We start from the raw sequence: 576716 nt of genomic DNA, 5'->3' as shown, positions 1-576716 counted from the left end.
AAAATGTTACTTACTCGGGGACATGGTGCATTAGTTGGGGTTCCCGGTCACTCTACGAAGAAAATGACACAAAAAATAAAACAAAACTCATGTCGACCTTTTGTCATGTCGACCTTGCTCATGTCGACCTAATGTTTGATTTAACCTATTTTGGGTGTCACATTAGTCACTTTTGACCAATGATGGTCGACCTAGATACTGTCAACCTAGCATGCTAGCATGGGGTTTTTTTTTTTGCCAAATTGCATCATAGTTGCAACATGATGGGACTATGATGCACAAAGAGACTGTGTTGATTAATTTGATTTCTGACACTTATATATCTGTGAGTATGTATACGAAGCACAGCTGAACTTGGAGTGGAAAAAAGACATGGCTGCTACATTTTAGCACTTAGTATACAGATTCAGCCGCACACAGATATACCAGTGTCAAATATCAAATTAATCAACACAGTCTCCTTGTGCATCCTAGTCACATCTCTTTGCAACTAAAAAGCATTTTCTGGTATAAGATGTGAAAAAGACACTTGGCATTAGCAGAGCCTGCAGCATTTTTGATGACACATCGGTTCTGTTATATTAAACTAGTTGTTCTAACCATTTTTCACGTGGTTGTAAATATAAATGAGTGTTAAAAATTTGGTAAATCTATAGAAATGTAAATTTGAGATGTCTTAATGCAAGTAAATATTAATCCATGGTTCTTGGTGTTATCCAAGAAGCACCCATAGCAGATACGGTAAAAAGTGACAGGACCATTTTTGTAGTTTATTAAATTCTACACAATGAATGAGCAATCCAACTGTTGAGCCAATTGTTCATTTGGGTGTCATCGTTCACGCAACGCAAGCCATGCATCAATGATGACATCATTATGTCAACCCCATTTTCATCCCCTTAGGGGAGGTTTTTTTTTTAATTCTAATTTTGGAGTTTTCCAATTTCCCACCTGAAGAATACCTATGGTAAATTTCAGTTTCCTAACATATCGGGAAGTAAAAGAATTAGTGATGAGTCAGTCAGTCAGTGAGTGAGGGCTTTCACATTTATATATATAGATAAACATCAATTACAGTAAGTATATCAGTTTTGTAGAATGAACAATGCAGTGTATATCAAAAAAACAAATTGACACAGTCCAGTTCATTCACATTTCAGTTAAATAAAGGTAGTGTTAACTATAAAAACATTGCAGACCTAGAGTCTCATTAAGCCCTTTTGTGGAGAAGGTATTAATTTGATGTACCATCTACATTCTAACTAAAATAATTTCTTTGCACAATCTCCATCCCTTATACTTGCAGGAACATGCTCAGTTATTTCATATTTAATGGCAGCTACCCCATGTTTCGCTTGTAAACATTATTTAGCAACAGGTTGCTCACTTGTACCAGTATGTATTGCAGCATGAATGACTGAACAATACAATGCCATCTTTTCTTCAAATTGTCTCTCTGTCTTGCTCACATATTGTAAACCACATGAGCAAGACAATTGGTAAATAACAAATTATTATTATTCTTTATTTATAGGACACCACAAGGGATCCGCAGAGACCAATTACAGAGTATATAAACAAATAATCAAAAAAGGAAAACAGTGCCTTACAGTTGAAGACAATATAGGACAAGTACAGGGTAAATAGACATAATGTAGCTACATCAGCAGACCACACTGACATAAGTATCAGGTGGCAGAAAACCATGGGATTTGGTGCAGCTGAAGATTATTAAAGCAAGAAAAGGATAAGCACATGAGGGAAGATGGTTGAATTTTGTGCTGTATGTTAAAGGATAATGAATAGAGATTTTTTTCCCCAGTATAGGGATGACAAAAATATCTCTAGGTGTGAGTTACCTGGCTGTGAAGCACCCAAGACTTCTATAACAGAGCAGTTTTGAGCAAAACCATGGTTAGGTCTTTTTTTATCTTTAAGGTTAGTTATGTCTAGTTTTATCAAACAGTCTCTAATGTTTCTCTATCCAGTGGAACATGGCATTATTTTTTAGTTAATTAGGGAAGGCAAATTCTTATCAGAATTAATTATAGGCCAAAATTGTTTTGCCATTTTACTAGTATGAACACTACTTGTGGTATATTTATTTACCTAAACCACCTCTGGTGTTTTATTGTATGTTTTTTATCTTTCTTTGTCCAAAAGGCATCATTTTGTGTCATGTTCAATCATTTGGTTTTAATTAATGCAAATAATTTTCTAGGATAACCCCGTACATTGCGCCCCATCGCAGAGCCTGCCTTCTGTCAATAGAAAGCTTTATTGTACATAAAAAAAATTCTTGTTGATACTAATTCCAATCATTTTAGAAATAATTGGATTCAGGATTCCAGATATCTAGTATTATTAGAAATAAGCTGCTGTATTGCCTGTGTGCAGTATATAATATACAATCTAGTAACATCAATACTACATAATAATAAATTAGATGTTAACTGGTTTAATGCATCTAATTTGGTTAATAATGTAGTGGTAGCCTTCAAATGCAATCCAGTAAGTATCCTGGCAGTCAGAATCCCGACACTATTCAGAATGCCGACAATGGCATCCCGAATAGGATCTCTAGTCCACCACAGGAATCGAGACAGCCTGGATCCTGAACAAGCAGACGCTGCTACCCGCTTATTGTAAATCTGAAGATATAAATGGCTAATCAACTGCTTGTTTTAATAATTGGTCATCTTCAGGTTTGTATTGCTGGATAGGATCCGAAGATAATTTCTCATAAATGTCTACTTCCTGTAATAGTTGCATATATCCATTTTTATAGACATCCAGGTCTTGAACAACTATTGCACCTCCTTTTTCCGTGCTTCTACTGTATGATGATATCAGCTGTTTTGCTTAACAATCTGAATCCTTTGTACTGCTCTTTAGTCACATTGGAGTGATACATATTTATAAATGTTTTATATGTTACAGAGTTTTACTGAAAAATGTCTTTATAGATGCATTTGTGAATGTGGGTTTTAAGTCTTGATTTAGGTTGTAATGACTTTAGTTGATCTGGAACATCATTGAGTTTGTTTATAGCTTTTGCTGTATTTGTTCATCCAAAATGTATTTTTTTCATAGAGATCTATTCAATTTATAGGTGTACACCTTACACTGGAAGGCATCATGTCTAGATATTGGTATGAACAATAGTCCTTTAGACAAAATATTGTAGCGGTTTCAGAGTTTGTTATACATGATAAATGAAATACCATATTTACCTCCTGCTGGAAAGTTTTTTTGTGGTGGCTGTTTTGCCTTTGGTTTTGACCCCATGTTTGGTATGTGGCCTTCTTGATTTTGAAGTGTGGATCTGCCAGTGCAGAACATATCAATGGATCTGCCAATTCAGTCAACTCTGCATCACTTGCTAAAATGCTGGATTTCCCTGGATGTCTTAGAGCAGGGGTAGCCAACCCTGGTCCTCAAAAGCTACCAACATTTAATGTTTTCCAGGTCTCCTCACAGAATAACAAGTGAAATAATTAGCTCCACCTGTGGATCTTTTAAAATGTGTCAGTGAGTAATGACTACACCTGTGCACCTGCTAGGTGAGCTGGAAAATGTGAACTGTTGGCAGCTCTCGAGGACCAGGGTTGGCTATCCCTGTCTTAGAGTATATCTTTATTTGTGGCATTTATAAGTAGTTTTTAGCTGTTTGTATTCATATTTAATTTAATCAGGAATAAATCAAGTGCTGTGCATAATCTTGCTGAACTTTAGGTAGATTTTCAAATTTGAATTTGATTAATTCAGCTTCATGTGAAATCTGGGAAATTAATTCCCCATCCAATGGATATTAGTGTCTCCAATCAATGTTACTTTGTAATTTAAAGCAAATGTACAGTATCTATTTTGTCTTTTGATGTATTCAACTGCCATGTAGATTCCTCTATTACAAGTACGATGAGGTCCATAGAGCACTTGTTTAATATGGCTACTCACTTACCACAAAACGTTATAGTTGGCATGTTCCATATCCTAAATCCTCTTGGAATCTGCTTGTCTCTATAATAATCAGACGTTGTGATGCTGTGATATAAAAAATCGAATTCTCTCTCTTTGAGTTTAAACCATTCCATATCTTTAGCGTTGATTGATGCATGATCATCAGCCTCTATATTTGAGAAACTGAAAGTATCTCTATTATCCAACTGGATAAAGCTTTGCACTGTGTCAATCTGGTCATTTTAATTGGTAGACATGTTATCCAGTCCAATATGCTGGTGTATGATAATAATAATAATAATAATAATAATAATAATAATAATAATAAGAATTTTATTTATATAGCGCTCTTTCTCCAATAGGACTCAAGGCGCTTAACAGATACATAGCATAATATAGTACAGAAAATAATGAAGTACATTTTCATAAAATACAGAAGCATGAAAATACTAAAAGGGACATTATGGAAATGCTTGAGTAAACAGGAAAGTCTTGAGTCTACTTTTGAAGGATTCTATAGTTGGGGCCTCTCGCACTGTGCGGGGAAGTGAGTTCCATAGAGTCGGAGCCGCATGACTAAAAGCTCGACCCCCAGATGAATTACGGGAGATTCTACGTACTGCTAAAAGTCCTTCATCTACAGATCGCAGTAATCGAGTGGGGCAGTATGGGGTCAGAAGCTGCTTCAGGTACCTTGGGCCCTGGTCATGTAATGCTTTGAAACTCAGTAAGCCAATCTTGAAGATGATTCGCCATCTTACAGGCAGCCAGTGAAGGAAGTAGAGGATAGGTGTTATGTGGCTAGAATGGGGCTGGTTGGTTAACAGCTAGATCTGGCTACTGTCTGAGCATCTCATTCAAAAAAGTGCTATAGTGTTATCATGATGGTGAAACACTTAATAGTGATAAAAAAATATATAAAAAAGCGAGTATCCCAAAGGTAGATTCTTCTAAAGTTTTTCCGTGAGGGTGCATGAGTCAAATGACAGACTTCAGCAGCATGAACATACAGCTAGATAGTAAAGCATATATTAACATAGAAACATAGAATTTGACGGCAGATAAGAACCACTTGGCCCATCTAGTCTGCCCATTTTTTTTATACTTTAGGTAATCGCAACCCTTTTTGAACCTTAATTCTTTGTAAGGATATTCATATGCCTATCCCAAGCATGTTTAAATTGCTCTACAGTCTTAGCCTCTACCACCTCTGATGGGAGGCTATTCCACTTATCCACTACCCTTTCTGTGAAATAATTTTTCCTTAAATTTCCCCTGAACCTGCCTCCCTCCAGTTTCAGTGTATGTCCTCGAGTTCTAATACTTCTCTTCCTTTGAAAATTATTTCCCTACTGAACTTTGTTAAAACCTTTGGTATATTTGATAGTTTCTATCTTGTCTCCCCTTTCCCTTCTCTCCTCCATACTATACATGTTAAGATATTTTAGACTTTCCGGGTAAGTTTTGGGATGTAGGCCATGCACCATTTTAGTTGCCCTTCTTTGTACACTCTCTAATGTATTTATATCCTTCTGGAGATATGGTCTCCAGAACTGGACACAGTATTCCAGATGCGGTCGCACCAATGACCTATACAGTGGCATTATTACTTCTCTTTTCCTGCTACTGATTCCTCTCCCTATGCAACCAAGTATCTGACTTGCCTTTCTCATTGCTTTGTTGCATTGCTTTCCTGCCTTTAAGTCACTTGAAATAGTGACTCCTAAATCCCTTTCCTCCTCAGTAGTTTCCATTATAGTACCCTTGATACCATATTTAGCCTTTGGGTTTTTGAGACCCAAGTGCAGGATTTTGCATTTTTTAGCATTAAACTGTAGTTGCCATGTTCTTGACCATTTTTCAAGCCTAGCTAGGTCATCAATCATTTGTTTTACCCCTCCTCGTGTGTCTACCCTGTTGCATATCTTTGTATCATCTGCAAAAAGGCATACTTTCCCTTCAATACCATTTGCAATGTCACCAACAAAGATATTAAAGAGAACTGGTCCGAGTACAGATCCCTGGGGTACCCCACTGGTACCATTTCCCTCCATAGATTGCACTCCATTTACTACAACTGTCTGTTTCCTATCCTGCAACCGGGTTCTTATCCATTTAACTATTCTATAATCCACCCCCACACTTTCAAGTTTATTTAGCAGTCTGCGATGTGGGACAGTGTCAAATGCCTTACTAAAGTCTAGATATGCTACATCTACAGCTCCCCCTTGATCTATTATTTTCATCACAGAGTCAAAAAAGACAATAAGATTTGTTTGGCATGATCTCCCACCAGTAAATCCATGCTGTTTTGGATCCTGTAAATTGTTTGATTTAAGATATTCCACAACTCTTTCTTTTAGTAGTTTTTCCATTACTTTCCCTACTACTGATGTAAGGCTTACTGGTCTGTAGTTACTTGCTTCTTCCTTGCTTCCACTTTTGTACAATGGAACTACATTTGCTCTTTTCCAGTCCTCTGGAATGGCACCTGTATTTAGTGACTGGTTAAATAATTCTGTTAATGGTGCCACCAGCACATCTTTTAGCTCTTTTGGTATCCTTGGGTGTATCCCATCTGGCCCCATTGATTTATCCACTTTTAGTTTTGAAAGTTCAGTTAGGACCTTCTCCTCTGTAAATGTACTTTCATCTACCTTATTTTTATGAATGTCCTTGCAACATAACTGGGGCCCCTTCCCTTCTTCTGTAGTAAATACTGAGCAAAAATAATTATTTAGGTGATCTGCTATTGCCTTGTCTCCCTCCACCAAATTCTCACTCTCTGTCTTAAGTATTATTATTCCTCCATTTGATTTTCTCCTTTCATTTATATACTTAAAAAAAGTTTTGCCCCCTTTATCTACCGACTGGGCCATTGTCTCCTCAGCTTCTGCCTTTGCATGTCTGATCACTTTCTTAGCATCCTTCTCTCTGTCAAGATACACCTCTTTGTCATTATTATTTTGAGTCTGTTTGTATTTCCTAAAAGCCATCTTTTTTGCTTTCACACTAGTTGATACTTCTTTTGTGAGCCACATTGGCTTCCTTTTCCTGGTGCTTTTCCTAACCCTTTTGATACAAAGGTCTGTTGCCCTTACTATTGCACTTTTCACTCATATATGGTTAAATTGCTCTGGTGCCCCTTATTTAGGATTACATCTTCTATTAGTAGGTGGCACTCGAAGTCTTTCAAGTAGATTTTAAAAAATAGCTTTTTTCCTTCATTTCAGGAACTATACTATAAAAAAAATTGTTACATGGAGTTATCCTTGAAAAAAATTTGATTTGATTAAAACCAAAACATTGACTATGCCCCAGAAGGATACCTTTTGGTCAAATAAACTTAAATAATAATATACAACACCAAAGGAGGTCCTGGTAAATAAATATACCAGTGCATATACTAGTAAAATGGCCAGCTTTGGCCTACAATTAATTTGTGAGGCAAAAGATTGTCAGAAAGTACTGTATGTATATGCAGGGCCATTTACACTATTCTTTGGTCTCTCAGAATCAAAGTACAGTATGTTTGGAAATGTCTTCCAAAAAGAGAAGTAAAGATAAAATACAGGTTACAGGTAAGAAATTAAGTAGACTTGCCTAGTGAGTATATTCTTTCCACGTAGTAATTTGTTTTATGTAATAATTAATGATTTGGGTACTATTAAATAATCTTTGTCTATTACAGTTCAAACACATATTTACAGATACACCCACTTACAGCCAAACTCAAAAATGAAATTAGTCAATAACTGTAATCTTTCAAAGCTGGTCAATGCTGAATCACCTTTGCTAGCATTAATTATAACTTTTCTAACTTTTATTCAGGGGGGGCATAATTCAATGTTCACTCAGAGAAACCATCTCTTTATCCACTTGTCTTTGACAGTGACTGGTTAATTGTTGCTTACTCTTTGTGCAGTTCTTTTCTTGTGTCATGCTACCTTGATTTGATTGTGTTTCTTGATATTTTAATGTATCTGTAATGGGGATGGTATTGGGATCCCAGCGATTTGGATGCCGGTGGTCAAAATACCGACAGTGGCATCCTGACATGCAGGATCCTGACACCTGTTAGGTAAGTGTTCTAACTCTAACCTCCTCTCCCACAACCTGAACCTAACCCCCCCCCTTCTTCCCTCGCAGCCTTAAACTGACCTTCCCTAGTGGTGCCTAACCCCCCCACCCCCAATGCAGCCTGAACTTAAGCTGCCCCAACATACTTATGATTATGATGCTGGCAGTTGGGATTCCAGTGCCTGCATTGTGATCCATGTCAGCATCGATACATCGGTCTTCTGACCAGTATTGGGATTTCGATATCAGTATTACGACGATAAGCTGACCAGATACCATTCTATTTATCAGACAACTTTCATTATTTAACTTTCACTCTACTGATCAAAGCTCATTGCAGGTTAGTTAGTATGGGTTACTACACATTACCACTTGTACACTTCAAAAGTAAATAAAGGTGGGGTCTATTCATGTAGCAGAGAAAAGCCCTGTTTTGCATTAAACAGGGCTTTTCTCTGCCTAGTGCAATTCACAGAGCGGGTCTCTAACTTCTCCATTGGCACCCCCGCTCTGTGCTTGAATTGCATCACCATACTTTTGTATGGTGAGTGCAATTCATGAAGGAGCGGAAAGCTTTGCTTTCTGCTTCTCCATGGAGTTCAGGTTCACCATATCAGGATGGCGTAACCTGAAGTGTGGTGCGGAGACGGCAGGGAAGCTCAATGCTTCCCTGCTCTCTGCTTGGCACCCGGCGCTGGTTCAGCCCCCCGACCTCCCAATGGCCACTGCGGCCTCCCGGGAGGTCACCAGGCTGTGTATGCGCAAAGGGACCCACTGTCAGACTCCATGCATCGCAGAGAGGGACCTCTGGAGAAGACCTCAAGGCAGGAGCCCCAGACACTGCAGCAAGTGAGTATACATGAATTGCTACTTATCACATCTATACATCGCATTGAAACAATTCCATTTTTGTTTTCTTAATTAATAAACCCCAGTATCTACATTGTTTTAAGATGGATTTCTCTCCTATTAATTATCTTTTAGAGAGACAATCCGCAGCACAAAATGTAACAACGATGCATACACTGTACATAATTTAATACATTAATTGCAATATTATTCATTTTACTCTGATTTTAACACAAAAAAATGTATAACCTGCAGGTATATTTTCCAAAAATCTCATTTGTCCAGTGTTACATACAGTATAAATGGACAAAAGGTTGAGCAAGTACTTTTTTTTTCTTCTGTGTGACAATAAATGTTGTACAATGCAATAACAGAATGGAGGAAAATTATCCAGTTTTCCTGGGTAATTACAGTATGATTGCACCTTGCTGCAGTTAGAAAGTAGTTAGCAAATCTATATTTTTCCACTAGCTTGCTGAGATGTGATTACTGTAATCCTGAATAGGTGAGGTTACTTTTGATGTCACAGTGGGAGCCTGCTTTCTTTCGTTACTATTTTCCAAGAGCTTTTCAAGCTTCTGACAGAGGTGGCAAAAATAATTATAACAAAGCAACTCTTCAAATAACAGTAAGAAATTGGAAAAAAGTAAATAAGTCACATTCATGAATGTTAACAGTTAATTAATAGCATATAACATATTTTTTTGTAATCAAATATATATATTTTTATGTTCTTTCTTTGGCAAATTGTAAAACTGTATTGTTCTGATACCAGAGCAGCTGTACTGAATACACAATAGCCTTGAGTGTTATATTGCTTCAAAGACCATCACATTTAAGTTCCATTTGCCTTTTTATGCCAATATTTTTGTACCAGTTAAAGTAAAATGCTTGTTAAGATCTTTGTTAAAGGAGGTATAACAGAGTGGTCAATCAGAGACAACCATAAATATCAGATAATAATGTGCAATATTGAAAACAGAACATACAGATGCAGCCAAGCTGATCTAGCTTGCAACTTGTCGTATTCGCAGCAAGCCAGGCACGGCAAGTGTGCTTGCGGGTAGGACGTGTGCATGCATCTAAGTACACACGCCTATAGGAATTCATGGCAGTAGAAGCACGTCAGTCTAAATACCAACAAAACATCAACCACAACAACACATACACAATTCTGCAACAATTGTAAATAGTGGATAAAATAGATTCAGGCCTAAGAAGAAGTCACTGTCAGTATATGACAATAATTTAACCCCGAAGATGGTTCTAAAGAGACTTAACACAAAGCTTTATAAAAAAGAATAGATTATAGAAAGTTCTCTTTAAGGGGCATAGTTATCCCACAAAAACAGACATTTTAGGGGATACCCACAACATTTAAGCATCACTAGGATGTGTAGAAGTGCATTATGAAGTGCATTATGCATTTTCTGCAGTCCCTATAACTGTCAAATTTTCCAAACTCTGGAATGCCTTTGAGCTATTATTTTTTTTATTTTTGATCCTCAGAATATCTCCCCTTCAGCCCTTTTAGGCGTATGTGCAGCCCAATGGTCATTATCACTTTAAGTCCAGATCTATGGAGGGTGCGAGTTGTTGTTGCCAAGGTGTTGAAATGCTGTAAATGGCACTCATCTCGCACTGCACCTGCAGTGTATTTGTGGATAATTAGATATTGCATTGACCAATGAATTTAGAACCTAACTTAGCTAAAAAGAGTTACAGTTGGGTTTTATTTTATGGACATTCATGTTTGGCCCTTAATGTAAAGTTACTTTTTCTTTTGTCTACAATAAATTCCCCAATGAGTTACAGTTTTGAAGACGTATAGATTAGTTCCAGTCACAAATTTCTGAGAGGTGGTTATCTATGGCATTGGGTGCAATTGAAGTATTTGGCAGATGGTACTGCAAATGTTGTAAAAGGAATTAAAGTACATGACATTGAGGTGAATTAACAATAAAGTCCATAAATTGGAAGGAATGGTTTTGGAATGGTAGCAGCAGACCATTATAAGCATAATAAAGAAATTTATTTTTAATGCACAATTCACTCTCCTCAGTAAAAGTCTTAATATCCACACTAATGGTGCCCATACGCTTGTGAGATAATCGGTACTAACCTTCGATTTAGACTGGATCTGTGAGAGAAATCAAAGGATTGTATGCACATTTTAGGTATCTTGTGACGCGATGCGCGGGCATGCCGGCCGAATCTCGCATCTCAAGATAGTATGTGCTGCACTTAATATTTATTGAATCGTAGTGCGATCGCATGTGTTTTAAAAACACATGTGATATATCGCACTGCGATGCGCAATGGGCACCCGCCGGGAGCGGACGGAGGCCGCTCCCACTTGGCGGTGACATGCCCATCACATGATTACCATGTGATCTATCGCATGATCGCATGATAATCACTTTGGCAGTTCAGATGCGATTTCATCGCACCTGAACTGCTGGTACGATACCCAGCAATGTCGCGTTGCGTGGCATCGCACAAGTATATGGGCACCATAAGACATTCTAGAAAGTAATTATAGAGTTTTTTAAAACCTGGGTATTTTACCTGGCAGTTTGGGGCATGTCTTTCTATTAGAATGGATAGCCAAACCTTTACATACATAAATTTGGCATTTTGTCAGATTGAATATCTGTAGATATGGAAAAAAAGGCTCTTTCTGGGGGGCACTCTTAGGGTGTGTCTGATTTTCTATGCCTGATTTTCACCTGTGTTTTCCCTTGAACTCCCCAGAGCCCAGCACCACCTATTTTGACTAACTTTTCTTGAGATATGGACTATGTGTGCTTACGAATTTGGCTTATGTGAGATTTTGGCTTATGTGAGATGTAACTGACATGTGAGATGAACTAGATAGTACACCGATCTAGCAAGGATTGACTTGCCTGCACAGTCTATCTTTTCTTGCCATGCTGACCTAGCGGGACTGCGCATTGGGATCAAATCGGTATCACAAGGTGACTTTCACCTTGCAATCTGCATTAACTTTTCTTGCGATTTTGACTATACAGTCAAAATCGAAAGAAAATATCTCACCTTGTGTACACACCCCTACTTTTAAAATTGGAGTACTTGTATGTGCGTTTGGGTTAGTACTTTAAAATGTAACTTTTAATATATTGTTAAAATAAAATGAAGAAAGATAGATACCCCAAGCAACTTAATATGCTTATGGTGCTAGTCATACAATTTTAGCATGCATAAATGAAATAATTTATATGGTTTGCAAACTTGATCACCACACATATTATGTATAAAAATTCTTTATACTGAGATATTTCAACACTTATATTTGTGTCACACTATAGGAGATCACAATTTTCATTATTAATTTATTCAGTATAGATGGATCAATATATTTTGGTTCCAGAGTAGCCCAGTATCTACGGAGCACTGCTTAACCACATTTACCATAATGCATTACAGAATATGGACATTGATATTATCATATTTGATGTCAGTAGGCAGATAAAAAAAACCTGTAATAATGGTGTCCAAACATGAAAAATAAGCTTTACAGGATAGGCATTGTCTAGGTTAATTTGTCTTGAAAGAAAATAGATATTTTTCTCTATATCTATATTATTTTCCTCTGACTCAGGGGAGCACCACCAACCCTTGTATATAATACTTGACTATCTTTGGCAAGATTATTAAGGTACTTGGTTTGTACACACACTGTGACTAATTATGCCCTTATATTCCCAAACCCATCTTTGCCTAAAGGGAATGGGTCAGGGATCTAGTGCGGATACCCTACCCTAGTGTCTGTCAGTTTGAATATCTGCCTGCACTTAGCTTTGAATAGATTTGCCTGGAATCTGCATCTACATGCTCAGCAAAGATATCAAGAATAAACACTATGGGGGTCATTCTGAGTTGATCGCTAGCTGCTGTTGTTCACAGCGCAGTGATCAGGCTAAAAATTGGCATTTCTGCGCATGCGTATGCACCGCAATGCGCAGGTGCGTCGTACAGGTGCAATGAGCATTGTGGGTTTGCACAGAGTCTAACAAACATTCCTGTTGCACGGCCGAACGCAGGAAGATTGACATGAAGTGGGCGTTTTTGGGTGTCAACTGACCGTTTTCAGGGAGTGCTTAGAAAAACGCAGGCGTGGCAGAAAAAATGCAGGCGTGACTGGGCGGGTGTGTGACGTCAAAAGCCGTCCCTCTGTCGTTAGAATCAACGCGCATGAAGAGTAACTACAGGGCTGGTCTTGTTTTTCACAAAAAGATTTTGCGGGCGCTCTGCTGCACAAGCGTTCACACTTCTACACTCCCCAGTGGGCGGCGACAATGCGTTTGCTGCTAAAAACTGCTAGCGAGCGATAAACTCGGAATTACCCCTATGTACATTACTATACTTTTGTAGCTACCCATGATAAATAAAAGTTATTGAAAAAGGATAGAAGTCACAAACTTGACTTCTCCATACAAAACATTTTATTTTTATGGGAAAAAGAGGATACATTTAATCTTCAAAAACATGGACATACTGTAAATTATCAGAAAAAGGGGGATAATCACCAAAACATTCTCAAATGGTACAGTAACTATTAACATTTTGATCTAAAGAACACAACATTTTAATCCATTTACAGTCTTAATTTTCACTTTTTGTTTAATTTTTTGATGCTTTCATTGAATTATGCAGAAAAATCAGTAATTGTTTTTGTGTATACTAATAAAATAAAAAAATATATGAAATGTGACTCTAAATTAATGCTATCCGCTATATTGCAGAGTTATATAGGCACACACCAGCAGGTGACTCATACAACAGCATGAACAGCCCAGTTACTTAACAAGTGGTGTAGGTTTATTGATAGTTAGCAGGCAGGGCCAGATAACAATGGGACGGATGGAGCTCCAGCTCCAGGCCTCAACATAAAAATAGGCCCATCATCATGAATGCGTGATGATGGCCAACCACCAGCTGCACAGCTGGCCACACGGTCGCCCCCTCTGCTTATTGTAATAGGCCCTTGAACATTTTCAGCCCCAGGCCTATGAGGCACTTAATCCGGCCCTGCTAGCAGGTATAGCCATACTCAGTGTTACATGAATATTGGTGATGGAGCAGTGCTTGAGTGGAGTGGGGTTTAATACAGCTCACCAGCTGATGAGTTTATGCTGTAAATGGGTAGCAGTGCAGGAACACTGGCATTTTTGTGGATTGCAGAATAATGTAGGTCTCCCTGGAGCAAAGTGGAAGACGTGTTTTCCAATGTGATGCTCCAACACAGTCTCACACAGTAAAGAACAAAATAGCTCCTGCACATGCCCAGTAAAGATAGCAGTGGCCATCTTGGGACATGGCATGAAGCCTCCTAGGAAGACTAGAGTCTACTCAGCATGGCACTCCTCTTCCAACATATTCTACTGTCACCATATGGACTTTGAGTCCCTCTTAACACACTCAGCACTGTCATTTCATTAGCTGGCATGCTTCTTCTGGTCCAAACAGTAAATATAAACAAGTTATGTCAAGTTAGAATCTGACTGTTGCATTTCTGCTGAAACCATCACTGCATGGGCACCACCATATTGGATTGATCAGCTGTCTCTGGGATTTTCCAATTAATGAGGAGCTAGTTGCCACAGGACTTTAGCCATCAATGACTGATCAGAGTACCTTATTTAAACCTTTCAGTTGCACCTGGTCATTGCCAGTACAACTTGCACCTTACCTGTTCCTGGCTTTCCTACCTAATTCCTGGATCGTTGCTGAGCAGAGCAAACTCTATTTACATAAATGTTTCTGAGTCTTCATGCTCCTATCTTTGTACTCCAGCTTCCAGTTACTTCCTGCATTCAGCCTAGTGCTCAGCATGCATTACCACTGAAACTGTAGAGTGCATTTCCTAAACCATTTCCTTATCGTTTACAGCTTGCAGAGTGCACATCTATCACCAGCATGCATTACCATTCACAGCCTGTAGAGTGTGCATACATTCCAGTGTGCATTATCAATCATTTACAGTAGTGTGTCTACATGTGTGTTGCTGATACCCATCATTTATAGAGAGGACCCTATTGTACCTGTGTTCAAGGCTTCAGCTACAGTAGTGTCTGGTATTATTGTATGGCAGCATGCCAGTTCTCCAGCCTAGTATTTATAGCAGTTCTCATTTCTGCTTAGTAACTATCCAAAAGGAAACATGAATGAGAAGTGTCATTAGACCACCTGACTTCATTCACTTCTAATATGTCCTTCAACTGGTTCCAGAGCCCAAATCAAACTCTGTGTCAGGAATCGGCGTTCAGCAGCATCTCACTTACCAGCGCGCTGGTGTGCAGGCCTCTGGAGGTCACGGCCCCAGTCGCAGCTGCATGAATGCACTGTCTGCGAGCGAATCCGCAAGCGTCATGTCTAATGTCTCTGGGTACCCCTGAACCGCATCCAGTGTGTGTCCCGCTGTGTGCCGGCATCTGTCCAGCATGAGCGCCGCCATAACACCTGCACTCAGCTGATCTGGACATCCAATCCGGCAAAGTGTTTGCTCACAGAGTTCAGCATCCAATCACCGCAGAGCAAGGGGTATAAGTTCCAGTCCATGGCTCAGTCTCATCGCCTCGGACAACGCGTCACATTCGGTGTACTAGTTCTCCTGGTTCCTGTGTTCCTGTCTCCAGTGGATTCCCTGTTGTTCTATCCGTTATCTCATCTCCAGTCTTCATTGTTCCAGCTTGCTACAAACTCCAGCCACGGTCTGCCACACCAACTTGCAGTAAGAGACTTTCCTCAGGTGTTCTTTTATTTCTCTACCTGTGCACCTAATTACCAGCATTCCATACTGTGCATTGCCTTCAGCACTTAACAACTTTCTGCGTTAGGACTGTCTCCTGCCTGGGCCTTGCTTGGCTAAAAGAACCTGTGCTGTTACAGAGACTGTGTGCTTTTATTATTCCGGAGTTCTGTCTGCTTCATTTGATTTTCATTATTGTCATTACCGTTTAGATCAAGTTTCAAGTTCATCTTCATTCCTCATTTTGTTATCAGTGATTTTGCATATTCATTCCATTGGATTAAGTTATCATTCATTGTTCCTGTTGTCAGTTATATCAGTTACCATTTATACTCAATTACTATTATTGCTTACTTCCAAGTCCACCATCATTTGTTTTCGTTTCATCTGTTTGAACCATTGCTCTGTGACCTCTGAGAGATATTAAACATCAAGCGCATATGCGCAGGACTTTTATTCAGCCTCCTCGTTTCATATATCACACCTACACTGACCCACTAGTGCCCCCTCCGGGGACAGCCAAAACTACAGACCTGACAGTTTGTCTGAGGCCCATGGACCTGGACGGTGGTCAGAGTGTGGGGTCAGGGCACTCCAAAGTTTGGTGTCACGACTGGATGGTCAAGAGGCTGCACAGCAGCAAATTATACAATTTCTACAAGGGATATCTTCTCGTCTGGACACTCTACAACAGTCCTTCTCAAATCCTGTTTCTCCAGCTCCATCTTCAGTTCCTGTTCCAGTTTCCAGTTCCTCAGTTTTTAGCTCTCCAGTTGCTCCTGCTTCAACATCTCGCATTTATCTCCCTACACCAAGCAAATTTGATGGTAATCCTAAAATGTGTTGTGGGTTTCTGAAACAATGTGAAGTCCACTTTGAGTTGCTGCCGCAGAACTTTCCAACACCCAGGGCAAAGGTCGCATATATTGTGTCCCTTCTGGCTTGCTCCACCCTGAACTGGGTCTCCCCGCTGTGGGAGTGAGCAGAAGCCCTTCTGAATAACTACACAGATTTTGTTGCTGCATTCCGATGCATCTTTGATGAACTTGGGTGTACAACCTCTGTCTCCTCAGATCTCCTTCAGATTTGCCAGGGAACACGTACTGTGGGACAAAATGTTATCCATTTCCAAATATTGGCATCAGAAGTGAAGTGGAATAATCCGGCGTTGGTTGCCGCCTTCTGGCATGGTTTATCCAACCGTATAAAGGATGAGTTAGTTACCTGAGATCTCCCAGAGCAACTGGAAGCCATCATTTCTTTATGTATTAAATTGGATGTACGTTTACGCGAATGAACCAGTGAACGTTCTCGAGGTGACCTTCGCAAGCATCGAGTTATGCCTCCAGTACAGTCCTCACCCATTACTCCTGGTGAACCTATGCAGGTGAATAGGTCACGCTTAATGCCTGAGGTGCGGTCAAGAAGTTTAAGGGAAAGACTGTGTCTTTATTGTGCTGCTGCTGGTCATCTGATTGGTTCCTGTCCTGTTCGTTCAGGAAACGCCAGGTCCTAACTTGTAACGGAGTAGTCAAGTTAGGGACTATAATTAAAGCTCCTTCTTCCCAAGATCTCACTCTGCCTGTCACCGTAGAAACACAGAATGGTCTTCAGTCTCTAACTGCCTTAGTGGATTGCGGTGCTGCTGGGAACTTTATCACACAAGCTGCAGTGGACAGAATCCATCTTCCTGTCTCAAAATTGTCTCGTCCTGTCTACTTTACTGCCTTGGACAGAAGTCATATTGCCGGGGGTTCCATCATTCAGCAAACCAAGCCAGTGGTTCTGGGAGTGGGCTTTCTTCATTCTGAGCTCGTAGAATTCCTGATCATTCCAAAAGCCACTTATGAGATTGTACTAGGTATGCCCTGGCTTTCATTGCACAATCCACAATAACTGGTCCACACTACAGCTTTCTGCATGGAGTCCTTCCTGCTTCCATTTGTGTTTGGCTGAAGTGCATCCAGTGAGATCGTCAGGTGTAAAACTCCAGTCTGGTCTTCCAGATGCCTATCAAGAATTCGCTGACGTTTTCAGCGAAAAGGCTGCTGATGTCCTGCCTCCCCATCGAGAATGGGATTGTCCCAGAGGGTGTACTTACCCTCTCTCTGTTCTTGAGACTCAAGCCATGAGTGGGTACATAAAGGAGAATCTTCAAAAAGGGTTCATCCGCCAGCTGGTGCGGGATTATTCTTCGTTTAGAAGAAAGATGGAGGGTTATGCCCCTGTATCGATTATCAGGGTTTAAACTACATTACTATTGAAAACAGCTACCCTTTGCCACTTATTACAGAACTGTTTGACAGAGTCAGAGGTGCTCGTATTTTTACTAAATTAGATCTCCGCGGGGCTTACAATCTCATCAGGATCCGAAGTGGTGATGAGTGGAAAACTGCCTTCAATACCCGCGATGGTCACTATGAATATCTAGCAATGCCCTTCGGTTTGAGCAATGCCCCAGCAGTATTCCAGAACTTTGTCAACGAAGTGTTTAGAGATCTTCTGTACGAATGTGTGGTAGTTTACCTCGATGACATCTTGATATTCTCTCGTGACTTAGTTTCTCATCGCCAACAAGTGAAAGAGGTTCTTTGACGTCTTCGACAGAATCATCCTTATGGAAAATCATCTAAATGCACGTTTGAAGCTTCTTTGATGCCTTTTCTAGGATACATTATCTCAGGTACCGACCTTCGAATGGATCCAGCTAAATTAGAGGCTATAGAGAACTGGTATCTTCCTACGACGCTCAAGTCAGTTCAATGTTTTATTGGCTTTGCCAATTACTACAGAAAGTTCATTAACCACTTAACTGACGATTTTTCCCTTCAAAAGCGTTAACAACATTGGTTTTTAAAATTAATTTTATTTAATAAAGTTGAAAAAGTATTTTTTTAAATATTTAAACATTATATTATGCACATCTGCAGAACGGATCTCCTCATCAAAAACGGGGGGACAGGGTGGGATGGTGCAGTTGCCTGAAATCTGACCAAGCCAGTTAAGTAGGATTCTCTACATTAATAGCTCCCATTACTTGCCTCGGAAAAGGATGAATCCTTCCCAGTGGTCTGAAGAAGCACTGTCTGCCTTTTCTAAAATTAAAAAAGCTTTTGTTTCAGCTCCTGTGTAACAACAACCAGATGTCAACAAGGCCTTCATTCTAGAAGTGGACGCCTCAACAGTTGGCGTGGGCGCAGTCCTGTCCCAAGTTGGCGCTGATGGTAAGACTCACCCTTGCGGGTTTTTCTCTCATAGATTCTTGCCCGCTGAGATGAACTACTCCATCAGTGATCAGGAACTTCTAGCAATCAAACTAGCCCTTGAAGAATGGAGGTATCTGTTGGAGGGTGCAAGATTCCCCATTACCATATATATGGACCACAAGAACCTTCTTTATTTAAAGGCAGTGCAGTGTTTAAATCCTCGACAAGCAAGGTGGGCCTTATTTTTCACTCATTTTGACTTCAAGTTGCTGTTTAGACCTGGCTGTCAAAATGTCAAAGCAGATGCATTATCTCGCTCTCTGAACTCCAATGAGGAATCTTCAGAAAAAAATTCCTCTACCGGTACTTAATCCTGTTGTGTTTGCCACTACCAATATATCCCTAGTTCCACCTCCAGGCAAGATGTTTGTTTCTCCTGAGCTCCGTCCAAATCTCTTGTCCTGGGCTCATACGTCCAAGTTCACTGGTCACCCTGGAGTCTTAAAGACTTTTAAGTTTTTGTCTCAAACTTACTGGTGGCCCCATATGAAAGCAGATATTCAAGAGTTCATAGCCTCATGTCCCAAGTGTGCTCAACACAAAGTTCCTCATCAGGCTCCTGCAGGCCAATTCTTGCCAAACTCTATTCCAAGTCGTCCCTGGTCTCATCTGTTGATGGATTTTATTTTGGACCTTTCTCCTTCCAAAGGGTATGTTACCATCTGGGTAGTAGTCAACAGATTTAAAAAAATGGCTCATTTTGTTCCACTCATGGGGTTGCCTTCTGCTCCAAAATTAGCACAGTTATTTCTCCATGAAATCTTCAGACTACATGGAATTCCAACTGAAATAATATCTGATTGGGGATTACAGTTTGTGGCAAAATTCTGGAGGGCCTTGTGTACTGCGCTGCAAGTTAAACTTAAATTCTCCACGGCCTGTCACCCTCAAACAAATGGTCAGACAGAGAGGGTAAACCAGGAGCTTGAGACCTTTTTAAGACTTTATATCTCTTCTTCACAGGATGATTGGGTAGATTTATTGCCTTGGGCGGAGTTTGCTCATAATTTTCGTTACCACACATCCACAGACACCACTCCGTTCTTTGCAGTTCTTTGCAGTTTATGGTCAACATCCCAGAGTTCCGGATTTTCTATATTTATCCATCATAGATGTGCCCGCAGCTTCTTCAGTTCTTCAACAGTTTTCTCAGCCTTGGATAAAGATTCATTTATCCTTCAAAGAAGTATCTCATCAGTATAAAGTCTTTGCTGATCGAAAAAGACAAGCAGTTCCTAGTTTAATGCCAGGTGACAAAGTCTGGCTGTCTACCCGAAACCTCCGTCTTAGAGTCCCTTCAATTAAGTTTGCTCCACGATTCATTGGTCCATTTCCAGTAGATTGTGTCATCAATCCATTGGCTTATAAATTGAAATTACCTTCCTATTTGAAAGATCCCAACTCATTTCATATTTCTCTGCTTAGACCATTGATTCTTAACCATTTCCAGAAAGTTCTTCCAGCGGCTCCAAAGGTTCAGACTCATCGGGGTGTGGAATATGAGGTGCAGAAAATACTGGACTCTCAGCATTGCTATGGTCGTCTACAATACCTGATTGACTGGTCCGGATATCGTCCTGAGGAGAGGAGTTGGATCAACGCCACTGATGTTCATGCAATGCCACTGATGTTCATGCTCCACAGTTGGCTCAAGCTTTCCATAGACTATTTCCCTTCAAGCCTCAGGGGTGTTCGGTACCCACCTATAAAGGAGGGGGTACTGTCAGAAATCGGCGTTCAGCAGCATCTCCCTTACCAGCACGCTGGTGTGCAGGCCTCCAGAGGTCATGGCCCCAGTCGCGGTTGCATGAATGCACTGTCCGCAAGCGTCATGTCTAATGTCGCTGGGTACCCCTGAACCGCATCCAGTGTGTGTCCCGCTGTGTGCCAGCATCTGTCCAGCATGGGTGCCGCCATGACACCTGCACTCAGCTGATCTGGACATCCAATCCGGCAAAGTGTTTGCTCACAGAGTTCAGCATCCAATCACCGCAGAGCAAGGGGTATAAGTTCCAGTCTGTGGCTAAGTCTCATCGCCTCGGACAACGCGTCACATTCGGTGTACTAGTTCTCCTGGTTCCTGTCTCCAGTGGATTCCCTGTTGTTCTATCCTTTATCTCATCTCCAGTCTTCATTGTTCCAGCTTGATACAAACTCCAGCCACGGTCTGCCACACTAACTTGCAGTAAGAGACTTTCCTCAGGTGTTCTTTTATTTCTCTACCTGTGCACCTAATTACCAGCATTCCATACTGTGCATTGCCTTCAGCACTTAACAACTTGCTGTGTTAGGACTGTCTCCTGCCTGGGCCTTGCTTGGCTAAAAGAACATGTGCTGTTACAGAGACTGTGTGCTTTTATTATTCCGGAGCTCTGTCTGCTTAATTTGATTTTCATTATTGCCATTACCATTTATATCAAGTTTCAAGTTCATCTTCATTCCTCATTTTGTTATCAGTGACTTTTGCATATTCATTCCATCGGATTAAGTTATCATTCATTGTTCCTGTTGTCAGTTATATCAGTTACCATTTATACTCCATTACTATTATTGCTGACTTCCAAGTCCACCATCATTTGTTTTCATTCATCTGTTTGAACCATTGCTCTGTGACCTCTGTGAGATATTAAACATCAAGCGCATATGCGCAGGACTTTTATTCAGCCTCCTCGTTTCATATATCACACCTACACTGACCCACTAGTGCCCCCTCCGGGGACAGCCAAAACTACAGACCTGACACTCTGAATCTGACATTTTGTACTGACTAAATGGACACGATAAGACTACAAACCTGAGAAGCAGATTCCTTGTAAATTCTGGTGAATCAACTGGAGAAATAAGAATTATCACAAGGTCAAGTTATGCAATTCCTTCAAGAGGTTTCTACCTACATGAACTCTATCCAACTTATATTTGCTAGAACAAGTTCTGTTTCTCAAACCCTTCAAGTTACTTTCAGTTCTCCCCTTCCTCATCTCAACTTGCCTACACCAGAGAAAATCGACGTCAGTCCAAAACTTTGCAGAGGATTTCTTAACCAATGTGGGATTAATTTTGTACTGCATCAGAATGATTTTCCTTTAATTTTCACCAAGATCACTTATATTATTTCATTGCTCTCAGTTTCAGTTATGTCTTGGGCATATCCACTCTGGGAGTGCTCCAATTTGAACTACTGCTCTATATCTGTCACTATGGATGATATAGGTTTTAGCGACAGTATTTCTCAGTCCAAAGAGGAGGTAAAACAAAAGTTCATAAACACTCGGTCCCATGAGTAACAGATCCGTGTGTCTCCTATCCAAAACACTTAGTCCAGTGTATGGAGAATACTTCCTATGTTGCGCAAGGTGCTGAAACTATTCAAAGTAGTCACCTGTGAATTGAGTTCAAATATTGCCAGCTTGAGTCAGTTGGATTTGCTAACACCAACCTTTCGGGTTTTGGCTTTGGTTTTGGATTTTATATCTGTAATTTGTCTTCTCCGGCCTTCACTTTGGGCATTGTTTTATTATCAGACCAGCTGCAGGAGGCGCAAATTTACACAGCGAATACGAGAATATTATGAGAATTATTAAGGGACTGAGATGACCGTCCTGTCTGGTGGGTTGCAGCACCTTTGAAGTGAAGCGCCGTCTTTACACTTTTTGCTTTTTGTATGGATAATATAGGGACTTCAAGTATTTTAAATGCATAATGGACACACACTATTAGAGAAAGATGACTTTCGGTAGCATAATTTTGGAATACACATGGAACTTACTTCCAGTTTCAGGATCCAGTTGTCAAATAACCCTGGAGAAAGGAGACTTTCAGTCGTGGCAATTATGGAACGCATATGAAACGCATTGATTTACTTCTGGTTCCAGGATCTGGTTGGTGCGTCACTAGACCCATGTGGTCTACATGCTTTTTATATTGTACACATTGTGAGTGTGTTACAAAATACATTTTCTTTTCTCTTATTTGCAATACTGCATTATGTTCCTTTCTTTTATTTGAGATACCGAAAGAAGAAAATGTGGGATATAGATTAACAAGTTGTGCAATATTGAATCCATAAAGAGAACATTGTGAAAGGAGTTGGACATTTCTAGGAGTTATTCTCTAAGTAAGGATATCTAGTTATTATGTGATTGCGCCATTTGGAAAATACTTTTTGTATATTACGTGTTCATGTTTATCTGAGATTTGTGAAGTGTATCTATTTTCCATAATAGCTGCACCACTAAGGTAGCTTGGTTGTTATTTAAATTTTTTGCATATCACAGCTCCTCTTAGCATGCCAGGACTCATGAGACTCTTCTAGCGATGGGTATCTTTTTTGCAGAAAATGCATCATAGACTCAACATTATGATGTACTAGGAGACTGTACTGATATAATTTGATAGTTGACACTTGTATATCTGTATGGCACAATATCTGTGTACAAAGAGCAATGATGCAGTGACTTTGGCTTTTGTTCATACCAAGTTCTGTTGGGCTTCATATACAGATTCAGTCAGACACAGATATATAAGTGTCACATTAAAATAAATCAGCAGTCTCCTGGTGTGTCCTAGCCACATTAGAAGACACCAGATGCTAGCAGAGGTGCACAGGACATGTGATCTCAATTGTGACTGGGATCTCCTGCTGCATGGAGTATGGGTGCTAGATGTTTAAGGACACATCTGTAGCTGGAGGTTTTATTTGATTCTCCTGTTGGTGCTGGATTTTTCTTTGTAAAGAAGGACAAGTCTCTCTTTACTTGCATAGCCTATTAGGGTTTGATTGAGATCACTTTCAAGGTGGCAACCATTTTCACTAAGCTGGATATTTATGGTGCTTACAAACTCATCTGAATTTGGGCTGGAGATGAGTGAAAAACTGCCTTTAATACTCATGAAAGCCATTATGATTGTCTTGTAATGACCTATGGCCTCAGCAATGCCCTTGTCATTTTCCAGAATTTTATCAACAATATTATTAGAGACTTACTGTACTATATTTCTGTGTTGTGGTCTATATTGACAACATACCCATATTCATCCCTGACCTTCAAATGTATTATCTACATCTATAAGAACTCCATCATCTTAGAACAAACAAATTGTATTGCAAGCTTGAAAAATGTACATTTGAAGTTGTCTGTTCTATTCCTTAGCTTCATTATCTCTGGGTCTGGGTTACAGTAGAGATGGATCCATCAAAAGTTCAAGCAATCATTAACTGGCCACTACCAATCACCTTGAAGGGTGTTCAGCAAATAGCCAATTACTACAGGAAATGTATGCAAGGTTATTCTACTCCCATCACTGTGCTCACTCATGAAGTTGCTGACCCAGATCATTGATCAAAAGAAGCAGGGCCGGATCTAGAACTTGTGAAGCCCAGGGCAAACATTTCCTTTGCCCCCCCCCCCCTATAAAAACAAGGTGAGTGCATGCTGAAGGGGAGTTTTAAAAAAATATAGGAGTGTAGCTTCATGGGGAAGGGACATTACCACAGAATAGTACCAATTTACATTGCACCACATAGTAGTGTCCATCCATCACATTACACCACACAGTAGTACCCCTTATACACATTATGCCACGTTAAAGCCCCTTACACACATTACACCACAGGAGACAAGAGCCCGTTATATACATTAGAGCCCCTTATACAAGTTACACAAGGTAGAGCCCCTTATACAAGTTACACAAGGAAAAGTAGTGTCCGTCAGTCACATTACACCACACAGTAGTATCCCTTATATACATTATGCCATGTTACAGCCCCTTACACACATTACACCACAGGAGATCAGAGCCTCTTATATACATTACACCAGGTAGAGCCCCTTATCCATGTTACACTAGGAAAAGCCCCTTTTATGCAATTTATGCCAGGTAAAGCCCCTTATACACATTACACCAAGTAGAGACCCTTACACACATTACACCACAGTAGAGCAGAGCCCCTTATATACATTATGCCAGGTAGAGCCCTTTATAAATGTACACAAGGTGTGATGCACATTTTGCCAGGTAAAGCCCCTTATACACATTACACTACAATAGAGTAGAGCCACTTATATACATTATGCCAGGTAAAGAACCTTACATGTTACATCAGTAGAGACACTTATGCACATTATGCCAGGTAGAGTCCCTTATATACATTACACCAGGTAGAGCCACTTATACACATTATGGCAGGAAGAACCCATTACACACATTTTGCCAGGTAGAGCCCCCTATACACATTACACCAGGTAGAGCCCCTTACAGATGTTAAGCTAGGCAGGAACACTAGCCTGGAGTAGGGGGTACAGTGGACTGAATGAGTGGGGATCACTGTGACTGGACTGGATGGGGGGGTTCTTGATGAAAGGGCTATGGGATTTTACTTGCCCTGACTTAATCTGTCTATGCCCTTGGGCATCGGCCTTAGTAGATGACGTTGATGAACTTGTATCATTATGACTGCTGCCAGCACCTGCACCACTAGTACGTATGTGCTTCCTGCTTTCTCAATTGTTCATCTTCCATATCTATCCACAAACACAACCAAGTGGTGTACAACACACACTACAATTAGTATGAAAAATGTATCACCTACAGTGTCAAACAATACGTGTATGAGTAGGAAATAAAAAATACTGCACTGCGATTGACCTTCACCAACAATGTCACACAATACATGTATGAGTAGAAAATAAAATATATTACCGTGGTACCACCTTCACCCACAGTGTCACACAATACGTGTGTGCATCAAAAATAGGGGTCGTACCCTGCAGTTGACCTTCACCAACTGTGTCGCACATTATGTGTACAGTATGAGTTGGAAATAATACTGCATACTGCAGTCTGACGGTAGTGTCACAGTACTTATGAAAATAAAATTTGTATAATACAGTGGAGTACAGCACAAACTAAATTTTTCTTTTAATAATTTACTTTTTAGGCTTTCTGTTTTAGCTTTTATTATTTTGACCTTACACTGGGGCGGAGCCGCTGGATGGACGCACAGATCATCCCTTTTAGATACAGCAGACAGAGCACCATTTTTTCAGATACAGCAGACAAGCACCCATTCCATGCTAGACTACACAGTACTGAGACGACATGTTCGTCCAGTACACTCTCCACCGCTGGAGTGAAGATGGCGCCAATCTCCGGGGACCTTTAGAGAATCCAAATCCCATGAGAATCCGACACCGGAATTATGACATTTTGCATCATTTTGGGATCTGAGTAAGGCAAGAAGTCCCGAGCTGGACTCGGATCCGGACTCAGATCGTGAAGTTCGAGTGGGTTCAATTCTCGGAGAACCGGACCAGTTCATCTCTAGTCATTGCCATTCAAATTACTTTTTTTGGCCATGCATAAATTAGCACTAGCTTACTTGCTACTGGAGAGCAGCTCCACAGTCCAAAAATATACTGGCAGGTTACTTTGCTCCCTGACAAAAAAGAAATAAACCTAGCGTGAATGTGTGTACATGTGGTAGAGAATATAGATTATTCAGCTTAGCTCCACTGAGGCAAGGACTGTTATGAATGGCCAAATAGTCTCTGTACTGCGGAATATATGTGCGCTATATAAATAACTGGTCATAAATAAATAATGGTGGGTGTTTAGCTTGTATTACACTGCCATGCTGATTAGAGGATTGAGTCTTCTGAATGCGCTCTTTTTTCCCCTCTTTATCAGGCTTTTACAAATAATTCGATGGCCTCCAAATGAAGCTTGGTGTTTATTGTAGCTTACACTTGTTTTGTATTGCTGCAACTAGTCCTTTACGGTCTTTTGATTTAATCACTTTCTCTAGAAAGCATCTAGTGTGATGCATTCTGTGTTTTTTGTGTTACTGGTTGGAGTATTGTATTGTATAGTGTGAAAATAAACCTCCTAATAGCCAAAACCTAACATGAAACAATGCCCAAGATGAAGGAAATGTCCCTCCTTATAGTGTGATGATTTTAAAACATAGAAGGTTGTATTTCCTGTTAATACATATCTTAGTTTAGGTCCTTTCACACCCTCATAATAGTTCATCACTTCAACACTGCTGTGTGAACAAACAGGAGGAAACTACATATTCCATAATGCATTGCAGCTATGCTAAACACACAGGGGAATATTTGCTAAAGTACAGAAGTGTGGATGTTGCCCATAGCAACCAGATGCTACTTAAAATGTATCTAGCACCTTCTAGAAGATAATATAAAATCTGATCGGTTGCTATGGGCAACATTTTCACTTCTAAAAACACGCTCTTCAGTACATTTACCTAATTTGTGACACCTGAAAATACCCCACACCATATAAAAGTGACCCATGCCCTGGAAATTCCCTTTTTGGCATGTGGAGTCAATAGTGTCATGGTGTTTTTAGCTAGAGGCTAAATTTAATGAAAAAGGACTAACCATTTAACGAGTATTAGACAAGTCTTATCAATGTGTACGTCAGACAACCCATTGGCCTGGCATTTTTTAATTGGCCAATCACCCACTTACAAGTTTAAGATCATTAGTGACTGGGTACTATCACCTAATCGTCGAGGTAATAGGAGTGAAGCCCTCCTGAGATGAGAATGCTAGTGAAGCCATAGAGTGGAACCAATTGCAACAAGAGGTTTAAATTAAATAAACCCCTTAAATGTATTCCTGTAATATATAACATAAAATTAAGGGGAGTTTGTGCCACATGAGTCCATCCATGTAATGATTCTGTTTTATTTTGTTTACTTATGTTTTGTATGTTTTGTTTTAAGATTTTTTATTCTCTGGTAAAATGATATAGACAATGGTCAGACAATTTTGTGCCTCATGGCATAGCGGAGCTGTATGCTATGCATACACTCCCGCTATGCAGTCACTTCTATATGGGAGCTGGCTAGCGATGCTTGGAAGGTGGCATCCATACACATCGCGATCTTGCTACAGAATGCTGCTATATGCAGCAACAATGTAGCGGGACACATCTCTAGATATAATTAATAAGGTATGTATTATATATACTGTAGTAATATCATGATAGGAGTTTAGAGGATATATATGTGGGCTCAAATATTTATACTGGTGAATGTTTGCTTTTTAGTGTGGTACTATATCATACCTCCCAACATGGACCCTCATTCCGAGTTGTTCACTCGCTAGCTGCCTTTAGCAGCAGTGCAAATGCTAAGCCGCCGCCCTCTGGGAGTGTATCTTAGCTTAGCAGAAGTGCGAACGAAAGGATCGCAGCGCTGCTACAAAAAAATTGTGCAGTTTCAGAGTAGCTGTAGACCTACTCCTACCTTACGATCACTTCAGACTATTTAGTTCCTGTTTTGACGTCACAAACACACCCTGCGTTCGCCCAGCCACGCCTACATTTTTTCCAGCCACTCCTGCGTTTTTATCTGGCACGCATGTGTTTTTTCATACACTCCCCGAAAACGGTCAGTTACCACCCAGAAACACCCACTTCCTGTCAAGCACTCTGCGGCCAGCAGTGCGACTGAAAAGCGTCGCTAGAGCTTGTGTAAAACTGCATCGGCTTTTGTGAAAGTACGTCACGCATGTGCAATGCGCCCGATACGCATGTGCAGAATTGCTGATTTTTAGCCTGATCGTTGCGCTGTGAACAACGGCAGCTAGCGATAAACTCGGAATGAGGGCCATGGCCCATTCCAGCAGGGACAAAATGCTCTGCTCCCAGACTTCCCTCTTAATTTATTATTGTCATCATCTGTGTTGAACTAGTTAATTGATAAGAAAGGTGTTTCACCACAGGTGATGGTAATCAGAAATTAAAAGTGAAGTCCAGGAACAGAGCATTTTGACCATTCTGGAATGGGTCATGTTGGGAGGTATGCTATGTTGAGTTATGATTACCATCCATAGTGATCATATGCGATGTGCACCATGGGGGTAATTCCAAGTTGATCACAGCAGGAATTTTGTTAGCAGTTGGGCAAAACCATGTGCACTGCAGGGGAGGCAGATATAACATGTGCAGACAGAGTTAGATTTGGGTGGGTTATTTTATTTCTGTGCAGGGTAAATACTGGCTGCTTTATTTTTACACTGCAAATTAGATTGTAGATTGAACACACCACACCCAAAACTAACTCTTTCTGCACATGTTAAATCTGGCTCCCCTGCAGTGCACATGGTTTTGCCCAACTGCTAACAAAATTCCTGCTGCGATCAACTTGGAATTACCCCCCATGTTGGAAAACAAAGTATATTGGCCATGCCTACTTGTGTGCCCTGCAGTTCAGCATTGGGGCTTTGTGCCTCTGTAGTAAATATTTGTGGGGCATTCCATGTTGTAACACATGTTACACTGCTTCTGCCCTTTGATAGCTGGGTTTTCAGGCTGTTTACTTAAAAAACCAAGGTAAACTCTTGTTGCCTTTTATTGAGCATCTACAACCAATATTTGTGCTTCTACTACAGGAATTCACAACCTCGGTCCTCAAGGCACACTAACAGTACACATTTTAGTGATATCCAGGCTTTGGCACAGATGGTTAAATCAAAATAACTGAGGTATTAATTAAGTCACTTGTGTTCAAGCCTGGATATCACTAAAACCTGGAATGTTAAGGCTGTTTCACTCACTCTGGATTTGTCCGCCTGACAAAAAAATTTACATTTTATCTGGATGAAGTGTGTAGATGGGGTTAACCTTTTAAAATTAATATGATATTTATAGTCTATTATTAATATATTTTATAGAAATAAAGCATATAGTAGTGTTATTTACTTTATGGTACATCAATGTATATACAGCAGACTTCTTAATTGTCACCCAGACATTTATTTTTGACATGAAACATGTATATGAATACATACTGTGGCAAAATGTAAATATCAGCACTGTAAACTATGTAATAACATTTTACAGAAGAAACAAACTTCAAGAAAACGCTAGTAATTTAGGGTAAATATAGGCATAATATTGGTATTTTCATGGAGTCAAGCTTGCAAAATCAATGGAACTGTAAGATGAATTAGACGGTGCTGGCGATGGACTTTCAGAAGGGCAAGTGAATGAAGAGCCAAACATGTGACCACAATTCAGATAACATTGACCTCTTGTTAGTGTAGAGGTTGTTGCCCCCGAGCTTGTGGGCAAAATGGAAGTTGGGACATTGGAGTAGGCTGACAGGTCATTACGTTATGCTGCAAGGCTCTTCATTTCTCCTGTTTAATATTAGAAATAAGTTGTAAAACTCCCATTTTGCCTCCTCTTGCCCAGCAACATCCTCAAAATTCTCATCTATTCGGGCAGTACTGTATATAATTTTGTCAAGAACTGTAGTTGGTCATTGTAAATATACTTCTTATGTTTTTAGTAGCCTGCACTGGATTCTTTGCTTTCTTGAACTTTCTTGCTTGATTTTGCTAAGGCATCGCAAACATTAGCCCATCTTCTCATGACTTCCTTGCCTGTAAACAATGGAAATTTGTTAGATTTATTTTTTTCTTTACTAGCAAATTTAACCCGGGTATACAGTAAATTCACGACATGGTTTACCATTGTGGCATTACAGCCAGACTGGACAGAAAGACACACAAACAGACCAATGCATTTTCTTTATGCATTTTCATAATTTGGACCCTGGCCCCTCAAGTGGTGGATTGTTTAGCTTGACATAATACATACATACATTGAACAAACATACAAATATACATGACTTTTATATATGTAGAAACAGATTATTGCATCACAATTGGAAACAGTGATAAAAACAAAACTGGGTTATATCAGACATACAATATAAATGCCCTTTATAAATATTTTTATCCTTCTCTCCTAGATCTTGGTAATACACTTTCAGTTCCATGAAGACCTTTTCCCATGCCTTCCTAGTTGCATTTCTGTCCTTGTAGCTCTGCAGTCTTTTGTCCCATAGCACTGGTGTTGTCTCTATTAATGATATCATTATCTCAATATCAATCTCCATGTCCATACTAATTATTGGCACAGGAAACAAGCATGCATTTTCCAATGCCACCGGACGTCTAAAATCTATGTATGCAAAAGCATGCATAAAGTCCTGTGAGTCACTAAGTTCTGGAGATGGCACGGCATGGCATGGCATGGCAGCCGGCCTTGTTCAGTGGTTATCATGACTGTAACATGGCGACTGTGCCGTGTTCGTGCAGTGTGAAAGCCCTGTTTTGTAACTTCCTCTGAAATTAAAAATGGAAAAAAAGGTTGATCGTACCATGTAAATGATTGCCACTTTAAAAAAATAGAACTGTCACAAAATATCTCACTTCCTGATTCTCACACCCTAATACACCCCTCATATGTTTGTACTTTTAACAGAATTAATAAAAAGTAAGCCCCAAACTATTTCCATTGGAAATGTCAAGGGAAAATATACTGTGTGAGGGACTTGTACAGTAGGTTACTTGATTCCAGTCAACATTTTAACCTGCAGACTGGGTTGATCTGAATCATATTATGACAGTGGACCCAAGTCGGCGTGTTTCTCTGTTATAGTGTGACCAACCTACAGTAACCTTTCTAGTACTTGTTACAATCTGTTGTTGCTTGTATAATTGATTGATTTATTACTCAGTTTTCACATTCAAATGGAATGGATTTTCCATTACACATGGAGCCTGGTTGTTGCAATATGGTATTTTTGGATGCAGTTAAAATGCTGGCTGTTGGGATCCTGGCGTTCAGGATCTCAATGCTGGAATTCTGACAGTCAACATTATACCAGTGGCTGGAAACCAATACCCACCCAGATTCCATCTCAGTTGGTGGGTCCACGCCACCAGCTGAGTGGGAATAGAACCTGTGGTGTGCGAAGATCACCACAAGGCCCAAAGTGTGGCATGGCAAGTGACTCCTGGCATCGCTGCTGGGATTCCGGCAGATTGGATGCCGCTGTCACTTTACTGACAGCCGGCATCCTGTCTGCCGGTATATCATACCAGATTCAGTATATTATGGATTCAAATGACTGGTACATGTTTAAGAAGATCATTAGAACACTTTGCAACACTTTGTGAAATTGGGCAACCTGATGGAGTGTTCCCATCAAGTATATTTCATGAATATATGTTTTTGTGGTAGAGAATTCAGAATGTGAGCTCCACTTCTTTTTATGGCACTGCTTAAGATGCTGGTGCTATTGATAAAAAATAGTAACATATACTTACAGTATTTACATTTATTATTTAACCACTTGCCTGGCATGGTCGCATCAGATGCGACCATGCCTGCAAGTGCTCTCACTGGATGCGACCATCAGATAAACTGTGTTAGCAGTGGCAGGGAAGATAAACTTCCCTCCGCTGTTGCTGTCAGAGGGACCGGAAGGTCCCTCTGCCTCCCTGCACTCTCCCCTACTGATTGCCGTGCTGCTGATCACTGCTGATCGGTCAGCATGGCAGAATCCACCCCCCCCCCTCCAGCGGCTGCAGACAATAGCAGTCGCTGGGAAGTGTAAATTAACCCTCCCAAGCCACCCCCAGACCCCCCCTGTATACCTGGAGGCTGTCAAAATGAAAGCCACTATGGTTGCAATGTTCCCGATGGTCACGATTGTCACGAGGTTCCCGATTGATGTTTCGATGTTTGAAAAATATATTTTAAAATTAAATATATATTTTTCTTTTTTTTAACTTAAATCATTTGGGATAGGGTTAAATTCATGTTCTTCACCTAATTCACTCAAAGAAAAAAATGACAATTTTGGAGCGGTTTTAGGCTAAATAAATCATTAGTTAAGTGGTTAAGGGAGACCTTACAGAGGCATATCAAAGTGTAACTTGTAATCCCTGGCCAGCTAGCTTCACTAAAAAGTAAAAAAGTGTTTTTAGATTCTCATGGATATACTAATGCTGCCTTACACTAAACTCCTATACTTTTTCCTGTTGTTTGTGTATCATGTACAATAGCAGCATGCATCATGTGAAACCGATATACCAACTTCAGCACTATGGACTTTAAGATGTTGTAAAGTGTTACACTTGTCAGATTTCAGAATCCAGATTGCAGTCTATGCTCACATTATGCCTGCCATGGCAGCGGCTATTTAGAATACTCAATTTAATATTTTTTTTCATGTTCCAATATTTAAAAATCTGAAAGCTTAATTTCAATGTGTCACAAAAGCTATTCCATTAATGTCTAATATAACTAATGAAATACAGGGCATTTTTGTAGAAGATGGCAAATGTTGTTAGAACCAAATAAATAAAATTTATAAGCAAATAACTGTTCTCGTTCAGCTCAGTAATATGTATCAAACTCCGTTTCTTTTAAATAGCTGTCAAAACAAGATTTAATTAATGTAATGCTTGCAAGAATTTAAGACTTTGACAATGCTAAATAATTATTCTCTTGTGTATTCCAACCACAGTAGATAGGAGCATTGTGTGTTTCAGATAGCATGCAAATTAGGTTCTACATAGCTGTCAGGGATTTCTTGTGTCCCAGTAGAATGGGTTATTGTAAATGAGTTGGTCTCAGGAATCATTTACGCAGAAATTGGAATGCTTTACTCTGATATACATTTTTACATTTTTGTTATCCACAAGAGATTTGATTTAAACTCATTCTGATGTTTCATGTTTATCAAGTTGGTTACAAAAATAAAGTAATAAATTGTAATAGAAATGAAGTTGAGTCAATGGCTCTACATGTTGAGAAATATATTGTGTATATATACATTGTATGTTATGTTACCTAATAAATCACCTGTTCGTTTGCCAGTTGTTCTGAGTGGAACATTTGTATTTTACTCTAGTTAATCTTTTTCAAGATGAATGCGTGTTACAAAGGGTTCATATAGAGCAATAATGAATGCTTTGGCTTCTCACATAATTGCAATTATGAAACAATGATGCTTTAATAAAACATAAGAAACTCTTGATTAATAAGCTGCTTCTACAGGCAGATACTCCCATGAATCCCAGGGGTTTTTTGCAAGCAATTTGTAGTAATGATGCTTATTTGTTCAGTGTCAGTGTTTTTTTCTGCAAATAAATGAATTGATTACCCAAGAGCAGTGGTCCCAATGTTGTTCTTTTTAGTTTGGTGTGTTTCACTCTCAGTAGCCGGTGTTTTTGGAAGCTGTAATCACACTACTGGGCCTTGGGATTCAGAAATATTATCATTTTAAATGGATTCTTTGTTTCAGAAAATGCTGAAAGAAAACAAGTGAATCTGCTCTCTCACTGATAAATATTTATGCAGTCCATGACAATATTCCTGTAAAGTATCTATCAAAGTGAATTAACACCTGTCAAGAAAATTTGATCGGTCGCATTATATCTACATTCTGTTTCACAGTATTTTCCTGTAGTGACACAACAACCCAATTTGCATTACAGGTTCTCCTCTATATAACATAATCCATTATCTTGAAACTCCTGAGTGAATATCATTTTGACAGTGAAAAATTACATACAACATAGAGGACTTAGCAATTAAGAATGTTCACGTAAACTAACATTATTCATCTACATTAATAAGGTTTGCATTACAAATTTAAAGGTAACATCCCCTATGGATATAGCTATTACCACAGTAAAAGTAGGAATGCAAATACAGTATCATTATAAATAATGTTTATTAAGATTTTGTCCCGTTAACCACAAAAAAAGGGGAGGGGTACAGAATAGAAAAAAGGAGGGGAAAAGGTAACGAGACAGCACCCAGGGCATCAAATCCAATAATACATACAAAGGATAAATAAGAAGAAAAAGAACATGGTTCATATACAGTAAATAATAAAGCATGTAATACATACAGATCAGTGAGTAGGTGACTCCATGTGGAAGATCACTCTATTTCAAGAAGTAACCTTGCACCTTCCCCAGTTATAAAGAACTCATGCCATCTAAACACTTTGATCAGGAGGGATGAGTTTTTAAAGAAGTAGGTACTCCCAAGGTCTCCATTTGAAAAGCATAATTATTTGAATGATTTTATGGAGGGTTGGGAGATAAGGACACTTCCAACATTTTGCAACAGCCACCCTAGTACCAATAAAAAGATGTCGTAATGCATAGCGATATGAGATAGATCTGTGGGGTATCTGTGGAGTAATGGTAGTAAGGGTGACTCTGGAAAGCACTGGTGTTGCTATAATTGGTGCAAAGTATGCAGTGCACACAGGCCCATGGGTACAAGGGGCCCCACACATCGCACACCCTGCACCCATTTACTTATACTCACCTCTCTGCTGGCCCGGTGCTAGCTGCACTGTGGCAAAAATCACTTAGAAAATGGCCACCACAGCTATTTTCCAGTGACTTGTACATGAGCAATAGATATTTCCACAGGAACGCAGTGTGGGTGCCATGTTCCCAGAGACATGCACATGCATAGTAGCTTCTGGCACATTGCCAGTGTCTACTGCGCCACCAGAGAGGAGAGGGCACAATCGGAGCATTCACACGGGCCCCCCTCCTCTCTTAAAGTGGCTCTCCTGGAAAGCTAATGTGAAGAACTTAATGGGCTAAATCAAACACTTCCTTAAATAGCATGTGAATCTTAGGACAAGCCCAAAACACATAAAAAAATTTCACTTATCTCCATACAGTTCCTCTAACTAAATTTCAATTGAGAATGCCAAATTTTATATAGTTTAGCTAGTGTGAAATAAAGCCTGTGTAACAGTTTAAATTGCATTTATAGATGGTTATAGCATTTAGAAAAGCTATGTGCCATAAGGTAGATCGACTCCCATTGCTGAGGTGTGAACGTTAACTGCAAATCTGCCTTCCATTGAAATTGCATGGGTGATTTACCCTCCATCTCGATGTCTCAAGACATAATATACCAAAACTTCATAGAACCTCTGTCATTGTCAAGTGGTAGCTGTACAAGGATATTACATGGCGGAAGGTGCAATGGGACAGAGGAATGGAGGATATTAGAGATCCAGTGACTTTTGCGAGTATATGGAAATAATTCCCTATAAGGAAGATTATATGGCGTATAAATGCAGGAGAACAGGGTGATTGAGGAGACAACCACAACCTCAGCAATGATACCAAGTCCACATGACAACCAAACTGAAATATCCAAATCAGGAATCAGTCAAGAAAGGACATTAAAAGACAGATTGCGAGTTAGTAGAGAAATGTAGTTAGTATAAACCACTGTAGCACCCCACTCTTTGAGGGAGTCATACTGTATATGGGTTAGGGAGTATCTGGTGTCAGGGGCCATAATTGATGAGTAGTCAATGTTAAGTCCAGCAAGGGGAAATGAGGAAACAACTCTTTCTCCAAATCAACCCAAGGTTTTTTACCAGGAGGTTTTGTACCAGTCGCTAATCTGTGCCACCAAGCAGGCATATTAATACAACTTTAGATCTGGTACTTCAAGACCACCCATATGTCTGGCCCAGGAGAAGTGGCTATAAGCAATCCTGGGAGTTTTGTTTCTCCAAATATAGCGTAATATCAAGGGATGGACCTGACGAAGAAACTTCTGCGAAAGGCAAATGGGGGATTGTGCAGAATAGATACATCAATTTTGGCAAAATAGACATTTTAAATGCAGTGAGAGGGCCCAGTCAGGAAACCTCAAAGCTTATCCAACTCTGTAATAGAGTACCCACCTGGGTTAAGGGCATATACTGTAGTTAATCTCTGCTAAATTAGAAAAGGAATTAGGAATGTTAATACATAAATGGAGAATAGAGTCTTTCTTCCAATTATACTGATATTGTAGTTTAAGTCAGGCCAAAGCCTTGGGACTCAGATGAATAGCTAATGCCTCAGCTTTATTGGTGTTTAATTTATAGAAGGAAGCCGCACTATATCAGTATATAATATCATGGAGAACTAGAAGGGAGGAGCATGGATCTGTAAAAAATAGGAGCACATCATCTGCAAATAAACTCAGCTTGAATACACAGAAAAGATAGGGACTGAGTGATAGTGGCAACCAAGGGCTCAATAAGAATGCAAATGTCTTATAAAATAAAATTGTATTATACAGATGTATCCTCATACATTGTTGCTCATAGCACACTATTTAAGGTCCTGAGTTGCAAGTTGGAAATAACGTTAGGGCGTGCATTATGTCCCACGCCATGTAATACACAGTTTAACTGCTGGGTGGCGAATGCTCCAAGGTAAGACTACAGTGCTGAATACAATGCTGTGGCAATAGGCAGTGATCTGTGAGAGGCTGGCCAATCATGTTCTTCCCTTTATAAAAAAGTCCCCTTCTACAAAATACAAGGCCACACTGCTGCCCTGTTCACATAATTCACTTTGTTGTTATATTGCGTACTATATCCTGGATTTTATTAGCAAAAACAGCATTATTATCTCGTAAAACATTTGAGGTCCAGTTGCTATCAAATGGCCAGAAATATGTAATATATTGTACCACTGGGTACCTATCTCATTAATATGACTTCCAGATGGTCTTCATTGCTTTTCCGCCAGGCTTGGCAGATTCAATACAATTTTTTTAATGCAATTCAGACAAAACGCAACTGAACCTCACGATATTTCCAAGATAATAATGCTGTTTATGCTAATAAAATCCAGGATTTAGTACACAATATAACGACAAAATGAACTGAGTGAACAGTATGGCAGCGTGGCCTTGTATTTTGTAGAAGGGGACTTTTTTATATAAAGAGAAGTATCAACACACACTCCATTGCCAGGCTTAGTGGTCTCAATTTGAGTTTTTTTTAATGCAAATCAGACAAAACACATCACATATACACTCGGAGGGCCTACTTTAATCATGGTTGGCTGTGGCTCAATGAGTACAGTGTCCACCCACAATGTATGCACTCCTGGGTTCGATACCCAGCAGGCGCACAATTACTGTTATTTTTTAAATGTATTTATTATTTTTTAATGCAATAAAGTTATTTGATGTGTTGATACTTCTCTTTATATAATAAAGTCCCCTTCTACAAAATACAAGGCCACGCTGCTGCCCTGTTCACTCAATTCATTTTGTTGTTATATTGTATACTAAACCCTGGATTTATTAGCATAAACAGCATTATTATCTCGTAAAAATTTGAGGTCCAGTTGCTATCAAATGGCCAGAAATATGTAATGCATTGTACCACTGGGTCCCTATCTCATTAATATGACTTCCAGATGGTCTCCATTGCTTTTCCGTCACACTTGGTGGATTCAATACTAATTTTTTAACGCAAATCAGACAAAACACATCACATATACACCCGGAGGGCCTACTTTAATCATGGTTGGCTGTGGCATAATGAGTACAGTGTCCACCCACAATGCATGCACTCCCAGGTTTGATACCCAGCGGGCGCGCAATTACTGTTATTTATTTTATTTATTTATAATTTTTTAATGCAATAAAGTTATTTGATATGTGGATACTTCTCTTTATATAAAAAGTCCCCTTCTACAAAATACAAGGCCACGCTGTCGCCCTGTTCACTCAATTCATTTTGTTGCTATATTGTGTACTAAACCCTGGATTTTATTAGCATAAACAGCATTATTATCTTGTAAAACATTTGAGGTCCAGTTGCTATCAAATGGCCAGAAATATGTAATATATTGTACCACTGGGTCCCTATCTCATTAATATGACTTCCATATGGTCTCCATTGCTTTTCCACCAGGCTTGGCAGATTCAATACGATTTTTTTGAATGCAATTCAGACAAAACGCAACTGAACCTCAAAATATTTCCAAGATAATAATGCTGTTTATGCTAATAAAATCCAGGATTTGGTACACAATATAACGACAAAATGAACTGAGTGAACAGTACGGCAGCGTGGCCTTGTATTTTGTAGAAGGGAACTTTTTTATATAAAGAGAAGTATCAACACACCACATAACTATATTGCATTAAAAATAATAAATAAATACATTAAGAAAATATAACAGTAATTGCGCGCCCACTGGGTATCGAAGCACACATTGTGGGTAGACACTGTACTCATTAGGCCACAGCCAACCATGCTTAAAGTAGGCCCTCCGGGTGTATATGTGATGTGTTTTGTCTGAATTGCGTTAAAGAAAATTGTATTGAATCCGCCAATCCTGGCGGAAAAGCAATGGAGACCATCTGGAAGTCATATTAATGCGATAGGGACCCAGTGGTACAATGCATTACATATTTCTGGCCATTTGATAGCAACTGAACCTCTAATGCTTTACAAGATAATAATACTGTTATGCTAATAAAATCCAGGATTTAGTACACAATATAACAACAATATCAACAGCTAGCGTGAATGGGCTTTAGTACAGGCATACAGTGAGGTCAGTGGGAAAGAATACTAATGAGTGATCAATGGGAGGAGGTGCAGAAGCCTGCATTGAGTTGCATACTGTAGTGTAGGGAGCTGCCTAGACTGTGAACAATACAGTGTAAATAGCACCTCATCATACCATGACATAGAATACTGTAGAAGAGAATTTTGCAATGGAGACCATCTGGAAGTCATATTAATGAGATAGGCACAGTGCATTACATATTTCTGGCCATTTCATAGCAACTGAACCTTAAATTCTTTCCAAGATAATAATGCTGTTTATGCTAATAAAATCCAGGATTTAATACACAATATAATGACAAAATGAATTGAGTGAACAGGACGGCAGTGGTGGTCTTGTATTTTGTAGAAGGGGACTTTTTTAATATAAAGGGAAGTAGCAACACACCAAATAACTTTATTGCATTAAAAAATAATAAATAAATATAACAATAATTGCACGCCCACTGGATATCGAACACGGGAGTGTACGCATTGCAGGCAGACACTGTGCTCGCTAGGCCACAGCCAACCATGGTTAAAGTAGGCCCTCCAGGTGTATATGTGATTCATTTTGTCTGATTTGTGTTAAAAAAATTGTATTGAATCCACCAAGCATGGCAGAAAAGCAATAGAGACCATCTGGAAGTCATATTAATGAGATACGGACCCAGTGGTACAATGCATTAAACATTTCTGGCCATTTGATAGAAACTGAACCTCAAATGCTTTCTGAGATAATAAAGCTGTTTATGCTAATAAAATCCAGGATCTAGGGTTCATTCCGACCCGATCGCTCGCTGCAGTTTATCGCAGTGCAGCGATCGGGTCGGAATTGCTCATGCGCCGGCGCTGCAGTGCACCGGCATATGCTGGACCACCGAAGTCCATTTCCCTGCGATCGCCTCTGCCTGATTGACAGGCAAAGGCGGTCGCTGGGCGGGAGGGGGCGGCACGGCGGCATTTGTCCGCCATTATGGGGGCGCAGTCCAGCCAATGTGCTTTTGCACTTCTGTGGGTGGGCGGCACTGACATGTGGGGCAGGATAGCCCTGTGCTGGGCATCCCCCCACATGTCTATTGTCATGATCGTAGCCCTGCAAAATTTTGCAGGGTTACGATCAACTCGGAATGACCTCCTTAGTACACAATATAATGATAAAATGAATTGTGTGGACAGGGCGGCAGCGTGGCCTTGTTTTTTGTAGAAAGGGATTTTTTATAGAGGGAAGTGATTCATGGTTCCTTATTGTTACAGTAAATGTCAGCCAATCAGCATGTGGCACTAGGAAGGGTCCATTGGCTATTTGAGGCATGAGCTGTACAGTTTAGGAAAAGCGACATCTGGTGGACAGAAAGTAGCATGGTGCCCGCAAAACGGTATGCAGCAATGATGTTTGAGGACACATCTGTATACTGTACAGAAGTATTCACATACACCTATTCATAAATCACGCCAAATACCCCCGTTTGACGCATCATGTGACTTAATCGCACCTAACTGCCCTCCGGAATCTTTTTCACAATATATGCTATGCATCATAATGCAACAAAAGTACAACACATGCGTACCCGGGTGCTGGCATTTCATGTATATTCTACGTGATACTCAGTTACTATTATGGGTAAAACGGTAAAAACAGAGGATCAATATGAATAACCAGTGCTATGCCCCACTCCATGTATCATTATGTTTCGTATGTGTCTATAATGCAAATAAGATTCAAGATTCAGGAAAAAGTGCAAAATTAAAGGAATTGCCACTATGTAGGCATCTTCAGAGAGGTGCAAATTCACCAAATAGCTTGCACCCATGGGCTTTTGCTGCTGGTTTCTGGGTGTGTGTGCAGTGCTGCTGGAATTGTGTGCAGTGCTGCTGGTATGTGTGTGTGTGTGTGTGTGTGTGTGTGTGTGTGTGTGTGTGTGTGTGTGTATATCTGTGTGTATGTGTGGGGTGATTGTGTCGGTGCAAAACCCCTCCTCTTTGATGAGCATGTTCATCCTTCAGGTGAGCTGAAGGCTGATTTTTCTTTTTTAAAAATCCCATTATGCAAGATTTTGCCACCAAACAAATTTGAATAATGCAGGCACCAGAAGTGCACATGTCCACAATAGTTTAAAATTGGGAATGAGAGACATATTTTTTTAGGGCAAAATCCTGCACCCAATTGAAGATGTCCCACGGAGGACTATCTAAGTCCTGCATTGCATCTTGCACCATATGTCACAAGAAAATTAGATGAATGAAGTAATGATTATTTGAATTACATCTACTTATAGCACTTGTGGAAATACTGTAAGTAACTCATTGAAGATCTGGTAGATTGATGCATTCACAAGTCTAATCAAAAATATTGGCTTTCATGCTAATTCCTCAATAAATATGTTTTCCTGTTGCCTGAAAAAGTCAAGTGCTGTACAACTTGATCCCACAGTTGTGTAGATGCATACTGTATACCTATTTTTGTGCAAAAGCTGTCATTCATAAACTACAGTATATGGAACTGCACTCAGAGATAGAAAGGGTCATGAATATATCTCTATAAAGTTGTGTGTGTGCACATATATATATATATATATATATATATGTATATACATATATATATATATATATATACATACAGTATATATATATATATATATAGATATAAAGATATATAGCTATGTATATATACATATATATATATATATATATATATAGATATATATATAGAGATATATATAGAGATATACATATATATAGAGATATCTGCTGGAAATCCTGCACTCTCATCCACAAAATGAGTAGTCCATCGAATGATGGGTGCTCCCAATGGGCCAGGTCGGTCCAAAAAGTTCCAAAGATTTGGAGGTGCACTCTCACAAAAGAAACTCTCATATCAGCTTCTCATTTAAATCACCAATATTGACAATAAAATATTGGTGATTTAAATGAGAAGCTGATATGAGAGTTTCTTTTGTGAGAGTGCACCTCCAAATCTTTGGAACTTTTGCGGTATATATATTATATATATATATATATATATATATATTTATATATACAGGCTAAAAATAAGACAGCGGCATTCCAGGGTCTGTAAAGTGAAAAACGTTATATTGAAAAATGTCACTTTACAGCCAATGTTTCGGGGCCTGCAGCCCCTTTATCAAGTTGTGAACACCTTGACAAAGGACCTGCCGGCCCCGAAATGTTGGCTGCAATCACATAGACCGGATATCAGTTCAATTCACATTATTTCCATCTCAGGCAGGTTACACAATTCACGCATGATTTGCAGGTTAGGTTTTCAGGCAGTCTTTAAAACAGCAGCACAACATTCCAAGTTCTGGTTATCACATAATAGTTCAGATTCCAAATGGCTCCTAAAGTAACCCCCGAACACCCAACCTATTGCCTGGCCACTTGTTGGCATCAGGAGCCATGACTTACTGAACAAACACAAGGTAGCAGAAAGTCTGAACAGCGCTGTACAGTAAATTCCCACAGACACACTCAGGGTGATACCTTGCCGATCAAACCAGTTCTCAAACCAGCCTATAATTATTACCTTTAGCCATCTGTGGGACAAAACCTGTTCACTGTGTGCCTTTACAACACTTAGGTCTAATCAACAAGATCCATTTTTATCTTTTCATCTTTTATGTGAATGTTTATGTCAAGTTTTATGTATATTGTGAATAATCTGTGAATGTACCACAATGTTGTGATACATATAAAAAGGAAACGATAGTGTGAATTCTGGCGCAAAGTTGTCAGCCCAATCTAAATCCTCTATAGATCAGCCCAAATGACAGATCACAAACCATATCTTAAACATACAATAAAAGGATAGATCGAAGGCGATAACAATAAATATGATTGTACGTCACTTTGATGGTGAGAAGTCCTTTTCAACAACTCACTCTTTAGTCGTCTCACAAGTCCCAGACAATGTACATGTGAAAAAGAAAAAAATATGCAAACATGGGTGGTATTGCTTGACACAAATATATGAACAACCCGTGAGTGTCCGGAAAAGGAATCCAATTGTTCCGAACCAATTTGATAGAAGATGAGGATAGTATCTTGCCACCACTTGACTGGATTAGTGGACGTACCAAAACTCACATGAAAACAACAGGAACAGGTGTATAAAGGTATCTTTAACACTATATCCCACGTGATTGGTGGCAGAAGGAAAATGCTTTGAATAGTGTACCTCACTCACTTGAGATAAGGGACTGGTCCCACGTACAAAGGTATCTTTAAACCAGGATCGGACAAGACATCAGATAATTCAATTAATTTATTCATATAAAATCCATTCAAATGACAATCTGGTACTTTTCTATTTCACTTCCACTCCTCAGTATGTTCATTAACATGCAGGTCAGATGAAAAAGACACAAAACTGATGTAACCCGGTTTTACATCAGTACTGTCATGTAGGTCATACTTCTAAAATGGTATCCCATGAGAAAGAACAGAATGTCCAAATGAAATAAAAACTTACTACCAGATAGTACCAACGTTTCGACCGCATAGGTCTTTTTCAAGGTGTGTGTCCAGGCAGTGAAAATGCAGATACTTATACTGCTAAACAGGAAATGATACTCTACCAATGCATGATGGGTAACGATTCTACAAAAATACATAAACCAAACTAAAACACTTAGTGAAATGATATATTGTGGAATGGTTGCGCTTTTTGAATGCTTATCAAATTGTTATAAAAGCATATAGGACACTATTTTGTCCTTTCAAGCTAACATTCTTCTTAAAAGAACGCCATGCGTTCCATTGTGCGTTCCACCCAAACCGGAAGTGGAACGCCGTGCGTTCAACGTTGCGTTCCATCATACCGGAAGTAAGTGCACAGTGCTTCCTGGTATCAATATACGATCCACAGTGGACCTAAATATCTTTAAAAAACATATTATACGCATCCACTATTGGATTCCATATCATTCTTTTATATACACATAATTTTGAGGCTCCTTGTGAAGAACGTCATAAATTAAGGACAGCATGTACTCCGCATAACCGGAAGTGGAAAATGGTGCATACGGTCCTTTTCCGGACACTCACGGGTTGTTCATATATTCGTGTCAAGCAATACCACCCATCAGTAGCGTAAGTTCATCACAGTTGCCCAGAGGCAAGATAAATATTGGTGCCCCCCTATTTCCTATATTAAGAGAAATATATGTATGTGTGCGTGTATATATATATGTGTGTGTGTGTGTGTGTGTGGAGTGTTCTGATTTTTTTTTATATACTGTATTTATACATTTAATTGTCTTTTATTTTAAATCACACATTTCTTAGCAGTCATACCCAGGATTAGAACCCATGACCTGTTACACTAACAGCAGACACTTTACTGATGGAGCTATTTGCTCCTGTACAGTAAGCATGAGAATTCTAACTATATAAAGTTACGTGTAATTGTCAGAGAAGGATCTTCATATAGTTAAAATTCTCATATTTCCTATACAGGAGCAAACAGCTTCATCAGTAAGGTGTCTGCTTCCAGTGTAATAGGTTGTGGTTTCTAATTCTGGGTGTGATACTTGTAAAATGTGTATATTCAGTATAATAAAGAGGGTGTGACTTGTAAGGTACAGGGTCCAGTGAGGAAGTCGGCCACTGAAAAGACAGCGACAGCTATCAATTAACTTAATTCAATGGTGTCACAGAATGGGAGGAGAGGTGCCCCCCTTCAGAGCAGGAGCCCGGCGGCAGATGCCTCCCAGAGTTCTGCCTCTGCCACCCATGTTTGCATATTTTTTTCTTTTTCACATGTACATTGTCTGGAACTTTTGTGATGCATATGTTTATGTTAAAACTAGAGATGTGCAGCGGGCACTTTTTGTGTTTTGGTTTTGGTTCTAATTCCCTGCTCGTGTTTTGGTTATGGCTTCGTTTTGCCAAAACCACCCTTTCATGTTTTGGTTTTGGATCTGGATGATTTTTGAAAAAAATATAGAAACAGCTAAAATCACAGAATTTGGGGGTAATTTTGCTCCTACGGTATTATTAACCTCAATAACATTCATTTCCACTCATTTACAGTCTATTCTGAACACCTCACAATATTGTTTTTAGGCCTAAAAGTTGCAACGAGGTAGCTGTATGAACAAGCTAAGCGACACAAGTGTGTGGAACAAACACCTGGCCCATCTAGGAGTGGCACTGCAGTGGCAGACAGGATGTCAGATTTAAAAAATAGGCCTCAAACAGCACATCATGTTAAGAAGAAAAAGAGATGCAATGAGGTAGCTGTATGACTAAGCTAAACGACACAAGTGTGCGGCACAAACACCTGGCCCATCTAGGAGTGGCACTGCAGTTGCAGACTGGATGGCACTTTAAAAAAAAAGGCCCTAAACAGCACATGATGCAAAGAAGAAAAAGAAGTGCACCGAGGTTGCTGTATGACTAAGCTAAGCAACACAACTACCTGGCCCATCTAGTAGTGGCATGCAGTGGCTGAATGTTGAAAGTGGCCTGCAATTTTTCAGTCCACTGACAGCATCTCCTGCATGCACCTGTGATTTTTCAAAAATTCTGTTGTACTTATACGGCAGTACCCCTGGACTAATACAACAATACTCCTGGACTTATACGGTAGTGTCAGACAGGATGACACTTTGAAAAACCATGCCCCAAAAAGCACATGATGCAAAGATGAAAAAGAGGTGCACCATGGTTGCTTTATGACTAAGCTAAGTGACACAAGTGTGCGGCACAAACACCGGGCCCATCTTGGAGTGGCACTGCAGTGTCAGACAGGAGGGCAGATATAAAAAAGGCCACAAACAGCACATCATGCAAAGATGTAAAAGAGGTGCAATGAGGTAGCTATATGACTAAGCTAAGCGACACAAGTGTGTGGCACAAACACCTGGACCATCTAGGGTTGGCATTGCAGTCCCACTGCACTAATGGTGGATACCGGATGCATGTCTAACACCAGCATAGTCATCCGCTTTGCAACATGGTATAGATATATATATATATATATACGGCAGTATCACTTGAATTATATGGCAGTACCACTAGACATATACGGCAGGATCCCTGGACTGGACTTAAACGCCAGTACCATTGGAATTATACAGCAGGATCACGGGATTTATACACCAGTACCACTGGACTTATACGGCAGTACCACTGGACTGTACTTATACACCAGTAACACTGGAATTATATGGCAATATCACTGGAATTATGCAGCAATATCACAGGAATTAAACGCCAGTATCCCAAGAATTATACGTCAATATCACTGTAATTATACGCCAGTATCACAGAATTATATGGCAATATCACTGGAATTATATGGCAATATCACAGGAATTATACGCCAGTACCCCGAGAATTATACAGCAATATCGCTGTAATTATACGCCAGTATCACGGGAATTATATGGCAATTTCACTGTAATTATACGGCAATATCACGGGAATTATACGCCAGTATCCCGAGAATTATACGGCAATATCACTGTAATTGTACACCAGTATCACAGGAATTATATGGCAATATCACTGGAATTATACGGCAATATCACAGGAATTATACGCCAGTATTCCAAGAATTATACGGCAGTATCACTGTAATTATACGCCAGTGGTATCCGGACTCCAGGTCGACAACAAAAAGGTCGACGCACGTTAGGTCGACGCCAATTGGTCGACACACCTTAGGTCGACACGGACAAAAGGTCAACATGGACAAAAGGTCGACAGGAACAAGGTTGACATGGAAAAAGGTCGACATGAGTTTTTCACAATTTTTTTCTTTTTTGGAACCTTTTCATACTTAACGATCCACGTGGACTACGATTGGAACGGTAATCTGTGCCGAGCGAAGCGGAGCGAAGGCACCATGCCCGAAGCATGGCGAGCGAAGCGAGCCTTGCGAGGGGACGCGGTGCACTAATTGGGGTTCCCGGTCACTCTACGAAGAAAACGACACCAAAAAAACCAAAAAACTCATGTCGACCTTTTTCCATGTCGACCTTGTTCCTGTCGACTTTTGTCCATGTCGACCTTTTGTCCATGCCGACCCACGGTGTGTAGACCAATTGGCATCGACCTAAGGTGTGTCGACCTTTTTGTTGTCTACCTGGAGTCCCAGACCCACGCCAGTATCACGGGAATTATATGGCAATATCACGGGAATTATATGTCAATATCACTGGTATTATACACCAGTAACACTGGATATATGGCAGCAGAGGACACCGCCACTGTGACTGGTCACTGGACTGATGCTGCACAAGAGAGACACTACCCCTGGTCTGATGCAAGACAACACAGCAAAACTGCAAGGGACTTATACAGCAGCCAGCAGCACTGGGGACATATAGCAGCAGAGGACACCAACATTGTGACTGGCTGGACTGATGCAGCATAAGACATTGACTACACTGGACTGAGCAGCACAAGACAGCACTAGAATCACCACCCCACTTTCCCACCCACACAGATATTGAGGACGGAGACACGTCCTCTCACTACACTCTCCAAGACTGGATGGAAAATGGTTGGTTTGTTTTAGCAGAAAACGTGCATTTATTTCAAACAGCTTTTTATGCGATATACCTGGCATATGATAATAACTTAGGGGGTGCCAATTGAACCTAGTGCCAAATCCATAGATCACATCCCCCTCACTCAAGGCTGTCTTTGGTTAGATAACAGTACAGAACATTCCAAATTTTGTATGTCTCATCTGTAAACAAAAACACAACATGAAAGATTAGATGAGGGCTGAATAAGCACGAGACCATATAAGAGCCCCATTTTTTGTGATTGGTTGTGTATCCAATCACAAAACTAGCAGTTGCTAGGTAGTTTTCCCAAGGGTCCTTGGGAATTTTCTATAGGTTGTTTTCCTTGTCCATCAGTGTTTGTGTTTGTGGGTGTAGGCCTCAGTTCATATAAAAGCTTGGGTCATGTGCTTCATACTTCCTCTTGCCATTTGAACAGCTAAGTGACAAAGGCTCTGTGCCTGTTTGTATTTAATTTTCTTAAGGCTGCTGTTTAAATTGTCCCACACTGTTTTATGTTTTTGGACAGCTGAGTACCCTGCTGTATTGTTTATTACTGTCTTATCGCTGCTGTATTGTTATTACTGTGCATTCCATTCCCTTTATATCGACTGTATTTCCTTAATTGTCCCCCTTGCTGACTTGTCCCCCCTTTCTGAAGTGTCCCCTACTTTTTCAGTTTCTCCCTGCTTGTCCCCTCCATATTTCCCCATCCCCGCAAGTCTGCTCCCCCCTCCATCTTGCCGATGCTGCCCGCTGCTGCGGGCTATAGGAGTGCCTGCGTCCGTGTGGTTGCCTCCCCTCCATCCTCGCCCATCGTTGCCTCAAAGTCACGGAGGGGGCCATCAGCCGGCGTCCGCTTCCTCCTCTGTCTGCTCTGAGTCTGGTGAGCGCGGCGTCTGGCCGCGTGCGCTGTAGACTGTGCTCGAGCGGCGGGTGCGTGTTCTCCCCTGCCGGCCCCTTCCGCAGGCAGGGGCAATGCCACGAGTGGTGGGCCAGGTGCTGCGGTATCCGCCGGCGGGAGTCACGTGGGCTATCCTGCAGGGGCTTCGATCGTGGACGGTTCCATTTCCTTCCTCACTGCTGTTACGGCAGCAGCACCGGACGGTGTTTTCGGCCTGGCGAGGTATGGTTTGGGTCTTTGGCATATTCCCTTCTCGCACGGGCTTGTCTGTGGTGGCCCCCGATGTGCTCTTGTCCTCCCCCTTCCCTGCCCAGCAGTCCCTTCGGGTTGGTTGTCCTCCTTCCCTGTTTCTCAGAGCATTCTGCTTGCTTCTGGGGCTGGTTGCATGGGGCTGGGCGCCATCTGCTGTCCAGCCTGAGGTGTTACAGGTGTTTTCAGTCCCTTTACGTCCCAGCAGCGGTGCCCGCGATATCTCCCGGGTTGGTCCCCTCGTCCTCTTTTACGGGGTCTTACCCTGGGGGTTTTTGCGCTTGCTTCCCTTCATCGGCCGCCGTATTGGCAGTCTCCTGTTGCTCCTGTCATTATTCCCTGCCTCCGGGATATACGGCACAGCCCCCCCTCCTGGCTGACCGCCTATGGTCTGGCTGTCAGTTCTTCGATTGGGGCGCCTGCCGTCGCTCCAGCATCCCCTAACCCGGTTTGTTTTCTAACCCGGTTTGTTCCCCCTGAGTGTGCAGTTCTAGCGTCGTCAGGACCGCGGAATCGGGTACACGAGTTGGAGGCCGGGAGAAGATTCAGTGTCGGTGTCTGCTGGAGATGTTCGGTCAGGATCGTCATCAGCTGGGCTGGTTCCGGGTCCTGCAGGTACCGGTGAGCATGCTGTTTTCTTTGTTCCTTTAGCATTGTTTAGTTCTAGTTGTGTTTCCTCAGGTTTCTCCGGGCGTCCGCAGCATTTTGCCTAGCTTACTGCGCCTTGCGCGGCTACGGAAACTGGGTAGGACGGGGTGCCGGTGGCTACGGGCATGTCGGCTCCCTGATGTTTTAGTCACAGCAAATTTATTTTTTTATTTTTATTTTTTGTTGTTGTTTGTTTTGCTGCCGCACTGCACTGTGGTCATGCGGTCGTTTTCCGCCGGGGCTCTAACTGCGGAGTTTTTACATTCTCCCCATACGTACATGGGGTCCTTGCTAGTCCGCACATATACTGGGGGGTCGTGGGCATTTTATTTTGGCAGGGTAGGTAGTGGATACGATTGGAAGGGGGCAGGTGGCCTTGTTCTACATTACGGGGATCGTGCTACGCGGATGGCTAGCAGCTGGGGATGCTTGAATTTCTTGGTGGTTGCAGCTAGCTCAGTCGGGGGCGCATGGGCCCCTTACTATCAGGGTTTCTGCCTGCCTTGCTGGTGCTCGGACCATGGACAGTTCTATTGTCACGGGCCCCCGCCCTGGGGGTTGAGGTTTAGTGGCCTCGGATTAGGGTCAGCGCAGGGTGGGGGTACATTATCGTGTTTGCCTCTATGCGGGGCGGTCACACAGTTGGGTATGCATCCCGGTCGCGGGCGGAGCACTTTCCGCTCCTTCGGGGACCGGGGTAGCGAGGCATGGTTGCGCCTCCTTTGCTACATTACGTGCATTGGTGCCTGGGATGGCTGTTGATGTTTCTTTCATGCCTTACTTGTATCTGGCGGATAGCCGAGTTGTCCAGCTACTTGGACGGGCTAGTGGTGGCTCCTCCCATGCTCCTGACGATGGCTCCGATTGCCGGGGTTCGTTGACTTTCTTGGGTTGTTTTGTTTACTCCGGCGCAGTGGTTTTTATGGGGTCGCCTTTAGGTACTTTGAGGGCCTTGGTCTGCGGGTTTTTTCCCGGGATGACAGGTACAGGGCAGCTTGGGCGTCTGCCCTTGCGGGCACTTCCTTTCGCTCTGTACTACTGTGGCTGGCTGCTCTATCAGGTCTTTCGTGCTATCCATGGCCATTATGGGATGGGCGTCGGGGGATCCTATGGCTGCAGCTTTTGAGTGGGCACGTCACTTTCGGTATACTTAGGTGAAGTTTGGTGGTCCCGTTTGGGTCCGGCCAGGTGGGGCGTAGTCTAGTTCGTGAGGTTGCGCTGTTTGGGCTAGCCTTTGCACTGTTTTTTTCATTGGGCGTTACGGGTCAGTGGGTTGGTGGCCAGTGACAGGTCGTCTTTGTACTCCGGTTTGCCTGTCAGTGGTGTTTTCTGGCGGGACGCCTAGATGGTGGTTGGTTCGGCAGCGCGGGTACTGTGCGTGGGTCGATACAGAGAGGATTTGCATAGCCCCTGCGCATGGATGCCACGCCAATCGTGGGCGTTCCATTTTTCCTGTGCAGACTTGCGGGTTCTGCGAGGGCTTGGGTTGGCCGGGGTCATTAGTTTCGCCCTTTTAGAGCGCAGGCGCTTACGGATGGTGACACATTGCCTTTGGCGTGGGTGTGTGTCCGGTGCTGCCTTTGGGGGGTGGCCATTTTATTTTGTGTACCCTCCTGGGTCCTCTTCGCTGGTTTTTCAGTTTCTGTAGCATTACAGCTATGGTGGTTGCAGGGTACCCATGTCCTTGCAGATTGGGGCGACTACGCCTGCTGCGGCGGCGGATTCTTCAGTTGCAGCGTTAGGTACTGGGCTGCTGGTGATATGCGTGTTATACAGCCTCTGTGCGTTTGGGTAGGGTTTTTTAATATTCACCCTTATGGTTGAGCGGCTAGCTGCCAAAATCAGGTTGAATATTAATATTGCAGGTGTTCTGCTAGGCTCATTTGAATTTAAGATTTCTTGATTTCTTCATATGCTGATGATATCTTATTGACCATCACTAACCCTCTGATTTCACTCCCCAACAACCTTCTTAAGGATCTGGCTGCTTTTGTTGAGCTCTACAATATTAAAATCAACTGTTCAAAATCAGAGGTTTTAGATCTTAATCTCACTACTGAGCTCCATAATTCCCTTGCATTCTCTAGCTTTTCATTCTCTCCAATGCAAGCTGTGACAGTTTTTATGGGCTGACAGATGTCCCAGAATAAAAATGAGGGTGGTCTATAAACCGTTAAAGAAGGTGTTTTGCGTGTGCCAAACCCTCTACTTTAATATTATGCTGCCCACCTCATACAAGCAGTGTTATAGCATTTAGCCACCTCTTCCAGACTCTGAGTTCAAATAGATTCTGAATTGCTTAATCTTGTCTCAGTTTCCTCTTTATTGTTGTACCACAAGCCTATAGAAAGGCCTCGATTGATTGACTGATAGGCCCTACACACATGCCGATATTCTGAAAGATATGAACGATCTCGTTCATAAATAAACGAGAACTCGTTCATATCTTTCAGTGTAGAGGCTCCAGCGATGAGCGATGCGCGGCCCCGCGCTCGTTCATTGCTGGTCCCCCGTCGGCTGTGCATGCAGGCCAATATGGACGATCTCGTCCATATTTGCCTGCACTTCAATGCAGCCGGGTGACGGGGGGAGTGAAGAAACTTCACTCTCCCCGTCACTGCCCCCCCGCCGCCGGGTTGCTCGTCGGCCGTATCGGCCGTCGGGCACCTCGGCGGCGCATCGCCGAGTGTGTAGGGCCCCTTACTCATGGTAGCCTTTACAATAGCGGTCTGGCAGAGGTTTAATCATGCTTATTCATTATTGCTTTCTCCTCCCTCTCTCCACCCATTATGGGACACTATCAGCTTTCCTTGAGGCCTATTTCATAGAGAGTTCTCTCCTTGGGTCCGACATGGCTTGCTTTTTCTCTGAGATATTGCCCCGCTGCACTGTGCAAATATTTAGGCAAGTGTGGAAAAAAGTAAGAATGTTTTCAAAAATAGAAATGTTAATAGTTTTCTTTTATTAATCAACAAAATGCAAAGTGAATGCTTTTTACGTTCACCAACAAAAGGTCTTTTATCCTCCATATATTGCCTGTTGATCTCTTATGACACACCACCTCTTGCACTATCTGAGCTAGCGTGGCAGTCCAACGTGGGGGAGACCCTAGGCTCTGACACCTGGCAGCAAGCCTGCTCTGACTTAGTGAGGTCTGGCTCCTTGATACATAGTTGCAAAAATGCTATAAAGGTATATTTAAGATGGTACCTTGAGCCATAGAGCCAGCATAAAATTTTCTTTCCTCATCTGAAATGTGTTGGCGTGGATGTGGACACATTGGTTAATTTTTCCACACATTCTGGATTTGCCCTAAACGTACTCCCATGTGGACTAGCATGCATACTTTGATTTCACCTGGTTATGGGTGTCATCATACCTTCCACCCCCATTCACACTTTATTGCCTTGGATGATCCCAAGCTCATATGCCATATCCTAAATGCTGCAAAGAGCTATGTTGCTATAAATTAGAAATCCCCAGCTCAACCCGCACTCAAACCCAATCAAGGAGGCAGTGTTGTTTATTTACCAAATAGAGCATATCACCAGTATTCTTGAAAATGGGTTATCTAGAGTCTTGGCCATATGGTCACCAGGGTTGGCCTACCGTAATGTTTCTCATCCCCTTTCCTTGTGTTTATGACCAAAGGCTCCTTTCATTCTACTTTTTTGCTGTTCTCTTGTGTGGAGGTCAGGCCTTATACTGTACGTCTGATTTATTTGTTTTGAAATTGGTTACTACCAGCTGAATGGTGGATATTAGTTTTTCATCATTTGCAAGCTTGATCTATACCTCCTCCTTTCTTATCCTGCACTTTCCTTTCTTCTTACGCCCTCTCCTATATATCATTAAAAAACATCAAATAAAATGATCTAAAAAAAAATAATGGTTGGATATTGCTATATATTTCAATGATGCTATGGACAGCCATAGTTTATTAGATACTGTATACAATATAGGCAGTTCAGTAAAATAAACTTTGTACAGACTACAAAGTTTTAACATTTATCACTTTCACTGTATTGACTTTATATATATATATATATATATATATATATATAATACTTATTATATCTTAGAATTATCTGAAACTTAACATTTAAAAATTCAGTTTTTTTTACAGATCTGCCAAAATTATAGTTAAGGATACATTAGGTAATAATGAAGTTCTGAATACTTCTTACCTAGTTTCATTGTTGATATAACTTTGGCAGTTTTCTGTACCATGGGGAATTCTTATTTAGTACTCATGTCCAATTAAATATTTTCATTAGTGCTTGGCCCATAAAAGAGATGCATGCATTGCTAGATTTGATGGGATATTATCATGACCTGTCCCTTATTAGTATTCCAATTTAATCATTCCCTTAGCACTCTCTGTATTTTAATGGACATGATAATATATTTAATAAGGAAAACTGTATTTTTACTTAACTCAGAAAATTATTTGTGATTCTTAAATAGCCAGACTAGTTACAGTTAACTGTTAAGATGCCAAATTGCAAACAATTTTGTTTGATTGAAAGTTTCTGATAATGAAATTGCACTTCACTGACATTTTTTAAAATCCAGAACCAGTGAAATAACTTGTTATATAATTGCACTCAGTAATAATAGTTTTCTAAGGCAAGGTTAGGTATATCTTAAACAGGAAGGTCATTATAGTTGGTTACCAAGGTAAACAACACTGAAGGCAACTGAAGGATACTTTAAAACTCAATTTATATTTAAAAGCATGACGATAATAAATATTGTTTAGATATATATTATGAGAACATAGATTTGTTAAAGTAGTATTAAGGGGAATATATATTATATATTATTATAGAGTATAGTTTCCATTTACTTTACAATTTAAGACATTTTATTTGTAATATTATGAGTAATAGTAGTAGTAGTAGTAGTAGTAGTACTAGAAGTAGTAGCATTAGTATTAGTATTATTATTTACTCAGGCAACGTTTCTTTTTAACAAATCTTTTCTAGAGTAAGATATACTGTATTCTTGTTTCATTTTAATTTTTTTTTCATTAAACTAAGTAATATTTAAGTATACATTCAATAAGGTTTCTTTTTACAAATGTCCATGAAATAAAACATTGACTGTATTAGATAGTTTGTTAGGTTTGGCATCTAATGTTAAAGAAATGTATTACTCAATCAATGTGTCACACGCCATAGGCGGCGTTCACCGCGCTTACCCCTGCGTGCCTGCTGGTCTGTGTTGCGGCCTCCGCCTTCGTTGGTCCACGGGCTCCGGCGCCTGGCTGGCGCGGCTCCCGGCAGTTTCCAGGGGCAGGGGCGCCGCCATGACACCCGGCATCACGTGGGCGTGGAGCAGGTGACATCATCAGATTGTTCTGCCAATCCAGCGGAGGCGGGAGATTCAAAGGCAGACGCCGGGCAGCACCTCGGCGCCTGAGTATCGTCTTTTCCCCTGAAGTGGATGCCAGTGTTTCTGTTCTTGGCGGATCTCTCTGCAGCATACCCCAGTGCCTACGGCATTTCCAGGTGTCAGTTGTTGCACAGCTTTCAGCGTTCCCAGCTGCTGCTGGGTTCCACTGAGCTCTAGTCACCAGTGCTTCCTGGAGTCAGCGTGGGCTGCAGGTTAACCCTCGCTCTCAAGTTATACAAGTCCTCAGTGTCTTTAACCCTCGCTCTCAAGTTATACAAGTCTTCAGTGTCTTTAACCCTCGCTCTCCAGTTATACAAATCTTCAGTGTCGTTAACCGTCGCTCTCAAGTTCTTCAAATCATCAGTGTCTTTAACCGTCGCTCTCAAGTTCTTCAAATCATCAGTGTCTTTAACCACCGCTCTCAAGTTCTTCAAATCATCAGTGTCTTTAACCACCGCTCTCAAGTTCTTCAAATCATCAGTGTCTTTAATCACCGCTCTCAAGTTCTTCAAATCATCAGTGTCTTTAACCACCGCTCTCAAGTTCTTCAAATCATCAGTGCCTTTTAACCACCGCTCTCAAGTTCTTCAGTCACCAGTATCTTTTACCATCTCTCACAAGTACTTCCCGGACATTTCCCCATACGCTCCTTCTCTGTTATGTGACATTGTGATGCTCTTTTCCTGCAATAAAGTCCTTTAATATTTTCACCAAGCTTTACTGTCAGAGTCCTGTATGAGGAAGACCTATATCAAGCCATCCCTGTTCCGATCCAACTGTGGTTCCTCTCCTCTACCATCGGGAGAACCCCCGAGTTCACAACACCCCCAACCTAGGTCAGTGACAGTATACACAGGCCTCATGGGCCTGGGGGATCGGAGCCCAGAGGCAAGTACCATCCAGGACTTGATTTATCGAGTACAAAGTCAGGAAGCAGCACAGGGCCAGGTGATGCATTATCTCCAGGAATTATCTGGCCGGCTGGATCGAATTCAGACTTCTCTGGCTTCAGTAGTACCGGCCCCAGCTCCAGTACCCGCTCCAGTGGTTGTTTCTAGTAATATTCCATCCTCCTCTGGAACCAGGTCACGTCTTCAGCTCCCTACTCCTTCTCGCTATAATGGGAATCCAAAGAATTGCCGTGGTTTTCTCAATCAGTGCGAGGTACATTTTGAACTGCTTTCACATAACTTCCCTACTGATCGGTCCAAGGTGGCATACATTATTTATTTGCTCGAGGTTTCAGCGTTGGATTGGGTGTCTCCATTATGGGAGCGTTCTGATCCATTGGTTTCTAGTTACACCAATTTCATTACGTCATTCCGGAGGATCTTTGATAAGCCCGGCAGGACGACCGCTGCCTCTGCAGACTTGCTTCGTTTCCAACAAGGCTCTCGTTCAGTGGGACAGTATGTGATTAATTTTCAGACGGGCTGCCTTTTGGAACGGGCTCTTCGATCGTCTAAAGGACGAGTTGGTCACTAGAGATTTGCTGGGTTCTTTAGAACAGTTGATCTCGCTCTGTGTAAAGGTGGATCTTCACATGCAGGAACGAGGTGGTGAACGTAGTCAGTAAGATTGATCAAGGGTCCGATCTCTTCCGTCTAAGCAAACGGTTATACCAAGTCCTGATGAACCTATGCAGATTAATCGATCTTGGCTGTCCCCAGAAGAACGTCAGCGTCGTCGTGAGGGTAGACTCTGCCTCTACTGTGGAGCCGTGGATCACTTTCTCAAGCTTTGCAAGTCTTGCCCGAGAAACGGGCAGTCCTAGATTGTTCCGGAGGAGTCGAGCTAGGGGTTTCTTCTAAACCTTCTTCGCCAGTGGTCTGTTTACTTTCCGTGTCTCTGTTCTCTGAGTCAATAGCCAAACCCGTTAAGGCTCTGCTGGACTCAGGGGCTGCAGGGAATTTTATTTCCCTTTCCTGTGCCCAGGATCTGGGTTTTCAGCTACAGTCGGTCGAACGACCTATTACGTTGACTGCTATCAATGGTACCCAAATTTTTTACGGTCTGATTTCAAGTTGCACAGTACCAATCAAACTGCAAGTGGGAGCTCTGCATCAAGAACACCTGGAGTTTCTAGTGATTCGTGAGATGCCCCACGATCTGGTTCTTGGCCTTCCTTGGCTTAAACTTCACAACCCTCATGTCGACTGGAGTACGACACAAATAACATCTTGGAGTCCTTTTTGTCATTCAAATTGTCTCACTCCTGTCTATCCGCTTCGTGTATCTTCCAAGTCAGATAAAGAACTCATTCCGGAGGTCTATCGGGAGTTTTCTGACGTGTTCTCGGAGCAAGCTGCCGATCAGCTACCACCGCATAGACCCTGGGACTGCCCCATTGAGCTCATTCCGGGGAAAATGCCACCGAGGAGTCGCACTTATCCCTGATCACTGCCCGAGACCCAAGCTATGTCGGACTATATCAAGTCTAATCTGCAGAAGGGATTCATCCGCCCCTCTACCTCCCCGGCAGGGGCGGGTTTCTTTTTTTGTGAAGAAGGACGGAGGGCTGAGACCATGTATTGACTATCGTGGTCTATATGATGTCACCATTAAGAATAAGTATCCTTTGCCGCTCATTACGGAGCTTTTTAATAGAGTTCGCGGAGCCCGAGTTTTCACCAAGCTTGATTTAAGGGGAGCTTATAATTTGATACGTATCCGACAGGGGGACAAATGGAAGACGGCCTTCAATACCAGGGACGGGCATTATGAGTATCTGGTAATGCCGTTTGGTCTCAGCAACGCCCCTGCCGTCTTCCAGGGATTCATTAACGAAGTCTTTCAGGATATGCTATACCTAAGTGTAGTGGTATATTTGGATGACATTCTGATATTTTCTAAAAATCTCACAGAGCACAGAACACAGGTCAAAGAGGTACTTCTTCGATTGCGAAAGAATCATCTTTATGGAAAAATTTCCAAATGTACTTTTGAGGTTCCTTCTATTCCATTTCTTGGTTACATCATTTCGGGCACGGAGCTTCGTATGGATCCAGAGAAACTCGCTGCCATCCGGGACTGGACTCAGCCTCTTTCCTTGAAAGCGGTACAACGATTTTTGGGATTTGCAAATTACTACCGGAAATTCATGAAGGGATTCTCAACCATTGTGGCACCTATTATTGCCCTAACCAAGAAGGGTTCTGACCCAAGTCATTGGTCCTCCAAAGCTGTAGCAGCGTTCGCTCAGTTAAAGACAGCCTTTATGTCCGCTCCAGTACTTCAACAACCAAATTTTTCATAACCATTCTTTCTGGAGGTTGATGCTTCCACGGTAGGCATAGGTGCCGTGCTTTCGCAGTACGCTCCAGATGGGAAGTTACATCCATGTGGTTTCCATTCTCGCAAATTCTCTCCTGCAGAACAGAATTACACCATTGGAGACAAGGAGCTTTTGGCAATAAAATCTGCCTTGGAGGAATGGAGATATCTTTTGGAAGGTGCTAAACACCTGATTATAATTTTCACTGATCATAAGAATTTGCTGTACCTCAAGACGGCCCAGTGCTTGAATCCCCGTTAAGCTAGATGGGCGCTCTTCTTTTCTCGGTTTTCGTTTGTTATTAAGTACCGGGCTGGGACTTTTAACACCAAGGCTGATGCTTTATCCCGTTCCTTAACAGCTTTGGATGGGGAGAATTCTGTTGAGAAGGCTTTGATTCTCAGTCCAGTTTCTATGTCAGCGGCTCCCACCGCTCTGGGTCCGCCTCCAGGGAGAATGTCTGTGCCAGCTAAATTTCGACCAAGGTTGTTGCAGTGGGCTCATATTTCCAAGTTTTCCGGTCATCCCGGAGTTCAAAAGATGTGGGAGTTTCTACGAAGGTCTTACTGGTGGGACACTATGAAGAAGGATATTCAAGATTATGTCAACTCATGTCCTCAGTGTGCTCAGCACAAAATTCTTTGTTTGCCCCCTGCGGGGTTGTTGCATCCACTGTCCATTCCTCAGAGGCCTTGGACCCATATATCTATGAACTTTGTCACCGAATTGCCCCTCTCCAAGGGTCACAATACTGTCTGGGTAATTGTCGACCGTTTCTCTAAGATGGCACATTTTGTACCTTTGATAGGGTTACCATCAGCTCCTAAATTGGCTTTGTTATTTATCCGAGAACATTTCTGCCTGCACGGCTTACCTCAGGAAATCATCTCTGACTGGGGGGTACACTTCACTGCAAGATTCTGGAGAGCTCTCTGTATGGCCTTACAAATAAAACTCAAGTTTTCATCCGCTTACCATCCACAAACCAATGGGCAAACTGAATGCGTCAATCAAGATTTAGAGACTTTTCTCCGTGTTTATCTTTCTCCCTCGCAAGATAATTGGGTGGAACTGTTGCCGTGGGCCGAGTTTGCCCATAATCATCTATACCACTCTTCGACTGGTGAGTCCCCATTTTTCATTAATTATGGGTTCCATCCTCAAGTTCCTGAATTACCATTTGTCCTTCGGAGGATGTTCCTGCTGCAGCCTCTACTCTTTGGCACTTCAGCCAAATTTTGAGTCGAGTTCATGCAAATCTCAAGAGAGTTTCTGGCTGCTATAAGCTCTTTGCGGATAGGAAGCGTCGAGCAGCTCCCCAATACAAGGTTGGTGACAGGGTATGGCTTTCCACCCGCAACCTTCGGTTAAGGGTGCCTACTATGAAGTTCGCCCCAAAGTTTATTGGTCCTTACCCCGTATTACAAGTTCTGAACCCAGTTGTCTGCAAATTGGGATTGCCTTCCCACCTCCGGATACCAAACTCCTTTCATGTTTCTCTCCTTCGCCCCCTTATTTTAAACTGGTTCCATTCAAAGTCCCCAAGGCCAACCTCTGCAGAGTCTGAAGCTGGAACGGACTTTGAAATCAAAGCTATTCTTGACTCTCATTATCTTCACAAGAATCTACAGTATTTGGTGGAGTGGAAAGGTTTTGGCCCCGAGGAGAGGAGCTGGGTCAAGGCTACTGAAGTTATGGCTCCTCGACTGGTGCGGATTTTCCATTCCAGGCATCCAACAAAACCTGGAATGTGTCCGGGGCCACTCCTGGAGGAGGGGGTACTGTCACACGCCATAGGCGGCGTTCAACGCGCTTACCCCTGCGTGCCTGCTGGTCTGTGTTGCGGCCTCTGCCTTCGTTGGTCCACGGGCTCCGGCGCCTGGCTGACAACCCGGGATCACGTGGGCGGGGAGCAGGTGACATCATCGGACTGTTCCTCCAATCCAGCGGAGGCGGGAGATTCAAAGGCAGACGCCGGGCAGCGCCTCGGAGCCTGAGTATCATCTTTTCCCCTGAAGTGGATGCCAGTGCTTCTATTCTCGGCGGATCTCTCTGCAGCATACCCCAGTGCCTCCAGCATTTCCAGGTGTCAGTTGTTGCAGAGCTTCCAGCGTTCCCAGCTGCTGCTGGGTTCCACTGCGCTCTAGTCACCAGTGCTTCCTGGAGTCAGCGTGGGCTGCAGGTTAACCCTCGCTCTCAAGTTATACAAGTCCTCAGTGTCTTTAACCCTCGCTCTCAAGTTATACAAGTCCTCAGTGTCTTTAACCCTCGCTCTCAAGTTATACAAGTCTACAGTGTCTTTAACCCTCGCTCTCAAGTTATACAAATCTTCAGTGTCGTTAACCACCGCTCTCAAGTTCTTCAAATCATCAGTGTCTTTAACCGTTGCTCTCAAGTTCTTCAAATCATCAGTGTCTTTAACCACCGCTCTCAAGTTCTTCAAATCATCAGTGTCTTTAACCACCGCTCTCAAGTTCTTCAAATCATCAGTGTCTTTAATCACCGCTCTCAAGTTCTTCAAATCATCAGTGTCTTTAACCACCGCTCTCAAGTTCTTCAAATCATCAGTGTCTTTACCCACCGCTCTCAAGTTCTTCAATTCATCAGTGTCTTTAACCACCGCTCTCAAGTTCTTCAAATCAGCAGTGTCTTTAACCATCGCTCTCAAGTTCTTCAAATCATCAGTGCCTTTTAACTACCGCACTCAAGTTCTTCAGTCACCAGTATCTTTTACCATCTCTCACAAGTATTTCCCGGACATTTCCCCATACGCTCCTTCTCTGTTATGTGACATTGTGATGCTCTCTTCCTGCAATAAAGTCCTTTAATATTTTCACCAAGCTTTACTGTCAGAGTCCTGTATGAGGAAGACCTATATCAAGCCATCCCTGTTCCGACCCAACTGGGGTTCCTCTCCTCTACCATCGGGAGAACCCCCGAGTTCACAACACCCCCAACCTAGGTCAGTGACACAATGTTTAAAGAAACATTATTTTGTGCACATACTGTAGCAGCATGTTTAATTGTATTTTTCTTGCAGTATTGGTTTTGCATGGTGCTGTGTCTATGAGGACGGGTACTCTTCTTTCATGATCATAAACATGCTTTAGGTTATTCTCTCATTCATTCTAAAACATGATTGTAATGAAGGAAGCTTTGAAGCAATTCTTTAAATTAAAAGACCTACATTTTTTACAAATTAAAGCAATAAAACACAACACAGAATTGTAATTATCTAATTGCTTGATATAATTAGAAATATGTTAGACAATTGTTAGACAACTGTAAAAATTTCTAATGAAAATGTATTTAGCGTAATAGTAACAATATCTCTACTTTAATAGATTTTTGAATGATTTAGTAATGTCAGAGATACTAGACATGTTTTATATTCTCTTGATTTGTTCTCAATTAATTTGTATTGGGGGTAAATCCAAGTTGATCACAGCAGGAATTTTGTTAGCAGTTGGGCAAAACTATGTGCACTGCAGGGGAGGCAGATTTAACATGTGCAGAGAGAGTTAGATTTGGGTGGGGTGTGTTCAATCTGCAATCTAATTTGCAGTGTAAAAATAAAGCAGCCAGTATTTACCCTGCACAGAAATAAAATAACCCACTCAAATCTAACTCTTTCTGCACATGTTATATCTGCCTTCCCTGGAGTGCACATGGTTTTGCCCAACTGCTAAAAAATTTCCTGCTGCGATCAACTTGGAATTACCCCCCTTGTCTTGTCTATGAGTGAAGTAAGTAACAAAAGTAACATATGTAATCATTTATTTAGAAATTAAAATATATTGGGAACAGTGGAACATTTCTCCCAATTTTAGTACTGAAATTCTGTATTTTATAGATTTGATGTTTTGTGGTGCAATGGTGCAGATGTATTTTTTGTCTTTTTGGTTACACTTATTAAACTAACCATGCATTTTTTGCAATAATCGTGCTTGTCACAACTCGCCGGCCAATTCCCCAGATACGTCAATCTGAGAATTGCTGCCAGTGTCTTCCGGGTTACTTCTGACACGATATCTGCCATCACCGAGAGTTTTACTGGGCTATGCTATGCCCACAGCATCTCTTCGGTTACGCCTTACCAGAATACACTTTAAAAATTCAGTAGAGAGGACCTTGCAAGGCGCAGGCATAAGAACACTGAGTTTAGAAGGAGAAATTAGGTTTTAATTTCAAGAAAAAGAATACTTCAGAGCTTACAGTTACAAAAAAAGATAGTTAGAGTACTGTATAATAGATTATATTTAAAAATACACTCAGATTATGATTTCAGAAAGTAAAATAAAGATAAAGTTTCAGTACCGGTGTTTAACTTACTCAGAGGCTTAGATGATCTGGGGGAGAGTGACCCCAGGAAACAGAAACTGGTCCCACTCTCTTAGCCCAAAGCTCGTATCTTCCAGAGTAAACCCAGACTAGTTTCAGTTGGTGGGGGTTATAGTGCTACATTCCACACCTTACTCAGTGGCGCCTGCCCTTGCCACTTTGAAAAAAGATAGGACTCTCTTTTGTCCTCACCCAAATCTTGTTTGTGTTGAAATCACTGAAGGGCTTCTTGGTGAAGTGAGCAGGGGTTATCTAATTACTTTTAAGTAAGTTTATAAATGTAGACAAGGTTCTTCCTCTGGGAAAACTGACCATGTCTTAGTTCAATGGACATAGCTGAACAGACACAATTTTTAAAGCAGGGGGATAACACCTTACTGGACATTGTGTCTCTTCCTAGTCCATAGCACAGCCTCTTGCAGGGAAACAAATACTAACTCAGGAAATCCATTAATCAAAAGGCTCCAGTTCACACCTTGTCCAGTGACTTATATAATACATATGATACAGTTTGAAAATCAGCAAGTTAAATATAACAGATGTTCAAGACATATATCGTTTTTGTGGAGGATTAATAATAATTCACCTCAGGGTCACAGTGCCTGATTCACTCAGGGCACACAGAATGTACACAGTCATGACACAGGCCTGCTGTAACTCATGGCAACTGCCATAGTGCACAATACATATATCTAATGCAGTATGTGAAGAAAATCAACATTGTCTATTTATCAGAGGATCTGTGCCTTATTGGACAAGGATCCAGGCTTACTGCAAAGATCTGTGGAACAACAATTAGAATAGATTATGTAAGAATTGTGATAAGAACTGTAGTTTATAATATACTGGATCATATGTAGTGTACTGTATTTTGCCCCCACTAATTTTCATTAGAACAGTGTGGCCAGTATCATATTTTCTCCAATGATGTGCCATGTTTTCCTATCCTATTGTCTAAATTATTTGGCCAAAAATACAAAGGATCCGTGGCTTTTCACTATGTATTTTCGCGCCACTTATTGTAGCTTTAAGATGCACTTATTGGGGATTTGGTTTCACCTGCGTGAGGCAGGTGAATCAAACCCAGAAAAGTTCCAGTAGTTGGGGCTAATGGGCTGGTCCCAGTGTGTTAATTAGCTGTGGTAGTTAGTAGCTAATAGGATACCAGCTTACAGTATGTATGACATTTTCGTAATTGCAACCCATTATATGCAATATAAGATGCACACAGCAAACTGCTTATAATGTCTAGAAAGCATCTTACAAATTACTATGAATATGCGACATATAGTTCTTGTAAGCTAAAGATTGTGGCAATGTGGAACAGTAAAGAAAATTAGGAGAACCTCCATTGCAACCTCCATTGCTTGTTAGGCAGACAGTATAATGCCAGAATTTTGAGAATAACTCAAGTAGCATATCCAGTATAATTCGAGTACCAGTTGAGTTTCCCATATCTAAAACTCCAAAATACGGAATATTCTGACATACAGAATTTTTGGAGCATGACTGAGTTAGTGACACCTTAGCTTTCTGATGGTTCAGTGTACACAAGCTTTGCTCAATGTACACGATTATTAAAAATATTGTATAAAATTATCTTCAGGATGTGTGTATAAGGTGAATATGAAACATAAATGCATTTTGTGTAAAGAGTTAGGTCCCATACCCAAGATATCTAATAATTATATATTCAAATATTCTAAGATAGGGAAAAATCCAATAAGCAACAGTTACTTATTGCCCCCACCATTTTGGATATGGGAGGCTCAACCTGTATTACCAAAAAAAGGGGGAGGTAATTCACACTAAATACTACATGGCTGTAACACTGCATTATAAAGATTGTAATCATTCTAGTTTTAATTGACATTAAATGTGCATGTCTGAACATGTTGTAGTTGACTCCAGAGGGGAAACTTGTCATAAAAGACAACTGCAAAGAGATTCATGTTGGATTGTTTCGAAGTTTAAGAAGATTGTGGTTTAAATAAAGAATGTGAATACTCTGAATTTGTATAGTAGATATAACATACTGTATGCATTATTGTGATTAATGGCAATGTTACACTATAACATTTTATTATTTTGGACAATATGAATTCTACTATTCAATGTTTATAGACCATGGGTGGTATCCTATTTCTGGTGCGAATTAATTGCATAGCAAAAACTGTCTTTTTAGCCTGATGGTATTGTCGGGCTATCCAACTATAGCCCATTTTAACCGTGCTGTAAATTACCCATTTTCAGGTGGTAACACGTGGGATCAGGGATAAGTTCCCAGACCCATGTGTTATCATAGAAAAACAAGTTGATAACAGCCCGAGGCACGCAAAGCATAATCCGCAATAAGTGCTGATGGCTATGGCTAATTGGATAGCCCCCAGGGGATCCATTAGCCATGGGAGTTTCCCGTGGCTAATAGGTTACCCCCATTTCATGATCAAATTCATGCAAGTAAGTCTTATATCACTGAAATCACTTTTATCACATCCTAATGATAGCACAGAATCCTATTAGTATTTAAGGGCCTTATTAAGGTTGCATTGCGATAACAAAATGCTGTCAGGCCACCTGCCTTCGAAGCCAGGCTGTGAAGGCAGTGGCTTGTTCACAGTTGCTGTGACTTCAATTAAATTGCAGCCACTGGGCGGCACAGTCAGCATGCGGGGAGGCACCCAGCATGCGAAACAAAGGTTTGCAGATTCTGCTTTTTAGCAGAATCTGCAATCCAACATGAATAAACAATAAATCATTTGTTTAAAATTGAATACAGTATTAGTATTTTATTTTGCTTTTAGATATGCTGTACTGTAGGTTATGTAATGAAAATGAATGAAAGCACTTTTCAGAATGAATTTGATATCTATTTTTTTGGTTTACACATTGTTTTACTTGAGTCTTAATTTTTTTTAAATTAAAATTTGGTACAAACATTATTATAAAAGTGGGTTTACCTGCTGGTTCTTACAGCAGATGAGCGACCTTATTTTCTAATTTTTAAGAAAAGTGAAAAATCCTTAAACAAGTGTATAGGTACAGTTCTAACATGGGAAATTGCTTTTAAATATACGAAAGGTAAATAATTTTAATCATTTGTTAGGAAAATCGATGTTTGTGGTGGCTTTGATGTTTCATAATCTTTCATTTGCTAAAATCTTGTTAGAAAAACATAAAAATACCAGTAAATTGAATGTGTCAGAGATAGTAACTCTAATAATTAAAATTGATCATGCAAATAACAAGGCGATACGTATAGATACAGGATAAACTCGTCCTTACTATTGTACAGTATATTTGAGTTCAAACCCAGATAGTGTAGACAAAGAAACATTTTTTACTCTAAGTGTGGAAACATTTGACCAACTTTTATGAAAATCTTCAGGATTGTTTTATCTTCCACAGCAAGTGATTATTGTGAAGAACATTTATCGGTTTGATGACATTTTATAGCCAGAAAAAAAACACATTTTTTTTATTCCATTTCCATATTGCTATCCAAATTGAATATTTAGTGTAAGTGCAGTAGCAATGAACATAAAATGTCATTTCCATAATGTAAAACATTATAGTAGAGAAAGTTTATTATTTTACATAGCACTGATGTCAAAAGTCTATATTCTTATCCAATAAATAAATACAAAAAACTGCTCTGTACAGCTGTGTCTCATACTTCATCTCTCAAACTTAGCCCCTGAGAATCATATGTCAACAATGGCACCCATCAGCAGAATGGAGAGAAAATATATTTCACTGGATAAAATAACTGACAAGGTAGTGAGCTCATTTTGGCAGATAATTTAACTTTCAGACTAAATCCCTTAGAAATATGAAAGGACATTGAAGAGTGACTGAGAGCAGGTAGGAAAGAGGATAGTCCAAGTAAAAGCTTCAGGAAATTCCCTATTGAAAAGCAAATGCCAAAAGGTGATACATGTATATGTAACAGTTTTTTTGAGGCTGGTATCTATCTGTCTGTCTGTCTGTCTGTCTATCTATCTATCTATTGATAAAGCTAAATATTTATCGTATATAATACCCTTTATGAGGTCTAAGAACACTGTACGCTATCTACGTATGAAGTACCGTAAGGGTACGCTAGTTGCGTAACAATCGCTTTGCCGTGATCGAGACGCTCAAGCGTCACATTCACTCACGGCCAAGAGATCACAGGCAGGCACGTTATTGGCTGTTAACTAAAGTAATGATTCGCTATAGCGTAGCGAACGCTCGGGACCACGAGGAGATCACCAGCGGAGCTGACGCTCACTATATTAAACCTTTGTATCTAAACCATAAACAGTGTATTGTGCAGTAAACCCTTAGTGTAATGTTAGAGTGTAAATGCAACACAGTATAACCTTATTACCTTAAAAGCTGTTTGAGCGTCACCGACGCTCTGAGAATACTTAATACTATAAGAAACACACAGATACCGTGCTCAGGGTCCAACGCCTAAAATATATATTATGAATGCTATACTTGCAAAAGAGTTAAACACAATACAAGTCATACACTACAATATAACATAGACTACCTAACCAGATAACTACACAGGAAATACAATACAATACAATTTAAGGGAAAATGAGTGAGAGAGAGAGAAGGAGAGAGAGAGAGAGAATTTGAGAGAGATTGGCCCACAATAACAAGAAGATCAATATAGTTGCGGAGAAACACTTACGCACAAGGGGAAACGATCGCATGCGCCTCGATATCCAGCTCCCGATTATCAGCAATGAGAACCGTTGAAGAGAGTGCACTGGATATGGTCGGCCTGCCTATTTATGCCCCACACACAATACAATTCAATGGTCCCTACAATCTCATTGTTCATTGGACACAGGAATTCGGCTTCGCACTATAACAATAGGTCATAGGTTGATTCATACAGGTGGGCTGTGACTGTTTCCAACTGTTCAGGTGGGTGGGATACTGAGTTTCCCGCCGCATGACTAAATAAGAACAAATAATAGTAAATGGACATAAACTTCTTATGTCCATAACTATTCGCACGAGCGATTAATCCGCTCCAAACCAACACCGGAATATTGCTATTTAAATACTCTTCCGATGGGTACCAAACACCACTGTATGACCCCTGTTAGACCCTTCGTACAATACAAAGAGGGATCCCTCTGTTCAGGAACATGCTATGTTAACTAAACTTTCAGAATCTATCAAAGGGACCATGATCTACAAAATACATTATTACTGAAAATATGTAACGATTGAGTCGCACGCTACGATCACATAAACTCTACCGTAAATACGCATACCGTGCGCCTGCGGGTGCCCGCGACTGTGAGTATGCGCACGCACGGGAGAGCGTACGCATGCGCAGCACGGACCTGTGTGAGGTGCAAATATGGTAGTGTGCATAGAGATATTTTTCTGACTTTGACAGTCCACCCTTTGGCAGTCAACAATAACTGCCACTTCCTGAAAACATTTCAAAAAGAGAAAAATATATGTTAGGGGTTAATACATTTACATGGTTGGGTAAGGGAGGAGAGGAGATGGTAGGAAAAGGGTATGACCTAGTGAGATAGCAGAAGCATGTGTGTATGAATCCGTGCTTGGGGGTCATGTATCATCGTGCCGTACGTGTTTTAAATCAAGCTTCGAGGTATTGCGAAGTATACATTTGAATTCCTTCTTATCCCGTGGTACGGGTCTGTGGATGGGTTGTCAAACTTTACCGAGCTCTTTTCGGTTTTGGTTGCAACAAAATGGGGGAGCACATTTTAGTTGATGATACATGAATGGGGGAGATATGTGATTGCTGATATCTGTGCCTGTATTCCCTATCGACTATGTGTGTCATTACCTGAGGGTTGTAGAAATGAAGAAAATACATAATTACGGTAAATGCAGTGGTATTCTATGTCAGGTAAATGTACAGTCGTCGATTGAGGTCTTGTTTGGTGTCTGTTGAATGCAGTCTTCTTTGTGCTTTTGCCCATAAGGTGCGAGCAAAAGCTGTCAATGTCCATAGATTTACAAAAGTGTTGGGCTAGCGTAATTTTAAAATTTCTAGGGAAACTGGGGATCCATGGCATAGTTCATCAAAAATCTGTGTATCAGGTTGTCAAACTTCTTCTTTAATCCCTCTGTTGTCTGTTTATCGGCTCATCAAATTCCTCGTCCAAGTGGGTCTTGTTACCTTGGAGGAAACGGAAAAGCAGGTGAAAGAAACGGACCGTAGAAATCGCATTTTCATCACATCATTGTTTCTACATTTGGGTCATAAATCAAGTCCAGGTTAATTACAGTTTCCTCACTCCTTAAACTCATTACCCTTGTACGATGTTTGCACTTCATTAAAGCCTGACCGCATCTAAATATCAATCCAATCGATATGACAACACCTAAGATACATAGGAGAAACTTCCCATCATCCATTATGACTCCTTGAGCCCAGTCTCCTAAACCAGAAAACCAATTTCGCGGGTTCAACCATGACACCCAACCAGTCAGCTCATTACCTACAGCAGCAAGAGTGAGATTGTGTCTCCTGCGAAATTCCCACTTCAATTGGAGAATATCGTCCATCTTTTGGTCTATGACCTCGACCGGATCCTCGGTGCTATTCGTAATATATGTGCAACATTTCACGCCGTATTGTGTTGCCAGTGTGACACAATATCCGCCTGTCACTGCTGTGAGGTAATTGAGAACCATTCTATGCTGTACCAGTTCTGTTTTGTAAGCCTGAAGTTCTCTTCCAGTATACCTAAACGTGTCATCATACATTTCAGTGATATTGTCTAACAAATTTGCGAGCGCCGATATGTATTTATAATTCAGCACTCCTCTAGCGGTGCGGGTGAAATCTAACGCGATTAAGAATTGAATCCCGGTGGATTCACTTATCAGATCAGAGGCCAGATGCTCTGTCTTCTCTATCAGGTGCCTTTTAACAACGTGCTCGTAATGGGTGTGAGTATAAGGAGCTTGGGCACCACGGTGTATGTCTTTCATTTTGTCATGTGATACAGTCATTACTTCAGGCAGTACTTTTCCAATATAACACAATCCTTCAGAGTTTGGGGCAAGCCACTTGTACGCCTTTCTCCCGCATATGAAATATGCATCATCGGGGAGAACATATGGGACGGAGTAGGACATAACCATATTACACACCTTCCATGTGAAATCTCCTAACCCTAATTCTTCCATCTGCTTAGTACACGTATCAGGTTGTACGATATGTGCACAGTATCCTGGTGATACCTCTCCAACTTTAGTAATCCTATTTCCTAAGGTATACCTATACCGGAAAGATTTTCCTCTACTGGCTATGTGGCGTACAAGCTCTGTATCTGTAGGCATTCTATCTGCTCTATGCGAAAAGGTCATGGTGTGGTTACTCCATGACACTTCCCAATTTCCCGGCTTTCGGGGATTGGAGATGTTGAAACATAATAGGGACCTATCCACATGATATTGGTGGAGCTTCAAACTAGGAGGGCTGGAGATATTAAACCTCCGGTCCACCGGTCTCCCACCATTTAACTCAAGTACCTCCTCTATCGTTAAAGGAAATGGTACTAGCCCTGATTTGCTATGACCCTGAGGTACTTGAGAGCATACCCAACAATCTGTTTTGTTTAACACATTACCCACTAAGGAGTGATAATCACTCAATGGATGCCGGTCCATATGGATATTAAAACTGGATTGGCATTTCTTAATGCACCCATCCTCAATGACATTGTTACAGAGCCTACAGATACAGTTTTCTTCAGCTAACAATCCTTCACAATTCCTTCTATGGTCAATGCTATCGGATCGTTTTCTGATACTCGCCTTTGCTTGTTGATTATGTTGTTCTCGGAAAACTACGCCTCCATCTTTATCATCAGAACCCATTCCAGAACCTCTCTCGACCTCCATGGTACTCTCGCCGGAACAGACTGCTCTGGTCAACATCATGGTCAACAGGAAAATCCGGATCACAGTCTCTTGGGGCAAGTCCATCTTATAGGAGGAGACGAAGAAGAATGAGAGGGGAAAAAAAATAATTGAGGGAGATGGGATGGGAAGTTGGAGAAAAACAATAAAAGGGAACAGGGGATCGACAACTGCTTTTGATCTTGTGGTTCTCGATGCTCAGGTGCCGCCTTAGTCCTCCTGGAACAGACACTCCAGTGATACAACCTCTACCGTCTGTTCCTTATCGCGGGACCTCTCTGGATCAGCAACCTTCTTACAGTGGGACGAATGAACCCAAGTCTCTCTCTCAGCAACCTTCAATGCTGTAGTGCTAGTCAATAAGACCTGGTATGGTCCTTCCCATCTGTCAATAAGGCAACCTGAGCGTAGAAAATTCCGTATCATTACATAATCCCCAGGTTCAATGTCATGACAATTACTATCTGGTAAATCAGGAATCACTAACTTCAGATTATCATTTTGATTCCTTAACTGTTTACTCATGTTAATCAGGTATTTTACAGTCACTTCATTGTTACACTTCAAATCATCCTGAGGGTTAATCATAACATGCGGTTGTCGACCAAACAAGATTTCAAAGGGAGACAGATTAAGAGGGGACCTGGGAGTGGTTCTGATGCTGTACAGTACAATGGGTAAAGCTTCTGGCCATGTCAATCCTGTCTCTGCCATCACTTTACTCAGTTTATTTTTAATAGTGCTGTTCACTCTTTCCACTTTCGCACTCGCCTGTGGACGGTATGGAGTATGCAGCTTGCTATCAATTCCCATCAATTGACACATTCCTTGAAAGACATCACCTGTAAAATGGGTACCCCTATCACTTTCGATAATTCTAGGGATACCATATCTACATACAAATTCCTGCACAATTTTCTTAGCAGTAAACATAGCGGTATTTGTGGCCGCTGGAAATGCTTCGACCCAATTTGAGAAAACATCTATACAAACAAGTACATATTTCAAATTTCGACAAGGGGGTAATTGAATGAAGTCAATCTGTATTACCTGGAAAGGGCCGCCGGCAGGTGGGATATGGGATGGTTCTGAAGGTATTGCCTTTCCAATATTCTTTCTCAAACAGGTAAGGCACGACATGGCTCTTTTACTCGCATGAGAGGAGAATCCTGGGGCGCACCAATATGCTCTTACCAACTTGCACATCCCTTCCTTGCCTAGATGAGTCAGCCCGTGAGCTGCCTCAGCCAAACATGGAAGGTATGTTCTGGGGGCCACCGGTTTACCTTGTCCATCCGTCCAGAGTCCTGAGGACTCCTGGCCATATCCCTTTGCCCTCCAGACTGTCTTTTCCTGTGTGGAACACAAATTTTGCATCTCACACAACTTCTGTGTGTTGATGGTATTAAATACCATCAGTTGTGTGGTGTCTGTCTGTCTGGGGGTAGCAGCTGCTAACTTAGCTGCTTCGTCTGCTCGGCTGTTACCAAGCGATACTGGGTCTTGGCTTTATGTATGTGCTTTACATTTGATAACAGCCACTCTGTCGGGTTCCTGTATCGCTGTTAGAAGCCTTTTTATGTGAGCTGCATGCGCTACCGGTGTACCAGCTGCCGTCATGAAATTTCGGAAGCGCCATAGGGCTCCGAAATCATGGACTACCCCGAATGCGTATCTAGAATCGGTGTAGATATTGGCTGATTTGCCCTTAGCCAATTCACATGCTCTGGTTAGGGCGACCAGTTCAGCAACCTGGGCTGAGTGAGGTGGGCCTAGCGGTTCCGCTTCTATGGTGCCTTGGTCATCTACGACTGCGTATCCAGTACACAAGTCTCCCGAGTCTGACTGTCTATGACAACTACCGTCCGTGTAGAACGTAAGTTCTGCATCTTCCAGTGGGTTGTCACTGATGTCAGGCCTTGCGGTAAAATTTTGGGTCAAATATTCTATACAATCATGAGTGTCTTCCTTTGTATTAAATCCTCCTTCCCCAGTACTCTCATCCTCCACCCTTTGGGTCTGTCCAGACACACTTGGGAGATATGTTGCAGGATTTAATGCACTGCATCTCCTTATGGTGATGTTTACGGGGGCCATTAGTGCCAATTCCCATCTTGTAAACGGCGCTGATGAGACGTGCCTGGTTTGGGCAGAATTTAACAAGGCTGACACTGCATGCGGTGTATGAATTGTGAGGTTGTGACCTAGCACGACGTCTTCGCTTTTCGTTACTAGCAATGCTATCGCAGCAACGCTTCGCAAGCATGTGGGGAGGGATCGCGCTACCGTGTCTAGCTGAGCGCTGTAATATGCTACTGGCCTGCTGGCATCACCGTGCTTTTGGGTTAGTACGCCTGCCGCGCAACCAGCACTTTCTGTTCCATATAGTTCAAAGGGTTTCCCATAGTCCGGCATACCTAATGCTGGTGCCTGCGTTAGGCACTGTTTAAGTCTCTCAAATGCTGCCTCAGACTCGTCTGTATGCGAAATCCGATCAGGTTTGTTTGAGGAGACCATTTCTTGCAAAGGTAACGCTAAAATGGAAAACCCTGGGATCCAATTACGGCAATACCCACACATTCCTAAAAATGTTCTGATCTGTTGCTGGGTTTGTGGCAGAGTCATGTCTCTAATTGCTTGAATTCTATCAGCGGTCAGGTGTCTCAGTCCTTGTGTTAAACAGTGTCCCAAATATTTTACCTTAGTTTGGCATAATTGCAACTTGTCTTTGGAAACCTTGTGTCCTGTGTCTGAAAGATGAAACAGGAGCTGTTTCGTATCCTTCAGAGATGCCTCCAATGAATCAGAACACAGTAGTAGATCATCCACGTACTGTATTAATACTGATCCACTCACTGGTTGGAAAGACTGTAAACAATCATGCAAAGCCTGAGAAAATATACTTGGGCTATCTATGAATCCTTGTGGTAATCGAGTCCATGTGTATTGGACTCCTCTGTATGTAAATGCGAATAAATATTGACTGTCAGGGTGCAGAGGTACCGAAAAGAAAGCGGAGCAGAGGTCAATAACAGTGAAAAATTTTGCAGTGGGAGGGATTTGCATTAGGATGACAGCTGGATTTGGCACTACGGGGAACTGACTCTCAACTATTTTGTTAATCCCCCTTAGATCCTGCACTAGCCGGTAACCCCTCCCCCCACTCTTTTTCACAGGGAAGATGGGACTATTAGCAGTGCTGGACGTTCTTACCAGAATGCCCTGTTGTAGCAAGCGCTCTATTACTGGGTAAACTCCTAACTCCACCTCTGGCTTCAGAGGGTACTGTGGGATTTTTGGAGCTATCCTACCATCTTTTACTTGTACAACTACCGGAGCTACGTTTGCCATTAATCCAGTGTCCTGTCCATCTTTAGTCCAAAGTGACTCTGGTATCTGAGATGTCATTTCTTCTACTTGGGAGGGAGTCCTATTTGTCATAGTGGTATGTGACATTAATTTTGACGGGGAGTCTAACATGTCTCGTACTTCCTGAGCGTGATTCTCAGGTATGTCCAAGAATACACCTTCAGGAGTACAATAAATGACACACCCCATTTTACACAGTAAGTCTCTTCCCAGGAGATTGGTCGGTGCCGATGCAGCCAGCAAAAAGGAATGCTTGGTATGTAAAGGCCCTATTGTAATCTCTGCTGGTTTGCTAACAGGGTAATGCTGGACTACTCCTGTTACTCCCACGGCTGGAATTGTCCTACCAGTGGTCCTCATGCCCACTGTCGAATTTATCACTGATTTGGCCGCCCCTGTGTCTACAAGAAAGTTTAATGATTTACCAGCTACCTTGATTGCAATTTCTGGTTCACTTCCAAGACTTGCAATCAATTTTACTGGCTGCAGATTACAGGTATGGCCACACCCCTATTGGGTATGGTGACCTCCCTGAATCCCGCTGGCAGCAACTACTTGTGAGGGAGTTAGCTGGGAACTACCAGAGGTTTGCCAATCTCTGTTTGGGGGGTATCTTTTTGTTTCCCCTGCATGTGGCTCATAACTCCGTTTCTGCGGACCTTGCTCCCAATGTCGTGTGTCGTGTCGTTGTCTAGGGGGTTGGTATGAGTTTCGTACATTCTTTACTCTACAATCTCGTGCCATGTGTCCCTGTTTATGACAAGAATAACAAGTAACCACACTTGACTTACCCACAGGGTTTGGTGATACAAACAAAGGCTGCCTTGCGGTCAGGGCCTGTATACTTACGGCCATTAACTTATCACTTTGTTGTTCCCTGTGTCTGGTGATGTTCCTATCGTGATCAATAGCAGCCTCTCTCAAAGTAGCCACAGACAGACCTCGCCAACATGGTTGTGTGGTCTGTACCCTAGTCTTCAATGACTCTTTTAAACCATCCATCAGTACCGATACTGCTACTTCTCGATGGTTTATGTTTGTTTTAATGTCCTCTATGCCTGTGTATTTTGCCATTTCTGATAATGCTCTGTGAAAATACTCTGCAGCTGTCTCTGACTCCTTCTGTTTAATGGAGAATATCTTGTTCCATCTGACTACCGCTGGGAAATACTCTTTTAACTGTAAGTTTATTCTTTTTACATTGTCTTTGTTGTACACATCTGTAAGAGGTACATCCTGATCTAATCCGCAATCAGCTAAAAATTGAGTTGCGTCAACATTGGAGGGTAAACATGCTCTCAGCAATATCTGCCAGTCTTTATTGTTGGGCTCTACAGTGTTACCTAAGTCTCTGATGTATTTTTGACTGGCAACTAAATCTTTTCTAGGGTCAGGGAATTCAGACACGATGGTCCTTAATTCCATTCTGGAAAATGGGCTATACATGGCAATGTTCCTCACAGGGGTGACCCCTGTTGTGTCAGTTTTCCCATTTGGAACAGCTATTACCCTAACAGGATTAACTCTAACAACATCACTCTGTGTGGGTTCTACAGCCTGTGGTGAAATGGCTTCAGCATAGTGTTTGGTGCCGTACTTACCTGTAGACACGACCTCACCTATTCCTCCGCTAGGGGCCTTTGTTACTAATCTCGTGGGTGGAGCTGTGCCTACTGTGGTCTCTGCTATGGTGGCTGCTAGAGAGAGCGCTGAAATTGTTGCCGATTCGTCTTCTTGATCACACTCCTGAGGAAAGTTCAAAACAGGGTACAACTTGCACGGGTTAATACTTGCGTTGGTTAATTGGTTAACATTATCTTTAACATTTATACAGTTGCTAAGTGTTTGTGTGTTACACCTTAGTGCGTCATTCTCCGCAACCAATTTTTCTCCTGATATGTATGGTGGCGGTGGGGCCGTGGCTATCAGTTTTCTGATTGAGCCAGATCCCGCCGCCTGAGCCAATCCTCTCTGTATGTCACCTTCCTGCTGCCACAACTGCAAATAATCGTAATGTTTGATTCGTCTCTTTGTTGATTTAATGAGACATATCCTTCTCCTTAAATTCGTTAACACTTCTGTGCTGAAGCTATCTACTCTTGGGAATTTCTCCCCGTCATGTACTGTCATTCTCTCCCATTCATCACATAAAGCTTCTGTGTGACTTCCGTATTTCTCACACATTACATACCTTGCCGACCCAATTGGTCGGTTCACTGAATCAACCCGAACCGAGGTTGATCGCCCCCTACCTGAACAAGTGGCCCCCATAGTTCGAAGGTGTTGCTTTATTTAACCAACCCTTACGCAAACCAAATGTCCAAAATAGGCTGACGGTGGCGGTTTACCGAGTACCCCACTCACTCGCCCACGCCGACCAATACGACCTGATCACACCGATATGGTGCTGGCGTACTCGACCTAGGGCCCCTGCGACCTGAACCTCTATTTACTGGAACCTGTGAGGGTGCTCCGAAGAACACTTACTCTTTCCAGTAACTATTGGTTGCTGGATAGTTCCTGAGTGAGCAGCGAACTTCCCTTAAAATAAAAATAAAAATTACACAAATCACGTTAGAATGTACAAATAGCGTTTATGACCTTCGTACACAAATAGTACCGATAAGGTTTACTAATGCACACAATTACGTGCGGTACAATCGTTTAGTACACAAGCAACTAATCTTATGTACTGAGCGACCAGTGGAATCGAAAATTTCGGCTGCGAATTCCTTCAGCCAGAGCTTATATGGCCTATATGGGTGTTGCACCAACCCTTTCTTGGTGTTGTGCCTGTGGACTGTATAGCGGACTTCCTTGTCTGCTGTACCTGAACCTGTTGGTCTGCTATGACCTCCTGGTCTGTTACAGTATGACCTCCTGGTCTGCTACACTCTAATGCTCAAATTGTATATTTAACCAGGGATGCCTCCCTAGCCACCATGTACGTCACTTACACGCATGTACCTCACGAGTACTCGACTTTTCTTGTGGTTCAACCTTAAAAAATTGTAAAAAACAAACACTCACTCACCGCATATACACTTTTGTTTCTATTTCTATTTCTGCGCAGAAATTTCTCTTTAGACCAGATGTGTTACAAATTAGGAGAAGGATCTATTAATTTAAATTTGGAATAAAAAAAAAAATTTGCGCGATTTATCGCCTGGCGTTATTTACCGCGTGGCGCTACTTATCGCGTTGAGAGGAGAGAGAGAAAAAAAAAAACTTGTGATTTGAGTTACGTGGGCGTACCCGTACGCTCCGTTGCGTAATATACGCTGCGTGCGTCGGCCCTTGGATTGCGTACGCAAGTCTCAGTCTTTTGTTAGAGACACGTGTACGCAAAGCAAAGATCCACCGTAACACAATTTATACGTTTATCAACTATAGAGCTGGCAAACAGGAGAGTGACATACGAAAATACACCAATGAAAAAGGAAATGCAGATATATATGTGTGCGTGCGTGTGTACGCAAGACAGAAAAATAAACAGTTTTAAAAAGACACTATTGTTTTGTTCTTACCTCCGGTTCCCGGATTCCTTCAGCACCCTTTACTAAGAGAAGCAGACGCTTATCCAAACAGCACTACGAGGAATATGATCTCCCGCCCTTTGCTGCTGGATAATGTCTGCTGAAATTACCTAGTGCAGATATGTGAAGGACAGGGCGAGCCGCCAATTGATAAAGCTAAATATTTATCGTATATAATACCCTTTATGAGGTCTAAGAACACTGTACGCTATCTACGTATGAAGTACCGTAAGGGTACGCTAGTTGCGTAACAATCGCTTTGCCGTGATCGAGACGCTCAAGCGTCACATTCACTCACGGCCAAGAGATCACAGGCAGGCACGTTATTGGCTGTTAACTAAAGTAATGATTCGCTATAGCGTAGCGAACGCTCGGGACCACGAGGAGATCACCAGCGGAGCTGACGCTCACTATATTAAACCTTTGTATTTAAACCATAAACAGTGTATTGTGCAGTAAACCCTTAGTGTAATGTTAGAGTGTAAATGCAACACAGTATAACCTTATTACCTTAAAAGCTGTTTGAGCGTCACCGACGCTCTGAGAATACTTAATACTATAAGAAACACACAGATACCGTGCTCAGGGTCCAACGCCTAAAATATATATTATGAATGCTATACTTGCAAAAGAGTTAAACACAATACAAGTCATACACTACAATATAACATAGACTACCTAACCAGATAACTACACAGGAAATACAATACAATACAATTTAAGGGAAAATGAGTGAGAGAGAGAGAGAATTTGAGAGAGATTGGCCCACAATAACAAGAAGATCAATATAGTTGCGGAGAAACACTTACGCACAAGGGGAAACGATCGCATGCGCCTCGATATCCAGCTCCCGATTATCAGCAATGAGAACCGTTGAAGAGAGTGCACTGGATATGGTCGGCCTGCCTATTTATGCCCCACACACAATACAATTCAATGGTCCCTACAATCTCATTGTTCATTGGACACAGGAATTCGGCTTCGCACTATAACAATAGGTCATAGGTTGATTCATACAGGTGGGCTGTGACTGTTTCCAACTGTTCAGGTGGGTGGGATACTGAGTTTCCCGCCGCATGACTAAATAAGAACAAATAATAGTAAATGGACATAAACTTCTTATGTCCATAACTATTCGCACGAGCGATTAATCCGCTCCAAACCAACACCGGAATATTGCTATTTAAATACTCTTCCGATGGGTACCAAACACCACTGTATGACCCCTGTTAGACCCTTCGTACAATACAAAGAGGGATCCCTCTGTTCAGGAACATGCTATGTTAACTAAACTTTCAGAATCTATCAAAGGGACCATGATCTACAAAATACATTATTACTGAAAATATGTAACGATTGAGTCGCACGCTACGATCACATAAACTCTACCGTAAATACGCATACCGTGCGCCTGCGGGTGCCCGCGACTGTGAGTATGCGCACGCACGGGAGAGCGTACGCATGCGCAGCACGGACCTGTGTGAGGTGCAAATATGGTAGTGTGCATAGAGATATTTTTCTGACTTTGACACTATCTATCTATCTATCTATCTATCTGTACTGTATTTTAGAAATTAATTACATTTATATTTAATATGGAGAGTCATATATGGAATACTGAGCCTTTTGAAAAATGATGGTAAAAAGATTAGTATACAGAGAAAAATGACATACTGTATAACCTATAAACACTGTAATAAGTATTAGTTGTTGTAAAAACTTTCTAAAAGCAGAGGTAAGAAACTATTACAGTAATTATAAAAAACAACACAGTCAGTTGGAAAATTAAAGTTACATGCCCCCATTACTGGTCAATAATTTTCTGATAGAATAATTCATATAGTCACATATAAAATGGCTTAACTAATTCTGGGTCTGATTCAGGCTTGTACCCAGTGCCAATATTTATGGAGTTGACCAATTTTCAGCTGACTGCGCACATGTCACAATCACACTGTGCACATGTGACAATTTACAGTTCAATTCACAAAGCAAATTTATTTGCAAAGTGATTGACAGTCAGGGAGCATTTGTGGGAGTCAATGGGAAATAATGACAAAAATGCAGATGTGTCACAACCATTTTTGGGGTGTGTCTCAGCCGTGGCCATTCTGAGTGACCATAGAGTTACTCAGGACTTTGACAATAAATTGTGTTGCAAGCAGAGCCATAGTGAGCAGCACTGGGACCAGGTATTGCATTTGGTTGTGGCCTAAACAGGAGGCATGTCCACACCCACTACCAAAAAATATATATGACTAAAAAACTAATTGCAGTGTAATGAAGCAGGGGGGCACCATTTAGATTGGTAGGTAGGGTAGGGGATCACAAAACAGCATCTGCCTTTAATATGGGAAGCAGGTCCCTCCTACTTAACCGGTGCCATCTTTCCAGTGATATTCGGGAACATGGTGCATGTGCACTAGAGAGTAAAGACTCTGGCACGGTCATTGCTTTCACTGTGTGGCGCAATGTTCCAGAATTTATCATTGGGAAGATGGCGCAGCAGAGGTGGAGGACCCGCTTCCTAGATCAAGGTATGTACCAGGCCCCTTCAGCAAGCCAGGGATGGGCTATTTGCTCCCAACCTCCCAGTGCCAGTGGATATGAACAAAACTGCATCTCAATACAAATCCTGGCAGGAAAGACAGTTGAAAATTTTTGCACAGTATCTGCATATGGGATCGTAGCTGAAAATGTGTTAGCATATAACTCTGAATCAGGCCCTTTGGTACTAAGGTCATCACATAAAGTACAGTTTGTTGACAAATGTTTTACTGATAATTGACATTGCACTTTTTGCCCAATACCATTATTGATTACATTAGTATTCACAGATTATGATAATGGGTGCAACATCATACAGTAGACATTAAATGTACAAAAATATATATTTATTGTGATGTAATGCTGAATATTTATAGTAATATTTTGCTATCTTAATTATTCTTATATTGTTTAAAACTTAATGGTACTGCCGATAAAATACATTTCTCTATAATAAAAACCTGCTGCATAGATGCTATTTACTTCTGTGACTATGTGATAAATGTAATAGGGTATACAATTTTGATGCAAGCTCACAGGAAATGGCAAGTTTCTAGTGAGTTTGGTCTGAAACTCCAATGAGTGTAATATGTGTTAATTCACAGGCTGAGTTAGAAACCTATAATTGACGTGTTATGGACTTTAAAGCCACATATCACTTGAAAAATAATATGTTTCCAGCATGTTTGCTGGACAAAAAAAATGTAAATAATTACAAAAAATGTGGAGATCCGCTCCAAGCATAACCACTACAAGGTTGGGCATGGGATAACGGCAGTGAGGATGCTGGCATTCAAAATACTGACACCGGCATTCCAACTGCCAAAATCTCAACATGTGTCATTAGCTAAACTAACCCTAACCCTACCCATCCCTTCAGGTAGCCTAACCTTAACCCTCTCTTACTGCAGCCTAACCCTCCCCTTCTGCAGTCTAACCCTAACCCTCCACCCTCCACCCCAGCCAAACTCGAACCCTCCCTGGCATTCTTACATTCAAGATTCTGACTGTCAGGATTCTAGTATCGTATTCTGATAGGTGTCAAGATTCTACATCTCCCACTAAATTGTGAGGTGAGGAAAGGCCACATAATGATTCTGAGATGCAGTGTTTGTGGAACTAGTTTAATTAGAGATTATAGCATAGTCTAAAGTCCAAATCCAGTACAAACTCCAGTTTTAACTTTATACTTAAAATACATCCTTAACAAATGCATACCTCACAAATGCTTGCAGGCCAAGTCCTTAATTTGTTTTCTGGTTTTGGCAAAATCTTCCTGACGTGTTTTAGATCTGGTTTTTCTTTTTTTATTGTTTTTACAACTACAGTATTATTAACCTCAGAGCCCACAGTCCCATACAGAGCCCACAGTCTGACACACTTCCCTCTGGTCACTGCCACTGCTTTGTGTCCTGTGTATTTTTTTACTTCCTCAGAGCCCACAGTCTCACCCAGAGCCCACAATCCCACAACTTCTCCCTCTGGTCACTGCCACTGGTGTGTTTCCTGGCTGTGAGTTTTTTAGTGCCTCAGGTCCCACAGTCCCAGACACTCTCAATCTGGTCTGTTCATTTTTTTATTGCCTTAGAGCCCACAGTCCCACACAGAGTCCACAGTCCCAGACACTCTCTTTCTGGTCTGTACCTTTTTTACTACCTTAGAGCCCTCAGTCCCACAAGGAGCCCACAGTCACAAACACTCTTTCTCTGATCACTGCCGATGGGTTGTGTCTGGTCATATTTTTTATTGACTCAAAGCCCATGGTCTGACACCTTCTCCCTCTGGTGTCTTGTGTAAAATAGCTCCCAAATCATGAGAGAGCAACTTTTAGCAACCCAAAACACATGAGTTCTGACACTGGAAAGATGACTACTTGCCTTATTATCAAAGCCAAGACTGGTGGGAAGACACTAGCCAGGTCTTGGGTCTACTTATAATGCAGACGTTTGGGTGGTTTCAGTTTCTAGGAAAGCAAACCTGCTCATATCTAATTAAGATCAATATGCTTCTTAAGTATTCTTGACATCTTGCATACCTAAATCTCAGACTATTGTCATAATATGATGTATACCACATAGTGGCTCTCACGTGTCATATGTTGCTTATTAGTGATTGTTTCTCCTGAATTGGCTAATGTAAAGGTATCACTATTCAATACATATTGCCAAATTAAACAGCCATTGCATTTATGCACTTCTGATTTAGGTGGAAGTCATATTCTGCTTTCCTATAATGATTATAAAATTTACAAAAAATGGTGGTTCTTTCAAAACTTTGCCCAGACTAGGATCTGAGTATATATAGAATAATATACCAATGTTACATAACTGGGTGCTTTACTTTATTGGAAGACACCAATTACAAATTTGCAAAGTCATATCCTGGTATTTGTCCTTTTTCAAATGTAATGCCAAGTACTATCAATTATATAAAGCTTATTTAAATTCAATTGTGTTATAGCCAAGGTCAAGAAAATGTTTGCCACTTGCTGTTGGAAATTATGTAATATCATAAGTAATTTGAAATAACCTTCTGCAATAGCAAAAATGGTAGTTGCTTTTTCAGTGGATTACCATTAGTTTTTTACACAACAAAATCCATAATTTGACTGTACACTAGTAAAATCAAAGAACTTAACTTGCGTATCCGATCCATTTACAGTAAAGTTTCAGTGAATGTTGTGAAAATGACATCTCCACCAGTTAATCACAATAATGAATCATCTTTATACTGTACCTTACATTAAAGAAAATATGTATGGAAAAATGGATCTCCATGACGTATTTCTTGTCAAAGTGATGCATGTTAGCATAAAATGGGGCCATATAAGACCCCTTCTCAATCGCTTGTAACTGTAAAAAAAGGTTAAAGTATAGACAATGTTATTTTGTTAAGGTTTACATTAATCAGTAACACAAAAATAATCAACAGGGGTATGTATAGTCAAAAGGTGGACTGAAGGAGATGGAGTCCCTCACAGCTTCCATACCAATCAGACAATACATATTTTTCAATGCACTGAAACACTTCAAGAAGTCAGTGTATAAATAGAATTGTTCTGTCCAGAAAGCAGAAAAAATAGTTGACATATTGAGCCATGTGAAAAAATTATTGAGCTTTCTGTTTATAAGTAATAGGGACATAACTGAACAACTTTGGTAGTCTTAAATTAAAAATACAGCAAGATATTATATTATCTAATTATTTTTCAAAACATATTTTCTAAACCAATTTTTTGGGGGATCAAAAGGTCAAAGCTTATAATAATTACTATAAATGCATTTCAAAATGGTTTGGACAAATTTCTAACTGAAAAAAGTATCCAAGGCTATAACATTTAATATATTGACATTAAATATCTGGGAGTGATATGAATTATAGTTGTCAATTGGTACTAAACCATTACTTCAGCAGGTACATTATAATGTGCACAGCTTAGTACAGAATACAGGTTGAACCCGATGGGCATTTTGCCTCTTTTCAACCTCATTAACTATGTTACTATGTTACTATTGAAAGCTGCCTTTAAACCTTAACAATGTAATCAATGATTAAAAAGCACAACTGATGGTCAAAGTCTGGTCCTTACATAATGTTTTTAAAGCTGATCTACTGTAGTAGCAGCTCATTTTTTTTTTTTTTGGGGGGGGGAACAATGTTTCAATCACAATTATCTCTGAAATTTATAACATTCTACATCAAAGGCAAAAATTTAACAAAGAAAAGGCCCTTAGATAGGACACAAATGTAATTTTCTAAAGATGTGTTATTAAAAATTATCATATTCATTAATACAACAGAGGGGTGAATACTGTTAGCCATATTAATTTATCCCCTGATGCAACTAAGTTTTCCCTGAAGCGCTGCCAGTGACATCACTTATCAAGGATTTGTTTTCGGGACCCCGGCAAGTCCCAATAAAAATCAGTGATAAGTGTTCAGGTTTTTGTGCCTGAAATTTTTTGGGGATACATTAATTTTCCCAGATTGTCTTATAGCATCATGTGATTCCGTAGTTTATTTGTAAAGTCATTTTCTGTACTCTTACATTTACATAATATCATCTGTAAATTCTGTACTCACTTCACAAAATTGTCTTAAACATTATTTTATAGAATATGTTGAGCTTAAAATACTACATATAATTAAAAGTTGCATGAAGAATCAGACTGTTGAATGTTTCATTTCTATAGATATATAAAAGGTGAAAATATTATAATTTTGTTGATTAAAAGTATATTTAGCATATAACAGATTCCTTATCAATAAAAATATAGGTGACTTGACAAAACAAGATCAATGCATAACCGCAAATCTATGTTTTTAACAAACTGCACATCAATAGCTTACCTACTGTACAGTAGCTTACATCAAAGTCTAATCTAACCTACCACTTAAGAACCACTCATCAATAAATGCAAAAAAAGATCCTTAGCTACTGCACAGTTTAAGCATTGTTGAAAACTTAAGCTGAGAGTAAATGCTATGGCTTCATTGACATTTCTCTGCAAATCAGTGCACATTGGTTAAGTAATTTAATTGTATGTACCATCAAGTAGCTAACCATGCCAGATGTGTCATTTTACAATGTTGCCCCCTAATGCGTTCTTATCATGGCTGCATGCCACAGCATAGTGTTAGGTAGTGGGGAGAGTGCATATGAACCCACCCCTACCAATTGCTATGAATAGGGGAGCCAGCAGCACCATGCCATGATACGTTATCTCCTAGCAGCAACAACACAAAAGTACACATCTGTGGTCTGAAATTCCTATATTATGTTACTAAATATATGTATACAAAATGTAAACACATCATTGTTAAATACATATGTAAAGTAGAGTTAATTATATTCTCATACAATAAAAAATGATATAATAAACACTAATTTACATAACATTGTGTATGACATTATTATCTATGTTAAGCTACGGAGCATATAATGATGTATCCATCAGTGTATAAAATATTTTATATGTTGTAGTGTTGCAAACACTCTAATGCTGGAAAAAAAATGTACACAATATTTTCTCATGAGAAAATGTTTCCAGTACTCCTTTGTACCCTTGTATAATCAGTGACATTACAATTGGAATTCATCACTCTAGGAGCTGCATCTGATGTTACAGCCTAAAGCAGAAGTGAACTAAAATAAACAATCTGCTCAATTCTGCCTAAACTAATACGACAGTGATGTAGTCTCTGCACAGTGAGAATTGAAGCTAAGTTTTGCAATACAACACAGAAACAGTTTGAAGACTTGGATGTTTTAGCATTTGTTTATATAAGGAAACATATGCATCCTTTAATTTAAGATAACCACTTTGATTATATGTAGCAATAAATGTTTGTACTGGTTTCTGGTGTCAAATATAAAAATTTCCCAAATTTCAGCTTCCAACATTCATTTAAATTTAGTGAATTAGACCAAAATAAGTTTTAAAAAAAATCTAGTGAAGTATGTGAGTATAGTGACTTATGGTTTGCTATGATTCCTAATTATGATTATTGGATCTTAATTCCATTAACATACAATTAAAACCTTGAGCATTTATGTAAATATCAAACTAAATCAAGTGTGAGCATTGAAGCTGCCAGAAAAAGGTAAACTCAAGGGATGATCGTCACACCCTGTGAACCATACAATAGAAAGGAATGTGAGTTTTCCCTTTACCGCTGCTACAACTAAAAAAATCAATGAACAATACTGTGCATCCCTTATAAAAATTATGTTTCACTCCATTAGGGGCTGAATGGTATAGTGCAACAGCAAAATTCATTTAGTATACAGTATCTCCACTTCTTCCACATCATGGCTGGGATGTAATAAAGTCCAAGTTCGGCTGGGATGCCAGCCAAATTCGGAGGTTTTTTAAAGAGGCATTCATGGACAAGACTAAGCAATGCCTTGTACATGATTGCCCCTTTAATAATCATCTGAGTTTGTCTGGCATCATGCATGGCCGACAAACTCAGACTTCATTACATCCCACCCCTTATCTCATAGAAGGACTTTCAAAATAGTATTCCAGCTCCTTCCGAGTTACCTGATAGCTGGAATTTTGGAGGAGGTTTACATGAATTTCTGCTTACTGGAACAAGGGCCAGTGCAGGGGTGTTTTGTTCCCTCCTGCAAAATATAAATTTGTGCCTTCATTACCATACCTTTAAAAAGGAACATCGAGCAGCAAAAAAGTGGTGTGGTCTCACAAGAAAAGGGAGTGGCCACACAATAATACCGTCATTTCATATTACACCGCAATCTTATTCACATTATGACACACCATAGTACCAATTATTTATGTTACGCTGCATAGTAGTACTACTTATACACAATGCCCACAGTAGCAGTATCGCTTACTGTAAGTTGAGTGGGGCTCCCGAGTGGTTGAAGAGAGAGAGAGACAGAGAGTGTGCAATGAGGAGAGGGGTGGGTGCCTGGGTTCATGCGCACACAAGAGCTTGCCAAGAAAGAGCCCAACACTACATTCCCCTTCGAAGCTCACCTGCAGTGGATGCTGCTGCTGACTGGGAGTAGATACTGAGCGGGAGTCATTGGACAGCAAATACATGCAGGCAGGAGCAGGGGAGTGGGCCAAGCTCAACATTCTTTGGTGCAGAGTCTGGCTGGCAAATCTTATCTGGGTAAGGGCAGAGGCATACATGGGTAGGAGCAGAGACACACATGGACAAGAACAGATGAAGACAGGTGAACAAATTGGTGATAAAGTGGGAAAACAAAGGGGGGGAGCTACAGGCAGCAATGCTTTTGATTACAGTATATGAAGAAATCTTTTTTTGATCACAAAAGCTACTGAGTGCTGCGTGGTTTCTGCTACTAATGGTTGTAGGATTCAACATTTGCACCCTATGGTACCCCTGGATGAATGTATTTAGTAGGATGGCACCATAGTAATTGAATATTTATAAGAGTGCACATAAAACAATATTATATATATATATATATATATATATATAAGCACAATGAAGCGGCACTCCAGGACTTAATTCAAATAAACGGGTCCAGTCTCCCGATTTTGATGTGCAACATTTCGGTTTTAATCACAAACCTTCGTCAGGCATATACATACAACAGAACAAGTCTTACCTATATAACAAATGAAATCACCAGGTGCAGTGCAGTCCAGGAAGCCCCAGAGATAGACTTCCAGATGATGTCATGCAGCATGGACTAATTACGTAACAAGAGAGTGTTAACCCTTCACCACGCTACAGACATGGAAATGAATGAATGACGTTTAATATTCAAATGATACTTTGTAAATACAATGATCATCCACAGGATAAAATGCAACAAGTTATATCAAAGATTATATATGAGTATAGCAATCGGGGTGATTATACAACACTACATCACAATTGACTTAAATTGTTAACCAGGGGGAATCATTTAGATCAATTAATGAAAACAACATGTAGAGATGAAGAAAAACATCACAGAAAACTGCTGTAAGAAAGTGTTTCATTTAACCCCTTAGGTGTTACAGTGTTGAGCCTGTCAATCCACTGTGCTTCCTTTCGTAGCAAGAGCCTAAATCTGTCACCACGTCTCCTGCTTTCCGGGACCATGTCTATCATTTTGTATTTTAATGAAGACAAAGTGTGTCCTCGTAACTTAAAATGTTTTAAAACAGGTTGTTCGGCTGGTTTGCCTTTAAGCGCGGATTTAATAGTGTTCCTGTGTTGGGCCATGCGTACTTTAAACATGCATGTGGTCTTCCCTATGTAGTATAATCCACAGGGGCAAATGATACAATACACCACATAGCGTGAGGTATACTTAGGTGTGTGCATAAACTCCTATCATTAAGGCACCAGACACCGTGATTCTGCGAGCACCAGCGCGTGTTCTAAGTTGGGACATTTGCTTTTAAACATTCACGTGTGATTCTGCACAGCACTTTTTTCTATGGATACGGCAACTGATGGAGAGACGGGATTCCGCAGTACAGTTTACCCGCCGGGTGAACTGTTAACTTTGTCTGATGTGGACGCGGATAGAATACTGTTTAAAGACAAGTTAATAACAGATTCTGGAGTGGACACTAATGAACATTGTTTCAATCATTTGCTGAAATTAAAAAAACGTGAAGTTGACTTTTACCTACATGGAGTAACTTTGTCGGACTACTACCATGATCGCAAAATTCCTAGAGGATTCAGGATCCGAAATAATCCTACAATTGGACGCTACAATCCGTCATTCTGTAGGAAGTGGGTAGCTGTCCTTAATAAAGCATCCTTCGACCTTATTCTCCTCGTCATTGAAGAATCATCACGAGAACAGACTGAGGTACGGGAGAAGATTAAGACATTTGAATCCACCTACTTGGATGAACTATAGGCTGACACTAGCAATAATTGAATATATCAATTACAAGTACAGATTGACAAATACAGAAGTGAACTGATCAATTTCAAGTCAAAGAAATACACCGCGGTATCATGAGATTACGAGGAGAACCGGGTGTACGACTGGAAATCTAGCCGACAACGGGGTCAGAAACAATTTCGCCCATGATACGCTAGGAATCAAAAAATCCTCCCAAGATTCAGAAAATTCTAGTGCTAGTTCCCAAAGTGAGTCTGAAGGAACACGTGCAGCAGTGAGTTCAAAGCACATCCCTTTAGGCGTCAAGACCAGGGCTCAGAGAGGAGCACTAATAGAAGAAGAACCAGACGAGGCCGCCAGTGTGAAAGGCAGAGGCGCAAAGAATTCAAAGACAAAGAAATAATCTTCAATTTATCCTCTAGTCCTCTTACACCTTCGGAGACTGCAGTGTTATGACGAGGTCTCAGCTTCGTCCCTACGAACACTCACCAGCAATTTGACAGCAATATTGACCTAGCCCGCTTCAGCAGACAGTTACGCCTTAGTGAATACTTTGACAAAAAGGATACTTTACCAAAAGCAACTGAGGACCCCACATCTACATGTCCCGTTCGGACTAAATCTAACTTTGACCCTTTATCCCTGAATTCCACAATTCGTGCCTTTTCACGCACCATGACGAAAGAAATCGAGTCCACAACTATTGATGTCGGAGGTAAGATTAACAACCTTTCTGCAGCTGAACGTCCTGCATTGAAGTCACTCTCTACAAGAACTGATATCACTATCCGTCCGGCTGATAAAGGTGGAAGGATAGTTGTACAGGACTTACAAGACTATCTTGCTGAGGCTTATGTACAGCTATCAGATACAGCCGTTTATCAGAAATTGGACAGAGATCCTACTGATTTATATAAACATGAACTGAATGACTGTTTGAGGTATGCAGTTGATGAGGGAATCATTGATGCTTCAACTATGGAGGCATTAAGGATCCCTGAACCAACAATCCCTGTGCTATATACCCTGCCCAAACTGCACAAAAACCGGACAAAGCCTCCGGGACATCCAATTGTTTCTGCTCGTAATTCCATATTTTACAAGGTAGCAAGATACTTAGACCATTACCTGCAACCAGTGATTCAGAATGAGCAGACATATTTGAAGGACACGTCAACTTTTTTGTGTAAACTGCGTAATCTTGACCCTATTACTTCAGAGACATGGTTGTGTCCGAAGGTTAAAGAACCAGACATTTCTAGTCAGAGCCGCATAACAAATACTATGATTTATGGGAATCAGTATACAACTGCCAGTACTAGATTAATGTCAAAGGCGAAGGGTATTTGGCCTATTGTTCAAACTGACCCTGACCTACCATCTTTATCCAAGAAACGGATAATGCCTTGATTTAAATGAGGACGTTGTTTTCGTGACATGATTGTGCACAGTGACATTTCTGACTTTGACTCCCAGGCACCCCAACATTTTCTTACCAAAAAAATGGGTAATTATAAATGTTTAGGGTGTACCACTTGCACATACCTAGAAACAGGAGACAATATAGAACATCCGCACTCTGGCAAACGAATCAAACTGCAACATTGTTTCACATGTACCTCACGCTATGTGGTGTATTGTATCATTTGCCCCTGTGGATTATACTACATAGGGAAGACCACATGCATGTTTAAAGTACGCATGGCCCAACACAGGAGCGCTATTAAATCCGTGCTTGAAGGCAAACCAGCCGAACAACCTGTTTCTAAACATTTTAAGTTGCGAGGACACACTTTGTCTTCATTAAAATACAAAATGATAGACATGGTCCCGGAAAGCAGGAGATGTGGTGACAGATCTAGGCTCTTGCTACAAAGGGAAGAACATTGGATTGACAGGCTCAACACTGTAACACCTAAGGGGTTAAATGAAACACTTTCTTACAGCAGTTTTCTGTGATGTTTTTCTTCATCTCTACATGTTGTTTTCATTAATTGATCTAATTGATTCCCCCTGGTTAACCATTTAAGTCAATTGTGATGTGGTGTTGTATAATCGCCCCGATTGCTATACTCATATATAATCTTTGATATAACTTGTTGCATTTTATCCTGTGGATGATCATTGTATTTACAAAGTATCATTTGAATATTAAACGTCATTCATTCATTTCCATGTCTGTAGTGTGGTGAAGGGTTAACACTTTCTTGTTACGTAATTAGTCCATGCTGCATGACATCAGCTGGAAGTCTATCTCTGGGGCTTCCTGGACTGCACTGCACCTGGTGATTTCATTTGTTATATAGGTAAGACTTGTTCTGTTGTATGTATATGCCTGACGAAGGTTTGTGATTAAAACCGAAACGTTGCACATCAAAATCGGGAGACTGGACCCGTTAATTTGAATTAAGTCCTGGAGTGCCGCTTCATTGTGCTTATATCTTCAACCTGCAAAGTTGATTTAGAGGGCACCGGGCAAGCTGACTGTGATGTTTATTTCATGAGTGCCGAATACAAATACTTTTTATATATATATATATATATATATACACTGTATATACTGTACATATACTCGGGTAGCTATTCTACCTTTGAGAGCAAGGTGACTCTGTCCTGGAAACCCTTATATCAGGAAATTCCAGGTGCTGCTGATCACACACCTGGGAGTCTGCTACTGCTTCTAAAACCTGGTCTGGATCCTCCATATTACATTCACATGGAAAACTGCTGTCTCTGCAACACTCCTCCCCCCTTAGCTTCAACCACCCTGGTGAAGCTACACTATTTTCAGGCGAGTTCTCTGCCTCGCCCACCCACACCTGTGTCATTGGCCCAGGTACACAGCCTTCCACCACTTTCCAGAGGTCACCCACCTTGCCTTCTTCCTCCTCCCCTAGCTTCACCATGGGGTTGCTTGGAGGAACAGGACCTACAAACCTCCTGGAAAGGGCATCGGCATTGAGGTGCTGTTTCCCCGGACGATGCCTCACCTCAAACTTAAATGGCTGCAAAGCCAAAAACCAACGGGTCACACGAGCATTCACCTTTTTATTTGTATGCATCCATTGTAAGGGTGCATGGTCTGTGACCAACAAAAACTCTAGTACCAATAAATAATATCTTAATGAGTCAACTGCCCATTTAATGGCCAAACACTCCTGCTCCACAGTTGAGTACCTGCGCTCCCTGGGCAATAATTTACAGCTAAGATAGAGGATGGGCTTCTCCTCTCCAACTACCTCTTGGGATTGGACCGCTCCTAATCCTGTTCCAGAGGCATCCATTTGTAACACAAATTGATTTTTAAAGTCAGGAGCTTGTTAGACAGGCTCAGTACACAAAGCTTATCTTAAATCTTGCCAAGCAGTTTCCACTGGTCCAGACCACGTTATCTTGTCTGGGCATTGTTTTTTAAGACATTCAGTTAGTGGAGCCGCTCTAGCGTCGAAATCTCGAATGAACCTGCGATAATATCATACCAAACCAAGAAATGTTCTAAGTTGTGATTAACATTTAGGTCTGGACCAGGTGAGGACTGCTTCTACCTTACTAGGCTGAGGTTTAACCTGTCCTCTATCCACACTGTACCCCAAATACTTGTCCTCAATCATACCAATGGCACATTTCTCGGGGTTGGCGGTAAACCCGTGTGCCCGTAGAGACTGTAAAATGGCTTCTACATTTGGTAGGTATGACTCCCAATCAGAGCTGAAAATAACGATGTCATCTAAATATGCAGCCGCATATTCCCTGTGGGGCCACAGCAACTTATTCATAGCTCTCTGGAAGGTTGCTCGGGCACCATGTAAACCAAATGGGAGCATTTTATATTGAAATAAGCCTTCTGGGGTAGAGAATGCTGTTTTTGCCTTAGCAGCGTCTGTTAACGATATCTGCCAATAACCTTTTGTTAAATCAAGTGTAGTAAGATATTGACTATTGGCTAAATTTTCTACCAACTCATCAACCGGGGGCATAGGGTAAGAATCAAACCGGAACACTTGATTTAATTTACGGAAGTCATTGCAGAACCGTAAGGCACCCGAAGGCTTTGGTACTAGGACAATTGGATTATTCCACTCACTGGTGGATTCCTCTATAACCCCTAGGCGTAACATCTCTTCCACCTCCTGCTTTACCGCTGCCCGCTTTGCTTCGGGTATGCGATAAGGCCTCTGTTTAATGACCACCCCAGGTGGAATCACAACATCATGTTGGATGATCTGTGTCTTTCCCGGAATGGCAGAAAACACATCTTGGTAGCGCTTTGTCAGGTTCACCACTTCCCGTTTCTGTTCAGGAGTAAGCGTGACTTCCATGGGCACCTGGCATTCTAAAATCTTTTTAGCTACCAAAGTGGTCCAATTTGCAGTTTCCTTCCAGGGTTTTAACAGGTTTACATGGTAGATTTGCACCTCCCTCTTTCTACCCTCCTGTCGGACCCTGTAATTGACCGGTCCCACTGCCTCGATGATCTCAAAGGGCCCCCGCCATTGTGCATACATCTTGCTTTCTGTGGTGGGCACCAGCACTAACACTTTATCTCCCGGATTAAAGGACCGGTTAACTGAGGTGACGTCATACCTCTGTTTCTGACGTTGTTGAGCCCTTTCTATGTATTCATTCAGTAGTGGCGCAATCTGCCTTTAGACGGCTGTATAACTGGCCCACAAACTGAACGACATTAGGGTCCCGTATGGTTGTTCTCCCCACCCTTCTTTTAAGAGATCTAGAATTCCTCTGTGCTGTCTCCCATAGAGGAGCTCACAGGGACTAAACCCTGTAGAGGATTGGGGTACCTCTCTGACCACAAACATCAAGTAAGGTAGGAGCAGATCCCAATCTCGTTTTTCTTATGTCACGGCCCTCTTTATCATTTGCTTAAGGGTTTTATTAAATCTTTCTACCAGGCCATCTGTCTGCGGGTGGTACACCGAGGTGGTAATCCTGTCTACGTTTAGCAACCGACATACATCTTTCACGAGTTTAGACATGAAAGGTGTACCTTGATCCGATAAGACCTCTTTCGGCATTCCTAACCGGGTATACATTGTTAGTAGTTCTCTGGCAATAGTGCTAGATTTCATATTGCACAGGGGTATAGCCTCTGGGTACCTGGTGGCATAATCAACTACCACCAATATGTATTGGTGCCCTCGAGCAGACTTTTCCGCTGCCCCTATTAGATCCATACCAATCTGTTCAAAAGGTACAGAAATGATAGGGAGGGGTACCAGTGGAGCTCTAAACTCATAGATGCCAGGCCAAAAGAACATTAACTGAATGCGTTGGAATGTTTTCTCCTCCCCTAGATGGCTACCCCACAAATGCATATGGGCAGCTTATAACACCGACCACTTCAGTTTTTGGGGAATCAAGAGCTGATCTACCCATTTCCATTGTAAAGTAGCGACACAATACATCAAATCATTTTTCAACACAAAATATGGTACACCCTCTGATGGTAAAGCATCAACTACCCTGTCGTTAACTACTTTAACAGTCTCAAAGGCATGTGACAAATTGCTGTCATCGCGTTGATCTCTCCCAAAGTCCTGCAGTGATATCTTCTCACCAACTGGGTTCCAATGGGCCTCGGACTCAGTCTCTTGGGAAGGTCTGGGACCGGCATCCTCTCTCCCAGATGCTAAACTTTGGTAGTCTCTGGTCTCTGGCTTCTTAATTGTTTCGGTGGTTGACAGCTTGTGGGTAGCATGCCAGGTAACCAGCTCCTGCAGCAATGGAAAGTCCCGGCCCAGGATCAGCAGATATGGGGGTCTGGAGGTCACCGATGCCACCACCTTTAACGACCGACCTTGAGCAAGCAGGGGTAAGTAGACACGTGGGCACTCTTCCACATCGCCATGGACGCACAACACCCTGACAGGAGGCTGGACCTTGTCAGCTCCCAGGGGAACCACGTTGGTCGTGACAATGGTGAGCTCACTGCCGGTGTCCACCAGGGCCAAATCTCCCAGTTTCCCACCTGTACCTGCACCCGGAACAGGGAGGACTCTGCTTGGGATATCCCCTCCGCCGCCATGCTGACCAACGGCCGAGTCATTTTCCACACACTGCAATCCATCGGCTCGCCCTGATTTGGGCATTCTCACCGTACATGACCAGGCTTGCTGCACTCCAAGCACACCAAGGGAGACGGAGCCTTTGGTTTAACTACTGGGACCTGAGCCCTGGGTTTAGGTGTTGGCCCGTATCCTGTCCTGGCTTTATTCAGCTTTCCCAGAACAGGTGCCGCTCAATCACCACCGTCAACTCCTCAAATGTCTGGGGGTCAGCCTGAAGGGCCCACTGCTGCACCGAGCAGTCTAACACTCGCATAGCCTGGTCCAGTGCGACTACTTCCACAATTTGTACTAGAGAGTTTTTATCTGGCTGCAACCAGGCCCTTGCCAGTCGGGCTAGTTTGACCAGCTGAATCCTGGGAGGCTCAGAGCCCTCCAGCCACCAAACATGGAATTCCTGGGCTTATCTGGGCTCCATCACTCCAATCCTATCCAGTATAGCCTTTTTCAGGGCAGGATAGGAGTGTGCCTCAGCCACAGTCATGTCCACATACGCCCGCTGTGCCTCCCCTGCTAAATAGGGAGCCAGCGTGTCAGACCATTCCTCCGCAGGCCATCCCAACCACGTGGCCGTGCGCTCAAATGTGCAAAAGAATGCCTCTATATCATCCTCTGGGGAGAGCTTTAGTAGCCTTTCCCGCTCTGGCTCAGATTTTTTAGCACTTTTAACTCATCGTACAACATTTGAATTTGAGTTTACTGTCTTTCAGCCTGGGTTCGTTGGCCCTTATGTAACAAATGAATCTGGGTTTGTTGCCCCTCATGTAACATTTGAACTTGAGTTTGCTGTCTTTCAGCCTGGGTTCGTTGCCCCTCATGTAACATTTGAATCTGGGTTTGTTGCCCAGCTGCAAGTTCAGCAAATTGTTTTAGTAACTCCTCCATATTGCCCTGTGTGGCCCCTTTAAGGACAAATCTAGGAGGTTTAATATAATGTGCCAGGCTTATCAAACAGTCCAAGCCAACACCTACCTGCTTTGCTGGCTTATTTAACACATAACAGCAAACAGTCTGCCTATAATGTTATGGCCCTTTAAGACTGCCACTTGCACTGCATAACCAGGGAGGAAGAAAAGAAAAAGGAAAAACTTGCAGTTTAAACACTGGTATGCTAACCGACAGTTTCTGCTGTACACCGTGTCCTTGCTCGCATTCTCCACCACTTGTGACAAGGATCACACACACGGGGACTTAGATTAACACTTTCTGTGTTTATTTTGCACAGCAGGTCACCACATAGCAAGTTGATTCCATACAGTCGGTATTACAGGCAGTAGCATACAGGTACTCACAGCATAGCAGACCCTTGATAGGCTCCAGTGGTCCCTAGTCTAACCAACACAACCCGGCCTATCACTCAGGTAGCTATTCCACCGTCGAGAGCAAGGTGACTCTGTCCTGGAAACCTTTATATCAGGAAATCCCAGGTGATTCTGATCACACATCTGGGAGTCTGCTACTGCTTCTAAAACCTGATCTGGATCCTCCACATTACTTTCACATTGAAAACAGCTGTCTCTGCCACACTATATATATATATATATATATATATATATATATACATATAGTATATACACAGTATATATATACTGTATATATATATATATATATATATATATATATTCCCAAAAAGGTGAAAGCACTCACAAAATCCATAATGCATCTTGCTGGGGTGCAGTAAATCTCAGACAATTCCATGAAAAAATCCACAGTTTGCCAAATATATCCAGTGATAAAGAGAGCACTCACCTTTCTTCTTTGAAGTTAAAATCAGAAATGACTTTATTTACTCACAACATAATGATAGGCACACAAGTTAACATTTTGGGCCCAACTTGGCCCTTTTTCAAGACCCAGATGCCCAGGAGAGACAGCATAAGTCACCACATGTCCAACCAGACCCATTTATACCTGCAGAGCATCCCAAGTGCCCACCCACGTGCCACTTAGACAGGAACTAGGCTGTATTGAGTACTTATGCATTAAATAATAATGTAAATACATCGCTCTTCGGACACAATTCACCAAATGCCTATAATAATCAATATACCAGCAGTACAATCCATAACAAACAACTGAAGGCAGAAAAGTTAGCCTATTCACCTGTTTGCGTTCCACGCCTGCAATCGGAAGTGAGTACATATCTTAAATAGATCCCCTTAAAGCCATATCAAGGTTCATAGTCTATCCTCCGCCAACAGTGTTTAGAGTGTCACACAACAAGACACCATACCTAGACAGAGATTCCTTAAGCTTCACCTCCATCAGGGGCACTTCTGTGCGCCGCCAGCCACAGCCGCCAAGCATCCAGGTGTAAGCGCTACCAAGTCAACATATTACAACAATTGCGTGTCACTTCTATTAATGGCCCCGCACGGCCATTCTGCTGATCAAACAATGTTGCCATGACAACATTCTATGCGTCCAAGCTAATAAGCTCCTATATGCATCATGGCAAATCATAGATAGGCACCATGTTAGGGCTACAGGTACTCCGCAGGCACAAATTAGCATAGGTGCACAAAAAATACATACATAAAACCTGCATAAAACCATACATAGAAAAACACATACAAAAACATAAAAAGCTGCGGCCTCGGTGGTGAGCAGTGCTTGCCACGGGTTCTTTTCCCACTCTATGGGTGTCATGGACACCCACGAGTGGGAATAGTCCCTGCTAGTCGGCATGTCAACTGTTGGGATTTAGAGGGGGGGAAGATGTAGCCATTGGTAAAGTGACCGGCGATCTACTGAGCCCTGGTCACATAGCTACATCCCATATATATATATTAAAGAATATCAAGACCGCACACAAAGCCATTAGATTAAAGGCACAAATGTATGTGGTGCAAGGCAGCAATATTAATATGAACACTCACTTTCCCAGCATAGCATAAAAAGTAAACAAGCCAGCACTCACGTATTTGATGAAAAAAATGAAGGGTTTAATCCTTAGCCTGGCATGGTAACACACAGTATCTCACAAGTACAGCCCGACAGCTGTTTCAACCGATGCCCCTGAGGAAAACCAGACATCGGTTGTAGCAGCTGTCGGGCTGTACTTGTGAGATACTGTGTGTGTTACCATGCCGGGCTAAGGATTAAACCCTTCATTTTTTTTCATCAAATACGTGAGTGCTGGCTTGTTTACTTTTTCTGCTATGCTGGTAAAGTGAGTGTTCATATATAAGTATATATATATATATATATATATATATACATACATACATATATATATATATACACTGTAAAAACACTATAATTTTAAACCACTGGTAACATACCCCTTTGTTCCTGATTGCTCTACAGACACACCTTAGCTACTAGCAGTATAAGCAGAGCCAGATTAAGGTCTCATGGGGCCCTAGGCAAGATACCGGTTTGACACCCCCCCCTTTTTTTTAAGTACACTACTGGATTTCTTTTTTATGGTAGGTGGGGAGAGTCAGTGCTGTTTTTAGGGCTGGACCAGCTGTGTACAGGGTGCCAGCCATGGCTACTGTGTGCAGTATTCTATTCAGCCTGGCCAGCTGCATAGAATACTGTTAAAACATCCCTCCCAAAATGACCAACACCTGAGAGAGGACAGTTTTGTTGGATACTAGAGTTGGCGGTGGTATTTTGGGATGGACATTTAGACAGATCCCGGAGGGAGGAGACAGGCAATGGCATAAAAGTATTTGGAATGTGGCGTTGGAGGCAGGGGCAGAAGCGGAGGGAGCAGGCCTGGCTAGCCATAGCAGTATGAAGCAACCCCTGACAATGAGCAGGAGGTACAGTGCCCATTTTAAAGGGCATTGTGATTATTGCTAAGGGAGGCATGGTGCAAGGGGTATTACTGTGTGGGGAATAACAAGGGGCATTACTGTGTGGGGCATAACAAGGGGCATTACAGTGTGGGGCTTAATATGGGGCAAGGGGCATTACAGTGTGGGGCATAATATGGTGCTAGTGGCATTACTGTGTGGGGCATATTAAAGGTGCAAGGGGCATTACTGTTTTGGGCTTACTATGGTGCAAGGGGCATTACAGTGTGGGGCATAATATGTTGCTAGAGGCATTACTGTTTTGGGCATAATATAGTTAAGGTAGTATTTTCCTGCCAGACCACGCCCATTTTAGCAAGGCCATGCCCACTTCAGCAAGACCACGTCCTTTTTTCATGGCTATGGGGGGGGGGACACTTTTTTGGGAGTTTGCACTGGAATCCAAATTGGCTAGAAATAGCCTCGGGGAGAGTGGATAGGATTGCTTCATATTACAAGTATATTACAATTACCTGGGCATAATAACAAAAGATAATTGGTAAATGAACCAACTTCCTGAATTGATGTACAGTATATTGCAATTTCATGATCTTGATGTATTGTACAATATACTTGTAATATAAGGCAGTCCAGGTCACTCCCCATCTAAAATAAAATAAGTCCTTCACAATTCAATCAGCAATATATATATATATATATATATATATATATATATACATACATACACACAGTACCTACCTGCACTGTGATGCTTAGTCAGTCTGACTCTGCCTTTCTCCATCCCTTAGCTTCTCACTGTCATTGTGTGCTGGCAGTGGCAGCTACTGCTGTGCTGGGTGGTGGGACCTCCCATGGGACTCTGGGATAGCAGGAGCAGGTACATGAGTCACACAGAGCTCCTATAGGAAGGTTGTACAGTAACAAAGCTTCGTGCTGGAATTAGTGATAATAATACTGGTCTGAGCCCCATTACTAAGCCTCTTTACAACATATAACTAGAAGACACCCTTTGCGAGGGCTCAGGGATGGGACAGATTTCATGGGTCCAGCCTCAGGCCCTTTGGTACGCACTGGGCCCTAGGCAGGCACCTAAGTTGTCTTGTGGGAGCTCCAGCACTAAGTATACAGATAATGGAAAATAGAAATAGCATATAACAAATAACATATTTATTAAACCCCACACACACACACACACACACACACACACACACACACACACACACACACACACACACACACACACACCATTAATGAACATTCAGTAAAATTCATGAATTCTTGAAATCTCATTTATAACCCACTCTTTTATTCGCTTTCCAGAAGCCACTGTGATATTGAAACTGTTAGACATTGAGTTAGGGTAACTACGTTCTACTTTTTTCTCATCCTTATTTTTGCTTTTTCCTTGAAATATTTGAGATTTTATGAAAAGGCATATTAAAAGTTTTATTTAATGCACCATATTGGACAATTCCTTTCTCTCTCTCCCTATTTGGAGTTAGTGGTAGAAAAAGATTGCCTGGGTCATTCATCTGTGTGACTGACGCCGGAAAAACTGTCTGGTGAGTAGGGATTAGATCTCTGTTAGTGACAAGGCCATGAGCATTTACTGTGTAATAGTTACTGGTCTGCAGCCTTCCTGATGAAATATAACTATAGTGTAGTGGACAAGTTCAGAGTCAGTGTGAGCTTCCACAACACAGACTGTTTATCACTATATACTGTATATATAGCTGCAAAGAGTAAATGCGCTCAATCCATCAATAATGGTTCCCTCCAGTAGTTCCTTCCTCTCCTCTTCACCATGGGCACTAGTGACAGTACATAAAAGAAAAAAGAGGAGGGCACACAGGTAAGTATTCAATCACAACACTTTACTTAAAATATATGCTCACTTACATCTAGGTGTAAAATAGCAAGTGTAGAAACTATCTCTAAACACCAGGGCATAGAGTCGATAACTCCAGACAGAAGCAGAAATGATTGCCAGCTATCTATAGGGTTCTGGTCATTCAGAAAATCCACCTGTATTGATCTCAGTATAGAAAGACATTCCATTCTGGGGAAGAAATTCAAAATCCCATTTGGCTGTGAGACTGAAGACAAGCTCATGCACACACCCTAGAGACTGTCATCAAGAACACTAAACAAATAGACATTTAAAGAATAATATAAATTAGAGTTTATAAAATCCCTATTTGGCATTGTGAAAAGTCTTGTAAAATAGAAAGTAGAGCATTCAAATGTGAACCACTTGATAATGATTGCTGTAAAGCGCATACTAAGATTCTTACTATATTTGATTCAATTCTTTTTATATCATCATTACTTTGTATGGATATCCAAAATGATGAGATACGAGATAACACCACCTTCAGGATGTCAAATATGATTGGCAGCATTTACAATTTTTTCTTAATTAGGCAGAGCCAATAAGTTATCACCTTTCTTAAACTACTGTATTCCTTACAGGTTTTACCTATTGTTTTTAACAAAGCAGATGTGAAGAGGATTGATAAAGCTTGTAGGCACTTGATTTGGAGAAGCAAAAAATAAATAAAACTTTGTTTACAGCAGTTAGACATGGACTAGGGTAGGTGGAGTCTATTCATCATTACATTAAAGAGTGGATGGCATATTCTGATTGATATGGCAATTGGTCAATTCAAACCTATTTTCTTCTGTGCTTCATACATCTAAACAAATGTATTTACCTGTTGAAGCATTAGAAAATCCTTTGTTAATGTCTACATGGTTAACTTGGCATACAATTAGTAATAAATGGAAACTTAACTTCCATTTTTGACTATCAATACAATTATGTACATTATGTATCCAAAGTAATTTCCTTTCTCTCACCCATGGATTGGATGAATTAGTAAAATGTGGCTCTTCTTCTTTTTTCTACTACTACTAGAGGGGCTATTTCTCTTTTTTATAAGATAGTTTCAACATCAAATTATTGTGGTCTCTATGTCACAGGCATAATAATTTCCCACGTCTGTCTGAATAAGTGATTTTGCTAACGCTTTTTTATTCTCCCACCCACTACTGTACCTACAGTATAAGTAAATGTTTTATAGAATTTTCTTTTCCCCTACAGTTGTCATCCCATTGGTATTTATTTCTCATCATCTTGCTCTATTTGAATAGCCTCAAAGCTTGCTTATACAGTACCAATGTTTTTGGGATTGCTCTCCCATCAAGGCATTTTGACTTTAATTAAATAAATTACTATTTTAGACTAAGTTTATTTATTGCCATTAACACAGGAGTTGACTATTTTTGGTGTCCAAACCAATCAATCCAGAATTTCACTGGGTTGCTACAAACTACTTCTACTACTCTCAGCCATAGAGAGGACATGTATACTCCAGCAATGGGTACATCTTTCTCCTCCTTCTACAAAAATGATTTGAGAAAAACTATTCTAAGTGTTAAAAATGGACTGTGAATCTTTTATTGATAAAGCACTAGGTGCACACGTTAAACAGCAAATTCACCTTATGGTATGGGACTAGGTTGCTATTACCTGACCCTCCTGTTCAAGTATGATGTTAAATATGTTAATTACTGTTTTATTAGAGGGGTGCTATAGGTGGTTTTCCCTGATACTCCCACCTTTTAATTTTTGTTTTTATCTTCCCCTTAGTTTTCTTTCTTCATTTATGTTAATTATGCTTTGTTCATGCATATAATTTCTATCTTGTTTTGGCTTGTTTTATGATAACTGTATTATTTGTCATGTTGACCTTTTTTACAATTCTTCTTGGTCACCTTACACTTTATTGTACCCCAAATGGCTCTTTTTATTTTTTATTTTTGGCTCGGTGATAATTTCTAAACATTTATATGTTTTCATGAAAAAAAGTCTCAATAAAAACAACTTAGAAAAAAAAAGATAGAAATGCTAACATAACTTTCATCTTCTACTGTACAGTATATACACATAATACATAACGTATATAATACAAATTTCACATTTGATTATTCAGTATGGCAAATGTTAATATATATTAGGCTTCTATCATGTTCTCAAAAGTTATACAACAGCCTATATATTTATAGCAGACATTTTGGATCACAATTACAAGTAGCTAATTTCTTAAAAACGAAACATGGCAAAATCAGGTTAACATGCCAGATGAATACAGGGCTTATAAAGCAAAGGGGCAACTTAATCCGAATGGAAACGATCCAATAAATGTCATTTTGGGAAATGTTCTTGTCCATATCTCCTCCGCATTCATTTAGATGCATATAAGAAAGCTTGGAGGCACTCATAGACTTAGTTGGTATCACTATATTATGTTGCTATACACAAATATTTTGTCCTGAAATTTTGGTGTATTGTAGAAAAGTATAAAGCAATGATTTAACTGGCATGGTCAGTTCACATGCAACTGCGACCACACCATCCCAGTTTTTGATGGCCAGATCCGTTATTCAAATGTGCATAATATAATATTTAAGTATTTTAAAAATACTTTTTAAACTATATTGAATTTAAAAAAAACAACACTTATGAATGGTTTTGAAGGGAAAACTTGTCAGGAAAGTGGTTACAATTTCTCTGATCCATGTGTATTAACTAAAGAGGGCACCAGAATAGAGTTTACCACACAAAAGTGCCAAACTATAAAGGAATTTTATATATATATATATATATATATATATAGTTGTCCATATGGTGTCCGGCACTCAAGGCAAATTAATTTATAGTGCTGCGGTGCCCTCCTCGTGGGACATGGATCCCAATATGCAGTATGTGGAGTAATTCAGGCGGCACTCTACAGTCTGACATCCGTTAGTAAAGCATGTGATTTATTAGCAAAAAGCTGACATGTTTCAGAGCAACCTCCGTCCTCAGGGCCAAGTTACCAAATGTGTTCTAACATACAAACATATATACCCAACAAAATCAAGTCACAGCGGGCCCTCACATAACTCACCTGCACCACGGCGCGACCGCGAATCCACATTAAAAACATAATAAGGTGAAGCAGTGTCACTGCTACAGTACAAAGCACCTCCAGCTGTAATTACACACTGGTTATACATGAATAAGTGCCAGCCCTTAGCCTATGTAAATCAAAAATAATAACATGGTGTAGGAACAGGGCTATCTATAAGAAGCACTGTAATCCAAAATTCTCATTAAGGCCCTTAGGGGAAATAGTACCCAAGGAGAAAATCCACCTTGATTCCTTTTGCAACAACAACCTGTTCCTATTGCCCCCCCCTAAGGGATTTGGGTACATGGTCTATAAAAATAGCCCTAATACCCGCAATGCTATGTTTGGCCTCCAGGCAGTGCAGAGCAAAAGGCTGATCACTAAGGCCTTTCTCGTAGGCCTTTTTGATGGCACTACGATGAAGAGCCATCCTTTCCCTGAACTGCCGAATAGTCTTGCCAATATAGGCAAGACCACAAGGACAGGTCAGGAGATATACTACATGTGTAGTCGTGCATGTGAGTCTATGACGAATTTTTCGTCCTGTGAGGGGATGATTAAAGGTGGCCCCAGTAATGAGGGTGTTGCAGGTAGCACACCCCAGACATCTAAAGCAAATTAATTTCTGTCTCAGGAAATGTGACTCCCCAGGCTTGGTGAGGTTGGTTACGTCAAGTTTCATAACCATATCACCCAGAATTTTGCCGCATGTATAACACGGCATAATACGAGTATCTATTAAAGATGATAATGCCTGGTATGTCTGTATAATGGGCCATATATGTTTGGCCTTATGGACCACCCTTTTGCTGGCTGTGGTATATGTGTTGACCCAGGCTAGTCTTTTACCTGAATCCATATTACGCTTGGCTGGGGTTAAGATATGTTCACGTGGTGTATTCAGAACCTCAGACTTAGCTGCCTGCAGTGCTCGCACTGGAAAACCTCGTTGTGCAAATTTGCCTAACATGTTGTCCAGGGCTACAACTGTTTCATAGGGATCTGAAGTGATCCGACTTACTCGCAAAAATTGTAAGTATGGTAATCCCCTTTTAAGGGCCAGGGGGTGAAAACTTTGGTGACTAAGAAGCATATTCCGGTCCGTCGGTGTAATGTAGATAGATGTTGATACCCCATGATCAGAACGGGTAATGGATACATCTAGATAGTTTATAGTAACCTCGTCTACAGTGTAAGTATATTTAACTGCTTGGGCTGTCAGGTTGTGTTTGTCCCATAGGTGAATTAATTCCTCCTTAGGACCCCGCCAGAATATCAGCAAATCATCTATGTAGCGTTTGTAGTAAACTACCTGTTGCATTACTGTTGGATTCAAATAAAACATCTGTTTCTCTACCTGATACATGTAGGCATTAGTGTACGATGGGGCCATTGCGGACCCCATCGCACAACCCGCCTGTTGTAAGTAAAATACGCCATTGAAAATAAAATAATTGCGACTAAGAACCAAGTGCAATAATTTCAAGAACACTCCTAATTCAGGGCCCAAGTACAAATCATTGTCCTGCAGTAACAGACGCACTGCCTCCACACCCGCATCGTGGGGAATGCAGGTGTAAAGGCTAGTGACATCTGCACTGCAGAACAATGTGTGTGGTGGCAAATCACCCAGATCCTGCATTTGTATAAGGAGAGTAGTGGTGTCCTTGAGATAAGACGGGATGGCTTGGACACACGGGTTGAGGAACGCATCAAGGTATACTGATACCGGATGGTACAAGGAACCCCGGACCGACACTATGGGTCAGCCAGGGGGATCCACCAATGACTTGTGTACCTTGGGCACCGTATAAAAGAGAGGCACTTTAGGGAAGTCAACACTCAACGCTTGCCTGACCTCTGTAGAAATAAGCCCCTGTTCACAAACGCCCTGTACATATTGATCTAACTCGATTTTATAATCAATGGTAGGGTCTCTAACCAATTTTTTGTAAGTAACAGAGTCATTAAGCTGACGATCACACTCATGTATATAAGCTGTTAGGTCCTGAACAACTATCGACCCCCCTTTATCAGCTTTACAGACTACTATGTCCGTTCGATCAGATAACCCTTTAAGTACTGCTCTCTCTTCTCTAGACATGTTGCTAAAGGCATCCTTAGAGGGAATATTGCCCTCCCTTTCCAACACCCTAAGAAATGTTCTAATAGATGGATTTAAACTAGGAGGGTCAAAACTTGAACCAGGGGTGATTGTTTGTAATTGGGTTGGAATGGATTGATTCAAGTCACTCAGAGGTCTAGTGTTATAAAACTCCTTTTTGCCTCAAAGTCCTGCCTAGGTGGTGAACCTCAACTTTCCAGTTGAGTGGATCCGGATCTCTAGCAGGAACAAACGACAGTCCTTTCGCTAACAATCTATATTCCTGATCGGACAATGGAGTAGTTGATAAGTTGAAAATAAGTTCCTTCAAGCTCGCGGTGGATTTGGACCGGAGGATCCTTTGATTTTGTTGCGAGTGCCGCGTCTTCGTCCTCTTCCTCGTCTGGTTGGTGGAGTCCTGTTGGACCGTGTCTGTATCACTCCTGCTGCCTGTTCTAAAGGGATGTGGGCCTCTCGTGACTGATTGGATGATGATGCTGCCTCCGAATCACTGGCTGACGTGCTTGTACCCTGCACTGTCTCTCTGTACCATCTAGGCTGAACTCTCCATTTGCGGAAATATTGCTCTTGATTTGAAGTGGTGCTACCAAGCCATGGGTACACTTGTCGCTGTGCATAGTCCCTCTGTACTTTGACAAGCTTATCCTTTTTAAAGCGGATGAGATTCTGCCAGTATTGTTCAAGCTGGGTACTCAGTTTGTTAATCCAATCATTATTTGTGTCCAAAGCCAGTGTCGGTTTGTGTTTTAGTTCAAACTCCTGCAGCTGTGCGGTTACCAAGTTAAGTTCCCTGGTGGACTCTTCCACCACCAATAATATCAAGTCCATCGAGCACTTGTTGAGGATCGCAACCCACCACCTACAGAATTGTGCATTATAGCGCCCAATGGTAGGTGAGTTGCATATCCTAAACCCTCTGGGAATGAGGTTACTACGATAATAATCTGAAAGTGTGATTCCATGATAGGTGAAATCACACTCTCTCTGCTTCAAATGAAACCAGCTGCTATACAGCTCGTCGTTGGGACTGGTAACCGACTCATCCTCCAATCGACGGCCCACTAAGATAGAGTTTGCCTCTGTATCAGAGAAACGAAAGCGTTCGCTGGCATCGTTATGTATTAAATCAAATGCCGCCTCTAGGTCAGCATTGGCCCCTGCCATTTGGGCTCAGAGTGTGGCTAACTGGGCCGGTGTTGTATTGCCCTGGAGACAATGTAAGTGCTGTAAGCGTGACACGCAAACTAAAAACACGTCAATCAGCCTGTCATGAAAGCTGTGAGATGATCCTAGTCCCCTTGGGTATGAATAAATGAAAATGAGCTGGTGCCTTGACTGGATATCACACTTGTAGTCCTAAGACTGTTGGTGTAAAGTCCATAAATGGTTGTCCATATGGTGTCCGGCACTCAAGGCAAATTAATTTATAGTGCTGCGGTGCCCTCCTCGTGGGACATGGATCCCAATATGCAGTATGTGGAGTAATTCAGGCGGCACTCTACAGTCTGACATCCGTTAGTAATGCATGTGATTTATTAGCAAAAAGCCGACATGTTTCGGAGCAACCTCCATCCTCAGGGCCAAGTTAACAAATGTGCTCTAACATACAAACATACATACCCAACAAAATCAAGTCACAGCAGGCCCTAACATTACTCACCTGCTCCACGGCGTGACCGCGAATCCACTCTCCCGGTCTGCAGACGCGTCTCCCGGATGATGTCATCACGGTGCGCCGCGTCACAGGCAGTATCCATAGTAACCAGGACGCTGTTCAATCGCGTCCATAGAGCCAACTGAATAACCATAACACAGACAAACCAAAATGACATAAATACAATACAATAACACTAATAATGGACACATTAAAAACATAAGAAGGTGAAGCAGTGTCACTGCTACAGTACAAAGCGCCTCCAGCTGTAATTGTGTATGTATTGTGGAGAGTGACTACCTCCGTTAAAACAGCTGCTAGGGAAACCAACCCAAAGTAGCGCCCATTTTAGATACATTTCGATATATCTTTTCTTGCTTCCTCACATAGTTTTAAACGGGCTGCAACGATGAGTTGTTTTTCCTCCTTTGAAAATAGATCTTTGAGGAGGCAAACCTATATAAATAAATGGGATAAACCGGAGTTAAATACTGATACCGGCCCCAATTCTACATTAAATGATGATTTTTATAAATTAGAAGACTTATTAAAACAAGAAACTAAACATTGGTTAGATGGGACTAATCTGCAGAAATACCTGGATAGTAAGATTATTCCTAGAGGCCTGCGTGTCTCTAAACCTTCAATCTTCTCTATTTATGCAGATTTCCAGGAAGAATGGAACAGAATCTTAGATAAATGTTCCTATTCATTAATGGAATTAGTGATAAAATTTAGACTTGAAAGAGCAAAACAATTAGAGAAGGAAATTGAACGTATTAAAATTTGTTTAGAGCCACGAACTGCAGAGTTAGAACTTAAAGCATTAGACCAAAGAACAATGGAAAGAGTCTTGAAATTTGAACAAAATATTACTGACTTAAAATGTAAGAAATTTAAGAGGGACACAGAGTACTACAGAAAATGAGAGGAACGCACCTATAATAGGTCTAGAACGAATGGGGCCCATGGAACAAAGGGAGGTTTGAAGGCCTGTGGTGGCACTAAGGGCAACTATTCGAGAGACAGATGGAGGTTACACTCCAGTTGGCGCCGAGGTTCAAACACGGTGGCACCCCAAGGCATCTCGCCTCCCCGAGATTCCAGATCCCCCAAAAGTGATAGGTCTAGATTAGGTGCTCGTCCTAAAACCTGGTATAAACCCCCAATGACTTGAAAAGACCTACCAATGAGATTTTTTTAGATTCACACCAACGATATCACAAAGAATCACAACACCAACTAGAACAACCACCCCCCACGCCCAAGAGGGGAAGAGACCGAAGTTCAGAGGGAGAAGAGGGGGAAAAAAAGAAAAACGTAAGATACTGAAAAAGAAGGAGAAAAGTGGGTCCCCAAAGGAAATATTCAACATATCATCTAGAATACTGACGGAGGGGGAACTCTCACTCCTAAAGAAGGGCCTAAAGTTCTCGCCCACTACTGGTCCAAATATCTTCGATCTCTTCATTGAATTGAATCGCTTTGTTCGATCCATATGTAGAAAAAGGTATTTTGCCAACAAGTCTCTGTCTAAAGGAGACACGGACAAGGAGACACGGCTTCACCCATCCTTTTAGATATAGGGGATGAACCGTATCTCCAAATACTTAAGGATCTTCAATGTGAAGGGGGAGAGTTGTCCCCCCCCCCGTCCCACTGATACTCATAAGATATATGATGTTGATAGAACAATTTTCAAACCCAAATCTGAGTTTTTTCCGATTCAATATAAAAGCAGCAGTGTGGAGAGTTTTTACAAAACCTCCCTGGATGCTTTTAGAAACATGTGCTTAAAGAATGAATCAAAGACAACTAAAAATCTAAATTTAAATAAATGGGAACTGAAGGCCCTGAACAAACTTACCAAGGATACCACACTAGTTATAAGGGAAGCAGATAAGGGGGGGAATAATTATTCAAAATAGGGTGGATTATGTCAAGGAGGCCCTACGACAATTGGATGACAGAACCTTCTCTATAGTATTGACTAAGGATCCTACTGCAGAATATGTCTTGGAGCTACAGATCCTCCTAAGAGGTGCCCTTGCTGACGGGATCATTTCTAAGGATGAATTCAAATTTTTGTCACCCTCGTTTCCCACCACTCCTATTTTCTATCACCTACCCAAAATACACATGTCCATCACTTCACCCCTTGGACGTCCCATTATTTCGGGTGTTAGCTCTCTTATGGATAGTCTTTCCTTTTATGTTGATAGTTTTCTACAACCCCGTGTTCCCTCACTGAGGTCACATGTTTGAGATACCACACACTTTTTGAAACTTATTGAAAATATTGAGTGGCGTCCGAGCTATGCCTTTTTGACATTGGACGTACAAAGTTTATATAGTAACATTCCCCATGAATTGGGATTGACAGCCATTGAACATCAATTAATCAAGGACGGTGACCTCAGTGAGGGCCACAGGGAGTTCATTCTCTGTTCTATTCTTTTCATTCTCAAGCACAATTATTTTATTTTTTCAGACACTTTTTATCTTCAAATCATGGGGACGGCCATGGGGACCAGATTTGCGCCCAGCTATGCCAATTTGTATATGGGTCAAGTGGAGGAGCAATTGGTGTGGGGTAATGATCTAGCAGCGCATCTGGTCCTCTATGGCCATTACATTGATGATTTATTTATTATTTGGGATGGGGATCTTGATTTGGCACATATGTTTGTTTCTTCTCTCAACACCAACACTTTTAATTTACAGTTCACGTACACATTTGACAAATGACGAATTAATTTTTTGGACTTGACCCTGGAAGCAAGGGGCAAGGACATAATTATGTCCAATTATGTCAAGGAAGTAGGCAGTAATGCCTACCTTCATTTTAAGAGTGCACATCATGGCCCCTGGAAGAAAAATATCCCCAAAGGTCAACTCCTAAGAGTAATGAGAAACTGCTCAGAAAGGGAAACCTTCATAAAACAAGCAGGGGACATGATGGACTCTTTCAAAGCACGTGGATATCCAGAGTGTCTTCTGGGTCAAGCCTATCAGTAGGTGGTAACTAAAGACAGAAAATCTTTACTTAATCATAAAAGGGTCGATAATAAGGAAAATTTTAATATAGGTGATATCTCCTTCATTTCTAAGTTTAATAGCAATTCAGGGGAGATCAGAAAAATTATAAAACAAAATTATAATATCCTTTTATGTGATCCTATCTTGAAGGACATCCTACCTGTAACACCACGGGTTATTTTCAAAAAGAACAGATCATTAAAAGCCATCTTGGCACTGTCACCACTGAGGGTTTTGGCTGACAGGAGAAAGCCTCAGTTGTAGGGGCTGAGAGAAACTTAAACCGGGGAGGTTTAATCAGACCCCTGGACATGTAAGTGTTAAAAGGAAACCCGAAGGTGTGACCATGACAACCAGGTAAAAGTCAAAATAAAAGTTTATTAACAGACTCCGTGTAAACAAACAGCATTCAAGGTAAATAATGGCAATGATAAATAATACGATTCCTGGAGCACTCTGAAAATGAAATGGTTACACAGGACACTGGTAGGTAAGAACAGCTGTTACAGTCCTTAGATGGAATAACCTTACCAGGCCTGGCTGTAGTAGTGAAGATATCCAAGGAACATGCCAGTAGATGGAACAGATGAAGTTGGTAACTTGAATCAGCTGTTGTAATTGCTGGATGGAACCATCCAGGTGGTAAGACACGGAGTGGATGCAGAATGGAATCAGCCAGATGATAAAGTCACTGAATGAATGCTGGGTGGAACCAGCCAGGTGATGAAACACGGAGTGAATATAATAAGATGCTAGGGAGCGTGGAAACAGAGGAATTGAAGGATGATTACCGGTGATAATGGATACTGCTGGAAGCAGATGAAATAGCTGGAAGCTGGAAACTGGATCAGCCACGGAGGACTGCAGAGTCAGGCTGCACCGCAGGATGGTAGGCAGGTGCGGATCTCTTTGGTGGATGCTGGAGACAGGAGCTGGAACCTGGAAACACAACCACAGGAGAGAGACTGGAACAAGGTTTGACAAACAAAGCACTGACTATTTCCTGGCCCAGGCACAGGATACTTATACCTGCAGCAATGCAGGCATTGGCTGGGCAATTATGCAGATTTCCAGAGGCAGTGGATTGGAGGAACTGAGACATGTGATTAGATCCAACATGGCTGCGCCCATGTTAGAACTTGGAGGGAAAACTGGCTTGGGAAACCATATGGAAACATAACTGTAATGGCGGCGCCGGCCACAGAGGACAGGAGACGCCAGACTCACAAATGCATGTTGAGACTCGTGGATGACAACGGAGGCCGCGGCAGGCATGGAACACCACACTGACAACCTGCACCTATAACACAGGAGCGACGGCGGAGGCCGCGGAGAACGGGAGACGCCATGCAGGATTCAAACATGGCGCCGCTGTGACAGCATCTCAGCGTGACAGGAGGAATGTGCAGTATGTGGACACAGATTAGATCCGACCTTGGAACGCTGAGCGAGCCTCAGGAGACATCTGAAAGGCAGGTAATGGCGTCCAGATACCCGGATCGTGACAGGCACCAAGTGCACTGAGAAAAGAAACAACAAACCCAGCAACAAAAAAGTTGGGAGATTTATGTTCCACTATATATTCTTGGATTCTATAGATGTGGGAAGTCGAGATGCACGACATGTTCACATGTTATAAATAGAACACAAACAATTAATATTACAACAGATGGATCTACCTATTGTTTAAAAAGTTTTTTGAACTGCGACTCTAAATGGGTTATATACCTGTTAGAGTGCGAGTGCACTGCGAAATATGTGGGTAGAACCACACGTAGTTTGAAAGTGAGATTAATGGAACATAGGAGAAATATAGTTAATAAAACACAAAATCATAGTGTTCCAAGACACTTCTGTGAAGAACATGGAGGTGATCCTAGCTCCCTCAGAGTAACAGCACTGGAACATATTCCAGTCACTATGCGGGGGGGTGACCGCTATAATAAATTGTGCAAGCAAGAGATCTATTGGATTTTTAAGCTAAACACGTTGCATCCATATGGTTTGAATGAAGCAATGGAACTCAATATGATAATTTGATATCTCCCCTATTCACCTGCCAGCATCCGGCTTAAAACCATATGTAGTAGATCCATAAGGGATAGGGATGTTTCCATGGTACGAAGATATTGCTCAGTTATTGAAAATATTCACGATAAACTTTCCTGGAATAGGGATAATTAATTGCCCTTTTAAGGCTAGTTAAAGTAGTGAATGTCTGCTCCCCCAAAATGTTATGGAATTAGACTGGGGGATTCCTTCTAATCACATCTAATGGAGAATCTGAGTGTGTATTTTATATTGCTAGTGTGCTAAGAGATTTTGGATAATCGACTTAAAGTGAAAGTGTATATATCTAGATATTACCCTTTGGGTATATGGGCGTTTCAAGTTAATTCATCCACGATAAGGGGTGACAGGGGATAATGATGCAGGTTATACTTACCTCCATTTCTGTGATAATTGTTGCCTAGCAACAACAAACATTTCGAACAAACGAGGACTGTAATATCCTGGTAACCTCGCCTACATAAGTGAAACTGTGTCCCTTCTGATATTATTTTATTTTTCTACTCATTTATGTATGGGTTTAAATAATCAAGTATATGTGCACATTTATTTTTATGGAAAGAACGAGCAGTGTATGCTGTGTATGGGTTCCGTTTATATGTTTACTATGCCAACACAGAAATCCACACACACTTACTCATTGGCCGCTCTAGTCACCTAGCCCGATGGATCCGGCTATGTGACCGGACTCACAATTTTTGAAAAGAACGAGGAGTGTATGCTGTGTGTGGGTTCCGTCTATATGGTTACTATGCCAACACGGAAATCCATACACACTCACTCATTGGCCGGTCTGGTCACCTGGCCCGATGGAACCGGCCATGTGACCGGACTCAAAAGCCGGATAACGAATTGAGCCACATGTATATCAGTGACGCCTTCGGGGGAGGGAAGGGGGAGTGACGAACCCGGCCCTGGATGTGTGGCAATCGGGAAGGGGTGTGGAGGGGTGTGTTTTGGTGCATCTCCGTTCGATTGGCGTGTCGGGGTCACGGGATGCTATACACCTGATCACATGACCGGACCTAAGATACGTAGTAATGGCCCGGTCATATGACCGGCACTGCTGGTTGTCACTGATAAATTTTGACCAATGACTCTCTCCCGATAAACACATGTGACCTGAGGAAACCAATTTCGGTCCCAGATGGATTAGTCCACTTTGGTGTAAGATTACATCCACACGAGTCATGTGACTCATATTATTAAAAACAAAGTTTTCTTAGTGTTTTAATACTCATTTCAATAAATGACTATACAGAATGGATAATGGTTTGCCTCCTCTATCTAACCATAGGATTATTAATATATTATTTGACAAATCATGTTATTGTATTGTAAATGTGAATCATGTGACAGTAGTAATTGGATTACTGACCTCCTATATAAAGAGGTCATGTGCAGCCATATAACACCTTTGAAAAAGCTGTCCACTGACAGCAAAACACGTCAGGCTTGTTCCTCTTTGCACCTTGGTCTATGGGACTCTGTGGACTCTGATTCCATCCACTATCCATTGGACGATCTGGGTCACCTCTGATCCAAACCACAAAGGCTAAAGGGTACTCCATTATTCGTGCTGTGAACCACTGCCATTTTGGTGAAATCCTGCTACAAAAGGCTCAACACGAGGAGGACTTTTCACTTCACAAATACCTTGAGACCGGTAAATATCTTAAAACATCTGAGACCATTGCCATTGATCAGTGACCACGTTTTTAAATATATATGGACTGTAGCCCACAGAACTGTATGACAAGTCCCTTATAATTGACCACAGATAAGAGGACAATTTATGAATGCTGCCATTTCTAAATTTTTATGCAGCTTTAGCATTTTTATGTATGTCTATCATTGTATGCAAATGCTTTAGTGACATTAATTCATGAGTTAACAAACTCCTTTTTAACCTTTTTCAATAAATAAGGGTTGTTTAGACTAATCTGCTACACATGATTAATTTTTAAATCTATCAAAGGTAGCGCTGTTAATTTCCCTTTGTGTCCAGGGTACAAGCATGTCAGCCAGTGATTCGGAGGCCGCATCATCATCCAATCAGTCACAAGAGGCCCACATCCCTTTAGAACAGGCAGCAGGAGTGATACAGCAGACACGGTCCAACAGGACTCCACCAACCAGACGAGGAAGAGGACGAGGACGCGGCACTCGCAACAAAATCAAAGGATCCTCCGGTCCAAATCCACCGCGAGCTTGAAGGAACTTATTTTCAACTTATCAACTACTCCATTGTCCGATCAGGAATATAGATTGTTAGCGAAAGGACTGTCGTTTGTTCCTGCTAGAGATCCGGATCCACTCAACTGGAAAGTTGAGGTTCACCGCCTAGGCAGGACTTTGAGGCGAAAGGAGTTTTATAACACTAGACCTCTGAGTGACTTGAATCTATCCATTCCAACCCAATTACAAAAAATTACCCCTGGTTCAAGTTTTGACCCTCCTAGTTTAAATCCATCTATTAGAACATTTCTTAGGATGTTGGAAAGGGAGGGCAATATTCCCTCTAAGGATGCCTTTAGCAACATGTCTACAGAAGAGAGCAGTAATTAAAGGGTTATCTGATCAAACGGACATAGTAGTCCGTAAAGCTGAAAAAGGGGGGTCGATAGTAGTTCAGGACCTAGCAGCTTATATACATGAGTGTGATCGCCAGCTTAATGACTCTGTTACTTACAAAAAATTGGTTAGAGACCCTACCATTCATTATAAAATCTAGTTAGATCAATATGTACAGGGCATTTGTGAACAGGGGCTTATTTCTACAGAGGTCAGGCAAGCGCTGAGTGTTGACTTCCCTAAAGTGCCTCTCTTTTACATGGTGCCCAAGGTACACAAGTCATTGGTGGATCCCCCTGGCTGACCCATAGTGTCGGTCCGGGGTTCCTTGTACCATCCGGTATCAATATACCTTGATGCGTTCCTCAACCTGTGTGTCCAAGCCATCCCGGCTTATCTCAATGACACCACTTTTCTCCTTATACAAATGCAGGATCTGGGTGATTTGCATTTTCAATGGCGTATTTTACTTACAACAGGCGGGTTGTGCGATGGGGTCCACAGTGGCCCCATCATACTCTAATGCCTACATGTATCAGGTAGAGAAACAGATGTTTTATTTGAATCCAACAGTAATGCAACAGGTAGTTTACTACAAACGCTACATAGATGATTTGCTGGTATTCTGGTGGGGTCCTAAGGAGGAATTAATTCACCTATGGGACAAACACAACCTGACAACCCAAGCAGTTAAATTTACTTACCCTGTAGACGAAGTTACTATAAACTATCTAGATGTATCCATTACCCGTTCTGATCATGGGGTATCAACATCTATCTACATTACACCGACGGACCGGAATATGCTTCTTAGTCACCAAAGTGACAATTTTTGCGAGTAAGGCGGATCATTTCAGATCCATATGAAACAGTGGTAGCCCTGGACAACATGTTAGGTAAATTTGCACAACGAGGTTATCCAGTGCGAGCACTGCAGGCAGCTAAGTCTAAGGTTCTGAATACACCACGTGAACATATCTTAACCCCAGCCAAGCGTAATATGGATTCAGGTAAAAGACTAGCCTGGGTCAACACATATACCACAGCCAGCAAAAGGGTGGTCCATAAGGCCAAACATATATGGCCCATTATCCAGACAGACCAGGCATTATCATCTTTAACAGATACTCGTATTATGCCGTGTTATACACGCGGCAAAAATCTGGGTGATATGGTCATGAAACTTGACGTAACCAACCTCACCAAGCCTGGAGAGTCACATTTCCTGAGACAGAAATTAGGTTGCTTTAGATGTCTGGGGTGTGCTACCTGCAACACCCTCATTACTGGGGCCACCTTTAATCATTCCCTTACTGGACGAAAAATCAAAATTCGTCATAGACTCACATGCACGACTACACATGTAGTATATCTCCTGACCTGTCCTTGTGGTCTTGCCTATATTGGCAAGACTATTCGGCAGTTCAGGGAAAGGATGGCTCTTCATTGTAGTGCCATCAAAAAGGCCTACGAGAAGGGCCTTAGTGATCAGCCTTTTGCTCGGCACTGCCTGGAGGCCAAACATAGCGTTGCAAGTATTAGGGCTATTTTTATAGACCATGTACCAAAATCCCTTAGGGGGGGGGCAATAGGAACAGGTTGTTGTTGCAAAAGGAATCAATGTGAATTTTCTCCTTGGGTACTATTTCCCCTAAGGGCCTTAATGAGAAGTTAGGATTACAGTGCTTCTTATAGATAGCCCTGTTCCTACACCATGTTATTATTTTTGATTTACATAGGCTAAGGGCTTGCACTTATTCATGTATAACCAGTGTGTAATTACAGCTGGAGGTGCTTTGTACTGTAGCAGTGACACTGCTTCACCTTCTTATGTTTTTAATGTGTCCATTATTAGTGTTATTGTATTGTATTTATGTCATTTTGGTTTGTCTGTGTTATGATTCTTCAGTTGGCTCTATGGACGCGATTGAACAGCGTCGTGGTTGCTATGAATACCGCCTATGATGCGGTGCGCCTTGATGACATAATCCGGGAGACGCATCTGCGGACCGGGAGAGTGGATTCGCGGTCGCGCCGTGGAGCAGGTGAGTAATGTTAGGGCCCGCTGTGACTTGATTTTGTTGGGTATACATGTTTGTATGTTAGAGCACATTTGGTAACTTGGCCCTGAGGACAGAGGTTGCTCCGAAACATGTTGGCTTTTTCCTAATAAATCACATGATTTACTAACGGATGTGCCGCCTGAATTTCTCCACATACTATATATATATATATATATATATATATATATATATATATAAAATAGTCATTTGTCCAGCACTCACCCTCCTCAAGTGGATATATTTGCTCCGGTGCCTTCCACGGTATAATATACCTTATGTAGGCAGATGATATAGGTGGCACTCAGGAGACTGAATATGAAGCAGAAAATCTTTATTGCATCATAGTCCGATGCACATTTCGGGACACTGCCCATCGTCAAGGACAAACACAGTGCAATGACATACATAACAAATAAATACCCTGAGGCACATCTGAATCTCATCACCCAATTGGACTCACCTGTCACGCGCCGTCCTTCCGAACGCCTCGCCAAGTCTCTGCCCGCCACACTGAAGTGATGACATCATCAGTCCACGACCTCACAGGGAGCCAATCAGAATCCAATGCCACGTTACCTTGGATAGCCTTGGCGTCTGTTACCCTGTCAGGCACATTACTTCTGACTCTGTTACCAGGACATCAGCAGCCACCGTGCAGAGACGTTGGCACCCAAGGGACGCGACCCCACAGGGAACCAATCAGGATCCAGTGCCAAGTTACCATAGAAACCCGTTACATCTAACATGAAAACAAATATTTCATAAAAAATTACTACAAGCAAGCTACTTCTAGCAGACAATAATAAAATACATAAATCCTCAGTATTATATGATATTAAACAGCATAATCATATTTAATAGTACTGCTAAATCCTAATATCAGACTGATTACAGAAAACATTGTATGGCCAGACATTGCATAGTGGCAGGATATGGTGTGGCTTCTATTAGGTCAAAGATTATTGATCACATTCCCCACTCTATTAGAGGGGGTGATCATGATAAAAAAACTTATTCAACTTGAAAGTCGATGGATATTTATTTTGGATACGGTGGCACCCAAAGGTCTCAATGAGGCCCTGGGGTTACAATGTTACAATCTTAGACCCATAATCATTTGATGTGTTCAGGAAATGTAATATAAAATGACAATAGTCAAAGCACTGGGTATACTTCTAAAACCAGTATCTTGCTATATAAAACATTTGAATTTAGAATATCACATGGTGTCTGTAATGGATGTAGTTATTTGACCGCCGGACAACATTTCCCCCTACATCCCACACCGTGAGAAACCTGACAGTCCGCAAGGTGAATAGCAGGGATTATTCCCACTCGTGGGTGTCCATGACACCCATAGAGTGGGAATAGAACCTGCAGCAACCACAGTTCGCCACCAAGCCCGCAGCATGGTGAGGGCAACGAGCATGCAAGGGGCTTGTAGTGCCCCCCCCTGCCGGCATTCTGCTGTGGGGATACCGGTGCAGATATTCTGACCGGAGGTCTCCTGACCGCCAGTCATGCATACCCAACCCGCCTGTATTATTAGGGAACATCTATATAATAAGTCTGTGTTTTATTCATGGCCAGAGTTTTGTACCTAACTCCACAAAATTAGGCTTGGTGATATAGTTTTTGCCTAGGTAATAACTTTAGGGGTGATCCAGAGCTGATCATAGATGTGCTAAAAATAGCACATCTACGATCACAATCTCTGACATGCGGGAAGACGCCCAGCACAGGGCTGGACCACATTACATATCAAGCCCTACCCCCCACAGAAGTGCAAAATCATTGCACAACGGTGATGCTTTCGCACCTGTTGAGTAGCTCCCTGCCTACACAGCCAAGCTGAAGGCATGCGGCAACCCACCATGTTTTGTGTTGCAGCAGCTGTGTTTAATGTCATGCAGCCACCGGGGCCCACCCCAGCAACATTCCAGACATGCCTATGTTGTCTAGACTGCGTCCCCCTAATGCCATTTGGATGCCACTGGCACGACTCCTCCCGCATCTCCCTGTGTGCACACGCTCAGTACAGCCGCTGTGCATGAACACAATACAATGGACTTCAGGCTGCGATTGCTGCAGCGATCAGCTCTGAATTAGGCCCTTTGTTGCAAAAAAAGCTTCCTGATACATTTGCAAAGAAATTAAATGGCAGATTAATGACAGAAGTGACAGCAATGCAAGGTTTAGAACAAAACTGAATGCAGTCTGTGACAGTCCTCCTACCATGGATTATGTTGTCTGGAAATATCCAAATACATAAAAATGCACCACTGCCAACAATTTAGTCAGTGGTGGTATTTCTGTGCAGATACTCATTGTAGACTCTAGCACAGTTTGCACAATCTGTGTCCATGGTGACATAAGGTGAGAGCTTAAAATGGGGCATCACCTAGATTTCTGTATCGGGATGTAGTTATGTCTTCAGGCGCAAGCTGTGGCACCACGTTAATAACATAAGCGATGTGAGTCACAGTGCGAAGTTGTCATTTGTTAAAAAATAAATATAAAAAAATAAAAAACAAAGAAAACTTTTTAAAAATTGTGTTTTTTCAGGGCCAGGAAGTGGCATTGTGTTACAATTATGCTCAGTAGGTGCCATGCCACCCACCACATTAATAATCTAAGCACTGTAAATCCATATAGACCACAATCAGTCAATGGAATAGCAGGAGCAGCAACCCAATACTAGTGCCAGTACTACAACAACTATTAAATGTGGTAAAGGGGGCAGAAAGTTTAGGAAAGGGCACCTGAAATCAGAAATGTTCAAACTGTTAAAAAAGAAGTAGAGGTGTCATCTTAAAAACTGACAGATCATCAGTGCCTAAAATAAGGCAACTCAGGAAGAACAAACTGTGTTTTCTCAAATCCTTGAGGAGAGTCTAGGGGTGTCCACATTAGCTACAGTATGTCTGAGTCTGCCATTGCTGATACTGTACTTGTGGAGAAGCCTCCTTCCACTATTTCTGTGCACTCTGCAAATGTGGAGATTAGCAGAACAAGTAAAGATGGTATAATGACATAATAGAAATTGAGGATGTCAGTGTGCAACAGAATTAAGAGATATTTGTTGCTAATGAGGATGTTGTTTGTGTACAGTAAGTCAGCAACCAGTGGTAGCAGTTTTTGCCCATGATAAAAAGAAAATCATTGTGATGTCTGAGTATAAAACCAAACAAACACCTCTTGGGTGTGGGAGTATTTTTACCCAAATCTTATCAACATTTGTGAAGGTATCAGCTCTATTTGTGAGCCCAAAGTTAGTAGAGGTAGGGTTGTTAACCATCTAGACAAGTCCTCTATGTTACATCATTTGCAGTTCATAAAATGTATTTTTCTAAATTATAAAATTAGTAAAATAATAATAAGCAGTCCAGTATCAGCTACCAGCCCATACAATATCAACCTTCAGCATCCTCATCATCCACCTTGTAATTAGTGATCAGAGATAGTCCTTTAAAAAAATCAGTTAGTGGGACCCAAAGAAACCAAACACTTCAGCCACAAAAGTGGCAGTCCCACATGAATTGTTTAATTGTGCATGTCCTCTTTAATATATGGCATCAGGGTGGGAGGGACCAAGGACAATTCCATCTTGCTCCACTTTTTTTAAAATTATGGGGTGTTTCTGGGTATTGGTGGTGGTCTATTTTTCAGAGAGAAACACTTTTATTGGTTTGGTTAATTTGTAACAAATTTTAATGAGAAACTATGTGGTGACTCACACATGTTAATTATAATCAATCATTCTTGTATCTTATGGCCTTTTTTCTCTTCTATTTTGCTGCAGAACAGGTACAGCTCTTGATCTAGGCCTAACACTTTTTTATTTTAATTAATCAAGCAATCATTTTGTTTTTTTCTTTTTTGACCTTTTCTTGCCTAATTTGCTGCAAAACAGGTACAACTCTTGATCTAGGCCTCACACAAATTTATTTTAATTTATAAAATAATTAATCAATCAATCATTTTTGTATCCGTTAATGGTCTTTTCTCTCCTTATTTGCTGCAGAACAGGTATAATTCTTGATCTAGGCCTCACACATTAATTTAATCAATCAATCAATCAATCAATCAATCGATCATTGTCACGGAACTTGATCTTGTTATTCCGGCAGTTGGTTCATTAGTGTTAGGAGAAGTGGAACTTGAATGTGAGAATTGAGGTGGGTGGATGTAGGTCTTCCTCATAGACAGGATGACCAAATAATATTTAGGATTTTATTACCACTGGAATGGAGATAGCAGAGGATGACTTTTTGTGGAGACTGGATAAGTGAGACTGTAATAAAGTGAGAATGAACTGCATCTGAGGACTGAGATACAGATAAAAAGAGCCAGACCAAGTTGAGTAGCTGTTACAGTAATTTAAATGGAGCTGGACAACAACAGTGACTTGAATGGAGCTTAAATGTACCAGTTAACTGGTACAGTGACTTGCATGGAGCCAGACTACACCAGATATCTAGAACAATGACTTGCATGGAGCCGGACTGGCCAGATAACTGGAACAGTGACTAGCATGGAGCCAGAGTATGCCAGATTAGTGTTACAGTGCTGGAACTGGAGAACCAAGCTGGACTTGGTAATTTTAACTAGACCAGCTGGAACCAGAAAATCAAGCTGGACTTTGTCATTTTAACTAAACTAGCTGGAAATGGAAGGCCAAGCTGCACTTGCTGATTTTATCTGGACTGACTGGATCCAGAGAGCAACGCTGGACATGGTAATTTTAATTGGCAAGGCTGGAACTGGAGAGTCAAGCTGGACTTGGTAATTTCTTCAGTGATAACAATATTCACCGTGGATTAGATCTACACTTGGATAACATTGGAGCCCTGAATGAGGTTATAATTGTCATTGCTAAGGCACCCTCACTTTTCCAGGAGTTCACTTTATACCTCTTCCTGAACCAGTGTTAGTGGAGCAGGGAAGCTGACACGCCTGAGCTCCATGAGTGGTCAGACCTGGTCAGCTGACCGGCAGGAAGATGGGGTGAATGTGGCATGGAGATGGCAGGAGTTTGGCACATGGAATGATGCCCAAAAACACAGCAGCGCCAGCATGGGAAACAACCCAGCCATGCACCCAAGCCTCCAGCACTGATCTGCAGCCCGAGTGAGCATAGGGCAGGTAATGATGTGGCCCTTAGCTACCAGGTAATGACAATCTTTTTTTATTATTCTTTTATGGCCTTTTCTCTCCTAATGTAATTTGCTGCAAAACATGTATAGCTCTTGATCTAGGCCTCACATGTTACTTTAAATTAATTAGTTAATCAATCAATCAATCAATCAATCAATCAATCATTTTTGTATTCTTTTATGGCCTTTTCTCTTCTAATTTGCCTGAAAAAAGGATGTTGATATAGTCCACTTCTCAAAAAAAGTTATAATCTTTTGGTCAATCTATCATTAATTTACCTGCCTTCACTATGTATTCCACCTCAATTTCCCAGTACTTCCCATGGGTCTGTGAGCTAGTTAATGAAAATATTCATGGTTACTTTTCATGGGGTTGTATAGTGTATTAAACTACCATCCTCCTGTCTGCCACTGCTGTATGTCAATGTTTCATAGATGTGCTATAAAATGCCACGTGTCTGTGCTCTGTTACTTAGTTTACCCCGCCAGCCTTCTACCAGTATTGGTGAAAATAATATTGTGAAATGGTCAAAATTGATTGGAAATGACTAGAAATTAATGTTGTTGAGGATAATAATATTATAGGAACAAAAAGGATCAAGTTATATATTTTTTAACATTAAAATAAAAAATACAGATCTAAAACCAAAACTTATAACAACCCTCTCAGCATGTAAGAACGCAGATAACATACAGAAAAATCAAATTTCTCTACATTATCTGCAAATATTTAATGATTTTGCTGTCAACCTACTATTTATGGCAATGGAAAATCATTCAGATATATTAAAAAATCATAAGCACACTTTTGGCACTTATCAAGTTTTCACATATTGGCACTAATTGACAATATGCCTAAGTGATATTGGTCTGTGCTTTTGACAACACTAATCAAACTGTGCAACCTGCATTCAACAAATCTATGAGACAATTTGTTGATCCTATAAAATTGTTATTATGTTCCAGCTGGATAATTGTAGGATATAAATCAAGTATCATGTGATGTTTTGATAAGAACTTTGGAGTCTGGTGATGTGTGACTTTATAAGATTTTTGTGTGCTAGAAAAGTTTAAAATAAATATTATTTTGGTTAGGAGACTATGCTTGATGGTAAGTAAACTTTAATTTACAAAGATATGTAAATGATTTTGTTAAAAATTAGAATAAAAAAGACCAGTTCAATAACAAAGAAATGTGGAGTACATTAAAGAGGGGGCTCTGGAGTGGCATATCTAAGAGGAGGCTCTGAGGCATATCAATATGCATGAGGGGGCTTTGAGGCATATAAAGGGAAACAGGGGGCTCTGAGGCATACAAAGTGACTTAAGGGGCCTCTGAGGCATATCAAGTAACATGATGGGCTCAGGCATATCAAGGTGTATAAGGTAGAGATAAGCAGATTTGGTTCTCAGAGAACCAAACCCCCCTGAACATCCCATTCTGAGCCAGAATCTGAGTCTGGTTCAGGACTTCCCACCAAACTCGGAAACCAGAACGAGGCAAAACACCATCATCCCGCAAAAAATACATGCTGTAAAAATACTAGGGTGCTGCTGTTAAAATAATATTATAATTGCCCTGTATGCTGTAAAAATTCAGGGGTGCTGTTGTTAAAATAAAAATACACTGGTCCTGTATGCTGTAAAAAAAAACAGAGGTGCTGCTGTTAAAATAATATTACACTGGCCTTGTATGCTGTAAAAATTCAGGGGTGCTTTTGTTAAAATAAAAGTTCACTAGTCCTGTATGCTGTAAGAATACAGCGGTGCTGTGAAAATAAAGGGGCACTGTTTCATGTGCTGTAATAATAAAGGGGTGGTGTCCTGTGAAATGGAGAACAAAAATTTGGAGTGAAAAATAGTGGAAGATCAGGAACCACTTACAGTTCCTAGTACTATTGCTGAAGCTGCTGCTGTCACCATTCATGACATTTATGACACAATTCCATCAACGTCGTCTGCTAAGGCCAATGCCCAATGTCATAGAGGGCATGTAAAATCCAAGAAGCAAAAATTAGTAATCAGAAGAAAAAAAAGAAAACTGATGAGAAACATGAAATTGGCAATATGCCATTCATGACACAAAGTCATGGCCTTGGCATTTGTTTATGACTGGTGGATCAGCTTCTCATGAGGATGGAAGCCCTCCTTCCTCTCGAAAAATTAAAAAAATTAAGCTTGTTAAAGCACAGGAAAAAACAACTGTGCATTCAGAGATATCACAAATCCCCAAGGAGATTCCAAGTGTGTCCACGGTTGCGATGTCTAGGCCTGACCTTCCCAAGACTGTATGGAAAGAGGAGGCTTCTTCCACCATTTTAACGCCCCCTGCAAGTGCTGGGGGGAGCACCACCAGTCTAGTTGCTGATATTGAGATTGAGGATGTCACTGTAGAAGTACACCAGGATGAGGAGGATATTGGTGTAGCTTGCACTGCAGGAAGTTGATGATAAGGATTCTGATGGTGATGTGGTTTGTTTGAATAAGGCACCAGTGGAGACAGTTGTTGCCCATGGGATGAAAAAGCCCATTGTCATGCCTGGGCAAAATACCAATAAAATCCACCTCTTCGGTGTGGAATTATTTCTCAACAAATCCGGACAATAGGTGTCAAGCGATCTGTTGCCTTTGTCCATCCATAATAAGTAGGAGTAAGGGTGTTAACCACCTAAGAACATTTTCCCTTATATGTCACCTGCAGCGCATTCATCAGAAGTCATTGTCAAGTTCAGAAACTTTGGGTAAGAGCGTAAGCAGTCCACTGACACCTAAATCCCTTCTTCCTGTTGTACCCAAGCTCCTGCAAGTCACACCACCAACTCCCTCAATGTCAATTTTCTCCTCAGCCAGGAACATAAGTAGTCCTGCAGGCCATGTCACTGGCATGACTGACAAGTCCTCTCCTAACCGGGATTCCTCTGGAGGAACCTTGAGTAGTACCCATACTGCTGCTGCTTCTGATGGGAGTCGATCGTCATCCCAGAGAGGAAGTCAGAAGTCCACTTGTACTACTTCAATTAAGCAATTGACTGTCCAACAGTCCTTTGTGAGGAAGGTGAAATATGACAGCAGTCACCCTGTTGCAAAGCGGATTACTGAGGCCATAAAAATTTTGCTGGTGTTAGACGTGCATCCGGTATGCGCCATTAGTGCAGTGGGATTTAAACAGTTAATGGACGTACTGTATCCCCAGTATTAAATCCTGTCTAGGTTCAACGTCACTAGGCAAGCGATTCCCAGACTGTACAGGGACATTAAGAAAAGTGTCCTCATTGTCCTGAAAAATATGGTTGCACCCACTCTCCACTTAATCACAGACATGTGGACAAGTGGAGCAGGAAAAACTAAGGACTACATGACTGTGATAGCCCACTGGGTTGATGCATTGCCTCCCACAGCAACAACAGCAGCTGTACCAGTAGCAGAATCTCACAAATGCCAACTGGTTCCTAGGCAGGCTATGCTGTGTATCACTGGCTTCCGTAAGAGTCACACCGCTGACAACCTCTTACGGAAACTGAGAGACATCATCGCACAATGGCTTACCCCACTTAGACTCTGCTGGGGATTTGTGATTTCTGACAACACCAACAAAATAGTGTGTGCATTACAGTACATCTGGGCAAATTCCAGCACGTCCCATGTTTTGTACATACAATAAATTTGGTGGTGCAGAATTTTTTGAAAAATGACAGGGGCGTGCAGGAGATGATGTCGGTGACATAAAAAATTGAGTGCCACTTTCGACATTCAGCGACTACGGTCTGAAAACTGGAGTGCAAGCAAACACTCCTGAACCTGCCCTGCCATCACCTGAAGCAAGAGGTGGTAACGATGTGGAATTCAACACTCTATATCCTTCAGAGGATGGAGGAGCTGCAAAAGGCCATTCAAGTCATTTATCCACTTACAATAGAGGCAAAGGAGTGGAAATACACCTGACTAAAGTGCAGTGGAGAATGATTTCTGTGTTGTGCAAGGTTCTCCAACCCTTCGAACTTGCCACACGTGAAGTCAGGTCAGACACTGCCAGCTTGAGTCATGTCATTCCCCTCATCATGCTTTTGCAGAAGCAGCTGGAGAAAAAAGTATATGGGACTTGTGGATGGACCCATTCATTCACTTTGCCAGGATTCAAGGGTTGTCAATCTGTTGAAATCAGAGCACTACATTTTGGCCATCATGCTCGATCCTAGGTTTAAATCCTATGGGGGAAATTCCGACCTGATCGCACGCTAGCTATTTTTTTGCATCACTGCGATCAGATAGTTGCCGCCTATGGGGGAGTGTATTTTCGCTTTGCAAGTGTGCGAACGTTTGTGCAGCCAAGCAGAACCAAAAAGTTATGTGCAGTTTCTGAGTAGGTCTGAACTTACTCAGCCGCTGCAATTACTTCAGCCTGTCCGGTCCCGAAATTGACATAAGACACCCGCCCTGCAAACACTCCCTGAAAACGGTCAGTTGACACCCATTAATGCCTTCTTCCTGTCAATCTTCTTGCGATCGGCTGTGCGAATGGATTCTTTGTTAAGTCTATCGCCCAGTACCAATCCGCTTTGTACCCGTACGATGCGCCTGCACATTGCGGTGCATACGCATGCGCAGTTTTGCCGAGTTTTGACCTGATCGCAGCACTGCAAAAAAAAGCTAGCATGCGATCAGGTCGGAATGACCCGCTATGTTGTATCTCTCTTTCCAGCAGGCACAAGTCTGCAGAGGATCAAAGACCTGCTGGTGAGAAAATTGTCAACTCAAGCGGAATGTGCTGGCTGGCGGTGATGCAGGGCAGTCAGGAGCAAGTGTTGACATCTAGTCCTGACTGAAGGAGTTGCCAACAATTACTGACATATCTACTGTCACTGCATATGATGCTGTCACCATTGAAAGAATGGTGGAGGATTATATCGGTGACAGCATCCAAGTAGGCATGCTAGACATGTATTTATGTATACTGGCAGGAAAAAGAGGCAATTTTGAGGCCCTTGCACAAACTGGCTTTATTTTACCTAAGTCCCCCCCCCCCCCGCTCCAGTGTGTACTCCGAAAGCGTGTTTAGTGCAGCCAGTAACCTTGTCAGCAATCAGCGTAGGAGGCTACTTCCACAAAATGTGGAGAAGATGATGTTCATCAAAATGAATTATACATTCCTCCAGGAAGACCTTTACCAGCAATTGCCTTCAGAAAGTACACAGGGACCTGTGATGGTGAATTCCAGTGGGGATGAATTAATACTCTGTGAGGATGAGGATGTGCACATTAAAAGGGGTGAGGAATCAAAGGATGAGGATGACATCTTGCCTCTGTAGAGCCAGTTTGTGCAAGGAGAGATTGCTTCTTTTTTGGTGGGGGGTTTAATAGTTTCTTTTTTGGTGGGGGCTGAAAGAACCAAGCATTTCAGCCACAGTCGTGTGGCAGACCCTGTCACTAAAATGATTGGTTTGTTAAAGTGTGCATGTCCTGTTTATACAACATAAGGGTGGGTGGGAGGTCCCAAGGACAATTCCATCTTGCACCTCTTTTTTTTCTTTGCATTATGTGCTCTTTGGGGCCTAGTTTTTAAAACTGTCATCCTGTCTGCCACTGCAGTGCCACTCCTAGACGGGCCAGGTGTTTGTGCTGCCCACTTGTGTCGCTTAGCTTGGTCATCCTGCGACCTTGGTGCAACCTTTTGGCCAAAAAACAATATTGTGAGGTGTTCAGAATACACTAGAAATGAGTGGAAATGAATTTTATTGACGTTAATGATACTGTAGGATCAAAATTACTCCCAAATTCTGTTTTTTTAGCTGTTTTTATGTTTTTTGCAAAAATCATCCAGATCCAAACCAAAACTTAAAAGGGTGGTTTTGGCAAAACCAATCCAGATTCAAAACATGAGTGGAGATCTAAATCCAAAACCAAAACACAAAACCCCAAAATTGTCCGCCGCACATTTCTAGCATAAAGCTGCTCTGTGGCATATTAAGTGGCATGAGAAAGAAAAGGACGATTTGAGTCAGGGGTAAACAGATGCTGTTAAACTACATCTATGCATGCCTGGATAGCAAAACTGTGGCAGGGAATGCTGGGATGTATGGTCCCACATGGCCTTATGTTGTACAAATAAAATGTTTGCATCCAGACTGTGATTTTGCTCATGTCCCCTGGTCACACACCCTGTCCAGAAATCTGAAAATAAAAAGTTTGTAACCCTTCCTGTCAGGTACCTGTTCTTCAGCGTCTGGCTGTGTTAGGCTAATTGCTGATTGGTGGGATGTCTCCCCACACACTTTGGTGGATGGCTAGAACTGTCCACCAATCAAAATTCAGACTGCTGATGGAAGAGACACCAGACTAATGGCAGCAGGGTATGTTCTATGTTTGGGTCACCCCAGAGATCTGAGGTCACACTTATTATGGGGGGATGTGCATTTTTTTCCAGTCTGAGCTTTTTTTTACAATGAGGCAGCGAGGAGACACAGATTTGAGCTATCATTTTTAATGAATAGAATATGGTAGATTTTAAAAATATTTGAACTGAAAAAGGGAGGAGGCTGTTTTGGGGAATTGTATATGAGAGAGGAACTGATCTGTGGTGTTAGTTTTAATTAAGGAGGTGTTTATCTGTGTGTGTGTGTGTGTGTGTGTGTGTGAGGGAGGTAGGGGGGGGGGGGCGGTAATGAATCTAGAGTATCAGTTTTAAAATGGAAATTGTGTTTGTGAGGGGTGGTCATATCCGAGCTATGAATTTTGATGAGGGAGATGTACATAACCCACTGTTACACTAGTTTTTGCCACGCAGTTTGCTAGCTAAAAAATGTGGGGCCAGATGTTTGTGTTTGCCCCACAGGCTGAAAGTTGCCAGCGACAACCTGTTTTCATGTGTGTTTAAGGGGTCTATTCATGAAGCATTGAAAAGTGTGGAGAAGTGAGCCAGTGGAGAAGAACCAATCAGCATTGAAGTAACATCTATAATTTGCATACTATAAAATCATACAGAACAGTTGATTGGTTGCCATGGGCAACTTCTCCACTGGCTCACTTCTCCACACATTTCAATGCTTCATGAATAGACCCCTAAATTTGGTAGGGAGCTCAGACTGTAGGCTCCAATGCAGCATGAACTGAGCGATTGCATGGTCCAGAGTTTCTCAGACTCGGTCCTCAAGGCACCCTAATGGCCAGGTTTTAAGGATATTCATGCTTGAGCACAGGAGACATAATGATATTAGTTCATTTGATTTAACTGTGTTCATCCATAGATATCCTTAAAACCTGGACTGTTAGGGTGCCTTGTGGATGATGTTTGGGAACCTTTGACATACTGTAGTCTCTATACAATACTGTGTAATTTAAATAACAATAAACTGTAATAAATGAAAGATAGAATGCACCTCCCACCAGGGACGTGCAGTGAGCTAAATGGCTTAGGAGCCACTGGCTCACACCAGAGCCAAATTTACATGCAATATATGAGCCAAAGGGTACATCTGGGCATTATACACAGATGCAGCAGTATAAACTCCTGGAAATTTGCTTAGTCTTAATCAGAGATGTGCGGAGAAGATAAGCAGGGGAGGCACTGCCTCTACTGCCATAGACTTTTCACTCCAGAGTTTAGGCTATAAAAATTATTAGAATAATGCAAAGAAGATATTTCAAACAAATTCTTTGTATTTTCCATATACTTTATACAGTCAAAACGTTGGCACAAATGTTAGTATGGCAGGAAAGGCTCTGCCTCACCTGCCTCATCCCACCACACGTCACTGCCTCCCACAGAATCAGTAAATTTTTCATGGGAGATTTTCAGATATAGCGGAAATGTATCAAACCTTCTAAAAGGATAAATGGAGAAGTTGTCCATATAAACTAATCAGCTTCTGCTAGCTACTATTTTATAGAATACATTAAATGAAAGCTAGAAGCTGCACTTGGCCTCTTAAAAGGTTTCATATATTTCCCTCATAGGAACTTAAATAGTGCAAACAATGTGTCAAGACAATCAGTTTAATTTTGGAGGGATTTATGCTGTATACTTATTTATACGACTTGTAAATATTTAATGTTTTGTATTTTCTCTTATATTTATAGTTTTTTGGATGGTAACATTTATTCTTAACATATTATCAACATCTAGTGTACTAGTAATATAAACAATAACATTTAAAGCATTTAATATATTTTTGTTAATATTTTACATTATGGGAGAATGAAAAAAGAGGAAAAGCACAAGAGTAGATAAAGAAAAACAAGAACCAATACATGAAACATGAAACTAGTGATGAGCGGGTTCGGTTCCTCGGAATCCGAACCCCCCCGAACTTCACCCTTTTTACACGGGTCCGAGGCAGACTCGGATCCTCCCGCCTTGCTCGGTTAACCCGAGCGCACCCGAACGTCATCATCCCGCTGTCGGATTCTCGCGAGATTCGGATTCTATATAAGGAGCCGCACGTCGCCGCCATTTTTCACTCGTGCATTGGAAATGATAGTGAGAGGACGTGGCTGGCGTCCTCTCACTTTGTTTCAGGGGGCTGCAGTGCAAATATCTTTATTCTGGGGACCAGCAGTATTATAGGAGGAGTACAGTGCAGAGTTTTGCTGACCAGTGACCACCAGTATACGTTGTCTGCCTGAAAAACGCTCCATATCTGTGCTCAGTGTGCTGCATATATCTGTGCTCACACTGCTTAATTGTGGGGACTGGGGACCAGCAGTATTATATAGGAGGAGTACAGTGCAGAGTTTTGCTGACCAGTGACCACCAGTATACGTTGTCTGCCTGAAAAACGCTCCATATCTGTGCTCAGTGTGCTGCATATATCTGTGCTCACACTGCTTTATTGTGGGGACTGGGAACCAGCAGTATTATATAGGAGGAGTACAGTGCAGAGTTTTGCTGACCAGTGACCACCAGTATTATACGTTCTCTGCCTGCAAAACGCTCCATATCTATGCTCAGTGTGCTGCATATATCTGTGCTCACACTGCTTTATTGTGGGGACTGGGAACCAGCAGTATTATATAGGAGGAGTACAGTGCAGAGTTTTGCTGACCAGTGACCACCAGAATTATACGTTCTCTGCCTGAAAAATGCTCCATATCTGTGCTCAGTGTGCTGCATATATCTGTGCTCACACTGCTTTATTGTGGGGACTGGGGACCAGCAGTATTATATAGGAGGAGTACAGTGCATAGTTTTGCTGACCAGTGACCACCAGTATTATACGTTCTCTGCCTGAAAAACCCTTAATATCTGTGCTGCATTGTAGTATATAGTAGGAGTACAGTGCATAATTTTGCTGATCACCAGTATATAATATATAGGAGTACGGTACAGAAGGCCACTGCTCTACCTACCTCTGTGTCGTCAAGTATACTATCCATCCATACCTGTGGTGCATTTCAGTTTTGCACAGTTTGCTGACCACCAGTATATAATATATAGCAGTACGGTACAGTAGGCCACTGCTCTACCTACCTCTGTGTCGTCAAGTATACTATCCAACCATACCTGTGGTGCATTTCAGTTTTGCACAGTTTGCTGACCACCAGTATATAATATATAGCAGTACGGTACAGTAGGCCACTGCTCTACCTACCTCTGTGTCGTCAAGTATACTATCCATCCATACCTGTGGTGCATTTCAGTTGTGCGCAGTATATATAGTAGTAGGCCATTGCTATTGATACTGGCATATAATTCCACACATTAAAAAATGGAGAACAAAAATGTGGAAGGTAAAATAGGGAAAGATCAAGATCCACTTCCACCTCGTGCTGAAGCTGCTGCCACTACTCATGGCCGAGACGATGAAATGCCATCAACGTTGTCTGCCAAGGCCGATGCCCAATGTCATAGTAGAGAGCATGTAAAATCCAAAACACAAAAGTTCAGTAAAATGACCCAAATATCAAAATTAAAAGCGTCTGAGGAGAAGCGTAAACTTGCCAGTATGCCATTTACGACACGGAGTGGCAAGGAACAACTGAGGCCCTGGCCAATGTTCATGGCTAGTGGTTCAGCTTCACATGAGGATGGAAGCACTCATCCTCTCGCTAGAAAAATGAAAAGACTTAAGCTGGCAAAAGCACAGCAAAGAACTGTGCGTTCTTCTAAATCACAAATCCCCAAGGAGAGTTCAATTGTGTCGGGTGCAATGCCTGACCTTCCCAACACTGGATGGGAAGAGGTGGCGCCTTCCACCATTTGCACGCCCCCTGCAAGTGCTGGAAAGAGCACCCGCAGTCCAGTTCCTGATAGTCAAATTGAAGATGTCACTGTTGAAGTACACCAGGATGAGGATATGGGTGTTGCTGGCGCTGAGGAGGAAATTGACAAGGAGGATTCTGATGGTGAGGTGGTTTGTTTAAGTCAGGCACCCGGGGAGACACCTGTTGTCTGTGGGACGAATATGGCCATTGACATGCCTGGTCAAATTACAAAAAAAAATCACCTCTTCGGTGTGGAATTATTTTAACACAAATGCGGACAACATGAGTCAAGCTGTGTGTTGCCTTTGTCAAGCTGTAATAAGTAGGGGTAAGGACGTTAACCACCTCGGAACATCCTCCCTTATACGTCACCTGCAGCGCATTCATCATAAGTCAGTGACAAGTTCAAAAACTTTGGATGACAACGGAAGCAGTCCACTGACCACTAAATCCCTTCCTCTTGTTACCAAGCTCCTGCAAACCACACCACCAACTCCCTCAGTGTCAATTTCCTCCTTACACAGGAAAGCCAATAGTCCTGCAGGCCATGTCACTGTCAAGTTTGACGAGTCCTCTCCTGCCTGGGATTCCTCCGATGCATCCTTGAGTGTAACGCCTCCTGCTGCTGGCGCTGCTGTTGTTGCTGCTGGGAGTCGATCGTCATCCCAGAGGGGAAGTCGGAAGACCACTTGTACTACTTCCAGTAAGCAATTGACTGTCCAACAGTCCTTTGCGAGGAAGATGAAATATCACAGCAGTCATCCTGCTGCAAAGCGGATAACTCAGGCCTTGGCAGCCTGGGCGGTGAGAAACGTGTTTCCGTTATCCACCGTTAATTCACAGGCAACTACAGACTTGATTGAGGTACTGTGTCCCCAGTACCAAATACCATCTAGGTTCCATTTCTCTAGGCAGGCATTACCGAAAATGTACACAGACCTCAGAAAAAGAGTCACCAGTGTCCTAAAAAATGCAGTTGTACCCAATGTCCACTTAACCATGGACATGTGGACAAGTGGAGCAGGGCAGATTCAAGACTATATGACTGTGACAGCCCACTGGGTAGATGTATTGCCTCCCGCAGCAAGAACAGCAGTGGCAGCACAAGTAGCAGCATCTCGCAAACGCCAACTCGTTCCTAGGCAGGCTACGCTTTGTATCACCGCTTTCCAGAAGAGGCACACAGCTGACAACCTCTTACGGAAACTGAGGAACATCATCGCAGAATGGCTTACCCCAAATGGACTCTCCTGGGGATTTGTGACATCGGACAATGCCAGCAATATTGTGCGTGCATTACATCTGGGCAAATTCCAGCACGTCCCATGTTTTGCACATACATTGAATTTGGTGGTGCAGAATTATTTAAAAAATGACAGGGGCGTGCAAGAGATGCTGTCGGTGGCCCGAAGAATTGCGGGCCACTTTCGGCATTCAGCCATCGCGTGCCGAAGACTGGAGCACCAGGAAACAGTCCTGAACCTGCCCTGCCATCATCTGAAGCAAGAGGTGGTAACGAGGTGGAATTCAACCCTCTATATGCTTCAGAGGATGGAGGAGCAGCAAAAGGCCATTCAAACCTATACATCTGCCTACGATATAGGCAAAGGAGGGGAATGCACCTGACTCAAGCGCAGTGGAGAATGATTTCAACGTTGTGCAAGGTTCTGCAACCCTTTGAACTTGCCACACGTGAAGTCAGTTCAGACACTGCCAGCCTGAGTCATGTCATTCCCCTCATCAGGCTTTTTCAGAAGAAGCTGGAGACATTGAAGGAGGAGCTAAAACAGAGCGATTCCGCTAGGCATGTGGGACTTGTGGATGGAGCCCTTAATTCGCTTAACCAGGATTCACGGGTGGTCAATCTGTTGAAATCAGAGCACTACATTTTGGCCACCATGCTCGATCCTAGATTTAAAACCTACGTTGGATCTCTCTTTCTGGCAGACACAAGTCTGCAGACGTTCAAAGACCTGCTGGTGAGAAAATTGTCAAGTCAAGCGGAACGTGACCCGTCAACAGCTCCTTCTTCACATTCTCCCGCAACTGGGGATGCGAGGAAAAGGCTAAGAATTCCGAGTCCACCCGCTGGCGGTGATGCAGGGCAGTCTGGAGCGAGTGCTGACATCTGGTCCGGACTGAAGGACCTGCCAACGATTACTGACATGTCGTCTACTGTCACTGCATATGATTCTCTCACCATTGAAAAAATGGTGGAGGATTATATGAGTGACCGCATCCAAGTAGGCACGTCAGACAGTCCGTACGTATACTGGCAGGAAAAAGAGGCAATTTGGAGGCCCGTGCAGAAACTGGCTTTATTTTACCTAAGTTGCCCACCCTCCAGTGTGTACTCCGAAAGAGTGTTTAGTGCAGCCGCTCACCTTGTCAGCAATCGGCGTACGAGGTTACTTCCAGAAAATGTGGAGAAGATGATGTTCATTAAAATGAATTATAATCAATTCCTCCGTGGAGACATTCACCAGCAATTGCCTCCAGAAAGTACACAGGGACCTGAGATGGTGGATTCCAGTGGGGACGAATTAATAATCTGTGAGGAGGGGGATGTACACAGTGAAAGGGGTAAGGAATCGGACGATGAGGAGGAGGTGGACATCTTGCCTCTGTAGAGACAGTTTGTGCAAGGAGAGATTGATTGCTTCTTTTTTGGTGGGGGCCCAAACCAACCAGTCATTTCAGTCACAGTTGTGTGGCAGACCCTGTCGCTGAAATGATGGGTTTGTTAAAGTGTGCATGTCCTGTTTATACAACATAAGGGTGGGTGAGAGGGCCCAAGGACAATTCCATCTTGCACCTCTTTTTCTTTCATTTTTCTTTGCATCATGTGCTGTTTGGGGACTATTTTTTTGAAGTGCTATCCTGCCTGACACTGCAGTGCCACTCCTAGATGGGCCAGGTGTTTGTGTCGGCCACTTGTGTCGCTTAGGTTAGCCATCCAGCGACCTTGGTGGGCCTCTTTTTTTCTTTGCATCATGTGCTGTATGGGGACTATTTTTTTGAAGTGCCATCCTGTCTGACACTGCAGTGCCACTCCTAGATGGGCCAGGTGTTTGTGTCGGCCACTTGGGTCGCTTAGCTTAGTCATCCAGCGACCTCGGTGCAAATTTTAGGACTAAAAATAATATTGTGAGGTGTGAGGTGTTCAGAATAGACTGAAAATAAGTGGAAATTATGGTTATTGAGGTTAATAATACTATGGGATCAAAATGACCCCCAAATTCTATGATTTAAGCTGTTTTTGAGTTTTTTTTGTAAAACAACACCCGAATCCAAAACACACCCGAATCCAAAACACACCCGAATCCGACAAAAAAATTTCAGGGAGGTTTTGCCAAAACGCGTCCGAATCCAAAACACGGCCGCGGAACCGAATCCAAAACCAAAACACAAAACCCGAAAAATGTCCGGTGCACATCACTACATGAAACTAGAGTATATTCAGGGAATAATACTTGAGCTGGCAATTGCAAGCTGGAGAATTTGCACTACCTACAAGGTAGTATATTGTTACTACATTACTAGATCTATCAACTAGGTACTGTAATAAACACGTTTGATTTCGACTTTGATGTTGCAGAAACTGTAACATTTTTAATTTCTTTCAGTATGATTTCCTACAAAATATTTTTCCAACACCAGATCATAACTGTGTAGAGGTAAAGTAATAAATTTTCATTTAGAGTCATGTTTGTAAATATTGTACACAATCATGTTATGCAAATTTCTGTTTTGTAGCAGGCACCACGCAGAACTGTTAATTTTAGGTCCATGTTGTTAATTGTTCTATTAGTTAGAGGGAGAGTATTATGACTTAATTTCTGGCAAAACAAAGAAGCTACTCTATGCAGCTGTGTTTTCATTAAAAACAGTCATTCTGCAAAGTACTGCATTTCTGCCAGTTTCCATATTTGTGTTGGAATACATAAAAACTATAAAGTGTGACCATATCCCTAAAGCCGAGAAGCAAAAAAACACAATACTGTAGTGAAGAGTACTCATCTACGGTGACAAGTTCATCACTAATACTGAAAGTAATACAGTACTTACTGTACAGTGTTGTCATTTTTATATACAGTATATGTATTAAAGCAGAAATGTAAACTAAAGTCCAGCTTAATTTTTAGTGCAGAATTCTGCAAATTGAACTACTTTCTCCCTGTGTTTATGTGCTTGAACAGTATAGATCTTTCCAGTACTGGGCCTCCTCTCTTCAGTGTTAAGAAGATATATTCAAATATATACAAAGAAAGATATTTTAAAAACGTTTTTTGAATATACTACTATAGATTTAAAATAGAAAAGACTTGCTTTCTATAATTTTTACATTTTTTGAAAAATACGTATAACAACCATTTGACCCAGTTTACTTATTCCCAAATACTTTATCATGACAACTAATACACTTCTAAACTACAATATATTATTTCAGCTTTAAATGGGGTACAGGCAGATTTCTTCATTTTCACCTAAATTTTTCCCTGATTTTGCCAGCTGGAATTAAAGTGCAAATCTCGTTTTCACACTTTGCAATTGGTTGTTGAAAAACAGGAGCGCACATACTGGCGAAAAGCCGTTTCCAAGGCACTTTTTACATGATATGTGTGAAAAGATTAAACTAATGCATTTTTGCGGACAATTAAATTCCTCCCTGTATCTGACATGCATGGAAGCATATATCACAAAGCTTAGATGATTGAAGCCTTATATCTAAAATCACAATAGTGGTTCATCTGCATTCCAATTTTAGTCACAGAAGTTTTGCATTGTCCTTGCCCATTGGCTCAACATTGAAATATAGGAGCAAGCCAACAGAGATTGGCTTTGGTATGAGAATTTTTGAATGGATGGCAATAGTAAACAAATGACTTGCATTTTATATTTTCCTGGGATAACTTTGAACCAATAAAGAATAGTTAATTAGGTGGTAAAGTACCAGTGACAATCAAAAATACATATATTTAAATATCTTTTCACAAGAATGTATAAATTAAGTTGTCAAATACAATTTATTATGTTTGAAACGTGTTTTAAAGATTTTAAACCTTTTTCATAAAATAAGAATGATAGTAATGAATAAAGTTGATTGCAGCAACACTGCGATCAAATTTATTCATTACCAGGGGTATCTCCTAGATTTACATTTCCATATCTAAGAGGGGGGGGATACACTAATTAGCCAAGTGTCTTCTCGAGCAGACAAATCAGCCTTGTCAGTATGTTCATTTCAACTGAATAGTAAACCCAATGCTTTATTTTTTCTGTTATATTGGGAATTGATGGCTAGCACAATGGCTAGTTGTTTAATTTACCAAGGGGAAAGGATTGTTTGAGAAAACATTCTCTATAAAAAAAATGACTGCAATTAAATACAAAGCAATTAAAGTGTATGATTTAAAATTGAGGCCCTTAACTTCTATTTACAGTACCACTGTGTCACTGTTAGGATTGGTGTAATTTGAAAGACCTGGGATGACATTGGGGTCTGCTATTATCCCAAGCTGTGGATTATGCCTTGCTTTTAAAAGGATCCTGGAGAGTCGAACAACTTAGAAATACTCTTGCCCCCTTCAATATTAAATCAATAACACTTACACTTAACAAATGGACCAATTTCAACCAATGACATGTGACACTATATTGTCAAGATCCCATTTACATTGATAAATACCTCTCAAGTTCACACACATGCACACACATACACACACTCCTCAGCAATACTCCTCATATTACAGCAATACCCCTCTGTTCCACCATATTAAGCACTACCCATTAGCTACAGTATGTACACCCCAGTTTCTTCACTTTACACAACTATGTCTCAGTCTCTACACATTATACCAATTCCACAACCACCTTTCATCGACTTTCACATTACACCAATGCCACACCTATACCATTCACATTAAATTAATGCCATACCATTCACTTTACACAATTCCTCACTTCGCTCTTTAAGCTTCCACATTATACAATGCCAACTCCACCTCTACACATTAAACCAATGCCACCCCAATCCCTCCACATAACACCAGTGCCACACCATCCACATTATACAAATGCCACCACCTGAAAATTGTGGCATCACACAAATAATTGGCTATAATGACACAATTCACTGAGATTGCAACATCATTGTGGAAAGGTGACCCACTGTCCCAAGAGTCCATTAGGAAGTCTCAAAAACATACCAAGAGACTGGGTAAGTATGGATAGGTTATATAGTAGCTTTATCCTATCTGTAAACATGTGCAGTATGGATGGTATAATGGCTAGCATTACTGCCTCACAGTACTGAGGTCATGGGTTCGAATCCAATCATGGCCCTAACTGTGCAAAGTTTGTATATTCTCCTCATGCTTGCGTGGGTTTCCACTGGGTATTCTGGTTTCCTCCCACAAACCAAAAATATACTGGTAGGTTAATTGGCTTCCAACAAAAATTAACCCTATTGTTAATGTGTCTGTGTGTACATGTGATAGGGAATACAGATTGTAAGCTCCACTGGGGCAGGGACTGATGTGAATGGCCAAATATTCTCTGTAATGCGCTGCAAATATGTGTGCGCTATATATAAATAACTGGTAATAAATAATAAATAAATAAATAATGTGTAATAAGCACTCCGCAGTAGAGTTTATATATCACTTAGATGTACTGCAGCAGCTACCATCTTCAGGGGTCCAACCATACAGTAATGAGTCTTCTGTTTAAGGCAGGCTTCATAGACCATGTAATTTTGGCAACATCATTGGATATGAACAGAGTACCACCCAATTTACTTTAGTAAAATGGTCAGATTTGTGACACAACAAAGCAGACTGACAGTATTCTAAGACCTCTCTAAGGTTAGCTTATCAAAGGTGGCAGGAGCTGCATGAGAGATACTGTAAGAGCTATTGCTTCCATACAAAAGGGATAGGGTTTATTTTGTACATCTAGCCCACAAAAATCTCCAAAGTGGGCTTTTGCTATAAATTTGATTTAGAGAATATGACTGGGAAAAATTAAAGAATCAACATGTGTTTGCAAAATAATTTTACAATATTATATTCAGAATCCAGCGCTAACATTCAATGTACATTTAAATGAGAACACAAGAGGTATACAGTATGGATACAGTAATTGTAGGAGACTTAGGGGGTCATTCCGAGTTGTTCGCTAGCAGATTTCAGTCACTGCGTACTGATCAGGCAAATAATCGGCACTTCTGCGCATGCGTATGCGGCGCAATGTGCATGCGTGTTGTACTATTATCACGAATGATGTAGTTTCACACAAGGACTAGCAATGCTTTTCAGTCGCACAGACAGCAGCAGAGTGATTGACAGGAAGAGGGCGTTTCTGGGTGTCAACTGACCGTTTTCAGGGAGTGTTCGAAAAAACGCAGTCGTGCCAGGAAAAAAGCAGGTGTGGCTGTGCGAACGCAGGGTGTGTTTGTGACGTCAATCAGGAACTGAATGGTCTGAAGTGATCGCAAGCGCTGAGTAGGTCTGGAGCTACTCTGAAACTGCACAAACATTTTTTGTAGCCGCTCTGCGATCCTTTCGTTCGCACTTCTGCTAAGCTAAAATACACTCCCAGTGGGAGGCGGCATAGCGTTTGCACGGCTACTAAAAACTGCTAGCGATCGAACAACTCGGAATGACCACCTTAGTTCAAGTGCATGTTTAAATGAAGGGTAAATATCCTTTTCCAAAATATTGTGACAATCTAAAGAGATTCTAGAACACATCTTAAAGAACTATGAATTTAATATGGTTATAATTTTATAAATAAAGAAATAGTTAAATAATTGACTATAAAGCGCAGGAATTTATATTTCAATCTATATGATAGCATGCTCTCATATTATTTTTAAGAGTTGCAGCATATGTTGACCATTTAGTAATTATATTTTATGCTTATATTTTCTACTTTCGCTGAAGCATGGTTTAATTTTAATTAAATTTTTCTCTTTTAAGTGTTGTTTAATTGCTAACAGCAATTTGTTTAGAGTTAGTTATAAGGCACACTTTATGTTTAAAAGAACTGAATAGATTTTAAGATCAATCTAATACATATAGCAAGACAAAATTAAAGTGGCACAATAAGAGACCATGCGCTAATATAAAAAAAAGAAATACAAATCAAAATACAGTATCACATAGTGGTAATTCTAAATGTGAGTGTGTGAATACTCACAACACAATATGCAAAAAAGGTAATGACTAGTGCAATTTTCCAGTAAAATAAAGTATACTGATACTGCAGAAAAAATTCAAGACAATTCAAAATTATTTAGATACAGTATAAACAATATTTATATATAGAAAATACGTAAAACATATACACAATAATTGAGCCAAATAGCTTAAATGTACCATCTATTGGATATAACTCATTCAGATGTAAAAGATAAAAAGAATAATGCCTGTTTAAAAATACTTGGTCCCAAGATAGATATTAAACTTCTGTAAAGCTCTTAATGCACTTAAACACATAAAACAGAAATGGCAATTGCAGCATAGAAAATTTTTAGTTAATAACTAAATAAAAATTGAGGAACTGAAATTCCTGGAAATTGAATCCTATAAGCAGTGTTCATGGACTTATCATATGGCAGAGGTCCACTTTACCAGCATAATCTGGCTATATTTATTGGAGTCCCATGCTGCATTCAGTAAACTGTTACCACCTTGCTAGACAAGTCCTATATGTCAGTCACAGACACTACAGGCAGTCCCATTGGTAGGTGCTTCCTCCCTCCAGGACTGCCAAACCGGGCTGCGATAAGTAGAGAGCTGACTTCCTGTTGGAAGCCACTTCCTGCCTTTCACATAGCCCAATCCCACTTCTATTGGCTGCAGTCATTGCAATCCATAGAAGCCATGGATTTGTGCATGCTCAGTTGCACTGTGGCATCACGCATGCACTGGTTCTATAACCCGCTGAATCCATTGAGCAGGTGCCATGACCCAGGGCTGGCAGTCTCCTCTCCAAGCATGGGGGCAGCAGCAGCCCCCCTACTAATTGTAAGTAGGAGCCGCTGCTGCTGGTGACATAGTTTGGGGGAACATTGTCTTGGAGCTTATGGTGGAGATAGTAGGGGGGAGATTAGGTTAAAGCTGTAGGGAGAGGGTTAGGGTTAGGCTGCGGGAAGAGGGGTTTAGGTTTAGGCTATGGGAAAGGGTGTTAGGTTTAAGCATTCCCGGGGAGGGTTAGTATTAGGCTCCGGGGGAGGGAGGGTTCGGTTTAGGACTCTCCGGGGAGGACTAGGTTTAGGCTGTGGGTGGGGGGTTAGGTTTAAGGTCATTAAAAGGAATCAACATGGGTTTATGAAGGACAGATCCTGTCAAACCAACTTACTTGGCTTTTATGAAACAGAAAGCGCAAACCTAGATCAGGGTAAAGACGTGGATGTAATCTTTTTAGACTTTGCCAAAGCGTTCGATACTGTACCACACATGAGACTTATCTACAAGCTACAAGAATCAGGGCTAGGAAGCACAATATGCACTTGGGTCAAAAACTGGTTAGATAATAGGGAGCAGCGCATTGTGGTTAATGGATCTTTTTCAACTTGGACTGAAGTGCTAAGTGGTGTGCCGCAAGGCTCAGTATTAGGACCGCTATTGTTCAATATTTTCATTAACGACCTAACAGAAGGTCTAGAGAGCATGGTGTCAATTTTTGCAGATGATACCAAATTGTGTAAGGCTATAAATACAGAGGAGGATGCAGAGTCTCTTCAGAACGACTTAGTTAAATTAGAAGCATGGGCAGCCAAATGGAGAATACGCTTCAACACAGACAAGTGTAAGGTAACGCACTGTGGTAACAAGAACAAAAATTACACCTACCTACTAAATGGGGTAAAATTAGGGGATTCTGTACTGGAAAAGGACTTGGGTGTCCACATAGATAGCAAGCTAAGCAGTAGTACCCAAAGTAGGACTGCAGCAAAGAAGGCTAATAAGATATTAGCATGCATAAAACGGGGTATTGATGCTAGGGACGAGAGTATTATACTCCCGTTATATAAATCACTAGTGAGGCCACACCTTGAATACTGTGTACAATTCTGGGCACCGTACTACAAAAAGGATATCCTGGAGCTTGAAAAGGTACAGAGGAGGGCGACCAAACTAATTAAGGGCATGGAGACGATGGAATACAAGGAAAGGCTTGAAAGACTAGGCATGTTTACATTGGAAAAGCGGAGACTAAGAGGGGATATGATCAACATCTACAAATATATAAGGGGACAATACACAGAGCTGGCGCGGGACCTGTTTTTGGTTAGATCAACACAGAGGACTCGTGGACACTCGCTCAGGTTAGAGGAGAGGAGATTCCGCACAATACGGCGTAAAGGCTTTTTCACGGTAAGGACAATACGTGTTTGGAATTCCCTGCCCGAGGGAGTTGTAATGGCGGAATCTGTCAACACCTTTAAGAATGGGTTAGATAAATTCCTAATGGATAAGGATATCAAGGGGTATGGTGCATAGTCATGCATTATAGTTACTATAAATAGGGATAAAATGCAACGGCTGACAGCAGCATCAGTCAGAAATTTTAGTCAAATCATGATGCATAGGAGACCACAAATAGGTTGAACTCGATGGACAATTGTCTTTTTTCAACCTCAGATACTATGTTACTATGTTACTATGTTACTATGTTTAGCCTGCAGTAAGGGAGCTTTATGGTATGGGGGTGAAGGGTAGCATGCTTTCCCAACCCCTGTCAGGATTCTAAACAGCAAGATGCAGCTGTCAGTATTCTGACCAGCCCCACTGCTGGCATTTCAGCCCCAGCCCTTTCCAACATCTGCATGTTGTGGTTACTGGCCACCCTGCTGTGGGTACCCTGGTCAACTGTGGTCACTCGATGGTGTTTCCTCAGTTGGTGGGTAATGGCATTCAATTGAGTTGTTTGTATGGCCATGAATGCCATCTGGGCCTGGCAAAATGAGTACTGGGAGTGGGCCATTTCTTCAAGTCTTAGGGTGCTTTGTCACATTGGCTGTGGCATTGTGTGTTGCTGGTTGGGTGTGAGAATAATGGCACCATACTCCTCTTCAGGGTAGGCAACCAGTCCAACAGGTGTTGGCGGAAGCACAGATGCTGGTGGTGGGGCAACCAGTGGAGGAAGCCATACACGAGATGGACCTGAAAAGAAGAAAATAATTGTAACTAAGCATACTTTACGGAAAACACTACTGCTAGTAATTTAGGCCACCTAACAATGCATGAGTGACAGCTATCCATGGTTGAGCATAGGTGCATTTAGAAGGGCCTCCATTAAATTATTAAAATTACCTCAATGCAAGCATGGTTTTTAAGGAAATTTTGGATTTCAAGTTTTTTTTCTACAGTTTCTACTTTACGTGTGTTTTAAGCATTACACTATAATTGTTTTAAAAATTCCACTAATATTTTTGTGGCATAATAACATTATGTAAGGGTTGCAGGCCTTAATGTCACAATAGTAATTGAATTAATGTTATGTAGAATTCCAGTTCTATTACTGAGGCCTGCAGACCCATGGTATGGTTGTAGTGTGTGTTTTTTCTGTTTTGCACTCAACAACCTCCTCTTCATCAGTTTGAGGGCACTGCCTTTTTGCGGGAGCTTTCCTCCTTGGTGCAGCTGCTGAGAAACAGAAATAAAAAAAAACTGTGTTGTTTTATGGTTTACAATGCATGCAACTACTGCCTATGGTGCGCGCAGTCCCTTTATTTACTAGGAGCCAGAAAGGGAGGGGGGTGAATTCCACCACATCTCTAGGACCACTTTAAGCACTGTGCACTATATATATATATATATATATATATATACACTGCTCAAAAAAATAAAGGGAACACTAAAATAACACATCCTAGATCTGAATGAATGAAATATTCTTATTAAATACTTTGTTCTTTACATAGTTGAATGTGCTGACAACAAAATCACACAAAAATTATCAATGGAGTTCAAATTTATTAACCCTTGGAGGTCTGGATTTGGAGTCACACTCAAAATTAAAGTAGAAAAACACACTACAGGCTGATCCAACTTTGATGTAATGTCCTTAAAACAAGTCAAAATGAGTCTCAATAGTGTGTGTGGCCTCCACGTGCCTGTATGACCTCCCTACAACACCTGGGCATGCTCCTGATGAGATGGCGGATGGTCTCCTGAGGGATCTCCTCCCAGACCTGGGCTTAAGCATCCGCCAACTCCTGGACAGTCTGTGGTGGCGTTGGTGGATGGAGCGAGACATGATGTCCCAGATGTGCTCAATTGGATTCAGGTCCAGGTGAACGGGCGGGCCAGTCCATAGCATAATGCCTTTGTCTTGCAGGAACTGCTGACACACTCCAGCCACATGAGGTCTAGCATTAGGAGGAACCCAGGGCCAACCGCACCAGCATATGGTCTCACAAGGGGTCTGAGGATCTCATCTTGGTACCTAATGGCAGTCAGGCTACCTCTGGCGAGCACATGGAGGGCTGTACGGGCCCCCAAAGAAATGCCACCCCACTCCATTACTGACCCACTGCCAAACCAGTCATGCTGGAGGATGTTGCAGGCAGCAGAACATTCTCCTTGGCGTCTCCAGACTCTGTCACATCTGTCACATGTGCTCAGTGAGAACCTGCTTTCATCTGTGAAGAGCACAGAACACCAGTGGCGAATTTGCCAATCTTGGTGTTCTCTGGCAAATGCCAAACGTCCTGCACGGTGTTGGGCTGTAAGCACAACCACCACCTGTGGATGTCGGGCCCCCATACCACCCTCATGGAGTCTGTTTCTGATCGTTTAAGTAGACACATGCACATTTGTGGCTTGCTGGAGGTCATTTTGCAGGGCTCTGGCAGTGCTCCTCCTGTTCCTCCTTGCACAAAGGCGGAGGTAGCGGTCTTGCTGCTGGGTTGTTGCCCTCCTATGGCCTCCTCCACGTCTCCTGATGTACTGGCCTGTCTCCTGGTAGCGCCTCCATGCTCTGGACATTACGCTGACAGACACAGCAAACCTTCTTGCCACAGCTCGCATTGATGTGCCATCCTGGATGAGCTGCACTACCTGAGCCACTTGTGTGGGTTGTAGACTCCATCTTATGCTACCACTAGAGTGAAAGCACCGCCAGCTTTCAAAAGTGACCAAAACATCAGCCAGAAAGCATAGGAGCTGAGAAGTGGGCTGTGGTCACCACCTGCAGAACAACTCCTTTATTGGGGCTGTCTTGCTAATTGCCTATAATTTCCACCTGTTGTCTATTCCATTTGCACAACAGCATGTGAAATTGCTTGTCAATCAGTGTTGCTTCCTAAGTGGACAGTTTGATTTCACAGAAGTGTGATTGACTAGGAGTTACATTGTGTTGTTTAAGTGTTCCCTTTATTTTTTTGAGCAGTGTATATATATATATATATATATACATATACACTGTATATATATATATATATATATATATATATATATACACGGTGTATATATATATATCTATATATATATATATATAGGAGATGTGCACCGGAAATTTTTCGGCTTTTGTGTTTTAGTCTTGGATTCGGTTCCGCGGCCGTGTTTTGGATTCGGACACGTTTTGGCAAAACCTCCCTTAAAAATTTTTGTCGGATTTGGGTGTGTTTTGGGTTCGGGTGGTTTTTTTTTTTTTAAACCCCCCTTAAAAACAGCTTAAATCATAGAATTTGGCGGTCATTTTGATCCTATAGTATTATTAACCTCAATAACCATAATTTCCACTCATTTCCAGTCTATTCTGAATACCTCACATCTCACAATATTATTTTTAGTCCTAAAATTTGCACCGAGGTCGCTGGATGACAGCTAAGCGACCCAAGAGGGCGGCACAAACACCTGGTCCATCTAGGAGTGGCACTGCAGTGTCAGACAGGATGGCACTTAAAAAAATAGTCCCCAAACAGCACATGATGCAAAAAAAAGAGAAAAAGAGGTGCACTGTGGTCGCTGGATGGCTAAGCTAAGTGACACAAACACCTCAATATCACAGGAATTATTCATTCTAATCAATGATATTATTGGTCCAAATCACTGGAAGAAAATGACAAAATCACAGGAATTATTTGTTCTAATCAATGGTATTATTGGTCCAAAATCACTGGAAAAAAATGACAAAATCACAGGAATTATTTGTTCTAATCAATGGTATTATTGGTCCAAATCACTGGAAGAAAATGACGAAATCACTGGAATTAAATGGCAGTAATGTCGGGAATTATATCAAATGGCAGTACCACTGGACATATACGGAAGTGTCAGATAGGATGGCACTTAAAAAAATAGTCCCCAAACAGCACATGATGCAAAGAAAAGAGAAAAAGAGGTGCACTGTGGTTGCTGGATGGCTAAGCTAAGCGACACAAACACATCAATATCACAGGAATTATTCGTTCTAATCAATGGTATTATTGGTCCAAATCACTGGAAGAAAATGACAAAATCACAGGAATTATTTGTTCTACTTCTAATCAATGGTATTATTGGTCCAAATCACTGGAAGAAAATGACAAAATCACTGGAATTATTTGGCAAGATCACTGTAATTAATAATTGTAAATCACTGATATGAATTGGTAAAATCTCGCTATCGCCTGCCTAGTGAAGTGGAATCTAGATGAGATTTTGTACCGGGGACACAATAACTTCATCAATTGTCTAAATCCCAATGCACTAATAGCGGAAAACGTGTGCACGTCTAACAGCGCACTGATTATACTAAGCACTGATTATCCTGACCACTGATTTTACTGAGCACTGATTATACTGAGCACTGATTATACTGATCGCTGATTTTACTGAGCACTGATTTTACTGAACACTGATGATACTACTGAGAACTGACACTGAGCAGCGAGAACAGCACTGGACTATTGTACTGTAGTATACTGGTCACCACAATGCAGCACTGACACTGAGCACAGCTATTAAGCACTGATCAGGATACTAGAAGTGACACGATGCAGCAAGATACAGCAATGCCCTACTGTACTATACTACTATATACTGGTGGTCACCACAATGCAGCACAGATATCGATACTAGAAGTGACAAAGAGCTGCAAGATACAGCAATGGCCTACTGTATTGTACTATATGTATACTGCTGGTCACCAAAATGCTGCACTGTCCTACTATATACTGCTCACAATAATGCATCACAGAGATAGTATACTTGACAAAGAGCTGCAAGATACAGCAATGGCCTACTGTACTGTACTATATGTATACTGCTGGTCACCAAAATGATGCACTGTCCTACTATATACTGCTCACAATAATGCAGCACAGAGATAGTATACTTGACACAGAGCTACAAGATACAGCAAAGGCCTACTGTACTGTACTATATGTATACTGATGGTCACCAAAACGCTGCACTGTCCTACTATATACTGCTCACAATAATGCAGCACAGAGATAGTATACTCGACACAGAGCTGCAAGAAACAGCAATGGCCTAGTACAATACAGCAATGGCCTACTGTACTGTACTATATGTATACTGCTGGTCACCATAATGCTGCACTGTCCTACTATATACTGCTCACAATAATGCAGCACAGAGATAGTATACTTGACACAGATATTTGCAGCACATTGAGCACAGATATGGAGCGTTTTCAGGCAGAGACCGTAGATATTTTCAGCACACTGAGCACAGATATTTGCAGCACACTGAGCACAGATATTTGCAGCACACTGAGCACAGATACGGAGCTTTTCAGGGAGAGAATGCAGCCACGTCCTCTCCCTTCAATCTCCAATGCACGACTGAAAATGGCGGCGACGCACGGCTCTTTATATAGAATACGAATCTCGTGAGAATCTGACAGCGGGATGATGACGTTCGGGCGCGTTCGGGTTAACAGAGCAAGGCAGGAAGATCCGAGGCTGCCTCAGAACATTGTAAAATAGGTGAAGTTCGGGGAGGTTCGGATCTCGGAGAACTGAACCCGCTCATCTCTAATATATATATATATATATATATATATAAATATAACGTCCTGTCGGCGGTACTCCGGTAATACAAATACACAACAGCAGGTCTGCAGAAACAACGTTTCAAAGCTTTAATCACTTCGTCCTCAGGAGACCTGCTGTTGTGTATTTGTATTATCGGAGTGCCGCCGACAGGACGTTATATTTGACCCGCTGCCATACGGGTTTAGGAGGGCACCGGACATTTATTCTCTAAGACTGGGAGTGCTGCCGAAAAATTCTTGTATATATAAATATATATATATAGTGATTAGTGAATTGGTTAATATAATCATTATTTAAATATATTTACAGACAACACTGTTAAAATGTAAACTTACAAAAATTGTATATTTCTGTGAAATGATTTTGTCCCAGGTTGTTTATTGACCAGGATGTCTTTGGTTTGGTGGACAGTCAGTGTCCTTGATATGAAAGATATCACGGGGAATCACCTGCTCCAGCTCCTCTTCAAATCTTGTATAATGGATTGGAACTGCTCTTCCACCCCCTGTCCTGCTTGTCTCTCAGTGCTCCTCAGCCAGTTTTGCTTTTAACACCCTCTTTACATCATGTAAGCACTGTTTAATGTTTTTGCGGTCACAGCGGCAGGACCTCACTGTGTTTACCACATCAGTCATGGACCGCCACATTGCCTTCTTGTGGGCCATGGAAGTCTTGTGTGCCTGGGCACCGAGGAGGCATTGGAAAACTGGCATGATAGCTTGCACCTGTGCACAGTTTTAATCATAGGAAAAGCTGACATTTCTCCCAGCATGTGTTTTACCAGAGGAAGACACAGCTTGATCCTCATCTTCATCCTCATCCTCTCAGTGCTCTCCTTCTCCCCAATGTGACTCTAGGTGAGATCTATCACCTCCTCCTCCTGGCTCTCCTCATCCCTGGTTCTCACTTCGAAAGATATGTTTTTAACAAAAAAAAAACTCTCTTTCTCTCTCTCTCTCAATAGCAGTAGCAAAATCTGTCCTCTCCTTCCCAATCTCCTTCACAAACCTAACAAAGGACAAAATAGTGGAGCTGGGACATATATGGCTGTGGGGTACAACTCAGGGGACTTTTGGGTGCCAATGGGTGACTTTATTTTAAACTATACAACTCTTGCATGCTTCCCAGTGTGATTTCTCGCTTGTGAGTAACACAGGACCCTGTTACATATGTGAGAACAGGACAATCTTGCACCTTCAAAATGTGTGAGAAGGTGCAAATTTGATCCTGCACAGAAACCAACACCTTATTACCTTTGGCCCTTAGGGGGACATTTACTAAGCAGTGATAAGAGCAGAGAAGTGAACCAGTGGAGAAGTTGCCCCATCAACCAATCAGCAGCTCTGTATAATTTTATAGTATGCAAATTATAGATGTTACTTCAGTGCTGATTGGTTGCCATGGGCACTTCTCCACTGGCTCACTTCTTAGCTATTATCACAGCTTAGTGTCTTACAATATATTGCCTAGGTAAATAAAATACATTAAATGTGCTATGAAGGGCTGGCAAGAAGAGGGATAGGCAAACGGGTACTACTTACCTGGGCCCAAGCCTGCTGGAGGGGCCTGGCAGCAGCATGGGTTAGCTGCTACAATTGGCACATGTAAAGCAGTGCATCTGCAGTGGCACATTTGGCAGTGAGAGCGAGGACAATGCTCCAAATATGTAGTAGCAACCTCCTCTCTTTCACTGTATGATGTCCCTCTGGGGGCTGCTGTGGTGCTTTACAGTGGTAGTGGGCAAATGAGAAGTGTTATGGGTGGGGGCGATTGCATTGATCATCCCGACCATGGGTGTTGGGTATAGTGTTGACCACTCTGAGCTCTCAATGGTCCTGACCAAATGTGAGGATGATATGTATCAGAAATACTGTATGTGGTCTCCAAGCGTTTTGGTGTTGTAAAACGATTTAGTGCTGCTGTATGTGCTGGAAATAATTACTGAAGGGTTTCTTAATATGTCTATTATAGTGGACTGGATGATAAGCTAGTGTTTAGCTAGTGACTACATATAATGGTAGGCTACATACAGTAGCATGGTGGTAAGACATAATGAGGCAGATGTACAAAGAGAGTGATAAAGTGGAGAGAGTCAAACTACTAACCAGCAGCTCCTAACTGTCATTTTTCAAACACAGCCTGTAAAATGGCAGTTAGGAGCTGATTGGCTGGTACTTTTTCTCTCTGCAAGGCTCAGTACATCTACTCCAATGTGTGATACTTGTTTGGTATTGAACCAGGTTAAGCATAATTACAAAGGAAGTGGTATTAAATGGCCAGTTAAGTTGCAAAATTTGTTGCACAACAAGCAGGTCCAATTGGCACAATTCCAGGATCTCTGTATGTTTACACAACTGTATAGTGGATGTTTAGGTGCCTTTATTTTACAGCCTTGTCTGTCTTGAAGTAGGTCTCATCTACTGTAGGTACTGTATTCTCTTTTTGCTTCTCTACCTCTTTAAGGTTCAAATACTCTACATACAGCACTTAGTACTTTCACCCACTACCATGGGATATCTACAGTATATGGCTATGTGGATCCAGAAGGCTAACTCCCTGCTAGCATCCACTGATGCATATGCAACCAGATGACTGTGCATACAAAGTACATGTGTTGGGCCCAAATCAGGAAGCAATGTGATAGTGAAAGCCATCTTTCCAGGGCCATTTTAATGTACAGTTAATCTGCAATGTATTCACAACGCTTTACTTTTTCCACATCTTGTTATGTTACAGCCTTATTCCAAAATGGAATAAATTCATTTTGGTCCTCAAAATTCTACACATAATACCCCATAATGACAACGTGAAAAAAGTTTTTTGAGAATTTTCCAAATTTATTAAAAATAAAAAACTAAGAAATCACATGTACAGATGGGTCCATGTTTATCTTGACCTTTAATAGGATTAACTGAGACTGGGCAGTCGGATTTAATCCCCTGCTGTAATGACTTAATCCCCTGCTGTATTGTTCACTGTATTGTATTGCAGTTTAGAACAATAGATGAAGGGTTTATGTTAATAAACCATGTTGTGCCTAGGCGCAGCAAACTAGCCAAGATAACCATGGACCCATCTTTACATAAATATTCACAGCCATTGCTCAATACTTTGTTGATGCACCTTTGGCAAGCAATTACAGCCTCAAGTATTTTTGAATATGATGCCACAAGCTTGGTACACCTATCTTTGGGCAGTTTCGCCCATTCCTCTTTGCAGTACCTCTCGAGCTCCATCAGGTTGGATGGGAAGCGTCGGTGCACTGCCATTTTCAGATCTTTTCAGAGATGTTCAATCAGACTCAAGTCTGGGCTCTGGCTGGTCCAATCGAGGACATTCACAGGGTTGTCTTGAAGGCACTCCTTTGATATCTTGTCTGTGTGCTTAGGGTCATTGTCCTGCTGAAAGATGAACCATCGCCCCAGTCTGAGGTCAAGAGTGCTCTGGAGCAGTATTTCATCCAGGATGTCTCTGTACAATGCTGCATTCATTTTTCCCTATATCCTGACTAGTATCCCAGTTCCTGTCACTGAAAAACATCCCCGCAGCATGATGCTGCCACCACCATGCTTCACTGCAGGGATGGTATTGGCCTGGTGATGAGCGGTGCCTGGTTTCTTCCAAACATGACACCTGGCATTCACGCCATAGAATTCAATCTTTGTCTCATCAGACCAGGAATATTTTTCTCATGGTCTGAAAGTCCTTCAGGTGCATTTTGGCAAACTCAAGGTGGGCTGCCATGTGCTTTTTACTAAGGAGTGGCTTCCATCTGGCCACTCTACCATACAGGCCTGTTTGGTGGATTGCTGCAGAAATGGATGTCCTTCTGGAAGGTTCTCCTCTCTCCACAGAGGAATGCTGTAGCTCTGACAGAGTGACCATCAGGTACTTGGTCACCTCTCTGACTAGGGCCCTTCTCCCCCGATCACTCAGTTTAGACAGCAGGCCAGCTCTAGGAAGAGTTCTGGTGGTTGTGAACTTATTCCATTTACATATCATGGAGGCTACTGTGCTCATTGGGACCTTCAAAGCAGCAGATACTTTTCTATACCCTTCCCCAGATTTGTGCCTCGAGACAATCCTGTATCAGAGGTCTATAGACAATTCCTTTGACTTCATGCTTGGTTTGTGCTCAGACATGTACTGTCAAGTGTGGGATCTTATATAGACCGGTGTGTGCCTTTCCAAATCATGTCCAATCAACTGAATTTACCACAAGTGGACTCCAATTAAGCTGTAGGAACATCTCAAGGACAATCAGTGGAAACAGGATTCACCTGAGCTCAATTTTGAGCTTCATGGCAAAGGGTGTGAATATTTATGTATATGTGATTTCTTAGTTTTTTATTTTTAATAAATTTGCAAAAATCTCAAAAAAACTTTTTTCATGTTGTCATTATGGGGTATTGTGTGTGGAATTTTGAGGACAAAAATAAATGTATTCCATTTTGGAATAAGCCTGTAACATAACAAAATGTGAAAAAAGTGAAGCGCTGTGAATACTTTCCGGATGCACTGTATAGGCACACCAAGCAGTTGCCCAGGGCCTCACAATTCTAGGGGCCTGTGAGCAGGAGTATGCTGGACAGGGAAGTATCTGGAGCTTCTTGAGAGGCAGGTAGAGAATGCTGCTCCGCGACTCTGAATGTGGATTTCACAGAATCTCAGCAGCAAGGCAGCTTTCTCTACCTGCATCACAGCCTGCAGCCAGACAATGAATGACTGTCAGCATGCTGATTGGTGGATGGTTGGAGCCAGGGGCGGATTGGCCCACCAGGACAGATTCCGATGGGCCGGTTCCATATCCCCCTCAGCCAGGGTGATTCACACTCAGGCTGGGCTGGCTCACACTGCTTCCCGTACCTGAGGTTCATTGGAATGCAATCCGGAAGTTAGGCTAGAAAGGACTTCCGGGTGTCGCTAGGTGTGAAAAAGTGGTGAAGCTGTTATTATTTTTATTATCCTTTATTTACATGGCGTCACAAGGGATCAGCAGCACCCATTACACACTACATAATCAAATGAGCAAACAAGAAAACAGAACTTACAGTTCAAGACAATATAGGACAGGTATAGAAAACCCGGGGTTAGGTGTCATCAAACGGAGTATGGAGTATAAGATAGTGTAAGAAAGAAAAGGAAAGGTACATGATGAAAGAAGTCCCTGCTCTTACGAACTTACAATCTAAAAACAGGGGACCTTGAGAAAGTTAACCAGCCCAGCGGCATTCTCTATTTGACCCTGGCCAAAGGTCTATTCAACGAGCTCGGCCTGGGAGCAGCAGCATAGCGATGGTTGAAGCCGGGTTCATTACACCTGCCGCCACCCTAGCTCCCGCACTTTCACTGAACTGGCCAGAGCGGCAACTGAGCAGAGATGTTATTTTTAATGACATTATTTGCATTATCATGTTGGTGTAAGGGTTAGGGCGTCCAGTGTATGGTTTGGGGACAGGACAGGAGCAGGACGTACCTTGTTCTCAGGATGCCAGCTGATCAGGCAGCACTCACAGCCAGCCCTGGGACAATCTCTAATGCAAAGTCCTTCAGCCCTATAGCTGCCCAAGGTCTTTCCATGATGATGAGCCTATTTATGTAATGCAGTGGCTACGTATGTAATGTGGTGCTATTTGTATAATGCGGTGCTATACGTGTAATGTGGTGCTATTCATATTATGTGGTGTTATTTGTATAATGTGGTGCTATACGCGTAATGTGGTGTTATTCGTGTTGTGTGATGTTATTTGTATAATGCAGTGCTATACATGTAATGAAGTGCTATTCGTGTTATGTGGTGTTATTTGTATAATGTGGTGCTATACGTGTAATGTGGTGTTATTTGTATAATGTGGTGCTATACGTGTAATGTGGTGTTATTCGTGTTGTGTGATGTTATTTGTATAATGCGGTGCTATACGTGTAATGTGGTGCTATTCATGTTATGTGGTGTTATTTGTATAAAGCAGTGCTATACGTGTAGTGTGGTGCTATACATATAATGACGTGCTATATGTGTAATGTGGTGCTATTTGTATAATGCAGTGCTATTTGTATTATGTGGTGTTATTTGTGTAATGCAGTGCTATACGTGTAGTGACGTGCTATACGTGTAATGAAGTGCTATACGTGTAATGTGGTGCTATTCGTGTAATAATGTGGTGGCTATGTATGTAATCAGGGGCGGATTGGCCACTTGGACAGATTCCACTGCGCTGGTCCCTTGTGTCTGTGTTTCACTACTTGTGCGTGCTCCCTCCCTGTACTGTGCTGTATATATTGTGTGCTCCCTTCCTATACTGTACTGTATGTAGTGTGTGCACCCCCTCCATATACTTTGAAACATATAAGGTTAAAAAAAGGGTTAGTAGAATGAAAAATCAATAAAATCAGAAGTAGATTAAAGGCAAGACTACAATGTCAGTAGACACTGAAAGTGGGCATGTCAGTCCTTGTATATTAAGACGTACAGATGTACATCAAGGAAGGGCATTGCAGTAGTATACAGTAAGCATAAAGAAACAGGTAAACAGCATAGCATGAAGCAAAGCAAGCCCCAACTGTGTCTATCTCAGAATCAGGACCTCTTAGTAGTGACCCCACCCTCTTGGCAGACCCCTCCCCCTCAACAGACTCTGCCCCCAATAGGGCTGCTTCCATAAATTTCCCGGGCTGGTGATCCATCCCAATCTGCCCCTGCTAAAACCAGGTAAGAAATTAAAGATTGAAAAAGAGGTTCAGTAACACGCAATCCATGATTTGATTACTTTGACAAACTGTCATTGTTTATTGGAAGAAATACTGATTTGCTTAAAAATGTTGCCAATTTAAAATGACATTTTCTGACTAATTTGTCATGAATCCTTCCTGATAAAAGCATTAAAAAAAAGAGTAGCAGTGTCTTCTCAAGCGCCAAAGATCCAGCGGTGGTGGCAACCTTCGTGGAATGATTCTTCTTTGGACAGAAAGGTGCTACTAACAGACGTCGACAAGCAGACACTTCCTGCTAAAAAACTACTGTATTTAAAGATTTTCTTATGCAGTAAATTCATCAAAATCATCCTGGGGTTCCAAAGAGTCTCACATCAGGAACCCTGCCATACCTCTGCAAGTATTACGTTAATATGCACAATAGTAATAAAGTGATACATAGCTTAGACTAGTACCAGATAAGAAATGAAAGATTGAAAAAGAGGCTCAGTAACATGATTTTATGACTTTGACAAACTGTCATTGTTAATTTGAAGAAATCATCAAAAATAGTGTCAATTTAAATTGTACACAGCTCCAGTATTATATATCATTATAACATTATTTGGTAACACAGTTACATCATATTAACTGCCAAAGCATTTTGTACCTGTTTACAATTTTCATGTATCACTGTTATGCTGGTTATCTTCTACAGTTCTTCTACCATTTTACTTCATGATTTAGCATTCTTATATATGAGTTATAGATTGTTATAGGACTGTGTATTAAATACATATATTATACTAATATGTATCACAATTATATGTTTTAAAATGCCTCAGCGTAATGTAACTAAGGTTATGTAACATCTGTACTGTCGGTTTTTTATTTACCTATTGTTGACACTGTATAAAGCATTGTTATGCGTTAGGTTATAGTATTGTTAAGTGTTAGGATAAAACACTGATATCTGCTGAAGCTCTCAAATGATGTACCAGGCCTACACATTGTTAAAAAGTGGCCTTACAGTGCATATTATGGTTAGTTAATGCGTTTATGCATAGTTTTAGGTTGGATTATAGGCTCATCTCCTTTAAAGATTTGAATTTTTTGACTGCCACTGATGGGCTGAGCATTCCCTACTAGTACCAGATAAGAAAAGAAAGATTGAAAAAAAGGCTCCGTAATACGCAATCCATGATTTGATGACTTAGACAAACTGTCATTGTTTATTGGAAGATATCCTGATTGGCTCAAAAATGGTGACAATTTAAAAGAAGTTTCCTGATTATCTGAGTATGAATCTTTGTTGATAAAAGCTTAAAAAAAATGAGTAGCAATGTCTTCTCAGGGGCTAAAGATCCAGCAATGGTGGCAACCTTTATGGAATGATTCTTCTTCGGACAGGAAAGTGCTACTAACACACGACGACAAGTTGACACTTGCTTCTTTAAAACTATGAGAAGAATTTCTAATGCAGTAAATTCATTGAAATCATCCTGGGGTTCCAAAGAGCCTACACATCAGAAACCCTGCCATACCACTGCAAGTATTATGTTATTAAGCACAATAGTCATAAAGTGTTATATAACTTAAACTAGAACCAGATAAGAAATGAAAGACTGAAAAAGAGGCTCAGTAACACGCTATCCATGATTTGATGACTTTGACAAACTGTCAATGTTTATTGGAAGAAATACTGATTGGCTTAAAAATGTTGCAAATTTAAATTGTACACAGCTGCAGCATTATATAGCATTATAACATTATTTGGTAACACAGTTACATCATATTAACTACCAAAGCATTTTGTACCTGTTTACAATTTTCATGTATCACTGTTATGCTGGTTATCTTCTACAGTTCTTCTACAGTTTTACTTCATGATTTAGCATTCTTATATATGAGTTATAGATTGTTTTAGGACTGTGTAATATATACATATATTACACTGTTATGCATCACAATTATAAGTTTTAAGATGCCACAGCGTTATGTAACTTAAGTTATGTAACACCTATACTGTCTGTTTTTGATTTACCTATTGTTGACACTGTATAAAGCATTGTTATGCCTTAGGTTATAGTATTGTTAAGTATTAGGATAAAACACTTATAACTGCTGAAGCTTTAAAAAGATGTTCCAAGCCTACACATTGTTAAAATGTGGCCTTACAGTGCATATAATTGTTAGGTATTGTGTTTTGTGCATAGTTTTGGGTTGGATTATAGTCTCATCTCCTTTAAAGATTTTTTTTTTACCAACACTGGAGGGCTGAGCTTTTCTTACTAGTACCAGATAAGAACTGAAAGATTGAAAAAGAGTCTTAGTAACACACAATCCATGATTTGATGACTTAGACAAACTGTCATTGTTTATTGTAAGAAATCCTGATTGGCTCAAAAATGGTGCCAATTTAAAATGACGTTTCCTGACCAACTGAGTATGAATCTGTATTGATAAAAGCTTTAAAAAAATGAGCAACAGTGTCTTCTCAGAGGCCAAAGTTCCAGTGGTGGTGGCAACCTTCATGGAATGATCCTTCTTCGGACAGGAAAGTGCTACTAACAAACTTCAACAAGATGACACTTCCAGCTACAAAATTATGAATACAATTTCTCATGGAGCAAATTCATCCTATCGATCATAGGGTTCCATAGAGTCCCACATCAGAAACCCTGCCACACCTCTGCAAGTATTACGTTAATATGCACAATGGTCATAAAGTGTTATATGACATCTTCTCAATTTCTTATATTTAATTATTTATCACTGCTTAAATTGTACACATTTGCAGCATTATATTGCATTATAGCATTGTTTGTAACACCGTTACATCATATTAACTGATAAAGCATTTTGTACCCGTTTACAATTTTCATGTATCACTGTTATGCTGGATATCTTCTAGTTTTACTTCATGATGTAGCATTCTTATATATGAGTTATAGATTGTTATAGGACTGTGTATTATATACATATATTAAACTGTTATGCATCACAATTATAAGTTTTAAGATGCCACAGCATTATGTAACTAAAGTTATGTAACACCTATACTGTGTGTTTTTGATTTACCTACTGTTGACACTGTATAAAGTATTGTTATGCCTTAGGTTATAGCATTTGTAAGTATAAGTATAATACACTGTTATATCCTGAAGCTCTGGAATAATGTACCAGGCCTACACATTGTTAAAATGTGGACTTACACTGCATATAATGGTTTAGGTATTGTGTTTATGCATAGTTTGGGGTTGGATTTTTGACTCATCTACTTTAAATATTTTCTATTTTTGACCGCCACTGTTGGGCTGAGCTTTTCCTACTAATACCAGATAAGAAATGAAAGATTGAAAAAGAGGTTCAATAACACGCAATCCATGATTTAATGCTTTTGACAAACTGGCAGTGTTTATTGGAAGAAACACTGATTGGCTTAAAAAAGGTGACAATTTAAAATGACATTTCCTGACCAACTTAGCTTGAATCTTTATTGATTAAAGCTTTAAAAAAATAAGTAGCAATGTCTTCTCAGGGGGCAGAGATCCATTGGTGGTGGCAACCTTCATGGATTGATCCTTCTTCGGACTGGAAAGTGCTACTAACACATGTCGACAAGCTCACACTTCCTTCGTTAAAACTATGAGAAGAATTTCTTATGCAGTAAATTCATCGAAATCATCCTGGGGTTCCAAAGAGTATCACATTAGGAACCCTGCCATACCACTGCAAGTATTACGTTAATATGCACAATAGTCATAAAGTGTTATATAACTTAAACTAGTACCAGGTAAGAAATGAAAGACTGAAAAAGAGGCTCAGTAACACGCAATCCATGATTTGATGACTTTGACAAACTGTCATTGTTTATTGGAAGAAATCCTGATTGGCTCAAAAATGGTTTCAATTTAAATTGTACACAGCTGCAGTATTATATAGCATTACAACATTTTTTGGTAACACAGTTACATCATATTAACTGCCAAAGCATTTTGTACCTGTTTACAATTTTCATGTATCACTGTTATGCTGGTTATCTTCTACAGTTCTTCTACAGTTTTACTTCATGATTTAGCATTCTTATATATGAGTCATAAATTGTTATAGGACTGTGTATTATATACATATATTACACTGTTATGCATCACAATTATAAGTTTTAAGATGCCACAGCATTATGTAACTTAAGTTATGTAACACCTATACTGTGTGTTTTTGATTTACCTATTTTTGACACTGTATAAAGCATTATTATGCCTTAGGTTATAGCATTGTTAAGTATTAGGATAATACACTGATATTTCCTGAAGCTGTGGAATGATGTAACAGGCCTACACATTGTTAAAATGTGGCCTTACAGTGCATATAATGGTTAGGTATTGTGTTTATGCTTAGTTTTGGGTTGTATTATTGGCTCATCTCCTTTAAAGATTTTCTTTTTTTGACCGCCACTGGTGGTCTGAGCTTTTCCTACTAGTACCAGATAAGAAATGAAAGATTGAAAAATAGGCTCAGTAACACGCAATCCATGATTTGATGACTTTGACAAACTGTCATTGTTTATTGGAAGAAACACTAATTGGCTTAAAAAAGGTGAACATTTAAAATGACATTTCCTGACCAACTTAGCATGAATCTTTACTGATTAAAGCTTTAAAAAAATGAGTAGCAATGTCTTCTCAGGGGGCCGAGATCCAGTGGTGGTTGCAACCTTTATGGAATGATCCTTCTTTGGACAGGAAAGTGCTACTAACACATATCATCAAGCAGACACTTCCTTCTTTAAAACTATGAGAAGAATTTCTTATGCAGTAAATTCATTGAAATTAGAGATGAGCGCCTGAAATTTTTCGGGTTTTGTGTTTTGGTTTTGGGTTCGGTTCCGCGGCCGTGTTTTGGGTTCGACCGCGTTTTGGCAAAACCTCACCGAATTTTTTTTGTCGGATTCGGGTGTGTTTTGGATTCGGGTGTTTTTTTCAAAAAACCCTAAAAAACAGCTTAAATCATAGAATTTGGGGGTAATTTTGATCCCAAAGTATTATTAACCTCAAAAAACATAATTTACACTCATTTTCAGCCTATTCTGAACACATCACACCTCACAATATTATTTTTAGTCCTAAAATTTGCACCGAGGTCGCTGTGTGAGTAAGATAAGCGACCCTAGTGGCCGACACAAACACCGGGCCCATCTAGGAGTGGCACTGCAGTGTCACGCAGGATGTCCCTTCCAAAAAACCCTCCCCAAACAGCACATGACGCAAAGAAAAAAAGAGGCGCAATGAGGTAGCTGACTGTGTGAGAAAGATAAGCGACCCTAGTGGCCGACACAAACACCGGGCCCATCTAGGAGTGGCACTGCAGTGTCACGCAGGATGTCCCTTCCAAAAAACCCTCCCCAATCAGCACATGATGCAAAGAAAAAGAAAAGAAAAAAGAGGTGCAAGATGGAATTATCCTTGGGCCCTCCCACCCACCCTTATGTTGTATAAACAAAACAGGACATGCACACTTTAACCAACCCATCATTTCAGTGACAGGGTCTGCCACACGACTGTGACTGATATGACGGGTTGGTTTGGACCCCCCCCAAAAAAGAAGCAATTAATCTCTCCTTGCACAAACTGGCTCTACAGAGGCAAGATGTCCACCTCATCTTCACCCTCCGATATATCACCGTGTACATCCCCCTCCTCACAGATTATCAATTCGTCCCCACTGGAATCCACCATCTCAGCTCCCTGTGTACTTTGTGGAGGCAATTGCTGCTGGTCAATGTCTCCGCGGAGGAATTGATTATAATTCATTTTAATGAACATCATCTTCTCCACATTTTCTGGATGTAACCTCGTACGCCGATTGCTGACAAGGTGAGCGGCGGCACTAAACACTCTTTCGGAGTACACACTTGTGGGAGGGCAACTTAGGTAGAATAAAGCCAGTTTGTGCAAGGGCCTCCAAATTGCCTCTTTTTCCTGCCAGTATAAGTACGGACTGTGTGACGTGCCTACTTGGATGCGGTCACTCATATAATCCTCCACCATTCTATCAATGTTGAGAGAATCATATGCAGTGACAGTAGACGACATGTCCGTAATCGTTGTCAGGTCCTTCAGTCCGGACCAGATGTCAGCATCAGCAGTCGCTCCAGACTGCCCTGCATCACCGCCAGCGGGTGGGCTCGGAATTCTGAGCCTTTTCCTCGCACCCCCAGTTGCGGGAGAATGTGAAGGAGGAGATGTTGACAGGTCGCGTTCCGCTTGACTTGACAATTTTGTCACCAGCAGGTCTTTCAACCCCAGCAGACCTGTGTCTGCCGGAAAGAGAGATCCAAGGTAGGCTTTAAATCTAGGATCGAGCACGGTGGCCAAAATGTAGTGCTCTGATTTCAACAGATTGACCACCCGTGAATCCTTGTTAAGCGAATTAAGGGCTGCATCCACAAGTCCCACATGCCTAGCGGAATCGCTCCGTGTTAGCTCCTTCTTCAATGCCTCCAGCTTCTTCTGCAAAAGCCTGATGAGGGGAATGACCTGACTCAGGCTGGCAGTGTCTGAACTGACTTCACGTGTGGCAAGTTCAAAGGGCATCAGAACCTTGCACAACGTTGAAATCATTCTCCACTGCACTTGAGACAGGTGCATTCCATCTCCTATATCGTGCTCAATTGTATAGGCTTGAATGGCCTTTTGCTGCTCCTCCAACCTCTGAAGCATATAGAGGGTTGAATTCCACCTCGTTACCACTTCTTGCTTCAGATGATGGCAGGGCAGGTTCAGTAGTTTTTGGTGGTGCTCCAGTCTTCTGTACGTGGTGCCTGTACGCCGAAAGTGTCCCGCAATTTTTCTGGCCACCGACAGCATCTCTTGCACGCCCCTGTCGTTTTTTAAAAAATTCTGCACCACCAAATTCAAGGTATGTGCAAAACATGGGACGTGCTGGAATTTGCCCATATTTAATGCACACACAATATTGCTGGCGTTGTCCGATGCCACAAATCCACAGGAGAGTCCAATTGGGGTAAGCCATTCCGCGATGATCTTCCTCAGTTGCCGTAAGAGGTTTTCAGCTGTGTGCGTATTCTGGAAAGCGGTGATACAAAGCGTAGCCTGCCTAGGAAAGAGTTGGCGTTTGCGAGATGCTGCTACTGGTGCCGCCGCTGCTGTTCTTGCGGCGGGAGTCCATACATCTACCCAGTGGGCTGTCACAGTCATATAGTCCTGACCCTGCCCTGCTCCACTTGTCCACATGTCCGTGGTTAAGTGGACATTGGGTACAACTGCATTTTTTAGGACACTGGTGAGTCTTTTTCTGACGTCCGTGTACATTCTCGGTATCGCCTGCCTAGAGAAGTGGAACCTAGATGGTATTTGGTAACGGGGGCACACTGCCTCAATAAATTGTCTAGTTCCCTGTGAACTAACGGCGGATACCGGACGCACGTCTAACACCAACATAGTTGTCAAGGACTCAGTTATCCGCTTTGCAGTAGGATGACTGCTGTGATATTTCATCTTCCTCGCAAAGGACTGTTGAACAGTCAATTGCTTACTGGAAGTAGTACAAGTGGGCTTACGACTTCCCCTCTGGGATGACCATCGACTCCCAGCGGCAACAACAGCAGCGCCAGCAGCAGTAGGCGTTACACGCAAGGATGCATCGGAGGAATCACAGGCAGGAGAGGACTCGTCAGACTTGCCAGTGACATGGCCTGCAGGACTATTGGCATTCCTGGGGAAGGAGGAAATTGACACTGAGGGAGTTGGTGGGGTGGTTTGCGTGAGCTTGGTTACAAGAGGAAGGGATTTACTGGTCAGTGGACTGCTTCCGCTGTCACCCAAAGTTTTTGAACTTGTCACTGACTTATTATGAATGCGCTGCAGGTGACGTATAAGGGAGGATGTTCCGAGGTGGTTAACGTCCTTACCCCTACTTATTACAGCTTGACAAAGGGAACACACGGCTTGACACCTGTTGTCCGCATTTCTGGTGAAATACCTCCACACCGAAGAGCTGATTTTTTTGGTATTTTCACCTGGCATGTCAACGGCCATATTCCTCCCACGGACAACAGGTGTCTCCCCGGGTGCCTGACTTAAACAAACCACCTCACCATCAGAATCCTCCTGGTCAATTTCCTCCCCAGCGCCAGCAACACCCATATCCTCCTCATCCTGGTGTACTTCAACACTGACATCTTCAATCTGACTATCAGGAACTGGACTGCGGGTGCTCCTTCCAGCACTTGCAGGGGGCATGCAAATAGTGGAAGGCGCATGCTCTTCACGTCCAGTGTTGGGAAGGTCAGGCATCGCAAACGACACAATTGGACTCTCCTTGTGGATTTGGGATTTCAAAGAACGCACAGTTCTTTGCGGTGCTTTTGCCAGCTTGAGTCTTTTCAGTTTTCTAGCGAGAGGCTGAGTGCTTCCATCCTCATGTGAAGCTGAACCACTAGCCATGAACATAGGCCAGGGCCTCAGCCGTTCCTTGCCACTCCGTGTGGTAAATGGCATATTGGCAAGTTTACGCTTCTCCTCCGACAATTTTATTTTAGGTTTTGGAGTCCTTTTTTTTCTGATATTTGGTGTTTTGGATTTGACATGCTCTGTACTATGACATTGGGCATCGGCCTTGGCAGACGACGTTGCTGGCATTTCATCGTCTCGGCCATGACTAGTGGCAGCAGCTTCAGCACGAGGTGGAAGTGGATCTTGATCTTTCCCTAATTTTGGAACCTCAACTTTTTTGTTCTCCATATTTTATAGGCAGAACTAAAAGGCACCTCAGGTAAACAATGGAGATGGATGGATTGGATACTAGTATACAATTATGGACGGACTGCCACGGTTAGGTGGTATAAAAAAACCACGGTTAGGTGGTATATATTATAATAATAATACAATTATGGATGGACGGACTGCCTGCCAACTGCCGACACAGAGGTAGCCACAGCCGTGAACTACCGCACTGTACACTGGTTGATAAAGAGATAGTAGTATACTCGTAACAACTAGTATGACACTATGACGACGGTATAAAGAAAGAAAAAAAAATACCACAGTTAGGTGGTATATATTATAATAATAATACAATTATGGATGGACGGACTGCCTGCCGACTGCCGACACAGAGGTAGCCACAGCCGTGAACTACCGCACTGTACACTGGTTGATAAAGAGATAGTAGTATACTCGTAACAACTAGTATGACACTATGACGACGGTATAAAGAATGAAAAAAAAACCACGGTTAGGTGGTATATATTATAATAATAATACAATTATGGATGGACGGACTGCCTGCCGAGTGCCGACACAGAGGTAGCCACAGCCGTGAACTACCGCACTGTACACTGGTTGATAAAGAGATAGTAGTATACTCGTAACAACTAGTATGACACTATGACGACGGTATAAAGAAAGAAAAAAAAATACCACGGTTAGGTGGTATATATTATAATAATAATACAATTATGGATGGACGGACTGCCTGCCGACTGCCGACACAGAGGTAGCCACAGCCGTGAACTACCGCACTGTACACTGGTTGATAAAGAGATAGTAGTATACTCGTAACAACTAGTATGACACTATGACGACGGTATAAAGAAAGAAAAAAAAATACCACAGTTAGGTGGTATATATTATAATAATAATACAATTATGGATGGACGGACTGCCTGCCGACTGCCGACACAGAGGTAGCCACAGCCGTGAACTACCGCACTGTACACTGGTTGATAAAGAGATAGTAGTATACTCGTAACAACTAGTATGACACTATGACGACGGTATAAAGAATGGAAAAAAAAACCACGGTTAGGTGGTATATATTATAATAATAATACAATTATGGATGGACGGACTGCCTGCCGACTGCCGACACAGAGGTAGCCACAGCCGTGAACTACCGCACTGTACACTGGTTGATAAAGAGATAGTAGTATACTCGTAACAACTAGTATGACACTATGACGACGGTATAAAGAAAGAAAAAAAAATACCACAGTTAGGTGGTATATATTATAATAATAATACAATTATGGATGGACGGACTGCCTGCCGACTGCCGACACAGAGGTAGCCACAGCCGTGAACTACCGCACTGTACACTGGTTGATAAAGAGATAGTAGTATACTCGTAACAACTAGTATGACACTATGACGACGGTATAAAGAAAGAAAAAAAAATACCACAGTTAGGTGGTATATATTATAATAATAATACAATTATGGATGGACGGACTGCCTGCCGAGTGCCGACACAGAGGTAGCCACAGCCGTGAACTACCGCACTGTACACTGGTTAATAAAGAGATAGTAGTATACTCGTAACAACTAGTATGACACTATGACGACGGTATAAAGAATGAAAAAAAAACCACGGTTAGGTGGTATATATTATAATAATAATACAATTATGGATGGACGGACTGCCTGCCGACTGCCGACACAGAGGTAGCCACAGCCGTGAACTACCGCACTGTACACTGGTTGATAAAGAGATAGTAGTATACTCGTAACAACTAGTATGACACTATGACGACGGTATAAAGAATGAAAAAAAAACCACGGTTAGGTGGTATATATTATAATAATAATACAATTATGGATGGACGGACTGCCTGCCGAGTGCCGACACAGAGGTAGCCACAGCCGTGAACTACCGCACTGTACACTGGTTGATAAAGAGATAGTAGTATACTCGTAACAACTAGTATGACACTATGACGACGGTATAAAGAAAGAAAAAAAAATACCACGGTTAGGTGGTATATATTATAATAATAATACAATTATGGATGGACGGACTGCCTGCCGACTGCCGACACAGAGGTAGCCACAGCCGTGAACTACCGCACTGTACACTGGTTGATAAAGAGATAGTAGTATACTCGTAACAACTAGTATGACACTATGACGACGGTATAAAGAAAGAAAAAAAAAATACCACAGTTAGGTGGTATATATTATAATAATAATACAATTATGGATGGACGGACTGCCTGCCGACTGCCGACACAGAGGTAGCCACAGCCGTGAACTACCGCACTGTACACTGGTTGATAAAGAGATAGTAGTATACTCGTAACAACTAGTATGACACTATGACGACGGTATAAAGAAAGAAAAAAAAATACCACAGTTAGGTGGTATATATTATAATAATAATACAATTATGGATGGACGGACTGCCTGCCGAGTGCCGACACAGAGGTAGCCACAGCCGTGAACTACCGCACTGTACACTGGTTGATAAAGAGATAGTAGTATACTCGTAACAACTAGTATGACACTATGACGACGGTATAAAGAATGAAAAAAAAACCACGGTTAGGTGGTATATATTATAATAATAATACAATTATGGATGGACGGACTGCCTGCCGACTGCCGACACAGAGGTAGCCACAGCCATGAACTACCGCACTGTACACTGGTTGATAAAGAGATAGTAGTATACTCGTAACAACTAGTATGACACTATGACGACGGTATAAAGAATGAAAAAAAAACCACGGTTAGGTGGTATATATTATAATAATAATACAATTATGGATGGACGGACTGCCTGCCGACTGCCGACACAGAGGTAGCCACAGCCGTGAACTACCGCACTGTACACTGGTTGATAAAGAGATAGTAGTATACTCGTAACAACTAGTATGACACTATGACGGTATAAAGAATGAAAAAAAAACCACGGTTAGGTGGTATATATTATAATAATAATACAATTATGGATGGACGGACTGCCTGCCGACTGCCGACACAGAGGTAGCCACAGCCGTGAACTACCGCACTGTACACTGGTTGATAAAGAGATAGTAGTATACTCGTAACAACTAGTATGACACTATGACGACGGTATAAAGAAAGAAAAAAAAATACCACGGTTAGGTGGTATATATTGTAATACAATTATGGATGGACGGACTGCCTGCCGAGTTCCGACTGCCGACACAGAGGTAGCCACAGCCGTGAACTACCGCACTGTACTGTGTCTGCTGCTAATATAGACTGGTTGATAAAGAGATAGTATACAATACATACAACAATATACTACTATACTGGTGGTCAGGCACTGGTCACCACTAGTCACACTGGCAGTGGCACTCCTGCAGCAAAAGTGTGCACTGTTTAATTTTAAATTAATATAATATTATGTACTCCTGGGGGCTCCTGCTATAACAACCTGCAGTGCTCCCCAGTCTCCCCCACAATTATTATAAGCTTTGCCTTTTATACATTGATGTGCAGCACACTGGGCTGAGCTGAGTGCACACAGACTGAGTCACACTGTGTGACTGGCTGCTGCTGTGTATCGTTTTTTTTCAGGCAGAGAACGGATATAGCAGAGAACGGATATATTATATTAAAATAAATAAAAGTTAACTAACAACAACTGCACTGGTCACTGTGGTAAACTCTGTCTGACTCTGCACAATCTCTCTCTCTCTTCTAATCTAATTTCTAATGGAGAGGACGCCAGCCACGTCCTCTCCCTATCAATCTCAATGCACGTGTGAAAATGGCGGCGACTCGCGGCTCCTTATATAGAATCCGAGTCTCGCGAGAATCCGACAGCGTCATGATGACGTTCGGGCGCGCTCGGGTTAACCGAGCAAGGCGGGAGGATCCGAGTCTGCTCGGACCCGTAAAAAAAACATGAAGTTCGTGCGGGTTCGGTTTCAGAGAAACCGAACCCGCTCATCTCTAATTGAAATCATCCTGGGGTTCCAAAGAATCTCACACCAGGAATCCTGCCATACCTCTGCAAGTATTAAGTTAATATGCAAAATTGTCATAAAGTGTTACATAGCTTAGACTAGTACCAGGTAAGAAATGGAAGACTGAAAAAGAGGCTAAGTAACACGCAATCCATGATTTGATGACTTTGACAAACTGTCATTGTTTATTGGAAGAAATCCTGATAGGCTCAAAAATGGTGCCAATGTAAATTGTACACAGCTGCAGTTTTATATAGGATTATAACATTATTTGGTAACACAGTTACATCATATTAACTGCCAAAACATTTTGTACCTGTTTACAATTTTCATGTATCACTGTTATGCTGGTTATCTTCTACAGTTCTTCTACAGTTTTATTTCATGAATTAACATTCTTTTTTTATTAAAACACATTTTTATTAAGTATTATTGAAAAATGAGTACTGATTACAATGTACTACATGAAATTAAATTAAATTTCAGAGTCAAAGTTGTAAGTTGAGAGAGTTACATGGAAATATAGATACAAATGTATCCAGCATTATCAATCAAACAGGAACCAAAGATAATGTATTATACATCCAAAATAAATGTCAGAAGATCAAGTTCCTATCCGAAACACGTATCTAACCCATGTTATAAAGATAGTATTCATATAGGTATGACTCTGAATATAAATGTACAATACCAAAGTATACAAAATAAAAGCAAACGAAACAAAATAATAAGATAATAAAGTAAAATAAATAAAAACTAAACACCTGGGAAGAAGGGAGGGAGAGGATGTAGAGAGGGAAAGGTTCACCAGATATTAGAAAAACCAAGCTTCGAGCTCCAAAGAGAGGTAAATTAATAAAGAGTCAACACTGGCAACAACTCAGGGGAGAAGAGAAGGATTAAGAATCCGCAATGTTACGAAGTAATTGCCATTCAGAGTTTCCATATTAAGCAAATCAATAAATGGTGACCATTTATGATAAAATTTGTCTATGTATTTATCTATATCAGACAAGGTATATTTCCTATCAAAGTACAAAAGCTGAAGAAGCTTAATTTTAACTTCTTGCAAAGACGGAGATGATCTATATATCCAATGTACGAGGATAATTTTCTTCGCCACTGTCACTATTAGAGTTATTAAAGGAATGTAGTCAGACATATTGAATCTAGTAATTCAGTCTTTAAAGTTCGCACATAAACATGCCAAAGGGTCTAAAGGAATGGAGGTGTGAAGCAAAGTGTTAATGTAGTACAAAACTTTGTTCCAGAATTTTTTAATCTTCCTACATTCGAACATGCAGTGGAAAAATTAAGCGTTAGAGACATGACACTTTGGGCATGAGGACGATGAGTCAGGGAGCATATGAGATCTCTGAGCAGGGAAAATGTAGGCTCTATGTATAGTTTTTATGTATACTGTACTTCTTGTAAATAAGAAGATTTTAAACATTTAAGAGTGTTAAAATAGTGTTTGGTCAGATCAGTAACAAAGACAATTTCTGGAATGTCTGTGTGCCAAGAGGTTTTTAAGGAATCCCACAGTTTAATATCAGGGTCTGGAGATAAAAGAGCATATAAGAATCTAATGCAATAAGGCACTCGTAAAAGAAGGTGTAACAATGTATTGAGAGGATCAGTAGAGTGTTCAAAACGAGTAGTGGGAGTTAAAGACAAAGCATAGTGTCTGAGTTGTAGATACATAAAAAAGTTTTGATTAGGTATAAGGAATAATGACTGCAAGTCTTGGAAGGATCACAAAGCTCCTCCGGGATCAAAGACCTGTGAGGTAAGTGATAATCATTTAGTATGCCAAGCATAGAAATTGGGATTGTGAAGAGAAGGGAGGAAAGCAGGGTTTCCCAATATTGAAACAAAAGAAAATGAATGAGGGTCTCTTTTAAGTTTTCTATTAATTAATTGCCACGCCCTGTATGTGTCAGAAAACATTATATTATGTAAAACCTGTCATGGGAGATCTTGTCTTTTGGTGTGGAAGAGAGCACCTGGAGAGTAGGGTCATAAAAGGGCCGCGTCTAAATGAAGATCAGTGTACGTAGATTTAGCGAGTAACCAATCAGTAATGTATCGAAAATGGATAGCCAGAGTATAGAGGTGTAAGTTATGAAGAGATAAACCTTTAGATCGGTGAGTCTGGGGCTTGTGGAGCGCAATTCTGGGGCGTTTCTTATGCCATATAAATTGAGAGGTAAGACGATCAAAGCGCTTCAAATCTGCTTTAGTTAGACTAATAGGCAACATTTGTAACTTATAAAATATCTTAGGAAAAATTATCACCTTCGCTATGGCTAATCGGCCTAGAAGAGACAGGGGGAGGTCCATCCAAGCCTCATATAGAGTGAAAATTTTAATAAGAATAGGGGTATAATTCAGTTTATAAAGCTTTGCGAGATCTGAAGAAATATGTAATCCCAAATATTTTATATGGTCTTTATATACCAAAGAGAGGAATAATTGTAGAGAAGATTGAGTAAAGACAGGAGAAGTTGAAACGTTAAGTATTTCTGATTTTGAAGTATTAATTTTAAAGCCTGCATGGACACCAACGTTTTCAATCAGAGACAGCAAAGAAGGAAGAGAAGAAGAAGGATTTGATAAAAATAAGAGTAGGTCATCAGCATATAAAGCTAATTTTAGTTCAACATCATTAATAGATATACCAGTAATTGTGGATGTATTACGAATTGCGAAGAGCAGGTGTGAAAGGGGGCAACCTTGGTGTGTACCTTTATGAATAATATAGGGTTGAGACAGATGACCATTACAATTAAGTTGTGATTTTGGTGAGGAGTACAAGGTTTTTAGAGTATGTATGAAGGATTGAGGGTAACTGAAGTTATGCAGTGATTGAAAAAGATGGGACCAGGTAATAAGATCGAAAGCCTTCTCGGCATCTAAGGCTAATACAACTTTTTGTTCTGATGAAGGTGTTCGGGAATTATGCTGGATAACGGATAATACTTTACGGACATTAGTAACCGAATGGCGTCCCCATATGAAACCCGTTTGATCGGTATGAATTACAAAAGGGAGGGAATGTTTGAGGCGTTCTGCAAGAATCTTTGTGAATATTTTGAAATCTATATTTAAAAGGGATATAGGGCCAGTGGCGGAAGTCTGGGAGGCAATGGAGTCGTATGCCGCCGGGCTTCAGCAGTGAACGGGGCAGTGAACGGGGCACCTTCTCCATTGCCTCAGGTGAGAGTACGGCTGCCTGGCTCCGGCTCCCACCTCCTGCATGACACCCTGGCTGCCAGGTTCCCGTCCCCTGACACATGCGGCTGGCCGGCTCCAGTTCCCGCATGATGAAAACACACTTTACCCACTCCCGCCCCCCCGACAGCGCGCAACTGTCCGGCTCCGGCTCCCACCTGATGACGGCATGGCTGGCTGGCTCTCACCCCTCTGAAGGTGCAGCTGCCAAGCTCCGGCTCCCGCCTGATGACAGCATGGCTGGCTGGCTCCCACCCCTCTGAAGGTGCAGATGCCGAGCCCCGGCTCCTGCATGCAGACACCCTGGCCATCCCGCAACTTGCAAGAAGAGGGAACCGATGGAGGAAAGAGGTGTGTGTGTGTGTGTATACAGTGTGTGTGTGTGTGTGTGTGTGTATGTGGCTGTGAGTATGTAGATACGTGGCTATGTGTCTGTATATATGTGGATATGTGTTTATAAGTGGTATAATGTGTGAGTGTGCATATGGTTGTGTGTATTGTGTGTGTATTTGTTTATATGTGTGAGTGTGTGTGTGTGTATGCGTGTATATGTGCTGTGTGTGTATACCTGAACTGGGCCGAGGGGGGGCAATTTAGTCTTTTTCGCCTCCGGGTATCGAGTATTAACTTACGCCCCTGTATAGGGCTATATGAACTAGGGGACGACGCGTCGCGGCCAGGCTTTAATAGGACTTTAATGATTGCCGAATTAAAATGTAGTGGTAAAGAATGAGACTCTATAATAGAATTATATAAAGCAAGAAGATGTGTGTCAATTTTGTCTATAAGTAGTTTATAGAATTCGCTAGTGAGTCCATCGGGACCTGGTGCCTTATTCGGTTTAAGATGTAGAATTACATTTCTTATTTCTGTTAGGGTAATTGGTAGGGAAAGTGAAGAGGCATAATCAGAAGGGATTTGTGGTAAACTTGGAAAGATCCAAGGGATTGCACTTTCTTGGGTAGGTAAAGAAGAAGATAGAGGTGAAGAAGGAAGTGATGAAAGAATAGAGCTTGAAATTGCACCTTGACAAAGAACCTCCGAATCGGAGTATAAGGATTCATAGTACAACCTCATGATTTCAGATATTTGAAAGGGGTCTGTAGTAAGGGAACCATCTGGAAGTCGTAAAGGATGAACTATCATGGGTTTTGAAGAGTCTTTTAAAAAGTTTGTCAATAGTTTTCCGGTTTTATTTCCAAATCTATGGAAACGGAAGTCTACACTGAATTTATATTTGTCTCCCATGGCTGATAGAAATTCGTCAAACTGCAACTTTAAAGAGCTTGTTTATTAGACGGTGAAGGGTTAGTTTTAAAAAATTTGGAATGCATCTGAAAGAGATTGTTGTATTGTCAAATAAGACTGGGCATATTTCTTCTTAAGAGCTGAAGTTTAAGATATTATGTTACCTCTTAGAACGGACTTCGCCGCTTGCCAGAATAAAGGTTTTTTTTCTTCCGAATGCATCTTGTTACAGAAGTAGTAGGAGTCCCAGGACTCATGTAACATATTGCAGAATTTGGTAGAATTGATCAGGTGAGATGGAAATCTCCATTGAGGGGTTGGGGATTTCAGAGCGTAATTTTAATGAGAACCATACCAGGGCATGATCTGAAATGACTATAGGTTCAATATGAGAAGTGGCAACCTGAGGAAACAGTTGATGTGATATGGAAACGTAATCAATACGTGAAAATGTATTGTGGGCAGATGAATGGCAAGAAAAATCTTTGTCAATAGGATGTAAGGACCGCCAAATATCAATCAATTGTAGGGATCGAAAAAAATGTGGAATTCCACATTTCGGAAGGCTGTGTGAAGTATTGGAAAGGTGAGAGCAATCTAAAACTGAAGACTAAATGAGATTGAAATCTCCACATACAATAAGATTATCTGAAAAATAAGGGGTCAGTTTAGTTATTAAAGTATGGAAAAAAGTTTTGTTATACTGATTGGGGGCATAAACATTACAAAAAGTGAGCAGACAGTTCTCCAGTGACAGTTGGACAATAAGATAACGCCCTTGTGGATCCAAATCTGTATATGTGAGATTTAGCTTAAGATGTTGTCTAGCTAAAAGAGCTACACCCTTAGACTTTGAGTTATAATGGGCAGCAGCCACCAGGTGACCATCCTAACGCTTGTAGTTTTTGTGATTCAGCATGGGTCAGGTGTGTTTCTTGAATAAATGCAAAATCAATGTCTGATCTAGATAAATACAGTAAAATCTTACGGCGTTTCGCCGGGGTATTGATACCTCATACGTTGAGTGTGTCAATCTTGATCTCAGCCATCTATATACCACGAGATGATATACTGCAGAGTCGGAGCTTTACGGAACTCAGTGTCAAGCATACAAATAGCTGAATGGAAAAGGGGAGAGGGAAGGGAGGGACACAGGAAATACCTAAATGAAGAAAAATATGAAAGTAACCGGTTTGATTGACAAACAGAACTTCCAGGATACAAATGACCCACAAATACCTAATGTAAATATGATCTAACATATTCCGGCAGAGACGCTACCGGCTTCGCCACGGCTGCTATACCGATGTAAAAATTAGGACAAAAATAATATATAACACATAACATGACCGCCAATCCTATCGGAAAAAAGCTGAAAATAAAATATAAAGTCCGCTGCATAGCTGGCAGGTTATTATAAAATACATACAAGGAAATGAGAACCGAGAAGTTAGCATGACTGTATTTAAGAGACACAAAACAAAGTTACAACTATACATTTTCTACAGCATATTACCCATAACCGTATAAACTACAGTAGTGCATGGAATAAAACACAATCAACACTATTCCTGAAGAATAGAATGCATATCTACATATATCAAATAGAGTAGAGGTATATAAAATCAAGAAGATTGTAAATACTGCCATATATGAAATTAAAGGTTGCACAGTGTCCGGAACATCCGAGATATCTACTTGTTCTCCAGAAGGATCATCATTTAGGTATGCCATGGCATCTTCAGGTGAAAAGAAATCCAAATGAGAGTCCCCAACATAGATGAGTAATTTAGCTGGATAAGGTAACGAAAATTTGCGTCTGGCCTTTACTAATCTGGAACAAATCAGGTTGAAAGCCATTCGTGCACGTGTCAGTTCTGCCGAAAAGTCCTGAAATATGTAGAGACGGTTATTTACCCACTGAATATGCTTAATTTTCCTAGAAGCTGTCCAGAATGCAACTCTATGCAGATAGTTAAGGCATCTAAAGAGTGTTACACGATGACGACTGTCTGAAGAACGTGGAGGAGGACCAACCCTATGGGCTCTCTCAATTACTAGATCCTTGCAAATATCAATGATGCCTAAAGTAGAGGGCAATGTTGTTTGTACAAAAGTCACCAATTCAGCCCCTTTAACGGTTTCGGGCAAGCCCACCATGCGAATATTATTTCTTCTGGACCTATTTTCTGCGTCGTCCAGCTTATTCCACAGCTGATAATTTTATTTTTCAAGACGTACTATGCGGCCCTGAACCTCAGACATATCATGAGCCAGACCTCCAATTCTATTTTAATTTACATGCACCTTTTGTGAGAGGTGTTGCAGTTGGGATGTAATATCCGACACTGCCTGTGCAAGCAAAGGTGTCACAGCTTGGGTAATGGCCTCTGTGAGGTCAGCATATGTAATTGGTGAGTCTGGAGGACGACTAACCTGAGGAAAATCTGTAAAAGGTTGTGCAGCTGCAGCCTTTTTTGATGCAGGAGACACTGGTGGTGTTGTAATGCTGGGCGCCATGTCTGAATCAGCCTTGCGCTTTTCCTGGCGGCCGAGCGGTACAGCGGGAGATGGCTTAGTAGTGGAACTGGGGGACAAGAACTTGTCCATAAGGCTATGATACGAGGCAGAATGAGTGGTCAACCCGATGGAGGCTGGGATACAGTCGTGCAGCGGTAAAAGCAGCCGGGATACACCGGAGCCGAGCGGAGAAGCTGCTTACAACATGAAGCTGAAACCGGAAGTCTTTATGAATTAGCATTCTTATATATGAGTTATAGATTGTTATAGGACTGTGTATTCTATACAAATATTATGCTGTTATGCATCACAATTAAAAGTTTTAAGATGCCACAGCGTTATGTAACTAAAGTTATGTAACACCTATACTGTCTGTTTTTTATTTACCTATTGTTGACACTGTATAAAGCATTGTTATGCCTTAGTTTATAGTATTGTTAAGTATTAGGATAAAAAACTGATATCTGCTGAAGATCTAAAAAGATGTACCAGGACTACACATTGTTAAAATGTGGCCTTACAGTGCATATAATGGTTAGGTATTGTGTTTATGCATAGGTTTGGGTTGAATTATAGGCTCATCTCCTTTAAAGATAATCCTGATTGGCTCAAAAATGGTGCCAATTTAAAATGAAGTATCCTGACCAACTGAGTATGAATCTTCATTGATAAAAGCTTTAAAAAAATGAGTAACGGTGTCTTCTCAAGGGCCAAAGATCCAGCGGTGGTGGCAACCTTCATGGAATGATCCTTCTTTGGACAATAAAGTGCTACTAACACATGTTGACAAGCACACATTTCCTTCGTTAAAACCATGAGAAGAATTTCTTATGCAGTAAATTTATCGAAATCATCCTGGGCTTCCAAAGAGTCTCACATCAGGAACACTGCCATACTTCTGCAAGTATTATGTTAATATGCACAATAGTCATAGAGTCTTACTTAGCTTAGACTAGTACCAGGTAAGAAATGAAAGATTGAAAAAGAGGAACAGTAACACGCAATCCATGATTTGATAACTTTGACAAACTGTCAATGTTTATTGGTAGAAATCCTGATTGGCTTATAAATGTTGCAAATTTAAATTGTACATAGCTGCAGTATTATATAGCATTATAACATTATTTGGTAAAACAGTTATATCATTTTAACAGCCAAAGCATTTTGTACCTGTTTTCAATTTTCATGTATCACTGTTATGCTGGTTATCTTCTATAGTTCTTCTGCATTTTTACTTCATGGTTTAGCATTCTTATGTATGAGTTATAGATTGTTATAGGACTGTGTATTATATACATTTATTACACTGTTATGCATCACAATTATAAGTTTTCAGATGCCACAGCGTTATGTAACTAAAGTTATGAACAGTAACACCTATACTGTGTGTTTTTGTTTTACCTATTGTTGACACTGTATTAAGCATTGCTATGCCTTAGGTTATAGCATTGTTAAGTATTAGGATAATACACTGATATTTCCTGAAGCTCTAGAATGATGTACCAGGCCTACACATTGTTAAAATGTGGCCTTACAATGCATATAATGGTTAGGTATTGTGTTTATGCAATTTTTGGTTGGATTATAGGTTCATCTTATTTAAAGATTTTCATTATTTGACCACCACTGGTGGGCTGAGCTTTTCCTATTAGTACCAGATAAGAAATGAAAGATTGAAAAAGAGGCTCAGTAACGCTATCCATGAATTGATGACTTAGACAAACTGTAATTGTTTATTGGAAAAAAATCCTGATTTGTTGAAAAATGGTGCCAATTTAAAATGAAGTTTCCTGACCAACTGAGTATGAATCTTTATTAATGAAAGCTTTAAAAAATGAGTAACAGAGTCTTCTCAAGGGCCAAAGATCCAGTGGTGGTGGCAACCTTCATGGAATGATCCTTCTTCGATCAGAAAAGTGCTACTAACACACGTCAACAAGCAGACACTTCCTTCTTTAAAACTATGATAATTTCTCATGCAGTAAATTTATCGAAATCATCCTTTGGTTCCAAAGAGTCTCACATCATGAAAGACTGAAAAAGAGGCTCAGTAACACGCAATCCATGATTTGATGACTTTGACAAACTGTAATTGTTTATTGGAAAAAATCCTGATTGGCTCAAAAATTTTGCCAATTTAAAATGATGTATCCTCACCAACTGAGTATGAATCTTTATTGATAAAAGCTTAAAAAAAATGAGTATCAGTGTCTTCTCAAGGGCCAAAGATCTAGCTGTGGTGGCAACCTTCATGGAAAGGTCCTTCTTCGGACAGGAAAGTGCTACTAACACAAATCGACAAGCAGACACTTCCTTCTTTAAAACTATGAGAATTTCTTATGCTGTAAATTTATCGATATCATCCTGGGGATCCAAAGAGTCTCACATCAGGAACACTGCCATACCACTGCAAGTATTACGTTAGGATGCACAATAGTCATAAAGTGTTATATAACTTAGACTAGACCTAGATAAGAAATGAAAAACTGAAAAAGAGGCTCAGTAACACGCAATCCATGATTTGATGACTTTGACAAACTGTCATTGTTTATTGGAAGAAATCCTGATTGGCTCAAATATGGTGTCAATTTAAAATGAAATATCCTGACCAACTGAGTATGAATCTTTATTGATAAAAGCTTTAAAAAAATGAGTATCAGTGTCTTCTCAAGGGCCAGTAATCCAGCGGTGGGGGCAAAGTTCATGGAATGATCCTTCTTTGGACAGGAAAGTGCTACTAACACACGTCGACAAGCAGACACTTCCTTCTTTAAAACTATGACAATTTCTTATGCAGTAAATTCATTGAAATCATCCTGGGTTTCCAAATAGTCTCACATCAGGAACCCTGCCATAGCTCCACAAGTATTACGTTAATATGCACAATAGTCATAAAGTGTTACATAGCTTAAACTAGTACCAGATAAGAAATGAAAGACTGAAAAAGAGGCTCAGTAACATGCAATCCATGATTTGATGACTTTGACAAACTGTAATTGTTTATTGGAAAAAATCCTGATTGGCTCAAAAATTGTGCCAATTTAAAATTATGTATCCTCACGAACTGAGTATGAATCTTTATTGATAAAAGATTTAAAAAAAATGAGTAACAGTGTCTTCTCAGGGGCAAAAGATCCAGCGGTAGAGGCAACCTTCATGGAATGATACTTCTTCGGATATTAAAGTGCTACTAACACACGTCGACAAGCAGACACTTCCTTCTTTAAAACTATGGGAATTTCTTATGCAGTAAATTCATCGAAATCATCAGAATCAGAATCAGAATCAGCTTTATTGGCCAGGTATACTTACGTATACTAGGAATTTGTCTTCGGTTTGCTATACAACAGCCAAGTAGGTAACAGGTAAGCAGGTGTGTGTGTGTGTGTGTGTGTGTGTGGGGGGGGGCAAGTAAAGTTACACAGATAGGTATACCGTAGGGACACAAGTGAGTTACATGTACGTCTAGTCAGTCAATGTTCAGGAGTTCAGCAGGCGGACAGCTTGGGGAAAGAAACTTTTGAGGCTTCTGGTGGATCTGGCGGGGACAGCCCTGTAACGCCTGCCTGAAGGAAGAAAGTTAAACATGCTGTGGCCGGGGTGTAGCTGGTCTTTTACTATCTTCATTGCCCGCTTTTTAGCTCTTGACAAGTACAGGTCCTGGACTGAGGGAAGGTCGGCCCCGATGATCTTCTCTGCGGTTCTGACCACCTTTTGGAGCCTGCATATGTCCCTCGCGCTGGCGGAGCTGTACCATACGAGTATCGAGGAGCACAGTACCGACTCCACAATCGCGGAGTAGAAGAGGAGCAGGAGCTTCTGTGGGATGTTGAACTTCCTTAGTTGCCTGAGGAAGAACAACCTCTGCTGCGCTTTCCCAACAGTGGCGTCAGTGTTGGACCCCCATTTAAGGTCCCTGGAGATTGTGGTCCCTAGAAACTTGAAGGAGTCCACTAGCGATACCACACTGTCAGCAATCGTTAGCGGAGGTGCACTAGATGACTTCTTCCTGAAGTCCACTATCATCTCGACAGTTTTGAGGGGGTTGAGGTCAAGGTTGTTGTGGATGCACCACTGAGCCAGCCGGTCTACTTCCCGTCTATAGGCCGATTCGTCCCCATCCTTGATGAGGCCGATGACGGTGGTGTCATCTGCGAATTTGATGATCCTTACTGATTGCGCCTCTGAGGTACAGTCATTTGTGTACAGGGAGAAGAGCAGGGGTGAGAGGACACAGCCCTGAGGGGCCCCTGTACTGATGGACCGCGCTTGAGAGGTGAATTCCCCCGCTTTCACCACCTGTGTCCTATCTGTCAGGAAGTCTATTATCCAGGAACAGGTAGCTTCTGGGACCCCTAGGCGAAGTAATTTGGGGTGGAGGATGCTGGGGACGATTGTATTGAAGGCCGAGCTGAAATCGACAAACAGGACACTCGCGTAGGTACCGGGAATGTCTAGGTGCTGTAGAATGTAGTGCAGGCCCAGGTTGACTGCATCCTCGACACACCGATTCGAGCGATAGGCGAACTGCAGGGGGTCCAGTTGGGGGCCAGTCACAGTTTTCAGGTGATTCAAAACCAGACGCTCGAACGTTTTCATGACCACAGACGTCAGTGCTATCGGCCTGTAGTCGTTCAGGTTCGTGATGGTGGGTTTCTTGGGGACCGGGACTATAGTAGACCTTTTGAGGCAGGAAGGGACTTTCTGTAGCTCCAGCGATTTATTGAAGATCTTGGTGAATATGGGGGCGAGCTGACCCGCACATGCTCTTAGGGCAGATGGTGACACTCCGTCAGGACCCGGAGCTTTCCTGGTTTTGGTCCTTTTGAACAATGCCTCCACCTCTTCTTGGGTGACTTGCAGTGCCTGGGGTTGGCCGTCGGTGTTCGGGGCATCGTAGAGGTGATTGTTTGGGTTGCAGGGGACTTCTTTTGCGAACCTGCAATAAAAGTGGTTCAGTTCATCTGCAAGGTCTTGGTGCATGGCGGTGGACTTTGATGTTTTCCTATAGTTGGTTATGGATTGCATTCCTTTCCATACAGATACGGGGTCATTGGTGGAGAGATCGTTTGTCAGCTTGTCCGAGAACCGCTTTTTTGCTAGCCTAATTCCTTTAGTCAGAGAGTTCCTAGTACGGTTGTATAGTGCTCTGTCACTGCTGCTATAGGCCTCCTCTTTGGCTCGACGAAGTTGCCTGAGCTGGGCATTGAACCAGGGCTTGTTGTTGTTGTAAATGCCAAAGATTCTCACATCAGGAACCCTGTCAAACCTCTGCAAGTATTACGTTTAGTTGCACAATAGTCATGAAGTGTTATATAACTTAGACTAGTACCAGATAAGAAATGAAAAACTGATAAAGAGGCTCAGTAACACGCAATCCATGATTTGATGACTTTGACAAACTGTCATTGTTTATTGGAAGAAATCCTGATTGGCTAAAATATGGTGCCAATTTAAAATGAATAACCTGACCAACTGAGTATGAATCTTTATTGATAAAAGCTTTAAAAAAATGAGTAACAGTGTCTTCTCAAGGGCCAAAGATCCAGCGGTGGTGGCAACCTTCATGGAATGATCCTTCTTCGGACAGGAGAGTGCTACTAACACACATCGACAAGCAGACACTTCCTTCTTTAAAACTATAAGAATTTCTTATGCAGTAAATTAATCAAAATCATCCTGGGGTTCCAAAGAGTCTCACATCAGGTACACTGCCATACTTCTGCAAGTATTACGTTAATATGCACAATAGTCATAAAGTGTTACATAGCTTTGACTAGTACTAGATAAGAAATGAAAGATTGAAAAAGAGGTTCAGTAACACGCAATCCATGATTTGATGACTTTAACAAACTGTCAATTATTATTGGAAGAAATTCTGATTGGCTTAAAATGTTGCAAATTTAAATTATACACAGCTGCAGTATTATATAGCATTATAATATTATTTGGTAACACAGTTACATCATATTAACTGCCAAAGCATTTTGTACCTGTTACAATTTTCATGTATCACTGTTATGCTGGTTATCTTCTATAGTTCTTCTACAGTTTTACTTCATGATTTAGCATTCTTATGTATGAGTTATAGATTGTTATAGGACTGTGTATTTTATACATTTATTACACTGTTATACATCACAATTATAAGTTTTAAGATGCCACAGTGTTATGTAACTAAAGTTATGTAAAACCTATACCGTGTGTTTTTGTTTTACCTATTGTTGACACAGTGTAAAGCATTGTTATGCCTTAGGTTATAGCATTGTTAAGTATTAGGATAATACACTGATATTTTCTGAAGCTCTAGATTGATGTTCCAGGCCTACACATTGTTAAAATGTGGCCTTACAATGCATATAATGGTTAGGTATTGTGTTTATGCAGTTTTTGGTTGGATTATAGGTTCATCTCAATTTAAGATTTTCTTTTTTTGACCACCACAGGTGGGCTGAGCTTTTCCTATTAGTACCAGATAAGAAATGAAAGATAGAAAAAGAGGCTCAGTAACACACAATCCATGATTTGTTGACTTAGACAAACTGTAATTGTTTATTGGAAAAAATCCTGATTTGCTGAAAAATGGTGCCAATTTACAATGAAGTATCCTGACAAACTGAGTATGAATCTTTATTAATGAACGATTTAAAATATGAGTAACAGAGTCTTCTCAAGGGCCAAAGATCAAGCGGTGGTGGCAACCTTCATGGAATAATCCTTCTTCGGACAGTAAAGTGTTACTAACACACATCGACAAGCAGACACTTCCTTTTTTTAAACTATGGTAATTTCTTATGCAGTAAAGTCATCAAAATCATCCTGGGGTTCCAAGAGTCTCACATCAGGAACCCTACCATACCTCTGCAAGTATTACGTTAATATGCACAATAGTCATAAAGTGATATATAATTTAGACTAGTACTAATAAGAAATGAAAGACTGAAAAAGAGGCTCAGTAACACGCAATCCATGATTTGATGACTTTGACAAACTGTCATTGTTTATTAGAAAAAATCCTGATTGGCTGAAAAATGGTGACAATTTAAAATGAAGTATCCTGACCAACTGAGTATGAATCTTCATTGATAAAAGCTTTAAAAAAATGAGTAACAGTGTCTTCTCAAGGGCCAAAGATACAGCGGTGGTGGCAACCTTCATGGAATGATCCTTCTTTGGACAGGAAAGTGCAACTAACACACGTTGACAAGCAGACACTTACTTCTTTAAAACTATGAGAAGAATTTCTTATGCAGTAAATTTATCGAAATCATCCTGGGGTTCCAAAGAGTCTCACATCAGGAACCCTGCCATACCTCTGCAAGTATTACGTTAATATGCACAATAGTCATAAAGTGTTACATAACTTAGACTAGAACCAGATAAGAATTGAAAGACTGAAAAAGAGGCTCAGTAACACGCAATCCATGATTTGATGACTTTGACAAACTGTCATTGTTTATTGGAAGAAATCCTGATTGGCTTAAAAATGTTGCAAATTTAAATTGTACACAGCTGCAGCATTATATAGCATTACAGGTTGAGTATCCCATATCCAAATATTCCGAAATACGGAATATTCCGAAATACGGACTTTTTTGAGTGAGAGTGAGATAGTGAAACCTTTGTTTTCTGATGGCTCAATGTACACAAACTTTGTTTAATACACAAAGTTATTAAAAATATTGTATTAAATGACCTTCAGGCTGTGTGTATAAGGTGTATATGAAACATAAATGAATTGTGTGAATGTACACACACTTTGTTTAATGCACAAAGTTATAAAACATATTTGCTAAAATGACCTTCAGGCTGTGTGTATAAGGTGTATATGAAACATAAATGCATTCTGTGCTTAGATTTAGGTCCCATCACCATGATATCTCATTATGGTAAGCAATTATTCCAAAATACGGAAAAATCCCATATCCAAAATACCTCTGGTCCCAAGCATTTTGGATAAGGGAGACTCAACCCGTATAACATTATTTGGTAACACAGTTACATCATATTAACTGCCAAAGCATTTTGTACCTGTTTACAATTTTCATGTATCACTGTTATGCTGGTTATCTTCTATAGTTCTTCTACAGTTTTACTTCATGATTTAGCATTCTTATGTAAGAGTTATAGATTGTTATAGGACTGTGTATTATATACATATATTACACTGTTATACATCACAATTATAAGTTTTAAGATGCCACAGCGTTATGTAACACCTATAACGTGTGTTTTTGTTTTACCTATTGTTGATACTGTATAAAGCATTGTTATGCCTTAGGTTATAGCATTGTTAAGTATTAAGATAATACACTGATATTTCCTGAAGCACTAGTATGATGTACCAGGCCTACACACTGTTAAAATGTGGCCTTACAATACATATAATGGTTAGGTATTGTGTTTATGCAGTTTTTGGTTGGATTATAGGTTCATCTCATTTAAAGATTTTCTTTTTTTGACCACCACTGGTGGGCTGAGCTTTTCATACTGGAAACAGATAAAAAATGAAAGACTGAAAAAGAGGCTCAGTAACACGCAATCCATGATTTGATGACTTTGACAAACTATAATTGTTTAATGGAAGAAATCCTGATTGGCTTAAAAATGTTGCAAATTTAAATTGTACATAGCTGCAGTATTATAAAGCATTATAACATTATTTGGTAACACAGTTACATCATATTAACTGCCAAAGCATTTTGTACCTGTTTACAATTTTCATGTATCACTGTTATGCTGGTTATCTTCTACAGTTTTACTTCATGATTTAGCATTCTTATGTATGAGTTATAGATTGTTATAGGACTGTGTATTATATACATATATTACACTGTTATACATCACAATTATAAGTTTTCAGATGCCACAGCATTATGTTACTAAAGTTATGTAAAACCTATAGAGTGTGTTTTTGTTTTACCTATTGTTGACACAGTGTAAAGCATTGTTATGCCTTAGGTTATAGCATTGTTAAGTATTAGGATAATACACTGATATTTCCTGAAGCTCTAGATTTATGTACCAGGCCTACACATTGTTAAAATGTGGCCTTACAATGCATATAATGGTTAGGTATTGTGTTTATTCAGTTTTTGGTTGGATTATAGGTTCATCTCAATTTAAGATTTTCTTTTTTTGACCACCACAGGTGGGCTGAGCTTTTCCTATTAGTGCCAGATAAGAAATGAAAGATTGAAAAAGAGGCTCAGTAACACACAATCCATGATTTGATGACTTAGACAAACTAATTGTTTATTGGAAAAAATCCTGATTTGCTGAAAAATGGTGCCAATTTACAATGAAGTATCCTGACCAACTGAGTATGAATCTTTATTAATGAACGATTTAAAATATGAGTAACAGAGTCTTCTCTAGGGCCAAAGATCCAGCGGTGGTGGCAACCTTCATGGAATAATCCTTCTTCGGACAGTAAAGTGCTACTAACACACATCGACAAGCAGACACTTCCTTCTTTAAAACTATGGTAATTTCTTATGCAGTAAAGTCATCAAAATCATCCTGGGGTTCCAAGAGTCTCACATCAGGAAACCTGCCATACCTCTGCAAGTATTACGTTAATATGCACAATAGTCATAAAGTGATATATAACTTGGACTAGTACTAATAAGAAATGAAAGACTGAAAAAGAGGCTCAGTAACACGCAATCCATGATTTGATGACTTTGACAAACTGTCATTGTTTATTGGAAAAAATCCTGATTGGCTCAAAAAAGGTGCCAATTTAAAATGAAGTATCCTGACCAACTGAGTATGAATCTTCATTGATAAAAGCTTTAAAAAAATGAGTAACAGTGTCTTCTCAAGGGCCAAAGATACAGCGGTGGTGGCAACCTTCATGGAATGATCCTTCTTTGGACAGGAAAGTGCTACTAACACACGTCGACAAGCAGACACTTACTTCTTTAAAACTATGAGAAGAATTTCTTATGCAGTAAATTTATCGAAATCATCCTGGGGTTCCAAAGAGTCTCACATCAGGAACCCTGCCATACCTCTGCAAGTATTACGTTAATATGCACAATAGTCATAAAGTGTTACATAACTTAGACTAGAACCAGATAAGAATTGAAAGACTGAAAAAGAGGCTCAGTAACATACAATCCATGATTTGATGACTTTGACAGACTGTCATTGTTTATTGGAAGAAATCCTGATTGGCTTAAAAATGTTGCAAATTTAAATTGTACACAGCTGCAGTATTATATAGCATTATAACATTATTTGGTAACACAGTTACATCATATTAACTGCCAAAGCATTTTGTACCTGTTTACAATTTTCATGTATCACTGTTATGCTGGTTATCTTCTATAGTTCTTCTACAGTTTTACTTCATGATTTAGCATTCTTATGTATGAGTTATAGATTGTTATAGGACTGTGTATTATATACATATGTTACACTGTTAGACATCACAATTATAAGTTTTAAGATGCCACAGCGTTATGTAACACCTATAACGTGTGTTTTTGTTTTACATATTGTTGATACTGTATAAAGCATTGTTATGCCTTAGGTTATAGCATTGTTAAGTATTAGGATAATACACTGATATTTCCTGAAGCTCTAGAATGATGTACCAGGCCTACACACTGTTAAAATGTGGCCTTGCAATACATATAATGGTTAGGTATTGTGTTTATGCAGTTTTTGGTTGGATTATAGGTTCATCTCATTTAAAGATTTTCTTTTTTTTGACCACCACTGGTGGGCTGAGCTTTTCCTACTGGTAACAGATAAAAAATGAAAGACTGAAAAAAAAGGGGCTCAGTAACACGCAATCCATTATTTGATGACTTTGACAAACTATCAATGTTTATTGGAAGAAATCGTGATTGGCTTAAAAATGTTGCAAATTTAAATTGCACACAGCTGCAGTATTATAAAGCATTATAACATTATTTGGTAACACAGTTACATCATATTAACTGCCAAAGCATTTTGTACCTGTTTACTGTTATGCTGGTTATCTTCTATAGTTCTTCTACAGTTTTACTTCATGATTTAGCATTCTTATGTATGAGTTATACAGATGTAGCCACCTTTATCTTGAGTGGCTGCGGCGTTTGTCCCGTTCGACCATACGCAGCGTACTGGGGCGTAGCGAGGCGCGCCTAGTCACAGAGAGGCTATCTAATCGCACGGAGACAGACATTTGACGTTTGGCGTTACCTTTACGTGTAATACCTGCGATCAGCCACCAGATGTCGCTTTTTACAATCACCACTGCGCATGCGTGTGGTCTCCCGTAAAATACAATACTGAAATACATAATAAGGACTACTTTACTAAGGCGTCTCATTACGCTGCATACAGTAAATACTGTACTCATTACGCTGCATTATTTAATACAGTACTGTATATACGACACCGACGCAAATAGTACAGCATACAGTATATGATCCATCTACAATACTTTATGGATACTGTATGTGAGCGTCCAAGTCCCGCAGACAAAACATACAGTACTGTAAAACCAGTAGTGTACACTGTCGCAAATGGATGTGTGTTACAAGTTCACTATTGCCTCTCAAGATTAGGAATTTTGTACAGTATGTTATCGTCCTAATCCCGTAGCCATTACAGCATAATCAAAACCAACGGATTTATACATTTGTCTGCGGCGAAGTGGTGAAGTGTTTCGCTTCGTATACTCAGAGTCCAGGGTTCGATTCCTTAAGTACGAATGCATGTTAGTTTTTTTCAGACACTTTATTATTTTTTTTATTCACATAAACCAGGGCAAAGCTGCATGAGCGGTTCTATGCGATCGAGTCCGGTGTACCATAATGTGCAGGTTCTATGCAGGTTAAGGTTCTATGCTCCGTACAGTACACATACTGTACAATTCTTTAGCTGGGCAGACTGAATAGAAATGGCTACCACCTATGACTCCTTGCCCCACAGAGGCCCTAGGCTACGGAGCAAGTAATAGTCCAGATTGTACAGACTATGGGGCAATGCTGAAGGAGCGTCACAATCCCCTAGCTCAATTACACTGGGATAAGCGAGGTCTATGCACATTACGGTATACCGAGCTGGATCGCTTAGCAACCTGACAAAATGGCCGCCGACCGTGAACTCCCAGCACGTGGCAGCGCTCGGATATGTAGTGAGATACAGTATGGCATACATTTCACACTCCAGGGGGCAATGCTGAAGGAGCGTCACAATCCCCTAGCTAAAATACACAGTATGCACATTATGGTACACCAGACTCGATCACATACTGTAGCACACTGGCAAAATGGCCGCCGCCCCTGAACCCTTGTGCAGGTTATGGGGCAATGCTGAAGGAGCGTCACAATCCCCTAACCAAAATACACAGGGGAGATAGGGATAAGCTACTGTAGGATTGCATACAGTATTACGGTACACCGGACTCAATCGCATAGCACACTGTCAAAACGACCACTACCCATGAACCCCCACCTCCTGAACCCCCACCTCGTGGCAGGCAGCAGTTGGGTATGGAATGAGAAATGGCATAAGCTGTGCAGGCTACGGGGCGATGCTGAAGGAGCGTCACAATCCCCTAGCCAAAATACACAGAGATAAGCGAGGTCTATGCACATTACAGTACGTTACACCGGGCTCGGTCGCATAGCAAACTGACAAAACACAAGTTTTACAGTACATACAGGAAAGCAGGCCAAAGCTGCAGGAGAGTTTCTACTGTAAAGGTTCTATGCACCGTACGGTAATGTACACATACAATTCTATAGCAGGGCAGACTCAATTGAAATGGCTACCGCCTGTGACTCCTAGCTCCTAGGAGGCACTCAGCTATGGAGCAAATAACAGCACAGATTTTGCAGGCTACGGGGCAATGCTGAAGGAGCATCACAATCCCCTAGCTACAATACACAGGGGTGATAGAGATAATCGAGTGGCTGGAGGGGGGGTCCCCTTGATTTAAGGGGCCCCCACTCCTCCAGGGTACTCCGGCCAGGTGTGACTAGTTGGGTATTTAATTCCATGGCCGCAGGGACCGGTATAAAAGTGTCCCCCGGCTGTGCATTATCTGTCCAGCTAGTGGAGCCCAGTGCTGATTCAAAAAATATGGGGAACCCCTACGCTTTTTTGTCCCCCTTATTTTTTGCACCAGGACCAGGCGCAGAGCCGGGTGCTGGTTCTAAAAAGATGGGGGATCCCGTGTCCATTTTTTCCGTATTCCTGCCGGAATTCGACCGCAATTGCATATACAGTACTGTACCCCTTAATGTCACTGCTTACAGTATACAGTATTTAGACATGAGCTTGTGTACAGTATCTGTCATGAGGTGCTTTTTTCACTGACACTATAACTTTTTTCTATTGTAATATACTGTACAGAGGTGGCAAACTAGCCAAACGGGAATAATCAGCTTCTGCTGAATAAAATGAGATGCTACAGTACATGCTTATATTCTGTGAGTGACTGCGGCTATATGAAATTAAATCAGAAAATTTAAATATGAAATGCATTACTAATGTGTGGCATTACTGTACTGTATGTGTACAATATTTTCTGGTGTAACATAAGGAAAGGGCACTACTGCATGGTCTAATGCAGTGGTTCTCAAACTTGGTCCTCAGGACCCCACACAGTGCATGTTTTGCAGGTAAACCAGCAAGTGCACAGATGTATTCATTACTAACTGACACATTTTAGAAGGTCCATACAGTAGGTGGAGCTAATTTTTTCACTTGTGATTCTGTGAGACCTGCAAAACCTGCACTGTGTGGGGTCCTGAGGACTGAGTTTGAGAACCTGTGGTCTAATGTAAATAAAGATGAATGTGGTGGGGTGTAATGTGAATAAGGGGCATTACTGTTAGGAGTAATGTGGTACTATGATATGATGTCATGAGAATAAGAGACACCACTGCATGATATAATGTGAATAAAGTTGCAGTACTGTGTTGTGTCATTTCATCTTCGGGTATTATTGTGTTACCATGCCCCTTCCCAGCAAGAACATACTGTACACTGTTTTGGGCTGGCACTAAATGTGCACATTGTTCTTATTTAGATTATAGGGGGTAGGAGCGCCAAAATGGGTGATGGTGCTGGGAAAGGGGTGCAGAGTTAGAGGCGGAACTACGTAGCATCTGTGCAAGAGGGCATCAGCCAAAATCTAGCCTAGGGCATCATGTTGGTCAGGTTTGGCTCTGATAATACTGTATACTGTACTCTTACTGTACTTTGCATTCAATACAGATACTGTTTGCACACAGGTTTTACATGAATCATTGGCAATGCTGCAGGAGTGTCTCATTAGGCAATCTAAAATATACCACGACTATGGGTGGGGATACAGTAGGGAAGTTCTGTCACCATAAGCTGTCTGCTGTGTATAGCATATTTCCATCTGAGATGCATTTGTGTGTTTGTAATAAGAAAAAAACATTTTACTGTACATTTAGTGGATACAGTATTTCTCCCCCATAATGACGTATCATACTGTACAGGTACCCTCATGTACTGTACCGTACCATACTGTAAAATTGAATATTTATTGGAAAAACATCAATATTAATGTAAAAAAAAAGTATTACAACATCCGATTCCATGTACTGCACTGATCAAAATGTACAGTACTCTTATTCAGGACTTATAAAACTGAAAATAACTGTTCATACACATCAATAACATTACTACTGTATAATATTCTACATTAGTTTATGCAATAATCAGACAAAGGCAATTTTATAATTTTTTTTAATAATGCACCAATTTAAAATTTTAAACAGAAAATACAGTACAGAACTACATATTTGTGGCTTGACCATTTCTTTCGACTACAACAGGTAATACTTTATACAGGTGATTTATATAATTATTACAATGTTCAGGTGTGAGTACTTCTAGCCAAAATTTCTTTATCCCATCCACCAGTTGCTGTTTTGTTGTTGGCTTTGCAACACTCCTAACGTACCTCTTCAATTGAGCCCACACTAATTCGATTGGGTTCATGTCTGGTGATCTATATAAAAATAAAAAAAAAGCGTATAGAAAAAATTAATTACATTACAGTAAATAGAGAAAATTAAACATACAATATTGTACTGTTTATTAAACAAATTTTTTTTTTACAGTACTAGAGTGCTATCCAAAATTTTACTTGTACACTGTTGAAAGAATACTCACTCTGGTGGTGTGCGTTCCCAATTCATACCTTTCTCTTCCATAAATTTGGCTGAGGCGGAGTGTTTAGGATCATTGTCTTGGAATATCCTATGGTGAGTTGGGTAATATTTATTCACAAATGGCACCATACATTCCTCTACTATTGTTTCTTGGAAAAATTTCTTATCCATGATTCCTACAGAAATCAAAAAATGTTGTTCATTAATAAGCAACTCCTTTTATTGTGCAGTTACACGTACTCTACAGTACAGCATGTATTTTTACAGAACACAGGCACAGAATAAAGTATAGTACTGTACCTTCGAAAAATAATAGGGGACCAGCTCCTAATCGTGATATGCCTCCCCATACATGGACTTTCAATGGATGCTTTGGGCGTGGTTTTAAAGAGATATGGTTACGTTTCCTGAATGACATTCTGGAGAACCGCTCAAGGGCAACAGACGATTCATCTGTGAAAATGACATCATCAAATGTTTCACCACTCTCAATCCATCGCCGTGCCTGTTCCACTCTCTTTTCTTTATTCACATCTCTTATCATTGGAGATATCCTGTGAAGAGCCAAAAATAATGAAATCAGATACAGTTATGAAATTACAGATTTACAGATTACTGTATATACAGTAGACTGTATGTGCAGTATACTGTATTATATACCTACTGTATACATTAAACTGTACATACAGTACATTAAGGTACATACAGAGTAATATATATATACATACTGTACATACACACACACACACACACAGTATACAGTATGTAATCATCACAATAAGCCGGCAATGCTTCATTGCTGTCTCTGAGTGCCTATACAGTAGGTATCTCTTTTGGGATAGAATATATACAGTATATACACACACACATACTGTATATAGTATAAAGTACACACTCTGTATAATGATTTATGGCATTATTATATCACGTATCAAGGGATTATTAACAGTGCATTTACTGTATGGTTTATACTGCTTTCAGTATTTTACCTTGTTGCACGGTGTTTTCCTCCGCCTCCTGCTAGCCTGTTGCCCTTCCCCCATGGGAGCCTGCACAGATCATGCAGTAGACAGGGAGGGAATGCAGGTCATGTGCAATACACAAACGCCCACTGTAGTACTGTTTTGCTCACTTACAGTACTGTACTGTAGGTTGCATTTAGCGTAAAGAATCGCTCCTGCAGATGTACTTTGATTTATGTGAAACCTGTGTGCATCCTTCCATTGACTGTCTTACAATGTAAATAAAATAATACAGTGCATTATTACAGAAAAAAAAAAAAAAAAAAAGAAAGAAAGCACATCAGGTCTCGAACCCTGGACCCCCAGCGAGAGAGGTGGGAGCCTTCACCCCTAGCCCACGACGCCTCATGAGAGATTTCCAATTTCATGTGTGAAAGTACTGCAAACAGCGCCCGGCCCCCGCCCCATTGCTGTTGGTTTATGCCTTAGAGGACTCGGACGCTCGCATTTGTAAAGCACGGTGTTTTCCTCCGCCTTCTGCTAGTCCTCCATTCCCATTATGCATTAGCGAACTCAGACGCTCATATATTTTAAAAGCACGGTGTTTATACATTGTACTGTACATTCTTCCTTTTACACAATTACTGTAGTTGCGTCTCCATACACATACAGTACTCCATACTTTTTCCACCGCCTCCCGTTACGCCTACAGTATTGCCAGAGCTGTAGAACAATCCGCCGCTATACCGTACGATCGAAAGTACTGGATTAGTGGAGCATTAGCCACACAGTGGTGGAGATGTGTAATGCATGATGAGTATCTAGATCGCCTCAACGCGCCTGCCTGTGATTAAACTCAGCTATCGCATTAGCGTGACTAAACGCCCGTCTCGGCGGAGAAACAGTCAAGATAAAGGTGGCTACATCTGTAGATTGTTATAGGACTGTGTATTATATACATATATTACACTGTTATACATCACAATTATAAGTTTTCAGATGCCACAGCATTATGTAACTAAAGTTATGTAAAACCTATAGCGTGTGTTTTTGTTTTACCTATTGTTGACACAGTGTAAAGCATTGTTATGCCTTAGGTTATAGCATTGTTAAGTATTAGGATAATACACTGATATTTCCTGAAGCTCTAGATTTATGTACCAGGCCTACACATTGTTAAAATGTGGCCTTACAATGCATATAATGGTTAGGTATTGTGTTTATGCAGTTTTTGGTTGGATTATAGGTTCATCTCAATTTAAGATTTTCTTTTTTTGACCACCACAGGTGGGCTGAGCTTTTCCTATTAGTACCAGATAAGAAATGAAAGATTGAAAAAAAGGCTCAGTAACACACAATCCATGATTTGATGACTTAGACAAACTGTAATTGTTTATTGGAAAAAAATCCTGATTTGCTGAAAAATGGTGCCAATTTACAATGAAGTATCCTGACCAACTGAGTATGAATCTTTATTAAGGAACGATATAAAATATGAGTAACAGTGTCTTCTCAAGGGCCAAAGATCCAGCGGTGGTGGCAATCTTCATGGAATAATCCTTCTTCGGACAGTAAAGTGCTACTAACACACATCGACAAGCAGACACTTCCTTCTTTAAAACTATGGTAATTTCTTATGCAGTAAAAGTCATCAAAATCATCCTGGGGTTCCAAGAGTCTCACATCAGGAAACCTGCCATACCTCTGCAAGTATTACGTTAATATGCACAATAGTCATAAAGTGATATATAACTTGGACTAGTACTAATAAGAAATGAAAGACTGAAAAAGAGGCTCAGTAACACGCAATCCATGATTTGAAGACTTTGACAAACTGTCATTGTTTATTGGAAAAAATCCTGATTGGCTCAAAAAAGGTGCCAATTTAAAATGAAGTATCCTGACCAACTGAGTATGAATCTTCATTGATAAAAGCTTTAAAAAAATGAGTAACAGTGTCTTCTCAAGGGCCAAAGATACAGCGGTGGTGGCAACCTTCATGGAATGATCCTTCTTTGGACAGGAAAGTGCTACTAACACACGTCGACAAGCAGACACTTACTTCTTTAAAACTATGAGAAGAATTTCTTATGCAGTAAATTTATCGAAATCACCCTGGGGTTCCAAAGAGTCTCACATCAGGAACCCTGCCATACCTCTGCAAGTATTACGTTAATATGCACAATAGTCATAAAGTGTTACATAACTTAGACTAGAACCAGATAAGAATTGAAAGACTGAAAAAGAGGCTCAGTAACATACAATCCATGATTTGATGACTTTGACAGACTGTCATTGTTTATTGGAAGAAATCCTGATTGGCTTAAAAATGTTGCAAATTTAAATTGTACACAGCTGCAGTATTATATAGCATTATAACATTATTTGGTAACACAGTTACATCATTTTAACTGCCAAAGCATTTTGTACCTGTTTACAATTTTCATGTATCACTGTTATGCTGGTTATCTTCTATAGTTCTTCTACAGTTTTACTTCATGATTTAGCATTCTTATGTATGAGTTATAGAATGTTATAGGACTGTGTATTATATACATATGTTACACTGTTAGACATCACAATTATAAGTTTTAAGATGCCACAGCGTTATGTAACACCTATAACGTGTGTTTTTGTTTTACATATTGTTGATACTGTATAAAGCATTGTTATGCCTTAGGTTATAGCATTGTTAAGTATTAGGATAATACACTGATATTTCCTGAAGCTCTAGAATGATGTACCAGGCCTACACACTGTTAAAATGTGGCCTTGCAATACATATAATGGTTAGGTATTGTGTTTATGCAGTTTTTGGTTGGATTATAGGTTCATCTCATTTAAAGATTTTCTTTTTTTTGACCACCACTGGTGGGCTGAGCTTTTCCTACTGGTAACAGATAAAAAATGAAAGACTGAAAAAGAGGCTCAGTAACACGCAATCCATGATTTGATGACTTTGACAAACTATAATTGTTTAATGGAAGAAATCCTGATTGGCTTAAAAATGTTGCAAATTTAAATTGTACATAGCTGCAGTATTATATAGCATTATAACATTATTTGGTAACACAGTTACATCATATTAACTGCCAAAGCATTTTGTACCTGTTTACAATTTTCATGTATCACTGTTTAGCTGGTTATCTTCTACAGTTTTACTTCATGATTTAGCATTCTTATGTATGAGTTATAGATTGTTATAGGACTGTGTATTATATACATATATTAAACTGTTATACATCACAATTATAAGTTTTCAGATGCCACAGCATTATGTTACTAAAGTTATGTAAAACCTATAGAGTGTGTTTTTGTTTTACCTATTGTTGACACAGTGTAAAGCATTGTTATGCCTTAGGTTATAGCATTGTTAAGTATTAGGATAATACACTGATATTTCCTGAAGCTCTAGATTTATGTACCAGGCCTACACATTGTTAAAATGTGGCCTTACAATGCATATAATGGTTAGGTATTGTGTTTATGCAGTTTTTGGTTGGATTATAGGTTCATCTCAATTTAAGATTTTCTTTTTTTGACCACCACAGGTGGGCTGAGCTTTTCCTATTAGTACCAGATAAGAAATGAAAGATTGAAAAAGAGGCTCAGTAACACACAATCCATGATTTGATGACTTAGACAAACTGTAATTGTTTATTGGAAAAAAATCCTGATTTGCTGAAAAATGGTGCCAATTTACAATGAAGTATCCTGACCAACTGAGTATGAATCTTTATTAAGGAACGATATAAAATATGAGTAACAGTGTCTTCTCAAGGGCCAAAGATCCAGCGGTGGTGGCAATCTTCATGGAATAATCCTTCTTCGGACAGTGAAGTGCTACTAACACACATCGACAAGCAGACACTTCCTTCTTTAAAACTATGGTAATTTCTTATGCAGTAAAGTCATCAAAATCATCCTGGGGTTCCAAGAGTCTCACATCAGGAAACCTGCCATACCTCTGCAAGTATTACGTTAATATGCACAATAGTCATAAAGTGATATATAACTTGGACTAGTACTAATAAGAAATGAAAGACTGAAAAAGAGGCTCAGTAACACGCAATCCATGATTTGAAGACTTTGACAAACTGTCATTGTTTATTGGAAAAAATCCTGATTGGCTCAAAAAAGGTGCCAATTTAAAATGAAGTATCCTGACCAACTGAGTATGAATCTTCATTGATAAAAGCTTTAAAAAAATGAGTAACAGTGTCTTCTCAAGGGCCAAAGATACAGCGGTGGTGGCAACCTTCATGGAATGATCCTTCTTTGGACAGGAAAGTGCTACTAACACACGTCGACAAGCAGACACTTACTTCTTTAAAACTATGAGAAGAATTTCTTATGCAGTAAATTTATCGAAATCACCCTGGGGTTCCAAAGAGTCTCACATCAGGAACCCTGCCATACCTCTGCAAGTATTACGTTAATATGCACAATAGTCATAAAGTGTTACATAACTTAGACTAGAACCAGATAAGAATTGAAAGACTGAAAAAGAGGCTCAGTAACATACAATCCATGATTTGATGACTTTGACAGACTGTCATTGTTTATTGGAAGAAATCCTGATTGGCTTAAAAATGTTGCAAATTTAAATTGTACACAGCTGCAGTATTATATAGCATTATAACATTATTTGGTAACACAGTTACATCATTTTAACTGCCAAAGCATTTTGTACCTGTTTACAATTTTCATGTATCACTGTTATGCTGGTTATCTTCTATAGTTCTTCTACAGTTTTACTTCATGATTTAGCATTCTTATGTATGAGTTATAGAATGTTATAGGACTGTGTATTATATACATATGTTACACTGTTAGACATCACAATTATAAGTTTTAAGATGCCACAGCGTTATGTAACACCTATAACGTGTGTTTTTGTTTTACATATTGTTGATACTGTATAAAGCATTGTTATGCCTTAGGTTATAGCATTGTTAAGTATTAGGATAATACACTGATATTTCCTGAAGCTCTAGAATGATGTACCAGGCCTACACACTGTTAAAATGTGGCCTTGCAATACATATAATGGTTAGGTATTGTGTTTATGCAGTTTTTGGTTGGATTATAGGTTCATCTCATTTAAAGATTTTCTTTTTTTTGACCACCACTGGTGGGCTGAGCTTTTCCTACTGGTAACAGATAAAAAATGAAAGACTGAAAAAGAGGCTCAGTAACACGCAATCCATGATTTGATGACTTTGACAAACTATAATTGTTTAATGGAAGAAATCCTGATTGGCTTAAAAATGTTGCAAATTTAAATTGTACATAGCTGCAGTATTATATAGCATTATAACATTATTTGGTAACACAGTTACATCATATTAACTGCCAAAGCATTTTGTACCTGTTTACAATTTTCATGTATCACTGTTTAGCTGGTTATCTTCTACAGTTTTACTTCATGATTTAGCATTCTTATGTATGAGTTATAGATTGTTATAGGACTGTGTATTATATACATATATTACACTGTTATACATCACAATTATAAGTTTTCAGATGCCACAGCATTATGTTACTAAAGTTATGTAAAACCTATAGAGTGTGTTTTTGTTTTACCTATTGTTGACACAGTGTAAAGCATTGTTATGCCTTAGGTTATAGCATTGTTAAGTATTAGGATAATACACTGATATTTCCTGAAGCTCTAGATTTATGTACCAGGCCTACACATTGTTAAAATGTGGCCTTACAATGCATATAATGGTTAGGTATTGTGTTTATGCAGTTTTTGGTTGGATTATAGGTTCATCTCAATTTAAGATTTTCTTTTTTTGACCACCACAGGTGGGCTGAGCTTTTCCTATTAGTGCCAGATAAGAAATGAAAGATTGAAAAAGAGGCTCAGTAACACACAATCCATGATTTGATGACTTAGACAAACTGTAATTGTTTATTGGAAAAAATCCTGATTTGCTGAAAAATGGTGCCAATTTACAATGAAGTATCCTGACCAACTGAGTATGAATCTTTATTAATGAACGATTTAAAATATGAGTAACAGAGTCTTCTCTAGGGCCAAAGATCCAGCGGTGGTGGCAACCTTCATGGAATAATCCTTCTTCGGACAGTAAAGTGCTACTAACACACATCGACAAGCAGACACTTCCTTCTTTAAAACTATGGTAATTTCTTATGCAGTAAAGTCATCAAAATCATCCTGGGGTTCCAAGAGTCTTACATCAGGAAACCTACATAGTAACATAGTATCTGAGGTTGAAAAAAGACAATTGTCCATCGAGTTCAACCTATTTGTGGTGTCCTATGCATGATGATTTGACTAAAATTTCTGACTGATGCTGCTGTCAGCCATTGCATTTTATCCCTATTTATAGTAACTATAATGCATGACTATGCACCATACCCCTGGACATCCTTATCCAATAGGAATTTATCTAACCCATTCTTAAAGGTATTGACAGATTCCGCCATTACAACTCCCTCGGGCAGGGAATTCCAAACACGTATTGTCCTTACCGTGAAAAAGCCTTTACGCCGTATTGTGCGGAATCTCCTCTCCTCTAACCTGAGCGAGTGTCCACGAGTCCTCTGTGTTGATCTAACCAAAAACAGGTCCCGCGCCAGCTCTATGTATTGTCCCCTTATATATTTGTAGATGTTGATCATATCCCCTCTTAGTTTCCGCTTTTCCAATGTAAACATGCCTAGTCTTTCAAGCCTTTCCTTGTATTCCATCGTCTCCATGCCCTTAATTAGTTTGGTCGCCCTCCTCTGTACCTATTCAAGCTCCAGGATATACTTTTTGTAGTACGGTGCCCAGAATTGTACACAGTATTCAAGGTGTGGCCTCACTAGTGATTTATATAACGGGAGTATAATACTCTCGTCCCTAGCATCAATACCCCGTTTTATGCATGCTAATATCTTATTAGCCTTCTTTGCTGCAGTCCTACTTTGGGTACTACTGCTTAGCTTGCTATCTATGAGGACACCCAAGTCCTTTTCCAGTACAGAATCCCCTAATTTTACCCTATTTAGTAGGTAGGTGTAATTTTTGTTCTTGTTACCACAGTGCATTACCTTACACTTGTCTGTGTTGAAGCGCATTCTCCATTTGGCTGCCCATGCTTCTAATTTAACTAAGTCGTTCTGAAGAGACTCGGCATCCTCCTCTGTATTTATAGCCTTACACAATTTGGTATCATCTGCAAAAATTGACACCATGCTCTCTAGACCTTCTGTTAGGTCGTTAATGAAAATATTGAACAATAGCGGTCCTAATACTGAGCCTTGCGGCACACCACTTAGCACTTCAGTCCAAGTTGAAAAAGATCCATTAACCACAACGCGCTGCTTCCTATTATCTAACCAGTTTTTGACCCAAGTGCATATTGTGCTTCCTAGCCCTGATTCTTGTAGCTTGTAGATAAGTCTCATGTGTGGTACAGTATCGAACGCTTTGGCAAAGTCAAAAAAGATTACATCCATGTCTTTACCCTGATCTAGGTTTGCGCTTACTGTTTCATAAAAGCCAAGTAAGTTGGCTTGACAGGATCTGTCCTTCATAAACCCATGTTGATTCCTTTTAATGACCTTATTGGTTTCAAGGAACTTCTGAATACTATCTCTTAGAATACCTTCAAATACTTTCCCCACTATAGATGTAAGACTAACTGGTCTATAATTACCTGGTTCAGCTTTACTTCCCTTTTTGAATATAGGCACTACTTCCGCTATACGCCAGTCTTTGGGAACCATACCTGATATAACTGAATCCTCAAAGATCAAAGATAGCGGTTTTGCCAGTTCAGAGTGAAGCTCCATTAGAACCCTTGGATGAATACCATTGGACCCTGGTGATTTATTAATCTTTAAATGTTTTAATCGGTCACAGACTACTTCCTCGCTTAAATAAGTACCTATCAGTGTGATATTCTCATTATTGAGATTGTGTGTCAGTCCCAGAATTGGGTCCTCTCTAGTGAATACTGTTCAAAAAAACTCATTTAGTGTGTCCGCTATGTCATTATCATTTTTGCTTAAGACTCCCAACTTGTCTTTTAAAGGGCCTATACTCTCCTTCTTTAATCTCTTGCTATTAATGAGGAAACCTACCATACCTCTGCAAGTATTACATTAATATGCACATTAGTCATAAAGTGATATATAACTTGGACTAGTACTAATAAGAAATGAAAGACTGAAAAAGTGGCTCAGTAACACGCAATCCATGATTTGATGACTTTGACAAACTGTCATTGTTTATTGGAAAAAATCCTGATTGGCTCAAAAAAGGTGCCAATTTAAAATGAAGTATCCTGACCAACTGAGTATGAATCTTCATTGATAAAAGCTTTAAAAAAATGAGAAACAGTGTCTTATCAAGGGCCAAAGATACAGCGGTGGTGGCAACCTTCATGGAATGATCCTTCTTTGGACAGGAAAGTGCTACTAACACACGTCGACAAGCAGACACTTCTTTAAAACTATGAGAAGAAATTCTTATGCAGTAAATTTATCAAAATCATCCTGGGGTTCCAAAGAGTCTCACATCAGGAACCCTGCCATACCTCTGCAAGTATTACGTTAATATGCACAATAGTCATAAAGTGTTACATAACTTAGACTAGAACCAGATAAGAATTGAAAGACTGAAAAAGAGGCTCAGTAACATGCAATCCATGATTTGATGACTTTGACAAACTGTCATTGTTTATTGGAAGAAATCCTGATTGGCTTAAAAATGTTGCAAATTTAAATTGTACACAGCTGCAGTATTATATAGCATTATAACATTATTTGGTAACACAGTTACATCATATTAACTGCCAAAGCATTTTGTACCTGTTTACAATTTTCATGTATCACTGTTATGCTGGTTATCTTCTATAGTCCTTCTACAGTTTTACTTCATGATTTAGCATTCTTATGTATGAGTTATAGATTGTTATAGGACTGTGTATTATATACATATGTTACACTGTTAGACATCACAATTATAAGTTTTAAGATACCACAGCGTTATGTAACACCTATAACGTGTGTTTTTGTTTTACCTATTGTTGATACTGTATAAAGCATTGTTATGCCTTAGGTTATAGCATTGTTAAGTATTAGGATAATACACTGATATTTCCTGAAGCTCTAGAATGATGTACCAGGCCTACACACTGTTAAAATGTGGCCTTACAATACATATAATGGTTAGGTATTGTGTTTATGCAGTTTTTGGTTGGATTATAGGTTCATCTCATATAAAGATTTTCTTTTTTTTGACCACCACTGGTGGGCTGAGCTTTTCCTACTGGTAACAGATAAAAAATGAAAGACTGAAAAAGAGGCTCAGTAACACGCAATCCATTATTTGATGACTTTGACAAACTATCAATGTTTATTGGAAGAAATCGTGATTGGCTTAAAAATGTTGCACATTTAAATTGTACACAGCTGCAGTATTATATAGCATTATAACATTATTTGGTAATACAGTTATATCATATTAACTGCCAAAGCATTTTGTACCTGTTTACAATTTTCATGTATTACTGTTATGCTGGTTATCTTCTATAGTTCTTCAACAGTTTTACTTCATGATTTAGCATTCTTATGTATGAGTTATAGATTGTTATAGGACTGTGTATTATATACATATATTACACTGTTATGCATCACAATTATAAGTTTTAAGATGCCACAGCGTTATGTAACTTAAGTTATGAAAAACCTATAATGTGTGTTTTTGTTTTACCTATTGTTGACACTGTATAAAGCATTGTTATGCCTTAGGTTATAGCATTGTTAAGTATTAGGATAATACACTGATATTTCCTGAAGCTCTAGAATGATGTCCCAGGCCTACACACTGTTAAAATGTGGCCTTGCAATACATATAATGGTTAGGTATTGTGTTTATGCAGTTTTTGGTTGGATTATAGGTTCATCTCATTTAAAGATTTTCTTTTTTTTGACCACCACTGGTGGGCTGAGCTTTTCCTACTGGTAACAGATAAAAAATGAAAGACTGAAAAAGAGGCTCAGTAACACGCAATCCATGATTTGATGACTTTGACAAACTATAATTGTTTAATGGAAGAAATCCTGATTGGCTTAAAAATGTTGCAAATTTAAATTGTACATAGCTGCAGTATTATATAGCATTATAACATTATTTGGTAACACAGTTACATCATATTAACTGCCAAAGCATTTTGTACCTGTTTACAATTTTCATGTATCACTGTTTAGCTGGTTATCTTCTACAGTTTTACTTCATGATTTAGCATTCTTATGTATGAGTTATAGATTGTTATAGGACTGTGTATTATATACATATATTACACTGTTATACATCACAATTATAAGTTTTCAGATGCCACAGCATTATGTTACTAAAGTTATGTAAAACCTATAGAGTGTGTTTTTGTTTTACCTATTGTTGACACAGTGTAAAGCATTGTTATGCCTTAGGTTATAGCATTGTTAAGTATTAGGATAATACACTGATATTTCCTGAAGCTCTAGATTTATGTACCAGGCCTACACATTGTTAAAATGTGGCCTTACAATGCATATAATGGTTAGGTATTGTGTTTATGCAGTTTTTGGTTGGATTATAGGTTCATCTCAATTTAAGATTTTCTTTTTTTGACCACCACAGGTGGGCTGAGCTTTTCCTATTAGTGCCAGATAAGAAATGAAAGATTGAAAAAGAGGCTCAGTAACACACAATCCATGATTTGATGACTTAGACAAACTGTAATTGTTTATTGGAAAAAATCCTGATTTGCTGAAAAATGGTGCCAATTTACAATGAAGTATCCTGACCAACTGAGTATGAATCTTTATTAATGAACGATTTAAAATATGAGTAACAGAGTCTTCTCTAGGGCCAAAGATCCAGCGGTGGTGGCAACCTTCATGGAATAATCCTTCTTCGGACAGTAAAGTGCTACTAACACACATCGACAAGCAGACACTTCCTTCTTTAAAACTATGGTAATTTCTTATGCAGTAAAGTCATCAAAATCATCCTGGGGTTCCAAGAGTCTTACATCAGGAAACCTACATAGTAACATAGTATCTGAGGTTGAAAAAAGACAATTGTCCATCGAGTTCAACCTATTTGTGGTGTCCTATGCATGATGATTTGACTAAAATTTCTGACTGATGCTGCTGTCAGCCATTGCATTTTATCCCTATTTATAGTAACTATAATGCATGACTATGCACCATACCCCTGGACATCCTTATCCAATAGGAATTTATCTAACCCATTCTTAAAGGTATTGACAGATTCCGCCATTACAACTCCCTCGGGCAGGGAATTCCAAACACGTATTGTCCTTACCGTGAAAAAGCCTTTACGCCGTATTGTGCGGAATCTCCTCTCCTCTAACCTGAGCGAGTGTCCACGAGTCCTCTGTGTTGATCTAACCAAAAACAGGTCCCGCGCCAGCTCTGTGTATTGTCCCCTTATATATTTGTAGATGTTGATCATATCCCCTCTTAGTTTCCGCTTTTCCAATGTAAACATGCCTAGTCTTTCAAGCCTTTCCTTGTATTCCATCGTCTCCATGCCCTTAATTAGTTTGGTCGCCCTCCTCTGTACCTATTCAAGCTCCAGGATATACTTTTTGTAGTACGGTGCCCAGAATTGTACACAGTATTCAAGGTGTGGCCTCACTAGTGATTTATATAACGGGAGTATAATACTCTCGTCCCTAGCATCAATACCCCGTTTTATGCATGCTAATATCTTATTAGCCTTCTTTGCTGCAGTCCTACTTTGGGTACTACTGCTTAGCTTGCTATCTATGAGGACACCCAAGTCCTTTTCCAGTACAGAATCCCCTAATTTTACCCTATTTAGTAGGTAGGTGTAATTTTTGTTCTTGTTACCACAGTGCATTACCTTACACTTGTCTGTGTTGAAGCGCATTCTCCATTTGGCTGCCCATGCTTCTAATTTAACTAAGTCGTTCTGAAGAGACTCGGCATCCTCCTCTGTATTTATAGCCTTACACAATTTGGTATCATCTGCAAAAATTGACACCATGCTCTCTAGACCTTCTGTTAGGTCGTTAATGAAAATATTGAACAATAGCGGTCCTAATACTGAGCCTTGCGGCACACCACTTAGCACTTCAGTCCAAGTTGAAAAAGATCCATTAACCACAACGCGCTGCTTCCTATTATCTAACCAGTTTTTGACCCAAGTGCATATTGTGCTTCCTAGCCCTGATTCTTGTAGCTTGTAGATAAGTCTCATGTGTGGTACAGTATCGAACGCTTTGGCAAAGTCAAAAAAGATTACATCCACGTCTTTACCCTGATCTAGGTTTGCGCTTACTGTTTCATAAAAGCCAAGTAAGTTGGCTTGACAGGATCTGTCCTTCATAAACCCATGTTGATTCCTTTTAATGACCTTATTGGTTTCAAGGAACTTCTGAATACTATCTCTTAGAATACCTTCAAATACTTTCCCCACTATAGATGTAAGACTAACTGGTCTATAATTACCTGGTTCAGCTTTACTTCCCTTTTTGAATATAGGCACTACTTCCGCTATACGCCAGTCTTTGGGAACCATACCTGATATAACTGAATCCTCAAAGATCAAAGATAGCGGTTTTGCCAGTTCAGAGTGAAGCTCCATTAGAACCCTTGGATGAATACCATTGGACCCTGGTGATTTATTAATCTTTAAATGTTTTAATCGGTCACAGACTACTTCCTCGCTTAAATAAGTACCTATCAGTGTGATATTCTCATTATTGAGATTGTGTGTCAGTCCCAGAATTGGGTCCTCTCTAGTGAATACTGTTCAAAAAAACTCATTTAGTGTGTCCGCTATGTCATTATCATTTTTGCTTAAGACTCCCAACTTGACTTTTAAAGGGCCTATACTCTCCTTCTTTAATCTCTTGCTATTAATGAGGAAACCTACCATACCTCTGCAAGTATTACATTAATATGCACATTAGTCATAAAGTGATATATAACTTGGACTAGTACTAATAAGAAATGAAAGACTGAAAAAGTGGCTCAGTAACACGCAATCCATGATTTGATGACTTTGACAAACTGTCATTGTTTATTGGAAAAAATCCTGATTGGCTCAAAAAAGGTGCCAATTTAAAATGACGTATCCTGACCAACTGAGTATGAATCTTCATTGATAAAAGCTTTAAAAAAATGAGAAACAGTGTCTTATCAAGGGCCAAAGATACAGCGGTGGTGGCAACCTTCATGGAATGATCCTTCTTTGGACAGGAAAGTGCTACTAACACACGTCGACAAGCAGACACTTCTTTAAAACTATGAGAAGAAATTCTTATGCAGTAAATTTATCAAAATCATCCTGGGGTTCCAAAGAGTCTCACATCAGGAACCCTGCCATACCTCTGCAAGTATTACGTTAATATGCACAATAGTCATAAAGTGTTACATAACTTAGACTAGAACCAGATAAGAATTGAAAGACTGAAAAAGAGGCTCAGTAACATGCAATCCATGATTTGATGACTTTGACAAACTGTCATTGTTTATTGGAAGAAATCCTGATTGGCTTAAAAATGTTGCAAATTTAAATTGTACACAGCTGCAGTATTATATAGCATTATAACATTATTTGGTAACACAGTTACATCATATTAACTGCCAAAGCATTTTGTACCTGTTTACAATTTTCATGTATCACTGTTATGCTGGTTATCTTCTATAGTCCTTCTACAGTTTTACTTCATGATTTAGCATTCTTATGTATGAGTTATAGATTGTTATAGGACTGTGTATTATATACATATGTTACACTGTTAGACATCACAATTATAAGTTTTAAGATACCACAGCGTTATGTAACACCTATAACGTGTGTTTTTGTTTTACCTATTGTTGATACTGTATAAAGCATTGTTATGCCTTAGGTTATAGCATTGTTAAGTATTAGGATAATACACTGATATTTCCTGAAGCTCTAGAATGATGTACCAGGCCTACACACTGTTAAAATGTGGCCTTACAATACATATAATGGTTAGGTATTGTGTTTATGCAGTTTTTGGTTGGATTATAGGTTCATCTCATATAAAGATTTTCTTTTTTTTGACCACCACTGGTGGGCTGAGCTTTTCCTACTGGTAACAGATAAAAAATGAAAGACTGAAAAAGAGGCTCAGTAACACGCAATCCATTATTTGATGACTTTGACAAACTATCAATGTTTATTGGAAGAAATCGTGATTGGCTTAAAAATGTTGCACATTTAAATTGTACACAGCTGCAGTAATATATAGCATTATAACATTATTTGGTAATACAGTTATATCATAGTAACTGCCAAAGCATTTTGTACCTGTTTACAATTTTCATGTATTACTGTTATGCTGGTTATCTTCTATAGTTCTTCAACAGTTTTACTTCATGATTTAGCATTCTTATGTATGAGTTATAGATTGTTATAGGACTGTGTATTATATACATATATTACACTGTTATGCATCACAATTATAAGTTTTAAGATGCCACAGCGTTATGTAACTTAAGTTATGAAAAACCTATAACGTGTGTTTTTGTTTTACATATTGTTGATACTGTATAAAGCATTGTTATGCCTTAGGTTATAGCATTGTTAAGTATTAGGATAATACACTGATATTTCCTGAAGCTCTAGAATGATGTACCAGGCCTACACACTGTTAAAATGTGGCCTTGCAATACATATAATGGTTAGGTATTGTGTTTATGCAGTTTTTGGTTGGATTATAGGTTCATCTCATTTAAAGATTTTCTTTTTTTTGACCACCACTGGTGGGCTGAGCTTTTCCTACTGGTAACAGATAAAAAATGAAAGACTGAAAAAGAGGCTCAGTAACACGCAATCCATGATTTGATGACTTTGACAAACTATAATTGTTTAATGGAAGAAATCCTGATTGGCTTAAAAATGTTGCAAATTTAAATTGTACATAGCTGCAGTATTATATAGCATTATAACATTATTTGGTAACACAGTTACATCATATTAACTGCCAAAGCATTTTGTACCTGTTTACAATTTTCATGTATCACTGTTTAGCTGGTTATCTTCTACAGTTTTACTTCATGATTTAGCATTCTTATGTATGAGTTATAGATTGTTATAGGACTGTGTATTATATACATATATTACACTGTTATACATCACAATTATAAGTTTTCAGATGCCACAGCATTATGTTACTAAAGTTATGTAAAACCTATAGAGTGTGTTTTTGTTTTACCTATTGTTGACACAGTGTAAAGCATTGTTATGCCTTAGGTTTTAGCATTGTTAAGTATTAGGATAATACACTGATATTTCCTGAAGCTCTAGATTTATGTACCAGGCCTACACATTGTTAAAATGTGGCCTTACAATGCATATAATGGTTAGGTATTGTGTTTATGCAGTTTTTGGTTGGATTATAGGTTCATCTCAATTTAAGATTTTCTTTTTTTGACCACCACAGGTGGGCTGAGCTTTTCCTATTAGTGCCAGATAAGAAATGAAAGATTGAAAAAGAGGCTCAGTAACACACAATCCATGATTTGATGACTTAGACAAACTGTAATTGTTTATTGGAAAAAATCCTGATTTGCTGAAAAATGGTGCCAATTTACAATGAAGTATCCTGACCAACTGAGTATGAATCTTTATTAATGAACGATTTAAAATATGAGTAACAGAGTCTTCTCTAGGGCCAAAGATCCAGCGGTGGTGGCAACCTTCATGGAATAATCCTTCTTCGGACAGTAAAGTGCTACTAACACACATCGACAAGCAGACACTTCCTTCTTTAAAACTATGGTAATTTCTTATGCAGTAAAGTCATCAAAATCATCCTGGGGTTCCAAGAGTCTTACATCAGGAAACCTACATAGTAACATAGTATCTGAGGTTGAAAAAAGACAATTGTCCATCGAGTTCAACCTATTTGTGGTGTCCTATGCATGATGATTTGACTAAAATTTCTGACTGATGCTGCTGTCAGCCATTGCATTTTATCCCTATTTATAGTAACTATAATGCATGACTATGCACCATACCCCTGGACATCCTTATCCAATAGGAATTTATCTAACCCATTCTTAAAGGTATTGACAGATTCCGCCATTACAACTCCCACGGGCAGGGAATTCCAAACACGTATTGTCCTTACCGTGAAAAAGCCTTTACGCCGTATTGTGCGGAATCTCCTCTCCTCTAACCTGAGCGAGTGTCCACGAGTCCTCTGTGTTGATCTAACCAAAAACAGGTCCCGCGCCAGCTCTGTGTATTGTCCCCTTATATATTTGTAGATGTTGATCATATCCCCTCTTAGTTTCCGCTTTTCCAATGTAAACATGCCTAGTCTTTCAAGCCTTTCCTTGTATTCCATCGTCTCCATGCCCTTAATTAGTTTGGTCGCCCTCCTCTGTACCTATTCAAGCTCCAGGATATACTTTTTGTAGTACGGTGCCCAGAATTGTACACAGTATTCAAGGTGTGGCCTCACTAGTGATTTATATAACGGGAGTATAATACTCTCGTCCCTAGCATCAATACCCCGTTTTATGCATGCTAATATCTTATTAGCCTTCTTTGCTGCAGTCCTACTTTGGGTACTACTGCTTAGCTTGCTATCTATGAGGACACCCAAGTCCTTTTCCAGTACAGAATCCCCTAATTTTACCCTATTTAGTAGGTAGGTGTAATTTTTGTTCTTGTTACCACAGTGCATTACCTTACACTTGTCTGTGTTGAAGCGCATTCTCCATTTGGCTGCCCATGCTTCTAATTTAACTAAGTCGTTCTGAAGAGACTCGGCATCCTCCTCTGTATTTATAGCCTTACACAATTTGGTATCATCTGCAAAAATTGACACCATGCTCTCTAGACCTTCTGTTAGGTCGTTAATGAAAATATTGAACAATAGCGGTCCTAATACTGAGCCTTGCGGCACACCACTTAGCACTTCAGTCCAAGTTGAAAAAGATCCATTAACCACAACGCGCTGCTTCCTATTATCTAACCAGTTTTTGACCCAAGTGCATATTGTGCTTCCTAGCCCTGATTCTTGTAGCTTGTAGATAAGTCTCATGTGTGGTACAGTATCGAACGCTTTGGCAAAGTCAAAAAAGATTACATCCACGTCTTTACCCTGATCTAGGTTTGCGCTTACTGTTTCATAAAAGCCAAGTAAGTTGGCTTGACAGGATCTGTCCTTCATAAACCCATGTTGATTCCTTTTAATGACCTTATTGGTTTCAAGGAACTTCTGAATACTATCTCTTAGAATACCTTCAAATACTTTCCCCACTATAGATGTAAGACTAACTGGTCTATAATTACCTGGTTCAGCTTTACTTCCCTTTTTGAATATAGGCACTACTTCCGCTATACGCCAGTCTTTGGGAACCATACCTGATATAACTGAATCCTCAAAGATCAAAGATAGCGGTTTTGCCAGTTCAGAGTGAAGCTCCATTAGAACCCTTGGATGAATACCATTGGACCCTGGTGATTTATTAATCTTTAAATGTTTTAATCGGTCACAGACTACTTCCTCGCTTAAATAAGTACCTATCAGTGTGATATTCTCATTATTGAGATTGTGTGTCAGTCCCAGAATTGGGTCCTCTCTAGTGAATACTGTTCAAAAAAACTCATTTAGTGTGTCCGCTATGTCATTATCATTTTTGCTTAAGACTCCCAACTTGTCTTTTAAAGGGCCTATACTCTCCTTCTTTAATCTCTTGCTATTAATGAGGAAACCTACCATACCTCTGCAAGTATTACATTAATATGCACATTAGTCATAAAGTGATATATAACTTGGACTAGTACTAATAAGAAATGAAAGACTGAAAAAGTGGCTCAGTAACACGCAATCCATGATTTGATGACTTTGACAAACTGTCATTGTTTATTGGAAAAAATCCTGATTGGCTCAAAAAAGGTGCCAATTTAAAATGAAGTATCCTGACCAACTGAGTATGAATCTTCATTGATAAAAGCTTTAAAAAAATGAGAAACAGTGTCTTATCAAGGGCCAAAGATACAGCGGTGGTGGCAACCTTCATGGAATGATCCTTCTTTGGACAGGAAAGTGCTACTAACACACGTCGACAAGCAGACACTTCTTTAAAACTATGAGAAGAAATTCTTATGCAGTAAATTTATCAAAATCATCCTGGGGTTCCAAAGAGTCTCACATCAGGAACCCTGCCATACCTCTGCAAGTATTACGTTAATATGCACAATAGTCATAAAGTGTTACATAACTTAGACTAGAACCAGATAAGAATTGAAAGACTGAAAAAGAGGCTCAGTAACATGCAATCCATGATTTGATGACTTTGACAAACTGTCATTGTTTATTGGAAGAAATCCTGATTGGCTTAAAAATGTTGCAAATTTAAATTGTACACAGCTGCAGTATTATATAGCATTATAACATTATTTGGTAACACAGTTACATCATATTAACTGCCAAAGCATTTTGTACCTGTTTACAATTTTCATGTATCACTGTTATGCTGGTTATCTTCTATAGTCCTTCTACAGTTTTACTTCATGATTTAGCATTCTTATGTATGAGTTATAGATTGTTATAGGACTGTGTATTATATACATATGTTACACTGTTAGACATCATAATTATAAGTTTTAAGATACCACAGCGTTATGTAACACCTATAACGTGTGTTTTTGTTTTACCTATTGTTGATACTGTATAAAGCATTGTTATGCCTTAGGTTATAGCATTGTTAAGTATTAGGATAATACACTGATATTTCCTGAAGCTCTAGAATGATGTACCAGGCCTACACACTGTTAAAATGTGGCCTTACAATACATATAATGGTTAGGTATTGTGTTTATGCAGTTTTTGGTTGGATTATAGGTTCATCTCATATAAAGATTTTCTTTTTTTTGACCACCACTGGTGGGCTGAGCTTTTCCTACTGGTAACAGATAAAAAATGAAAGACTGAAAAAGAGGCTCAGTAACACGCAATCCATTATTTGATGACTTTGACAAACTATCAATGTTTATTGGAAGAAATCGTGATTGGCTTAAAAATGTTGCACATTTAAATTGTACACAGCTGCAGTATTATATAGCATTATAACATTATTTGGTAATACAGTTATATCATATTAACTGCCAAAGCATTTTGTACCTGTTTACAATTTTCATGTATTACTGTTATGCTGGTTATCTTCTATAGTTCTTCAACAGTTTTACTTCATGATTTAGCATTCTTATGTATGAGTTATAGATTGTTATAGGACTGTGTATTATATACATATATTACACTGTTATGCATCACAATTATAAGTTTTAAGATGCCACAGCGTTATGTAACTTAAGTTATGAAAAACCTATAATGTGTGTTTTTGTTTTACCTATTGTTGACACTGTATAAAGCATTGTTATGCCTTAGGTTATAGCATTGTTAAGTATTAGGATAATACACTGATATTTCCTGAAGCTCTAGAATGATGTACCAGGCCTACACATTGTTAAAATGTGGACTTACAATGCATATAATGGTTAGGTATTGTGTTTATGCAGTTTTTGGTTGGATTATAGGTTCATCTCATTTAAAGATTTTCTTTTTTTGACAACCACTGGTGGGCTGAGCTTTTCCTACTGGAAACAGATAAAAAATGAAAGACTAAAAAAGAGGCTCAGTAACACGCAATCCATGATTTGATGACTTTGACAAAATATCATTTTTTATTGGAAGAAATCCTGATTGGCTTAAAAATGTTGCAAATTTAAATTGTACATAGCTGCAGTATTATATAGCATTTTAACATTATTTGGTAACACAGTTACATCATATTAACTGCCAAAGCATTTTATACCTGTTTACAAATTTCATGTATCACTGTTATGCTGGTTATATTCTATAGTCCTTCTACAGTTTTACTTCATGATTTAGCATTCTTATGTATGAGTTATAGATTGTTATAGGACTGTGTATTATATACATATATTACACTGTTATACATCACAATTATAAGTTTTAAGATGCCACAGCATTATGTAACTAAAGTTATGTAAAACCTATAGCGTGTGTTTTTGTTTTACCTATTGTTGACACAGTGTAAAGCATTGTTATGCTTTAGGTTATAGCATTGTTAAGTATTAGGATAATACACTGATATTTCCTGAAGCTCTAGATTGATGTACCAGGCCTACACATTGTTAAAATGTGGCCTTACAATGCATATAATGGTTAGGTATTGTGTTTATGCAGTTTTTGGTTGGATGATAGGTTCATCTCAGTTTAAGATTTTCTTTTTTTGACCAACACTAATGGGCTGAGCTTTTCCTATTAGTACCAGATAAGAAATGAAAGATTGAAAAAGAGGCTCAGTAACGCACAATCCATGATTTGATGACTTAGACAAACTGTAATTGTTTATTGGAAAAAATCCTGATTTGCTGAAAAATGGTGCCAATTTACAATGAAGTATCCTGACCAACTGAGTATGAATATTTATTAATGAACGATTTAAAATATGAGTAACAAAGTCTTCTCAAGGGCCAAAGATCCAGCGGTGTTGGCAACCTTCATGGAATGATCCTTCTTCGGACAGTAAAGTGCTACTAACACACGTCGACAAGCAGACACTTCCTTCTTTAAAACTATGATAATTTCTTATGCAGTAAATTCATCGAAATCATCCTGGGGTTTCAAGTGTCTCACATCAGGAACCCTGCCATAGCTCTGCAAGTATTACGTTAGGATGCACAGTAGTCATAAAGTGTTATATAACTTAGAGTAGTACCAGATAAGAAATGAAATACTGAAAAAGAAGCTCAGTAACACGCAATCCATGATTTGATGACTTTGACAAACTGTCATTGTTTATTGGAAGAAATCCTGATTGGCTCAAAGATGGTGCCAATTATAAATGAAGTATCCTGCCCAACTGAGTATGAATATTTATTAATAAAAGCTTAAAAAAAATGAGTAACAGTGTCTTCTCAAGGGCCAAAGATCCAGTGGTGGTGGCAACCTTCATGGAATGATCCTTCTTTGAACAGGAAAGTGCTACTAACACACGTCGACAAGCAGACACTTACTTCTTTAAAACTATGAGAAGAATTTCTTGGCAGTAAATTTATCGAAATCATCCTGGGGTTCCAAAGAGTCTCACATAAGAATCCCTGCCATACCTCTGCAAGTATTACATTAATATGCACAATAGTCATAAATCATTGTTTATTGGAAGAAATCCTGATTGGCTTAAAAATGTTGCAAATTTAAATTGTACACAGCTGCAGTATTATATAGCATTATAACATTATTTGGTAACACAGTTACATCATATTAACTGCCAAAGCATTTTGTACCTGTTTACAATTTTCATGTATCACTGTTATGCTGGTTATCTTCTATAGTTCTTCTACAGTTTTACTTCATGATTTAGCATTCTTATGTATGAGTTATAGATTGTTATAGGACTGTGTATTATATACATATATTACACTGTTATACATCACAATTATAAGTTTTAAGATGCCACAGCGTTATGTAACTAAAATTATGTAAAACCTATACCGTGTGGTTTTTTTTTGTTTTACCTATTGTTGACACAGTGTAAAGCATTGTTATGCCTTAGGTTATAGCATTGTTATGTATTTTGATAATACACTGATATTTCCTGAAGCTCTAGAATGAAGTACCAGGCCTTCACATTGTTAAAATGTGGCCTTACAATGCATATAATGGTTAGGTATTGTGTTTATGCAGTTTTAGGTTGGATTATAGGTTCATCTCAATTTAAGATTTTATTTTTTTGACTACCACTGGTGGGCTGAGCTTTTCCTATTAGTACTAGATAAGAAATGAAAGATTGAAAATGAGGCTCAGTATCACACAAACCATGATTTGATGACTTAGACAAACTGTAATTGTTTATTGGAAAAAATCCTGATTTGCTGAAAAATGGTGCCAATTTAAAATGAAGTATACTGACCAACTGAGTATGAATCTTTATTAATGAACGATTTGAAATATGAGTAACAGAGTCTTCTCAAGGGCCAAAGATCCAGAGGCGGTGGTTAACCTTCATGGAATAATCCTTCTTCGGACAGTAAAGTGCTACTAACACACGTCGACAAGCAGACACTTCCTTCTTTAAAACTATGGTAATTTCTTATGCAGTAAAGTCATCAAAATCATCCTGGGGTTCCAAGAGTCTCACATCAGGAACCCTGCCATACCTCTGCAAGTATTACGTTAATATGCACAATAGTCATAAAGTGATATATAATTTAGACTAGTACTAATAAGAAATGAAAGACTGAAAAAGAGGCTCAGTAACACACAATCCATGATTTGATGACTTTGACAAACTGTCATTGTTTATTAGAAAAAATCCTGATTGGCTCAAAAATAGTGCTAATTTAAAATGAAGTATTTTGACCAACTGAGTATGAATCTTCATTGATAAATGCTTTTAAAAAAATGAGTAACAGTGTCTTCTCAAGGGCCAAAGATACAGCGGTGGTGGCAACCTTCATGGAATGATCCTTCATTGGACAGGAAAGTGCTACTAACACACATCGACAAGCAGACACTTCCTTCTTTAAAACTATGAGAAGAATTTCTTATGCAGTAAATTTATCGAAATCATCCTGGGGTTCCAAAGAGTCTCACATCAGGAACCCTGCCATACCTCTGCAAGTATTACGTTAATATGCACAATAGTCATAAAGTGTTACATAACTTAGACTAGAACCAGATAAGAATTGAAAGACTGAAAAAGAGGCTCAGTAACATGCAATTCATGATTTGATGACTTTGACAAACTGTCATTGTTTATTGGACGAAATCCTGATTGGCTTAAAAATGTTGCAAATTTAAATTATACACAGCTGCAGCATTATACAGCATTATAACATTATTTGGTAACACAGTTACATCATATTAACTGCCAAAGCATTTTGTACCTGTTTACAATTTTCATGTATCACTATTATGCTGGTTATCTTCTATAGTTCTTCTACAGTTTTACTTCATGATTTAGCATTCTTATGTATGAGTTATAGATTGTTATAGGACTGTGTATTATATACATATATTACACTGTTATACATCACAATTATAAGTTTTAAGATGCCACAGCGTTATGTAACACCTATAACGTGTGTTTTTGTTTTACCTATTGTTGATACTGTATAAAGCATTGTTATGCCTTAGGTTATAGCATTGTTAAGTATTAAGATAATACACTGATATTTCCTGAAGCTCTAGAATGATGTACCAGGCCTGCACACTGTTAAAATGTGGCCTTACAATACATATAATGGTTAGGTATTGTGTTTATGCAGTTTTTGGTTGGATTATAGGTTCATCTCATTTAAAGATTTTCTTTTTTTAACCACCACCACTGGTGGGCAGAGCTTCTCCTACTGGAAACAGATAAAAAATGAAAGACTGAAAAAGAGGCTCAGTAACACGAAATCCATGATTTGATGACTTTGACAAACTGTCAATGTTTATTGGAAGAAATACTGATTGGCTTAAAAATGTTGCAAATTTAAATTGTACACAGCTGCAGTATTATATAGCATTATAACATTATTTGGTAACACAGTTACATCATATTAACTGCCAAAGCATTTAGTACCTTTTTACAATTTTCATGTATCACTGTTATGCTGGATATCTTCTATAGTTCTTCTTCTGTTTTACTTCATGATTTAGCATTCTTATGTATGAGTTATAGATTGTTATAGGACTGTGTATTATATACATATATTACATTGTTTTGCATCACAATTATAAGTTTTAAGATGCCACAGCGTTATGTAACTAAAGTTATGTACAGTAACACCTATACTGTGTGTTTTTGTTTTACCTGTTGTTGACACTGTATAAAGCATTGTTATGCCTTAGGTTATAGCATTGTTAAGTATTAGGATAATACACTGATATTTTCTGAAGCTCTAGAATGATGTACCAGGCCTACACATTGTTAAAATGTGGACTTACAATGCATATAATGGTTAGGCATTGTGTCTATGAAGTTTTAGGTTGGATTATAGGTTCATCTTATTTAAAGATTTTCATTTTTTGACCACCACTGGTGGGCTGAGCTTTTCCTATTAGTACCAGATAAGAAATGAAAGATTGAAAAAGAGGCTCAGTAACACACTATCCATGATTTGATGACTTTGACAAACTGTAATTGTTTAATGGAAAAAATCCGAATGGCTGAAAAATGGTGCCAATTTAAAATGAAGTTTCCTGACCAACTGATTATGAATCTAAATTAATGAAAGCTTTAAAAAATGAGTAACAGAGTCTTCTCAAGGGCCAAAGATCCAGCCGTGGTGGCAACCTTCATGGAATGATCCTTCTTCGGACAGGAAAGTGCTACTAACACACGTCGACATGCAGACACTTCCTTCTTTAAAACTATGATAATTTCTTATGCAGTAAATTCATCAAAATCATCCTGGGGTTCCAAAGAGTCTTACATCAGGAACCCTGCCATACCTCTGCAAGTATAACGTTAGGATGCACAATAGTCATAAAGTGTTATATAACTTAGACTAGAACCAGATAAGAAATGAAAGACTGAAAAAGAGGCTCAGTAACACGCAATCCATTATTTGATGACTTTGACAAACTATCATTGTTTATTGGAAGAAATCCTGATTGGCTAAAAAATAGTGATGAGCGGATTCGGTTTTACTCGGTTCTCAAAACCGAATCTTATTGACTCACTGATGTCACGTGTTTTGGATAGCCAATAAGATTCGGTTTTGAGAACCGAGTAAAACCGAGTAAAACCGAATCCGCTCATCACTACTTAAAAATGTTGCAAATTTAAATTGTACACAGCTGCAGTATTATATAGCATTATAACATTATTTGGTAACACAGTTACATCATATTAACTGCCAAAGCATTTTGTACCTGTTTACAATTTTCATGTATCACTGTTATGCTGGTTATCTTCTATAGTTCTTCTACAGTTTTACTTCATGATTTAGCATTCTTATGTATGAGTTATAGATTGTTAAAGGACTGTGTATTATATACATATATTACACTGTTATGCATCACAATTATAAGTTTTAAGATGCCACAGCGTTATGTAACTTAAGTTATGTACAGTAACACCTATACTATGTGTTTTTGTTTTACCTATTGTTGACACTGCATAAAGCATTGTTATGCCTTAGGTTATAGCATTGTTAAGTACGTATTAGGATAATACACTGATATTTCCTGAAGCTCTAGAATGATGTACCAGGCCTACACATTGTTAAAATGTGGACTTACAATGCATATAATGGTTAGGTATTGTGTTTATGCAGTTTTAGGTTGGATTATAGGTTCATCTTATTTATAGATTTTCATTTTTTGACCACCACTGGTGGGCTGAGCTTTTCCTATTAGTACCAGATAAGAAATGAAAGATTGAAAAAGAGGCCCAGTAACACACTATCCATGATTTGATGACTTTGACAAACTGTAATTGTTTATTGGAAAAAATCCGAATGGCTGAAAAATGGTGCCAATTTAAAATGAAGTTTCCTGACCTACTGAGTATGAATCTTTATTAATGAAAGCTTTAAAAAATGATTAACAGTGTCTTCTCAAGGGCCAAAGATCCAGCGGTGGTGGCAACCTTCATGGAATGATCCTTCTTCGGACAGGAAAGTGCTACTAACACACGTTGACAAGCAGACACTTCCTTCTTTTAAACTATGATAATTTCTTATGCAGTAAATTCATCGAAATCATCCTGGGGTTTCAAAGAGTATCACATCAGGAACCCTGCCATACCTCTGCAAGAATTACGTTAGGATGCACAATAGTCATAAAGTGTTATATAACTTAGACTAGAACCAGATAAGAAATGAAAGACTGAAAAGAGGCTCAGTAACACGCAATCCATGATTTGATGACTTTGACAAACTGTCAATGTTTATTGGAAGAAATACTGATTGGCTTAAAAATGTTACAAATTTAAATTGTACACAGCTGCAGTATTATATAGCATTATAACCTTATTTGGTAACACAGTTACATCATATTAACTGCCAAAGCATTTTGTACCTGTTTACAATTTTCATGTATCACTGTTATGCTGGTTATCTTCTATAGTTCTTCTACAGTTTTACTTCATGATTTAGCATTCTTATGTATGAGTTATAGATTGTTAAAGGACTGTGTATTATATACATATATTACACTGTTATGCATCACAATTTTAAGTTTTAAGATGCCACAGCGTTATGTAACTTAAGTTATGTACAGTAACACCTATACTATGTGTTTTTGTTTTACCTATTGTTGACACTGCATAAAGCATTGTTATGCCTTAGGTTATAGCATTGTTAAGTACGTATTAGGAGAATACACTGATATTTCCTGAAGCTCTAGAATGATGTACCAGGCCTACACATTGTTAAAATGTGGACTTACAATGCATATAATAGTTAGGTATTGTGTTTATGCAGTTTTAGGTTGGATTATAGGTTCATCTTATTTATAGATTTTCATTTTTTGACCACCACTGGTGGGCTGAGCTTTTCCTATTAGTACCAGATAAGAAATGAAAGATTGAAAAAGAGGCCCAGTAACACACTATCCATGATTTGATGACTTTGACAAACTGTAATTGTTTATTGGAAAAAATCCGAATGGCTGAAAAATGGTGCCAATTTAAAATGAAGTTTCCTGACCTACTGAGTATGAATCTTTATTAATGAAAGCTTTAAAAAATGATTAACAGTGTCTTCTCAAGGGCCAAAGATCCAGCGGTGGTGGCAACCTTCATGGAATGATCCTTCTTCGGACAGGAAAGTGCTACTAACACACGTTGACAAGCAGACACTTCCTTCTTTTAAACTATGATAATTTCTTATGCAGTAAATTCATCGAAATCATCCTGGGGTTTCAAAGAGTATCACATCAGGAACCCTGCCATACCTCTGCAAGTATTACGTTAGGATGCACAATAGTCATAAAGTGTTATATAACTTAGACTAGAACCAGATAAGAAATGAAAGACTGAAAAGAGGCTCAGTAACACGCAATCCATGATTTGATGACTTTGACAAACTGTCAATGTTTATTGGAAGAAATACTGATTGGCTCAAAAATGTTGCAAATTTAAATTGTACACAGCTGCAGTATTATATAGCATTATAACCTTATTTGGTAACACAGTTACATCATATTAACTGCCAAAGCATTTTGTACCTGTTTACAATTTTCATGTATCACTGTTATGCTGGTTATCTTCTATAGTTCTTCTACAGTTTTACTTCATGATTTAGCATTCTTATGTATGAGTTATAGATTGTTAAAGGACTGTGTATTATATACATATATTACACTGTTATGCATCACAATTTTAAGTTTTAAGATGCCATAGCGTTATGTAACTTAAGTTATGTACAGTAACACCTATACTATGTGTTTTTGTTTTACCTATTGTTGACACTGCATAAAGCATTGTTATGCCTTAGGTAATAGCATTGTTAAGTACGTATTAGGAGAATACACTGATATTTCCTGAAGCTATAGAATGATGTACCAGGCCTACACATTGTTAAAATGTGGACTTACAATGCATATAATGGTTAGGTATTGTGTTTATGCAGTTTTAGGTTGGATTATAGGTTCATCTTATTTATAGATTTTCATTTTTTGACCACCACTGGTGGGCTGAGCTTTTCCTATTAGTACCAGATAAGAAATGAAAGATTGAAAAAGAGGCCCAGTAACACACTATCCATGATTTGATGACTTTGACAAACTGTAATTGTTTATTGGAAAAAATCCGAATGGCTGAAAAATGGTGCCAATTTAAAATGAAGTTTCCTGACCTACTGAGTATGAATCTTTATTAATGAAAGCTTTAAAAAATGATTAACAGTGTCTTCTCAAGGGCCAAAGATCCAGCGGTGGTGGCAACCTTCATGGAATGATCCTTCTTCGGACAGGAAAGTGCTACTAACACACGTTGACAAGCAGACACTTCCTTCTTTTAAACTATGATAATTTCTTATGCAGTAAATTCATCGAAATCATCCTGGGGTTTCAAAGAGTATCACATCAGGAACCCTGCCATACCTCTGCAAGTATTACGTTAGGATGCACAATAGTCATAAAGTGTTATATAACTTAGACTAGAACCAGATAAGAAATGAAAGACTGAAAAGAGGCTCAGTAACACGCAATCCATGATTTGATGACTTTGACAAACTGTCAATGTTTATTGGAAGAAATACTGATTGGCTTAAAAATGTTGCAAATTTAAATTGTACACAGCTGCAGTATTATATAGCATTATAACCTTATTTGGTAACACAGTTACATCATATTAACTGCCAAAGCATTTTGTACCTGTTTACAATTTTCATGTATCACTGTTATGCTGGTTATCTTCTATAGTTCTTCTACAGTTTTACTTCATGATTTAGCATTCTTATGTATGAGTTATAGATTGTTATAGGACTGTGTATTATATACATATGTTACACTGTTAGACATCACAATTATAAGTTTTAAGATACCACAGCGTTATGTAACACCTATAACGTGTGTTTTTGTTTTACCTATTGTTGATACTGTATAAAGCATTGTTATGCCTTAGGTTATAGCATTGTTAAGTATTAGGATAATACACTGATATTTCCTGAAGCTCTAGAATGATGTACCAGGCCTACACACTGTTAAAATGTGGCCTTACAATACATATAATGGTTAGGTATTGTGTTTATGCAGTTTTTGGTTGGATTATAGGTTCATCTCATATAAAGATTTTCTTTTTTTTGACCACCACTGGTGGGCTGAGCTTTTCCTACTGGTAACAGATAAAAAATGAAAGACTGAAAAAGAGGCTCAGTAACACGCAATCCATTATTTGATGACTTTGACAAACTATCAATGTTTATTGGAAGAAATCGTGATTGGCTTAAAAATGTTGCACATTTAAATTGTACACAGCTGCAGTATTATATAGCATTATAACATTATTTGGTAATACAGTTATATCATATTAACTGCCAAAGCATTTTGTACCTGTTTACAATTTTCATGTATTACTGTTATACTGGTTATCTTCTATAGTTCTTCAACAGTTTTACTTCATGATTTAGCATTCTTATGTATGAGTTATAGATTGTTATAGGACTGTGTATTATATACATATATTACACTGTTATGCATCACAATTATAAGTTTTAAGATGCCTCAGCGTTATGTAACTTAAGTTATGAAAAACCTATAATGTGTGTTTTTGTTTTACCTATTGTTGACACTGTATAAAGCATTGTTATGCCTTAGGTTATAGCATTGTTAAGTATTAGGATAATACACTGATATTTCCTGAAGCTCTAGAATGATGTACCAGGCCTACACATTGTTAAAATGTGGACTTACAATGCATATAATGGTTAGGTATTGTGTTTATGCAGTTTTTGGTTGGATTATAGGTTCATCTCATTTAAAGATTTTCTTTTTTTGACCACCACTGGTGGGCTGAGCTTTTCCTACTGGAAACAGATAAAAAATGAAAGACTGAAAAAGAGGCTCAGTAACACGCAATCCATGATTTGATGACTTTGACAAACTATCATTTTTTATTGGAAGAAATCCTGATTGGCTTAAAAATGTTGCAAATTTAAATTGTACATAGCTGCAGTATTATATAGCATTTTAACATTATTTGGTAACACAGTTACATCATATTAACTGCCAAAGCATTTTGTACCTGTTTACAAATTTCATGTATCACTTTTATGCTGGTTATCTTCTATAGTCCTTCTACAGTTTTACTTCATGATTTAGCATTCTTATGTATGAGTTATAGATTGTTATAGGACTGTGTATTATATACATATATTACACTGTTATACATCACAATTATAAGTTTTAAGATGCCACAGCATTATGTAACTAAAGTTATGTAAAACCTATAGCGTGTGTTTTTTGTTTTACCTATTGTTGACACAGTTTAAAGCATTGTTATGCTTTAGGTTATAGCATTGTTAAGTATTAGGATAATACACTGATATTTCCTGAAGCTCTAGATTGATGTACCAGGCCTACACATTGTTAAAATGTGGCCTTACAATGCATATAATGGTTAGGTATTGTGTTTATGCAGTTTTTGGTTGGATTATAGGTTCATCTCAGTTTAAGATTTTCTTTTTTTGACCACCACAGGTGGGCTGAGCTTTTCCTACTAGTACCAGAGAAGAAATGAAAGATTGAAAAAGAGGCTCAGTAACGCACAATCCATGATTTGATGACTTAGACAAACTGTAATTGTTTATTGGAAAAAATCCTGATTTGCTGAAAAATGGTGCCAATTTACAATGAAGTATCCTGACCAACTGAGTATGAATCTTTATTAATGAACGATTTAAAATATGAGTAACAGAGTCTTCTCAAGGGCCAAAGATCCAGCGGTGTTGGCAACCTTCATGGAATGATCCTTCTTCGGACAGTAAAGTGCTACTAACACACGTCGACAAGCAGACACTTCCTTCTTTAAAACTATAATAATTTCTTATGAAGTAAATTCATCGAAATCATCCTGGGGTTTCAAGAGTCTCACATCAGGAACCCTGCCATAGCTCTGCAAGTATTACGTTAGGATGCACAGTAGTCATAAAGTGTTATATAACTTAGAGTAGTACCAGATAAGAAATGAAATACTGAAAAAGAAGCTCAGTAACACGCAATCCATGATTTGATGACTTTGCCAAACTGTCATTGTTTATTGGAAGAAATCCTGATTGGCTCAAAGATGGTGCCAATTATAAATGAAGTATCCTGACCAACTGAGTATGAATATTTATTAATAAAAGCTTAAAAAAAATTAGTAACAGTGTCTTCTCAAGGGTCAAAGATCCAGTGGTGGTGGCAACCTTCATGGAATGATCCTTCTTTGAACAGGAAAGTGCTACTAACACACGTCGACAAGCAGACACTTACTTCTTTAAAACTATGAGAAGAATTTCTTGGCAGCAAATTTATCGAAATCATCTTGGGGTTCCAAAGAGTCTCACATAAGGATCCCTGCCATACCTCTGCAAGTATTACATTAATATGCACAATAGTCATAAATCATTGTTTATTGGAAGAAATCCTGATTGGCTTAAAAATGTTGCAAATTTAAATTGTACACAGCTGCAGTATTATATAGCATTATAACATTATTTGGTAACACAGTTACATCATATTAACTGCCAAAGCATTTTGTACCTGTTTACAATTTTCATGTATCACTGTTATGCTGGTTATCTTCTATAGTTCTTCTACAGTTTTACTTCATGATTTAGCATTCTTATGTATGAGTTATAGATTGTTATAGGACTGTGTATTATATACATATATTACACTGTTATACATCACAATTATAAGTTTTAAGATGCCACAGCGTTATGTAACTAAAATTATGTAAAACCTATACCGTGTGGGTTTTTTTTGTTTTACCTATTGTTGACACAGTGTAAAGCATTGTTATGCCTTAGGTTATAGCATTATTAAGTATTAGGATAATACACTGATATTTCCTGAAGCTCTAGAACGAAGTACCAGGCCTTCACATTGTTAAAATGTGGCATTACAATGCATATAATTTTTAGGTATTGTGTTTATGCAGTTTTAGGTTGGATTATAGGTTTATCTCAATTTAAGATTTTCTTTTTTTGACCACCACTGGTGGGCTGAGCTTTTCCTATTAGTACTAGATAAGAAATGAAAGATTGAAAAAGAGGCTCAGTATCACACAATCCATGATTTGATGACTTAGACAAACTGTAATTGTTTATTGGAAAAAAATCCTGATTTGCTGAAAAATGGTGCCAATTTAAAATGAAGTTTACTGACCAACTGAGGATGAATCTTTATTAATGAACGATTTAAAATATGAGTAACATAGTCTTCTCAAGGGCCAAAGATCCAGAGGCGGTGGTTAACCTTCATGGAATAATCCTTCTTCGGACAGTAAAGTGCTACTAACACACGTCGACAAGCAGACACTTCCTTCTTTAAAACTATGGTAATTTCTTATGCAGTAAAGTCATCAAAATCATCCTGGGGTTCCAAGAGTCTCACATCAGGAACCCTGCCAAACCTCTGCAAGTATTACGTTAATATGCACAATAGTCATAAAGTGATATATAATTTAGACTAGTACTAATAAGAAATGAAAGACTGAAAAAGAGGCTCAGTAACACACAATCCATGATTTGATGACTTTGACAAACTGTCATTGTTTATTAGAAAAAATCCTGATTGGCTCAAAAATAGTGCTAATTTAAAATGAAGTATTTTGACCAACTGAGTATGAATATTCATTGATAAAAGCTTTAAAAAAATGAGTAACAGTGTCTTCTCAAGGGCCAAAGATACAGCGGTGGTGGCAACCTTCATGGAATGATCCTTTATTGGATTGGAAAGTGCTACTAACACACGTCGACAAGCAGACACTTACTTCTTTAAAACTATGAGAAGAATTTCTTATGCAGTAAATTTAACGAAATCATCCTGGGGTTCCAAAGAGTCTCACATCAGGAACCCTGCCATACCTCTGCAAGTATTACGTTAATATGCACAATAGTCATAAAGTGTTACATAACTTAGACTAGAACCAGATAAGAATTGAAAGACTGAAAAAGAGGCTCAGTAACATGCAATCCATGATTTGATGACTTTGACAAACTGTCATTGTTTATTGGACGAAATCCTGATTGGCTTAAAAATGTTGCAAATTTAAATTATACACAGCTGCAGCATTATACAGCATTATAACATTATTTGGTAGCACAGTTACATCATATTAACTGCCAAAGCATTTTGTACCTGTTTACAATTTTCATGTATCACTATTATGCTGGTTATCTTCTATAGTTCTTCTACAGTTTTACTTCATGATTTAGCATTCTTATGTATGAGTTATAGATTGTTATAGGACTGTGTATTATATACATATATTACACTGTTATACATCACAATTATAAGTTTTAAGATGCCACAGCGTTATGTAACACCTATAACGTGTGTTTTTGTTTTACCTATTGTTGATACTGTATAAAGCATTGTTATGCCTTAGGTTATAGCATTGTTAAGTATTAAGATAATACACTGATATTTCCTGAAGCTCTAGAATGATGTACCAGGCCTACACACTGTTAAAATGTGGCCTTACAATACATATAATGGTTAGGTATTGTGTTTATGCAGTTTTTGGTTGGATTATAGGTTCATCTCATTTAAAGATTTTCTTTTTTTAACCACCACTGGTGGGCTGAGCTTTTCCTTCTGGAAACAGATAAAAGATGAAAGACTGAAAAAGAGGCTCAGTAACACGAAATCCATGATTTGATGACTTTGACAAACTATCATTGTTTATTGGAAGAAATCCTGATTGGCTTAAAAATGTTGCAAATTTAAATTGTACATAGCTGCAGTATTATATAGCATTATAACATTATTTGGTAACACAGTTACATCATATTAACTGCCAAAGCATTTTGTACCTGTTTACAAATTTCATGTATCACTGTTATGCTGGTTATCTTCTATAGTCCTTCTACAGTTTTACTTCATGATTTAGCATTCTTATGTATGAGTTATAGATTGTTATAGGACTGTGTGTTATATACGTATATTACACTGTTATACATCACAATTATAAGTTTTAAGATGCCACAGCATTATGTAACTTAAGTTATGAAAAACCTATAGCATGTGTTTTTGTTTTACCTATTGTTGACACTGTATAAAGCATTGTTATGCCTTAGGTTATAGCATTGTTAAGTATTAGGATAATACACTGATATTTCCTGAAGCTCTAGAATGATGTACCAGGCCTACACATTGTTAAAATGTGGACTTACAATGCATATAATGGTTAGGTATTGTGTTTATGCAGTAATTGGTTGGATTATAGGTTCATCTCAATTTAAGATTTCCTTTTTTTGACCACCACTGGTGGGCTGAGCTTTTCCTATTAGTACTAGATAAGAAATGAAAGATTGAAAAAGAGGCTCAGTAACACACAATCCATGATTTGATGACTTAGACAAACTGTAATTGTTTATGGGAAAAAATCCTGATTTGCTGAAAAATGGTGCCAATTTAAAATTAAGTATACTGACCAACTGAGTATGAATCTTTATTAATGAAATCTTTAAAAAATAAGTAATAGAGTCTTCTCAAGGGCCAAAGATCCAGCGGTGGTGGCAAGCTTCATGGAATGATCCTTCTTCGGACAGTAAAGTGCTACTAACACACGTCGACAAGCAGACACTTTCTTCTTTCAAACTATGATAATTTCTTATGCAGTAAATTCATTAAAATCATCCTGGGGTTCCAAAAGTATCACATCAGGTACCCTGCCATACCTCTGCAAGTATTATGTTAGTATGCACAATAGTCATAAAGTGTTGTATAACTTAGACTAGTACCAGATAAGAAATGAAAGACTGAAAAAGAGGCTCAGTAACACACAATCAATGATTTGATGACTTTGACAAACTGTCAATGTTTACTGGAAGAAATCCTTATTGGCTCAAATATGGTGCCAATTTAAAATGAAGTATCCTGACCAACTGAGTATGAATCTTTATTGATAACAGCTTTTAAAACATGAGTAACAGTGTCTTCTCAAGGGCCAAAGATACAGCGGTGGTGGCAACCTTCATGGAATGATCCTTCTTCGGACAGGAAAGTGCTACTAACACACGTCGACAAGCAGACACTTCCTTCTTTAAAACTATGAGAATTTCTTGAGCAGTAAATTCATCGAAATCATCCTGGAGTTCCAAAGAGTCTCACATCAGGAACATTACCATACCTCTGCAAGTATTACGTTAATATGCACAATAGTCATAAAGTGTTACATAGTTTAGAATAGTACCAGGTAAGAAATGAAAGTTTGAAAAAGAGGCTCAGTAACACGCAATCCATGATTTGATGACTTTGACAAACTGTCAATGTTTATTGGAAGAAATACTGATTGGCTTAAAAATGTTGCAAATTTAAATTGTACACAGCTGCAGTATTATATAGCATTATAACATTATTTGGTAACAAAGTTACATCATATTAACTGCCAAAGCATTTTGTACCTGTTTACAATTTTCATGTATCACTGTTATGCTGGATATCTTCTATAGTTCTTCTACTGTTTTACTTCATGATTTAGCATTCTTATGTATGAGTTATAGATTGTTATAGGACTGTGTATTATATACATATATTACAATGTTATACATCACAATTATAAGTTTAAAGATGCCACAGCGTTATGGTTCTAAAATTATGTAACACCTATACCGTTTGTTTTTGTTTTACCTATTGTTGACACTGTATAAAGCATTGTTATGCCTTAGGTTATAGCATTGTTAAGTATTAGGATAATACACTGATATTTCCTGAAGCTCTAGAATGATGTACCAGGCCTACACATTGTTAAAATGTGAACTTACAATGCATATAATGGTTAGGTATTGTGTTTATGCAGTTTTTGGTTGGATTATAGGTTCATCTCATTTAAAGATTTTCTTTTTTTGACCACCACTGGTGGGCTGAGCTTATCCTACTAGTACCAGATAAGAAATGAAAGACTGAAAAAGAGGCTCAGTAACATGCAATCCATTATTTGATGACTTTGACAAACTATCATTGTTTATTGGAAGAAATCCTGATTGGCTTAAAAATAGTGATGAGCGGATTCGGAATTACTCGGTTTTACTCGGCTCTCAAAACCGAATCTTATTGACTCACTGATGTCACGTGTTTTGGATAGCCAATAAGATTCGGTTTTGAGAACCGAGTAAAACCGAGTAAAACCGAATCCGCTCGTCACTACTTAAAAATGTTGCAAATTTAAATTGTACACAGCTGCAGTATTATATAGCATTATAACATTATTTGGTAATACAGTTACATCATATTAACTGCCAAAGCATTTTGTACCTGTTTACAATTTTCATGTATTACTGTTATGCTGGTTATCTTCTATAGTTCTTCTACAGTTTTACTTCATGATTTAGCATTCTTATGTATGAGTTATAGATTGTTATAGGACTGTGTATAATATACATATATTACACTGTTATGCATCACAATTATAAGTTTTAAGATGCCACAGCGTTATGTAACTTAAGTTATGTACAGTAACACCTATACTGTGTTTTTTTGTTTTACCTATTGTTGACACTGCATAAAGCATTGTTATGCCTTAGGTTATAGCATTGTTAAGTATTAGGATAATACACTGATATTTCCTGAAGCTCTAGAATGATGTACCAGGCCTACACATTGTTAAAATGTGGACTTACAATGCATATAATGGTTAGGTATTGTGTTTATGCAGTTTTAGGTTGGATTATAGGTTCTTCTTATTTAAAGATTTTCATTTTTTGACCACCACTGGTGGTCTCAGCTTTTCCTATTAGTACCAGATAAGAAATGAAAGATTGAAAAAGAGGCTCAGTAACACAATATCCGTGATTTGATGACTTTGACAAACTGTAATTGTTTATTGGAAAAAATCCGAATCGCTGAAAAATGGTGCCAATTTAAAATGAAGTATCCTGACCAACTGAGTATGAATCTTTATTAATGAAAGCTTTAAAAAATGAGTAACAGAGTCTTCTCAAGGGCCAAAGATCCAGCGGTGGTGGCAACCTTCATGGAATGATCCTTCTTCGGACAGGAAAGTGCTACTAACACACGTCGACAAGCAGACACTTCCTTCTTTAAAACTATGATAATTTCTTATGCAGTAAATTCATCTAAATCATCCTGGGGTTTCAAAGAGTATCACATCAGGAACCCTGCCATACCTCTGCAAGTATTATGTTAGGATGCACAATAGTCATAAAGTGTTATATAACTTAGACTAGAACCAGATAAGAAATGAAAGACTGAAAAGAGGCTCAGTAACACGCAATCCATGATTTGATGACTTTGACAAACTGTCAATGTTTATTGAAAGAAATACTGATTGGCTTAAAAATGTTGCAAATTTAAATTGTACACAGCTGCAGTATTATATAGCATTATAACATTATTTGGTAACACAGTTACATCATATTAACTGCCAAAGCATTTTGTACCTGTTTACAATTTTCATGTATCACTGTTATGCTGGATATCTTCTATAGTACTTCTACTGTTTTACTTTATGATTTAGCATTCTTATGTATGAGTTATAGATTGTTATAGGACTGTGTATTATATACATATATTACACTGTTATACATCACAATTATAAGTTTAAAGATGCCACAGCGTTATGTAACTAAAATTATGTAACACCTATACCGTGTGTTTTTGTTTTACCTATTGTTGACACTGTATAAAGCATTGTTATGCCTTAGGTTATAGCATTGTTAAGTATTAGGATAATACACTGATATTTCCTGAAGCTCTAGAATGATGTACCAGGCCTACACATTGTTAAAATGTGGACTTACAATGCATATAATGGTTAGGTATTGTGTTTATGCAGTTTTAGGTTGGATTATAGGTTCATCTTATTTAAAGATTTTCATTTTTTGACCACCACTGGTGGGCTGAGCTTTTCCTATTAGAACCAGATAAGAAATGAAAGATTGAAAAAGAGGCTCAGTAACACACTATCCATGATTTGATGACTTTGACAAACTGTAATTGTTTATTGGAAAAAATCCAAATGGCTGAAAAATGGTGCCAATTTAAAATGAAGTTTCCTGACCTACTGAGTATGAATCTTTATTAATGAAAGCTTTAAAAAATGAGTAACAGTGTCTTCTCAAGGGCCAAAGATCCAGCGATGGTGGCAACCTTCATGGAATGATCCTTCTTCGGACAGGAAAGTGCTACTAACACACGTCGACAAGCAGACACTTCCTTCTTTTAAACTATGATAATTTCTTATGCAGTAAATTCATCGAAATCATCCTGGGGTTTCAAAGAGTATCACATCAGGAACCCTGCCATACCTCTGCAAGTATTATGTTAGGATGCACAATAGTCATAAAGTGTTATATAACTTAGACTAGAACCAGATAAGAAATGAAAGACTGAAAAGAGGCTCAGTAACACGCAATCCATGATTTGATGACTTTGACAAACTGTCAATGTTTATTGGAAGAAATCCTGATTGGCTTAAAAATGTTGCAAATTTAAATTGTACACAGCTGCAGTATTATATAGCATTATATCATTATTTGGTAACACAGTTACATCATATTAACTGCCAAAGCATTTTGTACCTGTTTACAATTTTCATGTATCACTGTTATGCTGGTTATCTTCTATAGTTCTTCTACAGTTTTATTTCATGATTTAGCATTCTTATGTATGAGTTATAGATTGTTATAGGACTGTGTATTATATACATATATTACACTGTTTGCATCACAATTATAAGTTTTAAGATGCCACAGCATTATGTAACTAAAGTTATGTACAGTAACACCTATACTGTGTGTTTTTGTTTTACCTATTGTTGACACTGCATAAAGCATTGTTATGCCTTAGGTTATAGCATTGTTAAGTATTAGGATAATACACTGATATTTCCTGAAGCTCTAGAATGATGTACCAGGCCTACACATTGTTAAAATGTAGACTTACGATGCATATAATGGTTAGGTATTGTGTTTATGCAGTTTTAGGTTGGATTAAAGGTTCATCTTATTTAAAGATTTTCATTTTTTGACCACCACTGGTGGGCTCAGATTTTCCTATTAGTACCAGATAAGAAATGAAAGATTGAAAAAGAGGCTCAGTAACACACTATCCATGATTTGATGACTTTGACAAACTGTAATTGCTTATTGGGAAAAATCCGAATCGCTGAAAAATGGTGCCAATTTAAATTGAAGTATCCTGACCAACTGAGTATGAATCTTTATTAATGAAAGCTTTAAAAAATGGGTAACAGAGTCTTCTCAAGGGCCAAAGATCCAGCGGTTTTGGCAACCTTCATGGAATGATCCTTCTTCGGACAGAAAAGTGCTACTAACACACGTCGACAAGCAGACACTTCCTTCTTTAAAACTATGATAATTTCTTATGCAGTAAATTCATCGAAATCATCCTGGGGTTTTAAAGAGTATCACATCAGGAACCCTGCCATACCTCTGCAAGTATTACGTTAGGATGCACAATAGTCATAAAGTGTTATATAAATTAGACTATAATAATAATAATAATTTTATTTATATAGCGCTCTTTCTCCAACAGGACTCAAGGCGCTTTACAGACATCAAAAACAATGCACATGATACAGAGGATTTGAGTAATACAACAATTGATAAGCAACAGACATAAAAGAAAACCTTAAGCCCACAGAAAGCATAACGCAGGATTGGTGCAGGCATTTTGGGTAATAACTTCCAAGGGTTGTGTATTCCACCCTCACAAGGTACCAGGTGCAGCAGCCATCTTAGGCGCTCGGCGTAGGATTACCCAGGGTGGGATAGTCCACCCCTAGAAGTGATGACACAAAATGGGGGTGATTTCAGAGTCCTACAGTTCAGAGTAGGGTTCCATCAAAACCATCAGGCCTATGTATTTTTCATCCCATCCACAAGTGTACCATATGGGGCAGCCATGTTGGGCGCTCTTTGGAGGTTACACTGTGGGAGGTGAGCCATACAAGGGCCAAGGTCATATATGGGAAAACTGATGCTTATGTAGTAGTATGATGTACCCTGCAAGTAGGGCACAATGGAAAGGTGTGCAATCAGTGGAGGTAAACATTACAGGAAAAACACATGGTGGGGTGGAAGCGAGCAATGGAGGGAAAAAAAAATTAGCAGGTAACTAGTGGCAGAGTAGGATTGGGCTAACATTTTGATCAGATCTTAGTACGGGTGGGTAGGAGAATGTGGGGGGCATACTCAATACTCAGAAGCAATGGGGATGTCTCTGCTGAACCTGGTCCTGTGCCCCACAGTTCCCTGTTCATCTTGGGGGTTAGGCCCGGGGGCAGGCTTGATGTTCTCAGCCAGAGAGGTGCTAAGCCTGGTCTTGGTGTTCTCATGTTTGCTGCGAGGAGAGGCCACATAAAGTTCAAGCGTTTTGTGGTTGTGATGCAGTCCTTTTGTTATCTTGTTAGTTTGTTTGCCTTCTGTTTTCCTTCGGTTTAACACAGGTATAACACTGCTGTTTTGTGCTGCCACTATATAACTAGCCACTTCATAAAATAGCCACTGCAGCGTCCTAATAGGTCTGGCGTCCTATGCTTTACTGACTAAATAGGTCTACAAACATATGTCCTGATTACAACCCCCTCCCCCACACAACAACCCTCACACCAATAGGTGTTAATCAGCTAACAAATGTGAGGTTTGAAAACCCAAGTCAATCACTATAAGTTTATGCACACTACAGATATTAAACCGCTTAAAACATTTTTATAAACATACAATGTAATGTGCAATGTTCTGCAAATAATTACCAGCAAGATTTTTACTAAGAGAGTAGCAATGTTCTGCAAATAATTACCAGCAAGATTTTTACTAAGAGAGTAGCAATGTTCTGCAAATAATTACTAGCAAGATTTTTACTAAGAGAGTAGCAATGTTCTGCAAATAATTACCAGCAAGATTTTTACTAAGAGAATAGCAATGTTCTGCAAATAATTACCAGCAAGATTTTTACTAAGAGAGTAGCAATGTTCTGCAAATAATTACCAGCAAGATTTTTACTAAGAGAGTAGCAATGTTCTGCAAATAATTACCAGCAAGATTTTTACTAAGAGAGTAGCAATGTTCTGCAAATAATTACCAGCAAGATTTTTACTAAGAGAGTAGCAATGTTCTGCAAATAATTACCAGCAAGATTTTTACTAAGAGAGTAGCAATGTTCTGCAAATAAAAACCAGCAAGATTTTTACTAAGAGAGTAGCAATGTTCTGCAAATAATTACCAGCAAGATTTTTACTAAGAGAGTAGCAATGTTCTGCAAATAATTACCTAGAACCAGATAAGAAATGAAAGACTGAAAAGAGGCTCAGTAACACGCAATCCATGATTTGATGACTTTGACAAACTGTCAATGTTTATTGAAAGAAATACTGATTGGCTTAAAAATGTTGCAAATTTAAATTGTACACAGCTGCAGTATTATATAGCATTATAACATTATTTGGTAACACAGTTACATCATATTAACTGCCAAAGCATTTTGTACCTGTTTACAATTTTCATGTATCACTGTTATGCTGGATATCTTCTATAGTACTTCTACTGTTTTACTTCATGATTTAGCATTCTTATGTATGAGTTATAGATTGTTATAGGACTGTGTATTATATACATATATTACACTGTTATACATCACAATTATAAGTTTAAAGATGCCACAGCGTTATGTAACTAAAATTATGTAACACCTATACTGTGTGTTTTTGTTTTACCTATTGTTGACACTGTATAAAGCATTGTTATGCCTTAGGTTATAGCATTGTTAAGTATTAGGATAATACACTGATATTTCCTGAAGCTCTAGAATGATGTACCAGGCCTACACATTGTTAAAATGTGAACTTACAATGCATATAATGGTTAGGTATTGTGTTTATGCAGTTTTTGGTTGGATTATAGGTTCATCTCATTTAAAGATTTTCTTTTTTTGACCACCACTGGTGGGCTGAGCTTTTTCTACTAGTACCAGATAAGAAATGAAAGACTGAAAAAGAGGCTCAGTAACATGCAATCCATTATTTGATGACTTTGACAAACTATCATTGTTTATTGGAAGAAATCCTGATTGGCTTAAAAATGTTGCAAATTTAAATTGTACACAGCTGCAGTGTTATATAGCATTATAACATTATTTGGTAACACAGTTACATCATATTAACTGCCAAAGCATTTAGTACCTGTTTACAATTATTATGTATCACTGTTATGCTGGATATCTTCTATAGTTCTTCTACTGTTTTACTTCATGATTTAGCATTCTTATGTATGAGTTATAGATTGTTATAGGACTGTGTATTATATACATATATTACACTGTTATGCATCACAATTATAAGTTTTAAGATGCCACAGCATTATGTAACTAAAGTTATGTACAGTAACACCTATACTGTATGTTTTTGTTTTACCTATTGTTGACACTGTATAAAGCATTGTTATGCCTTAGGTTATAGCATTGTTAAGTATTAGGATAATACACTGATATTTTCGGAAGCTCTAGAATGATGTACCAGGCCTACACATTGTTAAAATGTGGACTTACAATGCATATAATGGTTAGGCATTGTGTCTATGAAGTTTTAGGTTGGATTATAGGTTCATCGTATTTAAAGATTTTAATTTTTTGACCACCACTGGTGGGCTGAGCTTTTCCTATTAGTACCAGATAAGAAATGAAAGATTGAAAAAGAGGCTCAGTAACACACTATCTATGATTTGATGACTTTGACAAACTGTAATTGTTTATTGGAAAAAATTCGAATGGCTGAAAAATGGTGCCAATTTAAAATGAAGTTTCCTGACCAACTGAGTATGAATCTTTATTAATGAAAGCTTTAAAAAATGAGTAACAGAGTCTTCTCAAGGGCCAAAGATCCAGCGGTGGTGGCAACCTTCATGGAATGATCCTTCTTTGGACAGGAAAGTGCTGCTAACACACGTCGACATGCAGACACTTCCTTCTTTAAAACTATGACAATTTCTTATGCAATAAATTCATCGAAATCAACCTGGGGTTCCAAAGAGTCTTACATCAGGAACCCTGCCATACCTCTGCAAGTATTACGTTAGGATGCACAATAGTCATAAAGTGTTATATAAATTAGACTATAATAATAATAATAATAATAATTTTATTTATATAGCGCTCTTTCTCCAACAGGACTCAAGGCGCTTTACAGACATCAAAAACAATGCACATGATACAGAGGATTTGAGTAATACAACAATTGATAAGCAACAGACATAAAAGAAAACCTTAAGCCCACAGAAAGCATAACGCAGGATTGGTGCAGGCATTTTGGGTAATAACTTCCAAGGGTTGTGTATTCCACCCTCACAAGGTACAAGGTGCAGCAGCCATCTTAGGCGCTCGGCGTAGGATTACCCAGGGTGGGATAGTCCACCCCTAGAAGTGATGACACAAAATGGGGGTGATTTCAGAGTCCTACAGTTCAGAGTAGGGTTCCATCAAAACCATCAGGCCTATGTATTTTTCATCCCATCCACAAGTGGACCATATGGGGCAGCCATGTTGGGCGCTCTTTGGAGGTTACACTGTGGGAGGTGAGCCATACAAGGGCCAAGGTCATATATGGGAAATCTGATGCTTATGTAGTAGTATGATGTACCATGCATGTAGGGCACAATGGAAAGGTGTGCAATCAGTGGAGGTAAACATTACAGGAAAAACACATGGTGGGGTGGAAGCGAGCAATGGAGGGAAAAAAAAAATTAGCAGGTAACTAGTGGCAGAGTAGGATTGGGCTAACATTTTGATCAGATCTTAGTACGGGTGGGTAGGAGAATGTGGGGGGCATACTCAGTACTCAGAAGCAATGGGGATGTCTCTGCTGAACCTGGTCCTGTGCCCCACAGTTCCCTGTTCATCTTTGGGGTTAGGCCCGGGGGCAGGCTTGATGTTCTCAGCCAGAGAGGTGCTAAGCCTGGTCTTGGTGTTCTCATGTTTGCTGCGAGGAGAGGCCACATAAAGTTCCAGCGTTTTGTGGTTGTGATGCAGTCCTTCTGTTATCTTGTTAGTTTGTTTGCCTTCTGTTTTCCTTCAGTTTAACACAGGTATAACACTGCTGTTTTGTGCTGCCACTATATAACTAGCCACTTCATAAAATAGCCACTGCAGCGTCCTAATAGGTCTGGCGTCCTATGCTTTACTGACTAAATAGGTCTACAAACATATGTCCTGATTACAACCCCCTCCCCCACACAACAACCCTCACACCAATAGGTGTTAATCAGCTAACAAATGTGAGGTTTGAAAACCCAAGTCAATCACTATAAGTTTATGCACACTACAGATATTAAACCACTTAAAACATTTTTATAAACATACAATGTAATGTGCAATGTTCTGCAAATAATTACCAGCAAGATTTTTACTAAGAGAGTAGCAATGTTCTGCAAATAATTACCAGCAAGATTTTTACTAAGAGAGTAGCAATGTTCTGCAAATAATTACGAGCAAGATTTTTACTAAGAGAGTAGCAATGTTCTGCAAATAATTACCAGCAAGATTTTTTACTAAGAGAGTAGCAATGTTCTGCAAATAATTACCAGCAAGATTTTTACTAAGAGAGTAGCAATGTTCTGCAAATAATTACTAGCAAGATTTTTACTAAGAGAGTAGCAATGTTCTGCAAATAATTACCAGCAAGATTTTTACTAAGAGAGTAGCAATGTTCTGCAAATAATTACCAGCAAGATTTTTACTAAGAGAGTAGCAATGTTCTGCAAATAATTACCAGCAAGATTTTTACTAAGAGAGTAGCAATGTTCTGCAAATAATTACCAGCAAGATTTTTACTAAGAGAGTAGCAATGTTCTGCAAATAATTACCAGCAAGATTTTTACTAAGAGAGTAGCAATGTTCTGCAAATAATTACTAGCAAGATTTTTACTAAGAGAGTAGCAATGTTCTGCAAATAATTACCTAGAACCAGATAAGAAATGAAAGACTGAAAAGAGGCTCAAAAACACGCAATCCATGATTTGATGACTTTGACAAACTGTCAATGTTTATTGAAAGAAATACTGATTGGCTTAAAAATGTTGCAAATTTAAATTGTACACAGCTGCAGTATTATATAGCATTATAACCTTATTTGGTAACACAGTTACATCATATTAACTGCCAAAGCATTTTGTACCTGTTTACAATTTTCATGTATCACTGTTATGCTGGATATCTTCTATAGTTCTTCTACTGTTTTACTTCATGATTTAGCATTCTTATGTATGAGTTATAGATTGTTATAGGACTGTGTATTATATACATATATTACACTGTTATGCATCACAATTATAAGTTTTAAGATGCCACAGCGTTATGTAACTAAAGTTATGTACAGTAACACCTATACTGTGTGTTTTTGTTTTACCTGTTGTTGACACTGTATAAAGCATTGTTATGCCTTAGGTTATAGCATTGTTAAGTATTAGGATAATACACTGATATTTACTGAAGCTCTAGAATGATGTACCAGGCCTACACATTGTTAAAATGTGAACTTACAATGCATATAATGGTTAGGTATTGTGTTTATGCAGTTTTAGGTTGGACTATAGGTTCATCTCATTTAAAGATTTTCTTTTTTTGACCACCACTGGTGGGCTGAGCTTTTCCTATTAGTACCAGATAAGAAATGAAAGATTGAAAAAGAGGCTCAGTAACACACTATCCATGATTTGATGACTTTGACAAACTGTAATTGTTTATTGGAAAAAATCCGAATGGCTGAAAAATGGTGCCAATTTAAAATGAAGTTTCCTGACCAACTGAGTATGAATCTTTATTAATGAAAGCTTTAAAAAATGAGTAACAGAGTCTTCTCAAGGGCCAAAGATCCAGCGGTGGTGGCAACCTTCATGGAATGATCCTTCTTCGGACAGGAAAGTGCTACTAACACACGTCGACATGCAGACACTTCCTTCTTTAAAACTATGACAATTTCTTATGCAGTAAATTCATCAAAATCAACCTGGGGTTCCAAAGAGTCTTACATCAGGAAACCTGCCATACCTCTGCAAGTATAACGTTAGGATGCACAATAGTCATAAAGTGTTATATAACTTAGACTAGAACCAGATAAGAAATGAAAGACTGAAAAAGAGGCTCAGTAACACGCAATCCATGATTTGATGACTTTGACAAACTGTCATTGTTTATTGGAAGAATTCCTGATTGGCTCAAATATGGTTCCAATTTAAAATGAAGTTTCCTGACCAACTGAGTATGAATCTTTTTTGATAAAAGCTTTAAAAAAATGAGTAACAGTGTCTTCTCAAGGGCCAAAGATAAAGCGGTGGTGGCAACCTTCAAGGAATGATCCTTCTTCGGACAGGAAAGTGCTACTAACACACGTCGACATGCAGACACTTCCTTTTTTAAAACTATGAGAATTTCTTATGCAGTAAATTTATCGAAATCATCCTGTAGTTCCAAAGACTCTCACATCAGGAACACTGCCATTCCTCTGCAAGTATTATGTTAATATGCACAATAGTCATAAAGTGTTACATAGTTTAGACTAGTACCAGGTAAGAAATTAAAGATTGAAAAAGAGGCTCAGTAACACGCAATCCATGATTTGATGACTTTGACAAACTGTCAATGTTTATTGGAAGAAATCTTGATTGGCTTATAAATGTTGCAAATTTAAATTGTAGACAGCTGCAGTATTATATAGCATTATAACATTATTTGGTAACACAGTTATATCATATTAACTGTCAAAGCATTTTGTACCTATTTACAATTTTCATGTATCACTGTTATACTGGTTATCTTCTATAGTTCTTCTACAGTTTTACTTCATGATTTAGCATTCTTATGTCTGAGTTATAGATTGTTATAGGACTGTGTATTATATACATATATTACACTGTTATGCATCACAATTATAAGTTTTAAGATGCCACAGCGTTATGTAACTTAAGTTATGTACAGTAACACCTATACTGTGTGTTTTTGTTTTACCTATTGTTGACACTGCATAAAGCATTGTTATGCCGTAGGTTATAGCATTGTTAAGTATTAGGATAATACACTGATATTTCCTGAAGCTCTAGAATGATGTACCAGGCCTACACATTGTTAAAATGTGGCCTTACAATGCATATAATGGTTAGGTATTGTGTTTATGCAGTTTTAGGTTGGATTATAGGTTCATCTTATTTAAAGATTTTCATTTTTTGACCACCACTGGTGGGCTGAGCTTTTCCTATTAGTACCAGATAAGAAATGAAAGATTGAAAAAGAGGCTCAGTAACACACTATCCATGATTTGATGACTTTGACAAACTGTAATTGTTTATTGGAAAAAATCCGAATCGCTGAAAAATGGTGCCAATTTAAAATGAAGTATCCTGACCAACTGAGTATGAATCTTTATTAATGAAAGTTTTAAAAAATGAGTAACAGAGTCTTCTCAAGGGCCAAAGATCCAGCGGTGGTGGCAACCTTCATGGAATGATCCTTCTTCGGACAGTAAAGTGCTACTAACACACGTCAACAAGCAGACACTTCCTTCTTTAAAACTATGATAATTTCTTATGCAGTAAATTCATCGAAATCATCCTGGGGTTTCAAAGAGTATCACATCAGGAACCTAGCCATACCTCTGCAAGTATTACGTTAGGATGCACAATAGTCATAAAGTGTTATATAACTTAGACTAGAACCAGATAAGAAATGAAAGACTGAAAAGAGGCTCAGTAACACGCAATCCATGATTTGATGACTTTGACAAACTGTCAATGTTTATTGAAAGAAATACTGATTGGCTTAAAAATGTTGCAAATTTAAATTGTACACAGCTGCAGTATTATATAGCATTATAACCTTATTTGGTAACACAGTTACATCATATTAACTGCCAAAGCATTTTGTACCTGTTTACAATTTTCATGTATCACTGTTATGCTGGATATCTTCTATAGTACTTCTACTGTTTTACTTCATGATTTAGCATTCTTATGTATGAGTTATAGATTGTTATATGACTTTGTATTATATACATATATTACACTGTTATACATCACAATTATAAGTTTTAAGATGCCACAGCGTTATGTAACTAAAATTATGTAACACCTATACCGTATGTTTTTGTTTTACCTATTGTTGACACTGTATAAAGCATTGTTATGCCTTAGGTTATAGCATTGTTTAGTATTAGGATAATACACTGATATTTCCTGAAGCTCTAGAATGATGTACCAGGCCTACACATTGTTAAAATGTGAACTTACAATGCATATAATGGTTAGGTATTGTGTTTATGCAGTTTTTGGTTGGATTATAGGTTCATCTCATTTAAAGATTCTCTTTTTTTGACCACCACTGGTGGGCTGAGCTTTTTCTACTAGTATCAGATAAGAAATGAAAGACTGAAAAAGAGGCTCAGTAACATGCAATACATTATTTGATGACTTTGACAAACTATCATTGTTTATTGGAAGAAATCCTGATTGGCTTAAAAATGATGCAAATTTAAATTGTATACAGCTGCAGTGTTATATAGCATTATAACATTATTTGGTAACACAGTTACATCATATTAACTGCCAAAGCATTTAGTACCTGTTTACAATTTTCATGTATCACTGTTATGCTGGATATCTTCTATAGTTCTTCTACTGTTTTACTTCATGATTTAGCATTCTTATGTATGAGTTATAGATTGTTATAGGACTGTGTATTATATACATATATTACACTGTTATGCATCACAATTATAAGTTTTACGATGCCACAGCGTTATGTAACTAAAGTTATGTACAGTAACACCTATACTGTGTGTTTTTGTTTTACCTGTTGTTGACACTGTATAAAGCATTGTTATGCCTTAGGTGATAGCATTGTTAAGTATTAGGATAATACACTGATATTTACTGAAGCTCTAGAATGATGTACCAGGCCTACACATTGTTAAAATGTGGACTTAAAATGCATATAATGGTTAGGCATTGTGTCTATGAAGTTTTAGGTTGGATTATAGGTTCATCTTATTTAAAGATTTTAATTATTTGACCACCACTGGTGATCTGAGCTTTTCCTATTAGTACCAGATAAGAAATGAAAGATTGAAAAAGAGGCTTAGTAACACACTATCCATGATTTGATGACTTTGACAAACTGTAATTGTTTATTGGAAAAAATCTGAATGGCTGAAAAATGGTGCCAATTTAAAATGAAGTTTCCTTATCAACTGAGTATGAATCTTTATTAATGAAAGCTTTAAAAAATGAGTAACAGAGTCTTCTCAAGGGCCAAAGATCCAGCGGTGGTGGCAACCTTCATGGAATGATCCTTCTTCGGACAGGAAAGTGCTACTAACACACGTCGACAAGCAGACACTTCCTTCTTTAAAACTATGATAATTTCTTATGCAGTAAATTCATCGAAATCATCCTGGGGTTTCAAAGAGTATCACATCAGGAACCCTGCCATACCTCTGCAAGTATTACGTTAGGATGCACAATAGTCATAAAGTGTTATATAACTTAGACTAGAACCAGATAAGAAATGAAAGACTGAAAAAGAGGCTCAGTAACACGCAATCCATGATTTGATGACTTTGACAAACTGTCATTGTTTATTGGAAGAATTCCTGATTGGCTCAAATATGGTTCCAATTTAAAATGAAGTTTCCTGACCAACTGAGTATGAATCTTTTTTGATAAAAGCTTTAAAAAAATGAGTAACAGTGTCTTCTCAAGGGCCAAAGATAAAGCGGTGGTGGCAACCTTCAAGGAATGATCCTTCTTCGGACAGGAAAGTGCTACTAACACACGTCGACATGCAGACACTTCCTTTTTTAAAACTATGAGAATTTCTTATGCAGTAAATTTATCGAAATCATCCTGTAGTTCCAAAGACTCTCACATCAGGAACACTGCCATTCCTCTGCAAGTATTATGTTAATATGCACAATAGTCATAAAGTGTTACATAGTTTAGACTAGTACCAGGTAAGAAATTAAAGATTGAAAAAGAGGCTCAGTAACACGCAATCCATGATTTGATGACTTTGACAAACTGTCAATGTTTATTGGAAGAAATCTTGATTGGCTTATAAATGTTGCAAATTTAAATTGTAGACAGCTGCAGTATTATATAGCATTATAACATTATTTGGTAACACAGTTATATCATATTAACTGTCAAAGCATTTTGTACCTATTTACAATTTTCATGTATCACTGTTATACTGGTTATCTTCTATAGTTCTTCTACAGTTTTACTTCATGATTTAGCATTCTTATGTCTGAGTTATAGATTGTTATAGGACTGTGTATTATATACATATATTACACTGTTATGCATCACAATTATAAGTTTTAAGATGCCACAGCGTTATGTAACTAAAGTTATGTACAGTAACACCTATACTGTGTGTTTTTGTTTTACCTATTGTTGACACTGCATAAAGCATTGTTATGCCGTAGGTTATAGCATTGTTAAGTATTAGGATAATACACTGATATTTCCTGAAGCTCTAGAAGGATGTACCAGGCCTACACATTGTTAAAATGTGGCCTTACAATGCATATAATGGTTAGGTATTGTGTTTATGCAGTTTTAGGTTGGATTATAGGTTCATCTTATTTAAAGATTTTCATTTTTTGACCACCACTGGTGGGCTGAGCTTTTCCTATTAGTACCAGATAAGAAATGAAAGATTGAAAAAGAGGCTCAGTAACACACTATCCATGATTTGATGACTTTGACAAACTGTAATTGTTTATTGGAAAAAATCCGAATCGCTGAAAAATGGTGCCAATTTAAAATGAAGTATCCTGACCAACTGAGTATGAATCTTTATTAATGAAAGTTTTAAAAAATGAGTAACAGAGTCTTCTCAAGGGCCAAAGATCCAGCGGTGGTGGCAACCTTCATGGAATGATCCTTCTTCGGACAGTAAAGTGCTACTAACACACGTCAACAAGCAGACACTTCCTTCTTTAAAACTATGATAATTTCTTATGCAGTAAATTCATCGAAATCATCCTGGGGTTTCAAAGAGTATCACATCAGGAACCTAGCCATACCTCTGCAAGTATTACGTTAGGATGCACAATAGTCATAAAGTGTTATATAACTTAGACTAGAACCAGATAAGAAATGAAAGACTGAAAAGAGGCTCAGTAACACGCAATCCATGATTTGATGACTTTGACAAACTGTCAATGTTTATTGAAAGAAATACTGATTGGCTTAAAAATGTTGCAAATTTAAATTGTACACAGCTGCAGTATTATATAGCATTATAACATTATTTGGTAACACAGTTACATCATATTAACTGCCAAAGCATTTTGTACCTGTTTACAATTTTCATGTATCACTGTTATGCTGGATATCTTCTATAGTACTTCTACTGTTTTACTTCATGATTTAGCATTCTTATGTATGAGTTATAGATTGTTATATGACTTTGTATTATATACATATATTACACTGTTATACATCACAATTATAAGTTTTAAGATGCCACAGCGTTATGTAACTAAAATTATGTAACACCTATACCGTATGTTTTTGTTTTACCTATTGTTGACACTGTATAAAGCATTGTTATGCCTTAGGTTATAGCATTGTTTAGTATTAGGATAATACACTGATATTTCCTGAAGCTCTAGAATGATGTACCAGGCCTACACATTGTTAAAATGTGAACTTACAATGCATATAATGGTTAGGTATTGTGTTTATGCAGTTTTTGGTCGGATTATAGGTTCATCTCATTTAAAGATTCTCTTTTTTTGACCACCACTGGTGGGCTGAGCTTTTTCTACTAGTATCAGATAAGAAATGAAAGACTGAAAAAGAGGCTCAGTAACATGCAATACATTATTTGATGACTTTGACAAACTATCATTGTTTATTGGAAGAAATCCTGATTGGCTTAAAAATGATGCAAATTTAAATTGTATACAGCTGCAGTGTTATATAGCATTATAACATTATTTGGTAACACAGTTACATCATATTAACTGCCAAAGCATTTAGTACCTGTTTACAATTTTCATGTATCACTGTTATGCTGGATATCTTCTATAGTTCTTCTACTGTTTTACTTCATGATTTAGCATTCTTATGTATGAGTTATAGATTGTTATAGGACTGTGTATTATATACATATATTACACTGTTATGCATCACAATTATAAGTTTTACGATGCCACAGCGTTATGTAACTAAAGTTATGTACAGTAACACCTATACTGTGTGTTTTTGTTTTACCTGTTGTTGACTCTGTATAAAGCATTGTTATGCCTTAGGTGATAGCATTGTTAAGTATTAGGATAATACACTGATATTTACTGAAGCTCTAGAATGATGTACCAGGCCTACACATTGTTAAAATGTGGACTTAAAATGCATATAATGGTTAGGCATTGTGTCTATGAAGTTTTAGGTTGGATTATAGGTTCATCTTATTTAAAGATTTTAATTATTTGACCACCACTGGTGATCTGAGCTTTTCCTATTAGTACCAGATAAGAAATGAAAGATTGAAAAAGAGGCTTAGTAACACACTATCCATGATTTGATGACTTTGACAAACTGTAATTGTTTATTGGAAAAAATCTGAATGGCTGAAAAATGGTGCCAATTTAAAATGAAGTTTCCTTATCAACTGAGTATGAATCTTTATTAATGAAAGCTTTAAAAAATGAGTAACAGAGTCTTCTCAAGGGCCAAAGATCCAGCGGTGGTGGCAACCTTCATGGAATGATCCTTCTTCGGACAGGAAAGTGCTACTAATACACGTCGACATGCAGACACTTCCTTCTTTAAAACTATGATAATTTCTTATGCAGTAAATTCATCGAAATCATCCTGGGGTTCCAAAGAGTCTTACATCAGGAACCCTGCCATATCTCTACAAGTATAACGTTAGGATGCACAATAGTCATAAAGTGTTATATAACTTAGACTAGAACCAGATAAGAAATGAAAGACTGAAAAAGAGGCTCAGTAACACGCAATCCATGATTTGATGACTTTGACAAACTGTCATTGTTTATTGGAAGAAATCCTGATTGGCTCAAATATGGTGCCAATTTAAAATGAAGTATCCTGACCAACTGAGTATGAATCTTTTTTGATAAAAGCTTTAAAAAAATGAGTAACAGTGTCTTCTCAAGGGCCAAAGATACAGCGGTGGTGGCAAACTTCATGGAATGATCCTTCTTCGGACAGGAAAGTGCTACTAACACACGTCGACATGCAGACACTTCCTTCTTTAAAACTATGAGAATTTCTTATGCAGTACATTTATCGAAATCATCCTGGGGTTCCAAAGACTCTCACATCAGGAACACTGCCATTCCTCTGCAAGTATTATGTTAATATGCACAATAGTCATAAAGTAATACATAGTTTAGACTAGTACCAGGTAAGAAATAAAAGATTGAAAAAGAGGCTCAGTAACACGCAATCCAAGATTTGATGACTTTGACAAACTGTCAATGTTTATTGGAAGAAATCTTGATTGGCTTATAAATGTTGCAAATTTAAATTGCACACAGCTGCAGTATTATATAGCATTATAACGTTATTTGGTAACACAGTTATATCATATTAACTGTCAAAGCATTTTGTACCTATTTACAATTTTCATGTATCACTGTTATACTGGTTATCTTCTATAGTTCTTCTACAGTTTTACTTCATGATTTAGCATTCTTATGTCTGAGTTATATATTGTTATAGGACTGTGTATTATATACATATATTACACTGTTATGCATCACAATTATAAGTTTTAAGATGCCACAGCGTTATGTAACTTAAGTTATGTACAGTAACACCTATACTGTGTGTTTTTGTTTTACCTGTTGTTGACACTGTATAAAGCATTGTTATGCCTTAGGTTATAGCATTGTTAAGTATTAGAATAATACACTGATATTTACTGAAGCTCTAGAATGATGTACCAGGCCTACACATTGTTAAAATGTGGACTTACAATGCATATAATGTTTAGGATTTGTGTCTATGAAGTTTTAGGTTGGATTATCGGTTCATCTTATTTAAAGATTTTCATTTTTTGACCACCACTGGTGGGCTGAGCTTTTCCTATTAGTACCAGATAATAAATGAAAGATTGAAAAAGAGGCTCAGTAACACACTATCCATGATTTGATGACTTTGACAAACTGTAATTGTTTATTGGAAAAAATCCGAATGGCTGAAAAATGGTGCCAATTTAAAATGAAGTTTCCTGACCAACTGAGTATGAATCTTTATTAATGAAAGCTTTAAAAAATGAGTAACAGAGTCTTCTCAAGGGCCAAAGATCCAGCGGTGGTGGCAACCTTCATGGAATGATCCTTCTTCGGACAGGAAAGTGCTACTAACACACGTCGACAAGCAGACACTTCCTTCTTTAAAACTATGATAATTTCTTATGCAGTAAATTCATCGAAATCATCCTGGGGTTTCAAAGAGTATCACATCAGGAACCCTGCCATACCTCTGCAAGTATTACGTTAGGATGCACAATAGTCATAAAGTGTTATATAACTTAGACTAGAACCAGATAAGAAATGAAAGACTGAAAAGAGGCTCAGTAACACGCAATCCATGATTTGATGACTTTGACAAACTGTCAATGTTTATTGAAAGAAATACTGATTGGCTTAAAAATGTTGCAAATTTAAATTGTACACAGCTGCAGTATTATATAGCATTATAACATTATTTGGTAACACAGTTACATCATATTAACTGCCAAAGCATTTTGTACCTGTTTACAATTTTCATGTATCACTGTTATGTTGGATATCTTCTATAGTACTTCTACTGTTTTACTTCATGATTTAGCATTCTTATGTATGAGTTATAGATTGTTATAGGACTTTGTATTATATACATATATTACACTGTTATACATCACAATTATAAGTTTAAAGATGCCACAGCGTTATGTATCTAAAATTATGTAACACCTATACCGTGTGTTTTTGTTTCACCTATTGTTGACACTGTATAAAGCATTGTTATGCCTTAGGTTATAGCATTGTTAAGTATTAGGATAATACACTGATATTTCCTGAAGCTCTAGAATGATGTACCAGGCCTACACATTGTTAAAATGTGAACTTACAATGCATATAATGGTTAGGTATTGTGTTTATGCAGTTTTTGGTTGGATTATAGGTTTATCTCATTTAAAGATTTTCTTTTTTTGACCACCACTGGTGGGCTGAGCTTTTTCTACTAGTACCAGATAAGAAATGAAAGACTGAAAAAGAGGCTCAGTAACACGCAATCCATTATTTGATGACTTTGACAAACTATCATTGTTTATTGGAAGAAATCCTGATTGGCTTAAAAATGTTGCAAATTTAAATTGTACACAACTGCAGTGTTATATAGCATTATAACATTATTTGGTAACACAGTTACATCATATTAACTGCCAAAGCATTTAGTACCTGTTTACAATTTTCATGTATCACTGTTATGCTGGATATCTTCTATAGTTCTTCTACTGTTTTACTTCATGATTTAGCATTCTTATGTATGAGTTATAGATTGTTATAGGACTGTGTATTATATACATATATTACACTGTTATGCATCACAATTATAAGTTTTAAGATGCCACAGCGTTATGTAACTAAAGTTATGTACAGTAACACCTATACTGTGTGTTTTTGTTTTACCTGTTGTTGACACTGTATAAAGCATTGCTACAGTATGCCTTAGGTTATAGCATTGTTAAGTATTAGGATAATACACTGATATTTACTGAAGCTCTAGAATGATGTACCAGGCCTACACATTGTTAAAATGTGGACTTACAATGCATATAATGTTTAGGTATTGTGTCTATGAAGTTTTAGGTTGGATTATAGGTTCATCTTATTTAAAGATTTTAATTTTTTGAAAACCACTGGTGGGCTGAGCTTTTCCTATTAGCACCAGATAAGAAATGAAAGATTGAAAAAGAGGCTCAGTAACACACTATCCATGATTTGATGACTTTGACAAACTGTAATTGTTTATTGGAAAAAATCCGAATGGCTGAAAAATGGTGCCAATTTAAAATGAAGTTTCCTGACCAACTGAGTATGAATCTTTATTAATGAAAGCTTTAAAAAATGAGTAACAGAGTCTTCTCAAGGGCCAAAGATCCAGCGGTGGTGGCAACCTTCATGGAATGATCCTTCTTTGGACAGGAAAGTGCTACTAACACACGTCGACATGGAGACACTTCCTTCGTTAAAACTATGATAATTTCTTATGCAGTAAATTCATCGAAATCATCCTGGGGTTCCAAAGAGTCTTACATCAGGAACCCTGCCATACCTCTGCAAGTATAACGTTAGGATGCACAACAGTCATAAAGTGTTATATAACTTAGACTAGAACCAGATAAGAAATGAAAGACTGAAAAGAGGCTCAGTAACACACAATCCATGATTTGATAACTTTGACAAACTGTCAATGTTTATTGGAAGAAATACTGATTGGCTTAAAAATGTTACAAATTTAAATTGTACACAGCTGCAGTATTATATAGCATTATAACATTATTTGGTAACACAGTTACATCATATTAACTGCCAAAGCATTTTGTACCTGTTTACAATTTTCATGTATCACTGTTATGCTGGATATCTTCTATAGTTCTTCCACTGTTTTACTTCATGATTTAGCATTCTTATGTATGAGTTATAGATTGTTATAGGACTGTGTATTATATACATATATTACACTGTTATACATCACAATTATAAGTTTAAAGATGCCACAGCGTTATGTAACTAAAATTATGTAACACCTATACCGTGTGTTTTTGTTTTACCTATTGTTGACACTGTATAAAGCATTGTTATGCCTTAGGTTATAGCATTGTTAAGTATTAGGATAATACACTAATATTTCCTGAAGCTCTAGAATGATGTACCAGGCCTACACATTGTTAAAATGTGAACTTACAATGCATATAATGGTTAGGTATTGTGTTTATGCAGTTTTTGGTTGGATTATAGTTTCATCTCATTTAAAGATTTTCTTTTTTTGACCACCACTGGTGGGCTGAGCTTTTTCTACTAGTACCAGATAAGAAATGAAAGACTGAAAAAGAGGCTCAGTAACATGCAATCCATTATTTGATGACTTTGACAAACTATCATTGTTTATTGGAAGAAATCCTGATTGGCTTAAAAATGTTGCAAATTTAAATTGTACACAGCTGCAGTGTTATATAGCATTATAACATTATTTGGTAACACAGTTACATCATATTAACTGCCAAAGCATTTAGTACCTGTTTACAATTTTCATGTATCACTGTTATGCTGGATATCTTCTATAGTTCTTCTACTGTTTTACTTCATGATTTAGCATTCTTATGTATGAGTTATAGATTGTTATAGGACTGTGTATTATATACATATATTACACTGTTATGCATCACAATTATAAGTTTTAAGATGCCACAGCGTTATGTAACTAAAGTTATGTACAGTAACACCTATACTGTGTGTTTTTGTTTTACCTGTTGTTGACACTGTATAAAGCATTGCTATGCCTTAGGTTATAGCATTGTTAAGTATTAGGATAATACACTGATATTTACTGAAGCTCTAGAATGATGTACCAGGCCTACACATTGTTAAAATGTGGACTTACAATGCATATAATGTTTAGGCATTGTGTCTATGAAGTTTTAGGTTGGATTATAGGTTCATCTTATTTAAAGATTTTAATTTTTTGACCACCACTGGTGGGCTGAGCTTTTCCTATTAGCACCAGATAAGAAATGAAAGATTGAAAAAGAGGCTCAGTAACACACTATCCATGATTTGATGACTTTGACAAACTGTAATTGTTTATAGGAAAAAATCCGAATGGCTGAAAAATGGTGCCAATTTAAAATGAAGCTTCCTGACCAACTGAGTATGAATCTTTATTAATGAAAGCTTTAAAAAATGAGTAACAGAGTCTTCTCAAGGGCCAAAGATCCAGCGGTGGTGGCAACCTTCATGGAATGATCCTTCTTTGGACAGGAAAGTGCTACTAACACACGTCGACATGGAGACACTTCCTTCGTTAAAACTATGATAATTTCTTATGCAGTAAATTCATCGAAATCATCCTGGGGTTCCAAAGAGTCTTACATCAGGAACCCTGCCATACCTCTGCAAGTATAACGTTAGGATGCACAACAGTCATAAAGTGTTATATAACTTAGACTAGAACCAGATAAGAAATGAAAGACTGAAAAAGAGGCTCAGTAACATGCAATCCATTATTTGATGACTTTGACAAACTATCATTGTTTATTGGAAGAAATCCTGATTGGCTTAAAAATGTTGCAAATTTAAATTGTACACAGCTGCAGTGTTATATAGCATTATAACATTATTTGGTAACACAGTTACATCATATTAACTGCCAAAGCATTTAGTACCTGTTTACAATTTTCATGTATCACTGTTATGCTGGATATCTTCTATAGTTCTTCTACTGTTTTACTTCATGATTTAGCATTCTTATGTATGAATTATAGATTGTTATAGGACTGTGTATTATATACATATATTACACTGTTATGCATCACAATTATAAGTTTAAAGATGCCACAGCGTTATGTAACTAAAGTTATGTACAGTAACACCTATACTGTGTGTTTTTGTTTTACCTGTTGTTGACACTGTATAAAGCATTGTTATGCCATGGGTTATAGCATTGTTAAGTGTTAGGATAATACACTGATATTTACTGAAGCTCTAGAATGATGTACCAGGCCTACACATTGTTAAAATGTGGACTTACAATGCATATAATGGTTAGGCATTGTGTCTATGAAGTTTTAGGTTGGATTATAGGTTCATCTTATTTAAAGATTTTAATTTTTTGACCACCACTGGTGGGCTGAGCTTTTCCTATTAGTACCAGATAAGAAATGAAAGATTGAAAAGGAGGCTCAGTAACACACTATCCATGATTTGATGACTTTGACAAACTATAATTGTTTATTGGAAAAAATCAGAATGGCTGAAAAATGGTGCCAATTTAAAATGAAGTTTCCTGACCAACTGAGTATGAATCTTTATTAATGAAAGCTTTAAAAAATGAGTAACAGAGTCTTCTCAAGGGCCAAAGATCCAGCGGTGGTGGCAACCTTCATGGAATGATCCTTCTTCGGACAGGAAAGTGCTACTAACACACGTCGACAAGCAGACACTTCCTTCTTTAAAACTATGATAATTTCTTATGCAGTAAATTCATCGAAATCATCCTGGGGTTTCAAAGAATATCACATCAGGAACCCTGCTATACCTCTGCAAGTATTACGTTAGGATGCACAATAGTCATAAAGTGTTATATAACTTTGACTAGAACCAGATAAGAAATGAAAGACTGAAAAGAGGCTCAGTAACATGCAATCCATGATTTGATGACTTTGACAAACTGTCAATGTTTATTGGAAGAAATACTGATTGGCTTAAAAATGTTGCAAATTTTAATTGTACACAGCTGCAGTATTATATAGCATTATAACATTATTTGGTAACATAGTTACATCATATTAACTGCCAAAGCATTTTGTACCTGTTTACAATTTTCATGTATCACTGTTATGCTGGATATCTTCTATAGTTCTTCTACTGTTTTACTTCATGATTTAGCATTCTTATGTATGAGTTATAGATTGTTATAGGACTGTGTATTATATACATATATTACACTGTTATACATCACAATTATAAGTTTAAAGATGCCACAGCGTTATGTAACTAAAATTATGTAACACCTATACCGTGTGTTTTTGTTTTACCTATTGTTGACACTGTATAAAGCATTGTTACGCCTTAGGTTATAGCATTGCTAAGTATTAGGATAATACACTGATATTTCCTGAAGCTCTAGAATGATGTGCCAGGCCTACACATTGTTAAAATGTGAACTTACAATGCATATAATGGTTAGGTATTGTGTTTATGCAGTTTTTGGTTGGATTATAGGTTCATCTCATTTAAAGATTTTCTTTTTTTGACCACCACTGGTGGGCTGAGCTTTTCCTACTAGTACCAGATAAGAAATGAAAGACTGAAAAAGAGGCTCATTAACACGCAATCCATTATTTCATGACTTTGACAAACTGTCATAGTTTATTGGAAGAAATCCTGATTGGCTTAAAAATGTTGCAAATTTAAATTGTACACAGCTGCAGTATTAATATATAGCATTATAACATTATTTGGTAACACAGTTACATCATATTAACTGCCAAAGCATTTAGTACCTGTTTACAATTTTCATGTATCACTGTTATGCTGGTTACCTCCTATAGTTCTTCTACAGTTTTAATTCATGATTTAGCATTCTTATGTATGAGTTATAGATTGTTATAGGACTGTGTATTCTATACATATATTACACTGTTATGTAACACAGTTATACGTTTTAAGATGCCACAGCGTTATGTAACTAAAGTTATGTACAGTAACAGATATACTGTGTGTTTTTGTTTTACCTGTTGTTGACACTGTATAAAGCATTGTTATGCCTTAGGTTATAGCATTGTTAAGTATTAGGATAACACACTGATATTTGCTGAAGCTCTAGAATGGGGTTCACTACGGCTGGCCGGCGGTCGGGCTCCCGGCGACCAGCATCCCGGCGCCGGGAGCCCGACCGCCGGCTTACCGACAGCGTGGCGAGCGCAAATGAGCCCCTTGCGGGCTCGCTGCGCTCGCCACGCTACGGGCACGGTGGCGCGCTATGCGCGCCACACTGTTTTATTCTCCCTCTATGGGGGTCGTGGACCCCCACGAGGGAAAATAAGTGTCGGTATGCCGGCTGTCGGGCTCCCGGCGCCGGTATACTGAGCGCCGGGAGCCCGACCGCCGGCATACAGAAGACCACCCCTAGAATGATGTCCCAGGCCTACACATTGTTAAAATGTGGTCTTACAGTGCACATAATGGTTAGGTATTGTGTTTATGCATAGTATTTGTTTGGATTATAGGCTCATCTCATTTAAAGATTTTCTTTTTTTGACCGCCACTGGTGGGCTGAGCTTTTCCTACTAGTACCAGATAAGAAATCACAGATTGAAAAAGAGTCTCAGTAACACACAACCCATGATTTGATGACTTAGACAAACTGTCATTGTTTATTGGAAGACATCCTGATTGGCTCAAAAATGGTGCCAATTTAAAATGAAGTTTCCTGACCAACTGAGTATGAATCTTTATTAATAAAAGCTTTAAAAAATGAGTAATAGTGTATTCTCAGGGGCCAAAGATCCAGCGGTGGTGGCAACCTTCATGGAATGATCCTTCTTCAGACAGGAAAGTACTACTAACACACGTCGACAAGCAGACACTTCCTTCTTTAAAACTATGAGAATTTCTTATGCAGTAAATTCATCGAAATCATCATGGGGTTCCAAAGAGTCTCACATCTGGAACCCTACCCTACCACTGCAAGTATTACGTTAGGATGCACAATAGTCATAAAGTGTTATATAACTTAGACTAGTACCAGATAAGAAATGAAAGAATGAAAAAGAAGCTCAGTAACACGCAATCCATGATTTGATGATTTTGACAAACTGTCATTGTTTATTGGAATAAATCCTGATTGGCTCAAAAATGGTACCAATTTAAAATGAAGTTTCCTGACCAACTGAGTATGAATCTTTATTGATAAAAGCTTTAAAAAAAATTATTAACAGTGTCTTCTCAAGGGTCAAAGATCCAGAGGTGGTGGCAACCTTCATGGAATGATCCTTCTTCGGACAGGCAAGTGCTACTAACACACGAACGCAAGCTGACACTTCCTTCTTTAAAACTATGAGAATTTCTTATGCAGTAAATTCATCGAAATCATCCTGGGGTTCCAAAGAGTCTCACATCAGGAACCCTGCCATACCTCTGCAAGTATTATGTTAATATGCACAATAGTAATAAAGTGATACATAGCTTAGACTAGTACCAGGTAAGAAATGAAAGATTGAAAAAGAGGCTCAGTAACACGCAATCCATGATTTGATGACTTTGACAAACTGTCATTGTTTATTGGAAGAAATCCTGATTGGCTTATAAATGTTGCAAATTTAAATTGTACATAGCTTCAGTATTATATAGCATTATAACATTATTTGGTAACACAGTTATATCATATTAACTGCCAAAGCATTTTGTACCTGTTTACAATTTTCATGTATCACTGTTTTGCTGGTTATCTTCTATAGTTCTCCTACAGTTTTACTTAATGATTTAGCATTCTTATGTATGAGTTATAGATTGTTATAGGACTGTGTATTATATACATATATTACACTGTTATGCATCAAAATTATAAGTTTTAAGATGCCACAGCGTTATGTAACTAAAGTTATGTACAGTAACACCTATACTGTGTGTTTTTATTTTACCTATTGTTGACACTGTATAAAGCATTGTTACGCCTTAGGTTATAGCATTGTTAAGTATTAGGATAATACACTGATATTTCCTGAAGCTCTAGAATGATGTACCAGGCCTACACATTGTTAAAATGTGAACTTACAATGCATATAATGGTTAGGTATTGTGTTTATGCAGTATTTAGTTGGATTATAGGCTCATCTCATTTAAAGATTTTCTTTTTTTGACCGCCACTGGTGGGCTGAGATTTTCGTACTAGTACCAGATAAGAAATCAAAGAATGAAAAAGAGTCTCAGTAACACACAACCCATGATTTGATGACTTAGACAAACTGTCATTGTTTATTGGAAGACATACTGATTGGCTAAAAAATGGTGGCAATTTAAAATGAAGTATCCTGACCAACTGAGTATGAATCTTTATTAATAAAAGCTTTAAAAAATGAGTAACAGTGTCTTCTCAGGGGCCAAAGATCCAGCGGTGGTGGCAACCTTCATGGAATGATCCTTCTTCAGACAGGAAAGTGCTACTAACACACGACGACAAGCAGACACTTCCTTCTTTAAAACTTTGAGAATTTCTTATGCAGTAAATTCATCGAAATCATCCAGGGGTTCCAAAGAGTCTCACATCAGGAACCCTACCATACCTCTGCAAGTATTACGTTAGGATGCACAATAGTCATAAAGTGTTATATAACTTAGACTAGTACCAGATAAGAAATGAAAGAATGGAAAAAAAGCTCAGTAACACGCAATCCATGATTTGATGATTTTGACAAACTGTCATTGTTTATTGGAAGAAATCCTGATTGGCTCAAATATGGTACCAATTTAAAATGAAGTATCCTGACCAACTGAGTATGAATCTTTATTGATAAAAGCTTTAAAAAAATTATTAACAGTGTCTTCTCGGAGACTTCCGGTTCCGGCATGGCGGAGTAAGCAGCAGCTCCTGTGTGCTCCTCCGCTGCTACCAGCCCCACCGCTCACTGACGGATCGTCCTGACCCTCAGCTCTAGTCCTCGGCACAGGACATCACCCGCTGCCTGCTCTCCCCCTCCTGGCTCGATACCCGCTCGTGCTGTGTGCGCTCGCACTGCGCGCTGCGGGTCGGGCCTGTACGGCCGCTGACGGCGGCGCTCTGAGGACCGGCGGCTGCGGACGGCGCTGGAAGCGATGCTCGCTGCCCGCTCTCCTAAGCACAAAAAGAGGCATCACTCCCTCGGAGCACTCCCAGCACCCAGACGCTAATAACAGTGACGCCCAGAGATAATCAGTGCCTCATTACAGTGTCCGATATCGAACTCCTGTCACAGGCCTCCACATCACCGGCCAGTTTAACATTTAATGTGATCCCTGCACACCATGGAAAAGTTCTTGGGCCCACCAGCAGCATCCAAGATTTCACCAACAGCACTGCCTCCTAGGCAGGAAAAGCGTCGTGCAGACCAGACACCCACGACCAGCTCTGATTCTAGCCCAGTGAAACCTGCAGCTAAGAAATCAGTCAAGGAAACCTCTGATGCCTCACAACTACAGGTACATGATAATATTACCTCTCCCAGTGCCCCCTTAACTTATAAGGATATGGTAGCTGCCATCCATGATACGATGGCCCCTCTGCTGCAGAAAGCGGTTGGGGATATTACTTTACAACTGCAGCAACTCTCAAGCAGAGTATCTAACACCGAGATTAGCTTGGGGGTCACTATGGATGAAGTTGAAAATCTGAAATCTACTGTGGGGCGTCTGGAGAAGGACAATAAGCATCTTCTTGACAAAATGGATAATATAGAAAACCGCACACGCAGGTGCAATTTACGTATAATTGGTCTGCCCGAATCTTTTAAAGGCCCAGGGCTGGAGCAATTTGTTCGGAATACCTTACCGAAAATGCTTAACGTTGAGGCTGAATGTGCTGACATGGTGATTGAGCGTGTACATAGAATGGGGGACCAGTCGCGTACAGGCTCTAATAGACCACGTGTGGTCATTTTCAAAACCCTGAACTTTCTTCATAAAGACGCCATTTGGAAGGCTTCTCGCAAAGTAGATCTCCGGTGGGAGGGAGTCCCTCTGCGGATTTTTCAAGATTACTCTGCTGAACTTTCTCGCCTTCGTAAAGCTTTCAACCCTGTTTGTGCCTTCCTGGTTAAAAATAAACGGAAATTTGCTATGCTGTACCCAGCTCGACTCAGGATTTTCCAGGGATCCATCTTCACTGACTTTTCTACCCCCGGTGATGCTGAAGCTTATCTTAAAGAAGAGGCTGACTCGCTTGCACAGGATATCTCTGATGGCTCTGCTGGGTGACTCTTTCCTCGTATTTATTTTCAGGTTTCAGGCGTACCATTTACAAATTTGATTACGTTGCTGATGTAAAGTTTTGGCACTGCGTACAGCTTTGCCTCATTCTATATGTTTTGGTGATCATTTAGTGATCTTGACAAATTGTTTTATTAATAATATTATATTCTAAAGTTGCTGGTGGCAGCGGAGAATCCCCCGCCACCCTATTGGTTCTTTATGGTTATAACCACCATCTGTTTTTGTTTCACCCGAAGTCGGTTTACTACCATTTTCATTTCTTATGTAATGTCTATTTCATTACTCTTACTTTTGCTGTCTGACTTTCTCTTTTTCAATATCTTTCTGTTTGTCACCCCTGTTATGGTCTTCTTCCCTCATGTGTTTTCCCTCCCCCCCCCCAACTCCCTCCAGCTTCTATAGGGATGCGATATTGTAACATGATTTACCTTTGCCAGATGTTATATTTTTCTTTTTTGAGATATGGCTACGGTTAAGATATGTACATTTAATGTAGGAGGCATAAACACACCTGCTAAGATACGAAAGATACTATCCTATATGAATAAAAATCATATTGACATTGCATGTTTACAGGAGACGCACCTGGTTCTCAAGGAAACAAAAAAGTTACAGATGCTGAATTGGTCTTTATTAGGCGCAGCATCGCTAAATTCCAAATCCTGTGGAGTGGCAATTTTAGCGAGAGGCTCTCTCCCCATCGAAGTAATGTCGGTGGATGCCGATCCAGAGGGTAGATACATGCTTGTGCATTGCAAACTGGGAAATACATTTTACCACATATGTTCCGTTTACGCCCCTAATATTTATAAAAAAAAAACTTTTTTTCCCTCACTCATGGCTAAACTTTATACCTGTGACTTCTCTTCCCTGATTCTCTGTGGTGATTTAAATTTAGTCTCCTCCCTGTATCTAGACAAATCCCAATATACAAGTCGGTCTTGACCTCCCCCCAAATTAGGCGTTCCTTGGCTTTCCAAGAGACTTAATTTATTGGATACCTGGCGAGCTTTAATCCTACAGAAAAAGAGTTTACATGCCTCTCAATGGTTCTCAATATCTGGTCTCGTATAGACTACATCTTAGTTGCTTCTCTACTATTCCCTAATATTCGCCAAGCCACCATTGAACCGATTTCTATCTCAGATCATGGACTGGTATGGGTTGAACTGGCTTATACAATGGAAAAATCTTCTCCTCCTTTATGGAAATTTCCTTCACATCTAGCTAAATCAGATAGTTTTAAAAACAAGTGTGAGGATATCTGGGAGAATTTTCGATTGGATAACTCAATACATGAATCGGAGAACCCTTCCCTTTTTTGGCAAACCGCCAAAACAGTTCTGAGGGGTGAAGTGATCTCCTATAATTCGCATCTTAGGAAATCCCTTAATCAGACGTACTTGGAAACTTAAAACATCCTATCGATGGCCTATCAGTCTTTTAAATTACGGCCATCTCTGGAAAACAAAACAGCTTATATTTTGGCTAAAATTACTTTTAATGATCTTTTGCACTTAGCAGGTGATAAATATCAGTTTAATGTAAGTTACAAGTTTCACCGCTTTGGGAACAGAGCGGGTAAACTTCTTACTTCATTATTACAGGGATCCAGGAAACCAATGGTAGTCCATCCCTTACAAAATCTAGATGGCTCCCTGTCCTCTTCTAATGCTCAGATTGCGGCCATTATGCGGGAATATTATGTATCCCTATATTCTTCTCCTGACCCGGGAGATGCCCTTACCCCTCATGATATATACCCCCCCGACTTCTGGGACAACCTTCCTTTACCCCAAGTGCCAGCTGAGATGATCCCCTCCCTAACTTCTCCCATTACCCTTTCTGAAATCCTAACAACTATAAAACGTCTTAAACCTTGCAAAGCCCCAGGGCCAGATGGCTACACAAATGAATTTTATAAGCTAATGTCCCCCAAGATAGGTTTAACTTTGCAGGCTGTCTTTAACAAAATTCTGACCGAGGGGATTCTTCCTGACAGATTCACAGACGCAGTGATCAAAGTACTACCCAAAGCAGGCAGAGACCTTTCCTTACCGGGCTCCTATAGGCCTATCTCACTATTAAATGTGGATTTTAAGATTTTTACTTCAATCTTAGCGCAGAGACTGAAGCCAGTCCTGCCCCTACTTATTCATAAAGACCAAACAGGTTTCATAACTGGTCAACATTTGGTAGTGAATCTTAGACGGGTCCTCTCGGTCATTCAACATGCCAATTCGTCCTCCTCTAATACCTCCCCCCGGCACTTATCTTATCTATAGACGCGGAAAAGGCCTTCGACCTTTTATTATGGCCCTATCTTTTTAAAACCCTACACAGATTTGGCTTCCCTGATTCTTTCATTTCCATTATCCGCACATTATATTCTTCTCCTTCTTCTTCCATTTCTTGCAACGGTCTTCTCTCGTCTGCCTTTATCTTGCAAAGGGGGACGAGACAAGGCTGTCCCCTTTCCTCGCTCCTTTTTGATATGTCGATCGAGCCTCTAGCTATAGCTGTTCGTAACTCACCACATATTCATGGTATTACCATTGAGTCGCAGGTTTTGAAAATTGCACTATTTGCTGACGATACACTTTTGTTTTTAACGAATCCAGAACAATCGTTACCGTCCTTATTACAAATGATTCATTCCTTTGGAAAAATAGCAGGATATAGAATCAATGTTAATAAGTCGGAACTTTTGCTCCTGGGCAATTTATCACCTTCTATATTATCCCATCCCGATATTCCATCCTTTAAAGTGACCCATTCCCATTTCAAATATAAGAAGAAAATATTGTGGGCGCTCGGAGGGGATCGAATATAATGACTGCTGGTTTTGAAAAAATTAATTAATTTAGTTTATTGGTAAAAAGAATTTCTAATAAGTAGACATTATAATATGGCTAAATGCCATTAGCAATACATGTGCACAATTGAGTAATACTAATATAATAAGAACAATTTAAAACAATGATTACAAATAAAAATGACTGTGTTCTGGGCCTCAGAACTAGTAAGTATACTTAGGTACCAGCTCTAATATTGTTAGTCCTTTTGCATGCAAGGCCTGTTAATGTTAGTAAAATTTAGTATTACTTTGACTCATGCTGCACTCTGCAGGAGAAGACTGGTTTATTAATACGTAATGCTTGTTGATACTTCACCAAAAAGAAGAGCTGGTGTATGGTCTTCAGTACTGAGACTGGACGCACTTGGTGTCGATCCCGCAGCTGTCTCCTGTCCGTGGAGTAATTTCGCTCCACTCACTGGCTGTATAGCGGTCCGCTCAGCGGCGGTTCTCTTTAACAGTGCCTGGGGTAGATGGTATAGTGTGCGGTCATGAGCACTGTGCCTCAGCGAGAACGGAGACTGGGAATCACACGTGCTGTTTCTGAGTAGCAGGGGACGCTGTGATGCCGCGATGCGCGGTTTCCGGGTTCGGGGCTTCCGGCTTCCGGTTGCGGTCCACCTGCGTTCCACAGTCGTAATAGGTCACCTCTGATGAAACCGCCCACTTTGGAGGCGGAGAAACGCGTCAGGTGACCTATTACGACTGTGGAACGCAGGTGGACCGCAACCGGAAGCCGGAAGCCCCGAACCCGGAAACCGCGCATCGCGGCATCACAGCGTCCCCTGCTACTCAGAAACAGCACGTGTGATTCCCAGTCTCCGTTCTCGCTGAGGCACAGTGCTCATGACCGCACACTATACCATCTACCCCAGGCACTGTTAAAGAGAACCGCCGCTGAGCGGACCGCTATACAGCCAGTGAGTGGAGCGAAATTACTCCACGGACAGGAGACAGCTGCGGGATCGACACCAAGTGCGTCCAGTCTCAGTACTGAAGACCATACACCAGCTCTTCTTTTTGGTGAAGTATCAACAAGCATTACGTATTAATAAACCAGTCTTCTCCTGCAGAGTGCAGCATGAGTCAAAGTAATACTAACTTTTACTAACATTAACAGGCCTTGCATGCAAAAGGACTAACAATATTAGAGCTGGTACCTAAGTATACTTACTAGTTCTGAGGCCCAGAACACAGTCATTTTTATTTGTAATCATTGTTTTAAATTGTTCTTATTATATTAGTATTACTCAATTGTGCACATGTATTGCTAATGGCATTTAGCCATATTATAATGTCTACTTATTAGAAATTCTTTTTACCAATAAACTAAATTAATTAATTTTTTCAAAACCAGCAGTCATTATATTCGATCCCCTCCGAGCGCCCACAATATTTTCTTCTTGTTTCTGATTAGTATGGTGGATACCCAGGTCCACCATTGTGGGCAGCCAGAAGGGTGATACGTTTTTTGCAATTTAAAGATATACACTTATGGTTATATGTATATATTATATATATACAATCTGAATACTATCATTATCTCATTTTATTAGAAACATTTCATTAATCAGCGCCCACTTTTGTCCTTTGGACTTCCCCCCCCCATTTTCCATTTCAAATATCTAGGTATTAATATTTGCTCTGATCTCCTTAATCTTTATAAAATTAACTATTCCCCTCTCATAGATAACTTAGCTCTCAAAATGGATTCCTGGAAAGACTTACCGTTGTCTCTTCTGGGGAGGTTAGAGGTGATTAAATGTATTATTTTCCCCAAGTTATTTTACTTTATGCAAATGCTTCCTATTTCATTGACACTTTCTGATACTCTTAGGCTCGAAGCACTTTTTTCTAAGTTTCTTTGGCAAGGCAAAAGACCACGCATAGCCAGGCAGAAACTAAAATCTCCTAAAGTGAAGGGTGGCTTTGCTGCTACTGATATCCAGGCATACTCCCTAGCAGTTCAGTTCCGCTATATTATTGACTGGCTCCATGCTACATCTCACTATGTTGATTATGAGTTGGATTTAGCAATATTCTCTCTATACGCTCCTAGTGCACTAATACACTCGCACTCCACCCAGATACCCTCGCAATTAAAGAACCATATATTATTTAAAGATACTTTTAACGCTTGGTTAACCATCAATAAACAATGTCACCGAGATCCTCATTTTTCCAAATATATCCTGTTGTGGGGTAACCCAGCATTTCCACCCTCAATGCACAATGCTACGTACTCCCTCTGGAAGGAAAAGGGCCTCGACTCCTTCCACAAAGTGTTTGACCCTGGAGGAGTCCTTTACTCCTTTTCTGATCTATGCCAACAATTTAACTTAACTCCACGCCACATGTATATGTATTTCCAGGTGCGTCACTTTGTACTTTCTCATGATGCCTAGACTCAATTGAAAGATTCCCAGAAGGTATACCCTGCTTCTCAAGCTATTGATGCTCTCCTGCATTCTTCCCAGGTGCGACCATTTAAGGTGAAATATGTCTATTCCATTTTGATATCTTGTCTACCCATCGTACAATGGGACAATTTGTTTCTGAAATGGAAGGCTGACATCCCTGCTTTAGTTAGCATTTCAGATATTATACAACCCTGTGAAAGATCACTGAAATTTTTGTCATCAGCTTACTTCCAAGAGGTTCACCTACGATTTTTGCACAGAGCATACATTTCACCTGCACAACGATCTCATATGTTACCCTCCGAATCTGGTGAATATCTTAAATGTGAGAAGGCCTCAGCATCTTTTATACATTGTGTATGGGAATGTAGAAAAATTAGAAGATTTTGGTGTAAACTTTTTGCCTATATTAATAGACTATTCTCCTTGAAGGTATCACCAGATCAGTTAGCTTGTCTTACCTTAAACTTTGCGAACTGGCGGATCACCCCGAGAAGTCTCTCTCTTCTCAGTGTAATACTAACACTTGGTAGAAAATGTATCTTGATTAAGTGGGTTAAGCGCTCCGCCCCTTCCCTTGCGGAAGTCCGGCAAAAACTACTGCAATTATTGTATTATGATAGAAAAACGGTTTTAACTTCACCTTTCTTTAGCACGCAAAAGTTTTGCCGCAAATGGAGCCCTTTCATTGACGCTGTGCCTCCGCATACCAAACAACATATCATGAAAAACTTGGACTGCTCATTGTTGTCTTATGAATCATTTGCAAGAGTTTGAGCAATTTAACTGGTTTCTTTTTCAGACCGAGTATTTATCTATACTTCTCTCTCTGGCGCTCTCATAAGTTATATTAAGTGTTATGGGCAGGCCCTAACACTCACCCTCAGCCCGTCATATCTCCCCTCCTCTTTTCTCTGCTTCCATTTTGTGTTCTCCCCCCCCCCCCCACTCCCTATACATACTTTCTTCTTTTCTTGTACTTTGTTTTCTACCTTATGCTCTTTCTCTTTAACGAATTTTACTATGTGGAAGTACTGCTATACTATACGACTAATTGTGGTCTAACGCCCCATAGCAGCCTGGAATATACTCAGTTAAATCCCGGTAGTACCCGGTATTCTTTGTTGTGGGTATATATTTCTAGTTTCATTTTATTTACTGCGATTTATATAACTTTACTCAGATGTACCCTAGAATATTTCTGTATAGACACTTTACTCTGTATTTCCATGTTGTATGCTTTTTCAGGTGTATGATTGAAAAACCTTCAATAAACATATTAAAAACAAAACAAAAAAAACAGTGTCTTCTCAAGGGCCAAAGATCCAGAGGTGGTGGCAACCTTCATGGAATGATCCTTCTTCGGACAGGCAAGTGCTACTAACACACGAACGCAAGCTGACACTTCCTTCTTTAAAACTATGAGAATTTTTTATGCAGTAAATTCATCTAAATCATCCTGAGGTTCCAAAGATTCTCACATCAGGAACCCTGCCATACCTCTGCAAGTATTATGTTAATATGCACAATAGTAATAAAGTGATACATAGCTTAGACTAGTACCAGATATGAAATGAAATATTGAAAAAGAGGCTCAGTAACACGCAATCCATTATTTGATGACTTTGACAAACTGTCATTGTTTATTGGAAGAAATCCTGATTGGCTTAAAAATGTTGCAAATTTAAAATGTACACAGCTGCAGTATTATATAGCATTATAACATTATTTGGTAACACAGTTATATCATATTAACTGCCAAAGCATTTTGTACCTGTTTACAATTTTCATGTATCACTGTTATGCTGGTTATCTTCTATAGTTCTTCTACAGTTTTACTTCATGATTTAGCATTCTTATGTATGAGAAATAGATTGTTATAGGACTGTGTATTCTATACATATATTACACTGTTATGCATCACAATTATAAGTTTTAAGATGCCACAGCGTTATGTAACTAAAGTTATGTACAGTAACACCTATACTGTGTGTTTTTGTTTTACCTATTGTTGACACTGTATAAAGCATAGTAATGCCTTAGGTTATAGCATTGTTAAGTATTAGGATAATACACTGATATTTCCTGAAGCTCTAGAATGATGTCCCAGGCCTACACATTGTTAAAATGTGGCCTTACAGTGCACATAATGGTTAGGTATTGTGTTTATGCATAGTATTTGTTTGGATTATAGGCTCATCTCATTTAAAGATTTTCTTTTTGTGACCGCCACTGGTGGGCTGAGCTTTTCCTACTAGTACCAGATAAGAAATCAAAGATTGAAAAAGTGTCTCAGTAACACACAATCCATGATTTGATGACTTAGACAAACTGTCATTGTTTATTGGAAGACATCCTGATTGGCTCAAAAATTGTGCCAATTTAAAATGAAGCATCCTGACCAACTGAGTATGAATATTTATTAATAAAAGCTTTAAAAAATGAGTAACAGTGTCTTCTCAGGGGCCAAAGATCCAGCGGTGGTGGCAACCTTCATGGAATGATCCTTCTTCAGACAGGAAAGTGCTACTAACACACGTCGACAAGCAGACACTTCCTTCTTTAAAACTTTGAGAATTTCTTATGCAGTAAATTCATCTAAATCATCCTGGGGTTCCAAAGAGTCTCACATCAGGAACCCTACCATACCTCTGCAAGTATTACGTTAGGATGCACAATAGTCATAAAGTGTTATATAACTTAGACTAGTACCAGATAAGAAATGAAAGACTGAAAAAGAGTCTCAGTAACACAAAACCCATGATTTGATGACTTAGACAAACTGTCATTGTTTATTGGAAGACATCCTGATTGGCTCAAAAATTGTGCCAATTTAAAATGAAGTATCCTGACCAACTGAGTATGAATATTTATTAATAAAAGCTTTAAAAAATGAGTAACAGTGTCTTCTCAGGGGCCAAAGATGCAGCGGTGGTGGCAACCTTCATGGAATGATCCTTCTTCAGACCGGAAAGTGCTACTAACACACGTCGACAAGCAGACACTTCCTTCTTTAAAACTTTGAGAATTTCTTATGCAGTAAATTCATCTAAATCATCCTGGGGTTCCAAAGAGTCTCACATCGGGAACCCTACCATACCTCTGCAAGTATTACGTTAGGATGCACAATAGTCATAAAGTGTTATAAACCAAAGACTAGTACCAGATAAGAAATGAAAGACTGAAAAAGAGGCTCAGTAACACGCAATCCATGATTTGGTGATTTTGACAAACTGTCATTGTTTACTGGAAGAAATCCTGATTGGCTCAAATATGGTACCAATTTAAAATGAAGTATCCTGACCAACTGAGTATGAATCTTTATTGATAAAAGCTTTAAAAAAATTATTAACAGTGTCTTCTCGGAGACTTCCGGTTCCGGCATGGCGGAGTAAGCAACAGCTCCTGTGTGCTCCTCCGCTGCTACCAGCCCCACCGCTCACTGACGGATCGTCCTGACCCTCAGCTCTAGTCCTCGGCACAGGACATCACCCGCTGCCTGCTCTCCCCCTCCTGGCTCGATACCCGCTCGTGCTGTGTGCGCTCGCACTGCGCGCTGCGGGTCGGGCCTGTACGGCCGCTGACGGCGGCGCTCTGAGGACCGGCGGCTGCGGACGGCGCTGGAAGCGGTGCTCGCTGTCCGCTCTCCTAAGCACAAAAAGAGGCATCACTCCCTCGGAGCACTCCCAGCACCCAGACGCTAATAACAGTGACGCCCAGAGATAATCAGTGCCTCATTACAGTGTCCGATATCGAACTCCTGTCACAGGCCTCCACATCACCGGCCAGTTTAACATTTAATGTGATCCCTGCACACCATGGAAAAGTTCTTGGGCCCACCAGCAGCATCCAAGATTTCACCAACAGCACTGCCTCCTAGGCAGGAAAAGCGTCGTGCAGACCAGACACCCACGACCAGCTCTGATTCTAGCCCAGTGAAACCTGCAGCTAAGAAATCAGTCAAGGAAACCTCTGATGCCTCACAACTACAGGTACATGATAATATTACCTCTCCCAGTGCCCCCTTAACTTATAAGGATATGGTAGCTGCCATCCATGATACGATGGCCCCTCTGCTGCAGAAAGCGGTTGGGGATATTACTTTACAACTGCAGCAACTCTCAAGCAGAGTATCTAACACCGAGATTAGCTTGGGGGTCACTATGGATGAAGTTGAAAATCTGAAATCTACTGTGGGGCGTCTTGAGAAGGACAATAAGCATCTTCTTGACAAAATGGATAATATAGAAAACCGCACACGCAGGTGCAATTTACGTATAATTGGTCTGCCCGAATCTTTTAAAGGCCCAGGGCTGGAGCAATTTGTTCGGAATACCTTACCGAAAATGCTTAACGTTGAGGCTGAATGTGCTGACATGGTGATTGAGCGTGTACATAGAATGGGGGACCAGTCGCGTACAGGCTCTAATAGACCACGTGTGGTCATTTTCAAAACCCTGAACTTTCTTCATAAAGACGCCATTTGGAAGGCTTCTCGCAAAGTAGATCTCCGGTGGGAGGGAGTCCCTCTGCGGATTTTTCAAGATTACTCTGCTGAACTTTCTCACCTTCGTAAAGCTTTCAACCCTGTTTGTGCCTTCCTGGTTAAAAATAAACGGAAATTTGCTATGCTGTACCCAGCTCGACTCAGGATTTTCCAGGGATCCTTCTTCACTGACTTTTCTACCCCCGGTGATGCTGAAGCTTATCTTAAAGAAGAGGCTGACTCGCTTGCACAGGACATCTCTGATGGCTCTGCTGGGTGACTCTTTCCTCGTATTTATTTTCAGGTTTCAGGCGTACCATTTACAAATTTGATTACGTTGCTGATGTAAAGTTTTGGCACTGCGTACAGCTTTGCCTCATTCTATATGTTTTGGTGATCATTTAGTGAGCTTGACAAATTGTTTTATTAATAATATTATATTCTAAAGTTGCTGGTGGCAGCGGAGAAGCCCCCGCCACCCTATTGGTTCTTTATGGTTATAACCACCATCTGTTTTTGTTTCACCCGAAGTCGGTTTACTACCATTTTCATTTCTTATGTAATGTCTATTTCATTACTCTTACTTTTGCTGTCTGACTTTCTCTTTTTCAATATCTTTCTGTTTGTCACCCCTGTTATGGTCTTCTTCCCTCATGCGTTTTCCCTCCCCCCCCCCAACTCCCTCCAGCTTCTATAGGGATGCGATATTGTAACATGATTTACCTTTGCCAGATGTTATATTTTTCTTTTTTGAGATATGGCTACGGTTAAGATATGTACATTTAATGTAGGAGGCATAAACACACCTGCTAAGATACGAAAGATACTATCCTATATGAATAAAAATCATATTGACATTGCATGTTTACAGGAGACGCACCTGGTTCTCAAGGAAACAAAAAAGTTACAGATGCTGAATTGGTCTTTATTAGGCGCAGCATCGCTAAATTCCAAATCCTGTGGAGTGGCAATTTTAGCGAGAGGCTCTCTCCCCATCGAAGTAATGTCGGTGGATGCCGATCCAGAGGGTAGATACATGCTTGTGCATTGCAAACTGGGAAATACATTTTACCACATATGTTCCGTTTACGCCCCTAATATTTATAAAAAAATACTTTTTTTCCCTCACTCATGGCTAAACTTTATACCTGTGACTTCTCTTCCCTGATTCTCTGTGGTGATTTAAATTTAGTCTCCTCCCTGTATCTAGACAAATCCCAATATACAAGTCGGTCTTGACCTCCCCCCAAATTAGGCGTTCCTTGGCTTTCCAAGAGACTTAATTTATTGGATACCTGGCGAGCTTTAATCCTACAGAAAAAGAGTTTACATGCCTCTCAATGGTGCACAATATCTGGTCTCGTATAGACTACATCTTAGTTGCTTCTCTACTATTCCCTAATATTCGCCAAGCCACCATTGAACCGATTTCTATCTCAGATCATGGACTGGTATGGGTTGAACTGGCTTATACAATGGAAAAATCTTCTCCTCCTTTATGGAAATTTCCTTCACATCTAGCTTAATCAGATAGTTTTAAAAACAAGTGTGAGGATATCTGGGAGAATTTTCGATTGGATAACTCAATACATGAATCGGAGAACCCTTCCCTTTTTTGGCAAACCGCCAAAACAGTTCTGAGGGGTGAAGTGATCTCCTATAATTCGCATCTTAGGAAATCCCTTAATCAGACGTACTTGGAAACTCAAAACATCCTATCGATGGCCTATCAGTCTTTTAAATTACGGCCATCTCTGGAAAACAAAACAGCTTATATTTTGGCTAAAATTACTTTTAATGATCTTTTGCACTTAGCAGGTGATAAAAATCAGTTTAATGTAAGTTACAAGTTTCACCGCTTTGGGAACAGAGCGGGTAAACTTCTTACTTCATTATTACAGGGATCCAGGAAACCAATGGTAGTCCATCCCTTACAAAATCTAGATGGCTCCCTGTCCTCTTCTAATGCTCAGATTGCGGCCATTATGCGGGAATATTATGTATCCCTATATTCTTCTCCTGACCCGGGAGATGCCCTTACCCCTCATGATATATACCCCCCCGACTTCTGGGACAACCTTCCTTTACCCCAAGTGCCAGCTGAGATGATCCCCTCCCTAACTTCTCCCATTACCCTTTCTGAAATCCTAACAACTATAAAACGTCTTAAACCTTGCAAAGCCCCAGGGCCAGATGGCTACACAAATGAATTTTATAAGCTAATGTCCCCCAAGATAGGTTTGACTTTGCTGGCTGTCTTTAACAAAATTCTGACCGAGGGGATTCTTCCTGACAGATTCACAGACGCAGTGATCAAAGTACTACCCAAAGCAGGCAGAGACCTTTCCTTACCGGGCTCCTATAGGCCTATCTCACTATTAAATGTGGATTTTAAGATTTTTACTTCAATCTTAGCGCAGAGACTGAAGCCAGTCCTGCCCCTACTTATTCATAAAGACCAAACAGGTTTCATAACTGGTCAACATTTGGTAGTGAATCTTAGACGGGTCCTCTCGGTCATTCAACATGCCAATTCGTCCTCCTCTAATACCTCCCCCCGGCACTTATCTTATCTATAGACGCGGAAAAGGCCTTCGACCTTTTATTATGGCCCTATCTTTTTAAAACCCTACACAGATTTGGCTTCCCTGATTCTTTCATTTCCATTATCCGCACATTATATTCTTCTCCTTCTTCTTCCATTTCTTGCAACGGTCTTCTCTCGTCTGCCTTTATCTTGCAAAGGGGGACGAGACAAGGCTGTCCCCTTTCCTCGCTCCTTTTTGATATGTCGATCGAGCCTCTAGCTATAGCTGTTCGTAACTCACCACATATTCATGGTATTACCATTGAGTCGCAGGTTTTGAAAATTGCACTATTTGCTGACGATACACTTTTGTTTTTAACGAATCCAGAACAATCGTTACCGTCCTTATTACAAATGATTCATTCCTTTGGAAAAATAGCAGGATATAGAATCAATGTTAATAAGTCGGAACTTTTGCTCCTGGGCAATTTATCACCTTCTATATTATCCCATCCCGATATTCCATCCTTTAAAGTGACCCATTCCCATTTCAAATATCTAGGTATTAATATTTGCTCTGATCTCCTTAATCTTTATAAAATTAACTATTCCCCTCTCATAGATAACTTAGCTCTCAAAATGGATTCCTGGAAAGACTTACCGTTGTCTCTTCTGGGGAGGTTAGAGGTGATTAAATGTATTATTATCCCAAGTTATTTTACTTTATGCAAATGCTTCCTATTTCATTGACACTTTCTGATACTCTTAGGCTCGAAGCACTTTTTTCTAAGTTTCTTTGGCAAGGCAAAAGACCACGCATAGCCAGGCAGAAACTAAAATCTCCTAAAGTGAAGGGTGGCTTTGCTGCTACTGATATCCAGGCATACTCCCTAGCAGTTCAGTTCCGCTATATTATTGACTGGCTCCATGCTACATCTCACTATGTTGATTATGAGTTGGATTTAGCAATATTCTCTCCATACGCTCCTAGTGCACTAATACACTCGCACTCCACCAAGATACCCTCGCAATTAAAGAACCATATATTATTTAAAGATACTTTTAACGCTTGGTTAACCATCAATAAACAATGTCACCGAGATCCTCATTTTTCCAAATATATCCTGTTGTGGGGTAACCCAGCATTTCCACCCTCAATGCACAATGCTACGTACTCCCTCTGGAAGGAAAAGGGCCTCGACTCCTTCCACAAAGTGTTTGACCCTGGAGGAGTCCTTTACTCCTTTTCTGATCTATGCCAACAATTTAACTTAACTCCACGCCACATGTATATGTATTTCCAGGTGCGTCACTTTGTACTTTCTCATGATGCCTAGACTCAATTGAAAGATTCCCAGAAGGTATACCCTGCTTCTCAAGCTATTGATGCTCTCCTGCATTCTTCCCAGGTGCGACCATTTAAGGTGAAATATGTCTATTCCATTTTGATATCTTGTCTACCCATCGTACAATGGGACAATTTGTTTCTGAAATGGAAGGCTGACATCCCTGCTTTAGTTAGCATTTCAGATATTATACAACCCTGTGAAAGATCACTGAAATTTTTGTCATCAGCTTACTTCCAAGAGGTTCACCTACGATTTTTGCACAGAGCATACATTTCACCTGCACAACGATCTCATATGTTACCCTCCGAATCTGGTGAATATCTTAAATGTGAGAAGGCCTCAGCATCTTTTATACATTGTGTATGGGAATGTAGAAAAATTAGAAGATTTTGGTGTAAACTTTTTGCCTATATTAATAGACTATTCTCCTTGAAGGTATCACCAGATCAGTTAGCTTGTCTTACCTTAAACTTTGCGAACTGGCGGATCACCCCGAGAAGTCTCTCTCTTCTCAGTGTAATACTAACACTTGGTAGAAAATGTATCTTGATTAAGTGGGTTAAGCGCTCCGCCCCTTCCCTTGCGGAAGTCCGGCAAAAACTACTGCAATTATTGTATTATGATAGAAAAACGGTTTTAACTTCACCTTTCTTTAGCACGCAAAAGTTTTGCCGCAAATGGAGCCCTTTCATTGACGCTGTGCCTCCGCATACCAAACAACATATCATGAAAACCTTGGACTGCTCATTGTTGTCTTATGAATCATTTGCAAGAGTTTGAGCAATTTAACTGGTTTCTTTTTCAGACCGAGTATTTATCTATACTTCTCTCTCTGGCGCTCTCATAAGTTATATTGAGTGTTATGGGCAGGCCCTAACACTCACCCTCAGCCCGTCATATCTCCCCTCCTCTTTTCTCTGCTTCCCTTTTATGTTCTCCCCCCCCCCCCCTCCCTATACATACTTTCTTCTTTTCTTGTACTTTGTTTTCTACCTTATGCTCTTTCTCTTTAACGAATTTTACTATGTGGAAGTACTGCTATACTATACGACTAATTGTGGTCTACCGCCCCATAGCAGCCTGGAATATACTCAGTTAAATCCCGGTAGTACCCGGTATTCTTTGTTGTGGGTATATATTTCTAGTTTCATTTTATTTACTGCGATTTATATAACTTTACTCAGATGTACCCTAGAATATTTCTGTATAGACACTTTACTCTGTATTTCCATGTTGTATGCTTTTTCATATTTACAGGTGTATGATTGAAAAACCTTCAATAAACATATTAAAAAAAAAACAAAAAAAACAGTGTCTTCTCAAGGGCCAAAGATCCAGAGGTGGTGGCAACCTTCATGGAATGATCCTTCTTCGGACAGGCAAGTGCTACTAACACACGAACGCAAGCTGACACTTCCTTCTTTAAAACTATGAGAATTTCTTATGCAGTAAATTCATCTAAATCATCCTGAGGTTCCAAAGATTCTCACATCAGGAACCCTGCCATACCTCTGCAAGTATTATGTTAATATGCACAATAGTAATAAAGTGATACATAGCTTAGACTAGTACCAGATATGAAATGAAATATTAAAAAAGAGGCTCAGTAACACGCAATCCATTATTTGATGACTTTGACAAACTGTCATTGTTTATTGGAAGAAATCCTGATTGGCTTAAAAATGTTGCAAATTTAAATTGTACACAGCTGCAGTATTATATAGCATTATAACATTATTTGGTAACACAGTTATATCATATTAACTGCCAAAGCATTTTGTACCTGTTTACAATTTTCATGTATCACTGTTATGCTGGTTATCTTCTATAGTTCTTCTACAGTTTTACTTCATGATTTAGCATTCTTATGTATGAGAAATAGATTGTTATAGGACTGTGTATTCTATACATATATTACACTGTTATGCATCACAATTATAAGTTTTAAGATGCCACAGCGTTATGTAACTAAAGTTATGTACAGTAACACCTATACTGTGTGTTTTTGTTTTACCTATTGTTGACACTGTATAAAGCATAGTAATGCCTTAGGTTATAGCATTGTTAAGTATTAGGATAATACACTGATATTTCCTGAAGCACTAGAATGATGTCCCAGGCCTACACATTGTTAAAATGTGGCCTTACAGTGCACATAATGGTTAGGTATTGTGTTTATGCATAGTATTTGTTTGGATTATAGGCTCATCTCATTTAAAGATTTTCTTTTTGTGACCGCCACTGGTGGGCTGAGCTTTTCCTACTAGTACCAGATAAGAAATCAAAGATTGAAAAAGAGTCTCAGTAACACAAAACCCATGATTTGTTGACTTAGACAAACTGTCATTGTTTATTGGAAGACATCCTGATTGGCTCAAAAATTGTGCCAATTTAAAATGAAGTATCCTGACCAACTGAGTATGAATATTTATTAATAAAAGCTTTAAAAAATGAGTAACAGTGTCTTCTCAGGGGCCAAACATCCAGCGGTGGTGGCAACCTTCATGGAATGATCCTTCTTCAGACAGGAAAGTGCTACTAACACACGTCGACAAGCAGACACTTCCTTCTTTAAAACTTTGAGAATTTCTTATGCAGTAAATTCATCTAAATCATCCCGGGGTTCCAAAGAGTCTCACATCGGGAAACCTACCATACCTCTACAAGTATTACGTTAGGATGCACAATAGTCATAAAGTGTTATAAACCAAAGACTAGTACCAGATAAGAAATGAAAGACTGAAAAAGAGGCTCAGTAACACACAATCCATGATTTGATGATTTTGACAAACTGTCATTGTTTATTGGAAGAAATCCTGATTGGCTCAAAAATGATACCAATTTAAAATAAAGTATCCTTACCAACTGAGTATGAATCTTTTTTGTTAAAAGCTTTAAAAAAATTATTAACAGTGTCTTCTCAAGGGCCAATGATCCAGCGGTGGTGGCAACCTTCATGGAATGATCCTTCTTCGGACAGGAAAGTGCTACTAACACACGACGACAAGTTGACACTTCCTTCTTTAAAACTATGAGAATTTCTTATGCAGTAAATTCATCGAAATCATCCTGAGGTTCCAAAGAGTCTCACATCAGGAACCTTGCCATACCTCTGCAAGTATTACGTTAATATGCACAATAGTAATAAAGTGTTACATAGTTTAGACTAGTACCAGGTAAGAAATGAAAGATTAAAAAAGAGGCTCAATCCATGATTTGATGACTTTGACAAACTGTCAATGTTTATTGGAAGAAATCTTGATTGGCTTATAAATGTTGCAAATTTAAATTGTACACAGCTGCAGTATTATATAGCATTATAACATTATTTGGTAACACAGTTATATCATATTAACTGTCAAAGCATTTTGTACCTGTTTACAATTTTCATGTATCACTGTTATGCTGGTTATCTTCTATAGTTCTTTTACAGTTTTACTTCATGATTTAGCATTCTTATGTCTCAGTTATAGATTGTTATAGGACTCTGTATTCTATACATAAATTACACTGTTATGCATCAAAATTATAAGTTTTAAGATGCCACAGCGTTATGTAACTACAGTTATGTACAGTAACACCTATACTGTGTGTTTTTGTTTTACCTATTGTTGACACTGTATAAAGCATTGTTACGCCTTAGGTATTAGCATTGCTAGGTATTAAGATAATACACTGATAATTCCTGAAGCTCTAGAATGATGTACCAGGCCTACACATTGTTAAAATGTGAACTTACAATGCATATAATGGTTAGGTATTGTGCTTATGCAGTTTTTGGTTGGATTATAGGCTCATCTCATTTAAAGATTTTCTTTTTTTGACCGACACTGGTGGGCTGAGCTTTTCCTACTAGTACCAGATAAGAAATCAAAGATTGAAAAAGAGTCTCAGTAAACCAAAAACCCATGATTTGATGACTTAGACAAACTGTCATTATTTATTGGAAGACATCCTGATTGACTCAAAAATGGTGCCAATTTAAAATGAAGTATCCTGACCAACTGAGTATGAATCTTTATTAATAAAAGCTTTGAAAAATGAGTAACAGTGTCTTCTCAGGGGCCAAAGATCCAGCGGTGGTGGCAACCTTCATGGAATGATCCTTCTTCAGACAGGAAAGTGCTACTAACACACGACGACAAGCAGACACTTCCTTCTTTAAAACTTTGAGAATTTCTTATGCAGTAAATTCATCGAAATCATCCTGGGGTTCCAAAGAGTCTCACATCAGGAACCCTACCATACCTCTGCAAGTATTACGTTAGGATGCACAATAGTCATAAAGTGTTATATAACTTAGACTAGTACCAGATAAGAAATGAAAGAATGAAAAAGAAGCTCAGTAACACGCAATCCATGATTTGATGATTTTGACAAACTGTCATTGTTTATTGTAAAAAATCCTGATTGGCTCAAAAATGGTACCAATTTAAAATGAAGTATCCTGACCAACTGAGTATGAATCTTTATTGATAAAAGCTTTAAAAAAATTATTAACAGTGTCTTCTCAAGGGCCAAAGATCCAGAGGTGGTGGCAACCTTCATGGAATGATCCTTCTTCGGACAGGCAAGTGCTACTAACACACGAATGCAAGCTGACACTTCCTTCTTTAAAACTATGAGAATTTCTTATGCGGTAAATTCATCTAAATCATCCTGAGGTTCCAAAGATTCTCACATCAGGAACCCTACCATACCTCTGCAAGTATTACGTTAGGATGCACAATAGTCATAAAGTGTTATATAACTTAGACTAGTACCAGATAAGAAATGAAAGACTGAAAAAGAGGCTCAGTAACAGACAATCCATTATTTGATGATTTTGACAAACTGTCATTGTTTATTGGAAAAAATCCTGATTGGCTCAAAAATGGTACCAATTTAAAATGAAGTATCCTGACCAACTGAGTATGAATCTTTATTGTTAAAAGCTTTAAAAAAATTATTAACAGTGTCTTCTCAAGGGCCAAAGATCCAGCGGTGGTGGCAACCTTCATGGAATGATCCTTCTTCGGACAGGAAAGTGCTACTAGCACACGACGACAAGCTGACACTTCCTTCTTTAAAACTATGAGAATTTCTTATGCAGTAAATTCATCGAAATCATCCTGAGGTTCCAAAGAGTCTCACATCAGGAATCCTGACATACCTCTGCAAGTATTACATTAACATGCACAATAGTAATAAAGTGATACATAGCTTAGACTAGTACCAGATAAGAAATGAAAGATTGAAAAAGAGGCTCAGTAACACGCAATCCATTATTTCATGACTTTGACAAACTGTCAATGTTTATTGGAAGAAATCCTGATTGGCTCAAAAATTGTGCCAATTTAAATTGTACATAGCTGCAGTATTATATATAGCATTATAACATTATTTGGTAACACAGTTACATCATATTAACTGCCAAAGCATTTTGTACCTGTTTACAATTTTCATGTATCACTGTTATGATGGTTATCTACTATAGTTCTTCTATAGTTTTACTTCATGATTTAGCATTCTTATATATGATTTATAGATTGTTATAGGACTGTGTATTTTATACATATATTACACTGTTATGCATCACAATTATAAGTTTTAAGATGCCACAGCATTATGTAACTAAAGTTATGTAACACCTATACTGTGTGTTTTTAATTTACCTATTGTTGACACTGTATAAAGCATTGTTATGCCTTAGGTTATAGCATTGTTAAGTATTAGGATAATACACTGATATTTCCTGAAGCTCTAGAATGATGTCTAGGCCTACACATTGTTAAAATGTGGCCTTACAGTGCATATAATGGTTAGGTATTGTGTTTATGCATAGTATTTGGTAGAGATGAGCGGGTTCGGTTCCTCGGAATCCGAACCCGCCCGAACTTCATGTTTTTTTACACGGGTCCGAGTGACTCGGATCTTCCCGCCTTGCTCGGTTAACCCGAGCGCGCCCGAACGTCATCATCACGCTGTCGGATTCTCGCGAGGCTCGGATTCTATCGCGAGACTCGGATTCTATATAAGGAGCCGCGCGTCGCCGCCATTTTTCACACGTGCATTGAGATTCATAGGGAGAGGACGTGTCTGGCGTCCTCTCCGTTTATAGAGATTCGAGAAGAGAGTGAGACAGAGAGAGACACAGTAGTAATTTGGGGAGCATTAGGAGGAGTACTACTACTACTAGTACTTGCTGAAGTGATAGAGAGAGATAGTGTGACTGTATTATCTGACTTGTGGGGGAGACACTGACAGTGGGGAGCAGTTAGAGTCTGAGAGCAGGACTCAGGACTCAGGAGTACATATAACGTACAGTGCACACTTTTGCTGCCAGAGTGCCAGCCACACTGCCATTGTTTGTGACCACACTGACCACCAGTATAATATATATTGTAATTGTCTGCTTAGGACTCAGGAGTACTACTTGCAAGTTGCTGATAGTGTGACCAGTGACCTGACCACCAGTTTAATAAATCACCACCAGTTTATGAGTTTAATATATATTATATATATATATATATATATAATTGTATATAATATATATATAATATTGTATACCACCTAGCACCTACCCGTGTTTTTTTTTTTTTTTTCTTCTTTATACATACTACTATAGTAGCTTACTGTAGCAGTCTGCGGTGCTGCTGAGCTGACAGTGTCCAGCAGGTCCGTCATCAGTCATTACATAATAAATATATAATATATACCTGTCTGGCTGCAGTACTAGTGATATTATATATACATATATATTGATTTCATCTCATTATCATCCAGTCTATATTAGCAGCAGACACAGTACGTTAGTCCACGGCTGTAGCTACCTCTGTGTCTGCACTCGGCAGTCCATCCATAATTGTATACCACCTACCCGTGGTTGTTGTTTTTTTCTTTCTTCTTTATACATACTACTATAGTAGCTTACTGTAGCAGTCTGCGGTGCTGCTGAGCTGACAGTGTCCAGCAGGTCCGTCATCAGTCATTACATAATAAATATATAATATATACCTGTCCGGCTGCAGTACTAGTGATATTATATATACATATATATTGATTTCATCTCATTATCATCCAGTCTATATTATCAGCAGACACAGTACGTTAGTCCACGGCTGTAGCTACCTCTGTGTCGGCACTCGGCAGTCCATCCATAATTGTATACCACCTACCCGTGGTTGTTGTTTTTTTCTTTCTTCTTTATACATACTACTATAGTAGCTTACTGTAGCAGTCTGCGGTGCTGCTGAGCTGACAGTGTCCAGCAGGTCCGTCATCAGTCATTACATAATAAATATATAATATATACCTGTCCGGCTGCAGTACTAGTGATATTATATATACATATATATTGATTTCATCTCATTATCATCCAGTCTATATTAGCAGCAGACACAGTACGTTAGTCCACGGCTGTAGCTACCTTTGTGTCGGAACTCGGCAGTCCATCCATAATTGTATACCACCTACCCGTGGTTGTTGTTTTTTTCTTTCTTCTTTATACATACTACTATAGTAGCTTACTGTAGCAGTCTGCGGTGCTGCTGAGCTGACAGTGTCCAGCAGGTCCGTCATCAGTCATTACATAATAAATATATAATATATACCTGTCCGGCTGCAGTACTAGTGATATTATATATACATATATATTGATTTCATCTCATTATCATCCAGTCTATATTATCAGCAGACACAGTACGTTAGTCCACGGCTGTAGCTACCTCTGTGTCGGCACTCGGCAGTCCATCCATAATTGTATACCACCTACCCGTGGTTGTTGTTTTTTTCTTTCTTCTTTATACATACTACTATAGTAGCTTACTGTAGCAGTCTGTGGTGCTGCTGAGCTGACAGTGTCCAGCAGGTCCGTCATCAGTCATTACATAATAAATATATAATATATACCTGTCCGGCTGCAGTACTAGTGATATTATATATACATATATATTGATTTCATCTCATTATCATCCAGTCTATATTAGCAGCAGACACAGTACGTTAGTCCACGGCTGTAGCTACCTCTGTGTCGGCACTCGGCAGTCCATCCATAATTGTATACCACCTACCCGTGGTTGTTGTTTTTTTCTTTCTTCTTTATACATACTACTATAGTAGCTTACTGTAGCAGTCTGCGGTGCTGCTGAGCTGACAGTGTCCAGCAGGTCCGTCATCAGTCATTACATAATAAATATATAATATATACCTGTCCGGCTGCAGTACTAGTGATATTATATATACATATATATTGATTTCATCTCATTATCATCCAGTCTATATTAGCAGCAGACACAGTACGTTAGTCCACGGCTGTAGCTACCTTTGTGTCGGCACTCGGCAGTCCATCCATAATTGTATACCACCTACCCGTGGTTGTTGTTTTTTTCTTTCTTCTTTATACATACTACTATAGTAGCTTACTGTAGCAGTCTGCGGTGCTGCTGAGCTGACAGTGTCCAGCAGGTCCGTCATCAGTCATTACATAATAAATATATAATATATACCTGTCCGGCTGCAGTACTAGTGATATTATATATACATATATATTGATTTCATCTCATTATCATCCAGTCTATATTATCAGCAGACACAGTACGTTAGTCCACGGCTGTAGCTACCTCTGTGTCGGCACTCGGCAGTCCATCCATAATTGTATACCACCTACCCGTGGTTGTTGTTTTTTTCTTTCTTCTTTATACATACTACTATAGTAGCTTACTGTAGCAGTCTGTGGTGCTGCTGAGCTGACAGTGTCCAGCAGGTCCGTCATCAGTCATTACATAATAAATATATAATATATACCTGTCCGGCTGCAGTACTAGTGATATTATATATACATATATATTGATTTCATCTCATTATCATCCAGTCTATATTAGCAGCAGACACAGTACGTTAGTCCACGGCTGTAGCTACCTCTGTGTCGGCACTCGGCAGTCCATCCATAATTGTATACCACCTACCCGTGGTTGTTGTTTTTTTCTTTCTTCTTTATACATACTACTATAGTAGCTTACTGTAGCAGTCTGCGGTGCTGCTGAGCTGACAGTGTCCAGCAGGTCCGTCATCAGTCATTACATAATAAATATATAATATATACCTGTCCGGCTGCAGTACTAGTGATATTATATATACATATATATTGATTTCATCTCATTATCATCCAGTCTATATTATCAGCAGACACAGTACGTTAGTCCACGGCTGTAGCTACCTCTGTGTCGGCACTCGGCAGTCCATCCATAAGTATACTAGTATCCATCCATCTCCATTGTTTACCTGAGGTGCCTTTTAGTTGTCCCTATTAAAATATGGAGAACAAAAATGTTGAGGTTCCAAAATTAGGGAAAGATCAAGATCCACTTCCACCTCGTGCTGAAGCTGCTGCCACTAGTCATGGCCGAGACGATGAAATGCCAGCAACGTCGTCTGCCAAGGCCGATGCCCAATGTCATAGTACAGAGCATGTAAAATCCAAAACACCAAATATCAGTAAAAAAAGAACTCCAAAACCTAAAATAAAATTGTCGGAGGAGAAGCGTAAACTTGCCAATATGCCATTTACCACACGGAGTGGCAAGGAACGGCTGAGGCCCTGGCCTATGTTCATGGCTAGTGGTTCAGCTTCACATGAGGATGGAAGCACTCAGCCTCTCGCTAGAAAAATGAAAAGACTCAAGCTGGCAAAAGCACCGCAAAGAACTGTGCGTTCTTCGAAATCCCAAATCCACAAGGAGAGTCCAATTGTGTCGGTTGCGATGCCTGACCTTCCCAACACTGGACGTGAAGAGCATGCGCCTTCCACCATTTGCACGCCCCCTGCAAGTGCTGGAAGGAGCACCCGCAGTCCAGTTCCTGATAGTCAGATTGAAGATGTCAGTGTTGAAGTACACCAGGATGAGGAGGATATGGGTGTTGCTGGCGCTGGGGAGGAAATTGACCAGGAGGATTCTGATGGTGAGGTGGTTTGTTTAAGTCAGGCACCCGGGGAGACACCTGTTGTCCATGGGAGGAATATGGCCATTGACATGCCTGGTGAAAATACCAAAAAAATCAGCTCTTCGGTGTGGAAGTATTTCAACAGAAATGCGGACAACAGGTGTCAAGCCGTGTGTTGCCTTTGTCAAGCTGTAATAAGTAGGGGTAAGGACGTTAACCACCTCGGAACATCCTCCCTTATACGTCACCTGCAGCGCATTCATAATAAGTCAGTGACAAGTTCAAAAACTTTGGGTGACAGCGGAAGCAGTCCACTGACCAGTAAATCCCTTCCTCTTGTAACCAAGCTCACGCAAACCACCCCACCAACTCCCTCAGTGTCAATTTCCTCCTTCCCCAGGAATGCCAATAGTCCTGCAGGCCATGTCACTGGCAATTCTGACGAGTCCTCTCCTGCCTGGGATTCCTCCGATGCATCCTTGAGTGTAATGCCTACTGCTGCTGGCGCTGCTGTTGTTGCTGCTGGGAGTCGATCGTCATCCCATAGGGGAAGTCGGAAGACCACTTGTACTACTTCCAGTAAGCAATTGACTGTCCAACAGTCCTTTGCGAGGAAGATGAAATATCACAGCAGTCATCCTGCTGCAAAGCGGATAACTGAGGCCTTGACAACTATGTTGGTGTTAGACGTGCGTCCGGTATCCGCCGTTAGTTCACAGGGAACTAGACAATTTATTGAGGCAGTGTGCCCCCGTTACCAAATACCATCTAGGTTCCACTTCTCTAGGCAGGCGATACCAAGAATGTACACGGACGTCAGAAAAATACTCACCAGTGTCCTAAAAAATGCAGTTGTACCCAATGTCCACTTAACCACGGACATGTGGACAAGTGGAGCAGGGCAGGGTCAGGACTATATGACTGTGACAGCCCACTGGGTAGATGTATGGACTCCCGCCGCAAGAACAGCAGCGGCGGCACCAGTAGCAGCATCTCGCAAACGCCAACTCTTTCCTAGGCAGGCTACGCTTTGTATCACCGCTTTCCAGAATACGCACACAGCTGAAAACCTCTTACGGCAACTGAGGAAGATCATCGCGGAATGGCTTACCCCAATTGGACTCTCCTGTGGATTTGTGGCATCGGACAACGCCAGCAATATTGTGTGTGCATTAAATATGGGCAAATTCCAGCACGTCCCATGTTTTGCACATACCTTGAATTTGGTGGTGCAGAATTTTTTAAAAAACGACAGGGGTGTGCAAGAGATGCTGTCGGTGGCCAGAAGAATTGCGGGACACTTTCGGCGTACAGGCACCACGTACAGAAGACTGGAGCACCACCAAAAACAACTGAACCTGCCCTGCCATCATCTGAAGCAAGAAGTGGTAACGAGGTGGAATTCAACCCTCTATATGCTTCAGAGGTTGGAGGAGCAGCAAAAGGCCATTCAAGCCTATACAATTCAGCACGATATAGGAGGTGGAATGCACCTGTCTCAAGCGCAGTGGAGAATGATTTCAACGTTGTGCAAGGTTCTGATGCCCTTTGAACTTGCCACACGTGAAGTCAGTTCAGACACTGCCAGCCTGAGTCAGGTCATTCCCCTCATCAGGCTTTTGCAGAAGAAGCTGGAGACATTGAAGGAGGAGCTAACACAGAGCGATTCCGCAAGGCATGTGGGACTTGTGGATGGAGCCCTTAATTCGCTTAACAAGGATTCACGGGTGGTCAATCTGTTGAAATCAGAGCACTACATTTTGGCCACCATGCTCGATCCTAGATTTAAAGCGTACCTTGGATCTCTCTTTCCGGCAGACACAAGTCTGCTGGGGTTCAAAGACCTGCTGGTGAGAAAATTGTCAAGTCAAGCAGAACGCGACCTGTCAACATCTCCTCCTTCACATTCTCCCGCAACTGGGGGTGCGAGGAAAAGGCTCAGAATTCCGAGCCCACCCGCTGGCGGTGATGCAGGGCAGTCTGGAGCGACTGCTGATGCTGACATCTGGTCCGGACTGAAGGACCTGACAACGATTACGGACATGTCGTCTACTGTCACTGCATATGATTCTCTCACCATTGAAAGAATGGTGGAGGATTATATGAGTGACCGCATCCAAGTAGGCACGTCACACAGTCCGTACTTATACTGGCAGGAAAAAGAGGCAATTTGGAGGCCCTTGCACAAACTGGCTTTATTCTACCTAAGTTGCCCTCCCACAAGTGTGTACTCCGAAAGAGTGTTTAGTGCCGCCGCTCACCTTGTCAGCAATCGGCGTACGAGGTTACATCCAGAAAATGTGGAGAAGATGATGTTCATTAAAATGAATTATAATCAATTCCTCCGTGGAGACATTGACCAGCAGCAATTGCCTCCACAAAGTACACAGGGAGCTGAGATGGTGGATTCCAGTGGGGACGAATTGATAATCTGTGAGGAGGGGGATGTACACGGTGATATATCGGAGGATGATGATGAGGTGGACATCTTGCCTCTGTAGAGCCAGTTTGTGCAAGGAGAGATTAATTGCTTCTTTTTAGGTGGGGGTCCAAACCAACCCGTCATTTCAGTCACAGTCGTGTGGCAGACCCTGTCACTGAAATGATGGGTTGGTTAAAGTGTGCATGTCCTGTTTATACAACATAAGGGTGGGTGGGAGGGCCCAAGGACAATTCCATCTTGCACCTCTTTTTTCTTTCATTTTTATTTGCGTCATGTGCTGTTTGGGGAGTGTTTTTTGGAAGGGCCATCCTGCGTGACACTGCAGTGCCACTCCTAGATGGGCCCGGTGTTTGTGTCGGCCACTAGGGTCGCTTATCTTACTCACACAGCTACCTCATTGCGCCTCTTTTTTTCTTTGCGTCATGTGCTGTTTGAGGAGGGTTTTTTGGAAGGGACATCCTGCGTGACACTGCAGTGCCACTCCTAGATTGGCTAGGTGTTTGTGTCGGCCACTAGGGTCGCTTAGCTTACTCACACAGCTACCTCATTGCGCCTCTTTTTTTCTTCTTTGCGTCATGTGCTGTTTGGGGAGTGTTTTTTGGAAGGGCCATCCTGCGTGACACTGCAGTGCCACTCCTAGATGGGCCCGGTGTTTGTGTCGGCCACTAGGGTCGCTAAGCTTAGTCACACAGCTACCTCATTGCGCCTCTTTTTTTCTTTGCGTCATGTGCTGTTTGCGGAGGTTTTTTTGGAAGGGACATCCTGCGTGACACTGCAGTGCCACTCCTAGATGGGCCCGGTGTTTGTGTCGGCCACTAGGGTCGCTTATCTTACTCACACAGCTACCTTATTGCGCCTCTTTTTTTCTTTGCGTCATGTGCTGTTTGGGGAGTGTTTTTTGGAAGGGACATCCTGCGTGACACTGCAGTGCCACTCCTAGATGGGCCAGGTGTTTGTGTCGGCCACTAGGGTCGCTTATCTTACTCACACAGCTACCTCATTGCGCCTCTTTTTTTCTTTGCATCATGTGCTGTTTGGGGAGGGTTTTTTGGAAGGGACATCCTGCGTGAGACACTGCAGTGCCACTCCTAGATGGGCCCGGTGTTTGTGTCGGCCACTAGGGTCGCTTATCTTACTCACACAGCTACCTCATTGCGCCTCTTTTTTTCTTTGCGTCATGTGCTGTTTGGGGAGGGTTTTTTGGAAGGGACATCCTGCGTGACACTGCAGTGCCACTCCTAGATGGGCCAGGTGTTTGTGTCGGCCACTAGGTCGCTTAGCTTACTCACACAGCTACCTCATTGCGCCTCTTTTTTTCTTCTTTGCGTCATGTGCTGTTTGGGGAGTGTTTTTTGGAAGGGACATCCTGCGTGACACTGCAGTGCCACTCCTAGATGGGCCAGGTGTTTGTGTCGGCCACTAGGGTCGCTTAGCTTACTCACACAGCTACCTCATTGCGCCTCTTTTTTTCTTCTTTGCGTCATGTGCTGTTTGGGGAGTGTTTTTTGGAAGGGACATCCTGCGTGACACTGCAGTGCCACTCCTAGATGGGCCAGGTGTTTGTGTCGGCCACTAGGGTCGCTTAGCTTAGTCATCCAGCGACCTCGGTGCAAATTTTAGGACTAAAAATAATATTGTGAGGTGTGAGGTATTCAGAATAGACTGAAAATGAGTGGAAATTATGGTTTTTGAGGTTAATAATACTTTGGGATCAAAATGACCCCCAAATTCTATGATTTAAGCTGTTTTTTAGTGTTTTTGAAAAAAACACCCGAATCCAAAACACACCCGAATCCGACAAAAAAAATTCGGTGAGGTTTTGCCAAAACGCGGTCGAACCCAAAACACGGCCGCGGAACCGAACCCAAAACCAAAACACAAAACCCGAAAAATTTCAAGTGCACATCTCTAGTATTTGGTTGGATTATAGGCTCATCTCTTTTAAAGATTTTCTTTTTTTGACCGACACTGGTGGTCTGAGCTTTTCCTACTAGTACCAGGTAAGAAATCAAAGATTGAAAAAGAGTCTCAGTAACACACAATCCATGATTTGATGACATTAGGATGCACAATAGTAATAAAGTGATACAAAGCTTAGACTAGTACCAGACAAGAAATGAAAGACTGTAAAAGAGGCTCAGTAACACACAATCCATGATTTGATGATTTTGACAATCTGTCATTGTTTATTGGAAGAAATCCTGATTGGATCAAAAATGGTACCAATTTAAAATGAAGTATCCTGACCAACTGAGTATGAATCTTAATTGTTAAAAGCTTTAAAAAAATTATTAACAGTGTCTTCTCAAGGGCCAAAGTTCCAGCGTTGGTGGCAACCTTTATGGAATGATCCTTCTTCGGACAGGAAAGTGCTACTAAGAAACGACGACAAGCTGACACTTCCTTCTTTAAAACTATGAGAATTTCTTATGCAGTAAATTCATCAAAATCATCCTGGGGTTCCAAAGAGTCTCACATCAGGAACCCTGCCATACCTCTGCAAGTATTACGTTAGGATGCACAATAGTCATAAAGTGTTATATAACTTAGACTAGTACCAGATAAGAAATGAAAGACTGAAAAAGAGGCTCAGTAACACGCAATCCATGATTTGATGATTTTGACAAACTGTCATTGTTTACTGGAAGAAACCCTGATTGGCTCAAAAATTGTACCAATTTAAAATGAAGTATCCTTACCAACTGAGTATGAATCTTTATTGATAAAAGCTTTATAAAAAAATATTAACAGTGTCTTCTCAAGGGCCAAAGATCCAGTGGTGGTGGCAACCTTCATGGAATGATCCTTCTTCGGACAGGAAAGTGCTACTAACACACGACGACAATCTGACACTTCCTTCTTTAAAACTATGAGAAGTTCTTATGCAGTAAATTCATCAAAATCATCCTGAGGTTCCAAAGAGTCTCACATCAGGAACCCTGCCATACCTCTGCAAGTATTATGTTAATAGACACAATAGTAATAAAGTGATACATAGCTTAGATTAGTACCAGATAAGAAATGAAAGATTGAAAAAGAGACTCAGTAACATGCAATCCATGATTTGATGACTTTGACAAACTGTCAATGTTTATTGGAAGAAATCCTGATTGGCTCAAAAATGGTGAAAAATTAAATTGTACACAGCTGCAGTATTATATAGCATTATACCGTTATTTGGTAACACAGTTACATCATATTAACTGCCAAAGCATTTTGTACCTGTTTACAATTTTCATGTATCACTGTTATGCTGGTTATCTTCTATAGTTCTTCTACAGTTTCACTTCACGATTTAGCATTCTTATATATGATTTATTGATTGTTATAGGACTATGTATTATATACATATATTACACTGTTATGCATTATAATTATAAGTTTTAAGATGCCACAACATTATGTAACTAAAGTTATGTAACACCTATACTGTGTGTTTTTGATTTACCTATTGTTGACACTGTATAAAGCATTGTTATGCCTTAGGTTATAGCATTGTTAATATTAGGATAATACACTGATATTTCCTGAAGCTCTAGAATGATGTCCCAGGCCTACACATTGTTAAAATTTGGCCTTACAGTGCATATAATGCTTAGGTATCGTGTTTATGCATAGTATTGTTACGCACACCAGTGCTAACAGGAGTATACCGGAGTATGAACAGAGAGGGAAGCGAAGCAAACGAACTCACAGACAGTATAACATAACATACACAGGAGGTGATGGAATAACTAATAAACACAAAGTGAACGGAGAAGCCCAAAGGCTCAGGAATTGGGTGTCTCCCTAGTGTCAGGAATGCTCAGATGGAATAGAGCGGACAATGAAGCGAGGTGTAGTGATTTAACATGTGGAGCACCTGAAATGATGTTGCTAAGAGCAACAGAAAAAAACCCAAAGGGTTACCAACGGGTGTAGGAATAAACTTCTTGGTCAGAGATAGAAATATAGACACAAGGAGAGTATCCACAATCCTAACCCCCACTTGCAGGGCACAGGTTCAGCTTACTGCCACTAAACTGACACCTGGACGCCCTGCACAGTGAGGGAGGATTAAGCAAGCAGGTCTGAGAGTACAGCCGCAAACCTGCTGGGTTCACAGAATAGCAAAAGAACCCCAGCAGGTCAAACAACTGACTCAAGTCTTACTGCTAGGTCCGGATTGGCAGAATGAAGTACCGAATCCCAAGGCCTATTCGCAGTAAGCAACAAGTAAATACAAAGTCACACAGTACTAGCTAACTCTCTGGAACTGACTAACAAACAAAGATTCAGCATCATTTGCCTAGCCTGAGAGGATGGTTTATATAGCAGGTGCTGTCCACGCCCCACTCAGACCTCACAGACTGTGAGCACAAAACCAGCGCCGGATTCCCTGCCGTGCACAGAGCCTGTAACCACTACACAGTAAAAATCCGGACCGGAGTATCAGCTGCGCTCAGGTTACTTCGCTAACACTTGCCTCCCGGTTGCCATGGCGATGTGGCAGCACAGAGCAGGAGATCCTAACAGTACCCCCCCTCTGACGAGGGGTCAAAGAACCCCTACCACCGGGTTTATCAGGGAACTGCGAGAAGAAAGAGCGTATCAGTCTGGGGGCATGAAGATCACAACTGCGCACCCACGACCGCTCCTCCGGGCCATACCCCTTCCAGTGCACCAAAAATGACAGCCGACCCCAAACCATCTTGGAGTCAAGAACCCTTTCAACCACAAACTCCCTCTGACCCCGTATCAGAAGAGGAGAAGGTCTTCCACTGGAAGAAGGATTACTAACCGCCAGTTTTAAAAGGGAACAATTAAATGTTTTATTGATACCCAATGAACGGGGCAGATCTAACTGAAATTCCACCGGATTGATAACCCTGGTGATCTTATAAGGGCCGATGAACCGGAGGCCTAACTTATGAGATGGCTGTCTCAACTTCAAATTCTTGGTGGACAACCAGACGAAGTCTCCTAATTTAAAGCTGCAGGGTCTTCTCCGCTTATCAAAAACCCTTTTGGTCACTAATGACACAGACACAAGGGCTTTCTTCACTTTCCTCCAAATACCCCTAAGGACCGAAACAACAGAGGAACCACCAGGCGTGGAATCCAGGGGGTCAAAAGAATTGGCCTTAGGATGATGCCCATACACACAAAGGAAGGGAGAGATCCCTGTAGCAGAGTGAGCCGCGTTGTTATAGGCAAACTCCGCCATGGACAGATGAGCAACCCAGTCAGTGTGACACTTGGAGACATAACACCTGAGGAACTGCTCCAAGGACTGGTTCACCCTTTCAGTCTGCCCATTAGACTCTGGATGGTAGCCTGACGACAAGCTCACAGAAATCTGGAGATCAGAACAAAATGCCCTCCAGAATTTGGCCACAAACTGGGATCCACAGTCAGAGACCACATCAAGTGGCAACCCGTGGAGGCGCACAACATGCTGCATAAATAACTCAGACAGGCGTCTGGCCGATGGCAAGCCAACCAGTGGAACGAAATGCGCCATCTTCGAAAACCTGTCAACGACAACCCAAATGGCTGTCATCCCCGAGGATTTGGGCAAGTCCACCACAAAATCCATTGAAATGTGGGTCCATGGCTTAGACGGAATAGAGAGTGGATGTAATGGGCCGACAGGAACCCCTCTAGGAGTTTTATTTCGGGCACGAACGTCACATGCCCGAACCTACTGATCCACATCCCTAGCCACCGAGGGCTACCACACCACCCTAGACAGCAACTCCCGAGTTCTGGCAATACCCGGATGCCCTGCCGACCTCTTGGAATGGAATTCCAGGAAAACTCGCTGTCTTAACCTAGGAGGCACAAACAAGAGACCTACCGGAAGGTCTGGAGGAGCCTGCTCCTGTGCTCTAAGGACTAATGACAAGAGGTCCTGGGTAATGCCCACTTTAATACATGATGGGGACACAATGGGCAATGGCTCCTCGGTGGTCTCTTGAACTGGAGCAAAACTCTGCGAGAGCGCATCAGCCTTGATGTTTTTTGACCCAGGGCGATATGTTATCAAAAAATTAAAGCGAGCAAAAAACAAAGCCCATCGTGCCTGCCTGGCATTGAGCCGCTTCACTGACTCTAAATATGCCAGATTCTTATGGTCGGTGAGAATTGAGACCACAAACTTAGCCCCCTCAAGCCAGTGTCTCCACTCCCCGAGTGCATCCTTTATAGCCAACAATTCCTGGTTACCCACATCATAATTCATCTCGGCAGACGAAAATTTACGGGAAAAGTAAGCACAGGGATGAAGGCGATTATCAGACACCCCCATCTGAGAGAGCACTGCCCCAATACCTATCTCAGAGGCATCCACTTCTACCACAAAAGGACGCTCTGGATCTGGGTGTCGCAGCACCTTGGCCGAGACAAATGCCCTTTTGAGACGGGCAAAGGCCGCTTTGGCCTCACAAGACCAGTGAGCAACATCCGCCCCTTTCTTAGTGAGTGCCACCAAGGGGGCCACTATAGACGAAAATCCAGCGATAAACCATCTATAAAAATTTGCAAAGCCCAGAAAACGCTGAAGCACCTTCAAACTAGTGGGCTGCACCCAATCCAGGACTGCCTGTACCTTAGAACCCTCCATTTGGAAACCTTCTGAGGAGATAATATACCCTAGAAATGCGATTTTCTGGACTTCAAACTCGCACTTCTCCAGCTTCGCCCCAAGCTGGTGGTCTCTGAGTTTCTGGAGGACTAAGCGTACATGCTACCGATGTTCCTCCAGGGAATGAGAGAAGATTAGGATGTCATCTAGATAAACAACTAAGAATCTATCCAAATATTCCCTGAGCACATCGTTCATGAATTCCTGGAAGACTGCCGGGGCATTAGAGAGCCCAAAAGGCATCACCAAATATTCATAATGCCCTGAGTGGGTATTAAAGGCAGTCTTCCATTCATCCCCCTCTCTTATACGGATTAGATTGTAAGCACCGCGTAGGTCAATCTTAGAAAAAATGGTGGCAGTACGAAGCTGGTCAAACAAAACCGAAATGAGAGGCAGTGGGTACGAGTTTTTAATCGTGATACGGTTCAATTCCCTGAAGTCGATGCAGGGTCGCAACGAACCGTCCTTTTTACCCACGAAGAAGAACCCTGACCCAACTGGGGACTGTGAGGGTCTGATAAATCCCTTAGCCAAGTTCTCCTGAATGTACTCTGCCATAGCCTGAGTCTCAGGACGTGACAGTGAGTACAACCTGCTCTTGGGAAGCTTAGCATCCGGCAACAAATCAATGGCACAGTCATAGGGGCGATGGGGAGGTAGTACCTCCGCAACTTTTTTGGAGAACACATCCGCAAAATCTGCATAACATCCTGGCAATCCTGGCAAACTTAGCTGCGAGAGCCTGACTGGAAGGCTCAAGCAACTCCTGAAACAATCACTACCCCAACTAAGAATCTCCCCAGAGACCCAGTCAAATTGAGGGTTATGGGCCCTCAACCAGGGTAACCCCAAAACCAATGGGGCAAAAGAACAGACAGTCACATAAAAAGAAAATTTTTCAGAGTGCGTGGCTCTAATAAACAAAGGAATTTGGCTGGTGCAGGAGGTAATTTTACCCTGGGACAATGGTTACCCGTTTAACCCACAGATCTCAATCTCTGATGCCAAAGGTACTGAGGGAACCGAGTGTTCCAGGGCGAATTGACGGTCCATGAAAACCCCATCGGCCCCACTGTCAACAAAGGCCTCAGTCTTGACAGTTTGACCGAGGATCTCCAAAGTCACCGGAATGAGAAAAGTATTTTTGGGAAATTCTGACTTCTGGCCTGACAGGATATTTCCCATCACCCTCAGGCCCTGAAGTTTTCTGGTTTTTCTGGGCATGATACTACAACATGACCTTTATTCCCACAGTACAAACACAAACCCTGTTGTCTCCTCCGCGTCTTCTCACGCGAGGAGAGGCGGGTAGCCCCAATCTGCTTAGGCTCCTCGGAATATTCCTCAGAGTCTGAGGTTCCCTTGGGAAAAAAGGAAACTGCGGTCTCCCTTTCAAGCCTACGCTCTCTCAGCCGTCTATCCACCCGGATGGATAACTGCATGAGCTGATCTAAGCTATCAGGCGAGGGATATTGTACCAGTTGGTCCTTTATCTGGTCAGAAAGGCTCCTTCGGTACTGGTTTCTCAGGGCTGGGTCATTCCACTGGGTATCATGAGCCAACCTCCGAAACTCCGTACTATAAACCTCAGCTGGCCGTCGCCCTTGCTTAAGAACCGTAACCTGAGCCTCGGCTGAAGCCATCTTGTCAGGGTCATCATACAAAATGCCCAGTGCCGTAAAAAAAGCATCAACACTTTTAAGCGAAGGACAGTCAGGCTGTAACCCATATGCCCAGACCTGTGGGTCTCCTTGTAGCAAGGAAATCACCATGCCCACCCGCTGAATCTCCGACCCAGAAGACTGGGGCCTAAGCCTGAAATATAGCTTACAGCTCTCCTTGAAACAAAAGAACTGCGAGTGATCTCCAGAAAAACGATCTGGGAGATTTACTTTCGGCTCCTTAACCCCTGAACTTGCCACTGCTGCTGCGGGAGCTCCGCTAGCGGCCTGTGGGGTGTTCATTTTAATGGACATCTCATTAAATTGTCGAGTCAGGACCTGCACCTGATCGACCACCTGTTGCAAAGTATTTTGAGGGGTATGCTCCATATTCCCACAAAATTTCAACAGGAGTAGGGCTGCTGAATATGTTACGCACACCAGTGCTAACAGGAGTATACCGGTGTATGAACAGAGAGGGAAGCGAAGCAAACAAACTCACAGACAGTATAACATAACATACACAGGAGGTGATGGAATAACTAATAAACACAAAGTGAACGGAGAAGCCCAAAGGCTCAGGAATTGGGTGTCTCCCTAGTGTCAGGAATGCTCATATGGAATAGAGCGGACAATGAAGCGAGGTGTAGTGATTTAACATGTGGAGCACCTGAAATGATGTTGCTAAGAGCAACAGAAAAAAACCCAAAGGGTTACCAACGGGTGTGGGAATAAACTCCTTGGTCAGAGATAGAAATATAGACACAAGGAGAGTATCCACAATCCTAACCCCCACTTGCAGGGCATAGGTTCAGCTTACTGCCACTAAACTGACACCTGGACGCCCTGCACAGTGAGGGAGGATTAAGCAAGCAGGTCTGAGAGTACAGCCGCAAACCTGCTAGGTTCACAGAATAGCAAAAGAACCCCAGCAGGTCAAACAACTGACTCCAGTCTTACTGCTAGGTCCGGATTGGCAGAATGAAGTACCGAATCCCAAGGCCTATATGCAGTAAGCAACAAGTAAATACAAAGTCACACAGTACTAGCTAACTCTCTGGAACTGACTAACAAACAAAGAGGATGGTTTATATAGCAGGTGCTGTCCACGCCCCACTCAGACCTCACAGACTGTGAGCACAAAACCAGCGCCGGATTCCCTGCCGTGCACAGAGCCTGTAACCACTACACAGTAAAAATCCGGACCGGAGTATCAGCTGCGCTCAGGTTACTTCGCTAACACTTGCCTCCCGGTTGCCATGGCGACGTGGCAGCACACAGCAGGAGATCCTAACAAGTATTTGGTTGGATTATAGGCTCATCTCATTTAAAGATTTTCTTTTTTTGACCGCCACTGGTGGGCTGAGCTTTTCCTACTAGTACCAGATAAGAAATCAAAGATTGAAAAAGAGTCTCAGTAACACACAATCCATGATTTGATGACTTAGACAAACTGTCAATGTTTACTGGAAGAAATCCTGATTGGCTCAAAAATGGTGGCAATTTAAAATGAAGTATCCTGACCAACTGAGTATGAATCTTCATTAATAAAAGAATTAAAAAAAATGAATAACAGTGTCTTCTCAGGGGCCAAAGATCCAGCGGTGGTGGCAACCTTCATGGAATGATCCTTCTTCGGACAGGAAAGTGCTACTAACACACGTCGGCAAGCAGACACTTCCTTCTTTAAAACTATGAGAATTTCTTATGCAGTAAATTCATTGAAATCATCCTGGGGTTCCAAAGAGTCTCACATCAGGAACCCTGCCATACCTCTGCAAGTATTACGTTAGGATGCACAATAGTCATAAAGTGTTAAATAACTTAGACTAGTACCAGATAAGAAATGAAAGACTGAAAAAGATGCTCAGTAACATGCAACCCATGATTTGATGATTTTGACAAACTGTCATTGTTTATTGGAAGAAATCCTGATTGGCTCAAAAATGGTACCAATTTAAAATGAAGTATCCTTACCAACTGAGTATGAATCTTTATTAATAAAAGCTTTATAAAAATGAGTAACAGTGTCTTCTCAAGGGCCAAAGATCCAGTGGTGGTGGCAACCTTCATGGAATGATCCTTCTTCGGACAGTAAAGTGCTACTAACACACGTCGACAAGCAGACACTTCCTTCTTTAAAACTATGAGAATTTCTTATGCAGTAAATTCATTGAAATCATCCTGGGGTTCCAAAGAGTCTCACATCAGGAACCCTGCCATACCTCTGCAAGTATTACGTTAGGATGCACAATAGTCATAAAGTGTTAAATAACTTAGACTAGTACCAGATAAGAAATGAAAGACTGAAAAAAATGATCAGTAACACGCAACCCATGATTTGATGATCTTAACAATCTGTCATTGTTTATTGGAAGAAATCCTGATTGGCCCAAAAATGGTGCCAATTTAAATTGTACACAGCTGCAGTATTATATAGCATTATAACATTATTTGGTAACACAGTTACATCATATTAACTGCCAAAGCATTTTGTACCTGTTTACAATTTTCATGTATCACTGTTATGCTGATTATCTTCTATAGTTCTTCTACAGTTTTACTTCATGATTTAGCATTCTTACTGTATACATGATTTATAGATTGTTATAGGACTGTGTATTATATACATATATTACACTGTTATGCATCACAATTATAAGTTTTAAGATGCCACAGCATTATGTAACTAAAGTTATGTAACACCTATACTGTGTGTTTTTAATTTAACTATTGTTGACACTGTATAAAGCATTGTTATGCCTTAGGTTATAGCATTGTTAAGTATTAGGATAATACCCTGATATTTCCTGAAGCTCTAGAATGATGTCCCAGGCCTACACATTTTTAAAATGTGGCCTTACAGTGCATATAATGGTTAGGTATTGTGTTTATGCATAGTAATTGGTTGGATTATAGGCTCATCTCATTTAAAGATTTTCTCTTTTTGACCACCACTGGTGGGCTGAGCTTTTCCTCCTAGTACCAGATAAGAAATCAAAGATTGAAAAAGTGTCTCAGTAACACACAATCCATGATTTGATGACTTAGACAAACTGTCATTGTTTATTGGAAGAAATCCTGATTGGCTCAAAAATGGTGCCAATTTAAAATGAAGTATCCTGACCAACTGAGTATGAATCTTTATTAATAAAAGCTTTAAAAAAATGAGTAACCGTGTCTTCTCAGGGGCCAAAGATCCAGCGGTGGTGGCAACCTTCATGGAATGATCCTTCTTCGGACAGGAAAGTGCTACTAACACACGTCGACAAGCAGACACTTCCTTCTTTAAAACTATGAGAATTTCTTATGCAGTAAATTCATTGAAATCATCCTGGGGTTCCAAAGAGTCTCACATCAGGAACCCTGCCATACCTCTGCAAGTATTACGTTAGGATGCACAATAGTCATAAAGTGTTATATAACTTAGACTAGTACCAGATAAGAAATGAAAGACTGAAAAAGATGCTCAGTAACATGCAACCCATGATTTGATGATTTTGACAAACTGTCATTGTTTATTGGAAGAAATCCTGATTGGCTCAAAAATGGTACCAATTTAAAATGAAGTATCCTTACCAACTGAGTATGAATCTTTATTGATAAAAGCTTCAAAAAAATTATTAACAGTGTCTTCTCAAGGGCCAAAGATCCAGTGGTGGTGGCAACCTTCATGGAATGATCCTTCTTCGGACAGGAAAGTGCTACTAACACACAACGACAAGCTGACACTTCCTTCATTAAAACTATGAGAATTTCTTATGCAGTAAATTAATCGAAATCATCCTGAGGTTCCAAAGAGTCTCACATCAGGAACCCTGCCATACCTCTGCAAGTATTAAGTTAATATGCACAATAGTAATAAAGTGATACATAGCTTAGACTAGTACCAGATAAGAAATGAAAGATTGAAAAAGAGGCTCAGTAACACGCAATCCATGATTTGATAACTTTGACAAACTGTCAATGTTTATTGGAAGAAATCCTGCTTGGGTCAAAAATTGTGCCAATTTAAATTGTACACAACTGCAGTATTATATAGCATTATAACATTATTTGGTAACACAGTTACATCATATTAACTGCCAAAGCATTTTGTACCTGTTTACAATTTTCATGTATCAATGTTATGCTGGTTATCTTCTATAGTTCTTCTACAGTTTTACTTCATGATTTAGCATTCTTATGTATGAGTTATAGATTGTTATATGACTGTGTATTATATACATATATTACACTGTTATGCATCACAATTATAAGTTTTAAGATGCCACAGCATTATGTAACTAAAGTTATGTAACACCTATACTGTGTGTTTTTAATTTACCTATTGTTGACACTGTATAAAGCATTGTTATGCCTTAGGTTATAGCATTGTTAAGTATTAGGATAATACACTGATATTTCCTGAAGCTCTAGAATGATGTCCCAGGCCTACAGATTGTTAAAATGTGGCCTTACAGTGCATATAATGGTTAGGTATTGTGTTTATGCATAGTAATTGGTTGGATTATAGGTTCATCTCATTTAAAGATTTTCTCTTTTTGACCGCCACTGGTGGGCTGAGCTTTTCCTACTAGTACCAGATCAGAAATCAAAGATTGAAAAAGAGTCTCAGTAACACACAATCCATGATTTGATGACTTAGACAAACTGTCATTGTTTATTGGAAGAAATCCTGATTGGCTCAAAAATGGTGCCAATTTAAAATGAAGTATCCTGACCAACTGAGTATGAATCTTTATTAATAAAAGCTTTAAAAAAATGAGTAACAGTGTCTTCTCAGGGGCCAAAGATCCAGCGGTGGTGGTAACCTTCATGGAATGATCCTTCTTCGGACAGGAAAGTGCTACTAACACACGTCGGCAAGCAGACACTTCCTTCTTTAAAACTATGAGAATTTCTTATGCAGTAAATTCATTGAAATCATCCTGGGGTTCCAAAGAGTCTCACATCAGGAACCCTGCCATACCTCTGCAAGTATTACGTTAGGATGCACAATAGTCATAAAGTGTTATATAACTTAGACTAGTACCAGATAAGAAATGAAAGACTGAAAAAGATGCTCAGTAACATGCAACCCATGATTTGATGATTTTGACAAACTGTCATTGTTATTGGAAGAAATCCTGATTGGCTCAAAAATGGTACCAATTTAAAATGAAGTATCCTTACCAACTGAGTATGAATCTTTATTAATAAAAGCTTTATAAAAATGAGTAACAGTGTCTTCTCAGGGGCCAAAGATCCAGCGGTGGTGGCAACCTTCATGGAATGATCCTTCTTCGGACAGGAAAGTGCTACTAACACACGTCGACAAGCAGACACTTCCTTCTTTAAAACTATGAGAATTTCTTATGCAGTAAATTCATTGAAATCATCCTGGGGTTCCAAAGAGTCTCACATCAGGAACCCTGCCATACCTCTGCAAGTATTACGTTAGGATGCACAATAGTCATAAAGTGTTATATAACTTAGACTAGTACCAGATAAGAAATGAAAGACTGAAAAAGATGCTCAGTAACATGCAACCCATGATTTGATGATTTTGACAAACTGTCATTGTTTATTGGAAGAAATCCTGATTGGCTCAAAAATGGTACCAATTTAAAATGAAGTATCCTTACCAACTGAGTATGAATCTTTATTAATAAAAGCTTTATAAAAATGAGTAACAGTGTCTTCTCAGGGGCCAAAGATCCAGCGGTGGTGGCAACCTTCATGGAATGATCCTTCTTCGGACAGGAAAGTGCTACTAACACACGTCGACAAGCAGACACTTCCTTCTTTAAAACTATGAGAATTTCTTATGCAGTAAATTCATTGAAATCATCCTGGGGTTCCAAAGAGTCTCACATCAGGAACCCTGCCATACCTCTGCAAGTATTACTTTAGGATGCACAATAGTAATAAAGTGTTATATAACTTAGACTAGTACCAGATAAGAAATGAAAGACTGAAAAAAATGATCAGTAACACGCAACCCATGATTTGATGATCTTGACAATCTGTCATTGTTTATTGGAAGAAATCCTGATTGGCCCAAAAATGGTGCCAATTTAAATTGTACACAGCTGCAGTATTATATAGCATTATAACATTATTTGGTAACACAGTTACATCATATTAACTGCCAAAGCATTTTGTACCTGTTTACAATTTTCATGTATCACTGTTATGCTGATTATCTTCTATAGTTCTTCTACAGTTTTACTTCATGATTTAGCATTCTTACTGTATATATGATTTATAGATTGTTATAGGACTGTGTATTATATACATATATTACACTGTTATGCATCACAATTATAAGTTTTAAGATGCCACAGCATTATGTAACTAAAGTTATGTAACACCTATACTGTGTGTTTTTAATTTACCTATTGTTGACACTGTATAAAGCATTGTTATGCCTTAGGTTATAGCATTGTTAAGTATTAGGATAATACACTGATATTTCCTGAAGCTCTAGAATGATGTCCCAGGCCTACACATTTTTAAAATGTGGCCTTACAGTGCATATAATGGTTAGGTATTGTGTTTATGCATAGTAATTGGTTGGATTATAGGCTCATCTCATTTAAAGATTTTCTCTTTTTGACCACCACTGGTGGGCTGAGCTTTTCCTACTAGTACCAGATAAGAAATCAAAGATTGAAAAAGTGTCTCAGTAACACACAATCCATGATTTGATGACTTAGACAAACTGTCATTGTTTATTGGAAGAAATCCTGATTGGCTCAAAAATGGTGCCAATTTAAAATGAAGTATCCTGACCAACTGAGTATGAATCTTTATTAACAAAAGCTTTAAAAAAATGAGTAACCGTGTCTTCTCAGGGGCCAAAGATCCAGCGGTGGTGGCAACCTTCATGGAATGATCCTTCTTCGAACAGGAAAGTGCTACTAACTCACGTCGACAAGCAGACACTTCCTTCTTTAAAACTATGAGAATTTCTTATGCAGTAAATTCATTGAAATCATCCTGGGGTTCCAAAGAGTCTCACATCAGGAACCCTGCCATACCTCTGCAAGTATTACGTTAGGATGCACAATAGTCATAAAGTGTTATATAACTTAGACTAGTACCAGATAAGAAATGAAAGACTGAAAAAGATGTTCAGTAACATGCAACCCATGATTTGATGATTTTGACAAACTGTCATTGTTTATTGGAAGAAATCCTGATTGGCTCAAAAATGGTACCAATTTAAAATGAAGTATCCTTACCAACTGAGTATGAATCTTTATTGATAAAAGCTTCAAAAAAAATTATTAACAGTGTCTTCTCAAGGGCCAAAGATCCAGTGGTGGTGGCAACCTTCATGGAATGATCCTTCTTCGGACAGGAAAGTGCTACTAACACACGACGACAAGCTGACACTTCCTTCATTAAAACTATGAGAATTTCTTATGCAGTAAATTAATCGAAATCATCCTGAGGTTCCAAAGAGTCTCACATCAGGAACCTTGCCATACCTCTGCAAGTATTAAGTTAATATGCACAATAGTAATAAAGTGATACATAGCTTAGACTAGTACCAGATAAGAAATGAAAGACTGAAAAAGAGGCTCAGTAACACGCAATCCATGATTTGATAACTTTGACAAACTGTCAATGTTTATTGGAAGAAATCCTGCTTGGGTCAAAAATTGTGCCAATTTAAATTGTACACAACTGCAGTATTATATAGCATTATAACATTATTTGGTAACACAGTTACATCATATTAACTGCCAAAGCATTTTGTACCTGTTTACAATTTTCATGTATCAATGTTATGCTGGTTATCTTCTATAGTTCTTCTACAGTTTTACTTCATGATTTAGCATTCTTATGTATGAGTTATAGATTGTTATATGACTGTGTATTATATACATATATTACACTGTTATGCATCACAATTATAAGTTTTAAGATGCCACAGCACAGTTATGTAACACCTATACTGTGTGTTTTTAATTTACCTATTGTTGACACTGTATAAAGCATTGTTATGCCTTAGGTTATAGCATTGTTAAGTATTAGGATAATACACTGATATTTCCTGAAGCTCTAGAATGATGTCCCAGGCCTACAGATTGTTAAAATGTGGCCTTACAGTGCATATAATGGTTAGGTATTGTGTTTATGCATAGTAATTGGTTGGATTATAGGTTCATCTCATTTAAAGATTTTCTCTTTTTGACCGCCACTGGTGGGCTGAGCTTTTCCTACTAGTTCCAGATCAGAAATCAAAGATTGAAAAAGAGTCTCAGTAACACACAATCCATGATTTGATGACTTAGACAAACTGTCATTGTTTATTGGAAGAAATCCTGATTGGCTCAAAAATGGTGCCAATTTAAAATGAAGTATCCTGACCAACTGAGTATGAATCTTTATTAATAAAAGCTTTAAAAAAATGAGTAACCGTGTCTTCTCAGGGGCCAAAGATCCAGCGGTGGTGGCAACCTTCATGGAATGATCCTTCTTCGGACAGGAAAGTGCTACTAACACACGTCGACAAGCAGACACTTCCTTCTTTAAAACTATGAGAATTTCTTATGCAGTAAATTCATTGAAATCATCCTGGGGTTCCAAAGAGTCTCACATCAGGAACCCTGCCATACCTCTGCAAGTATTACGTTAGGATGCACAATAGTCATAAAGTGTTATATAACTTAGACTAGTACCAGATAAGAAATGAAAGACTGAAAAAGATGCTCAGTAACATGCAACCCATGATTTGATGATTTTGACAAACTGTCATTGTTTATTGGAAGAAAACCTGATTGGCTCAAAAATGGTACCAATTTAAAATGAAGTATCCTTACCAACTGAGTATGAATCTTTATTGATAAAAGCTTCAAAAAAAATTATTAACAGTGTCTTCTCAAGGGCCAAAGATCCAGTGGTGGTGGCAACCTTCATGGAATGATCCTTCTTCGGACAGGAAAGTGCTACTAACACACGACGACAAGCTGACACTTCCTTCATTAAAACTATGAGAATTTCTTATGCAGTAAATTAATCGAAATCATCCTGAGGTTCCAAAGAGTCTCACATCAGGAACCCTGCCATACCTCTGCAAGTATTAAGTTAATATGCACAATAGTAATAAAGTGATACATAGCTTAGACTAGTACCAGATAAGAAATGAAAGATTGAAAAAGAGGCTCAGTAACATGCAATCCATGATTTGATAACTTTGACAAACTGTCAATGTTTATTGGAAGAAATCCTGCTTGGGTCAAAAATTGTGCCAATTTAAATTGTACACAACTGCAGTATTATATAGCATTATAACATTATTTGGTAACACAGTTACATCATATTAACTGCCAAAGCATTTTGTACCTGTTTACAATTTTCATGTATCAATGTTATGCTGGTTATCTTCTATAGTTCTTCTACAGTTTTACTTCATGATTTAGCATTCTTATGTATGAGTTATAGATTGTTATATGACTGTGTATTATATACATATATTACACTGTTATGCATCACAATTATAAGTTTTAAGATGCCACAGCATTATGTAACTAAAGTTATGTAACACCTATACTGTGTGTTTTTAATTTACCTATTGTTGACACTGTATAAAGCATTGTTATGCCTTAGGTTATAGCATTGTTAAGTATTAGGATAATACACTGATATTTCCTGAAGCTCTAGAATGATGTCCCAGGCCTACAGATTGTTAAAATGTGGCCTTACAGTGCATATAATGGTTAGGTATTGTGTTTATGCATAGTAATTGGTTGGATTATAGGTTCATCTCATTTAAAGATTTTCTCTTTTTGACCGCCACTGGTGGGCTGAGCTTTTCCTACTAGTACCAGATCAGAAATCAAAGATTGAAAAAGAGTCTCAGTAACACACAATCCATGATTTGATGACTTAGACAAACTGTCATTGTTTATTGGAAGAAATCCTGATTGGCTCAAAAATGGTGCCAATTTAAAATGAAGTATCCTGACCAACTGAGTATGAATCTTTATTAATAAAAGCTTTAAAAAAATGAGTAACAGTGTCTTCTCAGGGGCCAAAGATCCAGCGGTGGTGGTAACCTTCATGGAATGATCCTTCTTCGGACAGGAAAGTGCTACTAACACACGTCGGCAAGCAGACACTTCCTTCTTTAAAACTATGAGAATTTCTTATGCAGTAAATTCATTGAAATCATCCTGGGGTTCCAAAGAGTCTCACATCAGGAACCCTGCCATACCTCTGCAAGTATTACGTTAGGATGCACAATAGTCATAAAGTGTTAAATAACTTAGACTAGTACCAGATAAGAAATGAAAGACTGAAAAAGATGCTCAGTAACATGCAACCCATGATTTGATGATTTTGACAAACTGTCATTGTTATTGGAAGAAATCCTGATTGGCTCAAAAATGGTACCAATTTAAAATGAAGTATCCTTACCAACTGAGTATGAATCTTTATTGATAAAAGCTTCAAAAAAAATTATTAACAGTGTCTTCTCAAGGGCCAAAGATCCAGTGGTGGTGGCAACCTTCATGGAATGATCCTTCTTCGGACAGGAAAGTGCTACTAACACACGTCGACAAGCAGACACTTCCTTCTTTAAAACTATGAGAATTTCTTATGCAGTAAATTCATTGAAATCATCCTGGGGTTCCAAAGAGTCTCACATCAGGAACCCTGCCATACCTCTGCAAGTATTACGTTAGGATGCACAATAGTCATAAAGTGTTATATAACTTAGACTAGTACCAGATAAGAAATGAAAGACTGAAAAAGATGCTCAGTAACATGCAACCCATGATTTGATGATTTTGACAAACTGTCATTGTTTATTGGAAGAAATCCTGATTGGCTCAAAAATGGTACCAATTTAAAATGAAGTATCCTTACCAACTGAGTATGAATCTTTATTAATAAAAGCTTTATAAAAATGAGTAACAGTGTCTTCTCAGGGGCCAAAGATCCAGCGGTGGTGGCAACCTTCATGGAATGATCCTTCTTCGGACAGGAAAGTGCTACTAACACACGTCGACAAGCAGACACTTCCTTCTTTAAAACTATGAGAATTTCTTATGCAGTAAATTCATTGAAATCATCCTTGGGTTCCAAAGAGTCTCACATCAGGAACCCTGCCATACCTCTGCAAGTATTACTTTAGGATGCACAATAGTCATAAAGTGTTATATAACTTAGACTAGTACCAGATAAGAAATGAAAGACTGAAAAAAATGATCAGTAACACGCAACCCATGATTTGATGATCTTGACAATCTGTCATTGTTTATTGGAAGAAATCCTGATTGGCCCAAAAATGGTGCCAATTTAAATTGTACACAGCTGCAGTATTATATAGCATTATAACATTATTTGGTAACACAGTTACATCATATTAACTGCCAAAGCATTTTGTACCTGTTTACAATTTTCATGTATCACTGTTATGCTGATTATCTTCTATAGTTCTTCTACAGTTTTACTTCATGATTTAGCATTCTTACTGTATATATGATTTATAGATTGTTATAGGACTGTGTATTATATACATATATTACACTGTTATGCATCACAATTATAAGTTTTAAGATGCCACAGCATTATGTAACTAAAGTTATGTAACACCTATACTATGTGTTTTTAATTTACCTATTGTTGACACTGTATAAAGCATTGTTATGCCTTAGGTTATAGCATTGTTAAGTATTAGGATAATACACTGATATTTCCTGAAGCTCTAGAATGATGTCCCAGGCCTACACATTTTTAAAATGTGGCCTTACAGTGCATATAATGGTTAGGTATTGTGTTTATGCATAGTAATTGGTTGGATTATAGGCTCATCTCATTTAAAGATTTTCTCTTTTTGACCACCACTGGTGGGCTGAGCTTTTCCTACTAGTACCAGATCAGAAATCAAAGATTGAAAAAGTGTCTCAGTAACACACAATCCATGATTTGATGACTTAGACAAACTGTCATTGTTTATTGGAAGAAATCCTGATTGGCTCAAAAATGGTGCCAATTTAAAATGAAGTATCCTGACCAACTGAGTATGAATCTTTATTAATAAAAGCTTTAAAAAAATGAGTAACCGTGTCTTCTCAGGGGCCAAAGATCCAGCGGTGGTGGCAACCTTCATGGAATGATCCTTCTTCGGACAGGAAAGTGATACTAACACACGTCGACAAGCAGACACTTCCTTCTTTAAAACTATGAGAATTTCTTATGCAGTAAATTCATTGAAATCATCCTGGGGTTCCAAAGAGTCTCACATCAGGAACCCTGCCATACCTCTGCAAGTATTACGTTAGGATGCACAATAGTCATAAAGTGTTATATAACTTAGACTAGTACCAGATAAGAAATGAAAGACTGAAAAAGATGCTCAGTAACATGCAACCCATGATTTGATGATTTTGACAAACTGTCATTGTTTATTGGAAGAAATCCTGATTGGCTCAAAAATGGTACCAATTTAAAATGAAGTATCCTTACCAACTGAGTATGAATCTTTATTGATAAAAGCTTCAAAAAAAATTATTAACAGTGTCTTCTCAAGGGCCAAAGATCCAGTGGTGGTGGCAACCTTCATGGAATGATCCTTCTTCGGACAGGAAAGTGCTACTAACACACAACGACAAGCTGACACTTCCTTCATTAAAACTATGAGAATTTCTTATGCAGTAAATTAATCGAAATCATCCTGAGGTTCCAAAGAGTCTCACATCAGGAACCCTGCCATACCTCTGCAAGTATTAAGTTAATATGCACAATAGTAATAAAGTGATACATAGCTTAGACTAGTACCAGATAAGAAATGAAAGATTGAAAAAGAGGCTCAGTAACACGCAATCCATGATTTGATAACTTTGACAAACTGTCAATGTTTATTGGAAGAAATCCTGCTTGGGTCAAAAATTGTGCCAATTTAAATTGTACACAACTGCAGTATTATATAGCATTATAACATTATTTGGTAACACAGTTACATCATATTAACTGCCAAAGCATTTTGTACCTGTTTACAATTTTCATGTATCAATGTTATGCTGGTTATCTTCTATAGTTCTTCTACAGTTTTACTTCATGATTTAGCATTCTTATGTATGAGTTATAGATTGTTATATGACTGTGTATTATATACATATATTACACTGTTATGCATCACAATTATAAGTTTTAAGATGCCACAGCACAGTTATGTAACACCTATACTGTGTGTTTTTAATTTACCTATTGTTGACACTGTATAAAGCATTGTTATGCCTTAGGTTATAGCATTGTTAAGTATTAGGATAATACACTGATATTTCCTGAAGCTCTAGAATGATGTCCCAGGCCTACAGATTGTTAAAATGTGGCCTTACAGTGCATATAATGGTTAGGTATTGTGTTTATGCATAGTAATTGGTTGGATTATAGGTTCATCTCATTTAAAGATTTTCTCTTTTTGACCGCCACTGGTGGGCTGAGCTTTTCCTACTAGTACCAGATCAGAAATCAAAGATTGAAAAAGAGTCTCAGTAACACCCAATCCATGATTTGATGACTTAGACAAACTGTCATTGTTTATTGGAAGAAATCCTGATTGGCTCAAAAATGGTGCCAATTTAAAATGAAGTATCCTGACCAACTGAGTATGAATCTTTATTAATAAAAGCTTTAAAAAAATGAGTAACAGTGTCTTCTCAGGGGCCAAAGATCCAGCGGTGGTGGCAACCTTCATGGAATGATCCTTCTTCGGACAGGAAAGTGCTACTAACACACGTCGGCAAGCAGACACTTCCTTCTTTAAAACTATGAGAATTTCTTATGCAGTAAATTCATTGAAATCATCCTGGGGTTCCAAAGAGTCTCACATCAGGAACCCTGCCATACCTCTGCAAGTATTACGTTAGGATGCACAATAGTCATAAAGTGTTATATAACTTAGACTAGTACCAGATAAGAAATGAAAGACTGAAAAAGATGCTCAGTAACATGCAACCCATGATTTGATGATTTTGACAAACTGTCATTGTTATTGGAAGAAATCCTGATTGGCTCAAAAATGGTACCAATTTAAAATGAAGTATCCTTACCAACTGAGTATGAATCTTTATTGATAAAAGCTTAAAAAAAAATTATTAACAGTGTCTTCTCAAGGGCCAAAGATCCAGTGGTGGTGGCAACCTTCATGGAATGATCCTTCTTCGGACAGTAAAGTGCTACTAACACACGTCGACAAGCAGACACTTCCTTCTTTAAAACTATGAGAATTTCTTATGCAGTAAATTCATTGAAATCATCCTGGGGTTCCAAAGAGTCTCACATCAGGAACCCTGCCATACCTCTGCAAGTATTACGTTAGGATGCACAATAGTCATAAAGTGTTAAATAACTTAGACTAGTACCAGATAAGAAATGAAAGACTGAAAAAGATGCTCAGTAACATGCAACCCATGATTTGATGATTTTGACAAACTGTCATTGTTATTGGAAGAAATCCTGATTGGCTCAAAAATGGTACCAATTTAAAATGAAGTATCCTTACCAACTGAGTATGAATCTTTATTGATAAAAGCTTCAAAAAAAATTATTAACAGTGTCTTCTCAAGGGCCAAAGATCCAGTGGTGGTGGCAACCTTCATGGAATGATCCTTCTTCGGACAGGAAAGTGCTACTAACACACGTCGACAAGCAGACACTTCCTTCTTTAAAACTATGAGAATTTCTTATGCAGTAAATTCATTGAAATCATCCTGGGGTTCCAAAGAGTCTCACATCAGGAACCCTGCCATACCTCTGCAAGTATTACGTTAGGATGCACAATAGTCATAAAGTGTTATATAACTTAGACTAGTACCAGATAAGAAATGAAAGACTGAAAAAGATGCTCAGTAACATGCAACCCATGATTTGATGATTTTGACAAACTGTCATTGTTTATTGGAAGAAATCCTGATTGGCTCAAAAATGGTACCAATTTAAAATGAAGTATCCTTACCAACTGAGTATGAATCTTTATTAATAAAAGCTTTATAAAAATGAGTAACAGTGTCTTCTCAGGGGCCAAAGATCCAGCGGTGGTGGCAACCTTCATGGAATGATCCTTCTTCGGACAGGAAAGTGCTACTAACACACGTCGACAAGCAGACACTTCCTTCTTTAAAACTATGAGAATTTCTTATGCAGTAAATTCATTGAAATCATCCTGGGGTTCCAAAGAGTCTCACATCAGGAACCCTGCCATACCTCTGCAAGTATTACTTTAGGATGCACAATAGTCATAAAGTGTTATATAACTTAGACTAGTACCAGATAAGAAATGAAAGACTGAAAAAAATGATCAGTAACACGCAACCCATGATTTGATGATCTTGACAATCTGTCATTGTTTATTGGAAGAAATCCTGATTGGCCCAAAAATGGTGCCAATTTAAATTGTACACAGCTGCAGTATTATATAGCATTATAACATTATTTGGTAACACAGTTACATCATATTAACTGCCAAAGCATTTTGTACCTGTTTACAATTTTCATGTATCACTGTTATGCTGATTATCTTCTATAGTTCTTCTACAGTTTTACTTCATGATTTAGCATTCTTACTGTATATATGATTTATAGATTGTTATAGGACTGTGTATTATATACATATATTACACTGTTATGCATCACAATTATAAGTTTTAAGATGCCACAGCATTATGTAACTAAAGTTATGTAACACCTATACTATGTGTTTTTAATTTACCTATTGTTGACACTGTATAAAGCATTGTTATGCCTTAGGTTATAGCATTGTTAAGTATTAGGATAATACACTGATATTTCCTGAAGCTCTAGAATGATGTCCCAGGCCTACACATTTTTAAAATGTGGCCTTACAGTGCATATAATGGTTAGGTATTGTGTTTATGCATAGTAATTGGTTGGATTATAGGCTCATCTCATTTAAAGATTTTCTCTTTTTGACCACCACTGGTGGGCTGAGCTTTTCCTACTAGTACCAGATCAGAAATCAAAGATTGAAAAAGTGTCTCAGTAACACACAATCCATGATTTGATGACTTAGACAAACTGTCATTGTTTATTGGAAGAAATCCTGATTGGCTCAAAAATGGTGCCAATTTAAAATGAAGTATCCTGACCAACTGAGTATGAATCTTTATTAATAAAAGCTTTAAAAAAATGAGTAACCGTGTCTTCTCAGGGGCCAAAGATCCAGCGGTGGTGGCAACCTTCATGGAATGATCCTTCTTCGGACAGGAAAGTGATACTAACACACGTCGACAAGCAGACACTTCCTTCTTTAAAACTATGAGAATTTCTTATGCAGTAAATTCATTGAAATCATCCTGGGGTTCCAAAGAGTCTCACATCAGGAACCCTGCCATACCTCTGCAAGTATTACGTTAGGATGCACTATAGTCATAAAGTGTTATATAACTTAGACTAGTACCAGATAAGAAATGAAAGACTGAAAAAGATGCTCAGTAACATGCAACCCATGATTTGATGATTTTGACAAACTGTCATTGTTTATTGGAAGAAATCCTGATTGGCTCAAAAATGGTACCAATTTAAAATGAAGTATCCTTACCAACTGAGTATGAATCTTTATTGATAAAAGCTTCAAAAAAAATTATTAACAGTGTCTTCTCAAGGGCCAAAGATCCAGTGGTGGTGGCAACCTTCATGGAATGATCCTTCTTCGGACAGGAAAGTGCTACTAACACACGTCGACAAGCAGACACTTCCTTCTTTAAAACTATGAGAATTTCTTATGCAGTAAATTCATTGAAATCATCCTGGGGTTCCAAAGAGTCTCACATCAGGAACCCTGCCATACCTCTGCAAGTATTACGTTAGGATGCACAATAGTCATAAAGTGTTATATAACTTAGACTAGTACCAGATAAGAAATGAAAGACTGAAAAAGATGCTCAGTAACATGCAACCCATGATTTGATGATTTTGACAAACTGTCATTGTTTATTGGAAGAAATCCTGATTGGCTCAAAAATGGTACCAATTTAAAATGAAGTATCCTTACCAACTGAGTATGAATCTTTATTAATAAAAGCTTTATAAAAATGAGTAACAGTGTCTTCTCAGGGGCCAAAGATCCAGCGGTGGTGGCAACCTTCATGGAATGATCCTTCTTCGGACAGGAAAGTGCTACTAACACACGTCGACAAGCAGACACTTCCTTCTTTAAAACTATGAGAATTTCTTATGCAGTAAATTCATTGAAATCATCCTGGGGTTCCAAAGAGTCTCACATCAGGAACCCTGCCATACCTCTGCAAGTATTACTTTAGGATGCACAATAGTCATAAAGTGTTATATAACTTAGACTAGTACCAGATAAGAAATGAAAGACTGAAAAAAATGATCAGTAACACGCAACCCATGATTTGATGATCTTGACAATCTGTCATTGTTTATTGGAAGAAATCCTGATTGGCCCAAAAATGGTGCCAATTTAAATTGTACACAGCTGCAGTATTATATAGCATTATAACATTATTTGGTAACACAGTTACATCATATTAACTGCCAAAGCATTTTGTACCTGTTTACAATTTTCATGTATCACTGTTATGCTGATTATCTTCTATAGTTCTTCTACAGTTTTACTTCATGATTTAGCATTCTTACTGTATATATGATTTATAGATTGTTATAGGACTGTGTATTATATACATATATTACACTGTTATGCATCACAATTATAAGTTTTAAGATGCCACAGCATTATGTAACTAAAGTTATGTAACACCTATACTATGTGTTTTTAATTTACCTATTGTTGACACTGTATAAAGCATTGTTATGCCTTAGGTTATAGCATTGTTAAGTATTAGGATAATACACTGATATTTCCTGAAGCTCTAGAATGATGTCCCAGGCCTACACATTTTTAAAATGTGGCCTTACAGTGCATATAATGGTTAGGTATTGTGTTTATGCATAGTAATTGGTTGGATTATAGGCTCATCTCATTTAAAGATTTTCTCTTTTTGACCACCACTGGTGGGCTGAGCTTTTCCTACTAGTACCAGATCAGAAATCAAAGATTGAAAAAGTGTCTCAGTAACACACAATCCATGATTTGATGACTTAGACAAACTGTCATTGTTTATTGGAAGAAATCCTGATTGGCTCAAAAATGGTGCCAATTTAAAATGAAGTATCCTGACCAACTGAGTATGAATCTTTATTAATAAAAGCTTTAAAAAAATGAGTAACCGTGTCTTCTCAGGGGCCAAAGATCCAGCGGTGGTGGCAACCTTCATGGAATGATCCTTCTTCGGACAGGAAAGTGCTACTAACACACGTCGACAAGCAGACACTTCCTTCTTTAAAACTATGAGAATTTCTTATGCAGTAAATTCATTGAAATCATCCTGGGGTTCCAAAGAGTCTCACATCAGGAACCCTGCCATACCTCTGCAAGTATTACTTTAGGATGCACAATAGTCATAAAGTGTTATATAACTTAGACTAGTACCAGATAAGAAATGAAAGACTGAAAAAAATGATCAGTAACACGCAACCCATGATTTGATGATCTTGACAATCTGTCATTGTTTATTGGAAGAAATCCTGATTGGCCCAAAAATGGTGCCAATTTAAATTGTACACAGCTGCAGTATTATATAGCATTATAACATTATTTGGTAACACAGTTACATCATATTAACTGCCAAAGCATTTTGTACCTGTTTACAATTTTCATGTATCACTGTTATGCTGATTATCTTCTATAGTTCTTCTACAGTTTTACTTCATGATTTAGCATTCTTACTGTATATATGATTTATAGATTGTTATAGGACTGTGTATTATATACATATATTACACTGTTATGCATCACAATTATAAGTTTTAAGATGCCACAGCATTATGTAACTAAAGTTATGTAACACCTATACTATGTGTTTTTAATTTACCTATTGTTGACACTGTATAAAGCATTGTTATGCCTTAGGTTATAGCATTGTTAAGTATTAGGATAATACACTGATATTTCCTGAAGCTCTAGAATGATGTCCCAGGCCTACACATTTTTAAAATGTGGCCTTACAGTGCATATAATGGTTAGGTATTGTGTTTATGCATAGTAATTGGTTGGATTATAGGCTCATCTCATTTAAAGATTTTCTCTTTTTGACCACCACTGGTGGGCTGAGCTTTTCCTACTAGTACCAGATCAGAAATCAAAGATTGAAAAAGTGTCTCAGTAACACACAATCCATGATTTGATGACTTAGACAAACTGTCATTGTTTATTGGAAGAAATCCTGATTGGCTCAAAAATGGTGCCAATTTAAAATGAAGTATCCTGACCAACTGAGTATGAATCTTTATTAATAAAAGCTTTAAAAAAATGAGTAACCGTGTCTTCTCAGGGGCCAAAGATCCAGCGGTGGTGGCAACCTTCATGGAATGATCCTTCTTCGGACAGGAAAGTGATACTAACACACGTCGACAAGCAGACACTTCCTTCTTTAAAACTATGAGAATTTCTTATGCAGTAAATTCATTGAAATCATCCTGGGGTTCCAAAGAGTCTCACATCAGGAACCCTGCCATACCTCTGCAAGTATTACGTTAGGATGCACTATAGTCATAAAGTGTTATATAACTTAGACTAGTACCAGATAAGAAATGAAAGACTGAAAAAGATGCTCAGTAACATGCAACCCATGATTTGATGATTTTGACAAACTGTCATTGTTTATTGGAAGAAATCCTGATTGGCTCAAAAATGGTACCAATTTAAAATGAAGTATCCTTACCAACTGAGTATGAATCTTTATTGATAAAAGCTTCAAAAAAAATTATTAACAGTGTCTTCTCAAGGGCCAAAGATCCAGTGGTGGTGGCAACCTTCATGGAATGATCCTTCTTCGGACAGGAAAGTGCTACTAACACACGTCGACAAGCAGACACTTCCTTCTTTAAAACTATGAGAATTTCTTATGCAGTAAATTCATTGAAATCATCCTGGGGTTCCAAAGAGTCTCACATCAGGAACCCTGCCATACCTCTGCAAGTATTACGTTAGGATGCACAATAGTCATAAAGTGTTATATAACTTAGACTAGTACCAGATAAGAAATGAAAGACTGAAAAAGATGCTCAGTAACATGCAACCCATGATTTGATGATTTTGACAAACTGTCATTGTTTATTGGAAGAAATCCTGATTGGCTCAAAAATGGTACCAATTTAAAATGAAGTATCCTTACCAACTGAGTATGAATCTTTATTAATAAAAGCTTTATAAAAATGAGTAACAGTGTCTTCTCAGGGGCCAAAGATCCAGCGGTGGTGGCAACCTTCATGGAATGATCCTTCTTCGGACAGGAAAGTGCTACTAACACACGTCGACAAGCAGACACTTCCTTCTTTAAAACTATGAGAATTTCTTATGCAGTAAATTCATTGAAATCATCCTGGGGTTCCAAAGAGTCTCACATCAGGAACCCTGCCATACCTCTGCAAGTATTACTTTAGGATGCACAATAGTCATAAAGTGTTATATAACTTAGACTAGTACCAGATAAGAAATGAAAGACTGAAAAAAATGATCAGTAACACGCAACCCATGATTTGATGATCTTGACAATCTGTCATTGTTTATTGGAAGAAATCCTGATTGGCCCAAAAATGGTGCCAATTTAAATTGTACACAGCTGCAGTATTATATAGCATTATAACATTATTTGGTAACACAGTTACATCATATTAACTGCCAAAGCATTTTGTACCTGTTTACAATTTTCATGTATCACTGTTATGCTGATTATCTTCTATAGTTCTTCTACAGTTTTACTTCATGATTTAGCATTCTTACTGTATATATGATTTATAGATTGTTATAGGACTGTGTATTATATACATATATTACACTGTTATGCATCACAATTATAAGTTTTAAGATGCCACAGCATTATGTAACTAAAGTTATGTAACACCTATACTATGTGTTTTTAATTTACCTATTGTTGACACTGTATAAAGCATTGTTATGCCTTAGGTTATAGCATTGTTAAGTATTAGGATAATACACTGATATTTCCTGAAGCTCTAGAATGATGTCCCAGGCCTACACATTTTTAAAATGTGGCCTTACAGTGCATATAATGGTTAGGTATTGTGTTTATGCATAGTAATTGGTTGGATTATAGGCTCATCTCATTTAAAGATTTTCTCTTTTTGACCACCACTGGTGGGCTGAGCTTTTCCTACTAGTACCAGATCAGAAATCAAAGATTGAAAAAGTGTCTCAGTAACACACAATCCATGATTTGATGACTTAGACAAACTGTCATTGTTTATTGGAAGAAATCCTGATTGGCTCAAAAATGGTGCCAATTTAAAATGAAGTATCCTGACCAACTGAGTATGAATCTTTATTAATAAAAGCTTTAAAAAAATGAGTAACCGTGTCTTCTCAGGGGCCAAAGATCCAGCGGTGGTGGCAACCTTCATGGAATGATCCTTCTTCGGACAGGAAAGTGATACTAACACACGTCGACAAGCAGACACTTCCTTCTTTAAAACTATGAGAATTTCTTATGCAGTAAATTCATTGAAATCATCCTGGGGTTCCAAAGAGTCTCACATCAGGAACCCTGCCATACCTCTGCAAGTATTACGTTAGGATGCACAATAGTCATAAAGTGTTATATAACTTAGACTAGTACCAGATAAGAAATGAAAGACTGAAAAAGATGCTCAGTAACATGCAACCCATGATTTGATGATTTTGACAAACTGTCATTGTTTATTGGAAGAAATCCTGATTGGCTCAAAAATGGTACCAATTTAAAATGAAGTATCCTTACCAACTGAGTATGAATCTTTATTGATAAAAGCTTCAAAAAAAATTATTAACAGTGTCTTCTCAAGGGCCAAAGATCCAGTGGTGGTGGCAACCTTCATGGAATGATCCTTCTTCGGACAGGAAAGTGCTACTAACACACAACGACAAGCTGACACTTCCTTCATTAAAACTATGAGAATTTCTTATGCAGTAAATTAATCGAAATCATCCTGAGGTTCCAAAGAGTCTCACATCAGGAACCCTGCCATACCTCTGCAAGTATTAAGTTAATATGCACAATAGTAATAAAGTGATACATAGCTTAGACTAGTACCAGATAAGAAATGAAAGATTGAAAAAGAGGCTCAGTAACACGCAATCCATGATTTGATAACTTTGACAAACTGTCAATGTTTATTGGAAGAAATCCTGCTTGGGTCAAAAATTGTGCCAATTTAAATTGTACACAACTGCAGTATTATATAGCATTATAACATTATTTGGTAACACAGTTACATCATATTAACTGCCAAAGCATTTTGTACCTGTTTACAATTTTCATGTATCAATGTTATGCTGGTTATCTTCTATAGTTCTTCTACAGTTTTACTTCATGATTTAGCATTCTTATGTATGAGTTATAGATTGTTATATGACTGTGTATTATATACATATATTACACTGTTATGCATCACAATTATAAGTTTTAAGATGCCACAGCACAGTTATGTAACACCTATACTGTGTGTTTTTAATTTACCTATTGTTGACACTGTATAAAGCATTGTCATGCCTTAGGTTATAGCATTGTTAAGTATTAGGATAATACACTGATATTTCCTGAAGCTCTAGAATGATGTCCCAGGCCTACAGATTGTTAAAATGTGGCCTTACAGTGCATATAATGGTTAGGTATTGTGTTTATGCATAGTAATTGGTTGGATTATAGGTTCATCTCATTTAAAGATTTTCTCTTTTTGACCGCCACTGGTGGGCTGAGCTTTTCCTACTAGTACCAGATCAGAAATCAAAGATTGAAAAAGAGTCTCAGTAACACCCAATCCATGATTTGATGACTTAGACAAACTGTCATTGTTTATTGGAAGAAATCCTGATTGGCTCAAAAATGGTGCCAATTTAAAATGAAGTATCCTGACCAACTGAGTATGAATCTTTATTAATAAAAGCTTTAAAAAAATGAGTAACAGTGTCTTCTCAGGGGCCAAAGATCCAGCGGTGGTGGCAACCTTCATGGAATGATCCTTCTTCGGACAGGAAAGTGCTACTAACACACGTCGACAAGCAGACACTTCCTTCTTTAAAACTATGAGAATTTCTTATGCAGTAAATTCATTGAAATCATCCTGGGGTTCCAAAGAGTCTCACATCAGGAACCCTGCCATACCTCTGCAAGTATTACGTTAGGATGCACAATAGTCATAAAGTGTTATATAACTTAGACTAGTACCAGATAAGAAATGAAAGACTGAAAAAGATGCTCAGTAACATGCAACCCATGATTTGATGATTTTGACAAACTGTCATTGTTTATTGGAAGAAATCCTGATTGGCTCAAAAATGGTACCAATTTAAAATGAAGTATCCTTACCAACTGAGTATGAATCTTTATTGATAAAAGCTTCAAAAAAAATTATTAACAGTGTCTTCTCAAGGGCCAAAGATCCAGTGGTGGTGGCAACCTTCATGGAATGATCCTTCTTCGGACAGGAAAGTGCTACTAACACACAACGACAAGCTGACACTTCCTTCATTAAAACTATGAGAATTTCTTATGCAGTAAATTAATCGAAATCATCCTGAGGTTCCAAAGAGTCTCACATCAGGAACCCTGCCATACCTCTGCAAGTATTAAGTTAATATGCACAATAGTAATAAAGTGATACATAGCTTAGACTAGTACCAGATAAGAAATGAAAGATTGAAAAAGAGGCTCAGTAACACGCAATCCATGATTTGATAACTTTGACAAACTGTCAATGTTTATTGGAAGAAATCCTGCTTGGGTCAAAAATTGTGCCAATTTAAATTGTACACAACTGCAGTATTATATAGCATTATAACATTATTTGGTAACACAGTTACATCATATTAACTGCCAAAGCATTTTGTACCTGTTTACAATTTTCATGTATCAATGTTATGCTGGTTATCTTCTATAGTTCTTCTACAGTTTTACTTCATGATTTAGCATTCTTATGTATGAGTTATAGATTGTTATATGACTGTGTATTATATACATATATTACACTGTTATGCATCACAATTATAAGTTTTAAGATGCCACAGCACAGTTATGTAACACCTATACTGTGTGTTTTTAATTTACCTATTGTTGACACTGTATAAAGCATTGTTATGCCTTAGGTTATAGCATTGTTAAGTATTAGGATAATACACTGATATTTCCTGAAGCTCTAGAATGATGTCCCAGGCCTACAGATTGTTAAAATGTGGCCTTACAGTGCATATAATGGTTAGGTATTGTGTTTATGCATAGTAATTGGTTGGATTATAGGTTCATCTCATTTAAAGATTTTCTCTTTTTGACCGCCACTGGTGGGCTGAGCTTTTCCTACTAGTACCAGATCAGAAATCAAAGATTGAAAAAGAGTCTCAGTAACACCCAATCCATGATTTGATGACTTAGACAAACTGTCATTGTTTATTGGAAGAAATCCTGATTGGCTCAAAAATGGTGCCAATTTAAAATGAAGTATCCTGACCAACTGAGTATGAATCTTTATTAATAAAAGCTTTAAAAAAATGAGTAACAGTGTCTTCTCAGGGGCCAAAGATCCAGCGGTGGTGGCAACCTTCATGGAATGATCCTTCTTCGGACAGGAAAGTGCTACTAACACACGTCGGCAAGCAGACACTTCCTTCTTTAAAACTATGAGAATTTCTTATGCAGTAAATTCATTGAAATCATCCTGGGGTTCCAAAGAGTCTCACATCAGGAACCCTGCCATACCTCTGCAAGTATTACGTTAGGATGCACAATAGTCATAAAGTGTTATATAACTTAGACTAGTACCAGATAAGAAATGAAAGACTGAAAAAGATGCTCAGTAACATGCAACCCATGATTTGATGATTTTGACAAACTGTCATTGTTATTGGAAGAAATCCTGATTGGCTCAAAAATGGTACCAATTTAAAATGAAGTATCCTTACCAACTGAGTATGAATCTTTATTGATAAAAGCTTAAAAAAAAATTATTAACAGTGTCTTCTCAAGGGCCAAAGATCCAGTGGTGGTGGCAACCTTCATGGAATGATCCTTCTTCGGACAGTAAAGTGCTACTAACACACGTCGACAAGCAGACACTTCCTTCTTTAAAACTATGAGAATTTCTTATGCAGTAAATTCATTGAAATCATCCTGGGGTTCCAAAGAGTCTCACATCAGGAACCCTGCCATACCTCTGCAAGTATTACGTTAGGATGCACAATAGTCATAAAGTGTTAAATAACTTAGACTAGTACCAGATAAGAAATGAAAGACTGAAAAAGATGCTCAGTAACATGCAACCCATGATTTGATGATTTTGACAAACTGTCATTGTTATTGGAAGAAATCCTGATTGGCTCAAAAATGGTACCAATTTAAAATGAAGTATCCTTACCAACTGAGTATGAATCTTTATTGATAAAAGCTTCAAAAAAAATTATTAACAGTGTCTTCTCAAGGGCCAAAGATCCAGTGGTGGTGGCAACCTTCATGGAATGATCCTTCTTCGGACAGGAAAGTGCTACTAACACACGTCGACAAGCAGACACTTCCTTCTTTAAAACTATGAGAATTTCTTATGCAGTAAATTCATTGAAATCATCCTGGGGTTCCAAAGAGTCTCACATCAGGAACCCTGCCATACCTCTGCAAGTATTACGTTAGGATGCACAATAGTCATAAAGTGTTATATAACTTAGACTAGTACCAGATAAGAAATGAAAGACTGAAAAAGATGCTCAGTAACATGCAACCCATGATTTGATGATTTTGACAAACTGTCATTGTTTATTGGAAGAAATCCTGATTGGCTCAAAAATGGTACCAATTTAAAATGAAGTATCCTTACCAACTGAGTATGAATCTTTATTAATAAAAGCTTTATAAAAATGAGTAACAGTGTCTTCTCAGGGGCCAAAGATCCAGCGGTGGTGGCAACCTTCATGGAATGATCCTTCTTCGGACAGGAAAGTGCTACTAACACACGTCGACAAGCAGACACTTCCTTCTTTAAAACTATGAGAATTTCTTATGCAGTAAATTCATTGAAATCATCCTGGGGTTCCAAAGAGTCTCACATCAGGAACCCTGCCATACCTCTGCAAGTATTACTTTAGGATGCACAATAGTCATAAAGTGTTATATAACTTAGACTAGTACCAGATAAGAAATGAAAGACTGAAAAAAATGATCAGTAACACGCAACCCATGATTTGATGATCTTGACAATCTGTCATTGTTTATTGGAAGAAATCCTGATTGGCCCAAAAATGGTGCCAATTTAAATTGTACACAGCTGCAGTATTATATAGCATTATAACATTATTTGGTAACACAGTTACATCATATTAACTGCCAAAGCATTTTGTACCTGTTTACAATTTTCATGTATCACTGTTATGCTGATTATCTTCTATAGTTCTTCTACAGTTTTACTTCATGATTTAGCATTCTTACTGTATATATGATTTATAGATTGTTATAGGACTGTGTATTATATACATATATTACACTGTTATGCATCACAATTATAAGTTTTAAGATGCCACAGCATTATGTAACTAAAGTTATGTAACACCTATACTATGTGTTTTTAATTTACCTATTGTTGACACTGTATAAAGCATTGTTATGCCTTAGGTTATAGCATTGTTAAGTATTAGGATAATACACTGATATTTCCTGAAGCTCTAGAATGATGTCCCAGGCCTACACATTTTTAAAATGTGGCCTTACAGTGCATATAATGGTTAGGTATTGTGTTTATGCATAGTAATTGGTTGGATTATAGGCTCATCTCATTTAAAGATTTTCTCTTTTTGACCACCACTGGTGGGCTGAGCTTTTCCTACTAGTACCAGATCAGAAATCAAAGATTGAAAAAGTGTCTCAGTAACACACAATCCATGATTTGATGACTTAGACAAACTGTCATTGTTTATTGGAAGAAATCCTGATTGGCTCAAAAATGGTGCCAATTTAAAATGAAGTATCCTGACCAACTGAGTATGAATCTTTATTAATAAAAGCTTTAAAAAAATGAGTAACCGTGTCTTCTCAGGGGCCAAAGATCCAGCGGTGGTGGCAACCTTCATGGAATGATCCTTCTTCGGACAGGAAAGTGATACTAACACACGTCGACAAGCAGACACTTCCTTCTTTAAAACTATGAGAATTTCTTATGCAGTAAATTCATTGAAATCATCCTGGGGTTCCAAAGAGTCTCACATCAGGAACCCTGCCATACCTCTGCAAGTATTACGTTAGGATGCACAATAGTCATAAAGTGTTATATAACTTAGACTAGTACCAGATAAGAAATGAAAGACTGAAAAAGATGCTCAGTAACATGCAACCCATGATTTGATGATTTTGACAAACTGTCATTGTTTATTGGAAGAAATCCTGATTGGCTCAAAAATGGTACCAATTTAAAATGAAGTATCCTTACCAACTGAGTATGAATCTTTATTGATAAAAGCTTCAAAAAAAATTATTAACAGTGTCTTCTCAAGGGCCAAAGATCCAGTGGTGGTGGCAACCTTCATGGAATGATCCTTCTTCGGACAGGAAAGTGCTACTAACACACAACGACAAGCTGACACTTCCTTCATTAAAACTATGAGAATTTCTTATGCAGTAAATTAATCGAAATCATCCTGAGGTTCCAAAGAGTCTCACATCAGGAACCCTGCCATACCTCTGCAAGTATTAAGTTAATATGCACAATAGTAATAAAGTGATACATAGCTTAGACTAGTACCAGATAAGAAATGAAAGATTGAAAAAGAGGCTCAGTAACACGCAATCCATGATTTGATAACTTTGACAAACTGTCAATGTTTATTGGAAGAAATCCTGCTTGGGTCAAAAATTGTGCCAATTTAAATTGTACACAACTGCAGTATTATATAGCATTATAACATTATTTGGTAACACAGTTACATCATATTAACTGCCAAAGCATTTTGTACCTGTTTACAATTTTCATGTATCAATGTTATGCTGGTTATCTTCTATAGTTCTTCTACAGTTTTACTTCATGATTTAGCATTCTTATGTATGAGTTATAGATTGTTATATGACTGTGTATTATATACATATATTACACTGTTATGCATCACAATTATAAGTTTTAAGATGCCACAGCACAGTTATGTAACACCTATACTGTGTGTTTTTAATTTACCTATTGTTGACACTGTATAAAGCATTGTTATGCCTTAGGTTATAGCATTGTTAAGTATTAGGATAATACACTGATATTTCCTGAAGCTCTAGAATGATGTCCCAGGCCTACAGATTGTTAAAATGTGGCCTTACAGTGCATATAATGGTTAGGTATTGTGTTTATGCATAGTAATTGGTTGGATTATAGGTTCATCTCATTTAAAGATTTTCTCTTTTTGACCGCCACTGGTGGGCTGAGCTTTTCCTACTAGTACCAGATCAGAAATCAAAGATTGAAAAAGAGTCTCAGTAACACACAATCCATGATTTGATGACTTAGACAAACTGTCATTGTTTATTGGAAGAAATCCTGATTGGCTCAAAAATGGTGCCAATTTAAAATGAAGTATCCTGACCAACTGAGTATGAATCTTTATTAATAAAAGCTTTAAAAAAATGAGTAACAGTGTCTTCTCAGGGGCCAAAGATCCAGCGGTGGTGGCAACCTTCATGGAATGATCCTTCTTCGGACAGGAAAGTGCTACTAACACACGTCGGCAAGCAGACACTTCCTTCTTTAAAACTATGAGAATTTCTTATGCAGTAAATTCATTGAAATCATCCTGGGGTTCCAAAGAGTCTCACATCAGGAACCCTGCCATACCTCTGCAAGTATTACGTTAGGATGCACAATAGTCATAAAGTGTTATATAACTTAGACTAGTACCAGATAAGAAATGAAAGACTGAAAAAGATGCTCAGTAACATGCAACCCATGATTTGATGATTTTGACAAACTGTCATTGTTATTGGAAGAAATCCTGATTGGCTCAAAAATGGTACCAATTTAAAATGAAGTATCCTTACCAACTGAGTATGAATCTTTATTGATAAAAGCTTCAAAAAAAATTATTAACAGTGTCTTCTCAAGGGCCAAAGATCCAGTGGTGGTGGCAACCTTCATGGAATGATCCTTCTTCGGACAGGAAAGTGCTACTAACACACGTCGACAAGCAGACACTTCCTTCTTTAAAACTATGAGAATTTCTTATGCAGTAAATTCATTGAAATCATCCTGGGGTTCCAAAGAGTCTCACATCAGGAACCCTGCCATACCTCTGCAAGTATTACTTTAGGATGCACAATAGTCATAAAGTGTTATATAACTTAGACTAGTACCAGATAAGAAATGAAAGACTGAAAAAAATGATCAGTAACACGCAACCCATGATTTGATGATCTTGACAATCTGTCATTGTTTATTGGAAGAAATCCTGATTGGCCCAAAAATGGTGCCAATTTAAATTGTACACAGCTGCAGTATTATATAGCATTATAACATTATTTGGTAACACAGTTACATCATATTAACTGCCAAAGCATTTTGTACCTGTTTACAATTTTCATGTATCACTGTTATGCTGATTATCTTCTATAGTTCTTCTACAGTTTTACTTCATGATTTAGCATTCTTACTGTATATATGATTTATAGATTGTTATAGGACTGTGTATTATATACATATATTACACTGTTATGCATCACAATTATAAGTTTTAAGATGCCACAGCATTATGTAACTAAAGTTATGTAACACCTATACTATGTGTTTTTAATTTACCTATTGTTGACACTGTATAAAGCATTGTTATGCCTTAGGTTATAGCATTGTTAAGTATTAGGATAATACACTGATATTTCCTGAAGCTCTAGAATGATGTCCCAGGCCTACACATTTTTAAAATGTGGCCTTACAGTGCATATAATGGTTAGGTATTGTGTTTATGCATAGTAATTGGTTGGATTATAGGCTCATCTCATTTAAATATTTTCTCTTTTTGACCACCACTGGTGGGCTGAGCTTTTCCTACTAGTACCAGATAAGAAATCAAAGATTGAAAAAGTGTCTCAGTAACACACAATCCATGATTTGATGACTTAGACAAACTGTCATTGTTTATTGGAAGAAATCCTGATTGGCTCAAAAATGGTGCCAATTTAAAATGAAGTATCCTGACCAACTGAGTATGAATTTTTATTAATAAAAGCTTTAAAAAAATGAGTAACCGTGTCTTCTCAGGGGCCAAAGATCCAGCGGTGGTGGCAACCTTCATGGAATGATCCTTCTTCGGACAGGAAAGTGCTACTAACACACGTCGACAAGCAGACACTTCCTTCTTTAAAACTATGAGAATTTCTTATGCAGTAAATTCATTGAAATCATCCTGGGGTTCCAAAGAGTCTCACATCAGGAACCCTGCCATACCTCTGCAAGTATTACGTTAGGATGCACAATAGTCATAAAGTGTTATATAACTTAGACTAGTACCAGATAAGAAATGAAAGACTGAAAAAGATGCTCAGTAACATGCAACCCATGATTTGATGATTTTGACAAACTGTCATTGTTTATTGGAAGAAATCCTGATTGGCTCAAAAATGGTACCAATTTAAAATGAAGTATCCTTACCAACTGAGTATGAATCTTTATTAATAAAAGCTTTATAAAAATGAGTAACAGTGTCTTCTCAGGGGCCAAAGATCCAGCGGTGGTGGCAACCTTCATGGAATGATCCTTCTTCGGACAGGAAAGTGCTACTAACACACGTCGACAAGCAGACACTTCCTTCTTTAAAACTATGAGAATTTCTTATGCAGTAAATTCATTGAAATCATCCTGGGGTTCCAAAGAGTCTCACATCAGGAACCCTGCCATACCTCTGCAAGTATTACTTTAGGATGCACAATAGTCATAAAGTGTTATATAACTTAGACTAGTACCAGATAAGAAATGAAAGACTGAAAAAAATGATCAGTAACACGCAACCCATGATTTGATGATCTTGACAATCTGTCATTGTTTATTGGAAGAAATCCTGATTGGCCCAAAAATGGTGCCAATTTAAATTGTACACAGCTGCAGTATTATATAGCATTATAACATTATTTGGTAACACAGTTACATCATATTAACTGCCAAAGCATTTTGTACCTGTTTACAATTTTCATGTATCACTGTTATGCTGATTATCTTCTATAGTTCTTCTACAGTTTTACTTCATGATTTAGCATTCTTACTGTATATATGATTTATAGATTGTTATAGGACTGTGTATTATATACATATATTACACTGTTATGCATCACAATTATAAGTTTTAAGATGCCACAGCATTATGTAACTAAAGTTATGTAACACCTATACTGTGTGTTTTTAATTTACCTATTGTTGACACTGTATAAAGCATTGTTATGCCTTAGGTTATAGCATTGTTAAGTATTAGGATAATACACTGATATTTCCTGAAGCTCTAGAATGATGTCCCAGGCCTACACATTTTTAAAATGTGGCCTTACAGTGCATATAATGGTTAGGTATTGTGTTTATGCATAGTAATTGGTTGGATTATAGGCTCATCTCATTTAAATATTTTCTCTTTTTGACCACCACTGGTGGGCTGAGCTTTTCCTACTAGTACCAGATAAGAAATCAAAGATTGAAAAAGTGTCTCAGTAACACACAATCCATGATTTGATGACTTAGACAAACTGTCATTGTTTATTGGAAGAAATCCTGATTGGCTCAAAAATGGTGCCAATTTAAAATGAAGTATCCTGACCAACTGAGTATGAATTTTTATTAATAAAAGCTTTAAAAAAATGAGTAACCGTGTCTTCTCAGGGGCCAAAGATCCAGCGGTGGTGGCAACCTTCATGGAATGATCCTTCTTCGGACAGGAAAGTGCTACTAACACACGTCGACAAGCAGACACTTCCTTCTTTAAAACTATGAGAATTTCTTATGCAGTAAATTCATTGAAATCATCCTGGGGTTCCAAAGAGTCTCACATCAGGAACCCTGCCATACCTCTGCAAGTATTACGTTAGGATGCACAATAGTTATAAAGTGTTATATAACTTAGACTAGTACCAGATAAGAAATGAAAGACTGAAAAAGATGCTCAGTAACATGCAACCCATGATTTGATGATTTTGACAAACTGTCATTGTTTATTGGAAGAAATCCTGATTGGCTCAAAAATGGTACCAATTTAAAATGAAGTATCCTTACCAACTGAGTATGAATCTTTATTGATAAAAGCTTCAAAAAAATTATTAACAGTGTCTTCTCAAGGGCCAAAGATCCAGTGGTGGTGGCAACCTTCATGGAATGATCCTTCTTCGGACAGGAAAGTGCTACTAACACACGACGACAAGCTGACACTTCCTTCATTAAAACTATGAGAATTTCTTATGCAGTAAATTAATCGAAATCATCCTGAGGTTCCAAAGAGTCTCACATCAGGAACCCTGCCATACCTCTGCAAGTATTAAGTTAATATGCACAATAGTAATAAAGTGATACATAGCTTAGACTAGTACCAGATAAGAAATGAAAGATTGAAAAAGAGGCTCAGTAACACGCAATCCATGATTTGATAACTTTGACAAACTGTCAATGTTTATTGGAAGAAATCCTGCTTGGGTCAAAAATTGTGCCAATTTAAATTGTACACAACTGCAGTATTATATAGCATTATAACATTATTTGGTAACACAGTTACATCATATTAACTGCCAAAGCATTTTGTACCTGTTTACAATTTTCATGTATCAATGTTATGCTGGTTATCTTCTATAGTTCTTCTACAGTTTTACTTCATGATTTAGCATTCTTATGTATGAGTTATAGATTGTTATATGACTGTGTATTATATACATATATTACACTGTTATGCATCACAATTATAAGTTTTAAGATGCCACAGCATTATGTAACTAAAGTTATGTAACACCTATACTGTGTGTTTTTTATTTACCTATTGTTGACACTGTATAAAGCATTGTTATGCCTTAGGTTATAGCATTGTTAAGTATTAGGATAATACACTGATATTTCCTGAAGCTCTAGAATGATGTCCCAGGCCTACACATTTTTAAAATGTGGCCTTACAGTGCATATAATGGTTAGGTATTGTGTTTATGCATAGTAATTGGTTGGATTATAGGCTCATCTCATTTAAAGATTTTCTCTTTTTGACCACCACTGGTGGGCTGAGCTTTTCCTACTAGTACCAGATCAGAAATCAAAGATTGAAAAAGTGTCTCAGTAACACACAATCCATGATTTGATGACTTAGACAAACTGTCATTGTTTATTGGAAGAAATCCTGATTGGCTCAAAAATGGTGCCAATTTAAAATGAAGTATCCTGACCAACTGAGTATGAATCTTTATTAATAAAAGCTTTAAAAAAATGAGTAACCGTGTCTTCTCAGGGGCCAAAGATCCAGCGGTGGTGGCAACCTTCATGGAATGATCCTTCTTCGGACAGGAAAGTGATACTAACACACGTCGACAAGCAGACACTTCCTTCTTTAAAACTATGAGAATTTCTTATGCAGTAAATTCATTGAAATCATCCTGGGGTTCCAAAGAGTCTCACATCAGGAACCCTGCCATACCTCTGCAAGTATTACGTTAGGATGCACAATAGTCATAAAGTGTTATATAACTTAGACTAGTACCAGATAAGAAATGAAAGACTGAAAAAGATGCTCAGTAACATGCAACCCATGATTTGATGATTTTGACAAACTGTCATTGTTTATTGGAAGAAATCCTGATTGGCTCAAAAATGGTACCAATTTAAAATGAAGTATCCTTACCAACTGAGTATGAATCTTTATTGATAAAAGCTTCAAAAAAAATTATTAACAGTGTCTTCTCAAGGGCCAAAGATCCAGTGGTGGTGGCAACCTTCATGGAATGATCCTTCTTCGGACAGGAAAGTGCTACTAACACACAACGACAAGCTGACACTTCCTTCATTAAAACTATGAGAATTTCTTATGCAGTAAATTAATCGAAATCATCCTGAGGTTCCAAAGAGTCTCACATCAGGAACCCTGCCATACCTCTGCAAGTATTAAGTTAATATGCACAATAGTCATAAAGTGATACATAGCTTAGACTAGTACCAGATAAGAAATGAAAGATTGAAAAAGAGGCTCAGTAACACGCAATCCATGATTTGATAACTTTGACAAACTGTCAATGTTTATTGGAAGAAATCCTGCTTGGGTCAAAAATTGTGCCAATTTAAATTGTACACAACTGCAGTATTATATAGCATTATAACATTATTTGGTAACACAGTTACATCATATTAACTGCCAAAGCATTTTGTACCTGTTTACAATTTTCATGTATCAATGTTATGCTGGTTATCTTCTATAGTTCTTCTACAGTTTTACTTCATGATTTAGCATTCTTATGTATGAGTTATAGATTGTTATATGACTGTGTATTATATACATATATTACACTGTTATGCATCACAATTATAAGTTTTAAGATGCCACAGCACAGTTGTGTAACACCTATACTGTGTGTTTTTAATTTACCTACTGTTGACACTGTATAAAGCATTGTTATGCCTTAGGTTATAGCATTGTTAAGTATTAGGATAATACACTGATATTTCCTGAAGCTCTAGAATGATGTCCCAGGCCTACAGATTGTTAAAATGTGGCCTTACAGTGCATATAATGGTTAGGTATTGTGTTTATGCATAGTAATTGGTTGGATTATAGGTTCATCTCATTTAAAGATTTTCTCTTTTTGACCGCCACTGGTGGGCTGAGCTTTTCCTACTAGTACCAGATCAGAAATCAAAGATTGAAAAAGAGTCTCAGTAACACACAATCCATGATTTGATGACTTAGACAAACTGTCATTGTTTATTGGAAGAAATCCTGATTGGCTCAAAAATGGTGCCAATTTAAAATGAAGTATCCTGACCAACTGAGTATGAATCTTTATTAATAAAAGCTTTAAAAAAATGAGTAACAGTGTCTTCTCAGGGGCCAAAGATCCAGCGGTGGTGGCAACCTTCATGGAATGATCCTTCTTCGGACAGGAAAGTGCTACTAACACACGTCGGCAAGCAGACACTTCCTTCTTTAAAACTATGAGAATTTCTTATGCAGTAAATTCATTGAAATCATCCTGGGGTTCCAAAGAGTCTCACATCAGGAACCCTGCCATACCTCTGCAAGTATTACGTTAGGATGCACAATAGTCATAAAGTGTTATATAACTTAGACTAGTACCAGATAAGAAATGAAAGACTGAAAAAGATGCTCAGTAACATGCAACCCATGATTTGATGATTTTGACAAACTGTCATTGTTATTGGAAGAAATCCTGATTGGCTCAAAAATGGTACCAATTTAAAATGAAGTATCCTTACCAACTCAGTATGAATCTTTATTGATAAAAGCTTAAAAAAAAAATTATTAACAGTGTCTTCTCAAGGGCCAAAGATCCAGTGGTGGTGGCAACCTTCATGGAATGATCCTTTTCCAAAGAGTCTCACATCAGGAACCCTGCCATACCTCTGCAAGTATTACGTTAGGATGCACAATAGTCATAAAGTGTTAAATAACTTAGACTAGTACCAGATAAGAAATGAAAGACTGAAAAAGATGCTCAGTAACATGCAACCCATGATTTGATGATTTTGACAAACTGTCATTGTTATTGGAAGAAATCCTGATTGGCTCAAAAATGGTACCAATTTAAAATGAAGTATCCTTACCAACTGAGTATGAATCTTTATTGATAAAAGCTTCAAAAAAAATTATTAACAGTGTCTTCTCAAGGGCCAAAGATCCAGTGGTGGTGGCAACCTTCATGGAATGATCCTTCTTCGGACAGGAAAGTGCTACTAACACACGTCGACAAGCAGACACTTCCTTCTTTAAAACTATGAGAATTTCTTATGCAGTAAATTCATTGAAATCATCCTGGGGTTCCAAAGAGTCTCACATCAGGAACCCTGCCATACCTCTGCAAGTATTACGTTAGGATGCACAATAGTCATAAAGTGTTATATAACTTAGACTAGTACCAGATAAGAAATGAAAGACTGAAAAAGATGCTCAGTAACATGCAACCCATGATTTGATGATTTTGACAAACTGTCATTGTTTATTGGAAGAAATCCTGATTGGCTCAAAAATGGTACCAATTTAAAATGAAGTATCCTTACCAACTGAGTATGAATCTTTATTAATAAAAGCTTTATAAAAATGAGTAACAGTGTCTTCTCAGGGGCCAAAGATCCAGCGGTGGTGGCAACCTTCATGGAATGATCCTTCTTCGGACAGGAAAGTGCTACTAACACACGTCGACAAGCAGACACTTCCTTCTTTAAAACTATGAGAATTTCTTATGCAGTAAATTCATTGAAATCATCCTGGGGTTCCAAAGAGTCTCACATCAGGAACCCTGCCATACCTCTGCAAGTATTACTTTAGGATGCACAATAGTCATAAAGTGTTATATAACTTAGACTAGTACCAGATAAGAAATGAAAGACTGAAAAAAATGATCAGTAACACGCAACCCATGATTTGATGATCTTGACAATCTGTCATTGTTTATTGGAAGAAATCCTGATTGGCCCAAAAATGGTGCCAATTTAAATTGTACACAGCTGCAGTATTATATAGCATTATAACATTATTTGGTAACACAGTTACATCATATTAACTGCCAAAGCATTTTGTACCTGTTTACAATTTTCATGTATCACTGTTATGCTGATTATCTTCTATAGTTCTTCTACAGTTTTACTTCATGATTTAGCATTCTTACTGTATATATGATTTATAGATTGTTATAGGACTGTGTATTATATACATATATTACACTGTTATGCATCACAATTATAAGTTTTAAGATGCCACAGCATTATGTAACTAAAGTTATGTAACACCTATACTGTGTGTTTTTAATTTACCTATTGTTGACACTGTATAAAGCATTGTTATGCCTTAGGTTATAGCATTGTTAAGTATTAGGATAATACACTGATATTTCCTGAAGCTCTAGAATGATGTCCCAGGCCTACACATTTTTAAAATGTGGCCTTACAGTGCATATGATGGTTAGGTATTGTGTTTATGCATAGTAATTGGTTGGATTATAGGCTCATCTCATTTAAATATTTTCTCTTTTTGACCACCACTGGTGGGCTGAGCTTTTCCTACTAGTACCAGATAAGAAATCAAAGATTGAAAAAGTGTCTCAGTAACACACAATCCATGATTTGATGACTTAGACAAACTGTCATTGTTTATTGGAAGAAATCCTGATTGGCTCAAAAATGGTGCCAATTTAAAATGAAGTATCCTGACCAACTGAGTATGAATTTTTATTAATAAAAGCTTTAAAAAAATGAGTAACCGTGTCTTCTCAGGGGCCAAAGATCCAGCGGTGGTGGCAACCTTCATGGAATGATCCTTCTTCGGACAGGAAAGTGCTACTAACACACGTCGACAAGCAGACACTTCCTTCTTTAAAACTATGAGAATTTCTTATGCAGTAAATTCATTGAAATCATCCTGGGGTTCCAAAGAGTCTCACATCAGGAACCCTGCCATACCTCTGCAAGTATTACGTTAGGATGCACAATAGTCATAAAGTGTTATATAACTTAGACTAGTACCAGATAAGAAATGAAAGACTGAAAAAGATGCTCAGTAACATGCAACCCATGATTTGATGATTTTGACAAACTGTCATTGTTTATTGGAAGAAATCCTGATTGGCTCAAAAATGGTACCAATTTAAAATGAAGTATCCTTACCAACTGAGTATGAATCTTTATTGATAAAAGCTTCAAAAAAAATTATTAACAGTGTCTTCTCAAGGGCCAAAGATCCAGTGGTGGTGGCAACCTTCATGGAATGATCCTTCTTCAGACAGGAAAGTGCTACTAACACACGACGACAAGCTGACACTTCCTTCATTAAAACTATGAGAATTTCTTATGCAGTAAATTAATCGAAATCATCCTGAGGTTCCAAAGAGTCTCACATCAGGAACCCTGCCATACCTCTGCAAGTATTAAGTTAATATGCACAATAGTAATAAAGTGATACATAGCTTAGACTAGTACCAGATAAGAAATGAAAGATTGAAAAAGAGGCTCAGTAACACGCAATCCATGATTTGATAACTTTGACAAACTGTCAATGTTTATTGGAAGAAATCCTGCTTGGGTCAAAAATTGTGCCAATTTAAATTGTACACAACTGCAGTATTATATAGCATTATAACATTATTTGGTAACACAGTTACATCATATTAACTGCCAAAGCATTTTGTACCTGTTTACAATTTTCATGTATCAATGTTATGCTGGTTATCTTCTATAGTTCTTCTACAGTTTTACTTCATGATTTAGCATTCTTAAGTATGAGTTATAGATTGTTATATGACTGTGTATAATATACATATATTACACTGTTATGCATCACAATTATAAGTTTTAAGATGCCACAGCATTATGTAACTAAAGTTATGTAACACCTATACTGTGTGTTTTTAATTTACCTATTGTTGACACTGTATAAAGCATTGTTATGCCTTAGGTTATAGCATTGTTAAGTATTAGGATAATACACTGATATTTCCTGAAGCTCTAGAATGATGTCCCAGGCCTACACATTGTTAAAATGTGGCCTTACAGTGCATATAATGGTTAGGTATTGTGTTTATGCATAGTATTTGGTTGGATTATAGGCTCATCTCATTTAAAGATTTTCTTTTTTTGACCGCCACTGGTGGGCTGAGCTTTTCCTACTAGTACCAGATAAGAAATCAAAGATTGAAAAAGAGTCTCAGTAACACACAATCCATGATTTGATGACTTAGACAAACTGTCATTGTTTATTGGAAGAAATCCTGATAGGCTAAAAATGGTGCCAATTTAAAATGAAGTATCCCGACGAACTGAGTATGAATCTTTAATAATAAAAACTTTAAAAAAATGAGTAACAGTGTCTTGTCAGGGGCCAAAGATCCAGAGGTGGTGGCAACCTTCATGGAATGATCCTTCTTCGGACAGGAAAGTGCTACTAACACACGACGAGCTGACACTTCCTTCTTTAAAACTATGAGAATTTCTTATGCAGTAAATTCATCGAAATCATCCTGAGGTTCCAAAGAGTCTCACATCAGGAACCCTGTCATACCTTTCCAAGTATTAAGTTAATATGCACAATAGTAATAAAGTGATATATAGCTTAGACTAGTACCAGATAAGAAATGAAAGACTGAAAAAGAGGCTCAGTAACACCCAATCCATGATTTGATGATTTTGACAAACTGTCGTTGTTTATTGGAAGAAATCCTGATTGGCTAAAAAATGGTACCAATTTACAATGAAGTATCCTTACCAACTGAGTATGAATCCTTATTGATAAAATCTTAAAAAAAAATATTAACAGTGTCTTCTCAAGGGCCAAAGATCCAGCGGTGGTAGCAACCTTCATGGAATGATCCTTCTTCGGACAGGAAAGTGCTACTAACCCACGACGACAAGCTGACACTTCCTTCTTTAAAACTATGAGAATTTCTTATGCAGTAAATTCATTGAAATCATCCTGAGGTTCCAAATTGTCTCACATCAGGAACCCTGCCATACCTCTGCAAGTACAGGTTGAGTATCCCATATCCAAATATCCGAAATACAGAATATTCCGAAATACGGACTTTTTGAGTGAGAGTGATATAATGAAACTTTTGTTTTTTGATGGCTCACTGTACACAAACTTTGTTTAATACACACAGTTATTAAAAATATTGTATTAAATGACCTTCAGGCTGTGTGTATAAGGTGTATATGAAACATAAATGCATTCTGTGCTTAGACTTAGGTCCCAACACAATGATATATCATTATGTTATGCAATTATTCCAAAATACGGAAAAATCTGATATCCAAAATACCTCTGGTCCCAAGCATTTTGGATAAGGGATACTCAACCTGTATTACGTTAATATGCACAATAGTAATAAAGTGATACATAGCTTAGACTAGTACCAGATAAGAAATGAAAGACTAACACGCAATCCATGATTTGATGACTTTGACAAACGGTCAATGTTGGAAGAAATCCTGATTGGTTTAAAAATGGTGCCAATTTAAATTGTACACAGCTGCAGAATTATATAGCATTATAACATTATTTGGTAACAAAGTTACATCATATTAACTGCCAAAGCATTTTGTACTTGTTTACAATTTTCATGTATCACTGTTATGCTGGTTATCTTCTATAGTTCTTCTACAGTTTTACTTCATGATTTAGCATTCTTATATATGATTTATAGATTGTTATAGGACTGTGTATTATATACATATATTACACTGTTATGCATCACAATTATAAGTTTTAAGATACCACAGCGTTATATAACTAAAGTTATGTAACACCTATACTGTGTGTTTTTGATTTACCTATTGTTGACACTGTATAAAGCATTGTTATGCCTTAGGTTATACCATTGTTAAGTATTAGGATAATACACTGATATTTCCTGAAGCTCTAGAATGATGTCCCAGGCCTACACATTGTTAAAATGTGGCTTTACAGTGCATATAATGGTTAGGTATTGTGTTTATGCATAGTATTTGGTTGGATTATAGGTTCATCTCATTTAAAGATTTTCTCTTTTTGACCGCCACTGGTGGGCTGAGCTTTTCCTACTAGTACCAGATCAGAAATCAAAGATTGAAAAAGAGTCTCAGTAACACACAATCCATGATTTGATGACTTAGACAAACTGTCATTGTTTATTGGAAGAAATCCTGATTGGCTCAAAAATGGTGCCAATTTAAAATGAAGTATCCTGACCAGCTGAGTATGAATTTTTATTAATAAAAGCTTTAAAAAAATGAGTAACAGTGTTTTCTGAATGGCCAAAGATCCAGCGGTGGTGACAACCTTCATGGAATGATCCTTCATCGGACTGGAAAGTGCTACTTACAGAAGTAGACAAGCAGACAATTCCTTCTTTAAAACTATTAAAAGAATTTCCTATGCAGTAAATTCATTGAAATCATCCTGGGGTTCCAAAGAGTCTCACATCAAGAACCCTGCCATACCTCTGCAAGTATTACGTTAGGATGCACAATAGTCATAAAGTGTTAAATAACTTAGACTAGTACCAGATAAGAAATGAAAGACTGAAAAAGATGCTCAGTAACATGCAACCCATGATTTGATGATTTTGACAAACTGTCATTGTTATTGGAAGAAATCCTGATTGGCTCAAAAATGGTACCAATTTAAAATGAAGTATCCTTACCAACTGAGTATGAATCTTTATTGATAAAAGCTTCAAAAAAAATTATTCACAGTGTCTTCTCAAGGGCCAAAGATCCAGTGGTGGTGGCAACCTTCATGGAATGATCCTTCTTCGGACAGGAAAGTGCTACTAACACACGTCGACAAGCAGACACTTCCTTCTTTAAAACTATGAGAATTTCTTATGCAGTAAATTCATTGAAATCATCCTGGGGTTCCAAAGAGTCTCACATCAGGAACCGTGCCATACCTCTGCAAGTATTACGTTAGGATGCACAATAGTCATAAAGTGTTATATAACTTAGACTAGTACCAGATAAGAAATGAAAGACTGAAAAAGATGCTCAGTAACATGCAACCAATGATTTGATGATTTTGACAAACTGTCATTGTTTATTGGAAGAAATCCTGATTGGCTCAAAAATGGTACCAATTTAAAATGAAGTATCCTTACCAACTGAGTATGAATCTTTATTAATAAAAGCTTTATAAAAATGAGTAACAGTGTCTTCTCAGGGGCCAAAGATCCAGCGGTGGTGGCAACCTTCATGGAATGATCCTTCTTCGGACAGGAAAGTGCTACTAACACACGTCGACAAGCAGACACTTCCTTCTTTAAAACTATGAGAATTTCTTATGCAGTAAATTCATTGAAATCATCCTGGGGTTCCAAAGAGTCTCACATCAGGAACCCTGCCATACCTCTGCAAGTATTACTTTAGGATGCACAATAGTCATAAAGTGTTATATAACTTAGACTAGTACCAGATAAGAAATGAAAGACTGAAAAAAATGATCAGTAACACGCAACCCATGATTTGATGATTTTGACAAACTGTCATTGTTTATTGGAAGAAATCCTGATTGGCCCAAAAATGGTGCCAATTTAAATTGTACACAGCTGCAGTATTATATAGCATTATAACATTATTTGGTAACACAGTTACATCATATTAACTGCCAAAGCATTTTGTACCTGTTTACAATTTTCATGTATCACTGTTATGCTGATTATCTTCTATAGTTCTTCTACAGTTTTACTTCATGATTTAGCATTCTTACTGTATATATGATTTATAGATTGTTATAGGACTGTGTATTATATACATATATTACACTGTTATGCATCACAATTATAAGTTTTAAGATGCCACAGCATTATGTAACTAAAGTTATGTAACACCTATACTGTGTGTTTTTAATTTACCTATTGTTGACACTGTATAAAGCATTGTTATGCCTTAGGTTATAGCATTGTTAAGTATTAGGATAATACACTGATATTTCCTGAAGCACTAAGATGATGTACCAGGCCTACACATTTTTAAAATGTGGCCTTACAGTGCATATAATGGTTAGGTATTGTGTTTATGCATAGTAATTGGTTGGATTATAGGCTCATCTCATTTAAAGATTTTCTCTTTTTGACCACCACTGGTGGGCTGAGCTTTTCCTACTAGTACCAGATAAGAAATCAAAGATTGAAAAAGTGTCTCAGTAACACACAATCCATGATTTGATGACTTAGACAAACTGTCATTGTTTATTGGAAGAAATCCTGATTGGCTCAAAAATGGTGCCAATTTAAAATGAAGTATCCTGACCAACTGAGTATGAATCTTTATTAATAAAAGCTTTAAAAAAAATGAGTAACCGTGTCTTCTCAGGGGCCAAAGATCCAGCGGTGGTGGCAACCTTCATGGAATGATCCTTCTTCGGACAGGAAAGTGCTACTAACCCACGACGACAAGCTGACACTTCCTTCTTTAAAACTATGAGAATTTCTTATGCAGTAAATTCATTGAAATCATCCTGAGGTTCCAAATTGTCTCACATCAGGAACCCTGCCATACCTCTGCAAGTACAGGTTGAGTATCCCATATCCAAATATCCGAAATACAGAATATTCCGAAATACGGACTTTTTGAGTGAGAGTGATATAATGAAACTTTTGTTTTTTGATGGCTCACTGTACACAAACTTTGTTTAATACACACAGTTATTAAAAATATTGTATTAAATGACCTTCAGGCTGTGTGTATAAGGTGTATATGAAACATAAATGCATTCTGTGCTTAGACTTAGGTCCCAACACAATGATATATCATTATGTTATGCAATTATTCCAAAATACGGAAAAATCTGATATCCAAAATACCTCTGGTCCCAAGCATTTTGGATAAGGGATACTCAACCTGTATTACGTTAATATGCACAATAGTAATAAAGTGATACATAGCTTAGACTAGTACCAGATAAGAAATGAAAGACTGAAAAAGAGGCTCAGTAACACGCAATCCATGATTTGATGACTTTGACAAACGGTCAATGTTGGAAGAAATCCTGATTGGTTTAAAAATGGTGCCAATTTAAATTGTACACAGCTGCAGAATTATATAGCATTATAACATTATTTGGTAACAAAGTTACATCATATTAACTGCCAAAGCATTTTGTACTTGTTTACAATTTTCATGTATCACTGTTATGCTGGTTATCTTCTATAGTTCTTCTACAGTTTTACTTCATGATTTAGCATTCTTATATGATTTATAGATTGTTATAGGACTGTGTATTATATACATATATTACACTGTTATGCATCACAATTATAAGTTTTAAGATACCACAGCGTTATATAACTAAAGTTATGTAACACCTATACTGTGTGTTTTTGATTTACCTATTGTTGACACTGTATAAAGCATTGTTATGCCTTAGGTTATACCATTGTTAAGTATTAGGATAATACACTGATATTTCCTGAAGCTCTAGAATGATGTCCCAGGCCTACACATTGTTAAAATGTGGCTTTACAGTGCATATAATGGTTAGGTATTGTGTTTATGCATAGTATTTGGTTGGATTATAGGTTCATCTCATTTAAAGATTTTCTCTTTTTGACCGCCACTGGTGGGCTGAGCTTTTCCTACTAGTACCAGATCAGAAATCAAAGATTGAAAAAGAGTCTCAGTAACACACAATCCATGATTTGATGACTTAGACAAACTGTCATTGTTTATTGGAAGAAATCCTGATTGGCTCAAAAATGGTGCCAATTTAAAATGAAGTATCCTGACCAGCTGAGTATGAATTTTTATTAATAAAAGCTTTAAAAAAATGAGTAACAGTGTTTTCTGAATGGCCAAAGATCCAGCGGTGGTGACAACCTTCATGGAATGATCCTTCATCGGACTGGAAAGTGCTACTTACAGAAGTAGACAAGCAGACAATTCCTTCTTTAAAACTATTAAAAGAATTTCCTATGCAGTAAATTCATTGAAATCATCCTGGGGTTCCAAAGAGTCTCACATCAGGAACCCTGCCATACCTCTGCAAGTATTACGTTAGGATGCACAATAGTCATAAAGTGTTAAATAACTTAGACTAGTACCAGATAAGAAATGAAAGACTGAAAAAGATGCTCAGTAACATGCAACCCATGATTTGATGATTTTGACAAACTGTCATTGTTATTGGAAGAAATCCTGATTGGCTCAAAAATGGTACCAATTTAAAATGAAGTATCCTTACCAACTGAGTATGAATCTTTATTGATAAAAGCTTAAAAAAAAATTATTCACAGTGTCTTCTCAAGGGCCAAAGATCCAGTGGTGGTGGCAACCTTCATGGAATGATCCTTCTTCGGACAGGAAAGTGCTACTAACACACGTCGACAAGCAGACACTTCCTTCTTTAAAACTATGAGAATTTCTTATGCAGTAAATTCATTGAAATCATCCTGGGGTTCCAAAGAGTCTCACATCAGGAACCGTGCCATACCTCTGCAAGTATTACGTTAGGATGCACAATAGTCATAAAGTGTTATATAACTTAGACTAGTACCAGATAAGAAATGAAAGACTGAAAAAGATGCTCAGTAACATGCAACCAATGATTTGATGATTTTGACAAACTGTCATTGTTTATTGGAAGAAATCCTGATTGGCTCAAAAATGGTACCAATTTAAAATGAAGTATCCTTACCAACTGAGTATGAATCTTTATTAATAAAAGCTTTATAAAAATGAGTAACAGTGTCTTCTCAGGGGCCAAAGATCCAGCGGTGGTGGCAACCTTCATGGAATGATCCTTCTTCGGACAGGAAAGTGCTACTAACACACGTCGACAAGCAGACACTTCCTTCTTTAAAACTATGAGAATTTCTTATGCAGTAAATTCATTGAAATCATCCTGGGGTTCCAAAGAGTCTCACATCAGGAACCCTGCCATACCTCTGCAAGTATTACTTTAGGATGCACAATAGTCATAAAGTGTTATATAACTTAGACTAGTACCAGATAAGAAATGAAAGACTGAAAAAAATGATCAGTAACACGCAACCCATGATTTGATGATTTTGACAAACTGTCATTGTTTATTGGAAGAAATCCTGATTGGCCCAAAAATGGTGCCAATTTAAATTGTACACAGCTGCAGTATTATATAGCATTATAACATTATTTGGTAACACAGTTACATCATATTAACTGCCAAAGCATTTTGTACCTGTTTACAATTTTCATGTATCACTGTTATGCTGATTATCTTCTATAGTTCTTCTACAGTTTTACTTCATGATTTAGCATTCTTACTGTATATATGATTTATAGATTGTTATAGGACTGTGTATTATATACATATATTACACTGTTATGCATCACAATTATAAGTTTTAAGATGCCACAGCATTATGTAACTAAAGTTATGTAACACCTATACTGTGTGTTTTTAATTTACCTATTGTTGACACTGTATAAAGCATTGTTATGCCTTAGGTTATAGCATTGTTAAGTATTAGGATAATACACTGATATTTCCTGAAGCACTAAGATGATGTACCAGGCCTACACATTTTTAAAATGTGGCCTTACAGTGCATATAATGGTTAGGTATTGTGTTTATGCATAGTAATTGGTTGGATTATAGGCTCATCTCATTTAAAGATTTTCTCTTTTTGACCACCACTGGTGGGCTGAGCTTTTCCTACTAGTACCAGATAAGAAATCAAAGATTGAAAAAGTGTCTCAGTAACACACAATCCATGATTTGATGACTTAGACAAACTGTCATTGTTTATTGGAAGAAATCCTGATTGGCTCAAAAATGGTGCCAATTTAAAATGAAGTATCCTGACCAACTGAGTATGAATTTTTATTAATAAAAGCTTTAAAAAAATGAGTAACCGTGTCTTCTCAGGGGCCAAAGATCCAGCGGTGGTGGCAACCTTCATGGAATGATCCTTCTTCGGACAGGAAAGTGCTACTAACACACGTCGACAAGCAGACACTTCCTTCTTTAAAACTATGAGAATTTCTTATGCAGTAAATTCATTGAAATCATCCTGGGGTTCCAAAGAGTCTCACATCAGGAACCCTGCCATACCTCTGCAAGTATTACGTTAGGATGCACAATAGTCATAAAGTGTTAAATAACTTAGACTAGTACCAGATAAGAAATGAAAGACTGAAAAAGATGCTCAGTAACATGCAACCCATGATTTGATGATTTTGACAAACTGTCATTGTTATTGGAAGAAATCCTGATTGGCTCAAAAATGGTACCAATTTAAAATGAAGTATCCTTACCAACTGAGTATGAATCTTTATTGATAAAAGCTTCAAAAAAAATTATTCACAGTGTCTTCTCAAGGGCCAAAGATCCAGTGGTGGTGGCAACCTTCATGGAATGATCCTTCTTCGGACAGGAAAGTGCTACTAACACACGTCGACAAGCAGACACTTCCTTCTTTAAAACTATGAGAATTTCTTATGCAGTAAATTCATTGAATTCATCCTGGGGTTCCAAAGAGTCTCACATCAGGAACCCTGCCATACCTCTGCAAGTATTACGTTAGGATGCACAATAGTCATAAAGTGTTATATAACTTAGACTAGTACCAGATAAGAAATGAAAGACTGAAAAAGATGCTCAGTAACATGCAACCCATGATTTGATGATTTTGACAAACTGTCATTGTTTATTGGAAGAAATCCTGATTGGCTCAAAAATGGTACCAATTTAAAATGAAGTATCCTTACCAACTGAGTATGAATCTTTATTAATAAAAGCTTTATAAAAATGAGTAACAGTGTCTTCTCAGGGGCCAAAGATCCAGCGGTGGTGGCAACCTTCATGGAATGATCCTTCTTCGGACAGGAAAGTGCTACTAACACACGTCGACAAGCAGACACTTCCTTCTTTAAAACTATGAGAATTTCTTATGCAGTAAATTCATTGAAATCATCCTGGGGTTCCAAAGAGTCTCACATCAGGAACCCTGCCATACCTCTGCAAGTATTACTTTAGGATGCACAATAGTCATAAAGTGTTATATAACTTAGACTAGTACCAGATAAGAAATGAAAGACTGAAAAAAATTATCAGTAACACGCAACCCATGATTTGATGATTTTGACAAACTGTCATTGTTTATTGGAAGAAATCCTGATTGGCCCAAAAATGGTGCCAATTTAAATTGTACACAGCTGCAGTATTATATAGCATTATAACATTATCTGGTAACACAGTTACATAATATTAACTGCCAAAGCATTTTGTACCTGTTTACAATTTTCATGTATCACTGTTATGCTGATTATCTTCTATAGTTCTTCTACAGTTTTACTTCATGATTTAGCATTCTTACTGTATATATGATTTATAGATTGTTATAGGACTGTGTATTATATACATATATTACACTGTTATGCATCACAATTATAAGTTTTAAGATGCCACAGCATTATGTAACTAAAGTTATGTAACACCTATACTGTGTGTTTTTAATTTACCTATTGTTGACACTGTATAAAGCATTGTTATGCCTTAGGTTATAGCATTGTTAAGTATTAGGATAATACACTGATATTTCCTGAAGCACTAGGATGATGTACCAGGCCTACACATTTTTAAAATGTGGCCTTACAGTGCATATAATGGTTAGGTATTGTGTTTATGCATAGTAATTGGTTGGATTATAGGCTCATCTCATTTAAAGATTTTCTCTTTTTGACCGCCACTGGTGGGCTGAGCTTTTCCTACTAGTACCAGATAAGAAATCAAAGATTGAAAAAGTGTCTCAGTAACACACAATCCATGATTTGATGACTTAGACAAACTGTCATTGTTTATTGGAAGAAATCCTGATTGGCTCAAAAATGGTGCCAATTTAAAATGAAGTATCCTGACCAACTGAGTATGAATCTTTATTAATAAAAGCTTTAAAAAAATGAGTAACCGTGTCTTCTCAGGGGCCAAAGATCCAGCGGTGGTGGCAACCTTCATGGAATGATCCTTCTTCGGACAGGAAAGTGCTACTAACACACGTCGACAAGCAGACACTTCCTTCTTTAAAACTATGAGAATTTCTTATGCAGTAAATTCATTGAAATCATCCTGGGGTTCCAAAGAGTCTCACATCAGGAACCCTGCCATACCTCTGCAAGTATTACGTTAGGATGCACAATAGTCATAAAGTGTTATATAACTTAGACTAGTACCAGATAAGAAATGAAAGACTGAAAAAGATGCTCAGTAACATGCAACCCATGATTTGATGATTTTGACAAACTGTCATTGTTTATTGGAAGAAATCCTGATTGGCTCAAAAATGGTACCAATTTAAAATGAAGTATCCTTACCAACTGAGTATGAATCTTTATTGATAAAAGCTTCAAAAAAAATTATTAACAGTGTCTTCTCAAGGGCCAAAGATCCAGTGGTGGTGGCAACCTTTATGGAATGATCCTTCTTCGGACAGGAATGTGCTACTAACACACGACGACAAGCTGACACTTCCTTCATTAAAACTATGAGAATTTCTTATGCAGTAAATTAATCGAAATCATCCTGAGGTTCCAAAGAGTCTCACATCAGGAACCCTGCCATACCTCTGCAAGTATTAAGTTAATATGCACAATAGTAATAAAGTGATACATAGCTTAGACTAGTACCAGATAAGAAATGAAAGATTGAAAAAGAGGCTCAGTAACACGCAATCCATGATTTGATAACTTTGACAAACTGTCAATGTTTATTGGAAGAAATCCTGCTTGGGTCAAAAATTGTGCCAATTTAAATTGTACACAACTGCAGTATTATATAGCATTATAACATTATTTGGTAACACAGTTACATCATATTAACTGCCACAGCATTTTGTACCTGTTTACAATTTTCATGTATCAATGTTATGCTGGTTATCTTCTATAGTTCTTCTACAGTTTTACTTCATGATTTAGCATTCTTATGTATGAGTTATAGATTGTTATATGACTGTGTATTATATACATATATTACACTGTTATGCATCACAATTATAAGTTTTAAGATGCCACAGCATTATGTAACTAAAGTTATGTAACACCTATACTGTGTGTTTTTAATTTACCTATTGTTGACACTGTATAAAGCATTGTTATGCCTTAGGTTATAGCATTGTTAAGTATTAGGATAATACACTATTTCCTGAAGCTCTAGAATGATGTCCCAGGCCTACACATTGTTAAAATGTGGCCTTACAGTGCATATAATGGTTAGGTATTGTGTTTATGCATAGTATTTGTTTGGATTATAGGCTCATCTCATTTAAAGATTTTCTTTTTTTGACCGCCACTGGTGGGCTGAGCTTTTCCTACTAGTACCAGATAAGAAATAAAAGATTGAAAAAGAGTCTCAGTAACACACAATCCATGATTTGATGACTTAGACAAACTGTCATTGTTTATTGGAAGAAATCCTGATAGGCTAAAAAATGGTACCAATTTAAAATGAAGTATCCTTACCAATTGAGTATGAATCCTTATTGATAAAATCTTTAAAAAACTTATTAACAGTGTCTTCTCAAGGGCCAAAGATCCAGCGGTGGTAGCAACCTTCATGGAATGATCCTTCTTCGGACAGGAAAGTGCTACTAACCCACGACGACAAGCTGACACTTCCTTCTTTAAAACTATGAGAATTTCTTATGCAGTAAATTCATTGAAATCATCCTGAGGTTCCAAATTGTCTCACATCAGGAACCCTGCCATACCTCTGCAAGTACAGGTTGAGTATCCCATATCCAAATATCCGAAATACAGAATATTCCGAAATACGGACTTTTTGAGTGACAGTGAAATAATGAAACTTTTGTTTTTTGATGGCTCACTGTACACAAACTTTGTTTAATACACACAGTTATTAAAAATATTGTATTAAATGACCTTCAGGCTGTGTGTATAAGGTGTATATGAAACATAAATTCATTCTGTGCTTAGACTTAGGTCCCAACACAATGATATATCATTATGTTATGCAATTATTCCAAAATACGGAAAAATCTGATATCCAAAATACCTCTGGTCCCAAGCATTTTGGATAAGGGATACTCAACAGGTATTACGTTAATATGCACAATAGTAATAAAGTGATACATAGCTTAGACTAGTACCAGATAAGAAATGAAAGACTGAAAAAGAGGCTCAGTAACACGCAATCCATGATTTGATGACTTTGACAAACGGTCAATGTTGGAAGAAATCCTGATTGGTTTAAAAATGGTGCCAATTTAAATTGTACACAGCTGCAGAATTATATAGCATTATAACATTATTTGGTAACACAGTTACATCATATTAACTGCCAAAGCATTTTGTACTTGTTTACAATTTTCATGTATCACTGTTATGCTGGTTATCTTCTATAGTTCTTCTACAGTTTTACTTCATGATTTAGCATTCTTATATATGATTTATAGATTGTTATAGGACTGTGTATTATATACATATATTACACTGTTATGCATCACAATTATAAGTTTTAAGATGCCACAGCGTTATATAACTAAAGTTATGTAACACCTATACTGTGTGTTTTTGATTTACCTATTGTTGACACTGTATAAAGCATTGTTATGCCTTAGGTTATACCATTGTTAAGTATTAGGATAATACACTGATATTTCCTGAAGCTCTAGAATGATGTCCCAGGCCTACACATTGTTAAAATGTGGCTTTACAGTGCATATAATGGTTAGGTATTGTGTTTATGCATAGTATTTGGTTGGATTATAGGCTCATCTCATTTAAAGATTTTCTTTTTTTGACCGCCACTGGTGGGCTGAGCTTTTCCTACTAGTACCAGATAAGAAATCAAATATTGAAAAAGAGTCTCAGTAACACACAATCATGATTTGATCACTTAGACAAACTGTCATTGTTTATTGGAAGAAATCCTGATTGGCTCAAAAATGGTGCCAATTTAAAATGAAGTATCCTGACCAACTGAGTATGAATTTTTATTAATAAAAGCTTTAAAAAAATGAGTAACAGTGTCTTCTGAATGGCCAAAGATCCAGCGGTGGTGACAACCTTCATGGAATGATCCTTCATCGGACAGGAAAGTGCTACTTACAGAAGTAGACAAGCAGACAATTCCTTCTTTAAAACTATTAAAAGAATTTCCTATGCAGTAAATTCATTGAAATCATCCTGGGGTTCCAAAGAGTCTCATATCAAGAACCCTGCCATACCTCTGCAAGTATTACGTTAATATGCACAATAGCCATAAAGTGTTATATTGCATAAACTAGTCCCAGATAAGAAATGAAAGAGTGAAAAAGAGTCTCAATAACACACAATCCATGATTTGCTCAGTGTAACAATCTGTTATTGTTTATTGCAAGTAGTCCTCATTGGCTCAAAAATGGCACCAATTTAAAATCATGTTTCCTGACCAACTGAGTATGAATCTTTATAGATAAAAGTTTTCAAAAAATTAAAACTTTGGAACAGAAGTATTAACCTGGAGAATGCATAAGGAATTGATAAACCAGTGATAAATGCAAGGTGATGAACACACCAGCCAATCAGCTTCAATATGTAAATTAACAGTTAGGAGCTGATTTGCTGGTGCATTATCACCTTGCACTTAACACTGCTTTATCACTGGTTTATCACTTCCTTATGCCTTCTCCAGGTTATTACATCTACCCCAGTGTCTTCTCAGGGGCCAAAGATCCAGCATTGTTGGCAACTTTCATGGAATGATCCTTCTTCAGACCGGTAAGTGCTATTAACAGACATCGACAAGCAGACACTCCTGCAATACTATGAATAGAATTTCTCATGCAGTAAATTCATCTGAACGATCCTAGGGCTCCAAATGGTCCCACATCAGGAACCCTGTTACACCTCTACAACTATTAAGTTAATATGCACAATTACATAAATTATTATATGTCATAGTATTAGTTTCCTATATTTAACTATTATTTATCACTGTTTAAATTGTACACAGCTACAGTATTATATTACATTGTAACATTGTTTGGTAACACAGTTACATATTATGTGCCAAAGTATTTTGTACCGATTTAACATTTTCACGTACTGTATCACTGTTATCCATGGTTCTCTTGGACAGTTTTACTTTATGAATCAACATTCTTATAGATGAGTTATACATTATTATAGGACTGTGTATTATATACATATATTACACTGTTATGCAACACCAATATAATTTTAATATGCTGTAACATTATGTAACTAAATTCATCATGCAACAGTTCTAGTTTTCTGATTTATGCAATTTTTCCTGTGTATAACCATTGTTATGTCTTAGGTTAAAGCATTCACCTCACAATATAACCATGAAGATCACATAGTGGTGATTGAATAACTCCTGATAAGTGGTTGGGAAGAGGTAGAAGCAGTGGTGGTCATTCCGAGTTGATCGCACGTAGCAACTTTTTGCTGCTCGTACGATCAACTAGACGCCACCTATGTGGGAGTGTATTTTAGCATAGCAGGGCTGTGATCGCTTGTGCAGCTCTGCTATGCTAAAAAAGTTTCTTGCAAAACAAGACCAGAGTCAGACCTACTTACCCTGTGCGACGGATCCAGTGACGAAGGTCCTGGGATTGACGTCAGACATCCGCCCTCCAAACTCTTGGACACGCCTGCGTTCAGATCTCCACGCCTGGAAAACGGGGAATAGACGCCCCGGAATGCCTCCCCGCTATCAATCTTCGTGCGATCGCGCTAGCGATCACTTTCTTCTTTCTTCTGGTCATTGCCCGGTGATGGCCGTCGCTGGGCAACAACGTGCCTGCGCATTGCAGCCCCAGTGTTTATGGCTTTATGTGTATGATGTCAGTGAACTCCTAAAGAATGGGTTCATTATATGTGTGGAGAGACGGAGGTTCGGCTCTGTACTACTCATGTGTGTGTTAGGTCAGTGAACTCTCCCACTGGCTACAGTCTAGAACATTTTTATGTGTTAGATTACACAATATTATCTAATGCAGTATTAAGCAAGTATGCATGGTGGTCATAAATTGGAATCTGAAACAGAACTAATTTCCATCATATAAAAACACGTAACAAAGTATACATTTTAGAAAAGCAGCGAGAGAGGTCATGGAGCAGAGTAGCAGAGGACATCAGACAGAGGTGACCTGGCACAGGCAAGGGGGGTCATTCCGAGTTGTTCGCTCGCTAGCTATTTTTGCAGCTCCGCGAACAGATAGTCACCGCCTATAGGGTAGTATATTTTTGCTTTCAAGTGTGCGAATGAACGCATGTGCAGCCGAGCACTACAAAAAAGTTTTGTGCAGTTTCTGAGTAGCTCAGAACTTTCTCAGCCACTACGATCACTTCAGCCTGTCCCGGACCGGAATTGATGTCAGGAGCCCTCCCAGCAAACGCATGGACATGCCTGCGTTTTTCCAACCACTCCCAGAAAGCCTGTCAGATGACAACCATAAACGCCCTATTCCTGTCATTCTCCTTGCCATCGGCTGTGCGTATGGATTTTTCGGTTAAATCCATCGCTCAGCAATGATCCGCTTTGTACCCGTACGACACGCCTGTGCATTGCGGTGCATACGCATGGCAGTTCTGACCTGATCGCAGCGCAGCGAAAACTCCTAACGTGCGATCAGATCAGAATGACCTCCAACGTCTCTTAGGTCCATTTACTAGTAATTATATATTGTTAGCTGACAAAGAATTGTTTTAGATCAAAAATAATGTATGACATTGCAACATATCAGTGTCATGTATCTCAGTTGTATAATGACATCTGCGACAGTATTTTCTCCCTGTGTTAGTGTGTGAGGTGCTAGTGAGTGGCTGGGTGCACGGGGCAGTGTGACAGTGTGTGAGGTGCTGGGTACAGGGGACAGTGTGTGTGGTGCTGGTGAGGTCTGGATGCAGGGTCTGTGTGTCGGTTTGTGAGGTGCTGGGTACAGGGGACTGTGTGACAGTGTGTGAGGTGTTGGGTACAAGGGGCAGTGTGAGGTACTGGTTAGGGGCCGGGTGCAGGGGGCTGTCTGTCAGTGTGTGTGGTGCTGGGTGCAGGGGGGGCAGTGTGACAGTGTGTGCTGTGCTAGGTACAGGGGACAGTGTATGTGGTGCTTATGAGGTCTGGGTGCGGTGGCTGTGTGTCAGTTTGTGAGGTGCTGGGTACAAGGGGCTGTATGACAGCGTGTGAGGTGCTGGGAACAGGGCACAGTGTGTGAGGTGCTGGTGAGGGGGCGGGTGCAGGGGGCTGTCTGTCAATGTGTGTGGTGCTGGGTACAGGGGGCAGTGTGTGAGGTTCTGGTGTGAGGCTGGGTGCAGGGGGCTGTGCGTCAGTGTGTGAGGTGATGGGTACAGAGAGCAGTGTGTGGTGCTGGGTACAGGGGGCAGTGTGTGAGGTGCTGGTGAGAGGCTGGGTGCAGGGGGCTGTCTGTCAGTGTGTGTGGTGCTGGGTGCAGGGGGCAGTGTGACAGTGTGTGTGGTGCTAGGTACAAGGAGCAGTGTGTGAGGTGCTGCTGAGAGGCTGGGTGCAGGGGGCTCTGTGTCAGTGTGTGAGGTGCTGGGTATAGGGGACCAGGGTTGGACTGGCCCACAGGGGAAACCATTGGGGGACCCACTGCCTGGAGGCCCATATCCTCGTCTAGGGATCAGGTACCGACTGTGCACTTGAATTGTACATTATACATATTATCTACAGTGCATTGCAGTTATTAATCTGGTACATTATCATGCAGGCACTAGCAGTATTTACTATACATATTTATCATGGGGCCCATACCATGTTAGCCAAGCCTCTGTGGCAGCTGGCCACACCCCTAAGCATGGGCTTTTTCATCTGCATGCAGTGTCTGTGGTGCTGGATATAGGGAGCAGTGTGTGAGGTTCTGGTGAAGTGCTGGGTGTACAGGGGGCTCTGTGTGTGTCAGTGTGTGAGGTGCTGGGTGTACAGGGAGCTGTGTGCGTGTCAGCGTGTGAGGTGCTGGCTGTACAGGGGGGCTGTGTGCGATTCAGTGTATGAGGTGCTGTGTATGTGTGTGTGTGTGTGTGTGTGTGTGTGTGTGTGTGTGTATAGGGGACTGTGTGTCAGTGTGTGAGTGTGGGGTTGGAGAGTGCTAGGGTAGTGAGTAATAGAGGGGCTGCCTCCCGTCAGCAAAGCCGGCCTAGCACCCCTCCAGCTAACCAAGGTCCTGCTTCCTTGCGCTGGTGTCCGTGCTCAGAGCTGAGGTCAGCAGCAGGTAGAGAACTGCTGTTCCTTGGCCATCATATCCACAGACTCCGTACTCCACAGCAGATACTCACTGGAGCCGCAGCTATGAGAAGTTGCTGGATGCCGCCCCCTATGCAAATAACCCAGCCGCAGCCAGCGCAGTGAGAGGCCGTCAGCCTGGATATGTGTAGTGCCTGGCCTCTCACTGTGCTGGCTGCAGCTGGGTTATTTGCATAGTGGGCAGCATCCACCAACTTCATAGCCGAGGCTCCACCGACAGCAATAGAATAGATTAATCGACCTGGCGATGTGGGGGAGGGGGAGGGAGAGCACGGCCACCATGGAGAGGATGGAGTTCAGCCCACCGGCAAACCATCCGGGCATCCCAGTGTACCATTCCACCCTTGCTCATCAACAAATCATTTAAGTTATAAATAATAATTGTCTTTCCTTTTGATCAAATAGATCTTCACACTCACTAGATACACTTTTATTATGTCACCTATATACAGTAGTTACACTTATTTTTAATTTCACATTATGCACAGTTATGTACAGGAAATCAAATCCTTCCCATAATACCATCAGACCTTAACACCAGTATAGTATCATTATATTATGTTTTGCACTATCTATAATAATTTATTGTTTTTTAATTTCATTTATTTTATATTAGAATTACATTGAAACATATTAGCATTTTTGACTTGTCATTACCATTTTTAAATAAAAATCTATTTACATTTATACCTTTGGATGCCTACCCAATATTGGTATTTTTTAATAAAAAAATGCATGTACCATTTTGAATAGAGAGAGACAGAATTCCTACTAATTATATATACATCTATATACTTATAAAGGTTACATCTTATCGGCAATAGATCAACTATCGATGTAGAACCCTGAATTCATGACTATACACAGAATGGTAATCCCGATCACGTGACCTGAGAACCGAACTGTTACTGCCCTCCCTCCCTGCTTGGACTTAGTGGATGAGGAGAGCAATTAATCTGTGCATTATCCACAGCATACTGTATTTGTGAACGAGGACAAATGTGTCCCGAATACCAGAATGGGCGCCTGAGCATAGGCACTGGATTACTCCATATTTGGATGCACTCATTATAGCCTCGTGGCTAATCCCTCCTTACCGACACTGTGCGGTCCTTGGTTAGACACACTCCCGACCATCAGGGATGAGCCGCTGTCCTCAGGTCTGTCTATGACAGATCTATATGTGGATCGGTTATACTCACCTAGAACGGGTATAAATTCTAGATCTGGTATGCAATCAGCTTTGTCCTGCTAAAACTGTTTAGCAAAATGCCACGGTGGTGTGTGTGTCTGTGTGTTACAATGTGCTCCACTCAGTATTAATATGAATGAATAACACTAGAAATGAATACCTCTGGTGATATGATATTGTAATATGTACCACATTACCCACAAGACTGTGTACAAACATGTCCTGTGATTGCAGTAACAAATATCTGGTTGATAAGGACTCCCACCTGTTATGCAAAGACCCACAATACTTTGCAAGGATTCATTCTATATGTGACATATTTTTGGGTCATTTTGAGTTAATAAAACATTTCCTTAAAATTGTTGTCCCATGATTATAAGGGACCACATAGCAATTAGACCACACTAGGAAGACTGATCACTCTTATGAATAGAGCAAGAAGCGTATATTATCAGCCTCTCTGAGTTTTAGATATACTGCCAGCATAGTGGTCTTTTACCCACCCAGACATATTCCTAATGCATGTTAAAAATAGATCTAACTCAACTCTTATTGTAGCTTTGGGCTTGCTTATACTGGCAGGTAGTGTGTAAGTGTGTGCGTGTACATGGGCTGACTAGATGGGCCATGTGATTCTTATCTGACCTCACATTCTCTGTTTCTATATGCCTACCAGCGGTCGGATCACATGTGGGCACCTGCTTCCCGGATACCCACTGATACACACCGAGCCACTTCTGACTGATTGTGGAATCACCTCTAACATTTCCTCATGTTATATCATTGTTGTAGGTGGATCTCAGAATGTTCTGTTACTGTCACTCGCACTGTGCATGAGAGGAGATTATATCTGCTCCATTATACAGCATTATTGTAGTATGTAAATGAAACATAATAGAGCTTTGGGCTTGTGATTACTGGGTGTCTCAGCTGGTAGAGAGCATGTATTGTACTTTAAGGTCATTTGGATCAATAAAATGTTCCCTCAACATTTTTTAAAATCTTTTTTTTTCTCTTTTTATTACCTTTCTCACATAAGCCCTAATAAAAGTTATTGTTTCATAACATTAATATCCTTTTTCTGTATACGCCACTCCCAGGACATTTTTCCTTTTAATCTCTTGAATGTGACAAAAAGAGCCTGTTTAATCACACAGGCCCTCATTCCGAGTTGTTCGCTCGGTATTTTTCATCGCATCGCAATGAAAATCCGCTTAGTACGCATGCGCAATGTTCGCACTGCGACTGCGCCAAGTAACTTTGCTATGTAGAAAGTAATTTTACTCACGGCTTTTTCATCGCTCCGGCGATCGTAATGTGATTGACAGGAAATGGGTGTTACTGGGCGGAAACACGGCGTTTCAGGGGCGTGTGGCTGAAAACGCTACCGTTTCCGGAAAAAACGCAGGAGTGGCCGGAGAAATGGTGGGAGTGCCTGGGCGAACGCTGGGTGTGTTTGTGACGTCAACCAGGAACGACAAGCACTGAACTGATCGCAGATGCCGAGTAAGTCTGGAGCTACTCTGAAACTGCTAAGTAGTTAGTAATCGCAATATTGCGAATACATCGGTCGCAATTTTAAGAAGCTAAGATTCACTCCCAGTAGGCGGCGGCTTAGCGTGTGTAACTCTGCTAAATTCGCCTTGCGACCGATCAACTCGGAATGAGGGCCACAGTTCCCATTTTCGATGAGGATCACTCATCTCCAATGTGAACAATAAAATGGGCAAATAGGTATAGACAAAAACAAAATCCTAACTTCCAGCTGCACTTACCTGGAGCCATCGCAGTGCGTTCTGGAGCTGCATGCAGGAGCTGCGCTTCCCATGCTCTGTGACATCATTCAGCTCTGTGACATCATCTTACAGGGGGCCATTCAGTAAAATGTTGGTGTGCTGCCTAACAACTGGGTAATGTAGTCTACATACAGAAATAATGTAATATGAATAGTCGCATACATATATCAAAAACATGCTACTAAACATAGACATTATAATATAAAATTTGAAAAATAAAATGCAGAAAAATAAGAAATGGGCAATTATATTATAAAGGAATAATGCAGTACTAAACACCTCTGCAAGAATACTGATCAGCATAATTATAATGGTTATGTAAAATGCGAAGGCACCAGAGGACATTAAAAGCAGATTGAGTGCTAGAACTACTGCATACAGTATATAATATTGCACACACAGCAGTGTAACAATATATAGAGGGAAAGACAGCACTAAAAACTTACACAGCTCATATAGGCCCTCATTCCGAGTTGTTCGCTCGCTAGCTGCTTTTAGCAGCATTGCATACGCTAGGCCGCCGCCCTCTGGGAGTGTATCTTAGCTTAGCAGAATTGCGAACGAAAGATTAGCAGAATTGCGAATGAAAGATTAGCAGAATTGCGAATAAATAATTCTAAGCAGTTTCTGAGTAGCTCGAGACTTACTCCTACATTGCAATCAGCTCAGCTCGTTTCGTTCCTGGTATGACGTCACAAACAGGCCCTGCGCTCGGCCAGCCACTCCCCCGTTTCTACAGACACTACTGCGTTTTATCCTGGCATGCCTGCGTTTTTCCGCACACTCCCAGAAAACGGTCAGTTTCCACCCAGAAATACCCACTACCTGTCAATCACACTCTGATCACTTCAACGATGAAAATTCTTCGTTCGGATGTGAGTAAATCTACTAAGTTTTGTGCTAAAATACTTAGCGCATGCGCGCTGCGTACCATGCGCATGCGCATTTTTGCCTTAATCGCTCCGTTGCAAAAATCAGCAATGAGCAAACAACTCGGAATGACCCCCATAGTCTTACAGGATAGCAATCTCTTTCTTCAGGAATCAACTAGGCAGCTGCTCAGTGTCATTTGTCTGTGATAAATGATTATTTATTAAACCCCATTAACCACTTAACTGACGATTTATTTAGCCAAAAACCGCTCCGAAATTGTTGGGTTTTTTTTATGAGTGAATTAGGTGAAGAACATGAATTTATCCCAAATGATTTTAGTTAAAAAAAAGAAAAATATATATATTTTTAAATTTTTTCAAACATCAAAACATTGATTGGGAGAATTGTGACGATCGGAACATCAGAAACATTGCGACCATACAGCTTTCATTTTGAAAGCCGGGGAACAGCCTCCAGATATACAGAGGGGGTCTGGGGGTGGCTTGGGAGGGTTCATTTACACACCCCAGCGGCTGCCTCTGCTGGAGGGGGGGGGGGGGGGTCCTGCCGTGCTGACCGATCATCAGTGATCATCAGTACGGCAATCAGTAGGGGAGAGTGCAGAGAGGTAGAGGGACCTTTCCGGTCCCTCTGACAGCAGCAGTGGAGGGAACTTTCCCTTCCCTGCCACTGCTAACACTCTCTATCTGACTGGTCGCATCCTGTGCAACCAGGTCAGATAGAGCACTTGCAGGTAGGGTCGCATCTGATGCGACCATGCCAGGCAAGTTGTTAAAGACAATAACATAAATAAATTAGATGGGGGAATCCACACGATTTACATTTGTATCTGACACCTGAGGAACTATGGATTGTTTCATAATACCTTGGCTAGGTTTAGCAGTTTCCCTCTTTTATTACTTACTGTCCTGATGATCACCTCCAGCTTTGATTAAGGCAGCTGATCCACACACTGAGCAGGTCATGCTCCAAGTACACTTACCAGGGTTCTGTAAGGTGGCAACACTGGTATTGTGACATCACTGGTACTGTGACATCATTGTGATAATCTATAGGTCATGTGACAGGCTCAGCAGTCAGCTGAGCACAGATGAAGTGGCCCAACACAAGCTGTATGACTAGTTACAAAAAAAAAATAGTTTTGTCAGTTATCACCACTATATGCCAAATACTATTTTTAAAACATGACAAATATTTTCATGTCTGTGTGTGCTTACACAAATGCAAATATCTCAGGACTGGGAGGTAGGAGAGCCTTGGGACAATTGGTAATTTGTTGCAAAAACTGCTGAGGTCTGAGATTTGCTCCCAACCATTTTGAGACTTTGTGATTGCCATGATCATTGGTCACATTACCAATATTATGTGGTACACCTGGAGGACATCACTTCTGGTGGTGCCTCTACGTGGCTTAGATCAGGGTGCATATATGAGGTATTTATAGGCCTAACGGTGAAGTCAGGTGGCTTTGTTCATTTTGGCTGGCAAGTCCACTGTCTTGACAAGTGTCCTTAGGGGACCGAAATGTCAACAAATGATTCTGTACTGGTACTGTATGTAACCAGTAAATTGACACTTGTAATATGACAAAAAGAGCCTGTTTAATCACACAGTTCACATTTTCAACAAGGGCCACTCGTTTTCAATGTGAACAATAAAATGTGCACATAGATATAGACAAAAACAAAATTCTAACTTCCAGCTGCACTTACCTGGAGCCATTACAGTGCATTCCGGAGCTGCATGCAGGAGCTGTGCTTCCCATGCTCTGTGACATCATCTTACAGGGGGCCATTCAGTAAAATGTTGGTGTGCTGCCTAGTAACCGGGTTGTGCAGTCTACAATCAGAGATAATGTGATATGAATAGTGGTACACATATATCAAAAACATGCGACTAAACATAGACATTATTATACAACATTTTGAAAAAAAAATGCATAAAAATAAGAACCGGGCAATTATATTTTAAAGGAATAATGCAGTAGTAAACACTTCTGCAAGAATATTGATCAGCATAATTATAATGTTTATATAAAATAGGAAGGCACCTGAGCATATTAAAAGGTCGGTAGAGTGCTAGAACTACTGCCTAAATAGTACTGCATATATATATATATATATATATATATATACATACACATACAGTATATATATAGATAGATAGATATAGATAGATAGATTTAGATATATATACACACACACATATATATATTTATACATATATATATATACACACTGTATATATATATATATATATATATATATTAAGCCCCATTAAAGACAATAATATAAATAAATTAGATGGGAGAATCTGCAACATTTACATTTGTATCTGACACCTGAGGAACTCTGGATTGTTTCCTAATACGTTGGTTAGGTTTAGCCAGGGCCGGCGCCACCATTAGGCAGCTTTAGGCAGCTGCCTATGAGCGCCGGCCACTGGAGGGCGGCGCTGCACGCTGCTGATGAGTGCTAGCTATATTACTTCCTTAACAGATGAGGAGCAGGGATGTCGTAGCCGCCCACCTGTGGTATCAGCCAGCACAGAAGCTGCAGCACTGACAGGTTACATCCATTTACACTATCAGCAGCGCCGCCTTACACCCCCCCCCCTTCCCTTCTTTCCCCCTGTGATCTACGGAGATCCGTGGCAGCCTCTTTGCATGATTCATTAGACTGTTAGGCTGTGCTGTGACTGGAGGTCGTAGGTGGTGGGGAGGGAATGCAGTGCAGTGTCTCTATAAAGTTATTACTCTGTGCAGACAACATAGGACTGGGCTAAGCTCAAGGAGGTAGTGATCCTGTCCCCTCTCTCTCCCTGGCTACATTACACCCTCTGTTGTCTGCACATCAAGCAGTATGCTCTCCTTGCCCTGCTTCTTGCAGATAAGTGACTACAAATATTGGCACCCCAGCTAGGGCAGGTACATGGCTAGTGGCACCTTTCTGTGAGGGAGATGGGGTGGGGCGGGGGGAAATAACACTAAAATGCAATAAAAAAAAACTTTGCAAACTGCAGTCTTTGGAGGTTTGACTGCATTTCCCAAATGCTCAAAGCTGTGAAAAGGTGCCTGCTAGGCACAGCCAAGAATGTGGTGCTGACATGATGGAGAGGGACCTCCTGTCTTAAGTGCCAGATGCCTCCCGAAGTCTTAATCCATCCCTTGTCTAGCTGTTCTTGCACACCCTGCAGAGGCGGAACTACCGCCAGTGCAAGCAGTGCGTTGCACTGGGGCCCGCCTCTGTCCAGGGGCCCAAGCATGTAATGAGTCAAACTGACTCATTACATGCCGCTGTGCGCTGCAGGCAACCGCTGCCCGCAGCGCACAGCCGCCCGGAGATTAGAGGAGCAGCGGTACGGGGGACAGAGGGAGCCGCAGTACCGCTTTGTTACTGGTGGAGGCGCTCCTGCTGCTGCCCCTCTGCTTCACTATAGGCTGTCTTCCGAGAACAGCCTATAGTGAAGCAGAGGGGCAGCAGCAGCAGTGCCTCCACCAATAACACAGCGCTGCTGCGGCTCCTTCCTCCACCTCCCTCCTCCTCCTTCTCTCCTGCCTGGGAATCGTCAGAAGCTGCACCGAGGAGTATAATTCATTCTCTTTCTATCTTTCTTTCTTTCTTTCTTTCTTTCTTTCTTTCTTTCTTTCTTTCTTTCTTTCTCTTTCTTTCTTTTTTTCTTTTTCTTTCTTTCCTACAAAAAAGGGGGACTGTGTGCTGCAATGTGTAAAAACGGGGAATCTGCTTGCCACAATGTGTAAAAAGGGGGAATCTGCCTGCCGCAATGTGCAACAAGGGCACGCTGTCTGCCGTAATGTGTAACAAGGGCACGCTGTCTGCCGTAATGTGTAACAAGGGCACGCTGTCTGCCGTAATGTGTAACAAGGGCACGCTGTCTGCCGTAATGTGTAAAAAGGGGACGCTGTCTGCCATTATGTGTAAAAAGGGCACGCTGTCTGCCGCTATTTTTAACAAGGGCACGCTGTCTGCCATTATGTGTAAAAAGGGCACGCTATCTGCCGCTATGTTTAACAAGGGCACGCTGTCTGCCGTTATGTGAAAAAAGTGTACGCTGTCTGCCGCTATGTTTAACAAGGGCACGCTGTCTGCCGTTATGTGAAAAAAGTGAACGCTGTCTGCCGCTATGTTTAACAAGGGCACGCTGTCTGCCGCTATGTTTAACAAGGGCACGCTGTCTGCCATTATGTGTAAAAAGGGCACGCTATCTGCCGCTATGTTTAACAAGGGCACGCTGTCTGCCGTTATGTGAAAAAAGTGTACGCTGTCTGCCGCTATGTTTAACAAGGGCACGCTGTCTGCCGTTATGTGAAAAAAGTGTACGCTGTCTGCCGCTATGTTTAACAAGGGCACGCTGTCTGCCACTATGTGTAACCAGGGCACACTGCCGTTATTTGTAAAAAGTGTACGCTGTCTGCCGCTATGTGTAACAAGGGCATGCTGTCTGCCGCTATGTGTAACAAGGGCACACTGTCTGCCGTAAAGTGTAAAAAGGGGACGCTGTCTGCTGTAATGTGTAAAAAGAGGAATCTGTCCGCAGTAAGGTGTAAAAGGGTCTCTACCTGGTGTAGTGGTGCTACTGTGCGGCGTAATTTGAATAATGGAGACTACTGTGCACCGTTTTATAAATTGGTATTATTTTGTGGCCACACCCCTTCCCCACGAAGCCACGACACTATGTATTTTTGCGCGCATACGGCGCGCACTGCCCCTGTTTTGCATGCAGGGGTGGGGCTCCGATGCCGTTTCTAAAATGTCTAGTTACGGCACTGTTGCTAGGTATCCATTTCTCTGACCCTGAGCAGGTCCCCCTCACCAGATCCTCTCCAGGGGTGAGGGGGTGGACTTGGATGGGATGGGGGGGCAAGCCATTTTGTCGCACATGGGCCCACCGCTCGCTAGTTCCGCCACTGACACCCTGGGTACACCTGCAGCAATACAGCAGCAACCTGCCCTGAAGTTCCCACTAAGGAGGGAATTCAAATGTTTGAAAAGTCAGTTGGGTGTCTGAAAAGTCAGTTGGATGTCTGTTTTTCCTATCTAATAGACAGAAAAAAAAACATTTGAATATCCACCTAAGAGTCAGCACACTGGGCGGGATGGGTATGTTGCTAGTATCCCGGTGTTCAGCATCCTTGTGGTCAGAATGCCAGCTGCGGAATCCTGACACCTGTCAGAATGCCGACGGTGGCATTCCGACAGCCAGAATCCCAAACAAAAGTTTGGTTAGGGTTAGGGGGTGGGGGTGGGGGGTTAGGCTGCGGGAGGAAAGGTTAGGTTTAGGCTGTGGGAAGTGAGAGATAGGGTTAGGCTGCGGGAGGGGAAATTAGAGATAAATTTAGGCTGCAGGGAAAGAGGGTTAGGGGTGGATTAGGGTTCTCTTACCTAAGCTTCCCTGTTGGGATTTAGCCAGTCAGAATGCCGGGATCAGTATTCTGACCACCGGCATCCTGACTGCCAGTATACCATACCCAACCTGCGGGATGCACTAATGGGAAAATGTGGTAAAAACCAAGTTATGGAGTTTTTACCACATTTCCAGTATGTACTAAGTCTGTGTGTGTAGGGGGGGAGTATTGTGTAGCTTTGCCTAGGGTGCCTAGAAACCTTGCACCGGCCCTGGGTTTAGCAGTTATTACTTACTGTCTTGTTGATCACCTCTGGCTCTGGTTCAGACAGCTGATCCATGCAGTGCTACCAAAACACTGAGCAGGTCATGCTCCAAGTACACTTACAGGGGTCTGTGAGGTGGCAGCACTGGTATTGTGACAGTACTGGTACTGTGACATCACTGGTACTGTGACATCATTGTGGTAATCTATAGGTCATGTTACAGGCCCAGCAGTCAGCTGAGCACAGATGAAGTGGCCCAACACAAGCTGCATGACTAGTTACAAAAAAAATCATTGTTTTGTCAGTTTTCACCACTATAAGATGTAGATACAATGGGGGAGATTCAATTGTTTGAAAAGTCAGTTGGGTGTCTGTTTTTTCCTATCTAATAGACAGGAAAAAACAGACACCCAACCGACGTTTCAAACATTTGAATTTCCTCCAATGTTTCTTAACTGTACAATGTATCTTCTCCTCAGAGACTGTTCAATAAATTGTTACTTGTTTCAAGTCATGTGGTAATGTATGATTGCCATCACTTGTGGTGAGCTAGTTAATTGATAAGAAAGGTGTTTCACCACAGGTGATGGCAATCATACATTACCAGGAAAGTCCAGGAACAGAGCATTTTCTCCCTCATGGAGAGGGTCAGGTAGGCAAGTATGCTGCTGCTGCCTTTGTAATAAAGGGCCTAATTCAGACCTGGTTGCTGCAGCTGCAGCGATTGCAGCTGAAGCCCTGTGCTGTGTGCACACGCACAGCAGCCACATTGGGGGTCATTCCGAGTTGCTCGCTCGTTGCCGATTTTTGCAACGGAGCGATTAAGGCAAAAATGCACTGCATGCAGTTAGTATTTTAGCACAAAACTTAGTAGATTTACTCACGTCCGAACGAAGATTTTTCATGGTTGAAGTGAGCGGAGTGTGATTGACAGGAAGTGGGTGTTTCTGGGCGGAAACTGATCGTATTCTGGGAGTGTGCGGAAAAACGCAGGCATGCCAGGGAAAAACGCGGGAGTGTCTGGAGAAACGGGGGAGTGGCTGGCCGAACACAGGGTATGTTTGTGACGTCAAACCAGAAACGAAACATCCGGAGCTGATCGCAATCTGTGAGTAGGTCTGGAGCTACTCAGAAACTGCTAAAAAATTTCTATTCGCAATTCTGCGAATCTTTCGTTCGCTATTCTGCTAAGCCAAGATACACTCCCAGAGGGCGGCGGCCTAGCGTGTGCAATGCTGCTAAAATCTGCTAGCGAACGAACAACTCAGAATGACCCCCATTGTGCGTGTGCACAGAGTGAGATGCGAGGGCACTGGTGCGATCACCTCTGCCTGATTGACAGGTGATGCTTTCACTCCTGCCTACTAGCTCAATGTCCTACTCCTGCTTCCTGACCACTACAGCCCTCCGTCTCTGGCCGCCTGCTCCTCGGATCTATCATCTATGGGAGAGACGTCATGACGGCTCTCCCATAGTGCCACACAGACACTAGAGGTCAATTAGGACCTCTAGTGTCTGACAATGGTGCCGGCTGCAGCGGGTCGCAGGGCGTGTTGACGACATTGCAGCAGCGTTTTTGGGGTGCAGTCCAGGAAACGCAGGCATGTCTGGATCATTTGTGGGTGGGCCACGGCAGCTGCGTGACATCACAAATGCTGCTGCCACCAAAAGCATGGCGGGTTGCCATCTGCCTTTGGAGGGAGCTAGTCGGCAGGGAGCTATTCGGCAGGAGTGAAAGCATCACCGCCGTGCGAAGTTTTCACATCTCTGCGGGAGTGGGCAGGACTCATCATGCGGTGCGGACTTGCCCTGTGGTGGGCATCCCCCCGCATGCCTAAGATTTTGATCGTATATGTGCGTTTTTTCACACTTCTACGATCAGGTCTGAATTAGGCCCAAAGTGTAATGATGTTAATACCTGTGTTATGTTATTTAGGTTCTATTATGTATTGTATACACTCTCACTGTGACTTTTCACTAATGAGCAGAAAGATTATAATATACTCATGGTCAACCCTAAGTGGTTAAACTGTAAAAGCCATATAGTACTGGGTAGATGTATTTATACAGTTCTCCTCAATAGGATTAAAATATGTGCCCACTTTCACCACCAGTGGCACCAGTGATCTCTATATGACAATATTGTAATCTTGTTACTACACAAACACTTTCTCCTCCATGTACTTATATTGCGATGTATGATTATCTGTTAGCCGTCTCCTCACTGGATATGGTTATAGATTCAATTAGTCTAATCAAATATTGTATAGTTGACAGAAGTCAACATATCGCAGTTCCCGGCTGCAGCAGGCTTAGTGGGCTGTGTGGGCGCCCGCTGCAGCCGGCACCGTTGTCAGACACTAGAGGTCCTAATTAACCTCTAGTGTCTATGTGGCGCTATGGCGGAGATGTCATGATGTCTCTCCCATAGATGATAGATCTGAGGAGCAAGCGGCCAGAGACAGAGGGCTGCAGCAGTCGGGAAGGAGGAGTGGGGCTGGTGAGTATTGTGTTTTTTTTTTAATTATTATTATTTGTGTGTGTAAGCGGCGCTACTAGGGGGTATAATTACAAGGGGCACATCTACTGGGGGCACAGCTACTGGGACAGGGTGCACATCTACTGGGGGCACATCTACAGGGGGCACATCTATGGGGGGCACATCTACTGGGGTAAATCTACAGGGGGCACATCTACTGGGGCAAATTTATTGGGGGCATATCTATGGGTGGCACAACTACTGGGGGCACACATAGTGGTGTAATGTGACTGACGGACACTACTGTGTGGTGTAATGTGACTGATGGACACTGCTGTGCGGTGCAATGTGAATAGGTACTATTCTGCGGAAACGCCCTTTTCCTATGAAGCCACACCACTATTTTGGCACATGCTGTTTCCCTATCAGGGGGGAAGGGGGATGGGGGTTGGACGCCAAAGGAAACTTTCGCCCTAGGCACCACAAAGTCTTGAACCGGCCCTGATAGTTGCACTGTAACAGTCAGGCTAGGTGAGTATATCTGGACAGTTGTCCTCAATGGGAGTAGATCTTAGACTATCTTTACAGATACCAGTGTTATATATAAGAGGAGGTGACAGAAATGGCAGACTACTGAAACTAGAGGCACGTTGGATATTTAAACTGGAAACTTTCCCACCGAAAGGACTTAATGAAAAGATACAGTGGAACAGCCTTTGACCACCTGTTACAGCCACCAGTTCATTACAGGAGCAGATCTTTGGTTCATAGCTTCCTTTTGTCTTGTTTTCTATCACTTGTTCCGCTTTCACTCTTACCTGCTCTTTCCTCTATTAACTGTATTTCCGTTTTCTGCTATTATTCACATCCAGACCTTCACTCCTATTTCTTTCAGTAGCATCACTTATCTTCTCACATCTTGTGCATCAATTCACTAGGTCCATGATTTCCTCCCTTTTGTTCCCTTTCCTCTCCCCTCTCCCCCCCTCTCCCTTCCCTTTCTTTTCCTGCTCAGTCTCACCTCTTACCCTTTTCCTTCACCCCCCCCTTTTCTTCTTTTTTTCTTTTTTTCGCTCTCCCAATCTCTGTTTCTACCTTCTCTCTTTTTCTGATTTATCCCTTCATGGCATCCATCGATTACAGATTAAACCTGTCCATGCATTTACCCTTTCTCCGCTAGTTTCCTTGATACCCGCCTGGAGCATTTCATATATTCACAATTTCCCCCTTTCTGCATGCACACCTCTATGCTGTCCAAGCTTGTTCATATGTTACATGTTTTCCCTATTGTGCGTTCACTGTACACTGACTTAACTAGGGACCATTGGTTTTTAATTCTGTTCACTTTTTTCACTTTTCATTTCTGCAGAGCCAGCGCAGGTGTATCGGGAAGCGCCGTCGGTTGCCACGGCAACCGCGTCACGGACCCAACATCACGTCACTTCCTGGAGACGCCGGAAGCTTTCCGGCGGTCCCCGCGACTGACGGCGTCTGGCCCTGCTCCTCCTCACGTGCGGGCTTTCACCGGTTGCTATAAAGGTAAGAGGGTTTACACTGCACATTGTTCACACCTTGATAAAGGGGTTTTAGGACCCCGAAACGTTGGTATCTTGTGACCATTGTTTTTTCATGTTTTGATACATTACACGGTTGATTTTTAACCTTCAGAGTGCCGCTGCCTTATTTCCATTTTTTATGTACCTATTGCCATCGGAGGGCACCCGGAATTACCATCTACATTGAGAGTGCCGGGCATTACAGAGCTATATATATATATATATATATATATATATTGGTAATGTACTCATTTTAATGTTACCAGGGCTGGCTCCAGATCATCTACCACCCTGAGAGAGAACCTCTGCACACACAATTAGCAGCCTTACACATAATGCCCCAATATAGTGCCAGATACACATAATGCCCTCCATAGTGTAAATTACACATGTCCCACGTAGTGCCAATTATACATAATGCCCCCAGTATAGTGCTAGATACACATAATGCTCCCATTATGTACTGTACATGGGATCAGTATTTTACTAACCCCTCCATACCCTGCACTATATTACTAACCTCTCTATACCTTACACAGCATCACCCTACACTACATCCCTGAGAGGAGAGGGGAACTTGTGGGGGAGAAAGAAGGTTGGGGTGCTGTGGATGGGTGGGTTTGGAGCTGTGAGGGATACCAGTCTGAATAGGGGAGGGAGGGGTCGGGGCAGTCTAGGAGAGATTGAAGCTGTCGGAGGGAGGGAAGAAAGTGGGAGTAAAAGGAAGGAGGGGGCCACCAGCACAGAGAAATAAGGCACTGACTCAACGTACATGTGTTGCTCTCTGAGGTGCTGCGCTGTTCAGTCTGGGTAGATTCCAGGAACTAGTGACTCCAAGCCGCAGGCCTGACAGGCACCAGTGGGCTATCAGTGCCTGTCAGAATGTTGAGTGACACGCTGCTGAGGGCAGGGCAACATGTCGGCCTTCCCAGGACACTCTGCTGACTAGAGCACTGGGAATAGTGGTGCATCCTGTGTAGATAAGTGTGTGTGTGTGGGGGTGGGAGCATGGCACTCGACAACACAAGTACCTGCAAAGATGGGCAGCATGCTTGGCGCAAGGCAGAGGGTGGGTTAAGAAAGCCAATATGGCTGACAGGACTGGACTGGGACTAAAATTAGGCCCCGGCATTTAAAGCACACAGGCCCACCTCGGCGTCAGAATATGGGTTCTAGCATAGACTCCTCCCCATGCTATTAATTCAGCCTGGATAATGCTAGAAGAGCTGTAATAACACCTGCATGCCACACATACTCTACTCCTCACGCCAGTGTGTATGAGGCTATAACGTGACATCATGACACACAATGCAGACGCGTCTTGCAGAAACCCACCCACATAGCAGAAATCTGGGAGGCGTATCCATGGCTGGTTCTAGACCAAGTGGAGCCAGGGTGAAAATTTTATTTGGCGCCCTAGCCCAACACAAAAAATTAACATATATCTGTTTATGCATATTGATAGGTGGTGTAAGACATGGTACTGGTTATATCAGACCTCTGACCTTTTCCCTTTTCTTTAACCCGGTTGTATACTTTCTCCTGTAATTTGTATCTTAATTCAATAATAGTGTACTATGTACTGTTCATGGGATCAGTATTTTACTAACCCCTCCATACCCTGCACTATATTACTAACCTCTCTATACCTTACACAGCATCACTGACCCCTCTATACCATACACTACATCCCTGATTCAGCTATACCTTACACTACATTATGGACATCTCTATAACATATACTAAATTACTGACCTCTCTATACCCGCCACAACATTACGGACCCCTCTATATTCACCGTTACATAAAATACCCCTCCATAAACTACACTACATTACGGGCCCCTCTATACCCACCAATACTTCATGGACCCTTCTATACCTTGCAAAACCTAGCAAGAACCATCGGGTTCTTGGTCACCTCTCTGACTAGGGCCCTTCTCCCCCAATCGCTCAGTTTAGACAGCCGGCCAGCTCTAGGAAGAGTCCTGATGGTTGTGAAATTATTAAATTTATGTATCATGGAGGCCACTGTGCTCATTGGGACCTTCAAAGCAGTAGATATTTTTCTATACCCTTACCCAGATTTGTGCCTCGAGGCAATCCTGTCTCGGAGGTCTACAGACAATTCCTTTGACTTCATGCTTGGTTTGTGCTCAGACATGCACTGTCAAGTGTGGGATTTTATATAGACCGATGTGTGCCTTTCCAAATCATGTCTAATCAACTGAATTTACCACAAGTGGACTCCAATTAAGCTGTAGGAACATCTCAAGGATGATCAGTGGAAACAGGATTCACCTGAGCTCAATTTTGAGCTTCATGGCAAAGGCTGTGAATATTTATGCATATGTGATTTCTTAGTTTTTTATTTTTAATAAATTAGCAAAAATCGCAAAAAAACTTTTTTCATGTTGTCATTATGGGAAATTGTGTGTAGAATTTTGAGGACAAAAAATAATTTATTCCATTTTGGAATAAGGCTGTAACATAACAAAATGTGGAAAAAGTGAAGCGCTGTGAATACTTTCCGGATGCACTGTATAGGCACACCAAGCAGTTGCCCAGGGCCTCATAATTCTAGGGGCCTATGAGCAGGAGTATGCTGGACAGGGGAGCATCTGGAGCTTCTTGGGTGGTAGGTAAAGAATGCTGCTCAGCCACTCTGAATGTGAACTTCACAGAATCTCAGCAACAAGGCAGCTTTCTCTACCTGCATCACAGCCTGCAGCCAGACAATGAATGACTGTCAGCATGCTGATTGGCGGATGGTTGGAGCCAGGGGTCGATTGGCCCACCAGGACACCATGACAGATTCCGATGGGACGGTTCCATATCCCCCTCAGCCAGAGCGATTCACAATCAGGCTGGGCTGGCTCACACTGCTTCCAGTACTTGTGGTTCATTGGAACGCAATCCAGAAGTTAGGCTAGAAAGGATTTCCGGATGCCACTAGCCATGAAAAAGTGGTGAAGCTGTTATTATTATTATTATCCTTTATTTATAAAGGGATCGGCAACGCCCACTACACAGTACATAATCAAATGAGCAAACAAGAAAACAGCACTTACAGTTCAAGACAATATAGGACAGGTATACAATAACCTACCGGGTTTAGGTGCCATCAAACGGAGTATGGAGTATAAGGTAGTGTAAGTAAGAAAAGGAAAGGCACATGACGAAAGAAGTCCCTGCTCTTACGAGCTTACAATCTAAAAACGGGGGACCTTGAGAAAGTTAACCAGCCCAGCAGCATTCTCTCTCTGACCCCGGTCAAAGGTCTCTTCAACGAGCTCGGCCTGGGAGCAGCAGTATAGCGATGGTTGAAGCGGGGTTCACTACACCTGCCGCCACCCTAGCTCCCGCACTTTCACTGAACTGGCCAGAGCGGCAACTGAGCACTGAATGGGACCCGGCAGAGAGGTTATTTTTAATGACATTATTTGCATTATCATGTTGGTGTAAGGGTTAGGGCGTCCAGTGTATAGTCATAGTGTATGGTTTAGGGACTGGACAGGAGCAGGACGTACCTTGTCCTCATGATGCCAGCTGATCAGGCAGCACTCACAGCCGGCACTGGGACGATCTCTAATGCAAAGTCCTTCAGCTCTATAGTTGCCCAAGGTCTGTCCATGATGATGAGCCTATTTATGTAATGCAGTGGCTACGTATGTAATGTGGTGCTATTTGTATAATGCGGTGCTATACGTGTAATGTGGTGCTATTCGTGTTGTGTGATGTTATTTGTATCATGTGGTGCTATTCATGTTATGTGGTGTTATTTGTATAATGCGGTGCTATACGTGTAATGTGGTGCTATTCATGTTGTGTGATGTTATTTGTATAATGTGGTGCTATACGTGTAATGTGGTGTTATTTGTATAATGCGGTGCTATACGTGTAGTATGGTGCTATACATGTAATGTGGGGCTATACATGTAATGAGATGCTTTATGTGTAATGTGGTGTTACTTGTATAATGCATTGCTATTCGTGTTATGTGGTGTTATGTGTGTAATGCAGTGCTATACATGTAGTGCCGTGCTATACATGTATTGTAGTGCGATACTTGTAATGCGGTGCTATTTGTGCAATAATGTGGTGGCTATGTATGTAATCAGGGGCGGATTGGCCATTGGGACAGATTCCACTGCGCTGGTCCCTTGTGTCTGTGTTTCACTACTTGTGCGTGCTCCCTCCCTGTACTGTGCTGTATATATAGTGTGCTCCCTTCCTATACTGTACTGTATGTAGTGTGTGCTCCCTCTCCATATACTTTGAAACATATAAGGTTAAAAAAAGGGGGTTTGTAGAATGAAAAATTAATAAAATCAGAAGTAGATTAAAGGCATGACTGCAGTGTCAGTAGACACTGAAAGCAGGCATGTCAGTCCTTGTATATTCAGACATATAGATGTACATCAGGGAAGGGCATTTTAGCAGCATACAGTATGCATAAAGTCGCAGGTAAACATTAGCATAGCGTAAAGCAAAGAAAGCCCCAACTTTGTCTATCTCAGAATCAGGACCTCTGAGGAGTGACCCTGCCCTCTTGGCAGACCCCTCACCCTCAACAAACTCTGCCCCCATTAGGGCTGCTTCCATAAATTTCCCGCGCTGGTGTTCGATCCCAATCAGCCCCTGGTTGGAGCTATCCAACAAGGGGTAGGAGAAGTAAGTTATGATTTTTAACTGATTCCCGTGAAAGGTTGGGGGCCACAGTGCATTTCTTTGCCAAGGGCCTCCAATACTGTTACGACTGCCCTGCATCTTCCAATTCTACAAGCTTACTGGCTCAAAATGGTTTAGACTGCATACAAATAAACATAATATGTTTCTCAAATATATTCCCCCATATCAGAAAGCTTAAGAAAGCCTGTCAATTTATCATGTCTACTAGTTCATAGATGTACTCACTGTGTAACCCATTAGTGTTTTGGTTAATCTTTCTCTGCATTCTCTGATACAACTTTGTTGACCTCCAAGGCAGTGCCGTAACTAGACATTTTAGCGCTGTGTGCAAGAAACAGCCTCGGCGCCCCCCCCCCCTATGCAAAACTGGAGCAGTGTGCAAAAAATATATAGGCGCACGGCTTCATGGGGAAGGGGTGTGGCCACAAAATAATACCAATTCATATTACTGTGCACAGCAGTCTCTATTATTGAAATTACGCCACACAGTAGCGCCACTACACCAGGTAGAGCCCCTTTTACATATTATGGCAGACAGATTCACCTTTTAACACATTACGGCAGACAGCGTCCCCTTTTTACATATTACGGTAGACTGCGTCCCCATATTACACATTACGGCAGACTGCGTCCTCTTTTTACACATTACGGCAGACAGCGTCCCCTTATTACACATTACGGCAGATTGCGTCCCCTTATTACACATTACTGCAGACAGCGTCCCCATATTACACATTACGGCAGACAGTGTCCCCTTTTTAACACATTACGGCAGACGGCGTCCCCTGTTTTACACATCACGGCAGACAGCGTCCCGTTTTACACATTACGGCAGACAGCGCCCCCTGTTTTACACATTACGGCAGACAGCTTCCCCATATTACACATTATGGCAGACAGTCCCTACACACACACACACACACACACACAGCCTGTCACCTACAGTCACACCACACACACACACAACTCCCCCCCCCCTCCCCTCGTGTCAACTTTACCTCAAGGAGAGGCGCTGTAGCAGAGACAGATGCAGAGTCATACCAAACAGCAAAGTCGGGGGCGTGGCCTAATCGCGGACCCGTGGCCACGACCCCTTTCAGCACAGACAGGCGGCCTGGGAGACAAGAAGGCACAGGACCACGAGGCTGAAGTTAGCTTCACAGGACCGGACATACGGCAATCACACCCAGTGTCCTGCTCCGCCACAGCAGCTACAGTGCTTCTGCAGACGAACACTAAGCAGCGGGAGCCCACAGGTGTTGCCGGCGGTCCTGCGCCCTCAGTGCACATGCGCTGTGTGCCAGGCACCGCCGGCACATACCTAGTTACGGCACTGCTCCAAGGCCACTACAGAGGAGAAATAGAGATCAGTAAGCAATAGATATATTAACTGTTTCTTTGCTCCTATCACAGTTGTTCAGCATGGTGCAAAAAGAAGTGTGGGGTTGGGGTCCGGGCCGGTGCTAGAGTGTTCGGCACCCCCTGCAAACTATAAATTTGTGCCCTCCCATATTTTACGAAGGGACAGCGTGCTGCAAAAAGGGGTGTGATCTCACAAGGAAGGGGAGTGGCCACCCAATAGTACCCCCATTTCAAATTACGCCACACAGCAGCACAATCTTATTCACATTATCCTGCGCATAGTAGTGCTGTTTATACACATAATATCCCCAGTAGTGGCGCCAGTTATAAGCATAATAGCCCCTGTAGTAGTGCCGGTTATATGCATAATAGCTCCTGTAATAGCGCCAGTTATACACATAAAAGCCCCTGTAGTAGCGCCGGTTATATGCATAATATCCGCTGTAGTAGCGCTGGTTATATATAATGCCCCATAGGCGTGCGCAGCTACTTTTATTAGGGGGTGCACCACAGGAGGGGCGTGTCTAGCAGTATTTTACATTCTCTCAGTAAAATCACATAGCTTAATCTAATTTCTCTCTAGTTTCTAATGATAATGTAGATATAATACTCCCCAGAGAAATAAAATGAAACCAGCCAGTACTGTCTGTCTGCTACAGCATATCCCAGAGCCCTAGCTGCCGCTGCACCCTATCGCTGCTTACACTTCTCCAATCTATCCCTGACCAAGTGGCGGAACTAGCAAGTGGTGGGCTGAGGTGCATATGCACTCCCACCACACACACACACACACCCCTTGCACCCCACCCCCCATCATCTACACCCTGTTTTTGAGTGGGCCAATCTGTAAAGTATGGGAGATTTAGGGGGCCGAACATTTCAGTTTTAATACAGCAGTTTAAAACTTACACATGTGCCATCAGAGCCACATTGGGCTCTTTCTATGCCACCAGACTCCTTCTACGCAGGACACCAGCATTTGTCACACGTCTCCGTGCTCATCAGCTACTGACAATAGTGCCCCTTATTCACATTACGCCACACAGTATGAGCCAAATTCACATTACGCCACACAGTAGGAGCAGAAATTCACCTTACGCCACACGGTATCAGCAGAAATTCACATATCGCCACACGGTATGAGCAGAAATTCACATTATGCCACACGGTATGAGCTGAAATTCACATTAGGCAACATGGGCCCTCATTCTGAGTTCATCGCACCAAGCAACTTTTTGCTGCTGGTGCGATCAACTAATCTCCACCTATGGGGGAGTGTATTGGAGCATAGCAGGGCTGTGAACGCTTGTGCAGCCCCGCTGTGCTCAAAAAGTTTCACACAAAACAAGACTAGCCCTAGACCTACTTGACCATCGGAACATCATAAATATTGCAACCATCGCAGCTTTCATTTTGAAAGCCGGGACAGCCTCCAGGTACACGGGGGTGGTGGGGGGGGGAGCTTGGGGGGGTTAATTCACTCCTCAGCGGGTGCTATTGTCTGCAGCCACTGGAGGATGGGGTCCTGCCGTGCTGACCGATCACCAGTAATCGGCAGCATGGCAATCAGTGGGGGAGAGTGCAGGGAGGTAGAGGGACCTTCTAGTCCCTCTGACAGTAGCAGAGGAGGAAAGTTTTGCTTCCCTGCCGCTGCTAACACTCTCTATCTGACTGGTCGCATCCTGTGCAACCAGGTCAGATAGAGCACTTGCAGGCATGGTCGCATCTGAGGCAACCATGCCAGGCAAGTGGTTATATGGGATTTTTTAAAAATGTTACATTTAATGTAGAAATTATCGCAGTGTTAACAAATTAAATTTCAATGGTAAAACTGTGGTGAGATGCATTAATTTATCCTGCAAATTTAAATATACACTACAGTTACTCTTTAGCTACTATAGAATGAAAAATTTTAAATGTACATCAGAAACTTTTCTTTGTAGTACATTTTAATATATTTCAGTTTGAAAATAACTATACATATACCTGATTAATCTAACAACGTGCGTTGTTCATAAAACATTTTCAAGACAGATGAAGGTAGAGCTCTGTTTTGTTCTCCCAGATATCAATTTTTCAAGAAAATAAAGTATACAAGGTGAGTTTTTGTATATTCCTAAACTGTTGTGCTTCCATTAAATGTATTTTGCAATTTGAGATAAACTACAGCAATGCAGAAATAAAATATTACACCTCTGACAACAAACTGTAACTGTTTATACATGCCAGTCATTTTTAAATTATATTTTTATGTAAAATAGTCTTCAACAGTAGCTCAGAATGAGCAATTCAAGCATACAAAATTGATACCCTCTGTGTACACCCTCTGTCAGCGCCCACTGGCAGCAGTGACACCTTCTCAGGACAGTGCAATGCTGGAACTGCCACTGGCCTTGCAATACCCAGATTATACAATTTACTTATTAAAAACAGTCTGGATGTATGATAACTTACAGTAGTTGGCATAGATTCACTGACAACATATTTTTTATCTGGGATGACTCGAATGAAGACTTACAGAAATTCATCAGCCACATGAATGATCAATCTGGATTAACAACTACCACTAGTAAAGAATCTGTAATCTATCTTGAACTGGAAATGTTTATCAGAAAAAATATGAGATACTGTACAGACGAAAACATATTAAAGAAGTTAGCGGCAATAATATACTTCCCACATCCAGCAACCATCATTGCAATTGGATATCAAGTATAGAAATAGGCCACTTCCAAAGTATAAAACACAATTGTAGTGAACAGGCAACATTTGAAGAACATAGTTACATAGGCCCTCATTCCGAGTTGATCGTTCGCAAGGCGATTTTAGCAGAGTTGCTCACGCTAAGCCGCCGCCTACTGGGAGTGTATCTTAGCATCTTAAAATTGCGAACGATGTATTCGCAATATTGCGATTACAAACTACTTAGCAGTTTCAGAGTAGCTCCACACTTACTCGGCATCTGCGATCAGTTCAGTGCTTGTCGTTCCTGGTTTGACGTCACAAACACACCCAGCGTTCGCCCAGACACTCCTCCGTTTCCCCGGCCACTCCTGCGTTTTTTCCGGAAACGGTAGCGTTTTTTCCCGCACGCCCATAAAACGGCCTGTTTCCGCCCAGTAACACCCATTTCCTGTCAATCACACTACGATCGCCGGAGCGATGAAAAAGCAGTGAGTAAAAATACTATCTCCATTGTAAAATTACTTGGCGCAGTCGCAGTGCGAATATTGCGCATGCGTACTAAGCGGAATTTCACTGCGATGCGATGAAAAATACCGAGCGAACGACTCGGAATGAGGGCCATAGTTACATAGTTTGTGAGGTTGAAAAAAGACAATCCGTCCATCGAGTTCAACCTAATTATGTTCTCCTATTATGTATTATTTTCATGAGTAATTTTATCTGTTGATAAAGTCGGCCGTTGTGTTGTATTTCCTTATTTTATTATAACTATGGTACATGATCTATCCACCATAACCCTGTATATCCTTATCCATTAGGAATTTATCTAGGCCATTCTTAAAAGTATTGACCGAGTCTGCCATTACTAGTTTCTCAGGCAGGGAATTCCAAACTCATATTGTCCTTGCTGTGAGAAAACCTTTCCGCCTCTGTGTGCGGCATCTCCTCTCCTCTAACCTAAGTGGGGTTCCATGTGTTTTCTGTGCTGGTCTTAACAAAAACAGATCCCCTGAAAGCTCTGTGTATTGTCCCTTAAATATTTATAAATGTTGATCAGGTCCCCTCTTAATCTTCTCTTTTCTAGTGTGAACATGTCAAGCCTTGCAAGTCTTTCCTGGTATTCCATGTGTCTCCATCCCATTAATTAGTTTGGTAACCCGCCTCTGAACCTTTTCTAGTTCCAGGATATCCTTTTTGTGGTATGGTGCCCAAAATTGTGGGCAGTATTCCAGATGGGGCCTCACTAGGGCTTTATATAGTGGGAGTATAACACTCTCATCCCTTGCATCAATACCCCTCTTTATGCATGCTAGTACCTTGTTTGCCTTTTATGCCACTATCCTACATTGGGCGCTGCTGCTAAGTTTGTTATCTATATGAACGCCTAAATCTTTTTCCAGTACAGAGTCCCCTAAAATCACTCCGTTAAGTATGTAGGTGTTATTTTTGTTCTTGCTACCAAGGTGCATAACCTTACACTTGTCTATATTAAACCTCATTCTCCATTTTGCTGCCCATGCTTCCAGTTTAAATAAATCGTTCTGGAGAGACTCAGCATCTCCCTCCGAATTTATAACCTTACATAGTTTGTTATCGTCTGCAAAAATTAACACCATGCTCTCTAGACCTTCCGCTAGATCATTAATGAAAATGTTGAACAATAGTGGTCCGAGAACAGACCCTTGTGGCACACCACTTAGAACTTCAGTCCAATTTGAAAAAGTTCCATTTACCATAACTCGCTGCTCCCTAATATCTAACCAGTTACTAACCCAAGTGCATATTGTGCTCCCTAGCCCCAGTTCATGTAACTTATGGATAAGTCTCATGTGTGGCACTGTGTCAAAAGCTTTAGCAAATTCTAAAAAGATTACGTCCACCGCCTTACCCGGATCAAAATTCGCACTGTTTCATAAAAGCCTAGTAAGTTTGTTTGACATGATCTATCCTTCACAAATCCATGTTGGTTCCTAATAATAATCTTTTTGGCTTCAAGGATCTTCCGTACACTATCCCTCAGAATGCTTTCTAGGACTTTCCCCACAATAGATGTAAGACTAACTGGTTTATAATTGCCTTGTTCAGCTTTACTTCCCTTTTTGAACATTGGCCCTCATTCCGAGTTGTTCGCTCGCTAGCTGCTTTTAGCAGCATTGCACACGCTAGGCCGCCATCCTCTGGGAGTGTATCTTCGCTTAGCAGAATTGCGAATGAAAGATTAGCAAAATTGCGTTTAAATAATTCTTAGCAGTTTCTGAGTATCTCGAGACTTACTCCTACACTGCGATCAGCTCAGCCCGTTTTGTTCCTGGTTTGATGTCATAAACACGCCCTGCGTTCGGCCAGCCACTCCCCCGTTTCTCCAGCCACTCCTGCGTGTTTTCCTGGCACGCCTGCATTTTTCCACACACTCCCAGAAAATGGTCAGTTTCTGCCCAGAAACACCCACTTCATGTCAATCACACTCCGATCACTTCAACAATGAAAATACTTACCTCGGACGTGAGTAAATCTACTAGGGTTTTGTGCTAAAATACTTAGCACATGCGCGCTGCGTATCATTTTTGCCTTAATCGCTTCGTTGCGAAAATCGGCAACAAGCGAACAACTCAGAATGAGGGCCATTGTAACGAAATTATGAAGAATTTCTACCAGAAAGGATACAAAGAACACAACATTCAAAAACAAAGAAAAAAATAAGTCACCTAGAAAGGAAGGAACTCATTAAATACTAAAAAAGGGGACTTCCGGTTCCGGCATGGGAGAATGAGCAGCTTCTCCTCACGGCTCCGCTCCCCGCACTGGCAGACACAACTACCCACCCTGTCAGCCCCACGCACTCACCGCTCCCGCTCCCCCCGCCGCTTGGTAGCGACGATGGACAAATTTGTAGCGGTCCAAACGCCGCTGAAGCAACATCCCACGCCGCAGCAGCAGCGACCGGAGAAGCGGCAAGGAGACCACAATATGGCGCCAGACACTGACAACGCCCAGGGGACTCCCGCGGCAAAGAAGCAGATCTCAGGCCCTGATTGCTCCCCTACCAGAGACACAGCAAGCGCAAGTATTTCCTCCTTGTCTTATGCAGACTTAGTATCCGCGATACAAACCACCATGTCACCTTTGCTTCAGAAAGCAGTGACTGACATTTCTGAACAAATCAGTCACCTCACCGACAGGGTGCAAGTAGCGGAAACACATATAGGAGAAAACATGGATAACATACACGTTTTGCAGACATCAGTACGCAATTTGGAACTTGATAATAAACGCCTATCGGAAAAAATAGATAATATTGAAAACAGGACACGTAGAAATAATCTAAGGCTTTCTGGGTTGCCTGAGTCGGTAAAGGGCCAGCAGCTGGATCATTTCGTATATAACACACTTCCCAAACTGCTGCACATTGAATCAACTTGTGCTGACATGGTAATAGAAAGGGTCCATAGAATTGGCAACCTGACATCTCAAACGCCACAAAGACCGAGAGTGGTGATATTTAAAACCCTGAATTTTCTACATAAGCAAGCCATTTGGTCGGCCTCCAGAAAGGTTAATATTCAGTGGGAAGGATGTACCCTACGCATATTCCAAGACTTTTCTGTTGAACTTTCCAGGGCCATACGTTCTTTTTCAACAGTCTGCACTGCATTGGTACAAGCTAAACGCAAAATCTATATGATGTTCCCTGCAAGACTCAGAATTTTCACTGATTCTGGTTTTCGTGACTTTACTACTGCTGATGACGCTGAAGCCTACATGAAGGAAGAAAGTGTCGGATGTGGCTCTGAGGACATTGCAGACTTTTCCCCTGGATAGTCATTTCCCTCCACCCCCCCCACCCCCCGCCTAATGGCTGTCATTATCAAAGCAGTAATAGGATATTTTCCTACTGTTTTATATTATTGTTAGATGCTTGCCTAATTCTCACTATGAGACAGACGTAATGAAGTAATAACGTATAACGTATGACTAGGAGAGAGTTTTGCTATTGCATTCAAAATCCTAATTTGGGGAGGGGTATGTTTCAATTGTTTCCATTGTCTCAATTATCTCAATTACTTTGATTTCTTTAAATATTAGAATATTTATGGATGTGGGTTTTCCGTAAATTTTACTGTTCTTATAGTTGTGGGTTGAAGCGGGGAGTCGGAACCTAGCCGCTCTGATTTGGTTGTGAGGATTATCACAACATGTCTACTAGGTGCACTCTGGATAGTGCTGATTCTAGACTATTACTGGAAGTTATTGATTACTTTAAAATCATCTGCTCAATTTATGTTTTTATGTGTGTCTCTGTCTCTTACCCTCCTTATGTTTCTTTCCTACCCCGTCCCTGGTTCAAGGTGCTTTGTGACCCGCAACTATCTATTATTTTTCAGATGTTCAAATGTCGCTTAAAATAGGTTCCCTCAATATACGAGGTATTCACACGCCAGCAAAGCGTAGGAAATTGTTCACGTATCTCAATAAGCAAGCTATAGATATCATTTGTCTGCAGGAAACGCACTTGATGCCCAATGAAGTGCAAAAGTTACAAATGATGGGTTGGTGTCTTTTGGGCTCTGCTTCTTTAAATGCTAAATCCTGTGGAGTAGCAATATTAGCGAAAAAATCTCTGAATGCTCAGGTGTCTTCCATATATGCAGATCCTCAGGGCAGATTTGTGATAGTTGGTATAACTGTTGGGAGTCATGTTTTCACTATATGCAACGTATATGCTCCTACTCAGTATAAGAAGTCTTTTTTTATTACATTAATGTCCAAATTACACACATATGATCCTACTACATTATTCCTATGTGGTGACCTTAACTTAATAACTTCCCAATACATGGACAGGTCTCCTGCTCCGAGACACATGTCATCCCTGCCTAAAATTGGTGTACCCTTTCTAGTTAAATCTTTCAATTTGGTGGACACTTGGCGAGCTCTCAATCCCACAGACAGGGAGTTTACCTGCCTGTCTCTGACACACAGTACCTGGTCTCGGATAGATTACATACTGATTCCAGAGCCTCTTTTCCCTTCCCTTATTTCAGCCTCCATAGACCCCCCAATTTTATCTGACCATGGACTGGTATGTATTATTTTAGACCTTGGAAGGTCTACTAAAAGCACACCCCAGTGGAGATTCCCCTCACACTTATCTCAATCCCCAATGTTACGTGACAAACTTCTTTCCGCATGGAATGATTATAGCTCCTCAAACGCAGCGTCCAATCCCCCCATTTTTTGGCAGACTGCGAAAGCTGTACTTAGAGGTGAACTGATGTCTTATGTCTCTCATGTTAAGAAACAGCAAAAACACACTTATCTTGATTTGCAGAGTCAGTTGTCAGAAGCATTTCAACTGTACAAATTGACCCCATCGGCTGAAACTAAAACTAATTACCAGAAAGCTAAACTACTTTATAATGAATTTCTTCAGTCAAATGGGGATAAATACATGTTTAACGTTCATTCTAAATTTGATAAGTTTGGAAACAAAGTGGGCAGATTGCTCACTGGTCTTCTGCAGGGCCCTAGGCAGCGCACTACGGTCCACCCTCTTTTATCAAAGACAGGACATCTCACTACCTCTGATGCTCAGATTGTGAGTGTTATGAGGGATTTCTATGAAAACTTATACGCTACCCCAGAGAGTAACCCGACTGGCTCATCTCCCTCTATTTCTTCTACTACACCCCTTTCTCCTTCACACCCCCTTTCTTATTGGAATTCGTTATCTCTACCTCAAGTACCTGCCTTACTGGCTCAAAAATTAGTTGCGCCTATTACACCTACGGAGGTTTCTTGGGCTATAGGGAAATTGGCATTATCTAAAGCACCGGGACCAGATGGTTTTTCTAACGAGTTTTACAAAATCATGGCCCCCCAACTTATACAACCACTGACAGATTGTTTCAATTTTATTATAAAGCAGGGCTCCCTACCGTTATATTTTTCAGATGCTGTAATAAAGGTTCTTCCAAAGCCTGGACGCGACCTTGCACAACCCGGCTCATATAGGCCGATCTCTCTCCTTAATACTGACTACAAAATCCTTACGAAAATAATGGCGGAGAGACTGAAGCCCATCTTGCCTTTAATCATTCATAAAGACCAGACGGGATTCATCTCTGGACGTCATTCTATGGTCAATGTCAGACGTGTACTTGCAGCTATACAACATGTTAACTCAGCCTCTCCCCCCCCCCCTTCCTCCTCCTCTAATTTGGTGCTGACATTAGATGCAGAAAATGCTTTCGATTTAGTTTTATGGCCTCACCTATTTCGAACCTTGGAAAATTTTGGTTTTCCTCCCTCTTTTATAGGTTTACTAAATACTTTATATTCCTCCCCTCAATCGCGTGTAGCCTGCAATGGTATTCTTTCCCCCCCCCCTTTGTCTTAGGTAGAGGGACACGACAAGGATGCCCACTTTCCCCCCTCCTCTTCGTGATTGCCATAGAACCTCTTGCTGTTGCTGTCCGTACTTCACCTATCATACAGGGTATCACTATTCATTCTGAAGAACTAAAGATAGCCCTTTTTGCGGATGATACCCTGATATTTCTTTCTAACCCCGTTCATTCACTGCCCACTCTGCTTAAACTCATTGAGTCATTTGGGTTGCTCTCGGGGTATAAGGTTAATTTAACGAAATCAGAGATATTGCTGCTTGGAAGTACTACTTCTGACTTTTTGGAGGATCTTCATATTCCACTCTCTATAGCACATGCTTCCTTTAAATATTTAGACGTCCAGATATGTTCTAATTTATCGCAGCTTTATGTGTCCAATTTTTCGAAGGTGATAACTCAAATTGCCAATAAACTGGAAGCCTGGTCTGAACTCCCTGTATCTCTGCTGGAAAGGGTAGCAATTATTCAGTCAATTATCTTCCCAAATTTTTTTATATTTTATGCAGATGCTGCCTATTGCCCTGCAGAGGCCTGATATGGCTAGACTAGATAATTTATTTTCAAAGTTCATCTGGCAAAATAAACGGCCTCGCATTGCCAAGGCTAAAATGAAAACTCCTAAAGCAATGGGTGGATTGGGATGCCCAGATTTAGCGTCATATTCGTTGTCCATATTTTTTAGATATATAAGTGATTGGATGTTGAATAACAATACATACACTGACTCAGACCTAGATCGAGCTATATTCCACCCATTCGCACCTGGGGCATTGCTTCAAACTATACATTCTAACATCCCAGCGAGGATAAAAACACACATCTTGTTTAAAGACACATATCACTCATGGCTCTCAATCAACAAATGTTGTCACAGAAACCCTCACTTATCTTGCTATATACCTCTATGGGGCAATCCATCTTTTACTCCATCGCTAACTAATTTTCTGTTTCGCTTTTGGAAAAGTAAGGGATTGGATTCTTCACATAAGGTATTTGACCCGGGAGGGACCATATTTGAATTCCATGTTTTGGCCTGTCAATATCAATTACCCTATACGCATAGGTTTATGTATTTTCAAATGAGACACTACCTCACCACTATTAAAGCACCTACCCTATCTACCTTACCTCCAACTATCACTTTATCAACTATTGATTCTGTGGATCATTTGCTACATTACCTGCAGAACAAGAAATACAAACTTAAACTATTATACACACTACTTATGCAATCCTGTTTTGAAAATCATCCACAGTGGGAATTGCTACTCCACAAATGGAAAAGAGACATCTCGTCTGTAATGACGTTAGAAGATATTCTTTCCTACCAACTGATGTCTCTCAAGGTCTTGCAGTCTAGTTATCTACAGGAAGTGGCCTTACGCACACTCCATAGGGCCTACATCACCCCTCATCAGAGACGCCATATGTCTGCTGACGAGGATGGCAGTTGTCTCAAATGTGGAAAAATATTTGCTGATTTCTCACACTGTATGTGGGATTGTTTTAAATTAAGACGTTTTTGGTGTAAAGTTATTTCTTTTCTCAGCACTATTTTTCACACACATTTTCAGCCTGACCCCTTAGCTTGTATGGGACTGAATTACAAATCCTGGTCTTTTTTCTCTATCAAATCACCTGGATTTTCACTTTTAACTACAATCCTAACGATTGCTAGAAAATGTATTTTAATACACTGGACTCAGAAATCAGCTCCACAACTGGCGGAAGTAAAGCAGAAAATGTTACAGATTTTGTATTTCGATAGAAAATATGCACGATTAGACATGCAATCTGGCAGACATAAATTTTTACAGAAATGGTCACTGTTTATTGATATCCTTGATGCACACACGCAATCGCATATTCTAACTTTATAATTGAAATTACATGGTATCTACTTCTGGCTCATCACTAGTGTCGCAGGATTATTACTAGCATTGCAATGATGATATATGGCTAATCGAACTCACCTTAAACTGTGAACAACATGCACTTCTTTCTATTGTTTTCTTTTACAATTAAGCGCCAGTGCCTAATCCCCCCTCTCTCCCCCCTCCCCCCTCCCTGCCTTGTCTTGTCTTTGTATGTCCGACATGTCCTGTTTTCTAGTTGATTAGGGGTCATTCCTCTTTAGCTATCACTATTCATGTTTATGCTGTCGTGTCCCATTTTTAGGCGATTCTTTTTGTTGATGTTACTGAGAAGGTCCTGAAGCACCACAACGTTTTCTCTTTCTATCCTTCACAGTAATGGGACCTCATTGTCACTTTTGGACACTTTGTACAAATTGTTCTAATTGTCCTCATTGTCTCTTTTGCATAATGCTACCACTTTGTATTCTATGGTGGCATTCAATACATTTTATGCAATTCATGTTTTTCCGTGTACATGTCTCTTTATCTATAAAATTCAATTAATATATTTAAAAAAAATAAATAAATACTAAAAAAGGAGGAAAAACAAAGCATCTTCTTTATTACGCAGTGCAGCAGTATTTATCATTTAATAGGAACTATGAGTACCAAACACTGACATATCCTAAAACTTGATGAAGAACTCATATCTCTGTTAACAAACAAGAATCATTACAAAACCGAAAATCATTTAAAGACAAGTGAGAAATATCAAACAAGAATTGGTATAAAGCTTTCAACCATTGGAAGGTCCAACCACATCTTAAGGTACCAAAGGGTTCCACTATTGTTTGTACTGCACAGTCTGTAAAAACCAATGAAAGTTAACTATGAGACTAGTACAACAATTTGTACCATAAGTACCATCAACAGCAGTAAGGAAAGGGCTGTTAGGGAGAGTGTGCAATTATTACAGATGTGCGCTTGGCCTTTTCTCTGGTTTTGTGTTTTGGTTTTGGATTTATATCTCCTTTGTGTTTTGGATCTGTATTGGTTTTGGATCTGTATTTTTTTTAAAAAATCAGAAAAACAGCTAAAATCACATAATTTTGGTCTGTTTTTGTTCCTACAGTATTATTAATCTCAATAATATTAATTTCCACTCATTTCCAGTCCATTGGCCACCTCACAGCTCACAGTATTGTTTTCACCCAATTTAGGCCTAAAGGTCTCAGTGAGGTAGCTGGATGGCTAAGCTAAGTGACAGCAGTGGGCCGCACATACATGTTGTGCTTAAACTTCCAACCTGGCACATCTAGGAGTGGCACTGCAGTGGCAGATAGTGCAGCAATTTAATAAACTGTGCAAAAAAAAAAAAACAACAGCCAGCAATGCTCCAAACAGCGCATAATGCAAAGAAAAAAGGTGCTACAGACGGAGCATCCATTGTCACTGTGAGCGTCTCCATATCGACAGGCGCACATGCCCGGACTGAGATGCACCCCATTCACTTGAATGGAGAGCGTCTCCATCCGTGCGCCCAGACAGAGACGCTCTGAATGGAAGCACCTCTGTGCACTCCCGGTGTGACTAGGCAGACGGATCGCCTAGTCACGCCAGGTGTGCACTCCTGTGACTAGGCAGGCAAAGATTATGGAGGCTCCATCTGTATATTGGAATTATCCTTGGGCCATCACACCCAGCCTTATGTTGTATATATTAGACAAGGCATGCACAGTTTAAAAAAAAAACAATCATTTAATCGACAGGGACTTGTGGCTGAAATGATTGGTTTGTTTGGGCCTCCACAAAACAAGCTGGCAATGGACAGTGCACAAACTGGCTGTACATAGGCAAGATGTTGTCATCAGCATCCGATTCCTCATCCCCATCAGTGTGTACACCCTCTTCTTCACACAATATTAATTCATCCCCGTTTGAATCCACTGTATTATTGTAGGTGAATCTTTTTTTTTTTGTGGACGTACTTGTTGTACCTCATGGAATTGGTAATTCATTTTTATTAACATCATCTTTTCCACATTTTGGAGAAGTAACTTCCTATGCCGATTGCTGACAAGGTTCCCGGCTGTGCTAAAAACTCTTTCTGAGTACACACTGGAGGGTGGGCAACTTAAGTAAAGCAAAGCCAGTTTGTGCAAGGGCCTTCAATTTGCCTGCCAATAGTGAAACTAACTGTCTTTGGATGCTATCACTGAAATAATCATCAACCATTCTTTGAATGGTGACGTATCATGGGGGTCATTCCGAGTTGATCGCTAGCTGCATTCGTTCGCTGTGCAGCGATGAGGCGAAAAAAAAGTAACTTCTGCGCATGCGTATGCGGCGCAATGCACACGTGCGACGTACTATTACAACGAACAATGTAGTTTCACACAGGGTCTAGCGAAGCTTTCCAGTCGCACTGCTGACCGCAGAGTGATTGACAGGAAGTGGGAGTTTCTGGTTGGCAACTGACCGTTTTCAGGGAGTGTTCGGAAAAACCCAGGTGTGCCAAGAAAAATGCAGGTGTGGCTGGGCGAACGCAGGGCGTGTTTGTGATGTCAAAACAGGAACTGAACAGACTAAAGTGATCGCAAGCGCTGAGTAGGTTTAGAGCTACTCAGAAACTGCACAAAAAAAATGTGTAGCTGCTCTGCTATCCTTTCGTTTGCACTTCTGCTAAGCTAAAATACACTCCCAGTAGGTGGTGGCATAGCATTTGCACGGCTGCTAAAAACTGCTAGCGAGCGATCAACTCGGAATGACCACCCATATGCAGTGAAAGTAGACATGTCAGTAATTGTAGGCAGCTCCTTTAGTCCGGACCAGAGGCCTAATTCAGAGTTGATCGCAGCAGCAAATTTGTTAGCAGTTGGGCAAAACCATGTGCACTGCAGGGGGGGGGGCAGATATAATATGTGCAGAGAGAGTTACATTTGGGTGGGGTGTGTTTAAACTGAAATCTAAATTGCAGTGGAAAAATAAAGCAGCCAGTATTTATCCTGCACAGAAACAAAATAACCCACCCAAATTTAACTCTCTCTGCAAATGTTATATCTGCCTCCCCTGCAGTGCACATGGGTGGTCATTCCGAGTTGTTCGCTCGTTGCCGATGTTCTCTATGCTGCGATTTGTTGCTAAATGCACATGCGCATGGTACGCAGAGTGCATGCGCTAAGTTATTTTACACAAAACTTAGTAGATTTGCTGGTGTTCGTGCGGCGCTTTTCAGTCGCACTGCTGATCGGTGAATTATTGACAGGAAAGGGGCGTTTCTGGGTGGTAACTGAGCGTTTTCCGGGAGTGTGCTAAAAAATGCAGGCGTGTCAGGGAAAAACGTGGGAGTGTCTGCAGAAACGGGGGAGTGGCTGGCCGAACGCAGGGCGTGTTTGTGACGTCAAACCAGGAACTAAACGGACCGAGCTGATCGCAATCTGTGAGTAGGTCTGGAGCTACTCAGAAACTGCAAGAAAATATTTAGTACAGGTTGAGTATCCCTTATCCAAAATGCTTGGGACCAGAGGTATTTTGGATATGGGATTTTTCCGTATTTTGGAATAATTGCATACCATAATGGGATATCATGCTGATGGGACCTAAATCTAAGCACAGAATGCATTTATGTTACATATACACCTTATACACACAGCCTGAAGGTAATTTTAGCCAATATTTTTTATAACTTTGTGCATTAAACAAAGTGTGTCTACATTCACACAATTCATTTATGTTTCATATATACCTTATACACACAGCCTGAAGGTCATTTAATACAATATTTTTAATAACTTTGTGTATTAAACAAAGTTTGTGTACATTGAGCCATTAAAAAACAAAGGTTTCACTATCTCACTCTCACTCAAAAAAGTCCGTATTTCGGAATATTCCGTATTTCGGAATATTTGGATATGGGATACTCAACCTGTAGCAGTTCTGCTAATCTTTCGTTCGCTATTCTGCTAAGCTAAGATACACTCCCAGAGAGCGGCGGCCTAGCGTGTGCAATGCTGCTAAAAGCCGCTAGTGAGCGAACAACTCGGAATGTGGGCCCTGGTTTTGCCAAACTGCTAACAAATTTGCTGCTGCGATCAACTCTGAATTACCCCCCAGATGTCAAAACTTGTTCCTGACTGATCTGCATCCCTGCCAGTGGGACTCATAGGAAAAGTGAGTTTTTTCCTTGCAGCCGCAGTTTCCAGAGAAACTGAAGGAGATTTTGCCGCATCACGTGCCTCTTGAGCTGACAATTTTCTCACCAACAACTCTTTGCATCTCTTCAGATTTGTGTCAGTCGAAAAAAAGATACAACGTAGGATTTAAACCTAGGATCAAGTATGTTTCGCCAAAATATAGTGATTTCGAGAGATTGACAACCCTTGAATCCTGGTGAAGTCAATGAAGAGCTTGATCTACAAGTCTGACATGCTCAGGGCCTGATGAAGGGTTCCAGCCGCCCTAGGCTAATACAGAAGTGGCCGCCCCCCTCCCCCCACCAATTTTATCGCTTACGTTTTTTTAGCTAGTATTCTTCCCCTCCTGTCTCATTCTATCCATTTATTTCTATCATTCCAACTATTCCCTCCTGTCTCTTATTCTGTTCATCCCCTATGACAGGGGTGGCCAACCAGTCAGAGGCAAAGAGCCAGTAAAGATCTGTAGTTAAGGGTAAGCCACTATCATGCGCGTGCCAAAGGCAAGAAACACATATGTCCCCACAGTGCCAGGTACACATATGTTCCCGCAGTGCCAGATACACGTCAAAGTCAGAAAAATATCACGCTGCACGTTGCCATAAATTCACCTCATGCGCGTGCCTGCTGCACGTGCACATTCTCTCCCGTGCGTGCGGATACTCGCAGCCGCCCATGGCGCCTCGGCCATGCACTCGAGCGCGTGGTATGTGCATTTACGGTAGACTTTGTGTGCGTCTAGCGGGCGACTCAATCGTTTAATGATAGAACCAAATAGCATGTTTTATTGGTAATGTTCCCCTTAGTAATAACTGTAAGTTTGTTTAATATGACTTGTTCACGGACTTGGAAATCCCTCTTTGCGTGGTACAAAGGGTCTGATTAAGGTTGAACAGTGGTGTCTGGTACCTAACCGAAGAGTATTTTAATAGCAATAATCCGGTGTTGGTTAGGTAAAGATTAATCGCTCCTGCGTGTAGTTATGGCCATTAGTAGTTTCTGGACATATTCTATATTTGCAGTTCATTATCCATGCGGCGGGAATCCGGAGATTCCCACCCACCTGAGCTGTTTGAAATAGTCACAGCCCACCTGTTCAAACTAACCTATGACCTTTTGATATGATGCGAGGAGACATTCCTGTGTCCAATGAACAATGAGATTGTAGGTCCCTTTGTAGTATACTGTACTCAGTGTATATAAGATCAGCCAGCCTGAACAGCTCCCTCACTCTCCACAAACGGTTTTCATATTGATTAACTCGGAGCTGGTACCAGGCTGCGCTGCGATCGTTCCCAGTGTGTGTAAGTAATTCTCTGTGATTATATCGCTCTTTGTCTGTATTGGCCACATTCTCTCTCTCTCTGTTTAGTTTAAGATTGTAACGTTATTGTATGTTTATGTCTAGATATTCTGTTAAATTTATATATTAGTCTGTAGTGTATGACTTGTAACTGTTTTACCCCTTTTCGATATAACTAGAAGCTTGTTAGTAAAGGTGTTGGATCCTTAGCACGGTATCGTGTGTTCATTACATTGCAGAGAGTAATAGGAGCGTCTCGATCGCTCAAACAGCTTTAGTGTTAACAAGGTTAAGCAGCGTTACATCGCTACAGTGTTTCAGTACAAGGTTTACAGTATAAGAATATCCTTTCTGTGTGTTACATTCAAGGTTTACTGATTGTCATCTTGTGAGCGTCAGCGCCGCTCGTGATCTCCTCGTGGTCTCGAGCGTCCGCTACGCTGATAGCGTAGCATTACGGTTGTCGCTCACCTATAGCGTGCTCGACACCACGCATTAAGCTGTGAGCGAGCGTGCCGCATGTGCGTCTCGATCACGGCCTAGCGTATGCTACGCTAAATACGTGCCCTTACGGTACCCCATACGCCAATTGCGTACTGTGTCTCTTACCCATTATTGTGAAGTTATAAGGTAATCTAAATCAGCATTATCAATTGGCGGCTCGTCGGTCCTCCACATATCCGCACTAGCGAAAACAAACGTTATCCGTCAGCAAGGGCGGGAAGGCAGTATCCCTTCGTATCGGGATACAGTAGTGCTGACCAGATAAGAGTCTGATTCGCTAGATTGAAGGAGTGCTGGTGGGATCCGGAACCGGAGGTAAGAACAATACGCTATTGTTTTTTTAAAAAACTGTTTATTTCTGTTTTGCGTACACACGCACGCACACACACAACTGTATCTCTTTTCATTTGTGTATTTTCACATATCACCTTCCTGTTTGCCATTTCACAATTGATAACATGCTGAGAAAGATTTGTTGCTATTGGTAGTTAAAAGTTAAAATTAATACTTAGAGGAGTAATTATAAAAACACGCACACAGCCTGGCCTAGTTAAAGGTTGACACAGTGGAATCTGTGTGGTGTTCGGTAAATGATTATAGCTAAATATCATTTGCATTGATAGACACGTGTTATTTGTGTTACTGCGGACATGTCTGGCCTGTGTACACGTGTCTCTAACAAAGGGCAGAACGAGTGTACGCGACGCAAGGGTCGACGCACGGAGCGTATATTACGCAACGGAGCGTCTGGGTACGCCCACATAATACAAATCACACGATAGTATTATTTTAAATAGGCGAAAAGGAGGTAACGCGATAATAGCGCAAGTCAATTTCAGTGTCCAAAATTTTAAGCTAATAGATCCTTCTCTAATTTGCAATTCATCTGGACTGAACTGGGTTACTGAATGAAAGGGATTTCTGCGCAGAAACGAAAGTAAAGTGTATATGAGGTGAAAGAGTGTGTATACATATATATATATAAGTTTCTAATTTTTGGGGTTGAACCAAAGGAAATCGAGTTCTCGTGAAGGTACATACGTGTAAGTGACTGCATGGTGGCTTGGGAGGCATCCCTTGTTAAACATTAAAAAAAGAGCATTAGAGTATAGCAGACCAGGAGGTCTACTGTAGCACAGACCAGGAGGTCCAGACAGACCAGGAGGTCCAGGTACAGCAGACTAAGAAGTCCGCTATAGATAAAGAGTAGCACAACACCAGTAAGGGTTGGTGCGGAACCCATATAGGCCATTAAGCTCAGGCTGAAGGAATTCGCAGCCACAATTTTCGATTCCACTGGTCGCTCCGCACATAAGATTAGTTGCTTATGTGCAGAACGATTGTACCGCACGTAATTGTGTGCATTAGTTAGTAACTTGACCCAGTACCATTTGCGTACGCTAGAGGGGTCATAAACGCTATTTGTACATTCTAACGTGATTTGTGTAATATTTTTTTATTTTAAGGGAAGTTCGCTAGTCACTTGGGAACTATCCAACAACCAATAGTTACTGGAAAGGGTTAAGTGCTCTTCGGATCACACCCACATGTTCCAGTTAATAGAGGTTCAGGTCGCAGGGGACCTAGGTTGAGTACGCCAGCGCTAAGGCAGTGTGTGGGCGTATTGGTCGACGTGGGCGAGTGAGTGGAGTACTCGGTAAACTTCGCCGCCGGCCTGCCCAGGACATCTTGGTTTTGTAAGGGTTTGCTGAAGACCCTGATTTGAAGGTCAGAGGTAGTGAAAGCAACACCTGCAAGGATGGGGGCCAGTTGTTCAGGTAGGGGGCGATCAACCTCGGTTCGGGTTGACTTAATAAACCGACCAATCGGGTCGGCAAGGTATGTAATGTGTGAGAAATACGGATCACACACAGAGGTTTTGTGCGATGAATGGGAAAGAATGACTGTGCACGATGGGGAAAAGTTCCCACGGGTAGGTAGTTTTAGCCCAGATGTGTTGCAAAATCTAAGGAGAAGGATATGTCTCCTTAAATCTGCAAAGAGACGAATCAAACATTATGACTATTTACAGTTATGGCAGCAGGAGGGTGAAATACAGAGAGGATTGGCTCAGGCGGCTGGATCTAACCCTATCAAGAAACTGATAGCCACGGCGCCACCGCCACCATACATAACGGGAGAGCAGGTGGTCACAGAGAATGGCACACTGGTGAATGATAAACATGCACTTAGTAACTGTATAAATGTTAAGAATAATGTGACTAAGATTATTGATGCAAATACTAACCCGTGCAAGCTGTACCCTGTTTTAAACTTTCCCCAGGAGTGTGATCAAGAGGATGAGCCAACAACAATATCGGCACTCTCTCTAGCAGCCACCATAGCAGAAACAACAGTGGGCACGGCCCAACCCGTAAGATTAGCGTCAAAGCCCCCTAGCAGAGGGACAGGTGAGGTCGTATCATCTGGTAAGTACGGCACCATACACTATGCTGAAACCATTTCACCACATGTTGTAGAATCTACCCAGAAGGATGTTATTGGACTTAATCCCGTTAGGGTAATAGCAGTGCCAAATGGGAAAACTGACACTTCAGGAATCACTCCTGTCAGAAACATCGCCATGCACTGCCCTTTTACCCGAATGGAATTAAGAACAATGGTGTCTGAATTCCCTGATCCTAGGAAAGATCTAGCTGCTAGTCAGAAATACATTAGAGATCTAGGAAATACTGTGGAGCCCAATAACAAAGACTGGAAGATATTGCTGAGGGCATGTTTACCCTCCAATGTCGACTCTGCAAGATTTTTAGCTGACTGTAAATTAGATGAAGATGTACCCCTTACGGATTTGTACAACCAGGATAATGTAAAGAGAATAAATTTACAGTTAAAAGAGTATTTTCCAGCTGTTGCCAAATGGAATAAAAAAAATTCCATCAAACAAAAAGAGGGAGAAACAGCTGCTGATTATTTTCATCGGGCACTACAGGAAATGGCTAAGTATACAGGCATAGAAGACATTTCGACAAATGTAAATCATAGAGCAGTAGCAGTATCTGTGTTAATGGAAGGTTTAAAAGAAGTATTAAAGACAAGGGTACAGACCACCCAACCATGTTGGCGAGGTCTGTCGGTGGCTACTTTGAGAGAGGCTGCTGTTGATCATGAACGGAATATCACCAGACACAGGGAGTCACAAAGTGATAAGTTAATGGCCGTAAGTATACAGGCCCTGACCACAAGGCCATCTCTGTATAAATCTCCGACCCCTGTGGGTAAGTCAAATGTGGTAACTTGTTATTACTGTCATAAAGAGGGACATTTTGCACGAGACTGTAAATCAAAGAATGCACAAAGATCATACCAACCCCCTAGACAACGACATGACACACGAAATTGGGAGCAAGGACCGCAGAGACGGAGTTATGAGCCACACGCAGGGGAAACAAAAAGGTATCCCCCAAAAAGAGACTGGCAAGTCACTGATAGATCCCATTTACCCCATTTACAGGTAATAGCTGCCAGCGCAATACAGGGAGGCCACCACGCACCATAGGGGCGAGGCCACACCTGTAATCTGCAGCCAGTGAAATTAATTGCGATCCTTGGAAGTGAACCCGAGGTCACAATTGATGTAGCTGGTAAATCTCTAAATTTCCTTGTAGATACGGGGGCGGCCAAGTCAGTGATAAATTCGACCGTGGGCATGAGAACCACAGGTAAAACAATTCCAGCTATGGGAGTAACAGGAGTAGTACAGCACTACCCTTTAAGCAAACCCGCAGAGATTACGATAGGGCCTTTGCATACCAAGCATTCTTTCCTGCTGGCTGCATCGGCTCCGACTAATCTCTTAGGGAGAGATTTACTGTGCAAAATGGGATGCGTCATATACTGTACTCCTGAAGGTGTGTTCTTGGACATACCCGAAAACCACGCTCAGGAAGCGCAGGATATGCTAGACTCCCCAACAAGATTAATGTCACACACTGTTGTTGTAAATAGGTGTCCGTCCAAGGTAGAAGAAATGATTTCCCAGATACCGGAGTCACTTTGGACCAAAGATGGACAAGACACTGGATTGATGGCAAATGTAGCCCCAGTAGTTGTGCAAGTAAAAGATGGTAGGATAGCTCCAAAAATCCCACAATATCCTCTGAAGCCAGAGGTGGAGTTAGGAGTTTACCCTGTAATAGAGCGCTTGCTGCAACAAGGCATTCTGGTAAGGATGTCCAGCACTGCAAATAGTCCCATCTTCCCTGTTAAAAAGAGTGGGGGGAGGGGCTAACGATTAGTGCAGGATCTAAGAGGGATCAACAAAATAGTTGAGAGTCAATTCCCCGTAGTGCCAAATCCAGCTGTCATCCTAATGCAAATCCCTCCCACTGCCAAATTTTTCACTGTGATTGACCTCTGCTCCGCTTTCTTCTCGGTACCTCTGCACCCTGACAGCCAATACTTATTTGCATTTACATGGAGAGGAGTTAAATATACATGGACTCGCTTACCCCAAGGGTTCATAGACAGTCCAAGTATTTTCTCACAAGCTCTGCATGATTGTTTACAGTCTTTCCAACCAGTGAGTGGATCAGTATTGATACAGTACGTGGACGATTTACTACTGTGTTCAGATTCATTGGAAGCGTCCCTGAGAGATACGAAACAGCTCCTGTCTCATCTTTCAGACACAGGACACAAGGTTTCCAAAGACAAGTTACAATTATGCCAGACCCGTGTGAAGTATTTGGGACACTGTCTAACACAAGGACTGAGACACCTTACCGCTGACAGAATTCAAGCAATTCGTGACATGACCCTGCCACAAACCCAGCAACAGATCAGAACGTTTTTAGGAATGTGTGGGTATTGCCGTAACTGGATCCCAGGTTTTTCCATACTGGCCTTACCTTTGCAGGAGATGGTCTCATCAAGCAAACCTGATCGGATTTTGCACACAGACGAATCCGAGATGGCATTTGAGAGACTTAAACAGTGCCTAACGCAGGCACCAGCATTAGGTATGCCAGACTATGGGAAACCCTTTGAGCTGTACGGAACAGAGAGTGCTGGTTGCGCAGCAGGTGTCCTAACCCAGAAGCATGGTGATGCCAGCAGGCCGGTAGCCTACTACAGCGCTCAGCTAGATACGGTAGCGCGATCCCTCCCCACATGCTTGCGAAGTGTTGCAGCGATAGCATTGCTAGTCACGAAAAGCGAAGATGTAGTGCTAGGACACAACCTCACAATTCATACACCACATGCAGTGTCAGCCTTACTAAATTCTGCCCAAACCAGACACGTCTCATCAGCGCGGTTTACAAGATGGGAATTGGCACTGATGGCCCCCGTAAACATCACCATAAGGAGATGCAGCGCATTAAATCCTGCAACGTATCTCCCAGGTGTGCCTGGACAGGCACAAAGGATGGGGGATGAGAATAATGGCGAAGGAGGATTTAATACAGAGGATGACACACATGATTGTATGGAATATTTGACCCAAAATTTCACGGCAAGGCCTGACATCAGTGACAACCCACTGGAAGATGTAGATTTTACTTTCTACACTGACGGTAGTTGTCACAGACAGACGGACTCGGGAGACTTGTGTACTGGATACGCAGTCGTAGATGACCAAGGTACCATAGAAGCAGAACCGCTAGGCCCACCTCACTCAGCACAAGTTGCTGAACTGGTTGCCCTGACCAGAGCATGTGAATTGGCTAAAGGCAAGTCAGCCAATATCTACACAGATTCTAGGTACGCATTCGGAGTAGTCCATGATTTCGGAGCCCTATGGCGCCTCAGAAATTTCATGACGGCAGCTGGCACACCCGTAGCGCATGCAGCCCACATCAAAAGACTTCTAACAGCAATACAGGAACCCGACAGAGTGGCTGTTATCAAGTGTAAAGCTCACACGTATAGCCAAGACCCGGTATCACTTGGTAACAGCCGAGCAGACGAAGCTGCTAAATCAGCAGCTAGTAACCCCATACAAACAGATAGTACACGACTGATGGTATTTAATATTGTAAACACACAGAAATTGTGTGAAATGCAAAATTTGTGTTCCCCACAGGAAAAGGCAGTTTGGAAGTCAAAAGGATATGACCAGGAGTCCTCAGGACTCTGGACAGATGGACATGGTAAACCAGTGGCACCCAGAGCATACCTTACAAGTCTAGCGGAAGCAGCACATGGGCTGACTCATCTAGGCAAAGAAGGGATGTGCAAGCTAGTAAGAGCTTATTGGTGCGCCCCAGGATTTTCTTCCCATGCGGGTAAGAGAGCGATGACATGCCTCACCTGCTTGAGGAAGAATATCGGAAAGGCAATACCGACAGAGCCATCTCATATCCCTCCAACAGATGGCCCTTTCCAGGTGATACAAATTGATTTCATACAATTGCCACCTTGTAGAAATTTAAAGTATGTTTTGGTCTGTATTGATGTATTCTCAAATTGGGTTGAAGCATTTCCTGCGGCCACAAATACCGCTGTATTTACTGCAAAGAAAATTGTGCAGGAATTTGTGTGTAGGTACGGTATCCCTAGAATAATTGAAAGTGATAGGGGTACCCATTTCACAGGTGAAGTCTTTCAAACAATGTGTAAGTTGATGGAAATTAATAGTAAGCTGCATACTCCGTACCGCCCCCAGGTGAGCGCAAAGGTGGAAAGAGTAAACAGCACTATTAAAAATAAATTAAGCAAGGTAATGACTGAAACAGGACTGTTATGGCCGGAAGCTTTGCCAATTGTATTATACAGCATCAGAACCACTCCCAGGTCCCCTCTTAATCTGTCTCCTTTTGAAATTCTGTTTGGTCGACAACCCCATGTTATGATTAACCCCCAGGATGATTTGAAATGTAACAATGAAGTAACCGTAAAGTACTTGGTTAAGATGAGTAAGCAATTGAGGAATCAGAATGATAATCTAAAGTTGGTGATTCCTGATTTGCCAGTCAGTAATTGTCATGACATTGAACCTGGGGATTATGTAATGATACAGAATTTTCTACGCTCAGGTTGCCTTATTGACAGATGGGAAGGACCATATCAAGTCTTATTGACCAGCACAACTGCTTTGAAGGTTGCCGAGAGAGAGACTTGGGTCCATTCGTCTCATTGTAAAAAGGTCACTGACCCAGAGAGGTCCCGTGATAAAGAACAGATGGTAGAGGTTGTATCACTAGAGTGTCTGTTCAGGGAAGATTGAGACGACACCTGAGCGCTGAGAATTACAAGACCGGAAGCTTGTCGAGCCAGATTTCTTTTTCCCATTTGTTATTTTCTCCAGCTCCCACCTCCCTTCTATTTCCTTTCCCCCTTCTTAGTTTCCTCCTTTTACTCCTCTAAGATGGACTTGCCCCAAGAGACTGTGATCCGGATTTTCCTGTTGACCCTGATGTTGACCAGAGCAGTCTGTTTCGGTGAGAGTACCATGGAGGTCGAGAAAGGATCAGGAATGGGTTCTTATGACCAGAATGCAGGCGTAGATTTCCAAGAACAACATAATCTCCGAGTAAAGGCGAGTATCAGAAAACGATCTGGTAGCATTGACAATAGAAGGAATTGTGAAGGATTGTTAGCTGAAGAGAACTGCATCTGTAGGCATTGTGACAATATAGTTGAGGATGGGTGCATAAAGAAATGTCAGTCCAGTTTTAATGTCCACATGGACCGGCATCCATTGAGTGACTATCACTCCTTAGTGGGTAAAGTGTTAAACCAGACAGACTGTTGGGTATGCTCTCAAGTACCTCAAGGCCATAGCAAATCAGGACTAGTACCATTCCCTTTAACGGTAGGAGAGGTACTTGAGCTAAGTGGTGGGAGGCCGGTGGACAAGAGGTTTAATATCTCTAGTCCTCCTAGTTTGAAGCTCCACCAATATCATGTGGATAGGTCCTTAGTGTGCTTTAACATTTCCAATCCCCGAAAGCCGGGAAATTGGGAAGTGTCATGGAGTAATCAAACCATGACATTCTCACATAGAGCCGACAGATTGCCCATAGACACAGAACTTATACGCCAGATAGCCGACCATAGGAAATTCTTTCGGTATAGGTACACCTTAGGAAGTAGGATCATGCGAGTTGGAGAAGTATCACCAGGATACTGTACACAGATCGTACAAACTGATACGTGTACTAAACAGATGGAAGAATTAGGGCTAGGAGAGTTCACATGGAAAATTTGTAATATGGTTATGTCACACTCCGTCCCATATGTTCGCCCCGATGATGCATACTTCATATGCGGGAGGAAGGCGTATAAGTGGCTTGCCCCAAACTCAGAAGGGTTATGTTATATTGGAAAAGTACTGCCTGAGGTAATGACTGTATCCCACACTAAAATGAAAGATATTCACCGTGGTGCCCAAGCTCCTTATACTCACACTCATTACGAACACATCGTTAAACGGCACCTGATAGAAAGAACAGAGCATTCAGCCTCTGACCTGATCCATGAATCCACCGGGATTCAATTCCTACTCGCGTTAGATATCACTCGTACCGCTAGAGGAGTGATAAATTATAAATATATATCTGTGCTTGCAAATTTATTAGACAATATCACCGAAATGTATGACGACACCTTCAGGTACACTGGGAAAGAGTTACAAGCCTACAAAACGGAACTGGTTCAGCATAGGATGATTCTCAATTACCTCACAGCTGTGACAGGCGGGTATTGTGTAACCCTGGCAACTCAATATGGAATCAAGTGCGGCACGTACATTACAAACAGCACGGAGGACCCAGCCGAGGTCCTAGACCAAAAGATGGATGACATTTTACAATTAAAATGGGAGTTCCGAAGGAAACACAATCTCACCCTTGCTGCTGTGGGTAATGAGCTGACCAGTTGGGTGTCATGGTTGAACCCACGAAATTGGTTCTCTGGTTTAGGAGAATGGGCCCAAGGTATTATCATGGATGTAGGGAAATTTCTTTTGTGTATTCTGGGAGTCATCATATTGGTCGGTCTGATATTTAGATGCGTTCAGGTTTTAGCGAAGCGTAAAAGTAATACCAGGGTGATGAGTCTAAGGAACGAGGACACTGTATTAACAACGACTAATTTGATGTATGACCCAACAATAGAGACAATGTTGTGATGAAAATGTGATTCCACGGTCCGTTTCTTTTACCCGTTTCTCCTTTGTTTTCCTCCAAGGTACAAAGACATCCACTTGGAAGAAGAATTTGACAACCTTTTACACAGACCATTGATGGACAATGCCATAGACCCCCATTTTCCCTAGTGACTCTAAAATTTTACGATAGCCCAACACTTCAAAGATTGTAAGTCTATGGACATTGAGAAAGCTTTTTGCTCAAGCAATTATAGCAAAAGCATCGGGAGACTACAGTCAACATGTACATCGAGACAAGACACAAGACAAGACCTCAAGCAACAAATGTACATTAAACTCACATAGTTTACGACTGCATTTACTATAATTGCTTCTTATCTTCACCTCTACAACCTTCAGGTAATGACACACATAGTCGATAGGGAATATAGGCACAGATATCAGCACTCACATATCCCCCCCATTCATGTATCATCAACTAAAATGTGCTCCCCCATTTTGTTGCAACCAAAAGCCGAAAAGAGCTCGGTAAAGTTTGACAGCCCATCCACAGACCCGTAATACGGGATAAGAAGGAATTCAAATGTATACTTCGCAATACCTCGAAGCTTGATTTAAAACACGTACGGCACGATGATACATGACCCCTCAAACATGGACTCATACATACATGCTTCTACTATCTCACTATGTCATACCTTTTTCCCACCTTCTTCTCTTCTCCCTTACCCAATCATAGAAATGTATTATACATGACATATATTTTTCTCTTTTTGAACTGTTTTAGGAAGTGGCAGTTATTGGTGACTGCCAAAGGGTGGACTGTCAAAGTCAGAAAAATATCACTCTGCACGTTGCCATAAATTCACCTCATGCGCGTGCCTGCTGCATGTGCACATTCTCTCCCGTGCGTGCGGATACTCGCAGCCGCCCATGGCGCCTCGGCCATGCGCTCGAGCGCGTGGTATGTGCATTTACGGTAGACTTTGTGTGCGTCTAGCGGGCGACTCAATCGTTTAATGATAGAACCAAATAGCATGTTTTATTGGTAATGTTCCCCTTAGTAATAACTGTAAGTTTGTTTAATATGACTTGTTCACGGACTTGGGAATTCCTCTTTGCGTGGTACAAAGGGTCTGATTAAGGTTGAACAGTGGTGTCTGGTACCTAACCGAAGAGTATTTTAATAGCAATAATCCGGTGTTGGTTAGGTAAAGATTAATCACTCCTGCGTGTAGTTATGGCCATTAGTAGTTTCTGGACATATTCTATATTTGCAGTTCATTATCCATGCGGCGGGAATCCGGAGATTCCCACCCACCTGAGCTGTTTGAAATAGTCACAGCCCACCTGTTCAAACTAACCTATGACCTTTTGATATGATGTGAGGAGACATTCCTGTGTCCAATGAACAATGAGATTGTAGGTCCCTTTGTAGTATACTGTACTCAGTGTATATAAGATCAGCCAGCCTGAACAGCTCCCTCACTCTCCACAAACGGTTTTCATATTGATTAACTCGGAGCTGGTACCAGGCTGCGCTGCGATCGTTCCCAGTGTGTGTAAGTAATTCTCTGTGATTATATCGCTCTTTGTCTGTATTGGCCACATTCTCTCTCTCTCTGTTTAGTTTAAGATTGTAACGTTATTGTATGTTTATGTCTAGATATTCTGTTAAATTTATATGTTAGTCTGTAGTGTATGACTTGTAACAGTTTTACTCCTTTTCGATATAACTAAAAGCTTGTTAGTAAAGGTGTTGGATCCTTAGCACGGTATCGTGTGTTCATTACATTGCAGAGAGTAATAGGAGCGTCTCGATCGCTCAAACAGCTTTAGTGTTAACAAGGTTAAGCAGCGTTACATCGCTACAGTGTTTCAGTACAAGGTTTACAGTATAAGAATATCCTTTCTGTGTGTTACATTCAAGGTTTACTGATTGTCATCTTGTGAGCGTCAGCGCCGCTCGTGATCTCCTCGTGGTCTCGAGCGTCCGCTACGCTGATAGCGTAGCATTACGGTTGTCGCTCGCCTATAGCGTGCTCGACACCACGCATTAAGCTGTGAGCGAGCGTGCCGCATGTGCGTCTCGATCACGGCCTAGCGTATGCTACGCTAAATACGTGCCCTTACGGTACCCCATACGCCAATTGCGTACTGTGTCTCTTACCCATTATTGTGAAGTTATAAGGTAATCTAAATCAGCATTATCACACACATGTCCTCACATTACCAGATACATATATGCCCCCAGAGTGCCAGATACATATATGCCCCCAGAGTGCCAGATACATATATGCCCCCAGTGCCAGATACACATATGCCCCCAGTGCCAGATACACATGCCACCACAGTGCCAGATACATGTATGTCCTCAGTGCCAGCTACACATACAGTATGTCCCCACAGAGCCAGATACATATATGCCCCCAGTGCCAGATAAACATGCCCCCACAGTGCTAGATACATATATGCCCCACAGTACCAGATACATAAATGCCCCCAGTGTCAGATACATATATGCCCCCAGTGGCAGACACATAAATGCCTCCAGATACATATACATATGGGTGGAGTGGGGTGGCGGCGGAGAGGACCCTCCTGGATCCCGCAGCTGGAGTGGGATTGAGGTGGCTGCGAGCTTCCTGGACCCTGCGGCTGGAGTGGGATGGCGGCGGCAGTGAAGAGCCTCCTGGACCCTCCTCTCTGGCCAGCAGCTCTGGGAGCAGAGACGGTACCGGTGTCGGCATGTGACATCATGACTCACATGACGTCTGCACCTGCTGTGCCCCCCAGGATCCTGCGCTCCAGGGTACAGCCTGAGTAGCCTATTGGTTAATCAGGCCCTGGACATAATTAGCGTACTCGCTTCCTTTCAGCTCCTCCTTCAATTTGTCCAGCTTCTTTTTTAAGAGTCTAATAATAGGAATGACCTGACTCAAGTTGGCAGTGTCTGAACTAACTCCACATGTGGCAACTTCGAAGGGTTTGGGAACCCTGAAAAACACAGAAATGATTATCCACTGCGCTTGACTAATGTGCATTCCCGCTCCTATCCCTATGTTATAGGTCAATGTGTAGCTTTGGATGGCCTTTTGCTGCTTCACCATCCACTGAAGCATATAGAGGGTTGAATGCCACCTCAGTATTACCTCTAGCTTCAGCTGATGGCAGGGCAAGTTCAACTGTTCTTGCACTTGCAGAATGGCGAAAATGTCCCAAAATTCTCCGGACCATGGACAGCATCTTTTGCACACCCCTGTCATTTAAAAAAAAATTGCACCACGAAGTTAATTGTGTGAGCAAAAAAGGGATGTGTTGGAATTCGCCCAGCCATAACGCTCTCACAATATTGATGGCATTGTCAGATATCACAAATCCCAAAGAGAATCCAAGTGGGGTAAGCCATTTTGCAATGATTCTCCTGAGTTTTTCTAAGAGGTTGTCAGCAGTATGCCTCGTTGTGAAACCAGTGATACACAGAGTAGCCTGCCTCTGAATGATCTGGCATTTGTGAAATGCTGCTGCTGTTGCTGCTTTTGGTGCAGCTGAAGGCAATGAATCTACCCAGTGGGCTGTCACAGTCATGTAATCTTTAGATTGCCCTTTTCCGCTTGTCCACATATCCATAGTTAAGTGGACAGTGGGTACAACGGCATTTCTGAGGACACTAATAATGCTTTTTTTAATGTCCATGTACAGGCTGGGAATTGCTTTTCTATTGAAGTGGAATCTAGATGGGATTTGGTTCCCGTAGACACAGTACCCCAATCAACTGTCTAAAACCGACTGCATTAATTGTGGATACTGGATGCATGTCTAATACCAGCAAAGTTGTTATGGCATCAGTAATCCACTGTGCACAGGGTGACTACTGTCATACTTGCTCCCCCTTGCAAAGGATTATTTAATAGTCAATTGTTTTGTTCAACTACTACAAGTAGTCTTCTTAGTCCCCTTCTGGACAGCAGCAGCAACAGGCGTAGCACTCAAGGATGCTCCTGAGAAAGCACGGATAGGAGAGAAGTCAGTCATGAAATTGGACGCAGGACTACTTCCGATCATGACTGAGGATGTTAATTATGCAGGTGTTGGTGGTGGAGATTGCAGGCCCTTGGATCTAACAGAGAGAAGGGAGCAGCTGGTTGACGCTGGACTGGCTAGCCAAAGTTTCTAAATTTGACAATGACTTTTGATGAATGTGCTGCAAGTAACGAATAAGGGATGATGTTCCTAGGTGGTTAAGGTCCTTACTTTTGCTTACTATGGCTTTACAAAGGCTATAGATGGCCTGATACTTGTCCGGATTTGGGTTGAAATAATTCCATACAGAAGAGGTGGATTATTTGGTCTTTTGCCCAGGCATGATAATGGGCTTTTTCATACCATGGGCAATAACTGTCTCCACTGGTACCTTATTTAAACAAACATCATCCCCTATCATCAACATCCTCATCATTAACATTCTTATTAGTGCCAGCTACGCAAATATCTTCCTCATCCTGTTATACTTCTACAGTGACATCCTCAATTTCAATGTCAGCATGTTGACTTGTGCTGCTCCTCAACACTTGCAGAGGGCGTACAAATGGTGGAAGGAGCATGCTCTTCCAGTACAGTCTTGCAAATGTCAGGCTCACACATGGCACCCACAGACACACTTGGACTCTCCTTTGGGATTTGTGATATTTCTGAGCACCCAATTGGCTCCTGTGCCATAACAAGTTTAATGTTTTTAAATCTTTTACCGGGAGAAGGGATTACATCATCATTATGAGATGCAGAACCACCAGTCATAAACAAAGGCCAAGGCCTTAGTCTTTCCTTGCCAATCTGGACTGATACAGCAGAACTGACAGAGCACCCCATGACTGATACACCCCACACCAAATATGCACAGTACTGACAGACACCTCCATCCAGTACACTCTCTACAGCCACAACAGAGTGAAGATGACATAGATCACGGGGACCTTTGTAGAATCCAAAACTTGCGAGAAACCTACAGTGGGAAGATAATATTTGGCCTCTCTTTGGGATCCGAGCCTGGCTGAAAAACCCGAGCTGGACTCAGAACCCGGCTCGGTTCACAGTGTTCGGTGGGTCCGATTCCTCTAGCAATTTTAACATCATTGGCAACAACACATACACTTATTCCCACTACATAAACGCTAAAATGAGCTGTAAACACATGGGAGGGAGGGAGGGCGGGTGTACTAGGGTGAGAGAATTAGAAAGTGAGAGATTTTGGGAGATTTCTCCTGATTTTTTTAAAATAGCAATCATTTACATGGCAAAACTGTTATTGCCTTTTTATAAAACTGGTGAAATCTCCCAAAATCTCTAACTTTCTGATTCTCCCACCCTATTACATTCCTCCACAATCTATTAACAATAATAATTTATTTTACAGGTGCCATTAATTTTTAGTGCTTATTTTATTCTTTTAACATAGCATTTGTAAATTGAGCTGCTTAACATAGTACAATAGCACGGTACACTCTATTATTATTTTTAATCAGGGCCGTAACTACGTGTGTGCCAGCAGTGCCTGGCACACAGCGGAGTAGCCCTGAGGGCACAACGGCCAGCATCCCTGTTCAAGAGGCCCAAAGTGTGCGGCATTGTAATGGGTCAGACTGACTCATTACAAGCCGCCTGTGAATTGTGCTGCCACCGGAGCGAGGGAAGAAGGAGGTAGGGGGACTCTGGAGACAGCGCAGCGCCCCTCACAATTACCCGGTGCTGCTGCAGTCCCTTAGGAAGCAAGGCAGAGACCCCACCCAGCAAAACCTGTTGGGCACGCCCCCATGCCGCCTCAGCTTGAGAGGGGCACCTGAACTGATGTGCTGCTGAGCACTGCAGGTCCTTGCCTGCTTTCCCGGATCTTCTCCTCTCCCGGCCAGGTCAGCTGGATGCCTGCTCTATGGTTCAGGGATTTTTTTTTTTTAATGGGTCGTGGCCATGGGGGTCCACAATTAGGCCAAACTTGGCCTGGGCAGATTGTGTGCAGCCCTACCTGCTAAGTGCTCTCTCACCTCCTGCAGTCATTTGCCATGTAGGTAAAGTGTGTTTCTGTGTGGTGGCTGAAGGGGACAGACACAGTGTGTGTGAGTGTATAGGGAGTGGGGGGGGGTGACAGGGTGTGTGTGTGTGTGTGTGTGTGTGTGTAGGGGCTAGTGGGGGCAGGCTGTGTTAGTATATGGACTGGGGGGAACAGGATGTGTGTATGGTGACTGGAGGGGACAGACAGATTGCGTGTGAGTGTATAGGGATTGGGGGGTGACAGACTGTGGTAACAGGGTGTGTGTGTGTTTGTGTGGGTATAGGGACTGATTGGGAACAGTGTGTGTATGTGTGTGTTGGAATAAAATGATTTTAGCAGCGCTTTGGTATTGCTTTGGATTGCATTAAAAAATATGGAGGTGTGAGATGAAAAACACATGATTTATTTTATTAAATATACAAAGACATTTTATTCATGTACAGTATATAAAACTAAAAATATAAAATACTTTTAGCACTGCAAGAGCAGAATATTACCTGATTATGTTATAAGCCCATATCCGTAACTAGGTGTGTGCCAGTGGTGCATTTCCCACAGTGCATCTGCATCTGCAGCACAAGAGAGACCAGCCTGCAGCCGACAAGTTGCAGCGCCCTGCAAATTTTTCAGTATCAGCGATGCAGCTTGTGGTTTCCATGCTGGTCTCCCCCACTGTGTCAGTACTCTGAGTAGCTGCTCCCGCGTGCTGTTGTATCGCGGCGCCAGGGTCAAGGAGCAGTGACTCCCCCCATGCTGTGGGCTCACCGGAAGAGTGGTGCCTCCCTCGATGGCAGGCAAGTCTCTCCCTCTCTTCCTCTCCCTCTCTCTCTTTTTTCCGCCTACCTAATGTGTAAAAATGGGACTCTGCCCGCTGTGATATGTAAAATTTGGCAAAAATTTGTGGTAGGGGCTCTACCTGGTGTAATGTGTAAAAGGGGCTGTACCTGGTGTAATGTGTGTAAGTGGTGCTAATGTGCAGCGTAATTTGAATAATGGAGACTACTGTACAGTGTGATATGAATTGGTATGATTTTGTGGCCACGCTCCTTCCCCATAAAGCCACGCCTCTATATTTTTGACGTGCACCCTACGGTGCGCACTGGCCCTGTTTTCTATATGGGGGGTGGCGATGCTGTTTCTTGCACACATCGCTAAAATGTCTAGTTGCGGCACTGTTTTTAATGTATGTGATGCATGCAATACCTCATGATGTGGATGTGTATGCATGTGAGAGCAGTTGCAACCCAGTCACATGTTTTCTTGCAGAAAAGTCATGATTGGCACCTCAAAAACTTGTAAAAGTAAATAAGTATATAATAATAATAATAATAATAATAATTATTATTATTATTATTATTATTATTATTATTATTATTTCCTTATCCCCCTGTTATTATACTTTATTTTTTTTATTGTTTTTTTACCTTGATCATTTCTTATTTTTTTGCAGAAACATTCTGCCTAGGTTGTGGTTCATTAGTATTATATTGGATAAACAATGATAGTTGTACTGGCAAAATTGTAGCCTTTTATTTTTAAAATAAAGCTTTACTTTAATATATTTAACCAGACTCTTTATTTATTTATTTAATGGAACTTATTATATTTCCGGATTTGTGGGCTAGTCATAGTAAAATATTCCTTATGACACAGAAGGACATCAGGATTGAAAAATTAATGTTTTTGTAAGTACTGTATTTATTAAAGTACTGGCTGAAATTGACCAGGTGACCACTACCAACATGGTTGCACCCATGTCTGAGTTTTGGAGGGAACTTTGGCATTCAGTCTGAGTTTCAGAATGGTGAGAGCACTGTGCAGGGACAGCTTGTACAGGCTTCACTGCTATCTAAGAGCAATGGGGGTCATTCCGAGTTGTTCGCTCGTTGACGATTTTTGCAACGGAGCGATTAAGGCAAAAATGCGCATGCGCATGGTTCGCAGTGCGCATGCGGTTAGTATTTTAGCACAAAACTTAGTAGATTTACTCACGTCCGAACGAAGATTTTTAATCGTAGAAGTGATCGGAGTGTGATTGACAGGAAGTGGGTGTTTCTGGGCGGAAACTGCCCGTTTTCTGGGAGTGTGCAGAAAAATGCAGGCATGTCAGGGAAAAACGCGGGAGTGTCTGGAGAAACGGGGGAGTGGCTGGGTGAACGCTGGGTGTGTTTGTGACGTCAAACCAGGAACGAAACGGCCTGATCTGATCGCAATCTGTGAGTAGGTCTGGAGCTACTCAGAAACTGCTAAGAAATTTCTATTCGCAATTCTGCTAATCTTTCGTTCGCTATTCTGCTAACTCCCAGAGGGCGGCGGCTTAGCGTGTGCAATGCTGCTAAAAGCAGCTAGCGAGTGAACAACTCGGAATCACCCTCAATATGCAGAGAGACCAGTTGGTCAGAAATAACACTGCTGAAATCAGGATTCTGCAGATTACACACACAAGTGAACTCTCTCAGGTGGCTAAGCAGCAGCCAGAAACACAGGGGGTCATTCTGACCTGATCGCTTTCTACAGTTCTTCACAGCGCAGCGATCAGGTTAGAACTGCGCATGCACCGGCGCCACAGTGCACCGGTGCATGGCTGACAGCCGATGGCTGTCGTTGCCTAGTGATTGCCTCTGCCTGGGCGGGAGGGGGCGGCACAGCGGCTTTTGGCTGCCATTTTGTGGGCTCAGTCCAACCAACGCTGGCTTGGCCAGACCGTGCTGGAGGTGCGCCGCAGGGTTGCATGACGTTACATGCAGCCGCTGTGACCCAGGCAGCGACGAGTAGCTACTGGCCAGCAGGCAAAAGCTGCACTGGTCAGGAGCTACTCCTGAAGTGCAAAAGTATTGCCGCTGTGCGATGCTTTTGCACTACTGCAACGGGGCAGGGACTGACATGCGGGGCGGGCTAGCCCTGTGCTGATCGTCCCCCCGCATGTCTGTGATCCTGATCGTAGCTGTGCTAAATTTAGCACAGCTACAATCAAGTCGGAATCACCCCCACAGACTGCAATTTGTATGCTGAGATACTTCTCAGTCAGCAGGATACACTGCACTGCAGGACTAATGACAAAGTTAAGTCATAAGACCTGGGCCAGTATTTACTAAGAATCCGAGTTTGTCCGATTTGTGTTTTTTTTCCTAAGTCCCAATCCGGGAATTCACTAAGCACAAATCTCGGCAGTGTTTGGACTATTCGTAATGGTTTGAATGACAACGTTCACAAATACGAATGAATAGACCATCGGTCAAACGCTGCTGTTATTACATAGAATACGGGAATTCACTATTCATTCGTATTTGGGTGTTAGTCTCTGAGTGCTCAAATGCAGTCGTATTTTTTTGCGATTCGTTAAAAAAAGCGGCAAAAAAATAGACCTGCTTTTTTCAGTTGTGTTTACATGTGTTGCAAATAAAAAATCACTCACACCTGAATTAGGATGCCTATAAAAGGATGTTAGGCCCATTTCAATACACCTACACTCAGAAATGGCAGCAGGACTGTGGGCCAGTGATCTTTTGTGTGCTGTGGGATTCCTCAGACTCAGACATCAGCCTGTAAGTACCCAGGGCCAAGAAACTGAACATGGTCAGCAGGTTGTACAGGTTCCGCGGAGGCTGCGCAGGCCTTGTTTTTTTAAGGGGCGTTTAAACTTGAACGCATTGTCCGATGATAAGGTCATACAGATGTTCCATCTAAATCGTAACAACATTTTCCGTCTGTATGACCTTGTCAAACTGGGCCTAGACCCTGAGACAGCACGCTCTCGCTCTGTTCAGGCCTGCACAAACTCCTGGCTGTGTTGCACTTTCTGGCTACTGGCAGCTTTCAGGCTGTGTCTGGGGATGTCATAGGAATCTCACAGCCCTCATTTTCCAGAATCTTAACACAGGTGATGTATACCTAACTACCTCTTCTGTTTTGTGTTTGTTTTAATTTCTCGGTGGCCAGTTCTGTCCTAAAATCTCATGTTTATTGTTCTTTAAAATAAACACACAGGTGTTGGCTGTTTTGCAGCCCCACATCGAGGCCTCAATCTGCTTCCCTACCCAGGAGTCTCAGTGGCATGACGTCAGGGTAGATTTCTATGAGCTGGCTGGCATGCCCAATGTGCTTGGAGCCATGGATTGCACACACATTCAGCTGAGACCACCTAGGGGCAGGCAGCACATATATACAAATCGCCATTTCGAACACTCCACAAATGTGCAGGTGCTTTGTGATGCAAATCTCAAAATAATGAGTGTTGTTGCTGGTTACCCTGGGGGCTGCCATGACTCCTTCATCCTCAGTCAGTCATCCCTCTTTGATAAGTTTGAGGACGGACAAATGCCAGATGGATGGCTGCTGGGTATGTAATTTGATATGTGTAGGCCTGCGTATACTTTGTCCAAATACAGGTGCAGATGTATTAACCTGTAGAAGGCATAAGGAAGTGAGTAACCAGTGATCTGTGCAAGGTGATAAAGCAACCAGCCAATCAGCTCCAATATGTAAATGAACATTTAGGAACAGATTGTCTGCTGCCTTTATTACCTTGCACATATCACTGGTTTTTCACTTCCTTATGCCTTCTACAGGTTAATACATCTGCACCACAGTGTGTTACTTATGTGTTGCTGTATCTTAACATGAATCACGTTACTATATCTGTCTTTTAGGTGATGGAGGATATGGCTGTTTCTCTTGGCTTCTAACTCCATTGTCCCGACCTGATACCCCTGCTGAACACAATTACAATCATGCACATAAGTCCACGCGGAATGTGATAGAAAGATGTTTTGGTGTGCTGAAATCTAGGTTTCGGTGTCTGGATAAGTCTGGTGGCCTTTTGTTGTATAGTCCCTCCAAGGTGATTCAAATTGTGTTCTGCTGCTGCTTTCTTCATAACATGTGTTTGCAACAACATCTGCCACATGTTGAGGAGGAGGAGGAGGAGGAGGAGGAGGAAGGAAGCAGCCAGCAAGCAGAGGAATTAGGGATATCTGGTGATACTTGGAGTACAGATGTAGGGAGGCAGGTTAGGCAAGAGATCATCAATCGCTATTTCTAAGGTAAGTTTGGTTTGCTTATTTCATTTGTTGTGTAATTATAAATAGATGTTTTGCCTTTTTTTTTCCAAAACCATTACTCAGAATGTGTCTGTCTCCTTGACACATACAAACATACCCTCGCTTTATGATAAACAAATGTTGCATGTGTATTGTGTGTATTTTTATACTCAAAACAACAGATTATGAGTGGCATGCATTAAGTCTGGATAAGTGATCGTAAACTTGCAGTGCTAATTTCTTACAAGCCCACATAATTCATTTAGTATTTCACTTTATCATTGTGTGTAACGTCCTAATGCACAGGTTCACAAACTCGGCCCTCAGGACCACACACATTGCATGTTTTTCACGTAACCCAGTAGAAGCACAGGTGTAGGAATTACTCACAGACATATGTTAAAAGGTTCACAGGTGGAACTAATTATGTCACTTGTGATTCTGTGAGGATACCTGCAAAACATGCACTGTGTGGGTTCCTGAGGGCCGAGTTTGAGAACCTGTGTTCCAAAAAAACACTCCTCAACATATAATATGTTAGCCTTGAGGAATACATGTGTCCCTATGTGTGATGCACCATCATATTTAAGACACACAAACTTACTGTAATCAGGAATAATTTATTTTCTAATGCTTGATGCTGTAAACTTGATGATGTGTAAGTAAATACACAGTTTGCCACATATATACATTATTATACACATTCTTTGGGTTTTGTTGTAAAAGTACATATTTGTTTGTTTCAGCATCATGTGTAAAAACATTCTTACTAATTTTTAACACACACAAACATGTCCCAACAATACTGACATTCATTTTGTCAATGTTTTTAAAACAAAACTAAGCCAACATATTACAAGCTTTTTACGCAACTCAATTGTGTTCTTCTTGTAATGTTGTATAGAGAAGAAAGCTAAAATATGTATCAATAACATTGTAATTTGGATTGTCTGCAGGAAAAGAGAATGATTGGAATCTAGAATGAGTAATGATTAGAAAAAAATCAAGTGGTCAGTTTACTTCCTGCTAAAGAAAGTTTGCCTGGCTGGCAATTATTGTGTCTGCAGGAAAAGAGAATGATTGGAATCTAGAAAGAGTAATGATTAGAAAAAAATCAAGTGGTCAGTTTACTTCCTGCTAAAAAAATTTTGCCTGGCTGGCAATTATTGTGTCTGCAGGAAAATAGAATGATTGGAATCTAGAAAGAGTAATGATTAGAAAAAAATCAAGTGGTCAGTTTACTTCCTGCTAACATGTATGTGTGGCTCCATCAACATTTCTCTCCTCCAATACCAAAAAAAAATGGTAAAAAATAAATGTGCGTACACATTTTATGTTGTTGTTTGTACCACTTGTAATTAATGATGTTGTAAAAATTGTCAAGGAGCTAACTGTTATATATTTTTTGCCAAAAATACACTTACTAACTATTTTGAGTTAATTATCACAAATGTCTAACTTGTATTTTTTTCACGTTTTTTTTTGGTGGCTGCTTGTCCTGCCCTTTGCCTTTAGCACTGTCATGTTGTGGTGCTCTGGTGGAGTGTCTTGGTGGTGATGAGACTGGCGTGATATTTGGAGTAGTCGTACCAGAACTGCTGCTTGTTTGCTGTTGGTGCATGTATCTGAGTGTTTCATTCAGGTTAGTGAGGGTGGCATTGAGTTCACGTGTAGCAGCATTTTGATTGTCTACTATTCGGAATAAACTTTCATTAATCTTTTGATTGTTTTGAAAACTGCTCATATAACTTTGCTGTTGTCTGTGCTGTTCTTCCATTATGCGCTGTAAGTTGCCCATGACCTGTGTAATTCTGTACGCATGAGTTCCATGGTATTGCCTATTCTGGTTGTTTGTTCATTTTGTCTACTCAGATTTCTTGATATTCTTCTGAGGTGAGATGGTAGGCTTGCAAACATTTGTGTCTGCTTACGCAGGCAATCTTCATTAGTGGCCTGCTGTCTAGCCCAAATGGACCAAAACACCTGATCAGGGCCTTGTGTTCCTGGTGTTGTTGGGCTGTGTTGTGGTGGTGGTGTGTTTTGCTGTGGTGGTGTACTCACAGGTGCTGGGGGGCTCATTCCTTGCCTTAATGGCTGCATTTCTAAGATGTTTGTCTCCTCCATGTCACTGTGTTGCTGTTGTTGCGGAGGGATGCTGTTCCCAGGACTAGAAGCTGAAATGTTAAACAAATCTCCGTTAGCTATCCATATGTTTTAGAAATGTAAACAAATCACTACACATGGAACACATGTCATTCACTGTTGCTTTCAACTATTCTGCCTAGCAACATCATCACTCATAGCTTAAATACATACATACTGTATGCCTGTTTGTGCAAATGTGTCTGGTTACTTAATTGTGAAAGCAAACACTTTAGTTTTATTGTAGCTCACACATACTCCACCATAAAAACACATTGGAATACATAATGTGTTACCTTATAGCTTTGTTCAAACAAACATAGTAATGTTTTTATATGTATTTTGCAATGTTACCTCAAACACACATGTGAAATTTGGAAAAACAACCTTACTTTTTGCAATAAAAACAACATGCATTTTTGTTGCAGCATCTTACACACAATGTCATACTGTATGGCTCAAGTGGACATACATATCTTTACTGGATGTGGACAAGGCCATTTAGCTTGGATTTCATTTCAGCTTTTACTTACTGCGGTAAGTATTTAAGTTTTTGATGTGTATTGACTTAATGCGGTTATGAAATATTTTGATTACGTTCTGAAATTTTTCACATTTTTTTCAGTTTGATACTCACAATCAAGATTAGGGGAGTGTGGATGAAATCTTGGAGGTGTGTCCAAAATTTGGAGTGGGGGGATAGAACATATGGACGATAATCTTCGTGGCGGGGTAGCCTGCTGTGTTTGGGCCGGCACATACGACCTTGCTTTCTTTTCGGCCACAGGTTTTTTGTTGTGATGTCTTACAGAAGTGCCACTTCTGCTGCTCCATACTTCTTTTGATGGACCTTTTAATGAAAGTGCAATTTTGTTAGGGCCATTCCTTTACAAGCATACCCTATACTACAATGGACACTTTACCTGCTTCCGCAGCATCATCATCATCAGATGTGATAGGAGTTACTGGGCGACGAGTAGTACTGCTTTTTTCTAACACTGTATAAAATAAAATAAAATAAAAATGTCATGCTGTTGTGTATACATCCACCCATTATGCTTATAAACATTTATTCTTTTAGAAAAGCTTGGTTTTTATTTATAAAAAAACATAAGGCCCGGAAATACAAAAATAAAAAACAAAAAACATTGTCCAATACACATATGCACTATGGCAACATCAACACAGGAAAACATGTACAGGATACTGACATAGGCCACAAGTTAAAGAAGAAAAAAGCACACACACATCTTCATTTTGTATTGAAAGGATAAATATTACAGATGCAATATATAAATTGCTCTGTGATGTGGCACTCCAAAGACACATTACCACTATATGAGCCAAAACAAAAAGTAGCAATTTAAAAAAACATTACACTGCAGTGTGGTGTCACGGAAACAAATACAAGCAAAAAATGTACAAAGAAATAGTGTTATTTTAATTAAATAATTAACATTATCTAATAATGACATTACACATGTAAGTGGTTTCCAAACCACTTTCCAGTACTCCAGCCTCTAACATGACAACCACTGTTTTTTAAACATTGCACATGGATCACTTAAATATAAAACATAGTCACAATTTTAAAATAAAAAACGCCCAAAAGGAAAACATTATTGCAGGACAATTCAGAGACACACCAAGTCCAAACTACACATGCAAAATATCTGTCAGAAAAACACATGACATACAATAAAGTAAGATGTTACATTGGCTTTTGTATAAAACATTAACCAAAACAATCTATTTGCTGACACACACTTGAAGATGGGAGTGATATGCAACGTCACATGACACACATTTTAAAAACAAAACAAAAAAAAACATAGAATGTAAATGCAAATACACATGCTCACCATTCTTCCTGGGCCTATCTGAATCCCGGACATGGGTTGCAGAGACAACTTCTGGAGGTATTACACTCCGCATGGGCTCCTCATACTCCAGATATCTTGCAATATAGGGCTGCCCACCACCGGTTTTCCGAGCCGACTTGGCCTCCTTGGCCATTTTGGACTTGACACGTCGCTTTATGTCATAGTACCGTTTGCGGCACGTGTCCTCCGTCCGCTTGACCACCCCCTCACTATTGACAGCAGCAACAACTTTCGCCCACAACACCGTCTTCCTCCGTGTTGGCACCTTTGCGGACTCAGGGCCAAATAGCTGCCTCTGATACTTCATCAGCTCACGCACCAATGCCACATTTTCAGCAAAACTAAACTTTACATTCCGCCCAGTCTTAGTAGGATTGTGACATGGTGCGTGGCTGCGGAGCACTCTGACTGTCACTATCACTTGAGGCTGCTGCAGCAACCTCACCCACCTCCTCCACCTCACTAACCTCACTAACACTCACCTCCTCCACCTGACCAACATCCTCCCCCTCACTCACACCCTCCACCTCACCCACCTCTGAGTCACACATAATTGTGTGTCTAAACAGTTGACACAGGAAAAAAAAGGCAAACAACACACTCCTCCACTACCACTACACAACTCACACACACACACACACACACACACACACACACACACACACAAACACTGACAAGGGACTATAAAGAAAAATAACTTGGACTAAAAATTAGACAAAACCACAAAATAAAAGACAACAAGAATGACAAGACGACTTTCAAACACAATACCACACTCAGAAATCGCTACCAACACTCCTCACCAAACCACAAATTCACCTACCTCCACAGCACAACCTCCCTCCTCCTCACCACTTACTAAACCCACGAGGTGCGGATGGTTTGGGGCGTATTTATATGGTTGCGCACAGACACTCCTACCATCTGAAACACAACCAATCACGATCGGGAATGAAAATCGAAACTGAAAGTGAAAATGCGGCCGCGGGAAAAAAAAACCCCTGCCGCGTTTAACTTAGGGAAAAAAACAGCAAAAACAAGAATATCACGTACGCAAACGACAATGACGGCCGTAAATGTGGCAAAAAAAAACGACTGCCATCGACATCGGAAAACGCGACAACCATAAAGTCGACTGCTTCGTAACTTTGCGTATATGGATTCAAAAAGTTGCATGAAAATGCACCCGATACAAAACGAGTTTAAACACTACACAAACCGACTCAAACACGAATATTAGTAAATATTGCCCATGGTATTAGAATAAGAGGAATAAAGTCAGGATTGTGACATCATAGACCTATATAACTGGACAAGAGTATACAATATGTTTTGTTTTCTTTTCCTTTCATTTTTTAACCTAATTTCTGGGAGAAAATTATAATACATTAACACCTCTTCATGGGTGGACTCCTGACACCCACATCGGAACTTAGGAAAACTTGAGGAAGATTTTACATACAATAACTGGAGATATGGAAACCAAGTAAACTCAATAATGCACAAGCTGATGACCTCAAAATACTTCCCAACATTCATTATCAGAAGCAAGACATTTGTCCTTGGGACAAATGGACCATTCACTGTCACTGTAAACACCATTTTCTTCTTCTAGGAAGTCCATTAGGACAACAGCATAAGAATCCATTCTTGGAACTGAGTTACAAAGAGTTTTGATTCTAGAAACTGTAGATCCTTTAAGGTTCACTTAATATCTTGTACTAGGTGTTTCATAGCGCTCTACACACCGTCGAAAGGGGCTTCGCCCCGTTAACCCCTGCACGCCTTTGAACATACGCAGGCCTGTAGATAACAGATCCAGAAACAAAGGGCAGTATAGAGGGCATACAGAAATGGTGTCCGGTTGAGAAATGATAGAGAGGCGTAGAGGGGGAGAAAGGGAATGTACAGAAACGCTGTGCGATCAGTAAAGGATAGGGAGAGGCAGGGTGGTAGGAAGAGGATAAAGAGAGGCAAGGTGATAGAGAGAAAAGACCATTGCAAGAGGCTACGCCCCCTTAACCCCTGCACGGGCTTCAGCTGTGCTATAATTGTTATTATATGGAGTATTACCTGCAACAAATTTTATGTTAGTGGGTAAATATTGCAAGGGGAAAGGGCGTGCGATTGTCAAGGGGGCATAGCCCTTTGTGAGGGCACAAAGAGTGGCCGCAGGGCACGATGAATAACATAGTGTAGTATTTACTGCTAGTGTATGCATCATAAAGTACCAGATGAATAGCAGCAATGCACTGTAGATAAGACACCAAAGTCCTGTGGCCACAGGTAGCAGAACCGCTTATACCCACAATGGCCACAGGTAGCAGAGCCGCTTATACACATACAATACCCACAGGTAGCAGAGCCACTTATACACACACAATACCCACAGGTAGCAGAGGCGCTTATACACACAATACCTACAGGTAGCAGAGCTGCTTATACATACAGTGCCCACAGGTAGCAGAGCTGCTTATACACACAGTGCCCACAGGTAGCAGAGCCGCTTATACACGCAATACCCACAGGCAGCAGAGCTGCTTATACACACAATACCCACAGGTAGCAGAGCTGCTTATACACACAATGGCCACAGGTAGAAGAGCCGCTTATACACACAATACCCACAGGTAGCAGAGCTGCTTATACACACAATACCCACAGGTAGCAGAGCTGCTTATACACACAATGGCCACAGGTAGCAGAGCCGCTTATACACACAATACCCACAGGTAGCAGAGCTGCTTATACACACAGTGGCCACAGGTAGCAGAGCTGCTTATACACACAATACCCACAGGTAGCAGAGATGCTTATACACACAGTACCCACAGGTAGCAGAGCTGCTTGTACACACACAATACCCACAGGTAGCAGAGCCGCTTATACACACAATACCCACAGTTAGCAGCGACGCTTATACACACAGTACTCACAGGTAGCAGCACAGCTTCTACACACAGTGCTGACAGGTAGCAGCGCAGCTTATACACAGAGTGGCCAAAGGTAGCAGAGCCACTTATACACACAATACCCATAGGTAGTAAATCAGCTTATACACACAGTGCCCACAGGTAGCAGAGCCACTTATACACACAATACCCACAGGTAGCAGAGCCGCTTATACACACAATGGACAAAGGTAGCAGTGCAGCTTATACACACAGTGGCCACAGGTAACAGAGCCGTGTATATACACAGTGCCCACAGGTAGCAGTGCAGCTTATACACACAATACCCAAAGGTAGCAGTGCAGCTTATACGCACAATACCCAAAGGACCAGTGCAGCTTATACACACGGTGCCCACAGGTAGCAGAGCCGCTTATACACATAGTGCCCACAGGTAGCAGAGCCACTTATACATGCAGTGCCCACAGGTAGCAGAGCCACTTATACACACAGTGCCCACAGGTAGCAGAGCCATTTATACACACAATGCCTACAGGTAGCAGTGGCACTTATACACACAATGGCCCCTGGTAGCAGCGCCACTTCTACAGACAATACCCATAGGTAACAGAGGTGCTTATGCACACAGTGTCCACAGGTAGCTGAGCCGCTTATACACAGAGTGGCCACAGGTAGCAGTGCCGCCTATACACACAATGGCCACAGATAGCTGTACCACTTATACACACAATGCCCACTGGTACCAGCACCGCTTATACACACAATGCCCACTGGTAGCAGTGTCGCTTATACCCACAGTGCCCACAGGTAGCAGTGGTGCTTATACACACAAAGGCCACAGGTAGCAGAGCTGCTTATACACACAGTGCCCACAGGTAGCAGAGTTGGTTCTACACCCAATGGCCACAGATAGCAGCTGCGTTTATACAAACAGTGCCCACAGGTAGCAGCGCCACTTATACACAATGCCCACAGGTAGCAGTGTTACTTATACACATAATGGCCACATAATTAGTGTTTCTTATTAACCCAATGTCCATTGGTAGTGCCTATACTCACATAAGTTCAGTGTGTGTGGGGGGGGGGTTGGAAAGGGGGTGGGTTCAGTGAGGTGGAGGTGCCTTTCCATGCTGCTGATCACCCCGATTCAGGGAATCACTTGTAGTGGCTACTTGTGGTGTCCGAGGTGCTATGTGTGGTGGAGGGGTGGGTGCGAGAGGGGGTCCAGAGGTGTTGCGGGTGGGGAAGGGTGGGTGCAGGGGCACAGATGGCGGAAAGGGTGCAGAGGTGCTGTGGGTGGGGGAGGGTCAGGTGCCGAGGGGGCACGGATGGGGAGGGGGTCTAGAGGTGCTGTGGGTGGGGGAGGGTCGGGTGCGGATGGGGACTGTAGATGCTGCTGTGGGGGAGGGGTGGGATGGGGAGGGGGTCCATGGATGCTGTGGGTGGGTTAGGGACGGGTGTGGGGTTACTGCGGTTGGGGGGGGGCTGGGATGTGCTGGTGCGGCGAGTGGGGGAGGGGCAGGTGTGGGGGTGCTGTGGGTGAAGGGGGGGTTTGGCAATGCTGTGGGTGGGGGCAGGGTGCCACGGGTGGGGGTGTGGCAGTTGGGTGTGTGTGGGGCGGTTGGGGGGTGCCGCAGGTGGGGATACGGTGGCATGGAGGGGTTCGAATAGGGTCTGTAGATGCTGCTAATGGTGGAGGGGCAGGTGCGGGGTGCCGTAGATGAAGGAGGGGGTCTGGGGGTGCTGTGTATGGAAGTGGGGCGACGTAGTGGGGGTGCGTTTGGGGAGGTGGGGTTGCAGGGTGGATAAGTTTGGGTGATGGGTTCTAGAAGTGCTGTGGGTGGGGGAGATGTGGGTGTGGGATGGCGCGGATGGGGTATGTAAATGCTGCGGTTGGGGGAGGGGTGGCTCCGGGGGAGCCGTGGATGGGGAGCAGGTCCGAAGGTGCTGTGGGTGGTGGTCCAGAGGTGCTGTGGGTGGGGGAGGGGCAGGTGTGGGAGATCCACAAATGGGGGAGGGTGTCTGTAGATTATGCGGGTGGGGGAGTGGAAGCTGCGGGGGTGTTGTGGGTGGGGTGGGGGTCCGAATGCACCACGGCCAGGGGAGGGGCGGGTGAGGGAATGCTTCAGATGGGGGAGAAGGTCAGTAGGCACTGTGGGTGAGAGAGGAGTGGGGTTACCGTGGTTGGGGATGGTGGGTGTGGTGGTGTGGCAGGCATTGGAGGGGCAGGTACCTGGGTGCTGCTGGTGGGGGAGGGGCAGTTGCGGGGGTGCCACTGTTGGGGGAGAGGTGGGTGCAGGAGTGCTGCGGGTGGGGAAGGGGGGGCGGTTGTGGGGGTGCCATTGGATGCAGTGGGTGCCACGGGTGGGGTGGGCGGTTGCCATGGATGGGGGGGCTGTCAGTGCCCATCCACGTCACATTGGCATTCTCCTTCATGCTGCTCACTGAGGACTGTGCAGCAGCCGCAAGACTCATGGCCACAGCTCAGTGCTGGAGTCCCAGAGACTGAGGTGGCTGCTGCGAGTCCTGCTTACAGTCACCGGCTGCAGTGTCACCAGGGTGCAGGGACTGTATGGGGAGGAGGGAGAGAGGGGACTTGGCAGAGACGGGGAGGGAACTGGGTGTCGATGGGTGGACCAAGGGAGGGGACTGTTCCTGGCCTGCATCTAGCCACCCAGATCTGTGACTGTATGGCTCCACCCAGTGTTATAGACCCAGGCACAAGGTCACAGATCTGGGTTATTATATAGGAGATGGTAATATAGACCTTTTTTCTGGAAATTCATAGATCTTATTGGCATTCTGGAATCTCTACATGGAAAAAGACATAGCTAGGAAGGATAGAACCCCATATTGAAATTTGAGTCATCAATAAACTCCTTGTTAGCTTCAGAGTCCAAGTCTAAAGTGTGCAAGGGAAAATTTTCTTTAGGAATGGTAGTAACCACATCAGACTGTGCACTAATGAATTTAGAACCACACAAAGAACTTGGAGTGGAGTCAAAGGAAACATAACCAACTCGTAAGTCAACAGGCTGTTGTCTTTAAATTTTGTTTTTGGAGTATTGGATAAATATTTCACAGGTTGAATGAACGATGATCCCAGAGAATCAGGACTTCCAGAAGACTTGCTGTTGGATGGAGACAAGGAAGTGTAAGAAACCTTCAAGTCCATTATCTGAGAGCTTTGCATTGACTTTGGAACGTCCTGCCTCCTGACGGCTTGAAAAAATTTAATACCCTAATCAAGCAAAGCCTAATCATGTTCAGATGTAGCAGAGAACTTAGCAATATGTGGACTTTTGGTTGATTAGTTAAAAAACACTTAAATGGTCTCAAACAGGCTGATTTTGAAGCGGATTCCAGATGAACTGCTTTAAGGAAAGTAGAGAGATTATTTGACATTGGATCCTTGGACTCAATAAGAGGTTTGGCCCATTCCAAGGCTTTAACTCTAAATAATTAAAGGAAGTACAGTATTAAATTGTGTTGGCAGGAGTAATATTCATGGAAGATTCTGATTCAGCCTCAGTGAGGTATTGACGTGTTTAAGTGCAACACTGGACTAAATCTCCATCAAAGTAAATGGGAGCTGGAGTATTAAGTGAAAAATTAGTAGACTTGATGTCAATCGAGGTCTCAGATGACAGCAAACCATGCAAAAGAACTGACACTACAGAAGCCACTTCAGGCTGAGGTTCTTGTTAGTGATGAGCGGGTTCGGTTCCTCGGAATCCGAAACCCCCCCCCCCCCATTTTACATGGTTCCGAGGCAGACTCGGATCCTCCCGCCTTGCTCGATTAACCCGAGCGCGCTGACCAGTGACCACCAGTATTATATAGCAGTACGGTACAGTAGTCCACTGCTCTACCTACCTCTGTGTCGTCAAGTATACTATCCATCCATACCTGTGGTGCATTTTAGTTGTGCACAGTATATATAGTAGGAGGACAGTGCAGAATTTTGCTGACCACCAGTATATAATATATAGCAGTACGGTACAGTAGTCCACTGCTCTACCTACCTCTGTGTCGTCAAGTATACTATCCATCCATACCTGTGGTGTATTTTAGTTGTGCGAAGTATATATAGTAGGAGGACAGTGCAGAATTTTGCTAACCACCAGTATATAATATATCGCAGTACGGTACAGTAGTCTACTGCTCTACCTACCTCTGTGTCATCAAGTATACTATCCATCTATACCTGTGAGCATTTTAGTTGCGCGCAGTATATATAGTAGGAGGACAGTGCAGAATTTTGCTGACCACCAGTATATAATATATAGCAGTACGGTACAGTAGTCCACTGCTCTACCTACATCTGTGTCGTCAAGTATACTATCCGTCCATACCTGTGGTGCATTTTAGTTGTGCGCAGTATATATAGTAGGAGGACAGGGCAGAATTTTGCTGACCACCAGTATATAATATATAGCAGTACGGTACAGTAGTCCACTGCTCTACCTACATCTGTGTCGTCAAGTATACTATCCATCCATACCTGTGGTGCATTTTTGTTGTGCGCAGTATATATAGTAGGAGGACAGGGCAGAATTTTGCTTACCACCAGTATATAATATATAGCAGTACGGTACAGTAGTCCACTGCTCTACCTACCTTTGTGTCATCAAGTATACTATCCATCCATACCTGTGGTGCATTTTAGTTGTGCGCAGCATATATAGTAGGAGGACAGTGCAGAATTTTTCTGACCACCAGTATATGATATATAGCAGTACAGTACAGTAGTCCACTGCTCTACCTACCTCTGTGTAGTCAAGTATACTATCCATCCATACCTGTGGTGCATTTTAGTTGTGCGCAGTATATATAGTAGGAGGACAGTGCAGAATATTGCTGACCACCAGTATATAATATATAGCAGTATGGTACAGTAGTCCACTGCTCTACCTCTGTGTTGTCAAGTATACTACAAAAGTTCAGTAAAATGACCCAAAAAATCTAAATTAAAAGCGTCTGATGAGAATCGTAAACTTGCCAATATGCCATTTACGACATGGAGTGGCAAGGAACGGCTGAGGCCCTGGCCTATGTTCATGGCTAGTGGTTCAGATTCACATGAGGATGGAAGCACTCATCCTCTCGCTAGAAAACTGCAGTGCCACTCCTAGATGGGCCAGGTGTTTGTGTCGGCCACTTGGGTCGCTTAGCTTAGTCACACAGCTACCTCATTGCACCTCTTTTTTTCTTTGCATCATGTGCTGTTTGGGGACTATTTTTTTGATCTGCCATCCTGTCTGACACTGCAGTGCCACTCCTAGATGTGCCAGGTGTTTGTGTCGGCCACTTGGGTCGCTTAGCTTAGTCATACAGCTACCTCATTGCACCTCTTTTTTTCTTTGCATCATGTGCTGTTTGGGGACTATTTTTTAAATCTGCCATCCTGTCTGACACTGCAGTGCCACTCCTAGATGGGCCAGGTGTTTGTGTTGGCCACTTGGGTCGCTTAACTTAGTCATCCAGCGACCTCGGTGCAAATTTTAGGACTAAACATAATATTGTGAGGTGTGAGGTGTTCAGAATAGACTGGAAATTAGTGGAAATTATGGTTATTGAGGTTAATAATACTATGGGATCAAAATGACCCCCAAATTCTATGATTTAAGCTGTTTTTGAGGGTTTTTTGTAAAAAAAAAACACCCGAATCCGACAAAAAAATTTCAGGGAGGTTTTGCCAATACGCGTCCGAATCCAAAACACGGCCGCGGAACCGAATCCAAAACCAAAGCACAAAACCCGAAAAATTTCCGGTGCATATCACTAGTTCTTGTGCTGATTTCATGTTGTTAGTCTTGGTATTCTTCTTGACTTCCAATACTACAGAAGGAATATCCTGATGCCAATGAGTAAAAGATTTTGAGTTAACTTCAGAAGGATTGGAAGAACTCCTTCCCTATACAGCAGCATTTAATCCAATGAGAGAGGCAGATTCAAGAAATTCTTCTGGAGAAATAACTGTTGCCAAGTTCAATTCTAGAGTTGTTAGAGCTTCAGAGGGTTGCTTGGTAGTAGAAACTGGTAATGAATCAGTTTAAAAAGCTCCAGATTAGAAAGAGGATGCATCTCTGCAACCAATTACAGGCACCCTCAGCTGGAATTGACTGATCACTTGAAACCCCAACCTGGGTAAGGATATGCAAAGCCTCCATTTGGGTTGAGGCTGTTACGTCCTCTGCAGAGGCTGAAGGCACTGGACATTTTGACATGGAAGCAAAATTGGAATCCCTTGTTGGGATGGCAGACTGAAGTCTTTTCTCAGAACTAAGAAACAGGAGTCCTTTACTGGAACAAACAGGCAGAAATTCCATACCTGGACCAACAGATGAAATCAGATTGAGCCCATAGAATCGGCTGGAACTGAAGGAGACTGAACTGGACAAACAGTTGGAACCAGACAGGGTCTGGAGACACTGACACTTTGACTGGCTGGAACCGGAGGAGCCTTTGGACTGTCAGGTGAGGCCGGATTGGGTCCAGAGACACTGGAATAGGCTGGAACTAAAGGAAGCAAAATTCAGCTGGAACCGGAATGAGCAGAATCTGGATGCTCAGATGGTCAATCTTGGACCTGTGCCATGCTGACTATCAACATGGTAGCACTCTCAGAAGATGGTGGACGGAAGTTCATGTCTGCATCCATGGCTCTATGAATTCCACTTGGGAATATGGCTTTTAATACCTCCGTTGGAGATGAAATTCTGGAGAACCCTCCTGGGGCAGGCAAATCAGACACCTCACTTAGGGTTGGCAAATCCAGCACCCTCCTTGGGTTATCAGATCAGGCACTTCTCCTTGAGTAGAAGTCTCAGATGTCACTTCTGGAGCCTGAACATCAGATACCGCTCCTGGATCGGCAGATCAGGTGCCTCTTTGGTGATGACAGATTTAAAAAATGTCCTTTGGTTCCTGTACTCGGAATTGGGACTCTTGTCACCCCAATCATAAACTTAAATTTATTTTTGGATTATCTTTTTAATACCCTTTACCTGAATAGAGGAAGCTGAGGATGTAGATAACACTTGAGATGGCTTACTAGTATGAACTGTGTGGCATTTAGATCTGTCACCATTCCTTGGCTTATGGAGGGAACAGTCTCTGATAAAGTGATCAGAATTCCTGCAGTAGAAGAGATGTAGATTCCTGTGAAGCCTGCGTTCCACTTCAGAAAGTTTAGGCCACAGATTACTCTTGGTGCAGGAGGAGAGCAGTAGCGCACGCAGGGGGGTTTCTGAGTACCTGGAAACCCCCCTTGATGAGCCAAATGTTTAATTTTTGAGACGGAGACAGCAGTACTACAAACAAAATATAGAGTAGCAGCACTTAGCATATATAAACAATAAAAATGTAATTAAAAGCAGAGATTATGGCACATAGAGATGGATGGATTGAAAGGTAATGAAAAGACATTTATTTTAAAAAATCACATAAAATGTATTTTAACTGCACATAAAAACATTCAGAATCACCAATGTGGGCTGCTTAAAAAACTAGTGTCCGTTCCTTAATTAACATGTACTGCAGATGGGTGAAGGAATAAAACAATATAGGGCTGATGGCACAGTCCAGATACAACGTTACCACAAGAGGTATAGGTACCCTGCATTATGTCTCTGAAAAGGGTGATGGTTGCTGTGTCCTAAGTCCTCACCAGAATGCGGTATCCTCAATGCAGAGTGGATACCACTGCAGATGTGACCACTGTTATGCTTTGATTCAATACATGACTGACCATTTATATTAACGGAGTGCCGCTGCCTTTTTTCTAATATATATATATATATATATATATATTGTAAAGACAGATAGTATGAGCGCAAACAACAAGGTAATAAACTTTCTTTTATATATACATATATATATATAAATATATATATAAAAAGTCCCGTGGAACTACAATTCCAGAGAATTGAACAAGAAGCAATGTTCCTCAAACTCGCTGACAGCCAATATTGTTTGGTAAAGAAGACTTGTCAGTGTGCACTTCTGGAACTTCCAGCTGTCGCTTCCCCAATGTTACCCGATCCTGAACGGGTGGTAGTCCTGCCAAAAGATTGAAGAAGCAGGGAGCGCCAATAGTGCATTAAAAGAGTACAATGATTTTTATTTTAAAAATCCAGATCGGTCACAAGTAAAAAACCCGTGCCATAAAAGGCGGTCAAACCACCGCTCGTATAACCAGCATAAGATTTTACCCAACTGTGCAAAGCAACATTCTCAGTTTCAAATCCAAAACGTCAGACAACGCCCATACGCGTTTCGTCATTCGACTTCGTCAGTAGGCCTGGTCTTTATTAGTCACAGCAATCGCAATCACTTTAGCGGTCGATACTGGATGTCTCTCCCTGTGCTCCCTTCAGCGTTCGCTGAAATCATTGTACTCTTTTAATGCACTATTGGCGCTCCCTGCTTCTTCAATCTTTTGGCATATATATATATATATATATATATATATATATATTAGTGATGTGCACCGGAAATTTTTCGGGTTTTGGTTTTGGATTCGGTTCCGCGGCCGTGTTTTGGATTCGGACGCGTTTTGGAAAAAACCTCCCTGAAAATTTTTTGTCGGATTTGGGTGTGTTTTGGATTCAGGTGTTTTTTTACAAAAAACCCTCAAAAACAGCTTAAATCATAGAATTTGGGGGTCATTTTGATCCCATAGTATTATTAACCTCAATAACCATAATTTACACTCATTTCCAGTCTATTCTGAACACCTCACACCTCACAATATTATTTTTAGTCCTAAAATTTGCACCGAGGTCGCTGGATGACTAAGCTAAGCGACCCAAGTGGCCGACACAAACACCTGGCCCATCTAGGAGTGGCACTGCAGTGTCAGACAGGATGGCACTTCCAAAAAATAGTCCCCAAACAGCACATGATGCAAAGAAAAAAAGAGGCGCAATGAGTTAGCTGTGTGACTAAGCTAAGCGACCCAAGTGGCCGACACAAACACCTGGCCCATCTAGGAGTGGCACTGCAGTGTCATACAGGATGGCACTTCAAAAAATAGTCCCCAAACAGCACATGATGCAAAGAAAAATGAAAGAAAAAAGAGGTGCAAGATGGAATTGTCCTTGGGCCCTCCCACCCACCCTTATGTTGTATAAACAGGACATGCACACTTTAACAAACCCATCATTTCAGCGACAGGGTCTGCCACACAACTGAGACTGAAATGACTGGTTGGTTTGGGCCCCCACCAAAAAAGAAGCAATCAATCTCTCCTTGCACAAACTGGCTCTACAGAGGCAAGATGTCCACCTCCTCCTCATCATCCGATTCCTCACCCCTTTCACTGTGTACATCCCCCTCCTCAGAGATTATTAATTCGTCCCCACTGTAATCCACCATCTCAGGTCCCTGTGTACTTTCTGGAGGCAATTGCTGGTGAATGTCTCCACGGAGGAATTGATTATAATTCATTTTTATGAACATCATCTTCTCCACATTTTCTGGAAGTCACCTCGTACGCCGATTGCTGACAAGGTGAGCGGCTGCACTAAACACTCTTTCGGAGTACACACTGGAGGGGGGGCAATTTAGGTAAAATAAAGCCAGTTTGTGCAAGGGCCTCCAAATTGCCTCTTTTTCCTGCCAGTATACATACGGACTGTCTGACGTGCCTACTTGGATGCTGTCACTCATATAATCCGCCACCATTCTTTCAATGGTGACAGAATCATATGCAGTGACAGCAGACGACATGTCAGTAATCGTTGGCAGGTCCTTCAGTCCGGACCAGATGTCAGCACTTGCTCCTGACTGCCCTGCATCACCGCCAGCAGGTGGGCTCGGAATTCTTAGCCTTTTCCTCGCAGCCCCAGTTGCGGGAGAATGTGAAGGAGGAGCTTTTGACGGGTCACGTTCCGCTTGACTTGACAATTTTCTCACCAGCAGGACTTTGAACCTCTGCAGACTTGTGTCTGCCGGAAAGAGAGATACAACGTAGGTTTTAAATCTAGGATCGAGCACGGTGGCCAAAATGTAGTGCTCTGATTTCAACAGATTGACCACCCATGAATCCTGGTAAAGCGAATTAAGGGCCCCAACCACAAGTCCCATATGCCTAGCGGAATCGGTCTGTTTTAGCTCCTCCTTCAATCTCTCCAGCTTCTACTGCAAAAGCCTGATGAGGGGAATGACCTGACTCAAGCTGGCAGTGTCTGAACTGACTTCACGTGTGGCAAGTTCAAAGGGTTGCAGAACCTTGCACAACGTTGAAATTATTCACCACTGCGCTTTAGTCAGGTGCATTCCCCCTACTTTGCCTATATCGTAGGTAGCTGTATAGGCTTGAATGGCCTTTTGCTGCTCCTCCATCCTCTGAAGCATATAGAGGGTTGAATTCCACCTCGTTACCACCTCTTGCTTCAGATGATGGCAGGGCAGGTTCAGGAGTGTTTGCTGGTGCTCCAGTCTTCAGCACGCGGTGGCAGAATGCCAAAAGTGGCCCACAATTCTTCGGGCCACCGACAGCATCTCTTGCACGCCCTGTCGTTTTTTAAATAATTCTGCACCACCAAATTCAATGTATGTGCAAAACATGGGACGTGCTGGAATTTGCCCAGATGTAATGCACGCACAATATTGGTGGCGTTGTCCGATGTCACAAATCCCCAGGAGAGTCCAATTGGGGTAAGCCATTCTGCGATGATGTTCCTCAGTTTCCGTAAGAGGTTGTCAGCTGTGTGCCTTTTATGGAAAGCGGTTATACAAAGTGTAGCCTGCCTAGGCGTTTGCGAGATGCTGCTACTGGTGCTGGTGCACTGGTGATGAGCAGTGAAAAACCAAAGCCTACTCATGATGGATGAGCAGTATGTCTTTTTACATACATAGGGGGTAATTCCAAGTTGATCGCAGCAGGAATTTTGTTAGCAGTTGGGCAAAACCATGTGCACTGCAGGGGAGGCAGATATAACATGTGCAGAAAGTGTTAGATTTGGATGGGTTATTTTGTTTCTGTGCAGGGTAAATACTTGCTGCTTTATTTTTACACTGCAAATTAGATTGCAGATTGAACACACCACACCCAAATCTATCTCTCTCTGCACATGTTATATCTGCCTCCCCTGCAGTGCACATGGTTTTGCCCAACTGCTAACAAAATTCCTGCTGCGATCAACTTGGAATTACCCCCAATGATTCAACAGAAAAACCTCTGCATGCAGTAGTCCCACTCAAGGCTGACATAGATACAAATTACTTGATTTCCAAAATCTTACTGAATGGCTTATCCATGCTTCTCCCTTCCCCTTATCTTGTCCAAACAGAATACATACACATGACCAGCGTTCAGGGTGCCGGCACTCAGAAGACCAACCACGGCCGCCTCCTCTAACCTTCTTTGGTGGTGTGTCACAACTGAAGGCCTGAGCTGACGGGAGGCAGCCTCAGTTGTAGGGGCTGAGGTGTAATGGAACCTGGCAGGTTGTATCAGACCCCTAGACATATAGAAGAATTGCCCGAAGGCGTGACCACGACAACCAGGAATAAAAGTCAATGATGTTTATTTATGACAAACTCCATGCATCACAGTAGCAGTAAAGAAACATAAAAATCAGCAGAGAAATAATAATACAGTTCCTGGGTACTACAGGGTGGCAGGGGCCACAGAGCTCTGGTGGTATGAGACAGTTCTTATTATCTGCAAGTTGGAAAGTCCTTACCAGGCTCAACTGTAGCAATGAGGAAAGCCCAGGGTCGTACCAGCTGGTGTTCCAGGGAAAGCTGGACTGCTGTAGATAAAATGCTGCTGTGGGTACTGGTTAGAACCAGACAGGTGTTAGCATGGAGTGGATACTGGCTGGAACCAGTTAAATAGTAAATAAAGCTTGAGAGCGATGCAATATAGATGAAATGTAGAATTTGAGAACGGAGAAATAATAAGACCGGTGGAGAGAGGTAAACTGCAGAAAGGACACCGGCCCTTTAAGAGAAGCTGTACACTGCTGGAAGCTGGGCTGGAAGCAGGTGATTGTTGTAGCTGGAAACAGGTGAGTCCAGAATGGATCGGAGAGTCAGGCTACACCGCAGATGGAATGCTGGTACACCGGCCCTTTAAGAGAAGCTGTACACTGCTGGAAGCTGGGCTGGAAGCAGGTGATTGTTGTAGCTGGAAACAGGTGAGTCCAGAATGGATCGGAGAGTCAGGCTACACCGCAGATGGAATGCTGGTGCGGGTCTCTGTAGTGGAAGGATTGACACAGGAGCTGGAACCTGGAAGACAATCACAGGAGAGAGACAAACTGGAACTAGGTTTGACAACCAAAGCACTGACGCCTTCCTTGCTCAGGCACAACCTATTTATACCTGCAGCAAGGAAGGCATTGGCTAGGCAATTATGCAAATTAATAATACTGACAACGGATTGGTAGGAATGATCAGCTGACAGAATCCAAGATGGCTGCGCCCATGCAGACACTTGGAGGGAAGTTTGGATTGCAATCCATGTGGTCTGGAAAACAGCAATGGCGGCGCCGGCCACCAGAGACAGGAGACGCCAGGCTGACAGATGCACATCCGACCACGCGGACACAGCGGAGGCCGCGGCTGGCGTAATCGCCACTCTGAATGCAGAAGCTCAGGGACGGCGGCGGAGGCCGCGGGAGACGCCATGCCAGATGTATAAGGCGTTACTGTGACTGCGTCCAGAGAGACAGGAGAGGATGCGGGAATGTGCACATCAGGATGACAGATGGGATCCGGTCCTGGAGCGCTGAGCCAGCCTTAGGAGGCATCTGATAGGTAAGAAATGGCGTCCAGATACCCGGATCGTGACAGCACCCCCCCCCTTTAGGAGTGGCCCCAGGACACTTCTTTGGCTTTTGAGGAAACTTGGAATGGAATCTCCGGACCAAGGCAGGAGCATGGACATCAGAAGCATTGGTCCATGAACGTTCCTCAGGGCCATAACCCTTCCAGTCAATAAGATACTGAAGTTGACCGTAACGGTGACGTGAGTCCAGGATCTTGGCTACTTCATACTCAACGCCTCGTTGAGTTTGGACTTTCGGAGTTGGAGGAAGTGAGGAATGAAACCGATTCAAGATTAGCGGTTTCAACAGGGAAACATGGAATGTCCTGGGTATCTTTAAGAAGGGAGGCAACTGGAGTCTGTAAGCAACAGGATTGATGACTTGATCAATTTTAAAAGGACCGATGTAGCGAGGTGCAAACTTCATACTGGGAACTCTTAACCTCAAATTCTTCGTGGATAACCATACCCGATCACCCACCTTGAGAGCAGGAACTGCTCGACGCTTCTTATCCGCAAACTTCTTGTACCTGAACGATGCCTTGAGCAGAGCTGATCGTACGCTCTTCCAGATATTGGCAAACTGATGCAAGGTGATATCCACTGCGGGAACAGAAGTTGCTGGAAGCGGTTGGAACTCAGGGACTTTAGGGTGGAATCCAAAGTTGGTGAAGAATGGTGTTGAAGAAGATGAAGAATGATACTGGTTGTTATGACAGAACTCGGCCCAGGGAAGTAATTGAACCCAGTCATCTTGAGAGGAGGACACATAGATGCGGAGGAAGGACTCCAAGTCCTGATTCACCCTCTCAGTTTGACCATTGGTCTGAGGATGGTAAGCCGTGGAAAACTTTAGCTTGACTTGGAGGACTTGACATAAACTTCGCCAGAATTTGGCTGTGAATTGAACTCCTCGATCTGAGATAATTTCTTCTGGAAGACCGTGGAGTCGAAAGATCTCTTGTATGAACACTTGAGCCAACTTGGAAGCTGACGGAAGACCGGTGAGAGGAATGAAGTGTGCCATCTTGGTGAACCGGTCAACTACCACCCAGATGGTATTAAACTTGTTGCACATGGGCAAATCTGTAATAAAATCCATCGACAAATGGGTCCATGGTCGACGGGGAACAGATAGTGGAACCAGTTGCCCCGCAGGCGACTGGCGGGATACTTTATGTTGAGCACACTTTGGGCAAGATGCAATAAACTCCAAAACGTCCTTTTTCAGAGTTGGCCACCAATAGGACCTAGAGATAAACTCCAGGGTTTTTTGGATACCTGTATGTCCGGCAAAGCGGGAAGCATGGGCCCAATGCATGAGCTTCTTCCTTAGTGTCGGCTTCACAAAACTTTTCCCTGATGGGGGCGTAGAGTCCATCCCTACCGTGGAGAATGCCAACGGATTTATAATAGGATGCTTGTCTGAAGACTCTGACTCATTTTCTTGCTCCCATGAGCGGGAAAGGGCATCGGCCTTGCGATTCTGAGAGCCCGGACAGAACTGGAGTTTAAAGTCGAACCTGGAAAAGAAAAGTGCCCATCTGGCCTGACGAGGGTTGAGACATTGTGCGCCTTTCAGATATAGAAGGTTCTTGTGGTCTGTAAGGATGGTGATTGAATGAGAAGCTCCCTCCAACAGATATCTCCACTCCTCTAGAGCGAGCTCGATGGCTAGCAACTCCTGGTCGCCAATGGCATAGTTGCGCTCCGCTGGGGAGAACTTCCGTGAGAAGAAACTGCAAGGATGTAAATGGCCATCTTTAGCCCTCTGAGATAACACCGCTCCTACTCCAACGGAGGAGGCATCCACCTCTAAGATGAAAGGAGAGTCGATGTCAGGCTGTTTCAGGACAGGCGCAGAGATGAACCTCTGTTTTAAAAGATGAAAAGCTTGCATGGCTTCTTCAGACCACTTGGACGGGTTAGCACCCTTCTTGGTGAAAGCAGTAATAGGCGCCACAATGGTGGAAAAGTCTCGTATAAACTTTCGGTAATAATTGGCGAACCCTAAGAACCTCTGGACCCCTTTGAGGGTTAAGGGTACCGGACAATTCTGGATTGCTTGTAGTTTCTCAGGATCCATCTCTAGTCCGGAACCGGACACAATGTACCCTAGAAACGGATTGGACTTGACTTCAAAGACGCATTTCTCTAATTTGCAATAGAGATGATTGACACGGAGACGGGACAGAACCTCCTTTACCCAAAAACGATGTTCCTCTAAATTGTTGGCAAAAATGAGGATATCATCTAGATAGACCACGACATGACGGTATAGAATGTCTCTGAAGATCTCATTGACGAAATGCTGGAAGACAGCTGGAGCATTGCTCAATCCGAAGGGCATGACGAGGTACTCATAATGTCCGTCACGGGTGTTAAATGCGGTCTTCCACTCGTCACTCTCACGGATCCGGATGAGATTGTATGCACCTCTCAAGTCCAGCTTTGTAAAGATGGTAGCTCCGCTAACTCTGTCAAAGAGCTCAGTAATCAGGGGTAAAGGATAGCGGTTCTTGATGGTAATGTCGTTCAAACCTCTGTAGTCGATGCACGGCCGCAGACCACCATCCTTCTTTTTTACAAAAAAGAAGCCTGCGCCGGCTGGAGAAGAGGAAGGTCGAATGAACCCCTTTGCTAGGTTCTCTTTAATGTATTCCTCCATAGAATGCATCTCGGGCAGAGACAACGGATAAGTTCGGCCTCGAGGTGGAACCTTCCCTGGAACGAGATCAATCGGGCAGTCCCATTCTCTATGAGGAGGAAGGATATCAGCAGAAGCTTTACTGAACACATCCGTGAAATCTTGATATGGAGGAGGTGGAACATCAGACGACCTGGGGGAGGAAGAACAGACAGGCAACACTTTAAACAAACATGTCTCAGCACAGGAGGAACCCCATGCCAGGATTTGCGTAGTCGTCCAATCAATTGTAGGATTGTGAAGACGGTGCCATGGAAGGCCCAGGACCACAGGATGTGTGGCTCTTGGAATCACTAAAAGTGAAATAAGTTCGGAATGAAGAACTCCCACTCTCAGACGAACTGGTAGAGTCCTTAGAGCAATAACTGTATCAAAAATTTTACTGCCATCCACGGCAGTTAAGGAAAAGGAGGAAGGAAGTCTCTTGGTGGGTAGGGACCACCGTTTAACATAGGCTTCGGTAATAAAGTTCCCAGCTGCTCCGGAATCAAGGAGGGCAATGACGTTCTGATAACGTTGAGCAACTTGAAGCGAGACTGGGAGATTACAATCTTGAGGAGATGGAGAGGAGATCATTACTCCTAGCCGGCCCTCTCCTTGGCGAGCTAGGGTCTGGAGTCCCGGACGTTTGGGACAGGCATTAATGGTGTGAGACGGAGCTGCACAATAAAGACAGAGAGACTCGGAGAGACGTCTTCGGCGCTCAGCAGGAGTTAAACGGGAACGACCAATTTGCATGAGCTCATCTTTAGATGGTGACAGTTGGCGAGGAGGAGGAGCAGAAGATTTTGGAGCAGATGATCTTCCACGCTCAGTTGCTCTCTCTCTGAACCGTAAGTCAACTTTCGTACAAAGTGAGATTAGCTCATCTAACTTGGAAGGTAAGTCTCTGGTAGCTAACTCATCTTTAATACGCTCGGATAAACCATGCCAGAATGCAGCATACAGGGCCTCGTCGTTCCATGCCAGTTCGGATGCCAGGATCTGGAACTGTATAAGATATTGTCCTACAGTACGTGATCCCTGGCGTAAACGGAGAATCTCAGACGAAGCTGAAGTTACCCGGCCTGGCTCGTCGAAGATGCGCCTGAATGTTGACACGAATGCAGTGTAAGAAGATAGCAGGGTGTCGGACCTCTCCCATAACGGTGATGCCCAGTCAAGGGCTGAGCCACTGAGAAGAGAGATGATGTAGGCAATTTTTGTACGGTCACTGGGAAAATTGCCAGGTTGTAGCTCAAACTGAATCTCACACTGGTTGAGAAATCCCCTGCAGAATCTTGGAGATCCGTCAAATTTTGCTGGCGTTGGAAGATGAAGACGTGGAGCAGAAACGGGTAAGGTGGGTGGGGTTATAGTTGGAGTCACTGTGGTTGATGCACCGGACGCGTCTGATCCACGGAGGGTTGTCTGAATCCCATCCAGCCGAGTAGAGAGATCCTGGAGACAGCGGATGATGTGGCCCTGTGCAGCCTCCTGATGTTCAAGTCGGGCTGCCAGTTCTTGCATTGGCCTAGCCGCTTGATCCTGGTCTCCGGCTGGATTCATTAGGTCAGTGCTTACTGTCACAACTGAGGGCCTGAGCTGACGGGAGACAGCCTCAGTTGTAGGGGCTGAGGTGTAATGGAACCTGGCAGGTTGTATCAGACCCCTAGACATATAGAAGAATTGCCCGAAGGCGTGACCACGACAACCAGGAATAAAAGTCAATGATGTTTATTTATGACAAACTCCATGCATCACAGTAGCAGTAAAGAAACATAAAAATCAGCAGAGAAATAATAATACAGTTCCTGGGTACTACAGGGTGGCAGGGGCCACAGAGCTCTGGTGGTATGAGACAGTTCTTATTATCTGCAAGTTGGAAAGTCCTTACCAGGCTCAACTGTAGCAATGAGGAAAGCCCAGGGTCGTACCAGCTGGTGTTCCAGGGAAAGCTGGACTGCTGTAGATAAAATGCTGCTGTGGGTACTGGTTAGAACCAGACAGGTGTTGGCACGGAGTGGATACTGGCTGGAACCAGTTAAATAGTAAATAAAGCTTGAGAGCGATGCAATATAGATGAAATGTAGAATTTGAGAACGGAGAAATAATAAGACCGGTGGAGAGAGGTAAACTGCAGAAAGGACACCGGCCCTTTAAGAGAAGCTGTACACTGCTGGAAGCTGGGCTGGAAGCAGGTGATTGTTGTAGCTGGAAACAGGTGAGTCCAGAATGGATCGGAGAGTCAGGCTACACCGCAGATGGAATGCTGGTACACCGGCCCTTTAAGAGAAGCTGTACACTGCTGGAAGCTGGGCTGGAAGCAGGTTATTGTTGTAGCTGGAAACAGGTGAGTCCAGAATGGATCGGAGAGTCAGGCTACACCGCAGATGGAATGCTGGTGCGGGTCTCTGTAGTGGAAGGATTGACACAGGAGCTGGAACCTGGAAGACAATCACAGGAGAGAGACAAACTGGAACTAGGTTTGACAACCAAAGCACTGACGCCTTCCTTGCTCATGCACAACCTATTTATACCTGCAGCAAGGAAGGCATTGGCTAGGCAATTATGCAAATTAATAATACTGACAACAGATTGGTAGGAATGATCAGCTGACAGAATCCAAGATGGCTGCGCCCATGCAGACACTTGGAGGGAAGTTTGGATTGCAATCCATGTGGTCTGGAAAACAGCAATGGCGGCGCCGGCCACCAGAGACAGGAGACGCCAGGCTGACAGATGCACATCCGACCACGTGGACACAGCGGAGGCCGCGGCTGGCGTAATCGCCACTCTGAATGCAGAAGCTCAGGGACGGCGGCGGAGGCCGCGGGAGACGCCATGCCAGATGTATAAGGCGTTACTGTGACTGCATCCAGAGAGACAGGAGAGGATGCGGGAATGTGCACATCAGGATGACAGATGGGATCCGGTCCTGGAGCGCTGAGCCAGCCTTAGGAGGCATCTGATAGGTAAGAAATGGCGTCCAGATACCCGGATCGTGACATGGTGCCTATACATTACCCCCACTCCCCACAGCCTAACTCTAACCCTTTCCACCCCCGCAGCCTAACCCTAACCTCCCCCCCCTTACAGCCTAACCACGCCAAGGCCTAAATTTAACATATACACACAAACACCCCCGTGGCCTAACTCTAATACTACCCTGCATAATTACGATCAGGATGGTGGCCGTTGGGATTCTGGCGTTGGCATTTCGACTGACCAGTCTTCTGGCCACATGTCGGAATAATGGTGCCAGGATTTTGACTGACAGCATCCCGACTGCTGGCATCCTGAACACATCCCGTCCAACAACCACTTCACTTATCTTCAATATAGGATCTGGAACGCTCAGAGAGAGAGAGAGAGAGCGAGAGGGAGAGAGAGAGAGAGGTTACCATGTGCAATAAAACCTTCTATTGAAAGCCGCACAGTTTATCACTTGATATCTCAATAGAAAGATGGCACAGGAAACTGATGCAGGTGAAGGAATCCTGACATGCTTTGCCCTATGTGTGACTTTGGGCTCTATTTATAAAGCTAGTTTTCATCTAATTTTTGGCAGTTACCCCAACCGTGCACTATTACCAGCCATTACCACCAATCAACGGAATCTATAAAGATGGTGGCTAAATTTTATTTATTAGGCAGTGAAAAGCAATATTTGTTGCCCAGTGGTGCAAGTGTAGTGGAACGGGGTGGTATGGCATACCTTTATGAAATAATTCGCTGGCTGACGTCATTGCTACATATCACCATTACTGTTGGGGAAACTTAGAACTGCCAGAGGGGACGTGGTGTGGTGCTCAATGCCACTGCCTACAGTGCATTGCAGACAGTGTGACTGTATAGCTGGAGAGAGTCAGAGGCTCAAAGGCAGCCCAGCATTTTTTTTGTCATTGCGTGGCTGTCCTTGCCACTGCCTCTGTCCCTGCTTTATTTATTGTGTAAGTGACTGACTGTGTAGTTAAAGACTAAGGCCCTCATTCCGAGTTGATCGGTCGCAAGGCGAATTTAGCAGAGTTACACATGCTAAGCCGCCGCCTACTGGGAGTGAATCTTAGCTTCTTAAAATTGCGACCGATGTATTCGCAATATTGCGATTACTAACTACTTAGCAGTTTCAGAGTAGCTCCAGACTTACTCTGCCTGTGCGATCAGTTCAGTGCTTGTCGTTCCTGGTTGACGTCACAAACACACCCAGCGTTCGCCCAGGCACTCCCACCGTTTCCCCGGCCACTCCTGCGTTTTTTCCGGAAACGGTAGCGTTTTCAGCCACACGCCCCTGAAACGCCGTGTTTCCGCCCAGTAACACCCATTTCCTGTCAATCACATTACGATCGCCGGAGCGAAGAAAAAGCCGTGAGTAAAAATACTTTCTTCATAGTAAAGTTACTTGGCGCAGTCGCAGTGCGAACATTGCGCATGCGTACTAAGCGGATTTTCACTGCGATGCGATGAAAAAGAACGAGCGAACAACTCGGAATGAGGGCCTAAGTTGCTCTCCAAATCTTGCCTATTCTATTATATATTAATTTGTGATCATTATTATTTATTACGATAAATCTGATGAGACAACATGTAGTGACTCAGAAGACTTAAATAAGATAAATTCTCAAAAAGGGAATAAGTTGTGTGACCACGCCCCCTAGTGTCATGCAGCTATGCCCCCTAGGGATACAAGACCACGTCCATTTTTCTATATGCGCCTATGACACGTGCACTCAATACCACTAAGATCATTTTTTACTTGCACCTGCTGTTGTCTATACTTTTCCTATGGTCAGCAATGGAAGCCAGCAAAGCAACTCCTGCATTGCTGGATCCCCGTCAGGTTAAATAGCTTTGTGAATGCAGATGGCTGCCAAAGATACAGAGAAGAGTGTAGGAGAGAGCATGGAAACACTGCTGCATGTCACAGGTGAGTATTGATGACTACCTGTGGTATAATTATGTATAGCACTCCCACAGATTTTATATCTAGTTATAACTGAAACCCACTGAACTTTGACTACGTGAGCACACCCCATTGCAACAGTTTTGCTCCTTTGTTTGTAACAGTAGAAACACTTCAAAGGCATATGACACTGCATTGCCTGCAAAATCATGCAAGCCATGCTCCACAAATGGATGTACATTAACCTATGTGTCATTCCGTCAGTGAGGATTCACAAATAAGAAAATGCTCTGTGCTATGTCTAGGTTGAGGAAATGCTCTTCCATTGAAAGTACAATGGGCCTAATTCAGACCTGATCGCTAGCAAGCAATTTTTGCACTGCTGCGATCAGAAAGTCGGCGCCTACAGGACGAGTGTATTTTAGCTAGAGATGAGCGGGTTCGGTTCGGATCTGAGTCAGGCTGAGAGTTTCCCGCCTGACTCGGAAACCAGAACAAGGCAAAACGTCATCATCCCGCTGTCGGATTCTCGCGGGGTTTGGATTCCATATAAGGACCCGCGCATTGCCGCCATTTTCACTCCAGTCTCGGAGAGTGTAGTGAGAGGATGTGTCTCCATCCTCAGGGCCTAATTCGGAGTTGATCGCAGCAGCAAATATGTTAGCAATTGGGCAAAACCTTGTGCACTACAGGGGGGGGCAGATATAACATGCGCAGAGAGAGTTAGATTTGGGTGTGGTGTGTTCAAACTGAAATCTAAATTGCAGTAGAAAAATAAAGCAGCCAGTAAATACCCTGCACAGAAACAAAATAACCCACCCAAATATAAATTTCTCTGCAAATGTTATATCTGCACCCCCCCTGCAGTGCACATGGTTTTGTCCAACTGCTAACAAATTTGCTGCAGCGATCAACTCTGAATTACCACCTCAGTGTCTTTGTGGGCGGGAAAGTGGGGTGGCGATTCCAGTGCTGTCTTGTGCTGCTCAGTCCAGTGTAGTGTCTTATGCTGCATTAGTCCAGCCAGTCACAGTGTTGGTGTCCTCTGCTGCTATATGTCCCCAGTGCTGCTGTATAAGTCCCTTGCAGTTTAGCTTTGTTGTCTTGCATCAGACCAGGGGTAGTGTCTTGTGCAGCATCAGTCCAGTGACCAGTCACAGTGCTGTTTTCCTCTGCTGCCATATATCCAGTGTTACTGGCGTATAATTACCGTGATACTGGCGTATAATTCCAGTGATACTGGCGTATAATACCCATGATACTGGCGTATAATTCCAGTGATATTGCCGTATAATTCCTGTGATACTGGCGTATAATTCTTGTGATACTGGCGTATACTTCCTGTGATACTGGCGTATAATTGCAGTGATATTGGCGTATAATTCCTGTGATACTGGCGTATAATATCTTTGATACTGGCGTATAATTCCTGTGATATTGGCGTATAATTCCAGTGATATTGGTGTATAATTCCAGTGATACTGGCGTATAATTCCACTGATATTGGTGTATAATTCCAGTGATACTGGCGTATAATTCCAGTGATATTGCTGTATAATTCCTGTGATACTGGCGTATAATTCCAGTGATATTGGTGTATAATTCCAGTGATACTGGCGTATAATTCCAGTGATATTGGCGTATAATTCCTGTGATACTGGCGTATAATTCCTGTGATACTGGCGTATTATTCCTGAGATACCAGCGTATAATTCCTGTGATACTGGCGTATAATTCCTGTAATACTGGCGTATAATTCCTGAGATACCAGCGTATAATTCCTGTGATACTGGCGTATAATTCCTGTGATACTGACATATAATTCCAGTGATATTGCCGTATAATTCCTGTGATACTGCCGTATAATTCCTGTGATACTGGCGTATAATTCCAGTGATATTGCCGTATAATTCCCGTGATACTGCCGTATAATTACATTGATCCTGCCATATAATTACAGTGATCCTGCCATATAATTCAATTGATCCTTCCATATAATTACAGTGATACTGCTGTATAATTACAGTGGTACTGGCGTATAAGTACAGTCCAGTGATACTGCCGTATATGTCCAGTGATACTGCCGTATATGTTCATTGATACTGCCGTATATGTCCAGCGGCACTGCCGTATAAGTCCAGTGATCCTGCTGTGTAATTCCAGTGATCCTGCCGTATAATTCCAGTGATCCTGCCGTATACATCCAGTGATCATGCCGTATAATTCCAGTGATCCTGCCGTATAATTACAGTGGTACTGGCGTAAAAGTCCAGTCCAGTGATACTGCTGTATATATATATATATATATATATATATATATATATATACCCTGTTGCAAAGTGGATTACTGAGGCCATAACAACTATGCTGGTGTTAGACGTGCATCCGGTATCCGCCATTAGTGCAGTAGGACTGCAGTGCCAACCCTAGATGGGCCAGGTGTTTGTGCAACACACTTGTGTCGCTTAGCTTAGTCATACAGCTACGTCATTGCACCTCTTTTACATCTTTGCATGATATGCTGTTTGGGGCCTTTTTTTATATCTACTCTCATGTCTGACACTGCAGTGCCACTCCTAGTTGGGCCAATTGTTTGTGTCACTTAGCTTGTGTTGCTTAGCTTAATCATACAGCTGTTTGGGGCATGGTTTTTTAAAGTGCCATCCTGTCTGACACTGCTGTATAAGTCATGGGGTACTGCTGTATTAGTCTGGGGGTACTGCCGTATATGTCCACCAATTGCAGAATTTTTTAAAAATGACAGGGGCATGCAGGAGATGCTGTCAATGGAATGAAAAATTGTGGGCCACTTTCAACATTCAGCCACTGCATGCCACTACTAGATGGGCCAGGTGGTTGTGTCGCTTAGCTTAGTCATACAGCAACCTCGGTGCACTTCTTTTTCTTCTTTACATCATGTGCTGTTTGGGGCCTATTTTTTAAATCTGCCATCCTCTGTCTGCCACTGCAGTGCCACTCCTAGATAGGCCAGGTATTTGTGCCGCACACTTGTGTCGCTTAGCTTAGTCATACAGCCACCTCGGTGCAACCTTTTGGCCTAAAAACAATATTGTGAGGTGTGAGGTGCTCAGAATAGACTGGAAATGAGTGGAAATGAATGTTATAGAGGTTAATAATACCGTAGGAGCAAAATTACCCCCAAATTCTGTGATTTTAACAGATTTTATGTTTTTTTTTTAAATCAGCCAGATCCAAAACCAAAACCAAAACACAAAAGGGTGGTTTTGGCAAAACCAACCCAAAATCAAAACACGAGCGGGGAATTAGAACCAAAACCAAAACACATAACATGAAAAGTGTCCACCGCACATCTCTAATTTTAGCTGTGCAAGTGTGTGAATGCATGTGTAGCAGGGCTGTACAAACAGATTTTGTGCAGTTTCTACACAGCCCAGGTCTTACTCAGGCACTGTGATCACATCAGCCTGTCTGGGACCGGAATTGATGTCAGGAACCCTCCCTGTAAACACATGGATATGCCTGCATTTTTCCAGACACTCCCTGAAAATGGTCAGTTGACACCCACAAATGCCTTCTTCCTGTCAATCTCCTTGCGATCGCCCGTGTAAACGGATCCATCACACAAACCCATCGCTGAGCAGCGATCTGCTTTGTACCCGTGCGAGGCGCCTGTGCATTGCGGTGCATATGCATGAGCAGTTTGGACCTGATCGCCCGCTGTGCGAAAACGAACAGCAGTTTTCATGTCTGAATTACCCCCAATATGTCATCCAAGTACAGTAGGTGGTGATAAAATGAAGGCCTTTGTTGTTAGATAAATGGTAGCTCTATTATGTTGGCCTTTGCATAGTGCATGCTTATATACCCATCAAGAGTTACTGTACAAATATTTTCATGGCTGTGCAAAAGCTGAACAGAAATACTGTGGAAAGGGCTTAGTGTCACAGAAGAGGATAAAAGGAAAGTGCTTAATTTAAAAAAGAAAAAAAAAAACAAGAAAATGAAAAAACAGCTTTTGTGCTTCCTTAGACTGCACCACTTGGTTATACATTTATTCCATTATAAACTTTTACTTTAAATAAAGTAAATAACTTTTTAATCTAAATAATTTTAATTCCTATTTTTATATTTATGATTTTGCAATTCAAATTTTTAGTCACAGTTTTCTCTTTAGAGGTTTCAGGGTAAAATATATGTGGTGTGAGTCAACTGTTTCCCAGAGTTAACGGAGAAAATGCCCTGCAGTTTATTCTGCTTGATTATGTAAGCATAAAACAGTCAGAGAACAAAAACTCTCTGTCAGTATAAACAATGTTTTCCTGTATGTTTTGGTAAATGAATTGGATTTATTATTCAGATAAAAACAAAACACCTCAGGGTAGTAAAGACGCTTAATAAAATCTATTGTCTTTAACTTCTACAAAGTTATACTATTGCATATTAACACATACTGAATATCAAAGCAAAAGCTGTTTTCATCTAGATCTGTTTTTATATTTTTCAAGAGAAAACCTTAAAAATTATTACTATTTACTTTATTTCTAACTTGTAGTCATAGTGAGAATGCCAAATGGCCAGTGACAGCTAAACTTAAGGGGGGTCATTCTGACCCGTTCTCACGCAGCAGTTTATTGCTGCGGTGCAAACGGGTCCGGAATGCGCATGCGCGGTGGCCGCAATGCACGTGCGCGATATTGCTGTCGACGGGTTACGTTGTGTCCTACGATGGAAGCGGGCGCAGAGCCGACAGCAAAGAAGATTGACAAGAAGAAGGTGTACCTGGGCGGATCCGGACCATTGGAGACCGTTTTCGGGAAGTGGTAAGGAAAACGAAGGTGTGTCCAGCAGAACGGAGGGCAGATGTCTGACATCAAAGCCGGCCCCAGCATCGCAGAGATCGTCGCACAGGGTAAGTAGGTATAGGGCTGGTCTTCTTCTGCTTGAAATTTTTGTAGCTTAGCTGGGCTGCACAAGCTATCGCAGCCCTGCTAAGCTAAAATACACTGCCCCATAGGCGTGTACTAGTTGATCGCAGCAGCAGCAAAAAGTTGCTGGCTGCGATCAACTCGGAATGACCACCCAGGCCCCCATACACTAAAACGAGGTATCGCATGCACTCCGTCGCATGCGATACCACTGCCCGCCAGCCACAGGCAGCTCCTGGACTCACGATATTGTGAATCCAGGGCACCTTCACTCATGATGTGCTAACGTTAGATTGCATGCAATCTAACATTAAAACACATCGGCGCAAGTGACAGGGCCTGGTCTACTGCAGGTAAGATCTGAAAACCCTGCTTACGACCCCCGGGGAACGCGCCTCGGATATTAATCATAAGTGGACCACACACAATGTGGTCCACTTACTCGCGATATGGTGGCTCAATGCATTGATATCATGCCTTAAGTTTAGTGCTGGTTTAATGATTCAGTATGAGTAGTAGCAGTGGCGTGCGGTGAGGTCACTGGCTGGGGAGGCACTGAGAATATATATATATGTATATATTGGTCGAAGTTGAAATTTTGAAGTGGGGTTATGGAAAAGACAAGGACGCAATTATGCACGCTGAAGGCACGCGCTTGCTCCAGAAAAGGGGACGTGGTCACCCAAAAGGGGGCGTGTCCCTTTCACCTTATAGCACACGGTATGAGCTGAAATTCACATTATAGCATATGGTACGAGCCGAAATTCACATTATAGCACACTGAATGAGCCGAAACTCACATTGTAGCACACTGAATGAGCCGAAATTCACATTGTAGCACACTGAATGATCTGAAATTCACATTGTAACACACTGAATGAGCCGAAATTCACATTGTAGCACACTGAATGAGCCGAAATTGACATTGTAGCACATTGAATGAGCTGAAATTCAAATTGTAGCACACTGAATGAGCCGAAACTCACATTATAGCACACTAAATGAGCCGAAATTCACATTACAGCACACTGAATGAGCCAAAATTCACATTGTAGCACAATGAATGAGCCAAAATTCACATTATAGCACACAGGAGGAGCCAAAATTCACCTTGTAGCACACTAAATGAGCCGAAATTCACATTATAGCACACTGAATGAGCCGAAATTCACATTGTAGCACACTGAATGAGCTGAAATTCACCTTGTAGCACACTGAATGAGCTGAAATTGTGACAGCAGGGACAGCCAGAGTGACAGCAGGGACAGGGAGAGAGAGTGACGACAAGGAGAGAGAGTGACGACAGGGAGAGAGAGAGTGACGACAGTGTCAGCAGGGAGAGAGAGAGAGTGACGAGCGTGACAGCAGGGAGAGAGAGAGTGACGAGAGTGACGACAGTGACAGCAAGGAGAGAGAGAGTGACGACAGTGACAGCAGGGAGAGAGCGAGTGACAATAGGGACAGGGACAGTAACGACAGGGAGAGAGGGTGACAGCAGGGGAACATTACCTGACTGTGGCACCAATGGGCAGCGGCGGTGAGGTCCCTCTGACTGCCATTTGTTGCAGGTGGCGGCGGTGGGCAGCTGGTGGTGGTGAGCAGCGGGTGGCTGGCGGCGGTACCTGCTCCAGTAGTGCAGCAGCGGGCAGCCATGGCCCCTTCAGGGTATCTTGTTCCACACTGGCACCGCGGGACCCTTCCCAGACAACAGGGGGAGGGCAATCCACCACTGCCTCCACCAGTTCCCTGGCATCGCGGGAGGGCTGGGAGCGGGAGGTCACACCATTGAGGGCACATTTCTCAGAGGACAGGAGGGGGGGGGCAATCCGCCACTGTCTCCCCCAGTTCCCTAGCAGTAGCATCGCGGGAGGACTGGGAGCAGGCAGACACCCAGCGGCATCCAGGCACAGCGGGCGGCTGCGGCGATGTAGGTCCGCAGCAGCGCCCTCCTCGGTCTGCTGTTTACGCGGCCGGCACTGGCTTCAACTCCGGGTCCCGCTGCCTCTTCACCCCACCGCGCTACTGTAACTGTGGTGACAGCTCCACACAGTAGCACCCGGTCCTGCTGCCTCTTCGGGTGATTGGACGAGCGGATCCAGCCTGGATCCGCTGTCCAATCACATCTGCCTCACGGACAGGGGCGGGTTTCCCCTGTCAACGAGGCACTTGGATAAGTGCCGCTTTCTGCACCAGTTTTCAATGGGCTTTGACAGCCCAGTACTTGGCCCCGCCCCTCCCGCTTTAACCAGTTCCTATAGTTAACGGGAGGCACTGTTATCAGTGCCTCCCAAACTACTTTTTAGGCTTAAGATAAGATAAAGAAATTACTTATGACACAGAATATGTGTCATAAGTATCTTCTTTATATTATTTTAATCATTAATGACAGGGGAGGCACTGCCTCCCCTGCCTCCCCTGACTGCACGTCCCTGAGTAGCAGAGGCAGGAGTGTATTAGCCGTTAAAGTCACCAGGAAGTTTCCTGGGAGGCATCTCAGATTGTGGGGCAGAATGCCACCTGTGATCCCTGCCCTCAGTAGCCTGTCACTTGCCATTCTTTCTGACAGAAACTGACAGCCTGCGGGCACCTTCCAAAGGCCCATGGCCAAAAGGAGCTCTGGGCTTCTGAAACTGCAGCTATTTTCTCACGAGACAGAGCTCCTTCAGTCACCCATCCCCACCCAGACATGACCTATGCCACGAACACATGCCACAGATTGTGACAAACACATCAGAGCAACAATGCATAGGCGGAACTATAGTATGTGCAAGGGGTGCCATTGCTTTGGGGCCCAGTGGCTTAGGGGACCTGTATCCAGGTTATAAAGTTGCCTGCTAAGCAATTGGGTCTGATGCATTGCCCAGCCTGAATTGTGTGACATTATATTTTCAGTCAGAGGCGTGTGTAGTGGATGTTATAATGGTTAGCGGGCATTGTAATGTGGCATAATCTTATCTGGTTATTGTACACTTACCCCCAGTCTCTAGAATAACTACTACATGTTCATGTGGCCGATCAGCAACCCCACAGTGCCCTTGTATGGGTTTAAAATACAGCACAGAGAATTATGGAAAGTTACATTTAACCTGATTCAGTTTGTGACTGGATTATGTGATTGAAAACGTACAAGATCAGAGATTTCTGCAAAAATTGCATTTTGTCTCATTATAAGATCCTACTGCTGTAAAGATTCCACACATGGCTCGGTACTACTCTGTACCCCTAAAATCACCTGTCGGATTTCTTCAGAGCGCAAACCGCTTATCTCTAAAAACTTATTTTAGATACTAATTCATTTTTAATTTCCCATTATATTACTATGTCTTTTAGTGTTGAATATCATTTATGTACATGTGCAGCTTTATATTAAAAACAGATTTATAGATATATTTTTGTTTTTCTGTGGATTTTCATTAGATTTGCAATTCATTGATTTACTAAAGGCAAATCCAATAGAAATTTGCAGAAGAAACTGTCTTTAGATATCAGTAGACAGCAATTGACCATCCATCCAACTATCAATTATTTTGCATAGACAAAAAATAAAAAACCCAGATTTACTAAGCATTAGGTTTCAAAATCCGATAGAACCTGCTGAAAACCAATTAACATACAGTATGTTAAAAACAATAGGCTACTAACTGAGAGGTGAGTATGGGGGTAATTCCAAGTTGATCGCAGCAGGAATTTTGTTAGCAGTTGGGCAAAACCATGTGCACTGCAGGGGAGGCAGATATAACATGTGCAGAGAGAGTTAGATTTGGGTGTGGTGTGTACAATCGGCAATCTAATTTGCAGTGTAACAATAAAGCAGCCAGTATTTACCCTGCACAGAGATAAAATAACCCACCCAAATCTAACTCTTTTTGCACATGTTATATCTGCCTCCCCTGCAGTGCACATGGTTTTGCCCAACTGCTAACAAAATTCCTGCTGCGATCAACTTGGAATTACCCCCTATGTATGTAAAAAGACATACTGCTCATCCATCATGAGTAGGCTTTGGTTTTTCACTGCTCATCACTTTTCTCAACCAGTTGACTGAAAGAGTCCAGGACACAGAAGCTGAGGAAGACCAGAAGCTTTCTAAAGTACTGTACTGCAGAACTTATGCAAATCTAGAGGTAGATTTACTGAAGCTTCTAAAAATGAACCACATGGTGGTGTTGCCCATGGCAACCAATCAAATCAAATTATGTTATTTTCTAGGATGCAAAAGAGAAATGATAGCTAGAATCTGATTGGTTGCAATGGGCAACACCACAACTTTTATATTTTTAGAAGCTTTAGTAAATCTACCCACATGTTCTTCCGTTGGTGGTTGAACCTCTTAGAATTTTTAGCAAGAACACTTCAGAAACACCTGGTGATGTCAGCACTGTTAGCTTCATTCGGTCTCCTTCATTCAGTCTCCTGGCAACAAGCTAGCTATGCAAACCAGGTATTACCACTCTGGACTGCATTCTTCCCCATGATCAGGGTGCTTCTTCCTGCTGGGCTCAGAGCAATGCTCAGTTGACATTGATTGGCTATTCAGTCATTATTATACTTCCTACCTGACTACCCTTTGCTGGTTTTAATCAGTCTGTTCCCATTTGTCCTAGAAAACACTTGAATACTTGTTCAAGCATTGTTACTTCATTTTTCTACTGTGATACTTATCATCAGCTACTGTGATACTCAGGAAACCTGCTTACAATTGCTACAATATTTAGCTACTTGCGTCTCTCAGACTACCTTCTCAGCGTGGTTACAGCATCTAAGTATTTGGGATATCCAGATAACATGCTCAGCATTCCTCCACAATATCCAGTATCCAGTGCCATCCAGTTTCTTCTGTTTGTCAAGTACATTTATCTAAATACATTAACTGTTGCTCCTAATCTCAAGATGGTGGGCCTGATACATGTTTGTAAGTAAAGCAAAAAAGCAAGCAATTGGGCAAAACCATGTTGCACTGCAGGTGGGGCAGATATAACATGCAGAGACAATTAGATCTGGGTAGGGTGTGGTCGTTTCCCCCCGCATGCTGGTACATGTAGTGAACCCGTTTCCCCCCAGCCAGGGGTGACTAGTTAGTGATTTAATGCCAGGGCCTCAGGGACCAAGATAAAAGTGTCCCCCGGTTGTGGAATTATCTCCCTGACTAGTGGAGCCCGGTGCTGGTTCCAAAAATACGGGGGACCCCTACGCTTTTTGTCCCCCGTGTTTTTGTCACCAGGACCAGGTGCAAAGCCTGGTGCTGGTTGATCAAATATGGGGGAACCCCTGTCATTTTCTCCCCATATTTTTTCAACAAGGACCGGCTCAAAGACCCCGAGGCTGGTTATGCTTAGTAGGGGTGACCCCACACAATTTTTTTCAGATTTTAAAACAATTTAAACACCTTTTTAAGGTGCACAATGAAGCCCTGCACGGATCTCACAGATTCGGCCGGGATTCCTTGTGTTTTGTCAGGCAGTGTTTTACTCATCACTCCCGTAAAACACTGCCTGGCATTACAAATCACATCGACATCGGAAAATACGAATTTGGAAAAGTCGTCAGCTTAGTGAATGACCGTATCAGGATTCAAAAAGTTGCAGTAAAATGCACCCGATACCATTCGAGATCAAACACCCTTAAAAACGGCAAAAACACGAATCTTTGTAAATATACCCCCAAATAGTTGACATGCATATGGTCATCATGGTCAAAAAGGTCGACAAGTTCTAATGGTCGACATGACAATGGTCAAAACAGCATATGGTTGAATAAATGTTTTTTTCATGTTTAGCACTTTTTCATACTTTCCATCCATGTGGACTACTGTACAATTCAGAATGGTAACCTGAAGTAACGGCGAGCGAAGATAATTGAATGTCAATGTGCTGGAAGGGAAATTTTGACACCAAAAGAACATCAAAAACTCATGCTGACCTCTTCATGTGCGACCATTTCCATGTCGACCTGTTGACCCTTTGACCACGTTTATCTTGTGCATGTTGACCATTTGGTGTCGACCTACACAATGTTGACCATCTGAATGTTGACACTTTAATCCATAACCATCTAAACTCAATGTTGTATTACAACACAGAGTGCGCTCCTTGTCTCATCCTGGTGTTCTACCACAAGAAGAGACTTCATAAGAGGAAGCATTAATGTTTGCATTCTATGCCTTGTTCTCTGTGTTTGAACTTTTTTTGGACTATCTGTGTTTACCCTATCTGGATGATGCTGCTGTGAATTTTCCATCCAACAAGGAAGCTGTTAACATTCCTCCAGAGACTCTGTTTACCAGCACCTCTGAGCTTCTAATACTGTATATGTCAACCCCATTTAGCTTAAACTGTCAGTTCATTAAGTTACTGTACAGTGCATTACACATCTGGTTTTGTGCCAGCTTTCTTTTTATTTTTTAACACTCTCCAGCTTGCAGACTTCACTAGGAAGTAGAGATGAGTAACCAGACCCACACAAATTTCACAATCTGAGCCGGGATACGAATACGGCTCAGGGTTTCCCCTCTGATTTGGATCCAAAAATTAGACAAAATGTTATCCTCCTGCTGTCAGGTTCTCGCATAATTTGGATTCTGTAAAGGTCCTTGATGATCTTCACTCCAGCTGTGGCGCTTGTATTGAACGGACGTGTTCATGCGCAGTGCATCCAGGAGTGCTACTGGTACTCTCTCCATCCATAAACGGCTGCTGTGTCCTTCATGGGTACTCTCTCAATCCATAGAGGGGTGCTGTGTCCATAATAATGGTGCTGTGTCCTCCAGGGGTACTCTCTCCATACATAAAGGGTTTCTATGTCCTCCAGGGGTGGTAGTTTTAAAAACAAAATAAAATATAAATATCTAGTTTTAAAAAAGTATTATTTTTCTGTGACACTGCCAGTCAGATCGCAGTATATCATACACTGGGTGCTGTGTTGTCCATCCAGGGGTGCTCTGTCAAACTAGAGATGTGACCCTACTATAAAAAAATAAATAAAGCCACAAACAGAATTGGAAAAAAAAATGATATGCATTTTTTTTGTGCTATACCCCAGTGTACTATACTGTTAATTTTCTGTGACACTGCCAGTGAGACCACAGTGTATCATACACATTTTGTGTGACACTGTGGGTGGAAATGCATTGCAGTGTAATATACATTCTGACTCATACATGTATTGTGTGTCACTGTAGGTGAAAGTAAACTGCAATTTTAGATTACTATTTATAACTCATAAACATATTGTGTGACAATGTAGGTGAAAGAAAACAGCAGTGTTATATCATAATTTCAGACTCATACACATATTGTGTTACCGGTGAAAGTAAACTGCAGTGTTATATTATTATTTCTGAGTCGTACATGTATTGTGTGACACTGGGCATTGAAGGCCTTTATAAGTGGTGGTCCTGCAACTGTCAGTACGGCACCTTTATCTACATCTCATGATGATGAGTCTAGAACAGGTGTCAATAAATGAAAACCATTAAGGCAATAGGACAAACTGTGCATTCAGAACCATCACACCTTCCTTTTTGCCTCCTTCTGCCAGTTCTGCATCATCTGCATATGGGGGGTGCAGTACAAGTAAAGATGGTAATAAAGACACAAAAGAAATTGAGGATGCTTGTGTGGAAGTGGAACAGGATGATGGGATATGTGTGTAGTACTACTATCTGACACTGAAGATGAGGATGTTGATTTTGTTGTTTGTGTATGTCAGCCACCAGTTGCTGCAGTTCTTGCCTGTGATAAAAAGAAAGCCATTGTGATGCCTGGGCATAAGACCAGAAAATACACCTATTGGGTGTGGAATTATTTTTACCCAAAATCCTGTCAATGTTTGTGAAGGCATCTGCTCCATTTCTGAGGCCAAAGTTTGTAGAGGTAAAGATGTTAGCCATCTAGGCACCTCCTCCATGTTACGTCACTTGCTGCAAGTTCATAAAATGTATTATACACTATTATAATGTCATTAACACAATCATCATCAACCTCCTCATTATTTATTGAAAGTAGTCTTTCCAAAAAATTGTTTTGTGGGGGCCCAAACAAAGAAAGCACTTCAGCCACCAAAGTTTGAGTCCCTGTAACTGAAGTGCTTGGTTTGTTAAACTGTGCATGTCCTTTTTAATATCCATCATAGTGGGGGGTTCCATGGACAATTCCATATTGCACTTTTCTTTTCTGCCACTGCTGCGTGGCACTGTTTCATAGATATGCTATAAATTGCCGCGTGTTTGCACTGCTGTTCTGTCGGTTAGTAACCCCCAGCTCACTGCAGCCTTAGGCCTAAAACAGATTAAAACAATATTATGAGCTGCGAGGTGGTCAAAATTGACTGGAAATGACTTGAAATTAATGTTATTGAGGTTAATAATACTGTAGTAACAAAATCAGGCAGAAAGTCTGTGATTTTAGCTGTTTTCATGATTCTTTGACAAAAATACAGATCCAAAACATGAAGGAGATACAGATCCAACACCAAAACCAAAACATGGTGGTCAGCACACATTTCTTCTAGGAAGTGAAAGGGATGTGGGAGAAGCACCTCTCTTCTGGGAGCCCGAGGAAGGCCCTGAAAACTCAGTTTCTGGGAGAGAGGTAAGTATGATCTGCAAGTTTTATCCTGCTCAGTTACGGTAATTGGTCAGCAAGCATTTTTCTGTTTATTTGGACTTTACCTATACTTTGTGGTAATTAGAGATGCCACACTCTACAGTCAATAATCTGGTTAACTGCTCCTGTTACTTCTAGCATTTGTCCTGCTGCTCCTGAGTGCTGATCCCTATGCACCCCTATAGCCTATTTATCCCTGTAGATGTGGTAAGACTATTAACAGGTTCTACAGTTATTACAAATATACTGCCTGTAGTCTCCACTGAACAGCATACAAATGGACATCAATGTGCAATAATACAGCATTATAGTATATCAACAAAAATCTGCTCATTTTTACATTCAATTTCCCTGTAATCAGTGAACTGTATTCTGGATGTTTGTTTCTACAATGTAAGCTGAATGATCCCAGTTTAGTACTGTCTATTTACTAAGCCTTGGATGGAGATAAAGTTAGCGGAGGTAAAGTACCAGCCAATTGGCTCCTGTCATTTTTCAAACCCAGCCTGTAGAATGGCAGTTAGGAGCCGATTGGCTGGTACTTTATCTCCGCTAACTTTAGCTCCATCCAAGGCTTAGTAAATAGACCCCTGTATCTCTTGCTTATATTATTTTAGTTATGCAGTCACATTGTTGACAATCACTATGTTGCCATTCATGATGTTGAAACCAGAAAGTTATTAGGTCAAAATGTTTAAAATGTTGACATGTAATATGTCAACATCTGGAAATGTTGACATGGACAATATGTAGACAATTGACATGTAGACATAGTTAAAATGTCAACATTAGTGTTAGGGACAGGGTTAGCATTAGGGATTCATTAAAATAAATCTTCGACATTGTGACCATGTTTACATTTCATCATTGTCAACATCATAAATGTTGGCATGCTCCCTACCTTGTGTACCTGTTGGGGTTAATAAAAGTAGGTACGTGACTCTTGCCACATTGTGGTCATCACTGTATCAGAATCAGAATCAGAATCAGAATCAGCTTTATTGGCCAGGTATACTTACGTATACTAGGAATTTGTCTTCGGTTTGCTATACAACAGCCAAGTAGGTAACAGGTAAGCAGGTGTGTGTGTGTGTGTGTGTGTGTGTGTGTGGGGGGGGGGGGGGGGCAAGTAAAGTTACACAGATAGGTATACCGTAGGGACACAAGTGAGTTACATGTACGTCTAGTCAGTCAATGTTCAGGAGTTCAGCAGGCGGACAGCTTGGGGAAAGAAACTTTTGAGGCTTCTGGTGGATCTGGCGGGGACAGCCCTGTAACGCCTGCCTGAAGGAAGCAAGTTAAACATGCTGTGGCCGGGGTGTAGCTGGTCTTTTACTATCTTCATTGCCCGCTTTTTAGCTCTGGACAAGTACAGGTCCTGGACTGAGGGAAGGTCGGCCCCGATGATCTTCTCTGCGGTTCTGACCACCTTTTGGAGCCTGCATATGTCCCTCGCGCTGGCGGAGCTGTACCATACGAGTATCGAGGAGCACAGTACCGACTCCACAATCGCGGAGTAGAAGAGGAGCAGGAGCTTCTGTGGGATGTTGAACTTCCTTAGTTGCCTGAGGAAGAACAACCTCTGCTGCGCTTTCCCAACAGTGGCGTCAGTGTTGGACCCCCATTTAAGGTCCCTGGAGATTGTGGTCCCTAGAAACTTGAAGGAGTCCACTAGCGATACCACACTGTCAGCAATCGTTAGCGGAGGTGCACTAGATGACTTCTTCCTGAAGTCCACTATCATCTCGACAGTTTTGAGGGGGTTGAGGTCAAGGTTGTTGTGGATGCACCACTGAGCCAGCCGGTCTACTTCCCGTCTATAGGCCGATTCGTCCCCATCCTTGATGAGGCCGATGACGGTGGTGTCATCTGCGAATTTGATGATCCTTACTGATTGCGCCTCTGAGGTACAGTCATTTGTGTACAGGGAGAAGAGCAGGGGTGAGAGGACACAGCCCTGAGGGGCCCCTGTACTGATGGACCGCGCTTGAGAGGTGAATTCCCCCGCTTTCACCACCTGTGTCCTATCTGTCAGGAAGTCTATTATCCAGGAACAGGTAGCTTCTGGGACCCCTAGGCGAAGTAATTTGGGGTGGAGGATGCTGGGGACGATTGTATTGAAGGCCGAGCTGAAATCGACAAACAGGACCCTCGCGTAGGTACCGGGAATGTCTAGGTGCTGTAGAATGTAGTGCAGGCCCAGGTTGACTGCATCCTCGACACACCGATTCGAGCGATAGGCGAACTGCAGGGGGTCCAGTTGGGGGCCAGTCACAGTTTTCAGGTGATTCAAAACCAGACGCTCGAACGTTTTCATGACCACAGACGTCAGTGCTATCGGCCTGTAGTCGTTCAGGTTCGTGATGGTGGGTTTCTTGGGGACCGGGACTATAGTAGACCTTTTGAGGCAGGAAGGGACTTTCTGTAGCTCCAGCGATTTATTGAAGATCTTGGTGAATATGGGGGCGAGCTGACCCGCACATGCTCTTAGGGCAGATGGTGACACTCCGTCAGGACCCGGAGCTTTCCTGGTTTTGGTCCTTTTGAACAATGCCTCCACCTCTTCTTGGGTGACTTGCAGTGCCTGGGGTTGGCCGTCGGTGTTCGGGGCATCGTAGAGGTGATTGTTTGGGTTGCAGGGGACTTCTTTTGCGAACCTGCAATAAAAGTGGTTCAGTTCATCTGCAAGGTCTTGGTGCATGGCGGTGGACTTTGATGTTTTCCTATAGTTGGTTATGGATTGCATTCCTTTCCATACAGATACGGGGTCATTGGTGGAGAGATCGTTTGTCAGCTTGTCCGAGAACCGCTTTTTTGCTAGCCTAATTCCTTTAGTCAGAGAGTTCCTAGTACGGTTGTATAGTGCTCTGTCACCGCTGCTATAGGCCTCCTCTTTGGCTCGACGAAGTTGCCTGAGCTGGGCATTGAACCAGGGCTTGTTGTTGTTGTAAATGCGGTAAGTCTTGGTAGGTACACACATGTCCTCACAGTAGCTGATGTAGGATGTGACAGTGTCTGTCAAGTCATTCAGGTCGGTTGCCGAGGCTTCAAAGACCCCCCATTCCGTGCAGTCAAAGCAGGCCTGGAGCTTCATCTTGGCCTCATTGGTCCATTTCTTGACAGTCTTAACGACAGGCTTAACTGCTCTCAGCTTCTGTGTATAGGTAGGGAGTAGGTGGACGAGGCAGTGGTCAGATAGGCCGAGTGCAGCACGCGGGATAGACCGGAAGGCAGACTTGAGGGTAGTGTAGCAGTGATCAAGGGTGCGCCCTTCCCTAGTGGGACACGTGACTTGTTGTTTGTACTTAGGTAGCTCCTTGCTCAGGTTAGTTCTGTTGAAGTCACCCAGTACTATAAGCAGAGAGTCTGGGTGTTTTTGTTCTATGTCGGATATACATATGGCCAGGTGGTGCAGGGCTTCGTTCGCGCAGGCGAGGGGGGGGATGTACACTCCCACAAGGACAATTGAGGCAAATTCCCGGGGGGAATAGAAGGGGTTGCAGTTGATACTCAGCATCTCCAGGTGAGGGCTGCATGATTTGCCTATGATCGTGACATTGGTGCACCATCCGTCGTTGATGTAGAAGCAGATGCCACCACCCTTCGTTTTTCCTGAGAGAACCTTGGAGCGATCGGCCCTGAAGAGACTGAAGCCCGGCAGAGACATCGGGTTGTCCGCAATATGGTCGTCCAGCCACGTCTCCGTAAAGCAGAGGATAGATGACCCTGTAATGCCTGACCCTGCGCTGCCCAGAAGGAGGGACAATTCGTCGAACTTGTTTGCCAGTGAGCGCACATTCGAAAGCAGGATCGCGGGTAGTGCAGACCGGTGCCCTCGCCGCCGCCACCTCACTAGGGCGCCTGCGCGACAGCCTCTCCTCTGAGTCCAGGTCCTTCTACTAGGGCCGACATGAGGGCCTCCGTCATTCTCTTTCCGGGGCTGGTGATCCATCCGCCAGTCGCCACCTGGGCTGCGGGGGGGCGCGGCTGCTCGGTCATCCACTTCGGTGTCCACAACGTCTGCATCCTTGCCACACAGGGCAGCAAGGGCAGCGAGGGCTGCAAGGGCCGCTGATCTGCCCGTCGACGGGCCCGAACGTGTGGTAAGCACCTCGGGAGCGCTCCAACTAAGGAGGGCTTCCCTGCTGTATTTGGTCACCGGTGGGGTAGACAAGGGCAAGGGAAAACAAGGGGAAACAGGTATTTTGGCTGAGCTGCGTAGCTCCGAGGCAGCCATCTGCGGCGCCATCTTAGATTGTAATCGCTATAATCGTTGTTGCTGTAACCTATTGCTGCTCCTTAATACAATGGGTATATTTGAAACAAGTGATACTGTAAATAAAATAACTGCTTTTTCTGTTGCTGATTTAGTCAAAAGCAGGCTTGTGGAGAGGTGTTAGAATCCAATTCCTGTTGTGTAGGTGTGAAAGATCTCAGTGTGAGAGGCCTTTGAAGTAAATTTCTTGTGGGGGGTAGTGATAACATGTGTCCTTTGGAATGGCTCTTGCAAATTGAAGTGAGCAGTGACCCTTCAGTGATTCAGAGCCTGAATATGCTGTATATTAGTTGATTAATGCAAGAAGTCAGTTATTTTTTGCTCAGAGAACAGAGGTGAATGATGTCTAAGTGAGGGGCTGGATGGAGCCAAATATAGATTGTAGTTCACAGTACCTTGTCTGGGATGTCCAATGCAGAGCACAGTAGATTCCAAACTGAAGGACTTCTAAGTGGAGAGTTGCAGAGGTTTCAATCCAGTGTGTATCTCAGCGCAGGAATGCAATCCGTTGGTTTTGATCAGATGTCCGCGTAGAGTAGAACAAGTTAATGGTAAGTCCTTGGATATTTACGATGATTTATGGGTCAGTTGTGGTGAATTTCAGCTGTTTTATGGAGATGATCAGGAGCATGCAAAAGGTGATGCAGCCATCTTGGTGTTACATAGCAGCATGTCTTGTATTGCAGAGATATAGCTAAATGAAATATAAACTAGTGATGAGCGAGGTTCGGTTTTACTCGGTTTTACTCGGTTCTCAAAACGGCATCTTATTGGCTATCCAAAACACGTGACATCCGTGAGCCAATAAGATGCCGTTTTGAGAACCGAGTAAAACCGAGTAAAACCGAGTAAAACCGAACCCGCTCATCACTAATATAAACTGTAAGTACAGATGTGTCATCTTTGCTGCAGCCATCCCAAACAACCCCTCTTGGCATGCCAGGTCACGTGAGACTCTTCCTAGCATCGAGCGTCTCATTTGCTTCTTCTTTTGCCGCAAGTTTCGTTTTCTGAAAATGTATCTTAGATGCAACACAATGCAAGTAGGAGACTGTGTTGATTAATTTAATATTTGACTAAATATATGCTATTTGATGTTTATTAAAAACATCAAATAACACAATGATATAAATTCATCCACAGGTAATAAATGGCTGCATACCACAGAAAACCTTTAAAGAAAGGCAGAGTAATCAGCATTTAGGGGTGACATTGTTACCCAAAAACTGTTCACCTTCCTTCTGGTGTTTTGGGTCTCTTCCCATATCAGTGTTAGCAGCTCACTTAAAAACACACTTGAATAGGTTTTCTGCTGTACGCATCCATTTTTACCTGTGATTGAAGTTATACCATTTGTGTTATTTGATGTTTTAATACATTTGTATGTTTTCTCCACTAAGATTTCATTTGGAGGTGCTGTTAACACTGAGGGGACATTTGTGTTTAAACTGACATTTAAACAAACCAGAATATCCATTCATTTAATGAGGACTTTGATTTACAGGAGTGACTGTTGACTAGATCTTTATCTAGAAGGGTGTTTATCTATCATATTAATTTCTACAGTATTTTCCTACCATTTGGACTAAAATTGTATTGGAGATTAATTTTACCCTAGGGAAGGAATGCTTGATATTATAGGCTAAATGTAATAGGGTGCGAATTTTTAGGTGTCTAAAAAATCGCACCAAAAAGCACGTTTGTAGCTTGCAAGTTTTTACTAACTAGCAAGCTACAAACGTGCTTTTTGGTGCGATTTTTTAAATGTAATAGGGTGCGAATTTTAAGGTTAAAACGGAATTCACATGCAATTTCTGGTGATTTTTAGTAAAAGAAACATGCAATTTTTAGTAACAAAAACATGCGGTTTTTGGTCATGTTTTTATTATTTAGTCAGAAGCATGCACAGATCAGTGAGATCCGTGCATGCTTCTGTCTGTAAAAGAAAGTGCTAAAATAAAATTAAAAAATTACGTTCATGTCCCCCCCAAAAGCATAACCAGCACCAGGCTCTTTGAGGCGGTCCAGGTTGCAAAAATATAGGGAAAAAATTGATTGGGGGTTCCCCGTATTTAAACAACCAGCAATAGACTCTTAGACTGGTCCTGGTTCCAAAAATATGGGGGACAAAAGAGGTAGGGGTCCACCATATTTTTGAAACCAGCACCGGGCTCCACTAGCCAGGGAGGTGATGCCGCAGCCATGGGATACTTTTATATAGGTCCCTGCGGCCAAAGCATCACAAATCCCCCAACTAGTCACCCCTGGCTGGGGTTCTCTGGGGGAGAGGGGACCCCTAAAATAAAGGGGTCCCTCCCTCCAGGCACCCAAGGGCCAGGGATGAAGCCCGGGGCTGTCCCCAGCACCCCTGGGCGGTGGGTGCTGGGCTGATAGCCGTGAAAGTTGTAAAAAATAATATTGTCTTTTACTGTGGTACTACAAGTCCCAGAAATCTTCCCCCACATGCTGGTACTTGGAGAACCACAAGTACCAGCATGTGGGGAATTAACGGGCTCGCTCGTACCTGTAGATCTACAACAAAAGAAATATTAAAATAAACACACAGACACTGTGACAGTAAGACTTTAATAAAACATACATGCACACTCACATACATACACACACATACACATACTTACCTACATCCAATGTAGCCATTCACAACCACTTGTCCCGTAGCATCCATGATCGCTGTAAAGATAAAATAATACTCACCTACCTCTTGTGTCTAGTCCTCTTTTTTCCAGTAGGCATCCCAGGGGTTAACAAATAAAAAAACAGAGAGAGCTGAACTCTCGAACTAAAGGGGGTCCATGTTTACACATTGATCCCCTTTACGCAAATGCCGGGACCCCCTGTGACTCCTGTCACTTCAGGAGCCGCCATCCAATCAGGGAGCGCCACATCATAGCGCTCTCCTGATTGGCTGGCGGGTTCCGACCTGTCAGTCAAGCGGAGGCCATAGTGTATAATGAAGGAGCGCACCCTCCATTATACTCTATGGTGGGAATCCTGTGGTCTGCCGTAAACCGCAGGGTCAATTGAGGTCAATCATGTAGGCAATAAAGGGACACATTTTCATATTACTGAAGCAGTCTGCATGAGTGCCGCCGATTGACCTCTATTTATATTGTCATCTCAAGCAAGCTGACTAGGAGGGCACCACAGCACATTGGACCTTTACATTATTATTGGAGTGCTGGAGAATTGTTTACAGTATATATATATATATATATATATGCAAACAGAATAGTATAGCGCCACTTGTAAGGTAAAATTCTCAGTAAAGCTATGTAACTAGATAGTGCACTACAAGTGCAGTAAAAACACCATAAAAGCCCACATAACCTTAACAATTGGTGTCAGCCAACCCCTAAAAATACAACACTGGTATAGTATTGTTAAAAAGGTATGCAAATGGGAGGGATAGGGGTACCGGCGACAAGTGTAGCTAAAACAATATTTTAATGTGCTAAAAATTTAAGAGCCAAAAAGATATAAAATTATTAAAACGTTTTTAATGTATATGAGAGTAAAAAAAAGGGGAGTTTAAAATACAGGTAAAAATACTTTTTTCATATAAAAGACCATATGAAAACCATATTAAAAGGATAGGAAATCAAACTTAGCTTAAAGTCAGTAGGGGGTCAGTACAGGAAACCGAACGCATTTCGTCTCATCAGACTTCTTCAAGGGGTAGGGACAGAATGAAGCTGCATGTCTATTTATACCCCTAGTACTTAATTTAGGGGTTGTGACATCCTACTAGATCATGTGGTATAATTATGCAATCCATATTATAAAAGTATTAAAAAAACTATTTTGCAACACAGCTGGATTGGAAACAGATTATTATATACTTAGTGTTAATAAAACGAGTTGATTAAAGCTTAAAAAAAGGGGTTTAAACAGTTCAGAATGTAAAAAGCGGGCGTTTACGCCCCACTTCCGGTGACGTCTTGCGCATGCGCCCACGGCGGGCCCCGGCTTCACAAGTCCTTTTGCGCATGCGCCCGCGGCTGCTCCCAGCGGCTCTGTATCTTGGAGAGAAGTTCTGTCTCTTATATCAAGCAGTGGTGTCCATTTTGTGTGGGATTCTGTCACATCGTTTTCAGTAAGGCTGTGGCGGCCATCTTTTAGTAGATCAAGAAGACAAGTCTCGGACCCAGGCATATCGGTGTCCATGGCAACAGGGTGACATATATAAAAAATAAAAAATAAAACCTGTGGTAATATCAAAGCATAATGATTTTATGCATATTTAAAAAAGCGGTTTTTGTACTTGATGTGATCTCTGAATATCCTATGAGGAAGGATTTAAGATATTGCTTAAAATTGTCTACATTCCTCCACAACTTCAGTGATGGATCATTATAAGAGAAATTACATCATAATGTCTATGTAACATGATGGACATGTCATTTTGTTTCTGTAAATTTTAATAAACTTTTATGAAGGAACAGTTCATGTTTTTGTTTTAAAATCAGTAATGTTTGTGAAACCCATAGGGTTCTGTACATTCTACGGGTTATACTAATCCCTGGGCGCCAATTTACTCTTTTTTTCCACATATATATATATATATATATATATATATTATTCACAGTGCTTCACTTTTTCACATTTTGTTATGTTACAGCTTTACTCCAAAACTGAAAAAATGAATTTTCTTCCTCAAAATTCTACACACAATACCACATAATGACAGCATGAATAAAGTTTTTTTGGAGATTTTTCCAAATTTATTAAAAATAAAAAACGAAGAAATCACATGTACAGTGCATAAGTATTCACAGCCTGTGCCACAAAGCTCAAAATTGAGCTCAGGTGCATCCTGTTTCCACTGATCATGCTTGAGATGTTCCTACAGATTAATTGGAGTCCACCTGTGGTAAATTCAGATGATTGGACATGATTTGGAATGGCACACACCTGTCTATATGAGGTCCTACACTTGGCAGTGCATGTCTGAGCACAAACCAAGCATGAAGTCAAAGGAATTGTCTGTAGCCCTCCGAGACAGGATTGTCTTGAGGCACAAATCTGGGGAAGGGTACAGAAAAATATCTGCTGCTTTGAAGGCCCCAATGAGCACAGTGGCCTCCATCATCCATAAATGGAAGAAGTTCGGAACCACCAGGACTCTTCCTAGAACTGGCCAGCCGTCTAAACTGAGCAATCGGGGGAGAAGGGCCCTAGTCAGGGAGGTGACCAAGAACCCAATGGTCACTCTGTCAGAGCTACAGAATTCCTCTGTGGAGAGAGGAGAACCTTCCAGAAGGACAACCATCTCTGCAGCAATCTACCAATCAGGCCTGTATGGTACAGTGGCCAGACAGAAGCCACTCCTTAGTAAAAAACACATGGCAGCCTGCTTCAAGTTTGCCAAAATGAACCTGAAGGACTTTCAGACCATGAGAAACAAAATTCTCTGGTCAGATGAGACAAAGATTGAACTCTTTTGCATGAATGCCAGGCGTCATGGTTGGAGCACACCAGGCACCGCTCATCACCATGCCAATACCATCCCTACAGTGAAGCATTGTGGTGGCAGATCATGCTGTGGGGATCTTTTTCAGTGACAGGAACTAGGAGACTAGTCAGGATAGATGTAAAGATGAATGCAGCAATGTACAGAGACATCCTGGATGAAAACCTGCTTTAGAGCGCTCTTGACCTCAGGCTGGGGTGATGGTTCATCTTTCAGCAGAACAATGACATAAGCACACAGCCAAGATATCAAAGGAGTGGCTTCAAGACAACTGTGTGGATGTCTTTGAGTGGCCCAGCCAGAGCCCAGACTTGAATCCGATTGCACATCTCTGGAGAGATCTGAAAATGGCTGTGCACTGATGCTTCCCGTCCAACCTGATGGAGCTTGAGAGGTGCTGCAAAGAGGAATGGGTGAAACTGCCCAAAGATAGGTGTCCCAAGCTTGTGGCATCGTATTCAAAAAGACTTGAGGCTGTAATTGCTGCCAAAGGTACATCAACAAAGTATTGAGCAAAGGCTGTGTATACTTTATGTACATGTGAATTCTTCATTTTTTTACTTTTAATAAATTTTCAAAAATCTCAAAAAAACTTTTTTCACGTTATCATTATGGGGTATTGTATGTAGAATTTTGATATATATATATATATATGCAGCCCCCAAGGGGGATGAGATGGCACTCACCAGACGTCACACTTGGTTTAAATACCAAAAACGGCGCCTTTCAGTTAATTGCGTTCCGGCTGTGGAACGTATGACGTCTCTTCCGGTATTTCCGGAAGTGCAAGTGCGCCTGTGAAATGTAATATACAATACTTAATTGAAAAAGGGAGGGTGCCACATAAGTTGTGGACTTAGTCCACTGCCCATTGGAACATAAACAAACACTGCCCGTCGGGTGCGCATGCGCAATACGTACATGGTGCCGTGCAGTCCACAACTTATGTGGTATTTAAACAGGGGCCTTGGAGGCACTACCTCATGTTCCTGTCCTCCTGTGTGGTTTGTCTTCTAAAGCATGTGCTGGAACCTTGACAAAGGTCCTTTTCTGGACAGAAACGTTGGCTGGGCTGGCATGATTTGTGAATAAATCTATTGAAACGATTCAAGTGTGAAGTCTGGTGAGTGCCAGCTCATCTCCTTTGGGGGCTGCCAACCTATATATTATTTGGATAGTTCTATATTCATTTGTAGGGCCCAACGGCAGCCGTCTCCTGTTGGGTGAGAGTGCAGGACTTGTGTTCTTTCGAGATGCATAAACAATTTATTGGCCCCACTTCAGTCAGGCTTCCGTTCCCAACACTCCACAGAGACAGCACTGACTAAAGTGATTAATGATTTGGTCACTACGAAGTCTAAAGGCCATTACTCACTACTTTTTCTTCTAGATCTATATGCTGCCTTTGACACTGTGGACCACTCTCTTCTCATACAAACACTACAATCCCTAGGTCTTAAAGACACAGCCCTTTCTTGGTTCCTTTCCTACTTATCTAATCGCTCCTTCAGTGTTAGCTTCTCTGAATCTACCTCCTCTTCGCTACCTCTTTTAGTTGGAGTACCACAGGGCTCAGTCTTGGGCCCTCTGCTTTTCTCTATCTATACCTCATCTCTTGGTAAACTAATCAGCTATTTTGGATTTCAGTATCATCTTTACGCAGATGATACTCACATCTACCTATCCTCCCCTGATTTGTCCCTATCTGTACTGGGCGTGTCACTGATTGCCTTTCTGCCATTTCATCTTTGATGACATCTCGCCACCTCAAACTTAATATTTCAAAAACAGAGTTAATTATGGCCCTCGTTCCGAGTTGTTCGCTCGCTAGCTGCTTTTAGCAGCTTTGCACACGCTAAGCCGCCGCCCTCTGGGAGTGTATCTTAGCTTAGCAGAATTGCGAACGAAAGATTAGCAGAATTGCGAATAGAAATTTCTTAGCAGTTTCTGAGTATCTCGTGACTTACTCCTACACTGCGCTCAGTTCAGTCAGTTTCGTTCCTGGCTTGATGTCACAAACACACCCAGCGTTCGCCCAGACACTCCCCCGTTTCTTCAGACACTCCCTCGTTTTTCCCAGATACGCCAGCGTTTTTCCGCATAAAACAGCAAGTATCCGCCCAGAAACACCCACTTCCTGTCAAACACACTCCGATTACCGGAACGATTAAAAATCTTTGTTATGCCGTGAGTAAAATACCAAACTTTTCTGCTAATTTACTTGGCGCAGACGCACTGCGAACATTGCGCATGCACAGTTTGCGACTAATCGCTCCGTAGCGGGAAAAAATAACTAGCGAACAACTCGGAATGACCCCCTATATTTCCACTGGCCAATAGTAGGTACCAATCTGATATCTCTATCACTATTGAAAACTCGACAATCTAACCTACCCCACAAGCTTGCTGCCTAGGTGTCATCCTTGACTCTGATCTGTCCTTTGTTCCCCACATTCAATTTGTCTCAAAATCATGTTACATGCATCTAAAAAACATATCCAAAATATGACCATACCTTACACAAGACACTGCTAAAACTCTAATCCATGCTGTCATCATGGACAGCATGGATTATTGCAATAGACTCCTAACTGATCTTACCAAAATGAGACTCTCACCATTACAATCCATTTTGAATGCAGCTGCGAGGCTAATCTTCCTCGCTAGACATTCATCGTCTGCAGATCCACTCTGTCAGTCCCTCCATTGGTTACCTGTATTATACTGTATTCAATATAAAATACTTTTACTTACACACAAGGCCATTAACCAAACTATACCAAAGTACATCTCTTCACTCATCTCAAAATATTTCCCAACCCGATCTGTTCGCTCTTCACAAGATCTGCATCTCTCATCCTCACTCATTACTCGCTCCCACTCATGATTCCAGGACTTTTATCGGGCTGCACCCACTCTGTGGAATGCCCTACCATGCACAATTAGACTTTTCACTATTCTCCAAACCTTCAAGCGTTCCCTGAAAACTCACCTCTTCAGGAAAGCGCATTAAATTCCAGAACCGCCCACATAACTTTCATAAACCTTCCTATCAAATTGCATCCACTCTGCACAGTCCACACATATCCTCACATGTCTTCTCACCCTTCCTCCCAACCCCGATTCATCATTGCTGTGTAACCATATCATACAGCCCACCAAGAACTTTTGCAATCTGGTGGACAACTATGCAATAGATAACACCTATCCTTGTGTATCAATGCCTATTACCCTATAGATTGTAAGCTTGCGAGCAGGGCCCTCCTATCTCTAAGACTGTTTGTTATTACCCAGTTTTGTTATATAATTGTTATTTCCAATTGTAAAGCACAACGGAATTTGCTGCGCTATATAAGAAACTGTTAATAAATAAATAAATAATTTTATATATATATATATATATATATGTATATATATATATATATATATATATAAACAATATGTGAATTTGGCACACACATACGTTTTTAGAATGCATGTAGTCATGTTTTAATTTTATATAGTAACGGCATCCTTGACCTTTTTTATAAAAAAAAAAATCAACACTAGAACACATAGGCGAATTACAGTAATGGTATTTTAATTAAATAAGAAATACTTACACATGTTGAATTAGTTGGTAATCACTGAAGCCCTAATCTGCCTTCCACTCTCTGTGGTCACAGAGTAACTCGTTATCAAGACCTTTACTTGCTCACTTTCTACTGTATTGCATAATCTGGTGGGGAGGTTGTTGCAATGCCAGACTATACAATAGACAGCAGCAGAGCACAATATCAGACACCTTTGAACTATTGTCAGACATTTCTGGTAATCCATCATAAAATGCATATAAAAGTCTCCTCCTTTTAGAAATAACAGTCCACTTTAAATAGTCCAAAAATACCATCCACTAATTTCTTCCTCCAAACATTTTGCACGAATTGGGACTATTCGTGACAAACGTCATTTCTTGAAGTATTACGTGGAACTCCAAGGTGACTTCAAACTCCACAATATTTCCCCCCCCCCAAAAAAAAAAGGGATTTATGGTGCAGCAAAGTTTCAAATAAAATATACCATCAATATACTAGCCAACAAAATAAGACTCTTTGAAGAACTAACAAATTAAATTCCAACCCAATGATTGATAGATTCTTACAAGGCTGCATACAGGTGAAGTCTTTAAAATCTAATTGGCTTGACCTTTAGAAAAGTGCTGAATGGAGTAAGTAAAAAAAGAAGTGGAGTTGTTGGTGTTGACTTCCATGTATCATTTGTTCAGTAGTTGTTTTGCAGTGGACCCTCATATATTGCAAATGTCAGTGTTAATAATGGACATCTGGGACAGATGGTGTGTTGACAGATTAATTTTAATGAATTGAACCTGCATGGAGGAGTAACCTATTAAACCTAGAATTGTATTCTTACCTTGGGAGGTAATTAAAACTAGACATGGCTGCATTGCTTCTTTGGAAATGTGCATGAGCATTTTGAGCTCAGAGTATGGTTCATGGAACCTTGGTGCATGAAGAGGTAGTGCAGGATTGCTAAAAAGAGGAAACATATTTCTTTATAGTAACTTGCAAATGTGAGTATCTACATCTACATAGCAACTTTTTGAAGAGCCACTGCACCGGTGCTTATAGAGAGATACCTCTCCGCAGCAGTTGTTAATTTTATTCCCCATAATAGATCCCTAGTTAGTTTTCTGAACCATCGTAATGCCTTAGTTAATAGTATGCCCCACAGTAGTGCCCTAGTTTATTTAATGAACCCTAGTAGTGCCCTACTGTAGTTCACATTATATTACAATGTAGGGCTACCAGTACACATTATGCAATACCGTACCACCAGTTCACATTATGACAATATGACAAGTTCATAATGTGCCATATTGCAGTGCCTGCACTTTATATTATACCACACTACAGTGCCTCCACTTAATATTGTTTCACAATACAGTGCCTCAGTTAATTTATGTAGTTTTATAATGCCCTCAAGTTCATTTTATTTCGATGAGCAGGTCCAGCGGTGTAACTAGATATATTGTTGGCTCCAAGACAAAAGTTTGTAAGGGCCACTATGTGTTACCCAATGGTGAAAAATATAACTTTGACAGGGAAGGTGGGCCCCTCTCAGCTTTGGGTCCCATAGCAATTGCATTCATTATATTAGCTATGCCCTTGTCTACATTGTAGCACCTCCAACTGACAAGCAGTAGGAATTAACTTGTTGGCTACATGTGCCTTAAGCACATTGGTGGCTGCTTATGTTTTGATATTGACAGAGTTCTGATGTTTTGACCTGGACACATGCAAAGAGATAGCAACTCCAAGAATGAAGTCTGGAGGTATAATGGCTTTATCCTACATGGTCCATCATTTGGGAGAAGAATACCAGGAGAGCTTGACTGCTTTGATGTTGCTGTGGCCGGTCTGTATGTTATGATAAATTAAAACTGAGTTAGTTCGTAATAGTACCCACAGTGCCTGACAACAGTTCAACCTTTTTGCTCTCTGAATATACTGCATATTGTTCTACAGTATCTGGTGAGAATAGAGTGAGAGGGAATCTAGTCCCTTTCAAAAATGCCTCATCTCAGTGAGGGCCAGCATCAATACCAGGGAGTCCAGCTTTCCCATATTGTAGTTGACCTCTATGAAAATAATGTCATGTAAGCATTAACGTTGTCCTTGTCAGTATGGAAAAGTATGGTTCCTACTCCACTGTTGGATGCATCAACCATCAAATGTATAATCCCGTCTGGGGTCAAAATATCAGACCATGATTGTAGGTGGAAAGAGACATTTTAAGGTTTCAAAACCCTGTTGTGTCCATGTGTCCTTTGAAGTACCAAGTTTTTTCAAGGCTGGTATACAGTAGGCTAACAAATATTGATAACTTGTGATGTGAGAAAGAATAGCCTTTAGTAATTAGTAAAGTTCATGAGCCTCTGCAATGCTTTGACCTATATGCAATAATGCAAAGTAGAGGGATTCTCTGGTTTGATTTTTCTGTGTCCTCTTTTTTAATAATGCACCCCATTAATCTAATTTTGGACCAGTTGAAAAAACAATTTTCCATCTTGACAAATGCTGTAGTTGATTTTCCAGGAGCCTCTTTAACACCTTTCTCATATGGTCATAATATTCTAAAAAATTGATAGAGAAACTGAAGGTATCATCCAGTTATATGTGGACTGATATCTCTAGTAGGCTGCTAAACAATAAATTCACATATACTTGGTGACAACTATCAGAATTGCACAGTCTAAGTGGCATGACAGTTGATTTGTATTGGTCATCCTTTATGTGTCCATATTCCTGAACAAGGATCAAAGTATAGTCTCCTCAAAGGTCCAGTTTTGGTGGAAAATGGTCTAATGAAGCCTCTCAAAGATTCTTGAGTGTGATTTTGTTAATCCCATTATAGTCTATACATGTTTTTAGGAAACCATCTTTCTTTCTCATGACAAAAGAACCCTGCACTGTGCCAGGGCCTGAAAGTCATGATGAACCCTCACTAAAAGTTTTTTTTATCTACTGTAGATAGTCATGGCCTTTCTCTCTGGATAAGACTGCAATTTTTTCCTGCCCTTTAGGGGCATGATGCCAAGTTTCAGGCCAGTTAAGCATTTCATTCTTTTTCCTGTGGTAGTGTCTCTGCTAAAGCCTTGGCACTACTCAAACAGCTGTTCTGTTCCACACTTAGCCTTCTTTCTTTAAGTAGTAGCACATACTGTTCAGTACTGTATCATTGCCACATTTACTCATTTTAGGCAAATAGTCTGTCATGACCTGTCCCACTTCTTTATCTTTTTAAAACTTCAGTCAGTCAAACATTAAGTTATGCTTGCAGACTAGGGTTATCTGAGGATGAATGGTCTCCATGGTGTGTGAATGGCACTAAATAGAATCAGATTCCAATAAAAAAAATACATCTGAACCAGAATAGTCTCATGGAGTACTGATGCAGGTGCTATGGGTTGAACATCAATACTTATATGGCCATGGACCTGATCTTCATTTAGTCTATAGATATTTTTTGGGCAGAGTCCATCTGTGAATATCTCCATGGCAAGAAAATATATATTTATGTATTTCTAATGGAGAGCTAACGTATCAGGAAGCACCCCAAGATCCTTTAATATGGTAATACAAGAATCAGCTTACCCTCTAGCTCAGAGGTTCTAAAACTCGGTCCTCGGGAGCCCACACAGTGCATGTTTTGCAGGTAACCCAGCAGGTGCACAGGTGTATTAATTACTCACTGACACATTTTAAAAGGTCCACAGGTGGAGCTAATTATTTCACTTGCGATTCTGTGAGGAGACCTGTAAAACATGCACTGTGTGGGCCCCCGAGGACCGAGTTTGAGAACCTCTGCTCTAGCTACTGATTTCAAATATGCCTTACAGAATAGGGATACATCGAATGAAAGTTGCTCAAATTTATTTATCGGCTCCTTACAAGCACATGTAAAGGAACAGTAAATCTAGACAAATCAAAAAGCAAATTCCCCAAGCATACTGCAATAGGCCAGCAAAAGAGATTACATAATTGTAGTAAAGCAGAGATCTCAGTTACATACTGTACATTTTCAAACATTTGCAGCCACGGCAAGGCATCTCGGTTCTTGTTGTCCTACACTACATGATAATAGCACCATATATTTAGGTATTTCTAAAATGAGAGCTTACTTACCAGGAGATCCTCCAATATGGCACTACAAGGATCAGCATAACCCCCAGCTACTGATCTCAAACATGCCACACAATACAGTGATACACAGAATGAAAGTTGCTAAAGTCAATATATTGGCCCATCACAGGTGTATGTAATGGATGGGATAATCTAGACACGATAAAACAAATTACCCCAGCACACTGCAATAGGACAGCAAAAAAACTTGTCATAGCTGGTGGCTTACCAGATATTTGCAAATGTATGTAAGTGAGATCTCTGCATTACTATTATCATTCAGTATGTGTGTCTCCTTTGCTGGTCTATTGCATTGGCCATACATTAGATGCATCAATTGCTTTACTTATTTTCTGCTTGCATTTGTACAATTACAGGAAAGGATATTACCATTGTTTGTTTTAAAGATATTATTATTTGTTAATTATTGAGAATTCTTCTTTCTCATTCATAATTAAAGATGTACTGTAGTAAACAAGCATTATTCTATATTATAATGCTATAATGTGGCTTGGTTGATAGAATTGTGTGTGTTTTGTTTACTGTGATTGTCACATTTACAATAAACATGGTAAGCAAACTGTTTGTTTTTATTTTGTTTGTTTTTGTTGTTGCAATTATCATTGCAGTGTAATTGTAATACCCTCAGATCTTTTATATTGTTTTGAAAAATAAACAATTTGTTTCCTGGACTAATTATACAGTATGCTGTAAAACAGAATATAATTGTAATTGTTTTAATTAAAAAAACTTATACGTACTGTACAGTGTATATCATAATTAAATATTTAAAACCAAAAGAATCATAAGTACTGTAGGGATGTTTATTTTCTTTTTTTTTTAAATCATACAAAACAGATGAGAATTGTAGACATGTATTCATATATTCATATAAAACATCCTGCATTCTATTTTTTTTATAAGTTTCTGTATAAGAACTGGCTAGCTGATATTCTTCTTTCAGATTAAATGTTATGTCACAATACTGTGTGTCCAACAGGTCATGTGGAGGCCCTTTGGGGATGCCTAACACATAGAAGCAAAGCTACAGTACAGTAGCTCGGGCTCCAACCTGAGGTCATAATGGAATCTCTGGTGTTTCTGTAAAGTGACCTTGTGAAAAGCATCTGCACAGAAATACCACAGCTGAATAAACTGTTGCTGTGATACATTTTTATGCATAAAATAACAGTTGTGGCACCAGTTATATTATAACTCTTAGTGATGTAGATAAACAAGTCAAATGGGTATTAATGGTGTGTCTCAACTAAATTGGTTTTTGTCAATATACTATAGCAGCAACTGTACAGCATTGCTCATTAAAACAGAACATGTAGTCCTTGTACTAATCAGTGGCACATCTATAATGGTTGCTTCCATTTCTTGAATACTTACCCCTTTCAGAGTCCTTCATCAGCGACAGCAGTGCTGTACAAGTCAACTCTCATTTTGTGCATGCTTAGTAGGAAAATCACTAGCACTGTATATTGCTACACCATTTTCCTGGAGACCTGTGCATGCACACTAGACTCTGGCACAACACTAGGATCTCCTAGTGACCCTAGTGCTCTAGACCCTAGAGACTACTGCACTGCCAGCTAGGGAGGAGGCATCCTAGATAGAGACTGCACATGGACTACCTCCTATCTTATATGCCCCTGGAACTAATGATACAATTTTAATACAGATTTTTTAAATTGTAACAGACACAACTGTTTAATCAAAATACAAGCTGTACAGTATGTGATCCAGCATCCATGACTCCTTGCTAATGAGGCAACCAGCAATATTGTAAAAGATAATCAGAACATACTGTACTTGACAACATTCTTAATTACCTGGAGAGGGCAAACCATCAACTTTGGTTGGGGGGGGCATGATGCTGCATTCATATCATTGTGGCAATGCCCCAGGCTGTTTAAAGATGCAATTATTTGCCTTTTACAGTGTGAGGACAGGGCTACATTTTATAATGGCTCTGCTACCTCTGTTCAAAGTCGCAGTTTGCATCAGTTTACAGTGGGTGGTGGGGCTACATTATGCAATTTACTTTGAAACTCCAAGCTGTTATCTCCAAGCTCCCTTATTCAGTCTGCCAGTGGGAGGAACTGGGAGACTGGCCAACTCTGTTGGCAGGCCAAAGAAGCCCCACACATTTCAGAAAGGGGTGGCAATTATATGTGTATCACATCAATTTTGTTAGAGAAGTGTGCGTTCATTTAGCAGAAAACTGAACACACTTGAACTAGAAGTTTCTGAGTGAAGGAGTCCTGAAGGAGTCATTTCCTGGAAATCTCAGACCTTTGTGTGTGTTTGATTGCATATAAGAGTCCTCACTTGTGTTCAGGCACCATTTCTCACAGGTGAGTGCAGGAAGAAGGTGTAAGACTATGTGCTGTAGAAGTGCCATTAGAATGTCATCAGGGCACCATTAGGACAAAGAACTGTGGTAGAAGATAGATGGAGTAGGTGCCTGGGAAGGGTAACTGCAAGCATCTTTGTGAGTGAGTGAGTGAGTGAGTGAGTGAGTGCTTGATTGTCAGACACACTATCGTCAACTACAATCTAGTGCACTGTATTGCACACTGTAAAGAGACTACTGTGTGTCTGTCAGACATTACTAGTACCTGCAATCCATGCTGCAAAACAAGCAGGCCAGTGATGTATCTATAATGGGTGCAGTATATGCAGTGTATATGATCCTCTAGGGTCCAGGAGAGCCCACACCACACACCCTGCACCCATTTTATAAACACTCACCTGTCCGGAGACCCCACCGGTGGCAGCTTCTCTCGACAAATCTCTAGTAAATAACCAGCAGCCATTTTTCCAGAGATTTGCGCATGCTTAATAGACTCTGTGTCCCTCTAGTTCTCAGACTCTGACGGGCACAGGCTACAGAGATAAGCCCAGAAGGAGGATGATGGATACGGACCTCCTCTTCTGTTAATATGCCCCTGAAGCAAACACTTGTGTGTGTTAATTAAAGACAAAATGAACTTGCACATTGTTTTTTGCTCTATCCAAAGAAAACCTCTTTTCCTAAAAATTTTTTGCTGGTGTTAAAATTTGTTCTGCACATCAGATTTGACGTCCAATGGCATGCATTCTAAATGTCGATTTGAACTATATATAGTGCTGCCATGTGATATAACGATGTATTGTAATATAGGTTGTTCCATTGGCCGAGATCCACATAGTTTTGATGTGTACCTGTCCTTAGTAGAGGCAGGGACATTAACCATCTAGCCACCTTCACCTTGTTATTTGCAGTGAGTGCATTCAAATGATTTATCAAAATATGTAAAAATATATAATAAAACAACAAGCATCAGCTACCCGAAGCATGGATAGATACCAGCACTTGCGATCATCACCGACAACAGATTCAACATGAAACTCCTCATTAGCGATTGGAGGTAGTCCTGCGTCCAATATGCTAAGGCTAACTAATTCCTCTTCTATGCAGAATTTGAAAGAAGAATCTTTGCATGCTAGGGCTGGTGGTGACTATTCATCATCAAAGGGGAAAAGAAGGTGATTAATAGTAGTTTCACACAATTGTCTGTGAAACATGGCCTTCAGCCGCAGTGCCAGCTCATTCACAGACAAGCTACTCTGTTTCACTGGCTTCATGACAGGCATACCAGTGTCAATCTGTTGGGAAAACTGAGGCAATGTTTTGCATATAAAATAAAGGTGGTTCAGAATTGCCAAAAAAATGGCAGGTTCATGCAGAATATGCTGGCTGTTGCCCACACAATTTCTGCAATTTTCAGTATTCAGCAATCACACGTGAACATTATAGCTGCTGTTAGTACAGTTTGCCATGACACAACTGAAACAAAACTTAGTAACCAGGTGGAATTCCATCCTCTACAGTATATGATTCAGTAACTGAATTAACAGCAACAATCCATCCGAACAAAGGTGGCTAATAAGAAAGGAGAAGGTGGAAAATCATATGACCTGAAGTGGGAAAAAGCCTGGACTCCCACACAGCAGATGATACTGTATATCTCCAATCTAGACTAGCATCCCTATGCCCTTCTAGCAATGCATGTAAACATGGAGTCTTTGTCAAGGTGTACATACATAGTGATATAAGTCCTCATTTGTATATACATGTATTGGTTCCTCCCGGATGGGATATGAGAAGATGAACAAGATAGAAGTGACAGTCATGAAGATTACAAAGATACCTTTATGATCCTGTCTCTATGCATTTGATTGTGAATTGGGTACGCCCACCCCTATTAGTAACCTTATTCACGTGGGTAAATATTCCCTCTCTATACACATCTGTTGGGGCTAAGGAATTTGAATAAATATACCTTTATATGTGCTAGTCACTGTTCATCAGTGTGAGTACAGTACAATTACCTTCAACTTAAACAAAGGGGAGGAGGATATTGGAATCCTGTGTGACTTGGGGGTCATCTATACTTTTTAGAGACATACCTCATTATTGGCCCTTCCTTTTTTTCTTTTCTTCTTTTTCATGAATTTCATTGTTTGAGGAACAAGGGATAGAAGAACTATTCCCCAGGGTAAGACCTCTAGAAATACATGTGGACAGGCTGTGAGATATAAGATATCCAACCAAATCTGGTTTTGGTTGAACCAAGTGACATTATTTTAATTTTTATAAGTCTTTCTGAATTTATCCTTTTTTTGTATTTTTTGACATTGGACACTATACATCTTAAATTGTACCTGTTTAATATTTACTCAAGCTTGTTGTGGTAAGATTATCCTGAAGGTTGTGTGCAGTAGTGGGCTTTATTTACTATTTTCTTCCTAAATATCCTTGGGTGGTTGGTGACCCACCTTTAATAATCCCCCACTGCAGCCACCAGTGTGCGCTGTAGCACTCCATGGGGGAAATGTAATAGGGTGTGAGAATCAGAAAGTGAGAGATTTTGGTTAAATTCTCCTGGTTTTTTAAAGTGGCAATCATTTAAATGGAAAAATCAAACTGGTTTTGCCATGTAAATGATTGCCACTTTAACAAAACAGGAGAATTTGACCAAAATCTCTCACTTTCTGATTCTCATGCCCTATCACATTTCCCCCTTTGTCTTTTTTATTTTAGCCAAAAACGTACAACTGTCTGCACTCTTCCAAAAGGTAGAAATGCAATAGGTCAAAGCTGATCAGTTAAATAGGACTTTCAGGATTAGGAACTAGATTTTTCTAAATAATTAAAGGTTTAATAATGAATGTGCTCACAATTTGCAGGTTACTTTATAGAAAATTACATCTGCAACTATAATTTTAAGGTCACTCATTTCAGATGGAACAGTGCTCATAAATAATTCATTACAGCTGTACAGCCTATTTTACTTCCTTTTTTTTTTTTTTTTTTTTTTACTGTGGATTAACTGCATTTACTGTCAGTGTAGGCAAACAAAACAGCATTATAGGATGTAATATACAGTATAGAAAACAAATATTTTCAGTGCTAAACATTACTAAAATCTAATAGAAAAGGTATCTAAGGGACCTAAACTATACATACTGTGCAAACAAGTACTCTGTACTTTCATCTTTCTACTATTTAACATTATCTATTTAAATTTTCTTTCTGTTTTTCTGAGGCCCATGATATTCTACTTGGATGAATTGTGTTTGTAAACTCATAATTAAATGCTTGTTTTTTTCACAGTTTGTTCCATGACTGTTTTACTTTTCTTTACAGTTATGACTGCTAGTGTAATCAACAATTCTTTCAATCAATTTATTAATTAATTAATCAAACAATCAATCAATCAATCAATCAATCAATCAATGCTTTACCTGACTAACACTACAATAATACTCTATTTCCCTGTACTGCCCTTGGGCCTTTGATCTAGTTCTTAATTTATAAACATATTCTATAGGGTCATATAGTTTATAAAACTACCATGCTGTTTGGCACTATGGGGGTCATTCCGAGTTGTTCGCTCTGTAAAAATCTTCGCATCGCAGCGATTTTCCGCTTAATGCGCATGCGCAATGTTCGCACTGCGACTGCGCCAAGTAAATTTGCTATGCAGTTAGGAATTTTACTCACGGCTTTTTCATCGTTCTGGCGATCGTAATGTGATTGACAGGAAATGGGTGTTACTGGGCAGAAACAGGCCGTTTTATGGGCGTGTGGGAAAAAACGCTACCGTTTCCGGAAAAAACGCAGGAGTGGCCGGAGAAACGGAGGAGTGTCTGGGCGAACGCTGGGTGTGTTTATGACGTCAAACCAGGAACGACAAGCACTGAACTGATCGCAGATGCCGAGTAAGTCTGAAGCTACTCAGAAACTGCTACGAGGTGTGTAATCGCAATATTGCGAATACATCGTTCGCAATTTTAAGATGCTAAGATTCACTCCCAGTAGGCGGCGGCTTAGCGTGAGCAAATCTGCTAAAATCCGCTTGCGAGCGAACAACTCGGAATGACCCCCTATGTTTCATAGCTATGTTATATTCTTTTAAGCTGACATGTGTTTGTACCGCTGCTATGTCCCTTAGTTCAGCCAGCCAGCTCGCTGCAGCCTTTGGCCAATATTGAGGAAAACATTTTGTAAGCTGGGTGGTGGTCAAAATTGATTGGAAATGAACGTTATTGATGTTAATAATACAGTGGGAATAAAATTGCATGATTTATATGTTTTTTTTTTATATATATTAAAAGAAAACCAAAACATTTGAGGGTGGTTTGCCAAGAACAAAACCCAGTGAAGAGTTAGACCCAAAACCAAAATACAGGGGTCCAAAATTAACATTGCTAATTAAAAATATTTATATTTTTCCTCTAGTAGCAAGTAGTGTTTTATTACTAAAGGTACAGTCCCAGAATAAATATCAGCTCTCCCACTTGGTGAACGGGGACACTTTAGTCACAGCATCAATGTCACAGACACTGATGTCTTTGTTACAATTAAGGCCATATTTATACCATTCCACAGCACTAGAGATACTTTTATTTAACACATGAGGGCATACAGTATGTAATAGGGTCTGAGCCTGCTGGAGTTGGAGGATGCCAGATGATCTCGGACATTCTTTTAAAGGGTAGATCATTTAAAAGGCAATACCATGCTGTGTAAATGATTGCCCTTTAAAAAAAATGTCCAAAAACAGCCGCCATCCAGCATCTACAGCAAACTTGGACCCTATTAAGATTGCTCCATTATGTTATCAGCCTAGTGGGAAAACTCCTGGCAAGGTTTTTGAACAATCTTAATAAGTTTGTATTCCAATGCTATATATAACACTGCATATTCTGTTGCTATTTCTCCGTAGCAGAGGACAGGACTAAGGGGGTGATTCTGAGTTGATCGCAGCCAGCAACTTTTTGCTGCTGGTGTGATCAACTAATCCCTGCCTATGGGGGAGTGTATTTTAGCTTAGCAGGGCTGTGATCGCTTGTGCAGCCCTGCTAAGCAAAAAAAGTTTTTATCAACCTAGGAGTAAGGCTGGAGCTAATTACCCTGTGCGACGGATCCAGTGATGTTCCTCCCGGCTTTGACGTCAGACATCCGCCATCCGTTTGCCTGGACACACCTGTGTTCGGACGACCACTCCCCGAAAACGCCATCCAACGTTTAGTATCCGCCCCAGAATGCCTCTCCGCTGTCAATCTTCATGTGATCGGCGCTGCATCTTCTTTTTTTGCTGTTCATGTCGTTGCCCACGACCGACGTTGCCGGGCAACAATGCGCACGCCGCGCATGCGCAGTTCCGACCCGTTCGCACCGCAGTGAATAACCGCTGCGTGCGAACGGGTCGGAATGACCCCCTAAATTATATAGAATTGTTTGCAAATACAAAAAATGAAGAATGGTCTCTTTCGTTATGGCAGGTGTCTTGATTCCTCAGTGTTATAGACTCATACGGCTTTGTATGATAAGTTGGAGTTGATAGTATGGGAGAAACTTTAAGATGTCAGAAAATGTATAGAACAATGTTTTTCTAGAAAGTATATGGCAAAGTTGCCATAATACACTAAGGGGGATATGTATCAAAACCTTTTAATGAAGACATGTGGAGAAATTGACTATATCAACAAATCAGCTCTGAATTATTAAGCTATAAAATGTACTAGATAAATGACAGCTAGAAGTTGATTAGCTGCTATAGGAAACTTCTCCACTGTAATTGTGGTTGCATTCCCATTTTAGCAGTGACGTGCAGTGAAGTCAGTGGCCGGGGAGGCACTGCCTGATTCACGCCAACCCCCAACCCCCCCCCCCCCCCCACCGCCCCCTCGGTGTGGTGTTCCCCTACGATCACACTAAACACCCCCCAAACCAGTCAGCCCAGGGATGGAATTTCTCTGAAAGTGGGAACCCCCACCCCACCAATCACCTCCATTCCTGCTCGCCGCCGGACACCATCCTGGGACTCCGGTGGGAATGGAGGTGATTGTAAGTATAAATTTGTTTTTCTGCACTTGCACTTGTTATCCTGATGATGGGGTATCATTCCCTGAAACATTGATGTGTTTGCACTGATGTGTGTGCACTAAAGTATCTCACCGTATTACATGCCTTGGAGTGCCACCTCGTTTTTTGCATATGTGAAGGGGGTCGCTACACCTCAGGAGGGCAGACAAGCCAGGTTACAGATTGGGGTGAAGGCTGCCCCATTGGTGTGCTTGGTTTGTATTGTTATATAGTGTATAGTGTATCCAACCAGAGTCAAAGTGTGCTGGGACTTCTAGTTCCACAGCCACCTGCAGTGTGACATAAAGTGGGACAGGTATAATTTCCATCTGAGAATGGCCAGTAACTCGCATCTCCTAGTACAGATTGGTAAGTGCCGGAAGGACAACCCCTAATGTAGCTGACATCTGGTCACTCCCCTGAGGCTCGTGGTACAAGAGTGGTCTGCAGCGGTGCATTAGCTGCCATGCCTGTTTAGATCCGAGCACTGAGCTGCGGGGAGAGACCCTTCACTTTAATATGACAATACTATCAGCCGCATGCTGGAAAGTTAAGGTACAGGCAGACAGAGAAAACAATCTATTTGCTCAATGATGTTATGTATAATCCAGTAGCCGTCTCAGAAAAAAAATAACTGGTTTATAAAACAACAATAAATAAACTTAAGAAAAGACTGTGCTTGAAGAAAAGCTGCACTCCGATAGTTCCTGCAGTGTTAAAAAAACAGACAAAAACAAAACAGATATAACCTTTAATACATAGAACATAATAAATCACAATGTTTCACTTGAAGCCAGATACTATAGGAGAAACATTGTATCAGTAAATACATTATGCTGGAAAGTGCAGTGATTCTTTCACACAGCTTCCTGCATAACACACACTCACTATATTATTTTTATTACCAGTTATTTTATATAGCGCACACATATTCTGCAGCGCTTTACACACACACACACACACACACACACACACACACACACACACACACACACACACACACACAAATAACATTAATACACCCCCATTCAAAGATAACATTAGTAGACACCCTGCTACCCACAATAATACTGTATATCACCACGACACATAGCATTAACACATCTACATATTGTACCACAGTAACTCTTCTAGAGAACATTAATACTCCCCCACATCACACTATTCCCTCCTAGCAAACATAAATACACCCCCACAGCATAATACCCCATCCTAGAGATACTTCAGTACACCCCACAGCACAACACAACATCCCCTCTAGTTAATATTAATACACTGCCTCCACGGATACTTAACCTTTAAATGAGATCTCAGGTCAGTAGGCAGGTGTTAGAGGAGAAGGAAGGGGAAAGGTTTTGGGACAGGAGGGAACCAGAGTACATCCTCACTGCAGTCAACTGAGAGAGGGAAAAAGCAGCAACCACCAATCAGCAATGTATCAGATGACAGGCCAGCCCAAAAAACCCCGGCCCTTTTTAGGAGGAAGAGCAGCGGGCACTGGAAGGCGATCCTCAGGATTTTACTATGCAAAATGTCTTCACCCATGCTGAATGCAAGGCCAGTATTGGCAGCATACAGCGCCCTCTAGTGGTCGGCCCTGACTGAGGCACTAATACTAGTGCTGCTTCTAATACTTTTTTCAATGGGCTTTTACAGCCCGGAGCTTGGCCCCACCCCCACTTCAGCTCCTTCAATATTGTCAGTGGGAGGCAGTGCTCTTACTGCCTCCCAAACATATTTGTCTGCACTTGCACAGCAAAATGATTAGAATAATACAAAACAGATATCAATGACACAGAATATGTGTTAAAAATATATTCTTTGTATTTTTTTAATCATTAATGACAGGGGAAGCACTGCCTCCCCTGCCTCCCCTGACTGCACGTCCCTGCATTTTAGATGGAGTAAACAAAGCTGTGTATGGAATTCCTTGCTTTTTAAACCACTTTTGAGGGGGCAAGTAACCTCTCCCTCTGCTTCCAATTACATTTTCTCCATCTACAGTATATGCAATATATAAAGCATATAATTATGTGTACAAAAACCAATGTAAATACTAAACTAAAAATGTAGTGTACTCAAAAGTCAGATTTCACATTGTCTGAACATGCACATTTCTCTCACAGAAAAGCCAGTAAACTGAAATGCAATGCATCTGCACAGCCTAAAGTCAACAAGTGCAATGGAAGCATAATCTAATTTATCTTCCTCTCTAAATAGGCACATTTGTGCAATTAGAGTTTCCTTCTGGTTCTTTGGTCTGCAAATAACACTCACAGGCATATTTAAAATCCCAACTTTAAAGCTATGATGAAGCTGGATATAGGTTTAATCTACTCTAAAGCCCAGGCAATTCACTGCAGGTTTCTTCCCCTAAATACTGTATATGGCACGCAACCTGTGGAATCATTTTCTGCTGTTGGCTTGGAGATGTCTAAAGGTCTTTCCAACTGTAATGGATCACTGATTTTCAGTGGGAAAATGTTGTCTATATAAATGTATTATGTAGTGGTCTGCTATTATAAAAAGAACGCTAATCGTTATCTCCATACATGACAATTTTCAATTTATTCTACTGTAACTGTTCTATAGAAAAGCATTTTTCTTTGAATGTAGCAGGAGCATCCATATATTTATGCAGGCTTGATACATTTTGTCCTTCTATAACTAAAGTCATAAAGGAGAATTCATAACACAGCATCTGGATGATTCTGTTAGAGCAACAGACTGCAAATTTTCATTGTACACAGTGAATATGACCTCTCACAATTGTTAAGGTGCTCTTGAGAGGGGGCAGGTCATCCTTTAGGTGATAACCAGTAGTATTATGCCAGTTAAGGGGATGTGGATTCTCAATAACTCAGGTTCTGTCGGGCTGTATATATCTGCTTCCATTTGGTTATGTAGTGTGTTGGCTGGGTCTGATTGTCTGCAATGCTTTCTTATGCTGCAATCTTATTAACATTAAATTAATATAAATTATAACCTTATGCCACCAGTCGTGTCTGTGTAATATTTATATGGATTAAACATATTAAGAGATTTTTAGGGGTCATTCAGTATGCCAAATTTTGAATACATTAGTAGTTATTTTATTTTTTCTTTAAATATAGAGCTACAATATCTGCAAGCTTCAACAATGCCAGTTACAATTTGAATGAACAGCCCCAATGAGTTCAAACATTTTGGACTTTATCAGGTGTTTTATTTAGGTCTTTTATATCAGTCATTGACCAGTTTATAGTGCAGGCATTCCCAATCTCGGTCCTCACGGCACATTAACAGTCCAGGTTTTAGTGATGTCCATGCTTGAGCACAGGTGACTTAATCAGTACAGTACCTCACAGGGGCATCTTCAGAGGAGGAGGCCCGTGTGCAGTCTCCTTCTGTGCACCCTCTTCTCTATTCTGCATTGCTTTTGACACTGGGCATTAGGGTCACTATGGGACCCTAGCGCTGTCCCAGAGTCTAGAGTGCATGCACAGGTCTCCGGGAAAATGGTGCGGTGGCCATTTACCCAGTGATTTCCCTACTGTGCATGTGTGAAACACCAGGAAATGGCTGCAACACCATTTTCCCAGTGATTTCTGCTACTCTGCTCAAGCCAGACACGGGATTCCGGAGGGCAAATATTATAAGAGTGGGTGCAGGGTGTATGGTGTGGGCCCTCCTGGACCACACACACTGCATCCTATATAAATACAACAGTGGTACCTCAATTATTTTGATTTAACCATCTGTGCTGAAGCCTGGATATCACTAAAATCTGCATAATTAATGTGCTTGAAGACGTGGTTGGGCATGCTGGATATAGTGGGTGCCAGCTGTCCAACAAATATTGTCTTTCTATACACAGAGTTACATATGTGTCCTCATATATCATTGATGCGTACTGCGCCGGCTCCTTGCGTTATAAGTCCAATTTTCTCTGACGTCCTAGTGGATGCTGGGAGCTCCGTAAGGACCATGGGGAATAGACGGGCTCCGCAGGAGACTGGGCACTCTAAAAGAAAGATTAGGTACTATCTGGTGTGCACTGGCTCCTCCCTCTATGCCCCTCCTCCAGACCTCAGTTAGATTTCTGTGCCCGGCCGAGCTGGATGCACACTAGAGGCTCTCCTGAGCTCCTAGAAAGAAAGTATATGTTAGGTTTTTTATTTTACAGTGAGACCTGCTGGCAACAGGCTCACTGCAACGAGGGACTAAGGGGAGAAGAAGCGAACCTACCTGCTTGCAGCTAGCTTGGGCTTCTTAGGCTACTGGACACCATTAGCTCCAGAGGGATCGACCGCAGGACCCGTCCTTGGTGTTCGTTCCCGGAGCCGCGCCGCCGTCCCCCTTACAGAGCCAGAAGCATGAAGATGGTCCGGAAAATCGGCGGCAGAAGACTCCAGTCTTCACCAAGGTAGCGCACAGCACTGCAGCTGTGCGCCATTGCTCCTCATACACACTTCACACTCCGGTCACTGAGGGTGCAGGGCGCTGGGGGGGGCGCCCTGAGCAGCAATAAAAACACCTTGGCTGGCAAAATAATCACAATATATAGCCCCAGAGGCTATATATGTGATAATTACCCCTGCCAGAATCCATAAAAAAGCGGGAGAAAAGTCCGCGAAAAAGGGGCGGAGCTATCTCCCTCGGCACACTGGCGCCATTTTCTCTTCACAGTGTAGCTGGAAGACAGCTCCCCAGGCTCTCCCCTGTAGTTTTCAGGCTCAAAGGGTTAAAAAGAGAGGGGGGGCACTAAATTTAGGCGCAATATTGTTTATACAAGCAGCTATTGGGGAAAATTCACTCAGTGATAGTGTTTATCCCTACATTATATAGCACTCTGGTGTGTGCTGGCATACTCTCTCTCTGTCTCCCCAAAGGGCTGTGTGGGGTCCTGTCCTCAGTCAGAGCATTCCCTGTGTGTGTGCGTTATGTCGGTACGGCTGTGTCGACATGTTTGATGAGGAGGCTTATGTGGAGGCGGAGCAGATGCCGATAAATGGGATGTCGCCCCGTGTGGGCCGACTCCAGAGTGGATGGATAGGTGGAAGGTATTAACCAACAGTGTCAACTCCTTACATAAAAGGCTGGATGACGTAACAGCTATGGGACAGCCGGCTTCTCAGCCCGCACCTGCCCAGGCGTCTCAAAGGCCATCACGCTCCCTCAGATGGCAGACACAGATGTCGACACGGAGTCTGACTCCAGTGTCGACAAGGTTGAGACATATACACAATCCACTAGGAACATCCGTTACATGATCCCGGCAATAAAAAATGTGTTGCACATTTCTGACATTAACCCAAGTACCACTAAAAAAGGGTTTTAGGTGTGGGGAGAAAAAGCAGGCAGTGTTTTGTTCCCCCATCAAATGAGTGAATGAAGTGTGAAAAAGCGTGGGTTCCCCCGATAAGAAACTGGTAATTTCTAAAAAGTTACTGATGGCATACCCTTTCCCGCCAGAGGATAAGTTACGCTGGGAGATATCCCCTAGGGTGGATAAGGCGCTCACACGTTTGTCAAAAAAGGTGGCACTGCCGTCTTAGGATACGGCCACTTTGAAGGTACCTGCTGATAAATAGCAGGAGGCTAGCCTGAAGTCTGTATTTACACACTCAGGTACTAGACTGAGACCTGCAGATAGTGCTGCTGCAGCGTGGTCTGTAACCCTGTCAAACAGGGATACTATTTTGCGAACATAAGACGTCGTCTTATATATGAGGGATGCACAGAGGGATATTTTGCCGGCTGGCATCCAGAATTAATGCAATGTCCATTCTGTCAGGAGGGTATTAGAGACCCGACACTGGACAGGTGATGCTGACTTTCAAAGGCACATAGAGCCTTATAAGGGTGAGGAATTGTTTGGGGATGGTCTCTGGGACCTCGTATCCACAGCAACAGCTGGGAAGAAATTTTTTTACCTCAGGTTTCCTCACAGCCTAAGAAAAGCACTGTATTATCAGGTACAGTCCTTTCGGCTTCAGAAAAGCAAGCGGGTCAAAGGCGCTTCCTTTCTGCACAGAGACGAGGGAAGAGGGAAAAAGCTGCACCAGTCAGCCAGTTCCCAGAATCAAAATTCTTCCCCCGCTTCCTCTGAGTCCACCGCATGACGCGGGGGCTCCACAGGCGTAGCCAGGTACGGTGGGGGGCCGCCTCAAAAATGTCAGCGATCAGTGGGCTCGCTAACAGGTGGATCCCTGGATCCTTCAAGTAGTATCTCAGGGGTACAAGCTGGAATTCGAAGCGTCTCCCCCCCGCCGTTTCCTCAAATCTGCCTTGCCGACAACTCCCTCAGGCAGGGAGGCTGTGCTAGAGGCAATTCACAAGCTGTATTTCCAGCAGGTGATAGTCAAGGTGCCCCTACTTCAACAAGGACGGGGTTACTATTCCACACTGTTTGTGGTACCGAAACCGGACGGTTCGGTGAGACCCGTTTTAAATTTGAGATCCTTGAACACATACATAAAAAATTCAAGTTTAAGATGGAATCGCTCAGGGCGGTTATTGCAAGCCTGGAGGAGGGGGATTACATGGTATCCCTGGACATCAAGGATGCTTACCTACATGTCCCCATTTACCATCCTCACCAGGAGTACCTCAGATTTGTGGTACAGGATTGCCATTACCAATTCCAAACACTGCCGTTTGGACTGTCCACGGCACCGAGGGTCTTTACCAAGGTAATGGCAGAAATGATGATACTCCTTCAAAAAAAGGGAGTTTTAATTATCCCGTACTTGGACGATCTCCTTATAAAGGCGAGGTCCAAGGAGCAGTTGTTGGTCGGAGTTTCACTATCTCGGGAAGTGCTACAACAGCACGGATGGATTCTATACATTCCAAAGTCACAGCTGGTTCCTACCACACGCCTACTGTTCCTGGGGATGGTTCTGGACACAGAACAGAAAAAAGTGTTTCTCCCGCAGGAGAAAGCCAAGGAGCTGTCATCTCTAGTCAGAGACCTCCTGAAACCAAAACAGGTATCGGTGCATCACTGCACACGAGTCCTGGGAAAAATGGTAGCTTCTTACGAAGCAAAATTCCATTCGGCAGGTTCCATACAAGAACCTTTTAGTGGGACCTCTTGGACAAGTGGTCGGGATCGCATCTTCAGATGCATCGGCTGATAACCCTGTCTCCAAGGACCAGGGTATCTCTACTGTGGTGGCTGCAGAGTGCTCATCTTCAAGAGGGCCGCAGATTCGGCATACAGGACTGGGCCCTGGTAACCACGGATGCCAGCCTTCGAGGCTGGGGGGCAGTCACACAGGGAAGAAATTTCCAAGGACTTTGGTCAAGTCAGGAGTCGTCCCTACACATAAATATTCTGGAACTGAGGGCCATTTACAAGGCCCTAAGTCTGGCAAGGCCTCTGCTTCAAAACCAGCCGGTACTGATCCAATCAGACAACATCACGGCAGTCGCCCATGTAAACCGACAGGGCGGCACAAGAAGCAGGATGGCGATGGCAGAAGCCATAAGGATTCTCCGATGGGCGGAAAATCACGTCTTAGCACTGTCAGCAGTGTTCATTTCGGGAGTGGACAACTGGGAAGCAGACTTCCTCAGCAGACACGACCGACACCCGGGAGAGTGGGGACTTCATCCAGAAGTCTTCCAACTGTTGGTAAACCGTTGGGAAAGGCTGAGGTGGACATGATGGCGTCCCGCCTAAACAAAAAAACTAGATAGTGCGCCAGGTCAAGGGACCCTCAGGCAATAGCTGTGGACGCTCTAGTGACACCGTGGGTGTACCAATCGGTTTATGTATTCCCTCCTCTGCCTCTCATACCAAAGGTACTGAGAATAATAAGAAAACGAGGAGTAAGAACGATACTCGTGGTTCCGGATGGGCCAAGAAGAGCTTGGTACCCAGAACTTACAGAAATAATATCAGAGGACCCATGGCCTCTACCGCTCAGACAGGATCTGCTACAGCAGGGGCCCTGTCTGTTCCAAGACTTACCGCGGCTGCGTTGGACGGCATGGCGGTTGAATTCCGGATCCTAAAGCAAAAGGGCATTCCGGAGGAAGTCATTCCTACGCTGATAAAAGCCAGGAAAGAAGTAACCGCAAACCATTATCACCGTATTTGGCGAAAATATGTTGCGTGGTGTGAGGCCAGGAAGGCCCCAACAGAGGAATTTCAGCTGGGTCGTTTTCTGCACTTCCTACAGTCGGGAGTGACTATGGGCCTAAAATTGGGTTCCATTAAGGTCCAGATTTCGGCTCTGTCGATTTTCTTCCAGAAAGAACTGGCTTCACTGCCTGAAGTTCAGACTTTTGTAAAGGGAGTGCTACATATTCAGCCCCCTTTTGTGCCTCCTGTGGCACCGTGGGATCTCATCGTGGTGTTGAGTTTCCTGAAATCACATTGGTTTGAGCCACTTAAAACTGTGGATCTGAAATATCGCACGTAGAAAGTGGTCATGTTATTGGCCTTGGCTTCGGCCAGGCGTGTCTCAGAATTGGCGGCTTTGTCATGTAAAAGCCCTTATCTGATTTTCCATATGGATAGGGCAGAATTGAGGACTCGTCCCCAGTTTCTCCCTAAGGTGGTATCAGCTTTTCACTTGAACCAACCTATTGTAGTGCCTGCAGCTACTAGGGACTTGGAAGATTCCAAGTTTCTGGACGTAGTCAGGGCCCTGAAAATTTATATTTCCAGGATGGCTGGAGTCAGGAAAACTGACTCGTTTTTTATCCTGTATGCACCCAACAAAATAGGTGCCCCTGCTTCTAAGCAGACTATTGGTCGATGGATTTGTAGCACAATTCAGCTGGCGCATTCTGCGGCTGGATTGCTGCATCCTAAATCAGTAAAAGCCCATTCCACAAGGAAGGGGGGCTCATCTTGGGCGGCTGCCCGAGGGGTCTCTGCTTTACAACTTTGCCGAGCTGCAACTTGGTCAGGGGCAAACACGTTTGCAAAATTCTACAAATTTGATACCCTGGCTGAGGAGGACCTTGCGTTCTCTCATTCGGTGCTGCAGAGTCATCCGCACTCTCCCGCTCGTTTGGGAGCTTTGGTATAATCCCCATGGTCCTTACGGAGTTCCCAGCATCCACTAGGACGTCAGAGAAAATAAGATTTTACTCACCGGTAAATCTATTTCTCGTAGTCCGTAGTGGATGCTGGGCGCCCATCCCAAGTGCGGATTGTCTGCACTACTTGTATATAGTTATTGCCTAACTAAAGGGTTATTGTTGAGCCATCTGTTGAGAGGCTCAGTTATATTTCATACTGTTAACTGGGTATAGTATCACGAGTTATACGGTGTGATTGGTGTGGCTGGTATGAGCCTTACCCGGGATTCAAAATCCTTCCTTATTGTGTCAGCTCTTCCGGGCACAGTATCCTAACTGAGGTCTGGAGGAGGGGCATAGAGGGAGGAGCCAGTGCACACCAGATAGTACCTAATCTTTCTTTTAGAGTGCCCAGTCTCCTGCGGAGCCCGTCTATTCCCCATGGTCCTTACGGAGTTCCTAGCATCCACTACGGACTACGAGAAATAGATTTACCGGTGAGTAAAATCTTATTATAAGTTGCATTATAAATGTAACGTCACGTTATAATTATAACGTGCATTCTACTTTCTGTCCACCAGATGTCACTTTTCCTAAACTGTACAGCACAAGCCTCAAATAGCCAACAGACCCTTCCTAGCGCCGCCTGCTAATTGGCTGACATCTATTGTGACAATAAAGAACCATTAATCACTTTCCTTTATTAAAAAAATCCCTTTCTACTAAATACAATGCCACGCTGCCACCCTGTTCACGCAATTCATTTTGTTGTTACATTGTGTACTAAATCCTGGATTTTATTAGCATAAACAGCTTTATTATCTCGGAAAGAATCTGAGGTTTAGTTGCTATCAAACGGCGAAAAATATGTAATACACTGTGCCATTGGGTCCCTATCTCATTAATATAACTTCCAGATGGTCTCCATTGCTGTGCTGCCACACTTGGCGGGTTCATTATGAATTTTTTTTTTCATTGCAAATCAGACTAAACACATCACATATACATCAGGGGTGCTTACTGTAAACACGGTTTTCTGTGGCCTAACGAATACAGTGTCTGCTTGCACTGTGTGCAACCCCGGGATTGATACCCAGCGGGGCTACAATTATTAATTTTTTTAGGTATTTATTTATTATTTTTTAATTTTATAAAGTTATTTGGTGTGTTGCTACTTCCCTTTATATAAAAATAGTCCCCTTCTACAAAATAAAATGCCACGCTGCCGCCCTGTTCACACAATTCATTTTGTCATTACATTGTGTACTAAATCCTGGATTTTATTAGCATAAACAGCTTTATTATCTCTGAAAAAATCTGAGGTTTAGTTGCTATCAAACAGAGCGAAATATGTAATGCACTGTGCCACTGGGTCCCTATCTCCTTAATATGACTTCCAGATGGCCTCCATTGCTGTGCTGCCACGCTTGGCAGGTTCAATACGACTTTTTTTGAATGCAAATTAGACTAAACACATCACATATACACCAGGGGTGCTTACTCTAACTACGTTTGGCTGTGGCCTAACGAATACAGTGTCCAGGTTCGATACTTAGTAGGGTGCGCAATTATTATTTATTTTTTATGTATTTGTTTATTGTTTTTTAATGCAATAAAGTTATTTGGTGTGTCACTTCTTCCCTTTACATCTGAAAAAAACTAAATTATCTTCTACAGTATTATCTTCTGTTCCGCGGTATGATGAAGCGCTATTTACACTGTATTGTTCACAGTCTAGGCATCTCCCTACACTACAGTATGCAACTCAATGCAGGCTTCTGCACCTCCCCCCATTGATCACTCATTAGTATTCATTTCTGCTGAGGTAACTGTATGCCTGTACCAAAGCACCTCCCCAGCCACGCTGCCGCCCGTTCACTCTAGCTCTTCATTTTGTCATTTCATTGTGTACTAAATCCTGGATTTTATTAGCATAAACAGCTTTATTATCTCAGAAAGATTTTCTGGTTTCTTTGCTATCAAATGGACAGAAATATGTAATGCACTGTACCACTGGGTCCCTATCTCATTAATATGACTTTCAGCATATATTCAATTGCAGCTTTCCGTTCCAACAGGACCTGACAGTCGGAATCAGGGACGTGCATCACTGATTCTGGTCTATTCAATGCATTTCCATTCCGACACTCCCTTTGTCAGAATGCAACCAATCAGGTGGATTGTGGGCAGAATGCTGTCAGATTCCCACCATTGGGGATCTGTTAAAAAGGCTGTTTGCAGCGTGCTCCTGTCACCATTTTGTTAACCTGCAGAGTGAAGAGGAGCTGCAGAAGTTTTGATTTGGATTCTTTTCCAGTAGTACAGTGCACCTTGGTGAACTAAACACCCAGCAAGCCTTCTTCATCAACAGACAGCTGTGGATAGAGGATGGGTCATTTTGGTACTGGTTTATGCACATTTAGGTAAGTACCCACTGTGGAATATGTGTGTATGGCATTGCATGTGGGTGTATGTTGGTGTATGTGGGTGCATGTGTACTGCATGGGTGCTTTTCTGAGGTCATATGTGGTGGTTTGTATGAGGTTTGTGAGAAGCATGTACTGTATGTCTGGGGGAGTGGTACATGAGATGTACTTTGGCCTTGCTCTGATGTGTTTTAAATGTGTGCAGATGAGCTTTTAAATTGTATTATGTGGTTTGGAGGTATTGCATCATGTAATGTTGGGGTGTAGGGCTGTATTTGGGGTACTTTGGGACGGTTTTGGTGGGGTTTGGTTTTGTTTAAAATGTGTGCAAGGCTACTTTTAAAATGTTTTATGTTGTTTGGGAGCTTGCATCATGTAATTTTGGGGTGTTTGGTGGATTTGGGGGTACTTTGATGCTGTTTGGGTGGGGTCATTTGTGTTAATTTAAAATGACTGCTAATGTGTTGTTTTTTAAATGGATTCTTTGCTGGTTGTAACATGTTTAAAGTGTTTGTGCATGCTGGGCTGTCTAGTGCCACAAGAGCTGAAGAGATTTTGGATGTTTTTTATTTTACATTTTATGCTGTTTGCCTTATTGCATCATGAAATGGTGGGGTGTATGGATGTCCTTGGGGTACTTTGAAGTTTGTGGCGGAGTTTTTATAAAAAATGGCTGCAGTGTTGATTAATATGAGATGGGGTTTTGTGTTGTAATTTTTGTATGTGTTTTTTTAAATATTTTATAAATCTTTTTATTTTGTTTTGCAACAGAAATGTCCAGACACAAATGACCACGTGGTCCCCCTTCCCCACACACCTCAGAAGAATCCCTGACCACCAGAGAGGAGTGGGACCCAACCCAGGAAGATTATATGGAGACTAAACAGCGGCCAACGAAAGAACGTCGACCACATCCTAAACATGCAATGACAAGGCCAAGCCAGGTACTTAAAAAGTCACATTCCACACTTGCAGCTGGCCACACTAACTTTCACTTTGCAACACCCACAGGTCATTTTGTGCACTGCCAGGTAGACTCACATACCGGTAGGCACATCCTCAGTTCAGTTTGCGCACTGCCAGGTAGACTTGCATACCGGTAGGCACACCCAAAGGTCAGTTGTAAAATTTATTTTTATTTATTTATTTCTTGCCCTAGAAAACTACAAGTCAACAAGAAGAGCCTTCTGATGACAACAGCCCACCAGAGGAACCCAAAAGGAAGACTCAGAAGGACCCACGTTACAGAGAATCAGAAAGCAGCGTCTTGGTCGAAGCTGTGGACAGATCCTATGACGTGCTGTATGGACCAAGGGCACAGAGCACAGCACAAAAACTTAAAAGGAAGATTTGGAACGACATTGCTGACAAAGTCACTGCAGTTTCAGGAATCAATCGGGACTTCAGGAACTGCATGAAGAGATACAGCAACTGCAGAAGACAAGTGAAGAAGAAGATAAGAATGCAGCGACACCTTGAGATGGGAACCAGAGGTGGACCCGTATTGAACCTCTGATGGACATCCTGGGAGAATACCATCCGACAAAGAATTAACCCCATCATTGTTCAAGGTACATCTGGAAATGTGGACTCCTCACAAAGCGGCCAAGTTCATGCTGAGGAGGAGGAACAACCACAAAGGAGATCTAAGAAGACAGCAGGAGAACAGAGGACGGTTCCACAAACATCGGACACCAGGAGGGAACAGCATGTTTCCGAAAAACCTCCTGCCACAGAACTAGAAGAATCTGTGCCACTGGACACGCCAACCATCCCCAGCATGTTTGAGTCCACAGGAGTTTTGGAGGACACTTTTGCCGGATTTGAAGGCAGCCACTTGGAACCTTCTTCAGTCCCAAGCAGAAGAGTTTCAAGAGAAGACATGGGTTGAGTCAGGGATGTCCCAGGACTGGCGGGACCTCAGACCCAAGAAGGTAGAAATGAGTTTGCTTTGTTTTTGTTTTTTTTTTGGGGGGGGGGGGTAATGCTAAACTTGAAAGTACTTAATTTTTGGTGTATTTTTCTTGTGTATTTTTCGAACAGAAGACATGCCACAAATCAGCTCCGGATTGGCCTTAGGAATTAGACCATACTTCAGGCCGGACTTACTACAGGAAGAATCAGAAGAGAAGGATGTGGATCCACAGCCACCTGTTTCCACGCCTGTTGGTGAGTAATTAGTATAAAGATATGTATAATATTTTTAGCATTAAAAAGTTGTGCTAAATCCCTTACAAATATAATATGCGCTGTAACTAAATTTTTGTTTTTAAATTTCAGCTTCAGCAATTCCATTGGTGGCGGATCTTCAATGAGGAAAACCACCTTCACAAGTGGAGAGAGTCAACACCCTGACTGCGGATATGCATCAGCATCCGGACTCTTTCAGAGACACAGTCAACACCCAAATGGAGGGCATGGGGAGGACAATGGAAAGTATGGCTAACACTCTTCAAGAAATTCAGAAGACAAAGCAACAGGATCGACACACCATCATGGACAGTCTCCAGATTCTCTTAACAGCTGTCTGCAAATTGGTAAAGAACTTGGCGTGTCAAAGCGCCGCATCAGACAGCATGTCAGCCAGCCACCAGCAATCTGCAGCAAGTCTCAGCCTCATTGCAACTTCCTTGCAGCTCATCTCAGAACAACTTCCTGGAGCACTGCAACCAACGCCAAGACCACCACAACCACCACCAGCTGCACAGAGACCCCCACCATATGTCCTTGCTTCACAAGCACCCTGGTATGGACAATCACAACAATACCAAGGGTATCAAGTAAAAATGAACGGGTTCGGTTCGTCGAGATCCAAAGCCCTCCAAACTTCACGTGTTTTACACGGGTCCGAGGCAGCCTAGGATCTTCTCGCCTTGCTCGGTTAACCCGAACGAGGCCAAACGTCATAATCCCGCTGTCGGTTTCTCGCGAGATTCGTATTCCATATAAAAAGCAGCGCGTCGCTGCCATTTTTACTCGTGCATTGGGGATTGAGCGGAGAGGACGTGGCTATGTTCTCTGCCTGAAAAGCTCAATATCTGTGCTCAGTGTGCTGCAAATATCTGTGCTCAGTGTGCTGCATTGTGGTGACCACCTTTATATTATAGTAGTACAGTACAGTAGGCCATTGCTGTATCTTGCAGCTCCGTGTCAGAGTCAGTTCTAGACAGTATCCTGATCAGTGTACAATATCTGATGCATTGTTGTGTGACCAGTATATACTATAAAGTAGTACAGTGCAGCATTTTGGTGACCACCAGTATATAGTAGTACAGTACAGTAGGCCATTGCTGTATCTTGCAGCTCCATGTCACTTCAAGTATCCATATCTGTGCTGCATTGTTGTGAGCAGTATATAGTAGTAAAGTGCAGCATTTTGGTGACCACCAGTATTTACAGTAGTACAGTACAGTAGGCCATTGCTGTATCTTGCAGCTCCATGTTACTTCAAGTATCCATATCTGTGCTGCATTGTTGTGAGCAGTATATAGTAGTACAGTGCAGCATTTTGGTGACGACCAGTATATATATAGTAGAACAGTACAGTAGACTATTGCTGTATCTTGCAGCTCTGTGTCACTTTAAGTATCCATATCTGTGCTGCATTGTTGTGAGCGGTATACAGTAGTACAGTGCAGCATTTTGGTGACCACCAGTATATAGGTTTACAGTACAGTAGGCCACTGCTGTATCTTGCAGTTCCGCGTCAATTCAAGTATCCATATCTGTGCTGCATTGCTGTGATCAGTATATAATAGTACAGTGCAGCATTTTGGTGAACACCAGTATATAGTAGCACAGTACAGTAGGCCATTGCTGTATCCTGCAGCTCTGTCACTTCAAGTATCCATATATGTGCTGCATTATTGTGAGCAGTATATAGTAGTACAGTGCAGCATTTTGGTGAACACCAGTATATAGTTGTACAGTACAGAAGACCATTGCTGTATCTTGCAGCTCTGTGCCACTTCAAGTATCCATATCTGTGCTGCATTGTTGTGAACAGTATATAGAAGTACAGTGCAGCATTTTGGTGAACACCAGTATATAGTAGTACAGTACAGTAGGCCATTGCTGTATCTTGCAGCTCCGTGTCACTTCAAGTATCCATATCTGTGCTGCATTGTTGTGAGCAGTATATAGTAGTATAGTGCAGCATTTTGGTGACCACCAGTATATAGTTGTACAGTACAGTAGGCCATTGCTGTATCTTGCAGCTCCGTGTCACTTCAAATATCCATATCTGTGCTGCATTGTTGTGAGCAGTATATAGTAGTACAGTCCAGCATTTTGGTGAACACCAGTATATAGTAGTACAGTACAGGAAACCATTGCTGTATCTTGCAGCTCTGTGTCACTTCCAGTATCCATTTCTGTTCTGCATTGTTGCGAGCAGTATATAGTAGTACAGTGCAGCATTTTGGTGACAACCAGTTTATAGTTGTACAGTACAGTAGGCCATTGCTGTATCTTGCAGCTCCGTGCCACTTCAAGTATCCATATCTGTGCTGCATTGTTGTGAGCAGTATATAGTAGTACAGTGCAGCATTTTGTGTACACCAGTATAGTACAGTAGGCCATTGCTGTATCGTGCAGCTCTGTGTCACTTCAAGTTTCCATATCTGTGCTGCATTGTTGTGAGCAGTTTATAGTAGTACAGTGCAGCATTTTGGTGACCACCAGAATATAGTTATACAGTAAAGTAGGCCATTGCTGTATCTTGCAGCTCCGTGTCACTTCAAGTATCCATATCTGTGCTGCATTGTTGTGAGCAGTATAAAGTACAGTGCAGCATTTTGGTGACCACCAGTATATACAAAAAATATCAATGGAAATCAAATTTATTAACCCATGGAAGTCTGGATTTGGAGTCACCCTCAAAATTAAAGTGGAAAAATACACTAAAGGCTGAACCATGTAATGTCCTTAAAACAAGTCAAAATGAGGCTCAGTAATGTGGGTGGCCTCCACGTGCCTGTATGACCTCCCTAAATCCCACACAAGTGGCTCAGGTAGTGCAGCTCATCCAGGATGGCACATCAATGCGAGCTGTGGCAAGAAGGTTTGCTGTGTCTGTCAGCGTAGTGTCCAGAGAATGGAGGCGCTACCAGTAGACAGGCCAGTACATCAGGAGATGTGGAGGAGGCTGTAGGAGGGCAACAACCCAGCAGCAGGACCGCTACCTCCGCCTTTGTGCAAGGAGGAACAGGCTGAGCACTGCCAGAGCCCTGCAAAATGACCTCCAGCAAGCCACAAATGTGCATGTGTCCACTCAAATGATCAGAAACAGATTCCATGAGGTTGGTATGCGGGTCCAACGTCCACAGGTGGGGGTTGTGCTTACAGCCCAACACCGTGCAGGACGTTTGCATTTGCCAGAGAACACCAAGATTGGCAAATTTGCCACTGGCGCCCTGTGCTCTTCACAGATGAAAGCAGGTTCTCACTGAGCACATGTGACAGATGTGACAGAGTCTGGAGACGCCAAGGAGAACGTTCTGTTGCCTGCAACATCCTCCAGCATGACCGGTTTGGCAGTGGGTCAGTAATGGTGAGGGGTGGCATTTCTTTGGGGGGCCGCACAGCCCTCCATGTGCTCGCCAGAGGTAGCCTGACTGCCATTAGGTACCGAGATGAGATCCTCAGACCCCTTGTGAGACCATATGCTGGTGCGGTTGGCCCTGGGTTTCTCCTAATGCAAGACAATGCTAGACCTCATGTGGCTGGAGTGTGTCAGCAGTTCCTGCAAGACGAAGGCATTGATGCTATAGACTGGCCCGCCCATTCCCCAGACCTGAATCCAATTGAGCACATCTGGGACATCATGTCTCGCTCCATCTACCAACGCTACATTGCACCACAGACTGTCCAGGAGTTGGCGGATGCTTTAAACCAGGTCTGGGAGGAGATCCCCCAGGAGACCATCCGCCACCTCATCAGGAGCATGCCCAGGCATTGTAGGGATGTCATACAGTCACGTGGAGGCCACACACACTACTGAGCCTCATTTTGACTTGTTTTAAGGACATTACATCAAAGTTGGATCAGCCTGTAGTGTGTTTTTCCACTTTAATTTTGAGGGTGACTCCAAATCTAGACCTCCATGTGTTAATAAAATTGATTTCCATTGATAATTTTTGTGTGATTTTGTTGTCAGCACAATCAACTATGTAAAGAACAAAGTATTTAATAAGAATATTTCATTCATTCAGATCTAGGATGTGTTATTTTAGTGTTCCCTTTATTTTTTTGAGCAGTGTGTATATATATATATATATATATATATATATGTATATATATACAGAAAGTCCCGGCACTCCTCTGTAAAAGTGATGAAGCTGCGGTGCCCTCCCAAAGGTGTTACCTCATACGCATGTAGAAAGAAAAGAGGCGGCACTCACGCAGACTTTTGCAGGTGTAGAAAGGTCAGTTTAATGTACCGACATGTTTCGGGGACTAGCCCCGTCCTCAGGGCCTTAACAACCCAAACTGATCACAAAACAAATATTTATACCAAACCCAGAACAAACAATCATGTTGGAATAAAGCTCACCTGCTCCACGGCGCCAAGATGATCGTCCGGACGCCCTACAGCGCTTCCGCGTCGCCCTCCCCTGACGTCATCCAGCTGCGCTGTTAGTCCGTCTCCATGGTGACCTGACGCTGCGCCCGCTGGCACCCTGGTGTCCAGCGGGCGCAGCGTCAGGTCACCATGGAGACGGACTAACAGCGTGGCTGGATGACGTCAGGGGAGGGCGACGCGGAAGCGCTGCAAGGCGTCCGGACGATCATCTTGGTGCCGTGGAGCAGGTGAGCTTTATTCCAACATGATTGTTTGTTATGGGTTTGGTATAAATGTTTGTTTTGTGATCAGTTTGGGTTGTTAAGGCCCTGAGGACGGGGCTAGTCCCCGAAACATGTCGGTACATTAAACTGACCTTTCTACACCTGCAAAAGTCTGCGTGAGTGCCGCCTCTTTTCTTTCTACATATATATGTATATATATATATATATATATATATATATATATATATATATTTATATATATAGTACAGTACAGTAGGCCATTGCTGAATCTGGCAGCTCTGTGTCACTTCAAGTATCCATATCTGTGCTGCATTGTTGTGAGCAGTATATAGTAGTAAAGTGCAGCATATGGTGACCACTAGTATACAGTGTACAGCACAGTAGGCCATTGCTGTATCTTGCAGCTCTGTGTCACTTCAAGTATCCATATCTGTGCTGCATTGTTGTGAGCAGTATATAGTTGTACAGTGCAGCATTTTGGTGAACACCAGTATATATATATAGTAGTACAGTACAGTAGGCCATTGTTGTATCTGGCAGCTCCGTGTCACTTCAAGTATCCATATCTGTGTTGCATTGTTGTGAGCAGTATATAGTACAGTGCAGCATTTTGGTGACCACCAGTATATAGTTGTACAGTACAGTAGGCCATTGCTGTATCTTACAGCTCCGTGTTACTTCAAGTATCCATATCTGTGCTGCATTGTTGTGAGCAGTATATAGTTGTACAGTGCAGCATTTTGGTGAACACCAGTATATATATATATATATATATAGTAGTACAGTACAGTAGGCCATTGCTGTATCTTGCAGCTCTGTGTCACTTCCAGTATATATATATCTGTGCTGCATTGTTTTGAGCAGTATATAGTAGTACAGTGCAGCATTTTGGTGACCACTAGTATATAGTTGTACAGTACAGTAGATTATTGCTGTATCTTGCAGCTCCATGTCACTTCAAGTATCCATATCTGTACATTATTGTTGTGAGCAGTATATAGTAGTACAATGCAGCATTTTGGTGACCACCAGTATATAGTAGTACAGTACAGTAGGCCATTGCTGTATCTTGCAGCTCCTTGTCACTTCAAGAATTCATATCTGTGCTGCATTGTTGTGAGCAGTATATAGTAGTACATTGCAGCATTTTGGTGACCACCAGTATATATATATATATATATATATATGTTCTAGTGATAAATCAGTTGCGCCTTCAGTGTTTGTGAATAAAACGTTGCAAATCCTTAAGTGATAGTTAAAATATGCGTACCAGACATATGTAGAACATTCGCCTTGTTTAGGGTGTCTTTGCATCTGGATGTTCCTTACTCGTACTGACTCTCCGTTCCCATCCGTCCAGGCATTGGTGTGGAGTTTGTACGTATATGCAAGACAATGTGTCAATATACTGCTCTTAGAAAAGTGACTTGGTGCTATTTTTGTGCAAAGTTAGCAATAAAGTGAATATGTGCAGAGGAAGTGCTGTAAGTGCTTATTAAAAATATATGAATAAAAATGAATATATTACTGGCAGTGTGCTAATTCCCTTTTTCCTTAGGTAATGTGCTTAAATACCATTTCTTAGGGGTGCAACACCATATAGCTCAGTATTCAGAGGAGATCTAGAGAGGAGGTATATTTATATGAGGCACTTACATCTAGAGTTGCAATGAATTAAAAAGATGCTGCCGTCATTCCGTCATCAGACTTATATACCTTTAAAAAAGTCCCATATGGGAAGGAAAAGCCTCTGATAGTGTAGTGTTATTTAAAAAAACATTTAATAATACATAAAACGACAAAAAACATATAGATGGACTTCCTCAGGGGTTAATAGAGATGAACTAAGGGACGAAACGCGTTGGGCACCTACCGGCACTCCGCTCCTATCTGAGGAAATAACAGATAAGCTTATATGCACTTTTAAATTGTACGAGTCCATCTATATGTTTTTTGTCGTTTTATGTATTATTAAATGTTTTTTTAAATAACACTACACTATCAGAGGCTTTTCCTTCCCATATGGGACTTTTTTAAAGGTATATAAGTCTGATGACGGAATGACGGCAGCATCTTTTTAATTCATTGCAACTCTAGATGTAAGTGCCTCATATAAATATACCTCCTCTCTAGATCTCCTCTGAATACTGAGCTATATGGTGTTGCACCCCTAAGAAATGGTATTTAAGCACATTACCTAAGGAAAAAGGGAATTAGCACACTGCCAGTAATATATTCATTTTTATTCATATATTTTTAATAAGCACTTACAGCACTTCCTCTGCACATATTCACTTTATTGCTAACTTTGCACAAAAATAGCACCAAGTCACTTTTCTAAGAGCAGTATATTGACACATTGTCTTGCATATACGTACAAACTCCACACCAATGCCTGGACGGATGGGAACGGAGAGTCAGTACGAGTAAGGAACATCCAGATGCAAAGACAACCTAAACAAGGCGAATGTTCTACATATGTCTGGTACGCATATTTTAACTATCACTTAAGGATTTGCAACGTTTTATTCACAAACACTGAAGGCGCAACTGATTTATCACTAGAACAAATTTGAAAACTAAGTTCCCTTGGGAATTGGACATTTTGAAATCTGGTTGCGACACCATTTACTCTGGGAGTGTTCTCTAAATAATTTAATAATTTGCTTTGCACTATTTCATGTGTAACTTATGATCTCCCATCTCAGGGATATCTGGTTATAGAATATTCAGGTTGTAGCGCTATCTGCACTTTTTGTACACAATATATATATATATATATATATATATATATATATATATATAGTAGTACAGTACAGTAGGCCATTGCTGTATCTTGCAGCTCTGTGGCACTTCAAGTATCCATATCTGTGCTGCATTGTTAAGAGCAGGATATAGTAGCACAGTACAGCATTTTGGTGACCACCAGTATACAGTTGTACAGTACAGTAGGCCATTGCTGTATCTTGCAGCTCCGTGTCACTTCAAGTATCCATATCTGTGCTGCATTGTTGTGAGCTCTATATAGTAGTACAGTCCAGCATTTTGGTTACCACCAGTATACAGTTGTACAGTACAGTAGGCCATTGCTGTATCTTGCAGCTCCGTGTTACTTCAAGTATCCATATCTGTGCTGCATTGTTGTGAGTTCTATAAAGTAGTACAGTGCAGCATTTTGGTGACCACCAGTATATAGTTGTACAGTACAGTAGGCCATTGCTGTATCTTGCAGCTCCGTGTCACTTCAAGTACCCATATCTGTGCTGCATTATTGTGAGCAGTATATAGTAGTACTGTTAGGGTCTCCTGCCCTGTGCTGCCACGTCGTCATGGCAACCGGGAGACAAGTGCTAGCGGAGTAACCTGAGCGCAGCTGATACTCCGGGTCGGGTCTTTTGCTGTGCAGTGGTTACAGGCTCTGTGCACGGCAGGGGATCCGGTGCTGGTTTTTGTGCCCACAGTCTGTGAGGTCTGAGTGGGGCGTGGACAGCACCTGCTTTATAAGACCTCTTCTCAGGTTAAGCAGATGCTGCTGAATCTTTGTTGGTTAGTCAGTTCCTGAAAGTTAGCCAGTACTGTGTAGCTTTGTATTTGTTGTTGCTTACTGCAAATAGGCCTGGGGATTTGGTACTACACTCTGCCAATCCAGACCTAGCAGTAAGACTGGAGTCAGTCGTTTAGCTTGCTGGGGTTCTTTTACTACTCTGTGAACTTAGCAAGTTTGCGGCTGTATTCTAAGACTTGCCTGCCTAAATCCTGTCTCACTGTGCAAGGTGTCAGGTGTCAGTTTAGTGGCAGTAAGCTGAACCTGTGCACTGCAAGTGAGAATTAGGATTGTGGAGACTCTCCTTGTGTCTATCATTCCATCTCTGACCAAGGAGTTTACTGCCACACCCGTTGGTAACCCTTTAGGGTTTTGCTGTTGCCCTTAGCAACAGCATTTCGGGTTCTCTACGTATTAAAACACAACATCTTGCTTTTCCCATCTGAGCATTACTAATACTAGGGAGACACCCAGTTCCTTAGCCTCTGGGCTTCTCTGTTCACTTTGTGTGTATTTTGTTACCCTATCACCTTCTGTGTCTGTCTGTGAGTTCATTTGCTTTGCATACCTATCCGTTCAGACACCAGTACATTCCTGCAGGCACTGGTGTGCATAACAGTTCAAACACCAGTACATTCCTGCAGGCACTGGAGTGCATAACAGTTCTGACACCAGTACATTTCTGCAGGCACTGGTGTGCATAACATATTCAGCAGCCTAATACTCCTGTTGAAATTTTGTGGGAATATGGAGCATACCCCTCAAAATACGTTGCAACAGGTGGTCGATCAGGTGCAGGTCCTGACTCGACAATTTAATGATTTGTCCATTAAAATGCACACCTCCCAGGCCGCTGGCGGAGCTCCCGCAGCAGCAGCACCTTCAGGGGTTAAGGAGCCGAAAGTAAATCTCCCGGATCGTTTTTCTGGAGATCGCTCGCAGTTCTTTTGTTTCAAGGAGAGCTGCAAGCTATACTTCCGGCTTAGGCCTCAGTCTTCTGGGTCGGAGATTCAGCGGGTGGGCATAGTGATTTCCTTGCTACAAGGAGACCCACAGGTCTGGGCATATGGGTTGCAGCCTGACTGTCCGTCGCTTAAAAGTGTTGATGCTTTTTTTACGGCACTGGGCATGTTGTATGATGACCCTGACAAGACGGCCTCAGCCGAGGCTCAGATTTCGATCCTTAAGCAAGGGCGAAGGCCAGTTGAGGTTTACTGTACGGAGTTTCGGAGGTTGGCCCATGATACCCAGTGGAATGACCCAGCCCTGAGACACCAGTACCGAAGAGGTCTTTCTAACCAGATAAAGGACCAACTGGTACAATATCCCTTGCCTGATAGCTTGGATCAGCTCATGCAGTTATCCATCCGGGTGGATAGACGGCTGAGAGAGAGTAGGCTTGAAAGGGAGACTGAGGTTTCTTCTTTCCCAAGGGAACCTCAGACTCTGAGGAATTTTCCGAGGAGCCTATGCAGATTGGGGCTACCTGCCTCTCCTCGCGTGAGAAGACGCGGAGGAGACAGCAGGGGTTGTGTTTGTACTGTGGGAATAAAGGTCATGTGGTAGTATCATGCCCAGAAAAGCCGGAAAACTTCAGGGCCTGAGGGTGATGGGAAATATCCTGTCAGGCCAGAAATCCGAATTTCCCAAGAAATTCATTCCGGTGACCTTGAAGATCCTCGGTCAAACTGTCAAGACTGAGGCCTTTGTGGACAGTGGGGCCGACGGGGTTTTTATGGACCGCCAATTCGCCCTGAAACACTCTGTTCCCTTAGTACCCTTGGCATCGGAAATTGAGATTTGTGGGTTAAACGGGGAACCATTATCTCAAGGTAAAATTACCTCTTGCACTAGCCAGATTTCTTTGTTTATTGGAGCCACACACTCTGAAAAATTGTCCTTTTATGTGACTCTCTGTACTTTTGCCCCATTGGTGTTGGGGTTACCCTGGTTAAGGGCCCACAATCCTCAATTTGACTGGGTCTCTGGGGAGATTCTTAGTTGGGGTACTGATTGTTTCAGGAGTTGTTTGAGCCTTCCAGTCAGGCTCTCGCAGCTAAGTTTGCCAGGATTGCCAGGGTGTTATGCAGATTTTGCGGACGTGTTCTCCAAAAAAGTTGCAGAGGTACTACCTCCCCATCGCCCCTATGACTGTGCCATTGATTTGTTGCCAAATGCTAAGCTTCCCAAGAGCAGGTTGTACTCCCTGTCACGTCCTGAGACTCAGGCTATGGCAGAGTACATTCAGGAGAACTTGGCTAAGGGATTTATCAGACCTTCACAGTCTCCAGTTGGGTCGGGGTTCTTCTTCGTGGGTAAAAAGGACGGTTCGTTGCGACCCTGCATCGACTTCAGGGAATTAAACCGTATCACGATTAAAAACTCATACCCACTGCCTCTCATTTCGGTCTTGTTTGACCAGCTTCGTACTGCCACCATTTTTTCTAAGATTGACCTACGCGGTGCGTACAATCTAATCCGAATAAGAGAGGGGGATGAATGGAAGACTGCCTTTAATACCCACTCAGGGCATTATGAATATTTGGTGATGCCTTTTGGGCTCTGTAATGCCCCGGCAGTCTTCCAGGATTTCATGAATGATGTGCTCAGGGAATATTTGGATAGATTCTTAGTTGTATACTTAGATGACATCCTAATCTTCTCCCATTCCCTGGAGGAACATCGGAAGCATGTACGCTTAGTCCTCCAGAAACTCAGAGACCACCGGCTTGGGGCAAAGCTGGAGAAGTGCGAATTTGAAGTTCAGCAAATCGCATTTCTAGGATATATTATCTCCCCAGAAGGTTTCCAAATGGAGGGTTCCAAGGTACAGGCAGTCCTGGATTGGGTGCAGCCCACTAGTTTGAAGGCGCTTCAGCGTTTCCTGGGCTTTGCAAATTTTTATAGACGATTTATCGCTGGATTTTTGTCTATAGTGGCGCCTTTGGTGGCACTCACTAAGAAAGGGGCGGATGTTGCTCACTGGTCTTGTGAGGCTAAAGCGGCTTTTGCCCGTCTCAAAAGGGCATTTGTATCTGCCAAGGTGCTGCGACACCCAGATCCAGAGCGTCCATTTGTGGTGGAGGTGGATGCCTCTAAGATGGGTATTGGGGCAGTGCTTTCTCAGATGGGAGTGTCTGATAATCGCCTTCATCCCTGTGCTTACTTTTCCCGTAAATTTTCGCCTGCCGAGATGAATTATGACGTGGGTAACCGGGAATTGTTGGCTATTAAGGATGCACTCGAGGAGTGGAGACACTGGCTTGAGGGGGCTAAGTTTGTGGTCTCAATTCTCACCGACCATAAGAATCTGGCATATTTAGAGTCAGCGAAGCGTCTCAATGCCAGGCAGGCACGATGGGCTTTGTTTTTTGCTCGCTTTAATTTTTTGATAACATATCGCCCTGGGTCAAAAAACATCAAGGCTGATGCGCTCTTGCGGAGTTTTGCTCCAATCCAGGAGACCACCGAGGAGCCGTTGCCCATTGTGTCCCCATCATGTATTAAAGTGGGCATTACCCAGGACCTCTTATCATTAGTCCTTAGAGCACAGGAGCAGGCTCCTCCAGACCTTCCGGTAGGTCTTTTGTTTGTGCCTCCTAGGTTAAGACAGCGAGTGTTCCTGGAATTCCATGCCAAGAAGTCGGCAGGTCACCCGGGTATTGCCAGAACTCGGGAGTTGCTATCTAGGGCGGTGTGGTGGCCCTCGGTGGCTAAGGATGTGGATCAGTGGGTTCGGGCATGTGACATCTGTGCCCGAAATAAGACTCCTAGAGGGGTTCCTGTTGGCCCATTACATCCACTCTCTATCCCATCTAAGCCATGGACCCACATTTCAATGGATTTTGTGGTGGACTTGCCCAAATCCTCGGGTATGACAGCCATCTGGGTTGTCGTTGACAGGTTTTCGAAGATGGCGCACTTCGTTCCACTGGTTGGGCTGCCATCGGCCAGACGCCTGTCTGAATTATTTATGCTGCATGTTGTGCGTCTCCACGGGTTGCCACTTGATGTGGTCTCTGACCGCGGATCCCAGTTTGTGGCCAAATTCTGGAGGGCATTTTGTTCCGATCTCCAGATTTCTGTCAGCTTGTCGTCAGGCTACCATCCGCAGTCTAATGGGCAGACTGAAAGGGTGAACCAGTCCTTGGAGCAGTTCCTCAGGTGTTATGTCTCCAAGTGTCAGACTGACTAGGTTGCTCATCTGTCCATGGCGGAGTTTGCCTATAACAACGCGGCTCACTCTGCTACAGGGATCTCTCCCTTCCTTTGTGTGTATGGGCATCATCCTAAGGCCAATTCTTTTGACCCCCTGGACTCCACGCCTGGTGGTTCCTCTGTGGTTTCGGTCCTTAGAGGTATTTGGCGGAAAGTGAAGAAAGCCCTTGTGTCTGTGTCATTAGTGACCAAAAGGGTTTTTGATAAGCGGAAAAGACCCTGCAGCTTCAAATTAGGAGACTTCGTCTGGTTGTCTACCAAGAATTTGAAGTTGAGACAGCCATCTCATAAGTTAGGCCCCCGGTTCATCGGCCCTTATAAGATCACCAGGGTTATCAATCCGGTGGCATTTCAGTTAGATCTGCCCCGTTCTTTGGGTATCAATAAAACATTTCATTGTTCCCTTTTAAAACGGGCGATTAGTAATCCTTCTTCCAGTGGAAGACCTTCCCCTCTTCTGATACGTGGCCAGAGGGAGTTTGTTGTTGAAAGGATTCTTGACTCCAAGATGGTTCGGGGTCGGCTGTCATTTTTGGTGCACTGGAAGGGGTATGGCCCGGAGGAGCGGTCGTGGGTGCGCAGTTGTGATCTTCATGCCCCCAGACTGATACGCTCTTTCTTCTCGCAGTTCCCCGATAAACCCGGTGGTAGGGGTTCTTTGACCCCTCGTCAGAGGGGGGGTACTGTTAGGGTCTCCTGCCCTGTGCTGCCACGTCGTCATGGCAACCGGGAGACAAGTGCTAGCGGAGTAACCTGAGCGCAGCTGATACTCCGGTTCGGGTCTTTTGCTGTGCAGTGGTTACAGGCTCTGTGCACGGCAGGGGATCCGGTGCTGGTTTTTGTGCCCACAGTCTGTGAGGTCTGAGTGGGGCGTGGACAGCACCTGCTTTATAAGGCCTCTTCTCAGGTTAAGCAGATGCTGCTGAATCTTTGTTGGTTAGTCAGTTCCTGAAAGTTAGCCAGTACTGTGTAGCTTTGTATTTGTTGTTGCTTACTGCAAATAGGCCTGGGGATTTGGTACTACACTCTGCCAATCCAGACCTAGCAGTAAGACTGGAGTCAGTCGTTTAGCTTGCTGGGGTTCTTTTACTACTCTGTGAACTTAGCAAGTTTGCGGCTGTATTCTAAGACTTGCCTGCCTAAATCCTGTCTCACTGTGCAAGGTGTCAGGTGTCAGTTTAGTGGCAGTAAGCTGAACCTGTGCACTGCAAGTGAGAATTAGGATTGTGGAGACTCTCCTTGTGTCTATCATTCCATCTCTGACCAAGGAGTTTACTGCCACACCCGTTGGTAACCCTTTAGGGTTTTGCTGTTGCCCTTAGCAACAGCATTTCGGGTTCTCTACGTATTAAAACACAACATCTTGCTTTTCCCATCTGAGCATTACTAATACTAGGGAGACACCCAGTTCCTTAGCCTCTGGGCTTCTCTGTTCACTTTGTGTGTATTTTGTTACCCTATCACCTTCTGTGTCTGTCTGTGAGTTCATTTGCTTTGCATACCTATCCGTTCAGACACCAGTACATTCCTGCAGGCACTGGTGTGCATAACAGTTCAAACACCAGTACATTCCTGCAGGCACTGGAGTGCATAACAGTTCTGACACCAGTACATTTCTGCAGGCACTGGTGTGCATAACAAGTACAGTGCAGCATTTTGGTGAATACCAGTTTATATATAGTAGTACAGTACAGCAGGCCATTGCTGTATCTTGCAGCTCTGTGTCACTTCAAGTATCCATATCTGTGCTGCATTGTTGTGAGCAGTATATAGTACAGTACAGCATTTTGGTGACCACCAGTATATAGTTGTACAGAACACAGTAAGCCATTGCTGTATCTTGCAGTTCCATGCCACTTCAAGTATCCATATCTGTGCTGCATTGTTGTAAACAGTATATAGTAGCACAGTGCAGCATTTTGGTGAACACCATTATATATATATAGTAGTACAGTACAGAAGGCCATTGTTGTATCTGGCAGCTCTGTGTCACTTCAAGTGTCCATATCTGTGCTGCATTGTTGTGAGCAGTATGTAGTAGTACAGTGCAGCATTTTGGTGACCACCATTATATAGTGTACAGTACAGTAGGCCATTGCTGTATCTTGCAGCTCTGTGTCACTTCAAGTATCCATATCTGTGCTGCATTGTTGTGAGCAGTATATAGTAGTACAGTGCAGCATTTTGGTGACCACCAGTATATAGTTGTACAGTACAGTAAGCCATTGCTGTATCTTGCAGCTCCGTGCCACTCAGAGCCGGACATAGGCATAGGCAAACTAGGCAATTGCCTAGGACATTTGATATGCCTAGGGGCATCAGCAGCTTCTGCTGATTAAAATGATATGTGGCATGCCTATATTCTTTGTATAGCATTTCATATGCAGATACAGCCACGGTCTCACACAGTATATAGGCATGCTGCATAACATTTTAATCAGCAGAAGCTGCTTGTGCATCCTAGCCACATAGCAATGCAAATAAGATGCATTTTCATTTAAAAAAAGGTGCCCGACGTTAGCATTGAGGCAAGATTTATGAGGACACATCTGTATCCAAGCAGAGGCAGATTTCACAGTGTGCTTGGTTGTGCAGTAGTGTTCAGAATATGTGTAAGGAGCATTATGTGTGTCATGTAAAAATGCATCAATAATGTGCAACATATGTGTAAGGGGCACTATGTGTGTCATTATGTGTATAAGGGTATTAATAAAATGCGGCATATGTGTAACAGGGTACCACTGTTTGCGTGTCATTATGTGTAAAGGGGCACTAATAATGTGCAGCAAATGTGTAGATGGCACAATATGTGTTATTATGTGTACAAGGGCATTAATAATGTGCGGCATATGTGTAAGGGACATTATGTGTAAAAGGGCATTAATAAAGGTTGTCATAATGTGTAAGGTGCATTATGTTTATTAGGACATTAATAAGATGTCTCATATGTGTAAGGGGCATTACTGTGTTGAATTATGTGTATAAATGCATTACTAATGTGTGGCATTATGTGTATAAGGTGCTCTACTATGTGGCGTTGCGTATAGAAAGGGTACTACTGTGTCGTCTAAGAGCAATAGGGTGTGGTGTAATGTGAATAACGAGCAATACAGTGTGATGTAATGTGAATAAGGGGCTCTACTGTGAGGGGTAACGTTTATAAGGTAAAGTGATACTACTGTGGGATGTAATATGAATTATGGACACTATCGCATGATCAAATGTGAATAAAGTTGCAGTACTGTGTGGCGTAATTGGAATTGGGGTTACTATCGTGTGGCCATGCCCCTTGCCAGCAAAAACACACCCTTTTCTGGGCTGTGCGCCAAATGTGTGAGCTGTTCCTATTTAAAATCTAGGGGGTACAAACACCAAAATAAGGACTGCTATGGGTGAGATGTGATGGTGCTGGGAAAGAGGTGCAAGGTCAGAGGCGGAACCAGCAGTGGTGCTAGGGGGCACCAGCCAAAATCTTGCCTAGGGCATCATATTGGTTAGGGCCGGCTCTGGTGCCACTTCAAGTATCCATATCTGTGCTGCATTGTTGTGAGCAGTATATAGTAGTACAGTGCAGCATTTTGGTGAACACCATTATAAAGTAGTACAGTACAGTAGGCCATTGCTGTATCTTGCAGCTCTGTGTCACTTCAAGTAATCATATCTGTGCTGCATTGTTGTGAGCAGGATATAGTAGTACAGTGCAGCATTTTGGTGACCACCAGTATATAGTTGTACAGTACAGTAGGCCATTGCTGTATCTTGCAGCTCCGTGTCACTTCAAGTATCCATATCTGTGCTGCATTGTTGTGAGCAGTATATAGTAGTACAGTGCAGCATTTTGTTGAACACCAGTATATATTTATATATATATATATATATATATATATATATATAGTAATACAGTACAGTAGGCTATTGCTGTATCTTGCAGCTGTGTGTTACTTCAAGTATCCATATCTGTGCTGCATTGTTGTGAGCAGTATATAGTACAGTGCAGCATTTTGGTGACCACCAGTATATAGTTGAACAGTACAGTAGGCCATTGCTGTATCTTGCAGCTCCGTGTCACTTCAAGTATCCATATCTGTGCTGCATTGTTGTGAGCAGTATATAGTAGAACAGTGCAGCATTTTGGTGAACACCAGTATATAGTAGTACAGTACAGTAGGCCATTGCTATTGATATATTACTGGCATATAATTCCACAAATTAAAAAATGGAGAACAGTAATTTGGAGGATAAAATAGGGAAAGATCAAGATCCACTACAACCTAGTGCTGAAGCTGCTGCCACCTAGTCATGGCAGAGACGATTCAATGCCATCAATGTCGTCTGCCAATGCCCAATGTCATAGTAGAGAGCATGTAAAATCCAAAAAACAAAAGTTCAGTAAAATGACCCAAAAATCTAAATTAAAAGCGTCTGAGGAGTAGCGTAAACTTGCCAATATGCCATTTACGACACGGAGTGGCAAGGAACGGCTGAGGCCCTGGCCTATGTTCATGGCTAGTGGTTCAGCTTCACATGAGGATGGAAGCACTCATCCTCCCACTAGAAAAATGAAAAGAGTTAAGCTGGCAAAAGCCCAGTAAAGAACTGTGCGTTCTTCTAAATCACAAATCCCCAAGGAGAGTCCAATTGTGTCGGTTGCGATGCCTGACCTTCCCAACACTGGACGGGAAGAGGTGGCTACTTCCACCATTTGCACACCCCCTGCAAGTGCTGGAAGTAGCACCCACAGTCTAGTTCCTGATAGTCAAATTGAAGATGTCACTGTTGAAGTACACCAGGATGAGGATATGGGTGTTGCTGGCATTGAGGAGGAAATTGACAAGGAGGATTCTGATGGTGAGGTGGCTTGTTTAAGTCAGGCACCCGGGGAGACACCTGTTGTCCATGGGATGAATATGGCCATTGACATGCCTGGTCAAAATACAAAAAAAATCACCTCATCAGTGTGGAATTATTTTAACAGAAATGCAGACAACAGGTGTCAAGCCGTGTGTTGCCTTTGTCAAGATGTAATAAGTAGGGGTAAGGACGTTAACCACCTAGGAACATCCTCCCTTATACGTCACCTGGAGCGCATTCATCAGAAGTCATTGACAAGTTCAAAAATTTTGGGTGACAGCGGAAGCAGCCCACTGACAACTAAATCCCTTCTTCCTCTTGTACCCAAGCTCCCAGTGCAAACCACACCACCAACTCCCTCAGTGTCAATTTCCTCCTTAGACAGGAACGCCAATAGTCCTGCAGGCCATGTTACTGGCAAGTCTGACGAGTCCTCTCCTGACTGTTGTTGCTGCTGGGAGTCGATCGTCATCCCAGAGGGGAAGTAGGAAGACCACTTGTACTACTTCCAGTAAGCAATTGACTGTCCAACAGTCCTTTGCGAGGAAGATGACATATTACAGCAGTCATCCTGTTGCAAAGCAGATAACTCAGGCCTTGACAGCTGTGTTGGTGTTAGACGTGCATCTGGTATCCGCCTTCAGTTCACAGGGACTTAGAGAATTTCTTGGGGTAGTGTGTCCCCGGTACCAAATGCCATCTAGGTTCCACTTCTCTAGGCAGGCGATACCGAGAATGTACACAGACGTCAGAAAAAGGGTCCCCAGTATCCTAAAAAATGCAGTTGTACCCAATGTCCACTTAACCACGGACATGTGGACAAGTGGAGCAGGGCATACTCAGGACTATATGACTGTGACAGCCCACTAGGTAGATGTATTGCCTCCCGCAGCAACAAAAGCAGCGGCGGCACCAGTAGCAGCATCTCGCAAATGCCAACTCGTTCCTAGGCAGGCTACACTTTGGATCACCGCTTTCCATAAGAGGCACACAACTGACAACCTCTTACGGAAACTGAGGAACATCATCGCAGATTGGCTTACCCCAATTGGACTCTCCTGGGGATTTGTGACATCGGACAATGCCACCAATATTGTTCGTGCATTACATGTGGGCAAATTCCAGCACGTCCCATGTTTTGCACATACAATGAATTTGGTGGTGAAGAATTTTTATAAAAATGACAGGGGCGTGACTTCCGGTTCCGGGTTCATGCTGTGAACAGCGTGTCCGTGCAGCTCCCGGGACGAACCCACTGTAACCAGCATATAACAGCTCACCGGAGCCCGCACCCACCAGGGAGGAACCTTCACTACACTCCCCAGTGCATGGAGAAGTTCCTCGCTCCGTCCACCGCCGTCCGCAAGCAGTTGTTTCGGCAGGAGAAACGTCGAGCGGAATCAAAGATGGCGCCGGACACAGACTCCCCGCCAGCGTCTCCAGCACACAAGAAAGCGACTCCTGAAACAGATAAGTCTGCCTTACAGAGACATCCTGATTCCCCCATTACATACTCTGATTTGGCCCAAGCTATAACGGCCACGATGGGACCCCTTCTGTCACAGGCTGTAAATGACATTTCCACACAGCTCCAAAACCTCACCCACAGAGTGACCACAAACGAAACACATATGGGGAAAATAGCACATGACATGGCTGATGTGCAGCACGACATAATTCGCTTGCAAAAGGAAAATTATCACCTTTTAAACAAGCTAGATAATATTGAAAATCGATCCAGGAGAAACAATCTGAGAATAATAGGTATTCCTGAATCAGTGAAAGATGCCGCACTGGAGAGATTTGTTAGCATAACACTACCGCAGTTGCTCCATGTCTCAGATGCTTGCAAAGATATTGTCATAGAAAGGGTACATAGAATAGGCCCTAACCTGCGACCAACAGACACCCATCCCAGAGTGGTTATTCTACGCTGCTTAAACTACCTTCACAAGCAAGCCATATGGACAGCCTCTAGACAAATACGTCCTTTGTTATGGGAAAAAAATAAATTGCTAATATTCCAAGACTTCTCCCCTGAGCTCACACGGGCCAGGAAGGCCTTCTCACCTATTTGTGCTCAGCTGGTGCAGATGAAACGTAAATTTGCCCTCCAATATCCAGCAAAATTACGTATATTCATAGGAGACTCCTTTTATGACTTCTCCACCCCTGGCGACGCTGATGCATTCCTGAAAGATGAAGCTCAAGGGCACCATGAGGACATTTCTGACAATTCATAGCAATTTAAATGGGTTTCAGAAACAGCCAAGACCCTCCTGAGTTTACGTTACAGCTAACTGCTTGACTGTTCTCTAACATTGAAGATTGAGATGCATAATGGAGGATGGGCACTATTGTTTCATATACAAGCCCAACCTCTGTAAACTAATCTTAGTTAGTCTACTCAGGCGGAGACGCCTTTTTGTTTTATTTGTTCTTTCTTTCTCTATTACCACTAGTAATATTTTTCCCTTTTGTTTTTTATTTTTATTCTTTCTAACTGGTTTTTTTTTTGACACTAAGATATGAGTGGCGGAGTACATTGCAGATTGATGCGTAACTTCTTGAAGTCACAGATGATGTACAGATTTTTGCTATAGAGTTTAAGAATAATCCCTGCACATCAGCGGCTTACTATGTTCATAAAAGGTTCGTTCCCTCCCTATCGATAGTATCAGGTGGGTTGTCCCGGGTAGCTAGGAATCATCCAAAGCTAACTCTCCCCCTATATTGATGAATCGGAAGTTGGTATGCTGGTCATGCCGTCAAACACCTAGGCTAACCCCTAGTGAAGTCCTAAGAAGGACATTATTGTTATATGTTTTATTTTACACAATTCTATCCTCTCTTCTCTTTCCCATCTATCCCCTCTTCTATCATCCACTCTTTGCTACAAACTTGAAATACGGCTTACATAGAACCTTCTCTCTGTCCCCTCATTACTTGATGACTTACACTTATGACAACCTCACACCTTAAGGTGGGCTCTCTGAACGTGGGCGGCATAAACTCCCCAGCCAAGCGTCGAAATATCCTGCAATACCTAACTAAGCAACACTTAGATTTAGCATACCTACAAGAAACACACCTGACAGAACTGGAGTCGAAAAAACTCGGCACCATGGGTTGGAAGGTTGTGGCGGCAGCTCCTTTCTCTTCCAAAGCTCGTGGAGTTATAATTTTAGCACGTCTATCCCTACCATTGAAGGTGACCAAGGTTATACCCGACCCCAATGGTAGATTTATCATAGCCCAAGCTACATTACATGACATACCATATATACTATGTAATATATACGCACCCAACACCTTCAAAAAGTCATTTTTCTCCACTCTGATAACAAAACTATCCCCCAACCTCCATAACAGACTACTGATTGGTGGGGACCTCAATCTAATCTCATCCCCGCTCCTTGACCGATCTAATACTAATTCTAAACCCATCTCTTTACCAAAATTTGGTATACCACACTTTGCTACATCCCTCCAAACTACTGATGTCTGGAGAGCCTTCAACCCCATCGGCAGAGAGTACACATGCCTCTCAGCCGCTCATGGCACCATGTCACGCATAGATTACCTCTTAATCTCCCATATCTTAATCCCCGGCATCATTTCTACCAATATAGAATCCATCTCTATCTCGGACCACGCCCTCATCTGGTTTGACCTCCAACTCTCCCATGACCCCTCAGTCACAAAAGTCTGGAGATTCCCCACACATCTAACACGCTCACAATCGTTCTGCAAAGCACTGATGGAGAAATGGGATGAACTTTTAGCCAATAACATATCACACCTCACTTCAAACCCCCCAATCTTTTGGCAAACTGCCAAATCAATATTACGGGGCACGATCATTTCGTACGCTTCCAGATCCAAAAAACATATAGCCTCACGCTACTTACAACTACAGTCAGACCTAACATCCGCATTCCAACTATTCAAGATAACACCCTCTCCTGAAAACAAAGAACTATACACAAAAGCAAAAACCAAATTTGATGACCATCTTCAATCTCTAGGTGACAAACATCTGTTTAATATCAATTATAGATATCACAAATTTGGCAACAAAACTGGAAAGCTCTTGACCAACTTACTGCATGGAACTCGATCCTCTGCGCTCGTACATCCTCTGCAAACACAACATGGCCAAATAACAACCTCTAACCAACAAGTAACAGAGGTGATGAGATCATTTTATGAATCGCTATACTCAGCCCCTACTCCCTCCTCTCCTACAGACACCACACCCCAGGACACATCCCCCACTCCGCACAAATGGGAATATCCCACACTCCCTACCATTCCGCAATCTCTTGCTGATACCTTGATGACACCCATAACGGATATAGAGATCCTCTCAGTTATTAATCATCTCCAACGAGATAAAGCCCCAGGCCCAGACGGATTTTCGGGCGAATTTTACAAACTACTAGCCCCCAAAATTATTCACATTTTAGTACTGCTTTATAACCATCTCCTCACAAACCTAAACCCCCCACTTTACTTCACATCAGCAATAATAAAAACTCTCCCCAAACCAAATCGCGACCTATCTCTACCTAGCTCTTATAGACCCATATCTTTACTCAATCTCGACTACAAAATCTTGACAAAAATTCTATCCAAACGCCTCCAACCGATTTTACCCCATATAATCCACCAAGACCAAACTGGCTTTGTATCAGGACGCCATTCTGTGATCAATTTGAGGAAGGTCTTCTCGGCTATCCAGTGCATGAATGTTTCCCCTCCCACCACACCAGCTATCATTCTATCGCTGGATGCCGAGAAGGCCTTTGATCTAGTACTATGGCCCCACTTACATTACACGCTACATAAATTTGGTTTCCCTAAGAAATTCATTGATATAATAATAGCCCTATATTCAAATTCTACTTCCCAAATCTCATGCAATGGAACCCTCTCCTCTTCCTTCCCTATAGCTAGAGGCACCAGACAAGGATGCCCGCTGTCACCCTTACTATTCAACATAGCCATTGAACCTCTTGCAATAGCCATCCGTGAATCGTCCAATATATCTGGAATTGTTATCGGATCCACGGAATTAAAGATTTCTCTGTTCGCAGATGATATGATTTTATTCCTTTCAGATCCCTCCTCCTCAGTCCCACATGTTATGTCCCTTATCTCAGCTTTTGGCCAAATTGCAGGCCTCAAAATAAACATATCCAAATCTGAAATCCTACCTATCAATGCCCCCCCCCCCCCCCTATCACACAAAAGATCACATCTCTCTCTACCTTTCATTTAGCAAAGGAAGGTATAAAATACTTAGGGATAAAAATTCCACCATCCACTGCCAACATCTATAAACTCAATTACACCCCCCTACTAACAAAAATAGCCTCTCTTTACGATAACTGGAAAGATCTCCCATTATCACTCTTGGGCCGCCTTGCTGCGGTGAAGAGTATTATTTTCCCCAAAATCTTCTACCTCATTCAAATGTTACCGCTTTCTCTGAAACCCTCTGACTTTAACACCTTCGATAAATTAACCTCCAAATTCCTTTGGAAACATAAAAAATCCAGAATCTCTCTGAGCAAATTACAAAACCCCATCAAACAGGGAGGTCTCAAAGCCCCCAATCTACGCATGTATACACATTCAGTCATGTTCCGCTACATCTCGGACTGGATCTTGGAAACCTCCACATATACAGACATCAACCTTGACATGGCCATGTTCGCACCCTACTCCCCGGGAGCACTACTACACTCAAAAAAGCAAGAAATCCCAACACATATCTACAATAACATCATTTTCACAGACACATACAAAACTTGGATCTCCATCAACAAAATCCTACACCGAAATCACTTCTCATCCACACACATCCCACTATGGGGCAATCCGGGGTTCCCCCCATCCTTAACAAACTGCCTCTTCCTTGAATGGAAAGCTAAGGGACTATCGACAACTGCAAAAGTCTTTGACCCAGGGGGAATACCTCTCTCTTTCTCCAATCTCCAACAAAAATACCAACTTCCTAACAACCAATTTTTTATGTTCCTTCAAGCTCGCCACTTTGCAATATCTCTTCATACACACACTTTCTGTCCTGACAAACAAGATCTCATACTCTCACTACTCAAATCATTAACACACAGACCATATAAGACTAACCTTCTTTATCCCAAACTAATGCAAGCCAGACGTCCGGCTCTCGCCCCATCAAACGTTGCTAGTTGGTCACAAGATATACCAATGATTTCTGAATTCGTTGATTTATGCCCTACTTTCACCCTAACCATGCGATGGCTTAACTCCTCATATTTACAAGAGGTCCACTTCAGAACTATCCATAAGGCCTATATATCCCCAGCACAGAGAAGACACATGGTTTTGGAAGAATCGGGAGATTGCCCAAAATGCTCAGCTCACAATGCCAAATTTCTACACTCCTTTTGGTCATGTGGAAAGATCAAAAAATTCTGGTACAAGGTAATAGCTTACATTAATAAATTATTTAATGCGAGGGTACAACCTGACATGCTAGCATGTCTATGCGCAAATTTCACAAATTGGAGAATTGGACCACATACATCACAGATCCACCCTCTACTCACTATTATAGTGACTATAGCAAAAAAGATAATCCTCATCCACTGGACCTCGAAATCCACACCATCCCTTAATGAGGTAATGCAGAAACTTAGGCCCTCATTCCGAGTTGATCGGTCGCAAGGCGAATTTAGCAGAGTTACACACGCTAAGCCTACGCCTACTGGGAGTGTATCTTAGCTTCTTAAAATTGCGACCGATGTAATCGCAATATTGCGATTACAAACTACTTTGCAGTTTCTGAGTAACTTCAACCTTACTCTGCCTGTGCGATCAGTTCAGTGCTTGTCGTTCCTGGTTTGACGTCACAAACACACCCAGCGTTCGCTCAGACACTCCCCCGTTTCTCCAGCCACTCCTGCGTTTTTTCCGGAAACGGTAGCGTTTTCAACCACACGCCCATAAAACGCCGTGTTTCCGCCCAGTAACACCCATTTCCTGTCAATCACATTACGATCGCCGGAGCGATGAAAAAGCCGTGAGTAAAAATACTATCTTCATTGTTAAATTACTTGGCGCAGTCGCAGTGCGAATATTGCGCATGCGTACTAAGCGGATTTTCATTGCGATGCGATGAAAAATACAGAGCGAACGACTCGGAATGAGGGCCTTAGACAGATCTTTCTTTTTGACAGAAGATCATTGACCTTGGCCAGGGGTGAGAATCTCTCCAAGTTTATGAACAAATGGCATTTCTATATGCTGTCATTACCAGTAGAAATGGAAACCTCGCTAACCAAAATGTTTGACATCACCCAGTGGTCTCACCACTAAAGTACGGCGAACATTTTGTTCCCTGCTCTTCAAAGGGTTAAATTAATTGGAGGTTGAAGGGATCATTATACTATTCACAACACCCATCCCCTCTTCCTCTACAGTGACGCCCAGGTTCGGAGAGCTCGCCCCCCCCCCCCCCTCTCAGCCACCTTTTTCTCATCCCCACAGTCACCAACTCTCGAAATAAATGTCCCGACGGAGATGAACCAGTATAATGCGCATTCTTTGGGATGTCAATAGGACTTTCCTCAAGCGCAAATACGCCTAGATAGAGCCATATTTCCTCCTTGATCTCTCCTCCTTCTTTCCCCCTTCATACTACTCCTCCCTTCTTTTCATTCTTTCTTCCTTCTATATAATCCTAATCTCACAGGTACTTTATACCTATCTATTCTTTTATCTCGCGCTCATTATATATGGGGATACTCCTTTACATTTAGTTATATGGAGCAACAATCTAAGGTTACTAAATACTACATAAGTTATTTACCATATGGCATTCACTTCCTTTAAAATTTAATTCATTATCAGTTCCTTCGAAGAAACTGACAACAACATCGCAACAAGTTGGCCTCCTTTGGTGACTAGTAAAGAGTTAATAACAATGACATGTTCTTTTTGTTTTTTGTTTTTTTGTTTTGTTTTTTTGTGTTGTTGGGCTCTTAAGATAATAAGAGTTCCAGTTTTTGATGTCATGTCATAACACTCCCATTTGGATCTGCCAGCAATGCTTTAGATATTATAATACTTTATTGCCATATATGGACATTAAGTTTTATGTTTAAACCAAAAACAATGAGACAAGACTAGCCTAAAGAGTTACGTTTGAATATCTTCTGCTCCATGTCTTACTGAATACAAATGTTGTATAATAGATGTATACCATTAATAAAATAAAAAATTGTTATATTAAAAAAAAATGACAGGGGCGTGCAAGAAATGCTGTCGGTGGCCCGAAGAATTGCGAGCCACTTTCGGCATTCAGCCACCGTGTGTCGAAGACTGGAGCACTAGCAAACACTCCTGAACCTGCCCCGCCATCAGCTGAAGCAATTGGTGGTAACGAGGTGGAATTCAACCAGCTATATGCTTCAGAGGATGGAGGAGCAGCAAAATGCCATTCAAGCCTTTACATCTTCCTATGATGTAGGCAAAGGAGGGGGAATGCACCTGACTCAAGCGCAGTGGAGAATGATTTCAATGTTGTGCAAGGTTCTGCAACCCTTTGAACTTGCCACATGTGAAGTCAGTTCAGACACTGCCAGCCTGAGTCAGGTCATTCCCCTCATCAGGCTTTTGCAGAAGCAGCTGGAGAGATTGAAGGAGGAGCTAAAACGGAGTGATTCCGCTAGGCATGTGGGACTTGTGGATGGACCCCTTAATTCGCTTAACCAGTATTCACGGGTGGTCAATCTGTTGAAATCAGAGCACTACATTTTGGCCACCGTGCTCGATCCTAGGTTTAAAGCCTACGGTGTATCTCTTTCCGGCAGAAACAAGTCTGCAGATGTTCAAAGACCTGCTGGTGAGACACTTGTCAAGTCAAGTGGAACGTGACCTGCCAACAGCTCCTCCTTCATTTTCTCCCACCACTGGAGCTGCCAGGAAAAGGATCAGATTTCCAAAACCACCCGCTGGCGGTGATGCAGGGCAGTCAGGAGCGAAAACTGATTTCTGGTTCGGACTGAAGGACCTGCCAACGATTACTGACATGTCGTCTACTGTCACTGCATATGATTCTGTCACCATTGAAAGAATGGTGGAGGATTATATGAGTGACAGCATCCAAGTAGGCACATCAGACAGTCCGTACGTATATTGGCAGGAAAAAGAGGCAATTTGGAGGCCCTTGCACAAACTGGCTTTATTTTACCTAAGTTGCCCCCCCTCCAGTGTGTACTCTGAAAGAGTGTTTAGTGCAGCCGGTCACCTTGTCAGCGATCGGCGTACGAGGTTACTTCCACAAAATGTGGAGAAGATGATGTTCATCAAAATGAATTATAATCAATTCCTCCGTGGAGACATTTACCAGCAATTGCCTCCAGAAAGTACACAGGGACCTGTGATGGTGGATTCCAGTGGGGACGAATTAATAATCTGTGAGGAGGGGGATGTACACAGTGAAATGGGTGAGGAATCAGAGGATGATGATGAGGTCGACATCTTGCCTCTGTAGAGCCAGTTTGAGCAAGGAGAGATTGATTGCTTCTTTTTTTGGTGGGGGCCCAAACCAACCAGTCATTTCAGCCACAGTCGTGTGGCAGACCCTGTGGCTGAAATGATGGGTTTGTTAAAGTGTGCATGTCCTGTTTATACAACATATGGGTGGGTGGGAGGGCCCAAGGACAATTCCATCTTGCGCCTCTTTTTTTTTATTTATCTTTGCATCATGTGCTGTTTGGGGCCATTTTTTTAAGTGCCATCCTGTCTGACACTGCAGTGCCACTCCTAGATGGGCCAGGTGTTTGTGCCGCCCACTTGGGTCGCTTAGCTTAGTCTTCCAGCGACCTCGGTGCAAATTTTAGGACTAAAAATAATATTGTGAGGTGTTCAGAATAGACTGGAAATGAGTGGAAATTATGGTTATTGAGGTTAATAATACCATAGGATCAAATGACCCCCAAATTCTATGATTAAAGCTGTTTTGAGGGTTTTTGAAAAAAAACACCCAAATCCAAAACACACCCAAATCCGACAAAAATTTTTAAGGGAGGTTTTGCCAAAACGCGTCCGAATCCTAAACATGGCCGCGGAACCGAATCCAAAACCAAAACACAAAACACGAAAAATTTCCGGTGCACATCTCTAGTATCAAGGGATGTACCCTGTCTACAGGCAGATGCGAGCAGCTGTACCAACAAGACCTCCAAGAAAATGGCCACCACCACCAAACACATCACCAATTCTGGATCCGGATGAAGAAGAGGATACTGGAGACTGAAAACACGGTTGTATAATTTCATTCTTTTATACAGTATGTAATATTTTTGTGTCCCCCTTTTCTCCCTCCCATTAGTTTATTTTTTTCTTTGCAGTGTTTTAACTTGTAATTTTCCCGAGTAGGTTTTAAATTACAAAGGAGTTGGGCATACGATCCTAGTTATACATGCGCATGCATGTGTAAATGTGGTGAAAGGATGACAGCTCCTTTATATTCTTGCTACAGTTTATTTAAATGGGCCAAAGAGAGCAAATTCTGATCCTACATTTCTTTTTCATTTAAAAAAAAAATTATTTGAGTTTGTCCAATGATGTGTTACAGGATTATTCACCTGTTGTGCTTTCCAATAGGGATGGTCCAATATTCGGCTTCAGCAAATCAATGACCGTGGAGAGGTAACAATGGTGAGTAACACGTGTCATACAACACCCAACCACACAAACCTAGTCCCAGTAGGCCAGTGGTTCCCAACATCAGTCCACAAGTATCCCCAACAGTTCATGTTTTACAGGTCCCCTAACAGTTGGACAGGTCTAAACTTTAAGCACTGCTACATTGTAAAACACCCACAGGAGGAACAAATTATATTACTTGCAAACTTGTGAGGAGACCTGGAAAACATGAACTGTTGGGGGTACTTGTAGACCGAGGTGAGGAACCACTGCACTAGACCATAGGACTGCTACCTGCGGCTTGCGGCTCTCCTGCTGCTGTGGAACTACACTTCCCGGCACGCCCTTCCTCAGTTTTAGCATGTCTTAATATAAAATCTGTGGCAGGGCATGCTGGGATTTGCAGTTCCACAGCAGCAGGAGAGCCACAGGTAACAGTCCCATGCCAAATCTTCAGTGTGCTGTAATGGAAGAAGGGGGGGACAGTCAGTGCAACATTCAGCTGGAGACATGTTCAGGTCTTCAAGAACATTCCAGACTGAGAAACCTGCGGAAGAGAAAAGTGTATTTAATAAAAAGGTATTGCAGCGTATTTTCCATCCAACAGCAAAAGTAGGGCCTCAGGTATGCGACATTGGTTAAAAAAAAATAACTCAAGTATCACAACATTTCATGCTCAGGGTGCAGCATCTCACCTGTCAGGTTGTCCTGGTCACACCGCAGTAGGGGGGTCCACATAGCAAGTAGGCCATCATGGTAGAAAAGGGGGGTGGCAGCACAACTTCTCAATGGGGTTCCAGGTTCAGAAGACCATCCAGGGGAAACTTGCGGAAAAGGAGGTTTGATTAAAATGTAAAACAGTACGCAACATTGGTCTTTAAAAAAACACAAGTGTCACAACATTTCAAGTTTGGGCTGCAGCTTCTCACCTGAAGGGTACTCCACATAGCAAGTAGGCGGTCATGGTAGAAAAGGGGGGTGTCAGTGCCACTTCTCAATGGGGTTCCGGGTTCAGAAGACCATCCAGGGGAAACCTGCGGAAATGAAGAAGGTTTGCTTAAAAGGTAAAACAGTATGCAACATTGGTCTTTAAAAAAACACAAGTGTCACAACATTTCATAGTGCATTACATATTTCTGTCCATTTGATAACAAAGAAACCAGAAAATCTTTCTGAGATCATAATGCTGTTTATGCTAATAAAATCCAGGTTTTAGTACACAATGTAATGACAAAAAGATGAGCTAGAGTGAACGGGCGGCAGCATGGCTGGAGGAGGTACTTTGGTACAGGCATACAGTGACCTCAGCGGGAATGAATACTAATGAGTGAACAATGGGGGGAGGTGCAGAAGCCTGCATTGAGTTGCATACTGTAGTGTAGGGAGCTGTCTTGACTGTGAACAATACAGTGTAAAAAGCGCCTCATCATACCATCACATAGAAAACTGTAGATGAGAAATTTGTTTATTTCAGATGTAAAGGGAAGAAGCGACACATTAAATAACTTTATTGCATTAAAAAATAATAAATAAATACATTAAAAAATAATAATTGTGCACCCCACTGGGTAAAAATCTTGGGTAAAATCAAGGATTTAGTACACAATGTAATGACAAAATGAATAGCTAGTGTAAACGGGCAGCAGCGTGGCTGGGGCAAGTGCTTTGGTACAGGCATACGGTGACCTCAGCAGGAATGAATACTAATGAGTGATCAATTGGGGGAGGTGCAGAAGCCAGCGATGAGTTGCATACTGTAGTGTAGGGAGCTGCCTAGACTGTGAACAATACAGTGTAAATAGCACCTCATCATACCGTGGCATAGAATACTGTAGAAGATAATTTTGTTTATTTCAGATGTAAAGGGAAGAAGCAACACAACAAATAACTTTGTTGCATTAAAAAAGAATAAATAAATATATTAAAAAAATGTAAATAATTGAGTGCCCCACTGGGTATCGAACCTGGGGGTGCACGCATTACAGCAGACACTGTATTTGTTAGGCCACAGCCAACCATGAAAAGAGTAAGCACCCCTGGTGTATATGTGATGTGTTTTGTCTGATTTGCATTTAAAAAAAATAGTCAGATTGAATCCACCAAGCATGGCGACACAGCAATGGTGACCATCTGGAAGTCATATTAATGAGATAGGGACCCAGTGGCACAGTGCATTACGTATTTCTGTCCATTTGATAGCAAAGAAACCAAAAAATCTTTCTGAGATAATAATGCTGTTTATGCTAATAAAATCCAGGTTTTAGTACACAATGTAACGACAAAATGAAGGAGCTAGCATGAACAGGTGGCAGCGTGGCTGGGTAGGTGCTTTGGTACAGGCATACAATGACCTCAGTGGGAATGAATACTAATGAGTGATCAATGGGGGGAGGTGCAGAAGCCTGCATTGAGTTGCATACTGTAGTGTTGGTTTCTGCCTAGACTGTGAACAATACAGTGTAAATAGAGCCTCATCATACCGTTGCATAGAATACTGTAGAAGAGAGTTTTATTTTTTTCAGATGTAAAGGGAAGAAGCGACACACCAAATTACTTTATTGCATTAAAAAATAATAAATAAATAAATACACAAAAAAAATAATAATAATTGTGCACCCAGCTGGGTATCGATCCCGGGGGTGCACGCATTGTGGGCGGACACTGTATTTGTTAGGCCACTGCCAACCGTGGTTAGAGTAAGAGATGGGTTTGTCTGATTTGCATTAAAAAAGTCAGATTGAACCCGCCAAGCATGGCGGCACAGCAATGGCGACCATCTGGAAGTCATATTAAGGAGATAGGGATCCAGTGGCACAATGTATTACATATTTCTGTCCGTTTGATAGCAACTAAACCTCAGATTCTTTCCGAGATTATAAAGCTGTAACCCCTTCGGACTAGCTACTCAGTTGGGTTACCAATTAGTGCTGCTACAGAGTGCCTCCACCCAATCTGTTTTGGTTTGGGCTAGATTGGGAAAGCCCGTAGTAGGAAATGTGACTAATGGGGAGTATACATTAAGAGTAGGATAGTATATTTTCACTCTCACCTTATATAGATTCTTCTGTCTTGTCTTCCAGACACGTACCAGTGCTGTTTTCCGGAATCTCGTTTGACAGGTAAGTTCATTAAGTAGTACGACCACACAACCAATTTCGTTTAGTACCTATATTGTATTAGTTTGCTTTTATAAATACATCAATATAAACCTTTCAGTTCCAACATACTCTAGTTGTATACAATATTATCTGCATGCAATACAAAAAACACAGAGTAAACCGGTTATGAAGGAAAAACAAAACCCTTTAACCAAATTATAACCTTTAGCGGTTAGGAGTGCGCAATAATACCACTGTGTATTATTACTTTCCCTACCATCGGATGGTTCGTTGGTGCACACGTTGGGGCCCGGAATAATATATTAAATAGTAGCAGAATCCTTTGATATAATGATGGTACTTATAGATCCAAAGGGTATTATATAGCGTCTATAAAGTGGTGCAATTAACCACTTTCTACCATGTTATCCTTCAGGACTCAGTCCCTCTCAGGGTTATCAATATCCCTTGTCACTGTTATGAGTTAGGCAGTTACAGATATTGCTTCGCCGGTAATTTCTATCCTCTGGTTAATGAAACCAGGGGAGTTTCAACTATATAATACACTCCAAAGGGAGAGTTGCATAACTATATATTTGCAGTAGTTCACTGTGAAGTTCCTCTCTATGGGAAAAGCTAATCCGAATTCAATATATAGTGGCCAGTTTCGATGATCCCTATACTGGTATATAGAGTATTAAGAGAATATATGAGTCTTTTGTTCCTCTCCAACTTCCATCAATATTGCTCCTCTGAAGGGATACTCTATATCAGAATATGATTGATATTATCCATACAGTGCTCACTTAGATATTGATCTGGGATCGACTACAAACTCTGGTGGAGGGACAGGGGTATTGTGTGACTCTGATTTTCCTCTGATACCAATTATAAAATAATTTTCAGTGACGAAGGTTCCCTGGAGGAAAGTGCATTGTCATCCCACCAATGTAAGTCTCTCCCCCTTCGTGAAGCTGCTATGTTGGCGTTCACTGACCCAGATAATGGGTGGTTAGTTCAATTTTGGACTCCCCCTACTGGGAGGCTTCATATCATTTACTCACACCTCCTTGCCTTGCTTATATTGATAGCCGACCTCCTTCCTTCAGCTCCTCCCCTGGGGCGGATTTGCCGGATAATGCTTGGAGGGTTAGTCCTTATCTCAGCGGCCAATTCCCTGAGGCTGAGTTCTCCCGATGCCTGTGTCACTGCAGCGACAGCATCAGCTGATGAAGACACTGCTCCCTAGCTACGGATCCCGCTGCTCACAGAGGCATCTCTCCGGTCCAGTCTCTGCGCAAAACTTCCCTCCGTTCTCCTTCACGATCTCTCGACAGCATCAGCGGCTGAAGACACCGCTCCCTAGCTACGGATCCCGCCGCTCACAGAGGTATCTCTCCGGTCCTCTGCCTTAACTCTCCACAGCACAGTCTAGTGCTGTTCTCCTCTTCTCAGTCTCCCGACGGCTTCGCATCAGCCCCCGTCTCCTCCTCTCTCCCCCGCAGCGTCTCGTCCGGCTCTCTTCAGCTCCGTCTCTCCCCGCCTCACTCCAGCTCGCGCTTTTCTCCGCAACCGCCCTGCATCCTGGCACTCACTACCCGGCACGAGGGCTTCTCGAAAAGTCCTGCTAGCCCTTCTCGTGCCAAAGTGTCCGGGTATCAATTCTACTATTACACAGTACACTGTAGTTATTAACCACCATCCACCCTCCATTATAAACAATTCAGGAATTCAATATACATATTAAATATATTTCATGTATTTACACCTCCAGTAAATAATTAATATATATCTACTCTACTAGTCATAGAATCTATACTCTAATACATCTCATTATGAACAAATAGTTTAAGGGGCTACATTCTCCCCCTGGTGAATACGCTTAAATACTATTAAATATGGTGATTTAAGTGGATGTCACCACCTACATGCACATTCTATGGTTCTATCTAAGTATACCCATTTACATCCCATCCAAAATACGGCCATGACATCACCATGCTAGGGTGCAATACCAAGGGAATTTCATTAGGTGTTCCTAACTGGTCATAGGTAAGTATTCTAGGCGGTCTCCTAGTCCGCTGTGGTCGAGTGTTCTCTACACTTGATTCGGTTGGCGTTTCCTAGGAGACTTGTTCTTCTGCCATTTGATCATCCTGGGCATGAGGCATAGTCCACTCCCTGTCTATTCGATTCTCGCCCCTGGCTAATTCCCATTCTGTCGTACTTGTTGTCCAGATTGGTTCTCCAGGGTCGCATTTTTCATCCCGGGGTTTATCATTATCCTTCGGCCCGGGTTCTTTATAATACCATACTGGTTCGTACCATTCCTCCTGATTAACACACTCTGGCTCACAGGCTGGCATCTCCCTCATATTTGGTATTAATGGCTCTTTATTACCATTACCTTCTCTTGGTAATTTTTCCGAATCAATACCAGTCTCTTCCCATCTAACTCCAGGCACTATTGGTAATAAATGTTGTCGATGATACGTAAGTATGGGTCCTGCATCATTCTCTGGCCTTAGTTGATATACAGGAATATTGGGAAGCTGTTTCAATATGACATATGGTTGTGATTTCCACCGGTTACTAAGCTTCCGACGCCTAGGTACCCCAAGCATTCTAATTAATACCCTATCTCCAGGTATTAATTTATTTTCTTTCACATGAGCATCATATCGTTGCTTGTTCTTTTCTCCTAATTTCCGAGCTTCAAGCTGAGCTGTCTGATATGCTCCTGCCAACTGTCGCCTAAGTTGTCGTATGTACTGGCTATGTGACTTTCCACTATGATGGTTAATTTTAGTTCCTAAACTCACATCGATTGGGAGTCTGGCTTCTCTCCCAAACATTAACAGATACGGAGAATATCCAGTGCTCTCATTCTTGGTGCAATTATAAGAATGTACCAACAGTGATAGATACTGTTTCCAATGTGATTTCTTTTCCTCACTTAAGGTGCCCAACATGTTTAATAGTGTACGGTTAAACCGTTCAGGTTGGGGATCCCCTTGTGGGTGATACGGAGTTGTTCTAGACTTCCGAATGCCACAGCAATCACATAATTCCCGAATGAGCCTACTCTCAAAGTCTCTCCCCTGATCCGTGTGTATTCTTGATGGTAATCCATAATGGATGAAAAACTTATCCCATAGCGTTCGAGCTACTGTTACTGCTTGTTGATTTGCCGTCACAAAAGCCTGGGCATATCTTGTGAAGTGATCTGTCACTACTAGTATATTACTTTCCTTTCCTCCAGAATCTTCCAAAGACAGATAATCAATACATACGAGGTCCATTGGCCCATTGCTAACGATATTAACCAATGGTGCAGCTCTTTCAGGCAATTTTTTTCGCACAATACACCTTCCACAAGTCTTGCAGTACGCTTCTATATCCCTATTCATGTAAGGCCAATAGAACCTATCAGAAATTAGCCCCTGGGTCTTATCATACCCTAAGTGTCCATGACCATCATGCAGAGATTTCAGTACCGTAGCAATGTATTTACTAGGAAGCACCAATTGCATTCTATATGTACCATCCCGTTTTCGCGTTTTCCGGAACAATATTCCTTGCTGTATATTCAACTTTCTTTTCTGTCGGACTAATATCCTTGCTTTGGGAGTCATGGGAACGTCCAATGGGTTATTCATCCTCCTCTCTACCATCTGCAATACAGGATATATATCCTTATCGGCACGCTGCTCTTGACTCATATGTTCAGGAGTCACTACATCCAAACCTTCCATATCAGCAGAATCTATCCAACAGTATAAGGGAGGTAGGGCATCCACTGAAGCACCCATGGAAACCACTGCAGGGATTGGAATGTCCCTAAATTCTCTAATTTGAAAACATAATCCCTTCACAGTAGATGCAGGAACTTCGATCCATTCTTCAGATGATTGCTGTCCAGGATCTTCTTTTCGTGGCATTCTAGATAATGCATCGGCATCGATGTTGTTAATTCCAGGTTTATACTTTATTGTGAACTCATAATTGGACAGTGTTGCTAACCACCTGTGTCCAGTGGCATCAAGTTTGGCCGTCGTCTGTACATACGTTAATGGATTATTATCCGTTATTACCGTAAATGGCACCCCATACAAATAATCGTGGAACTTATCAGATACTGCCCATTTCAGAGCGAGAAACTCTAATTTATGCACTGGATAATTTCGTTCACTAGTAGATAGTCCTCGACTAACATACGAGATGGGTTTCATATCACCACTATGCTCCTGATAGAGCACTCCCCCCAGTCCCTCGTAAGAGGCATCAACATGTACCTGGTAAGGTAGGGAAGGATCAGCATAGGCGAGTACCGGAGCCTGTATCAAACTCCACTTTAATTGGTTAAACGCCTTTTCACATAAATTATCCCACCTATCACCAAATGGTTCCTGGGGCCTTAAATATTGGTTGTTCAGATTCTTGTTAGATCGTTTTTTCAAGTTATTAGGGGGGTATCCTTTTGTTAGTGAAGTAAGGGGTTGAGCCATCTTAGAATATTGTGGAACAAATTTCCTGTAATACCCACAAAATCCCAAAAAAGATCTTAACTCCTTCAAGCAGTTGGGCCTGGGCCAATCCTTCACAGCTTGTACTTTGTCAGGATCTGTTGCAATGCCCTGTCTACTGACAATATGTCCCAAATATTTTACCACTGACTGACACAAGCAGCACTTTTCAATGGATAATTTTAGTCCTTTAGCCTGCAGACGGTCTAACACTTTTAGCAGACGGACATTATGTTCTTCAAGAGTCCTTCCAAATACAATCACATCATCCAGATACACTAATACTTCCCTATAACACATGCCTCCAATAGTTTTTTCCATCATCCTTTGGAAGGTTGCCGGGGCTCCTTTTATTCCTTGCGGCATTTTTAAAAACTCGAAGAACCCTATAGGACATATAAAGGCTGTCTTGCATCTGTCATTTACACTCATGGGTATTTGATAATATCCACTACGGAGATCGAGTACTGAGAACCATTGACTCCCTTGTAAACAATCCAGCGCTTCATCTATCTTAGGTACGGTATATTGGTCGGTCACAGTCCTGGTGTTCAATGTGCGGTAGTCAATACAAAGTCGTATTTCCCCGTTCTTTTTTCTTGCCACCACAATAGGGGATGCATATGAACTTTCAGAGTCCGCGATAACCTGATTTTCCAGCAATCCCCTTAAATGTTTCCGTACATCTTCAAAGTCGGCGGGAGCTAACCGCCTTGATCTCTCCCGGAACGGGGTGTCATCCAGTAATTTAATAGTATGTACTACATCTTTAGCAGTCCCTAAATCCCACTCTCCTCGAGAGAACACTTTTTCTCGCATATACAATTGCTCTAGTAACTGGTTTTTTTCATTACCCTGTATATCACTGCCCTTAAAACATATCTCCAGACATATAGGGGGGTCAACTGGGGCATCTGTCCTTCCTACCTCTTTATCATGGGAGTTCACATCACTACAAATCCTATTGCATTCTCGACTTAGGTCAATAGCAGCCTCACATAAATGGGCCTGCCCCTGCTTCTCACACCAATATTTTAGATTTTTAAACAAATTAGTGTTAGTCCCCACAATTACTGGCAACCTCCCATTATCTCCTGGGGAATCCGGGCATACCAATGCTACTAGTGGGACAGTTTCATTAGCTATACCTAATCCTGGATCGAATGTTATTCTGGTGACAATATATCCCAAATACGGGTATTTTTGCTCGCTAAGGCCCCATATTGTGAGCCCACTGAGAGGTAGTATGGGAATGTCAGTCAAATGAGTTTGATACCAAGTCTCAAAGATAATAGATACTTGTGACCCACTGTCCAGGAGTACAGAGCACTCATGCCCATTTATCATAGCTCTTACAACAGGTGCTGGCCCCATAAGACTTTCTGGAACATCATCCAACCACTGTGCACTCCCCATAGCATGTACGGTTATTATCGGGGAGCCTGTGAGGGGATCACAGGACTCCCATTGGAGTTTTCCTGCAGATCTGGCATCCACTGATTATACGTTCTACCTCCCTGTCGACTTCGAGAGTTCATGCTACACTCAAAAGAACGATGTCCAGGCTGACCACACGAATAACACAAGATGGGTAACCTGCCGTCTCCCCGTCGGGAACGTCCTCGTCCAGATGACAAATTTGGTTTCACTAAACTGGTGGTCTGCAGGGCAATCAACTGATCCATTTTACTATTTTGCTCTTCTAATAGTTTGATCAACCTATCCTCCATAATGGGTTTTTCTATTTTTTCCGTAGTTGGTACCACTACCTTTACTTTCTTTATGGCTTTGTCTCGCTTTTCAATCTGGACCTCTTCGAGTTTAACCTCCTTAACCAATTCGTTCAAAGTGAGGGGTGTAGTTTTAGACAAGGTGCATCGTAACTTCTGTGCCACTGGGCTATTAGTCAGTGCTCCTTTAAGTACCTGTACGATACGTCTTTCATCCACTTGGTCTTTTAGAATACCACCTTTATCGACAATCTTATAAATTAATCGATCAACCCTGTATATGTAGTGGGTCAATGTTTCCCCATACTCCTGGAAAGTGCTATTCAGTCGAGATAGAAGATCTCCAACATCTTCCACAGTTCCATATGAAAAATCTAAGGCCTCAATGTAATCACTTAAAGTGGCCTGTGGATTACTTCTCCGGGTAGCTTGAATTACACCCATGGCTGGACCCCGCAAATTCTCCACTACTCTTTGCCTCTTGTTATGCTCTGGGCATTGCCACTCCTCGGAATGCTGAATGGCTGCCTCTCGCCACAGTTCATACGTCTCCTCCCCGGCAGGCACTGGAGTAATACCGGAAAAAAATCGTAACCGCCTATATCCTCCCTCAAAATGCCATCTTTCTAACTGGCTGACGACTTTCTCTACCACCGCTTCAGCCGGTGACTCTGTAGTGTTTGTTTTAATGGGGGCCGATCCGTTACCCATATTACTACCTATAGGTAGAATATTTTCCCCCACTAAAGGGGTTTGCTCCGTACCAATCCCATCACCGAATGAAACAGCCTCTTCTTCATGACTAGCATCAAGCCAGATTAACTGAAACTTCTTGTCGGCAATGTTTTCCATCATAATCCGACTGGGTAATAAAGTGAAATCTAAAGGGGATCTAGTGCCAATTAGCAGAGCAACAGTATCTCCACCGGACCCCCTCCACCTATCTATGATATATGGATTATTTAACCCATACAATCTATTCGCTGCTTTCATCACATCTTCATCAGTCACTGTTTGAAAATCTCCCCCTATACCAAAACTGCAAGTAGGTTCAACTCTATTTTGGCTACACCATCGATATATGTCCTGTCCGTTTACGACCTCCATGTTAGCCTAAAATAAATTAGGAGAGTTGTATATACAGGTTCAAGATCTCAGCAGTGCCTCCAAATGTAACCCCTTCGGACTAGCTACTCAGTTGGGTTACCAATTAGTGCTGCTACAGAGTGCCTCCACCCAATCTGTTTTGGTTTGGGCTAGATTGGGAAAGCCCGTAGTAGGAAATGTGACTAATGGGGAGTATACATTAAGAGTAGGATAGTATATTTTCACTCTCACCTTATATAGATTCTTCTGTCTTGTCTTCCAGACACGTACCAGTGCTGTTTTCCGGAATCTCGTTTGACAGGTAAGTTCATTAAGTAGTACGACCACACAACCAATTTCGTTTAGTACCTATATTGTATTAGTTTGCTTTTATAAATACATCAATATAAACCTTTCAGTTCCAACATACTCTAGTTGTATACAATATTATCTGCATGCAATACAAAAAACACAGAGTAAACCGGTTATGAAGGAAAAACAAAACCCTTTAACCAAATTATAACCTTTAGCGGTTAGGAGTGCGCAATAATACCACTGTGTATTATTACTTTCCCTACCATCGGATGGTTCGTTGGTGCACACGTTGGGGCCCGGAATAATATATTAAATAGTAGCAGAATCCTTTGATATAATGATGGTACTTATAGATCCAAAGGGTATTATATAGCGTCTATAAAGTGGTGCAATTAACCACTTTCTACCATGTTATCCTTCAGGACTCAGTCCCTCTCAGGGTTATCAATATCCCTTGTCACTGTTATGAGTTAGGCAGTTACAGATATTGCTTCGCCGGTAATTTCTATCCTCTGGTTAATGAAACCAGGGGAGTTTCAACTATATAATACACTCCAAAGGGAGAGTTGCATAACTATATATTTGCAGTAGTTCACTGTGAAGTTCCTCTCTATGGGAAAAGCTAATCCGAATTCAATATATAGTGGCCAGTTTCGATGATCCCTATACTGGTATATAGAGTATTAAGAGAATATATGAGTCTTTTGTTCCTCTCCAACTTCCATCAATATTGCTCCTCTGAAGGGATACTCTATATCAGAATATGATTGATATTATCCATACAGTGCTCACTTAGATATTGATCTGGGATCGACTACAAACTCTGGTGGAGGGACAGGGGTATTGTGTGACTCTGATTTTCCTCTGATACCAATTATAAAATCATTTTCAGTGACGAAGGTTCCCTGGAGGAAAGTGCATTGTCATCCCACCAATGTAAGTCTCTCCCCCTTCGTGAAGCTGCTATGTTGGCGTTCACTGACCCAGATAATGGGTGGTTAGTTCAATTTTGGACTCCCCCTACTGGGAGGCTTCATATCATTTACTCACACCTCCTTGCCTTGCTTATATTGATAGCCGACCTCCTTCCTTCAGCTCCTCCCCTGGGGCGGATTTGCCGGATAATGCTTGGAGGGTTAGTCCTTATCTCAGCGGCCAATTCCCTGAGGCTGAGTTCTCCCGATGCCTGTGTCACTGCAGCGACAGCATCAGCTGATGAAGACACTGCTCCCTAGCTACGGATCCCGCTGCTCACAGAGGCATCTCTCCGGTCCAGTCTCTGCGCAAAACTTCCCTCCGTTCTCCTTCACGATCTCTCGACAGCATCAGCGGCTGAAGACACCGCTCCCTAGCTACGGATCCCGCCGCTCACAGAGGTATCTCTCCGGTCCTCTGCCTTAACTCTCCACAGCACAGTCTAGTGCTGTTCTCCTCTTCTCAGTCTCCCGACGGCTTCTCATCAGCCCCCGTCTCCTCCTCTCTCCCCCGCAGCGTCTCGTCCGGCTCTCTTCAGCTCCGTCTCTCCCCGCCTCACTCCAGCTCGCGCTTTTCTCCGCAACCGCCCTGCATCCTGGCACTCACTACCCGGCACGAGGGCTTCTCGAAAAGTCCTGCTAGCCCTTCTCGTGCCAAAGTGTCCGGGTATCAATTCTACTATTACACAGTACACTGTAGTTATTAACCACCATCCACCCTCCATTATAAACAATTCAGGGATTCAATATACATATTAAATATATGTCATGTATTTACACCTCCAGTAAATAATTAATATATATCTACTCTACTAGTCATAGAATCTATACTCTAATACATCTCATTATGAACAAATAGTTTAAGGGGCTACAAAGCTGTTTATGCTAATAAAATCAAGGATTTAGTACACAATGTAATGACAAAATTAATTGAGTTAACAGGGCGGCAGCGTGGCATTGTATTTCGTAGAAGGGGACTTTTTTTATAAAGGAAAGAACGTGATTGGCCAGCCTCTCACAGATCACTGCCTACTGCCACATCATTGTACTCAGCACTGTAGTCTTAATGTAGAGCATTCACCACCCAGCGGTTAAACTGTGTATTATATGGCGTGGGACACAATGCACACCATAATGTTATTTACAACTCGCGACTCAGGACCCTAAATAGTGCGCTATGAGCAATGATGTTTGAGGACACATCTGTAGCTTAATTAAAATATACCAATTTAACTATAACAGTACATAACAATGTATGATGATCATATCTGTATACCTACAATTCATCTATGAGATTACATAGAAAATAAATTTTTATGTAAACACAGTATATTTGCTATGATCATCTATGCTTGACTGTTGTTTACAAGTGGCAATTGCATCCAGGTGCCCTACTCCCCTGGCTCCCAGTGCTGGTAGCTAAGTTTTGCTTTTTCCACTGTCTCTTAGAGGCAGGACAGTTTCTGTTCAAATATGTTAATGATTATAATGTATTATACCCATGATATATTTGGGTAAATCTTCCTTCATTACAAGAAGTTTTATTTTTCTATAGGTTCTTTGCCCACCACTGGAACCAAACAATCTTAATAAAAAAAAAGTTCCTACTAATGTGTTCCAGTCATATTAGTCTTAGTGCACATATTTAAGTTTTTGATGGTTATTGTTTGCTTTTTTTAACTTCATGACTTGTTCTTACAGCTAACAAGAATCATATTTTTTTTGTAGTTTTGACAAATTTACATATCGCTCACATCGGTGCACATCGGTGCATATCCGTAGGATCCCTCCCCAGTAATGGCCGCTTGCATATGTGCAGTCTGATGACCACAGTAGCATTCTAAAGCAGAAAGTAAAGATATCACATTACTTTAAAGGGGAGTACACACGGAGAGATCAGTACTTAAAATCTAAGCAATCTGACTAGATTGCTTAGAACTTAAGCACGGATCTCTCATGTGTATGCCCCCCAGCAATAGCGATGCGCAGGGCTACTGCCGGTGCTAGATTGAGCCTGCATGCAGGCTCAATCTAGCAGGTCCCTCACTTCAGCGCTGTGTGAAGTGAGCAGCCCCCCTCCGTCACTCAGTACACATCACGCTGTGCTGAGCGGGGGGAGAGATGTGTGCTGAGGGGTCACTGATAGATCACTCAGCACACATCTCTCTAGTGTGTACCCCCCTTTACACATCAAAGCCCTGTCCCTGTGTGCACTTCTAAATACATCCTGGTGGTACATAATTTCTTACTGCCATGATAAATGGCAACAAGAAATTAAAATTATTGAGTCCAATACCATTAATACATATGCTTCTAAAATGATTTGTTCTAATGGAATCCATAAATCATTATCTGCTATACCAGTACAGAAGAATACAATAAAGATATTCTGAGTAACCATTTAAAGGGAACAAGTGGTCCTTCTTGTCCAACCAAATATTTGTTTTTACAAATCAAAGAACTCCATGGTAACATCCAATGTTCATAATACTGTATTTTGAAGTAAGGACTGCATTATTCCTTATTATACACAAGTTTTCACTAAAAAAATCTATTCCTTAATACACATATCCCCATTGGGCAGCACGGATGGTGTAATGGTTAGCATTACTGCCTCACAGCACTGACGTCATGGGTTCGATTCCCACCAAGGCACTGTGTGGAGTTTGTATATTCTCCACGTACTTGCGTGGGTTTCCCCCAGGTACTCTCGTTTCCTCCCACAATCCAAAAATGTATTGGTAGGTTAATTGGCTTCCAACAAAAATTAACCCTAGTGTGAATGTGTCTGTATGTACATGTGATAGGGAATATAGTTTGTATACTCCACTGGGACAGGGACTGATGTAAATTGTCAAATATTCTCTGTAAAGTGCTGCGGAATATGTGTGCGCTATATAAATAACTGGTAATAAATAAATTATCATACAACCATACCGTAAGAGTTTCACTGACTAACAACACAGACTTTATAATTTGGAGTGGTCAGCGCGCTCATTAGTAGAAATGGAGGGAAAAAATAGGTGTTGCGGAATGTGTGAAATCTATAGGTGTATGGATGTTTGAATCTGCATTCTTATGGATGTATATATAAGGCAATGATCAATCTAGGAGGGGTATTTATCATTCACTTTATTGTGTATACAGTGTTCAGATGCAGTATGTAAGCTGCCCTTCTATCAGCATCCTCCTTTTGAAATGTTACTAGTTCCTTATTGTCGTTCTTTCACCACTGTCAGGTGTGTCTTGCAGACTACCCTTTGCAAGGTATACCTTCCTAATGGTATACCAAAATGAACTCCAGCTCAGGTAAATGTCAGGTGTACCCTGCGGGTCACCTTTACCATAGGAGTGGTGGGTGCCTATGTTCCCTCTGAAACTGTGTCTTAATTCAGTACTTGGGGTGTGTGACCAGTGCGGCGTCCCGCCTGTCAGTAACCTTCTATGTGCAGCACTGAGGTGTGGGGTCGTGGGCTGAGTGTCTTGCACTTACCGCCGGGGGTAGGTCTTGGCCTGCCGCCGGTGACTGCATCTCTTCCTTCCCCACCTCAGGCTGTCAGTCCTCTTCCTTGGTGTCCTCCGTCTCCTTCGGTCCGCGCGTTGCCCAGCGGCCGCCGGTCTCCTCCGTCTATGTGTCCCGTCTGCTGCTTCCGGGTTCGGGCGTCACGTGCGATGTCACGTGAGCACTCTGTCTGTCTGGGGTGAATACTGCTGCGTTCCCTTCTCCGGCCGGAGAGGGAAATCTGTAGATGAATGTGGTGTCAATTGTGGTGACTTGCTAATTGACACCACATTCATCTACAGATTTCCCTCTCCGGCCGGACGCGTGAACCCGGAAGCAGCAGACGGGACACATAGACGGAGGAGACCAGCGGCAGGCCTGTTACTGACAGGCGGGACGCCGCACTGGTCACACACCCCAAGTACTGAATTAAGACACAGCTTCAGAGGGAACATAGGCACCCACCACTCCTATGGTAAAGGTGACCCGCAGGGTACACCTGACATTTACCTGAGCTGGGGTTCATTTTGGTATACCATTAGGAAGGTATACCTTGCAAAGGGTAGTCTGCAAGACACACCTGACAGTGGTGAAAGAACGACAATAAGGAACTAGTAACATTTCAAAAGGAGGATGCTGATAGAAGGGCAGCTTACATACTGCATCTGAACACTGTATACACAATAAAGTGAATGATAAATACCCCTCCTAGATTGATCATTGCCTTATATATACATCCATAAGAAAGAAGATTCAAACATCCATACACCTATAGATTTCACACATTCCGCAACACCTATTTTTTCCCTCCATTTCTACTAATGAGCGCGCTGACCACTCCAAATTATAAAATCCACTAGGAGGTAGGACACCTCCAGGTCTAGCAGCACTCATTAGCACCCCTTCCCCCTGTGAGCGCAGCCTCCATCCATTTGAAAAATAACAACACAGACTCACAGTAAGTGACACATAATCCAGCAATGACACACAGACTCACAATAACTGTGACTGACACACAAGATGGGAATGAGTCATAGGCAGATACCAGCAGTTTGACAGAATTTCTTCTCGCTGGCCTCATCTTAACATTCATGTTTCTCTGCATAAATTGATCCACTGTCATTGCCATCACACTTCTACTTCTTTTAGATCTGCAACAATAATTGGGACAGGATTGAGGATGCAGCCTACAGAAAATCATATTTATGGGACTTTCTGTTTCCAGTTTTATCCATGGAATCAGAAGGTATTTCAGAAATAAACTAATTCCAGAATCCCAGGAAAGGGATTTCTAGTCCTTTTTGTTGTCTGGAAAAGGTAATTGAATTATATATACTATTTTACTATTTATAATATACTAAATCTGATAGCAGATTTTACAGATTATGATATACAGAAGATACTGAGGCTGATTCAGAATTAGGAGTAAAGCAAAGAAATGGGAGTACTGTAACTCTATAGCTGGGTAAACCTCTTGTTTTGCTTTGCTCCTAACCCCAGCCCCATTATTTGCAGAAACATGTGCATGTATATCATGCTATACTTTTTTATTAGTGGTTTGGAAATACATTCTATGTTTCTACAGATGTGAGCTCATACACCTATCCCTTTTGTACCATGGTGCAAGACGTCTTACATGGTTGTCGCCAGTGGTAGATTTCCGACTAGACACGTGAGGCCAGGGACAGACTGGGGCCTGAGATAAGCCCTGGCATGTGCGTGCATGCATGTACCTTCAGCACGCACATGTACATGCCAGGGGCATGCACGCCGTGAACAGGGGCATGCAGGCACTAAAGATGGGGGCATGCCATGGGTCACGGGGTCATGGACTTATGGCACCCCCCCATTTTCATGAAGATGGGCAGGAGGTGGGGGCGCATGACATGCACATGGGGGCATGCAGTTAATCAGGGGGCGTGGACTCACGGCGCGCTTCCATTTCTATGGAAATGGGAGGGGAGGCAGGGGAGTGGACAATTACAGATTGAGAATAGTCCTCAAGCGCTACCAATAAACAACCAACCACATTAAAGTAGTTATATATATATATATATGAATCTTTTTCAGTCCTCAGGGTATTAGGTATAGTCCGCCTTGCGGTTCGCACCTCTGGACTGACCTCCTCACAGCGGGGGATGTTCCTCAAAAGGTTTCTTTCTCCACACTCCTTAACACATCAAGCTTCCTGGATCTCACCCCTCTTTCATAAAGAGACGCTCACCTTATATATGCGCCCTATGTGCCTTGAAAGGTTTCTTTACTTCACTTCTTTTTTCACATCACCCTCTTTATACATATCACATCAGAAGCTGCTCCTGTCCCATATATAATATGCTCACCTTAAGGTAAGGCCCTATATGCCTTAAAAGGTTTCTTTTCCTCCGTCTGTCCTCTGTGGTTTCTTTCCACACCTCAAAGAACCCGTATGCAGTATATCAAATTGGTATAAAAAGTTCAAAGTCCAAAGTTGCATAAAAAATGTTCAAAAATTTATTTTCAACAAAACATTCCATAAAACTTTAAAATGTACCCCTAAATAATAGTGGCCACAGGTTAATCCCACAGTATGCCTCTCGGAACCCGTCAGGGAGTAATGTCTTACCCTGAAAAAAACCGAATTTTGTGGATTCCTCCTGAGAGGTCAAAATCCTCATGCATAAGAAAAAAGTGGGAAACCTTACCACTTGGGGTCAAAAAGATTGTGCCAACGCGTTTCGGATAACAAATCCTTCCTCAGGGCATGAGGAAGGATTTGTTATCCGAAACGCGTTGGGACAATTTTTATGGCACAAGTTTTATGGAATGTTTTGTTGAAAATAAATTTTTGAACATTTTTTATGCAACTTTGGACTTTGAACTTTTTATACCAATTTGATATACTGCATACGGGTTCTTTGAGGTGTGGAAAGAAACCACAGAGGACAGACGGAGGAAAAGAAACCTTTTAAGGCATATAGGGCCTTACCTTAAGGTGAGCATATTATATATGGGACAGGAGCAGCTTCTGATGTGATATGTATAAAGCGGGTGATGTGAAAAAAGAAGTGAAGTAAAGAAACCTTTCAAGGCACATAGGGCGCATATATAAGGTGAGCGTCTCTTTATGAAAGAGGGGTGAGATCCAGGAAGCTTGATGTGTTAAGGAGTGTGGAGAAAGAAACCTTTTGAGGAACATCCCCCGCTGTGAGGAGGTCAGTCCAGAGGTGCGAACCGCAAGGCGGACTATACCTAATAACCTGAGGACTGAAAAAGATTCATATATATATATATATATAACTACTTTAATGTGGTTGGTTGTTTATTGGTAGCGCTTGAGGACTATTCTCAATCTGTAATTGTAAATATATAACTGGATGTGGTGTATCCCAGAGTTTTAGTACCAAGCAGCTCCATAGGCGCAAGTTATACCTCTCCTTTTTTGTTTATAGGGGAGTGGACAGATCAGAGAGCCGGAAGCTGCGTGCAGCCTTCCCAGCTCTCTGTGTGACAGGGACTGGCTCACCAGCCCAGAAGTGCCAGATGGACAGTCCGGCTTGCGTGAGGCACATGCCTAGGGGTGGCACTTTCTGGGAGGTGGCACACCAGGCTGATGAGGCTGTGATTCTTTTTTTTGTCACTCTCAATTTTTTAAATATTTTATTTAGTAAATGCCTGGAGTGGAACAATGGGCTGCAAAATGTGGTCAAGGAGTGGAAGTAGTGTGAGGTTGACCCAGGGATGACATTGGACAGGGGGGTCACGCACACACACCATGGGTCACTCACTTGCAAAAAGACACTTGCGCATACACTCGGACACTCATAAACCTCACACACTGCTGCAGATACCAGCTCCAAACACCGCAGGAGAGGACACTGCTACATTTGGTAATTACAGACAATTTAAGCTAATTGGAAGTTTCATTTGCTTAATTAGTCTGGTGGGGGGGGGGGGTGCTGCCGAAGTTCCAGATCAAGTCCCACTGATTATTCCTAAAATTATCGATTTTAGGAAATACCAGACTTGCTCTGGAGGTGCGATTGAATCCAAAACCCCGGGCTGCAGGAAAGACTCCTTGCCACAGAGTTTTTTAGGATTAGTGTTTTGGCATAGCCAGTGGCAGCACCAGGGTCAGTGACACAAGGTTCAGCCGATAGAGCCCACTGCACCCAATAATGGTGTGTGGATCTGTGGACAGGGGAGTGGTCATGGCCTTGCAGGAGCCCTACTGCCATCACTAAAGGAGGTGTGACCTCATGGGAAGCCCTCAATTTCTTGACTCCAGGGGAATGCAGTCTGCCCCCTGAGACTCTTTGAACACTGCAGCTCTTTCTCAGTGACACAAGCTGATTGCTGCAGGAAAATGTCATCCTGCAGCACACGGCTCCTCAGCATTTAGATGTCATCCCTTGAAAGGGTGACTACCAGGTGCAGCACACTCCCCCCCCCCCCCCCCCCTCCTCTTCTGACTCCTCTGAGCATAGCTAAGTAGAAAGGTCTGTGGTGCACTAAAGAGGTCCAATTGGTGTTCTTGGGGATAGGTGTATGTGATGTAGTTCAAATCCCAATGTATGAGAAAAGCACACATAAATTGTTTTATATGAATAAGACTGTGATGTCTCAGGAAGCCATACAAAAATGCTGTGCTTAGTGCCAATACCTGTTCTATCAAACTTTAGTTTAAAAAAGTTATACATAAATTTAGAATATTTTTTAACACAGACATACCCAAAATAGTTGTTTAGCCCTGTAGCATTTGCTTAATATCTGAGCAGACAATTTTATAAAAATGTTGACTTACTTATATTTGTACCCCTTGATGAAGTCTGAGTGACGAAATGTGTACCCCTTGATGAAGTCTGAGTGACGAAAGGTGTTGGTTCGACCCTATTGACCTCTGACTAAGATAAGAATATCTTTCTACTTGTCTTATAGGAAAATTGTCTATTTAGAGTCCATATTTTCTCTTTTGTATTTTTAATATTATTTTTTTTTAATTATTCCCACTTTATGCTTTTGTATCCATATGTATTGTTAGAAATAAATTATTTTGTATTGGGTATCTGATTGGCTTTTTATTCTAAATAGATTGTATGACACCATTGGTCACTTTTACCCTCATTCCCTGGTTTTAGATTAATTATTTTACAGTGACTTACCATCTCTGTGTACTTGAGAGTTAGCAGACACATCTAATTTGTTGGGGAATGTCGTTTTATTTACATTGAATCATATATCTGAGTCCATCTCACACATGGTGCAGCATTTTTCTACTTTCCACACTTATATTTGTATAATCAATAGCAGTTTATGTCAATCACTGCAGTATGAAGTTCATATATTTGAAAAACCTGTCAAGGTTTACAATATGTCAAGCAAAATATTTATAAGTTTATTTTAAAAAAATCAATCATGTTAATTTGCAAACCCTTTCCAGATCAATGCTTTTAAGTGAATTGCATATTTGATAGATGCTTTTACACCAATGGTATTTAAGTTGTAACATATGGAAATATAAAGTTTGAAGAAATAATACATAATACCATAAACTACCACACAATTACATATTATCAATAATTCATTACAATACGTCAAAGTAAAAATCATCCAAATATTATTTTATTTATTGCCAGTTATTTATATAGCACACACATATTTCATAGCGCTTTACAGAGAGTACTTGGCCATTCACATCAGTCCCTGCCCCAGTGGAGCTTACAATTTATATTCCCTACCACATGTACACGCACACACATTCATACTAAGGTTAATTTGTAGGGAGCCAATTAACCTACCAGTATGTTTTTGGATTGTGGGAGGAAACCGGAGCACCTGGAGGAAACCCTCGCAAGCTCAGGGAGAATATACAAACTCCACACAGGTAGAGCCATGGTGGGAATCGAACCCATGACCTCAGTGCTGTGAAGCAGTAATGCTAACCATTACACCGTCTGTGCTTCCCCTATTGCAAGTAAACTGGCAGGTAAACTGGTATGGTTTAAAATTCCAGTAACACTACAATTTAAATGGGGTGGTGGGGGGGTTAACAAACCTAGGCGAGGGATAAAGTGACAAACATTTTTCAAACACAAGTATCCATGTACTAGAAAAATCACTTATCGCAGAGAAACAGACGCTCCTGCTTCACCTGTTACTGCTAGGAAGCAGGAGACGGCTACAGCAATTAGAATAAAACTGCCCAAGAAGTTGAACAAATACTCATGCCCTCTGAGGTGATGGCTCAGACTCACACATTGCATTTTGAGTTGACATGTTTCTGTACATGCGTAAAACCTATCAACCTATAAAATTAGCCCCTTAAGCTGATTGGTCAAATTTCACAACCTTCAGTTACATGACCTCTCAGTCACACAGCCCTCTGGGAATTCGAGAAGACATAAAAATCACAGCTCTACAATCTGCAGAAACAAGAGGATGTGATGACAGCATTGGAAAAGACAGCAGTCAGAGAATTAATTTAGCGTTTGCAGTAAAACAGCAGACAAATCCATTAGTACATATTGAGAAGCAATATGTACAGGGATTTTCTCTGCCTTTAGAGTTTTTCTCCAGCTAGTACATAGACCTACTGTACAAGGCTGTAAAATGACAGGTTTTGATTGGTTGCTACTTTATCTCTCTCCACTGTATCTCTCTCCAAGCTTTGAAACATCTTCCCTTTAATATCGTTTGACATATGGTAGTAATGAGCAATAATATATATAATTGTATATAAAGGGGACACATGGTGGGCACTCCATTGGCATTCATTTTCCACTGTTTTGCAATGAAATGATGCCACAACACAGATGCTGTTGCCGAATAGGGCAGATGCTAGAATGAGTTACACCCCATGATCACTTTCAATGCTTTTGTTATCACGATTTTGCTATTAAATTAGTCCAAAATAAACAAAGGAACCTAAAAGAAACTGAAGGTGCTGATGGATTCCATACTGAGTTAGGGCCATAGTTTCTTATCATACATAAAAAAGTAAAACTGTGTAATTTATACATATATATTGTATAAAAACTTTTCTCAATATATATACTTTCTTTCACTACCTACTTGTTTGTTATTGGAATTTGTGTAACTTTGTAAGAGATCAACTGTGTTTAAGAATTTTTTATGTATATCAATAAATCAATATTTTAATGAAAAGAATTGCTCCAGCAAAAAGAGTCTGCTTTCCTTCTCACATGTTTAAATACAATACATTCTTACTCCACAAACAATGTCATTTATTATTTCACTCAAGGATATATCTCAGGATTATGTTGGTTTGCTGATATCATGTTTTATAAATTATCATTATACAACAAAAGGACAATATCAGTGCAGAAACACCCCTATCCTGATATAACAAGCATTTCACCCTTGGCAATGAGCATTACACCCCTGGCAATGAGTATGACACCAAAGCATAAATTCCCTGGCAATGAGCATCGATTCCAAGGAATGAAACCCCTAGTTTACGAGTTGGTAATTTAAAAGTAATTTAAAGCCTTAGTGTAGGGCATAATGTACAGTATCATGAGCATTGTGGTGTGTGGCATAATATGGTGCAGGGGGGCATAACATGGTGCAAGGGGCATTACTGTGTGGGGCTTAATATTTTGGATTTTTTTTCTTTCCTGTGGTGGCTGAGGTCTGTTGGTGCAGGGTCAAAAACTTGGGTGTAATGTAGTCTTTTCCTGTGAGACCATGCCCATTTTAGCGAGACCACACCCATTTTAGAGAGGCCACACCCCCTCGTCAGTTTTTTTAAATGTCTATGGGGGACACATTTTTTGAATGTCTAGGGGGAGGGAATTTTTTTTACTGTTCACACTGGTAGACAAATTGTTAAGAAACAGCCCTGATCATATTGAAGTCAAACCTGAAGTCCATTTACTCCCTTAAATGGAATATTACCACCAAGTTAGGGCAGCATGAGGTCAGAGTTTTGGTTGTCCGGAATCCTCTTTGCAGTTGTAAATGGAATCAGTATAATGTCCCATGACGGTGTAGTGCAGGGGAGCCACTGGCACATTAGTTCAGCCTCAAAGCAGCATGAAGAAACTATGAACTATTAATGACAGATAAATGCGTGTAGAGTTTACATGCTGTGTTAGCCTCAGTTATTGGAGTGCTCATGTTTAGTCTCATTACATTAATGTGCCAGGATGAAAACTTTATTGTTCTATGATTCAAAGTTGCATGTTGCAATTTGTGCATTGCCTTGACCACCATACAATACAGAGAGCATCAATGACCACCAGACAATACAGAGGGCATCAGTTACCACCATATAATACAGAGAGTATCATTGACCAGCATATACTACAGAGAGCATCAGTGGGTGCCAAATAATAAAGAGAGCATCGGTAACCATCATTTATTACAGAGACCATCAGTGATCACCCTATAATACAGAGGAGTAGTTGTAAACACCATACAATCAGGGCTGGATTAAGCCAAAGGTATTCCCAAGGCACTTAAGACAGTGGAAGTGTGTGTGTGTGTGTGTGTGTGTGTGTGTTTGTGTGTGTGCGCGCGCGCGCGTGTGTGTATTTAATTGTGCATACATCCCAACATGACCCATTCCAGTAGGGACAAATGATAGCTACCTGGACTCTACATACCCTCTTAATATATGATTGGTGTCACCTTTGTTGAATTAATTGATAGGAAAGGTGTATCAATACAGGTGATTGCAATCATAAATTTTGAAGGAAGTCCAGGTACAGAGCATTTTGTCCCTCCTGGAATGGGTCATGTTGGGAGGTATGGATTGTGTATATTAAATGTAAACAAATGGTGTATATTAGATTTAAACTACAGTAATAGTTTAATAATGTCCGTTATACAATTTGTATTGTAAATTGTATACTTAACTTAAACAACCTTAAAATACACATAGAATTTTTTTTTATCTTGTCACATGAAAGAATAACAGCAGCATCTGTACTACGTACACACTGGGACAGGACTCAGGAGGACTCTGTGTGTGTGTGTTTGTCTCTTTAGACTCTCATTATATAACAGGTTGCATAGGACCCAGACACTAAGGATGGGAGGAGGAGAAGCTGGGATCCCTGTGTCACAGCTCTCTCCACCCTCCCATCTCTTCTCTGGTCGGGAAGCTCTATTGGTATCTTATGAAACCTGATACTCCTGTGTATCTCCCTGCAATGCATACTGTCCTACACGCATTCTGGATGCCTGGTTCTGTTGCTGCATAAAAGGGAAAGCTAATGATGTCAGTGTCCTCCGACTGGGGGAATGCACTATGTCCTGCAACCCCCACTTAAACTGGCTATGCTTACAATACAAAGAGAATGTTTGATTGCATAATAACAGCAATACTTAACCAATCCTAAAAAACTATTACCTACTTCAGCATAATTATACCAACTCCATTGAATATAGTAAAATTAACCCCTTAACAATTATTACCTTCATAATCCCATTATTAATTAGTCCCCAATATCATCAAATATTTCAGTTTGTGCACATTATCCCCTAATTACCTGCCTCAGTCTCATTTAAAAACCTTCATCATAATAAACCCCATTAAAGCATTAACCAAAGACATAACCCTGGCGGCCACCAATGAGAACGAAAGATGGGGTATGGAACCAGAGGTAAAATTAAAGAAGGAGCATTTGGCTAGGTAGGAGGTGAACCAAGAAGGGACAGTGTCAAAGAGGCCCATGGTCTGAAGGGTCAAAAGAGGTATAGGAGGATGAGGAAGAAGTGGCCTCTGGATTTGGCAGAGAGAAAATTGTTGGTGGCTTTGGCCAGTGCAGTTTTAGTGGAGTGGAGGGACTGGAAACTTGACTGGAGAGGATAATGTATAGCTTTATCAGAGAGGAAGCAGGTGAGTTGAATGTAGACAACCTGCTTGAGTATTTTAGAGCCAAAAAGAAAGAAGAGAAATAGAGTGGTAATTACAGAGTGAGGAGGGTTCAAGATTGTGCAGGGGTGCATTATATGGAGGGAGAGTGAGGAGATGATAGAGTCAGAGAGTAGGAAGGGAGATTTGGAGAAATCAGAGAGAGTGCACACATGCATATTGTCTTAAAGTGGCAGACCCTGTTTTATAAAACTTATTTTTTTTAAAGTTCATGTTTTGCATATACTTGTACTAAAATAAATGGATGTTTTTATGATTTAAATTGAACCTGAGTCCAAACGCTTATTTAGATTAGGATCTCACTACTGTGAGTACAAACACTTACATACAAGCGCTGGGGTCATCTATCTCTATAAGGTCAAGGGAGTGTCCAAGATAGTAGGTGGGGAAGGAGGTCCATTGAGAAAGGCCAAAAGAAGTTTGGTGGAAGTCTACTAGGATGAAGAAGAGGAGGTCAGAGTGGAGGTAGTGGAGAAGACAGGCAGCAAAATTGTGAATTAATTGGGAAGTGGAGACAGGCGGATCGTAGATGACTGAAACACGGAGATGAATGGGGTAGAAGAGATGGACTTCAAAGTTAAAATGGAGGGCTCAGCTAGATGACACAAAAGGTACAGCTGGGGTCTAGGAGAATGACCTTTCTGCTGCCCGGGTGGTCATCTGGTTTGATGCAGTGGTGAAATAGAGGTCCATAGGAGAGAGCAGCGGAGATGTGGTGTCAGTGGAAGAATGGCAAGTTTCAGTTATAGCAAGAAGGTTAAGAGAGTTGGAGATGAAGAAGTCATGGATAGCAGGCAGTATGCCACAAATGAATCTGGGACACCAGTGGGCAAAGGATAAAAGGCAAGTGCTAAGTGGGGACATATGGCCAGGTTGCTGGAGTGTGGGGCTGGGCAGGGTCTGTGAAGGATATGAGGGCAGGGGGTGAGTATGGGTATTGGTCAGAAGCAAGGACAAATGGGGACAGAAAATAATAGTGGAGAAAGTGATAGGTTGAAGGGAGCAAATAGAGTAAAAAGTAATACAAGTCAAGCACAATCAGAGTTAGTATGCAAGGGTAGTGCTCTTTCTCCAACAAGACTCAAGGTTTAGTATAGCATCAGACTGTCATTGGCTGACAGGCTGATGCTATTTGGGGTGGCAACGACAGTTTCAATGTGTGAAAACGGAGGCATTACTGCTGTTTAAGAAGAGGGAATCTCTGTCACTGGGTGAATTGGATGAAGATTTCCTGGCATCTTACAAGGACCTATGACAGGCAGCTTGCACGACCCCATCAATGCCGCTAGCCACGCATTGGTGTTGCAATGATCCCATTCTGCATCCTACTGTAGAATGCAACTTGGATCACTGCAGCAGGAGACATTTACTAGTTATAGACACTTCCTGCTGCATTTACATACAGAGCTATCGCTTGGAAGCAGCAGTGATAACTACTCCAACCACATCTGAATGAGGGCCAATGTTTGTAGAGTCACCTGTAACTTTTGTGACATCAAAATAAGTTGAGGTAGAAATCATAACTATCTAGACTCCACGTCACTAATACGTCATTTGCAGCGTAATCATACAAATGGTTCATACAAAAAAGTGAAATCACATGCAATAAGCAGTTCATTAACAGCTACCAGCAGCAAATTATCACCATTGGTCTCCTCAGGAAAAGTATTAAGTAGTACTGTATCAATGGATAAAATAAAATTTGACTCCTATATGCAATCTATAATTCCAAAGATTAATCTCTAACTGCTAGGGCAGCTGCAGTTGGGGGTCGATTATCATCTCAGAAAGGGAACCAGAGTAAGACTAGCTGTTTCCTTAAATTGTCTATGAAACAATTATTTGAAAGTCAAAGCAAGTATGACCCAAGTCATGACAGTCATGACCAGTGGTGGATTTAAACTGTGGGCTGCAGTTCCCCTCAGGTAATTCCACCTCCCCCTGTCAGTGTCATGTCAGTGAGCCAGCTGCAGTCTGTGACTGCACTGACTTCACTGTGCTGGCAGTGACTTCCTATTGGAAGTCATACCTGTCATCAGTTGCAGACACAAAGGCAGTACCTGACTGCCAGGCCCGCTGTGATAAGGTGGGAGCTGGCTTCCGATAGGAAGCCACTCCTTGCCTTTGTCGCAGCCCAATCTGGATTTTATGGGCTGCAGCTAATGCAGCCCATAGAAACCAGGGGGGTTGCGCATGTGCAGTTGCACAGTGGCACCAGTGCATGCGCAGGTCCCGTGGCTGGCAGCTGGCTGTCTCCTCTCCAGGTACAGGGGTAGCAGCAGCCCTCTTACTATATGGAAGCAGGAGCCACCATTGGTCAAGACACTGTCATAATTCTGCGTCTCTGAAACAGAAATCCCACAGCTATGCAGGGAGGTCAAATCCAAGGGCATTACTTCTCTTGAAAAGAATATTGTACTTACTATCCACCTGACTACAGCAATGTGAACAAGTGGCACTGGTCAAACAAAAGATTACAGGATTGAGACAGCATACTGCATAGATATATAGCCCTCAGCAGCAATGCTGACAGTGGCAACAACATCGTATTCATCATCATCCTGTCAGTCAGTACAGCAGTGCTAGCACAACTCCAAATCTAACTCATTTACAGGCAAGCAGGGGGGGGTCAAAGAAGACACCTGTACCGGGCCCCAAGGATCAGAAGGGCACCAAGGATATGACACTTATTGCCCGGCAGGGATGTGAGCTGTCTTGTCCAAATAGGGCAGCGAGCTGTAGGCAGTGTGGGCTCAGCCTCAGAGTGACAGGAGCCTCTCACACATACTAACTGAGCGGCACAAGTGTGTTCCTGCTCTTCCGGGTCCAGCTCTGTTGCAGGCAGTTACGGGGCATGGCAGAAGCTCCCCTGGCCTGTGCTCTGTGCTGGCCTCTTCTGGTGGGGTGTGAGGGCCGAATGGTACCTGAGGTGTGGTGTGAGGGTCTGGATACTGGGGATTGCAGCGCAGGTGAGTCTCTTCACAGGGTAAGAGTGGATTCATGAGGAGAAACAGGGCTTTGGGATGGGGTGAGGGAGCAAGGAATGCAGCATGGAGTCATTTGGGAGGGTCAGACTGTGGGGTGTGTGGGAGGATGGAGATAGGGAGACACAGACTGTGGTGTGAGTGGGAGAGGAAGGAGAGATATACATATTTATATACAAGTACAGATAACTAAATATGTGTAAATATATATATATATATATATATATATATATATTTATTAACCATTTCTTATATAGTGCAGCAAATTCCTGATGACAATTTGAATGAAAAAATGTAAACGTTGAAAAATACAGGACTGTAGTCTGTTTTTCTTTCATCTACTTGAGTGCCGCACCTTTGGAACATTTATATCTATTGCCGGCCCTGTTCACAAATACACTTGTTGTCAGTGCCGGATTACCAAAAAGGCATAACAGGCACCGCCCTATAGGCACCACGTCTTTTAGGGGCCCCGCAACAACGGATCAAACAAATATTGATTTGATCTTGAAAGAAAATTATAATCAAGCTTTCTTAAATTGTTACCAAAAGATGAAAAAAAATTATCAACTCAAAGAAATGAAAAATTAACATCAAAGACTGTATAGAGAAAATACGGTATTAATGTAATGTATCCATTAACAACTTAAAGTACATAAAACCATAGACATCAGATTCACATTAAAGTTTGTCTCTTAAAAGCTCATCTTCTGTCAGCTGTCAGTTTGTAAAAAATTTCAATGCAACCTACATACATGTAATGTACAGTAGTGATGGTTACCTCCATCTAGCGGCTGGCATGCACACTACTTAGGGTGTTATTCAGAGATGGTCACAGAGTTTGCTGTTGCAGCAAAAGCTGTGACCATGCTACTCACATGCTGGAGACTGGGCTGCCCAGCATGTGTGGCACTGCCCTGCGGATAGAGGCTGACCCCTGCCTACACAGCATGGCTGTGCAGGCAAGGGCACTGCCACCATGATTCCAATCATAGGAAACGCAGGCAATGTCATCGGCTGTACACAAAAATGTCCATGACACACCTGCGTTTCCTGCCCTCCCCCCCAATGGCGCGTCGCCACCTCTGTTCGCCCGTCACCTCTCAATCATGACACTATCGCATTCTTCCGGGATGTGACCACATCATGACAGCCTTCGCACGTACACTGCGGCCAATGTACGTCCGCAGTTGGCAAAACCCCGGCCTTCAGAGCGAATGCAGTGGCTGCATTCAGCTCTGAACAATGCCCTTTGTTCAATAAAACTATCTTTCTGTGAGTTAGTGTGTTTAGTAATTGTGTGATATTGTTTAATAATATTTAATAATGTTTTGTTTAATAACATGATGGGCTGGGATGCCAGCCGAACTTGGAAACATTTTTAAAACGGCAATCACTTACAAGGCATGGTTTTTCCCGTTTAGAAAAACATCTGAATTCGGCAGGCATCACACACAAAGTCAGGTGTCATTACATCCGGCCCAATATCTTAATTTGTTTAATAACGTTAATAATTGTTAGTGTTTGTTCTGTGTAATAAAATTTGTTTATTAAAATTTTTAAATTTGGCAAATTTAAAATGTATTAGGAGATTATTTTCAAGGGAGGGCGACAAGATTTCGACTGCCTAGGGGCCTCCACAATGTGTAATCCGGCACTGCTTGTTGTATAAACTACATAATGTTATAACAAATGGCTTACCCCACTAAAACTCTTCTCTGGCTTTCTCATATCTGATAATGGAGTTAACATTGTGCATATATTTTGAATGGGCAATTTTAACCACATTCCTTGCTTTACCCACACAATAAACTTGGTGGTCCAGAATTTACGCAAAAAAAAAGAGGTCTGTGCAGGAGATGCTCTCCTTGGCCTTAAAATTTCAGGACATTTTCATCTGCAAAACAAATATAACCTGCCGTATCATTTGCTAAAGTAAGAAGTATTAGCAAGGTGGAATTCCACACTTTATATGATTGAGCGGCTGGAGGACGAGCAGCAAGCCATCAAGAGCTTCACATATAATCTTGATATACGGAGAGGGGGAACATGTTACCTTACTGCGTAACACTTCAGAATACTTTCAATTGTATGACAGCTACTGAAGCCATGTGAAAGTGTAACAAAGTGAGTCCTGACACTGCCAGCCTGATAAGTAATATCCTAATAAAAATACTTGAACAGAATTTAGAGAAGCTGTAGGTGGATATCATGAAAGCAGGAGATTCTATAAAGTATATTGGCCTAGTGGTCAAGTTGTTGATTCCCTTCGCAATAATCCACGGATGTGCAAGATCTTTGGTTTAAGTCCTATATCATGTCTTTGTGTCCAAATGTCCTAGATCTTAAGACATGCAAAGCATTCCTTGTAAGAAAGTTTATGGGGTATATTCAATTGAGGTCAGATCCATTCCGAAATGCATTTGTCGGAATGGATCCGACAAGGGCTATTCAATGTCATCTCAATTCGACTTAAAAAAGTCTAATTGAGATGAGGGAGAGGGGGGAGACCAGCGGGCAGATGGAGGAGAGCCGCGGGCAGATGAGGGACAGCAGCGCTACAGCACAGGGCTGCAGGAGGATGTGGCATAGCCGTCAGACCTCATGGCAGCGTCCACCTGGCTCCAGCAAGTGGGACCTGACTTGCTGGAGCCGGGTGGATGCTGCTGTGAGTGGAGGCTGTGCCACATCCTCCTGCAGTGCTGTACTGTAGCGCTGCTGTCCCCCGTCTGCCCGCGGCTCTCCCCCCTCTCTTCCTCTCAGGTCCCTCATCTCAGACCGACTTTTTTTTAAGTCGGACTGAGATGGTCAGAAACGGGGCCAAAACCTGTCGGATTTGGCCCCGTTTCCCTCAGAAGCACGTGAATTGGCAGCTATACCGCCAATTCACATACTATTCGACAAGTCGAATTCCCCGACTTGTCGAATAAAAAAGCTGTGGACTGAATAGGTCGGAACCCCTTCCGACCTGAAAAAGTCGAAAACTTTTCGACAAGATGGCAGTTTCGACCTTAATTGAATATACCCCTATGTATTAAATCCCAAATGCCTCATGCTCTGCTTCAGCTTCTACTAGTGCTGCTATTAATAGTAGTAATAAAAATTGAGACAAAAGCATAATTTTTAACTGAGATTTACAATCAGTGAATCTATGGAAGCCAATCCATGAGATTTTATGATTTAGAATGAAAAGGTCTTTGATTAGTTACATAGTTACATAGTTGTTGAGGTTGAAAAAATACAAATGTCCATTGAGTTCAACCTGTATTATAATTTATTTATTTTTTATATATTAATTAAATGTTGTATCCTTGGATATTTTTTTCCTCTTGGAATTTTATCTAATTCATTTTTAAACTTATTGATTGAGTCCACCATTACTACATTCTCTGGCAGAGAATTCCAAATCCTTACTGTTCTTACTGTGAAGAACCCGTTTCTCCCTTGTGTATGGAATATTTTTTCTTCTAACCTCAGGGGGCGTCCTCGTGTCCTATGTAGCGTTTTCTTTTATAAACAAATCCTTTGATAAATCCTTGTATTGTCCCTTAATGTATTTAAAGATATTAATAATGTCTCCTCTCGGGCGCCTCTTTTACAGTGTAAAAAAATTTAACCTTTTAAGTCTTTCCTCATAATCCAGTGCCTCTAACCCCTTAATTAGTTTGGTGGCTCGCCTCTGAACCTTTTCGAGTTCCGAGATATCTTTTTTATAGTGAGAACTGTACACAATATTCCAGGTGTGGCCACACCAATGATTTATACAGTGGCAGGATTACACTCTCATCCCTTGTCTCCATTCCCCGTTTTATGCATGCTAACACCTTACTTGCTTTTGTTGCTGCATTTTGACATTGCGTACTGCTACTAAGTTTATTGTCGATGAGCACTCCCAAATCTTTTTCAACTACTGCTATCCCCTACATTTTCCTTATTTAGTTTATAGGCTGCCTGGTTGTTCTTAGTCCCAAAGTGCATAACTTTACATTTGTCTGTATTGAACCTCATTCTCCATTTATCCACCCAGACCTCAAGTCTAGATAAGTCATTCTGTAGAGACTCAACATCCTTTTTGAATTAATTACTCTACATACTGTATCTTAGTATCATCTGCGAAAATTTACACTGTGCTTTCCAGTCCCTCTCCTAGGTCATTAATGACGATGTTAAACAACAATGGTCCGAGTACTGAACTCTTCGGTATTCCAGTGAGCACTGAAGCCCATTCAGAGTACATTCCATTAATCCCCACTCGCTGTTACCTATTGAACAGCCAATTATTCACCCAAGTACAAATAGTATCACCTACCCCAAGCTCCCTTAATTTGAAAATTAGTGTCTTATGTGGAACTTTGTCAAAGGCCTTAGCGAAGTCCAAAAGGATCACATCCACTGCTTGACCCTGATCAATATTATCGCTCACTTTCTCATAGAAGCTTATTAAGTTAGTTTGACAGGACCTGTCCTTCACAAAACCATGCTGATTCCTAGTAATAACCTTGGACGTATCCAAGTACTCAAGTATGCTGTCTCTTAATATACCTTCTAGTAATTTCCCCAATATAGATGTCAAACTTACCAGTCTATAGTTATCGGGGTGAGTTTTAATACTTTTTTTTAAATATTGGGACTACCTCTGCTATACGCCAGTCCTTTGGTATCGTTCCTGATCTAATTGACTCTCTGAAAATCATTTATAGGGGTCTCTGCATTAAGTTCCATAAGAACCCTGGGGTGGAGTCCATCCGGCCCAGGAGATTTATTTATCTTAATTTTACTTAGTCTCTCCCAGACTACTTCCTCATTTAACCAAGAACCTAGCATCGAGTCGTTATCGTAGCTTATGTTATGCTCTACTCTCATCAACCTGTCTTCATTTGTGAATACTGATGAAAAGAATTTATTAAATAAATATGCTTTTTCCCTATCATCATTAATCAAGACATCCAACTCGCCCTTTAAAGACCCAATATTCTCCCTTTTTAACCTTTTACTGTTTATAAACTTAAAGAACTTTTTAGGGTTTGTTATACTCTCTTTTGCGATTTGTTTTTCGTTTTCTATTTTAGTTGCTCTGATTTCTTTTTTGCATTTTTGTTGTTACATTCCTTGTAGAACTGGAATGATTCCGCCATTCCATCAGACTTAAATGCTTTGAAAGCATGCCCTTTTTTATCCATTTGTTCCCTGACCCTCTTATTAAGCCACATCGGTTTGAATTTACTACTCCTGTTTTTGTTGACTTTGGGAATATACAATTGAGTGTACTTAATGAGCGTAGTTGTAAAAATATCCCACATTTCAGCAGTATTCTTACCATGAAATACAATTTCCCAATTGATATCCCTCATTGCTTGCTTCAGTAATATGAAATTAGCTTTATTAAAGTTAAAAGTCTTAGTTAGACCCTTATATTTTTGTTTTTGGAAGCTGATAACGAATGTGATCATATTGTGATCGCTATTTCCTAGGATCTCCCCTACTTTAGTATTTGATATTATTTCCTCATTATTAGTTCGTACTAGGTCCAGTATAGCCCTATGCTCTATGCCTAGTTGGTTCCTCAATTACCTGGGACAAGTAGTGATTTTTTAGCATGTTTAAGAACCTATTACCCCTAGTTGTTTTTACTGTTTCAGTGTTCCAGTTTATGTCTGGGTAATTAAAGTTCCCAACAATGACGTCCCCCATAACTGCAGCTTTTTTGATTTGCTGCAAGAGTAGTAATTCATCAGACACACTAATATCTGGCATGTCCCTATTAAAAGTTTTTTTTTGTATCTTTACCCCCACTCGAAATCTCAACCCACAATGACTCCATGTTATCTCCAGTCCCCTCGTAAATGAACTCTTTTAAATACCGTTTTAAGAAAGGTTTAACATATAGACAAACACCCCCTCCGTTTTTATTAGTCCTATCTCTCCTGAAGAGGGTGTACCACTCCATGTTTGACGTGCAGTCGCGAGAATTGTCCCACCAAGTCTCTGTAATGCCTATTATATCATATTGGTCATTATGTGCAATTGTTTCTAATTCCCCCATTTTACTTGTTAGGCTTCTTGCATTTGTAATCATACACTTAAGTTTGGTAATTCCCTGATCCGTAAGTTTTGTTGTGGATAACATTTCCTTAGGAACCTGAGTTTCCCTTAAATTACTATCGCTGACTATTTTTCTCCTTCCTCTCCACCCTCATTATACTTTATACGTCCCTTTATTCTTCGCTCTCTAGTTGTCCCATTAATTCTTTCTAATCCCTTAGTTAAACTGGAAAAACCTGTGTCCTCCACAGCTAGTGCTAACATAACTTGCTAACATGACCTCTGGCCAGGGCAGTTGTGGGCTCTTCCAGTGGATCAAATATGGCCTGGGCTGTGACCTATAAATGGGTCAGTCTGATTGACTGCTGGATGGGATGCCGGAGGTCACAACACCAATGCTGGAATCCCTAAGTGCAAAATCCCAACTGGGAAGAGGTAAGAATGTTCTCCCCTACCCCCTAACACTCCTTTCCCACAGCCTAACCATATCCTCCCCCCAATGGTTAAATGGGATGGAAACCAGGCCAGAAATTTATGGAAGCAGCCCTAATGGATGTGCAGTCTGATGAGGGGGTGGGACCTGTTGAGAAGGTGTGATCTCTTATCATAGGGGCTGATTGTATGCAATTGCAGCCTTCCTTGCATCTTTGCTCCAGTTGTGTCTGAGCCCAGGGGTGGATCGGGAACTAAAAGTGTCCCTGTAAAATGTTGAAGTGGCATGACATGGGCAGCACAAGATGTATAATATACCGCATAGCTATGGCAGTATCACTGGATGGCAGAGTTGCTGTACTACAGAGATGGAATAACAGAATGAATGGGGACAATGCAGTGTACTGAGTGCAGTGGGCTGCCTGTCATGGGGGGTTGAACCACATTGCAACAGACAAAACAGGCCCCACCAACTCATCAGCCTACCAGGAATCTTCCTGGTACGCCCTATGGCCAATCCACTCCTGACTCCCCCCAGTGGTGCCTAAACTTAACCCACTCTTTCACGCAGCCTAACTCTAACCCCCCGGTTAATGCAGAAACTTAACCCCCCCACCCAGAACTAACTGTAACCCACCCACTATACTTACATTCATGATGCTGGCTGTTGGGATTCTGGCATCGTTCTCCTGACCCTGTTAGGATTCCGCCATCAGCATTGTGAAGGGTGTCAGGATTCCGCCGTTGGTATTCCAACTTCTGGGAACCCAACAGCTGGCATCTTAGACATATCCCCTATAAATGGCAATTTTTCAGTAGTCCATATACTGCATAAACAAGACATAATTGCACATAACTTGCTAACATACTGTACTACTGTATCATACAGTATAAATTAACCTTTGTTACTTTCCAGGGTGGCAGACCCCTGGAAGTCCAGGACTTACAAGTCTGGCTCTGTGGCGGGGTCCTTTAGGAAGTAGGGTGGGCAGCGGGCATTTTGTGCAGGCAAGTTGGTTGGGATCCCTGTGGCAGGGTTCAAGTCTAGGCTAGCTGTGGGTGGTCAGCAGTGCCGACTTGTGGGCACCGCCATCTTGGATGAGGGCATATGACTGTGGGAGCCAATCAGACAGTTGAAAGCACTGACCAGCTTATAGCCAATCAATGTCAGCTATCAGCTATTTAACTGGTGTTTCTTGACTTTTAGATTGTCACTGCAACGTCTCTCATCACACAGAAGCTGTGTGGCTGCTCAGTGCTCTGCAGCCTTGCTTATAAAGCATCCTGAGTGTACTTGCATTTGGCCTCCAGACTGGTGCAGTTCACGGCCTTAGACCTCCTAGCCCATCCATCTCAGAGGAGTCTTCCACAGCCTGTCCTGCACCTTTGCGACCATTACCACAGTTACCGAATGCTCCAGAGGCGGTTGGATCACAGTAGTGGTCTTTCTAGGGTTGCTCCACCCAATTACCCACTCCTGGTCATTGCCCACCCTGCAGGTCTGACCATCTTTCCCTAGAAATAAACTTATGAAAAATACTTTTATCTGCCCTGCTCAGCTATTATTTAAAGAACTAGTCCAGTCAGCTCCACTAGTACTGGAACCGGATCCATAGAAATGTCAAAGTAATTGAGGGAAATCAATACCAAAGTAAAAGGTTAATACAAATAGAGTAATCCAAAACACAATATTAAAGATCAGGGCAGGTATCATACAATCGTAGATAAAGAATTAGGGCAAACAAATGCAGTACACATTATAAGTAACTACATACAGAGGCACAAATAGAATCTATAGTAGTAGAAATTATCACCAGCAAGGACAATAATGCCTCCTTTTTTTTTTAACCTCGCAAGACCATAACAGGTTTGGTCAGCTGAGAAATCAGCAATGTGGTCATATGACCACTGCAATGTAAGATTGAGCATCCTGGTTGCTAAGCAATAGACGGTCAAAATGCAGAAGTGGGTGACAGCGGCTCTCTACTCACAAGCCATCCTGTTTTAACAAGAATATTTTATTTTGGTTGTGTTTTTAAATAAATAAATCTAAAAATTAAATATTTGTTTAAAAACAATAACTATCATAAATGCAAGTTTTCAAATAAGTATATTTTCTATGTCTATGTATTTGCAACTTTCATTTTCTCCTTGCATTATTTCTGCAAACTCCAAATGCTCATACATATACATGTGCTCAGATTTCTTGACATTATGCCTTTCTATCAATTCCCAAAGCAATAATGTGCCACTGCTATTTTTCCTCCATTAGCAAATCCTTTAGTTTACCATACCCCCGGCCAAGAATCTGTACTGCTAAGTGGCATATAAATTTGTGTGTGATGACTGACTTTGCTAATGGCTTTGGTTCCATTGACTACACACATCATTTCATTAGAAAATGAGTGCATTTTGCAACCTGCGCTATTATGAATCATTTCTAGGTAATGTGCAAAATGCTGCAATATATATCATAACATTAATGATTTGTATCCAACGTCCCAAAGACCTTCCTCTAACATCAAACACTACTAAGAAACAAAACTAAATGCTAACTGTATATGTGTAGGAAGTTCTATTTCCTTTTTCTATTTGACTTTTCAATGTCGCAGAGACAAATATGTGTTCCGTTACTATGCTATAATACTATGGATTGGCACTGTATCACAGAAAGAAAATCAATAACTTCTCTCAGCAAACAGTGAGCTTTAAGTCTGGTTATAAAGCTTTAATATGTAATTAAATGCCCTATTTACTAATCTGTGGTGACCAGGGATGATGGACTTTGCTTAGACACAATAGCACAAGATTTCAGTGAAAATAAACCCACACTGAAACGGGGAAATTCCTTATCTATGTTATGAGTACTTTTGTAATAGCCACCCCCATCCCAACTGGATTCCATTTGCTCTAACCTGGCACCCCTAATGTGAAATTCTGCTTAAAAAAAATCTGCCTTCGTTCTCTATTATAATATTGATAGAACAGGGAAATTATGAGTCTTTCTCCATGTTACTAATTTTGTCATTTATGGACTACAATACAAAAGCTTGTTTGGACTCACTGCACACCTTGATTTGCACACATCTGCCTACATTTGTGTACGAATAACAGTTTGCACAGAGGTGAGGGGTTTATCAAACTATGCCCAGATTTATCAAGCCTTGGAGAGTGATAAATAGCACGGTGATAAAGTACCAACCAATCAGCTCCTAACTGTCATTTTACAGGCTGTGTTTGAAGTTATGAGCGGATTGGCTGGTACTTTATCACGTGAGATTTCTCACTCTTCAAGGCTTGATATATCTGTACCTAAAGTTGTTGTTTCTAGTGACATCAAAGGGATGGATGATGGGGAGGGAAGAATAGGCAAATTATGCAGGCTGGTAAGTGAAAGAAAATAATCTAGAAATAATCTTATTTGGGGATATAAAACCTAGTTAAGCAGTAGGAGGGAAGAGGAGTATAAGTCATTAATTATACATGGGGAAGGCATAATAGGCACTATTGGCCTTCCTTAAAAAGCTATCTGATCTATCATGGAGCCAGTAGGTAATGTTTTTAAAGCATGTACTAAATCAGAGGTGTGTTTTAACTTTCAACGAGAGCCAATAGTATACTTAGGCGGAGATGTACTAAGCCTTGAAAAGTGAAAAAAGTGAAAAATTTCACAGTGATAAAGTACCAGTCAATCAGCTCCTAACTGCCATGTCACAGACCGTTTTTGTTTTTTAAATGACAGTTATGAGCTGGTTGGTTGGTACTTTATCACCATGAAATGTATCACTTTTCAAGACTCAGTACATCTGGCCCTTAGTGACTCAGATCATGTGAGTAGTTAGATCCTTGGGCACAGGTGCTTCACATAGAAAGGTAATGAGTTTAGTAGTGATGTGCACCGGAAATTTTTCGGGTTTTGTGTTTTGGTTTTGTGTTCGGTTCCGCGGCCGTGTTTTGGGTTCGAACGCGTTTTGGCAAAACCTCACCGAATTTTTTTTGTCGGATTCAGGTGTGTTTTGGATTCGGGTGTTTTTTTCAAAAAACCCTAAAAAATAGCTTAAATCATAGAATTTGGGGGTCATTTTGATCCCATAGTATTATTAACCTCAATAATTATAATTTCCACTCATTTTCAGTCTATTCTGAACACCTCACACCTCACAATATTATTTTTAGTCCTAAAATTTGCACCGAGGTCGCTGGATGGCTAAGCTAAGCGACACAAGTGGCCGACACAAACACCTGGCCCATCTAGGAGTGTCACTGCAGTGTCAGGCAGTATGGCCCTTCAAAAAAATACTCCCCAAACAGCACATGACGCAAAGAAAAAAAGAGGTGCAATGAGGTAGCTGTGTGACTAAGCTCAGCGACCCAAGTTGCCGACACAAACACCTGGCCCATCTAGGAGTGGCACTGCAGTGTCAGACAGGATGGCCCTTCAAAAAAATACTCCCCAAACAGCACATGACGCAAAGAAAAAAAGAGGCGCAATGAGGTAGCTGTGTGACTAAGCTAAGCGACCCTAGTGGCCGACACAAACACCTGGCCCATCTAGGAGTGGCACTGCAGTGTCACGCAGGATGGCCCTTTAAAAAAATACTCCCCAAACAGCACATGACGCAAAGAAAAAAAGAGGCGCAATGAGGTAGCTGTGTGACTAAGCTAAGCGACCCTAGTGGCCGACACAAACACCTGGCCCATCCAGGAGTGGCACTGCAGTGTCACGCAGGATGGCCCTTCAAAAAAAATACTCCCCAAACAGCACATGACGCAAAGAAAAAAAGAGGCGCAATGAGGTAGCTGTGTGACTAAGCTAAGCGACCCTAGTGGCCGACACAAACACCTGGCCCATCTAGGAGTGGCACTGCAGTGTCACGCAGGATGGCCCTTCAAAAAAATACTCCCCAAACAGCACATGACGCAAAGAAAAATGAAAGAAAAAAGAGGTGCAAGATGGAATTGTCCTTGGGCCCTCCCACCCTCCCTTATGTTGTATAAACAGGACATGCACACTTTAACGAACCCATCATTTCAGCGACAGGGTCTGCCACATGACTGTGACTGAAATGACTGGTTGGTTTGGGCCCCCACCAAAAAAGAAGCATTCAATCTCTCCTTGCACAAACTGGCTCTACAGAGGCAAGATGTCCACCTCATCATCATCGTCCGATTCATCATCCCTTTCACTGTGTACATCCCCCTCCTCACAGATTATTAATTCGTCCCCACTGGAATCCACCATCTCTGGTCCCCGTGTACTTTCTGGAGGCAATTGCTGCTGGTGAATGTCTCCACGGAGGAATTGAATCTTATATATTATATATATTGAATTAAGTCTTTTCATTTTTCTAGCGAGAGGATGAGTGCTTCCATCCTCATGTGAAGCTGAACCACTAGTCATGAACATAGGCCAGGGCCTCAGCCGTTCCTTGCCACTCCTTGTCATAAATGGCATATTGGCAAGTTTACGCTTCTCCTCAGACGCTTTTAATTTTGATTTTTGGGTCATTTTACTGATCTTTTGTGTTTTGGATTTTACATGCTCTGTACTATGACATTGGGCATCGGCCTTGGCAGACGACGTTGATGGCATTTCATCGTCTCGGCCATGACTAGTGGCAGCAGCTTCAGCACGAGGTGGAAGTGGATCTTGATCTTTCCCTATTTTTTTAACCTCCACATTTTTGTTCTCCATATTTTAATGCGCACAACTAAAAGCCACCACAGGTATACAATGTAGATGAATGGATAGTAAAGTATTATATTACTTATGGACGACGAGTGCACTGACGACACAAAGGTAGGTACAGCCGTGGCCTACCGTACTGCTATATATATATATATATATATATATATAATATACTGTATAATAATAACGGACCTGGTGGACACTGTCAGCAGACTGCTAAACTAGTATGAAGAAAAAAAAAACCACCACAGGTATACAATGTAGATGGATGGATAGTATAGTATTATATTACTTATGGACGACGAGTGCACTGACGACACAGAGGTAGGTACAGCCGTGGCCTACCGTACTGCTATATATATATATATATATATATATATATAATATACTGTATAATAATAATAACGGACCTGGTGGACACTGTCAGCAGACACTAAACTAGTATGAAGAAAAAAAAAGCCACCACAGGTATACAATGTAGATGGATGGATACTATAGTATAGTATTATATTACTTATGGACGACGAGTGCAATGACGACACAGAGGTAGGTACAGCCGTGGCCTACCGTACTGCTATATATATATATATAATATACTGTATAATAATAACGGACCTGGTGGACACTGTCAGCAGACTGTTAAACTAGTATGAAGAAAAAAAAGCCACCACAGGTATACAATGTAGATGGATGGATAGTATAGTATTATATTACTTATGGACGACGAGTGCACTGACGACACAGAGGTTGGTACAGCCGTGGCCTACCGTACTGCTATATATATATATAATATACTGTATAATAATACCGGACCTGGTGGACACTGTCAGCAGACTGCTAAACTAGTATGAAGAAAAAAAAAACCACCACAGGTATACAATGTAGATGGATGGATAGTATAGTATTATATTACTTATGGACGACGAGTGCACTGACGACACAGAGGTAGGTACAGCCGTGGCCTACCATACTGCTATATATATATATATATACTGTATAATAATAACGGACCTGGTGGACACTGTCAGCAGACTGCTAAACTAGTATGAAGAAAAAAAAACCACCACAGGTATACAATGTAGATGGATGGATAGTATAGTATTATATTACTTATGGACGACGAGTGCACTGACGACACAGAGGTAGGTACAGCCGTGGCCTACCGTACTGCTATATATATATATATATATATATATATATATATATAATATACTGTATAATAATAATAACGGACCTGGTGGACACTGTCAGCAGACTGCTAAACTAGTATAAAGAAAAAAAAAGCCACCACAGGAGTGTTTTTCAGGCAGACAAACGTATACTGGACTGGTGGTCACTGTCAGCAAAACTGTGCACTGTACTCCTGCTATAACTAGTGATGAGCGGGTTCGGATCCTCGGTATACGAACCCGCCCGAACTTCACCTTTTTTTTCACGGGTCCGAGCGACTCGGATCCTCCCGCCTTGCTCCGTTAACCCGAGCGCGCCCGAACGTCATCATCCCGCTGTCGGATTCTCGCGAGATTCGGATTCTATATAAGGAGCCGCGCGTTGCCGCCATTTTCACACTTGCATTGAGATTGATAGGGAGAGGACGTGGTTGGCGTCCTCTCCGTTATAGTAGAAAAGACTGAGTGACTTAGTTATAATTGTGGGGAGGATTGGGGACGGGGAGCAGCTGTTAGGGAGTACAGTGCAGGGTTTTGATTATAATACCACCAGTGAGTTTAATCCATTGTTTCTCTGCCTGAAAAAAACGCTCCACCATATCTGTGCTCACTCAGTGTGCTGCACTGCTGCATATATCTGTGCTGAGTGCACTGCTCACACTGCCTAATTGTGGGGACTGGGGAGCAGTTATAGCAGGAGTACAGTGCACAGTTTTGCTGACAGTGACCACCAGTCCAGTATACGTTTGTCTGCCTGAAAAACACTCCTGTGGTGGCTTTTTTTTTCTTCATACTAGTTTAGCAGTCTGCTGACAGTGTCCACCAGGTCCGTTATTATTATACAGTATATTATATATATATATATAGCAGTACGGTAGGCAACGGCTGTACCTACCTCTGTGTAGTCAGTGCACTCGTCGTCCATAAGTAATATAATACTATACTATAGTATCCATCCATCTACATTGTATACCTGTGGTGGCTTTTTTTTTCTTCATAGTAGTTTAGCAGTCTGCTGACAGTGTCCACCAGGTCCGTTATTATTATACAGTATATTATATATATATATATATATATATATATATATATAGCAGTACGGTAGGCCACAGCTGTACCTACCTCTGTGTCGTCAGTGCACTTGTCGTCCATAAGTAATATAATACTATACTATCCATCTATCTACATTGTATACCTGTGGTGGGTTTTTTTTTCTTCATACTAGTTTAGCAGTCTGCTGACATTGTCCACCAGGTCCGTTATTATTATACAGTATATTATATATATATATAGCAGTACGGTAGGCCACGGCTGTACCTACCTCTGTGTCGTCAGTGCACTCGTCGTCCATAAGTAATATAATACTACACTATAGTATCCATCCATCTACATTGTATACCTGGGGTGGATTTTTTTTATTTCATACTAGTTTAGCAGTCTGCTGACAGTGTCCACCAGGTCCGTTATTATTATACAGTATATTATATATATATATAGCAGTACAGTAGGCCACGGCTGTACCTACCTCTGTGTCGTCAGTGCACTCGTCGTCCATAAGTAATATAATACTATACTATCCATCCATCTACATTGTATACCTGTGGTGGTTTTTTTTTTCTTCATACTAGTTTAGCAGTCTGCTGACAGTGTCCACCAGGTCCGTTATTATTATTATACAGTATATTATATACATATATAGCAGTACGGTAGGCCACGGCTGTACCTACCTCTGTGTCGTCAGTGCACTCGTCGTCCATAAGAAATATAATACTATACTATCCATCCATCTACATTGTATACCTGTGGTGGCTTTTAGTTGTGCGCATTAAAATATGGAGAACAAAAATGTGGAGGTTAAAAAAATAGGGAAAGATCAAGATCCACTTCCACCTCGTGCTGAAGCTGCTGCCACTAGTCATGGCCGAGACGATGAAATGCCATCAACGTCGTCTGCCAAGGCCGATGCCCAATGTCATAGTACAGAGCATGTAAAATCCAAAACATAGAAGATCAGTAAAATGACCCAAAAATCAAAATTAATAGCGTCTGAGGAGAAGCGTAAACTTGCCAATATGCCATTTACGACAAGGAGTGGCAAGGAACGGCTGAGGCCCTGGCCTATGTTCATGGCTAGTGGTTCAGCTTCACATGAGGATGGAAGCACTCATCCTCTCGCTAGAAAAATGAAAAGACTTAATTCAATATATATAATATATAAGATTCAATTCCTCCGTGGAGACATTCACCAGCAGCAATTGCCTCCAGAATGTACACGGGGACCTGAGATGGTGGATTCCAGTGGGGACGAATTAATAATCTGTGAGGAGGGGGATGTACACAGTGAAAGGGGTGATGAATCGGATGATGATGATGAGGTGGACATCTTGCCTCTGTAGAGCCAGTTTGTGCAAGGAGAGATTGATTGCTTCTTTTTTGGTGGGGGCCCAAACCAACCAGTCATTTCAGTCACAGTCGTGTGGCAGACCCTGTCGCTGAAATGATGGGTTCGTTAAAGTGTGCATGTCCTGTTTATACAACATAAGGGTGGGTGGGAGGGCCCAAGGACAATTCCATCTTGCACCTCTTTTTTCTTTCATTTTTCTTTGCGTCATGTGCTGTTTGGGGAGTATTTTTTTGAAGGTACATCCTGCGTGACACTGTAGGGACACTCCTAGATGGGCCAGGTGTTTGTGTCGGCCTCTAGGGTCGCTTAGCTTAGTCACACAGCTACCTCATTGCGCCTCATTTTTTCTTTGCGTCATGTGCTGTTTGGGGAGTATTTTTTTGAAGGGCCATCCTGTCTGACACTGCAGTGCCACTTCGAGATGGGCCAGGTGTTTGTGTCGGCCACTTGGGTCGCTGAGCTTAGTCACACAGCTACCTCATTGCACCTCTTTTTTTCTTTGCGTCATGTGCTATTTGGGGAGTATTTTTTTGAAGGGCCATCCTGCCTGACACTGCAGTGCCACTCCTAGATGGGCCAGGTGTTTGTGTCGGCCACTTGTGTCGCTTAGCTTAGCCATCCAGAGACCTCGGTGCAAATTTTAGGACTAAAAATAATATTGTGAGGTGTGAGGTGTTCAGAATAGACTGAAAATGAGTGGAAATTATGGTTATTGAGGTTAATAATACTATGGGATCAAAATGACCCCCAAATTCTATGATTTAAGCTGTTTTTTAGGGTTTTTTGAAAAAAACACCCGAATCCAAAACACACCCGAATCCGAAAAAAAAAATTCGGTGAGGTTTTGCCAAAACGCGTTCGAACCCAAAACACGGTCGCGGAACCGAACCCAAAACCAAAACACAAAACCCGAAAAATTTCCGGTGCACATCACTAGCTATAACTGCTCCCCAGTCCCCACAATTAGGCAGTGTGAGCAGTGCACTCAGCACAGATATATGCAGCAGTGCAGCACACTGAGTGAGCACAGATATGGTGGAGCGTTTTTTTCAGGCAGAGAAACAACGGATTAAACTCACTGGTGGTATTATAATCAAAACCCTGCACTCAGGGCCGGCTTCGGGGTTTGTGGCGCCCCGGGCGGCTTTAGGGGGCGTGGCTTTGTACAGGGGGCGTGTTCATTTACGCCCCCTGTACAGCTGAATTGATGTGCGGTGCGCGATGACGTCATCGCGCACCGCACAGCAAAGGTCCTCTCCACGAAGGGAAACTAGACGCGTAGCAGCAGGGGGCACACACCAGCAGCGGATCTTGCCCTGGTGCGGCGCCCTCCGGAGGGCGCCCTGCGCCCCCCGGAAGGCGCCCTGCGCCCCCCGGAAGGCGGCGCCCCGGGCAAAAGTACTGCTTGCCCGTGGCAAGATCCGCTACTGCCTGCACTGTACTCCCTAACGGCTGCTCCCCATCCCCAATCCTCCCCACAATTATAACTAAGTCACTCAGTCTTTTCTACTATAACAGAGAGGACGCCAGCCACGTCCTCTCCCTATCAATCTCAATGCAAGTGTGAAAATGGCGGCGACGCGCGGCTCCTTATATAGAATCCGAATCTCGCGAGAATCCGACAGCGGGATGATGACGTTCGGGCGCGCTCGGGTTAACCGAGCAAGGCGGGAGGATCCGAGTCGCTCGGACCCGTGAAAAAAAAGGTGAAGTTCGGGCGGGTTCGGATCCCGAGGATCCGAACCCGCTCATCACTAGAGTTTAGTAATCTTGTTTCAAATAAAGGAAATCTATAGAAATAGCCAATGAACATTGAGAACCTTTCCCTGCAGCTACATTGGAGCCAACAGATTTTATCCAAAGTGGGGATACTTGCTGTGACAATTGATTAGTCAGCAGAATGGAAAGCCCTCCTGTACTGTTTGTTTGGGCATGGATGTAAAAAATTGATATGTCTACGTACAGTACCTACAGAAGTGTCCTCATATACTGTTGTGCCAAATTACCCCTCTTGGTATGTCAGGTCTTGTGCAACTTTTTATCTTAAAATATGCATATTATTCGCATAAATAACATAACCAGATATGACAAAATGATATTGCTAGCATACACTAACCACTGGGATTTGCTGTACATCTGTGTAGCACTGAGTCTGAATCTGTGTAAAAAAAAGTTCCAATACAGGCATCCGTAGCTTTTTCTCATTTATGTTCTGTTGTGCTTCACTGCGAATTTGAAAATTTATAAAACCAATTACTGTGTAGTTAAAGTCGCAGCCTAGCATCTCTGGTACACTGTGTGCAGCTTTTTAGTTTGTCTGTGATGGTACTAAGTAGCAAAATGTAAAGAAAAAGTCATAGCACTACTCATCTCAAAGCATCTTAGTTGCACCAGTTGTCTTGTTCCATATGGTTAGTGAAGAAAGCTCCTGGAATATCTGAAGTTGTGAGTTCTGAAAGGTGAGTTGTTAAGATTCTTATGACTCTCTCATTACCATCTCCCTAACAGTGCAATATTGAACTCTTAGAATAGTGTCATGTGTCTGAGAGGGATTTGGAGCGTGGGACCGTAGCACTCTGGGAGCTTTGTTCAGCAGTAAGTCCTCAAGAGTGTCTCGACAGACAATGTCTAAAAAGTCGCTTTGTATTGTAGTCCACTAAAGTACAGAATTACAATTTTTCCAGTGCTCTTGATATGCACATTATTCTTTCAAATCCTGTTTTCTTGGTTCTCTAAGTCCACTTGTAAATGAAAAAAATGTGTTGTTTCAAAAGGGTCAAATGTGTCTCCATTTCTTTAGCAAAGGAAATAACAACTGTCCAGTTTCACTACTAATGTATCTGTTCAATTATTGGGGGTAATTCCAAGTTGATCGCAGCAGGATTTTTGTTAGCAATTGGGCAAAACCATGGGGGTCATTCCGAGTTGTTCGCTCGCAAGCGGATTTTAGCAGATTTGCTCATGCTAAGCCGCCGCCTACTGGGAGTGAATCTTAGCATCTTAAAATTGCGAACAATGTATTCGCAATATTGCGATTACACACCTCGTAGCAGTTTCTGAGTAGCTCCAGACTTACTCGGCATCTGCGATCATTTCACTGCTTGTCGTTCCTGGTTTGACGTCACAAACACACCCAGCGTTCACTCCTCCGTTTCTCCGGCCACTCCTGCGTTTTTTCCGGAAACGGTAGCGTTTTTTCCCACACGCCCATAAAACGGCCTGTTTCCGCCCAGTAACACCCATTTCCTGTCAATCACATTACGATCGCCAGAACGATGAAAAAGCCGTGAGTAAAAATCCTAACTGCATAGCAAATTTACTTGGCGCAGTCGCAGTGCGGACATTGCGCATGCGCATTAAGCGGAAAATCGCTGCGATGCGAATATTTTTACCGAGCGAACAACTCGGAATGACCCCCCATGTGCACTGCAGGGGAGGCAGATATAACATGTGCAGAGAGAGTTAGATTTGGGTGGGGTGTGTTCAATCTGCAATCTAATTTGCAGTGTAAAAATAAAGCAGTCAGTATTTACCCTGCACAGAAACAAAATAACCCACCCAAATCTTACTCTCTCTACACATGTTATATCTGCCTCCCCTGCAGTGCACATGGTTTTGCCCAATTGCTATCAAAAATCCTGCTGCGATGTAACTATCTGAAATTATCCATAGATCCAAATCACTGATTAATGTCCCTCCAGGGAGTGTGCACTGACATTACCAAAAGTAAACATGTAGCAACATACATACAACTGAATAGGGTACAATGCCTTATTGCTACTGACTGAGGGACAGAGGTCTTTAACATGTAATAGTGTGTGCTCCTCTGAAGGAGATCAGCAAGGTACTGTAGTGTAGATCTATGGCAGGTGAGTTAACCATGGGTGCAACTAGTTGTCTCTCTAATTACTGATACCATTATATAAGTGTCAGAATATTAGGACTTCAATATTTTCACCATCAAACTTAAGCCCCGTACACACTGGGCGGCACAATAGACTATATGAATGATAACGATCTTTTTTTAAAGATCTATTGTTCATATCATCTAGTGTGTATGCCTGAATGATAAATGATGCATGCACCAGCAGGTCATTCTTGTTTAGGCATTATCTACTGAATATGCAGCTCAACTTTAACTATATTGTTGAGCTGCATTTTCTGGGAGTGCAGGGGATGACGTCACTGAACGATATTGTTAATCAATATCGTTCAATGTTTATGTACTGACGATGTCCACTTATTAGCAATCAGTGATAATTAGGGAAGGTTGCCCAGTGTGAACCCAGCTTTATTCTGTCTGCAATATTTCCACCAGGATAAATTGTCTGCTATGGTTTCTTTAGATTTAAAGGGTATGACAAATAATGACTAAGTAGTATATTTACTACAGGTTTTACAGAAGTGAAGATTTTGTCCATAGCAACCAATCTACCTATCTAGCACATTCTTGAAGATAATAACTAGAAACGGATTGGTTGCTATGGGCAACATATCCACTTCTGTAAACCCCCAATTTAGTAAATACACCCCCTAGTCTATGACAACTTGTTATTTTAATGAATGTGAAATAAACATGTTTTAATGTTACAATGATTACATATAACTGATCATTTTATGAGTGCCCCAAAAAGGTTTTTGTCCCAATTCCAAAACAGATATGTCAGGTAGCGAGATAGTCTCCGAATAATAATAGTTGTCCAATCGAATAATCGGCTATATAAGTTCACATACCCTTTATGGAAGGCATGAGGTGTTTTTGCTAACAGTATCATTTAATTGCATAACACATGTGTATTGAAAAAGGAGATACTAAAGCAAGCACCATGTCGAAATAAAACCCAAGTCTGAAATTAGGTGGTTCTGACTGTAAGATTAGACCTGAGTTTGAAACCAGGTTATTTTGACCGCAGTATCTATATAACAAGCAGGGCAGAAATGACAGGAAGACATCGCTTTTGAAATCTTTATTGCACTTTTTCCTTTCAAAAACACATACTTGTATGTACAGTATGTGTCAGTCTGATATTAACCTCTAAAGTTTCACTGCTATACCCAATTCAATTGTGATTGATAATCACAAGATTTTGTTAAAGATAAGGGCATTAAAAATTAAGTTTTATCAATTTAGTATCATTATGCGCCTATTATACAGTACTTTCCTTCTACCTTTTGACATCTGTAATGTTACTGTACTGGTGGCACCCCCAAATGGATGAATACATAAAAGTGAATTACGACAAAATATATAATAACATTTTAAAAACAGGGGAATAACTCTTGCTAAAAGTATAAGTGTGCAGATACACCATTCCCTGTCTACAATTTGCATAAACTAGAGATGTGTGGGGTCAGTTTTCTGAAAACTGAACCAAGTAATTTGCAGTGAGATAAAAGACTGGGGTGGCACTGGCTAGTATCAGAGCCAAATGTACTCACACATATATGAACTAAGTGGTTCATGTGGGCATTATACAAAGGTGCTGCAGTATTTTCTACTGGAAATTTGGGGAGTTTTGATCAGTGATGTGCAGACAAGGTAGACAGGTGAGGCAGTGCCACACTAGTCATAGTCCAGTATACTGTACTATAGCATTTTGACTATATAAAAAATTATAGTAATACAGGGAAGATATATATAATATCATCTTCATATTTTTCTAATTTTTATAGTCAAAACTCTAAATTATTTTGGAGTATGACAGGAGAGGGAAAAAAAACCTCCACAAAAATGGTGCACACAAATAATACTTATGTGAATTTGCTGAATCAATTTTGAAATTTACACTTTTCAGTGGGCTTTAAAACCTCAAAAAGAAATAAAATAAAACACAATAGTGTAATATCATCAGAATTTTTTTTATGGAGATTTATGGGGAAAATCGTACCCATTAATTTGTCTGCCAGGTTAATGATAGACCAAATGCACATCTAGAGACCAGAAAGGCTGTGAAACTTCCTCAAATGGAGTCATCTTCCCGTCCCTTCTGATATTAACTCCTCCGAGTTTACATGTGGGTACAAAGAATCACCACCATAGTGTAAAACCACAATACATTTATTGTACAAACATAGATAAAAATTAGCCTCCCACCCTAATAGGTGGTCTACTAAAAACAAGTAGACAAAAACAGCTTTGAAATATGGCCAGGATGTTAAATAGCAAACATAAGGAATCCTACCAGATGGAATGGTCTACCATATATTGTAGATAATAACGCAGGATTAATGGAAAGACCTCAGGCATCCCTGGAAAGCATTCTCTCCTTCCTTGATAGTGGTCCTTAGTCTGCAAGGCCCCTCCTCACCAATGAGTTTCAATACACATAGGTATCTTTATCAAGGTATGAGCCCATACCTTGATAAAGATACCTATGTGTATTGAAAGGCCTGAGGTCTTTCCATTAATCCTGCGTTATTGTCTACAATATATGGTAGACCATTCCATCTGGTAGGATTCCTTATGTTTGCTGTTTAACATCTTGGCCATATTTCAAAGCTGTTTTTGTCTACTTGTTCTTAGTAGACCACCTATTAGGGTGGGAGGCTAATTTTTATCTATGTTTGTACAATAAATGTATTGTGGTTTTACACTATGGTGGTGATTCTTTGTACCCACATGTAAACTCGGAGGAGTTAATATCAGAAGGGACAGGAAGAGGACTCCGTTTGAGGAAGTTTCATGGCCTTTCTGGTCTCTAGATGTGCATTTGGTCTATCATTAACCTGGTAGACAAATTAACAGGTACAAGTTTCCCCATAAATCTCCATAAGAAATTATGTGATATTACACTATTGTGTTTTATTTTATTTCTTTTTGAGGTTTTAAAGCCCACTGACAAGTGTAAATTCCGAAATTGATTCAGCAAATTCACATAAGTATTATTTGTGTGCGCCATTTGTGCTGAGGTTTTTTTTTCTCTTTTGTTTGATTCTGTGGAGTGTTGGTGGAACTTCATTCCTTCACTGAGAGCGGCAGCCACGTGTGCGCAATTGTGACTTTCTAATTTAGTGTATTTATGACAGGAGAAGCTCTGCCTCACCTATCTCACCTGAATGCATATCACTGAGTCTGATCCCACACGAATATTGCATAGCCAAGTACTTCCGAGCTGAGGTTTGGATTTGGAAAAACAAGGAAAAACGTCTTCTTCCCTATGTCAGATCTCGCGTGTTTTGTATTTGATAGAAGTCCCTCCCTCGTGGTTCAGGTGCAATTTCACACAGTACACCAGAGGGTTAGGGTGGGCTGTGACCTTCAGCACTAAGTCAGTGTCCATGAAGTGCTGTGGGCTGCAACTAAGAGCTGCTGTGACAGGCTGTGGAGGGCTGTGGGCTATAGCACTAAGAAGACTGTTTGTGAAGAGCTGTGGGGTGCAAGCTCTACTTGTGTCGAACTGTGTGAGACTAAAGGGCTATAGACTGCAGCAATAAGAACACTGTCAGTGAGGGGCTGTGGTGTGCAGGCACTACTGTGGCAATACTGTTGTGTCTGTATAAGACTGTGAAGGGCTATGGGGTGCAGCACTAAGGACCAGGACCATTTCTAGACATTATGGCTCCCAGTGTGAACAGTAAAAAATGTGCGCGCACCCACCTACCCACCCCTGGATATTTTCAAATTGCAGCACACCAATAAACATTTGTTTGCGGCAAAAAAGGGGGCATGTCCTCTCTGTAAGGGGTGTGGCCAAATAGGAAAAGACTGCCTTACAACCTAGTTTTGCACCCAGTCATAAGATATGAGAAATACATTGATGTCAGTCAAGTAAAGCAGTGTTAGTGTTAAATGGTAGTTGTTAAATGTACATAACGTTTTAGTTCAACACACACTGCAGAAAGCACACTGTTTCTTTAAATATTGTGAATTAATAGCTGGCATGCAGCTGAGGTATTTGTCAGTGTCTGCCCACTGATAACAGCAGTGATATATGGCACTTTGTGATAGCATCAGCAGTAGGAGCATGTTTGATGTGTTTGTATGTTTGGCTGTTAGGCAGCCTTCAGTGATTACCTTACTTTAAAGTGTCCAGACACGTCTTCCTGCTCTGTGTGAACAGAAATGCTGACTAGATAGATGTGTCCTGCAGACAATGTCTTGAATGGCCCACCCTCCTGTCCCTCATGCTGCAGCACTGCTTCTGCAGGAGGTGCCGATGACAGAGGGAATAATGGCACTGACTGTAGATAACAGGATGCCGGGCATGTGCTTGCTACAGCCTGTACATTAGCAGGACTGTGCTGCAGCAGCAGATGGCAGGAACCCTGTTTGCCTGACCTTAAAAATGGCCCTGCTAAGGACTGTGTCAGTGAAGGGCTGTGGGGTGCAGCCAGAGGTGGATTTAGACCTCATGGGGCCCTAAGGAAGACACCAATTTGGAGCCCCCTTCCTCAAACAATACATAACACTATATTTTCATGTTATAAAATTATAGTTGACATGGCAGATTGAGCAGCAGAGAGATCTATTTAGCTACCTTCCTGTTTTGTCCCCACTGACTGTGCAGCCAGCTCCACTACAGTCCGTCCCACTGGACCAGTAGCGGCTCTTGCCACAGGCAAGCAGGATTTTTGTCCGGGTTGCCGCTGCCGTGGCAAGAACCACTACTGCCGCGCGGTGCACATGATGTCATCGCACACCGCACGGCATTGTGGGAGCAGATGCTAGAGGTCATAATTGACCTCTAGTGTCTGTGCAATGTGCGGCACTATGGGAGAGACGTCATGATGACGTCTCTCCCATAGATCCGCGGAATGGTAGCCAGAGATGGAGGACAGCAGCAGTGGTCGGGGAGCAGGAGCGGGGCTGGTAAGTATTTTATTTTTCAAGCGCCGCTACTAGGGGAATGGCAAAAGGGGGCACAGCAACAGGGGGTAAAACTACAGGGGCACAACCTCCGAGGGCACAGCAACAGGGGACAAAACTACAGGGGCACAACTACTGAGGGCACAACTACTGAGGGCACAGCTACAGGGGGCATAAATGTGGCCATGCCCCTTCCCTATGAAGTCATGCCCCAATTATTTGATGAGCGCCTGCGGTGCACACTAACCCTTTTTGCCCTTTTTTTTGGGGGGGGGGGTTCGCCAAAGGAAACTTTCGCCCTGGGCGCCACAAGGTCAAGAACCGGCCCTGCACTGGACATCTCCTCGGCTTCCCTACCTGATCCTTTTTACTCGACACCACAACTTACAGACAGGTGTGCATTTTGGGGTCTCTCAAATCGTGGCTGCCAGGGTCTCATATCTGTCTCCTACACTGCGGCACTTTTAAATTATATGCCTACTCAGAATAATTCAAAAGGGAATTATGCCATCAGTGCCACTTTATACTTAGGAACAAAAAGAGAATGGCTATGCAATGTACAATACAGTATAATGACAATATACTGTATAAAAAAAATGTTTAATGTAGCAAGTAGAAATATATATATATATATATATATATATATATATATATATATATAGTATGCTCCGGGGTCTGGCACTCCCTTTAGCTCAATGCAATTGTCGCTGGTGCACTCGCAAAAGTAAATGCATGTAGAAACTCGGTGGCGCGGCACTCAGCAGTGTCAAAAAGAAAAACACGGAAAGCTTCTTGCTTATCAACGTTTCAATGTATTTTTCACATTTTCGTCAGGATAAATAAACACCTTAAAAACACATACCTTTATACCCGTACATCACCATGTGCAAACTGGCGTGGGGGCCGGGACTACACACCCGCCCACAAGTCGCCCAATGCTGACGTCATCCACAGAAGACTAATCAGCTGTGCTCAAACTTATCACCATAGAAACTAGAAACAAAGCACGAGCAAATCTGTGAATGTATTTGCATAAACCCTGCACTAGCTTACTTAATCACTGTTATTATCCATCTAGCACAGCAACTACTATACGGAGACAGTTAAACAAGCAAATTCCCACTCATATTCACACAAAATATGTAAAAAGACGTATCTATTTATGCCTTAAAACCACACTACCTTAAAGAGGCGTACGCTATATTTTCATTAAGGCCTCTGGGACTTACTACATCCAACCGATGGATCCACTGCGCCTCACGGCGCAGCAATTGCAGACCCCTATTGCCACCTCGAATATCCTCTAGGACCGTATCTATCATCCTATAACGTAAGGTATTTAATTGATGTCTCCTCTCTAAAAAATGCCTAGCGACCGGCTGGTCGCTTTTACCGGTAGACAGGGCTGCCCTTATAGCTGCCCTATGCTGTCCCATGCGCACCTTAAATTTACAAGTAGTCTTGCCAATGTAGCAAAGGCCGCAGGGGCATAAAATCTGATAGATCACATAGGTCGAGTTGCAATTAAAGTAATGCCTGATTTTATAGACCTTTCCCGTATGTGGGTGGAGAAATGAATCACCTGTCAGCATAAATTGACAGGTGACACATGTGCATCGAAAACATCCCACCCTATTGTTATCTAAGAAAGAGGCTACAGTATCATTCTTTTTAGAATTACTGTTAGTTTTGACTAATATGTCCTTTAGATTGCGTCCACGTTTGTAACAAGGCATAAGGGCACGTTGGTTAATATTGAGGGAATCAATATCAATATGCTCTTTTGATCTGATGATCTTAGTGATTGAACAATCTAACAAAGAATTGCAAGTTATTAAAGAAAAAATTAACACCTTTGAGACGGCACATCTGCCGATTTTGACGACTGACACGAGTGTCGATTGGATTGAACGCCTTCAGCAACAAGTGGCGATCTATAAAAAAGAGTTATTAACTTTTAAAAGGGAAAAGTTAGTAAAAGTTGAGAATGACTATGAGAGACATGCTGTTTATCGGTGGTTAAGTGGTAATCCAACGCAGGACAACAAGCGTCCGTTTTTTCGTCGGAATAAGCGACAATATACTAAAGCCCACCCTTCCAGATTTGAGACTGACTCCTCACAAGAAATGGGAAGCTCTACGAGTGATTCAGAACAAATTGCAAGGAATGCCGACCCTTTAGGTACCCGCAGCGGCGCGAAGCCCAAGAAAGCCGTTACCGCCGCAGGCGTAAATATACGAGACGGGGCCGACAAGCCGAGAGGCAGAGGAAGGGTAGGACGACCACCTTTGTACAGAAAGACCTAATATTTAATCTTTCGTCATAATTAGAGGGTGAGTACAGTCTTCTGAGTAAAGGGCTTTCGTTTATCCCCACCACTGACTGTTGTCCACTTGAATGGAATGTAGAAAAGTATGAACTAGCCAGGAAACTTAGACTTAGTGAACATTTTAAAAATGTAAAAACGTCAGAAATGAGTATGATCCCTCAGCGGCTGAAACAGTTCCAGGCTCCCTCTACTTTTGATCCTATGTCAAATAACCCGTCCATCAAAACTTTTATTCGAATCTTGGAGGCAGATATACATCAACAGTTGAAATCTTCTCATCATAATCATCTAAATTTATCTGTAATAGAACGTCAAGCACTTAGGTCCCTGTCACGTAATAAGCAATTAATAATAAGACCCGCTGACAAGGGAGGTGCAATTGTTCTTCAGGACATTGCGGACTACCATACAGAAATTATGAGACAGTTGTCAGACTCGCAGGTTTACTGTAAATTATCTGGTGACCCTACCAAGTCTTGTAGGGAACAGTTATGTTCTATTCTCTTACGAGCGATGGATTCAGGTTTTCTTAATGAAGAGATAAAGGAGATACTACTTCCACCATACCCGCTGACCCCGGTATTTTATACAATACCAAAGATTCATAAGGGGTTATCACCCCCCCCCCCCGGGCAGACCTATTGTATCAGCCCGTGGCTCGTTATTTCAGCCAGTGGCGGTATTTTTAGATTCTTTGTTACAACCACTCATTCAAAAGGAGAGTACTTTCCTTTTGGATACTACCTCCTTTTTGAATAAATTAAGGAATCTACCGATCATTCCATTGGGCAGTTGGTTGGTATGTGTGGATGTAGTGAATCTCTATACGTCAATCCCACATGATATGGGTATTACTGCTGTTAAAACTTTTCTGTTGGCTAAGAGCACATTTGACCAAAAAACCATTGAAGTGATAGTCATGCTTTTTGAATTATTATTAAATAATAACTTCTTTTTGTATAACAATGATTATTATTTACAGGTGAAGGGGTGCGCTATGGGCAGTTCTATGGCCCCGGCGTACGCCAATATTTTTATGTTTTCTATTGAACATGCCATTTTCTTTACAGATATATTAGTTTTGTCTAAAATGTTGTTATTTACAAGGTTTATAGACAATATTTTTATTTTATGGCAGGATGACATTTCACTTCTAAATGATGTATTAAGTATACATAATGCTCATGAAGGTCCTATCAAATTTACTCATACATATAGCCAGCAGACTATAAGTTTTTTGGATGTGAATCTGTCCATCGTTAATGGCAGAATAGTCACTAATCTATTCACTAAGGCTACCGATAGAAATAACCTGTTACAAGCCCAGAGTTGTCATCCGAAACCATTAATTAATGGGCTACCCTATTCACAGATGATCCGGATCTACCGGATCAATAGTGATAGAATTACAGCTGAAAGGGAAATAGACATACTTATTAAAAAATTTTTGGCAAGAGGATATAAGAAAGAAAACTTAATGGAGTCCAAAAAGACTGTTATGTCCTTGGACCGTAACCAATTATTGTCGAACTCTTTGGTAAAAATAAATTCCCCCTCCACCAGATTCCCATGGGTAAATCAGTATCATTCATCTTCATCTATTATTACCAAAACAGCCAAAAAACATTGGCCATTGGTGCAAAGCGATGATTCCCTCAATATTAACCAACGTGCCCTTATGCCTTGTTACAAACGTGGACTAGAGATGAGCGGGTTCGGTTCCTCGGAATCCGAACCCGCCCGAACTTCAGCTTTTTTTACACGGATCCGAGCGACTCGGATCTTCCCGCCTTGCTCGGTTAACCCGAGCGCGCCCGAACGTCATCATGACGCTGTCGGATTCTCGCAAGGCTCGGATTCTATCGCGAGACTCGGATTCTATATAAGGAGCCGCGCGTCGCCGCCATTTTACACGTGCATTGAGATTGATAGTGAGAGGACGTGGCTGGCGTCCTCTCCGTTTAGAGAAGAAATAGATAGGAGAGTGAGAGTGAGACAGTGACACTTCATTTACTGGAGCTTAGGAGGAGTACTCAGACAGAGAGTGCAGAATTTTGCTGATAGTATTAGTTAGTTATACTAGTGACAGAGTGAGACAGTGACACTTCATTTACTGGAGCTTAGGAGGAGTACTCAGACAGAGAGTGCAGAATTTTGCTGATAGTATTAGTTAGTTATACTAGTGACTGACCAGTGACCACCAGTGCAGTTTTATATTATTTAATATAATCCGTTCTCTGCCTGAAAAAACGATACACAGTGACTCAGTCACATACCATATCTGTGCTCAGCCCAGTGTGCTGCTGCATCATCTATGTATAATATCTGACTGTGCTCACACAGCTTAATTGTGGGGGAGACTGGGGAGCAGTTAGGTTATAGCAGGAGCCAGGAGTACATATTAAAAAATTAAACAGTGCACACTTTTTTTCTGCAGGAGTGCCACTGCCAGTGTGACTGACCAGTGACCTGACCACAAGTATATAGTATACTATATTGTATTGTGAATGTCTGCCTGTAAAAGTTAAACACACGTCGTGTGACTTGTGTGGTGTTTTTTTATTCTATAAAATAAAAAACTCATTCTGCTGACAGACAGTGTCCAGCAGGTCCGTCATTATATAATATATACCTGTCCGGCTGCAGTAGTGATATATATATTTTTTTTATATCATTATTTATCATCCAGTCGCAGCAGACACAGTACGGTAGTTCACGGCTGTAGCTACCTCTGTGTCGGCACTCGGCAGTCCGTCCATAATTGTATACCACCTACCCGTGGTTTTTTCTTTCTTTCTTCTTTATACATACTACATCTCATTATCATCCAGTCTATATTAGCAGCAGACACAGTACAGTACGGTAGTCCACGGCTGTAGCTACCTCTGTGTCGGCACTCGGCAGTCCGTCCATAATTGTATACCACCTACCCGTGGTTTTTTTTTTCTTTCTTCTTTATACATACTACATCTCATTATCAACCAGTCTATATTAGCAGCATACACAGTATGGTAGTCCACGGCTGTAGCTACCTCTGTGTCGGCACTCGGCAGTCCGTCCATAATTGTATACCACCTACCCGTGGTTTTTTTTTTCTTTCTTCTTTATACATACTACATCTCATTATCATCCAGTCTATATTAGCAGCAGACACAGTACAGTACGGTAGTCCACGGCTGTAGCTACCTCTGTGTCGGCACTCGGCAGTCCGTCCATAATTGTATACCACCTACCCGTGGTTTTTTCTTTCTTTCTTCTTTATACATACTACATCTCATTATCAACCAGTCTATATTAGCAGCAGACACAGTACGGTAGTCCACGGCTGTAGCTACCTCTGTGTCGGCACTCGGCAGTCCATCCATAATTGTATACCACCTACCCGTGGTTTTTTTTTCTTTCTTCTTTATACATACTACATCTCATTATCATCCAGTCTATATTAGCAGCAGACACAGTACAGTACGGTAGTCCACGGCTGTAGCTACCTCTGTGTCGGCACTCGGCAGTCCGTCCATAATTGTATACCACCTACCTGTGGTTTTTTTTTTTCTTTCTTCTTTATACATACTACATCTCATTATCATCCAGTCTATATTAGCAGCAGACACAGTACAGTACGGTAGTCCACGGCTGTAGCTACCTCTGTGTCGGCACTCGGCAGTCCATCCATAATTGTATACCACCTACCCGTGGTTTTTTTTTCTTTCTTCTTTATACATACTACATCTCATTATCATCCAGTCTATATTAGCAGCAGACACAGTACAGTACAATAGTCCACGGCTGTAGCTACCTCTGTGTCGGCACTCGGCAGTCCGTCCATAATTGTATACCACCTACCCGTGGTTTTTTTTTCTTTCTTCTTTATACATACTACATCTCATTATCATCCAGTCTATATTAGCAGCAGACACAGTACAGTACGGTAGTCCACGGCTGTAGCTACCTCTGTGTCGGCACACGGCAGTCCGTCCATAATTGTATACCACCTACCCGTGGTTTTTTTTTTCTTTCTTCTTTATACATACTACATCTCATTATCATCCAGTCTATATTAGCAGCAGACACAGTACAGTATGGTAGTCCACGGCTGTAGCTACCTCTGTGTCGGCACTCGGCAGTCCATCCATAATTGTATACCACCTACCCGTGGTTTTTTTTTCTTTCTTCTTTATACATACATACTACATCTCATTATCATCCAGTCTATATTAGCAGCAGACACAGTACAGTACAATAGTCCACGGCTGTAGCTACCTCTGTGTCGGCACTCGGCAGTCCATCCATAATTGTATACTAGTATCCATCCATCTCCATTGTTTACCTGAGGTGCCTTTTAGTTGTGCCTATTAAAATATGGAGAACAAAAATGTTGAGGTTCCAAAATTAGGGAAAGATCAAGATCCACTTCCACCTCGTGCTGAAGCTGCTGCCACTAGTCATGGCCGAGACGATGAAATGCCAGCAACGTCGTCTGCCAAGGCCGATGCCCAATGTCATAGTACAGAGCATGTCAAATCCAAAACACCAAATATCAGTAAAAAAAAGGACTCGAAAACCTAAAATAAAATTGTCGGAGGAGAAGCGTAAACTTGCCAATATGCCATTTACCACACGGAGTGGCAAGGAACGGCTGAGGCCCTGGCCTATGTTCATGGCTAGTGGTTCAGCTTCACATGAGGATGGAAGCACTCAGCCTCTCGCTAGAAAACTGAAAAGACTCAAGCTGGCAAAAGCACCGCAAAGAACTGTGCGTTCTTCGAAATCCCAAATCCACAAGGAGAGTCCAATTGTGTCGGTTGCGATGCCTGACCTTCCCAACACTGGACGTGAAGAGCATGCGCCTTCCACCATTTGCACGCCCCCTGCAAGTGCTGGAAGGAGCACCCGCAGTCCAGTTCCTGATAGTCAGATTGAAGATGAAGATGTTGAAGTACACCAGGATGAGGAGGATATGGGTGTTGCTGGCGCTGGGGAGGAAATTGACCAGGAGGATTCTGATGGTGAGGTGGTTTGTTTAAGTCAGGCACCCGGGGAGACACCTGTTGTCCATGGGAGGAATATGGCCGTTGACATGCCTGGTGAAAATACCAAAAAAATCAGCTCTTCAGTGTGGAGGTATTTCAACAGAAAAACGGACAACAGGTGTCAAGCCGTGTGTTGCCTTTGTCAAGCTGTAATAAGTAGGGGTAAGGACTTTAACCACCTCGGAACATCCTCCCTTATACGTCACCTGCAGCGCATTCATAATAAGTCAGTGACAAGTTCAAAAACTTTGGGCGACAGCGGAAGCAGTCCACTGACCAGTAAATCCATTCCTCTTGTAACCAAGCTCACGCAAACCACCCCACCAACTCCCTCAGTGTCAATTTCCTCCTTCCCCATGAATGCCAATAGTCCTGCAGGCCATGTCACTGGCAATTCTGACGAGTCCTCTCCTGCCTGGGATTCCTCCGATGCATCCTTGCGTGTAACGCCTACTGCTGCTGGCGCTGCTGTTGTTGCTGCTGGGAGTCGATGGTCATCCCAGAGGGGAAGTCGTAAGCCCACTTGTACTACTTCCAGTAAGCAATTGACTGTCCAACAGTCCTTTGCGAGGAAGATGAAATATCACAGCAGTCATCCTGCTGCAAAGCGGATAACTGAGGCCTTGACAACTATGTTGGTGTTAGACGTGCGTCTGGTATCCGCCGTTAGTTCACAGGGAACTAGACAATTTATTGAGGCAGTGTGCCCCCGTTACCAAATACCATCTAGGTTCCACTTCTCTAGGCAGGCGATACCGAGAATGTACACGGACGTCAGAAAAAGACTCACCAGTGTCCTAAAAAATGCAGTTGTACCCAATGTCCACTTAACCACGGACATGTGGACAAGTGGAGCAGGGCAGGGTCAGGACTATATGACTGTGACAGCCCACTGGGTAGATGTATGGACTCCCGCCGCAAGAACAGCAGCGGCGGCACCAGTAGCAGCATCTCGCAAACGCCAACTCTTTCCTAGGCAGGCTACGCTTTGTATCACCGCTTTCCAGAATACGCACACAGCTGAAAACCTCTTACGGCAACTGAGGAAGATCATCGCGGAATGGCTTACCCCAATTGGACTCTCCTGTGGATTTGTGGCATCGGACAACGCCAGCAATATTGTGTGTGCTTTAAATATGGGCAAATTCCAGCACGTCCCATGTTTTGCACATACCTTGAATTTGGTGGTGCAGAATTTTTTAAAAAACGACAGGGGCGTGCAAGAGATGCTGTCGGTGGCCAGAAAAATTGCGGGACACTTTCGGCGTACAGGCACCACGTACAGAAGACTGGAGCACCACCAAAAACTACTGAACCTGCCCTGCCATCATCTGAAGCAAGAAGTGGTAACGAGGTGGAATTCAACCCTCTATATGCTTCAGAGGTTGGAGGAGCAGCAAAAGGCCATTCAAGCCTATACAATTGAGCACGATATAGGAGGTGGAATGCACCTGTCTCAAGCGCAGTGGAGAATGATTTCAACGTTGTGCAAGGTTCTGATGCCCTTTGAACTTGCCACACGTGAAGTCAGTTCAGACACTGCCAGCCTGAGTCAGGTCATTCCCCTCATCAGGCTTTTGCAGAAGAAGCTGGAGACATTGAAGGAGGAGCTAACACGGAGCGATTCCGCTAGGCATGTGGGACTTGTGGATGGAGCCCTTAATTCGCTTAACAAGGATTCACGGGTGGTCAATCTGTTGAAATCAGAGCACTACATTTTGGCCACCGTGCTCGATCCTAGATTTAAAGCCTACCTTGGATCTCTCTTTCCGGCAGACACAAGTCTGCTGGGGTTGAAAGACCTGCTGGTGAGAAAATTGTCAAGTCAAGCGGAACGCGACCTGTCAACATCTCCTCCTTCACATTCTCCCGCAACTGGGGGTGCGAGGAAAAGGCTCAGAATTCCGAGCCCACCCGCTGGCGGTGATGCAGGGCAGTCTGGAGCGACTGCTGATGCTGACATCTGGTCCGGACTGAAGGACCTGACAACGATTACGGACATGTCGTCTACTGTCACTGCATATGATTCTCTCACCATTGAAAGAATGGTGGAGGATTATATGAGTGACCGCATCCAAGTAGGCACGTCACACAGTCCGTACTTATACTGGCAGGAAAAAGAGGCAATTTGGAGGCCCTTGCACAAACTGGCTTTATTCTACCTAAGTTGCCCTCCCACAAGTGTGTACTCCGAAAGAGTGTTTAGTGCCGCCGCTCACCTTGTCAGCAATCGGCGTACGAGGTTACATCCAGAAAATGTGGAGAAGATGATGTTCATTAAAATGAATTATAATCAATTCCTCCGTGGAGACATTGACCAGCAGCAATTGCCTCCACAAAGTACACAGGGAGCTGAGATGGTGGATTCCAGTGGGGACGAATTGATAATCTGTGAGGAGGGGGATGTACACGGTGATATATCGGAGGATGATGATGAGGTGGACATCTTGCCTCTGTAGAGCCAGTTTGTGCAAGGAGAGATTAATTGCTTCTTTTTTGGTGGGGGTCCAAACCAACCCGTCATTTCAGTCACAGTCGTGTGGCAGACCCTGTCACTGAAATGATGGGTTGGTTAAAGTGTGCATGTCCTGTTTATACAACATAAGGGTGGGTGGGAGGGCCCAAGGACAATTCCATCTTGCACCTCTTTTTTCTTTAATTTTTCTTTGCGTCATGTGCTGTTTGGGGAGGGTTTTTTGGAAGGGACATCCTGCGTGACACTGCAGTGCCACTCCTAGATGGGCCCGGTGTTTGTGTCGGCCACTAGGGTCGCTTATCTTACTCACACAGTCAGCTACCTCATTGCGCCTCTTTTTTTCTTTGCGTCATGTGCTGTTTGGGGAGGGTTTTTTGGAAGGGACATCCTGCGTGACACTGCAGTGCCACTCCTAGATGGGCCCGGTGTTTGTGTCGGCCACTAGGGTCGCTTATCTTACTCACACAGTCAGCTACCTCATTGCGCCTCTTTTTTTCTTTGCGTCATGTGCTGTTTGGGGAGGGTTTTTTGGAAGGGCCATCCTGCGTGACACTGCAGTGCCACTCCTAGATGGGCCCGGTGTTTGTGTCGGCCACTAGGGTCGCTTATCTTACTCACACAGTCAGCTACCTCATTGCGCCTCTTTTTTTCTTTGCGTCATGTGCTGTTTGGGGAGGGTTTTTTGGAAGGGCCATCCTGCGTGACACTGCAGTGCCACTCCTAGATGGGCCCGGTGTTTGTGTCGGCCACTAGGGTCGCTTATCTTACTCACACAGTCAGCTACCTCATTGCGCCTCTTTTTTTCTTTGCGTCATGTGCTTTTTGGGTAGGGTTTTTTGGAAGGGCCATCCTGCGTGACACTGCAGTGCCACTCCTAGATGGGCCTGGTGTTTGTGTCGGCCACTAGGGTCGCTTATCTTACTCACACAGTCAGCTACCTCATTGCGCCTCTTTTTTTCTTTGCGTCATGTGCTGTTTGGGGAGGGTTTTTTGGAAGGGCCATCCTGCGTGACACTGCAGTGCCACTCCTAGATGGGCCCGGTGTTTGTGTCGGCCACTAGGGTCGCTTATCTTACTCACACAGTCAGCTACCTCATTGCGCCTCTTTTTTTCTTTGCGTCATGTGCTGTTTGGGGAGGGTTTTTTGGAAAGGCCATCCTGCGTGACACTGCAGTGCCACTCCTAGATGGGCCCGGTGTTTGTGTCGGCCACTAGGGTCGCTTATCTTACTCACACAGTCAGCTACCTCATTGCGCCTCTTTTTTTCTTTGCGTCATGTGCTGTTTGGGGAGCGTTTTTTGGAAGGGCCATCCTGCGTGACACTGCAGTGCCACTCCTAGATGGGCCCGGTGTTTGTGTCGGCCACTAGGGTCGCTTATCTTACTCACACAGTCAGCTACCTCATTGCGCCTCTTTTTTTCTTTGCGTCATGTGCTGTTTGGGGAGGGTTTTTTGGAAGGGCCATCCTGCGTGACACTGCAGTGCCACTCCTAGATGGGCCCGGTGTTTGTGTCGGCCACTAGGGTCGCTTATCTTACTCACACAGCGACCTCGGTGCAAATTTTAGGACTAAAAATAATATTGTGAGGTGTGAGGTATTCAGAATAGACTGAAAATGAGTGTAAATTATGGTTTTTGAGGTTAATAATACTTTGGGATCAAAATGACCCCCAAATTCTATGATTTAAGCTGTTTTTTAGGGTTTTTTGAAAAAAACACCCGAATCCAAAACACACCCGAATCCGACAAAAAAAATTCGGTGAGGTTTTGCCAAAACGCGGTCGAACCCAAAACACGGCCGTGGAACCGAACCCAAAACCAAAACACAAAACCCGAAAAATTTCCGGCGCTCATCTCTAACGTGGACGCAATCTAAAGGACATATTAGTCAAAACTAACAGTAATTCTAAAAAGAATGATACTGTAGCCTCTTTCTTAGATAACAATAGGGTGGGATGTTTTCGATGCACATGTGTCACCTGTCAATTTATGCTGACAGGTGATTCATTTCTCCACCCACATATGGGAAAGGTCTATAAAATCAGGCATTACTTTAATTGCAACTCGACCTATGTGATCTATCAGATTTTATGCCCCTGCGGCCTTTGCTACATTGGCAAGACTACTTGTAAATTTAAGGTGCGCATGGGACAGCATAGGGCAGCTATAAGGGCAGCCCTGTCTACCGGTAAAAGCGACCAGCCGGTCGCTAGGCATTTTTTAGAGAGGAGACATCAATTAAATACCTTACGTTATAGGATGATAGATACGGTCCTAGAGGATATTCGAGGTGGCAATAGGGGTCTGCAATTGCTGCGCCGTGAGGCGCAGTGGATCCATCGGTTGGATGTAGTAAGTCCCAGAGGCCAGAGCCGGCCATAGGCATAGGCAAACTAGGCAATTGCCTAGGGCATTTGATATGCCTAGGGGCATCAGCAGCTTCTGCTGATTAAAATGATATGCGGCATGCCTATATTCTGTGTGTAGCATTTCATATGCAGATACAGCCACAGTCTCACACAGTATATAGGCATGCTGCATATCATTTTAATCAGCAGAAGCTGCTTGTGCATCCTAGCCACATAGCAATGCAAATAAGATGCATTTTCATAAAAAAAGGTGCCCGACATTAGCATTGAGGCAAGATTTATGAGGACACATCTGTATCCAAGCAGAGGCAGAGGTCACAGTGTAAGTGGCAGTGTGAGTGCTGTGTGCATGTGAGTTGGTTGGTTGTGCAGTAGTGTTAGGAATATGTGTAAGGAGCATTATGTGTGTCATGTAAAAATGCATTAATAATGTGCAACATATGTGTAAAGGGCCACTATGTGTGTCATTATGTGTATAAGGGCATTAATAATGTGCGGCATATGTGTAACAGGGTACTACTGTATGTGTGTCATTATGTGTATAGAGGCACTAATAATGTGCAGCAAATGTGTAGGGGGCACTATGTGTGTCATTATGTGTATAAGGGCATTAATAATGTGCGGCATATGTGTAAGGGACATTATGTGTAAAAGGGCATTAATAAAGGTTGTCATAATGTGTAAGGCACATTATGTTTATAAGGACATTAATAATGTGTCTCATATGTGTAAGGGGCATTACTGTGTGGAATTATGTGTATAAATGCATTACTAATGTGTTGCATTATGTGTATAAGGTGCTCTACTATGTGGCATTGCGTATAGAAAGGGCACTACTGTGTCGTCTAATGTGAATAAAGAGCAATAGGGTGTGTTGTAATGTGAATAAGGAGCAATTCAGTGTGATGTAATGTGAATAAGGGGCCCTACTGTGAGGAGTAACGTTTATAAGGTAAAGTGATACTACTGTGTGATGTAATGTGAATAAGGGGCTCTACTGTGAGGAGTAACGTTTATAAGGTAAAGTGATACTACTGTGGGATGTAATATGAATTATGGACACTATCGCATGATAAAATGTGAATAAAGTTGCAGTACTATGTGGTGTAATTGGAATTGGGGTTACTATTGTGTGGCCATGCCCCTTGCCAGCAAAAACACACCCCTTTTTGGCCTGTGCGCCAAATGTGCGAACTGTTCCTATTTAAAATATAGGAAGTACAAACACCAAAATAAGGACTGCTATGGGTGAGGGTGCTGGGAAAGAGGTGCAAGGTCAGAGGCGGAACTAGCGGTGGTGCTAGGGGGCACCAGCCAAAATCTTGCCTAGGGCATCATATTGGCTACGGCCGGCTCTGCCAGAGGCCTTAATGAAAATATAGCGTACGCCTCTTTAAGGTAGTGTGGTTTTAAGGCATAAATAGATACGTCTTTTTACATATTTTGTGTGAATATGAGTGGGAATTTGCTTGTTTAACTGTCTCCGTATAGTAGTTGCTGTGCTAGATGGATAATAACAGTGATTAAGTAAGCTAGTGCAGGGTTTATGCAAATACATTCACAGATTTGTCTCGTGCTTTGTTTCTAGTTTCTATGGTGATAAGTTTGAGCACAGCTGATTAGTCTTCTGTGGATGATGTCAGCATTGGGCGACTTGTGGGCGGGTGTGTAGTCCCGGCCCCCACGCCAGTTTGCACATGGTGATGTACGGGTATAAAGGTATGTGTTTTTAAGGT

This window comes from Pseudophryne corroboree, chromosome 4, assembly GCF_028390025.1.
Source record: "Pseudophryne corroboree isolate aPseCor3 chromosome 4, aPseCor3.hap2, whole genome shotgun sequence".
NCBI lineage: Eukaryota > Metazoa > Chordata > Amphibia > Anura > Myobatrachidae > Pseudophryne > Pseudophryne corroboree.
The sequence above is the reverse complement of the archived record's forward strand: the minus strand, read 5'-3'. Positions refer to the sequence as shown.